General features: G+C 45.0%; 16 protein-coding genes, 2 long non-coding RNA genes and 2 pseudogenes across 59 annotated transcripts; 9 read left to right on the top strand and 11 right to left on the bottom strand.

Moving 5' to 3' along the window:
- Window positions 1–22,366: 22,366 nt before the first annotated feature.
- On the bottom strand, window positions 22,367–22,984 carry LOC109440000 (small ribosomal subunit protein eS8; annotated as a pseudogene).
- Window positions 22,985–68,337: 45,353 nt separating this feature from the next.
- Window positions 68,338–303,173, bottom strand: LOC109437220 (uncharacterized). 11 transcript variants are annotated; one of them, XR_012497362.1, is made up of 6 exons: window positions 303,002–303,173; window positions 286,508–286,548; window positions 285,809–285,884; window positions 183,759–183,853; window positions 138,007–138,125; window positions 68,338–71,825 (listed from the first exon to the last, which is right to left on the bottom strand). It is a non-coding gene; the product is annotated as an uncharacterized LOC109437220 (long non-coding RNA). The 11 variants fall into 11 exon arrangements; XR_012497359.1 differs by having other exon boundaries at window positions 138,007–138,211; XR_012497363.1 differs by lacking the exon at window positions 68,338–71,825 and adding an exon at window positions 101,299–102,318.
- THY1 (Thy-1 cell surface antigen) lies at window positions 254,652–259,933 on the top strand. Its single transcript, XM_019716308.2, has 4 exons — window positions 254,652–254,892; window positions 256,972–257,032; window positions 257,523–257,858; window positions 258,414–259,933. Exons 2-4 carry the CDS (start codon window positions 256,996–256,998, stop codon window positions 258,524–258,526), a joined length of 486 nt encoding a protein of 161 aa, XP_019571867.1. The 5' UTR covers window positions 254,652–254,892; window positions 256,972–256,995; the 3' UTR covers window positions 258,527–259,933.
- USP2 (ubiquitin specific peptidase 2) lies at window positions 285,725–312,239 on the top strand. 6 transcript variants are annotated; one of them, XM_019716303.2, is made up of 14 exons: window positions 285,725–285,863; window positions 293,865–294,673; window positions 294,912–295,097; window positions 307,025–307,075; window positions 307,892–308,015; window positions 308,224–308,335; window positions 308,445–308,555; window positions 308,738–308,802; window positions 309,017–309,120; window positions 309,203–309,283; window positions 309,409–309,487; window positions 309,765–309,872; window positions 310,042–310,162; window positions 310,448–312,239. In XM_019716303.2, the coding sequence occupies exons 2-14, from the start codon at window positions 293,906–293,908 to the stop codon at window positions 310,533–310,535; spliced, it is 1,998 nt and encodes a 665-aa protein (XP_019571862.2). In that variant the 5' UTR covers window positions 285,725–285,863; window positions 293,865–293,905; the 3' UTR covers window positions 310,536–312,239. The 6 variants fall into 6 exon arrangements, with proteins under 6 accessions (XP_019571862.2, XP_019571864.1, XP_019571866.1 ...); XM_019716302.2 differs by lacking the exon at window positions 285,725–285,863 and adding an exon at window positions 287,892–288,024; XM_019716305.2 differs by lacking the exon at window positions 294,912–295,097.
- A 12,576-nt stretch (window positions 312,240–324,815) lies between these two features.
- MFRP (membrane frizzled-related protein) lies at window positions 324,816–329,867 on the top strand. The gene is given in 13 exon segments (XM_019716223.2): window positions 324,816–325,079; window positions 325,205–325,304; window positions 325,417–325,530; window positions 325,664–325,822; window positions 325,940–326,153; window positions 326,549–326,679; window positions 326,835–326,960; window positions 327,189–327,265; window positions 327,648–327,796; window positions 328,493–328,629; window positions 328,775–328,906; window positions 329,430–329,557; window positions 329,643–329,867. Coding segments are annotated over 13 exon segments (1,746 nt in total). The 5' UTR covers window positions 324,816–325,025.
- Window positions 329,868–330,597: 730 nt separating this feature from the next.
- On the top strand, window positions 330,598–332,563 carry C1QTNF5 (C1q and TNF related 5). Its single transcript, XM_019716218.2, has 3 exons — window positions 330,598–330,758; window positions 331,038–331,294; window positions 331,683–332,563. The coding sequence occupies exons 2-3, from the start codon at window positions 331,081–331,083 to the stop codon at window positions 332,198–332,200; spliced, it is 732 nt and encodes a 243-aa protein (XP_019571777.1). The 5' UTR covers window positions 330,598–330,758; window positions 331,038–331,080; the 3' UTR covers window positions 332,201–332,563.
- Window positions 332,564–334,234: 1,671 nt separating this feature from the next.
- On the bottom strand, window positions 334,235–337,015 carry RNF26 (ring finger protein 26). Its single transcript, XM_019716348.2, has one exon. It carries the CDS (start codon window positions 336,451–336,453, stop codon window positions 335,149–335,151), a length of 1,305 nt encoding a protein of 434 aa, XP_019571907.2. The 5' UTR covers window positions 336,454–337,015; the 3' UTR covers window positions 334,235–335,148.
- Window positions 337,016–363,236: 26,221 nt separating this feature from the next.
- On the top strand, window positions 363,237–370,981 carry MCAM (melanoma cell adhesion molecule). Of its 2 annotated transcripts, XM_019716341.2 has the most exons (16): window positions 363,237–363,392; window positions 365,187–365,311; window positions 365,404–365,611; window positions 365,697–365,767; window positions 365,863–365,950; window positions 366,870–367,049; window positions 367,157–367,278; window positions 367,352–367,514; window positions 367,614–367,732; window positions 367,803–367,944; window positions 368,116–368,237; window positions 368,347–368,488; window positions 368,594–368,662; window positions 368,843–368,990; window positions 369,313–369,430; window positions 369,911–370,981. In XM_019716341.2, the coding sequence occupies exons 1-16, from the start codon at window positions 363,326–363,328 to the stop codon at window positions 369,938–369,940; spliced, it is 1,914 nt and encodes a 637-aa protein (XP_019571900.2). In that variant the 5' UTR covers window positions 363,237–363,325; the 3' UTR covers window positions 369,941–370,981. The 2 variants fall into 2 exon arrangements, with proteins under 2 accessions (XP_019571900.2, XP_019571901.2); XM_019716342.2 differs by lacking the exon at window positions 369,313–369,430.
- A 332-nt stretch (window positions 370,982–371,313) lies between these two features.
- CBL (Cbl proto-oncogene) lies at window positions 371,314–458,631 on the bottom strand. Of its 2 annotated transcripts, XM_019716331.2 has the most exons (16): window positions 458,091–458,631; window positions 438,809–439,056; window positions 408,850–408,996; window positions 406,996–407,152; window positions 405,138–405,259; window positions 404,667–404,804; window positions 403,331–403,418; window positions 402,641–402,772; window positions 402,214–402,417; window positions 391,886–392,011; window positions 391,420–391,797; window positions 390,648–390,739; window positions 382,100–382,240; window positions 381,621–381,721; window positions 380,748–380,936; window positions 371,314–379,738 (listed from the first exon to the last, which is right to left on the bottom strand). In XM_019716331.2, the coding sequence occupies exons 1-16, from the start codon at window positions 458,280–458,282 to the stop codon at window positions 379,410–379,412; spliced, it is 2,784 nt and encodes a 927-aa protein (XP_019571890.2). In that variant the 5' UTR covers window positions 458,283–458,631; the 3' UTR covers window positions 371,314–379,409. The 2 variants fall into 2 exon arrangements, with proteins under 2 accessions (XP_019571890.2, XP_074191434.1); XM_074335333.1 differs by lacking the exon at window positions 438,809–439,056 and having other exon boundaries at window positions 458,091–458,230.
- A 4,272-nt stretch (window positions 458,632–462,903) lies between these two features.
- Window positions 462,904–467,068, top strand: DRC12 (dynein regulatory complex subunit 12 homolog). 2 transcript variants are annotated; one of them, XM_019716252.2, is made up of 7 exons: window positions 462,904–463,029; window positions 463,345–463,420; window positions 463,867–463,932; window positions 464,322–464,441; window positions 464,967–465,059; window positions 466,457–466,587; window positions 466,875–467,068. In XM_019716252.2, exons 1-7 carry the CDS (start codon window positions 462,976–462,978, stop codon window positions 467,001–467,003), a joined length of 669 nt encoding a protein of 222 aa, XP_019571811.2. In that variant the 5' UTR covers window positions 462,904–462,975; the 3' UTR covers window positions 467,004–467,068. The 2 variants fall into 2 exon arrangements, with proteins under 2 accessions (XP_019571811.2, XP_074193217.1); XM_074337116.1 differs by lacking the exon at window positions 464,967–465,059.
- A 750-nt stretch (window positions 467,069–467,818) lies between these two features.
- On the bottom strand, window positions 467,819–471,171 carry LOC109437203 (elongation factor 1-alpha 1; annotated as a pseudogene).
- NHERF4 (NHERF family PDZ scaffold protein 4) lies at window positions 470,580–475,888 on the bottom strand. 2 transcript variants are annotated; one of them, XM_074335340.1, is made up of 11 exons: window positions 475,532–475,888; window positions 475,111–475,138; window positions 474,928–475,001; window positions 474,394–474,602; window positions 473,935–474,121; window positions 473,701–473,837; window positions 473,253–473,457; window positions 472,830–473,026; window positions 472,505–472,732; window positions 472,157–472,357; window positions 470,580–471,911 (listed from the first exon to the last, which is right to left on the bottom strand). In XM_074335340.1, the coding sequence occupies exons 1-11, from the start codon at window positions 475,545–475,547 to the stop codon at window positions 471,882–471,884; spliced, it is 1,512 nt and encodes a 503-aa protein (XP_074191441.1). In that variant the 5' UTR covers window positions 475,548–475,888; the 3' UTR covers window positions 470,580–471,881. The 2 variants fall into 2 exon arrangements, with proteins under 2 accessions (XP_074191441.1, XP_019571810.2); XM_019716251.2 differs by having other exon boundaries at window positions 474,391–474,602; window positions 475,532–475,886.
- A 144-nt stretch (window positions 475,889–476,032) lies between these two features.
- Window positions 476,033–492,215, bottom strand: NLRX1 (NLR family member X1). 6 transcript variants are annotated; one of them, XM_019716238.2, is made up of 10 exons: window positions 491,717–491,950; window positions 489,865–489,992; window positions 489,237–489,306; window positions 488,677–488,765; window positions 487,500–488,119; window positions 486,277–487,098; window positions 478,901–479,496; window positions 478,543–478,629; window positions 477,338–477,589; window positions 476,033–476,877 (listed from the first exon to the last, which is right to left on the bottom strand). In XM_019716238.2, the coding sequence occupies exons 2-10, from the start codon at window positions 489,932–489,934 to the stop codon at window positions 476,556–476,558; spliced, it is 2,928 nt and encodes a 975-aa protein (XP_019571797.2). In that variant the 5' UTR covers window positions 489,935–489,992; window positions 491,717–491,950; the 3' UTR covers window positions 476,033–476,555. The 6 variants fall into 6 exon arrangements, with proteins under 6 accessions (XP_019571797.2, XP_019571798.2, XP_019571794.2 ...); XM_019716239.2 differs by having other exon boundaries at window positions 491,799–491,937; XM_019716235.2 differs by lacking the exon at window positions 489,237–489,306 and having other exon boundaries at window positions 491,717–492,205.
- Window positions 492,162–495,053, top strand: LOC141572167 (uncharacterized). Its single transcript, XR_012497371.1, has 2 exons — window positions 492,162–492,236; window positions 493,278–495,053. It is a non-coding gene; the product is annotated as an uncharacterized LOC141572167 (long non-coding RNA).
- Window positions 492,930–509,293, bottom strand: ABCG4 (ATP binding cassette subfamily G member 4). Of its 10 annotated transcripts, none has more exons than XM_019716246.2 (17): window positions 508,806–509,292; window positions 507,929–508,184; window positions 503,507–503,624; window positions 503,259–503,391; window positions 503,076–503,126; window positions 502,734–502,879; window positions 501,475–501,598; window positions 501,246–501,360; window positions 500,909–501,051; window positions 499,956–500,054; window positions 499,552–499,720; window positions 499,355–499,455; window positions 498,065–498,223; window positions 497,791–497,909; window positions 497,439–497,639; window positions 497,186–497,277; window positions 492,930–493,356 (listed from the first exon to the last, which is right to left on the bottom strand). In XM_019716246.2, the coding sequence occupies exons 2-16, from the start codon at window positions 508,170–508,172 to the stop codon at window positions 497,190–497,192; spliced, it is 2,010 nt and encodes a 669-aa protein (XP_019571805.2). In that variant the 5' UTR covers window positions 508,173–508,184; window positions 508,806–509,292; the 3' UTR covers window positions 492,930–493,356; window positions 497,186–497,189. The 10 variants fall into 10 exon arrangements, 9 of the variants coding, with proteins under 9 accessions (XP_019571805.2, XP_019571804.2, XP_074191438.1 ...); XM_019716245.2 differs by having other exon boundaries at window positions 492,930–493,373; XM_074335337.1 differs by lacking the exon at window positions 492,930–493,356 and adding an exon at window positions 508,491–508,587 and having other exon boundaries at window positions 495,859–497,277; window positions 508,806–509,293.
- Window positions 509,294–534,470: 25,177 nt separating this feature from the next.
- HINFP (histone H4 transcription factor) lies at window positions 534,471–543,925 on the bottom strand. Of its 5 annotated transcripts, none has more exons than XM_019716340.2 (10): window positions 543,788–543,925; window positions 539,535–539,719; window positions 537,925–538,154; window positions 537,553–537,664; window positions 537,231–537,383; window positions 536,622–536,699; window positions 536,414–536,534; window positions 536,189–536,327; window positions 535,972–536,096; window positions 534,471–535,424 (listed from the first exon to the last, which is right to left on the bottom strand). In XM_019716340.2, the coding sequence occupies exons 2-10, from the start codon at window positions 539,707–539,709 to the stop codon at window positions 535,001–535,003; spliced, it is 1,557 nt and encodes a 518-aa protein (XP_019571899.1). In that variant the 5' UTR covers window positions 539,710–539,719; window positions 543,788–543,925; the 3' UTR covers window positions 534,471–535,000. The 5 variants fall into 5 exon arrangements, with proteins under 5 accessions (XP_019571899.1, XP_074191442.1, XP_019571897.1 ...); XM_074335341.1 differs by having other exon boundaries at window positions 543,351–543,800; XM_019716338.2 differs by having other exon boundaries at window positions 534,850–535,424; window positions 536,622–536,729.
- A 3,297-nt stretch (window positions 543,926–547,222) lies between these two features.
- C2CD2L (C2CD2 like) lies at window positions 547,223–556,706 on the bottom strand. 2 transcript variants are annotated; one of them, XM_019716333.2, is made up of 15 exons: window positions 556,516–556,706; window positions 555,538–556,266; window positions 553,420–553,515; window positions 552,927–553,046; window positions 552,649–552,759; window positions 552,431–552,547; window positions 552,230–552,341; window positions 551,980–552,088; window positions 551,246–551,310; window positions 551,029–551,156; window positions 550,764–550,938; window positions 549,943–550,044; window positions 549,668–549,804; window positions 549,295–549,580; window positions 547,223–548,304 (listed from the first exon to the last, which is right to left on the bottom strand). In XM_019716333.2, exons 2-15 carry the CDS (start codon window positions 555,889–555,891, stop codon window positions 548,093–548,095), a joined length of 2,124 nt encoding a protein of 707 aa, XP_019571892.1. In that variant the 5' UTR covers window positions 555,892–556,266; window positions 556,516–556,706; the 3' UTR covers window positions 547,223–548,092. The 2 variants fall into 2 exon arrangements, with proteins under 2 accessions (XP_019571892.1, XP_019571893.1); XM_019716334.2 differs by lacking the exon at window positions 556,516–556,706 and having other exon boundaries at window positions 549,668–549,801; window positions 555,538–556,037.
- Window positions 556,707–560,410: 3,704 nt separating this feature from the next.
- DPAGT1 (dolichyl-phosphate N-acetylglucosaminephosphotransferase 1) lies at window positions 560,411–565,520 on the top strand. The gene is made up of 10 exons (XM_019716317.2): window positions 560,411–560,691; window positions 560,849–561,054; window positions 561,354–561,474; window positions 561,650–561,863; window positions 562,112–562,258; window positions 563,546–563,630; window positions 563,995–564,183; window positions 564,512–564,599; window positions 564,764–564,919; window positions 564,998–565,520. Exons 1-10 carry the CDS (start codon window positions 560,629–560,631, stop codon window positions 565,061–565,063), a joined length of 1,335 nt encoding a protein of 444 aa, XP_019571876.1. The 5' UTR covers window positions 560,411–560,628; the 3' UTR covers window positions 565,064–565,520.
- Window positions 565,521–566,225: 705 nt separating this feature from the next.
- H2AX (H2A.X variant histone) lies at window positions 566,226–567,631 on the top strand. The gene has a single exon (XM_019716324.2). The coding sequence runs from the start codon at window positions 566,320–566,322 to the stop codon at window positions 566,749–566,751; it is 432 nt and encodes a 143-aa protein (XP_019571883.1). The 5' UTR covers window positions 566,226–566,319; the 3' UTR covers window positions 566,752–567,631.
- Window positions 567,632–567,944: 313 nt separating this feature from the next.
- Window positions 567,945–574,916, bottom strand: HMBS (hydroxymethylbilane synthase). Of its 4 annotated transcripts, none has more exons than XM_019716323.2 (14): window positions 574,690–574,916; window positions 572,464–572,517; window positions 572,038–572,110; window positions 571,629–571,678; window positions 571,489–571,544; window positions 570,988–571,065; window positions 570,681–570,758; window positions 570,484–570,559; window positions 569,603–569,716; window positions 569,318–569,356; window positions 569,032–569,082; window positions 568,669–568,722; window positions 568,441–568,527; window positions 567,945–568,346 (listed from the first exon to the last, which is right to left on the bottom strand). In XM_019716323.2, the coding sequence occupies exons 1-14, from the start codon at window positions 574,720–574,722 to the stop codon at window positions 568,173–568,175; spliced, it is 1,017 nt and encodes a 338-aa protein (XP_019571882.1). In that variant the 5' UTR covers window positions 574,723–574,916; the 3' UTR covers window positions 567,945–568,172. The 4 variants fall into 4 exon arrangements, with proteins under 4 accessions (XP_019571882.1, XP_019571879.1, XP_019571881.1 ...); XM_019716320.2 differs by having other exon boundaries at window positions 568,963–569,082; XM_019716322.2 differs by having other exon boundaries at window positions 568,963–569,082; window positions 574,622–574,869.
- Window positions 574,917–576,716: the final 1,800 nt, after the last annotated feature.

Raw genomic sequence — 576,716 nt, forward strand, 5'->3', positions numbered from 1 at the left:
AGAGCATATAATCCTAAAATTTATATGGGACCATAAAAGACCCTGGATAGCCTCAGCAATCTTGAGAAATAAGAACAAAGTAGGAGGTATAACAATACCTGACATCAAATTATACTACAAGTCTACAGTAATCAAAATAGCATGGTACTTGGGGCCGGCCCGGTGGCTCAGGCGGTTAGAGCTCCGTGCTCCTAACTCGAAGGCTGCCGGTTCGATTCCCACATGGGCCAGTGGGCTCTCAACCACAAGGTTGCCAGTTCAATTCCTCGAGTCCCGCAAGGGATGGTGGGCTCTGCCCCCTGCAACTAAGATTGAATACAGCACCTTGAGATAAGCTGCCTCCCGGATGGCTCAGTTGTTGGTTGGAGCGCAGGCTCTCAACCACAAGGTTGCCAGTTCAATTCCTCGACTCCCGCAAGGGATGGTGGGCTGCGCCCCCTGCAACTAGCAACAGCAACTGGACCTGGAGCTGAGCTGTGCCCTCCATAACTAAGACTGAAAGGACAACAACTTGAAGCTGAACAGCACCCTCCACAACTAAGATTGAAAGAACAACTTGACTTGGGAAAAAACAAAAACAAAACAAAAAACAGCATTGTACTGGCATAAAAACAGACACAGAGATCAATGGAACAGAATAGAGTCCAGAAATAAATCCATGCCTACATGGTCATTTAACCTATGACAATGGAAGCAAGAACTTATGGTGGGGTAAAGACAGTCTATTCAATAAATGGTGCTGGGAAACCTGGACAGACACATATAAAAGAATGAAGCTGGATCACCTCCTTACACCATATACAAAAATAAATTCAAAATGGCTTAAAGACTTAAATGTAAGATCTGAAACCATAAAATTCCTAGAAGAAAATACAGGAAGAAACTTCACAGACATTACCCGGCGTAAGATTTTTACTGAGATTTTACTCGCGCGAGGGAAGTAAGAGAAAAAATAAACATGTGGGATTACATCACACTAAAAAGTTTTTTCACAGCAAAGGAAACCATCAATAAAACAAAAATGGATCCTACTGAATGGGAAAGATATTTGCCAATGATATATCTGATAAGGGGTTAATATCACAAATATATAAAAAACTCACTTAACCCAACTCCAAAAAAACAAACAACACAATTAAAAAATGGGCAGAGGACATGAAGAGACATTTTTCTAAAAAGGACATACAGATGGCAAACAGACATATGAAGAAATGTTCAACCTCACTAACCATCAGAGAAATGCAAATAAAAACCACAATGAGATACCACCTCACCCAGTCAAAATGGCTATCATCAATAAATCAACAAACAACAAGTGCTGGCGTGGATGTGGAGAAAATGGAACGCTTGTGCACTGTTGGTGGGAATGCAGATTGGTGTAGCCACTATGGAAAACAATATGGAGGTATCTCAAAACTCTGAAAATGGAACTACTTTATGATCCAGCAATCCCACTCCTAGGTATCTATCCGGAGAAATCCAAAACTCCAATTCAAAAATCTTCATGCACTCCTATGTTTATTGCAGCACTATACACAATAGCCAAGACCTGGAAACAACCGAAATGCCCATCAGTAGATGACTGGATTAAGAAACCGTGGTACATTTATACAATGGAGTATTACGCAGCCATAAAGAAGAAAGAAATCTTACCATTTGCAATAGCATGGATGGACCTAGAGAACATTATGTTAAGTGAAATAAGTCAGACAGAGAAAGACAAATACCATATGATCTCACTTATATGCGGAATTTAAAGAAAAGACTAAGGGAATGAACTAATCAGAAACAGTCTCAGAGACAGAGAGGAAAAACTGAGGGTTGCTAGAGGGGTGAGCTGGTGGGAATAAGGGGGAAGGTGAGGGGTTTAGCAAATAGTTGGTAACCACAAGATGGCCACGGGGTTTTGAAAATTAATTTGGGGAACATAATAATGTAAAGATTTTGTAGGGTATCCGATGGACATGTTTCCCATTAGGGAGACCACTTCAGGGATGATGTAGATGCCTGATCTCTGCACTGTACACCTGAAGCTGAACAACAATGAATGCCAACTGTAATTTTATATATATATATATATATATATATATATATATATACTACACACACACACACACACACACATATATATGTATATATATGTATGTATGTGGTTACAGGAAGCAGAGTACAGCATTAGGAATAGAGACAGTGGAAATGCAATGGCTCTGTGCGATGTCAGAGGGATAGTGGATGGGGGGAGAGGGTTCACACAGTGTGAGGGATATAAATGATAAACATCTAAGTAGTGCTTTGTCTTGTGCACCTGAAACTAATAAAATTAAAAAAAAAAGAAAGCTCTTTTGCCAAAAAAAAAAAGCTGATGTATTCTGTGAGGGGGAGAATATAAAATAGCTTTGAAAGACCAAAAAAAAAGAGGATAGTTTATTGAAAGCAAAGAGTCAGAGCTCCCTAGCAGGAAGGGGTCACGAGTAGGGGTGCCCCTTGACTGAGGCAAAAGCTTTTACTTTTATACCTTTCCTTGCCTACTTGGGGGAAGGGGAGCTGTTTGAAGAAGGGAACTGGCGCCTTCTAATGAGATTCGTCTACCAGGTTTGTTCTGCTTGCCCATCCTGAAGGAATTAGCAAAGTAACCCACTCTTATCTATCAGATCTGCTCCATTTGTCAGGCCAAAATGAATTTTATGATTAACCTCAAGGCCTTGTTACATTGTGTCTTGGAGCGAAGGAGTGATTTCAAAACCTGGAGTTTTAGGATATGGCTATCTTTGTTTATTCCACCAGGGACCTTCCTGTCTATCTAAGGACATGTTAATTAACCTGTCTCACAGCCTTCCCTCCATATCCCAGCCTTGGTTAGTTCCAGCAGCAATCCCATTTCCATACCACAAGTACAATAGTGGCCATTCATTTAATGAATTCTTATGGAGCACCCACATGTGCCGGCACTTGACTGATGCTAGAGATAATGGTGGTGAACAAGCCAGGTCTGCCCCTGCCCTCATGCAGCTTGCAGACTTTTACTCTAGTACTGTGCTGAACACTTAGCTTATTTTATCTTATTTATTCTTACAGCAACTCTATGAGATAGGTATTACTATCTCTATAAAAGAAGAAACTGGGGCCTAACACCGTTAAACATCACACAACTCATAGACCGTGTTATCATGCTTAAGGTATCATGCTCGCTGCACGAAAGCCAAAACTTGACTGTCAAGGATGGTGGAAAGAAAAGCAGGTTTTATTCAAAAATGCCAGTATTAAGGGAAGACAGTGGACTCCCTGTCACAAAGACTGCCTTCCTTCTCTTAATACTGCCAAAAGCTTTTATAGCACACAAGGAGGGGCAGAACAAAGGAAGAAGTTGGCCAGGCAATTTCAGGAAAAGGCGCTTCCTAGAGGCTGGTCTGCCTCTGGGTCAGGAGTGAATCCCTATAGATGCAAAAAAAAACCCTCCCAAGTTAGCTGGCCAGGCGTGCACACTGGTCTGAAGTAAACAGAACTATTGAAACAGGTATGCACAGTAAATGTACAGTATACAGTCGTCAAGGTTTGGTGGGAGGAGAGGAAAGCAAAGAAAGGAAAAAAAAAAATTTCAAAGAGTCCCAAGCCAAACCACTGTCAAATCGAATTACATCAGAGGTTTAAATTTCAAAAATAGAAGTATAGGGTCACCGTTCAATCCCAGAACCTTGATCTGCCACCCTCAGAGGCTCTCCTCCTCCGTGCAGAGCTGATCCTGAGCCTCTCTGAGTTTGGGGTCTCCAAGTTCCCTTCTCTAGAGCGACTGCTTCTCCTCCCTCCACTTCCTCCCTGTTTCCTTCTCTCCCTTCTCTCACCCTGTGGAGGACAGTTTGAGTCCAGAGACCCAGGTCTGAGGCCTGGCTCCCTGCTCACTAGCTGAGTCACCTCGAGCAGGCTGTGTATGTCACTACTCAGAGCCCAGGTCCCCTCCTCTGTGAAATGAGGATGCTCACCTGGGCCCTGCCCTCTCCAGAAGGTACTGACAGGATTAAATGAGGTTGGAGATGTGAAAGTCCTTTTGAAGACACTCACAAGCAAGGGGTTGTTATTATCAAAACCTTCTCTGAGCGGAAGCCCTGGCATCAGCATATTACACATTAATGTGTGTTGCAATCAGTGTTTCCTGTCCCAGCCTGTTTACATGACAGCCCTTCTCTGGCTGTGTCATAAAAGCGGTTTTCCTCTTGCAAAGGAATTTCAGGGGTCATCTAGCAGAGAGAAAAAGGAACTGGGGCCACACTTCTGAAATCACAGCAGAGAAGGGATAAGAACACTACGATTTACTGAGCATTTATTACATGCCAAGCACTAAGCTAAGCACTTCTACACAGCGCCTCATTTATTGCTCACAAAACCTTAAGACTAAAATACTATTTTTTACTTTCCAGATAAGAAAATTAATTTATCTGAAATTATACAACATTGAAGTGGTAGATTTAGGACGTGGACCTACGCCTGTCTAATTCCAAAACTCATGCATTTCCCCACTAAGAAATACCCAGTTCTGCCTGAAATCCCTGCAGAAAGCCACCTCCCCCAAGTGCAGCCTCAGCAGTGTGTCTGTAATAATCACTGATTTCCCTCCCTGCCTGCCTTGGCAGTGGACAACCGGATCTTTGAAGACACAGACTGTATTAAATTTCTCTTTGTATTCCCAACTACCAGTACAGTGCCTGGGCCACAGGGGTGATCAACAAACATTAGCCAAGTGATTGAATGGTCAAAGAATAATTTTTGTCTTATGGATAAAATCATGACTCTCATATATAAATATAAAATCACCTGTTTCAAAAATCTTATTTAACTCGTTATTACTGGGGAACAAAGAAGATGCTGCAACTGGGTCAAGCGTAACTCAAAGAACCTCAGATACAGCTGTCTTAGTCAGCTCAGGCTGCCATAACAAACTACCACAGACTGGGGGACTTACACAACAGAAATTTATTTCTTACAGTTTTGGAGGCTAAAGTCTAAAATTATGGTTGGTTTCTGCTGAGAGCTTTCTTTCTGGCTTGTAGATGACTACTGTCTCACTATGATCTCCCGTGGCCTTTCCTTGGTGTGAGTGTGGGTGAGGGAAGCCCTCCTCTGTCTCTTATAACAACACTAATCCTCCTATCAGGTCAGAGCCCCCCCCACGACCTTGTTTAACCTTAATTACTGCCTTAGAGTCCCCATGTCTTTCTTTCTTTCTTTCTTTCATTTTTATTGGGGAATATTAAGGAACAGGACCCATTATCTCCATGTCAAGTCATTTTCAATCTAGTTGTGGAGGGTGCAACTCGCTGGCCCGTGTGGGAATTGAACCGGCAGCCTTGGTGTTATGAGCACTGGGCTCCAACCACAGAGCCAACCGGACGCCCAGAGTCCCCATTTCTTAATACAGACACACTGAGGGTTAGGGCTTCAACACATGAATTTGGAGGGAGTGGGACACAAACATTTAATCCAAAATAACAGGCAAATAAGGAATTCTGAAATGAATTTACAAATAGATGTAAAATGGGTATGATACGGGAGAACGCCCGTTGAAGAAATTTTAAGTTTCCTTTTCCCTAGTTTCTTAGCTCCCTGGTCCCTGATCTTAATCACTTTATAAATCAGTTTCTTAATCTTAAACGAAAGACTGCTCCTAGCTTGAATCACAGAATGTCTCTCACTCCCACTCCAAATAACTTCCTAGCAGCCTGTGACTTAAGCTTGTTGACAGTAATCATTATGGCCCAGCATTCTCTCCAGACCTAACTCCTGGGTAAACAATACCACCTGAAATAAAACAGTTACCAGAGAGTGGGGCCTTTCTCAGCATGAAGTCCAGGCTTGGCTCTCACACTGGAGGTCGAACCCAGTCTGGGCAGAGTGTGGGCTAGCTTCCCACAACTGGAATTAAACCCCAGCCCTCCTGGGTGAGAGGCGGGAATCCCAGCCACTACGTTACTGGAGGTTGGGCCCTTCCTGATGCGGTGTCCAGGCTCTTGGCATCTCGAGCAAAGAACTGAACAAGATACACTGGTAAAGTGGTAAGAGACAAGTTAATTAGAAAAGATGGTACACTCCAAAGAATTAGGAGCAGGCCAAACACAGAGAAGAGTGGCTCAAGGCTCAGGGCCCAAGGCGGCATTATTAGGAGAAAAAGTACATTCCAAAGGGTTTGGCAGGCACCAAGCAAAAGCAAGGCTCAAAAGGGCTCAAAGTTCATTATTAGAAGGGAAAGTACACGCCAAAGGGTTTGGAGCGAGCCCCGAGGAAAGGCAAGGCTCACGAGGCTCAAAGGGCTCAATGCTCAAGAGGCAGTGGCCCGCAGGAGCCTGGGGTTTTCTCTTTTTTCTCTGGGATGGGCTGTTCCTCTTCAGGCCTGGGACCACTTGATTGACACCTGCGATTGATGTGGGGCTCTTACCTCACCCTTGTATAGACTGCACATGTCCCTTCCCAGAGTTCAGTCTGTTATAATGATATTAATGAACTTCTGGACATATGTATGACATTACAATGATGGTATAATGAGGCTAGGGTGAGATGGGGGTAGTTGTAGCCCTTTACTGTGTAGGACCAGTCTAATGTATTGTCTGTTAGTCTCCTCACAGTGGCTAACGGTTAGGGCAGATAAGGGAAGAATTTGGGAGGTCTCTAGGTGGTGCTCCCCATAGATTGTGTTGGACATACAGGAATGCAGAAACCCAATTACTTGTTTCTAACTGCCTGCCTTGTTTTCCCAAAGAGATGTGATCCCCATAAATCTCTGTGGGGAGTTGAGGGATAGGAGGTCTCTTCTTCTGTATCTGCTTAAGCTGAGAAGGGGGGTAGAGCTGTCCCCACCTAATGGGGATTCACAAAACTCTCACCCTACCTGATCTTAAATAAAAAGAGGGGTCTCATATCTGCCTTGGTCGGGGTGCATTAGAAGCCTTGCTGGGGCATAACTCATATCCTGACAGCCCCTAGATGAGGAGAGACAGATAGGTGTTAGTTAATAAATTAAAGCGCTGGCTCCAAAAATAGGACTTGAAACCCAATTATCTTGATTTCACCCAGGGGTTAGGTATGGACTGGCCTGGAAGAGTGTTAAAACCTACTTGGTCTCTGGGATGACGTTTATTTATCCAAGAGTTAGGTCTGGAATGGCTTGGGGGAATGGTGGGCTACAATGATTATAGCTCACAGGCTTTTAAGTAGTTACCCTGTTTCCCCGAAAATAAGACCGGGTCTTATATTAATTTTTGCTCCAAAGGACGCATTAGGGCTTATGTTCAGGGATGACATCCTGAAAAATCATGCTAGGGCTTATTTTCCGGTTAGGTCTTATTTTCGGGGAAACATGGTATTAGGCAGTGGTGAGAGACATTCTGTGACTTAGGCTAAGAGCAATCTTTAGTTTAGGATTTAGAAACTGATTAGAAGAGTGATTTAAAACCAGAGGCTAAGGAGCTAAGAAACTAGGGAAATGGAGACTTAAAATTTCTATAGTGAGGGAGGCTTGAAACTTTTATAGTGAGGGAGCTCTCCCGTATGGAAACTAAATGGACTTTAACATCCTCTCCAGGACATCCCAGACCTAACTCCTGGGTAAACAAAGCCACAACAATGCCACCCACAATTAAGCTAAATGGACTTTGAGTCCTGCTCCTGGGGCCAGCGCTTTTAATTTATTAACTAGAAACTGTCTCTCCTCATCTAGGGACCATCGGGATACGAATAATGTCCCAGCAAGGCTTCCAGTGCACCTCAACCAAGACAGATCTGGGGATCACTTCCCCTCATTTAAAATCAAATAAGGCGAGAGTCCCGTGGATCCCCAGTAGGCAGGGACAACAGCCACATTCGGCTGGAAACAGATACAGAACAAGAGACCCCCCTGTCACGCAGGGACTCAGCTCTCGCTCCCTGCACAAGAACGCAGGATATGGTGAGTCCAAAATGGAACACCCACGACCATATAGTGGTATGATAGAGGAGTCATACCACTATATTCTCCATGGCGGCTGGTCGAGACACAAAAAGCAAACATCTGCCAGTACCCCAACGAGGGTTCTTCCTGCACCCCTGTCTCATTGGCGGCGGGCGAGACACAGGAAGTAGGATCCACATGATCCGCAATCCACAATCCGCATGCTAACCGCATTGCTAGCGGCAATCTGCACTTGCTAACCGCATTGCTAGCGGCAATCTGCACTTGCTAACCGCATTGCTAGCGGCAATCTGCACTTGCTAACCGCATTGCTAGCGGCAATCTGCACTTGCTAACCGCATTGCTAGCCGCAATCTGCACTTGCTAACCGCATTGCTAGCCGCAATCTGCACTTGCTAACCGCACTTGCTAATCGTGTCATGCTAATCGCGTCATCCGCAATCCGCAGTCCCCTTCTCTGCCAACCAACCAACCCCCTAGCATAGCCACGGCAGTTATATCAGTGGCTAATGGCTAACCAGTAACAGCTGATGGCCACCCAGGCACAGCAGATGGCCATCTAATAACAGAGCCAGCACCTTTCTAAGTGAGGCCAAGAGCCTGGAAACTGCTCTCCTGGTTCTGTCCCCACACCCCATGCCCTTCAACTCCCCACAGAGATTTATGGGGACCATACTTCTCAGGGGAAATGAGGCAGGCCATTAGAGATAGGAATGGGGTCCCCAAACATTCCTGCACCTTAGACATGGCCTACGGGGAGCACCGCCCAGAGACCTCCCCATATGACCAAATTCTTCCCTTACCTAACAATTAGACCTGTCCCTCACACCTGCGCAGTAGAAGTCACAACCTCATTATAATATCATACATATGCCCAGAAGTTCATTAATATCATTATAACAGACTGAATTCTGGGAAGGAACATGTGCAGTTGAGGTAATAGCCCCCTTGTCAATCACAGGTGTCAATCAAGTGATTGGAGAAGAAGAGCCCATTCTAGAGAAAAGAAAACTGTCACGCTACCACTAGCCGGGGGCTCTTGAGCCATCCTTTGTGCTAGGGCCCCGCTCCTACCTCTTTGGGGTATACTTTCGCTTCTAATAAACTGCTCTTTCAGCACTGTATTTCTGTGTCTCATTCAATTCTTTGCTTGAGACGCCAAGAACCTAGACTCCGAACCAGAAAAGGCCTGTTCTCCGGTAGCATAACAGTTAGGATTCGGAGCGCTCACCACTGCGGCCTGGGGTTCGACTCCCAGGGTGGGAACCAAACCCAAGTACCCCTTAGAGAAGGGCCTGCTCTCCTGTAACAGGTCTGTCCACAGGTCAATAATCAATTGCATTCTACTGAACACGAGTAAGTTACATTTTTAAAGACAACAAACACTGGCATTAGTACCAGTTTTCTACAACTTCCAGAGCTGTAAAATAGGCAATAAAGACAATAAAGATTGAAAAAGAAACAAGACTATGCTAGTCAGGATACTGATCATCTTTTTGGCCCATTTCAGTCTTTTACAATATTTCCTTATAGAATAAAGCAGTGAATCAATGAAAGCAGTTGTCTGGGCTACCACAGGAGGGTCTACTCCTCCAACCATCTCCTAATTCCATCCTTCTTGGATTGTACTTTTGCATACTTCTTTCATCACTCGACCTCCGCCAGACAGGGGTGGCTCCACAGCCTGGCTCCTAAGCCTTTCTACCCTACCCCCAGTGATACTAACACCCCAGACTCACATTTATAGCTGCCTTTGTCTATTCCAGAAAAGAAGTTTGCATTACAATGTCCTCAAAGGAGGGGGGCCGCTCATGCTGAAGAGCCAACAGCAAGTGTACAAGTGGGGTGGGGAAAGGGGCGCTGCATGCTTGAACCCGCTAGCCACTCACATTGGCATTGGCCCGTGGAAGATCTCCTTAGCCCAGAAAAGAGGGTGCGTTATACAGTCCTACAGGAAAGGGGCATCTTCAGGCTGCTGAGGACCCAAGGGCTCCTTTACCAACTGGGCACTGTTGAAAGTTTCAGGTGTTGATAGAAACTGCACCTGACAGGGGAGCGAGAGTGCAAGAGGAAGCAGGCATGTGGAAGAAGTTCCCACAGGAAAATCAATAGAAAGCAACCCTGGGATGTCTAAATGCCAAGTGGAGCTAGCTCTTTGGGAAATTCAGCCTTGACTTCAGATCTGGAAATCCAAACTTTGCTCTTGAAAAACCATTTCTGATGTATTTCTCTGCCTTGCTTTTATGAAGGTCAAGTTCTACCTGCAAAACGGAGTTTGCGGTGCAGGTCTATGGTGGTTATCGCTAGAAGAACAGTCCATGCAAACTGGCCAAGATTCATATCCACTGTTGACAGCCTCACATCTCTAGCCTGGACTACAGCCTACAGTCAGTTTGCCAGTGTCTCAGTCTCTTTGGGCGGCTATAACAGAATACCATACGCTAGGTGACTTAGAAGCAACAGAAATTTATTTCTCACAGTTCTGGAGGCTGGAAGTCTGAGGTCAGGGTGCCATCATGGTCAGATTCCAGTGAGACCCGCTTCCAGGTTGCAGACTTCTTGCTGTATCCTCACAAGGTGGGAAGGACAGTGAGAGAGCTCTCTGGGGTCCTTTTACGCCCATTCAGGAGGGCTCCATGCTCATGACCTAATGATCTCCCCAAAGTGATTCTAATACCATTACATTGCATGTTAGGATTTCAACATATGAATTTTAATTTAAGAGGTCAAACTTTCAGTCCCTTGCAGTTGGCCTCCAGTCTCACCCCTCCACCCATCCCATACAGATGCTGAAGTCATATTTCTAGACATATTTGACCATATCATTTTCCTGCCTAAAACTTTTTGATGGTTTCCAATAACCTATAGGCTAAGTTCCATGATATACAAGGTGCTCCATAACCAGCCCTGTTCATCTGTCCAGCTTTGTCTCTTATCACACCTGCCCTACTACCACCACTTGATGTTCCAGCATCCCAACTCTTAGTAGTTCTCTGCACACACAGGCTGTTTCTCCATGCCTTTACTCATGCTATTTCTCCTACCAGGAATCCTCGTCTCATGCATTCCCTTACCAACTCTTATCCCCCTGGGAGGCTTGGTTCAGATGTCCTCCTGCCTTCTTCTCCTCCCCTCCCTCCCCTAGCATGAGCTCTCTGCTCCAACATGCCCTTTTCTCTACCTGTTAGTATGTCTGCTCCCCTTCCACCATGGGCTCCTTGAGAACAGGTATTGTTTCTTGTACTGGGGTGAATAGTGTCCCCAAAAAATTCAGGCCTACCCAGAACCTGTGAATGTGACCTTATTTGGAAACATGGTTTTTGCAGATGTAATTAGTTAAGATGAGGTCATATTGGAGTAGGAAGGGCTCTAACCCAATATAACTGGTGTCCTTTTGAGAAAAGGAAAATTTGGAAACAAAGACATTCAAAAGAGAATACATGTGAAGACAGAGACAGATTGGAGTTATGACTCTACAAACCAAGGAACACCCAGGATTGCCAGACACCACCAGAAGCTAGAAAGAACATGCTCTGGCCAAAGGGTAGAAAACAGACTAGAAACAGAGATATCCAGACAAGAGCCTTGGTGAGAGATAATGGTGACTCGTACAAAGTAAGTGGCCATGGAGATGGAGAGAAAAGGTCAGATCCAAGAAGTATTTAGGATGGATGGAGCAGGTTGAAACATATATCATCATAACTGAAAGGGGCAGAAACATGACTTTCTTTATCTCTCTATAATTGAACTTAACTTCATTCTTGTAGTGGTTTTAAAAAATGTCCTCAGAATGTGACTGAAATTATACTACTTAACCTCTAAGGCTAGATTATAAAAGGACCTCTCTGTCTCTCTCTGCCCCTCCAACCTAGCCATCCCCACCCCCCATTTTTTTCTCCCTCTCAATTGCTTGCTCTGAGCAAAGCCCACTGCCATGCCATGAGGACAGTCTGGCATCCCTGTGAAGAGCCCCACATGGAAAGGAATGAGCCGTCCCAACAGCAGCTACCAACTTGCCAGCCATCTGACTGCACCACCCTGGCAGCCGACCCCGTGAAGTCCTCAGAGAACTCCAGCCCTGAGCCTTGGGGTTTTCCATCTGTGGCTGCAGTCATTACAGAGCACAGACAAGTTGTCTCTGCTGTGCCTTCGCTGAATTCCTGACCCACGGAAACTGTGAGAGATCATAAAAGTTACTGCTGTTCTAAACCATTAACTTTTGAGGCAATTTGTTATGCAGTGATAACTAATACAGTTCTGAAGCCCTATTTTTTTATACAAATTTTTATTGGGGAATATTGGGGAACAGTGTGTTTCTCCAGGGCCCATCAGCTCCAAGTCGTTGTCCTTCTATCTAGTTGTGGAGGGCGCAGCTCAGCTCCAAGTCCAGTTGCTGTTTTCGATCTCAGTTGCAGGGGGTGCAGCCCACCATCCCATGGTGGAATTGAACCGGCAACCTTGTTGTTGAGAGCTCACGCTCTAACCAACTGAGCCATCCAGCTGCCCCTCCAGAAGCTCAGCGGCAGCTCGTTGTCTTCAATCTAGTTGTGCAGGGCCCAGCTCACTGGCCCATGTGGGAATTGAACTGTCAACCCTGTCGTTCAGAGCTCACACTCTAACCAACTGAGCTATCAGGCTGCCCCTGAAGCCCTATTTCTATTGATAGCAGAGAATATGTAATCTTGCCACGTAAAAGTAAGTGAATTGGGGGACAGAGAAAAGGCCCAACTGCTCCTTCTAAACTCTGGCTCTATGCCTCTTTGTGTTTCCCAACTGCCCAGGAAGGAATGCCTCCCTGTGTTATAGGGCAACCACCCTCGGATCCTTTAACCAGCCCTGTGGTTAACTTTTTTTCACTTCCATATTCATTTAGTCATTTATTTCACAGTCAACCCTTGATTTCTAATATGTGCCAAGCATTTGCTAGATTCTAGAGATACACAGAAAAACCGCACTACTTGTGGAGTGAACAATAAGGATCAACATACACAAATAATTAAAGTCTTGTATACTGTGTTTCCCCGAAAATAAGACCTAGTCAGGCAATCAGCTCTAACGCATCTTTTGGAGCAAAAATTAATATAAGACCCAGTCTTATTTTACTATAATATAAAACCAGGTCTTAATACAATATAATATATAATATGGGATGATATGATATGATATATGATGTGGTATAATACCCGGTCTTATATTAATTTTTGCTCCAAAAGATGCATTAGAGCTGATTGTCTAGCTAGATCTTATTTTTGGGAAAACGGTATGAAGTGCAAAAATCAGAGTGCAAACAGATTTAGTAGTGTAGAAGAGAGAGTGATTACCTCTCCCTGAAAGCCTTAGAACAGAGAAGGTTGGATCTCTCCAGGCCAATAAAGTGCCAATAGATATTCCCCAAGAGAAGAACACACACAAGAACCTGGACTGAAGTAGCAGAAGTACAAATAGAAGTAACAGGATTTATTCAAAGAGAGGGAGTCATTGTTACAAGGTTTAGTAGTAGGCAATTTACATGAGCTCATCTGTAACCTGGGGACAACTATGATACCCCTTTTTGAGGTTGTTGAGTGTATTAAATGAAATATATCAGAGAGTATCTAGCGCATAGTAAGCTACTGTGTAAACACAATGTTAACTACTATTACTCATTAAGTCTTCAGACTAATATTAGAAGGATTACATGAGAGTAACAGCTTAGGCATATAGATAGTGTTTTGCACGTGGAGACAGGTCAATTCAACCAACACTTCAGCATCTACTGCATCCCTAGGCACTTTATGATTATCTTTTTAAATTTAGTTTTTCAACTACAGTTGACATACAATATCATATTAGTTTCAGATATAGAACATAGTGATTAATTAAACATTTATATATCTTACAAGAGATTATCCTGATAAGTCTAGTACCCATCTGACCTTTGGTTAACTTTGAAAAATTCAACGATCAGCCCAGTCTTTAAACTAAGCCTTTTTGGAATTTAAAGCTAAACTATTTCTCTCTTAAGCTCTAGATCTTGCCAATTAAAATCGTTTTGCTCATAGACTATTGTTTCTGCGGCTGCCTTGAGTTAAAAAAATCCATTCAGCAACTCAACTGATTTCTTTGTTCTAGGCTGTAGCCACTCTCCCCAGAAGCATCGATGCCACTGACTCAGTGGGTGCAGCTATCCCACAATAGAACACATTGGTTTAATATTTCCAAAGCATTATTCAGCCTCTTAGGAAACTGGCAGGATTTAGGAATGAGGCTTGGGGGATGAGGGATGAGAGAAGGCTTAGCCCAAGGGCCTTGATTTATACAAAGGTTTTATTACTGAAACCGAGCACGGGTATGCCCTCCCTACTTGCCACAAAGCCAAACACTGAATATAGAGGTTTGCAATGGAAAAATTAAAGCTGTTTTATTTGCTGGGCACCAAGCAAGGAAAATAGGACGCTATTGTTTAAACCTAAACTTCCTGACTGCTTTTTTTCTTAATTTATTGGGGTGACAATTGTTAGTGAAATTACATAGATTTCAGGTGTACAATTCTGTATTACATCATCTATAAATCCCATTGTGTGTTCACCACCCAGAGTCAGTTCCCTTTCCATCACCATATATTTGATCCCCCTTACCCTCATCTCCTACCCCCCTCCCCCCTTACCCTCTGGCAACCACTAAACTATTGTCTGTGTCTATGAGTTTCTGTTTCTCATTTGTTTGTCTTGTTCTTTTGTTGTTTTTGGTTTATATACCACATATCAGTGAAATCATATGGTTCTCTGCTTTTTCTGTCTGACTTATTTCGCTTAGCATTATACTCTCAAGATCCATCCATGTTGTCACAAATGTTCCTATATCATCTTTTCTTACCGCCGAATAGTATTCCATTGTGTATATATACCACAACTTCTTTATCCATTCATCTATCGAAGGACATGTTGGTTGTTTCCATGTCTTGGCCACCGTAAACAAAGCTGCAATGAACATTGGAGCACACGTGTCTTTATGTATAAATGTTTTCAGGTTTTTTGGGTAGATACCCAGGAGAGGGATTGCTGGGTCATATGATAATTCTATTTGTAATTTTTTGAGGAACCTCCACGCTGCCTTCCATAGCGGCCGCACCAGTCTGCATTCCCACCAACAGTGTATGAGGGTTCCTTTTTCTCCACAGCCTCTCCAACACTTGTTACTACTTGTCTTGTTGATGATCGCCATAGTGATGTTGACCTGATGGCTTTTAATCAAGAGTTTTTAAAGGCAAAGATTGAGGATTAGGAGTTAGGGGGAACAGGCTGGGTTGCAGCCATTTATGGTAAAATATGGTAAGGGGCTTCAGCACCAAATCCTCCTGCACAATGGACCCTTCACTTCTGAAAGTGTTCACTTCTGAACTTGTTCCAGTGTTCAAGTTTTGGTTATGTCTTGGTCTTTTGGTTCCTTAGGGGTGGGGGCAGCATTGGGATGGGAAGACTTGGTTCTGGGTGCAGCTGGAAATGAAAGTTCTCTCTTCTGCGCATGCTTCGGCTACATGATTTACTGGCTTGGGTCTGTTGTCCCAGAAAGATAACTCAGTATCTTGTTAGAAACAGGATAGGACCATTTTTAGTTGGTTCTGCCGTTATAGTTTGCCTTTTAGGGCACTTTTTTGTTCCTCCTAGGAAAAACTAAGACATCCTGCTAAACTATTCCACTTGGTGGGAAATAGGATGGTATATACGAGTATTTACTGAGTACCAACTCTACTCCAGGCTCTGTTCCAAGGGGTTCTCACAATGACTGGGGCCGTTTTGCTTCTGTGACGTTCACCTGATGCCACTCGGGGAGACCTCACCTGGGGGTCTCTGCTCTGGGGGTCTAAGCTCTCCAGAGGTTAGAATGAGGTTATTGTGTGATTTGGAATTTAGAAAAGTGTGACTATACTTCTACCAGGATTTCTAGCTTTCGAAACGTGCCCTTTGGACAACTGATTCTATTACTATATTCTGTCTTTTTAAAAATACAGTTAAATTTGAAAACACCAGCCTGTGGCTGTGTTCAGAAAAGAAAGGATTTCATTTCAGCCTAAGCTGAAGTTAAAAGAGAAAAGCTGTCCCCGCCCCCCGGGGGGGCTGGTCCCCAAGGGGATAGGAGACTGCAGGGAGGAGTCTTGGCTACAGGGCAGGCCCTGAGATTGAGAGAGGATGGGTTCCTGATTCCCCAGGTTTGCTGAGGGGTTCAGTTGTTATTTCCTTCCTGCCCTACGGGATCCAGATAACCCCCTCTTTGGCCCTTCAATATCTCCCCTGTCACTTGAGCAAATCTGAGAGGCTTTTTTTCTGTTACTTGCAAGTCACCATCCTTGACTGGAAGAACTTCTTAGCCCAAAGGCATGATTCTAAGAGTGAGAAATCTTCTGGGCAAAGAGGGGAAAAAAAACAAACGAAAAAAGCTCATGACCCTTCCAGTCTTCCTCACAGCAAGCCACTTACCCCATGTTCATTCCGCAAATATCTATTAAGTACTTAACTCTGTGCCAGGCACTAGGGATGAAAATAAATACATCAAGACAAAGCTCCCGCCCTGAGGAGCTCCTTTCTGATGCTGAGACAGATAGGTGAGTGGGCTGGGCGAGCCTCACAGAGGACACCAGCAGGAGCCCCGTTCTGGAATTCCCCCTTCCAAGGCACCAGCTAGGCCAGTGAAAATTAACCCCACCAATTAAAAGCATCTTCGCAGACAATGCTGCATGTCATCCTCTTTATTTTTAATTGTAGGGCCTGGCCTAAAGTTGTCAAACCATTTATAATTAGAGCAGAACCCTGAGCAAGAGACCTGGAGAGAGGAAGAAAAGAAGCTGTGGGGAAGATGGGGGCTCCCTGCCCAGCCCCTCCCCAGTGCTCTGGGCCTGGCCCCAGGCTCATCTGCCCCCTCCCCTGCTGCTGTGACAGGCTGCTGCCTCAATAATGGGCTGGGTGGCTAGGGAAGCACTCTCCACTGGCTGTCCCCCCTCATCTCTCAGTGCAAACCCTAATTATAGTCATTAGAAAATCACCCTGAGTGATGGGAAGACAGGCGGGTGGTGCATCAGTAGCCTGGAAGGTGGAGGTGGTTATAGGGTGAGGCAGGACACCTCAGGCTGAAGAGCAGAGCCTGGAGAAAATGCAGGGGGTCAGGCTTCTCCCTTCCCTCTCCCGGCAGGGAGGTGTCCATCTCACCCATAAAACAGCCCACAGTTGGCACAGCAAGAACTGGGTGAGTTCCGCAGTGACAGGCAGCTGCTGGCCGCAGTGCATGGGGCTCTAGACTAAAGAGGATGCCTTTTTTTTTTTTTTTTTTTTTGGGGGGGGGGTTGTGGTAAAAGGGTAAACTTTATTCAGATGAACAGTTTGCAAACCTGGAAATCATAGCCTCTAGTGGAAACTGAGGGTACACTCCACAGTGACAAAGGGGAGGCCGCTTTTTATGGAGAAAGTCTCCCCACCTTGGACTCTGATTGGTCTATTTTTATGTAAATGAGGAATCCAAATTAGCACAACTGATTGGTCAAGATGGCATTGTCCTGATTGGTTGCCTTCATGTGTTCTGATTGGTTGTTATGGAGCCACTTTAATTCGTCAGTATAGATATAATGAGGATATAGCTGCACAGTTTTGATTGGTTGGGGTAGGTCTTAGCCCATTGGTTGAAAGATGATTCCAGAAACTCTTATAAAGGTCAGCTCAATTGGCGAGAACACAGTGCAGGAGGCTTGGAATCTCAGTCTTCAGCTTTTCTCTGAAATGCAGTATGGGTGAGAGACCTCTATAGACAATGGCTGCTAGAGGCTAGTCATGAATTTGTGCCCAGTTAATCACAAAGAGTCCCTCTTGGCCGATACAGTCTCTCTTAAGGTCCACAACTCCTACTAGGGCATTCTACTGCCTGAGCTTTTCTCTCCTTGGGTTTCAGAGGTCCAAGGCTTCTATTTATTCAGTCATCAAACAGGCATGGGGTCAGGTGAAGTAGTATTTTTTTTTCTTTTTTTTTTAAATTAATTGGGGTGACAATTGTTAGTAAAATTACATAGATTTCAGGTGTACAATTCTGTATTACATCATCTAAAACTCCCATTGTGTGTTCACCACCCAGAGTCAGTCTCCTTCCATCATCATATATTTGATCCCCTTTACCCTCATCTCCCACCCCCCATCCCCCTTACCCTCTGATAACAACTAAACTATTGTCTGTGTCTATGAGTTTTTGTTTCTCATTTGTTTGTCTTGTTCTTTTGTTGTTTTTGGTTTATATACTACACATCAGTGAAATCATATGGTTCTCTGCTTTTTCTGTCTGACTTATTTCGCTTAGCATTATACTCTCAAGATCCATCCATGTTGTCACAAATGTTCCTATATCCTCTTTTCTTACCGCCAAATAGTATTCCATTGTGTATATATACCAAAACTTCTTTATCCATTCATCTATCGAAGGACATTTTGGTTGTTTCCATGTCTTGGCCACTGTAAACAAAGCTGCAGTGAACATTGGATCACACGTGTCTTTATGATTTTTTGGGTAGATACCCAGGAGAGGGATTGCTGGGTCATATGGCAATTCTATTTGTAATTTTTTGAGGAACCTCCACACTTGCTTCCATAACGGCTACACCAGTCTGCATTCCCACCAACAGTGTATGAGGGTTCCTTTTTCTCCACAGCCTCTCCAACACTTGTTACTATTTGTCTTGTTGATGATAGCCATTCTGACTGGGGTGAGGTGATATCTCATTGTAGTTTTGATTTGCATTTCCCTGATGATTAGTGATGTTGAGCATTTTTTCATATGTCTATTTGCCATTTGTATGTCCTCTTTGGAGAAAGGTCTTTTCAGGTCGTCGGCCCATTTTTCAATTGGGTTTTTCTGTTGTTGTTGTTGAGTTTCATGACTTCCTTGTATATTTTGGATATCAGCCCCTTATCAGAGGCACTGTTCGCAAAAATCTCCAATTCAATTGGTTTCCTCTTTATTTTGTCCATGGTTTCTTTTGCTGTGCAGAAGCTTTTAAGTTTCATATAGTCCAATTTGTTTATTTTAGCTTTTACTTCCATTGCCTTTGGAGTCAAATTCATAAAATGCTCTTTGAACCCAAGTCCATAAGTTTAGTACCTATGTTTTCTTCTATGCAGTTTATTGTGTCAGGTCTTATGCTTTAGTCTTTGATCCATTTTGAATTAATTTTGGTACATGGTGACAGATAGCAGTCCAGTTTCATTCTTTTGCACGTGGCTATCCAATTCTCCCAGCACCATTTATTGAAGAGGCTGTCTTTCCTCCATTGTATGTTTTTAGCTTCTTTGCCAAAAATTATCTGTCCATATTTATGTGGTTTTGTTTCTGGGTTCTCAATTCTATTCCATTGGTCAATGTGTCCCCCAGTATAATTGTGTTTTGGTCAATTTCTCCCTTTAGTTCTGTTAGTAGTTGCTTGGTATATTTCGGTGCTCCCTGATTGGGGCATAAATATTAATGACTGTTATGTCTTCTTGTTGTATATTCCCCTTTACCATTATGAAATGTCCATCTTTGTCTCTTGTTATCCTTTTCACCTTGAACTCTGTTTCATCTGATATCATTATAGCTACACCTGATTTTCTCTGGGTACCATTTGCTTGGAGTGTCAATTTCCACCCTTTCACTTTGAGTCTATGCTTGTCCTTGTAGCTGAGATGTGTCTCTTGGAGACAGCATATGGTTGGGTTTAGTTTTTTGATCCAATCTGCTACTCTGTGCCTTTTTATTGGTGAGTTCAGTCCATTTACATTTAGGGTGATTATTGATATGTGAGGATTTCCTGTCATTCTATCTTTTGTTTTCTGGTAAGGCTGTGTCTCCATTGTTTCTTTGCCTTTTTGTTGTTGTCTATTATTTCTGTGTGGTGGTATTCTATGATGTTTCCCTCTGTTTCTTCTTTTATTTCAGTATATATTTCAGTTCTGGATTTTTTTTGAGTGGTTACCATTAAGTTTGTGTAAAGAAAGTTTGATATTTCGAGTATTCCGTTTTCTTCAGCACACTTACTTTCTCCATTCCCATATTCCGTTTCAGGCCTTTACTCTCCCACTTTTTATGTTTTGGTTGCCACTAATTGTCCTTGTTGATGGTGTTCGAATAGCCTCCTTTAGTATTTCTTGTAGTGCATGTCGTGTATTAGAAAATTCCCTCAGCTTCTGTATGTCTGGGAAGGTCTTTATTCCTCCTTTATAGCTAAAGGATATCTTGTTGGATATATTATTCATGGCTCATGATTTCTCTCTTTCAATTGTTTGAATATTTGGTTCCACTCCCACGTGGCTTAATGTTTCTGCTGAAAAATCTGATGATAATCTAATGGGCTTTCCTTTGTAGGTTACCGTCTTCTTTTTCCTGGCACCTTGTGGATTCTTTCTTTGTCGTTGATTTTAGACAGCTTCAATACAATGTGCCTTGGAGAAGGCCTGTTGGGATTGAGGTAACTAGGTGTTCTATTTGCTTCTTGGATTTGAGGATCCAGTTCTGTCCACAAGTTTGGCAAATTCTTATTGACATTTTGTTTGAATATATTCTCTGTTCCCTTCTCTCTTTCTTTTCCTTCTGGTATGACCATTATTCTTATATTGTTCTTTCTGATAGAGTCAGAAAGTTCTTGTAGAGTTCTTTCATTTCTTTTAAGTCTCAAGTCTCTTTCTTCTTCCATCTGTGTAATTTCCAGGTTTCTATCTTCGATGTCACTGAATCTTTCCCCCATCTGGTCAACTCTACTACCTAAGCTGGCTATTTCATTCTTAATTTCTTCTATTGAGTTCTTAATCTCCAGAAATTCTATTTGGTTCATTTTTAAAATTTCAATCTCTTTCGTAAAATGCTCATGTTGTTCTTTGATTGTGTTTCTGAGTTCATTAAACTGCCTTTCTGTGTTTTCTTGCATCTCGTTGAGTTTTTCAGAACTGTAATCTTTAATTCTCTGTCATGTAAGTCACATATTTCCTCTCTTTAAGTTCCTTTTCTGGAGACTTTTCACTTTCTTTCTGAGCTGTCTTATTGCCTTGGTTATTAATGGCAATTACTGATGCATTATTTCTCTTCCTAGACATCTACAGGAGTGACTTCTGCAGCAGGTTGATAGGAAGAGGTCTTTCTTGTGTTTTCCAGTACTTGTTTGGTAGAATGTTTTTTTTTCTCTCCGACTGCAGCCTTTTTTTTCTCTCTCACACGGTAGTGCTATGTTTTCTCTGCACTGTTTCATCTTCTCACACAATGGGCGAATTCCCTGGGAGAAGGGCTTTTCCTCTGTTAGTAGTTCACATGGGTCACTGGGCGCAGTGTCCGTATGGGTATGCAGAGAGCTTTTGAAGTTCCAGAGCGCTTCCTGCACCAGATTCAGAGCCAGTATGTTTCAGCAGTTCTGTTTACTCCTGCAGGGATCTGCCCAGACAGGTGGGGCCAGGGGTGGGGTGAGTTGTGAGTGGTGGCCCAGACCAATGGCAGCGACCACCACCACAGCCGGTCCTGCTTCCACAGCTCCCTCCCCTTTGCCAGAACTAGTTGGTCTGCGAATCTGTGCCTGCGGTCCACAGTTCTCAGAACAGCAAATATTCTGTTCTTTTGATCTGCCACTGCTACTGTTCTGCTTCTAGCACCAGGCACGTGGGGGCGGGGCGAGCTCTGGGAGGGTAGGGAGGGGGCAGCTAGTCTCAGTGCCTAAGGCTTCTGTTCTCTGTGGCCGTGATGGCTTAAACCACCGTTTTCAGTCTTCTTCCCTCAGTCTTTTCTCCGAGGTCTCTGCCGTGAGCGTTGGGTTCAGCCGTGGTATATGCTGTCTCCTCAGCCCTGTGGGGCATAAGCGGAGCCCTAACAGTCCGAGTTCTTCCCTCTCCCGCAGCTGTGGTAGTTTTGGAAAGCAGCGAGCTCAGAGCACTGAGCTAGGTCTGCGTCCTGCGCTCGCGCGGCTCGGTCTCCGCACTTCTCCCTTCCCTCCTCCCCCGCTCGCGTGATTTGCCCACCTGTAGGTGACTTCGGTTGTGGGCCTCTTCGTCTTGCCTGTCTGCTGTGCAGGGAGTCCTTTGTGGAGTTTTTGTTGTTCGATTAGTTGTAAATTCTAGGGGAGCTTTACAGAGGCTCACCTCACACTGCCTTTTTAATGACGTCCCAGTTGCTTTATTTTTATTTTTATTGGGGAACAGTTTGTTTTTCCAGGGCCCATCAGCTCCAAGTCAAGTCATTGTCCTTCAATCTAGTTGTGGAGGGCGCAGCTCAGCTCCAAGTACAGTCGCTGTCATCAATCTTAGTTGCAGGGGGCGCAGCCCACCATCCTATGCGTGAATTGAGCCAGCAACCTGGTTAAGAACTCACTCTAAGCAACTGAGCCATCCAGCCGCCCTTTATTTTTATTTTTTTTTAACACTAAACACTTTTATTACATGAGCAAAGTAAAATAGGAGGGAGAAGGATCTATTTGCCTTTCTGGGCCCTGGTTTTCCTCAGATAGAACTCCAACTCTTTGCCCTCTGGCGCATAGTCATTGGCTCAGCCATGTTGGCTTGGTCTTGAACCAATGCACGCAAGAAGCCTGCCCCTCCAAAACTACTGCTCTAGAAGACTGCTGATTTTGGCATTCTTTTTCCTTTCATCATGCTTATTCTGCATTTTCTTTGAACGTTTTTTGTTTAAAATCATTTCCTCCTCAGGAGTCCATTTGGCCCCCTTCTTGCGGCCCAGGGGCAGTGGGACTCAGACCACTGTCAGCAGGATGTGCTATGAATGAGCACGATGAAGTCCTTTACTAGAGCCTCAGTGTGCCCAGTTCATTGTTGGATCCACTGCAGGAAACAAATCCTTGCTTTGTGTGTACAACACTCAGAGACCCAGGAGAAGTTTTCCACGTCCTGTCTCAAGGCACGGTACTTCTTGTTATCTCCCTGCACGTGCTCGGAATGGGTGTATGAGGTGGAGGCCAGTCTTAGTGTTGGCAGCAGAGTGTCCCAGCTCATATTTTTACATCTTGTGCTACGGCTTTCTCTTTTCCCCGCTCTTGTGGTGCTTGTGCTAGATGTCCCAAGAGATGTCCATGGCTCGGTACCAACTGTAAAGAGCTGTTACCAGAGATGGGGGCCCTTCTTGGGGAAATGTCCCGGCTTGGCTCTCACACCAAGGGTCGAACCCAGCAGAATTTTGCTAGGTTCTCACAACCAGGGTTTGAACTGGGCCTTGGGGAGGCGAACTGGGAAACTTAGCCACTAAGTTACTGGAGGATGGGTCCTTCTGGCGTGGTGTCCAGGTTCTTGGCATCTCGAGCAAAGAATTGAATGAGATGCAGGTAAAGTGGTGAGAGAGAAGTTTATTAGAAGTGATAGCACACTCCAAAGAATTAGGAGTGGGCCAAGCACAAAGAAAAGTGGCTCAAGGCAGCATTATTAGGAGAAAAAGTACATTCCAAAGGGTTTGGAGCAGGCCCTGAGCAAAAGCAAGGCTCAAAAGGGCTCAAACTTCATTATTAGAAGGGAAAGTACATGCCAAAGGGTTTGGAGCAGGCCCTGTGGAAAGGCAAGTTTAAAGAGAGGGGCTCCTGGACTTCCGGAAAAATGGCGGCGTGAGGTGAGCCTCTGTAAAACTCCCCAGGAATTTACAACGAATCGAACAACAAAAACTCCACAAAGGACTCCCTGCACAGCAGACAGGCAAGACGAAGAGGCCCACTACCGACTGAAATCACCTACAGGTGGGAGATTCGCGCGAGTGGAGGGAGGAGGAAAGGGAGAAGTGTGTGGAGACGGAGCCGCGCAGGCGCAGGACGCAGACCTCATCAGTGCACCAAGCTCGCTGCTTCCCGAAACTACCGCAGCTGCGAGTGAGGGAAGAACTCGGACTGCTAGGGATCCGCTTGTGGCCCACAGGGCTGAGGGGACAGCATATACCATGGCTGAACCCAACGCTCACGGCAGAGACCTCAGAGAAAAGACTGAGGGAAAAAGGCTGAAAACAGTGGTTTAAGCCCGCACTGCCGAACAGATAATGGAGCCTTAGGCACTGAGTCTAGCCACCCCCTCCCACTCCTCCCAGAGCTCGCCCCGCCCACACCTGCCCAGTGCTAGAAGCGAAACAGTAGCAGTGTCAGATCAAAACAACAGAAAATCTGCTGTTTTGAGAACTGTGGGCCGCAGACACAAATTCACAGCCCAACTAGTTCCAGCAAAGGGGAGGGAGCCGTGGAAGCAGGACCGGCTGTGGTGGTGGTTGCTGCCATTGCTCTGGACCACCTCTCACAACTTACCCCACCCCTGACCCCACCTATCTGGGTGGATCCCTGCAGGAGTAAACAGAACTGCTGAAACATACGGGCTCTGAATCAGGAGCTGGAAGAGCTTTGGAACATCAAAAGCTCTCCGCATACCCACCGGGACACTGCGCCCTGTGACCTAGACGAACTATTAACAGAGGAGAAGCCCTTCTCCCAGGGAATCCCCCCATTGTGTGAGAAGCAGAAATAGTGCAGAGAACACAGCACTACCGTGTGGGAGAAGAAAAATAAATTGCAGTTGGAGAAATAATAAGACATTCTACCAACAAGTACTGGAAAACAAAAGAAAGACCTCTTCCTATCAACCTGTTGCAGAAGTCACTCCTGTAGATGTCTAGGAAGAGAAATAGTAAACCAGTAATCGCCATGAATAACCAAGGCAACAAGATAGCTCAGAAAGAAAGTGAAAAGTCTCCAGAGAAGGCACTTAAAGATACAGAAATATGTGACTTAAATGACAGAGAATTCAAGATTGCAGTTCTGAAAAAACTCAACGAGATACAAGAAAACACAGATAGGCAGTTAAATGAACTCAGAAACTCAATCAAAGAACAGCATGAGCATTTTATGAAAGAGATTGAAATTTTAGAAAAGAACCAAATAGAATTTCTGGAGATTAAGGACTCAATAGAAGAAATTAAGAATGAAATAGCCAGCTTAGGTAGTAGAGTTGACCAGATGGAGGAAAGAATCAGTGACATCGAAGATAGAAACCTGGAAATGACACAAATTGAAGAAGAAAGAGACTTGAGACTTAAAAGAAATGAAAGAACTCTACAAGAACTTTCTGACTCCATCAGAAAGAGCAATATAAGAATAATGGGCATACCAGAAGGAGAAGAAAGAGAGAAGGGAACAGAGAATATATTCAAACAAATCGTCGATGAGAACTTCCCAAATTTGTGGCCAGAACTGGACCCTCATCCAAAAGCAAATAGAACACCTAGTTACCTCAATCACAACAGGCCGTCTCCAAGGCACATTGTATTGAAGCTGTCTAAAATCAACGACAAAGAAAGAATCCTCAAGGCAGCCAGGGAAAAGAAGACGGTAACTTACAAAGGAAAGCCCATTAGATTATCATCAGATTTTTCAGCAGAAACTCTACAAGCCAGGAGGGAGTGGAACCAAATATTCAAACTATTGAAAGAGAGAAACCATGAGCCAAGAATAATATATCCAGCAAAGATATCCTTTAGATATGAAGGAGGAATAAAGACCTTTCCAGACATACAGAAGCTGAGGGAATTTTCTAATACACGACCTGCACTACAAGAAATACTAAAGGAGGCTATTCGACCACCATCAACAGGGACAATTTGTGGCAACCAAAACATAAAAAAAGGGAGAGTAAAGGCCTGAACCGGAATATGGGAATGGAGAAAGTAAGCGTGCTGAAGAAAATGGAATACTCTAAATATCAAACTTTCTTTTACATAAACTTAAGGGTAACCACTCAAAATAAATCCAGAATTGAAATATATACTGAAATAAAAGAAGAAACAGAGGGAAACATCATAGAATACCACCACACAGAAATAATAGACAACAACAAAAGGCAAAGAAACAATGGAGACACAGCCTTACCAGAAAACTAAAGATAGAATGACAGGAAATCCTCACATATCAATAATCACCCTAAATGTAAATGGACTGAACTCACCAATAAAAAGGCACAGAGTAGCAGATTGGATCAAAAACTAAACCCAACCATATGCTGTCTCCAAGAGACACATCTCAGCTACAAGGACAAGCATAGACTCAAAGTGAAAGGGTGGAAATTGACACTCCAAGCAAATGGTACCCAGAGAAAATCAGGTGTAGCCATAATGATATCAGATGAAACAGACTTCAAGGTGAAAAAGATAACAAGAGACAAAGATGGACATTTCATAATGGTGAAGGGACTGTACAACAAGAAGACATAACAGTCATCAATATTTATGCCCCCAATCAGGGAGCACCAAATACACCAAGCAACTACTAACAGAACTAAAGGGAGAAATTGACCAAAACACAATTATACTAGGGGACTTAAATACATCATTGACAGCTATGGATAGATCATCCAAACAGAAAATAAATAACGAAATAGTAGCCCTAAATGACACATTAGATGAAATGGACATAATTGACATTTATAGAGCACTTCATCCTAAAACATCAGACTATACATTCTTTTCTAGTGTACATGGAACATTCTCAAGGATAGACCATATATTGGGACATAAAATCAGTCTCAACAAATTTAAGAAGATTGAAATCATACCATGCATATTCTCTGATCACAAGGCTTTGAAATTGGATATCAACTGTAAAAAGAAAGCCGGGAAAAACACAAATACATGGAGATTAAACAACATACTTTTAAAGAAGGACTGGGTCAAAGAAGAAATTAGAGGAGAGATCAAAAGATACATAGAAACAAATGACAATGAAAATACATCCTACCAAAATTTTTGGGATGCAGCGAAAGCAGTTTTAAGAGGGAAATTTATCTCATTACAGGCCTATCTCAAGAAACAAGAAAACTCCCAAATAAATAACCTCATGTTACACCTTAAAGAACTAGAAAAAGAAGAACAAGTAAAACCCAAGGTCAGCAGAAGAAAGGAAATAATAAAAATTAGAGCAGAACTAAATGAAATAGAGAACAAAAAGACAATAGAAAAAATTAATGTGACAAAGAGCTGGTTCTTTGAAAAGATTAACAAAATTGACAAACCCTTGGCTAGACTTACTAAGATAAAAGAGAGAAGACACTGATTAACAAAATCAGAAACGTAAAAGGGGAAGTTATCACGGACACCACAGAAATACAAAGGATCATCCAAGAATACTATGAAGGACTATATGCCACCAAATTCAACAACCTAGAAGAAATGGACAAGTTCTTAGAAACATATAGCCTTCCAAGGCTGAACCATGAAGAACTGGAAAATCTAAACAGACCGATCACCAGTAACGAAATTGAATCAGTCATCCAAAACCTTCCCAAAAGCAAAAGTCCGGGACCAGATGGCTTCACTAGTGAATTCTACCAAACCTTCAAAGAGGATCTAATACCAATTCTGCACAAACTCTTCCAAAAAATTGAAGAAGAGACAGTACTCCCTAACTCATTTTATGAGGCCAACATTACCCTGATACCAAAACCTGGTAAGGACAGCACAAAAAAAGAAAACTACAGACCAATATCTCTAATGAATACCGATGCAAAAATCCTAAATAAAATTCTAGCAAATCAAATACAACAATGCATTAAAAAGATTATTCATCACGACCAAGTGGGGTTCATCCCTGTGGCACAAGGATGGTTCAACATACGGAAATCCATCAATGTGATACATCACATAAACAAAATAAAGGACAAAAATCATATGATTATATCAATTGATGCAGAAAAAGCATTTGACAAGATACAACATCCATTTATGATTAAAACACTTAATAAAATGGGTATAGAAGGAAAATACCTTAACATAATAAAGGCCATATATGACAAGCCCTCTGCTAATCTCATAATTAATGGAGAAAAACTGAAGCCCTTTGCTCTACGTTCAGGAACACGACAGGGATGTCCCCTATCACCTCTGCTTTTCAACATAGTGTTGGAAGTCCTTGCCAGAGCAATCAGGCAAGAGAAAGAAATAAAAGGCATCCAAATTGGGAATGAAGAAGTTAAATTATCACTCTTTGCAGATGACATGATGCTATATATAGAAAACCCTAAAGACTCCACCAAAAAGCTATTAGAAACAATCAACGAATACAGTAAAGTTGCGGCTACAAAATCAACGCACAAAAGTCCATTGCCTTCCTATATACTAACAATGAAATCTCAGAAACAGAAATACAAAAAACAATTCCTTTTGCAATTGCAGCAAAAAGAATAAAATACCTAGGAATAAACTTAACCAAGGATGTGAAAGACCTATATGCTGAAAACTACAAGACATTTTTGAAAGAAATTGAAGAAGACACAAAGAAATGGAAAGACATTCCGTGCTCATGGATTGGAAGAATCAACATAGTTAAAATGGCCATATTACCCAAAGCAATATACAGATTCAATGCAATCCCCATCAAAATCCCAATGGCATATTTTAAAGAAATAGAACAAAAAATCATCAGATTTGTTTGGAACCACAAAAGACCCCGAATAGCCAAAGCAATCTTAAGAAAAAAGAACAATAATGGAGGTATCTCACTTCCTGACTTTGGCTTGTACTACAGGGCTACAATAATCAAAACAGCATGGTATTGGCAGAAAAACAGACACATAGACCAATGGAATAGAATTGAGAACCCAGAAATAAAACCACATAAATATGGACAGATAATTTTTGACAAAGAAGCTAAAAACATACAATGGAGCAAAGACAGCCTCTTCAATAAATGGTGCTGGGAGAATTGGATAGCCACGTGCAAAAGAATGAAACTGGACTGCTATTTGTCACCATGTACCAAAGTTAATTCAAAATGGATCAAAGACTTAAGCATAAGACCTGACACAATAAACTGCATAGAAGAAAACATAGGTACTAAACTTATGGACCTTGGGTTCAAAGAGCATTTTATGAACTTGACTCCAAAGGCAATGGAAGTAAAAGCTAAAATAAACGAATGGGACTATATGAAACTTAAAAGCTTCTGCACAGCAAAAGAAACCATTGACAAAATAAAGAGGCCACCAACTGAATGGGAGAAGATTTTTGCAAACAGTGCCTCCGATAAGGGGCTAGTATCCAGAATATACAAGGAACTCATGCAACTCAACAACAAAAAAACAAACAACCCAATTGAAAAATGGGCAGAGGACTTGAAGAGATCTTTCTCCAAAGAGGACATACAAATGGCAAATAGACATATGAAAAAATGCTCAACATCACTAATCATCAGAGAAATGCAAGTCAAAACCACAATGAGATATCACCTCACCCCAGTCAGAATGGCTATCATCAACAAAATAAATAATAACAAATGTTGGAGAGGCTGTGGAGAAAAAGGAACCCTCATACACTGTTGGTGGGAATGCAGACTGGTGCAGCCGTTATGGAAGGCAGTGTGGAGGTTCCTCAAAGAATTACGAATAGAATTGCCATATGACCCAGCAATCCCTCTCCTGGGTATCTACCCAAAAAATCTGAAAACATTTAGAGATAAAGACACGTGTGCTCCAATGTTCATTGCAGCTTTGTTTACTTGGCCAAGACATGGAAACAACCAAAATGTCCTTCGATAGATGAATGGATAAAGAAGTTGTGGTATATATACACAATGGAATACTATTCGGCAGTAAGAAAAGATGATATAGGAACATTTGTGACAACATGGATGGATCTTGAGAGAGTAATGCTGAGCGAAACAAGTCAGACAGAAAAAGCAGAGAACCATGTGATTTCACTGATATGTGGTATATAAACCAAAAACAACAAAAGAACAAGACAAACAAATGAGAAACAGAAACTCATAGACACAGACAATAATTTAGTGGTTGCCATAGGGTAAGGGGGGCGGGGGGTGGGGGGTGGGAGATGAGAGTAAGGGGGATCGAATATATGGTGATGGAAGGAGAACTGACTCTGGATGATGAACACACAATGGGATTTATAGATGATGTAATACAGAATTGTACACCTGAAATCTATGTAATTTTACTCTTAATTGTCACCCCAATAAATTTAATAAAATAAAATAAAAAATAAAAAAAAAAGAGAGGGGCTCCAGGCTCAATGCTCAAGAGGCAGTGGCTAGCGGGAACCTGGGGGTTTTCTCTTTTTTTCTCTGCAATGGGCTGTTCCTCTTCCAGTGCAGGACCACTTGATTGACACCTGTGATTGATAATGGGCTATTACCTCATCCTCTCAGACTGTGCATGACCCTTCCCAGAGTTCAGTCTGTTATAATGATACTAATGAACTTCTGGGCATACGTATAATATTATAATGATGATATAATGAGGCTAGGGTGAGATGGAGGTCGTGGTGGCCTCTACCAGTGGTTAATGCTTAGGGCAAATAAGGGAAGAATTTGGGAGGTCTCCAGGCAGTGTTCCCCATAGATTGTGTTGGACATGCAGGAATGCAGAGACCCAATTACCTGTTTCTAACTGCCTGCCTTGTTTTCCCTGAGAGACGTGCCCCCCACAAATCTCTGTGGGGAGTTGAGGGACAGGAGGTCTCTTCTTCTGTATCTGCTTAAGCTGAGAAGGGGGGTAGAGCTGTCCCTACCTAATGGGGATTCACGAAACTCTCGCCCTATCTGTCCTTAAATAAAGAAGATGGGGTTTCTTCTTCCTTAGTCAGGGTGCACTGGAAGCTTTGCTGACAGCCCTAAATGGGGTAGACAGATGTTAGTTAATAAATTAAAAGTGCTGGCTCCAGGGATGGGACTCGAAGCCCAATTATCTTAACTTTACCCAGGGGTTAGGTATGCAATGGCCTGGAGTAGTGTTAAAACCCATTTGGTCTCTGGGATGGTGTTTATTTTATCCAAGAGTTAGGTCTGCAATGGTCTGGGGGAATGTTGGGCTACAATGACTATAGCCCACAGGCTTTTAAGTAGTTATTAAGCAGGGGTGAGAGACATTCTGTGATTTAGGCTAGGAGCAATCTTCAGTTTAGGATTTAGAAACTGATTAGAAGAGTGATAAGACCAGGGACTAAGGAGCTAAGAAATTAGGGAAAATGAGACTTAAAATTTCTATAGTGAGGGAGGCTTAAAATTTTTATAGTGAGGGAGCTCTCCCATAACAGAGCGATGGGTTTATGCTTTTTACTGTCATTTTCTTGAGGTTTGGGGAGAATGTAAACTAATATATGGTTTCAACTTGCCATCTTTAACTGAAACTAGTTTGTTCTTTATTGAACTTCTTTCTAGACATAAATGTCCATCTCCCTACTAACTGAGCTTCTTAAGAAATTCTTCGTTTTTCTTTTTCTTCCTTTCTTTTCCCTAAAAAAGAAGAAAAACAACAACAAAAACCAGCAAACAGCACAATGGTTAGACATGGTAGGAGCTTATAAAGATTTATGACTGGACCTGTGCCTTCATGCTATTTAATTTAACTTCTCTAGCCTTGACAAATGGGCAGTCAACAAATAAATATTTACCAAATATTTACTCTTTGCCAGATAATATGCAAGCCTCCCAGGCATACCACAGAGATCAAACTTGACTGAGTTAAAATATCTCCAGTGCTATGAGCTCACTACCTCCTAAAGCAGCCTATCTGTTGCCAAGGAGCTCCTGAAACCTGGTTACTTCCGCTCAGTGGTCCAAATTCCTCCTGGCAGAGCCTCCGTATTCTTAAGACAGACCTCCTGTTAAATAAAGATTACTTATGATCCTGTCTTCCTCATATTTTTTCTTCAGCCACCCACAGTCAGTTCTTTCAGCTGCTTCTCCTGTGATGCAGTCACCAACCCTTAGCACCCGCCTCAATTCTCTCCCCATCACAGCCTCTCTGTGAGTAGGAAGGTATATATATATATATATATATATATATATATATATATATATATATATATATATATATGGTCTTTGTGCCTATGTTCCTAGCACAGAGCTTCAAAAGCACTTGGCATTTTCTGAATAATAGGAGAATCTTTTGTTATTCATGACATGCCTCTTTCAACCACACCTGTGTTAATGCTAATGAGGTGACTCAAGGAAGATCCATGATTTCAGAATGAGGGCTGGGCTGGTCATCAGGAAAACCAACCAAGTTATTAGAGGATTGGAACTTTTAGCCCCCTAACCTTGACCTCCAAAGAGGAGAAAGGGGCTACGGGTTGAGTTCAACCAAGTGGCCAACAATTTAATCAGTCATACCTATAGTATGTAATGAAACCACTACAAAACCTCTAAACAATGAGGCTCAGAAAGCTTCCAGGTTGGGGAGCACATCAATGTACCGGTACTAAGAGGGAGGTACACTTTGACTCCATGGGACAGATGCTCTTGTGCTCAGGACTCTTCCAGACATTGCCCTAGATTCCTCTACATCTGGCTATTCATTTGTATCTTTTATAATAAAATGATAATCATAAGAATAGTGCTTTCAGTGAGTTCTGTGAGTCATTCTAGAAAATTGTTGAACCTGAAGATGGAGGGAGCTGTGGGGACTCCTGAATTTATAGCTGGCCAGGAAGAAGTGGGTGGCTTGGGGACACTCAGGACTTGCAGCTGACATCTGAAGTGGGGGGCAGTCTTACGGGACTGAGTCCCCTAACCTGTGGGGCTGTGCTAACTCCAGGTAGTTAGTGTCAGAATTGTAGGACACCTTGCTGGTGTCGGATAACCGGTGTTGGGAGGTAGAAGATGAGCCTGCCGTGATGCCCAGCACATTTTTGTCCCTCCCTCTCAGCCTCATGTGCTCCCTGACCAGGTGAAGAGGACTCCATCTCCCCAAGGAGGTCCATCGTTTGATGGGAGGGCATGGGGGGAGAGGGAGGTGAACAGCTTTCTTCCTTCTACACTTGTGGGTATGGAAGTCTATGGTACCTACTAGGTATTTCCCTGTTTGAAGAGCTATTTTATTATCTCAATTGGACTGTGAAACCCTTCAGAGTTCTCTGACATCCTATTAAATGTCCAACTCAGGATGAGCACCCAGGGGATTCTCAATAGTGTTGGGTGGCATGCGTTGGATTGGTCTGTATTAACTTGCCTTGGAGAAGAAGCTCTCCTGCTCCAGCTTTCCAGCTTCCCTCCTTCTGCAAGCTCCCGTGGAAGATTTCATGAGTGCTCAGAGGGCCTTCACCTGGCTGAAGCCCTATAGTTCCTGCCCCAAGTCTATGTCTCCTGGTGGTTGGGGAGGGACCCCTATGAATCAGCATCACACTCCCAGGTTTTGTTAGTGGTTGGTATTGTTGATTTGCCCTTTACCGTGAACAACGTACCTGTCTGGGTGGGTGGTGGCTTGATGAAGCATGTACGCTCTGAGGTACAGTGACATAGCCAGGCTCTCCCTTCCTGCTACACAGGAGTCGGAAGAGCAATAATAACTCACATCCACACATCACTCCACATACTACCAAGTACTCTTCCATACCAAAACTCACTTAACCCTCAAATGCAGTTTTTATCTCACCATCATGCCTATTTTGTAAATGGGGAAAAAAAATGAGGCTAAATGAAGTTAGGTGACGGTTACCCAATGAAAGGGACTCAGGTCTTCTGACTGCACATTTCTTGAGCTTTTGTCCCATCATGCTGTGATCCATCGGATGACAGAGGGGCTTGCAGTGGATGGGCAGAGCGAAGAGTGCAGCCTAATCTTCTTTTGTCCCTCAAGCTATAGTCCCTCCTTCACCCAATCCAACTCACAGGCCCTTTAATGTGCCTCTGTCAAGCACAGTTGTGGGGGCGAGGAAGGCAAGGGAGAGCCAGAAGCTAGAAAGCATGTGCACCCATTAACCAACAGCCCCCCTGGAGGGATGGCATTGGCGATTGGCAGGTGGATCTGCTGGCATTGGGTACAGCAACACCCTCTCTCCTTCCTCCAGCCCTTCCCTCAGCTCTGCCTCTGTAATTTGATCTCCCAAGTTGCCCCAACCAAGAGAGGCCACTTTTAGGCTGCTTCAAAAGAGGACCAAGAAGGGCCTTCCTCTGTTCCTTCTGGGCAAGGAGAGATGGAGTCAGCTGCATTGAGGAATCTCTGGGTTTAGCCCAAGCTTAGCCCTTGTGTGGAGCCCACCAACCTGGAGCAGGGGGAGAGAGAGGGAAAGGCCACTTGGGTTTCTTGCCCTACTTCCAGAGTCTCAATAGAGTTACCTCATCTGATGGCAGAGTAAGCGCTTCCTTACTGCTACTTTCAGGGTCCCTGAGACCAATGAACAAAGCTCAGAGTTAGACTTTAAAAGTCCTAGATTACTTATACATAAAACCTTCGGAAAATGTGACCCAGGAATTTACACATGACATCACAGTAACTTATTTTCTAATGCAAGTTTCAATGACTCCTAGAGATAATTTGCTGAAAACATAGTGAGGGAGCAGAGAACATGATGACATTAAGCCCTGTTAATGTAGGAAGGAGAGCCTACAAAGGAAGGAGAGCTAGAAATATTGAAGAAGATTCTCCTGACATATCTTGTTGAAGTTTGCCTCAGCATCCAGGTCCCAACCTCTTTCTTGTGATATGTCAGAATGAGCTGGTTTCCTTGGCCAAACCTCAGGGATTAAATGCCACCAGTTCCTCCTGAGGGACCTTCAAAACCACAGAATAACCAGGCTGGATAGAAAAGACCCCCAGCCCCTGTGTGCTGCAGTTGAATAGTCCAAGGCCAAGGGACTTGCCCAGGTCTCACAAATGATTAGCAGAAATGCCAATATCTGACCCTAGTCCCACCCCTCACTCCCTCTCCTAGAACTGCTACATCAGCAGTTGGCTTTCAGGCACTGTGCCCTGAAGTTGAGCCCTGGCTTGGCTCAGGCCCATGGACACCCCCACTATCTGTGTGTTGGGGGGCTGTCTGTGTGATCTTAGATGGGCATGGAACACTGCCGGAGCCCAGTCCCTCCACCCTCTTGGCTCCCGCTCCCAACCTGGGTCTGGCTCTGGCCCTTGCTGCACCCTGGCAGCTGTCTGCCCCTGCCAGAGAAGGTGATTGCCATGTTGCAGCTCCTTTCCTTGTTTGGAAAGATCTGGAGGCAGTTGAGGCTGGAGGGAAAGTGGGACTGACAGGTTGTGATCAGACTCTGCACTCTCAGGAAGACTGGCTGGCTGCTGGGAGCTGCGCTCAGCTTCTGTACCCCACGCCCTGCGCCTGCCCTCCAGGACTAGGGGCAGGTCTTCTCCTCCCAGCCCTGCAGACCCTCCACTGCTGCCAGGCCCCAGCACAGGTCATCTGGCCATTCCTCTGCCTCTCAAACAAGCCCACACCTCCAGCTACTGGCCCTCCCCCACAGGTAGCTCTTCTTGATGTCTAACTCAAATCTCTGGCTCGGGCACAATTCCTCATCTTTGTAGGAAGGAACGATGTGCAGTCTTACTTGTCCCTTTCTCCAAACTTGGGGGGGCCTTCTAAACATCAGTCACGTAGGTTTTTTCTCTGCACCAGACATGGCAATTTGTGTGGAGCACAGCTTGCTCTCCCACTGGAAGCTAAGTGGGAGCCTAGGAGAGTGGTGTGTGGTGTTCTAAAGAGACACCCAAATTAAACATCCAATCTGCCATGTCCTGTATCATTCAACATGATTCATCTTCTTTGGGCTCCCCACTGGGATGGCTCCCTGAAGCCTGAAGACGTAAAGACTTGGTCTTTAGTGGTGCTGTTTGTCAGCCTCCTCTGCCAAGGAGAACAAATGGAAGCCCTGTGGTCTTCCTGCCCTGCCCCCACCTCATACTATTGTCCTTCAAAGAGCCTGCTCCTGTGTTCCTTCTGGTACACAGCCCACACAACTGCCGCCCAGGCTCCCAGCTGGAGAGGAAAGAACGTTGGAGATTTGAGGAGGAGACATGGGCAGAAGGAAAGATTTGGGGGTTTTTAAAGACCCCTTCCATTGCAATGGGGCTCAGGAAGACACCAACCACCTCCCACTGTCTGTCTCAATGAAAGCAGAAGCTCACTGGAGAATGGCCCCACCAAACTAGGAAGAGGAACTTGGCCCAGATTTGGCGAGTTGAAGACATTTCCTAATGGAAAACCAAAGGTGACCACTGCAGATCAGAAGGAGAGGGGACACAAAAGGAGACCCCAGGAGTCCAGGCTTCCAGTTCCCAAGGACTATCCGGGATTGCTTGATGACTACTCCAGCCATAGTCACCCACAGCTCCCTTCCCAAGTTCTATCTTTCCCAAAGTCTAAGGATTAGCCGCTCAGGTTCTCTAGAGTTCATCCTGTCCATCCCCCCAGACCAACCCTCCCCAACAGGAGCCACAGAGAAGGGATGAGGAAGCGGGAGAGAAGAGGGAAGAAACATGGAGCAGGGGTTCCTCTGAGAGCCTGGTTTGTGCCACGGTAAAAGAAGGAGAAGATGCCGCATTGGATTCTGCGCTCCCTCACTGGGAATGGTAGCAAAATCTTCACATCTTTGGCTCTATAGGTTTTATCCTGCCTTCTAGTCTCACTCAGCTCTGACACTAATTTTCTCTGTGAATCTAGAGAGCTGCACGTCCTCTTTTCCTCAGTACCCTGTTTCTAAATGGGGAGGTTGGATATAGATGTCTGAGGGTCCTTACAGATTCCTTTCTCTCTGATCTCCCTCTGGGCCCTTGCTTCCCATCTGGTCCAGCACAGAACGTGGAGAAAAGGAGTCCTGGAAGTCAGTAAAATCTGGACAACCCCAGGTACAAATGCCCTGCCCCCTGTCCTTAGAAGTTCACTGATATTTCTAAGATTGAGAGACCTGACTTCTGCTAGGAAAACTGTACCTAGAAGTTCAGCACATTCACTATCAGCCTATCCTGAGTGGTAGGGCAAGGAGTTGGGGAGCATCTTGCCCCAGAGCACATTTTGATTCCAAGAGGGGTGGTGATTTGCCTAAGGCTGGAGGTGGTATAGCAGGCCCAGAGATGAGGCACCCTGTCTCCCAGGCTGGAGCTTTCCTCCAAGATGTTACAGAGCTCCCTGTAGGAATGAATGCCTCATACCCCAATCCTGAGCCTCTCCTGCTCCTTCAGCACTGCCAACAGGTCCTTCCAGTGGTAGCAGTTACCAGTCACTAGGCAGGCCCAGCTGAGTCAAAGTTTGCTAGCTGGTTGTGAGAGGAATGATAAACAGGTCTGCGTGGATGGAGAGGTCCAACACCAAGCTATGCTAATTCTTCATAAGCTCTGCCTGCCACCTTTTATATATCAACCTGAAATGTAATTATCTTTGTAGCTGGCAGAGTAAGTCATCAGTATGTGTCAAAGGGATTTGCTCCTGTGTTTTATTATGTAATATATTAGCTATACAATTTTAAGATCTCATTACTTGGATAATCACATGAAACATTTTCATGAGCAAACAGTGGAGCTGGTGGGAGCTGGGGCCAGAGACCTATGGCTAACTCCTTCTTGGAAATGCTGACAGAGGCTTCAAGAGGTCATTTTGTTCAACCCTCTGTCGCTAGGTTTAGAGAACTCTAGGCAGGCAGGGATTCTGCACAATCTGAGGTACTGTGAGAGGTAGGAGATGGGAAGCAGCCACGACTGGATGGGAGATCCCCAAATGAGCCAATGATTCTGATCCTATATATATGTGCAACAGAAATCAGGGCTTTGGGTTTATGTCCACTACAGGGCATGATAAGAATGTTCATAGTGGCTTTATTCCTAATAGTAGAAACAGAAAACTTAAATATTGTGGGAGGGGAAAAACTTTTCCTCCACCCTTTTATATTCTGTAACCAAGATCAGAGAATTAAACTAATCTAAGCCGATTAACAGAAGAAAAGGCATACAAATTTTATTGACGTTAGTATTTTTTTGGGGGGGAGGCGGAACAGGACTTTTTAATTAATTTATTTATTTTTATTGGGGAACAGGACTTTTCCAAGTCAAATTGTTGTCCTTTCAATCTTAGTTGTGGAGGGTGCTGTTCAGCTTCAAGTTGTTGCCCTTTCAGTCTTAGTTGTGGAGGGCGCAGCTCAGCTCCAGGTCCAGTTGCCGTTATTAGTTGCAGGGGGGCAGCCCACCATCCCTGTGGGAATTGAGGAGTCAAACTGGCAACCTTGTGTTTGAGAGCCCATGCTCCAACCAACTGAGCCATCTGGCCACCCGGGAGCTGAGCAGCAGCTCACTGACTTCATTCTAGTCGCAGAGGGCGCAGCTCGCTGGCCCATGTGGGAATCGAACCAGAAGCCCTGTTGCTCAGAGATCGCACTCTAACCAACTGAGCCACCCAACCGCCCCTGATGTTAGTATTTTTATGTGCATGGGCCTTCACAGAAAAGAAGTGAAAACCCAAAGAGATGGTTAAATAAGGGGCTTACATTCCATTTTAACACAGGGCAATAAATTTGGAGAAGTGACTAGACAAAGGAAATGGGGAGTTTGAGCTCCTAGGATAGTAAATTGTGGGAAGGTGACTAAGAAATGTATTTATTTTGTTGCTGCACCTAAAAGTGGTATGTGTTCAAACTGTTTCTTCTCTGGCTATGAGTTAGGTAGACAAAGGCAGTGTGGTGTACTAAAAATAGCACAGGCTCTCCAAAGAAACCCACTTGTTTTGAATCTTAGCTCTACCTCTTTTCATTCTGTCATCTTGGACAGGTCACTTAAACTCACTAAGCCTCAATTTTTACAACTGCAAAATGGAAATAATAATACCTTCTTTGCGGTTCTATTGTGAGAAGTAATGGAAAGTATGAGCAAGTTGGTGCCTAACATGTTCTTTCTTTCATCGTTCATGAGATCATTTCATAAGCATTTACTGAACTCCTGCATTATCGCAGCCATTGGGCTCGACGCTGACACACACACGTTGCCATGGTCTATAGTGGACTATCTGTGTTTTTGCCCGCTTGGCATCTGGTGGTCCAGCATCCTGAATTCCCTTTTGGGAACCGCCCCTCCCTCACTTGCAGATCAAATGGTTCAGCTATAACCGACCCTCCACCTCACCCGCCAGTTCACGATATTTCATCCCCCTAGCCAAAAAGATTGGTTCTGGGATGGGCTTGTGGTCCAGATTGGTTCCATAAGAGTCAGCTCTGGGATTTTTGCTGGAACTCTTGAGAAAGAGGTGTTTCTTTTCCACTGAGGATGATTACCTGATCAAATAGAGTGCTGGGCCTGCTGAGGGAGATCTTTGCCGCCTCACTGGGAGAGAGTGCCTAGAAATAATGACAACACAGACAGCTAAGAGATGAAAAGGAAAAAATTCCTAACAGCCTCATTTAAGCATCCGGATCCAGCCACATCAGGACTGAGTTGGGTTTCTGACACTTGCAAACAAAATAATCCTGATTAATATGCTGTTCTGAAAATGACTAACATTCAGTAGTTTTACTATGAACCAGGCATTGGACCGAATGAGTTACAAGCACCAACTTTTTTAATCCTCACAGTAATCTTATGAGGTAGGTGTAGTGGGTTGAATAAGTATCCCCAAAAAAACGTATGTCAACCTGGAACCTCACAATATGATTTTCTTTGGAAGTAGGGTTTTGCAGATGTCATTAGTTAAGATGAAGTCATACTGGATCAGGGCAAGCCCTAAATTCAGTTACTGATTTCTTTATAAGAAGAGGAGGTTAGGGGGTGGGGAGGTGCAGCGAGAAAAATGTCAGGTAAAGACAGAAGCAGAGATTAGAACAATGCAGCTACAAGCCAATAAACACGAAGAATTGCTGGGAGCCATCAGAATTAGGAAGAGGCAAGAGAGGAATTCTTCCCTAGAGCCTTCATAGAGAGTGTGGCCTTGCCGATACTTTGATTTTAGCCTTCTAGCATCCAGAGCTATGGGAGAAGAGGTATCTGTTGAATTCAGTCACCAGTTTGTGGTAATCCATTACAGCAACCCTAGGAAGCAAACACAGTAGATAATTATCATTATTATTGTTGAAAATGAGAAAACTCAGGCTAAAGAAGTTAAGTAACTTGCCTGAGATCTTGCAGCTAATTTAGCCAGAAGTAGTATTTAACCCCAAGCAGACTCCAGAGCTGTCTCTCCTAATCATTAGATGCCACATAGCAGGCACATAGAAATGCTTTCCTTGCAGAGTGTCTTTCCTTCCAGAATCATGTTTTATTGTTGTTTGCATCCTCTGTGCCTAGCTTGGTGTCCAGCACTTAATACGTGTTTAATAACCATTCGTAAGTTAAAATCATTGTGAGTCCTGCCGAGTAGGGCACTGACAGTGCGAAGAAGCAGAAGACATAGCCCTTGATTTCCAAGGGCTACAGTCTAGATGGGCCACAGGAGGAACACATACTCGAGGCTGAGTGACAGCTTAAAAATAAGCCCTGGAGGAGCTCTGAGAAGGGAGAGCCCTAAGGACTGAGCCAAAAGGAGGCTTCACAAAAGAGATTGACCTTGATTTGGGACCTAAAGAACTTAAGAAAGAAGTAGAAAAAGATTGACAAACAAGAACAATGGCATGAAGAAAGGCTTGGAGGAAAGATTTTGCATAATATATCTGGAGCAGAGTTCATCTAGGGAGACGTGGGTAATGAGCTGGGAAGTGTCAGGTGGGGCCAAATCATAGGAGCTTGTTGAGGGTCAGGCAGGAATTTGGGCAGGAACCGGTAACAGGTTCCTCTAGGCCAGGGGTGTCCAAACTGCGGCCCGCGGGCCAACTGCGGCCCATGATCCATTGTTAATTGGCCCACAGCAAATTCCAAAAATATATTTAGTTTACTTAAATAAACCAGGTGAGGCAATATGTACTTCACCTCGAGTGAGTGGCCCGGCTGTTTGTGTATTTTACCGCATATGGCCCTTGGTGAAAAACGTTGAAAAAAGTTTGGACACCCCTGCTAGGCTTTTGGCAGAGGCAGTAACATGCATCACTGCTAGAAACAGAGACCTGACTGCAGATACGTGCTCCCCACATTTCCCACTTCCTTGCAGTTACGCAGAGCCAGGCACCTGATTCTAGCCCCTGGGTTATAGGTTTAAGTGTCACTTGCAGCTGAAGTACAGAAGAGCAGGTGTGACTTTCCCCAGTCCATCTTTACTCTTTGTGGCAAATGTGACATGTGCCTCCACAACATCTAAGCTACTTGGGTCGCCGGAGACAGCTGTCTTAGAGAGCCATGCAGATTTTTGTGAACAAGAAACAAATGTGTATACAGGCATACCTCAGAGATATTGTGGGTTCTGTTCCAGGCCATTGCCATAAAGCAAATATTGAAACAAAGTGAGTCACAGGAATTTTTGCGTTTCCTAGTGCATGTAAAAGTTATGTTTAGAGTATACTGTAGTCTATTAAGTGTGCAATAGCATTATGTCTAAATAAAAAGTGTACATACCTTAATTTAAAAATACTTTATTGCTTAAAAATGATAACCACCCCCTGGGCCCTCAGTGAGTCATAATCTTTTTGCTGGTGGGGGGTCTTGTCTTGATGTTGATAAAAAACACCATATGTGAGAAGTATAATAAAGCAAAGTACAACAAAACAAAGTATGCCTGTATATTAAGCCATCAAGGTGAGGATCTTTTGTTACCAAGGCATAAATCCAGCCTTTCCTGACTAATACAAGGTACTGAGAGACTAATAACAGGAGGTTGAGGTTATTCGGGTCATGAAGAGGTGGGGGGAGAGAGAGATGTTTATATATATTAAAGGGGGGTGGGTAAGATGAAGTAAATGAAGGTATTAAAGGGGATAATGGATTTAGCAATGGGCCTGAGAAAGGCCAGATCAAGACTAGAGTTAGGGTGGGAATGTGAGGAAGTGCTGGATCTGATAGCAGGTAAGCAATTTCGGTTTTGTGGAGCTGGTGAAAAAAAAAAAAAATCCCGAAGGAATGTCAGGAAGCAGTGGGAAGTGTGGGAGCAAATGAGCAGGTAAGCAACACACCCTTCTCCTCCAGACCTTTCTCTGATGACACCCTGGTCTGTGGACCCACTCATGGCAGCAGGGACTGTTAGGCAGTCTTCTCCTCCTCTCCCAAGATCAACAGCTGCAACCCCAAAGCCCTTCTTAGATGTGGCTTCATTCCGTTACCAGAGCAGCCATGAGAAGTTATTCTTATTCCTGAAGTTTACAGACAGATCAATGGGCTCAGAGGACTTGAAGCCACAGCCTGTCAGCACCATCCAGGGCTGGATGGGCAGAAGACCACCAGGGTTCTGACGACCTCCCAGCAGGCCTCTTCCTCAAAGTGGTGCAGCCACATCAAGGAAGTCCCCAGAAGCTGGAGACAGCATGGGAAGGGCAGAGAATCAAGGATGGAATTGTGACAGGTGTGGTGCCTTCTGTTGGGATTTGCCACCACTCTTTTTTACAAGTTTCCAAAGCCCTGAGGCTGTTAGAAAACTTTTCTATCAAGTGGCAGCCTGCAAATAGTGCAGAGAAAACAGCACTACCGTGTGGGAGAAGAAAAATAAATTGCAGTTGGAGAAATAATAAGACATTCTACCAACAAGTACTGGAAAACAAAAGAAAGACCTCTTCCTATCAACCTGTTGCAGAAGTCACTCCTGTAGATGTCTAGGAAGAGAAATAGTAAACCAGTAATCGCCATGAATAACCAAGGCAACAAGATAGCTCAGAAAGAAAGTGAAAAGTCTCCAGAGAAGGCACTTAAAGATACAGAAATATGTGACTTAAGTGACAGAGAATTCAAGATTGCAGTTCTGAAAAAACTCAACGAGATACAAGAAAACACAGATAGGCAGTTAAATGAACTCAGAAACTCAATCAAAGAACAGCATGAGCATTTTACGAAAGAGATTGAAATTTTAAAAAAGAACCAAAGAGAATTTCTGGAGATTAAGAACTCAATAGAAGAAATTAAGAATGAAATAACCAGCTTAGGTAGTAGAGTTGACCAGATGGAGGAAAGAATCAGTGACATTGAAGATAGAAACCTGGAAATGACAAAGATGGAAGAAGAAAGAGACTTGAGACTTAAAAGAAATGAAAAAACTCTACAAGAACTTTCTGACTCCATCAGAAAGAGCAATATAAGAATAATGGGCATACCAGAAGGAGAAGAAAGAGAGAAGGGAACAGAGAATATATTCAAACAAATTGTCGATGAGAACTTCCCAAATTTGTGGACAGAACTGGACCCTCGAATCCAAGAAGCAAATAGAACACCTAATTACCTCAATCCCAACAGGCCTTCTCCAAGGCACATTGTATTGAAGCTGTCTAAAATCAACGACAAAGAAAGAATCCTCAAGGCAGCCAGGGAAAAGAAGACGGTAACTTACAAAGGAAAGCCCATTAGATTATCATCAGATTTTTCAGCAGAAACTCTACAAGCCAGGAGGGAGTGGAACCAAATATTCAAACTATTGAAAGAGAGAAACCATGAGCCAAGAATAATATATCCAGCAAAGATATCCTTTAAATATGAAGGAGGAATAAAGACCTTTCCAGACATACAGAAACAGGGAATTTTCTAGTACACGACCTGCACTACAAGAAATACTAAAGGAGGCTATTTGACCACCATAAACAGGGACAATTTGTGGAAACCAAAACATAAAAAGGGGGAGAGTAAAGGCCTGAACCGGAATATGGGAATGGAGAAAGTAAGCGTGCTGAAGAAAATGGAATACTCTAAACATCAAACTTTCTTTTACATAAACTTAAGAGTAACCACTCAAAATAAATCCAGAACTGAAATATATACTGAAATAAAAGAAGAAACAGAGGGAAACATCATAGAATACCACCACACAGAAATAATAGACAACAACAAAAAGGCAAAGAAACAATGGAGACACAGCCTTACCAGAAAACTAAAGATAGAATGACAGGAAATCCTCACATATCAATAATCACCTTAACGTAAATGGACTGAACTCACCAATAAAAAGGCACAGAGTAGCAGATTGGATCAAAAAACTAAACCCAACCATATGCTGTCTCCAAGAGACACATCTCAGCTACAAGGACAAGCATAGACTCAAAGTGAAAGGGTGGAAATTGACACTCCAAGCAAATGGTACCCAGAGAAAATCAGGTGTAGCCATAATGATATCAGATGAAACAGACTTCAAGGTGAAAAAGATAACAAGAGACAAAGATGGACATTTCATAATGGTGAAGGGGACTGTACAGCAAGAAGACATAACAGTCATCAATATTTATGCCCACAATCAGGGAGCACCGAAATACACCAAGCAGCTACTAACAGAACTAACAGGAGAAATTGACCAAAACACAATTATACTAGGGGACTTAAATACATCATTGACAGCTATGGATAGATCATCCAAACAGAAAATAAATAACGAAATAGTAGCCCTAAATGACACATTAGATGAAATGGACATAATTGACATTTATAGAGCACTTCATCCTAAAACATCAGACTATACATTCTTTTCTAGTGTACACGGAACATTCTCAAGGATAGACCATATATTGGGACATAAAATCAGTCTCAACAAATTTAAGAAGATTGAAATCATACCATGCATATTCTCTGATCACAAGGCTTTGAAATTGGATATCAACTGTAAAAAGAAAGCGGGGAAAAAACACAAATACATGGAGATTAAACAACATACTTTTAAAGAAGGATTGGGTCAAAGAAGAAATTAGAGGAGAGATCAAAAGATACATGGAAACAAATGACAATGTAAATACATCCTACCAAAATTTTTGGGATGCAGTTTTAAGAGGGAAATTTATCTCATTACAGGCGTATCTCAAGAAACAAGAAAACTCCCAAATAAATAACCTCATGTTACACCTTAAAGAACTAGAAAAAGAAGAACAAGTAAAACCCAAGGTCAGCAGAAGAAAGGAAATAACAAAAATTAGAGCAGAACTAAATGAAATAGAGAACAAAAAGACAATAGCAAAAATTAATGTGACAAAGAGCTGGTTCTTTGAAAAGATTAACAAAATTGACAAACCCTTGGCTAGACTCACTAAGATAAAAAGAGAGAAGACACTAATTAACAAAATCAGAAATGAAAAAGGGGAAGTTATCACGGACACCACAGAAATACAAAGGATCATCCAAGAATACTATGAAGGACTATATGCCACCAAATTCAACAACCTAGAAGAAATGGACAAGTTCTTAGAAACAAATAGCCTTCCTAGGCTGAACTATGAAGAACTGGAAAATCTAAACAGACCGATCACCAGTAACGAAATTGAATCAGTCATCCAAAACCTTCCCAAAAGCAAAAGTCTGGGACCAGATGGCTTCACTAGTGAATTCTACCAAACCTTCAAAGAGGATCTAATACCAATCCAGCTCAAACTCTTCCAAAAAATTGAAGAAGGGACAGTACGCCCTAACTCATTTTATGAGGTCAACATTACCCTGATACCAAAACCTGGTAAGGACAGCACAAAAAAGGAAAACTACAGACCAATATCTCTGATGAATACCGATACAAAAATCCTAAATAAAATTCTAGCAAATCGAATACAACAATGCATTAAAAAGATTATTCATCACGACCAAGTGGGGTTCATCCCCGGGGCACAAGGATAGTTCTACATCTGCAAATCCATCAAGGTGATACATCACATAAACAAAATAAAGGCCAAAAATCATATGATTATATCAATTGATGCAGAAAAAGCTTTAGACAAGATACAACATCCATTTATGATTAAAACACTTAATAAAATGGGTATAGAAGGAAAATACCTTAACATAATAAAGGCCATATATGACAAGCCCTCTGCTAATCTCATAATTAATGGTGAAAAACTGAAGCCCTTTGCTCTATGTTCAGGAACACGACAGGGCTGTCCCCTATCACCTCTGCTTTTCAACATAGTGTTGGAAGTCCTTGCCAGAGCAATCAGGCAAGAGAAAGAAATAAAAGGCATCCAAATTGGGAATGAAGAAGTTAAATTATCACTCTTTGCAGATGACATGATGCTATATATAGAAAACCCTAAAGACTCCACCAAAAAGCTATTAGAAACAATCAACGAATACAGTAAAGTCGCTGGCTACAAAATCAACGTACAAAAGTCCATTGCTTTCCTATACACTAACAATGAAATCTCTGAAAAGAAATACAAAAAACAATTCCTTTTGCAATTGCAGCAAAAAGAATAAAACACCTAGGAATAAACTTAACCAAAGATGTGAAAGACCTATATGCTGAAAACTAGAAGACATTTTTGAAAGAATTGAAGAAGACACAAAGAAATGGAAAGACATTCCGTGCTCATGGATTGGAAGAATCAACATAGTTAAAATGGCCATAGTACCCAAAGCAATATACAGATTCAATGCAATTCCCATCAAAATCCCAATGGCATTTTTTAAAGAAATAGAACAAAAAATCATCAGATTTGTTTGGAACCACAAAAGACCCCGAATAGCCAAAGCAATCTTAAGAAAAAAGAACAATAATGGAGGTATCACACTTCCTGACTTTGGCTTGTACTACAGGGCTACAATAATCAAAACAGCATGGTATTGGCAGAAAAACAGACACATAGACCAATGGAATAGAATTGAGAACCCAGAAATAAAACCACATAAATATGGACAGATAATTTTTGACAAAGAAGCTAAAAACATACAATGGAGCAAAGACAGCCTCTTCAATAAACGGTGCTGGGAGAATTGGATAGCCACGTGCAAAAGAATGAAACTGGACTGCTATTTGTCACCATGTACCAAAGTTAATTCAAAATGGATCAAAGACTTAAGCATAAAACCTGACACAGAGGAACTTCCGGAAAAATGGCGGAGTGAGGTGATCCTCTGTAAAGCTCCCCTGGAATTTACAACAAATCGAACAACAAAAACTCCACAAAGGACTCCCTGCACAGCAGACAGGCAACATGAAGAGGCTCACTACTGACTGAAATCACCTACAGGTGGGAGATTCGCGCGAGTGGAGGGAGGAGGAAAGGGAGAAGCGCGCGGAGACGGAGCCGCGCGGGCGCAGGACGCAGACCTAGCTCAGTGCGCCGAGCTCGCTGCCTCCCGGAACTACCGCAGCTGCGGGAGATCGGACTGCTAGGGCTCCGCCAGGGCTCCACAGGGCTGAGGGGACAGCATATAACACGGCTGAACCCAACGTTCACGGCAGAGACCTCGGAGAAAAGACTGAGGGAAAAAGGCTGAAAACGGTGGTTTAAGCCCGCACTGCCGAGCAGAGAACGGAGCCTTAGGCACTGAGACTAGCCGCCCCCTCCCTCCCCTCCCAGAGCTCACCCCGCCCCCACCTGCCCGGTGCTAGGAGCGAAACAGTAGCAGTGTCAGAACAAAACAACAGAAAATTTGCTGTTTTGAGAACTGTGGGCCGCAAACACAAATTCACAGCCCAACTAGTTCCAGCAAAGGGGAGAGAGCTGTGGAAGCAGGACCGGCTGTGGTGGTGGTCGCCGCCATTGCTCTGGGCCACCTCTCACAACTCACCCCGCTCCTGACCCCACCTATCTGGGCGGATCCCTGCAGGAGTAAACAGAACTGCTGAAACATACGGGCTCTGAATCAGGAGCTGGAAGAGCTTTGGAACATCAAAAGCTCTCCGCATACCCACCGGGACACTGCGCCCTGTGACCTAGACGAACTATTAACAGAGGAGAAGCCCGTCTCCCAGGGAAGCCCCCATTGTGTGAGAAGTTGGAATAGTGCAGAGAAAACATAGCACTACTGTGTGGGAGAAGAAAAATAAGTTGCAGTTGGAGAAACAATAAAACATTCTACCAACAATTACTGGCAAACAAAAGAAAGACCGCTTTCTATCAACCTGTTGCAGAAGTCACTCCTGTAGATGTCTAGGAAGAGAAATAGTAAACCAGTAATCGCCATGAATAACCAAGGCAACAAGATAGCTCAGAAAGAAAGTGAAAAATCTCCAGAGATGGCACTTAAAGATACAGAAATATGTGACTTAAATGACAGAGAATTCAAGATTGCAGTTCTGAAAAAACTCAACGAGATACAAGAAAACACAGATAGGCAGTTAAAGGAACTCAGAAACTCAATCAAAGAACAGCATGAGCATTTTACGAAAGAGATTGAAATCTTAAAAAAGAACCAAATAGAATTTCTGGAGATTAAGAACTCAATAGAAGAAATTAAGAATGAAATAACCAGCTTAGGTAGTAGAGTTGACCAGATGGAGGAAAGAATCAGTGACATCGAAGATAGAAACCTGGAAATGACACAGAGAGAAGAAGAAAGAGACTTGAGACTTAAAAGAAATGAAAAAACTCTACAAGAACTTTCTGACTCCATCAGAAAGAGCAATATAAGAATAATGGGCATACCAGAAGGAGAAGAAAGAGAGAAGGGAACAGAGAATATATTCAAACAAATTGTCGATGAGAACTTCCCAAATTTGTGGACAGAACTGGACCCTCGAATCCAAGAAGCAAATAGAACACCTAGTTACCTCAATCCCAACAGGCCTTCTCCAAGGCACATTGTATTGAAGCTGTCTAAAATCAACGACAAAGAAAGAATCCTCAAGGCAGCCAGGGAAAAGAAGACGGTAACTTACAAAGGAAAGCCCATTAGATTATCATCAGATTTTTCAGCAGAAACTCTACAAGCCAGGAGGGAGTGGAACCAAATATTCAAACTATTGAAAGAGAGAAACCATGAGCCAAGAATAATATATCCAGCAAAGATATCCTTTAGATATGAAGGAGGAATAAAGACCTTTCCAGACATACAGAAGCTGAGGGAATTTTCTAATACACGACCTGCACTACAAGAAATACTAAAGGAGGCTATTCGACCACCATCAACAGGGACAGTTTGTGGCAACCACAACTCAAAAAGGGGGAGAGTAAAGGCCTGAACCGGAATCTGGGAATGGAGAAAGTAAGCGTGCTGAAGAAAATGGAATACTCTAAATATCAAACTTTCTTTTACATAAACTTAAGGGTAACCACTCAAAATAAATCCAGAATTGAAATATATACTGAAATAAAAGAAGAAACAGAGGGAAACATCATAGAATACCACCACACAGAAATAATAGACAACAACAAAAAGGCAAAGAAACAATGGAGACACATTACCAGAAAACTAAGGATAGAATGACAGGAAATCCTCACATATCAATAATCACCCTAAATGTAAATGGACTGAACTCACCAATAAAAAGGCACAGAGTAGCAGATTGGATCAAAAAACTAAACCCAACCATATGCTGTCTCCAAGAGACACATCTCAGCTACAAGGACAAGCATAGACTCAAAGTGAAAGGGTGGAAATTGACACTCCAAGCAAATGGTGCCCAGAGAAAATCAGGTGTAGCCATAATGATATCAGATGAAACAGACTTCAAGGTGAAAAAGATAACAAGAGACAAAGATGGACATTTCATAATGGTGAAGGGGACTGGACAACAAGAAGACATAACAGTCATCAATATTTATGCCCCCAATCAGGGAGCACCGAAATACACCAAGCAACTACTAACAGAACTAAAGGGAGAAATTGACCAAAACACAATTATACTAGGGGACTTAAATACATCATTGACAGCTATGGATAGATCATCCAAACAGAAAATAAATAACGAAATAGTAGCCCTAAATGACACATTAGATGAAATGGACATAATTGACATTTATAGAGCACTTCATCCTAAAACATCAGACTATACATTCTTTTCTAGTGTACATGGAACATTCTCAAGGATAGACCATATATTGGGACATAAAATCAGTCTCAACAAATTTAAGAAGATTGAAATCATACCATGCATATTCTCTGATCACAAGGCTTTGAAATTGGATATCAACTGTAAAAAGAAAGCGGGAAAAGACACAAATACATGGAGATTAAACAACATACTTTTAAAGAAGGACTGGGTCAAAGAAGAAATTAGAGAAGAGACCAAAAGATACATAGAAACAAATGACAATGAAAATACATCCTACCAAAATTTTTGGGATGCAGCGAAAGCAGTTTTAAGAGGGAAATTTATCTCATTACAGGCCTATCTCAAGAAACAAGAAAACTCCCAAATAAATAACCTCATGTTACACCTTAAAGAACTAGAAAAAGAAGAACAAGTAAAACCCAAGGTCAGCAGAAGAAAGGAAATAACAAAAATTAGAGCAGAACTAAATGAAATAGAGAACAAAAAGACAATAGAAAAAATTAATATGACAAAGAGCTGGTTCTTTGAAAAGATTAACAAAATTGACAAACCCTTGGCTAGACTTACTAAGATAAAAAGAGAGAAGACACTGATTAACAAAATCAGAAACGTAAAAGGGGAAGTTATCACGGACACCACAGAAATACAAAGGATCATCCAAGAATACTATGAAGGACTATATGCCACCAAATTCAACAACCTAGAAGAAATGGACAAGTTCTTAGAAACATATAGCCTTCCAAGGCTGAACCATGAAGAACTGGAAAATCTAAACAGACCGATCACCAGTAATGAAATTGAATCAGTCATCCAAAACCTTCCCAAAAGCAAAAGTCCGGGACCAGATGGCTTCACTAGTGAATTCTACCAAACCTTCAAAGAGGATCTAATACCAATTCTGCACAAACTCTTCCAAAAAATTGAAGAAGAGACAGTACTCCCTAACTCATTTTATGAGGCCAACATTACCCTGATACCAAAACCTGGTAAGGACAGCACAAAAAAAGAAAACTACAGACCAATATCTCTAATGAATACCGATGCAAAAATCCTAAATAAAATTCTAGCAAATCGAATACAACAATGCATTAAAAGATTATTCATCACGACCAAGTGGGGTTCATCCCCGGGGCACAAGGATGGTTCAACATACGCAAATCCATCAATGTGATACATCACATAAACAAAATAAAGGACAAAAATCATATGATTATATCAATTGATGCAGAAAAAGCATTTGACAAGATACAACATCCATTTATGATTAAAACACTTAATAAAATGGGTATAGAAGGAAAATACCTTAACATAATAAAGGCCATATATGACAAGCCCTCTGCTAATCTCATAATTAATGGAGAAAAACTGAAGCCCTTTGCTCTACATTCAGGAACACGACAGGGATGTCCCCTATCACCTCTGCTTTTCAACATAGTGTTGGAAGTCCTTGCCAGAGCAATCAGGCAAGAGAAAGAAATAAAAGGCATCCAAATTGGGAATGAAGAAGTTAAATTATCACTCTTTGCAGATGACATGATGCTATATATAGAAAACCCTAAAGACTCCACCAAAAAGCTATTAGAAACAATCAACGAATACAGTCAAGTTGCTGGCTACAAAATCAACGCACAAAAGTCCATTGCCTTCCTATATACTAACCATGAAATCTCAGAAAAAGAAATACAAAAAACAATTCCTTTTGCAATTGCAGCAAAAAGAATAAAATACCTAGGAATAAACTTAACCAAGGATGTGAAAGACCTATATGCTGAAAACTATAAGACATTTTTGAAAGAAATTGAAGAAGACACAAAGAAATGGAAAGACATTCCGTGCTCATGGATTGGAAGAATCAACATAGTTAAAATGGCCATATTACCCAAAGCAATATACAGATTCAATGCAATCCCCATCAAAATCCCAATGGCATATTTTAAAGAAATAGAACAAAAATCATCAGATTTGTTTGGAACCACAAAAGACCCCGAATAGCCAAAGCAATCTTAAGAAAAAGAACTATAATGGAGGTATCACACTTCCTGACTTTGGCTTGTACTACAGGGCTACAATAATCAAAACAGCATGGTATTGGCAGAAAAACAGACACATAGACCAATGGAATAGAATTGAGAACCCAGAAATAAAACCACATAAATATGGACAGATAATTTTTGACAAAGAAGCTAAAACATACAATGGAGCAAAGACAGCCTCTTCAATAAATGGTGCTGGGAGAATTGGATAGCCACGTGCAAAAGAATGAAACTGGACTGCTATTTGTCACCATGTACCAAAGTTAATTCAAAATGGATCAAAGACTTAAGCATAAGACCTGACACAATAAACTGCATAGAAGAAAACATAGGTACTAAACTTATGGACCTTGGGTTCAAAGAGCATTTTATGAACTTGACTCCAAAGGCAATGGAAGTAAAAGCTAAAATAAACGAATGGGACTATATGAAACTTAAAAGCTTCTGCACAGCAAAAGAAACCATTGACAAAATAAAGAGGCCACCAACTGAATGGGAGAAGATTTTTGCAAACAGTGCCTCCGATAAGGGGCTAGTATCCAGAATATACAAGGAACTCATGCAACTCAACAACAAAAAAAAACAAACAACCCAATTGAGAAATGGGCAGAGGACTTGAAGAGGCATTTCTCCAAAGAGGACATACAAATGGCAAATAGACATATGAAAAAATGCTCAACATCACTAATCATCAGAGAAATGCAAATAAAAACCACAATGAGATATCACCTTACCCCAGTCAGAATGGCTATCATCAACAAGACAAATAATAACAAATGTTGGATAGGCTGTGGAGAAAAAGGAACCCTCATACACTGTTGGTGGGAATGCAGACTGGTACAGCCGTTATGGAAGGCAGTGTAGAGGTTCCTCAAAGAATTACGAATAGAATTGCCATATGACCCAGCAATCCCTCTCCTGGGTATCTACCCAGAAAATCGGAAAACATTTAGAGATAAAGACACGTGTGCTCCAATGTTCATTGCAGCTTTGTTTACGGTGGCCAAGACATGGAAACAACCAAAATGTCCTTCGATAGATGAATGGATAAAGAAGTTGTGGTATATATACACAATGGAATACTATTCGGTAAGAAAAGATGATATAGGAACATTTGTGACAACATGGATGGATCTTGAGAGAGTAATGCTGAGCGAAACAAGTCAGACAGAAAAAGCAGAGAACCATGTGATTTCACTGATATGTGGTATATAAACCAAAAACAACAAAAGAACAAGACAAACAAATGAGAAACAGAAACTCATAGACACAGACAATAGTTTAGAGGTTGCCAGAGGGTAACGGGGGCGGGGGGTGGGGGGTGGGAGATGAGGGTAAGGGGGATCGAATATATGGTGATGGAAGGAGAACTGATTCTGGGTGATGAACACACAATGGGATTTATAGATGATGTAATACAGAATTGTACACCTGAAATCTATGTAATTTTACTAACAATTGTCACCCCAATAAATTTAATAAAATAAATTTAAAAAAAAAAAAAAGACCTGACACAATAAACTGCATAGAAGAAAACACAGGTACTAAACTTATGGACCTTGGGTTCAAAGAGCATTTTATGAATTTCACTCCAAAGGCAATGGAAGTAAAAGCTAAAATAAATGAATGGGACTATATGAAACTTAAAAGCTTCTGCACAGCAAAAGAAACCATTGACAAAATAAAGAGGCCACCAAATGAATGGGAGAAGATTTTTGCAAACAGTGCCTCCGATAAGGGGCTAATATCCAAAATATACAAGAAACTCATGCAACTCAACAACAAAAAACAAACAACCCAATTGAAAAATGGGCAGAGGACTTGAAGAGACATTTCTCCAAAGAGGACATACAAATGGCAAATAGACATATGAAAAAATGCTCAACATCACTAATCATCAGAGAAATGCAAATCAAAACCACAATGAGATATCACCTCACCCCAGTCAGAATGGCTATCATCAACAAGACAAATAGTAACAAATGTTGGAGAGGCTGTGGAGAAAAAGGAACCCTCATACACTGTTGGTGGGAATGCAGACTGGTGCAGCCGTTATTGAAGGCAGTGTGGAGGTTCCTCAAAAAATTACGAATAGAATTGCCATATGACCCAGCAATCCCTCTCCTGGGTATCTACCCAAAAAATCTGAAAACATTTAGAGATAAAGACACGTGTGCTCCAATGTTCATTGCAGCTTTGTTTACGGTGGCCAAGACATGGAAACAACCAACATGTCCTTCGATAGATGAATGGATAAAGAAGTTGTGGTGTATATACACAATGGAATACTATTCGGCGGTAAGAAAAGATGATATAGGAACATTTGTGACAACATGGATGGATCTTGAGAGTGTAATGCTGAGCGAAATAAGTCAGACAGAAAAAGTAGAGAAGCATATGATTTCACTGATATGTGGTATATAAACCAAAAACAACAAAAGGACAAGACAAACAAATGAGATAGAGAAACTCATAGACACAGACAATAGTTTAGTGGTTACCAGAGGGTAAGGGGGGTGGGGGGTGGGAGATGAGGGTAAGGGGGATCAAATATACGATGATGGAAGGAGAACTGACTCTGGGTGATGAACACACAATGGGATTTATAGATGATGTAATACAGAATTGTACACCTGAAATCTATGTAATTTTACTAACAATTGTCACCCTCATAAATTTAAAAAATAAAAAAAAAAATTTTTCTTTTTGGTGGAAATCACTTGTGTCTGTCAAGATAGGCTAGTTATGCTGCAGCAAGAAGAAAGTCAGTCTTAGTGTCATAAAGCAAGAAAGCATTATTTTTGCTCACACTACACGTTGTCTTGCAGATTGGCTAGGGCCTCTACTCCTATTTTGTCACTATTGTCACCTTCACTTTGGGTTTCCCATCTAAAGGCAGAGCCATTATCTGCTGATGCCAATTGCCATGGCAGAGGAAAATAAAATGTGCAAAGCACTAGCAATTCAAGCTTCAGCCCAGAAGTGACAAACATGCTTCTGCTTACATTTAGTTGGCCAAAGCAAGTCACACGGGTACCCCAATCAACAGGGTAAGGAATGTAATACCTTTTCGGTGAGAGAAACTTGATATTCAGGAACAGTAATACATAAAAACTGTAAGGGTGAAATTCAGTAAATCAACGCGGTTAGACTTAGCTAGTTTGCAGTGTGACTCACCACATAACTTGCTATCCAGCCACCTGTAATTAAACTTAGTTTGCAGTTTGATCCATCCTGATATTCAGCTGTTTTCTCTTTGTTTCTCCCTTCACTGATTAACTTAAGAATTCTGTTTTGTTCCCTTTCTCAAGGCTACCCATACCTCATTCATTAACAAAATCCTAATCTGAAAAGAGCAATTTCTTAATCCTCAGGCACCTGGACATCAGAATTCAATTTACAACTTCGTTTGCAGTTTTTACTGGTGACATATAAAATCCCAGCCCACAGTGGCCAATTCCGAGTCTGGAGTCAAGAGATAACATTATCTTAAGACAGACCAGACCCCAGGAAGCAGAGTCAGTCCTCAAGTCTGCCTGACAGACTCCCCCTTTCCTGTATTAGAGAAACCTAACCTAAAGATCAACGCAGTTGTCCACTCGAAGACTCTGCCCTGGCAAACTCCTTTCTGCCAGTATTTCTCTTACCCCTCTGTCTTAGCAGCTGTCCACTCTGAGATTCTACCTCAGCACCTTTCCACCCCACCACTGTTTCTCTCTTTACTACCTGGCTGCCAACTGGCTTCCTCACTTCAATAGAACTTTCTTGCTCTCCCACTTTGTAGAGTCTCATGAATGTGTTCACCTTCTGTGAATGACCAGAGGTTAATTCCATGCCAGAACAAAAACAACAGGCTTAACCCATTGGGAACAGCTTTAGGCACTCACAGACAAAGGGCTATTTTCTCTGATAAATAAAACACACCCACAAATCATCAAGACAATGACCACATCCAACAGAAAAACAGGCAAAAGATACGCACAGACATTTTACAGAAGAGGGAATTAAAGATGCTTTAATTTACTCATACAATAAGAAAATTGCAGATTAAAATTACGTGGAGATACTATCTTTCACCCATTAAATTGGTGAGGATCTGGGCAAACAAGCACACTCATTCATTGCTCACAGGTAGTGAATTGATATGACCTCTACCAAAGGCATTGTGTATTAAGGTTTAAAGTTCACAGAGCTTTTGATAAGGTTCTCCTACTTTTAGAAACGTATCCTGTGGATAAGCTTACACATGAGGAAAATGATATTTGTTCAAGGCCTTTCATTGCCTTATTGTTTGTAATAAACGATTGGGGGAAAATATAATGCCTTTTTTTTTTTAAGGGGAACAGGACTTTATTGGGGAAGAGTGTGTACTTCCAGGACTTTTCCAAGTCAAGTTGTTGTCCTTTCAATCTTAGTTGTGGAGGGTGCCGTTCAGCTTCAAGTTGTTGTCCTTTCAGTCTTAGTTGTGGAAGGCGCAGCTCAGCTCCAGGTCCATTTGCCGTTGTTAGTTGCAGGGGGCACAGCCCATCATCCCTTGAGGGAGTTGAACTGGCAACCTTGTGGTTGCGAGCCCGCTGGCCCATGTGGGAATCGAACTGGCAGCCTTCGGAGTTAGGAGCACGGAGCTCCAACTGCCTGAGCCATGGGGCCGGCCCCTCTAATGCCTTTTAATAGGGAACTGATTAAATTATTTCCCTCCATCCAAGGGAATATTAAAATGTATAAAAAGAATGAAAAGTTTTTTTTGTAATGATATGGAGCAATCTCTAAGATTTAATATTAAATGAATAAAGGAAGGTGCTGAACAATGTGTAATGTATATCACTATTTGTATAAAAAAAGAACACATATTCATAATTGTTTCTATATGCTAGAAACGACCTCCAAAATAAATTTAAAGTGGTAAATATTGGTTGCCTCTGAGGAGAGAATGTGAATTCTCTTTCTGTATCTTGTGAAACAGTATGAGAATGCATTATCTAATCTAAAATCTAATGACAAAATTAAAAATTAAAAGAAAACAGAGCTGACCTAGCAATTCCAGTCCTAGAAAATAACCAAAAGAAATAAAAGGATACATTCACGCAAAGACTTGGCACAAATATTCATAGAAGCATTATTCATAGCAGCCAGAAAGTGGAAACAACCCAAATGTCTGTCAACTGATGAAAGGATAAATAAACTGTGGTATATTCATACTCATATAGTGGATTATTATTTAGCCATGAAAAGAAATGAATTACTGACAGATGCTACAACATGGATGAAACTTGAAAAATATTATGTTAAATGAAAGAAGCCAGACACAAAAAGCCATATAGTATGTCATTCCATTTAAGTGAAATGTTTAAAATAAGCAAATCTATAGAGACAAAAAGTGATTAGTGATTGCCTGGAGGGGATAGGCAGGTTCGAGGTGGAAAGTGACTGCTAACAGATATCATGTTTTTTAGAGTGATGAAAATATTCTAAAATTGATTGTGGTGATGTTTGCATAACTCTGTGAAATACTAAAAATCATTGAATTGCATTTTAAATGGTGAATTGTATATTGTATGAGTTATATCTCAGTAAAGCTGTTTTTTTAAAAACAAGAAGGCAAAGCAAAAGAAATGGCCCATGAGACAACGCCTGAGGACACATCTCACTATTTCTGCCATGATTCACTTGTCAGGCTTTGTTGAAATAGTTCATTCATAAGCTTTACAAGAAATTCAGGGCAGCTGTCAGCCTGGGTTCCCCCAAATGCAGAGCGTTTCATGTTGGTAGTTTCTTTGGGAAAAAGATCTCTGAGAAAAGCAGTGGTGGGGAGGGGACTGGGAAGAGTGAAACAGGGAAGGAGTAAGGCCAATCCAAGACTTCTTAATTGAGCTAGTTACTGCTGAGGGAAACTGAGGCTCAGTCTTGCCGGGATCCCCTGTGAACCATGGAAAATGGACCAGGGAGCGGTGGGATGGCTCAAATGGCAAAGAAACCCTGAGCAGATAGCAAGTGAGTCTGTTTGCTTGTTGCGGAAAAGTGGCGAGGACCAAGAGACTCAAGCGGCCCACAGAGATCAGGGAGAACACAGCTTTATTACACCGGAGGGCTCCCCGGATTTGTTCCCAAAGACTGAGCACTTACTGGGGTCGGGAGCTTTGTTTTATATGTTTAGGCCTCCGGGTTGGGGAGGAAATCTGGCTGGGGTGCCAGGGAGGTCCGTCCCTAGCAGCTGTGATCACTCAACATTGTTTTGACGGGGAGGCCTCTAACTATGGTGCTCGCTGGAGACTGTTCCGATTAGTATCGGAGGAGGAGGGGGATGGAGCTCCTAGCCGTGCCTGCAGGAAAAAACGTCCCAACATATTCCCCCCTGTTGAGGATCAGAAGGGGAACCCTGAAGATCATCATCTAAACTGAGAGGGCGACAGCCCTACAGGGCAAGGACGCAGGCAGTTGTCAGACGGGAGACGGCACTTTCGAAGAAGTGGACAAGGGCATCAAAGATGCACGGGCTGATGATAGCAAGGAGAAAATGGAGAGCAAGGGACCTGCCAAAAGGAGGAGCCAGGAAGTCCAGGACTGAGAGCCAAACCCCCAGGAGGCAAGCTCCTCACGGTGGTTCTGTATGCGATCCCGGAGCTCACGGACCTTGGTGGTGACGATCCCAGACTGGTTTATGTAGTAGTAACGTTCTTCTTGGAGGAAGAGACAGGGCCCACCCTTTTCAGCCGTGAGCAGGTCTAGGGCTCACCGGTTCTGCAGGGTGACCACCGCCAGGCTGGAGAGTTGGGTCTGGAGTGACGTGAGTGAGTGTGCGACCCGCTCCATGTCATCATTGATTTCTTGAGAAAGTTTGTAGTAAAAGTCGATGGAAGCCCCAAGACTGGAGGCACCAGCGGCAACCCCTGTAAAGATGCCAGCACCTATGAGGAAAGGGATGACAGCCGCCCAACGGGCATGATGAGAAGGGGAAATCCGAGACTGGAACTGCAAGTCAGTGTACAGGGAGGCGGAGGGGATTATAAAGATGAGGATGCAGCCAGTGTCGGTGTCATTGGCGACTCAGCATCTGAAAAGTAAACCACCTTCGTAGGAGAGGAAAATGCCAGGAGGAGTGCAGAAGGGTAAAGGTGCAGAAAAGCTCTGGCAGCGGGGCTCAGGAGCCTGTGAGCGGCCTGGGAGCAGATAACAGGTTAAGTTCGAGGCAGGAGCCAAGGGACGCCGATCGGACTGGAGACAATGGAGGCCTTGAGCCGCTGGGCAGGGTCCTGGGTATCCGGGAGTGTGGCCCTGCGGAGGGAAGTCAGGCTGAGGCCACGGCAGCAGGGCTGGGGCGGAGCAGCCCGAGCCATCGCAGTAATCCGGGTTGCTGCAATGTCGTGGAGGGCAGTGTCCTGGACTCCACTGCCATCGGAGGACCTGGCTTGGGCTAAGTAGGTCCAGCAGACAGACCCTCGGGGGAAGAGATTGCAGGGGGTATGGGAGGTCTGAGGCTCTTGTTCTGGACCCCCGGAAGCAGGGACACTTCGAGGAGAGACCCAAGGGGGAAAGGCAAAGGAGACCTAAGAGCCAGAGGGCTGCAGGCATGTGAGCATGAGCAGAGGAGAAACCCATAGCAGAAATCCAAACAGGAGGAGACCCCTCTGGGTGGGGGTCCAATCAGGCGGGGTTGCAGAGATGAACAAAAGAGAGGCCAGAAGGGTCAGCAGTCAGAGAGCGACAACGGTTAAGGGGGTACAAATGAGAACTGTTATTCAGGCGGTCTTCTTAAATGTAATCTTCAATGGTTCATCAGGCACTGGATGAGAAGTCCAGACAGGCTGGTCCGACTCTGCTCGTTTGACTCAGGAGCAGTGAATCCACGGTGTGATTCCGGAGACCTTAAGAGCAGTGGGGGTGACAAGGATTACTGTGTGTGGGCCCATCCATATTGGGCGGAGGGGCTCACGCTTCCAATCTTTTACCCAGACCCTGTCACCTGGAAGGTGGGGATGGACAGGGGTTCCTAATGAGATAGGAATTCTTTCTAGTAGATGTGAGTGCAGGCTCATAAGGATCTTTCCTAGGGCAATAAGCTGACCTGGGAGTCACCTACTACTCTGAGGCTGCCTGGGATGGATGATAGCAATGGGGGAGGCCGGCCATAGAGAATTTCAAATGGGGAAAAACCATCCTTTCGAAGAGTACACCAGGAGCGGAGGACGGCTAAGGGGAGTAGATCCGTCCATCCCAGGGAGGTTTCTTGGCATAGCTTAGACAATGTTTCTTTGAGGGTACGGTTCATGCACTCTACTTTCCCTAAACTCTGAGGTTGGTAGGCCATGTGAAGCTCTCAGGAGACATTGAGGGCCGAGGCCAGAGTCCGTAGTACATCTGAGACAAGGCTGGTCCATTGTTGCTGTGGATGGTGAGGGGAAGCCCATACCATGGGATGACTTCATGGAGGAGAACTTTGGTGACTTCTCTGGCTTTTCAGTTCAGGTGGGAAAGGCTTTTACCCAGCCTAAGAAAGTACAGACTAAGACAAGAAGGTATTTTGTCCCTCGGTGAGGGGTCATTTCTGTGAAGTCTACCTCGATATCCTCAAAAGGGGCAGATCCCGTTCGTCGGACCCAAGGCGGTGGGGTTGGTCCGGTCTTGGGATTGTGCTCAGCACAGGTAGCACAGTGCTCCGTGATAGAGCAGCATGAGGCTGTGAGTCTGGCTGTATAGAAGTTTTGGCTAGCAGCTTTTCAAATCCAGTCTTCCCTAGGTGGGAAGTAGAGTGATGTTCTGAAATGATGCGGGGAGCGAGGGCGGCTGAGATAAACAAGCGGCCATCACGCAGTATCCACCAACCCTGAGGATGTCAGGTGGCTTCCTTATTCTGTGCCCAGCTGTCTTCTGCTGCAGTGTAGGTAGGGCTTGGCGAGCCTGGGGTGGTGGAAACATTGATGGCTGCGTCTGTGTCCTGGGCGGCTGCCTTCACGGCTTGATCGGCGAGGCGATTGCCAGCAGCCCGCTCATCATTCCCTTTCTGGTGCCCTCGGCAGTGGATGATAGCTAGGCGCTGGCGTGCCCAAACAGCTTCCAATAGCTGTAGGATTTCACCTTTGTTTTGATGGTCTTCCCTTCAGATGTGAGGCGGCCACGTTCTTTGTAGATGGCCCCATGTATGTGCACGGTGGCAAAAGTGTACTTGGAGTCTGTAAATATTGGCCTTTTTGTCACTTGAGAGCTGCAGTGCCTGTATGAGAGCCCAGAGTTTGGCCTGTTGGGCTGACTACACGGCAGGGAGTGCCTTTGCCTCCAGAACTTCCAAGGCTGTAGTCACAGCATAGCCAGCTCTACGCAGCCCACCCTGTAGGAAACTGCTGCCATCAGTATAGAGTGTAATCTCTGCGTCCTGCAGAGGGGAGTCCTGTAGGTCTGGCTGTGTGGCATGAACCTCAGTGATAAATTTTAGGCAGTCATGTTCTGGCTCGCCTTCGGCTGTGGGGAGGAAATTCGCTGGGTTTAAGGCTTGAACAGCTGGAGGCTCATGCGAAGGTTTTCCAGAAGGAGTCCCTGGTATTGGGTGACCCTGGCATTGGAGAGCCATCACGGACCCTGACAGTTTATGAGCATAATTACAGAATGGGGAACCATGACTGTGAGTTGTTGTCCGAGGGTGAGCTTCTCAGCTTCCCTGATGAGGAGTACTGTAGCGGATAAAGCCCGCAGGTATGGGGGCCATCCGGAAGTGACCGGGTCCAGTCTTTTGGATAGGTAAGTGATAGGTCTCCTCTAGGGCCCAACTGTTTGAGTTAGGAGCCCCAATGCAGTTTTGTCTTTTTATGGATAAACAAGCAGAAAGGTTTTTCCGTATCAGGTAAGCCTAAAGCCGGGGCTCTTCCATGCCAGTCTCTGAGTTTTATGAAGCCTTTTTCCCATGTCTCTCCCTATTTCCTTTTCTCTCTCGCATTACCGAAACAAAATTGGTTTCTCTGTAGTTTGGGGACTGGGCAAGGCCCAGGCTGCGCTCGCCAAGCACGGGGGAAGCTGGGGTGGCCGCTGGGGGTGCTCCCAGGTCCCCAAGCTGAGCTGGGCACGAGCCTGCCAATGGCAGCAGTCAGGCCATGGTTTTGCCTAGGTTCGCAGCAGGGAGCCCGCGGACTTTCTCCAAGGTGGCCGAGCAGGGAGCAGGGACCCCAGAGCGCCCAGGGAGCAGCGCCCCTATCACTGCTTTAAGGCTCTTGGGTTTCTCCCTCCACCCCAAGGCCCACTGAGCTTCCACCGCAGAAATGCTCTCGGTGTTGAAGAGGCAAAAGAAAGGGACAGTATTGCCCCAGACGCACTCCCTGGGAGCCTTGTGCTCCCAGCTTGCGCCACCCATGCCTGCATCCCGGGGAGGGTGCCCCCGTTCTGTTCCCAAACACAGTGGATCGCGGCTCCCCAGAATGTTTTTCTGGCACTCAGACGTCTGTCCTCAAACATTCAGTGGAGTTTTCTTGTGTCCTCTTGGTGAATGGGCTTTGTGGGAGGGGAGTTAGAAGTTTCTTTCGGAGCCTGGGTTATGAGAATCCTGCACTGTCCCTTTTTACTAGAGTAGAACCGTACCCAAGGTGGAAGGGTCCTGGCAATTTCCAACCAGGAGTCAATGTATGGATACGAATCCGGGTGACCAGGATTGCCGGTCACCACAATATAAACGCATCGGACAACGGCCAGGTCAAGGGTTCCCTATGCTGTCAACTGACGTTAAAAGTGGGCCATTCTACTTCACAGAGGGTTCTTAATTTTCCTGGGGTCATACAGACTCCGTAATCTCTACCAAAACCCTTTCTAAAATTCTTTAACATGCAGTCTAGGACTTTGCTTCCCTCCCATAGTGTACGATGTCACAGACACAGGTGGGGAGGGGGATTTACTCAGGTGCTGCCCTGCTCGCGTCCCTCACGGGAACTTAGCAGCGTTTTTGGCTACAGTGTACAGAACAATTTATAGACCAGGCCACTCCGTGGAGTGAATCACCGTTATGCCAAATGACGCTCCGCGAGAATCAGGGTGAAGCTTACTCAGGTTTCCATAGCCAAGGCTACAAAAGCAAACATTCAGGCACACAGTCAGTCACTCACACACCGGGCTGACACCCTCCCATGGGCGTCCCTGACTGCGTAGGTTATAAGAACCTACCGGTAGGTGATCAGGCTCCCCTTCTGTCACATGGGACAGGACTGACTCAGACAATGGCCTTGAGGCTTACCTGGTCCAACGGGAAGATCCGGCTGGTTGTCCCCGGTCCCTCTCAGTGGGTCCAGCTGGGGAGGCGCGGGCCGCGGTCACCCGGGGAAGGCCTGGTTTGGGGTCTGCCAAAATCGGCGGGGTGCGCCTACACCCTTCTCGGGCCTCCCATCACTCCGCAGCCTGCCTCTTGCCCCACACCGGTGGCGCAAGGGGCCAGCGTGGTTGGGTTTCCCAGTCAGGGAACCAAATGTTACGGAAAAGCAGCGAGGACCAAGAGACTCAAGTGGCATGCAGAGATCAGGGAGAACACAGCTGTATTACGCCGGAGGGCTCAGCGGGATTGTTCCCAAAGACTGAGCACTTACTGGCGTCGGGTGCTTTGTTTTATAGGGTTAGGCCCCCAGGTTGCGGGGGAAATCTGGCCGGGGTGCCAGGGAGGTCCGTCGCTAGCAGCTGTGATCACTCAACATTGTTTTGACGGGGAGGCCTCTAACTATGGTGCCCGCTGGAGACTGCTCTGATTAGTATCGGAGGAGGAGGGGAATGAAGCTCCTAGTCGTGCCTACAGTAAAAAATGTCCCAACATGCTGTCTGGCCACATCTACTGTGACCACCAGGAGGTGCAATAGTAGCAGGACCATGGCCAGAGAGCTGAGGATGAATGGGCAGTCTGCAAGCCCCTCTGGAACCCCTTAGCTTTCCTTAGTTTTCACTTGAAAGAGCTCTTCCCACTACATGACTCTCTAGCCTCAGCATGAAGTACCTCAATGTCATTTCCAACAGCCAAACCTACCCTCAAGTAACAAATACCTCCACCTTTGTGGATTCTCAAAGGCTCTGAATGCACCAGATGTGATTTTGTGTGTGTTTTTTAATAGGAGGCATTCTAAGCTACATCTGGCACATGGAGAACCATCATGCTGTGGGTTGCTGCTTAGGCTGGCAATGAGGAGTGATTGTAAAGCAAGGTGTCTGGTTGATGTAAACTAACCCTAATGGCAGGGCCCAAAGGGCGTCTACAGGATACCCAGTCATGGTGGCACTGCAGTAAGTGGGCTGCCTCAAAAGTGGGGTTTTTTCACAGGACAAGAGTCATTTCAATATAGAGGATAATGCAGGCAGAGTGGCCCCTCCCGATGTAAGAGGAAAGTGCAGGGGTCTCTCCTCAGAGAGCGAATATTAGGACCCACTAAGCCTCTCCCCAGCCAGTACCTCCTCAGTGCATTCAGGGTTCCATGGTACTTTTCATTGTCTTAAAGGAAACCGGAGGCTGACTACATCCACCTCACTGGGATGACTGAAGAGTTGAGTTCTAGAGAATGGAGCTGATTTCCTTCTTCATGCAGCCACAGGTGCCAGTTGCATGTGCCCTGCAGCAGATGATAACCGGGATGGCTGCCCCACACCAATGCCACACTCATGGAAGGGAAGAGTGCCTTGTAAACCAAGGAACAAGTTCTTTATAAACCAAGCTGCCCCTGAAGCTCAGACCAAATTCCAAGACAGAAGGGCCCTGGCCTAGGCCCCAGACAATGTCACCACCCTGTGGGAAACCCATTAAGGAAATAGTAGCTCCTCAGAGTGTTCAGACCAGCAAAACCTGTGGACCCACTAGGCCTGAGCCCAAGGAACTGACACTGTCATCATCAGCTCACTCTCTTCACCTACCAGCCACCTCCTGAGTACAAGCGGGCCCCAGGAGTACTGGGTCCCCTTACCTCCAAAACCTAGAACCACCTTTTTCCCACCTATCTAATGTTCAACAACTCCAAGGGGTGGGGGCTGCTTTTCTCTAAAATCCTCAATAACAACCACTCTTCTGGACTAATGGAGGAGGTGTTGTAAAGACAGAGGTAGAGATTAGAGTGATGCTACCACAAGCCAAGGAGCACCTAGAGCCACCAAAAGCTGTAAGAAGCAAGGAAGCATCCTCCCCTAGAACCTCCAGATGTAGCACTGCCCTGTCAGCACTTTGATTTCAGACCTCTAGCTTCCATTTCTGTAAGAGAATTTGTTGCTGTTCTTTTAAGCCACCCAGTATGTTAGACAATCCCAGGAAACCATTACAGTTCCTTAATAAAGAACCCCTCCCCCCAAATAAAAAGTGCTGATACCTGTAAATATGGCAAGATGGTGAGACAGGCACTGAGACAATTCAAAGCCTTACTTCCCAAACTAGGGTTCACAAGTCCTTCAAAGTTCTAGTAAACAAATGCGGCCCAGCTTGCTGGAATGTGAATTGACTCAAAGATTCTGAGAAAGTAGTTTAACTGATAAGTAATTTAAAACAAAGGCATGTATTATGGAGCAAAATGCCAAAGGTGCCTGAATTTTTTTCAGATAAGAAAGGAGTTTCAAGGAAAAGCTGTGGTGTTTGGGAGATATGCCTTAGAATCCGTCACTCCTGCCTTGGGATGTCCACATTCACCCCTGTAGGAAGAGGGGTTCCCCAAAAGGAAAATCCAATGTGATGAGAGATAATCCCTCAGACATCTCACAAGGAGGCTCAAATGCTGGAACCTCAGCCCCAAAGGCTTTCAGGGTATGTCCTGAGGTGAGGTGGGATTGGCAGTGATCAGTCAGTTTAAGAGCTCATCTGCCTTCCCATTCTGATCTCCAGCTCCCAAGCAGACACCTTACCTCACTAGTGTCCAGTCACTTGGTCTGTGTCAAAGTGGCCTGAGTGAGTCCTGGTTTGCCAAAGGATGCCTGAGGCACTAGCAAGGACACTCCCTGAGACTTTACCAGGAGGACTCCTTTCCATGGTGGGATGGGGGTGGGAGACTGGCCAGAAGGAAATTGTTCTTTCCTAGGATAGGTAGAGGAAACAAGCTCCTCTGAATTAGGAGAAACAAGAGGAGGCCTCTCCCCAACACGGTGTCCTTGTGATGCAGGTGGTGTTGGGTCTGCGGCAGTTTCTGAGCGTGAGCTGGGATCGTGTCTCATGAGGCCGGAAGAATGGAAACATGGACCAGGGAGAGGTAAAAAGTTTTTAAAAGAGGATAGTTTATTAGAGGCAGGAGAAGAGCTTGCATGTCCCGAGGGGGTCCCAAATGGGGGGTGCCCCATCACTGAAGCAAAAGCTCTAGCTTTTCTACCTTCCCTTGCCTGCTTGGGGAAGGGGAGCTGTTTGAAGAAGGGAACTTGTTTGTAGAAGGGAACTGGCGCCTTCTAATGAAATTCGTCTACCAGGTTTGTTCTGCTTGCCCATCCTAAAGGAATTAGCAAAGTAACCCACTCTTATCTATGAGATCTGCTCCATTTGTCAGGCCAAAATGAATTTTATGATTAACCTCAAGGCCTTGTTACATTTTGTCCTGGAGCTTAAGGAGTGATTTCAAAACCTGGAGTTTTAGGATACGACTGTCTTTGTTTATTCCACCAGGGACCTCCCTGTCTACCTAGGGACACGTTAGCTAACCTGTCTCATTAACATTTGAAGAGTGAGAGCCACTGGGTGTTTTATTGATGTTAATGTGATACAGGATTAGTGACTCCCCAAATTTTTCTCTAAAAGAGAGCAAGTGAAGGCAGAATGGGTCTCCTCTTTCCCTCCTACCACTCAATTTAGGATTTGATTAAAAGTGTCTTCCCAGTGATGAAGGCAGAATTGAATTAGCAGCCTGTTGTTCTGTGCCTGCAGTGAGCAGAAGGGAACACAAAGGGAGGGGTCACTCATCCTCTCTTCCCTGCCTCCGGGGTGCCTTTCTTCTTGGAAGCTGGGAGTGCCCCAGCTCTCCAAACGTCTCTCAGTACACCTGCCCCTCCCCCCCAGACCTGAGCTCCAGAAGCCCTTCCTGCCCCCACCCTATCTCTTTCCCTCACTCCCTGTCTTACAGCATTGGCCCTCCATGCCTCCCTGTCTCTCTGGCATAGGATCTTTAGATTATTTTTGGTTGTGAGAACTGATACCTGGGTAGGTGGGGACTAACTCTCCCGCACACACTGTAGGGCCTGTCTTTCCTGATCCAAACATTCCCTCCTTTGGCTATCAGATCAGAAATGAGGACAGAGAGGAAGGATCTCGGAAGGCCTGGCAGCTTACATTTCTCCAGCCCCACCACAGAGGGAGAACAAGGTGCCACAGTGCCTTGTAGAGACAGGTGGGGGCATGGGAAGTCATCTAGCCCTTGGTGGCATGAGGTTAGTAGATCCAGGACTACAAACAGGCCCAGGAAAACAGCTGTTTTCATGCCTAGAAACCTGCAAGGCTTCCTTGTTGTTCTGCCTAGTATTTAAAGACTTCCTAGCTAGGCTCTTCCTTTCATCTCTCCTGCAGAATCCGCAGGCCCCATCCTGTTCTGTCTTCCTACTATTATGTCTCCTCAGCCCCTTATTTATCCCATGGTACTACCTTCATTTCCAGTGTGTCCTGCCACTTGGGCCACCGGTGCTCAGCTTCTCCATGGGCTGCACAGGCCAGTCTCCTCTGAGCACCAACTCCCCTCACCTCTTTTCTGGATCCCTTGGGAAGGACCATTCCAAACCTTTCCTAGAGGTCATACTCCAAGCCTGCTCAGGCTTTGCCATGATGAGCCCCCCTGGAGAGGTGTCTATGTGTGCAGGTGGGTGAATGAAAGCCAGAGGTGTGTGTTCATGTGTGATGACTCATGTACTTCAACACATGTATTTGGCCTCGGCTTTCTAGATACTGGACACTAATCCCCAAAAGAAGGTTCCAGAATCCAGTCATGCTGTGCCGCAGCCCATTCTTTGCCATGTCAACAACACCACGAGGAATTGAGTAGTAACCATTACCTGGCTGTGGGGACAGAGTCCCAGAGAGCAGTTTCCAGGCTCTCAGCCTTGAGTGGGGAGGTCCTAGTTCGGGTGGTGAATGACCATCGACTGTGATTTGTTGGCCATCAGCTGTAACTGGTTAGCCAATTGGCTACTGATGTGACTGCCAGACTGCATTGATTGGTTGGTTGGTTGGCAGGCAGAGGAAGTGAATGGCGGACTGCGGATCGTGTGGATACTACTGCGTGTGTCTCGCCCAGCCGCCAGCGAGAATATAGTGGTATGAGTCCCCTATCTATGGCTCCGTCGGTGTTCCCTTTTGGCCTCACCATAGCCTGCGTTCTTATGTGGGGAGCGGGACCAGAGACCCCACATGACACCCTGCATGACACTGGCACTGAGCTTGGGGCTTTATAGCTTCTATTTAATACTATAACAACCAATGGGAAATGTACTATAATGATTCTCGTTTTTCAGATAAGAACTGAGCAGCTCTACCCAAGGTAACAGAAAGCAACTAGCCAACTTGGGAATTGCCCCAGGTCTGTCTGAGTCTACAGCTCATGGTCAAACCCTTCTGCTGTGGACAGGCTGGGCCCATGACTGGGGCAGTGAGCAGAGTGTCCACAGATTGTTCCCTACTAGTTCCTCCCCATCACCCCACAAAGTGTTCCCAGACTTGCACCTTATAGGCCCCTGCTCCTCGGCCCTCAGAGAGAGTTTCACCCACGGGGACTAGTTCCCAGGCACTGCACACTGTGGGCACCACAAACTGTGACACCACAGCAAGCCAGGGAACTTAAAAAAAAAAATTACTTTTTGTTATGGAAAATTTCAGAAGCTGATATAATGAACCCAATGTATCATCACCCAGCTTTAAAACACATCAACATTTTGCTAATTTCATTTAATCTATTCTCCCCGACACAAATTTCTTTTTTTTTCTTTTTTTATTTTTTTTATTATCAATTTTTTTCCCCAATTACATTTGACATTCAATATTATTTTATATTAGTTTCAGGTTTACAACAAATTTCTTTTTCTGAAGTGTTTAAAAGCAAATATCACACATTATTCATTTCACCTGTAAATTTTTCAATATGTATCTCTAATAGATAAGGACTTCTTTACCTTTAACCTAATAACAATGCCATAAACACACATCACAAAATTAACAAGCTTCTCAATATTATCTAATACTCAGTTTATGTTCAAATTTCCCCCGTTGCCTCACAAACAACTTTTTATAGTTGGTTTATTCAAATCAGGATGCAAACAAGGCCTATCCACTGCATGTGGCTGATGACTCACTACCTTCTTCAGTAAGGTCATCTGTAGTATAGGATGTCCCACATTCTGGATGACTGATTTCATTCTCATTGTGTGTTTAACATCCTCTTCAATTCCTGAGAGAGCGTCGCAAAAGTATAAAATAGATCACATAGCTCTCCTGCTTAAAACCCTTCTGTAACTTCCTGTGGCCCTGAAAACAAAATCCATAGCCCCTTCTTGGCCCATAAGGATCCACCATGCAATCTGGCTCCTGATTTCCTGATTCCTCTCAGACGTCACCTCCTTCCTTTTCACCCCCTCCTGCTTCAATGTTTACTCCAGTCATAGGGGCTACCTTTCCTAACTGTGAAACTTGGGGGGGGGAGGGCAGGTGACATTGCAGACCTGGTTCCTTCTCCCTGGAGCACTCCCACTCAGCTCCACTGCTGGGCCGCTAGCCAGATCTTTCTCATCTTTCCACCTGCCTTTATGTCCCCTGCCCAGGGAGAGACCTGCTGTGTCCACGCTACCTAAAGTAGATCCCCATCTCAGTGGCTCCCTGTCTCAGTCTCTTTTTTGTGTTCATTGCACTTCTCAGATTCTGTAGTTACTTTTGCTATGTTTGTTTCCTTGATTTTTAACTGTCTCCTCCCTCCTCTACCACCCAGAATGCAAGTTTCTGAGGGTAGGACTGATTCTGGTGTTTCTGAGGCCTAGAACTGGGCTTGGAACATAGATGTTTGATAGGATAAATGGAAGGGAGCGAGGAGAAAGAAAAGGTTTATTTTTCCAAAAGTTCACAGTCTGGTTGGAGAGGCAGGGTAATAATGAGAATGCAAGATCTTTTAATCAGTTAATCAATTAACACTTTTCGAGGCACGGAGGAGATATCTTCGGTGTTAACAGTGCTCAGTTAAAAGATAACGGGGTGCATTCTCTAAGGATGGAAGCACTCATGCAGGGCTTCTTGGGGAGGGAGTCCTGAGCTCAGCTTCCATCAGTAAAACTCTCTTAGCTTTTCTTGGTGCCCTAGGGTTCCAAAGGAAGCCTGGGAGGCAGGCAGAGCCAATGTTATGATTCTCCCCTTTTGAGAGATAAGGAAGTTGAGACTCAGCTATTTGCCCAGGTCCCAGGGCTAGTAGGAGACAGAACTGGGACTGGAGCCCATACGTTATGACTCCTCTCTTGCCTGCTGGGCAGGCAGGCACTGCGTGAGGGGGAAGTCAGAAGGAAGGGAGGGGGCAAGGACGACCTGGGCAAAGGCCAGAGAAGGGGCCTCTGGAGGCCAGAACTGTAGACCGTCGGTGGGAGAGACTGTCAGTCAGCTCTGTCCCAGCAGGTGGGGCATCTCAGGCCTGGACCCCTGTGCCTGGCGCTATGCTGCAGCCTCTGGAAGCTTCACACCCCAAACCTCAGGCTCCCTGATTTATGGCTTAGTTATTTTTAATTTAGACAAAAGATCTTATTTGGCCCTTTACGGTCCCATTCAGTAGAGATTTTTGTCTTTTTGCTAAAGCTATCTGTTTTTGCTGTTTTATTCTTTAGCTTTTTTTTTCTTTCTGGTCTTATTTATTACTTTTTTCTTTTTGTATCTAAATGAAAACAGAGAGGCAACAGTGTCACTAAGGTGAGGCCGAGGGGGAGGCTAATGAAACCTGGGACCCCAGAGCATGAGCCTTGGCCCCCACTGTGGTCCCCCGGAAAGACCAATGTTCCTGTTTTAAGGAGCACAGGGATTCAGGAGCACAGGGATTCACAGGGCAAATAAACTTCACAGAAGGTAATATTAGCCCCTACACAGACCAGAGGACTTACTGGAACAGGGCCTTTTAACAGGGCCTATTTCTGGGAGGATAAGTGACATCTTGATTAATCCATTTTGACATGAAGAAACTTGATGTGGCCTCTAAACCAGCTATTAAACTTTTAGCTTGCTCTCATTGCCAAGTTATGAGCAAAGCGGTCTGTTCACCCCATCCACAAACCCCACCCTAGTACCAAGTAAGAGTAAAGAGTCTCTACAGCACACATTTCAGGGTAATAAGTAAGCAGCATTCTGGTGTAGCTGCATTAAAATGTCTGTCAAACCTGAGGCATTAAAATGTCCTTCCATTCTAATGTTTGGAGTTTTGTTTATTTAGATATATGGGCACCCTTTGAAAACATAGTGTAGTATATATCTTGAAATATGAAGACATGGTTTCACGCTATCAATTCCATTCTGTCTCTTACATTCCTCCCCTCTGGATTGCTTGTGAGACCTTCCCAAATTGCGGAACATAGACACAGTTCATTACTTCTGATGGCTGCATGGGGTTTCATCAGATGCACACGCCACATTTTGTTTACCCATCCCCCAGTGAAGGACACCAGACCGGCTCAGATCCTGACCATCATGACTTGCACATGTCTCTTGTGGGCCTACAAGAGACTCTCTGAAATCATACACCCAACAATGAGTGCCAGTGACCAGGTGAAGGTGCAGACCCTCAGTACAAGATTGGCCAGACTTCTCTGCGTCATGGCTACACTTCCCACCAACAGGGACTGAGGTGTTTCTCTTTCCCACCTCCTCACTAGTAATTGATATGATCCCAATATTCTAATTTTTGACAGTCTGAGGAGGTACCTTCTTATTTTAATTTGTGTTAAAGCAACTGTTCATATAGTTATTACCGTACTTTGCCATATATAATGCGTTCTCAAGTATAATGCACACCTACGTTTTTGGACCAAACTTTCAGGGAAAAAGTCTTTCTTTTTAATTTTTTAATTCAAATTTTTATTTGTTTACATTTAGGTATTTGTTTTTGTATTATAAAGGAATTTTAGCATTTATTTTTTAACATTATGGTACAATAAATTTTATGTAACAAATAATTACAAAACACAAGAACAGATACAAGGTACAAGAAATTTTATGTACCGGTAACAAATTTATGATACTTACGCATTATAGAAGGCCAAGAACTCTTCATCACTGAAAGTTCATCATAAGGGTCGGCCCAGTGGCTCAGGCTGTTGGAGCTACGTGCTCCTAACTCCGAAGGCTGCCAGTTCGATTTCCAGATGGGCCAGTGAGCTCTCAACCACAAGGTTGCCGGTTCAACTCCTCGAGTCCCCAAATGGATGGTGGGCTGCGCCCCCTGCAACCAGCAATGGCAACTGGACCTGGAGCTGAGCTGCGCCTTCCACAACTAAGACTGAAAGGACAACAACTTGACTTGGAAAAAAGTCCTGGAAGTGCACACTGTTCCCCAATAAAGTCCTGTTCCCCTTCCCCAATAAAATCTTTTTTTTAAAAAAAAGGTGGCAATTCAAAAAAAAAAAGGAAGTTCATCATAAGTTCAACAAAAGTGATTATCATATTACAGGCTATTATTTTGCGTACAGATATCATTATTGATTTCTAGAGTTACATTTTTAACTCATAAGTATAAATAAAAGAATTAAAAATATGTATACTTGTACAGATACGGAATTAGTACTACCCATGTATAGTGCGCATTCTTATTTTTTCCTCAAAAATGGGGGCAAAATAGTGTGCATTATACACAGCAAAATATGGTGGTTCTTCAAATAGCCACTTTTGTGAATGGCCTATTTATAGCCTATTCCCTTTTATCTATTAGATCCTTGTGTTTTTTGTATGGATTTGCAGTTTTTTGTACATGCTGGATATTAAACCTTTGTCAGCTTTAGACATCTAAAAATATCGACTCCCAGTCTGGTACCTCTGTTAATTTTGTTTCGACTGCTTTTTTTGTGTGTGTTTTTTTTAATCAGAAATCTCTAATGCCGATGTATTCAAATCCATTTATTTTGTGCCTTATGATTTGTATAGGGTTTTTCAAAAACATTTTCAAAGAAATGCTCACTTTGAAGTCCTTAGTTTTTGTTTGTTTGTTTGGTTGTTTGTTCGTTTGTTTTTTATTCCTAGGTATTTTATTCTTTTTGCTGCAATTGAAAAAAGGAATTGTTTTCTTGTATTTCTTTTTCTGAGATTTCATTGTTAGTATATAGGAATGCAATAGACTTTTGTATGTTGATTTTGTAGCCAGCAATTTTACTGTATTTGCTGATTATTTCTAATAGCTTTTTGGTGGAGTCTTTAGGGTTCTCTATTTATAGCATCATGTCATCTGCAAAGAGTAATAATTTAACTTCTTCATTCCCAATTTGGATGCCTTTTTTTTCTTTCTCTTGCCTGATTGCTCTGGCAAGGACTTCCAACACTATGTTGAAAAGCAGAGGTGATAGGGGACAGCCCTGTCGTGTTCCTGAATGTAGAGCAAAGGGCTTCAGTTTTTCACCATTAATTATGAGATTAGCTGAGGGCTTGTCATATATGACCTTTATTATGTTAAGGTATTTTCCTTCTATACCTATTTTATTAAGTGTTTTAATCATAAATGGATGTTGTATCTTGTCAAATGCTTTTTCTGCATCAATTGATATAATCATATGATTTTTGTCATTTATTTTGTTTATGTGATGTATCACATTGATGGATTTGCAGATGTTGAACCATCCTTGTACTCCGGGGAATAACCCCACTTGGTCGTGATGATGAATAATCTTTTTAATGCATTGTTGTATTCGATTTGCTAGAATTTTATTTAGGATTTTTGCATCGGTATTCATCAGAGATATTGGTCTGTAGTTTTCCTTTTGTGTGTTGTCCTTACCAGGTTTTGGTATCAGGGTAATGTTGGCCTCATAAAATGAGTTAGGGGTACTGTCCCTTCTTCAATTTTTTGGAAGAGTTTGAGCAGGATTGGTATTAGATCCTCTTTGAAGGTTTGGTAGAATTCACTAGTGAAACCATCTGGTCCTGGACTTTTGCCTTTGGGAAGGTTTTGGATGACTGATTCAATTTCGTTACTGGTGATCGGTCTGTTTAGATTTTCCAGTTCTTCATGGTTCAGCATTGAAGGCTATATGTTTCTAAGACTTGTCCATTTCTTCTAGGTTATTGAATTTGGTGGCATATAGTCCTTCATAGTATTCTTGGATGATCCTTTGTATTTCTGTGGTGTCCGTGATAACTTCCACTTTTTCATTTCTGATTTTGTTAATTAGTGCCTTCTCTCTTTTTATCTTAGTGAGTCTTAGTGAGTCTAGCCATTTTGTTAATCTTTTCAAAGAACCAGCTCTTTGTCACATTAATTTTTTCTATTGTCTTTTTGTTCTCTATTTCATTGAGTTCTGCTCTGATTTTTATTATTTCCTTTCTTCTGCTGACCTTGGGTTTTACTTGTTCTTCTTTTTCTAGTTCTTTAAGGTGTAACATGAGGTTATTTATTGGGGATTTTTCTTGTTTCTTGAGATTGGCCTGTAATGATATAAATTTCCGTCTTAAAACTGCTTTCGCTGCATCCCAAAAATTTTGGTAGGATGTATTTTCATTGTCATTTGTTTCTATGTATCTTTTGATCTCTCCTCTAATTTCTTCTTTGACCCAGTCATTCTTTAAAAGTATGTTGTTTAATCTCCATGTATTTGTGTTTTTTCCTGCTTTCTTTTTGCAGTTGATATCCAATTTCAAAGCCTTGTGATCAGAGAATATGCATGGTATGATTTCAATCTTCTTAAATTTGCTGAGGCTGATTTTATGTCCCAATATATGGTCTATCCTTGAGAATGTTCCATGTACACTAGAAAAGAATGTATAGTCTGATGTTTTAGGATGAAGTGCTCTATAAATGTCAATTATGTCCATTTCATCTAATGTGTCATTTAGGGCTACTATTTCGTTATTTATTTTCTGTTTGGATGATCTATCCATAGCAGTCAATGATGTATTTAGGTCTCCTCCTATAATTGTGTTTTGGTCAATTTCTCCCTTTAGTTCTGTTAGAAGTTGCTTGGTATATTTCGGTGCTCCCTGATTGGGGGCATAAATAATGATGACTGTTACGTCTTCTTGTTGTATCGTCCCCTTAACATTATGAAATGTCCATCTTTGTTTCTTGTTATCCTTTTCACCCTGAAGTCTGCTTCATCTGATATCAGTATGGCTACACCTGATTTTCTCTGGATACCATTTGCTGGAGTGTCAATTTCCACCCTTTCACTTTGAGTCTGTGCTTGTCCTTGTAGCTGAGATGCGTCTCTTGGAGACAGCATATGGTTGGGTATAGTTTTGGATCCAATCTGCTACTCTGTGCCTTTTTATTGGTGAGTTCAGTCCATTTACATTTAGGGTGATTATTGATATGTGAGGATTTCCTGTCATTCTTTCTTTAGTTTTCTGGTAAGGCTGTGTCTCCATTGTTTCTTTGCCTTTTTGTTGTTGTCTATTATTTCTGTGTGGTGGTATTCTATGATGTTTCCCTCTGTTTCTTCTTTTATTACAGTATATATTTCTGTTCTGGATTGTTTTGGGGTGGTTACCCTTAAGTATATGTAAAAGAAAGTTTGATATTTAGAGTATTCCATTTTCTTCAGCACGCTTACTTTCTCCATTCCCATATTCTGGTTCAGGCCTTTACTCTCCCCCTTTTTATGTTTTGGTTGCCACAAATTGTCCCTGTTGAAGGTGTTCGAGTAGTTTCCTTTAGTATTTCTTCTAGTGCAGGTCGTATGTTAGAAATTCCCTCAGCTTCTGTATGTCTGGAAAGGTCTTTATTCCTCCTTCATATCTAAAGGATATCTTTGCTGGATATATTATTCTTGGCTCATAGTTTCTCTCTTTCAATAGTTTGAATATTTGGTTCCACTCCCTCCTGGCTTGTAGTGTTTCTGCTGCAAATCTGATGATAATCTAATGGGCTTACCGTAGGTTACCGTCTTCTTTCCCTGGCTGCCTTGAGGATTCTGTCTTTGTCGTTGATTTTAGACAGCTTCAATACAATGTGCCTTGGAGAAGGCCTGTTGGGATTGAAGTAATTAGGTGTTCTATTTGCTTCTTGGATTCGATGATCCAGTTCTTTCCACAAGTTTGGGAAGTTCTCGTCAACAATTTGTTTGAATACATTCTCTGTTTCCTTCTCTCTTTCTTCTCCTTCTGATATGCCCATTATTCTTATATTGCTCTTTCTGATGGAGTCAGAAAGTTCTTGTAGAGTTCTTTCATTTCTTTTAAGTCTCAAGTCTCTTTCTTCTTCCATCTGTGTCATTTCCAGGTTTCTATCTTCAATGTCACTGATTCTTTCCTCCATCTTGTCAACTCTACTACCTAAGCTGGTTATTTCATTCTTAATTTCTTCTATTGAGTTCTTAATCTCCAGAAATTCTATTTGGTTCCTTTCTAAAATTTCAGTCTCTTTCGTAAAATGCTCATGTTGTTCTTTGATTGTGTTTCGGAGTTCATTGAACTGCCTGTCTGTGTTTTCTTGCATCTCGTTGAGTTTTTCAGAACTGCCATCTTCAATTCTCTGTCATTTAAGTCACATATTTCCATATCTTTAAGTTCCTTTTCTGGAGACTTTTCACTTTCTTTCTGATCTGTCTTGTTGCCTTGGTTATTCATGGCAATTAATGATTTATTATTTCTCTTCCCAGACATCTACAGGAGGGGCTTCTGCAACAGGTTGATAAGAAGAGGTCTTTCTTTTGTTTTCCAGTACTTGTTGGTAGAATGTTTTATTTTCTCTCCAACTGCAGCCTTTTTTTTCTCTCTCACACGGTAGTGCTATGTTTTCTCTGCACTATTCCTGCTTCTCACACAATGGGGGGATTCCCTGGGAGATGGGCTTCTCCTCTGTTAATAGTTCACCTGGGTCACAGGGCGCAGTGTCCCGGTGGGTATGCGGAGAGCTTTTGATGTTCCAAAGCTCTTCCTGCACCAGATTCAGAGCCCGTGTGTTTCAGCAGTTCTGTTTACTCCTGCAGGGATCTGCCCAGATAGGTGGGGTCAGGGGCAGGGTGAGTTGTGAGAGGTGGCCCAGAGCAATGGCAGCGACCACCACCACAGCCGGTCCTGTTTCCACAGCTCCCTCCCCTTTGCCAGAACTAGTTGGGCTGCAAATCTGTGTCTGCAGACCACAGTTCTCAGAACTGCAGATTTTCTGTTGTTTTGATCTGACACTGCTACTGTTCTGCTTCTAGCACTGGACAGGTGGAGTCGGGATGAGCTCTGGGAGGGCAGGGAGTGGGTGGCTAGTCTCAGTGCCTAAGGCTTCTGTTCTCTGCTCGGCAGTGAGGGGTTAAACCACCGTTTTCAGCCTTCTTCCCTCAGTCTTTGCTCCGAGGTCTCTGCTGTGAGCGTTAGGTTCAGCCGTGTTATATGCTGTCCCCTCAGCCCTGTGGGCCATAAACAGAGCCCTAGGAAATCCGAGTTCTTCCCTCTCATGGGACTGTGTTAGTTCTGGGATGCAGTGAGCTTGAAGCACTGAGCTAGGTCTGCGTCCTTTGCCTGCGTGGCTCCGTCTCCGCACTTCTTTTTTCCCTCCTCCCCTGCTCGTGCAATTTTCCCACCTTTAGGTGAGTTCAGTAGTGAGCTTCTTTGTCTTGCCTGTCTGCTGTGCAGGGGGTCCTTTGTGGAGTTATAGCTGTTCAATTTGCTATAAATTCCAGTGGATATTTCCAAAGGCTCACCTCACGCCACTATTTTGATGACCCATTGGGTTGTTTGTTTTTATGTTGTTGAGTTGAATGAGGTTTTTATTAATTTTGGGTATTAACCCCTTATCAGATGTGTCATTCACAAATATCGTCTTCCATTCAGTAAGATGTCTTTTTGTTTTATTGATGATTTCCTTTGCTGTGAAACAACTTTTTTGTTTGATGTAATCTCATATGTGTATTTTTTCTTTTTCTTCTCTTTCCTGAGGGGATATATCAGTAAAAATATTACTAAGGGTAATGTCTGCAAACTTATCTCCTATGTTTTCTTCAAGGAGTTTTATGGTTTCAGATCTTACATTTAAATCTTCAATCCATTTTGAATTTATTCTCGTTTATGGCATAAGGAGGTGATCCAGCTTCAAGTTTTTGCATGTGTCTGTCCAGTTTTCCCAGCACCATTTATTGAATAGACTGTCTTTTCTCTAACGTAAACTCTTGCTTCCATTGTCATATATTAAATGACTATATAGGTATGGATTTATTTCTGGGTTGTCTATTGTGTTCCATTGATCTATGTATCTGTTTTTATGCCAGTACCATGCTGTTTTGAGTACTGTAGACTTGTGGTATGATTTGATGTCAGGTAGCATGATGCCTCCCTCTTTGTACTTATTTCTCAAGTTTGCTGTAGCTATTTGGGGTCTTTTATGGTTCCATACAAATTTTAGGATATATGTTCTATTTCTGTGAAAAATGTCATTGGTAATTTGATTGGAATTGTATTGAATCTATATATTTCCTTAGGTAATATGGACATTTTAACTATATTAATTCTTCCTATACATGAACATGGTATGTGTTTCCATCTATTTGTATCTTCTTTCATTTCTGTCCTCAGTTTCTTACAATTTTGTTTGTACAGGTCTTTACTTCTTTGGTTAAATTTATTCCTAATTATTTTATAGTTTTTGAAGCAATTGTAAGTAGAAATGTTTTCTTAATTTCTCCTTCTGATAGTTCCTTGTTGTTGAATACAAGTGCAACTTATTCTGAATATTAATTTTGTATCTTGCTACTTTACTACATTCATTTATCAGTTCTAATTGTATTTTGGTGGAGTCTTTAGGTTTCTTTATATATAGTATCAGGTCATCTGCATATAATGACACTTTTACTTCCTCTTTTCGGATTTGGATGCATTTTATTTCTTTTTCTTGTCTGATTGCTGTGGCTAGAACTTCCAGAACTATGTTGAATAAAAGTGGTGAAAGTGGGCAAACTTGTCTCGTTTCTGATCTTAAGGGAAATGGTTTTAGCTTTTCCCCATTGAGTATGATGTTTGCTGTGGGTTTATCATATATGGCCTTTACTATGTTGAGATATGATCCCTCTATTCCCACTTTGCTAAAAGTTTTTATCGTAAATGGCTGCTGGATTTTGTCAAATGCTTTTTCTGCATCTATTGATATGACCATGTGATTTTTATCTTTCATTTTGTTAATGTGGTGTATCAATTGATTTGTGGATATTGAACCAATCTTGCATACCAGGAAAGAATCCCACTTGATCATAGTGTATGATCTTTTTAATGTATTCCTGAATTCTGTTTGCTAATATTTTGTTGAGGATTTTTGCATTTATGTTCATTAGGGATATCAGCCTGTAGTTTCCCTTTTTTGTAATATCTTTGCCTGTTTTGGGGATCAGGGTGATAGTGGCCTTGTGAAAAGAGTTTGGGAGACTTCCCTCGGTCTGGATTTTTTGGAATAGTTAGAGGAGAATTCTTTTTTGAATGTTTGGTAAAATTCACCTGTAAAGCCCTCTGGCCCAGGGCTCTTACTTATTGGGAGCTCGTTGATTACTGATTCAATTTCACTGGTAGTAATCGTCTATTCAGATTTTCCGTTTCTTCTTGATTCAGCCTTGGAAGGTTGTATGCTTCTAGAAAATGATCCATTTCTTGCAGATTGTCTAATTTTTTGGCATATAGTCGCTCATAGTATTTTTTAAATTTTTTGTATTTCTGTGGTGTCTGTTGTCACTTCTCCTCTTTCATTTCTGATTTTATTAATTTGGATTCTCTCTCGTTTTCTTGATGAGTCTGGCTAAAGGTTTGTTGATTTTGTTTATCTTTTAAAAAAAAAACCTTCTCTTGATTTCATTGATTGTCTGTATTTTTTTTTTTTGGGGGGGGGAGTCTCTATTTCATTCATTTCCACTCTGATCTTTATTATTTTCTTCCTTGCACTCCCTTTGGGCTTATTTTGCTGTTCTTTTGCCAGTTCCCTTAGGTGTAAGGATAGACGGTTGATTTGAGATTTTTCTTGTTTCTTTAGGGAGGCCTGCATTGCTATGAATTTCCCTCTTGGGACTGCTTTCACTGTATTCCATAGGTTTAGGGTCATTTTGTTTTCATTTTTGTTTGTCTTGAGGTATCGTTTTATTTCTTCCTTGATCTCATTGTTGACCCACTCTCTATTTAGTAACATGTTATTCAGCCTCCATGTATTAGAAAAGTCGCTGATAGTCTTATGGTAGATCCCTTGTAAGTAAGTACAGTGGTACCTCGGTTTTCGAACATAATCCATTCTGGAAGACCATTCGAGTTCTGAAACATTCAAAAACCGAGGCACAGTTTCCCCATAGAAAGTAATGCAAAAGGGATTAATTTGTTTGAGACCTTTAAATCAACACCTAAAACTGCAAATTTAGCATGAATTTTACTATCTAATGATTCCATAGGTCCATAATATTTACAGCATTCGTAAACCAAAATGTTCGTCAATGGTGACATTCGAAAACCAACGTAGCACTGTAGCTATCTCTTGCTGCATTCTCTCTTTGTCTTTAACCTTTGCCATTTTAACTATAATGTATCTTGGTATGGACCTGTTTGGGTTCATCGTATTTGGAACTCTCTGTGCTTCCTGGGCTTGTATGTCAATTTCCTTCACCAAGTTAGGGAAGTTTTCTGTCATTATTTCCTCAAATATGTTCTCGATCCCTTGCTCCCACTCTTCTCTTTCTGGTATTTCTATGATGCACATGTTGTTGTTCTTGATGTTATCCCACAGGTCACTTAAACTATTTTCATTGTTTTATTATTTTTTCTTTTTGTTGTTCCGATATGCTATCTTGTGTTCTAAATTGCTGATTCAATACTCTGCTTCATCTAAACTGCTGGTAATTCCTTTGAGTATGTTCTTCATTTCAGTTATTGTATTCTTTAATTCTGACTCGTTATTTTTTACAATATCTGTATCCTTCTTTATGTTTGCCATCTCTTAGTTGAGATTCTCACTAAGTTATTTAAACATTCTTATAATCAGTGTTCTAAACTCTGTCCCTGATAGCTTGGTTGCCTCTGTCATTTAGTTCTTTTCTTCTGATCTGTGATTTGGGACATGTTTCTTTGTTTCCTCATTCTGGCTGTCACTCTGTGTTTGCGTCAATGTATTAGGTAGATTCTCTATGTCTCTCAGTCTTTCCTGGGTGGTCTTATGTAGTATCTGTCCTTTATATTGGAATTGCACAGTCTCCCTCTTCTCCTGTGTCTGTGTTCCAGAGGTGTCCCTTTGTCCTATTGAAGTTGAACTTTAATTGCTTTTGGCTTGTCAATGGGTGAGATTGACCCCCAGGCTGACTAGCTATGAAAATTGGCTATGCCCACAATGTATGAGCAGTTGTGTGAGGGCTTGGCCTTTGTGGGCTCTTGTGCCTGTAGAGAATTCCCTTTGGGTGTGTCACTTGTAGGTCAAACCCGGTAATTCTCTGGTTTGGTCTGGAGTTGGTCTCTGGGTATGTTGATTCTTGTGCCTCTTAGGCTGTGCTCTCATGCAGCGCATTTTCAGAACAAAACAAACCAACAAGTACAACAACAAAAAAAAACAAACACACTCACGTGTAAAAATAACCAACACTCAACACAAACAAACATATCAAAAATACGAAAAACAGGCAATGGAAGTAAAAGCTAAAATAAACGAATGGGACTATATCAAACTTAAAAGCTTCTGCACAGCATAAGAACCCATCGACAAAATAAAGAGGCAACCAATTGAATGGGAGAAGATTTTTGCAAATAGTGCCTCTGATAAGGGGCTAATATCCAAAATATACAAGGAACTCATGCAACTCAACAATGAAAAAACAAACAACCCAATTGAAAAAATGGGCAGAAGACCTGAAGAGACATTTCTCCAAAGAGGATATACAAATGGCAAATAGACATATGAAAAAATGCTCAACATCACTAATCATCAGAGAAATGCAAATCAAAACCACAATGAGATATCACCTCACCCCAGTCAGAATGGCTATCATCAACAAGACAAATAGTAACAAATGTTGGAGGGGCTGTGGAGAAAAAGGAACCCTCATACACTGTTGGTGGGAATGCAGACTGGTGTAGCCGTTATGGAAGGCAGTGTGGAGGTTCCTCAAAAAAATACGAATAGAATTACCATATGACCCAGCAATCCCTCTCCTGGGTATCTACCCAAAAAATCTGAAAACATTTATACCTAAAGATACGTGTGCTCCAATGTTCATTGCAGCTTTGTTTGCAGTGGCCAAGACATGGAAACCACCAAAATGTCCTTTGATAGATGAATGGGTAAAGAAGTTGTGGTATATATACACAATGGAATACTATTCGGTGGTAAGAAAAGATGATATAGGAACATTTGTGACAACATGGATGGATCTTGAGAGTGTAATGCTGAGCGAAATAAGTCAGACAGAAAAAGCAGAGAACCATATGATTTCACTGATATGTGGTATATAAACCAAAAACAACAAAAGAACAAGACAAACAAATGAGAAACAGAAACTCATAGACACAGACAATAGTTTAGTGGTTACCAGAGGATAAGGGGGGTGGGGGGTGGGAGATGAGGGTAAGGGGGATCAAATATATGGTGATGGAAGGAGAACTGACTCTGGGTGGTGAACACACAAGGGATTTATAGATGCTGTAATACAGAATTGTACACCTGAAAACTATGTAATTTTACTAACTTTGTCACCCTAATAAATTTTTTTAAAAATTTAAAAAAAAAGAAAGCGAAGGGTTGGAGTAAGATATTTCATGCAAATGGAAATGAGAAAAAAGCTGGAGTTGCAATACTTATATCTGACAACATAGACTTTAAAATGAAGAATATATTAAAAGACAAAGAAGGACACTATGTAATAATAAAGGGATTGATCTGACAAGAGGACATAACCCTAGTAAACAACTATGCACCCAACATAGGAGCACCTAAATATATAAAACAGATATTGGCTGACATAAAGACAGATCAACAGTAACACTATCATAGTAGGGGATTTCAACACACCTCTGACAACAAGGGACAGGTCTTCCAGACAGAAAATCAGTATGCAAACAACAGCCTTAAGTGACACATTAGACCAGTTGGATTTAATCAATATTTTCAGAGAATTTCACCCCAAAGCTGCAGAATACACGTTCTTCTCAAGGGCACATGGAACATTTTCCAAGATAGACCATATGTTAGGCCACAAAACAAGTCTTGATAAATTTAAGAAAATTGAAACCATATCAATTGTCTTCTCTGACCACAGTGCTATGAAATTAGACATCAACTACAGGAAAAAAACCGGAAGACACACAAATTCATGGAGGCGGAATAAATGTTACTAAATAATAAATGGGTCAACCATGAGATCAAGGAAGAAATCAAAAGATATCTCGAGACAAACAAAAATAAAAACATGACGACCCAAAATCTATGGGATGCAGCGAAAGCAGTCCTAAGAGGGAAATTCATAGCATTGCAAGCTTACCTAAAAAACAAGAAAAATCACTAGTCAACAGTTCATCTTCACACTTAAGGGATCTGGAAAACGAACAGTGAAATAAGCCCAAAGAAATTACAAGGAAGTAGATAATAAAGATGAGAGCGGAAATAAATGAAAGAGAAACCAGAAAAACATTGCAAAAGGTCAATGAATCCAAGAGTTGGTTTTTATAGAAGATAAACAAAATCGACAAACCTTTAGCCAGACTCATCAAAAAAAAAGAGTCGACCAAAATTAATAAAATCAGACATGAAAGAAGAAAAGTGATAACAGACACCACAGAAATACAAAAAATTTTGAGAAATTACTATGAGCAACTATATGCCTACATATTAGACAATCTGGAAGAAATGGATAATTTTCTAGAAGCATACAACCTTCCAAGGCTAACTCAAGAAGAAACAGAAAACATGAATAGACTGATTACCACCAGGGAAATTGAATCAGTAATCAACAAGCTCCCAAAAAACAAAACCCCTGGACCAGATGGCTTTACAGGTGAATTTTAGAAAACATTCAAAAAAGAATTATCCCCTATTCTCCTCAAGCTATTCTAAAAAATCCAGAAGGAGGGAAGGCTCCCAAACACTTTTTATGAGGCCACTATCACCCTGATCCCAAAATCAGACAAAGACACTACAGAAAAAGAAAACTACAGGCCAATATCTCTAATGAACATAGATGCAAAAATCCTCAACTAGATATTAGCAAACAGAATTCAGCAATACATTAAAAAGATCATACACCATGATCATGTGGGATTCATTCCTGGTATGCAAGGGTGGTTCAACATCCACAAATCAATTAATGTGATACACCACATTAACAAAATGAAAAATAAAAATCACATGATCACATCAATAGACACAGAAAAAGCATCTGATAAAATCCAGCAGCCATTTATGATAAAAACCCTTAAGAAAGTGGGAATACAGGGGTCATATCTCAACATAATAAAGGCCATATATGATAAACCCACAGCTAACATCATACTCAGTGGGGAAAAGCTAAAACCATTCCCCTTAAGATCAGGAACAAGGCAAGTTTGCTCACTTTCTCCACTTCTATTCAACATAGTGATGGAAGTTCTAGCCACAGCAATCAGACAAGAAAAAGAAATAAAAGGCATCCAAATCGGTAAGGAGGAAGTAAAATTGACATTATATGCAGATGACCTGATACTATATATAGAGAACCCTAAAGACTCCATCAAAAAACTATTAGAACTGATAGATGAATTTAGTAAAGTAGCAGGATACAAAATTAATATTCAGAATTCAGTTGCATAAAATATCAGAAGGAGAAATTAAGAAAACAATCCCATTTACAATTGCTTCAAAGACTATAAAATACCTGGGAATAAATTTAACCAAAGAAGTAAAATATCTGTACTCAGAAAATTATAAGACACTGAAGAAAGAAATGAAAGAAGATACAAATAGATGGAAACACATACCATGTTCATGGATAGGAAGAATTAATATAGTTAAAATGTCCATACTGCCTAAGGCAATATACAGACTCACGCAATTCCTATCAAACTACCAAGGACATTTTTCACAGAAATAGAACATATAATCCTAAAATTTATATGGAACCATAAAAACCCCAGATAGCCTCAGCAATCTTGAGAAATAAGAAAGAAATAACAAAGTGGGAGGTATAATGATACCTGACATCAAATTATACTACAAGTCTACAGTAATCCAAACAGCATGGTACTGGCATAAAAACAGACACATTGATCAATGGAATAGAATAGAGAGCCCAGAAATAAATCAATGCCTATATTGTCATTTAATCTATGACAATGGAAGCTAGAACATACGGTGGGGTAAAGACAGTCTATTCAATAAATGATGTTGGGAAATCTGGACAGACACATGCAAAAAAATGAAGCTGGACCACCTCCTTACACCATATACAAGAATAAATTCAAAATGGATTAAAGATTTAAATGTAAAATCTGAAGTCATAAAATTCTTAAAAGAAAATATAGGAAGAAAGTTTACAGACATTACCCGGCGTAAGATATTTACTGATTTTTATCTCCTCAGGCACTGGAAGTAAGAGAAAAAATAAACATGTGGGATTACATTAAATTAAAAAGTTTTTCACAGCAAAGGAAACCATCAATAAAACAAAAAGGGATCCTACTGAATTGGAGAAGATATTTGCCAATGATATATCCAATAAGGGGTTAATACCCCAAATTTATAAATAAAAAAAAACTCACTCAACTCCAAAAAAAGAAACAACCCAATTAAAAAATGGGCAGAGGACATGAAGAGACGTTTTTCTAAAAAGGACATACAAATGGCAAAGAGACGTGAAAAAATGCTCAACCTCACTAATCATTAGAGAAACGCAAATAAAAACCACAACCCCAGTCAGAATGGCTATCATCAATAAATCAACAAACAACAAGTGCTGGCGAGGATGTGGAGAAAAGGGAACCCTCATGCACTGTTGGTGGGATTGCAGATTGCTGCAGCCACTATGGAAAACAGTATGGTGGTTCCTCAAAAATCTGAAAATAGAGTTTTGGATTTCTCCAGATAGATATCTCGGAGTGGAATAGCTAGATCGTAAGAAATCCAAAACTCTAATTGAAAAAAATTTATGCACCCCTATGTTTATTGCAGCACTATACACAATAGCCAAGATGTGGAAACAACTGAAATGTCCATCGGTAGACGACTGGATTAAGAAACTGTGGTACATTTATATAATGGAGTATTACTCGGCCATAATGAAGAATGAAATCTTACCATTTGCAATGATATGGATAAACCTAGAGACTGTTATGCTAAGTGAATTGAGATGGAGAAAGACAAATACCATATGATCTCACTTATTTGTGGAATCTAAAGAAAAGAAGAAATGAATGAACTGATTAGAAACAGTCTCAGAGACATAGAGGAAAAACTGAGGGTTGCTAGATGGGAGGGTGGTGGGGATAAGGGGGAAGGTGAGGGGATTAGAAAGCACAGTGGGTAACCACAAGATTGCTGCGGGGATACGAAAGTCAATTTGGGGAATGGAATGAATAATGTTGTAAAGATTTTGTAGGTTATCCAATGGACACTTGTCTCATTAGGGAGACCACCTCAGGGATGATGTAGATGCCTGATCACTGCACTGTACACCTGAAACTGAAGCTGAACAACTACAACTATATATATATATATATATGAAGCAGAGCACAGCATTAGGAATAGAGACAGTGGAAATGTAATGGCTGTGTGTGACATCAGAGGGGTAGTGAATGGGGGAGGGGGGTTGTCACTGTGTGAGGGATATAAATGATAAATGTCTAACTATTACTTTGTTTTGTGCACCTGAAATTAATAATTAAAAAAGTTAAAAAAAAAAGAAAGAAAAGGGAATAAAAAGAAATATATATATATAAAATATTAAAATAAAAAAAAGACATTTCCAGTCTTGTCTTAAGTCCACCAAGGTATCTCCAGGATGTCCTCTGCTGTAGAAACTCTCCTCTACAACTTGTGGAGGCAGAGCCAGCCACCTGGCGCCCAAAGTGACCCTGGCAATGCAGTTCTAGGTTGGGGGGGAGGTGCTATGGGGTGTGGTTGGTAGTTTTTACAAAGTCAGTGCAGTTTCTGCTCTTGCTTGTGTGAACACACTCTGAGAACACCGCAGCGAGCTGGGAGATGGGCTTCTTCTCTGTGGACAGGTTGCATGGGTCTTAGGGCACTTCTGTCGGAGGTTGTGGAGGGATTTTTGCATCTATGTTCAATATCCACAAATCAAATAACGTGATACCCCACATAAACAAAGTAAAAAATAAAAATCTTATGATTGTATAAATAGATGCATAAAAAGCATTTGACAAAATCCAGCATCCATCTATGACAAAAACTCTCAAAAAGGTGGGCATAAAGGGAACATACCTCAGCATAATAAAGGCATATACGACAAAACCACAGCTAATACCATACTCTACAGGAAAAAGCTAAAAGTGTTCTCCTTAACAGGTACACACAAGGATGCCAAGTGTTTTTCAACATAGTCCTAGCCACAGCAATCAAACAAGAAAAAGAAATAAAAGGCATCCAAATGAAGAAATAAAACTATCATTATTTGCAGGTGACATGATACTATATAGAGAGAACCCTCCAAATTCCACCAAAAACTATTAGAACTCATAAATGAATGTATTAAAGTAGCAGGATACAAAATGGATATTCAGAAATCCATTGCATTTTTATACACCAATAATGAACAGTCAGAAGGAGAAATTAAGAAAACAATGCCATTTACAATTGAATCAAAAAATAAATAAAATACCCAGGAATAAATTTAACTAAGGAAGTAAAAGACCTATACTTGCAAAACAATAAGACACTAGGGGGGAAATTGAAGAACCTAAAAATAAGTGAGAGCATATACCATGCTCATGAATAGGAAGAATTGACATCATTAAAATGTTCACCTTACCCAAAGCAGTGTAGAGAGTCAGTACAATCCCTGTCAAAATACCAATGGCAGGGAACTGACTCTGGTTGGTGAACACACACTGTGATATAAATGGATGATGTATTACAGAATTGTACACTTGAAACCTATGTAATATTACTAACCAATGTCACCCCAGTAAATTTTAATAAAATGAAATTTTTTTTAAAGTTCAATTTCCAGGAAAAGAAAATACCAATTGCATTTTTCACAGTCCTAGAACAACTAATTCTAAAATTTATATGGAACCATGAAAGACCCTGAATAGTCACAGTACTCTCAAGAAAGAACAAAATTGGAGGTATCATGCTACCTGATATCAGACTATACTACAGAGCTATAGAAATCAAAATAGCACGGTACTGGCATAAAAACTGACACATAGATCAATGGAACAGAATAGACGGCCCAGAAATAAACGCACGCCTATACAGTCAATTAATATTTGACAAAGGAGACAAAGTAGGGTAAAGGTAGTCTAGTCAATAAATGGTGTTGGGGGCGCTGTCCTGATGGCTCAGGTGGTTGGAGTGCCGTGCTCCTAACACCCGAGGTCGCAGATTCAATTCCCACATGGGCCAGTGAGCTGCGCCCTCTACATCTAAGATTGGGAACAACAGCTCTCCCTGGAGCCGGACTACGGTGAGCAGCCGGAGGTCACGTGAGCTGCCGGGGGCTGCCGTGCGCTGCCAGGAGTGGCCGGTGGCCAGCGTGAGTGGCCGGTGGCCAGCGTGAGTGGCCAGCGTGAGTGAGCAGCCGACCAACTGACGACCGGCGACCAACTGCCTCAGCTGGGTGGAGGCAAGGCTCATAATACCAACACGGGCCAGGGAGCTGTGTCCTACACAACTAGACTGAGAAACAACGGCTTGAACCGGAGTGGGGAGTTGGGGGTAGGAGGAAGAGGGGGGAAATAAATAAATAAATAAATAAATAAATAAATAAATAAATAGTGTTGGGAAGACAGAACAGATACATGCAAAACTATGAAAGCGGATCATCTTCTTATGTCATACACAAGAATTAACTCAAAATGGATTAAAGGCTTAATGTAAGACCTGAAACCATAAAACTCCTAGGAGAAAACATAGACAGTAAACTTTCTGACATTGCTCTTAGTAATATTTTTTCTGAGCTATCTCCTTGGGCAAGGAAAACAAAAAAATAAACAAGTGGGACTACATCAAACTAAAAAGATTTTGCACAGCAAAGGAAACCACCAACAAAATGAAAACATAACCTACTGAATAGTTTAAGATACTCATCAATGATATATCTGATAAGGGATTAGTATCCAAAATTTACAAAGTATTCATACAACTCAACACCCAAAAAACAATCCAATTTAAAAATGGGCAAAGCACTGTTGGTGGGAATGCAGACTGGTGCAGCCGTTATGGAATGCAGTGTGGCGGTTCCTCAAAAAATTACTAATACAATTGCCATATGACCCAGCAATCCCTCTCCTGGGTATCTATCCAAAAAATCTGAAAACATTTATCCATAAAGACACATGTGCTCCAATGTTCATTGCAGCTTTGTTTACGGTGGCCAAGACATGGAAACAACCAACATGTCCTTCGATAGATGAATGGATAAAGAAGTTGTGGTATATATACACAATGGAATACTATTCGGCGGTAAGAAAAGATGAAATAGGACCATTTGTGACAACATGGATGAATCTTGAGAGTATGATGCTAAGCAAAATAAGTCAGATAGAAAAAGCTGAGAACCATATGATTTCACTGATATGTGGTATATAAACCAAAAACAACAAAAGAACAAGACAAACAAATGAGAAAAAAACCTCATAGACACAGACAATAGTTTAGTGGTTACCAGAGGGTAAGGGGGTGAGGGGTGGGAGATGAGGGTAAGGGGGATCAAATATATGGTGATGGAAGGAGAACTGACGCTGGGTGCTGAACACACAATGTGATTTATAGGTGATGTAATACAGAATTGTACACCTGAAATCTATGTAATTTCACTAACAATTATCACCCCAATAAATTTTTTTTTAAAATAATAATAAAAAAATTTTTTTTAATGGGCAGAGGACCTGAACACGCATTTCTCCAAAGAGGACATACAAATGGCCAATAGACATATGAAAAGATGATCAACATCACTAATCATCAGAGAAATGCAAATTAAAACCACGATGAAATATCACCTCACACCTGTCAGAAAGGCTATCATCAATTTATCATCAAACAAGTACTGGCGAGAATGTGGAGAAAAGGGAATGCTCATGCACTGTTGGTGGGGTTGCAAACTGGTGCAGCCACTATGGAAAACAGTATGGAGGTTCCTCAAAAAATTAAAAATAGAACTGAAATATGACCTAAGTGCCTAAGTATGTGTTTTTCCTTCTCTGTGTTGTTCAGTACTCTCTTAATCCTTTCTGTTTGAAGGCTTATATGTCCCATTAATTCTGGAGAAAGTTGTCACTGTTTCTTCCAAGATTTTCTCCTTTCTATTTACTCTTTTACCTTCTTCAGAGACTCATGATAGACACCAATTTGTGCTTGTTTTCCTATTCTTTGTGTCTTTTAATTTTCTCATCATCTTTCTTCCTATCTGAATTGGAGAAACTCAGTTTTCCCTCCAGTGTTTCTTCTTTATGTCACACATCTACCTCATTGACAACACTTTTGACACCAGATATATGGATTTTCCCCCCACCAAGCACTTCTCTGTGACACCACCTGAGTGTCACAATATAATTCAATTCTGACACTACCTGGAGACGGTGTCAGATCCTACAGGTTAAGGGCTCAGTCCCATGAAACTGCCTCCACTTCAAATGCTGATCACAAGTAACAGGTCCCCAGGTTGCTCCCAACTTCTGTCCTATTTGGCTACAAACTGAGGTTCCCTCGCCTGCCTCCCCAGTTTCAATTAACTTGCTAGAGTGGCTCACGGAATTCAGGGAAACACATACTTACATTTACCAGTTTATAAAGAATATGATAAAGGACACAGATGAACAGTCAGATGAAGAGATACACAAGGTGAGGTCTGGGAGGGTCCCGAGCACAGGAGCTTCCGTCCCCCTGGATTTGGGGGTGCATCACCCTTCCAGTACATGGATGTGTCACCAACCTGGAAGCTCTCTGAACCCCATACTATTGGGCTTTTTATGGAAACTTACTCATGTAGACATAATTGGTAAACTTCATTTCTAGCCCCTCTCCCCTCTCTAGAAAATGGGGGTTGGAGCTGAAAGTTCCAAGATTCTCATCATGGCTTGGTCTTTCTGGTGACCAGCCCCCATTCAGGAGCCAACCAAAAGCCAACTCAGAGTTGCTTCATTAGGACAAAGAACGTGACTATCACCTAGGAAATTACAAGGGATCTAGTACCTTAGTGTCAGGAACCGGGTAAAAGACCAAATGTTGAAAAAAAAAAAATGCTCCTGATGTATGTTTCTCACACTATCCCTGGAAGAGACCCTAAACACTTTTTTTTTTTTATCCTCTTATGCTCCACAGCGTTGGATTTAGTTGAAACGAATGTTCCTCGGAGCCAAGTCTCCCTTCCAGCTGGTCCCTCTGCTACTGCAGGTGAGGAAGTCAGGAAGGTGGGGAAAGTCCATTTCCAGGACCCCAGTTCCCAGGACCATTCAGTCATTCACTCATTCAAAACATGTATTCCTTTTCTACTCTGTGCCCAGCTCTGTCCTGGGTCCTGGAGGCACTGGGTCCTCCAATGCACTCATCACTCTCCTCCTCGCTCATTATGCTTCAGTCACTCAGGACTTCTCCTAGCACCGTGAAGACGCCAAATGTGCCCCCCTTGCAAGGCTTTTCTGCTTGCTGGTCTCTGAACCTGAAATGCCCTTCTCTTCTACCTTCCCTGTCCCTGCCGACGTTTGCCTTGTTGACTTTTTCTCATCATTCAAGTCTCGGTTCAAATGTTACCTCCTCAAAGAGACCATTCCTGACCACTCTATCTAAAGTCAGCCCTCTGGTCACTCTATTTTATGCTGTTTAATTTCTTCATATGTAGCATTTACCACTACTGGAAATTAGTCAGGATAGACCAGGCTAAGCTGCAGTAGCAAACAGGAGAGAACTACTAATACTAGGAGAGTCACAGTTAATGATTACTCAGGGTTTATCACGTGCCAGGTATTTTGCTTAGCATTTTATATGTATTATCTTATTTAATTTACACAACAACCATATAATGTAGGTATTATTTTTATCCTTATTTACAGGTAAGAAACTAAAGGAGCTTAAGTGGCATAGCTGGAATGTGGTGGAATCAGGATTTGAATCTAAGTCTTTGTGAGTCCAGAGTCCCCATGTTCTCAAAAAGTATGAAACCCTTTTCTCACCCTTCTCTCTGCCTCTCTCCTTCTTGATAAAGCTCAGCTTTCACAGACTGCGTCTGGGCATTGGCCCAGAAGGATGAGGGATCTGGAGCTTGGAGGCATGCCAGGTGCCCCTCAGGACGCCAGTGAACAGCATGCCCCCTGAAAGGGAAGACAGGCTGGGGCTTTTCTCTCTGCCCTTCCCCATTTCCCTCCCTCCTACAACACGGGGTAGGGACAGGGACTCCATTGGGAACCTAGGGAGAAATTTCAAGCCCATCACTATCTACGGCTCCTTCCGTCTACAATCTTGTACAGGATTAATTTGATCCTCTCCCCAATTCTGCAAACCAATACACACGAGGCAAATCACCCCCCGAACCTGAGTCCACTGGTCCCTCTAGTGCTACATCTACAAGGGGACCTGGTTCCTGGGTACTGCCAGCTGAGAGGTGATGACCAGAGCTTATCCCAACTCTCCTAGTTTGTTTCTACCCACTTTCTCTGGGCTGGGAGCTTCTGGGTTTTCAGAGCTTTTCCTGCTCTTGTCCCCCATTCCCCTTCAGACAGAGAAGGCCAGCACCCTATCCCTGAGTTAGAGTGTGGGTTAGGGAGTGCTGGGCTGGAGGGAATCAGAGGAGCACGATCTTGTACAGGATTAATTTGATCCTCTCCCCACTTCTGCAAACTCAATACACACGAGGCAAATCACCCCACCCCACCCCAGCCCAGAGAAAGCAGGTAGAAACAAACTAGGAGAGTTGGGATAAGCTCTGGTCATCACCTCTCATCTGGCAGTGCCCAGGAACCAGGTCCCCTTGTAGATGTAGCACTACAGAGGAGCACTGAGCTCCTTCCCCACCACAGTTGGCTCTGAAAAGAGGAAGAGAGGAGAGAGGAGAGAAGTAGTGCCCACTCATCTCCCTCCCCACAGCGCTAGAGCTTCCTGGTCAGGAGAAGCTTGGGTAGGACAACACAACAATAACCCTCAATGGGCCTCACCACTGGAGCAGAGTTTATAGTCTGCACAGGGCTTCCCCATCTTTTCTCCTGTCTCATTACCATGACAGCTCTTTGAAGTAAGCAGGGAAGGGACTGTTAATTCCCATTGTGTCGATGAGGAAACTGAGGCTCAGCAAGATAAAGTTATATAGCAAAAGCTACACTGCAATCTTAAATTGGTGGTCTAGCCAGAACTATCCTCTACTACCTCACATTAATGTATGTGTGTTTGCATGCATGCACAGATGTGCATTCACATGTGGGCATGCATTCAGTGTTTAAATATCCATTGTGCAAGCCTTCCTGACAAGAAGTCAGTGTGAGTGCCACCTGCCCAGGCAGCTGTCTCCTTAGGCTAGTCCCCCATGTCTCCAGACTCTGTTTCCTTGAAGTTCTGTCCTCCCCCATTATCTGCTGACCCCATCCTTATCCAGTAATCTCCCTACGCCCTGGCCAGCCACCTGCTCCAGCAGAGGTTCTCCTCCTCATCTGAGGCCCCCCCAACAGTTTTTGTTCATGCTGCCAGCAAAGCTGTGTGGCCACCCAGCTCCACAGAGCCCGGCCCACTCACGCTGCAATGCGCTGGGCCTCTGCATGCTGCTCCACCCTCTCTTCCTTCCCTCAACACAAATAGTAAGGAGTTCACCTTGGATCTGACCTGCATCTCTACTGAGGAAACCACTCTTTTCCATATAAGTGTAACTGGATGCCTCCCCTGAGCTCTCATCTTCCTGCTAGCCCAGGACAGGCTTTCCCTTGTCAGGGAGAACAAGGGTTCTCCCTGTTCTCCATTTTACCTGTAGGTCATGTTTTCAAGAAGCCTCCTTGAGTTCTTACCTCCCTGTTTTACCAGAACCATAATCCACAGGCCAGAGCAATAAGCAGTAGGCCAGGGCCTCCTTGCTCGCTGTCAATTTTCCATCTGGGCTTATCTGTGCCTTCTCTTGTCTGAGGAGCTGGGGGCTTTGTGTGTAACAACCAGGTTAAATTAACACTGCCTCCTTCCCATCTCCTCAGTTCCCTGTCTTCTTGCTGAGGACAGCTGAGTGTCTCCCAGCTTCCACAGAAGATGTTGGGGTATAGTCTGTCACCTGTCCTTATTTGACTTATGTCTTACTCAAAATGCCTGGGGCCATCTCTCCACAGAGAGAGTTAGAGAAAGAGGACAAGTCTCCCCATTTCCCCTTTGCTGCTTGAACAGCTCACTCTGGGAATGCCTGGGATGGGACAGGCAGGACCACAGAAAGCGATGTGGGGAGATGGTATAGTGTGAGGTCAGGGAGACAGAAAGAGAAGAACCAGAGAGGCCAGGCTTTCGAGAGTCCCAGAAGGTTTATTATAAACCTTTTCTGGGTATCTTGTTTCCGTTCTCCACTTGCCACCATGACCCATGGCGACCTCTTCAAGCTCCTATGGTAGGAGCTGATAGGATATTCCATATTTTCCCTCATACAGGAGAAATCGTGTATTTCCGAGGCCCCAGTGGTGAATATTTGGTGCTACTAGACATGTGCTCCTGGATCCTGGCCCCCCAGGGACCTCTGCGGCCTCTGTGAACATGGATGGAACACACCAGACCCAAGAGCCATCAACTAGGTGCCTTTGTTCCGGGGACCCCTGGAAGTGAGTGTGGGGTCTATCCCATGTACCCTTCTCCATGGCTGGAAGAACAGCTCAGAACTTGCTACTTTCTCACATGGGTCATTAGTACCTTCCTATTGTCTTATTCAATTTTCTTAGCAATCCTAGGACAGTCCAAGGACAGTTGGTATAGTTTTCATTCTCCAGATAATAATGCTGAGGGTCAGGAGGCCAGCTCTGTCAGCAAATGATAGAGCCAAGATTCAAAAATGGATCTTCTGACGACAGTTTCAGTGACTCAAGCTAGTCCTGACAATAGCCAAAAGGGTGACTACCATTGATGTGTGAGCAGCTTCACTTGCAAGGTACATCAAGAATGAAACACGGAGGACTGAGAAGGTATATCCACCCAGTCAAACAGGTGTTTTTCTGGTGCATTTGCTTTCTTTCACAGGTAACCAGGAACTGAGCTGTCTAATGTCAGACATAGGTCCCTATTGAACAACAGCTATACTACACATGTTCTCACACACACTCACAACTGACCGACACATGCACCCACAGGCATTACCTGTCTCACCTGTATCCCCTGGGAATCTATGCAAATCCACTCAACAGAGCAGGGAGGAGAAGAGGATAAACCTATATCAACACTGTACTTCTTTTCTGCTCTCTCCTTGTGAAAACAAAAGGGGAACAGTGCAAAACCTCATCCAATATTCACTGGGAATCATTCTGACATGACTCCAAGAAAATAAATCCTTTTCAAACCCACAGATCCAGGGCATTCTCTCCAGGGACTGAGAGTGGGCAGAGCAGGCCACACACTGTCCCTGTGGCTGGCAGAGGCACTTACCACAGAGGTGGTGAGGCTTAATTATGATTCATGGAGCTGCATTGTGAAGATGGTTTAAAGCCACTTAATTAATGCAGGAATATACTGCCATAATTTTCTTGAAACATGACCTAATTAACCTATGAAAAAGACAGGCCCATTGCTCAGGAATGCTAGAGACAATAATAGTCTATCAATATACCCGGTCTGCTCTCTGCAACAGTTTTGGGGGTACACAGGGATGGAAGGGGCTAACAGAAGAGAATAAGGTTTGCCCTAGAGGGTGATGATGTTTAAAATGTGTGAAGTGGCAAGGAAATGAGAAGGAGAATTATATTTACTGAGCATCTATTATGAACAAAGCATTGTTTTAGTCCCCATCTTATTTAATTCTCAAAATAATCCTTTAAGATAAATATTAAAGTTCAGAGAGGTTCACTAACTAACTTGAGGTCACACAGCCAGGAAATAGCTGAACTGGAATTCATTCTCTAGTCAAGCTGCTCCAAAGACCATGCTCTTCTTGTTATTCCTCATTGCCTTTGTCAGGCACAAAGGACTCAGAGAAATGAAAGAAAGAAATAGTTCCTTTCAACTCTAAGACGGTGCCTCTTTCTTTGACATTTTAGAAATTGGAGTCATTCAAGCTTCCTAGAGGCAAGTTCAAGCTCCCAAGTGTGTTGTGCAGGTTGTACTCTGCACAACCCTAAGAGGTCCCGTTCACATAAGGTACAGTGGGAATGATGTCCCCTAGACAGAACAGTGTACTGACTGCACAACCATTCACAGCAATCCTAGGAGACTGCCCTATGTGACTTCCCACCCAAGTCACCAGACCCAACCCTGGCTTTGAGCCTAGATATTGGCCCAAAGCCAGAGAAGCCATGTCCAACATAGCACTTAGCGAAGCGGATTTGAACCCACTCCTTATTTGGGAAGACCCCGGTGCCCAGGGACACTCAGATGCCAAGGCAAAGTCCAGTGCCCTACAGGGGGGAGCGGCCAAGAGCCAGACTTCCACCCCCAGAGCCTGTCTTGCCAGCAGGTTGCAGAATATTTCAACAACATCCTCATTCTTCCCCGATCAAAGGAGCTGGAATTGAACCTGCTGTAATCATTTGCCTGGGAGTTTGCTTAAAATTCCCCTCATTACAGGAGAGCAGAAAATTGCTACATCTCTGACTGAATAGAGAAATCAAAGGCACCCTGCTCCCAGCTGCTTGGGGGAGACAAGTCAGAATGGGAACAGAAAGGCTGGGAGAGGCTGGGTTTATGTGTGTGTGTGGGGGGGGGGGGCTATGGAGGGCAGTGATAGGAGGGAAAGCAATGCTCAGGTGTGTGGGAGGGAGTGGGAGAGGAAGGGAAGGAGCCAGCTGCACGGCTCATGGTGGCTGGCTCTGGTGGGGCGTACTGACTCCCCTACAGAGAGAAGGGTGAAGGGGTGAGGAAGGAGGGCATGTGGAAAAGAAATAGCCAGAAATGCACTTTCCCATAGCAAAAGCTGGCTTTTTAGAGAGGTGGGGGAACCCCTATCTCTGACTTAGTTAAGAAAATAGGCTCTGGACTGGCTCCTGTCAAGAGAGTGGAAGGGAAAAGGCAGATGGATAAGTCAAGGAGCTAGCTGGCAGGGCAGGCTGCCTCCAGGCACCCTCTCTGGGCTCTGCCCTGTTGCATGCAGGTTCAGGGGTCTGGAGGGAGAAGGCGAGACAGGATCCCTGCCCTTGTTGAGTCGCAGTCTGATGGGGGAGACTGATTTAGCATCCCAACCACAAATAGGATCAAAGAAACCATACCTGCCAGTGCCCAACACAACAGGGCCCTGAACTATAGGAAGAGCACTAAAATGTGCTGAACTGGGTGGAGTCAGAAGGAGAAGGCTTGCTGGGGTGGCAAGAGCTAAGCAGGAAAAGATGGGTGGAGGGAGAGAGATGGAAGAAGGGAGGGGAAAATTCAAAGGAACCCCGCAAAGTACAAAGGGCTTACGGTTATCATTTCTTGGTGGGTGGAAACAAAGTCCAGGAAGGTGGAGTCACTCATCTCAGGTCATACATCTCATGGCTGAGCTGGAGCTCCAGTTCAGGTTTCAGACCCACCTGTGCATTACACCCCCATGGAGTAGGAGGGTGGGGCTGGCGCTGGCCAAAAGATGGAATGCTAGAAAGAAAATGGAACTCACTGACCCATCAATGTTGACTCTAAGGGGCAAGGAATATTCTAAAGTGCTCCTTCCCTATTCATGAGTTCCCCAGGCTCTTCACCCCCAAAGCTTGGGAAAAGTAGGTGCTTCTTGACGCTCTCACCCTTTCCGAAGGGGTTCTCAGTTCCTCACACTGGTCCCTGCATGGGCGCAGTTTTGGCCCTCTGTGGCCCAGCTACTGCGACTATTGTGCTTGTAACAGTTAAAGTGTGGTAGCATCAGCTGAGACTCAGAGGTTACAAGTTACAGAAAACTCACTCAAACTAGCATTTAAGTAAAAGGGGAAGTTTACTTCCTGCCTGCCTGCCATTTCACCCTTCACTTCTCCTTGCACAACAGAGTAGACCTCAGAACTCAAGATGGCCACCAATGGTTCCCAAACCTACATGGAGTAAACCAAGAACATCCCTAATTCCAACACCCAAAGATAGAGTTCTGATTAATCCAGCTTGACTCAGGTGTCTGTTCTAGTACAATCACCTCGGTCCAGGGGGTTGGGTCACACTGAACAAATGGCTGCCATGTGCCCACTACTGTGTGTGAGCAGGAAGTTTCTGGGGTCATGGTGAGTCGGACAGTCACTCCACAAGTGTCCATCACAGCAGTGAAAATATGCTGGGGTGGAGGGTATGCAGTGGATGGGCCTGGAGGTAGAGATAGGGACTTACCTGTCTCAGCAAATGTTCTCAAGGTACTCAAAGCTGAGTGGGGAGTCATTTAGTGTGTTAGATACTGCAGCTCAGATGGCCAGTTGTGGCCAAGGCAAATCTTCAAGTGGGAAACGAGAACTGAGTGCAGAGGGACTCAGCCTGGCCCCGAACAGCAGGAGTTCTGCTGCGCAGCAGCAGGCCAGTCTTTGAGGGTTGGAGCCTGGCCTGGGGTCTGCTGAGAAGGCAGGCCAGCTTCTTGGCCTCCAGGGTGGTCATCTGAGGCTGGAAAACGTGTTCTTTCGAAACGTGACTATTTTCCTGCTGTATTTTCTGTACTGACTTCCCTTTGTTCTCCCTCAGTGTTTATGGACATCTTCTGTGAAAATGCCCACAGATGCCAGTGGTGCTGAGAGGAACCAGCAAAGGGCTGGGACACATGCTCTGGGGCCTAGGGTTGGTGGTGGCAGGAACCTGGCCAGGAGGACGGGCGGAGGGAGACAAGGATTACAGCTGGGAGGCCCGTCCTCCCCTGGCCTCTCTCTGAGCTCGTTCTCAAGGGCAGGGGTGCCTGTTTGAACAAAATCTATTGTTCTGAACTCGACTGGGCAAGCCAGCGGAGCTGCCCATTTACTGTCTGCCCCGTGCTCGGGTTGCCAAAGCTGTCCACAGGCCAGTCATGGAAGGAAGTCCTGAGGAAGCTGCCCCTTGGTCCCCTGGATGCTGAGGCAGGGCAGAGGATCCCCACAGGTGCTGGCTCAAAAGAGGGTGCCCTGCCTTGGAACCCAGGGCATGGGAACTCGGGCACCTGAGATAAGTTCTCCCTTGGTCCAGGTCTTCACTGGGTTGCAAGTCTTCCTCCAAGATTACCCTCCCCAGCCTTGACATTTGCTGGGCCCTACTTTAAAAATTCCACACAGTCATCGGAGCCAAGTCAGGAGGAGGCAGGGGAAACCTCGGTTTCTCCCTGGCTTCAGGGGCCTGTTCTGCTCTAAGGAGATGGGTGTTAGAGATCAGAGATACCTCTGTGGTTTCCAGGGGGACATAGAAAGGTAGAAAGGACCAGCAATAGAGTCACGGAGGATTTCACCCTTTGATATTAAATTATTTGTAAGCAAACTGTAACTATTGCATCACTGGAAAGTCATAGCTCTGCCCCGCCCCCTGCCCCTCCCCCGCCCCTTCATTGGCCATTCCTGACCAGATGGAGTTGCCCTGGGTGGCGGAGCAGCCCCCAGGAGCAATATGTCCTAGGCAGAGAACCAGCAATGATATGGGACATTAGGTGTTAATGGCTTTACCAAGCAAAAGAATTGTAATTAAGGATGCATGGGTCCCTCTGGGGGCTGTCAGACCAGGATCCAGAACAAAGGTCAGGACTTTGGGACTTAATACAAGCAGCTGGAGGGAAGCAGGAAGCGTGAGGCAGAGGGGAGTCAGGACAGGGCTGTGGGAGTGCAGCCTCCATGCTCTCAGCAAGTCTATCATCATCAACTACAACTACATGATAACAATAACACCTGCTACGTACTCAGTGCTCCACATGCCCCTGCTGGAAGGTGGGGGTGCAATTATCTCCATTTTACAGATAAGATAAAGAAACTGAGGATTGGAGGTCAAGTAACTTGTCTGGAGCACGCAGAGATCAAATTCAGGCCCAGCTTCATCCAGCACCAAAGTCAGGACTCACAGCCACCCCTCTACAGTGCCCTCTTCTGACAACTCCCCGACTGGGCTCACCTGACATCCAGGGCCACAGGCAGTGCTGCCCTAGCTTAGGCCTTGAGGTTACAAGTGGTGGGAGTCCTGGAGCACTGAGAGGTCATCCAGACTCCCTGGAAACCACACTGCAGACACAACCTCTCCGCTCTGGTGTGGAGGAGGAACATCTGGCCTTGGTGACATGTGGAAGCCATTTCAGGGGAGGTGGTAGACCAGAAAGTAGGAGGCAGGAGGGACACACACGTCACCTCGTAGCCCATGTGTGCACTCCCGTGCACCTCACTCAAACCTCCCACCTTGTGGAAACCCCACTCCTGATCTTCCAGCCTTGGCTTTGTGCAGTGACATCATTGTCACTAATAAGCTCTTCCTTATCTATACCAAACATGCCTGAAGGAGGGGGCACCTGCACCACTCTCCCAGCCCTGTCAATTTGCACACACCCACCATGTCCCAGAGTGATCCTGAAGGTCAGGTGATATGTAGGAAGCAGCCCATGAAAAACTGTGTCCTTTTTAGGAGCTGATCATATTGCACCCAAAACAGAGGAAGGGGAGAGGGGATAAGATGAGATGACAAATGAGATGCTCAGATGCCCCAAACCAAGCAGAGTTCCTCATGGTAGCAATCAATACTAATTTGGAGATCTGGGAGCAGCTGAAAGAGGGCTGAGGGCCTGAGAGATTGAGTCATCCAGTCTTGGTTCAAACCTGCTCCCCTGAACCGGGCTTTGAATCTGTCCTGGAAACAATCTTAGCACAAACTGCCCATTTGGGGTTCTGTTCCATCTGGTTGGAGCCCAAGGAAATGAAGGGTAATTGAGTTGTGAGGCTGCCCGCACTGCTGTCGCTGGTTTGCTGGAAAGAACCTGGGTGCCTGGAGCCTGCAGGACTCACTCCTGACAGCAGAGCCCTGTCCAAGAGTTGACTAGAATCCTGAGAGAAGGGGAGAACTTGTGGATTCAGAAAGAGAAAACAAGAAGTGAGGGAATTCATGATGACACCCAGCTTTGCCTAGAATGCCTGTCCCTTTATTCCCACCAGCCCAAACCTTATCCATCCTTCAAACCCCAGCAGAAATATCACCTCTTTTGCGAAGCCTATACTGACCTCCAAATGAAGTTTTCTCTCTCTCATAGTTTATCCACCCTGATCTCATGAACCTTATCACTTTCCTCCTTGCACTGGGCCAACATGCTTAGAGCCAGGTCTTGCTCATTGTCCCATGGCAAGAGCTCCATAACTCCTTTTGGATAAATGGAGACTGATGGAGAGGAGGGTTCACTATGGAGCTGGACAGGATCACAGGACACAAGAGGGGTTCAGGAATCACCAATTGAAATGAGACTCAGAAAATCTGTTGCTTGCTATCTGAAATCCAGATCACATTTGGGGAACAAATAGAAAGGAGGCCTGGTTCTCTAGAGTCCTTGGGAACTCAGAATGTAATGCTTTCACAGGAGGGGGAAGTGCTGGCTGGCTACTGGGAGAATAAGCTTTAAGGGCAAAAAAAAAGTCCCCCACCTTCCATGTGGTTTTGGTAGCAGCAGCAGCAGAAATAAAATCGTTTATTTGTTTCACAATATTTTTAACTTCAGATATTCTATTTTCATCTTTGTACATGTAGTTGTTACAATTTTATTGACCATATTCCTTACCCTATACCCCACATCCCCATGACTACTTCATAACAACCAATTTGTACTTCTTAATCGCTTCCCCTTTTCACCTACCCTTAATCCCCCTTCCATCTGGAACCATAAGAATGTTCTTTGTATCTATGAATTTATTTCTGTTTCTTTCTTTTTTTTTTTTTTGCTCTTTAGAGTCCACTTATAAGTGAAATCATATGACATTTGTCTTTCTCTGACTTACTACATTCAGCACAATACCCTCTGGGTCCATCCATGTTGTTGCAGATGGCAAGACTTCATTCTTTTTTACAGCTGAGTAATATTCCATTGTATGTATGCACCACCTCTTCTTTATCCATCCATCCCTTCAGGGACACCCAGGCTGCCTTGGTTTAGGTAAACAACGCTGCAATGAACATATGGATGCACGTGTCCACTCAAAACAACATTTTTTGAGTTTCTTTGGATAAATACCCAGAAGTGGGGTTACTAGGTCCTTCTTTGTTTCTTGTTATAGTCTTTGTTTTAAAGTCTATTTTGTCTGGCACAAGTAGTGCTACCCCAGCTTTTTGTTTGTATGTTTCCATTTTCATGAAATATCTTTTTTCATCCCTTTACTTTCAATCTGTGTGTGTCTTTGAATCTGAAGTGAGTCTCTTGTAGGCAGCATAGGTAAGGGTCTTGTTTTCTTATCCATTCATCTTCCTTATCTTTTGACTGGAGCATTTAATCCATTTACATTGAAAGTAATTGTTGATAGGTACGTAGTTTTTGCCATTTTATTATTCATATATATATTTTTTTCGTCTTCAAGAAGTCCCTCTAAGATTCCTTATAATACTGGTTTGGTGGTGATGAACTCCTGCAGCTTTTCTTGCCTGGGAAGCTCTTTATCTGTCCTCTGGTTTTAAATGATGTAGCTTTGCTGGGTAGGCTAATCTTGGTTGTACAAGGCGTGATAAAAAAAAATACAGTGAATGTTTAAATTTTTAAAAAAATATATTACAGTAAAAGACACATTGCCATTAACCCCCCTTAAAATACTCCCCCTCTCTTCGAACACACTTATCCCATCATTCTTGCTACTTTCTTAATGAGTTCTGGAAGTCCTCTTTCATGAGTGTCTTTAGTAGCACTGCCGTGGCTGCCTTGATGTCCTGAATCAATTCAAAACATTTACCTTTCATGGTCATTTTGACTTTGGGGAAGAGCCAGAAGTCGCACAGAGCCAGATCGGTGAATAAGGTGGATGAGGACACACCGTAATATTTTTATTTGACAGAAATTGCCGTACCAGAAGTGATGTGTGACATGTATGTATGTATGTATGTATGTATGTATGTATGTATGATGCCAGGTGGGTACTAGACTAGTCAGGGGGATTACTTCTTGAATTATACAAATGTCTAACCACTATGCTGTACACCTGAAATTAACACAAAATAATATTGAATGTTAGCTGTAATTGAAAAAATTAAAAGGTGGGGGGGAAGGTGAAGGGGAATAAGAGGTCCAAATTTCCAGGAATAAAACAAATAAGTCATGGGGATATAATGTACAGCATAGGGAATATAGTTAATAATATTGTGATAGTGTGGTACGGTGTCAGAGGGTTGCTGGACTTATGGTGATCACTTCTTTAGGTATATAAATGTTGAACAGCTATGGTGTACACCTAAAACTGATAAAATGTTGTATGTTAGCGATATTTTTTAATAAAAAAATCTTAAATAAATAAATAAATAGTGCTGGCCTTTGTTCTGGCTCTCAGTTACTATCACCTTTATCCTTTTAAGGCTTGCTTTGAAGCTCTATTAGAATGGGTCCAAGGCAGCCTTTGGTCTTAGAGTATAGTAACATCTTTCTGAGGACTCTATCCAGTGCACCGTGTACTACAAGCTCTCCCTACTCTTGCTGGTGGGAATCTGAACTATTCCTAGCCCTGTAGGAGCTCCAGGAATTGTTCAGTCTTCTGCTTTCTGGCAGTTCTTTCCATAACCTTTTGGTGTTTCACCACAGTTATGCCTAGATCAGTGTTCAGCCAGTTTCAAGGACCCTTCTACAGAGTTCCAGAACTCTTTATGTGCAGCTTCCTCTTCTCCAGTATTCTTCCTCTCAAATTCTAGTCTCCTCAGCCTCAATATGTGTCTTCTCAACCCATTTCCCAGGCTCTGTTTGGCCTGGAAACTTTCTCCAGGCAGTAAACTGATGCAACAGTGGGGTTGTTTCCATTACTGCAGGGACCGCCATCCTGTGCTACCTGCTATCCACTGGCTGAAAGTACTTGTTTCATATATGCGTATGTTGTCCAGTTTTCAGTTGTTTTCAGCAGGTGGGCAATTACTATAGCAGCTCATCTTTCATGGACAGAAGGGGAAGCTTCCTGTTTGATAACTATTTATGGGGGAGATCTATGGGATTTCCAGGTGTGCCAGTCCCTGCTCTAGGTGCTGGGGATAAAGCACTGAACTAAACGGACAAAATCTCTGCTCTGATGGAGCTAATATTCCAGTGTGTGGAGGGTATACAATAAATAATATAACAAACATAAATAATTATGTGTTACGTGAGAAATTGAACATGCTATGGGAAAAATAGAGCCGGGAGATAGAGAAGATGGGGGAAGAATGAGAGCTGGGAAATGAGCAGTATTTTAAATAGGGTACTCAGGGAATGCCTCACTGAGAAGGTAAACTGAGCAAAGTCCTGGAGGAAGTGAAGGATGGAGCAGCAGATGCAAGGCCCTGAGGTAGGAGCAGGCCTGACTTGCTCAGGAAACAGCAATGCGACGAGTGTGGCTAGGAGCTGCATGTTAGAGAGAGAGAGGGGCAGGGAGATAAAGGGGCAGGGGCCAGGCTGTGAAGAACCTTGTAGGCCACAGGATAGCAGTTACTGTGATCATTGAGATAAGAGAAGATAAGGGTTTGCACCTGGGTGGTGGCCACAGAGGTAGTGAGAAGCGAATTCAGAAGATTCTGGCTGTTTCATTGAAGGACTAAGAAACAGAGGATTAAGGGTGACTCCTATGGTTTTTGTCCCCAGCAGCTGATGGATGGGATTGTCCTTCATCGCTAGAGGGAAGGTGGCAAGCAAGCCAACAGATCTGTGGACTGGGGGGGGGGGGGGGGGATCAGTTTGATTGTGAGCATGTTAGTTTGGAGATGTCTACTAGATGTCCAAATGGAAATACCTAGTAGGCAGTTGGACACGAGTTAGGAATTCAGTGGAGAGATCCAAGACAGTATGAAAGGAATGAAACTGGGGAAGGGACTCACTGATAAGGTCTTGCCTAGTGATGCCCAAAGGTCACCAGAGGGCACCTTGATGACACTACTCTACAGAATCCCCTCTGCCTCCACAGAAGGGGACAGGAGCTAGCAAACCAGGAAGGGCCCTTCAGAGGCCAGCTGGTCCCTTCTCTTATTCCAAGAATCAGATTGGATCATTGCACTGTAAGACCTCCAAGAAAAAGCTGCCACAGTAACCTGCCCACCAGGGCCTATCATCTGTTACTTCACAGGCTCTTTGGTTCTCATTCATGACTCTGGACAATGATATTTGCTCCCCTGGCTCTGGGATGACCCACCTCTGTACCCCGCAGTTGACACTGAGTCTCCCCTAACATTGCCTTGCCCCTCTGACCAGGACATTTGTTGACTATGCTTCCCCAACAGTCCCTGGTGCAGCTTTGTTTTCTGATGCCCCTCACACTGCCTCACAGTGGTGTATGACTCAGGGGGATATTTCTCCCGTTCCCTATAAAGATAAAGTCCAATAGCCCTAGAATCTGAAAGTCCTTCCAGATATCTAGCTTCCATCTTCACTGCTTTTATCTTATGTCCTGTTTTCTAATGCTCTCCACCTGGAACAGATGGGGTCTCTGATCACCCTTTCATTTCTTCCTCTCTACCCTGTTTCTGCCCCTTATCAGTGCTCTCCTCTTCTTTGCCCTTCTGTTTCTCCCATACTTTCTTCACTCCCTCCCCGAGTGCCCTCTCCCCTGCTCTCCCCTCATCCAATCATTCGCCTCACAGTTAGTTTAGGGGAGTGTGCGTGAAACTCTTGCTGACTCTGGTGAAGTTCCTTTTCTGTCTTCAACCTGGGGAGGCCAGAAATTAACTCGATGTCCCCAGAATCTCCTACGTGCTCCCCTCTCAGACACCTCTAGGCCCTCCCTACATTGTCATGCTGCTGCACCCTGCTATCCTCATGCCATCCTGACCTCACCAAGGAGACCAGTCCCTCAGGAGACAAGCACCTTCTCCTCCACAATGACTGCCCTCCTGTTCCCTCGCCTCACACATTTCATACATGCACACGCACAGACACAGGCGCACACATGCACACACGTGCACGCTGCTCCTTAAGTGATGGTGAGGGCAGTCGCCAAGCGATCCATAGTTGCCTTTTCTTCAGCTGCTACGGTAAAATATGGACAGCAGGAACCACAGGAGAAATGAGGCATGAAAATTAATCTGCTTTACAGTCTTCATGAATATTTAAAAGCTGATGAATATGTAACTACATTTCTTTTCTCCTCCATTAGTGTCTGCTTTTGAGTTACTCTACAGCTCTCTTTGGTTCCTTTGGGGGCTGGTTGGCTAGACTGATTTTTAAATTGGTTTTACAGGTGCCTATAGCTCTTGGGTTCCCTCCACCTCCAATCCTGAGAATAGGACTTGTCCATTTAAAATTCCCCAGGAAGGCCTGGCAAAGAGAGAAGCAAATAGAAGAAACCGCCTTCTACCCTCACACTTCAGGAGCCCGGAGAGAAGAGCTGAGAGAAGACACATCGCAATGGGACTCACAGAGTAGATAGACCTTTTTAAGGATAAACCACCTCCTTCTGTGAGCCTCACTTTCTCCTTAAAGACAATAGCAAGCCCTCACTCCCCAGTCATTATGGGTCTTTCAGGTCCTAGTCCAGGGTGGCCTTGAGAAACCAAGAAATTAGGCAGAAAAATGTTACTTTCTTCCTACTGAGAAGAATCCAGTATTGAGCTAACTGTATGGTCCTTTACAGCCATCTCTTGGCCCCTTGAACCAATCACTCCATCTAGAGCCACCCTCTGGATCATTTGGGTCACTTCCCTACCACTCCTACCACCCCCTCTTCCCTACCACTCCTACCACCCCCCCTTTGGCTACTCTGGGAACCTGTTTCCCAACCTCTCCAACCATCTGAACTGGGCTAGGGGAGGGAAGGCTGCTCCCCCACCTACCCGCAGCCATCAATCACCCCAGAGCAGAGCAGAAGGAGCCGCAGGGCATCATGCCTGAGCAGCAACATTTTTCCTGGAGCCTAGGCAGTATTCAGCACTGAACTGGCATCCTATAGCGGGAAGGCTGGGTCCTGGTTGGGCAGAAAGGCACCATGGGCTGGGCCAATGAGCTGTGGAGTCATCCATGCTGCCAAGTTCCAGAACGCAGCCCAACCTGGCCTCAGGGCTGGCGTCAGAATGTGTGGAAGGTCCTAAAGCCCCACAGCCATCCAGAGAATTCCGGGTTCCACAGCCAGCACCTGGAATTCCAAGTCAGAACAGGATAGTGCTAAATCCCAAGGTGTTCACCCCCATGCCTGTTGTCAGTCTCTCCAACTAGTCCTCATTCTACACAAAACCTTGCAAAGCATTTCACACTCTGTTTGGATTTTATTTCTTCCCTTCTAATGATCCTCAGGGGCTCCTTAATTTCTAGCTTATAAAATTCACATCTGACCTACTACCTTAACCATCAGCTATACCAGCCCCTTCTCACCCTAAGTCCCCCACCCCTAGGCCCATCCAAGCTAATATGCTCACCACCCAATCCTTTTACCCCTTTGCCTCAGGCCCTCCATTTTGCCTCTGGTGTCACCTGTCCTTTTGTTCCCTCAAGATTCTGCTTAGAACTGTCTCCTTTGGGAAGCCTTCCCTGGTTTACCCCATCTCTACTAAATGATTCTGTCGTCATTTCTGGGCTCTCATTTTTTCAGTGCATAATCTGCCAGGTGTTCATTAGCATTACCTTCATGTGTGTGATGCATGGAAAGGGCTGCTTTTCATGCAGCGTCTTTTAAACCAGATAAGTGCACACAGATGGGAATGAGTGTCACAGCCTCCTAGACCGCAGCAGCACCATGTCTGTGTGGAAACACTCAGATGCTCAGCTCACTTGCCTTCAGATCAGCCTCACTCCATCTCTGGTGAATGACCTGTCCTGCTGCAGGAGCGTCGGGGACCAGGGACTCTATCCCCTTTCAGCCCCTCCTTTCATCTCCCATGCTGGGACCACACACAGGGTCTCTGGAGTGCCACAGGGCTAAGGACTTGGCTGTAACAGAGGGGTTGCCCAACTGGGAGACAGAGAAGTCCTAAGCAGCCTGTCAGGAAACCAGTCTCTGGTCCTGGCTCTGCCATCTTGACCGAGCTGCTTATGCATCCCAGGTTCTTCAACATCCAAATGGGGATAAAGATCTGTCTCTACATCAAAAGATCATGGTGAAAAGGCCCTGAAAACTATTAGGTATCTCTGCTGCTACAATAATTAACAGTAAATTTTTATAATAATTATTGCCATAAGTGTGTGACAATCTCCCAGTTCCCTCCATTTTGAGGGGTCCTCTAGCCGAGCCCCTTCTTGCTGTTGTTCCCCTGGCCAAGGGGGGGCACAGGGATGCCCAGCTGGATGACTGCCCCTTGGGATCAGCAGCTCATTATCCATGCTGGGTTTGCCAAGCAGCAGCATCACCTTAAGCTCCCTGGCGTCTCTGTTTGGCTCCCCAGCTATCTCAGCAGCAGGAACAAGAGTGTGCCTTGTCAGACATGCCCTGCATCTCCATAAAACAAGCTCTAAGCATAATTACCCACTGGAGAAGTGTGTAGGCCCCACGCTTATCATAGAGCTGCTGTCCCCTCTGGATTGTCACTGCTACACCGCAGAAGGCTGAGCTGCCCTAGACCAAAGAAACAGAAGCAATTCTCTAGCTAAGCAGGGTTGGGGAGAGCCAGGTCTTAGAGGGGAGCCCCCAGGCCCTGGCCGTGAGTAGGTGAGAGGCCTCCAGAGGAAGCCTGGAGGGAAGGAATTCCACAGGCTCAAGCAAATGCTGAATCTGGCTTCTTTCCTCCCTTTCATCACCCTACAAGTTAGCCCCCAACTGCCCATCTTCAGGCTCCCTGAGATGTACCCACACTAGGATCCCCAACCCCTGCCTGTGGCTTCTCTGCCCAGGCCTGGGTGGCCCCTAGTTGGCCTTGTCCTACTCCACTGCCACACTGCCCCCAGGGGTTGAGGTGTCATCTATGACTCAGGTGTGCTACCAGCAGCAACCCAGGCACGTGGCAATACATGGAGGGGCAGACAGCCTGTTAGGTGGGACCCACTCCCCAGAACCAGGTGCAGGGCAGAGCGAGAGAGTTGCCGCTTCCTACCTCCTTCCCTTTCCAACCACATGCCTTCCCCAGGGAAACTACTCCCAAATAACCCTTTGGGAAAATGTGTTCCTGTCCCCCTCACCCCCTACACACACACATAAACACACATCTCCCCAGACTGTCCCGTAATTGACTTTACACCACGAACATCATTTCGCCTATCTTCTGGGGACTCTATCCACAAGGAAAATGACCCAATCTTCTGGGTCCAGCAGAAGATTACATGCCTTCTTCATGTACCTGTCTCTAGACAGTGTCTATTTCTAGAAAGAGGTGGGGAAACTGAGCCCTGGGCTGGGCACTGTACTCCCCCAACTCAGGGGGAGGAGGGCATAGGTCAGAGGGTGAGAGAGAAGTAGAGGACGTTTGGGGTCCTTGGGCTGCAGTCCCTCCCGCTGAGCTGTCAGAGGCAGCAGGGGCACCTGGGATGATCACTGTTTGTCCTAGGAGTTTCACTCTGCGGGAGCAGAGGCTCTGAAGAAGGCTGATTCTGCTTTTCCTCTTGCTGTGTAGAATAACCTTCATGGGAGAACCAAGTCAACCCCCATTGTCCTGCCCCATGCACCTCCTCAATTCCTACTTTCTGCCAGGCTGAGCCCAGGGCAGAGCCTGCAGGGTCATGTTGTCCTCTGTTGATCCCAGTGTGGGTTCTTCCAAGCAGTCCAAGCCTGTGCTGGAACTCCAGTTCCCTGCCCCCAGGGATACCCTGCCTGGTGCCATGTCAGGGCTTCTAGGGAATTATGCTCCAAACCTAACCCCAGACTGACACTCAAGCCAGATCCTTCTATCCAGGATTCTAGGACATCCACACCAAGAGCTGTGTCCCTCCCTTTGAATCCTGACTCCTGACTCTTATTCCAGCCCCTTCCCCACTACAGTTCAGCTCCTACAGGAGTGACAGCTCCATGGGTAGGATGCATTGAGACAAAGGGGACTGTGATTAGCCAGCTGTCAATATCTCTTAAAGGCCTATTTTCTCAAAAGCTGGCAGGTCCCTCCAGTTCCCCTGTCCTCCCTGAGCCAAGCAGAGATCCCCAGGGCAGCTCTAGCCTCCCTCTTTCTCTCTCCTACCCTCTCTGCTCCAGCTATATCAGCCAGATGGATTATGTCTTATTTCTCTTGGATTTGGCTGCAGGCACCAAACAGCATTTAAGGCCATTGATTGTTCAAAAGGCCAAGTGTATAATGTACCAGAAAATTAGTTTGGCGTGCCCAGCAGGAGAGCAGCTCAGCTCTGGCCTCAGATTTACTCTGCTGTGGAGGGCTTGGGGCAGGGGGTAGGGATGAGGGCCAGTGTCCCTTTCAGTGTTGCCAGGAAGTTCTGGGAGGCCATCCTCTCCTCATAGCCACGCTGGGGCCTTCTTACCAGCTAGTTTACCCAGGTAAGCTGCATCACAGCAGTACCCTTTCTTCATTTCAGCCCTTCCCACTCATTTTCCCCAACACACACACACAGTACACTCACATTGCACACAGTATTTCTTTTAAATGCCTGCATATATGCATGCAGATGAGACTGCCCCATACTCACTGACAGGGGCATGTCACACCCACTCACCTATGTACATGTGAGACTGTCGGGGAGTCTAGATAAAAGGTTTTTCCTTTGCCCGAACAATCTGGTGCTGAGAAGAGTGTCTGACACAAAATTGGTGACATTTATTGGATCAGTCAAAATTGCTTTGGCTAAATGGTCGCAGAACCATGGACAGCTCCTGTCCCTCTGTTCTCTCTCTGCAATCAGTGAATTCACCTGACGAAAAACAGCTCCAGCTCACAGCCAAACAGAGTCACTAATAAGTTGGTAATCATAATAATGGCTTTCATTTTTGAGCACCTATTCTGCACCAGTCATAAGCCACTTATTTTTATGAATTATCTCTTTTGTCCTCACAACCTCTCAAGATGCAGTATAGTTATTATTATTCCCAATCTACAGATGACAAAACTGGAGCTCATGAAGCTCCAAGTTTTCACTGAGCTTGTCTAAAATAACAGGGGCAAGGGCACCTAACCCCAGGGGCTCCTATTGAATTGTACATACTTCATATGACAATAACTTCACCAGATGGGTTCTCCCTGAAAGCAGAGAAGAAAAGATTGACATGTACCAACCCACAGCAGCAATTCCTCAGTGGCAGCCCACCACACGTTTCCCATCTCTACTGCAACCATCCCCAGCTGAACTGATGGAGACAGGAATGTGTTCTGATTGGTTCATCAAAAAGTGAGTGAGTATTCCTGAAACCTGAAAATCAAGGTCTAACAGAGCCAAAGCCATGGAAATCTTGCAAAGGGGACACTAGAGAGGCTCAAAGGAGTGTGTGGAATTGAGATAATGTCAACAGAGAATGGGACGTTACACAGACTCACCAGGTTTAAAGGAAGGACTATAATCGGAACATTGCCAGGAGCAACTGTCCTGCTCCTGCCTCTTCCCGCCCTGGGGCCAGTGAAAATATCGAAAAAAGTAAAAGATTCAGTTGTTGAAAGAAATGATTAACTGTGAGAATGATGGCTGAAAAGTTCAGCTAAGGCAAAGAAACAGAGTCCTGTAAGAAAACAGGAAATTGTTTTGTAAAAGGTTGAGACACTCTTTTGTCTTCCAGATAAAGTCAGAATAGGCAACACCTTCGGCAGGAATGTGTTAATTGATAAACCATTGATGACCCAGCTGACAGCAGATTAGAGAGCCAACATACCTTCCAGGGGAACTACAACTCCCCAGACTTAAAAAGTGGCTCAAAATCATGAGGAAAGATCAAGAGCTCACCTGGTTTTGAGCATCAGTGCTCACCTGCCCCATTCCTTCTCCCCCATCAAATAACACACCAAACCTCATTTCATATGTCAAGATTCTGAAACATTTGAGCTATCTTCTGTACAGCACAGCAGGTGGGGCCTGTGGAATAATGAGTGACATTTCACTGAGAAATGTAGTAAAAGATTTTTGACCCAAAGCAGAATCGCCTATTTTATTTTTTATTTTATTTTTTTTAATTAAAGTTTATTGGGGTGACAATTGTTAGTAAAATTACATAGATTTCAGGTGTACAATTCTGTATCACATCATCTATAAATCCCATTGTGTGTTCACCACCCAGAGTCAGTTCTCCTTCCATCACCATATATTTGATCCCCTTTACCCTCATCTACCACCCCCCACCCCCCACCCCCCTTACCCTCTGATAACCACTAAACTATTGTCTGTGTCAGAATCGCCTATTTTAGTGCCTCACCTTATTCTCCAGACTTGAATCCAAATGACTTTGGGCTATTTCTAAAGATACAGTTCACCCTAAAAAGATACATGTTCACCATACGCCTTAGACTTCTAAAGGAAAGTTCCAAAGGTGCTTTGAAAATGTGACATGATTGGACTACCTATCAGCCTTTCCTAGTGGACTGCATTGAAGGGAACAACCTGCACTTGTATATAAAAGACTTGATGTGTGAGGAAAAAAACTTGGTCTAGTTTTTCCCTTGTCATATCAGCAGGTAGCTACTCGCAGTGAATTGGAGTCCTTTCTTATGTTAATTGATCGTTACCGTTAGCCCTAAATGGGTGAGAAGACAAGGATGGTTTGGCGAAGTGGGTGTTGACTTCTACTTGGAGTCAGGAGACCTAGGTTGATTCTGGCTCTTCCTTTGACTACCTGTGTGACCAAGGACCTGAACCACTTTGAGCCTCAGTTGTTTTCATTTACAAAACTGTACCAGTAAGTCCCACTTCTTGGGATTGTGACACTGGCTAAATGAGAGTGCAATTAATACATGATAGTGTGCAATTAATACACGTTAGTTTAATACATATGAGTTAATTCTTTTGTGGGAAGGGATGAGGCAACCACAGGTCCTGGACAAAGGCCTGGGAGTTGTCCCGAGGCCTAGAGAGAACAAGGGTGAAGATGGACATTGAGGAGATAAAGAAAAAAGGCACAAATGTAGGGTGGGGTGTGGGGGCAGATGGGCATGAACCTAAGAGACAAACTAACGCTCCATAAATACTTTGTCTGGGGTTGGGTCTTACCACAGGGATCAGGAAGGTGGAAAGGTTTCACCACCTGTCAAAATTAATCTGGGACCTGAACTCAGCTGGAAAAAGAAAGCAAAGTGTTCGCAGAAAGAAAGATATTCTTCATTATCCTAGTAAAGAGTTCGAATTGGCTTACGTTACAGCAAACAGAGGCAGTTAGATAAGAGGAAGAACTTTCAGATGCATTAAATCCTTAAACAGACTGCTGAAAGAGGCGCTAGAAGTCTGACAGCAATTATCCAGAGACAGGGGACTGAATGAGATGACGAGTGACGTACCAGTTCTTCCATCTCTGAAACTCAATAAATCTAGGTCTCTCTTAAGAGCAATTCTCCAGCGTTGGGAGGGACCTCTGCAAAGTCCCAGGAAAACCAGTATGGAAATTTAGTGGTGAGCAGCTATGCTAATTAGTGTGAAGAATAACAGTGGCTTCTTAATGGAGCCCTTAATGAAGACTCATTTCGGGTTTTATTAACGTAGAGGAAAAGCAAACACTCTCTCCCCAGCGTTCAGAGAACAGACAGAATAAAGAACAGCCCCAAACATGATTCTGACCCTATCTCCTGGATCCTGTTTGGGATTCCATCATAGGTTCTGGAAAGTGGGGTAGGAAAGGCAGGCTCGGAGCCCTGAAATCTTTCTTTATGCTTTGGACAATCTATTTGGACATCTAGATCCCACATTCTTGGCAGAGATTTCCAGCTGGGATCAGCCCTGCAATTTATGAACAAGCTGCAAATAAGAACACAAAGGAGGCCCATACCCAATGCGGTGGTGGTGGTTTTAACAAGCAGACACATTCCATTAAATACTTAATTAGAATACAATCCCACCAAAGCTCTCCCACCATAAGAGACTACAACACACAGCTCTCTAGGATTTATCCAATGTTGTTCACTTATTACCACATATATGTGTATAGTCATTGTTGGCTTTAAATGCAGCAAAAGGGATTCAGGTTAGACCTAGAAATTCAAAACTTTAAAACTTACAGAAGGCCTTGGAGATCATCTAATCAAAGCCCCCGTTTTACGAGGAAACTGAGGCCCAAACAAATTAGAAACTTATTTAAAAATCAAATGGCCAGTTGTGGCTGAGCCAAAATCCAGGACCTCCATGTCACCGGCCTTTGCCCTGGGGCCGTCCTTGCTCAGGGCTGAGTAACCTGGCTGACTGGCCATCCTTGGGCCTGGGCTGGCAGGAGCAAGATGGTATCTGGGGGCTGGGGGCTGGGGCATGTCTGGGCTGGGATCTTGAGTTGTCTCTAAAGCCCAAATACTAGCCTAGGATGCAGCTCATTTAGATGTTCAAAAGCTCTTTGTTGATGAAATAGGAGATCCCTACTTTGTAGGTCATTGACACCCTAAACTCAAATGGGAAACCTCAACAGAGGGATAAAAATCATCCCCAAATAGCTCCACTGTTATGCCAGCCCTACCTGCAACCCCTTTGCCAATAGCTAATACACAACTACTGAATTCATAAGATGAATGGCCTGAGAGTCTACGAAGTAAGGGGAGGGAGTACTTTTTTCCCATTAGCCTGAACTCTCCAGGATGGGGACTGTCTCTGCTGAGTGCTCCTAGAGACCAAGACAGAGAGGAGGCAGTCCCTGCCTGGAAGGACCCAGCCTGATGGGGAACAGCCCACCACAGCCCATCACATGCACGCAAGGATAACAGTGCAGTTGCTGAGTGCTGTGTGCCCCACATCATACGAGGTGCTTAACCCAAGTTACTTCTCATTTAATTCTCAGAACATCACTATAGAGTAGGTATTATTTTGTCTATTTTGCCAGAAGAGAAGAATGAGACACAAATGGAATAAGACACAAATGGCTTAAGTCAATTAATTGCCCAAGGTCACACAACAAGAAATTGGTGGAGCCAGGAGATGAAACCCAGCACTACTTCCAGTCACACACAGCACCACTAGCAAACTGAACACCTCACTGCCTGACGGACAAGAGGACACTGAGCATTTTGACATTCATTGCAGGGAGAAAATTGTGGAAGGTCTCCCAGACAACGTTCCCTGGGACTTTTGCGAAAAGTGAGGGGTCGCTGGGAGAACCTCATTAATAGGTGGCAGACCTATCAGAAAAGAAGCTGACATTTACTGAGCAACTGCTATGTGTGTTGGGCTCTATGCCATGTGCCTCACTATACAATCTCATCAAATTCTCACAACAATTTTCTGAGATCAGCATTTGGAGCCTAAATAGATTCAGGTTCAGAGAGGACAAGTGACTTTCCCAGGGTCACACAGCTAGCAAATGATAGATTTGGGATCTGAGCCTAGACCTGTATGGTTCCAGTAGGAGAGGACAAAACCAATGACTTGACCAGAGGGCACAATAGGTGCTGGGGAGTAGCTACAAAACAGAGGCTATCTATGAGGACATCTTTCCTAGATAAGAGAAGCTTATTTTAAGCATCTTGGTTCTGAAAAGCCTGGAGAAGGGGTCAGGTATGCCTTGACCCATAGACATTTTTCTGTGCTGGATCCGTCCCTCCTCCCCCAGGAGGATCCATGAAGACGGCAAAGGAACACATTGATAAGATGCCATTAATATGCAAGGGGATAAGGGGGATCAAATATATGGTGATGGAAGGAGAACTGACTCTGGGTGGTGAACACACAATGGCATTTATAGATGATGTAATACAGAATTGTACACCCGAAATCTATGTAATTTTACTAGCAATGGTCACCTCAATAAATTAAAAAAATAAATAAATAAATATGCAAGGGGACTGCACAGCTTTTAAGCACCACCATGGCCACTTTAATCTGTTTTTCCAGAGAGGTTTACGCCCCATTGCTCACACCGACCCCAGCACAGCACTGCTTGCCAGAGACTACTATCAGCTGCTCGTGAGCCTCACAGGTCAGCTGCAGTCAACAACAGGGGCTTTCAAGGCAGACAGAACAAAGTTCAAACCTGGTTTTCCCAGCTTGAAATCTGTTTCCTCATCTCTTAAGCAGAATTACCCATGTTTGCTGCCTAATGTTGTCATAGCATTAAACAGCTTGTCACCAGCCTGTCACCAAGGCCACCCTTCATTGTTCCCTTCTCCACACCGAATCACCCCTTCTCCACACCAGCTATTTCACCTTCAACTGGGGAAGAGTTTGTATCACCTGGGGCTCTACTCTGTGTCCAGATCAACCACTCCTTGGCTGAGAGGAGAGAAGCTGGAGAGAGTTTCATCTCTGGGAGGGGCCAGCGGAAGGTGATCTGGGAAGAGTGGTAAGCACGGAGGCAGCCCAACAGCTCCTGGAGGCAGAGGGACCTCAGGGCCTCTGAGACTAAGTAGGTCAACACCAGGAATTGGATCCCCTCTGCATCAGGGGAAACTGGGAAGAGCCTCCAGCTTCACTGGACCTTTGGTGGGGAAACTGAGGCACGTGGGTAAATAGGAAGGCTTCCCTTCTTCAGCGGTCTAAAAGGAATCAGTGACCAAGGATTAAAATCCCATGCTCCATCCACACATGCAAGTTCTCAGTGTGCTTTGAAGGAAAACGATGCCATGGCGATGCCAGCAAGCCAGGCAGCAGCTCTGCCTCCTGAGCCCAGCACTTCGCAAAAGATAAAGCCTATCCTCCTCCTCTGAAGTCACTCTGGCCTCTGCAGGCCCCAGACCCTGAGCTTTCTCACCTCTGAGTTTTTTTTCACAGTGGTCCCTTCTCAGTGACACCTTCTCTCTTCCTCAGCACCTACCTACATCTCCCCAGCTTTTGAGGGTCGTCTCAAGAGCCACCTCCTCTGTGAACCTAGGTACTCTAGTAGGACAGTTCTCACTCCTCCCACTTCCTATGGATCTTTGTGTCTCCCCCATTTCTTCTCTGAGCACACAAAGCCTGTGTGAAAGGAGTTTTTCTCCCCCATTCCCCAGAGCCTTGAACGGCAGGGCTGGGACTAGTTCTCCCTGTGTCCTCAGCACTCAGCCCAGAGCCTGGGCAATCACAGGTGCCTGGGCTGAAGAAGCCCTGTTCTTTCTTTTTTCTCGCCTTCTTCCTGGGTGTTAGAGATTGGGTCTGCAGAAGCTGTAAAGATGGCATAGCTGCCCCAGGTCAAACTTGAGTGATGCCCTTGGCTGGGAAGTGAGAGATTGGCCCAAAGACTGTGTTCCTGTGATAAGAGGAAGATTTCTTTGCCCTCTACCTCTCAATTGTAATGCTCTTAAAGGGACATCGCCTTCTTATTAGCTCCCTCCTTCTTCCTGCCAGTTTTCAGACAACATCTACCTCCTCTGGAGCTCCCTCTCTGGGCAAGCCCACCTGTCCCGACTCCCCTCCCACTCCCACTCCAGCCCTGCAGCAAGGATTATAATTAGGCCTTTCCTCAGGATGACTCCCAGTCCATGCAGTTGGACTGCCCATCCAACAGGGGATAATTTATGGAAATGGGTAAAGGTGTTTTAAATTATTCAATTTAAATGTAAATAGGGGAGATGGTGTCTCTGAATAAACTGTCTTATTTATGTTCATCCATCTCCCCTCCCAGGGAGATATGGAACAGTTTGGAACTGTCTGGAGCACAGAACCCTCCACTTCTCTTTAAGGAACGTGGGACCTGCCCATGCCCTTGGGGGTGGTGACTTGGAGACAAACACCCCTCACAGCTGCTGTCCTCGCTGGAGTTAAGGACATGCCAAGTGCTCAGGAGGTAATGTTTCACCCCACCCCACTCTGGGAGAGCTGTGGCCAGGCCTGGGCATGCATGTAGGCAGAAAGCAACTCCTCCATCTCTGTTGGGAAGTGACAATGGGGCAGGGGGTCTGCCCTTCTCCCCTTCTACCCAAGGAAGGTCTCTTTCTAACTGAGTCCCCAGCAGTGGGGAGCTTTGCCCTGATAAAGTCCTTCAGGCTGTGAGATACTGACTGTGGGCCATCTATTCTAAAAGCATTGCTATCCTAAACAGTGTTCCCTAGACACAGGACTGCTTTGAAAGGAAAGCCCTTCCTTGATACACCTCAGGCACTGTCATATGCACCAATAGATAAGGAAAGAGGTTATTCTTTAGCCCCCTCAGTACCACACAGATGCCAGCACAGCCATCTCTTGGGATTGGGCCACCATTACACATGAGCAACTAGTGATCGATATATCTATTAGGGGGTTCTCAGGGGCAAAGAACAGAACATTCAACAGCTAAAGTGGCTCAGATCATACAGAATTGACTAGCACTGGAAACCTGGAGGTAGGATAGAATTCAGGTATAGATCTGGTGTTATCTGGAAGTCCTGTTTCCTGGTGATTCTTGTTTGTATATTGCCACACTCAGACTAGAGACCGAGATGGCTGGCGCAGTTAAGATCCTTAGATCCATTCATAATAACATGCAGAGAAAACCAGAAGATAGCAACTCTCAGAGACTCTTGTAGAAGTATAAAGAAAGCTTCCCCCACCCTCAGAAAAACTCTCCTTACATCCCATTGGCCCCATCTTGACCAATTACTGGCAAGGGATACCCTCAAACCAATCAGGTCGTCCATGAGCTGGGGGTGGGCCAGCTTCTCCCTTAGGCACACACTAACACAGGGTCCTGTAAGGGAGGAGCAAGTGTGTGGGGGGGGTGCTGGGTAGACAGTATCCACTGGAGTAACAGTTGAGTAAATGTGTAGCGATTGTTGAAATCAATACATGTTTTAATCCTTAACCCTGTTTATTTCAGCCATCCCTGTTTGAACTGGGTCAATTCCTTTCTGCCTGATTCTAAGAACCAGACAATTGCCCATCCCTGAAAGAGTAGAGAATCAGACCAATGCCCCAGATCAAAGATTAGTTGGCAAGATGATCCAACAAAAATCGCTGTCCAGATGGCTTAACTCTTTCCTAGGATATCCATAAGTGAAAGGACAGCTTGTCCAAACCCCAAGATCAGCTTCACCCCCTTGCTGTCATTTTATTTTCTCATTTTTTTAAAGTTTATTGGGGTGACAATTGCTAGTAAAATTACGTAGATTTCAGGTGTACAATTCTGTATCACATCATCTATAAATCCCATTGTGTGTTCACCACCCAGAGTCAGTTCTCCTTCCATCACCATATATTTGATCTCCTTTACCCTCATCTCCCACCCCCCACCCCCCTTACCCTCTGGTAACCACTAAACTATTGTCTGTGTCTATGAGTTTCTGTTTCTCATTTGTTTGTCTTGCTCTTTTGTTGTTTTTGGTTTATATACCACATATCAGTGAAATTATATGGTTCTCTGCTTTTTCTGTCTGACTTATTTCGCTTAGCATTATACTCTCAAGATCTATCCATGCTGTTACAAATGGTCCTATTTCATTTTTTCTGACCGCCAAATAGTATTCCATTGTGTATATATACCACAACTTCTTTATCCATTCATCTATCGAAGGACATGTTGGTTGTTTCCATGTCTTGGCCACTGTAAATAAAGCTGCAATGAACTTTGGAGCAGACGTGTCTTTATGTATAAATATTTTCAGATATTTGGGTAGATGCCCAGGAGATGGATTGCTGGGTCATATGGTAATTCTAGTCGTAATTTTTTGAGAACCTCCACACTGCCTTCCATAACGGCTGCACCAGTGTATGAGGGTTCCTTTTTCTCCACAGCCTCTCCAACACTTGTTACTATTTGTCTTGTTGAGGATAGCCATTCTGACTGGGGTGAGGTGATATCTCATTGTGGTTTTTATTTGCATTTCTCTGATGATTAGTGATGTTGAGCATTTTTTCATATGTCTAATTGCCATTTGTATGTCCTCTTTGGAGAAATGTCTCTTCAGGTCGTCTGCCCATTTTTCAATTGGGTTGTTTGTTTTTTTGTTGTTGAGTTGGATGAGTTCCTTATATACTTTGGATATTAGCCCTTTATCAGAGGCACTGCTTGCAAAAATCTTCTCCCATTCAGTTGGTTCCCTCTTTATTTTGTCGATAGTTTCTTTTGCTGTGCAAGAGCTTTAAAGTTTCATATAGTCCCATTCATTTATTTTAGCTTTTACTTCCCTTGCCTTTGGAGTCAAATTCATAAAATGCTCTTTGAACCCAGGGTCCATAAGTTTAGTACCTATGTTTTCTTCTAGGTAGTTTATTGTTTCAGGTCTTATGCTTAAGTTTTTGATCCATTTTGAATTAATTTTGGTACATGGTGACAGATAGCAGTCCAGTTTCATTCTTTTGCACGTGGCTATCAAATTCTCAAAGCACCATTTATTGAAGAGGCTGACTTTTCTACATTGTATGTTTTTTGTTTCTTTGTAAAAAATTGTCTCTCCATGTTTATGTGGTTTTATTTCTGGGTTCTCAATTCTATTCCATTGGTCTATGTGTCTGTTTTTCTGCCAATACCATGCTGTTTTGATTATTGTAGCCCTGTAGTACAAGCTAAAGTCAGGGAGTGTGATACCTCCAATGTTGTTCTTTTTTCTTAAGATTGTTTTGGCTATTCGGGATCTTTTGTGGTTCCAAACAAATCTGATGATTTTTTGTTCTACTTCTTTAAAAAATGCCATTGGAATTTTGATGGGGATTACATTGAATCTGTATATTGCTTTGGGTAATATGGCCATTTTAACTATGTTGATTCTTCCAATCCATGAGCACGCAATGTCTTTCCATTTCTTTGTGTCTTCTTCAATTTCTTTCAAAATGTCTTATAGTTTTCAGCATATAGGTCTTTCACATCCTTGGTTAAGTTTATTCCTAGGTATTTTATTCTTTTTGCTGCAATTGCAAAAGGAATTGTTTTTTGTATTTCTTTTTCTAAGATTTCATTGTTAGTATATAGGAATGCAATGGACTTTTGTACGTTGATTTTGTAGCCGGCAACTTTATTGTATTTGTTGATTGTTTCTAATAGCTTTTGGGTGGAGTCTTTAGGGTTTTCTATATATAGCATCATGTCATCTGCAAAGAGTGACAATTTAACTTCTTCATTCCCAATTTGGATGCCTTTTATTTCTTTCTCTTGCCTGATTGCTCTGGCAAGGAATTCCAACACTATATTGAAAAGCAGAGGTGATAGGGGACAGCCCTGTCGTGTTCCTGAATGTAGAGTAAAGGGCTTCACTTTTTCACCGTTAATTATGAGATTAGCTGAGGGTTTGTCAGCTACTTATGTGAAGGTATTTTCCTTCTATACCTATTTTATTAAGTGTTTTATTCATAAATGGATGGTGTATCTTGTCAAATGCTTTTTCTGCATCAATTGATATAATCATGATTTTTGTCCTTTATTTTGTTCATGTGATGTATCACATTGATGGATTTGTGGATGTTGAACCATCCTTGTGCCCCGAGGATGAACCCCACTTGGTCGTGATGAATTATATTTTTAATGCATTGTTGCATTCGATTTGCTAGCATTTTGTTTAGGATTTTTTCATCTGTATTCATCAGAGATATTGGTCTGTAGTTTTCTTTTCCTGTGTTGTCCTTAACAGGTTTTGTTATCAGGGTAATGTTGACCTCATAAAATGAGTTAGGGAGTACTGTCCCTTCTTCAATTTTTTGGAAGAGTTTGAGCAGGATTGGTATTAGATCCTCTTTGAAGGTTTGGTAGAATTCACTAGTAAAGCCATCTGGTCCCAGACTTTTGCTTTTGGGAAGGTTTTGGATGACTGATTCAATTTCGTTACTGGTGATCGGTCTGTTTAGATTTTCCAGTTCGTCGTGGTTCAGACTAGGAAGGCTATATGTTTCTAAGAACTTGTCCATTTCTTCTAGGTTATTGAATTTGGTGGCATATAGTCCTTCATAGTATTCTTGGATGATCCTTTGTATTTCTGTGGTGTCCGTGATAACTTCCCCTTTTTCATTTCTGATTTTGTTAATTAGTGTCTTCTCTCTTTTTATCTTAGTGAGTCTAGCCAAGGGTTTGTCAATTTTGTTAATCTTTTCAAAGAACCAGCTCTTTGTCACATTAATTTTTTCTATTGTCTTTTTGTTCTCTATTTCATTTAGTTCTGCTCTGATTTTTGTTATTTCCTTTCTTCTGCTGACCTTGGGTTTCATTTGTTCTTCTTTTCTAGTTCTTTAAGGTGTAACATGAGGTTATTTATTTGGGATTTTTCTTGTTTCTTGAGATAGGCCTGTAATGATATAAATTTACCTCCTAAAACTGCTTTCGCTGCATCCCAAAAATTTTGGTAGGATGTATTTTCATTGTCATTTGTTTCTATGTATCTTTTGATCTCTCCTCTAATTTCTTCTTTGACCCGGTCGTTCTTTAAAAGTATGTAGTTTATTCTCCATGTATTTATGTTTTTTCCTGCTTTCTTTTGCAGTGGATATCCAATTTCAAAGCCTTGTGATCAGAGAATGTGCTTGGTATGATTTCAATCTTCCTAAATTTGTTGAGGCTGATTTTATGTCCCAATATATGGTCTATCCTTGAGAATGTTCCATGTACACTAGAGAAAAATGCATAGTCTGATGTTTTAGGATTAAGTGCTCTGTAAATGTCAATCATGTCCATTTCATCTAATGTGTCATTTAGGGCTACTATTTCGTTATTTATTTTCTGTTTGGATGATCTATCCATAGCTGTCAATGATGTATTTAAGTCCCCTAGTATAATTGTGTTTTGGTCAATTTCTCCCTTTAGTTCTGTTAGTAGTTGCTTGGTGTATTTCGGTGCTCCCTGATTGGGGCATAAATATTGATGACTGTTATGTCTTCTTGATGTATAGTCCCCTTTACCATTATGAAATGTCTATCTTTGTCTCTTGTTACCTTTTTCACCCTGAAGTCTGTTTCATCTGATATCATTATGGCTACACCTGATTTTCTCTGGGTACCATTTGCTTGGAGTGTCAATTTCCACCCTTTCACTTTCAGTCTGTGCGTGTCCTTGTAGCTGAGATGTGTCTCTTGGAGACAGCATATGGTTGGGTTTAGTTTTTTGATCCAATCTGCTACTCTGTGCCTTTTTATTGGTGAGTTCAGTCCATTTACATTTAGGGTGATTATTGATATGTGAGGATTTCCTGTCATTCTATCTTTAGTTTTCTGGTAAGGCTGTGTCTCCATTGTTTCTTTGCCTTTTTGTTGTTGTCTATTATTTCTGTGTGGTGGTATTCTATGATGTTTCCCTCTGTTTCTTCTTTTATTACAGTATATATTTCAGTTCTGGATTTTTTTTGAGTGGTTACCCTTAAGTTTATGTAAAAGAAAGTTTGATATTTAGAGTATTCCATTTTCTTCAGCAGGCTTACTTTCTCTATTCCCATATTCCGGTTCAGGCCTTTACTCTCCCACTTTTTATGTTTTGGTTTCCACAAATTGTCCCTGTTGATGGTGGTAGAATAGCCTCTTTTAGTATTTCTTGTAGTGCAGGTCATGTATTAGAAAATTCCCTCAGCTTCTGTATGTCTGGAAAGGTCTTTATTTCTCCTTCATATCTAAAGGATATCTTTGCTGGGCATATTATTCTTGGCTCATAATTTCTCTCTTTCAATAGTTTGAATATTTGGTTCCACTCCCTCCTGGCTTGTAGAGTTTCTGCTGAGAAATCTGATGATAATCTAATGGGCTTTCCTTTGTAGGTTACCGTCTTCTTTTCCCTGGCTGCCTTGAGGATTCTTTCTTTGTCGTTGATTTTAGACAGCTTCAATACAATGTGCCTTGGAGAAGGCCTGTTGGGATTGAGGTAATTAGGTGTTCTATTTGCTTATTGGATTTGAGGATCCAGTTCTGTACACAAGTTTGGGAAGTTCTCATCGACAATTTGTTTGAATATATTCTCTGTTCCCTTCTCTCTTTCTTCTCCTTCTGGTATGCCCATTTTTCTTATATTGTCTTTCTGATGGAGTCAGAAAGTTGTTGTAGAGTTCTTTCATTCTTTTAAGTCTCAAGTCTCTGTCTTCTTCCATCCATGTCATTTCCAGGTTTCTATATTCAATGTCACTGATTCTTTCCTCCATCTGGTCAACTCTACTATCTAAGCTGGCTATTTCATTCTTCATTTCTTTTATTGAGTTCTTAATCTCCAGAAATTCTACTTGGTTCTTTTTAAAATTTCAATCTCTTTGGTAAAATGCTCATGTTGTTCTTTGATTGTGTTTCTGAGTTTATTAAACTGCCTGTCTGTGTTTTTTTGCATCTCGTTGAGTTTTTTCAGAACTGCAATCTTGAATTCTCTGTCATGTAAGTCACATATTTCCATATCTTTAAGTTCCTTTTTTGGAGATTTTCACTTTCTTTTTGAGCTGTCTTGTTGCCTTGGTTATTCATGGCAATTAATGATTTATTATTTCTCTTCCTAGACATCTACAGGAGTGGGTACTGCAACAGGTTGATAGGAAGAGGTCTTTCTTTTGTTTTCCAGTACTTGTTGGTAGAATGTTTTATTTTCTCTCCAACTGCAGCCTTTTTGTCTCTCTCACACGGTAGTGCTATGTTTTCTCTGCACTATTCCAGCTTGTCACACAATGGGGGGATTCTGTGGGAGACGGGCTGTTAATAGTTCGCCTGGGTCACAGGGAGCAGTGTCCGTGTGGGTATGGAGAGAGCTTTTTGAAGTTCCAAAGCTCTTTCTGCACCAGATTCAGAGCCCGTATGTTTCAGCAGTTCTGTTTACTCCTGCAGGGATCCACCCAGATAGGTGGGGCCAGGAGCAGGGTGAGTTGTGACAGGTGGCCCAGAGCAATGGCAGCGACCACCACCACAGCCGGTCCTGCTTCCACAGCTCCCTCCCCTTTGCTGAAATTAGTTAGGCTGCCAATCTGTGTCTGCGGTCCACAGTTCTCAGAACAGCAAATATTCTGTTCTTTTGATCTGACACTGCTACTGTTCCACTTCTAGCACTGGGCAGGTGGTGACGGGGCGAGCTCTGGGAGGGTAGGGAGGGGGCGGCTAGTCTCAGTGCCTAAGGCTTCTGTTCTCTGCTCGGCAGTGAAGGCTTAAACCACCGTTTTCAGCCTTCTTCCCTCAGTCTTTTCTCCGCGGTCTCTGCCATGAGCATTGTTTTCAGCCATGTTGTATGCTGTCCCCTCAGCCCTGTGAGATATAAATGGATCATTAGCAGTCTGAGTTCTTCCCTCTCCCGCAGCTGCATAGTTCCCGGATGCAGTGAGCTCGGAGCACTGAGCTAGGTCTGCATCCTGCACCCACTCAGCTCTCTCTCTGCACTTCTCCCTTCCCTGCTCCCCTGCTCACGCAATTCACCCACCTTTAGGTGAATTTGGTACTTGGCCTCTTTGTCTTGCCTCTCTGCTGTGCAGGGAATCCTTTGTGGAGTTATAGTTGTTCCATTTGTTGTAAATTCCAGGGGATATTTACAGAGGCTCACCTCATACCGCCATTTTGATCCCTTGCTGTCATTTGTTCATTCATCCTACAAGTACATCAGGACTGTCTACCATGTTCCAGGCACAAGTTCAAGCTAGAGATTCACTGGCATGAAAACATAAAAAGGGCACATTTCCTGTTCTTGTGGACTTACTGTCATTGCAATGAATTTTATCATGTTTGTTTCAATTGGTTTTGCTGCCCACAGACATCTTTGTCAAGTTTGAGTGTTTCCAGCCTCATGAGTCACTTCCCAAAGTAGAAACCAGAAACTTAGTTACCCAGCCTCCTTTGCAACTACAGCACAGACATGGGACTCAGACATCACCAATCAAATTCACTCATCAGAGACTTTGCTCTTGAAGGGAGAAACTTGAGTAAGGGGGCAATGCCCAGAATCCATGGTGCTTACAAGGGTGGAAATGGAGGTGTCCAGCTTTGGGGTAGAAGTGAAAGCAGGATTAAGTTGTTCAAAAAGTGCAATCAATGGGGAGAGGCAGCAGCAGTAGCTGGTCTGGTGGGACAACAGCAGTGGCTACAGTGTCCCCATCAGTCTAGGTCTGTGGTGCAGTAGGGCATTGTGCCTCGAAGCTTAGCGCTGAGTCTGGTTTTCTAGAACAAACATAGGTTTAGATGAGACACCCAGTATTCTTTTATAGATTCCTTTTCTGCTTAATCAGTCACTTTTATTGAGTATGGCCACGAACCCCAACTGATGCAGAAGCATTCCCCATCCCTGGTGAGTTACTCATTATGAAGACCCAGTCCAGGTGTCCCCTTCTCTGCATTTCTCCAAACACTTTGCTCATCCTCTTACAGTAGTCTTTTTTATTATTATTATTAAATTTATTGGGGTGACAATTGTTAGTAAAATTACATAGATTTCATCAACAAGACAAATAGTAACAAGTGTTGGAGAGGCTGTGGAGAAAAAGGAACCCTCATACACTGTTGGTGGGAATGCAGACTGGTGCAGCCGTTATGGAAGGCAGTGTGGCGGTTCCTCAAAAAATTACGAATAGAATTGCCATATGACCCAGCAATCCATCTCCTGGGTATCTACCCAAAAAATCTGAAAACATTTAGAGATAAAGACACGTGTGCTCCAATGTTCATTGCAGCTTTGTTTACAGTGGCCAAGACATGGAAACAACCAAAATGTCCTTCGATAGATGAATGGATAAAGAAGTTGTGGTCTATATACACAATGGAATACTATTCGGCGGTAAGAAAAGATGATATAGGAACATTTGTGACAACATGGATGGATCTTGAGAGTGTAATGCTGAGCGAAACAAGTCAGACAGAAAAAGCAGAGAACCATGTGATTTCACTGATATGTGGTATATAAACCAAAAACAGTAGTCTTAATAGAGGCATGAGCCCCTGTGTGAGTCTCCACTACCCCCCAATCCACATATACAAGCACACACACACACCTACACACACATCTGAGCTCCTTAGGATCTGGGACCACCCCTTTTTCACCATTATGTCCTCAAGTCTAGCTTAGAAACTGGATCAGATTAGGTCTCACTAAGCCTTTGATATTGTGTAATCATTGCCACTGACTTCATTATTGACCTCCAAAAGCCCACAAGTGTCCAACTCTGGACTGAGTAGCATACATAGACAATGGCCCATATCTTGTCCTTAGCTTCTCCAGAATCAGCAACCAGGTTCACATCCATAGGCTCCAGGCACTGTCTTCCCCACCAGAATGTCCCCTAAAATACGACAGGACTACACTCTGACCCCTGCCCAATTCCCTAATCACCCTTTACAGCTTTGAATTTTCTCCTTTCATCCAGCTGGTTCCTCTCAGTCTTGGCCCCAACCCCTACACTCACACCCCTGCATCCCTGGGAAGATGTCCATTCTTGGACATAGAGATGAAATCTCAAAGATCCCCTAGAGAGATATGCTCATATGAGTTATGTTGCCCACCCAAGGGTGTCTTCATCCTGGCCAGCCCTGCACACATACACCTACTCTATCCCCTCTGCAGGAAGAGAGGGAGGAAATGGACAAGCTTTCTGAAATCAGTTTCACGGCCTTGGGCACGATAAACAACCAAGCACAGAACTGCACCCATGGAGGGAGCTAATGGCCTTGGATATCTGAGCAATGCATTACTCCCTGAAAAGTAATGCCTGGCTTAAGATGCTGTCTCCACACCTACCTTTTCTCCATATACTGCTCCACTTGGAGCAGATTCACAGAAGCTCCCACTGCACCTTCCTGGGCATGGACAAGACCTGCACTTTCCCCTTCCCCCGGCAGCATATAGCCTCTCATCAGCTAAGGGCCTGTGGAGACCCAAGGCAGAAAGCACTTGGCCCATTACCTCAGCCAGGAGTGCAGGAGTGCTACACCTCAGATGCAGCCAGGTCACTAGATGCAAACCCCAGCCCACTTCTCACTATCTGTGTGACCTTGAACAAGTGACCTAAATAGTACAAACCTCACAAGTTTCTCCCAAGGATTAAATGACATACTGTTAGCAAAGGTCTTAGCAAGGTGCCTGACACATAGTAAGTCCTCAATAATTTTAGATATTTTTATTATTATGGACTGCCTGTAGCCAGGAAGTTCTTGGTTTCTCTAACGTGAATCCTACCCAGTGCCTTTTAAGGCCATTCCAGCTTCTCCTATTCCTAGTGGGCATGGAACTCAGCAATCCTCACTGTAGGGAAAGTAATGATGCTGGAAGCCAAAGAGCTAAGTTCAAACCCATCTCAAGTCTGCTAGCCATGATTCTCTTTATATGCAATCAGTAGAAGACAGATTCTAAATACATGATTACTGGCTGTGTGGACAGTGAGGGACATCATGCTGCTTATCTGCCACAGGACACAGCACCCTTGTTTGTACAGTAAGAAAAGTACTGCCCCAAAAGTCATTGTGAGGATGAAATTAAATGCAGTAACATCTAAGACAGTGCCTGGGAAGGCAGGTGATCAGGGATGATAGTTGAATCTGGATCTGCTCAAATGTGCAGAGTGTTCCCTGAATCTCCTCCACCTGAAAACAAATAATAGCCCCATTTCTACAATCTTCCCCACTTCATGTCTAACTCAGCAAATTCTGCCATGTTTCTTCAGCCCAAGGAGCACTCATTCAATGGTGAGAAACCAATATCAGATTTTACCAGAAGTGAGTAAAATCCTTGCAGTTCTCCACAGTAAAGCTGATGTTCAGGAGAGGACTAGGGACTCTAGCAGCTGACATTTGACATGTGCAGTACACTTTGCAGTTAACAAATGCATTCTCATTTAGTGCTTTACTAAATATGTTCACAGTCCAGTTTTTGCCAAAAGGAAAACTAGCTCAGAATGGGGAACACAAAGTGGTAGAGAAGGATGTGGTAGAGACTGATCACTTTGTAACCAGTCTCTTTCTAGTGCATCGGGCACTCTGCCCCCTGCCAACACATCCTCCCGCATCAGCTTAGCAGGTCCTTATAGATCTTCTAGCTCAATATCTGGCATCGTGCCTGGAACAGAGTAGGTTCCCAATAATTAATCATCTATTCTAATAATCAAATTTAATCCATCTACTTCATTTCACTATTGGGGGGAACTGAGGCATAAAGAGAAGTAGTGAGTAGCCTGAGGTCACACAGCTGGAAGGTGTTGCAATCAACCCATGTCAGAACTATTAATAAAAAAATCCACATGAACATATGGTCAAGGGCCTGCCTAGTCCTTCCCTGGTAATTAAAGCCAAGTTCTCCCACTCAGACCTTGGAAGAGGGGAGACAAGAGGCTTCAAAAGATATAATAGATTGATTGCAAAATGCCCCAAAATCCTCCCTTACTTACATCCATACCCTTTGCAATGTCACTTTGTAGCTTATCCCAACAAGAAGTAAAGCCTGCGAGTATTTCCCCTGAAGTTGAATCTGGGCTGCCTTGTGACTTCCCTTGACCAGTAGAATTCAATGGGAGTGACAGTGTTCCAAGGCTAGGCCTCAAGAAACCTAGTGGCATTCCGTGCTCTCTTAGAAACCTACTAGCACCATGTAAGCAAGCTTGGGCTAGCCTGCAGAAGGATGGGAGACATGTCGAGAAGAGCCCAGTTGTCCCAACTAAGACCTCCCTAAACCTGCCTATGGGCAGCTACCCCCAAAAAATGAGAACTCATCCTACATCAACAGAGGTGCCTCCTCAACCTATAGCCAACCACAAGTACATAAGTGATCCCAGCCAAGACCAAAAGAACCACCCAGACAACCCATCGACTCACAAGAAATCATAAATCTAATTAAGTCACTGAGTTTTGGGGTGGTTTGTTACAAAGCACTAACTGACAGATACTTTGGGCCTTCACAAAAGACTCCAAGTCATAGCCATGGAGAAGCTGAGGCTTGTGCTCCTGCAGGCCCTTGAAAGAGCAGGACCCTTTTCTGCAAAGAGCCTGACTGAGCTTCCACCTGCTCTGTCCAGCAACTAGGCTGTGGCCCAGCCCAGGACCAGTGAGGTCAGTTCTAGCTTCAACCCTACCCTTTCCACCCTCCTTGGAACCTGTAATACCCACCCCATGGCAGTATCCAGGAGGGGTAAAGGCCACAGTGCTCTGTACAGGGAGGGCTGCAATTAGAGTTGAGGACAGCCCAGGAAGAGCTCAGCTTGGAGACAAATCCTCAGGGTGAGACCTCCATGGTGGAGAAGCATCCAGGGCCAGACTTTCCCCCACCCACCCACCCAGGGAGAGCAATCAGCCCTGGAGTAGGCCAGGTCGCTTGACATTTCAAGGGAGTCATTATGAGACACTTAATTCCTAATCATGGCTCAAGTGTCTCTGAGGGCCCCTCAGCTGCCTTTCCATTCTAGGGAGCATTAATGGGAGGAGAGGAGGCACCAAACCCACCCAGGTCTGAGCAAAGGCCCTCATGAACCACCCCTGTGACTCCAGCACCCTCCTTTCTTCCTGAGGCCCCCAGGGGCAAGCTACCACAAGCTCCTTGGTCCTCAGAAAGGCCGGAGCACAGGGAGGCTCAAAGTGATGCGTACAGGACTGCTGGGTCAGAACTCTGATTTCTGCTGAGCCCAAGAAGGGCTTTGTCTCCAAGTCTCATGGCTCTGAGGGTGCTGAGGCCCTGCCCGGGGCAGCTACCTCCTCCCTCAGACAGTCTGTCAGGACCAAGGCCAGGCTTCTTCCCTGGCATACCAGAACTCCCTCTCTGCAGCTAGACAGCCCCACGGCTGTCTTGGGAAGAGCTATGGCTCAAGAGTGTGAAGGCCTGAACTCTCCCCACTCTACAGAGGGATATTGGGCAAGCCACCTAACCTTTTCTGCTCTGGAAAGAGGGCAGTGATCCCTGCCCTGTGTCTTTCTTTAGGAAGCTACTGCGAGAATCTTGTTCTTTAATATATGGGAAAGCACTAGATAAACTGTAAAATAAGGGCTGAGTACAACTGGATCACAATATAGGCAAGCTCAGATAAACCAGTTGCAGGTGTGATGGTAGGGGTGTGTGTGTGTGTGTGTGTGTGTGTGTGTGTGTGTGTGTGTGTGTGTTTCTCATTGCATGCTTCAACACTCCAATACTAATATTTCATTGTTTGGGATTATCTGTGGGCTTTCACCATCTATGTCTCTATTTAGGTACTGAATCAACTGTATTGATGTTTTACAGCCTGAATGCAGAGGAAGAGTTCTGAGGTAACAAAAGAAAGGGAGTAAAAAGCCTTGAAGTGAGGTTTGACAGTCTAGAGAGAGCATGTGCATGGGTGTGTACACACACACACACACACACACACACACACACACCTGTGTTCTCTAGAAACCTAAGGACACAAATAACTGAATGCAAAAAATAGAGAAAGAGGCAGGTGGAGAGTCATAGAAAATGGGCCCTGAGAGTAATCAGTCCAGAAGGGTTCCTGGAGAAGGAGGTACATTCTGAGCTAGATTTTGATAGAAAGGTTGGGCAGGCAGGCAACAGAAAAAAATGGCTTTGGGAGGAGGACAGGAATGGAATTTTAACAGAATACAATTTTAAGTATTTTGTTATCAAATAATGATAATTATACTTTACCCTTGTAGAAGTATTAAGGATTTACAAAGCTTTTCCACATGTATTTTCTCATTTGAGTCTCATTACAGTTCCTTGAACTAGACAAGTCAATTTTTATTATCCCCATTTCATAGATGAGGCTCAGAGAAGAGAAGAGGTTTTCTCAGTGTCTCCAAGCTCATAGGCAGTGAAGCTGGTAGAAGCACCCAGGGCTCCTGACTCCTACCTAGCCAATGCTCTTTCCACCGGTCTCTCTATAATCCCACCCCACTTCTATGTCTGGTTAAGTCTGTAAGCTTCTTGGGGGCAGGTACCTTGTCTGGGTAATAGACTCTGGGCAGTCCTTGGAAAATTAGTCAGTGCCGGGGAGTGGTGGCTTGGGAGTCAGACAGAATTGAGGTCAAATCCAAGTTCTGCCATTTACCTTGACGTTGGCTTGTTAGTTCCTCTGTGAGTCTCAGTTTATGTAGAATAAATTATTATGAGGGTTAGAAGAGAGAATGTCTTTGAAGCACTTAGGACCATGCCTGACACGTACCGTGTTTCCCCGAAAATAAGACCTGATCCAATCAGCTCTAATCTGTCTTTTGGAACAAAACTTAATATAAGACTGGGTCTTATTTTACTATAATATATGACTAGGTCTTTATAATATAATATAATTAATATAATATAATATAATACTGGGTCTTATATTAATTTTTGCTCCAGAAGACGCATTAGAGCTGATTGTCCAGCTAGGTCTTATATACAGTAGTATTTGCTCAATTCATGGTACCTACTGTCATTAATCTTTTGGTAATTGTTCATTGTTCTATAATTCTATATTTGTTCTATAGTTCATTGTTCTGTAGTTCATTGAACTATAATCAATCTTATAGTTCACTGTTGGTAATCAAGAAGACTTTTCTGGCCACGTTGTTTACTTTTTTAAATATCCTGCTTCATATCTGTTTTTTATTGAGGTAACATTGGTTTATAACATTATATAAGTTTCAGGTGTGCAACATCATAAATTGACATTTATATGTGCTAAATCACGCTCACCAGCAAAAACCTAGTTTCCATCCGTCATTATATAATTGACTCCCTTTACCCATTTCACTCTCCCTCCACCCCTTCCCCGGCCACGTAACAATCAATCTGTTGTCTGTATCTGAGTTTGTTTTTTATTTCTTTTTATAGTCCACACATGAGTGAAATCATACAGCATTTGTTTTTTCCATCTGACTTATTTAACTAAGCATAATACCCTTGAGGCCCATCCATGTTGTCACAGATGGTGGGATTTCACCTTCCGCTGGCTGAGTAGTGTTCTATTACATATCTATACCACATCTTGTTAATCCTTTCATCCATTGACGGACACTTAGGTTCTTCCCATAACATGGCTGTTATAAATAATGCTGCAATGAACACAGGGGTGCATATGTCTTTTTGAATTGGTATTTCCGTATTCTTCGGATAAATACCCAGAAGTGGAATATGGCAGTTCTATTCCTAATTTGTTGAGGAATCTCCATACTGATTTCCATAGTGGCTGCACTAATTTACAATCCTACTGTGCATGATGGTTCCCTTTTCTCCACATCCTCACCAGCACTTGTTATTTCTTGTCTTATTGATAATAGCCATTCTAATAGGTGCGAGGTGATATCTCATTGTGGTTTTGATTGGCATTTCTCTGCTGATTAGTGATGTTGAATACCTTTTCATGTACCTGTTGGCCATCTGTATGTAAGAAGACTTTCTTGGCCATTTTTCACCAGTTTCTCCCTTCTAGGATAAATGGGTCATTCAAACCCACACCATTCATTACTGTTCAAACAGACCATTCATTACTGTCAGGAGAGATGGTCCCCAGTGAGCACAAGCAAAATACAGTTCTTCCTCCATCCACCTGGGCCCATAAGTCCAGTCCACGTCCCACACCCTGGAGGTGCCCTAGGAATGCTCTTGCACCAATCGGTATCAGGCCTGACCCCACAGCCATCTGCTGAAACCCACTTCAGTCGCCAGAGTGCTCATTCCTATTATAACTGCATTTGCCAAGAAAGCAGAAAGGTAATTATGAATCCTAGTCTTAAATCACTCTGAAGCTGAATTATTAAAAGGAAGAATTAAAAATAATAAGGCTTTTTCATTACACTTCATAACAGGGAAATTAAAGGTGTAAGAATGTATTTTTCCCCTCAAATTTAAGTGTTCATTTTGGAGATTATATGGGGAGTTGAAATGATTCTGTGCATGCCTATGGAAGGGGGAGAAAGAAAGCCTTGTAACATTCAAAAGGAGATAGAGAGAAGAAGGGAGTTAACATAAAGAAGTACAACTGAGTACAATTTTTTCTGCACAATTACATAATTGAGTGATACAGCAGAAAGAGATTAGGCTGCTGCTAATTTCAGATACTGGGTGGTGAAATATCCAGGGGTCTCACCAGCTGTAGGGTCAAAAAAACATGCTGGGATACGGTCTCCAAGTGCTGTGAAGCAGGGACTGTTTCAGCACCAAGCTCCCTGCACCCTCTTTTCTCCCGGGGAGACAGGATGAGGGATCTGGTTCATTTCACAGAGCAGAAAATCCAAGGTACCAAGAGGGGTAACAGCTGCAGCCTGGGACTTGGGACCAAAATGAGAGGGACACAGAGAGGAACTTCCCAGGTAGTTGTCAGATGTGGAAGAGAAAAAGGTGGGGTGACCTTCCCTCCCTCAGCATTCCTGCTCATTCGAACCCCCACACCCCCAAGGCTGAGTGTGAGAAACAGAAGTGTCTAGAGTTAGAAGAGAGACAGGAGGATTCGGGAAGTCCTTGGTTCTAAGAGCCAAATCTCAGGGAGCCCCTGATGGATGGGACCAAGGAGCCTCTGCCTTTTCCAGTCCCAGCCAGTCAGGGGAGGCAGACCGTCAGGTGAGAAACAGGTGTGAACTTCTCCTCTCCTGGGGAGGGGGGGTGAGAGGAGAGCAGACCTGGAGGGGAAGCATCCGGGGAGGCTTCCAGAAGGAAGGGAGCAGGGGAGAGAGGCTAGAGTTTGTGGGCAGACAGAGAGGCAGCAGAGCAAGGAGTACTCAGTTCTTCCAGCTCTGGTTCTGCACAGCTGGAGACCACTGCTCCTTCTACCTGCCTGGGGCAGTGCGAGGACAGAACAAGAATCAGAACGGCATCAACACATGAGCATCATTGGCAGCAGCTGGGTAGTCCCAAATCAGACTCAAGGGAGGGTGTTGAGAGCAGGCCAGTCCCATCCAGATGTGTTCCAACAGCTGGCCTGTTGTCTCTGTGAGGACGCCAAGCTGAAACACCTCTGTCCTGTGTCCCTTCCACCCACACAGATGACGCTGCACCAGGCAGAGGGTGGGGCTCCCCTGTTGGAGTCGGGTCCTAGAGCCATTCAGCTGCCCGCCCCCCTCCCCCAAGTGGTAATGAATTGCAGGGAACTGCCACTGAGAGGTGTCAGAACAATTTCTATTAAACATAATTTCCTAATGTAAAGGTTACAAGGGAGCCCAGTGGAGCTACTCAGGATTGAATGCTTATTCCAACTGGCTCTGAGGAAGGCAGCTCATGGCCTGGTCCTTGGTTCCACGTGGCTGGAGGGCAGGGCCCTGGGACTGAGTAAAGTCCTAAGCAGCTTTCAAGGCATCTCTCTCAAGGTCGTGCATGTGCCCACTATTGAGAGTTCACAGGGTGCCGGGCATTGTGCTACGTGTTTTCTATGTATCACATCCTTACAACATCCCTGCAAAATTGAAATTATGTCCCCATTCAGGACGAGCAAATTGAGACTCTGAAAGGTCCTGTGACTTGACCAAGGTCACATCTTCAGATATTAGGAAGCAAAGGCAGGATTCAAACCCAGGTCTCTCTGATTGTACTGCCATCATCCCTTCCCCCCTCCCAGGGCCCTGTCCTACCCCACTGCTACAACTTCATTTGGAAGGACAAACAGAGCCCTAGAAATGGGGATGAGCGGGAGTGGGCCCACAGTGCAGCAGAGTCAGCTCAGCTCCAGGAGTCCATCTCCCACCCAGTGCCTGACTGATGATTTGGATAATTGTAAGTAAGGAAACCATGGATTCCAAGTAGTTCTGTGTCTCCTCAGAGGCTGGTGTGGTGCCCGGCTGAGCCAGAGGGGTATGTTTGTCCATGCAGCCAACTCAGGGTTACTGAGAGCTCTTGGATTCTGTGTCTTGGACTCAGAGAACAGTTGGCACAGACCCCATGCAGACCCCCACCCCGTGGTTCCAGAAATTGTCCCCAAGCCAATCTTGTCTCTGAGCAGGGACCCTGCCCCCTTTCGTCTCCCATCACCATAGATCTCAGATTATGGGGCCTGTGGAGCCAAAACTAAGAATAAGGAGAAGCCTTGTTAGAAGGTTCAGAGATTCCTCCCAATCCCCTCAATTATAAGCTCGGTAGAAATGGCCTTGGTCCTGATGGTGGGAGTTTGGGGATGGGGATGGAGCAAGAAGTAAATAAACAGGGTATGGATCTGAGACCAAATAGTAATGAGCCCTATTTTCCTGCAACTCAGAGGCTCCTGACACCACCAGAGCCCAAGTAGGGGCAGTTTCAGGAACAGTGGGGCTTTGTTCTTCCAGAAGCTTCTGCAGGTGAGGGGTAAGAATGTTCCAGAGGTGCATTTGGGGACAGAGGCAGGCCCTTAGAGGCTGCAGCTGAAAATTCTCCAGGAATCACACCACCACTCCCACATCCTGAGGGAGAAGGGAGTTGAGCTAAAGGAGGGGCCCAGATCACAGATTCCCCTCCTCCCCTCCCTACCCACCCTTCAGCTCCCCTGCTCCTCCCTTCTCTGTCCTTCCACCACAGCAATGAGCCCTAGGCTCTGCACCCCTCCACTAGCGGGGTGCGTCTCCGCATTCCTCATTAGTGTAGATGAAGCTGTCACAGACTGCCATGGACCTGCCTTCCCAGGACCTTCAAAGCAGGAGAACAGCATGAAATATGCAGCTGCCTTCCACTGGCTCCCACCCTTCCTTGGTTCCCTCCCTCTAATTGCTCAGGAACACATTAAACTTTGATGTGGACGCTCTGGCTGAAGACATCCAACACTTAGGTTCTCCAAAAACAGTGGAGGCTGCTTCTGCCTCTAGGCAAGAAAAGCTCACTTCCTGGGTGTCTAAAGTGCCACCCCTCCAAACTACACACACACACACACACACACACACACACACACACACACACACAGACACCTTTTGCTGAAAACATCAGTGATTCTCAGAGTGTGGCCCCTGCACCAGCAGCATCAGCATCACCTGAAAACTTGTTAAAAAGGCGCAATTTCAGGCGCCACCCTAGATTTACTGAATCAGAAACTAGGGGGTGGAGTCCAGCAATTTAGGGGTTAGCAAGCCCACCACCAAATTCTGACTCATGATCAAGTTTGAGAACTAAAGACCCCAGTCAACCTGATAGAGCCCCACTGGACACCCAGGGCTGTGCTAAGGCTGGCAGAGAAGAAAGAGACCTCCTGCCCTGCATGGGTTGGCAGTCTGTGACTGACCTGAGGGGAGATAATCAAGCACCAGCTGCAAGACCAGCCTGAGAATCCTGGGACGTGCAGAGGGGAGCGCTGGATGCTGCAAGGAATGGATGCTCCTTGGAGGAGAGGAATTAAACTAAATTGGGGTCAAAAAAACTAAATTGGGGCCAAATGCAAATCAAATCCACAGTGAGATATCACCTCACACCCTTTAGGATGGCTACTATTAAGAAAAAGTAAATAACAAGTGTTGGGAAGGATGTGGAAAAATTGGAACGCTTGTGCAGCGTTGGTAAGAATGTGAAGTGATGCAGTCACTATAGAAAATGGTCTCTCTAAAAATTAAAAATAGAATCATCATAGGACCCAGCAATTCCACTTCTGGGTATATATCCAAAAGAATTGAAAGCAAGGTCTTCAGGCGATATTTGCACACCACGTTCATAGCAGTACTATTCATAATAGCCAAGAAGTGGAAGCATCCCAAGTGTCCATTGACAGATAAATGGATAAACAAAATGTGGTCTATATTCATATAATGGAATATTATTCAGCCTTACAAAGGAAGAAAATTCTGACATATGCTAAAACATAGATGAACCTTAAGGACATTATGCTAAGTGAAATAAGTCAGTTACGAAAAGATAAATACTATATGATTCCATTTATATGAGGTTCCTAGAGTACTGAAATTCACAAACAGAAAGTAGAAGGGTGGTTGCCATTCCACTCCTCTGGGGGGAGTGGAAAATGGGGAGTTGTTGTTTACTGGGGGCAAAGTTTCAGATTTGCAAGATGAAAAGCTCTGGAGATTTGTTGCACAACAATATGATTATAATTAATACTACAAAACCATACACTTAAAGATGGTTAAGTTGACAATTTTATGTTATATGCATTTTACCATAAACAAATTTTTTTTTAAATAATCAGGGCCAAAATTTGGGCAGGAAAGAGGACAATGATTCCAGCAAGTCTCATGTGTGCAGTGCATCAGTTTGCCAAGTGCTGTCACATACCACATCTGGCTGGAAGAGGAAAAGAGTAGGAGTAATATCCCATTTTAAAGGGAGACGAGCCAGAGAGGTCTCCTCAGCCAAGTCTCAAAACTATAAGTGGAGAGCTGAGTCTGGGACTCAGCTCCTGACTCCCATTTCAGGCCCTTTCTTCTCATAGTGAAGAGCCCCCCAGGCCCAGAAGCTACAGGAGGGCCAGATCTCAAGGAGCTGAGGCTGATGTTGGAGAGCCCAGGGATGGGGCTGGAGAGGAGGGGTGAGGCCAGAGTGTATGCCCCCGTGTCACAGCCGCTGCGCTGCACAACCATTAACAGCACTCACTTTAGTTTCAGGAGTACCCCAGTTTGGAAGAGACATTTTAAACTCACCTCAACTGTTGTGCCCAGAAGGTCAAGGAGCAGAGTTGGGTGAAATCTGGCAAGAAAGAGGAGGCAGCCAGCTTCTTAGGGAGGTGGGTCCTCACAGGGATCTCAGAAGGTTCCTCTGGCTGTAAGCAGAAGACCCAAAGGATAGAGGAGGGAGGTGATAAAGGCTGTGACCTGGGGCCAGGTGTGGCCTGGACCAGGGCAGTTGCTGGAGAGAGAGAAGAGGGCATGGGAAGAGTGAAGAGTCAGCAGATTAAGACACATGGCCTTATGATGGACCCCCAGGAATGTCATGTGCCTTCTCCTGGCCGCCATTCTCCATCATCGCCCTTCTCCAACTCACCCCTGCATTCTCCATGTAGAATACATGAGCAGACCCCTCAGGAGAAATCAGCCAAGGGGTTCTCTTCTCCCTCTGAGCTTTCCCCAGACCCCGGCCTAGGGCCAAGGCAAAACCCAGACCAGCCTACAGAAGCCATCCCATCCAATCCACCCCATCTCAGCCTTGGCCAACCTCTTTTCTTCAGCTCCGGCCTCAATCCCCAACTCACCCCTCCCAACCCTGAGCACTTGCAGCTAGAAACCCCCCATGCCCTCAACTCTTCAGTCCTCCCCAAACCCTCTCCTTTCTAACCCTCCCCAGCTTTGAGGACGTGTAGCCAGCAGACCTGTACTTGACTCCCAGCTTCTCCACCTAGTATCTTTGCAATCAGGCAAGTCATTTCACCTCTCTGAACCTCAGCATTGTTGGCTTCAAAACGGGATTCCACCCCCTATTCAGAGATGCTGTGGGGCTTCAACGGGTTGAGCACATGGGAGGCACTCTCAATGGTAGTATCTATTTTGTCTGGTACTTCCTGTGCTGCTCAATGCTCCTCAGCATTTATGTACAAACTAGTCATTTGATTCACCTCTATGGAAGTTTCCTCCATGGAGAATAACACTCTCCCCCCACCCCACCCACACCGGTGTGCACCATGGACCCAAGGATCAGAGAAACATGAGTCAGAGACCATGGCAGATGGAAAACAATGGGTGGAATCCAATCTACTCCCTGACCCCTCATCCTTTGCCTTCAGAAAATGAAAATGGTGTCTTCTCTAAAGATGCTCCTCCTGGGGGAATGTTATCAATGCTGATATTGACATGAGCTTGTCAATCCCTGGGGTCCTCCATCTGACAGTGAGGGTGATGGGGGTACATGGCCAAGTTCCTTGAGAGCAGGGGAAGTAAGATACACCTCCCTAAGCCCAGTACCAGACACAAATGCATGACCATGTTTATAAAGAAAGAGAAAAACAAGGGAGAGAGGAGCCAGTCTTTACCCAACCCCAAGTCTTTAGGGCTCAGGTTCAATATGAGATTAGTGTGAGAGATGAAGTGCCGACTAATACCAGGATTGAGGTTAGAAATGAGGATGGTGTTTAAGATCCATATTAAGGGGAGGATGAGGGTTAGGACTGGACTTCAGGTTTTTACTGGGTTCAAGTGAGGGTTCTGGTTAGAGTTCTGATTAAAGTGATCTCTAGGATATAGGCTACACTAAGGACTAGTTTATTGTTAGCACGAAGTCTTAAGCTAAAATCCCTCTTAGGTTTGTTTGGTATGTTGAAAGTTAGGTATGCTGAAAGTTCTGGGACTTGAAGCAGGCATTAGTGCTGTGGGCTTGGGCAGTGGCTCTGCAGGTGACAGGCCTGGCAGACAACTGCCTGGAGGGGAGCAGGTGAGGCCAGCCAGGCAGTGCTAGACAAGCACCATGGACGGCTCCAAGGAAAGTGCATTGGTAAGCAAAGCAGGCTCTGTTCCTAGCTAGGTGCTTTCCTCCACCACCCTCTTCCATGACATTACAGCCCTGAGTTGTTCACCAAAGACTGATCTCTGAGAAGATCAAGATAGCACCATAACCTCCCGGGAGTTTGAGTCTCTCATCTTAGGGTCTTTGCCTTTCCTTCAGAATCATTCTCATCTTGGACTCTACATGCCCTGGGCCTAGAATCAAGATTCTAATTGAGAAATCTCCGGTTTGGGGCCTTTATAAGATGATCATTTTCCTAAATAAAGTTTTTTCAAATTCCACTCTTGACTGCCGGATTCACTCTACTTTGTATGACACAACTCTTATTCCTCTGATCCCTCTTCCCCATGGGGAAATCAGGAAGATCCCCAAGCCTGTTCCTCTCATCCCCCTACTTTCATCTTCCCCTCACCTCCTGAGCCCTGAGGGGGAGGATGGGACACAGGGGAGGGTCTCAGATTGGTACACAGGTGAGAGTACACAGTGGAAAGTCACACAGAAGCAAGCAATGCATGAGGGTCCGGATTTCTACACATCTCTGGCCAGAGTGAGAGTTCTTCTTCCCCTCTATATCACTAGATACCTCCACCACAAGAAGAGTAGATACAGAGCAGGTACCTGCTGAAGGACGCCAGATGCTGCATACTCAGCCCCAGGCTCTGGGAGGTCAGAGAGAAGACTTTTGCAGTTTTCATCTCAGATTGGCAATCCAGCCCCACAGAGTGGGGTAGAATGTCACCAACATGCATTAAGCACCTACTATATGCCAGACTTTGCCTACATTATCTCACTGCATCATCAAACCAACCCAATGTGGGTTAGTAGGTGTGAGCATCCCATTTCTCCAGATGAAGAGACTGAGGCTCACTAGCCAATAGCAAACCTGGGATTTCAACCTAGGTCTGCCTGCCCCTAAGTCCGTTAGCCCAAAGCCCATACTTCTTCCACCACAACATGCACTCTGGTTGTTAAAAGAGGCCTTAAAATCAGCTTGGTAGGACCGCTTTGCCTTTGTATCAGATGACACTATCAGGTCACTCAGTCTGGCCTCGATTGCCACAGGCGTATCCTGTGGTGGTACTGCCTGTGCTGGTCCCCTTCCAGGGCCCAGAAGCTCCTGTAAGCTGCTTCCTAGTGGGCAGTGGCTTCATGTGATGGCCAAGCAGTTCAGCATGTGGCTTCTTCTGATCCTTTCTCGCCACCACTTCCAGAGCATCTCCAGGGGACAGACGTTCATGTGTTACAGGGACAGCCTGAAATTACCCCTTAAAAGAGGAGGTGGGAACCTCCTGAGCCCCTAAATGTAACCCCGGGGATCTATCCAACCCGCCCCTTGGAGATCACTGGGACAGGGGGGCAAAGGAGAGTCTGGAGAATAGGAAGGTACCGATCTGGGAGCAGTGAGCAGAGCCTGGCATCCCTCCTGTCCCTCTGTAGTAATTAACAGGCTTTTGTTCCTATCCCTGATCTCATCTGGCAGAGCCTTAATCTTCCTCTTCCCTGTAAATGAGCAGCCTTCTCATTAGGGCCTTAAGAACCCCTATTATAAACATGTAAATGGAACTCAATGAGGAGAGAAATATTTGACTGCACCAATTTCCTTTGTCCCGCTGCCAGCTTTGGGCTGTACACGCCTGTGGTTTCACTGCTCAACAGCCCTGCTCCATCGTGCTGCCCCCACCACCCTGTCATACCTCTCCATCTTCTCTTATTGGAATTTAATTACCTTCTCTGGCGAATGTTGCGAGAACCTCTCTCCATCAATTGACTCTGAAGTCAGATTTTTATTTCAAGATAGTTAATGGCACTTGGAGCAGGTGGACCTGGAGCACAGGGAAACCTTTAACAATGGGGTTAGGAAGGGTCATCAAGGTTATTCCCCTGCCTCTGAGCAGGTCAATATTTCAGCCAGCCCAGACGGATGGAAGTCTCTCTTTCAAGTCTATAGAGAGGCTGATTCCTGAGACTCCTGCTGGTCTAAACTAGAAGTTCCTCCCGATGTCTGCCTAAAGTTGGTGAGCCTTTAACTTTTTTCCTTTCAGTTTAGTTTTTGATAAAAAAGGAAGAGCCCCATTACATAGAAAGCCTATCCACTGCCAGAGAAAAAATCTGATGATATGATCAGCATCTCTCAGGGCCATGGTGGCTCTTCTTGTCACAGGCAAGATGGAGGCTCGCTCCCTATGGGCCCAATGCAACTGCACGTGAAGGCTTCCCCAAGCATGCTGAGTCCTTCAGACAGAAGTCTTCATGTGCCTGAGTCCTCCTGAGATGTTTGTCCCTACCTGCCTTCCTTCTGAAGCCATTTCCAAATCTTAATCTCCATTCTTTTCATTCTTCAGAACCCAGATCACATCCCCTCCTCCACAAAGCTGTCCTAGACCATTAGGCCACAGCAATCTCTCCCACCACTAACCAGAACACCATGTGCTTGTCCATTTAAAGGTGTTACTGGTGTGACAGGTCCATATTGACCCTTAGCTGGTCATATGCATAAGTTGCATATGTCTCCCCAGTCTGGGTAAATTACTCCAAAGTGTCTCTCCTTCAGGGTGGAGACTGTGTCCTCACAGCACCTGGAATCGGGTAACACCAAGAAAACTAGGTTGCCGGGTTGGCTGGTAGGTGCATGTATGGGTCCATATATTGGTTACTTGGTGGGGTGTTGGGGTGGGTAGGTGGAAAGTACGCTTGTTAGTTGATTGGTTGACTGGTGGATGGGCTGATATATCCATTAGGGAGTTTTTGGGTTGGTGGGGTGGTGAGAGAATGGGTGTGCCAGTTATGATTTTACTGCCTTCAGCTTCACATCTGCTCTTCATTGCCTGGCCTTTGACCATGGCTGGACCCTATAAACGTTTCTCCTTTACCAGCTGGCTCTCTGTTAAGCTTTAGTAGGATGGGCTGAAATACTGTAGGAGGAAAGGGCTTCCCTTCCAGGCCCCTGCACTGAGGCTCCCACAGCATATAGCTTCCTCCAGCTCCCCAGAAGGCGGCTCCCCAGGAAGTTCAACCAGCATGACACCTCAGCAGATTCTTCTGCCGTCCACTGGCCTCACTATACCTGCTCTTAACAAGGTCATGATATCAGCCCTGGTGTGTGTGCCAGAGGCTCTTACAGATTTGTTCCTTCCTTCGATGCTTTGCCTCAGCCTCACAAGTAGTGGCCACTCCCCATATCTGCTCGTCCTGTGTTTCTTTAGAGTGTTTCTTTAGGCAACATAGTTAGGAGGTAATCCTTAGTAAGTCATCACCTGTTTTGTTAACATCTTTATAATTAACCTTTCCTGTTAATATGTGTAGTTTATATCCCCTGATTGGACAGTGGGGAAATGGGTGGATTGGTGAGTTGGTTGATGGGCTACTTAGTGGAGTGGCAGGATGGTAGAAGAATAGGTTGTGGACTGGTTGGTTGGCAGACTGGCTGGTTGGTAGTTACTTGGAAGGTTGGTGGTTTTGTAGTGTGGCACGGTATAAAGTAATATGTTGGTTGGTGGTTGGTGGACTGTTTAATGGGGTGATGGCTTGATTGGTAGGTTGGTGGACTTAGTGATTTATGAGTTAGTTGGAGGGTTGGTTGATAGGTTGGTGCTTGAGGACATGGGGTTAGCATCATATCAGAGGGAAGAACAAGCCCCAAGGAGGCCCCTGTAGTGATACTCAGTTTCCATTTCTGCTCTACCCAAAGGTGCCCAGGCTGTCCCCCACCAAGCTGGGATCCTCACAGACATGCCATGGCTGCTGGAATACTTCTCAAAACAGAAGTAGCAGGTTGAGGAGGAGGCTTCTGGGGAATGTGGTGAAAGGCCCTAGAGGACAAAAAGCACAGGAACCCTGAGGCATTAAGGCGGACCTAGGTTTCTTAACCCCCCCACCCACCCCCGCCAGGCGCCAGTTGCTCCTGCAGGCTCTGGCCAAGTCTCCAAGGTACCACCTGATTACTCAGCACTCAGACGGCCTTCCAGAAAAGAGATCAGAATTCATTGTCCTTCAGGATAGATTTGGTGCCTCTGCCCCATGAAATATCCTGAGATGCTGAACCCACCGCAGGGACCTCCTTTAGTTGCTGGGCCACCCTCTTAACCCAGCCAGGTTTGGAATTCTCCCCCAGCACATTCTCCCACCCCTCTGCCCCTCAGAATTCCCAGCCTCTTCCACCGTCTGGTCAGTCCCCGCCATCCTCACTCCTCAGTGCTCCCTCTGCCACACCAATCCCCTCACTGCTCCTCCTCTGGCCTGTCCTTGAGGCTGGGCTGAAACACAGCAAGACCTTGGTCCCCACCCCCACTGCTCCCACTGTCCCCCAAGTACCCCCAGGTTTCCACCCTAAAGCCTTTTAGGTGGTCTGGCCCACACCACAGCCAGAGCCACCAAGACAGTTCCAAATTGCATCTTTTAAGAATCAGAAAAAGAGATTTCAGAAGGAAATTGCTTTTCCCCTCCTCAGTCCAGGTGGGCTATTTTTACTTGTCTTTTCCCCTTCACAAACTCAGTAAAAAATTAGATTACATCTAAGGTTTTCCCTGGGTTGGGCCCAGTCTCTATCCCTCCTAAGGCCTGGTGAGAGGCAGGCACCGGCTTTAATCCTGCAGACAGCTTTATTCCAGGGCTCCTCAAGCCCAGAGGCCGGGCACTGGAGGCTGCAAGGGGCAATGGGGGGCTCATAGCTTCAGAGAGCAGGGCTGGGTTAAGCCAAAGCTGTGAAGTGGGAGGTTCACTTGTCTCCTGATGCCCCCACCCCCGCCCCACATGCAGGAACTCACAATCACTCACACACTACCACCATCTCTGCCAGTCCCTTCCCAGGCCTTCCCCTTTCTCTGCCCTGTGGGCCCACCCACTCCTTCCAGGCCTCACATCAGGGACAAATCACCTAAGTACCCTCATCATGCCATGAGCAATAGCCACCTGTGCCAGGCCTCTGAGTGCCACTCCATGGAGAGAGTACTGGCCTGAGCCAGGAGGCCCAAGTCCCCCAGGAAGTCCTGCTCAGAAAGTCACTTCCCCTCTCTGAGCCTCAGTCTCCTCACGTGGAAGGGGTGTGATAAGGCCTGCACTGCCAGCTCAGAGGCGAGGCCAGCATCCAATGAGAGGATGCATGGCAAGCACCTGGTAAAGCGACAGCCTCATATTTCTTGACCACTCATGCCATTCCAAATACCATGCTGAGTATCTTGAATACCTGGTTTCATTTTATCTTCACAAGAGCCCTACAGTTGGGTCTGTTGTTATCTCAATGAAAGGGAAGCAATCAAGGCCCAGAGGGGGCTATAGAACTGTCCAAGTTCACATAGCAGACAAGGTGTGGAGCCCGGCCTCATGTCCGTGTTCTTAACCCTCACACTGTGTTGTCAGGTACTATGCTATTTCTTAAGCAGAGCCTTTGGAAGAACTTTCATCCAAAGAAATAAGTAATTCTAAATAAAAACCTCTTTTAAAAATACAAAGAAATAAGTCAAGGAGGGCTTTCAGACTATGGAGGAGATATAGGAACGGGACGAACCTTCTAGAACTCCTCAAATGATAATAAAAGTGGCTAACACTTACTGAGTACTGACTATATGCAGGCATTCTGCTGAATTCTTTATTGTATAACTCATTTAATTTCATGACAACGCTATGAGATAGGTACTGTTATCTCCAACGTGCAGATGGAAAAACTGAGGCACAGAAAAGTTACTTAACTTGTTCAAAGGCACATAATCAGTTAGCTGTTACACATTCCAGCCCCAGCAATGGACCCAGAAAGTTGCTTCCCCTACTGCAGGCTCCTCTTTTTAAACCAGGTGGGATGTAGGGGTGAAGCACATGGAATACAGGGGAGCTAAAGGACAGAGTGAAACCCCAGACCCAGGGCACACAGGGAGGACAGGGTACTTCTGCCACTGGCTTTCAGGCCAAAGTCCCCTTCTGTCTTGGCCATAACCCTCCCTCGACAGTCTGGTTAGTGGCCCAAGGATGCAGTGCTGAGGGGGAGGATGTAGTTCAAGGTAGAGAGACGTGGGCATACCTGTGACACATGACTGTTGGCCAGCACCTGTACCTGGTTCCTTCCACTCCACCCCCACCCCGAGCCTCTCAGACTCCTCCTTGAGTGTTCCCTGATGCTGGCCCTCTGTGACAATTGCCCCGGCCTCCCCTACTCCCATCTATCCCTTTTCCTGGCACTGAACTTCAGATTCAGTGGTCACCCCAGCCACTGTGACAGTAACAGGGGCCAAGGGCAAAAGGGTCCGTGAGTTCACCTGGGAATGAGGCTGTGAAGTCCAAGGCTGGCTAGGTGGGACTGAGAAAGGGGGAACTTATCAGGAGATGGCAGGCTGGTGACAAAAGTATATCTGGGCCAAATAATTGCTAGGCTGTGGCTGAGCAAATCACATTGACTCTTAAAGAGGAGCCTGTCAGGGTGAATGGGAGCAAGAGACCATCCCCCCAAGCAAGAGGTCTGTCACCTTCAGCTTCCTCTTTCTGAGGAATCCTCCATCTCTGCTTGGCCCCCTCGCTCCAGCCCCCCACCCACTCTTGTATGCAGTAATCTATGCACATCATGCTGCCAAAAGATTGTGAAATAGTGTAAGAGTGCATATAATACTTTAAGATTAAACATGTAACTGAATTATTGCATCAAAGCAAGAGTGGTAGGGCCTCATCTTCAGTCATGTGAGTGGGAAAGCAGGTCCACAAGCAACAGAAGGAAGCAGGTGGCAGAGACACAGAAAGAGATGAGGCGCCAGAGATAGTGACCAAGAGAGATTCCGGAGAGAGACCAAGAGAAAGCCTGGGTCCTCAGCATTTCCAAGAGCCCTGGGCCAGTCTACCAAATACTCCACATTCTTCTCATGAACTTCGCTTTTCTGTTAAAAACAATCAAGACACAGGGAGAAGAAAAGGAAAATTTTGAGATTAGAGAGGCAGTTTTAGTACTCAGAAAAATTGACAAAATTAGCTCTGGGCATGGGGAGAGCTAAAGCTGAAAGGAAAACAGTGACAAGACCCTCAGGACCCATGAGATAAACACTCAGCACTGGAGAGCAAGCAGTGTTTGTCTGTTTTGTTTAAGACAGTCTCCACAGCACCTGAGATGGTGCCTGGCACACAGCAGGTGCTCAGTAAGCATATGGAATAAATGAATGTTTCAACATCAGTTTCTCAACACAGGCTAAGGTTTTTCTGGCACTTAGGCTTGAGAAAAAATATATCTTCCATGGGCTGTCCTAAATGGGCCATGGAGTAATGTGGTGGGGAATTCATTTACTCATTCACCCCACAATATTATTGAGCCCCTCCTAGTAAGCATTGCTCTAGGATGAATCAATGAACAACATATAAAAATTCCTGCCCTCAGGGAGGTTTCATTGTGTGGGCAGGAGATAAAGGGTATACAGTAAACATGGACAACCGAGTGACTGATGGACGCATGCCAAGGAGGACAATTAAAAGTACAGGGCTGAGGGATGGGATCAGGTCACATTTTAGCAGAGACTTGAAAGACGTGAAAGAGAGAGTCAGGGGGACACTGGGGGGGAAAAAGGCACAGAGACCCTTGGTGGAGCCTGCTGGGGTGGCTGGCACATGTGAGCCCACAGAGCAGCTGCAGCCAGGTGGGGCTCTTGGCCAGAGGGGTCATGGCTGCTATCCTGAGCACAGACTGCAGGGGACACGGGAGCGAGCAAGAGACCAGGCAGAAGCCATGGAAGGAGCATAGATAGGGAGGCAGTGGAAGTGGTCAGATTCAGGTGTCTTTAGGTGTTTAGCATGCAGGAGGTCCTGACGGATCAGGTATGGAGTATGAGGAAGGGAGGGGAGTGGGACACCTCACAGGCTCTCATGGAACGCCCACACCACACACAAGGGGAAGTTCGGTTTGCTGCCTCTCAGCTGGTCCCTCAGCACCAGACAGAGACAGAGCAATTCCCCTAGACTGGAGTTCAGCTCAGCAGGCATCCTCGACCACAGGCCCACAGAGATAAAGGGCAGCCACCAAGCTGGGCAAAGACGCACAGCCAGTCCAAAGGCCATCTGAATGTTACTGCTTCCATCCCAGCTACACACTCTACCAACCAGACTGTGAGTTCCTCCAGAGAAGGACTGCAACGTATTCCTGTGTGACCCAGCACCCACCCAGTGCTCCCCCCACCCCCCCCACACACACACAATCATATCACCCTTGATTTTGTGTTTCAGGGTTCATGCCCCCTCCAGGAGGCCTCCACAAACCCAGGCTGAGAGCCCTGCACTGGCCCCTGGTTAGGGCTCCTCCAGATCCAAAGTTCAGCTCCCAAGGCTCTGAGCACCCACATGGAAGCCTGGCGATGCTGGAAGCTAAGGGGAGAAGGAGGACTAGGGGCAGGGCGGGACGTGGCACCTGTGCTCCTGAATGCTGGGATCACTTCATTCCTTCAACGAGTCATTCATTCAACTGCTGAGGTACAGGAAATGGAAAGAAATGAATAAGTTACCCTGGTCTAGAAGGGGATGAAAAATGAGCGCTTACTATGACCGAATCCATGCCAGGCACTGCACAATCTTCATTTCTCATCCAGACAACAACCCAGCAAATACAGTGACAAGACGGGCTGTTCCAGCTACAGAATCGCCCCACCCCAGGGCATATCTCCCTTATCCCTCAGAATTCTGATCGCATACCCTCCCTGCAGTCTTGGCCCTCTGCTTCCTCTGCCTTTCCAGCTTACTTACTCAGAAAGGCTTCTGGTTCGGCCCCGGCTCTGCCAAAAATAACACAGGCGGACGAGCCACAGGTGAAGAAACTGAAGAAGGCAGCACGAATATCTGTGATGACGCCCTGGGCTAGGTCAGCATGCCCAGCATTCTAGGTCCTAGAGCGGGTGGGAAGCAGGAAGGAGGGAGCAGGGAGCTGGCAGGTGAAGTAAGGATGAAATATTGATGCTTGTGTCCTGGTAAAGTGGAGAACGCCATTTGTCCATGAATAAAAGATGGGTCGGAAGAGCACGCTGGGCAGCAGATTAATTAATCTAAGTGAGTGTTCTGCCTTATGCCATAAAGGAGGGGCAGTGGAGTAAATAGACTCACCTCCGAACTGCTGCCCCAGCTTGCAAACCCAGAGGGGCCAGTACAGTCCTCTATGCCAGGCAGGCAGCTGGGCAAAGCAAGGATGCAGGCAGAACAGCAGCTCCAAGCTGAGACTGGCAGGGAGAAGGCAGAGACCATCCTGGGCCTCTGTGTCCCATGCCTGCAGGACCCACATGAGATGGCAGCTTCCCTGGCAGATGGTATTGCAGAGACCAGACACTCAGAGAATGAGCTTTGCTAGGTACAGTGTCTCTAAAGTTGGTGGGGGGGAGGGGTATATCGGGGCTCCTGGGTTCTTTCCTGCTGCCTCAATTTCTTCCTCAGGGAAACTGCAAGAACCTGGATAAGGGAGAGGAAAGGTGGGAAGGTCAGGGGCATCCGATCTAAGATTGGGCATAGAAAGTTGGGCACAGGCTGACATAGCTCTGAGGCATGTTGGCAGGGATGGAGGACCACAAGTTCTGAGACACAGGGAAGGGTTGGATGGTGCTATAGCTATTGCTGCCCTCAGAAATGTTAGCCCCAGGATCCTGATGGCTTCTTGCTGGGTTTAACATGGAAAATGTGCTGGGGGAGGGGAGAGGCCCATAGTTTTCTTGGACATGGTGGCGGAGGTCTCACCAAGAGACGGCGCTCACGACCTCTACTTTTATTTATCATTCACTATCTATAGCATTTTCACAGGCTCTTGATAGTTTTATGTTTCTTGAAGTCACATTAGGACTTTGAGGGAAGAACTGCAATGCCCCTCATTGTGCTCACACAGCCAGGGTACTGCAGGGTGGCGTCAGCTCCAACATCTGAAGTGTCCTAATGAGCGCCTCCCCAGGAAGGAGCTCCCCATCCTGATGGTGGCTCCTTCCCCTCACCTCCAAATAGCTTTTGCAGTGTACCCTTTGCACAGGACACCCCCTGCTCTGTTCCGTGTTTGCAGACAGCAGTACCATCCTTGGAACATTCCCTGGGCAAGTGCCAGGTCCAACTTCAGGTGGCCTCAGCTGATGCTTGCCGTAGCCCCAGGTGAGCAGCAGGACTCCTCCAGCCTGTTCCTCTTTTCCAGCCTGATCCAGTCAGGAGCAGCTTCTGGACACTGATCCCAGACCCAGACTTGGCCTCCAGCTGCTCCTTCCCCGAGCTCACCATGGCCTCCCCAGACCACACAGCTCACTGCACCTCTGCACCAGACTCACAGCATTTCCCTTCTGGCCCATTCGCAGGGCAATGCATGATGAGCAGCCTGCTGACATCTCTTGTACTCTGTCTCATATTTGTTATTTAACTTTTTTTCATGTAGGTTTAGGTTCCTGTCTCTTTCATTAATTCTTAGCTCCTTGAATGCCAGAGCAGAGCCTTTTTTGTCCCTACAGTGCCCTAAAGCCCTACACAGCCCTGGGCACATGGAAGGTACATTGCATAGGTGTTAGAACAAGGGGATGGACAATGAATGGCCCAGCGAGCAGCCGTCTCTCCTGGTCTGATCTCGGTGCCCAGCCAGTCCTCACACCACCTGTCTTCAAGATGGGAACTAGCACTTACTCCAATCAAGAACCAGACAGCTGTTTTATAAGCACATAACCTTCCCCACAATGAGGTGGACATGTCTCTCCCACTGGACAGATGACAAAACTGAGGTTCGGAACTTGGCCAAGGTCACCCAGCTGGCAAGTGGCAGAGCCAGGATTGGGCCTGTTCTGAGCCCAGGGTCCCTGTTCATGTCTCCGCATGCTGGTAGTGAGAAGCAACAAGAACGCAGAGCTGAGGGGCCTTCACTTTCCTCACCTCCTGAGGAGGGAAAGACAGGCTCTCCTGGCTGCTGAGAACAGTCAGAGATGGACACAGGCCCAGGGCTTGACGCTGCCCCAGGACTGCAGAATCGGTCCTATGGCTGACAGCAGAGAGGAGGTGAGCGAGGAAGTCCCACCGCTCTCCCAGGGCTCCCTGTGAGTCCCCAAATCCATTCACCTGCCAAAGGCTGGCTGCCTAACTCCAGACACCTCATCACCTGGGCCTGGATCTGGGGTGGCAGGCAGGGTTGGTGACCCTCATCAACCCAGAAATAATCACAGATTCTCTGGAATCCTTCAAGAAGATGAGAAACGGGCACAAGACTGACCTTGGAGGCACATACATTGTCAAACCCACATTTCAGCATTTTACCTCTGAAACAGGGACATCTATGGGAGTAGATTTCTGAGAAAAGTGGCTGAGAAGCCAGAAGTCTGCCATTTCTGTGGTCACAGCGTCCCCTGTTGGCTACACGTGGCATAGCAAGCAGGGGCTGTTGGGCCTCGGAAAGGACTTCCAGAACACTGGCATCAGCAAATATTTACTCAGCTCCGACTGTGTGACAGGCGTTATGTTAACAGTAGTGAACAAAACAGACTAAAATCCATGCCCTTATGGGCTTACGTTCTAGTGGGGAAAACAAAAACAAACCAGTCAAAGATAAAACAGACAGTACGTTAAAGGGGGAAGCCCTAGGAAAACAAGTCAGAAAGCTGCAATTTCAGATAGAGTGGTCCGGTATGATCTCACAGAGGGGTGGCATTTGAGTCAAGTCTGGCAAGAAATGAGGAAGAGAGCCTGCAGATTTCTGGGCAGGAACATTCCAGAGGGAACAGCAAGTGCACAGGCCAAGCCGTGCCTGCTGTGTCTGAGGAACCAAAAAGGGCCAGTGAGATTAAGTGGAGGGATGCAAGAGTGGTAGGAGCTCGGAGACCATTGCAAGGGCTTTGACTCTGAGAAATGGGGCTTCATTTCAGGGTGTTGAGCAGAGGAATGGCATAACCCAGCTTGCGTTTTGTTTATTTGTTTGTTTGTTTGTTTGTTTTAATGACAGTTCCATCAACACTTCCATTTATTTATTTATTTATTTATTTATTTATTTATTTATTTTTAAAGATTTTATTGGGGAAGGGGAACAGGACTTTATTGGGGAACAGTGTGCACTTCCAGGACTTTTCTCCAAGTCAAGTCGTTGTCCTTTCAATCTTAGTTGTGGAGGGTGCCGTTCAGCTTCAAGTTGTTGTCCTTTCAGTCTTAGTTGTGGAGGGCACAGCTCAGCTCCAGGTCCAGTTGCCATTGCTAGTTGCAGGGGGCACAGCCCACCATCCCTTGTGGGAGTCGAACCGGCAACCTTGTGGTTGAGAGGACACGCTCCAACCAACTGAGCCATCCGGGAGCTCAGCGGCAGCTCAGCTCAAGGTGCCATGCTCACTCTTAGTTGTAGGGGGCAGAGCCCACCATCCCTTGCGGGAGTCGAGGAATTGAACCGGCAACCCTGTGGTTGAGAGCCCACTGGCCCATGTGGAAATCGAACCGGTAGCCTTCAGAGTTAGGAGCACGGAGCTCCAACCACCTGAGCCACCGGGCCGGCTCCCAGCTTGCGTTTTGAAAGGATCTCGCTGGGGTCGACTGGATGGCTCAGTTGGTTGGGGCGCGAGCTCTGAGTGATGGAGTTGCTGGTTCGATTCCCACATGGGCCAGTGAGCTGCGCCCTCCACAATTAGATTGAAGACAACAAGCTGCTGCTGAGCTTCCAGAGGGGTGGCTGGATGGCTCAGTTGGTTAGAGTGCAAGCTTTCAATGACAGGGTTGCCAGTTCAATTCCCACATGGGATGGTGGGCTGTGCCCCCTGCAACTGAGATCGAAAACAGCAACTGGACTTGGAACTGAGCTGTACCCTCCACAACTAGATTGAACGATAACTACTTGGAGCTGATGGGCCCTGGAGAAACACACTGTCCCCCAATATTCCCCAATAAAATTTATTTAAAAATAAAATAAAAGGATCTCTCCGGGCACTGTGTTGAAAATAGACAGTGAGGGTCAATAGAAATACGGACACAGGTTAGGAAGCCACTGCAACCTCCAAGCAAAAGATGGTGGTTGCTTGGCCCAGGGGTAGCTGAGGTGGTGGGTGGGGAAATGTGGCAGGATTTGCTGGAGTACGACGGGAAGAGAAGAGTTAAGACTGAACCCAAGGTTTTGGTCTAAACTACAGAAAGAAGGATGGCGCCCTTACTGAGATGTGGGATTGGCAGGCTTGATGGGAGGAACTGGATGCTTCATTTGGGACTTGTCAGGTCAGAGTTGACTATTAGATGTCCAGGGGAAAGTTGGGTAAATGAGTCTGAAGCTCAGGGCAGAAGTCCTGCCTGAAGCTGCTGGAATCTGGGTGTTGTCAGCACTTGGGTGACATTTAAAGTCCTGGGACTGCATGAGATCCAAAAGGGTAGAAAGAAAAGTGAAGGGACCAAGGACTGAACCCCAAAGCCCTCGACTTATCAAGGTCAGGAAGATGCTATGGAAAAGCACAGGAGAATGTGGAGGAGGAGGCAGGAAAGGACAGGGAATCAGGAGGCTGGTGTCCTGGAGCCCAAGTCACAAAAAAGGAGGGAGTGAGCAACCAGGTCAAAAGCTGCTGATGCTCAAGTCGGGGCTGAGAAAGGGCCACTGGATACAGCAACGCAGAAGCTGCCGGCAACTTTTAGAAGAACAGTTTTGGTGACAAGGTAGTGACAAAAGCCTGATAGAAATAGGAGCAAGCAAGAATGAAAGGAGAGGGGCCGGCCCGGTGGCTCAGGCGGTTAGAGCTCCGTGCTCCTAACTCCGAAGGCTGCCGGTTCGATTCCCACATGGGCCAGTGGGCTCTCAACCACAAGGTTGCCGGTTCAATTCCTCGAGTCCCACAAGGGATGGTGGGCTCTGCCCCCTGCAACTAAGGTTGAACACAGCACCTTGAGCTGAGCTGCTCCCGGATGGCTCAGTTGGTTGGAGCGTGTCCTCTCAACCACAAGGTTGCCGGTTCGACTCCCACAAGGGATGGTGGGCTGTGCCCCCTGCAACTAGCAATGGCAACTGGACCTGGAGCTGAGCTGTGCCCCCCACAACTAAGATTGAAAGGACAACAACTTGACTTGGAAAAAAAGTCCTAGTACACACTGTTCCCCCAATAAAGTCCTGTTTAAAAAAAAAAAAAGAATGAAAGGAGACGTATTAGAGACAAGTTGAGACAATGTTTTTGTGGACTTTTATTGTAAAAGGAAGGAGAGAGATGGGATGGTAGCGGGAGGGGAAGTGGGGTTAAAAGAGGTTTGGGGTTTTTTAAGGTGGGAAAAAATAAGAATCTGCTTGTATGCTGATGGGGGTGATTGGGTAGAAAGAGAAAAACTTGTTGAAGGAGAGGTAGGGGAGAATCAGGAAAGCACTTGTCCCTGAGCAGGGGAGAACAATGAGATAGCACTTCACACCCACTAGTGTGGCTAGCATCAAAAAGATAGTTACAAGTGTTGGGGGCGATGTGGAGAAATCAGAACCCTCATATACTGCTGGTGGGAATGAAAAATGGTGCACCCACTTTGGAAAACAGTTTGGCAATTCCTCAAGAAGTTCAACATGGAGTTACCATATGCCCAGCAATTCCACTCCTAGGTATACCCAAGAGAAATAAAGACATATGGCCACAAAAAGGAGTACACAAATGTTCATGGCAACATTGTTCATAATAGCCAAAAGACTGAACCCAAATGCCCATCAGCTAATAAGTGGGTAATCAAAATGCAGTCTCTCCACACTGCAGAATATTATTCAGTCATAAAAAGGAGTGAAGTCCTGGTACACACTACAACACGATGAATCCCGACACTACGCTCAGTGAAAGGAGCCAGACACTAAAGGCCACATACTGTGTGATTCCATTTACATGAAATGTCCAGAACAGACTAGATTTTTCCATACAGAACATAGATTAGTGGTTGGCAGAGTCTGGGGGAAGGAAGAATGGGGAGTGACTGCACAGGGTTTCATTTGGGGTGATGGAATCAGGTAATGGTGATGGTTGTACTACTCTACGGCTATGTTAAAAACTGTTGAATTGTACACTTTAAAATGGTGAATTTTATGCTTTGTGAATTATATCCTAATGGTAATTTTTTTTAAAGATCTGGTTGTGTAAAATAAGGGGCTGCTTTGGCCCCAGGAAAGAGGAAGAAGACAGGCAATGATGCAGGTGGGCAGTTGGGTGTGGTGGTTGGTGATTGTGGACATTCTCTCCTGGTGGCTTCTGTGTTCTCAGTGAGACAGGAAGTGAGGTCATCAGCTGAGAGGGAGGCTCCAGGAAGAGTGAAGGTACAAAATGGAAGAGAAAGAGGAAATGAATGAACTAGGGACATTTAGTAGGATTGTGCAGGGGAGCTGAGGCCCATGTGAGGAAAGCAGAAGAGCAGTAAGAGTGCTAAGGAGTCCCACACCATGTGGCCCCAACAGTCTTGAGAGTGTGGGGACTTGGGTCATGGGAACTGTGCTCCCCACACAACAGGGGCTCTCCTGGTCCCTGAACATGCAGGTACACACATGGCGGTTTGCGTGAGCAAACCCTAAAGATGCCCATAGGCTAGCCTTCACAGTCGTAAATGCATATTTGCTTTCACTCTGTGGTTCATCTTGGCAAATTTAGCCTCAGAAACACTGCATGTGGACACAAGATGTATGTATGAACCAGGAGGTTTGCAGCAGCATTGTTAGTAATAGAAAAGATTGGCAGCCACCAAATGTCCATTGCTGGGGAGAAGGTGAGCTCTCCCCATGCTATGGAAGGCGGGAAAGACAGTGAGGAACCCACGTGTGACATGAAAGGGTTTCTGAGACACGCCGTTACGTAGAAAAAGTCAGGTAGCAGAACAATGAGCATAATGTAATGTAATTTTCTTTGTTTTTTAAAAAACAAAAATAGTATTTATGTGTGCATATTTAGGTTATTAAAATATATGAAAGGTCTAGAAAGAATGCAATTTAGATTGTTAATGGTGTTTTATCTTAAGGAGTAGATTAATTAAGATTTGCAAAAGGGGTTGAGGGGGTTAAAAGGATCTAATGAGTTTCAGAGGGGGACTTTCATTGTTTATTTGATGTTTCTATGTTTTTTGAACTTGTAACTGAGCAGGCCGGGTCCTGGTTGGCTTTTTCTTGGCCTAGCCCTCCCCACCTCTGGCCAGGGGAGAGCAGGGACACCTCCAGCCTCCAGCCTCTCCTGCTCCTCCTCTTACACAGCTGTTCCTGCCCCCACATTTCCCGGAGGAAGGTATCTAATCAATACACTAAAATCAAAGATACCAAAGGCGGGGAGGCAGCTGCCATAATGATAATAGCGAGCACTAGTATAGCACCTACTGTGTACCAGGCACTATTCTAGACACTTCATATATGCACTTGAAACAACCTTATGGGTTCCATATTATTACTATTTTTACTTCATAGCAGATTTTAAAAACATAAGCAAACAAGAAGGAGGCACAAAAGACTAAGTGCCTTGCCCAGCTGACCTGAAAAAGCTGCCACCACAGCCAGGCTGGCCTCACCCGCTTCATTCTCCCCACAGTTCGGGGTCCTGTGATGGGGTCACATGCCCTCCAGGCCAAGACTATGGCTTCCTCAACCCAGAACCCCAGCACCTGTACACACTTGTCACACACTTGGTGCACAGGGAGTGTTCTACATGCATTTGTTGAATTAATTGCTCTGTCCTCCCACTTCCCCACACATGGTGCTTTCTTCTCTGGGCCTTGGATTCCTCTTCCATAAAACGCAGGGCGCACTAGATGCCTTCTGACAGCCACTTCAGGACCAGCACTGAGGTATGGTAAGAAGCCAATGCTTATCCCACTGGGGCGACTCTCAAAGAGTGAGACATTGGGCCAGGGCAGGAAGGTGGGACAACTCACCTGACGTCTTTCCTCCAGGGCATTCAGACCAGCTGGAAATTCAAGTTTCACCCACCCACAGGCATAGACTGGTTCTTCAGCTGACATTCCAATGGACAAGGCTCAAAGCTCCTCTGGGGAACAATTTTCCACACACTGGTCCCTGGGCTCCCCAAGGGACACCCCTTCACAGCTGGATGTCAGGGGGAACCAAGGAAGCTGTTCTTGTCCCCCAAATCGAAAGACTTGTCACCCAGACAACTGCCACAGGTGGAGAAGAGGGCACAGCCATGTAGGTGGCCCGTGGTAGCACCATGTGGCATGGCTGACCAGGTGAGCCTGTCAGTGATTCACAGACACAGGGGAGGTTAGGGGGAGGCCTTGAGCAGTGTCTCCCCATCTCCATGTGCTGCCCCAGCCAGAGGGAGCCCTTCTACAGTCTTTGTTACCCAGCCTAGAACATGCCAGGGCAGCCTGCGGGACAAAGATCAAGTGGGAAGAGGAGGGGAGAGGTAAGGCAGGCACTTTTACACATGGATTCACATGGCCTCACAAGGTAATAGCATCCCTATTCTTCACAGATGAGGAAACTAAGGCCAAGAGAGGCCAGTGACAGGGCCTAGGTTGCCAGTTGGGACCAGGTCCCAAACCCAGGCCTCTCTACCATGTTCCCTCACCTCTGGGTGACATGAGGATCCTGAGCTAGAACTCAAATGGACCCCCACCCCATCCAACCCACCCCTGGGCTTCCAGCCTCAGCTTCAGAGCCAACTCTGTGATTCAAGGGGCTCTGGGTTAGACTCCACCAGCGGGGTTCACAGTCAGCTCCTGAGCTTTCCACCTTGCATGGCACCTCCACCCCCTGCACAGTCCCTCATCACTTATAACTCTTCCATTCACTTCTTAACAGAGCCTCGCAGCGAGGTGAGAGTCTAGTCCCATCACTCAGGGTCACACAGCCAGACAAGGGCAGGCCTCAGCCTTCAAAAGAACGTCCACGTGACCCACCAAAACAAAAAGGGCCTGGGCCACTTGTCCTCTCATGTACCCAAGGTCACCCCCTGAGTACTTCCCCTTCCCTTCCCTGGGATGTATTTAGGAGCTCTCTGTGTGAGTGCCAGGGCCCTGATCTCTAGCAGAATGCTGGGGAGCTCCACGGTCCCTGGGAGAACTCCAGCTGCCAGCAGACCCGTGACCAACATGAGAACCTCAGGAAGGTTATCCCTCCTGCCACCCCATACCACACAGCCATGCTGAGACATAGCGACTCCCCCACAGAGGGTTTGGGCAAAAAGTACCCCCGGCCTCCCTCTACCCTGCCCCTCTTCCTCCCTGTTCTGGGCTGCCCATAGGTATCGCCATCCCTTGGGCTGCCAACTCAGAGAACCCCACAGACAGCTGGCAAGCAGGCAGCCCTTCTCCCACCACCTCTTCCAGACCTGACAGAGAGTTTCTAGGAACTTCTGGGGCCTCTGGCACAAAGATGCTGAGAAACCAGGGGGAATGAAAAGCAGGTCAGGAATAAACAGAACAAATGGGGAAGAGGAGAGGGTGTTACCTGACCCATGTGGGCCACCTATGTCTTCTCCACCTCCCACTGTCCCTGACACATTGCTGCTCCCCATCTATGCACATGAAAGTCCCCACCCACCCCACCCATCCCTAAACCCAAATTCCAAGGCCAGGTTCAGGTCTGCCTCCTCGGAGCGCTGCTCCCTCTGCAGGTCGGCAAGGCCTCCTCTAACTCCCTCAGCATCCCTGCGGCCATTAACTGGCGCTTCACTCTGGGTGTGGGTCAGATGTGGGTGCAAATCCCCACCCGTCCTGTCTCCTGGAGGCCAGTTCCAAGCTTGTCAGACAAAATCACAGATTATCCTGGTAGCACTGGGAGTAATTAAAGGGATTGGTGTGTGTGTGTGTGTGTGTTTCTGTATATGTGAGTATGTCTGTGAATGTACAAATGAATGTGTGTTTGTGAGAATGAGAGTGTGTGTATATTTGTGTAAATGTGAGCGTGTGCATACACATGTATGTTGGGGGGCCCTGACCACCTGACTGTCTTCCCTCTTGCCTAGGGGTGGGCAAGTCCCTTTCCCCTCAGAGCAGCCCGAGCAAGGCAGGACTGTTGCCTGGAGCCTTCTGAGGTACTAAGTGGAGCAGAGCTCACAGGGACAGAACAGAGGCCATCACTGAGCTCCTGTTCCTGCATGGACAGATCCCTGCTCTGACCCCGACCTCCATGACTGTCCAAGCCCAGCTGCTGAGGTGAGAGATTGGGGTGGGGAGGGGGTCTTCCTAGGCCTGTCCCGACTCCCTTCTGTCCTGAGCTGGGCTAGATTCCAGCCTTGAAGCTGCCCCACCCCTCTCCCGGGCCCTCACTCCTGTCTCAGGGCTCAGGTCTGCAGAGGGGCCCAGCAGCTATCCCCAAGGCCTGGACCCGGCCACCCCTTCCAACATTTGTCTGCAGCCACCTTGGCTGCTTCCACCCTACGGCACAGCCCAGTGCCCTCCCCAAAACATGAGGCTCTAAGTCTGCCCTTCAGTCCATCACATTACCTGCCAGAACCCCAACTCTTGCATCCCCAAATCCCCGATGGCCACCAATAAGGTCAAGTTTTCTACCTCAGGACCAAAGTCCCTCTGTTCACTTGCAGACCCTGAAGCAGAACAACATCTCCACAGACCAATGACACAGCTCCCCTGGCCAGCCCAGAAGCCCCCACGAGGCAAGCCACCACCATCCGTCCCTCCATCCACCCATCCAACAAACATATATCACCCAACAGGGGCCCATCATGGCTCCAGTCGCCTTTTGAGAAGGGGAAATAATCTGAGGAAAAGAATGGTTTCCAAAGATCGTTCTACGACAGCGCTGACCAACACATCTTTCTGTCATGATGCTAATGTTCTACATCTGCTCTCCAGTACTGTCAGCCGCCACTAGCCATACATGGACACTGAGCATTTTTGAAATGTGGCTAGTGTGACGGAGGAAGTGAATTTAGTTTAATTTTACTTTAAATGTAACTGGTCACATGTGACTAATGGCTTCTATATTGGACAGCACAGCCCTAAAAGCTATGGAAGCGGAGAGGGAAAGGGAAGCATTGAGGAGGAGGCAACATTTGGTGGGGCCAGGTGGGACTCCACAATTTTCTCTTTACAAGTATTAACTGAGACCAGAAAGGGCCAGACACTGGTGATACAGCAATAGACACACAAGCGGAGGGTGTGAAACCCGGGAATGCTAACGAAGCAGAAGCTGCTGCTGTGGCACAGAAGGGGTGGGAGGTCCCGTCTCACACAGTGTATACCAGGGGACACTACTAGCAAGTGGTTTCTGAGGTGAGGCCGCAGGAGGAAGACGATTCCAAGAAGGAGAAACAGTTTGTGCAAAGGCTCTGAGGCAACAGAAAGCCTGGTGAAAACTGCGGAGAGTAGGAAAGCCCTGCACACAGGCAGCAGCCCAAACAGCCTTACAGCACAGCTCCGTGCTGGTGGCCACCAGGCGCTCAGTCTTCTTCCTAAACATTCACTGGAATGTGCCCAGCCCCAGCCAGTCCCATGAACATGTTTTGGAAAATCTTTTGTCACAGTCCTCAGCCCACCTGAGGCCCTCTGACCTCCTGCATCCTCTGAGGTCACTGCTGGATGGGGCCTGAGCCCTCATCCCTCCAGAAGTTCCTGCCTCATCATGGAAAAAGATGAAAAGCCCAGTCTTTCCCAAGAATCAGTCCAATCAGTCCAATGTTGGGGGAGGGTAGCCATGACTCCAGTTCCAGGACACAGGGACAATGGAGGGGGACAGGCAATGAGTCAGGGACAGAAAAAGATGCAGAAACAGAGACTCAGGCAGAGAGTGAGGTTGAGACTGACGGCAAGAGAGACAGGAGATGCTGATCACAGCTACAAGCCGGCAGGACAGATGTACACGGGGCAGCAGCAGCCAACATATGCCACACGCAGCTGGGACAGACTGCCACGCTGCCACAGACAGCCAAGGACTAGAAAGTCTTTCGGCTAATGAGAGGCAGCCTACGGGACCTCACCAGAGGTGGGGTGCCCAAGCACAGCTGTAAGAACTGGGGAACATCTACGGACTGCATTTGCAGAGCAGGTCACGAGGGGGCGGTGTTGTTCTAGGCACTCCATCCCTGCCCCTAAAGGTCAGGAGTCCAGCTTCCCAAAGATGATCAAAGTTAGACGCCATCCATTCATCAGAGGCGGCAGACATGCCCCAGCCTCACTGAAAGGTGTAAAACACTTGGATGTAGGGACCCAGAGCATCCACACCCTAACCTGGAGACTTCACCCTTCGTTCATCATCCCAGCAGCTCCTCAAACCTACCCTTCCTTTCACATCCTCCCTCCCCAACACCTGCCTAGGAAGCCCAGAGCACTAAATGGTGGGGTCTGGGAATGGTTGCCAATTTTCTTCTCTTTCCAATAAATGGCATGAGCATATGCTAGGTCTGAGAACTGCCCTCAGCTCCTGCCAGAAGGCCTGGTCACCTCCTTTACATCTTACCTTGTGGGCTCTTGGATTCAAAGCCTCCTTCACAGAGGTTATGGCTTAGCAGAAGCCTGCAGGGTTGAAAACACAAATGCAACCTTGGGCTGCATTCACAGAACGTAATATCTGGTTAGGAAAGCAGTCAGCAGCAATAAAATCTAAGTCTCTGATAACATCTTCTGAAGGGCTGTTCATAAACCAACATGACCCAGGAGGAAGGCCACTGTGGAAACATGTAATACATACAAGATTCATCGATGAATACCAATACTGTGTCAAACACTTTATATACTTCATGTTACCTAATCCTTACAGCAGCTCATGTTGTTATACCCACTTTACAGATGAGAAAACTCAGAGACGCTCCTCCTCTAATGACGCTCCTGTTAAGTGTGGGTATTTCTCAGAGCTCCATTTTGGGCCTCTTCTCTTCTTCCTTTATACATGCTTCCTGAGTGGCCACATCCACTCCCAGACCTAGCCTTTATTCTAGTCAAATTAAGTCTTACGCCTAGATCTTTCTCCTGGGTACTAGATCAGTTTATCTACCTGCCTTCTCCTGATCTTCCCTTGGATATCTTCAGGCACCTAACGTCCTACATGCCCAATGCTGACTCCTGAGCTCCATAAGGGAGTGAGCACTGCACACAGCCAGCACACCTTAGCCAGCCTCAACCATCCTCAACCCAGTTCACCTCCAGTCAAATCTGCCCCCACTCTCGAGTCCAAGCACTGCTCATCAGCATGTCCCTCATTCCCTGGGCAATGTCCCGGTCATCCATCACCTTCACCCTTGTCACAAACTCCAAGCTGTGCCTCTCGCTTCCTCTGTGTCTACCCAGTAAGCCCCATACTGGAGTGCTCACTGACCAACTCCTAGCCACAGTGGTGGATGGCAGACAGGGTGGCAGAAGTGTTCCAGGCAAGGGGATGAATTCAGGGACTGCATGAAGCCAGAAGGCTGGGTGCAGAGCACCCAGGGAAGGGAGGGCCCTGGATGTCATATAGGGGTTTGCTTTTTTTTCCCTGACAGCAATGGGAAGCCATCCATAGTTTTTTAGCAGGAGAGGTGTGATCAGGTAAATAGATTTGGGGAAGTCAGGGTGGGATAGAGCAGTGCCAAAGAAGAGAGCATCTGCTATGGGAGCTCCAGGGAAGGGTGTCTAGGTGAGAAGTGAGGGGGTGTGGACAGGAGGGGACAGCAGGGAGAAGAGGGGTGGCTGGATCTGTGAGACCCTGAGAAGGAAGAAAGGATAGGGCTTGGTCATAGATAGAATGTGGAGAGAGAAAAAGAGGAGGTACCAGGGGTGATTCCTCGGTGCATGGTTACTGAGATGAGGGAAGGCTAGCAGAGAAACAGGTTGGGGAAGAAAATCAGGAATTGGGATTTGGGCACACTGAGTATTAGATCCCTGTGAAATATCTCAGGGGAACTGTCAGACAGACAGGTGGCTTCATGGGCTATCTGGAATGCTCAAGTCTTGACTGGCTCACACTTGACTGGAGTCCTGGGAACAGAAGACAGTGCTGGGTAGTATGTGGGCAGGGCTCCAGGCTGGACCTAAGTCTGGAGGAACCACAGAGTTCATGGCTCAGCAGACATGACCAGACTGACATAGGAGACTAAGAAGTAGCCCAGCGAGGAATGTGTCCTGCATGCTGAGGAAAGAGGATGTTTCAAGAGGAAGGAAATAGTAGGTTATTACCAAACTGCTAAGAGTTGTAGAAAGGACTACAGAGGATATATTTGGTCTGGTGACATGGAGGCCATGGGTCATCTTGGCAAGACTGGTTTTGTAGACTTGTGAAAGAATGGCACAGGTCAGAGTGGCTCTCAAGGTACAGAGAAGAAGAAATGGAGGCAGTCAATACAGACCACATTTTCAAGAAGCTTGTCTGTGAAGTGGAAGAAGGCAGAGAGAAGATTCAAAAAATATTTTTAAGATGGAGGAAGTCTGTAGATGTTTACATACTTTTGGGAAGAAGCCAGGAGAAGGGGACAAAATGAAGATAACAGGCAAGAAAAGTGGCCGTCAATAATTCAAGCGGAAGGTGGAGCCGAGGTGGGCAGAGGGGTCTCTCGGGGGGGGGGGGGGTAGGTACAAGGTAAGAGGGCTCCATATGGAAACTTCCAGTAGGTGGTGGCCCCACTGAGCTGAACTCAGTTGGTGAGGGGGAAGAGTTGGAGGTTTGAAAAAGTCACCATAGCGACACACAGCAGGCCTTGTACGCAGGTTTTGCCCACCCAGGTGACAGCCATGATGTGATGCTGAATAAGAATGAGCCCACTACCCAAAGGCACAATTTCCTCCAGCAGCTTACAGGGCCCAGTGCAGGACAGAGGGCAGCTGGGTCTGCAGGGCTGCCTACCCCTGCCCCATGTGGGGGAATTCTCCTACTGGTTCTGTTTAGTCTACCTTCCTCGGAGGTGAGGGATCAAAAGACAAAGTTTGTTCTCTTGCAACCAGCCCCACATGGGGCATCCAAGTCCCCTGTCTCACTGGCCAGTACGAAGTATCCAGAGGAGGAGTTAAGGCCCTTGGGGGAGCAGTCCATGCTGGAGCACTGCTGAGTACTGCTGAGTACCCCTCACCTTTAGAGTCTTCCCTGCTCCTGCTCCTCCTGCTCCCCGCTCCTGTCTGTGGTCCTGTTCAGAGTCCATGTCCCTTGATCTCTGGGAAGTGGAAAACAGCCCTGAGAGTGAGGAGGGTAGGGATTTGGGAGCACAAGTGGGAAAGAGGGAGGGAAATGCACATATTGACAACAGCACGCACAGAGAGCAACCACACTGGTTGTTGGAGAAGATTCTGCCCAAGGCCTCCTAGGGCAGGGGTTTGGCTCAGCAGGAGCAAGTGACAAGGTCAGCAAGAGAATGATAGAAATGATGCCGTCTAAGCAGACCAGAATGGAGAATGAACACAGGAGAGCACTGACGAGAAAACAGAAGTCCCAATGACATTTTTAAAAACTTTTGTCACGGAAGTAGTTGAATGTGCAAGTGACTGGACAATCACGTACATTGTAGTACAGAAAGGGAGGGAAAGGGAAGGAGGGCAGGGCTGGTTGAGCCTGGGTCAGGAATGGAGGCCATTCCCACTGGAGATCCTGGATACTCTCGATTAGGGTTTCCAGGCTGGAATTCCCACCCGTTCTCAGGATTTTTTTTCGCTTTCCAGTTCCCGAATCCTGAGATATAAACTGTTTTCTGTTCTCCACGATGAATCGTTTCCACAAAGTGACGGCCGATACTACCAACCACCTGGGTTCAAGGAGCCGATTTTCTCGATTTCTCGACCAACTTTTCTCGGGATTCAGGAATGGAATGGAAAAGTGGGAGGGGGGAAGGGGGCAATCCCGAGAATGGGTGGGAATTCCCACCCGGAAACCCTAGCAATAAGTAGGAAAAATATCTAAGAGCTAAGCTGTGAGTAGTATGTTTATTTCCCATTATGGGTATTACTGGGTTCAAGGAGTCGATTTTCCTGATATCCTGGACAACTTTTCTTGGGATTCAGAAATAGGAAAGCGAAAAAAATTCCTGAGACCGGGTGGGAAATCCTGCCTGGAAACCCTACTCTCTATTTCCCCAGGCAGCTGACAGAAGTAGAAGAGAAAGGGAGCAGCAGGAGCAAGGCAAAGCAGGCTGATGAAAGGGGCCCAGGAGACAGTGGCCCCTGTAGTTCAGGGTCTAGAAGCCTGAGTTAGGAAATAGGGCCGGATGGACTGTGAGCTGGGAGCAGTCTATTCTGGGCCCAGCTGTGGGCACAGGAGAGAGGCTGAGACTGGTCTGGAGTTTTTCCAGATGGGGCTGGGTCTCCTGACCCAGCAGGTATCAGAGTCAAGAGGGAGAGGGGAGAGCGGGAGTTCTGGACTTCACATGAGGCAACCGTGCAGGTGGGCCCTGGGGGTGAGGGCCTCCAGGACACTCCACATCGAATCCCGTGGGTGTGGTGTGTACATTTTCTTCAGGAAATGCTTTCCCAAGCAATTGAAAGGCATGAATGGTCTCAAAAAGGTTAGGAGCTGCTGGCTGAATATTTAGACACCATGTTGAAGGGCAGCACCCTAGGGCTTACGGGAAGGGTGTGGGCTCACTTTCCTGGAACATCTCCCAAGGCACGAGGGAAAGTGCAGCCAAGAAGGGGTGAAGCAAAGTTTCCCAGCTCAGTCCCTCTTCCTCGTCACAAAGCACCTCCCCTTAAAGTTCCCCAGTCCAGAAATATTTGTGAGCCCTACTATGTGCCTGATACCAGGCTGGGTGCTAGGAATATACAGGTGAGTCAGAATAGCCCTTTTCCTTGAGTTGCTTATTGTCCTACAGGGTAAGTATTTCCATCTTCTGACCTGGCACCAAGCAGGTAAGGCACAGGGTAGGTGCTCTGGGCCTTTGCATATGCTGTTCCCTCTCTCCTGGAGCACCAGTCTCTTCTTCACACCCATCCTCATAAAATCCCTTCCACACAGTGCCTTCTTACCTCCCCTCCTCCAGGAGTAACAGAAGTTTGTATGTCACTCCATCTGGGAAGACTTCCTTGAACACCCAAGGTTATGAGCAGCACCATACCCACCTCCCCACCACACAGCTCAAGTTCTGAAGGTGTGGTGCCATCAGTGGTTCAAGGTATGGCCTCCAGGGTCAGAGTCCAAAGATGGCCTTCAAATCCTGGTCCCTTCACTGACTAGCTGAGGGATCCTGAATAACTTAATTGACTTCTCTAAGTCTCAGTTTTCCTATCTACAAATGGGAGGAGGGGGGTTGTTTTTGTTTTTGTTTTGTTTTTCATTTTTTTCCAGCTTTATTGAGATATAGTTGGCATACAACATTGTGTAAGTTTAAGGTATTGACTTGATACATTTATGTATTACAAAATAATTACCACCATAGCATTAGCTAACACACTTCTTTCCTGTTACATAATTACCATTTCTTTTTCGTGGTGAAAACATTTAAGATTGACTCTCTTAGCAACATTCAAGTATGTAATATAGTATTATTAACCATAATCACCTGTACATTGGCTCCTCAAAACTTGTTAATTTTTATTACTGAGATATAATTGACATAAAACATTATATTAGTTTTAGGTGTATAACATAACGATTCGATATTTGTATTTATTGTGAAATATTCACCGCAATAAGTCTAGTTAACATGCATCACCACACATAGTTCCCAATTTTTTATTATTGTGATGAGAACTTTTAAGATCTACTCTCTTAGCAACTTTCAAATAAACAATACATTATTGTTAACTATAGTCACCATGCTGTACATTATATCCCCAGGAAAATGGACGTTTTAATTGTACCTACTTCATAAGATTATTTTGAAAATCAAATAAGAGATTCCACATAGGGACTTCCGGAAAAATGGCGGAGTGAGGTGAGCCTCTGTAAAGCTCCCCTGGAATTTACAAAGAATCGAACAACAAAAACTCCACAAAGGACTCCCTGCACAGCAGACAAGCAACACGAAGAGGCCCACTACTGACTAAAATCACCTACAGGTGGGAGATTCGCGCGAGTGGAGGGAGGAGGAAAGGGAGAAGTGCGCGGAGACGGAACCGCGCGGGCGCAGGACGCAGACCTCGCTCAGTGCGCCGAGCTCGCTGCTTCCCGGAGCTACCGCAGCTGCGGGAGATCGGACTGCTAGGGCTCCGCCAGGGCTCCACAGGGCTGAGGGGACAGCATATAACACGGCTGAACCCAACGCTCACGGCAGAGACCTCGGAGAAAAGACTGAGGGAAAAAGGCTGAAAACGGTGGTTTAAGCCCGCACTGCCGAGCAGAGAACGGAGCCTTAGGCACTGAGACTAGCTGCCCCCTCCCTCCCAGAGCTCACCGCCCCCACCTGCCCGGTGCTAGAAGCGAAACAGTAGCAGTGTCAGATCAAAACAACAGAAAATTTGCTGTTTTGAGATCTGTGGACCGCAAACACAAATTCACAGCCCAACTAGTTCCAGCAAAGGGGAGAGAGCTGTGGAAGCAGGACCGGCTGTGGTGGTGGTCGCCGCCATTGCTCTGGGCCACCTCTCACAACTCACCCCGCCCTGACCCCACCTATCTGGGCGGATCCCTGCAGGAGTAAACAGAACTGCTGAAATATACGGGCTCTGAATCAGCAGCTGGAAGAGCTTTCGAACATCAAAAGCTCTCCGCATACCCACCGGGACACTGCGCCCTGTGACCTAGACGAACTATTAACAGAGGAGAAGCCCGTCTCCCAGGAATCCCCATTGTGTGAGAAGTTGGAATAGTGCAGAGAAAACATAGCACTACTGTGTGGGAGAAGAAAAATAAGTTGCAGTTGGAGAAATAATAAAACATTCTACCAACAAGTACTGGCAAACAAAAGAAAGACCGCTTTCTATCAACCTGTTGCAGAAGTCACTCCTGTAGATGTCTAGAAAGAGAAATAGTAAACCAGTAATCGCCATGAATAACCAAGGCAACAAGATAGCTCAGAAAGAAAGTGAAAAATCTCCAGAGAAGGCACTTAAAGATACAGAAATATGTGACTTAAATGACAGAGAATTCAAGATTGCAGTTCTGAAAACAGTCAACGAGATACAAGAAAACACAGATAGGCAGTTAAAGGAACTCAGAAACTCAATCAAAGAACAGCATGAGCATTTTACGAAAGAGATTGAAATCTTAAAAAGAACCAAATAGAATTTCTGGAGATTAAGAACTCAATAGAAGAAATTAAGAATGAAATAACCAGCTTAGGTAGTAGAGTTGACCAGATGGAGCAAAGAATCAGTGACATCGAAGATAGAAACCTGGAAATGACACAAATTGAAGAAGAAAGAGACTTGAGACTTAAAAGAAATGAAAGAACTCTACAAGAACTTTCTGACTCCATCAGAAAGAGCAATATAAGAATAATGGGCATACCAGAAGGAGAAGAAAGAGAGAAGGGAACAGAGAATATATTCAAACAAATTGTCGATGAGAACTTCCCAAATTTGTGGACAGAACTGGACCCTCGAATCCAAGAAGCAAATAGAACACCTAGTTACCTCAATCCCAACAGACCTTCTCCAAGGCACATTGTATTGAAGCTGTCTAAAATCAACAACAAAGAAAGAATCCTCAAGGCAGCCAGGGAAAAGAAGACGGTAATTTACAAAGGAAAGCCCATTAGATTATCATCAGATTTTTAAGCAGAAACTCTACAAGCCAGGAAACAGTGGAATCAAATATTCAAACTATTGAAAGAGAGAAACCATGAGCCAAGAATAATATATCCAGCAAAGATATCCTTTAGATATGAAGGAGGAATAAAGACCTTTCCAGACATACAGAAGCTGAGGGAATTTTCTAATACACGACCTGCACTACAAGAAATACTAAAGGAGGCTATTCGACCACCATCAACAGGGACAATTTGTGGCAACCAAAACTCAAAAAGGGGAGAGTAAAGGCCTGAACCGAATATGGGAATGGAGAAAGTAAGCGTGCTGAAGAAAATGGAATACTCTAAATATCAAACTTTCTTTTACATAAACTTAAGGGTAACCACTCAAAATAAATCCAGAATTGAAATATATACTGAAATAAACAGAGGGAAACATCATAGAATACCACCACACAGAAATAATAGACAACAACAAAAGGCAAAGAAACAATGGAGACACAACCTTACCAGAAAACTAAGGATAGAATGACAGGAAATCCTCACATATCAATAATCACCCTAAATGTAAATGGACTGAACTCACCAATAAAAAGGCACAGAGTAGCAGATTGGATCAAAAAACTAAACCCAACCATATGCTGTCTCCAAGAGACACATCTCAGCTACAAGGACAAGCATAGACTCAAAGTGAAAGGGTGGAAATTGACACTCCAAGCAAATGGTACCCAGAGAAAATCAGGTGTAGCCATAATGATATCAGATGAAACAGACTTCAAGGTGAAAAAGATAACAAGAGACAAAGATGGACATTTCATAATGGTGAAGGGACTGTACAACAAGAAGACATAACAGTCATCAATATTTATGCCCCCAATCAGGGAGCACCAAATACACCAAGCAACTACTAACAGAACTAAAGGGAGAAATTGACCAAAACACAATTATACTAGGGGACTTAAATACATCATTGACAGCTATGGATAGATCATCCAAACAGAAAATAAATAACGAAATAGTAGCCCTAAATGACACATTAGATGAAATGGACATAATTGACATTTATAGAGCACTTCATCCTAAAACATCAGACTATACATTCTTTTCTAGTGTACATGGAACATTCTCAAGGATAGACCATATATTGGGACATAAAATCAGTCTCAACAAATTTAAGAAGATTGAAATCATACCATGCATATTCTCTGATCACAAGGCTTTGAAATTGGATATCAACTGTAAAAAGAAAGCGGAAAAACACAAATACATGGAGATTAAACAACATACTTTTAAAGAAGGACTGGGTCAAAGAAGAAATTAGAGGAGAGATCAAAAGATACATAGAAACAAATGACAATGAAAATACATCCTACCAAAATTTTTGGGATGCAGCGAAAGCAGTTTTAAGAGGGAAATTTATCTCATTACAGGCCTATCTCAAGAAACAAGAAAACTCCCAAATAAATAACCTCATGTTACACCTTAAAGAACTAGAAAAAGAAGAACAAGTAAAACCCAAGGTCAGCAGAAGAAAGGAAATAACAAAAATTAGAGCAGAACTAAATGAAATAGAGAACAAAAAGACAATAGAAAAAATTAATGTGACAAAGAGCTGGTTCTTTGAAAAGATTAACAAAATTGACAAACCCTTGGCTAGACTTACTAAGATTAAAAGAGAGAAGACACTGATTAACAAAATCAGAAACGTAAAAGGGGAAGTTATCACGGACACCACAGAAATACAAAGGATCATCCAAGAATACTATGAAGGACTATATGCCACCAAATTCAACAACCTAGAAGAAATGGACAAGTTCTTAGAAACATATAGCCTTCCAAGGCTGAACCATGAAGAACTGGAAAATCTAAACAGACCGATCACCAGTAACGAAATTGAATCAGTCATCCAAAACCTTCCCAAAAGCAAAAGTCCGGGACCAGATGGCTTCACTAGTGAATTCTACCAAACCTTCAAAGAGGATCTAATACCAATTCTGCACAAACTCTTCCAAAAAATTGAAGAAGAGACAGTACTCCCTAACTCATTTTATGAGGCCAACATTACCCTGATACCAAAACCTGGTAAGGTCAGCACAAAAAAAGAAAACTACAGACCAATATCTCTAATGAATACCGATGCAAAAATCCTAAATAAAATTCTAGCAAATCGAATACAACAATGCATTAAAAAGATTATTCATCACGACCAAGTGGGGTTCATCTCCGGGGCACAAGGATGGTTCAACATACAAATCCATCAATGTGATACATCACATAAACAAAATAAAGGACAAAAATCATATGATTATATCAATTGATGCAGAAAAAGCATTTGACAAGATACAACATCCATTTATGATTAAAACACTTAATAAAATGGGTATAGAAGGAAAATACCTTAACATAATAAAGGCCATATATGACAAGCCCTCTGCTAATCTCATAATTAATGGAGAAAACTGAAGCCCTTTGCTCTACGTTCAGGAACACGACAGGGATGTCCCCTATCACCTCTGCTTTTCAACATAGTGTTGGAAGTCCTTGCCAGAGCAATCAGGCAAGAGAAAGAAATAAAAGGCATCCAAATTGGGAATGAAGAAGTTAAATTATCACTCTTTGCAGATGACATGATGCTATATATAGAAAACCCTAAAGACTCCACCAAAAAGCTATTAGAAACAATCAACGAATACAGTAAAGTTGCGGCTACAAAATCAACGCACAAAAGTCCATTGCCTTCCTATATACTAACAATGAAATCTCAGAAAAGAAATACAAAAAACAATTCCTTTTGCAATTGCAGCAAAAGAATAAAATACCTAGGAATAAACTTAACCAAGGATGTGAAAGACCTATATGCTGAAAACTATAAGACATTTTTGAAAGAAATTGAAGAAGACACAAAGAAATGGAAAGACATTCCGTGCTCATGGATTGGAAGAATCAACATAGTTAAAATGGCCATATTACCCAAAGCAATATACAGATTCAATGCAATCCCCATCTAAATCCCAATGGCATATTTTAAAGAAATAGAACAAAAAATCATCAGATTTGTTTGGAACCACAAAAGACCCCGAATAGCCAAAGCAATCTTAAGGAAAAAGAACAATAATGGAGGTATCACACTTCCTGACTTTGGCTTGTACTACAGGGCTACAATAATCAAAACAGCATGGTATTGGCAGAAAAACAGACACATAGACCATTGGAATAGAATTGAGAACCCAGAAATAAAGCCACATAAATATGGACAGATAATTTTTGACAAAGAAGCTAAAACCATACAATGGAGCAAAGACAGCCTCTTCAATAAATGGTGCTGGGAGAATTGGATAGCCACGTGCAAAAGAATGAAACTGGACTGCTATTTGTCACCATGTACCAAAGTTAATTCAAAATGGATCAAAGACTTAAGCATAAGACCTGACACAATAAACTGCATAGAAGAAAACATAGGTACTAAACTTATGGACCTTGGGTTCAAAGAGCATTTTATGAACTTGACTCCAAAGGCAATGGAAGTAAAAGCTAAAATAAACGAATGGGACTATATGAAACTTAAAAGCTTCTGCACAGCAAAAGAAACCATTGACAAAATAAAGAGGCCACCAACTGAATGGGAGAAGATTTTTGCAAACAGTGCCTCCGATAAGGGGCTACTATCCAGAATATACAAGGAACTCATGCAACTCAACTACAAAAAAACAAACAACCCAATTGAAAAATGGGCAGAGGACTTGAAGAGACATTTCTCCAAAGAGGACATACAAATGGCAAATAGACATATGAAAAAATGCTCAACATCACTAATCATCAGAGAAATGCAAATCAAAACCACAATGAGATATCACCTCACCCCAGTCAGAATGGCTATCATCAACAAGACAAACAATAACAAATGTTGGAGAGGCTGTGGAGAAAAGGAACCCTCATACACTGTTGGTGGGAATGCAGACTGGTGCAGCCGTTATGGAAGGCAGTGTGGAGGTTCCTCAAAGAATTACGAATAGAATTGCCATATGACCCAGCAATCCCTCTTCTGGGTATCTACCCAAAAAATCTGAAAACATTTAGAGATAAAGACACGTGTGCTCCAATGTTCATTGCAGCATTTTTACAGTGGCCAAGACATGGAAACAACCAAAATGTCCTTCGATAGATGAATGGATAAAGAAGTTGTGGTATATATACACAATGGAATACTATTCGGCAGTAAGAAATGATGATATAGGAACATTTGTGACAACATGGATGGATCTTGAGAGAGTAATGCTGAGCGAAACAAGTCAGACAGAAAAAGCAGAGAACCATGTGATTTCACTGATATGTGGTATATAAACCAAAAACAACAAAAGAACAAGACAAACAAATGAGAAACAGAAACTCATAGACACAGACAATAGTTTAGTGGTTGCCAGAGGGTGGCGGGGGTGGGGGGGGGAGAGGAGGGTAAGGGGGATCGAATATATGGTGATGGAAGGAGAACTGACTCTGGGTGGTGAACACACAATGGGATTTATAGATGATGTAATACAGAATTGTACACCTGAAATCTATGTAATTTTACTAACAATTGTCACCCCAATAAATTTAATTTAAAAAAAAAAAAAAAGAATAAAATAAGTGAACAATTTAGAAAAAAAAAAAAAAAGAGATTCCACATAGAGCAACATAGCACAGTGCCTGGCAGAGAGTTCAAATAAGCACTTAGCAGCTATTCTGACACTTTCCTACAGAACGGATTACATTAAGCAGCAGTGTTTGAGGGCTGGCCCCGTCTATCTGGTTACCAATACAAATCTTAGCAAAGACCCAGCCACATAGTCAGTGCTCAATACCAAGCTGTTGAATGAATGAGTACATTAACCCCTTAACTGAAACCACATAAAGCCATCTACATCTTCACTATTTCTGGCCCAGACTCCTGGGCTACAAACTGAGGGGCCACATGGTAGCAGAGGGTCGTGAGGGGAACAGTGAGAAGGAGGCCTGGCTGGAAGTTGCAGAGAACCACCCAAAGTGCCACCCAAGGGGCAGCCTGTCAACAACCAGCATTGTCCTGTCAGGAACTCAGGCCTGAGGTAGGGCACCTGCCCAGCCAGAGGAAGAATGTCACTTCAAGGAAGCACATTCTCCCCTCTAACACCACAACCCTCCCCATTCTGGGTGTACCTGGGTGCTTGCCATGCCTGAGGGAGAGCTCTGGGTCTTCCTCCTCACCTAGCTTGTTGGGAGGCAGGGTGTCCAGAAGTTTCCCTTCCAAGAACAAGAGAAGGAACAGGATGTGGAGAGGCCTGGAGGAACTGAACATACAGGTGGCAGAAATGAGAGGTGGTTTCTCAAGTTAGAATTTAGGCCCTGGGGACTCCCAGCGTCTAGTGGAAGAGGCTGTGGAGTCCGGTGGCTCTGAGTTCTAATTGCAGGTCTTTCCCCAAATTTCTGTGTGACCTTAGGCAAGTTACTTACCTTCTCTCAATCCTAGCTTCTACTTCTGTAAAACGGAAACAGTGATATTGCACTAGTGATGGCTATCATTGCTTGTCCTGTTCACTGACCCTCGCCAAGTTAAAGGGCAGTCCCACGTTTGCTCCAAGTGACTACATGCCCTGGGTGGGGTCTCCCTTTTTCCCGGAACTCTGAACTAACAGGTACAGCAGGAAATGGCAGTTGCTCAGGGGTTAAGAGTGAAAGGTCACATGATGTTAGGGCTGAGGCTGCCACTATGAGCTTCACTCCGTTAGGACTTACAGGAAAGCAGAAATCTAAGTGGGCCAAGCAGTCTGGCTGGCAGAGAGGGGAATAAATGGCAGAGAGAAGCAGAGACAGCAGAAAGACGGTTGCTACAGCTGCCTTGATGCCTCTGGGTACCCCAGTACCCCAATCATTGGGTATCCAAGCAACAAACACCCTTCACCCTGAGGTCAGAAAAGCCATAACTGGAACCTGTTTCCAGCTCACAAGGTTGTCTTGAAATGAAAGCTTTAGCCCCAGCACAAGTGCAAGAAACCTCAGGAAGGCCCCTCCATGGTTCACCACAGCACTCAAGCTTATTAGGCCCCCGGGCGCCCACGTGGTACAGGGCACAGGAGGGTGGACAGCTGCAGTTGCTGAGCAGCTCCTCCTGCTTCCCTCAGCACCACCCAGCCAGTCCTGCACACCTGCAGATGCCCCAGGAGTGGCCAATTAAGGTCAGCTCAATGGAGACTTACCCAGAAGGCTCGCACAGTCAGGGCTGGGTGGGGGCAGGAGCCACAGAGGAGCCCCAGTGAGGTGCAGTTTAGGCTCAGTCTGGTTAAGAACGTAGCTCTGGAGCCAGAATGTCTAGGTGTGACTCTGAAAGTGACCTGGGGATAACACTAGAATCTACTTCCTAGGGTTGAGGGAAAGGTAGAAACAGGTCATGATGGGCCAAAGTCAGGAGAACACGCAAGCCATGGAGCAGACAGCCTATGAACATCACAGTTGGTACCTGGAAGAGAAGCAGCCAGATGCAGACCCTGGGTTTCACTAGAGGGGAAGAAATTGAGGCAGGCCTGGTGCTGAGACCAGGGTCCCTCCAGTCACTCTCTTCCTGTCTCAGCCTTAGGTCTGGGATTCCCACGAGCATCGTCTTCCTAACTCTGCCCACAGCCTCACAGCCCGCCCACCCTCACCCCTCATTTTGTCCTGAAGCTCCTGCTCATCATCCATACTTCAAGCTCTTGCTCAAATGTCAGCTCCCCTAGTCGTCCTCTTCAACTAGGCCCCTCTGTTATTCTCTGTCTCAGACTCTAATAACATTCATCATAAACTGAATTCCAGGAAAACCGTGCAACAACATTCATTCAGACGTCACACATCTGGGGGCTTTCTCCTGTCCCCCAGCAACCCTGCCAATGTTCTTGTACAAGAAGCACTCAAACTCATGTCTTTAGGGGCAGGGATGGGATGTCCAGTAAGTGACAACCTTGTGACCACTTGAGACTTTCTCATTTCAGTGTAAGCCCAGTTATGCATAATGTAAATTGCACTACATTTACTTTTTATGACAGAAAAATAATTCATTTTTTAATTCAATGTTTTCCTTATTTCAACTTGTAAAATCCACCCCCCTTCTTCCGCCTCCTCCCTCCCCCCGCCCCACTCCTGTTCAAGCCGTTGTTTCTCAGTCTAGCTGTGTAGGACACAGTCTCCAGGCACATGCTGGTGGTATTATGAGTCTTGCGCTCCCACCGGCTGAGGCAGTTGGTCGCCAGTCATTGGTTGGCCGCTCACAGCAGCTCACGGCAGCTCTTGCCGGCTGTCAGCCGCTCACAATGGCGGCCGGCCACTCATGGTGGCACACGGTAGTACACGGCAGCACACAGCAGCTGGCAGCAGGCAAAATTTTTAATAAATGAAGTCTGCTAACTAAAAATGTATTAATTTCACTATATAGGTGTATGACCTTTTACTTTTAAAATCATTTAACATGACTTGAAATTACTTTATAAAGTTCTGGATTGGGTTGCCTAGCTGAGAGCAGTGCCACAGCTCAGAATTTTTATAGGCATAACAAAGGTACTTACTACATTTTCAAAATTATTTTATACAGAACTTCTTTTAGGAGAGTGAACCTGAATATCTTGTTCCTCTTTTTCCTGTTTCTTAAACCGTGTTCCCAGACCCGATTTTTTTTAACAGGATTTTTTCAGAGCAGCTTTAGGTTCATAGCGACACTGAGCAGCAGGTGCAGTTTCCCACACACCCCTCGCCCCGAATGTGCAGGGCCTCCCCCATTATCAACACCCCCCACCAGGTATTCACTTGTCATTAACCTCACAGGAACATCATCTCTCATTTTATAATTGGATTATTTGGAACTCACTTAGCACAACATGGTGGGGATTGAATGTTAACGTACTTAACTTGATACTCGGCTTTATCTGCCTCACCCAGTGGGATGTAAGTTTCGTGAGGGAGAAGGCCAGTCTGGGCTGCCCAGTGCTGAATCCTCAGTCACCTGCACAATGCTTCCCGAGAGTGGGAGCTTAACTTGAGGAATAAGACCCTCACAAACAAGGTCAGTAAGCCTAACCAGGTGGCCAGCTACTACTACCAGATCACTTATCCTCAGTGGAAGAGGAGACCTGGAGGACAGACAACAACCACCAACAACCGGATCTCGGCAGTCCCCACCAGCCTTCTCCTGTGATCACAGGCTCCCAAGAAGCCTAAAGGGGAAGATCACCCCTTGTTCTAGAACAGGCATCTCTCAGTCCCCCCTCAGCCCCTGAGGGAGCTGGCTCCACAGCTCAGCTTCAGGGAGGGCTGGGAGATGGGCCAGACTGCCTCTGCCCTGCCTCCTCACCATGATTGATGGAGAGGGCAACCCCAGGAAGGAAGCCTCAACCAAGGACCAGCTAAGAAACTTTTTTTAAAAATTTGTTATTGTAAAGCATAATAAATTAATGAGTTAAGTTCCATTCAGATGGTTTGGGTTTTTTTCTCCGTCACATTTGTATCTTAATTTCAGAGGTGTGTCTCCGGTGGGATCCCAAATAAATAGATGTTTGGTGGGGCCTCCATTAAATACATTGTCTGGTTTCTGAACAACTTGAGACATAAGTAACCAGAGTAAACAAGAAGATGAAGGTGTAACAATGGGGACCTTGTCCTTATGGAGGGAGAACACCCAATGTCCAGGAAAACAGCTGAAGGAGGGTCACACAACCAGTTTCCTGCTACTATGGGTGTTTCTCTCTTATACGGGTTTATCTGATGTTGTCTGAGGAAGTTGTCCTTTGAAGGCTCCAATGTAAAGCTATGTCCCAGGACAGGAGAAGTGGAGAAAGGTGACCCCTGTCCCAAGGGTCACACAGAGTCTTCTTCCATTCCATGCTCCTAGAGTGGAGGCAGGTGTATTGTCCCCTCCAAGCCCTCCACTGTTGGGCAGATCGTCCCGTCTTTCCTGCCTGCCCAACTCCACGCTGCTTAAAGAACAAGTCTGCAGTCATCCAAACATGGTCGTAAATTCATCTGTTCTACTTCTGGCAGCTCTCTCACTGTGGAATGAGTATGTGCCAACAAGGTTACATATGGAATGGAAATTGGATTTTCCACTTCCACTAGGCAAGCAGAGGTGTGTTTCACTCCAAGAAAGGAGGGCAGAGGAGCAGGGTCTGGGAATGGGAAAAGAAGGAAATGAGACTACGTGAAGATCTCATTACCCTGGGATGTGGTTTTAATTCCATCTTTCCCCCAGTTTAAGAGCTCCAAATTAAATATACATGATGCAATTACAACATGGAGACCCTGGGTCAGTCTCCAGAGACTGTCACAGGGAAAAAGCAACAACAAAATCAAGGAAAGGAAGAGCAGACTCTCAATGCCAATTTGAACAAAGTGGCAACCACCTCCAGTCTGCACCGCAGGGGCTCTGGCCAGCTGCTGACCAGCTCCCATGGCAGCCACAGCCTTGAGTGCTCTGGGAGGGATCTCCAGCCCACAGACACATCGCAAACCCTCCTGGGCTGAGGAGCCTCAGAAGTGACCAGATCTGACCATCCACATGCCTTACACCATTGTTCAAATGCAAGGGTTTCCTGTGCTGTCACCTCCACACCTTCGTTCCTGATTTCCTTCCTCAACCTAATCCATAATGCCCTTTATCCCACGCTTGATTCTTTCCCCTCCTCCAAGGTTCAGCTGAAGTCCCCCTCCTTCAGAGACAATCAGGTCTCTCAGGGTGGCCACCACCAACTCCTTGCCAACCCCACACACGCAGTCCTCTGCATCCTTCCCTCCTCCCCTTCTCCCCTTCCCCACAGCTAAGGCTTCTCAGATCAGCGGCTCCTTCTCAGCACAGAGCCTGACGTCACTCCATCCAAGAAAAGAGCACCCTCTCCCAAGACCCTGAATCTTCTCAACATGCTACCCAGATGCATTTCTCCTCGTGCTGGACGGGCGCTTTGTGTGGACCCCTCAGCTGACCCCGGTCTGTTATTCCACCTGCTGTGAGGAAGAGCACCATGACCTTCTGGTCCCTAATCCAGGGACCCTGCAGTCTCCTGCCCCCTGCTGTCTGCAGTATGCAATGCTAGTAATTGCCATACCACCCTTGACTTTCATGATGGGCTTCTCCTGGTTTTCCTCCTGCATCTCTCAACATTCCTTTTCTGACCTCTTTTCAGACTCTTGTCCTCAGCCAGGACCTCAAATATGTTCTTCTCCAGAATTATGGAGAACTCTTTCTCTTCTCATGCCACCCCTCTCCCAGGTGCACCTTGAATCTACACCCTACTCCCACCATCCCTCCCTGTTGAGCATGCCCGTGACCTGTATCCATTGTTTGATGTCCATTAATGCCTGATGCACTAGTTCTCCTCCCACAATAGCCCCCATCCTTTATCCACTCCCCCACCCCAATAGCTTTTTTCAGACATATTAAGACAGTCTCCCACCAGCTTGTGTCCAGAGATCCTCCCTCATCCACCCTCCACCTGTTGCCACAGTCACATAGCTAAGGAATGCAAGGGACATTATTTTACTGACAGTTTAGGTGCCAGGCACTACGCCAAGAGGTTTCTCATATGCCGGCCCATTTAATCTTCTAATGACTCTGTATGTTAGACACTGTGTGGGGACAGAGCCCCAGAGAGCAGTTTCCAGGCTCTCGGCCTCACATAGAAAGGTGCTGGCTCAGGTAGCAAATGGCCATCAACTGTGATTAGATGGCCATCAGCTGTGGCTAGTTGGCCATCAGCTGTAACCAGTGAGCCATTGGCCACTAATATAACTGCTGTGGCTACGCTAGAGAGAGAGGAGAGAAAGAATGGGGCTAGCAAGAAGATGGCGGCTGGGCTGGCAAGAGCGGATGGCGGTTTGCGGACAGTGTGGATCCAGCCTCCAGTGAGAGTATAGAGCCGCCAGAGAGAATATAGTGGTATGACTCCCCTACCTATGGCTCCGTGGGTGTTCCTTTTTGGCCTCACCATATCCTGCGTTCTTATGTGGGGAGCGGGAGCTGAGACCCCGCAGGCCACCCCGCACGACACCTGTGTTCTTGTGCAGGGAGCAGGAGCAGAGACCCCGCATGACACCCTGCACGACACATTGTTACACTCATTTTCACTTATGAGAAACCTGAGGCTCAGAGAGGGTGAGCAACCTGCCCAAGTCTTAATGCCACTAGGGACAGAGTCGCGTTTGGAGTCTGGTCGGCCTCACTCCAGTTCCTCAGCCCCATTCATTTCCTACCTGATTCCCCAAATGCACATCTGATCACAATAGTCCATTACCTTTTCATTGTGCTCCAGGAAAAATCCAAACTCCTTAGCATAGCATCCATAGTCCTCCCCAAGCGCCTCAGCCCACCTATTTCAGCCACATGGGATGGTCCAGCTTGCCTCCATAAGCTGAGATGGTTCTTGCCCCATGTTTCTGCACATTCAGCCTCCTCTTCCTGGAATATCCTTCTCACCTCTCTATCCAGTGAACACTTCATTTCTTAAGACCAGCTGAAAATTGCCTTCCTTGGGAGGTCCCCCATCTTCCCAGGTCGGGGGGGCTATCTCTTTGGAGCTCCCAGGACACCCTGTGCATGCTGGGTGCTGGCATTCACCGCATTGCCTTGGAATCACTTGTTTAATCTTTCAAATGTCACTTTTAGCTTTGTAACCTGAGGGCCCAACACAGGTCCTGTGTACAGCAGGAAGGGCCTAGGAAAAACAGAAAGATCGAAGGAGCACCTAAGCCAGATCTGCTTAATGTGCGGTCTCCAGACCAGCAGTGGCAGAAGACAGCTCCACTCCACTCAGACTCAGAGTCAGACTCTCTGGGAGTGGGGACTGGGACTTGGTACATTAAAGACGCTCCCCAAGAGAGTCTCACACACAGTGAAACTTGAGAATCTCTGATCTAGACCAGCACTTGGCCCTGATCCTCACCAGCCCAGCCTCACAAAATCAGATACTGGGCTACTATCTCCTTATACGCAACCAGGACAGTATTTCCCAAACTTTTTCCTATCAGGACACACATATAAAATAATATTTTAGGGTGCTCTGGAGTAAACAGACAAAGCTGCTCAGAGCTGGAGTTGAGAGGCAGTCCTGAGCTACCCTGGGCCCCACCCAGCCGAGATGAGCAACATTTCTGCATACCTGGAGCCCACTCCTGACACCCTGCTGAGGAAGCTAAGAGCAGCAGGCACAAGCAGCCAGGCACAGTTGCCCAGCCTTCACAGGGATGCTGGTGCTGACAAGCTTTGATGAAGCCCCAGTGAGCGATGATGGCCTTGTGGTCAGCCACGGCTGAAACAGCAGTGTGGACCTCCACAGCTTAGGACCATTCCCACCACAAGAAACTAACTTAGGGTCTCCTGGCCTTGGGAACTGCACATGGAGGAAAGAAAAGGTGAGAGCTCTGAGTATCCCCTGCTGGGCTCTAGACTGTACTATCCAAAGAAACCCCTGGGGTTCCTCCCTCCAGCCCCGCCATGCACTGCCCTTCCAGGAGGGACGATAGGCAGCCAGAGATGGTCTGTCAGCAGGGATGCTGAGCTTTCCCCTGCCAGAGACAGGCTGCTACAGTGACCTGATGTACTTCCAAAACCTCCTTATTCACTTAATCACTTAATAGAATAAATGGAGGAAGGGGCTGGCAAATCAACTACGTACTTGCATCTGCTGTGAACCCTAAAAATCACCCTTCAAAGCACCCTATTTGCCAGGTAGAACATATTCTCCATATTCTCTATGGACCCCAAACCCATCTGCTGACCTTTCTGGAGGGCCTAAGAAGTGTAGAAAACTTGCCTTTACAATATATTAAAGAGGAACTGCAAGCTGGAAGACTCCTTAAATCATTGAGTCTTTTTTTTTATTATTAAATTTATTGTGGTGACAATGGCCAACAAAACTACATAGGTTTCAAGTGTATGATTCTATAATACTTCATCTCTATATCACATTGTGTGTTCACCACCCAAAGTCAGTTCTCTTTACATCACTATATACCTATTTGACCCCCTTAACCCTCTTTTACCACCCCCTTCCGCCTTACCCTCTGGTAACTACTAAACTGCTGTCTGTGTCTATGAGTTTTTGTTTCTTTATTTGTTTTTCTTGTTCCTTTGTTGCTTTCAGTTTTACATCCCATATATCTGTGAAGTTATATGGTTCTCAACTTTCTCTGTCTGACTTATTTCACTTAGCATTATAACCTCAAGATCCATCCATGTTGTCGCAAATGGCAGTATTTCATCTTTTCTTATGGCAGAGTAGTATTCCATTGTGTATATATACCACATCTTCTTTATCCATTCATCTATGGAAGGACACTTTGGTTGTTTCCATGGCTTGGCCACTGAGCACATGTATCTTTATGACTAAATGTTTTCAGAATTTTTAAGATACTCAGCAGAGGGATTGCTGGCTCATACAGTAATTCTATTCCTAATTCTTTGAGGAACCTCCACACTGCCTTCCATAACGGCTGCACCAGTCTGCATTCCCACCAACAGTGTATGAGGCTTCCTTTTTCTCCACAGCCTCTCCAACACTTGTTACTATTTGTCTTGTTGATGATAGCCATTCTGACTGGGGTGAGGTGATATTTCATCGTGGTTTTATTTGCGTTTCTCTGATGATTGAGTCTTTAGATAAGGAGCTGATGCCTTTCATGTTCCTATGAATGCTTAACTCCTGATTGAGAGATGCTTCCGGGCAGTAACAAAAAAAGCTCTGATGATGTACCATAGAAAAAAATCAGTTTTCCCCCTGGGGTTTAACTAGTTAGATGGAGAATTTGTATTCTATGAAGCAGCTTGGGAACACTGAGTAAAGGGGCCATTAACTGAATAAAGGGCCTACCACCGCGTGACACATAAATTGACATTCAACAATTTGTATACAAATGGTTACAGGGATGGATGGATGGATGGATGGATGGATGGATGGATGGATGGATGGGAAGTAGCTTCCCTTTTTGAGAGTTCTTTCCTTTAGCACTATCCCTAGATGTGTCAAATCACTGTGTATACCTTTCTGGATACCCCTCCCCATCATTTTAACATAGACACAGATTGGTTCAGCTAAATGGAGACCAGGCAGCATGTTAAGGGACATGAAAGGAAGAAAGAGCACAGAGAGGGCCTCCAAAGGATATGAAAAGTAGGAGAGCCTGTTGCCAGCTTATCCCAGTGCTGCATGTATCTATTAATCTAACGTTTCGTTTCGTTTCGTTTCGTTTTGTTCTGTTTTGTTTTGTTTTTCAGCCTCAGCTAGAAGTGCTACCACCTTTCCCCCTTTACTAGGGGACGCCAGAGACTAACTAAGCCAGAAGGACCTGACCTAATCAGAGGAAGCAAACTGGCCCTCAGACATATTTTGTTTGGCCTCTATAGCCACTTAAAATTTTGGATTGGATATTAACATGTAAAAATCATATTTTGTAGAAACATATAGATTTTTTGTTTTCCTTGGGGAAAAAAAAGAAAACAGAAGATCTGGCAATATTGTCCTGACACCTTCTCCTAGTGACAATTGACTGGCATTGGGAATAGGCTGCCTGTATCAGGCAGGAGTACATTCTCCAGTTTGTCACAGTTCCCTCTTCCCACCTTGCCCTACTATATACTCTGCCCATTCCACTCATTTAACAGTTTGTATTTCACTCACTTAACAGTTTGTTACCCAAAGTGTGTGAGCTCTGCACAAATCCAATACCCTCACTCTATAGATGAGGAAACTAAAGCCTACAGGGGAAATGATTTGATTAAGTTCACACAACAAGCTGTTGGCAGAGCCAGGACAGGAACTCTAGTAAATTACTGGTTTGTTTGTCAGTGTTTAGCATAAGGCGGGTCTTTTCAATACTATTGAATAAATGAATGTGTGAATTAATCGTCCATTTTTTTCTAACTAAGTTTGAAGGTTGCCCTATCTGTGCTATTCCAGCTCTACCTTTCATGTCGCCTCAAAGCACCTCCCCAGGAGCTAGCCTGGGCTTCATCTTCCTGGACCAGAACTTTCTGCCAATCTCTATGCAGTTGATGGCCATTCCCTGCTCCCAGAGGTAAGGAGTGAGAGGAGAGGCTGAGTGGCTTAAGCCAATCTGTGGACCACAGGAAATCCCTTCCCCTTGGCCAGTGATGGGCATTAGCCCATTCAAAGGCAGTGAGTCAGGAGCAAGTAGTCACTTGGTCCTCTAGGAAAGAGACTCCCTGGAAGTTGCTGACCACCATTTGGTTTGGGGACCAATTAAGTAGAGCTCTGGGTAGAGCCTCACTTGAAGTTGACATAATCCCTGGATCGTTCAGTTAGGGAGGCCAACCTACATTCTCTTTCTTGCTGAAGCCAAGTGGGACAGGTTTTCTGTCATTTGCAACATAAAGAGAGCTCCTGGGGACTGGGGCACTTCTGCAAAACAGTCTTTTCTAAGGAATGGAGGGTGTATGAATCTGAACTCTCTGGGTTGTCAGTGATGTATCCAACCGCCATCCTACCGAGCATCCGCTCAGCAAACATGCATGGGTCTCCTGCTCTGCGCTCGGTGCTGAGGTTGCAAACAAAACTAAGACGTACAGCACTTACCACCCAGTGAATAACAGAAGCAGATTTCCTTCTGGAAAGATGGGTAAGATTCAGCAGGAGAGGATGTCTTCGTAAGCCAGTTAAAGGAGCTTAGCCTAGTCAAAAGGGTAACATTTTGTGCGGGAATTAAAACAAACAAACAAATTATTTTCCAATATAAAAATAACACATTTGTTTAAAATAAGAAAACACTAAAAAATATAAATGTTTTAAATCACCCATAGGCCTGCAAATCAGAGTAATCATTTTAGCATTTTTGTTTGTTTCCTTCCGGTCTTTTTTCCTTTGCATAATTTTTTTACAATTTTATTTCAGTGTGGCAAGAACACTTCACATGAGATCTATCTTCTTAACAAATTTTTAAGTGTACAAGCATAAAATGGGACTGTCCCAGGAAAATTGGGATATATAGTTCCCTATTTCTAATCCCTAATATAAAATTATCTGATAAAAGCTACACTTGAAGATTTAGCTTAGGTTTGAAGTTAAGATGTGTCCCCTGCCCTCTACCCCAAATCTAATACAGTATTGTTGACTACCAGCAAGTTTTTGTGCAGATCTGTAGAACTTATTCATCTTGGATAAGTGAAACTTTATGCCCATTAATTAGTAACTCCCCATTTCCCCCTACCCCCAGCTCGGGAAACCACCATTCTCCTCTCTGTTTCTATGAGTTTGACTATTTTATATACCTCATATAAGTGGAATCTTACAGTACTTGTCCTTCTGTGACTAGCTTATTTCATTTAGTACAATGTCCTCAAGGTTCACCCATGTTGTCTCATATTGCAGAATTTCTTCTTTTTATAGCTGAACAGTATTCCATTATTTATATATATATATATATATATATATATATATATATAATATATATGTATTATATATATATAATTATATATAATCTTATATTCATATATATTATATATAATCTTGTATTCATATATATTATATATAATCTATATTATATATATATAATTACATTTTCTTTATTCATTCATGTCAGTGGACATTTAGGTTGTTTCCACATCTTGGCTATTGTGAATAATGCTGCAATGAACATGTGAGCGCTAATATCTCTTCAAGATCCTGATTTCAATTCTTTTGGATAAATACTCAGAAGTGGAATGGCTGAATCATAAGGTAGCTCTATTTTTAATTTTGGGGGGAACCATATATTGTTTTCCATAGCAGCTGCACTATTCTGCATCCCCACTAATAGTGCACAAGGGTTCCAATTTCTCTATACCCTTGCATAGTTTTTATTTTGGGGATTGTTCAAAAATTGTGATCCTCTTCCTCTCAACCTGTGGTGCCTGAGGTGGAGGCCTGTTTTCTTCTGACAACAGCTTTTGCAAGGTGCTGGGAGAACAGGCTTAAACAGTGGCACACACATGCAGCAGGTGGAAGGGAGAACAGGCCACACACTGGGTGGTGTTGAAGAAAGAACTTCACAGGTTTCCGTCATTTCCCATGGAAATCAGGCTCTGGCTCTCTTTCTCGAAGTGGGCCTATGAAAGATAAAACCCTGCCCTCTTGCTCCTCTGTAGCAAGCATGACTCCTGAAATTTGATGATGTTGTCCACGTTTTATTAGAGACTGGACCACTGAAGCAGGTGCAGCATGCCCCTGACTACTCCCTATGTCCTCTCTCACTTTCTGAGCTCTGACAGGAAGACGATCTATGGAGACAGCGCCACTCCCTGCGCTTCATGCATACACGTGAGGCAGCCTGCAGGTTTCGTCCACACGGCGACTCATGGAGACACACTCTGAGTCTGAGCTTGTGACCTATCAGCGCTCCACGGCATACAGCTCCCAAAGGTTTAGATTTGGGGTAGAGGGCAGGGGACACATCTTAACTTCAGACCTAAGTTAAATCTTCAAATTAGGTTTTATCAGAGAATTGGATATTGGAGATTAGAAATAGAGAACTATACATCCCAATTGTCCTGGGACAGTCCCAGTTTACGCTTGTTCTTCTGGCATAGTTATTAATAGTGTCCCCTTTCATTCTCAAATGTTTCCCAATTTGGACAGTAAGTTATACGGTGCTTGTGCAGATTAAGAAAATATGCACATATCTCAGTGGCTGGTGTAAAAATTGTTTTCTTTTTTGTTTGTTTGTTTGTTTGTTTTTAATCAAAGTTTATTGGGGTGACAATTGTTAGTAAAGTTACATAGATTTCAGGTGTACAATTCTGTATTACATCATCTATAAATCCCATTGTGTGTTCACCAACCAGAGTCAGTTCTCCTTCCATCACCATATATTTGATCCCCTTTACCCTCTTCTACCACACCCCTCCCCCCTTACCCTAAGGTAACCACTAAACTATTGCCTGTGTCTATGAGTTTTTGTTTCTCATTTGTTTGTCTTGTTCTTTTGTTGTTTTTGGTTTATATACCACATGTCAGTGAAATCATATGGCTCTCTGCTTTTTCTCTCTGACTTATTTCACTTAGCATTATAATATCAAGATCCATCCATGTTGTCACAAATGTTCCTATATCATCTTTTCTTACCGCCGAATAGTATTCCATTGTGGATATATACCACAACTTCTTTATCCATTCATCTATCGAAGGACATTTTGGTTGTTTCCATATCTTGGCCACCGTAAATAAAGCTGCAATGAACATTGGAGCACATGTGTCTTTATTGATAAATGTTTTCAGATTTTTTGGGTAGATACCCAGGAGAGGGATTGCTGGCTCATACAGTAATTCTATTCCTAATTTTTTGAGGAACCTCCACACTGCCTTCCACAGCGGCTGCACCAGTCTGCATTCCCACCAACAGTGTATGAGGGTTCCTTTTTCTCCACAGCCTCTCCAACACTTGTTACTATTTGTCTTGTTGATGATAGCCATTCTAACAGGGGTGAGGTGATATCTCATTGTGGTTTTTATTTGCGTTTCTCTGATGATTAGTGATGTTGAGCATTTTTTTCATATGTCTATTGGCTATTTCTATGTCCTCTTTGGAGAAATGTCTCTTCAAGTCCTCTGCCCAATTTTCAATTGGTTTGTTTGTTTTTTTGTTGTTGAGTTGCATAGGTTCCTTGCATATTTTCGATATTAGCCCCTTATCGGAGGCACTGTTGGCAAAAATCTTCTCCCATTCAGTTGGTTTTCTCTTTATTTTGTCGATGGTTTCTTTTGCTGTGCAGAAGATTTTAAGTTTGATATAGTCCCATTCATTTATTTTAGCTTTTACTTCCCTCGCCTTTGGAGTCAAATTCATAAAATGCTCTTTGAACCCAAGGTCCATAAGTTTAGTACCTATGTTTTCTTCTATGCAGTTTATTGTTTCAGGTCTTATGCTTAAGTCTTTGATCCATTTTGAATTAATTTTGGTACATGGTGACAGATAGCAGTCCAGTTTCATTCTTTTGCACGTGGCTTTCCAATTCTCCCAGCACCATTTATTGAAGAGGCTGTCTTTTCTCCATTGTATGTTTTTTGCTTCTTTGTCAAAAATTATCTGTCCATATTTATGTGGTTTTATTTCTGGGTTCTCAATTCTATTCCATTGGTCTATGTGTCTGTTTTTCTGCCAATACCATGCTGTTTTGATTATTGTAGCCCTGTAGTACAAGCTAAAGTCAGGGAGTGTGATACCTCCAGCATTGTTCTTTTTTCTTAAGATTGCTTTGGCTATTCGGGGTCTTTTGTGGTTCCAAACAAATCTGATGATTTTTTGTTCTATTTCTTTAAAAAATGCCATTGGGATTTTGATGGGGATTGCATTAAATCTGTATATTGCTTTGGGTAACATGGCCATTTTAACTATGTTGATTCTTCCAATCCATGAGCACGGAATGTCTCTCCATTTCTTCGTGTCTTCTTCAATTTCTTTTAAAAATGTCTTATAGTTTTCAGCATATAGGTCTTTCACATCCTTGGTCCAGTTTATCCTAGGTATTTTATTCTTTTTGCTGCAATTGCAAAACAAATTCTTGTTTTTATTTCTTTTTCTGAGATTTCATTGTTAGTATATAGGAATGCAATGGACTTTTGTACATTGACTTTGTAGACTGCAACATTACTGTATTCGTTGATTGTTTCTAATAGCTTTTTGGTGGACTCTTTAGGGTTTTCTATATATAGAATCATGTCATCTGCAAAGAGTGATAATTTAACTTCTTCATTCCCAATTTGGATGCCTTTTATTTCTTTCTCTTGCCTGATTGCTCTGGCGAGGACTTCCAACACTATGTTGAAAAGCAGAGGTGATAGAGGACAGCCCTGTCGTGTTCCTGAACGTAGAGCCAAGGGCTTCACTTTTTCACCGTTAATTATGAGATTAGCTGAGGGTTTGTCATATATGGCCTTTGTTATGTGAAGGTATTTTCCTTCAATACCTATTTTATTAAGTGTTTTATTCATAAATGGATGGTGTATCTTGTCAAATGCTTTTTCTGCATCAATTGATATAATCATATGATTTTTGTCCTTTATTTTGTCTACGTGATGGATTTACGTATGTTGAACCATCCTTGTGCCCCGGGGATGAACCACACTTGGTCGTGATGAATAATCTTTTTAATGCATTGTTGTATTCGATTTGCTAGAATTTTATTTAGGATTTTTGTATCGGTATTCATCAGAGATATTGGTCTGTAGATTTCTTTTTTTGTGCTGTCCTTACCAGGTTTTGGTATAGGGTAATGTTGGCCTCATAAAATGAGTTAGGGAGTACTGTCTCTTCTTCAATTTTTTGGAAGAATTTGAGCAGGATTGGTATTAGATCCTCTTTGAAGGTTTGGTAGAATTCACTATTGAAGCCATCTGGTCCCGGACTTTTGCTTTTGGGAAGTTTTGGATGACTGATTCAATTTCGTTACTGGTGAGCTGTCTGTTTAGATTTTCCAATTCTTCGTGGTTCAGCCTAGTAAGGCTTTATGTTTCTAAGAACTTGTCCATTTCTTCTAGGTTATTGAATCTGGTGGCATATAGTCCTTCATAGTATTCTTGAATGATCCTTTGTATTTCTGTTGCATCTGTGATAACTTCCCCTTTTTCATTTCTGATTTTGTTTATTAATGTCTTTACTCTTTTTATCTTAGTGAGCCTAGCCAAGGGTTTGTCAATTTTGTTAATTTTTTCAAAGAACCAGCTCTTTGTCACATGAATTGTTTCTATTGTCTCTTTGTTCTCTATTTCATTTAGTTCTGCTCTGATTTTTATTATTTCCTTTCTTCTGCTGACATTTGGTTTCATTTGTTCTTCTTTTTCTAGTTCTTTAAGGTGTAATGTGAGGTTATTTATTGGGAATTTTTCTTGTTTCTTGAGTTAGGCCTGTAAAGATATAAATTTGCCTCTTAAAACTGCGTTCGCTGCATCCCAAAAATTTTGGTAGGATGTATTTTCATTGTCATTTGTTTCTATGTATCTTTTGATCTCTCCTCTAATTTCTTCTTTGACCCAGTCCTTCTTTAAAAGTATGTTGTTTAATCTCCATGAATTTGTGGATTTCCCTGCTTTCTTTTTGCAGTTGATATCCAATTTCAAAGCCTTGTGATCAGAGAACATGCTTGGTCTGATTTCAATCTTCTTAAATTTGCTGAGGTTAGTTTTATATCCCAATATATGGTCTATCCTTGAGAATGTTCCATGTACATTAGAAAAAAATGCATAGTCTGAAGTTTTAGGATGAAGTGCTCTATATATGTCAATTATGTCCATTTCATCTAATGTGTCATTTAGGGCTGCTATTTCGTTATTTATTTTCTGTTTGGATGATCTATCCATAGCAGTCAATGATGTATTTAGGTCCCCTAGTATAATTGTGTTTTGGTCAATTTCTCCCTTTAGTTCTGTTAGTAGTTGCTTGGTATATTTCGGTGCTCCCTGGTTGAGGGTATAAATAGTGACGACTGTTATGTCTTCTTGTTGTATAGTCCCCTTTACCATTATGAAATGTCCATCTTTGTCTTGTTACCTTTTTCACCCTGAAGTCTGTTTCATCTGATATCATTTTGGCTACACCTGATTTTCTCTGGATACCATTTGCTTGGAGTGTCAATTTCCACCCTTTCACTTTGAGTCTATGCTTGTCCTTGTAGCTGAGATGCATCTCTTGGAGACAGCATATGGTTGGGTTTAGTTTTTCGATCCAATCTGCTACTCTGTGCCTTTTGATTGGTGAGTTCAGTCCATTTACATTTAGGGTGATTATTGATATGTGAGGAATTCCTGTCATTCTATCTTTAGTTTTCTGGTAAGGCTGCGTCTCCATTGTTTCTTTGCCTTTTATTGTTGTCTATTATTTCTGTGTGGTGGTATTCTATGATGTTTCCATCTATTTCTTCTTTTATTACAGTATATATTTCAGTTTTGGGTTTTTGTTTTTGAGTGGTTACCCTTAAGTTTATGGAAAAAAATGTTTGATATTTAGAGTATTCCATTTTCTTCAGCATGCTTACTTTCTCCATTCCCATATTCCAGTTCAGGCCTTTACTCTCCCCCATTTTATGTTTTGGTTGCCACAAATTGTCCCTGTTGATGGTGGTCGAATAGCCTCCTTTAGTATTTCTTGTAGTGCAGGTCGTGTGTTAGAAAATTCCCTCAGCTTCTGTATGTCTGGAAAGGTCTTTATTCCTCCTTCACAGCTAAAGGATATCTTTGCTGGGTATATTATTCTTGGCTCATAATTTCTCTCTTTCAATAGCTTGAATATTTGGTTCCACTCCCTCCTGGCTTGTAGAGTTTCTGCTGAGAAATCTGATGATAATCTAATGGGCTTTCCATTGTTGATTACCGTCTTCTTTTCCCTGGCTGTCTTGAGGATTCTTTCTTTGTCATTCACTTTTGACAGCTTCAATACAATGTGCCTTGGAGGCCTGTTGGGGTTGAGGTAATTAGGTGTTCTATTTGATTCTTGGATTCAGGGATCCAGTTCTTTCCACAAGTTTGGGAAGTTCTCATCGACTGTTTGAGTAAACTCTCTGTTCCCTTCTCTCTTTCTTGTCTTTCTGGTATGCCCATTATTCTTATATTGCTCTTTCTGATGGAGTCAGAAAGTTCTTGTAGAGTTTTTCATTTTTTAAGTCTCAAGTCTCTTTCTTCCTCCATCCATGTCATTTCCAGGTTTCTATCTTTGATGTCCTCCATCTGGTCAACTCTACTACCTAAGCTGGCTATTTCATTCTTAATTCCTTTTATTGAGTTCTTAATCTCCAGAAATTCTATTTGGTTCTTTTTTAAAATTTCAATCTCTTTGGTAAAACGTTCATGTTGTTCTTTGATTGTGTTTCTGAGTTCATTGAACTTCCTGTCTGTGTTTTCTTGCATCTCGTTGAGTTTTTTCAGAACTGCCATCTTCAATTCTCTGTCATTTAAGTCACATGTTTCCATATCTTTAAGGTCATTTTCTGGAGGCTTTCACTTTCTTTCTGAGCTGTCTTGTTGCCTTGGTTATTCGTGGCAATTAGTGATTTATTATTTCTCTTCCTAGACATCTACAGGAGTGGGTTCTGCAACAGGTTGATAGGAAGAGGTCTTTCTTTTGTTTTCCAGTACTTGTTGGTAGAATGTTTTATTTTCTCTCCTACTGCAGCATTTTTTTCTCTCTCATGCTGTAGTGGTATGTTTTCTCTGCACTATTCCAGCTTCTCACACAATGGGGGGGATTCCCTGGAAGGCGGGCTTCTCCTCTGTTAACAGTTTGCCTGGGTCATAGGGCAGTGCGTCGCTGTGGAGATGTGGAGAGCTTTTGAAGTTCCAAAGCTCTTCCTGCACCAGATTCAGAGCCCATGAGTCAGCAGTTCTGTTTACTCCTGCAGGGATCCTCCCAGATAGGTGGGGTTAGGGGCGGGGTGAGTTGTGAGAATTGGCCCAGAGCAATGGCTGCGACCACCACCACAGCCCGTCCTGCTTCCACAGCTCCGACCCCTTTGCCGGAATTAGTTGGGCTGTGAATCTGTGTCTGCGGACCACAGTTCTCAGAACTGCAAATATTCTGTTCTTTTGATCTGACACTGCTACTGTTCTGCATCTAGCACTGGGCAGGTGGGGGCAGAGTGAGCTCTTGGAGGGTAGGGAGGTGGCGGCTTATCTCAGTGCCTAAAGCTTCTGTTCTCTGGGGCAGTGAGGGCTTAAACCACCATTTTCAGCCTTCTTCCCTCAGTCTTTGCTCTGAGGTCTCTGCCGTGAGCGATGGGTCAGCTTTGTTATATGCTGTCCCCTCAGCTATGTGGGCCATAAACAGGCCTAGCAGTCCAAGTTCTTCCCTCTACCACAGCTAAAGTAGTTCCAGGATGCAGCAAACTCGGAGCACTGAGCTAGGTCTGTGTCCTGCACCCGCCCAGCTCCATCTCCGCACTTCTCTCTTCCCTCCTCCCCTGCCTGCGCAATTTTCCCACCTTTAGGTTAACTCAGTAGTGAGACTCTTCGTCTTGCCTGTCTGCTGTGTAGGGAGTCCTTTGTGGAGTTATAGTTTTTCAATTTGTTGTAAATTCCATGGGAGATTCCAGAGGCTCACCTCACACCGCCATTTTGATGATGTCTCTCAAAAAATTTTTTCTTCACTAACGGGACTCTGCTCATCATGCAGAACAACTAAGAGACTCGTGGAAGGATTACTTGAAGTTGGGGAAATTGGGCGAGCAGGAGAAAAGGGAAGGGAGCGGAGTGGAGACATAGCCCGCATCAGAGGCTGTGGAGACGTGGCCCGCGAAACGCAGCTGACATCCACAGCTGCAGAGATGCAGAGGATCCCAGGACGGAACAGAGAACACAAAAGCCAGGAGGTGGGCTCTTTCCCTGCGTCCCACAGCTGATCTCTCCCGCACACGGAGCAGCATATCCCGCATTTGAGGCAATAACCTCAGCTGAGACCTCCAGCTGGGCCCTAGGTTAGACAAAGGACACAAACTCCATACCTGGGCCCCTCCCCCGCTCTTCCAATCCTACCCCCACCCTTCCAGAGACTTAAACTGGCCCCTGAACTTAAGAGTAGTGTCAGATTACAGAGGAGCCTTAGTGCTCAGGCTCTGGGAAGACCAGCATGCAGCTCTGACCCAGGGAAGAGGCTGGGAACAAGTGTGATTTTTGCTGGACTAAGAGAGAAGAGACTCCTCCACCCCCAGCCACCACTTTTTCTGGCCTGCGGGAAGAGTGTGGCACAGGTGGTCTAGGAGAAAGAAGACCCCTCCATCCTCAGCCCCCGCCCTTTCTGGCCTGCCTAGGGCAGGGCAGTTACAACTGCAGAGGCACTCCCAGGGATCAGCAGTAGGCGGCAGACGCAGCTCCCAGCTTTCAGCAGCTCAGAAATCTCCCGCCCACCACACACACACACACGGAAGAAGTACTCTAAGACTCAGGAGAACTGGGCACAGGGCTGCTGGTGCTACTCTCAGTGTGCATATGTGCAGGCAAGGGCAGAAACTGCACTGACTTTGTAGAAACTACAATCCAGACCCCTCAGCCACACTCATCTAAATCTGCAATCCCAACGTCACTCTGGGTACCAGGTGACCGGCTCTGCCTGCACAATACACAGAGGACTCTTTGGTACAGCAGAGGACAACCTGGAGATTACTTGGTGGGCTTAAGCCAAGACTGGTGCTGCTTTTTTTGTTTTGTTTTGTTTTGTTTTGTTTTGTCTTTATATCTTTGATATCTTTGCCTGTGTTCGAAGGCTAACTCAAGAAGAAACAGAAAACCTGAACAGACTGATTACCACCAGGGAAATTGAATCAGTAATCAACAAACTCCCAACAAACAAAACCCCTGGACCAGATGGCTTTACAGGTGAATTTTACAAAACGTTCAAAAAAGAATTATCACCTATTCTCCTCAAGCTCTTCCAAAAAATCCAGAAGGAGGGAAAGCTCCCAAACACTTTTTACAAAGCCACTATCACCCTGATCCCAAAATCAGACAAAGACACCACAAAAAAAGAAAACTACAAGCCGATATCTCTAATGAACATAGATGCAAAAATCCTCAACGAAATATTAGCAAACAGAATTCAGCAATACATTAAAAAGATCATACACCATGATCAAGTGGGATTCATCCCTGGTATGCAAGGGTGGTTCAACATCCGCAAATCAATTAATGTGATACACCACATTAACAAAATGAAAAATAAAAATCACATGATCATATCAATAGACGCAGAAAAAGCATTTGATAAAATCCAGCAGCCATTTATGATAAAAACCCTTAAGAAAGTGGGAATAGAGGGATCATATCTCAACATAATAAAAGCCATATATGATAAACCCACAGCTAACATCATACTCAATAGGGAAAAGCTAAAACCATTCCCCTTAAGATCAGGAACAAGGCAAGGTTGTCCACTTTCTCCACTTCTATTCAACGTAGTGCTGGAAGTTCTAGCCACAGCAATCAGACAAGAAAAAGAAATAAAAGGCATCCAAATCAGTAAGGAGGAAGTAAAACTGTCATTATATGCGGATGACATGATACATAGAAATGACATGATATATAGAGAACCCTAAAGACCCACCAAGAAACTATTAGAGCTGATAGATGAATTTAGTAAAGTAGCAGGATACAAAATTAATATTCAGAAATCAGTTGCATTTGTATATACCAATAATAAAACATCAGAAGGAGAAATTCAAAAAACAATCCCATTTACAATTGCTCCAAAGACTATAAAATATCTGGGAATAAATTTAACCAAAGAAGTAAAAGATCTATACTCAGAAAATTATGAGATACTGAAGAAAGAAATGACAGAAGGCACAAATAGATGGAAACACATACCATGTTCATGGATAGGAAGAATTAATATAGTTAAAATGTCCATACTGCCTAAGGCAATATACATATTCAATGCAATTCCTATCGAACTACCAACGACGTTTTTCACAGAAATAGAATATATATGATGTAATACAGAATTGTACACCTGAAATCTATGTAATTTTACTAACAATTGTCACCCCAATAAATTTAATAAAATAAAATTAAAAAAAAAAAAAAAGAAATAGAATATATAATCCTAAAATTTACATGGGACCATAAAAGACCCCGGATAGCCTCAGCAATCTTGAGAAATAAGAACAAAGTGGGAAGTATAATGCTACCTGACATCAAACTATACTACAAAGCTACAGTAATCAAAACAGCATGGTACTGGCATAAAAACAGCCACATAGATCAATGGAACAGAATAGAGAGTCCAGAAATAAATCCATGCTATATGGCCATTTAATCTATGACAATTGAAGCAAAAATGTATGGTTGGGTAAAGACAGTCTATTCAATAAATGGTGCTGGGAAACCTGGACAGACACATGCAAAAAAAATGAAGCTGGACCACCTCCTTACACCATATACAAAACTAATTCAAAATGGCTTAAAGACTTAAATCTAAGAGCTGAAACCATAAAATTCCTAGAAAAAAATATAGGAAGAAACTTCACAGACATTACCCAGAGTAAGATTTTTACTGATATATCCCCCCTGCACAAGGGAAGTAAGAGAAAAAATAAACATGTGGGATTACATCAAACTAAAAAGCTTTTTCACAGCAAAGGAAACCATCAATAAAACAAAAAGGGATCCTACTGAATGGGAAAAGATATTTGACAATGATATATCTGATAAGAGGTTAATATCACAAATTTATAGAAAACTCACTCAACTCAACTCCAAAAAAATAACCCAATTAAAAAATGTGCAGAGGACATGAAGAGACATTTTTCTAAAAAGGACATACAGATGGCAAACAGACATATGAAAAAATGCTCAACCTCACTAACCATTAGAGAAATGCAAATAAAAACCACAGTGAAATACCACCTCACCCCAGTCAAAATACCTATCATCAATAAATCAACAAACAACAAGTGCTGGCACGGATGTGGAGAAAAGGGAACCCTTGTGCACTGTTGGTGGGATTGCAGATTGGTGCAGCCACTATGGAAAACAGTTTGGAGGTATCTCAAAAACCTGAAAATGGAACTACCTTATGATCCAGCAATCCCACTCCTAGGTATCTATCCGGAGAAATCCAAAACTCCAATTCAAAAATCTTTATGCACTCCTATGTTTATTGCAGCACTATACACAATAGCCAAGACCTGGAAACGACCGAAATGCCCATCGGTAGATGACTGGATTAAGAAACTGTGGTACATTTATACAATGGAGTACTACGCAGCCATAAAGAAGGAAGACATCTTACCATTTACAACAACATAGATGGACCTGGAGAACATTATGTTAAGTGAAATAAGTCAAAAAGAGAAAGACAAATACCATATGATCTCACTTACATGTGGAATCTAAAGAAAAGAATAAGTGAATGAACTAATCAGAAACGGTTTTGGAGACAGAGGAAAAACTGAGGGTTGCTAGATGGGAGGGGGGTGGGGATAAAAGGGAAGGTGAGGGGATTAGAAAACAGTCAGTAACCACAAGATGGCCATGAGGTTTTGAAAATTAATTTGGGAAATGAAATCAATAATGTTGTAAAGATTTTGTAGGTTATCTGATGGACACTTGTCTCATTAGGGAGACCACCTCAGGGATGATGTAGATGCCTGATCACTGCACTGTACACCTGAAGCTGAAGCTGAACAATAATAAATGTCAACTACAAGTTTATATATATATAGAATATATTATATACCTACAAGAAGCGGAGTACAGCATTAGGAATAGAGACAGTGGAAATGTAATGGCTGTGTGCGATATCAGAGGGATAGTGGATGGGGGGAGGGGGGTTCACACAGTGTGAGGGATATAAATGATAAATGTCTAAATATTACTTTGTCTTGTGCACCTGAAAGTAATAAAAAATATTTAAAAATTTTAAAGAAGCATGTGAGGACACTAAAATAAACTGTTATCCACTACTGCCTTTTCCTCAATTTATCTTGTACCCATGTCTCTTAGGACAGAGGGGGGAAATGGTATATGACTGACTAGACACATTAATGTGAGTCAAAAGGCTATCAAGTGAGGTTTCAGATTTTTAACTCTTTGCAAAACATCAATTAATACACACTGAACTCACCAAAGACTCTAAATTTTTATAAATTAAGAATGTCATTTGATTAAATGGACTAAAAAATCTTTCAAAAAAAATTTTTTTTCTCATAATGAGACTATACTGAAAACAGAAAACTGGGTAAACCAAAGATAACAAAAAGACTCATAGAAAAAAAAAAAGAATGAAAATGGCAGGAGGAGGAGTGTTGTCAGAAGAATGGAAGAGGATGCTCAAGAGCATGTAATGGTGGAGGGGGAGGGGGAGTGATATGACTTGGATTACCAAACCCCTTCCAGAAGGCACAAGTGTCATGGCTTATCAATCCCTGGTTTTAGCGGAAGTCACTGTAACCACAGGGAGTTCCAAGCAAAGAAGCAGAAGGTGAGTCCTACAGGGAGGTACCTCAGGGAACATGCTGCTCAATTAAGCCATCACCCAGCTCCCAGATGGCACCCAAACAGTCTTGGGCCCTCTCTAACTTCAACTTCTAAGTCTGAACCTCTCACCTTGACTTGAACCTCCAGATTTGCTCCAAAGGCCCCCAACTTCTGACCTCAGCCCTCAGCCCCTTGTTCAGCCACATTGCATCCTTCACACCTGCCTCTCAGCTCCAGCTGGCAGGACTCTCCATAGGCATCTTCCCAATGACAGATGAGTCTCCCACTTTGCTATCCAGCTCTACCTAGGACCTCCCAGCTTTAGGCTCCCATAGTAATGATGTCACTGTGCCTCCCAGCTTCTTGATCAAGAGCTGCACGCTGGACAAAACTGTAACCTCCATGGTTTTCCTTCTGGAATCCCATCTTTTGCCCACCATAAACTCCTGTCCCATCTTTAATATTTTCCACTGGATCCTTCCCTTCACTACCAGAACTTTGCATGTTTTTTCATTTACTCATTCATTCATTGATTCATTCATTTAGTGTTAATTAGGGGCCTGTCAGGGTGCCAGGCAGAGGATGTGGGTCTTCCTTTCCTTTGCATGTCAATGCTATCTCCTGCCACTCTGCTCTCCTTCCTAATCTTACCTCTCCAGGAAATGACCTGTTTTCAGCTCCCATTTACTTGCTCCCACTCTGCAGTCTTCTGCCCCCACTAATAGACTAAAACTGCCCCTGCTGTGTTCACCAGTGACCTCCTGGTTGCCAGACCCTGGTACTATCCCAGCCTCTTGACCTCAGCATCATTGGCCACTGCCAACCATCTCTTTTCAACTCTTGGTGACCTGGGCACTGCCTCACCTGGCTCTTCCCTTCCCTCTCTGACTTCTTCCTGCATCTCACCTCCACCTACCCAGGATCTCCCATGTGTCTTGAGAGTACACTGACCTATCCCTAGCGTTGACTTTGTTGTCTGGCCCAGCATCTGGCCTGTCCTTGAGGAGAATGATAGGCTTACCTATGACTCTGGTGGCTTGTGCACAAAGCTCCTCAGGGATATTCTTGTCATGTTCCTTTAGAATTTTTATAAGACTCAGTGAGGAGTTTGGTGTGTTGTTAGAGCCAGAAACTCCAAAGGTAAATAAATAGAGTCTATCACATAAGCACTTAACTTACATGAATTCAAATGTTTGAACTCCACAAGAGGGAGAAATGCCAAAATTTACCTATGTTGGTCCTTTGGCAATTATGCTCGCCTTCCCACCCAAGGAGTATTTGCCCCACAATGAGTCTGTGAGGCTAGACACTTGAATCTGCTCTCTCTGTGTCTTTCTCAGTGTGGGGATCTTGCTGAGCTAAGTATTATTGTGGTGCTTAAAAGTAAACATTTTTCAAACATGCCACATAATGTTACCTTGTGTGGTGCGTACCTGAAGAATAAGCTATGTCATCCATGCTGAGGGAAACTGTCAATGTTGGACCATTCACAGGGATGGTCTGTTATTGTTCTATCATAACTTTCTATGAGTTTTTCACCCTTTCTGTTAACTTCAGACCTAACTGTGGCCACGCAGCAGCCTAACCGTTTGTTTCCTTGTACTTGCCCCCAAAGAAAGGAGTCTGTGAGATGGATCCTTTCAGGGACTTGGCTAAATCTTTGTGATTGCACGGCATGTCTGCCTGTTTGGCCCCAAAAAGATGGCTGGTCAGCCAATGACAAGTAAGATTCTCCATGGTGGGGGACAACTCAAGCCAGGCGCAGTCGAGTGGTGACCAACAGGGGAACCCACAGGGTTTATAGAGGTGGGCACAGCCCCCCACCTTCCCCAGGCTAAGAAAAGCCTCAGCCTCTGTGGCTGCATTCCTTCATAAAACCTGCAAGGGAAGAGATTCAATGATGTGCTCTCCATCTATTCATATGTATATAGGTTTTGTCCCTTGGGGAAGTACAAACATCCTGAGACTTACGGTCCAGCTGCCTGCAGGCAAGGGTGATTGGCTTGAATCAGTTTTCTATTATAGTGTATGGAATTCACAGATCTTGAGATTGACAAGCTTTATCTCCTTCACTTCTCCAACTAACTAATAAAAGCTGATAATTCCACAAAGGAAAACTATAACTCCACAAAGGACTCCCTGCACAGCAGACAGGCAAGATGAAGAGTCTCACTACTGAATTCACCTAAACGTGGAAAAATTGCACAATCAGGGGAAGAGGGAAGGGAGAAGTGCAGAGACAGAGAAGCGCAGACACAGGACGCAGGCCTAGCACAGTGCTCCGAGCTCGCTGCTTCCGGGACCTATCCCAGCTGCGGGAGAGGGAAGAACTCGGACTGCTAGGGCTCCACTTATGGCCCACAGGGCTGAGGGGGCAGCATATAACACGGCTGAACCCAACGCTCACGGCAGAGACCTCGGAGAAAAGACTGAGGGAAGAAGGCTGAAAACAGTGGTTTAAGCCTTCACTGCCACAGAGAGCGGAAACCTTAGGCACTGAGACTAGCCGCCCCCTCCCTACCCTCCCAAAGCTCGCCACCCCACCCAGCCCAGTGCTAGAAGCGGAACAGTACCAGTGTCAGATCAAGAGAACAGAATATTTGCAGTTCCGAGAACTGGTCCGCAGACACACATTCGCAGCCCAACTAGTTCCGGCAAAGGGGACGGAGCTGAAGAAGTAGGGCCGGCTGTGGTGGTGGTCGCAGCCATTGCTCACTGGGCCACCTCTCACAACCCACCCCATCCCTGTCCCCACCTATCTGGGCAGATCCCTGCAGGAGTAAACAGAACTGCTGAAACATATGGGCTCTGAATCTGGTACAGGAAGAGCTTTGGAACTTCAAAAAGCTCTCCGCATACCCACCGGGACACTGCGCCCTGTAACCTAGACAAACTATTAACAGAGGAGAAGCCTGTCTCCCAGGGAATCCCCCCATTGTGTGAGAAGCTGGAATAGTGCAGAGAAAACATACCACTACAGCGTGAGAGAGAAAAAAATGCTGCAGTAGGAGAGAAAATAAAACATTTTACCAACACATACTGGAAAACAAAAGAAAGACTTCTTCCTATCAACCGGTTGCAGAACCGACTCCTGTAATTGTGTAGGAAGAGAAATAATAAATCATTAATTGCCACGAATAACCAAGGCAACAACAGCTCAGAAAGAAAGTGAAAAGCCTCCAGAAAATGACCTTAAAGATATGGAAATATGTGACTTAAATGACAGAGTATTGAAGATGGCAGTTCTGAAAAAACTCAACGAGATGCAAGAAAACACAGAAAGGCAGTTTAATGAACTCAGAAACACAATCAAAGAACAGCATGAGCATTTAACGAAAGAGATTGAAATTTTAAAACAGAACCAAATAGAATTTCTGGAGATTAAAAACTCAATAAAAGAAATTAAGAATGAAATAACCAGCTTAGGTAGTAGAGTTGAACAGATGGAGGAGAGAACCAGTGACATCAAAGATAGAAACCTGGAAATGACACGATGGAAGAAGAAAGACGTGAGACTTAAAAGAAACGAAAGAATTCCACAAGAACTTTCTGACTCCATCAGAAAGAGCAATATAAGAATAATGGGCATACCAGAAAGACAAGAAAGAGAGAAGGGAACACAGAGTATACTCAAACAAAGAGTCGATGAGAACTTCCCAAACTTGTGGAAAGAACTGGATCCCTGAATCCAAGAATCAAATAGAACACCTAATTACCTCAACCCCAACAGGCCTCCAAGGCACATTGTATTGACGCTGTCTAAAATGAACGACAAAGAAAGAATCCTCAAGGCAGCCAGGGAAAAGAAGATGGTAACTTACAACGGAAAGCTCATTAGATTATCATCAGATTTCTCAGCAGAAACTCTACAAGCCAAGAGGGAGTGGAACCAAATATTCAAGCTATTGAAAGAGAGAAATTATGAGCCAAGAATAATATACCCAGCAAAGATATCCTTTAGCTGTAAAGGGGGAATAAAGTCCTTTCCAGACATACAGAAGCTGAGGGAATTTTCTAATACACGACAGGCACTACAAGAAATACTAAAGGAGGCTATTTGACCACCATCAACAGGGACAATTTGTGGCAACCAAAACATAAAAAGGGGGAGAGTAAAGGCCTGAGCCGGAATATGGGAATGGAGAAAGTAAGCATGCTGAAGAAAATGGAATACTCTAAATATCAAACTTTCTTTTACATAAACTTAAGGGTAACCACTAAAAAAGAAAATCCAGAACTGAAATATATACTGTAATAAAAGAAGAAACAGAGGGAAACATCATAGACTTCCAACACACAGAAATAACAGACAACAACAAAAAGGCAAAGAAACAATGTAGACACAGTCTTACCAGAAAATTAAAGATCGAATGATAGGAAATCCTCACATATCAATAATCACCCTAAATGTAAATGGACTGAACTCACCAGTCAAAAGGCACAGAGTAGCAGATTGGATCAAAAAACTAAACCCAACCATATGCTGTCTCCAAGAGATGCATCTCAGCTACAAGGACAAGCTTAGACTCAAAGTGGAAGCGTGGATATTGACACTCCAAGCAAATGGTACCCAGAGAAAATCAGGTGTAGCCATAATGATATCAGATGAAACAGACTTCAGGGTGAAAAAGGTAACAAGAGACAAAGATGGACATTTCATAACAGTAAAGGGGACTATACAACAAGAAGACATAACAGTCATCAATATTTATGTCCCCAATCAGGGTGCACCGAAATATACCAAGCAACTACTAACACAACTAAAGGGAAATTGACCAAAACACAATTATACTAGGCGACTTAAATACATCATTGACAGCTATGCATAGATCATCCAAACAGAAAATAAATAACGAAATAGCAGCCCTAAATGACACATTAGATGAAATGGACATAATTGACATTTACAGAGCACTTCATCCTAAAACATCAGCCTATGCATTTTTCTCTAGTGTACATGGAACATTCTCAAGGATAGACCATATATTGGGACAAAAAACTAACCTCAGCAAATTTATGCCACCAAATTCAATAACCTAGAAGAAATGGACAAGTTCTTAGAAACATATAGCCTTCCTAGGTTGAACCGTGAAGAATTGGAAAATCTAAACAGACTGCTCACCAGTAACGAAATTGAATCAGTCATCCAAAACTTCCCAAAAGCAAAAGTATGGGACCAGATGGCTTCACTAGTGAATTCTACCAAACCTTCAAAGAGGATCTAATATCAATCCTGCTCAAACTCTTCCAAAAAATTGAAGAAGAGACAGTACTCCCTCATTTTATGAGTCCAACATTACTGATACCAAAAGCTGGTGAGGACAACACAAAAAAGGAGAACTACAGACCAATATCTCTGACGAATACAGGTGCAAAAATCCTAAACAAAATTCTAGCAAATCGAAAACAACAATACATCAAAAAGATTATTCATCACGACCAAGTGGGGTACATCCCAGGGCACAAGGATGGTTCAACGTACGCAAATCCATCGATGTGATACATCACATAAACAAAATAAAGGACAAAAATCATATGATTATATCAATTGATGCAGAAAAAGCATTTGACAAGATACAACATCCATTTATGATTAAAACACTTAATAAAATAGGTATACAAGGAAAGTAGCTTCACATAATAAAGGCCATATATGACAAGCCCTCTGCTAATCTCATAATTAATGGAGAAAAACTGAAGCCCTTTGCTCTACGTTCAGGAACACGACAGGGATGTCCCCTATCACCTCTGCTTTTCAACATCGTGTTGGAAGTCCTTGCCAGAGCAATCAGGCAAGAGAAAGAAATAAAAGGCATCCAAATTGGGAATGAAGAAGTTAAATTATCACTCTTTGCAGATGACATGATGCTATATATAGAAAACCCTAAAGACTCCACCTAAAAGCTATTAGAAACAATCAACGAATACAGCAAAGTTGCTGGCTACAAAATCAACGCACAAAAGTCCATTGCCTTCCTATATACTAACAATGAAATCTCAGAAAAAGAAATACAAAAAACAATTCCTTTTGCAATTGCAACAAAAAGAATAAAATACCTAGGAATAAACTTGACCAAGGATGTGAAAGACCTATATGCTGAAAACTATAAGACATTTTTAAAAGAAATTGAAAAAGACACAAAGAAATGGAAAGACATTCTGTGCTCATGGATTGGAAGAATCAACATAGTTAAAATGGCCATATTACCCAAAGCAATATACAGATTTAATGCGATCCCCATCAAAATCCCAATGGCATTTTTTTAAAAGATTTTATTGGGGAAGGGGAACAGGACTTTATTGGGGAACAGTGCGTACTTCCAGGACTTTTTTCCAACTCAAGTTGTTGTCCTTTCAATCTTAGTTGTGGAGGTTCTGTTCAGCTTCAAGTTGTTTTCCTTTCAGTCTTAGTTGTGGGGGGCACAGCTCAGCTCCAGGTTCAGTTGCCGTTGCTAGTTGCAGGGGGCACAGCCCACCATCCATTGCAGGAGTCGAACCAGCAACCTTCTGGTTGAGAGGACGCACTCCAACCAACTGAGCCATCTGGGAGGCAGCTCAGCTCGAGGTGCCGTGTTCAATCTTAGTTGCAGGGGGCAGAGCCCACCATCCCTTGCGGGACTCGAGGAATTGAACTGGCAACCTTGTGGTTGAGAGCCCACTGGCCTATGTGGGAATCGAACCGGCAGCATTCGGAGTTACGAGCATGGAGCTCTAACCACCGGAGCCACCAGACCGGCCCCCCAATGGCATTTTTTAAAGAAACAGAACAAAAAAATCATCAGATTTGTTTGGAAGCACAAAAGACTTTGAATAGCTAAAAAAAATCTTAAGAAAAAAGAACAATATTCTAGGTATCACACTCCCTGACTTTAGCTTGTATTACTGGGATACAATAATCAAAACAGCATGGTATTGACAGAAAAACAGACACATTGACCAATGGAATAGAATTGGAGCCCAGAAATAAAACCACATAAATATGGACAGATAATTTTTGACAAAGAAGCAAAAAACATACAATGGAGGAAAGACAGCCTCTTCAATAAATGGAGCTGGCAGAATTGGAAACGCACATGCCAAAGAATGAAACTGGACTGCTAGCTGTCACCATGTACCAAAATTAATTCAAAATGGATCAAAGACTCAAGCATAAGACCTGAAACAATAAACTGCATAGAAGAAAACATAGGTACTAAACTTATCAACCTTTTGAACCCAAGTTCAAAGAGCGTTTTATGAATTTGACACCAAAGGCAAGGGAAGTCAAAGCTAAAATAAATGAATGGGACTGTATCAAACTTAAAAGCTTTTGCACAACAAAAGAAACCATCGACAAAATAAAGAGGCAACCAACTGAATGGGAGAAGACTTTTACAAACATTACCTCCGATAAGGGGCTAATATCCAAAATATACAAGGAACTCATACAACTCAACAACAAAAAAACAAACAACCCAACTGAAAAACAGGCAGAGGACCTGAAGAGACATATCTCCAAAGAGGACACACAAATGGTAAATAGACATATGAAAAATGCTCAACATCACTAATCATCAGAGAAATGCAAATAAAAACCACAATGAGATATCACCTCACCCCAGTCAGAATGGCGATCATCAACAAGACAAATAGTAACAAGTGTTGGATAGGCTGTGGAGAAAAAGGAACCCTCATACACTGTTGGTGGGAATGCAGACTGGTGCAGCCGCTATGGAAGGCAGTGTGGAGTTTCCTCAAAAAATTAGGAATAGAATTGCCATATGACCCAGCAATCCCTCTCCTGGGTATCTACCCAAAAAATCTGAAAACATTTATACATAAAGACAAGTGTGCCCCAATGTTCATTGCAGCTTTATTTATGGTGACCAAGACATGGAAACAATCAAAATGTCCTTCAATAGATGAATGGATAAAGAAGTTGTGGTATATATATACAATGGAATACTATTCGGCGGTAAGAAAAGATGAAATAGGACCATTTGTGACAACATGGATGGGTCTTGAGAGTATAATGTTAAGCAAAATAAGTCAGACAGAAAAAGCAGAGAACCATATTATTTCACAGTTATGTGGTATATAAACCAAAAACAACAAAAGAACAAGACAAACAAATGAGAAACAAAAACTCATAGACACAGACAATAGATTAGTGGTTACCAGAGGGTAAGGGGGGTGGGGGGTGGGGGGTGGGAGATGAGGGTAAGGGGGATCAAATATATGGTGATGGAAGGAGAACTGACTCTGGTTGGTGAACACACAATGGGATTTATAGATGATGTAATACAGAATTGACACCTGAAATCTATGTAACTTTACTAACAATTTTCACCACAATAAATTTAATTTAAAATATATATATATATATTAGAATTTGCTAGTTAAAAAAAAAGAAAAAGCAACTTTAAGCTTTGTGGAGTCTATTATGTCAATGTTTTCTATTTCACTATTTCTATTTCTGATCATATTGTTACTATGTCCTTCCTTATACTTTCTTTGGGCCCATTTTGTTGTACTTTTCCTAACCACTCACTTTGGGTATTTAACATGTTAATGTTCATCAGCTTTTTTTCTTTGCTAATACAAAAATGTAAGATTATAAATTTCCCTTGAAACATTTTTTGCTACATTTTACAAGTTTTTGTATGTAATATTTCCATTATCATTCAGTTTTAAGTACTTTTAAAATTATGCCCTAGTTTTTTGTTTGTTTGTTTTAAAAAGTTTTATTTATTTAAGTGTGTTTTTCCAAGACCCATCAGCACCAAGTCAAGTAGTTGTTTCAATCTAGTTGTTGAGGACGCAGCTCACAGTGGCCCATGTGGGGATCGAACCGGCAGCCTTGTTGTTAAGAACACCGCGCTCTCACCAACTGAGCTAACTGGCTGCCCCTATGCCCTAGTTTTTCCTTGATTCATGAGACACTTAGAAATTTTTTCAAATATATAGAAAGTGTTCTAAATTGTCCTGTTTTAATAATGTTCTAATTGAATTGTTTTGTGAACAGAGACTCTGTCTATTATAATGCTTATACTTTGAAATATAGAGAGAAATTTTATGATTAATTTTTATGAATGTTCCATGTATGCTTGGGAAAGAAAACAACATGTGTTTTCAAAATTGTTGAATGCCAGATTTTATATAGGTCCATTAGAACAAACTTGTTCATGTGTATTTCAATTCATTATATCATTGCTGATATATTTTTGTCTACTTGACTTATTAATAATCAAGACAGATGTATCGAAATCTTCTACTATAACAGATGATTTGTTCATTTTTTCTTATTTTATTATTAATAATGGATGTAACTTGAATATCTCTTTGAATATAGCCTGTCATTCATTCTTTCTCTTCTGTCCTTTGGACTTTAATTAGACATATATTAGGCCATCTCATTCTATCATCTCTGTCTCTTCATTTCTCATATTTTCCATCTTCTTTTCTCTCTTTGCTGCATTCTGGGTAATTTCTTTAAGTATATCTTTCTGTTCACTACTTCTCTCTTCAACTGTGTTAGAACTGTGCTTTTTCAAACTATTCATTGTTTTCATTTCAACAATTACATTTTTCATTTCAAGGTGATCCATCTTTTTTGAGGTGACATTCACATAACATAAAATTAATAATTTTAAAGTGAATAATTCAGCGGCATTTAGTACATTCACAATGTTGTACAATCATCCCATTTGGTTTTGTGCGTTTTTTTACAAATCTGTTTGTTCCTGATAGCTTCTTATTGTATGCTTCTCTTTGTAATTGCATCTCTTTAAGCATTGCATTTTTATACATTTAAGTTCTTTAAACATTTCCTATGTCATGATTCTGTATTTAATATCTGACATGCCATCACCTGCAGTTTCTAGAATCTGCTTTTCACTGTTGTCCATTATTTCTGCTGTCCCAAGCACAGTGACTTGCCTTCTCATGGGTTTGGACATCTTTATGCAGGAGCTAATTGTTTGACCTTAATCTGTGAGGGTCCTTTGTTTGAGTTTAATTTGAGAAAGCTTTCTTCCAGAGAGGTTTTGCCTCTAGTACTCTGCTTACCACAAGGCACCTCCAATCAAGACCACCTCAGCCCCAGTTGAGAGTTTGGCTCAGAAAAGAAATCCAGGCTCTGCATCTCTATCTCACTTTTCCAAGTGGCAGTAAACATGTGACAGTGTTGTTATGTAATCGGACCTCAGGGCTCGTCATCCATCCCTGCCTGCTGATACAGGCTAGCTCCCACCACCCTGACTCCCCTTTACCCTATCCCAGCTCCCCGCTCCTGGGCACCTCACCCACCCTTTGGAGAGTAGGGAGCTCCTTCTCCAACTCTAAGCCATCAAGCTCAGTTGCCAGCTACCACAGGTGGGCCCCCAGATACTCTAGGACCAGATCATGATTGTTTGGTTGGTTGGTTAGTTGGTGTTGGTGGTGGATCCGTGAAGACTTCCCCTTTTGTGAGAATGGTGAAGGCTCAATGATTATGTCTGATCTGGGGTTAAGTTATGGTGCAGCAGGAGGGTCTCTCAGAGCCCCCTGGTAGTCACAATCCTGGCCCACTCCAGCATTTACCCATAACTAAGCAGATATTTTTATCTCCACCCTGTGTTTCTCTCTCTCAATTGGTTGTGAATTCAGGCCTGAAAGTGGGTTTTATTTATTGGGCCCCACTAAATGCCAAAAGGACACAGCAGGGATAAACTAGAAAACACAGCAGGATATTGTATGGACATGGACTGCCTTCTCCAAGCTCATATTCTCTAAAGTAAAACTGGTAAATCCTACCTGGGCTGTATACTTCCAGGATTGTTGTAGAATTACATGAGGACAGATGGGAAAGACCTTTGAAAGCTGAAAAGAACTCAACAAATTTACAGGATTGTTAGTGTTGCTAGTATCATTGTTACTACTAAAATTAACAGGGTTTCAGGAACCAGCTCCAAGCACAGAAAAGATGGAAGATCAAAGTCTTCACAATGCTTTTGGGTTTCCTGCTTTGACAATAGTGTGGAGATAGAAAGACAGCCAGTTGCTCAAGTGCAACTATTTATTTTATTTCACACATGTTACAGCAACAATCACACATAAATAAAGCTCTTGAGCTATAATCCCCAAGGAATTTTGAGTCCAAAGTGCCCTCTTCTTTCCTCATGCCTTGATTAGATATACCCCACTGTTTGAGTTCACGCCCTTACAGGAAAAAAGGTAGAATTTGCAATTTAGTTCTACTAAATGGGGGAAAGTCAATATTTTTGTTTATTAGTTTCAGGTGCACAAAACAATGTAATAGTTAGACATTTATCATTTATATCCCTCACACAGTGACAACCCCCCTACCCCATCTACTACCCCTCTGACGTCGCACACAGCCATTACATTTCCACTGTCTCTATTGCTAATGCTGTACTCCACTTCTTGTAACTGTATGTATATATAAAATTGTAGTTGACATTTATTATTGTTCAGCTTCAGCTGCAGGTGTACAGTGCAGTGATCAGGCATCTACATCATCCCTGAGGTGGTCTCCCTAATGAGACAAGTGACCATCGGATACACTACAAAAAATGTATGCACCCCTATGTTTATTGCAGCACTATACGCAATAGCCAAGACATGGAAACAATCGAAATGCCCATCGGTAGACGACTGGATTAAGAAACTGTGGTACATTTATACAATGGAGTATTACGCAGCCATAAAGAAAAAAGAAACCTTACCATTTGCCAACAACATGGATAGACCTAGAGAACATTACGTTAAGTGAAATAAGTCAGACAGAGAAAGACAAATACCATATGATCTCACTTACATGTGGAATCTAAAGAAAAGAATAAATGAATGAACTAATCAGAAACCGTCTCAGAGACATTGAGGAAACACTGAGGGTTGCTAGATGGGGGGGTGGGGGTAAGGGGGAAGGTGAGGGGGTTAGAAAGCACAGTCAGTAACCACAAGAAAGCCAATATTTTTTGACAGTTTTTACTGCAACTTATAGTAAAATACACAATTTATACAGCAATTCAGTACAAATAGTCATACACACACACACACCAATTTTAACAAAGCAACCACTACCTTACTACATATAAGCTGCTTTCATATTTTCAGTTCTATTCTATCCTGTACTATTATAGTCTATTTTATTTTTTAAATTATGTCACAACCTACTAGATTGATTTGCAGCTTGAAAAAACATGGGGAAGTAACAAACGAGGTATGTGTGCCTGCCTCCCTCAAGATTCTGAAGAGGTGGGCATCTCTCTATATTGGTCAAATAAAGTACAGTTTAACCTAGAGGCAAGGGATACGCAGGATGAGGTTTCCTGACGCCTCTTCTCTGAGGCAATGCCTGCCTGTCTTACTCTCATTCTTCCTTCAAAAAAATGTGTATTGAACATCTACTATTTGCCAGGCACAGTGCTAGATGCTGGGAATACAAAGATAAGTGAGACTGCAGAACAATTCCTCAGAAGGAACAGACACCCCTTTGGCTGATCAAAGGCTTAATGATTAAGCCCAATGGGTTAATAAAAGAAACCCAGGAAATGGGAGGGGTCAGGCCTCTTCCCCATGCTGATGCTTCTTCCATGTGAAAGGTACCACAACAGTACCCTCCTGTCCCTATCACACACTCCACCCCAACAGAGAGGGGAAAATGTGTCTGACTGGTGATTTTGGAAGGAAACTTGGCATGTGTGACCCTGACATTTCCTCTTCTCTTTCTCTTCAAATCAAACTGCCTTTGCAATGTGCATCTCTCACTCTGTCCTCCATGCTCAAAGTTTTACAAAGGATCTGCCCCAACACTGCCTGGGACTAGTTGGGTAAATTATCTTATTCTGGAGTTTACTGTTATGAAACCCTGCATAAGAAGTTGCACTCTCTTGGGGGGTGAGGGGATAAATTGATGTTATTTAAGGATACAAATTGGCAAAGAATAGTAAATAAGCCATAGAGCTCTAATGCACAGTATAGTTAATATAGACAACAATATTGTACTATAATTATGTAATGTGATAAATATCACTACAATAGCAATCATATTACAATATATAAATGTATCAAAGTAACACACTGCACACCTTAAATTTATGTTATATGTCAAATTTATTCAATTTTTTAAAAAGTCATTATTTTCAACAACAGCTCTTTCATATCACGATAGTTCACCTCCATCTGCCTGACACTCTGTCTTCATTTTCATTGTTCCAGGATTTGGACAAGGAAGGGGGTACCATTTAGAGCGCCTCCTTACATACCCCAACATCTCCCATGAGTGAATCCCAGCCCTTGCCAATGTATTTCCCTATCCTGGGCTCTCTCTGTCTTTACCCTCTCCCAGTATTTTGTTTCATGAAACCCAAGAACCAAATTTGCAGACACTACCACTATAGAGAGCAGATAGGGGAGAAGATCTTTTGCAAAAGACACTTGTGTCTTCAGTGAACAGAGGAGAAAGAGGCTATGACACATTCTAAGAGAAAATCCAGTCCTCATCACATCCGTAAAGCCTAGATCCAATCACATTGCCCTTGCTTAAAACCTTCCAATGTCTCACAACAAAACTTCTTCCCTCCACTAAGACAGCTAGTCCTCTCTTCTCCTCCTTTAAGGTAATCCTAAATGTCCCCTTCTCTGTAATCATTTCGTTTACTGTCCTGGGCTGGGGAAAATAGGCTCTGGAAGCATATTTAACTGGTTTCTGTCACAATGCTTGTAATCCAGGTATTGGCTGAAATGCTTCAATCTTTGAGAGTCAATGAAAAATTTTTTAAAATTTTATTGGGGGAGGGGAACAGGACTTTATTGGGGAACAGTGTGTACTTTCGGGACTTTTCCAAGTCAAGTTGTTGTCCTTTCAATCTTAGTTGTGGATAGTGCAGCTCAGCTCCAGGTCCAGTTGCGGTTGTTAGTTGCAAGAGGCGCAGACCACCATCCCTGTGGGAGTCGAGGAGTTGATCCAGCAACCTGGAGGTTGAGAGCCCGTGCTCCAACCAACTGAGCCATCTGGCCACCCGGGAGCTGAGCAGCAGCTCATTGACTTCATTCTAGTTGCAGAGGGCGCAGCTCACTGGCCCATGTGGGAATCGAACCGGCAGCCCCGTTGCCCAGAGCTCGCAGTCTAACCAACGGAGCCACCCATCCACCCCAAGATCAATGAAATTGGCTAAAACCCCATTCCCACTTCCATGCAGTCTCTGGGATTCTAAAGGGACTATGCAACTAATGGTTTCTCTAGTCACCTCTGCTTCAGTCCTACTTTGCTTAATTTGCTCAATAAACAAATGCATCGTCTTCTCATAATGCTGCCCCGTTCTGCACTAAAATGACCCAGATGTGGAATACACACACACGTATACACACACACACACACACACACACACACACGGAGAGAGAGAGGCCTTTATATATTTAGTAGATTTGCCTAAAGGTTTGTAGAAGAGAGTTACATTATAGACCTAAATGATTTGAAATTAAATATTAGGCATCCTATTCTAAGAATTCTATCAATTCATTTTCCACCGATTACTTGGCCCTCTTTTTTACCCTCCGTGGTGTCCAATTCCTACACATTTCTTAGAGATTCATTTAGATATCACTCTCCATTCTCAGAATCCTCCCAGGTCCTTACCTTCCACCCCACATGGCTCACCAAGAAACTTTTCTAAATAGACATAGTTTCTTCCAAAGAGCAATTTCAGTGTAGATTGTAATAATTTTCACTTCATTGTATATTGTCATGTTGTATTATAACTGCTTAATTTTTTAGTATTGTTCTCTAGAAATGTTAAGCATCTGAGAGCAACTTGAGGGCAAGACCTGCACAGATCTTACTGTTCTTCATAGTAAGAATATATTCTTCTTAATACTCTTCATGGCAAATAATTTTTGATGATATTAATTTATGATATCCTCCTTGCCATTTCTCCTTTTCCCTTTCTTCCATTCAACTAGATCAATAATTCCTGTTCTTCTCTGCTTCTGGGAGGGCAGAGACTGTTGGTTGTCCCCCAAAGGTCATTAACTTCTTATTCTTATAGTATCTGAACCCCCAAATCCTAGCTGGGCACATAGACTACATTTACCAGCTTATTTTGTGATTAGATGTGGCCATGTGACCAAATTCAGTCCATTAATGTATGAGCAGAAGTGATGTCCACACCTTCCAGTTCTTGCCTTTTAAAGGAAGGGGACATTCCGTTCTTTCTCCTTATTCTCATTCCTACTGGCCAGATGTGGACACAGGGACATGATGGGAAGCTCTCTGGGATCAGAAAGGTAAAAACAACATCCCAGGGATAACTGAGCACAAAGTCAGAAATGTGACCCCCGAGCCCCATGTCAGCCCTAATGCCCACATTCAGACTGGTTCATGAGACAAAAATTAACTTCCAACTTGTTTAAGCCACTGTATTTTGGGTTCCTTTGTTATAGCAGCCGAACACTAACCTTAACTGTATTCCTTTGCTCGGGCTGCCATAATGTAATTCTACAGGCTAAGTGGCTTAAGCAACAGACATTTTTTTCTCACAGTACTAGAGGCTGGAAGTCTAAGATCAAGGTGTCAGTGGTTTCTTCTAAAGACTTCCTCTTTGACAGGTAGATGGTTGTCTTCTTCTGGTATTTTCACATGGGTTTTTTTGTGTGTGTATGTCTATGTCCAAATCTCTTCTTATGAGGACACCAGTCATATTGCACTAGGGCCCATCCTGAAGACTTCATTTTCACTTAATTACCTCTTTAAGGCCCTTATCTCCAAACACTGTTACATTCTGAGACACTAAGGGTTAGGACTTCAACACAAGAATTTTGTTTGAAGTGTCACAATTCAGCCCATATCACTAACTAATACACTTTTCCCCTGGCTTCTGTTTTCCTCTGAGTGAATATGCTAGGTATCCTTGAGGGAGAGGAGAAATGCTCGGAAGCATGGAAAAAGAAAGTATTTGGACTAAAAAGAGATTTCTCTGAGCCAGAAAGACAAAGGGAAGGTATTGCCAGCAGTGGAGACCATGTCCTGCTCCCTGGTAGCTCCTCAGTAGATGACCAGGAACAGGATTCCTGTACACTGAGCCCCAAAGAGCCAGGCAGAGAAGGCCCGAGGGAGCCTCAGTAGCACAGAGGGCAAACAAATGGCTGCCAATGGGCATAATCTCCCTGGTGCCTCAGTTCCATGAGTGACCTGGAACCCTTGCACTACACTGGGTCAGGAGGCTCCAAGATGACGAAGATGCATTTTTCCCACCAACCCAGCAGAAATAGGGCTTGGAGTCTAAATTAACTTATCTTAGAGAAAATGAAGACATACATTATTTTTGTATATCTGAGTTAATTAAAATCAGTGCATTTGTATCCACTGGTGCCTAACAGAGAATCCAATGGAGAATAGCATGTTTGAGAGATCAATGGAGAAAAGTGAAATGGGAACAAGTGAAGAAAAGCCTGTGCCACCACCGCCTCCGTTTTTAGCTTTGCTCAATCTTCCCAACTAAATGTACTGTGTCCTTCTTCTCAGCTTCATCTGGCATTTATCTTATGCACACATCGCTTTTCCTGGGCATGGTTGTGCTCTTGCCTTAAAATCCCCAAGGGGGATGAGCAACTCAAGGTTAAGAACCACGAGGTTAAGAACCACAGCTACTCACCCTCTATCCTGCACCCCATGGCACCACAGGCAGGAACTCAATTCATTCCTTTTTAATGGAGTGAAATGGACACTGGGTCAAGACACAAAAACAAGAACATAATCTTTCAGGATGGAGGCAGGTGAAGTCACTTGCAGAAAGATTCCTGAAAAAGGACAGCTGGGCTGGCTCCAGGAAGAGGAGAAAGGCGTGGTCTGGAGCAATGTAGGCAGGAGGGATGGGGCAGGCACAAGAGCCAGGCAGTGCCCCCAGCCCTCTCAGGAGCTGGCTCCAGGCCTTCAGAGGAGCCCGTCACAGTGCTGTCTTCTTCCTGATCATGATTTATTCAACTGCAGCTATGTCTGAAAATATCCTAGGCAGCTGATTTTTTTTCTCTGAGGACCCAGCGTGTGGGAGGACCTGAAGTGCAGCCTCCAGATATAGGCTGGAGCTACACTGGATGCTCCTACTGAAGTAGGCAGATCAGATACTAGCCCATTTCACAGAGGACGACACTGAGATAACAGACCTTGCCCAGGGTCACACAGGGCCAAGAGAAAAGAGGGAAATAGGACCTCCCTAGAGGAAAGAAAGCATGTGTCCTCTGGTCTGAGGGGGACATATGGGTTTCAGTGACATAACCCCCACCCTCCCAGCCTCTACCCCCTGACCCAGTTTCCTGAGGACATGCAAAGTGCTGGATAAGGAAATCTGACCCAGCTGGAAGGAAGCAGCTGGATGAACAGGAAAGTCATGCAGGAGCCAAACCTCCAGGGTTCTCACCCCTCCTCTGGCATGCTCCAGAGCCAGGAAGCAAGCCTAGACCATCTGTGCCTCCATGCTCTCATCTCTTAAAGCAGGGCAATATCTCAGCTGTGTTTCTGTTTCTCATTGTATCTTCATATGGCAGAGAGAACAGAGAGGACACAAGCTCTCGTTGTCTCTTCTTACAAGAACACACCAAGAAGAGAGCTCCATGCTCATGACCTAATTACCACCAAAAGGCCCCACTTCCTAATACCATAACATTGGGGATAGATTTCAACTTATGAATGGGGGGAGCATAAATATTCAAACCATAGCATTCCACCACTGGCCCTCCAGAATTCATGTCCTTCTCCAATGCAAAATACATTCATTTCATCCCAATAAACCCAAAAGTCATCCCAGCATCAACTCTAAAGTCTCAAGTCTCATCTAAATATCATCTAAATCAGGTATGGGTGAGACTGAGGCAAAGGTTGAATCATCCTGAGGCAAATTCTTTCTAGCTCTGAACCTGTGAACCCAAGCAAGTTATGTGTTTCCAAAATACAACGATGGGACAGGCACAGGACAGAATTCCCACTCCAAAAGGGAAACCTAGGAAAGAAGGAAGAGGTGACAGATCTCAAGCAAGTCCACATCCCAACAGGGCAAACTCCATAAGATCCTAAAACTCAAGCGCAATCCTCTATGGCTGGATTCTCTGCCTTCCAAACCCACTGGGTGGCAAGGTCACCCCCATGGCTTGGTGGAGTGCCACCTCTGCCAAGTGGGGGTCATACCCTCAATGCTCCAGTGTGCTGATGTCTGCCCTATTGCAATGTAGGCAGTGGCCCTGATGATCTCTAAATCACCTCCAGAATCCTTCTTTCCATTTCCTGAAGGATAGCACACAGTCCCGGTCGATAGTGCTTCTGCTGGTGTGATTCCATGTCTATTCCCGGCTTCTGTTGATATGGTGGATTAAATCCATGGTTCAAACATTTGCACTAATCTCCTTATCAAACAATCCATCCACCACACCACAGTGTTCTCTGTCAAACATACTTTCTCTTGTTTTGTAATATGGGCAGGCTGAGACTTTTCTAAACCTTCAAGTTTTGGTTCCTTTTTGTTTAACAATCCCAGACTCATCTTCAATTCATTTTTCTCTTCTTGCATTTTAGTATAAGCAGTCAGAAAGAACCAAGCCACCCCTTAACACTTTGCTTAGAAATGTCCTCAATTAAATATCCAGTTTCATTGCTTATAAGTTCTACCTTCCACAAAACAGTAGCATGCAAACACAATTCAACCAAGTTCAGTTATAACAAGGATCCCTTTTCTCCATAGTCCAATAACATGTTCCTCATTTCCATCAGAGATCTCATCAAATGGTCTTTACCATCCAGATTTCTACCAACATTCTGTCCATGCTTATACATGGTATTCTCTACGTAGATGGAAGCTTTCTCTGCAGCTCTCTTTTCTGTCTGAGCCCTCATCCAAATCACCTTTTTTTTTTTAAAGCAAACTTTTTTTTGGGGGGAAGGGGAACAGGACTTTATTGGGAACAGTGTGTACTTCCAGGACTTTTTCCAAGTCAAGTTGTTGTCCTTTCAATCTTTCAATCTCTGTTGTCCTTTCAATCTCTGTTGTCCTTTCAAACTGCCCGCCAGTTGTGGAGGGCGCAGCTCAGCTCCAGGTCCAGATGCCGTTGTTAGTTGCAGGGGGTACAGCCCACCATCCCTACCGGAGTCAAACCGGCAACCCTGTGGTTGAGAGCCTGCGCTGCGCTCCACCCAACTGAGCCATCTGGCACCGACCCATGTGGGAATTGAACCGGCAGCCTTTGGCGTTAGAAGCACGGAGCTCGAACCGCCTGAGCCACCAGGTCGGCCCCAAATCACCTTTTAAAGTCTCTTCACAGTAATATCAGCATTTTCTAGCATGCACTTCAAAACCCTTCCAGCCTCTACCCCATTATCCACTTCCAAAGTCAATTCCACATTTTTAGTTATTTGTTATAATAGCACCAACTTCTGGGGAGAGCCATCTGCTTTACACAGTCCACCAATTCAAATGCCAATGTCTTTTGGAAACAACCTCACAGACATACCCAGAAGTAATGTTTAACCAGCTATCTGAGCATTCCAGTGGCCCAATCAAACTGACACATAAAATTAACTATCACACACCCCATTCCAGGCCTTCACCCTTTAAATAAAAGAGCAATATAGCTGGGTAGAAAGAAGTATAAATCAGAAATAACTGACTAAAATATACTCCTGAGAACAGTTGTATCTGCCTTTATGTTTTTATAACACTGCTCTAAAAACACAGTGATAAAAGTTGTTTTGGGGTGAGAGTCCTGCCCAGAACAGGATGCACCAAGGAAGGCTTTGCTGTGAACAAGACATTTGACCTGAACCTAACGATCTGTAGGATTTCACCAGTCAGAAAAGGAGGAGAAAGACAAGCCCTTTGGAAAGAGAGTGATAAAGGCATAATGCAAGGAAGAACATGGATGGCAAGAGGACAGTGTGGCTGGAACACAGCATGTCCTGCCGGGAGGAAGGAGCAGGGTGGGAGATGAGGCCAGAAAGGTGCATTAAGCCTAATTGTGGAGGGCCCAGCCCATAAAGGAGTTGGGATTTTTATTCAAAAGACTAGGGGGTCTCAGCATTTTTTAAGAATCCTCTTTATTTCATTTTAATAGATTTTATTTTTTAGAGCAGTTTTATGTTCACAGCAAAATTGAGCAGATGGAACAGAGATTTCCCATATACTCCCAGCCCACAAACACACACACAAAACAGCCTCCCCCATTATCAACATCCAGCACCAGAGTGGTACATTTATTACAACTGTGAAAGGATTTCAATCTAAAATAGAACCAGGGGATATGAAAAGGAGCATCTCATGCATGCTCCCTCAGAAAAATGGAACTTAAGAACTGAGAGACTGATTTCCCATAAATGCCTAATTTATACAAGATCAAGAATGATCTCCTGACCAATGAACATCCACCAAAAATCCCTTCCCATCCTCAAGCCAATGAACTTACTGCTTGGACTCTGGCTGGACTTCTCCCTCTTTGTGCTCTTTGCCCATGAATACAGACCGCCCCAAACCTCAAAAGACTCGCCTCGTAGCTTGCTACAGTGTACATTTCCCAAACTGCAATTCGTCTTCTATTCCTCAATAAACTTAAATTTCTGATAATTTGAGCTTACCTCAGTTACCTCCTTATATAGTCTGACACAATATATGAACCTACACTGACACATCATTATCACCCAAAGTCCACAGTTTACATCAGGGTTCACTCTTGATGGTGTCCATTCTATGGGTTTGGACAAATGTCTGATGACATACACCCACCACTGTAGTGTCATACAGAACAGTCTCACTGCCCTAAAAATCCTCTGTGCTCTGCCTATCCATCCTTCCCTCCCTTCAACCCCTGGAAGCCTCTAATATTTTTAATGTCTCCATAGTTTTATCTTTTTCAGAATGTCTTATAGTTGAAATCATACAGTATGTAGCCTTTGCAGATTGGCTTCTTTCACTTAGTAATATGCATTTGTTTCCTCCATGTCTTTCCATGGCTTGATACTCAGCCCTTTTTATTACTGAATAATATTCTATAGTCCTTTTTTAATGTCAAAATAGTCTATTTCCCTGACATAACAATCACATTTTTAGAATCCACAGATTGAAATGTGTAATGACAAAACTCATAATGAATGCAGCAATGCTTTGTGTGCATTATCAGCTATAATTACCTTGACATAAATTATTCACATCCCATATTTTTCATGCTAAATAAAGGTCAAAATGGCAGTGCTTGATGCATGCATGAATTCGCAGGTCCTAGGGTCTGGTAAGATAAAGTTGGAGTTGTTTTCGGTATTGGACAGCTTTCTAAGGATTATTAGTATTGCACAGAACTAGAGAGATTTGCATTTGAAAAAAATCACTGTAGGGGCGGCCGGTTAGCTCAGTTGGTTAGAGCACGGTGCTCTTCACAACAAGGTTGCCAGTTCAATCCCCGCATGGGCCACTGTGAGCTGCGCCCTCCACAACTACATTGAAACAACTACTACTTGAACTCGAAGCTGATGGGTCCTGGAAAAAAACACTTAAAAAAAAAATCACTCTAGCTAGTTGCATCCTAGGATAGATGTCAGGATTATCTTCCAACATGCCCTACGACACCTTTCCAAACAAGACTGTAGCTACACATGGTAGGTGCTATTGCACCAAACTCACAGAGAATCCATTAAAAATTCTCATCCACACATTCAACCAAAAACCTTAAGTGATATAATCCTAAAATTTATATGGGATAACAAAAGACCCCGGATATCCTCAACAATCTTGAGAAATAAGAACAAAGTGGGAGGTATAACAATACCTGACTTCAAATTATACTACAAGGCTACAGTAATCAAAACAGCATGGTACTGGCATAAAAACAGACCCATAGATCAATGGAACAGAATAAAGTCCAGAAATAAATCCATGCCTATATGGCCATTTAATCTATGACAATGGAAGCAAGAATGTACGGTGGCGTAAAGACAGTCTATTCAATAAATGGTTCTGGGAAACTTGGACAGACACATGCAAAAAAATGAAGCAGGACCACCTCCTTACACCATATACAAAAATAAATTCAAAATGGCTTAAAGATTTAAATGTAAGATCTGAAACCATAAAATTCCTAGAAGAAAATATAGGAAGAAACTTCACAGACATTACCCGGAGTAAGATTTTTACTGATATATCCCCTCGCACGAGGGAAGTAAGAGAAAAAATAAACATGTGGGATTGCATCAAACTAAAAAGCTTTTTCACAGCAAAGGAAACCATCAATAAAACAAAAAGGGATCCTACTGATTGGGAAAAGATATTTGCCAATGATATATCTGATAAGGGGTTAATATCACAAATTTATAAAAAACTCACTCAACTCAACTCCAAAAAAACAAACAACCCAATTAAAAAATGGGCATAGGACATGAAGAGACATTTTTCTAAAAAGGACATACAGATGGCAAACAGACATATGAAGAAATGTTCAACCTCACTAACCATTAGAGAAATGCAAATAAAAACCACAATGAGATACCACCTCACCCCAGTCAGGATGGCTATCATCAATAAATCAACAAACAACAAGTGCTGGCGTGGATGCGGAGAAAAGGGAACGCTGGTGCACTGTTGGTGGGAATGCAGATTGGTGCAGCCACTATGGAAAACAGTTTGGAGATATCTCAAAAATCTGAAAATGGAACTACCTTATGATCCAGCAATCCCACTCCTAGGTATCTATCCGGAGAAATCCAAAACTCCAATTCAAAAATCTTTATGCACTCCTATGTTTATTGCAGCACTATACACAATAGCCAAGACCTGGAAACAACCGAAATGCCCATCAGTAGATGACTGGATTAAGAAACTGTGGTACATTTATACAATGGAGTATTACGCAGCCATAAAGAAGAAAGAAATCTTACCATTTGCAACAACATGGATGGACCTAGAGAACATTATTTTAAGTGAAATAAGTCAGAAAGAGAAAGACAAATACCATATGATCTCACTTATATGCGGAATCTAAAGAAAAGAATAAGTGAATGAACTAATCAGAGACAGTTTTGGAAACATGGAGGAAAAACAGAAGGTTGCTGGAGGGGGGGGGGGGGTGGGGATATGGGGAAGGTGAGCGGTTTTGGGAACGTACGGGGGGATGGTGGATGGGGGGAGGGGGGTTCACACAGTGTGAGGGATGTAAATGATAAACGTCTAAGTTTTGCTCTGTCTTGTGCACCTGAAACTAATTAAAAAAAAAAAAAAAAAAAAAAAAAAGGAGGCCAGGCATGGATGAGACTCAGAGCCTTGTGAAGGCAGCGGAGTTTAGCTACAATTAATATTAGCTTTTGCCATTTGATTTAATTTCAGTTACCTTCTATGCATAAGACTGCTTTTTTATTTACGCTGTTGACATAAAGTTTTGTTTTAAAATAAATTTAAATTTTAAAAAAAAACCTTATGTGAGGGGCCGGCCCGGTGGCTTAGGCAGTTAGAGCTCCATGCTCCTAACACCAAAGGCTGCTGTTTCGATTCCCACATGGGCCAGTGGGCTCTCAACCACAAGGCTGCCGGTTCAACTCCTCGAGTCCCGCAAGGGATGGTGGGCTCCGCCCCCTGCAACTAAGATTGAACACAGCACCTTAAGCTGAGCTGCCGCTGAGCTCCTGGATGGCTCAGTTGGTTGGAGCACATCCTCTCAACCACAAGGTTGCCAGTTCGATTCCTCGACTCCCGCAAGGGATGGTGGGCAGCGCCTCTGCAACTAAAAATTGAACACGGCACCTTGAGCTGAGTTGCCGCTGAGCTCCCAGATGGCTCAGTTGGTTGGAGCGCGTCCTCTCAGGCACAAAGGTTGCCGGTTGGACTCCCACAAGGGATGGTGGGCTGTGCTCCCTGCAACTAGAAAATGGCAACTGGACCTGGAACTGAGCTGTGCCCTCCACAACTAAGACTGAAAGGACAACAACTTGCTGAACGGCACCTTCCACAACTAAGATTGAGGACAACAACTTGACTTGGAAAAAAGTCCTGGAAGTACACACTGTTCCCCAATAAAGTCCTGTTCCCCTTCCCCAATAAAATCTTTTTTTAAAAAAATCCTTATGTGAGTTATGCTTCCAATTAAAAACTTGTTATAGAAAGCAACAGTAAACAATTGTCACCCCAATAATCTTAATTTTAAAAAAGAAAGAAAGAAAGAAAGCAACAATAAGGAGTCTAAAATCCAAATTTGGTTTCAGATACAGAGCTAGACACACACTCCAGAGAAGACCTCAGAATCTGCAGAGGCCTCAGAATCAAACAAAGACCACAGACAAGATCACCCTGAAGAGACAATTCAAGGTGGAAAAGCAAGCTGATATTACACCAGCTATACCTTCTCCCAATTACATACCCTCATCAAGGTATTTAAGAATAAGAATAACCCTTAACTCTGGGATTCATTTTGGAGGATGACTTGCTCAAAAAATTGGGGTTCTAGAGCAAAGAGTCCAGATTTGTCTTCAAAATTGAAGATCTAGACTCCCTGTCCAGATAAAAAGAAAACCTTAGCACAAAGATAGGACCAGGGACATGATCTTTGAAATGAGAAGTTTCAAGGTACAGAAACTACACAAAATGTCACCAACCTTACTAATGGCCATCTGATTTCTCTGGAGCAAGGAGTAGGGCATAAAAGCAAGTTTGGTGTATCTAACATTGTCAGTCTGGGCCCTAAATGTCTTTCTACCTTCCAGGGTGTTCACCTTCCCCCTGAGATTACAAGCTGGGCCTTCCGGAGATGGCAGGGGTACTTCAGGAGTCAGACAAGCAGAAGTACTGCAAGAGGTAACTCATGGCACTATTGACCTAGCCTGACTCCATAGAGTTCAGCAGAACTCAAGGACAGTGCCAACATAATTCATAAACACCATTTTGCAATCGTCACAATAATCACTGATTCACACAAAATTGTTCGGTGGACGTTAAAACTTTTAGGGGAATGTTTGATGAGTAACAAGATATATATTGCCTCAAAGAATCTCCCCAAAGATGACTTATTAATTACAAAAGAAAAAATGATAATTTTGCAGTAGAGAAACCTGGCAGACTCCACCTTAACCAAGTGATCAAAATTCACTTCACTAGTAAAGGCACAAACTAACATGAGTTGCCTCCTGATATGATGGATGCAGAGGAACACAACATGACTTCCTAAAGTGCATACACTAGATCTAATTATGAAGAAACCCCAGACAAACCCAAACTGAGTGACAGTTTACAAAGTCATAGCCCTGTACTCTTAAAAAATGGACTGAATAATGGCAATAGGGATAGAGGGAAAGTAAGCTAATTCAGGAAATAATTAGAAAGTAAATTTAATGAAGTGGTCTCTTCTGTATGTAACATGTGCTACCATCTCTGTTGACTGGAAAGGTACACAATCAGAGACTTGTGTATGTCTAAAACTTCTCTCCTCAAATGCTCAGTAAACTGGTAACATTGGTTAGCTCTGGGGAAGGGAGTGGAGTATTGGATTGGGACAGCAATGCTTTTCACCTTAATCTTTTCATCTTATTTGAATTTTTTAAATCATTTAAATGTGCTGTTTATTTAGAGTTTTTTTAATTAATTAATTAATTTATTTATTTATTTTTAATTAGTTTCAGGTGCACAAGACAAAGCAAAACTTAGACGTTTATCATTTATATCCCTCACACTGTGTGAGCCCCCCTCCCCCCATCCACTATCCCTCTGTACGTTCCCCAAATCAATTTTCAAACCCCCATGACCATCTTGTGGTTACCGACTATTTTTCAAAACCTCTCACCTTCCCCTTATCCCCACCCCCCCCGCCCCTCTAGCAACCCTCTGTTTTTCCTCCATGTTTCCAAAACTGTCTCTGATTAGTTCATTCACTTATTCTTTTCTTTAGATTCCGCATATAAGTGAGATCATATGGTATTTGTCTTTCTCTTTCTGACTTATTTCACTTAAAATAATGTTCTCTAGGTCCATCCATGTTGTTGCAAGTGGTAAGATTTCTTTCTTTTTATGGCTGCGTAATACTCCATTGTATAAATGTACCACAGTTTCTTAATCCAGTCATCTACTGATGGGTATTTCGGTTGTTTCCAGGTCTTGGCTATTGTGTATAGTGCTGCAATAAACATAGGAGTGCATAAAGATTTTTGAATTGGAGTTTTGGATTTCTCCGGATAGATACCTAGGAGTGGGATTGCTGGATCATAAGGTAGTTCCATTTTCAGATTTTTGAGATACCTCCAAACTGTTTTCCATAGTGGCTGCACCAATCTGCATTCCCACCAACAGTGCACCAGCGTTCCCTTTTCTCCACATCCACGCCAGCACTTGTTGTTTGTTGATTTATTGATGATAGCCATCCTGACTGGGGTGAGGTGGTATCTCATTGTGGTTTTTATTTGCATTTCTCTGATGGTTAGTGAGGTTGAACATTTCTTCATATGTCTGTTTGCCATCTGTGTGTCCTTTTTAGAAAAATGTCTCTTCATGTCCTCTGCCCATTTTTTAATTGGGTTGTTTGTTTTTTTGGAGTTGAGTTGAGTTTTTTATAAATTTGTGATATTAACCCCTTATCAGATATATCGTTGGCAAATATCTTTTCCCAATCAGTAGGATCCCTTTTTGTTTTATTGATGGTTTCCTTTGCTGTGAAAAAGCTTTTTAGTTTGATGTAATCCCACATGTTTATTTTTTCTCTTACTTCCTCGTATGAGGGATATATCAGTAAAAATCTTACTCGGTAATGTCTGTGAAGTTTCTTCCTATATTTTCTTCTAGGAATTTTATGGTTTCAGATCTTACATTTAAATCTTTAAGCCATTTTGAATTTATTTTTGTATGTGGTGTAAGGAGGTGATCCAGCTTCATCTTTTTGCATGTGTCTGTCCAAGTTTCCCAGCACCATTTATTGAATAGACTGTCTTTACCCACCGTACATTCTTGCTTCCATTGTCATAGATTAAATGGCCATATAGGCATGGATTTATTTCTGGACTCTCTATTCTGTTCCATTGATCTATGGGTCTGTTTTTATGCCAGTACCATGCTGTTTTGATTACTGTAGCCTTGTAGTATAATTTGAAGTCAGGTATTGTTATACCTCCCACTTTGTTCTTATTTCTCAAGATTGTTGAGGATATCCGGGGTCTTTTGTTATCCCATATAAATTTTAGGATTATATGTTCTATTTCTGTGAAAATGTCATTGGTAGTTTGATAGGAATTGCGTTGAATATGTATATTGCCTTAGGCAGTATGGACATTTTAACTATATTAATTCTTCCTATCCATGAACATGGTATGTGTTTCCATCTATTTGTATCTTCTTTCATTTCTTTCTTCAGTGTCTTATAATTTTCTGAGTACAGATCTTTTACTTCTTTGGTTAAATTTATTCCCAGGTATTTTATAGTCTTTGGAGCAATTGTAAATGGAATTGCGTTTTTAATTTCTCCTTCTGATGTTTTATTATTGGTATATACAAATGCAACTGATTTCTGAATATTAATTTTGTATCCTGCTACTTTACTAAATTCATCTATCAGCTCTAATAGTTTCTTGGTGGAGTCTTTAGGGTTCTCTAAATATAGTATCATATCATCTGCATATAATGACAGTTTTACTTCCTCCTTACCGATTTGGATGCCTTTTATTTCTTTTTCTTGTCTGATTGCTGTGGCTAGAACTTCCAGCACTATGTTGAATAGAAGTGGAGAAAGTGGGCAACCTTGCCTTGTTCCTGATTTTAAGGGAATGGTTTTAGCTTTTCCCCATTGAGTATGATGTTAGCTGTGGGTCTATCATATATGGCCTTTATTATGTTGAGATATGATCCTCTATTCCCACTTTCTTAAGGGTTTTTATCATGAATGGCTGCTGAATTTTATCAAATGCTTTTTCTGCCAATTGATATGATCATATGATTTTTATTTTTCATTTTGTTAATGTGGTGTATCACATTAATTGATTTGGATGTTGAACCACCCTTGCATACCAGGGATGAATCCCACTTGATCATGGTGTATGATCTTTTTAATGTATTGCTGAATTCTGTTCGCTAGTATTTTGTTGAGGATTTTTGCATCTATGTTCATTAGCGATATCGGCCTGTAGTTTTCTTTTTTGTGGTGTCTTTGTCTGATTTTGGGATCAGGGTGATAGTGGCTTCGTAAAAGTGTTTGGGAGTCTTCCTCCTCTGGATTTTTGGAAGAGTTTGAGGAGAATAGGTGACAATTCTTTTTTGAACGTTCAGTAAAATTCACCTGTAAAGCCATCTGGTCCAGGGCTTTTGTTTGTTGGGAGATTGTTGATTACTGATTCAATTTCCTTGGTGATAATCAGTCTATTCAGGTTTTCTGTCTCCTCTTGAGTTAGCCTTGGAAGGTTGTATGCATCTAGGAAATTGTCCATTTCTTCCAGGTTGTCAAATTTGTTGGCATACAGTTGCTCATAGTAATTTCTTAAGATTTTTTGTATCTCTGTGGTGTCTGTTGTCACTTCTCCTCTTTCATTACTGATTTTATTAATTTGGGTCCTCTCTTTTTTTTAATGAGTCTGGCTAAAGGTTTGTCAATTTTGTTTATCTTCTCTAAGAACCAACTCTTGGATTCATTGATCTTTTGTATTGTTTTTCTGGTTTCTATTTCATTTATTTCCGCTCTGATCTTTATTATCTCCTTCCTTGTACTCCCTTTGGGCTTATTTTGTTGTTCTTTTTCCAGATCCCTTAAGTGTGAAGATAAACTGTTGATTAGTGATGTTTCTTGTTTCTTTAGGTAGGCCTGCAGTGCTATGAACTTCCCTCTTAGGACTGCTTTCACGGCATCCCATAGATTTTGGGTCATTGTATTTTCATTTTCGTTTGTCTCGAGATATCTTTTGATTTCTTCCTTGATCTCCTGCTTGACCCATTCATTATTTAGTAACATATTATTCAGCCTCCATGAATTTGTGTGTCTTCCAGTCTTTTTCCTGTAGTTCATTTCTAATTTCATAGCACTGTGGTCAGAGAAGACAATTGGTATGATTTCAATTTTCTTAAATTTATCCAGACTTGCTTTGTGGCCTAACATATGGTCTATCTTGGAGAATGTTCCATGTGCGCTTGAGAAGAACGTGTATTCTGCAGCATTGGGGTGGAATGCTCTGAAAATATCGGTTAAATCCAAGTGGTCCAATGTGTCATTTAAGGCTGTTGTTTCCGTATTGATTTTCTGTCTGGAAGACCTGTCCCTTGTTGTCAGAGGTGTGTTGAAGTCCCCTACTATGATAGTGTTACTGTTGATCTCTGTCTTTATGTCAGTCAATATCTGTTTTATATATTTAGGTGCTCCTATGTTGGGTGCATAGATGTTTACTAGGGTTATGTCCTCTTGTCGAATTGATCCCTTTATTATTATATAGTGCCCATCTTTGTCTTTTAATATTTTCTTCATTTTAAAGTCTATTTTGTCAGAGATAAGTATTGCAACTCCAGCTTTTTTCTCATTTCCATTTGCATGGAATATCTTACTCCAACCCTTCACTTTCAGCCTGTGTGTGTCTTTTGATCTGAGGTGAGTCTCTTGTATACAGCATATACAAGGGTCTTGCTTTCTTATCCACTCAGCCACCCTATGTCTCTTGATTGGAGCATTTAAACCATTTACATTTAAAGTGATTATTGATAAGTACATAGTTATTGCCATTTTTAAATTTGTGGTTAGATTGTTTTCATCTTTCTTCTATTTACAGAAGTCCTTTTAGTATTTCTTGCAATGCTGGCCTGGTGGTAATGAATTCCTTTAGCTTATTCTTTTCTGGGAAGCTCTTTATCTCCCTGTCAATTTTAAATGATAGCCTTGCTGGATAAAGCAACCTAGGTTGTAGGCCTTTGTTTTCCATCACTTTGAGTATCTCCTGCCACTCCCTCCTGGCCTTCAATGTTTCTGCAGAAAAGTCATTTGATAGTCTTATGGGAGTTCCCTTGTATGTAACCCTCTGTCTTTCTCTTGCTGCTTTTAGGATTCTCTCTTTGTCTTTAATCTTTGCCATTTTAACTATAATGTGTCTTGGAGTGGACCTGTTTGGGTTTATCCTGGTTGGAACTCTCTGCACTTCCTGGGCTTGTATGTTGGTTTCCTTCATCAGGTTAGGGAAATTTTCAGACATTATTACTTCAAATATGTTCTCAATCCCTTGTTTCTTCTCTTCACCTTCTGGTATTCCTATGATGCGCATGTTGTTGCGCTTGATGTTATCCCATAGGTCTCTTAAACCATCTTCATTGTTTTTTATTCTTTTTTCTTTCTGTTGTTCTGTTTGGGTGATCTCTGCTAACTTGTCTTCTAAGTCGCTGATTCGATCCTCTGCTTCATCTAACCTGCTGTTAATTCCTTCAAGTGAGTTCTTTATTTCGGTAACTGTGTTCTTTAGTTCTAACTGGTTGTTCGTTATGATTTCTACATCCTTCTTGATGTCCTCTCTAAGTTCCTTAAACATTCTTATCATCAGTATTCTGAACTCTGTCTCTGATAGTTTGGTTACCTCTGCTTCATTTAGTTCCATTTCTGGAGGTTTCTTCTGTTCTTTTATTTGGGATATGTTTCTTTGTTTCCTCATTCTGGCTGACTCTCTGTGTTTGCTTCGATGTATTAGGTAGATGCCCTGGAGTTCTTAGTTCTTGCTGGATTAGTATATAATAAATGTCCTTTATATTTGACTTGCACTACTTCGTTCTTCTCCCCTGCGTGTGCTCTAAAAGTGACTCTTGTGTTGTGTATATTGTCCTGTTAAAGAAGATCCTTAATTGCTTTTCGCTTGTGAGTAGGTGGGGTTAACTCCCAGGCTGACTAGTTGTGAGACTTGGCTCTGCCCACGCAGGGTATTCTGCTCCGTGAGGGTTGACCGATTAGATGTGGTTTGCCCTTTGGCCTCTATGTGCCTGTAAAGAATCCCCTCTGGGTGTGTCACTTGTAGGTCAAACCCGGTAGTACTCTGGCTTGGTCTGGAGTTGGCCGCTGGGTATGTTGAATCTTGTGCCTCTTAAGCTGGGCCCTGGTAGGGCAATTACAGAACAAAGCAAATCACCAAGCACAACAACAACAACAAGGAAAAAGTCAAATACATTCACATATAAAAAAACAATCAACAACCCCCACTCGACACAGGCAAAGATGTCAAAAATATTAAGACAAATCAAAACAGAACAAAAAAAACAGCGCCAGTTGTGGCTTAAGCCCACCAAGTAATCTCCAGGTTGTTCTCTGCTGTAGCACAGAGTCCCCTGCGTATTGTGCAGGTAGAGCCGGTCACCTGGTGCCCAGAGTGACGCTGGGGCTGCAGCTTTAGATGCGTGGGGCTGAGGGGTCTGGACAGTAGGTTTTACAAAGCCAGTGCAGTTTCTGCCCTTGCCTGCACATATGCACACTGAGAGTAGCACCACCAGCCCTGTGTCCAGATCTGCTGAATCTTAGGGCACCTCTTCCCTGTGTGTGTGTGTGGCAGGCGGGGGATTCCTCAGCTTCTGAAAGCTGAGAGATGCATCCGCCACTTACTGCTGATCCCTGGGAGTGCCTCCGCCGATGTAATTGCCCCGCCCTAGGCAGGCCAGAAACGGTGGTGGCTGGGGATGGATGAGTCTCCTGTCTCCTAGGCCAGGGAAAACCACACTCTTCTCAGCCTCTTCCCTGGGCCAGAGCCGCCGGCCAGCCTTCCCATAGCCCAAACCCCAAGGCTCCTCTGTAATCTGACACTGCTCTTCAGATCAGGAGCCAGTTCAAGTCTCTGGAAGGGTGGGGGTAGGATTGGAAGAGCGGGGGGAGGGGCCCAGGTATGGAGTTTGTGTCCTTTGTCCAGCTGAGGTTAATTGCCTCAAATGCTAGATATCCTGCCTCCGCGGTGGGGAGAGGTCTGCTGCGGGACGCAGAGTAGAGTCCACCACCTGGCTTTTGTGTTCTCTCTTTTGTCCTGGGAACCCCTACGTCTCTGCAGCTGGGGGTGTGGTTGCCCCGCCCTAGGCTGGCCAGAAAGGGTAGGGGCTGGGGATGGAAGGAGGGGTCTTCTCTTTCCCAGCCCCGCTGTCTTACACTCTTCCCGCAGGCCAGAAAAGGTGGTGGCTGGGGAGGGAAGATTCCCCCCTCTCCCAGCCCAACTCCTAGCCTCCTCCCTGGGCCAGAGCCGCCCGCCTGTCTTCCCGGAGCCCGGGCTCCAAGGCTCCTCTGTAATCTGCCGCTGCTCCTTAGTGCAGGGGCTAGATCAAGTCTCTAGAAAGGCGGGGGTAGGGTCGGAAGAGCGGGGGGGAGGGGCCCAGGTATGGAGTTTGTGTCCTTCGTCCGGCCTAAGACTTAATTGGAGGTAGCTGGAGTTATTGCCTCAAATGCTGGATATGCTGCCCCTGCGGCGGGAGAGGTCCGCTGTGGGACGCAGGGCAAAACGCCCACCTCCTGGCTTCCGCGCTCTCCTCCATCCTGGGATATCCTGCGTATCTGTAGCCGTGGGTGTGGGCTGGATTTTCACAGGCACAGGTGCGGAGCAGATTTCCACAACCCAAGGGTGGGGGCCGAATTTCTACAGCCACAGGTGTGGACCGCGATTCCAACCCGCGTCCCCACCGCCGCCACAGGTGCGGCGTGTCTCTGCTCCGCTCCCTTCCTTCTTCCCCTGCTCGCCCAAATTTTTCCCACCTGCAAGAAATCCCTGCGCGAGTCTCTTCGCTGTTCTGCGTGATGAGCAGAGAGTCCTTTGATGGGTTATAAGCTTCCTGTTTCTGATAAGATCGGACGGAGAACTCAAAAGGTGCGCCCCGCTGCCGCCATTCCTATGACATCACCCGCCATTCTAAAGATTTTTTTAACTTAACCTAAAAATATGGCTGTCACACATAATGTTAAAAAGAAAAAATATAAGACAAAAAGTGCATATTATTTATTTATATTTACATAAATTATAAAATGGCAAAATTAATCCATGTCATAAAGGAGCTTAAGAGACTTACATGTCCTGCTTTCTATCTTATACAAAGCTGCAGTAATCACAACAGCGTGGTACTGGCGTAAGGACAGCCGTACAGAGCAATAAAATAGAATTGAGAGCCCAGAAATAAATTGGTACATCTATGGCCAATTGATTTTCAACAAGGGTGCCAAGACTATTCAATGGGGAAAAATATTTTCTTCACCACACGGTGCTGGGACAGCTGGACATCCATCAAGAAGCAAAAGAATGAAGTTAGACCCCTATGTCACACCATATTCAATAATTAACTCAAAATGTATCAACAACGTAAATGTAAGGGCTAAAACTATAAAATTTTTTAAAAAATACATTAGAGTAAATCTTCATGAATCTTTGTTTGGCAATGGATTCTTAGATGATATCAAAAGCACATGCAACTAAAGAAAAATTAGGTAAACTGGAATTTATCAGAATTAAAAACATCTGTACATCATGAAGAAAGTGAAAAGACAACATATAGAATGGGAGACTATTTTGCAAGTCCTATATCTTTAAAATGTCTAGTATCCAAAATATATAAAGAACTCTTACAACCCAAAAACAAAAAGACAAACAACTCAATTTAAAAATGAGCAAAAGACCTGAATAGACAGATCTCCAAATGAGATTTACAAATATTCCATAAGTACATGAAAAGATGCTCAACATCATTAGTCTTTAGTGAAATGCAAATTAAAACCACAACAATATACCACATCATACCCACCAGGATGGCTCTAATTAAAAAACAGAAAATAAAGGTTAGCAAGGACATGAAGAAACTGGAATCCTTGTACATTGTGGGTAGGAATGTAAAAAGGTGCAGCCTCTGTGGAAAACAGTTTGGCATTCCTCAAAAAGTTAAATATAAAATTATCATATAACCCAGCAATTCTACTCCTAGGTATATACCCAAAAGATCTGAAAAACAAGTACTCAAACAAATACTTATACTTAGATGTTCATAATAGCACTATTCACAATAGCCAAAAAGTAGAAACAACTCAAATATCTATCAATGGATGAATGGATACGATGGAATATTATGCACCCATAAAAAGGAATAAAGTGCTGATACATGCTACAACATGGATAAACATTGAAAACATGCTATGTGAAAGAAGCCAGAAACAAAAGGTCACATATTGTATTATTCCATTTATATGAAATATCCAGAATAGGTAAATCCCTAGAGATAGAAAGCAAATTGGTGGTTGCCAGGTAAGGGGGAACAGGAAGTGGCTGCTTAATGGGTACAAAATTTCCCTTTGGAGAGATGAAAATGTTTTGGAATTGATAGAGGTGGTGGTTGTACAGCATTGTAAGTGTAAAAACACCACTGACTTATGCACTTTAAATGGTTAATGTTATGTTGTATGAATTTTTTAAAAAAAGAGAAAAAAATGAGTGGGAAAAAAGGTCAGGCTAGGGATGAGTCTCACCTTGAGGTGGGAGTAGTGCCTGAAAGTGGCACAAGGTAGCTTCTGGGAGGCGGTCAATTTGGTTTCTTGGGCTAGGTTCTGGATGCACTGGTGTGTGATTTTGTAAAGATTCAACAAGCTATGTACAGTAAATCCTCATTTAACGTCTTTGATAGATTCTTGGGTACTGTGACTTTAAGTGAAACAATGTAAAACAATTTTACCATAGGCTAATTGATATAAACAAGAGTTAAGTTCCTAAGGCATATTTCTGGTCACAAAAACATCACCAAACTTCTAAACAAAGAGCCAAAACACTTCTAATATTAAACATTGAAATAAATGCGAGCTCTACATACATTAAGAAAGATGAATAAAAACAAGTAAGATAATGGTTTTCCAACCCACTGTTACGTTCAGGATCCCAGGGGACAGGAGCCTGTCCCAGCAGCTCAGGGGGCAAGGCGGAAACCTACCCTGCACAGGATGCCCTTCCATCACAGGGAAACTCATACCCATACCCCCATACTTACTTAGGCTGGGACAATTTAGTCACTCCAGTTCACCTAACAAGCACATCTTTGGGATGTTGGAGGAAACCAGAGTCCCCAGAGAAAGCTCATTGAGACATGGGAAGAATGTGCAAATTCCACACAGACAGTGTCCCGAGCTGGGAATCAATTTTTTTTTCTCATCATTTTAACAAAATGATGTTGATTTAAGGGACATTATTTGAGGATCTGCTAAACTGGTGATGTGTGCTATGTCCTCTATGTATTTTATACTCCAATAAAAAGTTTTGTTCTGTACTTTTAAAAAAGGAGTATCTTTTTTGCAGCATTTAAGATGGTGACACCAGCTTTTATCTGGTGATAAGGCCAGGATGAGTGTGATATAAGAAGTGAGGTGGAGCATGCAAGAGCAAGACAAATCCTGTCTTTGTTTCAAAGATTTATATTTTGTTCATCATGGCTTTTCTGCATTAATTTTGTTTTGAAATATTGCCATTCAAGTATTATTTATCTTAGTTACTGAGTTTTTTGGCATCCTTTCAAATGTTGCACCCCTGATGAGTGTCTCACTCACCCTCATCCTGGCCCTAAATTTCAACACAGCACCATTGGGCAACCCAAGAAAATGCAGTCTGAATAGCAAGGGAGAGCCTGCCCTCATCTTCTTCTCACTGGTTCCAACCTCAGAGCACTCAGAAACACAGATACGTGGGGCACTTTCTGTGAGAGTAAGAGGCTTCCTGAAGTGCCTACCTTAGCTTCAACTAGCACAAACAAGATCCCTGCCCTTCTCCCTGCCTCCTGTCCCCTATAGCATCCCAGCCCCTGAGTGAGGCTGAATTGCTCAGTAGACGAGGACCCATGGTCCCAAGTGAACCAATAAGGAGCTGGATAAAAGGTGGAAGCCAGAGTTTGTAATGCTGAAATCGCAGGAGGACCCTTATAAATGGGTAATCCTTAGCAACATTCATTTCAGGAAGGGTTGTTTTCTCTTTTGTTTTCTGAGTGGGCAAAGGTAAGTGCAGGCATGTTGAGTGTGCATTTAAGGAGTTACAATGGAGGGTGCAGCATTATTTCTACAGTACTCATTCTCTTTTGTACTCCTGGGAGATTAGTTTATAAAATCAGATCCTTCCATAATGAAAGAAATATTAATAGTATGTCACTTTCCCTTGATGAAATATGAACTTCTTAAATAAATAGATTTTTATGAAGCAGTATATATTTTTAAATGTATCAAAGTAGAGATTTCTCTAAAGAATGTGGTAATTTTTAATATTTAATAATTCAGTACATCCTATCTAGTTAATAAAGGTACATTCTATAAAAAGAAAAATTTTTATCCACAATATTATAACGGACATAAAACCTATAAAATTTATATATGTACATCTGTATGAACATATAGTGATACATATATACATACTTTATTTTAAAATGAGGCAGATTTCCAGTCAAGATGGCAGAGCACGTACTCACTGTGCTTGACTCCTCTCATAACCACATCAAAATTACAACTAAATTACAGAACAACCATCATTGAGAACCACCTGAAAACTAGCTGAACAGAATTCCTATAACTAAGGATATAAAGAAGAAGCCACATTGAGACTAGTAGCAGGGATGTATGTAGATGCAGAGCAGGCTGGGCCCAAACCCATGGTGTGGCAGTTAAGAATTGGGAGAAATATCTTGGCTGTGGAGGTCTCCTGAGGAACAAAGGATCCCAGCCCCACACCAGACTCATCAGCCTAGGCAAAGGTGTCAGGAAGTCCCCATAACATCTAGCTGTGGAAATCAGTGAGGCTTGTGTCTGAGAAAGACAATGGATTGCTAGAGATGTAGGTGCTGCAGGTCTTAAAGGGGACATGCACAGACATAGTCGCTCACAAATTCACCCCCTCAGAGATCAGTGGGGGGTAGTAGCTCAAAAAGTGCCAGGGACATATGGAGAGGAACTAAACTGACTAGCTTCAGAGCTAGAACTGAAGGGATAGGGCTCAGGAAAGCTCTCTCCAGAACAGAGATGCTGGCAGGTGTTCTTTTGTGGTGCCCTTCCCCCACCCAGCTTTCAGATGAAGGCAGGAGCCAAATTTGAATGCTCCATTACTCTGACTAACACCATTAATCCCCACTATGGTAATTCATGCAACCCTGCCACACCCAAATCACAAGCTTAGCCTGAACCTCTTCCAGCAGCTTTTGCCCACAAACGCCCTGCCTTAGCTCATGCAGTGGACCTTGCTAAAAATCCCCTGGAGGGCAGTTTGAAAGGACAACAGAGATTGAAAGATTGAAAGGACAACAACTTGACTTGGAAAAAGTCCTGGAAGTACACACTGTTCCCAATAAAGTCCTGTTCCCCTTCCCCCCCCCAAAAAAAAGTTTGCTTTAAAAAAAAAAAGGTGATTTGGATGAGGGCTCAGACAGAAAAGAGAGCTGCAGAGAAAGCTTCCATCTGCGTAGAGAATACCATGTATAACCATGGACAGAATGTTGGTAGAAATCTAGATGGTAAAGACCATTTGATGAGATCTCTGATGGAAATGAGGAACATGTTATTGGACTATGGAGAAAAGGGATCCTTGTTATAAAAGTCCACAAACCCCAAACAAGCAGCAGCTGGCCTCAGCATGCCCTGCACCTCTTGCTAAGTAGCCCAAAGTGAGACACTATTAGCAGCCATCCCCAGTTTGCAGCCTAACCTCTCCCAGGTGCCTCCAAGCCCAGCACAGGCAGCTAGCAACCACAGATCACTTTGTAACTACTATCAGGTGGCCCCAGGATGGGCATAGGCAGCAGTTGACCTGAATTTGCACCAGAGCCTCTCCCAAGAGGCCCCAGAACCAACACACCTGGTGGCCAGCTTCAGACCACACCAGAGCAACACCCAAGCACCCACGACAAATGACAAACACAAAGGGTAGACTTGGCAGGCACCAGGGACATGCTAAAGCAAATCCTCTTCCATGGAGTCAGCCCCACACACACAACAATTCCTTCACTTAGTCATGGCCAGTACTCACAGCCAGTAAGACTGGAGGTCAATCCCAACCACTAACATGCCAACAGCAATCAAGGCTTACACACAACTACACAAGGGACACCTCTGGAGCACCCAGCTCAGATGACCAAGGAGACTGTGCCACTGGGCCCCATAGGACACCTACTACATAAGCCCACTCTATCAAGACTGGGACATGTAGCAGATCTACCTAATACATAGAAAGAAAGAAAAAAACACAGAGAGGCAGCCAAAATGAGGAGATAAAGAAACATGTCTCAAATAACAGGACAAAACTCCAAAAGAAGAACTAAACAAAATGGAAGCAAGCAATCTATCAGATACAGAGTTCAAAACACTGCTTATAAGGATGCTCAATGAACTTAGGAGAAAAATAGATGAACTTATTGAGAATTTACACAAAGAGATAGAAACCACAAAAAAAGAACCAGCCAGGAATGAAGAATACAGTAACTAAAATGAATAGATTACATGGAATCAGTAACAGATTATGTAAAGCAGAGGATCAAATCAGCAATCTGGAAGATAAGGTAGAGGAAAACACCCAATTGGAACAGGAAAAAATAACTTTTTAACTTTTTTTTTTTTTTAAAAGATTTTATTGGGGAAGGGGAACAGGACTTTATTGGGGAACAGTGTGTACTTCCGGGACTTTTCCAAGTCAAGCTGTTGTCCTTTCAATCTTAGTTGTGGAGGGCGCAGCTCAGCTCCAGGTCCAGTTGCTGTTGTTAGTTGCAGGGGGCGTAGCCAGCCATCCCTTGCAGGGGTAGGGCAGTCCAACCAGCAACCTTGTGGTTGAGAGCCCGTGCTCCAACCAACTGAGCCATCTGGGCACCCGAGAGCTGAGCAGCAGCTCATTGACTTCATTCTAGTTGTGAAGGACGCAGTTCGCTGGCCCATGTGGGAATCGAACCGGCAACCCCATTGCCCAGAGCTCATGCTCTAACCAACTGAGCCACTGGTCCGCCCCCCCAAAAAAAATATTTTTTTAATGAGGATAGTTTAAGGGACCTCTGGGACAATATCAAGCATAGCAACATTCGCATCAGGGGGTACCAAAAGGAGAAAAGAGACAGCAAGGGATTGAAAAACAATTTGAAGAAAAAATAACTGAAAACTTCCCTAACCTGGTGAAGGAAATAGACATACAAGCCCAGGGAGTACAGTGAGTCCCAAACAAGATGAACCCAAAGAGGCCCACACCAAGACACCTTATAATTAAAATGCCAAAGCTTAAAAACAAAGAGAGAATCTTAAAAGCAGCAAGAAAAGGCCCTTCGTTACCTACAAGAAAGCTCCCATTAGACTGTCAGCTGATTTCTCAACAGAAACTTTGCAGGACAGAAGAATTGTCATGAAATATTCAAAGTGATGAAAAAAAAAGACCTACAACCAAGATTACTCTACCCAGCAAGACTATCATTTAGAGAGATAAAGAGTTTTCCAAGCAACATAAAGCTAAAGGAGTTCATCATCACTAAATCAGTATTTTTGGAAATGGTAAAGGGACTTAAGAAGAAAAAAAATAAAAAATATGAATAAGAAAATATAACAAAGAAAAAATTCTCACTGACAAAGACAAATACATAATAAAAGCAGTGGATCAACCAACTATAAAGCCAGTACAAAGGTTAAAAGGCAAAAGTAGAAAGATGTGGAATTACAATAATAAATTAAGGGATACACACAAATGCACACACACAGAAGTAAAAAATAATGATGAAAACATAAACATGGAGAAGGTGAGTGAAAATGGTAGTAATTTTAGAATGTGTTCCAACTTAAGTTCAATCAACTTAAAACAGGCTGCTATACATATAGTTTGGTGTTTTGAAGCACATGGTAACCACAAACCAAAATCTACAAGAAATACACAAAAAATAAAGAGAAAGAAATCCAAACACAACACTACAGTAAGTCACCAACATACAAGAGACAATAGCAAAATTATAAGAAAGGAGCAAAGAAGAACTACAAAAACAATAAAATGGCAATAACTACATACCTATTGATAACTATATAAATGATCTAAACGCTCCAATCAAAAGACACAGGGTGGCTGAATGCAGAAGAAAACAAGACCCATACATATGCTGCCTACAAGACGCCACTTCAGATCAAAAGGCACATGCAGACTAAAGTAAAGGATGGAAAAAGATATTTAATTGTAAATGGAAATAAAGAAAAAGCTAGGGCAGCAATATTTATATGAGACAAAATAGACTTTATTATAGACTTTATTTTAAAAAAACATTTTCTCCCTTTCTTCCGCCTTCCCCCCACACACACACACACACACTCCGGTTCAAGCCGTTGTTTCTCAGTCTAGTTGTGTAGGACACAGCTCCCTGGCCCATGCTGGTATTATGAGCCTTGCACTCCCCCCGGCTGAGGCAGTTGGTGGCCAGTTGATGGTTGGTCGCTCACAGCAGCTCACGGCAGCTCTCGCAGGCTGACAGCTGCTCACAAAGGCTGCTGGCCACTCATGCTGGCCACTGGCCACTCATGGCAGCACACAGAAGCCCAGGGCAGCTCACGCTGGCTGCCGGCCACTCTCACTGGCTGTTGGCCACTTACGCTGGCCACCGGCTGCTCACAGCGGCACTCAGCAGCCCACGGCAGCTCACGACAACTCATGCCAACCTCCAGCTACTCACAGCAGCCCAGCTCCAGGGAGAGCTGTTGTTCACAATCTTAGCTGTAGAGGGCGCAGCTCACTGGCCCATGTGGGAATCAAATCGGTAACCTCGGTTAGGAGCTTGGCACTCCAACCACCTGAGCCACTGGGCCAGCCCCTAACAATATTTTTATTTTTCTATTACAATCGACATATATTATATTAGTTTCAAGTATACAATATAGTGATTAGACATTTATATAACTTATGAAATGATCATCTCAATAAATCTAATACCGATCAGACACCACAAAAACATAGTTATAACAATATTATGACTATATTCCTTATGCTCTACTTAACATTCCCATGACTATTTTGTAACTACCAATTTGTACTTCTTAATCCCTTCACTTTTTCCACCCATCCCCGCAAGCTCCCTCCCATCTGGCAACCATCAAAATGTTCTCTGTATGAGTCTGTTTCTGTTTTGTTTGTAGATTTGTTTGTTTTTATGTTAGTTTCCACATGTAAATAAACTATATAGCATTTGCCTTTCTCTATGTGACTTACTCCACTAAGCACAATACCCTCTAGGTCCATCCATGTTCTTGCAGATGGCAAGATTTCATTCTTTTTTACAGCTGAGTAATACTCCCATATATATTAGGTTGGTGCACAAGTAATTGCGGTTTAAAAGGTTAAAAATAATTGCAAAAAACCACAGTTACTTTTGCACCAACCTAATATATATATATATATATATATATATATATATATATATATATATAACCTTTTCTTTATCCATTCATCCTGTCTGTGATGGACAAACAGGTTCCCTCTACGTCTTAGCTATTGTGAATAATGCTTCAATAAACATATGGAAGCACATGTCCCTTCAAAGTAGTGTTTTGGATTTCTTCAGATAAATACCCAGAAGTGGGATTACTGGGTCATTCTTTGTCTCTTGTTATAGCCTTTGTTTTAAAGTCTAATATGTCTGGTATAAGTATTGCTGCTTCAGCTTTTTTGTTTTGTTTTGTTTCCATTTTTATGAAATATCTTTTCCCATCCCTTTACTTTCAATAAGTATGTCTTTCAAACTAAAGTGGGACTCTTGTAGGAAGCATATGTAAGGGTTTGTTCTCTTATCCATTCAGCCACCTTATCTTTTGACTGGGTAACATTTACATTTAAAGTAATTGTTATTACATAAAGTAATTGAGTTACATTTACATTTAAAGTAATTGTTAATAGATATTAGTTATTGGTATTTTATTATTTATATTTTTTATCTTTTTTTTTTCTATCTTAAAGAAGTCCCTCTAACCTTCCTTGTAATATTGGTTTGGTGGTGGTGAATTCCTTTAGTTTTTTATTGTCTGAGAAGCTCTTTATTTGTCCTTCGATTCTAAATGATAGCTTTGCTAGGTAGTGTCACCTTGGTTGTAGGTCTTTGATTTTTATCACTTTGAATATTTCCTGCCAATCCCTCTGGACTGTAAAGTTTCTGTTGAGAAATCAGCTGGCAGTCTCATGGGAGCTCCCTTGTAGGTAACTAACTTCCTTTCTCTTATTGCTTTCAAGGTTCTCTCTTCAGACAAAATAGACTTTAAAACAAAGGCTATAACAAGAAACAAAGGACAATTCATAATGATAAAAGGATCAATCTAACAACAGGATATAACTCATGTAAACATTTACTCACCCAATGTAGGAGCAACTAAATATATAAAGCAAATGTTGATGGACATAAAGGGAGAAATTGACAGTAGTACAGTAAGTGTAGGGGACTTTAACACCTCATTGATATCAATGAATAGATGATCCAGACAGAAAATCAATACGGAAATAATCTAAATGATACATTAAACCAGATGGATTGAATTGATATTTTTAGAGCATTTCACTCAAAAGCAGCAGAATATACATTCTTTTCAAATGCACTTGAAATATTTTCCAGGATACACTACATGCTAGGCCACAAAATAAGTCTAAATAAATTTAAGAAGATTGAAATCATATCACGCATCTTCTCCAATCCCAATGATATGAAACTAGATATCAATCACAAGAAGAAATTGAACACACAAACACCTGGAGACTAAATAACATGCTACTAAACAATGGATGGATTAACAACAAGATCAAGCAAAAATCAGAGGATACCTTGAAACAAATGACAATGAAAACACAATGACCCAATCTAGGGGTTACAGCCAAAGCAGTTATAAGAGGGAATTCATAGCAATATAGACCTACCTCAAAAAAAAAATCTGAAATAAACAATCTAACCTTACACTTAAAAGAACTAGAAAAAGAACAGTAAACAAAGCCCAAACTGAGTAGAAGAGAGGAAATAATAAAGATCAGAGTAGACATAAACAAAATAGGGTTAAAAAAAAATACAAAAGATCAATGAAACCAAGACCTGGTTGTTTGAAAAGATAAACAAAATTAATAAATCTTTCACCAGACACATGAAGAAAATAAGAGACAGGGCTCAAATAAATAAAATCAGAAATGAAAGTGTAGAAGTGACAACTGACACAACAGAAATATAAAAGATTATAAGGAAATTCTACAAACAATTATATGCCAACAAATTGAGCACTCTGGAAGAAATGGATAAATTCCTAGAAACATACAATCTTCCAAGATTGAATTAAGAAGAAACAGAACATATGAACAGACCAATAACTACTAACAAAATCAAAACAGTAATCAAAAAACTCCCAACAAACAAAAGTCCTGGACCAGATGGCTTCACAGGTGAATTTTTTCCAAATATTCAAAAAAGAATTAATACCTAGCCTTCTCAAATTATTCCAAAAAAAGTCAAGAGGATAAAAGCCTCCCAAGCTCATTTTATGAAGCCAGCATTTCCCGGATTCCAAAACCAAACAGAAATATAAAATTTTAAAAAATAAAATTATAGGCCAATATCCCTGATGAACACAGATGCAAAAATCCTTGATGAATTCAGATGCAAACTGAATTTAGCAATACATTAAAAAGTTCATACACCACGATCAAGTTGGTTTACTCCTGGTATGCAAGGTTGGTTTGATATCCACATATCAAATAACATGATACACCACAAACAAAATGAAGCACAGAAACCATATGATCATATCAATAGATGCAGAAAAAGCATATGACAAAATCCAGGATACATTTATGATTAAAAAAAAAACTCTCAGCAAAATGGGAATAGAGGGAACATACATCAATATAATAAAGGCCATATATGACAAAACCACAGCTAACAATACTCAACAGTGAAAAGCTAAAAGCATTTTCTTTAAGATCAGGACCAAGACAAGGATGTCCAGTTTTACCACTTTTATTCAACATAGTATTGGAAGTCCCAGCCACAGCAATCAGACAAGAAAAAGAAATAAAAGGCATCCAAATTGGAAAGGAAAACTGTCATTATTTGCAGGTGACATGATACTATATAGACAGAACCCTAAAGAGTACACCAAAAAACTATTAGAACTAATAATAAATTCAGAAAAGTGGCAGGATACAAAATTAATAGTAAGATGTTGGTTGCATTTTTATACACCAATAACAAATTATCAGAAAGAGAAATAAGAAAACAATTGCAATTACAATTTCATCAAAAAATAAAATACCTAGGAATAAATTTAACTCAGGAGTTAAAAGACCTGTACTCAGAAAATTGTAACACATTGAAGAAAGAAACTGAAGAAGATACAAATAAATGGAAGCATATAACACAATCATGGATAGGAAGAATTAACATCACTAAACATCAATATGAAGAAAGAAAGAAAGAAAGGCAGGCAGGGAGGGAGGGAGGGAAGGGAAGGGAAGGGAAGGGAAGGGAAGGGAGGGGAGGGGAGGAAGGAAGGAGAGAGAGAGAGAGAGAGAGGAAGGAAGGAAGGAAGGAAGGAAGGAAGGAAGGAAGGAAGGAAAGAAAATTATGGAGATAACTTGGATAGGGCTTGGGGCTAGCTCTCCTTTAAGTAGGAGAGTCAGGGAGACATTTCTGGGGAGGCCTTATTTTCAGCCAACATCTACAGGGTCCATATTACCCTAAGCCATCTGTAGATTTAATGCAATCCCTACCAAATACCAATGGCATTTTTCACAGAACTAGAACAAATAATCCTAAAATTTATATGAAGCCACAGAAGACCCCAAACAGCCAAAGCAATATTGGGAACAAAGAAGAAAGTTGGAAGTATCATGCTACCTGATGCAAACTGTACTACAAGGCTATAGTACTCAAAACAGCATGGTACTGGCATAAAAAAACAGACACAGATTAATGGAACAAAACAGAGAGCCCAGAAATAAATCCATGCCTATATGCTCAATTAATCTAATACAAAGGAGGCAAGAATATACAATAGAGTAAAGACAGTCTCTTCAATAAATGATTGGATAAAGAAAGTGTGGTGCAGATATACAGTGGAATATTACTCCGCCGTAAAAAAAGAATGAAATCTTACCATATGCAACAACATGAATGGACCTGGAAGGTATTATGCTAAGTGAAATAAGTCAACCAGAGAAAGACAAATACCATATAATTTTACTTATATGTGGAATCTAAAGAACAAAATAAATGAACAAACAAAACAGAAAGAAACTCATAGATACAGAGAACATTTTGATGGTAACCTGATAGGAGGAGGGTTGGGGGCCTGGGTGAGAAAGGAGAAAGGTTTAAGATGTACAAATTGCCAGTTATGAAAACAGTCATGGGAATGTAAAATACAGCATAAGAATTACAGTCAATCATATTGTAATAACTATGTAGGGTGTCAAATGGGTGCTAGACTTACTGGAGTAATCACTTTGTAAGTTATATAAATGTGTAATCACTCTGTTGTACACCTGAAACTAATATAATATTATACATCATGTAATTGAACTTTTTTAATTATATAAAAAAATTAAATAATAATATGATGGGACCAAGTTCTAGAATAATGCAGTGCAATAGAAATTTCTGCAATGATGGAAATGTTTTATATCTTCACTGTCCAACATGGTAGCCATTAGCCACAATTGACTATTGAGCACTTAAAATGTAGCTAATGTGACTGACGAACTCTATTTCTAATTTTATTTTTTTTAATTAGTTTAAATTTAAATGCACTTCGGAAAAAAGAACACCCATCAACACTGTCCACCTTTCTTTCCTGCCAGCAATCAGCAGAAATGCCTCTACCATAAAGAAAATGTTTCAGATTTTTTTTCCCTTTTCTCCATCTGAGTGAATTTCCCCTCATTTTGGAGTAGCCTGACCCAGAGCAACTGCAAGATGCTTCATTTGCATGCTGCAATTCTATTGGCTGAAGCCAGCTGGCAAGGGATATTGGATAATTGTCAGCCTCTTCAGAAAGCATTGGGAATATTATGAGCTTGTAAATCAGGAGGCAGCAGCTTGCTTACAAAGCAGTTTTACCCAAGATGGACTCTGACTCTGGAAAGTTGAAGGGGAGATGGTCTCAGCAACTGTGAGATTTCTCCCTCAAATTTTTTCCGTAAAAGCCAATAATAAAAAAAAAAAATGCTAACTCTGCTCACATTCCACAGGGATGAGTCTTGTTTATCCCTAGGCACAGCTATACGTGCCAAAAATTTGCTGATTCATTTTCCCTTTACTGGAGGACTCAGGGGGCTGTTTAGTCAGGACTCAGGGGGCTGTTCTCTCCTCTTAGACAGCTTGTGCTGGCCCTCCCCTGACTTTGTACGGACTGGGAAGAGCTGAGCTCAGCCAAGCCAAAACCTTCAGTTTGAGGCTAGAAGCCAAAGCAGCCCCATAGCCCATGCCATCGAGCATCTTTGCCTGGCATGGCTTCCCAGCAGACAGGCAGGAGCAAAATCTTACCAGAAGTCAGGTCCTAGCATTAATGAAAGGCACTAGCCCGCTCTCAGCTACCCTGAGAGAAGCTAGCAACCTACATCCCCACCTCCAGCCATACTTAAGAGGGAGCCCATCTTATAAGCAGCCCCTTACTTAGCGCTCACATCCTCAGCCTCCTCTCCTTACTCACTCTCCAACCCATATCTATATGAATGAGCTCTTTTGTTTTCTGTATTCTGATGCCTGGATATCTGGGGTGATAACGTGCCCAGGGCTAGCCAATTCCTAGAGTAAAACACTCACCCACAAGTGCACCTTTCAAATGCAAACCAATCAATCTAACTTAACCAATCTAAGTAACCAATCTGATTTGAGGGAGCCCACACCTTCAACCATCTTCTTCCTCAGGCGGTAACAGTCCAGGCCATTCGCCACCTGTCCTTATCATCCCAGGGCCAGATCCTGCCAACTGGAGACAATCCCTGTGCTCCAGAGCCCACTGAAATTATTCAAAGTAGCCACTCCGAAATCTGTTTATCTTGCCTCATCCATTTCTTCCCACAGAAACTAGAAAAAGGCTCTTGCCCACAATTTGCCCCTCTCCCTCTGCCTCCTGAGCGACCCTCGTGCTTCCCAGCGTGCACCGCCCCCACAGGTGGTGTGACCCTCCTCTTGGGATCTGAGACTGTAACAAACTGTCTTTTCAATGGCAGTCACCTTCTGACCTGTCGGCCTGGCCGTCTCTAAATAATAGAACCTGTATTTTAAACAGTGACGTCAGGCTTCAGCTCTCACTCGCTTGTCAAACTGTCCTCACCAGGGGACCTCCTTGTTGCTAAAGCTGATGAATACATTTCAGCCTTTGCTTGACACCACTGGCCACTCCGTCACAGAAACTTGCCTGTTTCCGTGGTGTGGCTCTCTCCTGGTTCGACTATCCCTCTGGTACTTCTCACATTCCGCTGCTGCCGCCGCCACCGCCGCCGCCGCCGCCGCTCCACTAAATAGCAGTGCTCCTTCAGGTCCTGTTCTGGGTTCTGTTTTCTTCTAGGTCTGCAATGCTCCCTGTGTGCTCATTACGACCTATTTGCCAACACCTACCAGATATCTACCCTCCGTTCAGACCTTGCTCCTCAGCCCCAAGCTGGACCTCTCCATGTGCATGTCCCACAGGTACCTCAAGCTCAACATGGCCAACAATGAGCTCCTGATCTTTTGCCCCAAAGCCACCTCATCTCTTCTCATCCTTCAGAGCAGATCAGAAACCTAGGAGTTCTAGTGATATCTCACCAATACATCCAGGAAGTGCCTATATACTATGAATTATCTGACACGGGTCTCCCTCATCCATCCCAGCTCCTCCAGCTCCATTGCTCCTGCCCCATTTCAGGCCCTCATCCCCCTCAACTGAACTGCCTGGGCTCCCAGTTGTTCTACATCCACCCCTATGCATCCTTCCAATCCCACACCGTTGCCTCAGTTCCCACTCATCTCTCCAAAATGCAAGTCTCATCACACTTCTCCCTGCTGTAGCGCCTTCCATGGCTCCCCACTGCTTACTGGATAAAGTCTAAACTCTTTAGCTTTATAAATCCGGTCTCTTGTGATCTGGCTCCTTCTCTCTCTATAGCCACGTCTCAGGCACCATCCCTCCTTCCACTCCGTGTTCAAACCATGGAACTTCAGAATGTGCAGTTTCCCAGACACACTTCACGCCTCCACACCTTTGCTTCTGAGACTGCCTTTGTTGGAAATGCCTTTCTTCTTCTTTCCAGAAAAATAACGACTGCTTTCTTTCAAACCCTCCTTGGACTGCCCTCTTTTTTTGCTTCATGGGCAGCACCTACAGTAGTTGATTGCTTTTAATTCTTACGTTCATTCAAAACTATTTATTGAGAATCTACTTTGTGCCAGGACCAGGAGGCCCCAGAGATACAACAGTAAGCAAGACAAACACAGACCCTGACTTCAAGGAAGTGTCCATCGTACCACCTGCTCCTCCATTGTACCGCCTTCTACCTCCTCAGCTCTGCTCTGAATATTACAAGAGTAAAGAACCAGCTGGGCAGGAGAGGGTCCATGTGGCCCTCTGTTCATCCCCCATGCTGCCTCCAGAGTTATCTTTCTGAAGACTACATCTATCTGACCATTTCAGTGTGAAACTTTGCTGACTCCCCATTACCCAGTCCAAACAGACAAGGGCTTCCTCCACTGGCTCTTCCCCATTTATCCAGTGTCCCCTCTTAATACTCACTGCCTCGAGCAACCCCAAACCACCTATATTTTCCCACAGCCACTTTGCTTTGCTCTTTCTCTATGTCTTTGTCCATGCCGTCTCCTCTACCTTAAATGCCCTTCTTTCTCTTCACCTGGTTTATTATCTATTGTGTAACAAACCACTCAGACTATTAACTGAAGGCAACAGCAATTCTGTGAGTCAGCAGCTTGGTCACTGATGAGCTGGGGAGGCTCACCTGTGCTCCAAAGGAAGTTGGCTCATCCATGCGCTTGTGGTGAGCTGACAGGGGACTAGGGACTGGATGATCCTAAAGGGGTACTCAGCGTCTGGCAATTGGGTGGGCTGTCAGCTACAGCACTTCAATTCAGGTGTCTGCAGGTGGCTAGCTTGGGTTTCCTCACATGACAGCTAAGTTCTACGAAGCAAGCCCTAATGGGCAAGCACTTATGAAGTCTCTGCCTGCATCACATTTGCTGAAGTCCCACTGGTGAAAGCACGTCATATAGCTGAGCCCAGAACCAATGTGGGAGAAGTTTGACTCACTGGAGGGCCATTAACAAAGCAATCAACCACAGTCTGTCCCTTACCCTTGATGCACAGCATTCCCACATGCAAAATATACCCACCCTTCCCAAACACCCAAAGCAGTATCTAATCATGACACCATGCTCAAAATCCATGCTCTCATAGTGTGCAGCAGGTGCGGCTGTGGCTGCATCTCCTGGGGTACAACCCTCAGGTGTTGCTCTTCTTCATCCAGAGACCTGTGAACTAACAAGACTAGATATCTGCCCCCCATGTTCCCAGCATACATGGTGAAACAGGCACAGAAAAAACTCAATAGATGCTCCCATTAAAGGGGGGGGGGCAATAGGAGGCACATTGCAATCACTGATGCAAAGCAATTCTGAAATCTGACTAGAGGTTCTCAGGACCTCTACTCTGGAGGCAGGGAGTGTTGCTTGAATAGAGGCCAGTTCTCCTTGGCTTCTAGTTATCCCCTCTGGGCTCTTAGTTCTGCCCTCTGAGAGGATTTTCTTTTCTGTAAGAACAGGCCTGTGTGAATATTAGCCAGCTTTCTGCCCATAGAATGTTGGGCTGACCCCTCCCTCTCCACCCCCACCCCAGGCCTCTTTTCATTTTTAACTGTTTTAGTCCATTTTAGCCGAAACTGAGAGTCTTTGCCAATACAATACTCTTTAAAACTTTTTGGGTTTTCTGTATTTATTGGGTTTGCTTCATGCACCAAAAGCCACACAAATAATTAATTTCAAGAAAATGCTACTTGGGCTATGACACAACATCCTTAATATTCTTAGAAACCTAGGCACCATCTTAAATCTCCCTGGGGTCTTAACAAAGATTCTACAATCATACCCTTGACTTAATCTTTACCTTTAGACCAGTTCTTACTTTGAGAATCTGTTGCCTGCTGGAGAGATGGGAAATGAGAACGAGTTTTTTCTTCCAGTCCAGCAAACTGGACAGATCCTTATTTAGCTCATCCCTCTCTGAAAATACCTATGCCAGCTAGAAGCACCCAAATGGCATTTCCAACATTCCATCTCTAGATTTCTTCAGCAAAATCCACAAATTCATTAGACACGTTTTCTATCTCCTAAGTTACCACAGCAACATTTTCACCAATGTTTCACCACTGTGTAACGGAATCACCCGTGATGCAGCTTCCAAGCGTTTCCTTACTACTTTTCCATCCTTTCCTAACAGTTCATTCACTGTTCCTCCAGCCTGTACAACAGTCTCCTCGCTGCTTTTTATTCAAGCCTTCACCCACCACCCAGTTTCAAGGCCAATGCCACATGTTTAGGCTTTTAAGACAGCACCACACATGTATCAGGTATCTACTGTTACATAACAAATCACCTAAAACAACAGCTTAAAACAACCACTGTTTTATTAAATTCATGGCTTCTATGGGTCAGGAATTAAGACTTGTCTCTGTCCCATAATATCTGGGGCCAGCATGAAAACTGAAACAGCCAGAAGAGACAACTCAAAGAGCTTGGGACTAGGATGATCTGGAAGCTTCTTTATTTACATGTCTGAAGCCTGGGTTGAAATGACTATGAAGGCTAATTTCATAGGTACACAATGCCTCTCCATGTGAGTAGGGCTTCCTTACAGCATGGCAGTCTCAGGGTAGTCAGGCATCTTACAGGATGGCTCTAAGAGTGAGTGTTCCAGCAAACAAAGTAAAAGCTATATGGCCTTTTAAGACTTAAATGCAAGTCTTCTATCATCACTTCTGCCATACTCTATTGGCTAAAGTATTGAGATTTAAGAAGACATAGACTTCATTTCTTGATGGAGGAATATCAAAAAATTTTATACAGGTTTTAGGACCACCATAGTAAGCTATCTGGGGCAGTTCATGTCTGTTCTATGTGGCATCAGTTATGATTTTTTTTTTTTTTGGATGCCTTTTATTTCTTTCTCTTGCCTGATTGCTCTGGCAAGGACTTCCAACACTATGTTGAAAAGCAGAGGTGATAGGGGACATCCCTGTCGTGTTCCTGAACGCAGAGCAAAGGGCTTCAGCTTTTCTCCATTAATTATGAGATTAGCAGAGGGCTTGTCATATATGGCCTTTATTATGTTAAGGTATTTTCCTTCTATACCCATTTTATTAAGAGTTTTAATCATAAATGGATGTTGTATCTTGTCAAATGCTTTTTCTGCATCAATTGATATAATCATATGATTTTTGTCCTTTATTTTGTTTATGTGATGTATCACATTGATGGATTTGCGGATGTTGAACCATCCTTGTGCCCCGGGGATGAGCCCCACTTGGTCGTGATGAATAATCTTTTTAATGCATTGTTGTATTCGATTTGCTAGAATTTTATTTAGGATTTTTGCATCGGTATTCATTAGAGATATTGGTCTGTAGTTTTCTTTTTTTGTGCTGTCCTTACCAGGTTTTGGTATCAGGGTAATGTTGGCCTCATAAAATGAGTTAGAGAGTACTGTCTCTTCTTCAATTTTTTGGAAGAGTTTGTGCAGAATTGGTATTAGATCCTCTTTGAAGGTTTGGTAGAATTCACTAGTGAAGCCATCTGGTCCCGGACTTTTGCTTTTGGGAAGGTTTTGGATGACTGATTCAATTTCGTTACTGGTGATCGGTCTGTTTAGATTTTCCAGTTCTTCATGGTTCAGCCTTGGAAGGCTATATGTTTCTAAGAACTTGTCCATTTCTTCTAGGTTGTTGAATTTGGTGGCATATAGTCCTTCATAGTATTCTTGGATGATCCTTTGTATTTCTGTGGTGTCCGTGATAACTTCCCCTTTTACGTTTCTGATTTTGTTAATCAGTGTCTTCTCTCTTTTGATCTTAGTAAGTCTAGCCAAGGGTTTGTCAATTTTGTTAATCTTTTCAAAGAACCAGCTCTTTGTCACATTAATTTTTTCTATTGTCTTTTTGTTCTCTATTTCATTTAGTTCTGCTCTAATTTTTATTATTTCCTTTCTTCTGCTGACCTTGGGTTTTACTTGTTCTTCTTTTTCTAGTTCTTTAAGGTGTAACATGAGGTTATTTATTTGGGAGTTTTCTTGTTTCTTGAGATAGGCCTGTAATGAGATAAATTTCCCTCTTAAAACTGCTTTCGCTGCATCCCAAAAATTTTGGTAGGATGTATTTTCATTGTCATTTGTTTCTATGTATCTTTTGATCTCTCCTCTAATTTCTTCTTTGACCCAGTCCTTCTTTAAAAGTATGTTGTTTAATCTCCATGTATTTGTGTTTTTCCGCTTTCTTTTTACAGTTGATATCCAATTTCAAAGCCTTGTGATCAGAGAATATGCATGGTATGATTTCAATCTTCTTAAATTTGTTGAGACTGATTTTATGTCCCAATATATGGTCTATCCTTGAGAATGTTCCATGTACACTAGAAAAGAATGTATAGTCTGATGTTTTAGGATGAAGTGCTCTATAAATGTCAATTATGTCCATTTCATCTAATGTGTCATTTAGGGCTACTATTTCGTTATTTATTTTCTGTTTGGATGATCTATCCATAGCTGTCAATGATGTATTTAAGTCCCCTAGTATAATTGTGTTTTGGTCAATTTCTCCCTTTAGTTCTGTTAGTAGTTGCTTGGTGTATTTCGGTGCTCCCTGATTGGGGGCATAAATATTGATGACTGTTATGTCTTCTTGTTGTACAGTCCCTTCACCATTATGAAATGTCCATCTTTGTCTCTTGTTATCTTTTTCACCTTGAAGTCTGTTTCATCTGATATCATTATGGCTACACCTGATTTTCTCTGGGTACCATTTGCTTGGAGTGTCAATTTCCACCCTTTCACTTTGAGTCTATGCTTGTCCTTGTAGCTGAGATGTGTCTCTTGGAGACAGCATATGGTTGGGTTTAGTTTTTGATCCAATCTGCTACTCTGTGCCTTTTTATTGGTGAGTTCAGTCCATTTACATTTAGGGTGATTATTGATATGTGAGGATTTCCTGTCATTCTATCTTTAGTTTTCTGGTAAGGCTGTGTCTCCATTGTTTCTTTGCCTTTTGTTGTTGTCTATTATTTCTGTGTGGTGGTATTCTATGATGTTTCCCTCTGTTTCTTCTTTTATTTCAGTATATATTTCAATTCTGGATTTATTTTGAGTGGTTACCCTTAAGTTTATGTAAAAGAAAGTTTGATATTTAGAGTATTCCATTTTCTTCAGCACGCTTACTTTCTCCATTCCCATATTCGGTTCAGGCCTTTACTCTCCCCTTTTTGAGTTTTGGTTGCCACAAATTGTCCCTGTTGATGGTGGTCGAATAGCCTCCTTTAGTATTTCTTGTAGTGCAGGTCGTGTATTAGCAAATTCCCTCAGCTTCTGTATGTCTGGAAAGGTCTTTATTCCTCCTTCATATCTAAAGGATATCTTTGCTGGATATATTATTCTTGGCTCATGATTTCTCTCTTTCAATAGTTTGAATATTTGGTTCCACTCCCTCCTGGCTTGTAGAGTTTCTGCTGAAAAATCTGATGATAATCTAATGGGCTTTCCTTTGTAAGTTACCGTCTTCTTTTCCCTGGCTGCCTTGAGGATTCTTTCTTTGTCGTTGATTTTAGACAGCTTCAATACAATGTGCCTTGGAGAAGGCCTGTTGGGATTGAGGTAACTAGGTGTTCTATTTGCTTCTTGGATTCGAGGGTCCAGTTCTGTCCACAAATTTGGGAAGTTCTCATCGACAATTTGTTTGAATATATTCTCTGTTCCCTTCTCTCTTTCTTCTCCTTCTGGTATGCCCATTATTCTTATATTGCTCTTTCTGATGGTGTCAGAAAGTTCTTGTAGAGTTCTTTCATTTCTTTTAAGTCTCAAGTCTCTTTCTTCTTCAATCTGTGTCATTTCCAGGTTTCTATCTTCGATGTCACTGATTCTTTTCTCCATCTGGTCAACTCTACTAGCTAAGCTGGTTATTTCATTCTTAATTTCTTCTATTGAGTTCTTAATCTCCAGAAATTCTATTTGGTTCTTTTTTAAGATTTCAATCTCTTTCATAAAATGCTCATGCTGTTCTTTGATTGAGTTTCTGAGTTCCTTTAACTGCCTATCTGTGTTTTCTTGTATCTCGTTGATTTTTTCAGAACTGCAATCTTGAATTCTCTGTCATTTAAGTCACATATTTCTGTATCTTTAAGTGCCTTCTCTGGAGATTTTTCACTTTCTTTCTGAGCTATCTTGTTGCCTTGGTTATTCATGGCGATTACTGGTTTACTATTTCTCTTCCTAGACATCTACAGGAGTGACTTCTGCAATAGGTTGATAGAAAGCGGTCTTTCTTTTGTTTGCCAGTACTTGTTGGTAGAATGTTTTATTATTTCTCCAACTGCAACTTATTTTTCTTCTCCCACACGGTAGTGCTATGTTTTCTCTGCACTATTCCAACTTCTCACACAATGGGGGGATTCCCTGGGAGACGGGCTTCTCCTCTATTAATAGTTCGTCTAGGTCACAGGGCGCAGTGTCCCGGTGGGTATGCGGAGAGCTTTTGATGTTCGAAAGCCATCAGTTATGATTACACATGCTTTTGTGACCATGTGGCAGGTGAAATGAAGACTAGCTGATCTCAGATGGTAGCTTATATAAATTCAGGCTCCTCAGTTCATGTGGCTCGCTCAAACTTCCTCACACGGCAACTGAATTCCAAAAAGGCAAGTCCCAATGTACAAACACTTATCAAGCTATGTCACTAATAAACTGCTATTAATTTCATCTGTCCAGCGTCGGATGTCATGTGTTTAGCCATCTCTAAAACCCTAGAATGGGAATCCCCCCTCATCAACAAAGTGAAGAGGAGGCAATCGGAACAAAGTGGCAACCTGACAGCTATGTTCAGAGTATCCCACATTGTCCTTATTTTTCTTATTTCACCATGGACCAGTGAAATTAGTCTAGCAGGAGTCTGAAGACCCACCCTGGGAGCAATGGGGAGCGTGGTAACTCGGGTCAAGAAATCTGCAATCTAGTTAGTGCTGGCTGTGCTCCAAAGTATTTGTCTGGCCTTTGACAAATCATTAGCCATCTTGGGCCTCTGTTTCCAGCTCTAAAATGATGGGATGGCTTATGCCACCTCTGTGATTCTATAAAGACAATCTGATGAAATCCATGAATAAAAAGAGTGAATAGGTAGTATTCCCTTAGTCATCCTACAGGACTGTGCATTTTTAGAGGAGTTTTTATCTCATGTGTCTCAATTAGAGATGGTGGAAGAAGAAAGATCTAAGGGACCAAAAGGGTAGCCTGTCAGGAAATCTTGCCTTCGGTAGATACCTCTAAATTCTTCTTGTTTTCAGCATTTTGATTCTGTCCCACTAGTAAACGGGAATTTTTAAATCTCCTCCCCTTCACCACCCTGTGTTCCTGGATCATCTCATTTGAGCTATTAACTCCATCCAGCCAGCGACCTTGCTTTAGCAGATACACAATTGCCTCTGGAGTCCATATTCCCCTCCCTTCTTGAAGTAAAGTGCTTGGGGACCCAGAAAGTAGGCCAGGTCCTCATAACCTTATCAAAATAGCACAGCTAGGCCTTCCACCCAGCAACACTCAGAGACTGGGCTGTGGAGTGGAAACCGAGCATACCAGCCAGAGGCCGGATATCTTCTGTAATTAGGGGGCCTCTCGATATCCACCCCCTCCAAAAAAAAAAAAAAAAAGGAACTGTCTCCAGTGCATGAGAGAGAGAGAGAAAGAGAGAGAGAGAGAGGAAGGTTAGGCCCTAAGCTAAAGCAACTGTGTTCTGATAGGAAAGATCCCTGGACTTAGAATCAGAAAGTTGTTAAGAAGGAAAAAAACATACTACATGGAAAAACAGGGAGGAGCCCAGAGTGTCTGGAATGCAGCAGGAAGATGAATGGGAAATATGAGGCAGTGGTAGAAGTCAGCAGCCACAGGCCAGGACATTCAAGGCCTTAAAAATTACCCCACAGACAATGAGAAGCCCAGTTACCTGATCTGTGAAGATGATGGTCTTACCAGACCAGTGTGCTCAGTCCCCAGACTCTGGGGAGCTATAAAAAGTGCACATTCAGACAGCTCTACTGCTATACTAGGGAGAGATCCCAGGTGGGCAGGGGCAGCTGCGTTTTCTTCAAGTGCCCCCAAAGCTCCTGTTGTTTATCAGAGTGAATGACCCCTGGACTTGACCACACATGAGACTCATTCCAGCTAGAAAGTTCCATCACTCTAAGTGCTGGGAGACCATCTAACCTCCAAGGGTGGGAGAGAGAAGTGAATCTCCCACTTGTTAGCCCAGGGATGGCTTCCAACAGTGCCATTACACTAATGGAAACTGAAGCAAAGGTGCCAGGGCTGACTTCTATGAAGAAATAGGAGAATGGGCAGGCAGACTGCAGAGAGGCGGGGCCAGCCCACAGGATGTCCTGACCAGAATTCACAAAGCAGCCATGAGAATACACATCAATCAAATAATCCATTGTTCAAAAAAGTTCACCTCACCTGTGGAAGGAAGAGACAAGTCATCAGCACTGGCTGTAAAAAGAAAAAGACCCAAGAGCTTCTGCTGACATCAAATTGATGGGGCTACGATAGGTGCCACAAGGGCGTAAACGTTTGGTCTCCTTTCTAGTAGGTCCCATGTCTCCTGTCCCACAGTTTCACAATTTCCCCTCCCACTAGGCTGGGACGCAGCTGTGGAGCGGCTCAGCACTGAGGACTTGGAGTTCTACAGCCCAGGTGGCCAGCTCTCCCACTTACTACCCATGAACCCGGCAGACTGTTTGGGGGAGGGGGCCAACGTGGGCATGGATGCAGTATGCCCCGCACAGTGTTACAGTGGATGGTTGATAGCAGCACTCCTTTTCTTGTCTGAAGACCAAGCAGATACAATACTCAGAGACTTGGGCAGGTGGGGCGGGGGGAAGTTCTACAAATTGAGAAGAACCTTCTAGCTGTTTGCTCCAGGAGGTGCCGGCCCAGGAACTAAGAGAGGCTGAGTGCCCCAAAGCAGAAAGCCCCTAAAGGGCTGGGTGTTCTAGGATGGAGAAGGGGGTGGGGCAGGGCTGGGGACAGGGAAAAAAACGGGCGCAGTGCCTGCCTTGCTTTTCTGAAGGGCTGCTCCAATGTGGAAAAGCACCCCACCATCTTCCTTTGGAGAAAGCCCGGAAAATACCAATTCCAAAACCTGTCACCGGAGCCTACAGAGGTGAGCTCCAGCTGAAAAGGAAACGAGGAGGGGAGCATACTGTCTGAGGAAACCGGTTACTGGCCTCCATCCTCCACTCCTCATCCCTTGGTTTTCCCACAGGCTTCGGAACCCTAGGCCAGAAGAAAGGGTTAAAGCCTTAAAAGGGAAGCAGTCATTGAGGGACTCCGGGAGGCGGCCCCTGTGCTGCCCCACCCAAATCCCCGGTGTCCCTGGCCAGGGCTGTCAGCCACAGTGTGAGGTCCCCCTTCTGCGGCATACTGCCACTCTCCCACACCAATACCCGGCCGCCGCCTCCTCCTTCTGCCACCCTTTCTCGCTCCCCCTCAGCCTCTGATTGGTCGAGCCCCCTGCTCCTCCTCTCCCACCCCTAGTGAAAACTGCGGGCGCCCGGCAAGTTGCAGCAACTGGAGGCGGCGGTGTGTTTCGAGGAGGCTGCAGCAGCGGAGGACCGGAGCCCAGGTTGGAGCCGGAGTCAGGGCGGGATCGGGGCGCAGGGATAGGCTTCAGGTGCCCTTGCAAGCCCTCCTTATCCGAGGCTTCGAAAAACGGTCCGAGGACGCCCTGGGAAGGAATCGCGCAGTGCTTGGTTGGGGTGGGGTCTGGAGCCGGCAGGGTCGGGAGCCAGACGCAACCGCTGTGGGCCAGCGGCTGCATCGCACCCTGCCTTTCAGCGGGGGATTTCGCCCGCTGCGGGGGAGGATGATTGCCTGGAGCTGGGGCGCTAGAAGAGAACCGGGAGGAAGGGCGCCAAGGCTTCCACTCTCCACCCAGAAGTCCCCAAACCCAGCTGGCAAAAGGCAGAGGACGGGAGCGTTGGAATTGGGGGTAGAGAACAGAGGATGGCAAGCTGGAGGGAATCTCTGCCGTGTGACCGATCTCGCGGCGGGCTGGGTGCGGGGTATCCGAGGAACGGGAAACCGCAGTGCCGCGGGCGGGGACTAGGAGGAAGGCCGCAGGTAGGGAGGGGAGAACTGGAAAATGAGAGAGGGGGAAGGGGTGCCTCAATTGGGAAAGGAGAAGATTGGAATACGGAAAAGGAGCAAGGGTGGGGCTAGTCGAACTGGCGTTGTAGAGGGAGGGAGCGCAGAGCTTCTCTGGGTTCTGGCTTGAGAAGATCCTAAGGCAAAGGAAATGAAAACAGGCTGTACCTCCCCCACCGCTGTCTAACCTTCGCTTTGGCTCCACATCCCCCTCCAGCCCCAGCCCCATTTCCCTTTCTCGTTTTAGCCGCGGTTTCCCCTCCTAGATCCAAGCTCGCACCCCTCCTCGGTAACTCAGTGTCCGACAATCAAAACCAGAGGCCGACCCCCTTTCTTTTCCGACAACTCCTCCGAGTCCCTCTAGGCAGGGGTCGCAGGGGGTATTAATGGTAGCCGCAGACGCCGCGGGACCCCAGCCTCGCCCCGCCACAGGACAGAGCTCCGGGAACCCTGGACACCGCGAGCGGCGTGCTCTGCGCACCCGGGCTCACGCACCAGGGCAGGGCCTGGCGTACACGCGCCCGCGCGCGCCACTCCTGTGGCCTCTCCCTGGCGAGCACCGCGGCAGACAGGCGAAGATACCTGCTCCGAGCCACCTCGCCAGGATGTTGGTCCAGACTCGCCTGCAAAATAAAGACAGGGCAGAGAGCCTAGGCAGTGAGGCTGCTGAAGCCAGACTGGAAAACGGCAGGATCAAGAATCCTGCCCAGAGAGCTGGGCATTCGGAAACCTCTTGGTTTCTATGCAATGCGACAACATATGCAATAGGAGAGCACTGTTACTTTCCCTCACACACATCTGGGAACATCCATTGCACGTGCCAAGTACAGTCCAATCTTGGAGTACCTTAGCCACACACACCCGACACCATCCCTAAACACAGTCACTAAGAGAAGGGAAATTAATGTGTGGACCAATTACTAGGGAGCATAGTGCCAGATGTTTGTCATTTTTTTCTTAATGACATCACAACCCCTGTGGGTATCTAAAGCTCAGATTCATTCATTCATTCAATATCTTTGGAGCATCTGTTATGTGCCAGGAACTGTTTGGACACTGGGGATTTTCTTCTGAACAAGAAATAGAAGTCCCTGGATGGGCAGTTTTTGTTTAATGAGTAGAGAGTTTTAGTATCACAAGATAATACTAGAGATTGGTTGCACAACAATGTAGATGAACTTAACACTACTGAACCGTACACTTAAAAATGGTTAAGATGGCAAATTTTGTGTTACATGTATTCTACAACAATTACAAAATAGGAAGCTCCTGCGTTCCTGAAAAGGAAATGGTAAAGTCAGTCAAAGTGATCCAGCTAGTGTTCACTACAGACACACACCATCATAGGGTGTGTTCTCCCTCCCCCTCTTGCTTTCCCTGAGGGGAAAAGAACATGTGGCAATGTCCCACTCACTGAGAAGCAGGGAGGGGAGAGGGTTACAGAGAAGGGCTGGGATGCCCGCTGCAGCCATTATAGCATGTCTCCCAGGGGCCCCCAGCCCTCGGCAGGAAGTGTGCCTCCTCTTGTGGCTGATTCCTGTCCTGTTCTCACCCCCAGGTCCAGAACTGAGCTTTCAGCACCATGAACCCCGCCATCGGCATCACTCTCCTGCTAACAGGTACTGGGCAGGGGTAGGATTGGGATCCAAACACCGTGGCTTCCTTCCCTTCAAAGAAGGCAGCTTCGTCCTCATGTCCTCAGAGGTAGAGGCGACTAAGGGAGAGGGGGCTGTTTTTCATCACTAAGTCAGCGGAGCAACCTAGTTGATCTTCTGACTGTCTGAGGTGGTTTTGGAAACACATTTCACTAAGCCTACCCCGTACTGAGTTGGAATCTCTGAATGGGAACAGGAACCTGCATCAAGTCCCCAAGGTCTCCTGCCCTGGGACACAGTGGTGGGACCCAGGACTAGAGGAGCTGAGGGAAGGAGGCTGGAGTCTGCAGCAGGGAAATTGGAGTGGCCCTCAGGGACTTCTGCGGTGGGGAAAGGTGCTCAGAGAGCAGATCCTTGTGCCTTCCCTAGCCAGGCCCTTCCCCACTATTAATGTGGGTGGGAGGCCCCTGCTCTACAATTCCTCCCAACTCAGAGGGGTTACTGCTGTTGCCAGTCTTGCAGGTGGCCAGTGGGCAGAAGGTGACCAGCCTGACAGCCTGCCTGGTGGACCAGAGTCTTCGTCTGGACTGCCGCCATGAGAATACCACCGCCAGCTTGTCCATCCAATACGAGTTCAGCCTGACCCGTGATTCAAAAAAGCACGTGCTCGTTAGCACTGTGGGGGTGCCTGAGCACACATACCGCTCCCGAACCAACTTCACCAACAAATACAACATGAAGGTCCTCTACTTATCTGGCTTCACCACCAAGGACGAAGGGTTGTACACATGTGAACTCCGCCTCTCTAGCCAGCAACCCAGCTTCAGCAAGAATGTCACTGTGCTCAGAGGTGAGGCAAACCCCCAGCAGGGCAGTGAGCTGAGAGAGGCAGGCTGGGGAGGAACGGGCTGCCTAAGACAGCAGGCATTCCCCTTGGTTAGGCCAGAGAGGAGAAGGGCCCCATAACCTCTTTCCCCTTCCCCGAACTGCTGTCTGTGCACTGAGGAATAACTGCCTTCAGTGTGAACGGGGGAAGGGCTAAGGGGACAGCCAGGCAGAATGGTGTAGCAGAGGCTTCCACCATGATTGCAGGCAAATCACTTGGCATCCCCAGTCCTCCTTCTCCCCACCTGGAAAACAGGGTTTTCACCAGCTACCTCACCCACAGTTTTCTTATGAGGATGCTTAGTAAAGATTTGATATGTTTGTTCAAGGGCTCAGGAACGAGCAAATGGGAAAGATGGTTGGTTGGTTCTCTTAGACCAGATTGGCTCTGGTTCCAGCTAAGACATCATGGCTCCTGCCTCCCCCAAGGAAATGCGCCCTTGTTCTGGGCCTGTGGCTGCCTGAGTCCTGGTCCCTCTTCATTCCCGCCCTACCCCTCTACCCCATTCTCTCTCCACAGACAAGCTGGTCAAGTGTGGGGGCATAAGCCTGCTGGCCCAGAACACTTCGTGGCTGCTGCTGCCCCTGCTCTCCCTGCCCCTTCTGCAGGGCATGGACTTCATCTCCCTGTAACTGGTTGGGCCCACGGAGGACACAGGAAGCCACAAGGCCCAGTCCAGAGATCCTACTTCTGAGCTGCCTCACCCTCACCCCCCTCCCTCACACACCTAGAGGAGGGGGGACATGGGGAACACACCCCTCATAAGGAACCCCAGTGCTGCATGCCATTATATTCCCACTCCCCCACTGCCACCTCACATCCTCTCCGCACGCCACTGGCTTTTTGTCCTCTTTGTTCCAGGGCTGCTTCTGTCTAGTTTATTTAGGGCATATCCTTCCTTTTCTTTGGAGATTTGTGAAAAGGGAAGCCAGGGTTGGGGGCGTGATGAAGAGTGAGGGCATGGGAGGGGTTGTAGGATGGAGGAGTACCAGTCACTGGGGGGGGTCATCCTTACCCACCAGAACCAGAGGCCTGGGAGAGACCTCGATGAGGAGGGGATGCAGTGTATTTGGGCCTAGCATATCCCTCAGCAGGCAGGGAGGCACCTGAAGACCCTGGATGTGAGGGCACTGCCAAGCATTTGGGGTCCATCACGTGAAAAGAGAACGAAGCATCTCCAGGAGCACTCTGCCATAGCCAAGAAGCTGTCTTCTTACCACTGCAGAAGTCCCCTAGGGGCCTTGGCCCTTGGTCATGGTCCAGAGGAAATGCAGATTCTGCCTGGGGAGCAGTGCTAATGGAGGGTTGGAGAGGGGTTAGAAGGGATGGTCCATCATCCTTCCCCACCTGAGGAGGCTAAAAATGGGAGCCTACTGTCACTGCCTGAACCAGCAGTTGAGACGTTGGCAGAGGAGGAAAAGCCCCCTCCCAAGCTGTCCCAAGCTCCTAAGATCTTCTGGAACTCTGACCTGGAGGCAGTAAGGCAGGCCAGGGGGAGCCCCAGAGCTATGCAGTCTGGCCCAAGTTTCTCCAGGAGGCTCTCCCTTCCCTCTCCAGTCAGTGTCAGCCCCAGCCGAGCCTCAGGCAAGCCCCGCACCACAGGCCTGCCTTCTCAGGGACCTCTGGGGGGCCTGAGGTGGGCCATGGAGTGAGACCTATGAGTGGAACACACCTTGAGAGATGGCTTTTCCCAATACCCAGCTCTCCATTCGGCAGCTCTGCTCTGTCCTATGACCATGCATAGTGCCACCACAGCTAATGGCATCTCATTGAGGAAAAAAACCTGGACAATAAAACCAAGCCTCTGGAATCTGTCCTGGCTCTGCTTTGCTCCTCTGCCTATCCGCAGGCCTGCCCCCCTCCCTTAGCCATGCATCCAGGAGGTCCAGCCTGCCACCTCTTCTCTCCTTCTTTGCTGCTTTCATCAGCCTTTCCTCTCCCCCCAGCCCCCAGGGGTGGACCACTGCATGCTGGGTTTCTCAGAACGACTCCAACAGTAACAGATTTGCCCAAATAAATGAATGTTCCATCTCTGTTGACTCACCTGGTAGAAATGACAGACTCACCTGCCAATGTGTGGACTGAGCCACATACCCCTGGCTCCAGAATATGCTAACAAGTACTAAGGTGTGGAGTCCGCTTTTACTTAGATCTGGTTGTTCTCGGAAATGCCCCCTCAAGTTATGCCTGCTATAGAGAAGAGCAAGTGTTGGTGCAGGGAGGGGTCACAGTGGAAGCAACCCACATCATCAAGGTGTAAGGACAGCATCTCTTCCAAAATCCATCATAGCCAAATAAAGGACTGGGGGTGGGGAGAGAGCACTGAGGCCCATCCCTGTCTCCCTCCCATAAAAGGCATTGAGACTGAACAGCATCAGGGCTTATCCCGGCAATGGCGGCTGGACCAGGATTACAGGGTGGTTCTGGGTTCCAGTTGCTGGCAGAGCAAGGCAGCCCCCAGACAGCCTTCCCTGCATTTCCAGGAAATTTGGGGGGGGAGAGGGGGGAGGAGGCTGACTCATTTGATATTTAGTGCTGGGTAAGATGATTCTGAGCATTTGCTTAAAGGCCCAGTATCTAACTTCATGTCACCAGTTTCCACTCCTCCTGAAAGCTCCTAGCAATGCCTGTGCCATGCCAGTGGCCCCTGTATTGACCATGCCCAAAGACGGCAAGGGAGGCCCACAGGAGCGGAGGGAGCTGCCAGTGTCACCCACCATGACGCCCACCTATCCCTCTGTGGGCTGACAGTCCCTCAGCATCGTGCAGCCAACATAGGGTCTCCAGAAGTAGAGACGCCCATGGACACAGGCCCTCTTGTTCTGCCCAGCTTTGGGCCTCAAGTACCATGCAAAGAAAATGAAAAGAGCCTTTTTGGGGGCAGGGAGTTCAAATGCTACCCTCAAGGTGGTAAGAGGTAAAGCTGGAAGGTCTTTCTGGAAGGAACTGGGAGGTCAAGTGTGAAGCCTCAACTGTGAGAATACTGTGAGACCCTGGCACCTATGCCATGCCTCATATGTGGTCTTTGTCACACCCTGCCACCATTTCCCTGAAGAGTTGAGTGGCCACACTCTATAAGGGTCTTGAGGAGACAGTACTGCCCTCTGCAGCCATGCTTAGGGGAGGCAAACCTGAGGTCAGCAGTGGGTTAGCTTTAGAAGCCACAGAAGCCATCAGAGGACCAGGGACTATAGGAATGCAGGAAAGGAGAAAGGAACAGGCCTGGGCCTGAGAAGAAGCCCTACAACTTAAAGTCAGACCCATCAAGCCTCAGAACATAAGCCAACCCAAAAAGACTGTTGTGGGCAAGGGATGCTGTGGCTTTCAGAGTCAGGCACAACAGCCACCAGTTCCTCTTTGATCAAGGAGGGAGGTCTTGTGGAGGCTGTGGGACTTCTGCAGTGACTAGGCTAATTATAAAAAGGGTTGGGACCAGCCCTGGTTCCTGCGCACATGCCCCAGACCTCTAACCCATCAATCTACTCCCCACTCCTCCATCCCTCTCCCATGTCCCCTCAGCCATCTCGGTCCCCACCTTAGGGCCGGTAATTCTTGCTCAATAGCAAAAGAAGCTCTTCTCTCTCCGCACCATCTCTGATCAGATTGTCCCCACATGCAGAGGGCACAGTGGGAGGGGCTCACCAACATCGAGGGACTCCCTCGGGAAGGGAAAGGGGATCCCTGTGAGGAGACCCTGGGACTTTCACCAACCAACCAGTAAATCTACCTGTGACATGCATCCTCCAGCCTCTTCAACATGACGACCTGTGTTTACACTTTTCATGTTGTGAAGGGCATGTCTGTCTTTACATGTGAAAGAAGCAAATCCCAGATTAAGAATAAATCATTTCCTCATTGACCATTGAGGAAATGTTGGAGATAGAGTCCTTCAGAGTCCTGGCAAAACATGAGGCTCATCAGCTCTCTTCTGCTCACATCAGGAGGGCTTTGTACAAAGGTGGGACTGCCTTCCTGCCCAGGGCTCTCAGTCATTGAATGTCTACCCCTCAGGGAGGATCATGCCTGTGAAGACTACCTGACAAAGGGAAGACCTGGCAGCAAGTGGTAGTATGGAAGTGGACACATGATGTAGAGGGCAGCATAGGATCAATGGGAGAGTTCCTTGGAGGCCAAATTTGGCTCTCCCCTGGGAAGGAGCCTTTGACTGCTGGAGCTGCCCAGCAGCAGAGGCAGGGTGTGCCTGGCACTGGGCATGGTCAGTGGAGGCCAGTTGCCCAGTCTGCAGGAAAAGTTTCCTGAATTCAGTGACCCGACTCACTTTACCCTTCAGTGCCTTGGTTCTCTAATTTTAAAATAAGACGGTTGCTCTGGAATCATTTATTTCTACAACAAACATTAAGCACCTGGCTGTGCTGAGAAGTAAAAGATGCAGCCCCTGGCTGAAGGAATCTACAGTCTAGTAAGACGTGAGGAATTGATTTCAGTATAGTAACCACTGCTATGAGGCAGGGAAGATGTCACAGACACTGAAGAAGGTTCCGCAACATTTATTCTCCTCTTTCTCAGCAACAGACCCACAAATTAGAATGTGTGGTCCAGAACAAAGACAATACTTCCCAGCTCCCTTGCAGCAAGATGAGCATATGAGATGAGACAATTAAGTTCGTAAACTCATCCTAAAAAAAAGTGCTACATACCTCATTGCTGAATATCACTATGGTCACCTTCAAAATACTCCCCTTGGGAAGCTATGCACCGACACCAGCACTTGGTCCACCCTTTAAAGTAATTTTGGAACTCTTTCTGGAATGGCCTTCAGGGCTGTCATCAAATTACCCTTGATGTCCTGAATGTCATCAAAATGTCTTCCTTTCAATATTTCCTTTATCTTCAGGTAAAGAAAGAAGTCATTGGAGGCCAGATCAGGTGAGTAGGGAGGGTGTTCCAATACAGTTATTTGTTTACTGGCTAAAAACTCCCTCACAGACAGTGCTGTGAGCCGGTGCATTGTCATGATGCAAGAGCCATGAATTGCTGGTGAAAAGTTCAGGTCATCTAACTTTTTCACGCAGTCTTTTCAGCGCTTCCAAATAGTAAACTTGGTTAACTGTTTGTCCAGGTTGTACAGATTCATAATGAATAATCCCTCTGATAGCAAAATAGGTTAGCAATAGCATTGCAACAAGTTCGCGAACTTAATTGTCACAAATCATATGCAGCTAAGTTCTGTCCAATGGGACATATGCACAAAATAATGTGTGTAATTTCTACAAAGTGCTCTTAAAGGTAAAATGCATGCCTTTCTCCCCCTTTCACTTTCTTACTGGCTGGAATGTGGAGTTGATACCTGGAAATGATGCACCATTTTGGACGATGAGATAGAATCTATGTGTTACAAATGACAAAGCACAAGATAGCAGCCTGGATTCCTAGTGATAGTAGAGCTATCAGAGCAGCCATGGAATACCACGTTTGAGGTACTGTTATTCGGAGTTTTCTGCACTCACAGCTAAACCTAAATATACCTTTAAAAGAAGCTATTATGAGTGATGTCATAAAAATGGCAGCGTGAGGTGAGCCTCTAGAAATCTCCCCTGGAATTTACAACAAATTGATCAACTATAACTCCACAAAGGACTCCCTTCACAGCAGACAGGCAAGACGAAGAGGCCCACTACCGACTGAAATCACCTACAGGTGGGAGATTCGTGCGAGTGGAGGGAGGAGGGAAGGGAGAAGTGCGCGGAGACGGAGCCGCGTGGGCGCAGGACACAGACCTAGCTCAGTGCGCCGAGCTCGCTGCTTCCCGGAGCTACCGCAGCTGCGGGAGAGGGAAGAACTCGGACTGCTAGGGCTCCGCCAGGGCTCCACAGGGCTGAGGGGACAGCATATAACACGGCTGAACCCAACGCTCACGGCAGAGACCTCGGAGAAAAGACTGAGGGAAAAAGGCTGAAAACGGTGGTTTAAGCCCGCACTGCCGAGCAGAGACCGGAGCCTTAGGCACTGAGACTAGCCGCCCCCTCCCTCCCCTCCCAGAGCTCGCCCCGCCCCCACCTGCCCGGTGCTAGAAGCGGAAGAGTAGCAGTGTCAGATCAAAAGAACAGAAAATTTGCTGTTTTGAAAACTGTGGGCCGCAAACACAAATTCACAGCCCAACTAGTTCCAGCAAAGGGGAGAGAGCTGTGGAAGCAGGACCAGCTGTGGTGGTGGTCGCCGCCATTGCTCTGAGCCATTGTTGTGCGGGAGACCCTGCTCGCTGCGCCATTTGTCGTGCGCGGAGGCCTTCTCGCCGCGCCATCTTTCAGGCGGGGCGGCCTGCAGGGTCTCTGCTCCCACTCCCCACACAAGAACGCAGGATATGGTGAGGCCGAAAAGGAACACCCACGGAGCCATAGGTAGGGGAGCCATACCACCACGGTCTCACTGGAGGCTGGGCCCACCGGACGCCGACCTGCCGTCCACAATCAACCGACCGATGACTCTTCTCCACTCTCTCCTCTGTTCCTCTCTCTCGGCTCTCCTCTTCCGCTCTCCTCGGCCCTGCTCGGCTCTGCTTGGCTCTGCTTGGCTCCTCGGCAATCTTCGTAGCCGCAGCAGTTATACCAACGGCCAATTGGCTAACCGGCCACAGCCGACGGCCAATCAGCCACAGCCAACGGCCATTCACCATCCGAGCCAGTACCCCTTCACGTGAGGCCGAGAGCCTGTAAACTACTCTATGGGGCTCTGTCCCCACAGCCATCTCTCACAACTCACCCAGCCCAGTCCCCACCTATCTGGGCAGACCCCTGCAGGAGTAAACAGAGTTGCTGAAACACACGGACTCTGAATCTGGTGCAGGCAGAGCTTTGGAACTTCAAAAGCTCTCCGCATCCCCACACGGACGCGGAGCCCAATGACCCAGGCGAACTGCTAACAGAGGAGAAGCCTGCCTTCCAGGGAATCCCCCCATTGTGTGAGAAGCTGGAATAGTGCAGAGAAAACATAGCACTACACTGTGAGAGAGAAAAACAGGCTGCAGTCGGACAGAAAATAAAACATTTTACCAATACATAATGGAAAACAAAAGAAAGACCTCTTCCTATCAACCTGTTGCAGAATCCACTCCTATAGATAGACCTCTAGGAAGAGAAATTATAAATGCATAATTGCCATGAATAACCAAGGCAACGAGACAGCTCAGAAAGAAAGTGAAAAAGTCTCCAAAAAATGAACTTAAAGATATGGAAATATGTGACTTAATGACAGAGAATTCAAGATTGCAGTTCTGAAAAAACTCAACGAGATGGAAGAATACACAGACAGGCAGTTTAATGAACTCAGAAATGCAATCAAAGAACAACATGAACATTTTACCAAAGAGATTGAAATTTTAAAAAATAACCAAATAGAATTTCTGGAGATTAAGAACTCATTACAAGAAATGAAGAATGAAATAACCAGCTTAGGTAGTAGAGTTGACCAGATGGAGGAAAGAATCAGTGACATCAAAGATAGAAACCTGGAAATGACACGGATGGAAGAAGAAAGAGACTTGAAACGTAAAAGAAATGAAAGAACTCTGCAAGAACTTTCTGACTGCATCAGAAGGACCAATATACGAATAATGAGAATACCAGAAGGGGAAGAAAGGGAGAAGGGAACAGAGAGTATATTCAAACAAATAGTCAATGAGAACTTCCCAAACTTGTGGAAAGAACTGGATCCTCGAATCCAAGAAGCAAATAGAACACCCAATTACCTTAACCCCAACGGGCCTTCTCCAAGGCACATTGTATTTCAGCTGTGAAAAATCAAAGAAAAAGAAAGAATCTTCAAGGCAGCCAGGGAAAAGAAGACGGTAACCTACAAAGGAAAGCCCATTAGATTATCATCAGATTTTTCAGCAAAAACTCTACAAGGCAGGAGGGAGTGGAACCAAATATTCAAACTATTGAAAGAGAGAATTATGAGCCAAGAATAATATATCCAGCAAAGATATCCTTTAGCTATGAAGGAGGAATAAAGACCTTTGCAGACATACAGAAGCTGAGGGAATTTTCTAATACATGAGCTGCACTACAAGAAATACTAAAGGAGGCTATTCGACCACCATCAACAGGGATAATCTGTGGCAACCAAAACATAAAAAGGGGGAGAGTAAAGGCCTGAACAAGAACATGACAATGGAGAAAGTAAGCATGCTGAAGGAAATGGAATACTCTAAATATCAAATTTTCTTTTACATAAACTTAAGGGTAACCACTCAAAAAAAAAATTCAAACTGAAATATAAACTGTAATAAAAGAAGAAACAGTGGGAAAAATCATAGAATACCACCACACAGAAATAATAGACAACAACAAAAAGGCAAAGAAACAATGGAGACACAGCCTTACCAGAAAACTAAAGATAGAATGACAGGAAAGCCTCACATATCAATAATCACCCTAAATGTAAATGGACTTAACTCACCAGTAAAAAGGCACAGAGTAGCAGACTGGATCAAAAAACTAAACCCAACCATATGCTGTCTCCAAGAGACACATCTCAGCTACAAGGACAAGCATAGATTCAAAGTGAAAGGGTAGAAATTGACACTCCAAGCAAATGGTACCCAAAGAAAATCAGGTGTAACCATAATGATATCAGATGAAACAGACTTCAGGGTGAAAAAGGTAACAAGCGAAAAAGATGGACATTTCATAATGGTAAAGGGGACTACACAAGAAGAAGATATAACAGCCATCAATATTTATACCCCCAATCAGAGAGCACCAAAATATACCAAGCAACTACTAACAGAATTAAAGGGAGAAATTGACCAAATCACAATTATATTAGGGGACATAAATATATCATTGACAGTTATAGATAGATCATCCAAACAGAAAATAAATAATGAAATAGCAGCCCTAAATGACACATTAGATGAAATGGATATAATTGACATTTATAGAGCACTTCATCCTAAAACATCAGACTACGCATTTTTTTTCTAGTGTACGTGGAACATTCTCAAGGATACACCATATATTGGGACATAATACTAGCCTCAGCAAATTTAAGAAGATTGAAATCATACCAAGCATATTCTCTGATCACAAGGCTTTTAAATTGGATATCAACTGCAAAAAGAAAGCAGGAAAAAAACACAAATACATGGAGATTAAACAACATACTTTTAAAGAACAACTGGGTCAAAGAAGAAATTAGAGGAGAGATCAAAAGATACATAGAAACAAATGACAATGAAAATACATCCTACCAAAATTTTTGGGATGCAGCGAAAGCAGTTTTAAGAGGGAAATTTATCTCATTACAGGCCTATCTCAAGAAACAAGGAAAATCCCAAATAAATAACCTCATGTTACACCTTAAAGAACTAGAAAAAGAAGAACAAATGAAACCCAAGGTCAGCAGAAGAAAGGAAATAACAAAAATCAGAGCAGAACTAAATGAAATAGAGAACAAAAAGACAATAGAAAGAATTAATGTGACAAAAAGCTGGTTCTTTGAAAAGATTAACAAAATTGACAAACCCTTGGCTAGACTCACTAAGATAAAAAGAGAGAAGACACTAATTAACACAATCAGAAATGAAAAAGGGGAAGTTATCACGGACACCACAGAAATACAAAGGATCATCCAAGAATACTATGAAGGACTATATGCCACCAAATTCAACAACCTAGAAGAAATGGACAAGTGCTTAGAAACATATAGCCTTCCTAGGCTGAACCATGAAGAACCGGAAAATCTAAACAAACCAATCACCAGTAACAAAATTGAATCAGTCATCCAAAACCTTCCCAAAAGCAAAAGTCCGGGACCAGATGGCTTTAATAGTGAATTCTACCAAACCTTCAAAGAGGATCTAATACCAATCCTGCTCAAACTCTTCCAAAATATTGAAGAAGAGACAGTACTCCCTAACTCATTTTATGAGCCCAACATTACCCTGATACCGAAACCTGGTAAGGACAACACAAAAAAAGAAAACTAAAGACCAATATCTCTGATGAATACAGATGCAGAAATCCTACACAAAATTCTAGCAAATCGAATACAACAATGCATTAAAAAGATCATTCATCACAACCAAGTGGGGTTCATCCCCAGGGCACAAGGATGATTCAACATCTGCAAATCCATCAATGTGATACATCGCATAAACAAAATAAAGGACAAAAATCATATGATTATATCAATTGATGCAGAAAAAGCATTTGACAAGATACAACATCCATTTATGATTAAAACACTTAATAAAATAGGTATAGAAGGAAAATACCTTCACATAATAAAGGCCATATATGACAAACACTCAGCTAATCTCATAATTAATGGTGAAAAACTGAAGCCCTTTGCTGTACATTCAGGAACATGACAGGGTTGTCCCCTATCACCTCTGCTTTTCCACATAGTGTTGGAAGTCCTTGCCAGAGCAATCAGGCAAGAGAAAGAAATAAAAGGCATCCAAATTGGAAATGAAGAAGTTAAATTGTCACTCTTTGCAGATGACATCATGCTATATATAGAAAACCCTAAAGAGTCCACCAAAAAGCGATTAGAAACTATCAACAAATACAGTAAAGTTGCTGGCTACAAAATCAACGCACAAAAGTCCATTGCATTCCTATATACTAACAATGAAATCTCAGAAGAAGAAATACAAAAAAACAATTCCTTTTGCAATTGCAGCAAAAAGAATAAAATACCTAGGAATAAACTTGACCAAGGATGTGAAAGACCTATATGCTGAAAACTATGAGACATTTTTAAAAGAAATTGAAGAAGACACAAAGAGATGGAGAGACATTCCGTGCTCATGGATTGGAAGAATCAACATAGTTGAAATGGCCATATTACCCAAAGCAATATACAGATTTAATGCGATCCCCATCAAAATCTCAATGGCATTTTTTAAAGAAATAGAACAAAAAATCATCAGATTTGTTTGGAGCCACAAAAGACCCCAAATAGCCAAAGGAATCTTAAGTTAAAAGAACGATGCTGGATGTAGCACACTCCCTGACTTTAGCTTGTACTACAGGGCTACAATAATCAAAACAGCATGGTATTGGCAGAAAAACAGACACATAGACCAATGGAATAGAATTGAGAACCCAGAAATAAAACCACATAAATATGGACAGATAATTGTTGACAAAGAAGCAAAAAAACATACAATGGAGAAAAGACAGCCTCTTCAATAAAATGTGCTGGCAGAATTGGAAAGCCACGTGCCAAAGAATGAAACTGGACTGCTATCTGTCACCATTTACCATAATTAATTCAAAATGGATCAAAGACTTAAGCATAAGACCTGAAACAATAAATTGCATAGAAGAAAACACAGGTACTAAACTTATGAACCTGGGTTCAAAGAGCATTTCATGAATTTAACTCCAAAGGCAAGGGAAGTAAAAGCTAAAATAAATGAATGGGACTGTACCAAACTTAAAAGCTTCTGCATAGCAAAAGAAACCATCGACACAATAAAGAGGCAACCAACTGAATGGGAGAAGATTTTTGCAAACAGTGCCTCCGATAAGGGCCTAATATCCAAAATATACAAGGAACTCATGCAACTCAACAACAAAAAAACAAACAACCCAATTGAAAAATGGGCAGAGGACCTGAAGAGACATTTCTCCAAAGAGGACATAAAAATGGCAAATAGACATATGAAAAAATGCTCAACATCACTAATCATCAGAGAAATGCAAATAAAAATCACAATGAGATATCACCTCACCCCCGTTAGAATGGCTATAATCAATAAGACAAATAGTAACAAGTGTTGGAGAGGCTGTGGAGAAAAAGGAACCCTCATACACTGTTGGTGGGAATGCAGACTGGTGCAGCCGCTGTGGAAGGCAGTGTGGAGGTTCCTCAAAAAATTATGAATAGAATTACCATATGACCCAGCAATCCCTCTCCTGGGTATCTACCCAAAAAGTCTGAAAACATTTATACTTAAAGACAAGTGTGCTCCAATGTTCATTGCAGCTTTATTTACGGTGGCCAAGACAGGGAAACAACCAAAATGTCCTTCGATAGATGAATGGATAAAGAAGTTGTGGTATATACACACCATGGAATACTATTCGGTGGTAAGAAAAGATGAAATAGGACCATTTGTGACAACATGGATGGATCTTGAGATTATAATACTAAGCGAAATAAGTCAGACAGAAAAAGCAGAGAACCATATGATTTCACTGATATGTGGTATATAAACCCAAAACAACAAAAGAACAAGACAAACAAATGAGAAACAAAGCTCATAGACACAGACAATAGTTTAGTGGTTACAAGAGGGTAAGGGGGGTGGGGGGTGGGAGATGAGGGTAAGGGGGATCAAATATATGGTGATGGAAGGAGAACTGACTCTGGGTGGTGAACACACAATGGGATTTATAGATGATGTAATACAGAATTGTACACGTGAAATCTATGTAACTTTACTAACAATCGTCACCCCAATAAACTTTAATTTTAAAAAAAAGAAGCTATTATTTAACACTATTGAATTGAACACTTAGAAATGGTTAAGATGGTAAATTTTATGTGTTTTTTACCACAACAATGAAAAAAAGAAGCCAAAAATCAAATTCATAGAAACAGAAAGTAGAATGGTGGTTGCCAGGGGGTAAGGGAATGGGGAGTTATTATTAAATGGGGACAGAGTTTCAGTTTTGCAAGATGAAAAGAATTCTGGAGATTGACGGTGGTGATGGTTACACACAATGTGAGTGTACTTTAATGCCACTGAACCGTACACTTAGAGATGGTAAGTTTTCTGTTATGTGTATTTTACCACAGTTTTTCTGTTTGTTTGTTTTTGTTTTTAAGGGGAAGCAGTCAACGCACAAGGGAACTTTTTGGAGTGCTTACATGAGTGCCTATATTGGTCAAAACTTATCAACTGTACACCTTAAATGGGTGAATTTCATCAAATGTAAATTTTATTTCAAGTGCTACGGAAATATATATGTAGGGCCCCTTGCTACGCTTAAGGGCTTTCCAGAGGAGAATTATGAGTAGGAGATAGCACAAAACATAGGCTCTACTACTTTGTAAGCTGATATATTACTACTGCAATGCCCATTAGACAGCCAAATGGAAGTATCAAGAAGACAGCTGGGGGGCAGCCAGTTAGCTCAATTGGTTAGAGCACAGTGCTCATAACACCAAGGTTGCCAGTTTGATTCCCACATGAGCCAGTGACTGCACCCTCCACAAATAGATTGAAAACTGCAACTTGACTTGGAGCTGATGGGTCCTGGAAAAACACACTGTTCCCCAATATTTGCCAATAGAAATATATTTTAAAAAATAAAAGAAACTTGGGGGCCGGTCCGGTGGCTCAGGCGGTTAGAGCTCCATGCTCCTAACACCAAAGGCTGCCGGTTCGATTCCCACATGGGCCAGTGGGCTCTCAACCACAAGGTTGCCGGTTCAACTCCTTGCTTCCCACAAGGGACAGTGGGCTCCGCCCCCTGCAACTAAGGTTGAACACGGCACCTTGAGCTGAGCTGCCTCCTGGATGGCTCAGTTGGTTGGAGCGTGGGCTCTCAACCACAAGGTTGCCAGTTCAATTCCTCGAGTCCCACAAGGGATGGTGGGCAGCGCCCCCTGCAACTAAAATTGAACATGGCACCTTGAGCTGAGCTGCCGCTGAGCTCCCGGATGGCTCAGTTGGTTGGAGCACATCCTCTCAACCACAAGGTTGCCGGTTCAACTCCCGCAAGGGATGGTGGGCTGTGCCCCCTGCAACTAGCAACGGCAACTGGACCTGGAGCTGAGCTGCGCCCTCCACAACTAAGACTGAAAGGACAACAACTTGAAGCTGAACAGCACCCTCCACAACTGAGATTGAAAGGACAACAACTTGACTTGGAAAAGTCCTGGAAGTACACACTCTTCCCCAATAAAGTCCTGTTCCCCTTCCCCAATAAAATTAAAAAATAAAAAAAAAAGAAAGAAAGGCTTTGTATGGAATATTTTAAAAAATAAAATAAAATACAATAAAAATAAAAGAAACTTAAAAAAAAGAACAACAACAACATAGCTGGATATCGAGTCCTGAGCACAGGTGAGGGGTCAGGGTTAGAGATAAAATTTGGTAGACATCAGTATTTGGGTGGTAGACATTGGCCATGGGAGTGACAAGATCATATAGGGAGACATTACAGAGAATTAATTGAGCCCAGGCCTCGAATCTGAGGTGGTCCAATATTCAGAGTTTTGGGGAAGCAAAGGAGATTAAAAAGCAGCCAGCAAGGAAAGAGGAAAGCCAGGGGTCTATGGAGCCAGAGGAAGGAAAGTTTTGAAAAGAGTGATCAACTAGGTCAACTGCTATTAAAATGTCTAGTAAGATAAGGACCAAATTGTTGTGACTATGGTAGCTAGTCTCTAAAGATGGCCCCTAAATAAACTATGCCTCTTTGTGATCCTACCCCTTTGAATCTGGCATGGCTGTCTGTCTAGCTTATGACCAATAACAAATGGTAGAAGTCATGCTGCATGACTTTCAAGGCCAGGTCATAAGAAGCCTTGTAGCTTCCCCCTTGTTCTTCAGGAATGCTCACTCCTGGGACACACCCTCTTAGAATGGCAGCTCTGAGCTGCCATTCTGGGAGCCCAAGTCACACTGTGACCATGTGTAGGCACTCCAGTCATCAGTCCCAGCTAAGCTCTCAGCCAACAGTCACTATCAGTAACTGCCAGCTGTATCAGTGCACCATCGTGGAAGTCCAACTCAGTTGAGCCCTCAGATGACTCCAAGCCCAGCTGCTGCTGACTGCAACCTCATGAGAAAGAAACCCCAGCTGAACCCATCAACCATAGGAGCATAAGATACATATTAATAAGTTGTTTAAAGCCACTACATTTTGGAGTAGTCTGTGATGCAGCAATAGAATAGTAACTTTAATAAAGAGCCATTTGATGGAGTAGCTGTAGCAGAAGCCAGATTGGAACGGGTGAGTGAGAGTGAATGGGAGAGTACATACTTCTTTTTCAGGAAGTTTAGCAGTGACTAGCGTGGGAGGTGGGTTTAAGGAGTGTGTGCTTATTTTTCAGATGGGAGATACCAGAACATGGTTGTATGCTGGTGGTGATTATTCCTGGAGTCAGGGAAAGATTGATGAAGAAGAGGGAGAAAAACATGAAGAAGCTAAGTCTTTGGGGAGTCAAAAAGGGAGGGATCTAGAGATAAGAATAAAGTCAAAGAAGATAAGTATGGGAGTGGGGAGGTTTCTGAACCTGAAGATGGGAATTTCAGGTGTTTCTACACAAGTAGCAAAGTCATCAGCTGAATGAGAGGGTGAGGAGATGGAGGGAAGATAGGAGAGGTTTGAAAAAAGTAGATAATCTAAAATAGTCATATCAAAAAGTGGGAGTGGTTGGGCCGGCCCGATGGCTCAGGCGGTTAGAGCTCCACGCTCCTAACTCGGAAGGCTGCCGGTTCGATTCCCACATGGGCCAGTGGGCTCTCAACCAGAAGGTTGCCGGTTCAACTCCTCGAGTCCTGCAAGGGATGGTGGGCTCCGCCCCCTGAAACTAAGATTGAACACAGCAAGTTGAGCTGAGCTGCCTCCCGGATGGCTCAGTTGGTTGGAGTGCGTCCTCTCAACCACAAGGTTGCCAGTTCGACTCCCACACGGGATGGTGGGCTACGCCCCCTGCAACTAGCAACAGCAACTGGACGTGGAGCTGAGCTGCGCCCTCCACAACTAAGACTGAAAGGACAATAACTTGAAGCTGAACGGCACCCTCCACAACTAAGATCGAAAGGACAACAACTTGACTTGGAAAAAGGCCTGGAAGTACACACTGTTCCCCAGTAAAGTCCTGTTCCCCTTCCCCAATAAAATCTTTAAAAAAAAAAAAAAAAAAAGTGGGAGTGGTAGCCAAATTCTAAAAATAGCCTCCCAAACAGCCCCTAATCCCTGGAATCTGAGAATGACATGAGATGTCACCCCCAGGATTGGGTTATGTTATCTGGCACAGTTGATCTTAAAAGAGGGAGATTATTCAGGCAGGCCTAATCTAATCACATGAACCCTTACAAGCAGAGAACTTTCTCCAGCTAGCAGCAGAAGAGGAAGACAGAGTGGAAGACAGAAAGCTTGAAAGCACAAGGGTGATTCCACATGCCACTGCTGTCCACATGACAAGAAATGTGGGCAGCCACTAGGAGCAGAGAGCAGACCCCAGCTGAAAGCCAGCAAAAAAGCAGGGACCTCATACCTACAGCCATAAGGAACTGGATTCTGCCAATAACCTAAATAAACTTGGAAGTGGACTCTTGCCCTGAGCCTCCAGACAAGAGCCAGCCTGGACAGCATCTTGATTTTCGGCCTTGTGAGACCCTGACTGGAGAACAGCTGATCCCAACAGGACTTCTAACCTGTGGACTGTGAGATAATAAAATAGGTGTTGTTTTGAGCCACTAAGTTTCTGGGCATGTGTTATAAAGTAACAGAAAACTAATATGGTGGGAAAATAAGCGTACCAGGGAAACAGCAGAAATGCAGGGCTGTGTTGAGTGTGTCCCATCGGAGGTCTGTGGCCATGAACATAAACGACCAAATTGGGTGAGCTTCTCCAGTGTTCTTCACCTGCATGGGTACAGGCATAGGGAAGTAGAGAAGATGGCCTCAGTGAAGGTCCAGGTTTTTCTAGGCAAGAGCAGCAGAGGGAATCAGGGGCAAAGGAATTGAGGAAGTTAGAAAAGGGGTAATTAAAATGGTACATTTTAGAGTCTAAACTGGTAAAAGAGGTGAAGATGTCAGTGGTGGACAGATTACACCTAGTGAGAAAGTGGAGGTAAAGAGGTTCAAAAGGTGACATGCCAGAGGGTTGGAAGGATTGTCCTGGCTATTGAAATCATCAAGAATGATAATGGGTGGAAAGGAAGACACTGAGCCAGGAGTCGGGGTGAGACAAAGTGACTTGGAGCCAGCAGACAACAGCAACAAGGAAGGGGGTGGGGGGAATATAACCAGATGCTAGGAGATTCAGCAGGGGTGCTTGAAGGATGGAGGAAGAAAGCAAGGACACTTACACCATCTGTTATGGGTTGAATTGAAGCACCCCAAAGAGATACATTCAAGTCCTATGTCCTGCTACCTATGTATGAATATAAACTTAGTTGGAAATAGGGTCTTTGCAGATGAATCAAGTTAAGACGAAGTCATCCTACATTAAGGTAGTCCTTAATCCAAAAACTGAGACAAGGGAAATTTGGACACAGAGAAACAGGAGACACTGAGGGAAGATGGCCACGTGAAGGAGACAGAGATTGGAGTGATGTTTGCACAAGCCAAGGAACACCTGGGGCTACCAGAAGCTGGAAGAGGCCAGGAAGGGTCCTCCCCTCCCCCTAGGGCCTTCAAAGGGAGTATGGCTCTGCTGACACCTTCATTTGGAACTTCTGGCCTCCAGGGCTGTAAGAAAAGAAATTCTGTTGTTTTAAGCCAACCAAGTTGTGGAAATTTGTTCCAGCAGCCCTAGGAAACCAAAACCCCACCTCCTGTTCCTGTGGTGTGTAAAAGTAAGAATAAAAGCAGACTCTGCTTAAAGGGGCTTCAGGGGAAACGGTTTCCTCAGAGGACAGTGAGTTTGAGTTTCATTTGAGGCAGGAGCTCAAGAGAACCTTAGCAGGAGAGGCTGAGGACAAAGCAGAGCTTGCCCATTCCAGAGCAGTGTTGGGACACAAGAGAACCAGTTTGGGGCAGGGAGGAGAGTTGGCTCAGGCAAAGAGACATGGTGATCATGGATTAGCTAGACTCTCTAGACTTCTGGGGACTGAGATGGACAGGGAGGACCAGAATGACATACTCACTGATGGGACAGTGGATAATCAGTTTACACTATAGCCCTGAGGCTCGATCCACTCACCTGGGCTCCTGGTGTGGTCAGCTGTGGAGGGGCCCGCTCTTGGGCAGCCTAAACCTTGGCACAGTCAGGACACTGTCCCTCCTGCTGCATCTTGCTGTAAGGCCTTCTGGGCATCTCCACCCCTCACAGAGGGTGACAGACTCCTGGAGCCTATGTCTCTGATGACAATAGCCATCATCATAGCTCTGGGCTCAGGCTTCAGGGTTTTACAGCTTTACAGTTTCCTGCCATCTAGACCTGAGCTGTTCAATATGGTAGCCACTAGCCACATGTGGCTATTTTGATTTAAACTTAAATAAATTTCCTTTAAATAAATTAAAATTTCAGGGCCGGCCTGGTGGCTCAGGCGGTTAGAGCTCCGTGCTCCTAACTCCGAAGGCTGCCGGTTCGATTCCCACATGGGCCAGTGGGCTCTCAACCACAAGGTTGCCAGTTCAATTCCCCAAGTCCCGCAAGGGATGGTGGGCTCTGCCCCCTGCAACTAAGATTGAACACGGCACCTTGAGCTGAGCTGCCGCTGAGCTCCCGGATGGCTCAGTTGGTTGGAGCGCGTCCTCTCAACCACAAGGTTGCCGGTTCGACTCCCGCAAGGGATGGTGGGCTGTGCCCCCTGCAACTAGCAACGGCAACTGGACCTGGAGCTGAGCTGCGCCCTCCACAACTAAGACTGAAAGGACAACAACTTGAAGCTGAACAGAACCTCCACAACTAAGATTGAAAGGACAACAACTTGACTTGGAGAAAAGTCCTGAAAGTGCACACTGTTCCCCAATAAAGTCCTGTTCCCCTTCCCCAATAAAATCTTTAAAAAAAAAAAAAAAAAAAAAATTTCAGTTCCTCAGTCATACCAGTCACATTTCAAGGGCTCACATGACTAGTGTTTGACAAACTGGACAGAGCAGAAATCATTTCCATTCTCTCAAAACCTCCTATTAGGCAGAGCTGGGTTAGACCATGAACAAGAACCATGGTTGTTTGAACCACTGTCCTTATAAAGCAGAGCTGCTGAACAGCAGCAGCTAAACTTAAGGAGAGGCACAAGAGGGCCCTATAGGTGCTCCTCTCAGCCCTGCTCACTGAGGCCAGGTAAGCTCTCCTGCAGCTTCAGCAATGCTCTGAGGTTACCAATACCTCAGAGCCCAGAATACAGTGTCATGAGGCCGAGAGAGGGGCAAGTCTCCTTACCAGTAGCCTAAGGCGCACCACCCTTATTCTTTATTTCCTGCCTCAGCGCATCTGACAGTGAAAATCCACTTCCTGCAGAAGAACACAGACACATCCCCATCCACCAGGTTATCATGTGCCTCTAACCAACAAACCACTCATATACTCATGACACATGCCAACGGAGCACATTCAAAAATGTCCATCTTAGCCAGCTATGTGAGACATAAATAAGCCTGCAGGACGTCTACAGCCCACCCAGTTCCCCCTTACCTTCTGTCACCTCCTGTCCTTGTGAGTCCCCTTTGTCTTGAGCTTCAGCTCCTATAAAGCTTGAGTGCTCTGCATAGAGCGCTCAAAACTCAGGGCAAAGAAATGCCTTTCTCCCCATTGCCTTCTAAAAAGCAAGAAGGTGAGAAAATAATTCCCATTCCACCAGATTTAACATTCCTCTCAGCTCATTGGTGAATACTTGCTTTACATTTAGGAAACTACAAGCCCTTTTTAGTGATTACCCCCCCAAAAAAAGAATCTATCAGCCCCAAGGAGAACAGAACTCTCTACCTCTCTAGCAACTGAAAACTGCTTGCAACTTCTAAATGACAGTTTTTCCTGCTTTTCTTTACCAAGGTGTCAAAAATCATAGGATCCAATCTCAGACTCCCCAAAACTGGCTTGGAAACTATGACGCGACCAGTGGGGACCACAGCAGCTGGAAGTCCTAAAGCCATGAAGGCTTTGGGTGTTTGGAGAAAGAACTTAGCATGAGGAGAAGCCCTACCTATTTATCATCTGCACCAAAACAAATTAGATTTACCACTCTCTTGTTGAAAATCCTAAAAAAAGGTGAAATCATCCAACAGTAATAAGTGGAAATTATAATATACACATTATTGCTAACTTAAGATCTGAGTAAATTGTGTCAACTCTAATTGAAAAATTAAAAAGGGGGTGGGAAGGGTGAAGGGGAGTAAGAGGTTCAAATTTCCAGATATAAAACAAATAAGTCAGGGGGATGTAATATACAGTATAGGGAATATAGTCAATAATATTGTGATAGCGTGGTACAGTGACAGATGGTTGCTGACTTTTCATGGTGATCTCTTCCTTAGCTATATAAATATTGAACAACCACGGTGTATACCTAAAACTAATATAATATTGTATGTTAGCAATATTTTAATAAAAATAAGTAAAAAAGATCTGTAAATTGCTATTGATATTTCCTTTATTGTGCTAAATTTTAGTGTTTGATGTTGGTGAAGATAAAAAATTTATCAGGCATTTCAAAGGTCACTCCGTCTTCCTAATCTTATGTTTCATCAAGAGTCTTCCTACTGCAAAACTTCCTACTGTTTCAGCAACTTGAGTCTCAGGGTTGGGAAGAGAATATTGCCAAACAAGGAGAAATATAAAAGACTAGAACTCAAAAAAAGACAGAAGCAATGGAGATGGAGAGAAAGGGAACTCAGAGAAACAAAAGAGACAGAATCGGGGCGGCTGGATGGCTCAGTTGATTAGAGCGCGAGCTCTGAACAACAGGGTTGCCGGTTCGATTTCCACATGGGCCAGTGAGCTGCGCCCTCCACAACTAGACTGAAGACAACGAGCTGCTGCTGAGCTGTCAGTGCGGCCGCTGGATGGCTCAGTTGGTTAGAGCACAAGCTCTCAACAACAAGGTTGCCGGTTCAACAAGGTTGCTAAGATTGAAAACGGTGACTGGACTTGGAGCTGAGCTGTGGTCTCCACAACTAGATTGAAGGACAACAACTTGGAGCTGATGGGCCCTGGAGAAACACATTGTTCCCCAATATTCTCCAATAAAATTTATTTTTAAAAAGAGAGAGAGACAGAATCAATAAGATACAGTACCTCCTAGATATACAGAATATGGTGAGATTAGATTTTTAAATATGATTTTGGTTTGCTTCCCTTTCTCCCCCTAGACCCGCTTTAAGCAACCAGGCTTTTGTGCTTATGCCACACAGAGAGTATAAGACAGCGAACACCAGGGGGAAAAATGGGAAACCACATCTAGTGTTTGATTTTCAATTGCCTAGGCCCTTAATAAAACAGAAAAGATTTGCAGCTTGGACAAAAGATGTGGGGAAAATATCTTGGGTAAAGCGAAGCCTGCCATTGGCATTACCAATAGCACCACCAGCACACAAGAGCCAGAGGGAAAACAATAAGAGCATAGAGGTTGGTAGGTTCTGTCTTCAGGGAACTGAGTATAGAGAGACAGTAAAACCCCAAATAGGTTTTCACTATCTGATAGCTGTGGGGCCCTGCTCCTCCATCCTAAATAGAGCCTCAGGAAGGAGACAAGGCCCCAGAAGGAGAAAATGACTGCACAGTGTAGCCTATTTTGGAGGCAGCTAGAACTTTGGGCAGCATCACACTTTCTCATGCTACTACTAGGGCAAAACAGCAGAATGAGTGCATGTTTCCAAGAGTGGCCTAGAGGTAGCAGAAAGACACCAGACCTAAAGAGACTGTGCAAGAAGGAATCAGGCAGCAGACATCTCCGCGGACACTTGGGTGGTCATTTAATAGCAAAGGCCGCTTCCTCCAGTGCTTTGGCAAATATACAGAGGGTGCCAAAAAAATGTATACACATTTTAAGAAAGGAAAAAACTGTATTAAAATTGTAATATTCAATATATACCGAGAACCAAAGATGAATACAAGTTGTGTGTATACGTTTTTTGGCACCCCTGGTATATAAGATAATCCCTAAGGAGGAGTGATCTCATCAACTGACTGAAGCTAAGTGTCCAGACTCTAGAAGAATAGGGGCTGGCAGCAAACAGAAATAGAAGTATATTACAGAAAAACAAGGTTATGTTTCTTGCATATCTGAGTTTGTAGACTAAGATAATACCTCCATTCCCAGACAAGCAAAAGCTAAAATTTATCACCACCAAACCAGTATTACAAGAAATGTTAAAGGGACTCCTTTAAGAATGAGGGAAAAAAGATCATAAATATAAATAATAAAATGGAAACAACTACATACCTATCAGTAATCACTTTAAATATAAATAAGCACTTAGCTGATGGATGAGTAGTGGATCAGAGTTATGTATGCAGCATATGCCAGGCATTGCTGTAAGTTTCTCATGCATATTATTAACTCATTTAATCCTCAAATCAACTCTACCACGTAGATACTACTATTAACCCCATTTTTTTAACATACGAAGAAACACATATAAATGTTCCAGGCCTCACAGCTAGGAACCAGAGGAATCAGATAATATCTTAGGAAATCTACAGTCTGCACATACAGTCGTCCCCCCTTATCTACCGGGGATACATTCCAAAAATGGATGCCTGAACCCACGGATAGTACTGAGCCCTATATACGAGGTCTGACAATTAGATTCGCGAACTTGCCACTGTGTGCTTACATTGGCAGCACTGTACAAACAGCTGTGTAAGGTATATCAGTGTCTTACAGGTGTGTTCGTATCAATGTGTGGTGGAGTCTTGCTGAGTGGCGTTCGTTATTGTTGTTGCGTGTTTTCGTGTGCCATCGCGAGAATATCTGAGCTTGAATTAGAGGAACGAACAAACATTAAATTTCTTGTTAAACTTGGCAAGAGTGGAAGTAAAATCAGGTACATGTTAGTCCAAGTTTATGGAGATAATGCCATGAAGAAAACGGCAGTGTACAAATAAACTAAACGTTTGTCTGAGGGGCAAGAATGCATCACTGATGAAGAGAGGTCAGGGCGGCCAGTAATAAGCATGACTGATGAAAACATTACAAAAGTTCGTCAAATTGTGCGTCAAAATCGTCAGCTGACTGTGAGAAGCACAGCAGACCAAGTAAACATCGATAGAGAAAAGTAGGAAAACCTTAACTGAAAATCTTGGCATGAGAAAGGTATGTGCAAAAATGGTCCCGAAGGAGCTCACTGATGAACAAAAGCAAAGGAGAGTCGAAGTTAACCAAGACCTTTCGGAGAGGCAAGACAATGTTTTGGACCATGTTATCACTGGTGATGAAACATGGGTGTACCAACACGACCCTGAAACAAAGCATCAAAGTGCACAATGTAAGTCAGCCAATTCCCCACGACCAAAAAAGTTCCGTCAGTCCAAATCAAGAGTCAAAACGATGTTGCTAACGCTTTTTTGATATCAGAGGGATTATTCATTATGAATTTGTGCCAACTGGAAAAACAGTTAACCAAGTTTACTATTTGGAAATGCTGAAAAGGCTGCATGAAAAAGTTAGACGAAAACGACCTGAACTTTTCGCCAACAATTCATGGCTCTTGCATCACGACAATGCACCAGCTCACACGGCACTGTCTGTTAGGGAGTTTTTAGCCAGTAAATAAATAACTGTATTGGAACATCCTCCCTGCTCACCTGATCTGGCCCCCAATGACTTCTTTCTTTACCCGAAGATAAAGGAAATATTGAAAGGAAGACATTTTGATGACATTCAGGACATCAAGGGTAATACGACAACAGCTTTTATGGCCTTTCCAGAAAAAGAGTTCCAAAATTGCTTTGAAGGGTGGACTAGGTGCTGGCATTGGTGCATAACTTCCCAAGGGGAGTACTTCGAAGGTGACTGTAGTGATATTCAACAAAGAGGTATGTAGCACTTTTTAGGATGAGTTCACAAACCTAATTGTCAGACCTCGTACACTATGTTTTTTCCCTATACCTACCTATGATAAAGTTTAATTTCTAAATTAGGCACAGTAAGAGATTAACAAGTAATAATTATAACAATAGACTCTAATAAAAGTTATGTGAATGGCCATAGGGCCATTATTAAGTAAAATAAAGGTTACTTGAATACAAGCTCCGTGGTACTGCGACAGTTGATCTGATAACTGAGATGGCTACTAAGTGACTAACAAGCATGCAGCGTATACAACGGGGATACATCGGACAAAGAAACAATTCACATTCGGGGCCGGATGGAGTGGGATGGCACGAGATTTCATCATACCACTCAGAACAGCGGGCAATTTAATACTTATGAATTATTTATTTTTGGAATCTTCCATTTAATATTTTCGGACCACGGTTAACCATGGGTAACTGAAACCACAGGAAGTGAAACTGCAGATAAAGCGGACTACTGTGTAACAATCATCGTGCTATAAGCTACACTAGAAATAAAGAGGCTAAAGGAACACTAGAGGAAAAGGAGAATGAGAAGGAGCTGTCAAGAAGCATACCAGAAAAGCATTGTGTTATAAAACCTAAAGGAGGAAAGAACTTTAAAGAGGAAATAGTTGGAGGAGGGCAATTAACTGATTATAACTAAAAAGGCCTACTGGAGTTAGCAAGTAGGAGATCACAATGACGGGTAAGAAAAGTTTCCTGATGTCTGAGAGGTGGAAGGCGTGAGGATGATGCATAGACAGGGAGGTGTGGAAATACCGCATGCACAACTCTTACAAGAGAACTGTGAAGAGGAAAGAGCAAGAACCGAAGCTAAAGATTTTCATTTTGCAAAGAGGAAGAATTTGGAGACTATTATATGTCAAAGGGAATGTCAGTAGAAAATGAAAGTTTTAAAGCTACAAGACTGAACCTGTGATAGACAGTGACTGTGAACATGAGAACAAATGCTAAACAGACAACAGTTCAATACATGATTTCTAATGGCCCTTGAGGCTGCCTGACAACCCTACTATATTTCCACAATCCATTCTCTCTCCCATTCACCAGCGCAGTGGTTCTCAAAGGGCTGTTCCCAGGCCAGCTATTACACCATCACTTGGAAACTTGTTAGAAATGCAAGTTCTCAGGCCTACTCCAGATCTCCAGAATCTGAAAATCTGGGTGGGGCCTTAACAGACTCTGTAGGTAATTCTGATACCCAATCAAGTTTGAGAACCACTACCCTAGGTGGCTGGTTTATAACTCCTCTCTCTCTAAATTTCCAACACTTCCTCCTTTATCCTTGATTCACTCTCAGCTAACCTTGCTTCCTAACTCACTGAGAGAAAAGAGACCACCAGGAGAGAATCTCCACTAGCTTCTACCACATCCATTCACCTCCCTGCAAATATTTTGCCTTCTCTCTTCTTCCTTTGGATGAACTCTTTGTGCCCCTAACCAAGCCAGGCCCTCACTCTGTACTAGATCCCATCCCCTCCTACCTCATCAAGGACATTGCTCTCCTCTCTCTCCAGCATTATCAAATCTCACTCTCTATTGGCTCCTTCTCATCAGCTATACAAACATATAGTTATTTCTGCCATTTAAGAAATTTTTTTGACCTCACTTCTTTTAGCTCCCACCCAATCTGTACTTCCTTTACCACAAAACTCTAAAATTCTCTACACAGTACTATATCAATCCTTCTCCTCCCATTCTATCTTGAACCCACCAACAATCAAGATTTCACTCCCACACTGCACCAAAACTATTCTTGTCAAAGTCACCAACAACCTTCTAAATCAATTCTCAGACTCTTCTTATTTTACCTATATGCAGCATTTGACAAAATTGATATTTCTTTCTTCCTTGGTAAGTTTCCTTTTCTTGGTTTCCAGCATACCACTATCTCCTAGATTTGTTTTTTGTTTCCCTACTTCACTGGCCATTCCTAAGTTTCTTTGCTGGTTCCTACTTATTTCTAAAGTCATTTAATGTTGAGGAGCTCCAGGATTCAGTCCTTGCACATCTTTTCTATTTATACTTGCTCCCTTGGTGATCTCTTCTAATCTCATGGCTTTAAATAACACCCATATGCTGATGACTCTCAATTTTATAACTCTGACCCAGACTTAGCCAAACGTGTACATCCAACCGCTTTCTTGACATCTTGACGTGCCTGACAGACATCTCAAACTTAATATGTATTAAACCAAGCTCGTGACCTCCCACCACCCCAAAACCTGCTCCTTCCACAGCCTACACCTTCTCAACGTTTAGGCGAAAAATCCCTCCCTTCCTCTCACAGTAGACCTTGTTGGCTGGATATTCGAAATACATTCAGAATCCAACCACTTCTCACCACCTCTCACTACACTAACCCAAGCCATCATCAGCTCTCACAGATGATTGCAGTAACCTCCTAAATGGTCTGCTTCTTCTCTGCCTCTCTTCAGATCTGTTCTCCATTCAGCAACTAAAAGGATTCTGTTTTAAAAAAAAAGTCAGATCCATGTCCCTCCTCTGCTCAAAATCAATCCCATCTGAGTAAAAGCCAAACTCGTCAAATTGGCCTTAGAGCCAATTTGAAGTCCCTCCCTTTTCTCTTTGACCTCATCTCCACTCTCTGGCTCTCTCTTTAATCCAACAACACTGACCTGGTTCTTCCACAAAAGTGGCAAATATGCTCCCACCTCAGGACCTTTGCATTTACTGCTCCCTCTGCCTAGAGCATCATCCCCCAAGATATCAAGATGAGTCATTCCTTCACCTCCTTCAGGTCATTGAAATGTCACTTTCTCACTGAGGCCATCTCTGACCATACTTTACACACTCCATATCCCCCTTCCTGATTTATTTGCCTCCATAGCTATTACTGTTATCTAACATACTATATATCCTACTTATTTGATTACTGTATTTCTGCCTCTACTAGAATGTGAGCTACTTGAAGGCAAGGATTTTGCCTGTTTTGTTCAATGTTGTATCCCCAAAACCTAGAAGAGCACCTGGCTCGTTCAATAGCCATATGTGGAATGTGACTGGATAAGGGTCCTAAGGAAACAAAGGGTTGAGATCCAGAAGGGATTTGTCTTGAACAAGAAGAGACATACCACTTCTTACCTTAAGTAGAGGTAAGAATGGATTCATATATGTTTGTAGGCAGAAATTTAAGTATTTGTCTCCTGATTGCCTATAATTTCTCTGCGAAATAGAAAACACGGAAGGACTTAAGGAGAACAGTAGTGGACAGAAATAATAGCAGTGGAGAATGGGAGAAGGAGCGAACGATTCCTCAGCACTCCTACAGATAGAGTAGAACCACTCTTAAGCAGCTGGACTTTCTCCGGGGAGTCGGGGTGGGGTGCGTTGTACTGGCTTTATTTTTCTAGGGTTGATGATCCAGATGAAATTGAAAACCTGGATTTGCCTTGACACCAAGCTACCTGGCTGTGTGTTTTTATTCACCTTCATGGGTAGAGGAGGGAAAGTTTACAAATAAAGAATGGGAATGCCAAAACTTCAAGTTCTGTCTCAGCTTTTTCTTAAAAGACCAAAGAGAATCCCTTCCACTGACTCAGTGCCTCCGTTTGTTTACCCACTGAGGAAGTCATCCCAATCAATGGTCTCCTGTTAGTAAAATGAGGAGTGTCTTTAAGAGTAGAGAAAAATAATTGTACACCTGAAATCTACGTAATTTTACTAACAATTGTCACCCCAATAAATTTAATAAAATAAAATTTAAAAAAAAAAAAAAAAGAGTAGAGAAAAAGAAGAGGCTAAAGAGTAGGCCTTCTCCCAGCCCCTCCCTAAAAACTGAAAATTGATATATATGCCACGTGGCTCAAATTCTGGGCCTTTTCCCACACCTTTCCCAGTACCTTCCAGCTGCCCCCTGGTGTCACATTCCATTCCACTTCTTTTTGTGCTCAGCCCCCTCCAAACTCGCAAGCTTTCCCTCCACGTGGTTCTCCATTTATCTTGCCAGGGAGACCCCTATGAGGGCGGGGCTCTAATGACGCCACAATGGGAACAAGCCAATAGCCGTGACGCTTCTCAGTGACGCAAATGTGGGGTGCGGTTTTGCCTGCCCGGGCGCAATGAGGCGGCTGCCCGCTGGGTGGCACCGATTTCCCGGGGAGGTCCTTTCTGGGCCCCCGGCGGAGGTGGAGGAGAGGCCGTCAGGAGCCAAGGCCAGGGAGCCCTCAGCGTCAGCTGCTCATTGCGCCGCGCCAGTACCAGCCGGGACTCACCCGCAGCTCCATGCTTGTGCCCGGCTCCACTCGTCCATCGTCTGAGAAGAAGCAGGTACATGCCACTTGTCGGAGGCTGGGGAGGAAAGATGCAGAGGTCAGTGCCGTTTGAGACTCAGAAAGTGAGGTGTCAACGACAGCCTAGGCAGAATGGCTACTAGAAATGTAGGGCGAGTGCCAGCTACTGGGAGGAGCTCCAGCTGCGGGTGCCAGTTGTGGGGCGTGGGGGGGGTGCTGCCAACTGACGGCCCAGGGTGCCAGGAAGAGCCATCTGTGTGCTGATCAGTGTGTTCTAAGGAAATGCTGCTTTGGCAGGTCCAGATCTCTGCCCTGTGTGGTATGTGGCCTGAGAGTGCCTCCTGGACAAGGACAATGCCTTCCTCAGGTGTGCATGCAGTTCACATACTCCCTGGTGGGGAGGGCTACCGAGGGTCAGTTTGCCAAAGGGGGTTGGAGAGGGAAAGGGCAACAGTGAAGTAGAAAGGGAAGATTTTCCACCAATCCCAAACCAGAAAGAGGCATCTTTGAAAATCTCAACAATCCCAAACCAGATGCAGGTGCTGTGCTCCAAAGCAAATAACTTTGGCCAAGCCAAGTCGTGGCCGTCCCATTGTTGCTGTTCTCTGAGGAGAGGACATCTACTTCCCGATCTGGCTGCTTCTAGAATGGGACTAAGTTGGAGATTGTAGTGATGCTCACCTCCCCAGGCAAGGGTATGAGAAGGTTCCCCAAGTTGGACCCTATAAAGTGGAGCAAAGGACAGCTGGTTAGGCTGGGGTTTGGGGCATCCCCTACTCCTTTGATGCTGTAGATGCATGCCAAACTGGAATCATCATGAGGACTGGAATGAGGGCCGGGGACAAGGGCATCCTCTGAAGTGCATCATCAGGACCCAAGCTGAGTCAGTAGTCTCTGCTGAAACAGGGTGGAGGCACCGCCTGGGGACTCCCAGTCCGCAGAGAGCGCCATCGAGAAACAGACTGGGAGCCAACAAGAGCACCAAAGCCCAAGAAGTTAAGAATCCAGCTCCTTCCTCCTATGACCCTGACCAGCCCAGTTCTGTGGCCTTGGAATCCTGAGCACTCCTACAGGTAGAGTGGAGCCACCCCAGAGCAGCTGGGCTTTCTCCTGGTAGCCTGGGAGAAGCCGCACTTGCTATATTTTTCCAGGCAAAGGGGAAAGGAGCCCAAATGGGCTTGGCCCTTCTTGGCTGAGTGGGCTGGACAGCTGGGAATATAGCAAACCTCATTTGCCCTTGCCAATTATGGGACATGGACCAGCTCAGAAAAGCCTGGGGCTGTTCTCTGGCATTGGAACAGGGCACTCTGAGGGGTAATGCCCCACATCTCTGAACCAGAGGTTTTTTCCCCTGGTTTACTTGGGAAATGCTACTACAAATACTACCACTAACTATAATAAGTGGAAGTATTCAGTATAATTATCATTTATTGTACTCCTAGTATATGCGAGGAAATTTACAAATATTATTTTATCTAATACTCACAACTGAGGTATAGCATTATTATTGACTATTACTCTAGTTTTAAAGATTATATAACTAAGGTTCAGACAGCTTAAGTGATTTGCCCACTGTTTCAGAGTCAATAAAAGAGAAAGAACTGGAATACAAGCCCAGGCCTAGAAGTCCATTATAAAAGAGTTTGGACTGAAAACCTGAGAGCTTGTCCCTCCTGCCTCTCACTGTCTGTGCGCCCTTGAGCAAGCTGCTGTCCATCTCAAGGTCTTCTGCATCTCAAAACTTAAGGAATTGGATTAGCTCTGTGGCGTCTTCCTCTTCTCTAATTCTGTGACTGACACCTCCTTCTCCAGATTTTTGCCTCAATTCCAGCCCCGTCCCTCTGCCCTCTTTCCAGTTGTTTCCCCTTGAATCCCCCTTTTGTTCCATGTCAAAATGACCCCCTTCAAAGAAAGAGTCCTCTTGGATTTCCTTGCCTGGCATGCTGGCCCAGCAGGGCAGACCCTCGAGAGAGGGCCTGTCACTGCCCCTTTAATTCTCCCCGGGTTTGGAATGCAAGTGAGTTGAGCTAGCCATCCCTCTGAGGTCAGATAAGATACTATATATATCAGAGTCAGTAACCTGAGCTCCAGATTACCCAGCCCAGAGTCAGACTCCAGTCTCCCAGCTCTCTACTGCGCTCCTGGCCCTGCTGGGGAAGGAGAAGCCCCCAGATCCTGTCCATTGCCCCCGGACACAGGTCAGTAGCTGCCCCTTCAGTATCTGAGCTGAACAGAGGACCCTGGATTTTCTATTGGGGGAACATTTGAGAGGTCGCCCCACTGGGCCTGGTGGGCAAGACCAAAGGCTCAAGGCTAAGGACAAAGTAAAGATGAAGTCCTGGAGGAGGATAAAGCCACTCTCCCCTGGGGAGGGGACACCAGGAGAGTGCCTGGACAGAGGTGGCTAGAAAAGGGTATTTAAGGATTCCAGTACTGCCTAGGGATGGGGGGAGGGGCATTTCATTGCCTTTTCTTGGAAGTTTAGGAGGCCTACCCCCTCTCAACCCCAAATCAGGAAGTGCCCAATAGGGACAGTACCCTTGGCCCACCCACTTCTTTTCCACCAATCAGAATTCTTGTTCTAATCTTTAATCTCTTTATTTTATCTCTTCTCCTGCCCGTCTCCCAGCCCTTGGGCAACTAGTGGGAGTCAAAGAGACAGAAATGGACCCAAATTTCCTTGGATGACCCCCTGCCAAAGCATGCAAGACAGGCTGGAGGGGAGGGGACAGGTTGAGGCTCCTGGGGGCCTGAGAGAATTAGACAGATCTCCTGGATTATGTGAGCACAAATATCCCCATTCCCCTTCTCCACTCTACCTGCATCCTCCACACCTGCTAGAATATCCCTTGACCCAGGAGTTGACGCATGTGCCCAGACAGTGGGCAACTAAGGGCAACTAAGAGTGAAGGTTGAAGAGTGTAGATGAAGGGAGACAGGGCCCCTCTCTCAGCCCACTCTGTCCTTCAGGTCAGCACATGAGCAGTGCCTTATTCCTTCATTGTTAGCAAGTAGCTGTGGGAAACTCTGACATCACCACTGTGAAGGTTCCCAAGCACCTGGCAGAACTGGCTGGTTCTCCCCACTCACCTGTCCTGGACACCTGGGCAGGAGGGAAGAGATTGAACCCTGTTGAGGTTCAGAGGTTCATGCCTCTGAAACCCACCTAGGGGCTTTCTATTCTATCTAGGCAATGACAAAGCCACAGAAGTTGGCATGCCTTTACCCCAGATAACAGAGCAGATCTGGGCAGAGAGGAGCCAGGAAGGCTGCTGGGATGTGGGGCATTACCCATCCCCTACCCTGAAGGCCAGGAGTGCCTGAGATTCCTAGGGAGCGAGTTCCTGCCCTGGTTGGGCAGGTTAGGGAGCCTTTCACATGAGCAATAGGAAATGACAGTGGCTGATTGCAAGGGGGATGGCTGCCCCAGGGGGATAAGGTTCATTTTAACCCCTGACTCACCTAGCCTGGGTACCTTGCTAGGTACCCAGGCTAGGTGAGTCAGGGGTTAAAATGGTAAGCAAAGCTGCAGCAAGGGTAGGAGGCTGGGGGCCTTGTCCATAACCAGGCCTTGAGCCAAGGGCCCTGGCTGGGGCTAGACACTAGTGCCAGGGGACACGTAAGAGCTTGGCACCACAGGTGAAATGGAGGCCTCCTGGACCATCTCTAGGCCGATCAGTATTGTTCTGGGGCTCAAGTTGCACCTGGCTTCACTTTCATTCCCCTGCAGTGGAAAGGCAGAAGGGCTGCTTGGGCGGGAGTCTACCTGCCATGCTGTTACCTAGACAGTGATGCCTAGATGCCCCCACCCTACACCACATGTCCCCCACTCTGTGCCAGCTCAGGGAGAGGTCAGGGTAGTGTAAAGTAGGGGGCTTGGCTTCAGGGTGGCTGTTAGAGGACAGAACACAGCTCTGTCACTCTTCTCAGGGTGACCTTGAGAAATCCACATCACTTCCACAAATCCTAGTTTTCTTATCTGCAAATGAACATAATAATAGCACCGACTGCTTAGAGCAATTGCGAGGATTAAATGAGTTAATCACAGTGTCTCAGAAGTCTTAGTGCAATTTAAAGCTTTAATAACTTCAGAAACATCATGCTAAATGTTTCATTTGAATATTTCCTTATTTAAATTCTTGTCTAATTTTTATATTGTGAATAAAAAATATTTTTAATTTCAATTAATGTAAAAAAATTAAACCTTCAAATGATGTTTATAAGTTTGAGGCATTTATTCTTCCAAAAGAATTAAAGCTTAAAACTGCACTAAGACTTTGGAGATACTCTGTATGAAGTGCACTTAGAACACCAGATATCTGGTCCAGAGTGTTCAATACCTGCCGGCCAGGGTGATGGCGCTTCGTTCACATGTCCTACCAGGAAGCTGACTGTTCTGTGCAGAGGAATGCTGCTGCCCCTCCCAAGAAGAGGTAACTGAGCAAAGTAAGGGAGAACTCTGGCAGAGCAGGGAAGAGTGGAGGCACCTCTGTGAAGATGGTGCCGAGGAGGGCCTTGGCAAGTGGACGGCAGCCTGTGTTGTCCACGGTGGCGGGCACCTGGGAACTTGCCTCCTAAAGCCACATGCCTGTACTTGCCCATTCTGGGTAAAGAGTGAAAGGAGCCAGGCAGCAGGGGCCCCACACTGAGCAGGGAAGGGGAGGGGAAAGAGGGATCCCAGCCAATCGGCTTGCCTCCCACAGCCCCATAAAAGGGCCATTCAGTTCAGACTGTTCCTATGGCAACCAGGAGACTCGCGGCCATGTGAGAGACTGTCCTGTCCTTGTGTTGTGCAGCAAGGCTAAGGCCAGGGCCCTGGCCCGCTCTCCCACGCAAGGTGCATTCTGCAGCCTCCAGGGTCAGCCCTGCCAGGTAATGCTAAGGAGTGCCAACCCAAACTGTCTGCTCACCTGGAAGGTACTGGCACTTTTCTCAAGAGTGAAACTGGAGGGTTGGGGGAGGTGATAAGCATGCTCAAGGCCTCAGCCCCAATGGGGATCCTCTCCTCAGACAGGGAACTGTAAGCCAGAAGTCAGTGCTGAGAGGCAGCTACCAAGGGGCTGTTAGTGGTAGCATGACACCCCCTGCCCAGGGCTGCTTCAGGGAGGGAGAGGTCTGTCAGTTAGTTGCCTGCCAGATTGGAACAGTCAGGAAAGCAGGGATTTAGGAGCCCTACTGTGATTCTGTGGACTAAAAGGTGGCTCTACCTCCAGCCCTCCACCTTTCCCAGTGCTACCTTGTTTCCCTGAAATAAGACCCAGCCGGACAATCAGCTCTAAAGCATCTTTTGGAACAAAAATTAATATAAGACCCGGTCTTATATAAGTAAATTATATTATAGTAAATTATTTTATAGTAAAATAAGACCGGGTCTTATATTAATTTTTGCTCCAAAAGACGCTTTAGAGCTGATTGTCCGGCTAGGTCTTATTTCAGGGAAACACAGTACATCGCAGCTGTCCCACGGTTGCCTGTCCCTGTCCAGGCCATACCTTGTATGGCCCCAGCACTTCTGCATCATCAGTGGTGCCAGAAAAGGTCATGAGCTTGCGGCACTGCCTGCAGAGTACCAATTCCCTGGGAGCCTTAGTGTAGGGGAAGGATGAGAGAGCCTGGGGAAGAGTCATGAGCTCATGCCCTGGGGGGAGGGGATCATATCTGATTGGCTGCCCAGTGTCCCAGAGCCCAGCTCCTGAGACCCGGAGTCTCTTTGAGTTTGAATTATTAATGGAATTCTCATCAATAGTGAAACAGAGCAGGACTAGTACCATCCCCAGCCCCCTGTGCCTCTGTCTCTTCCCCTGGCCTCCCTTAGCCTTCACGCTCTTCCATCTCTGCACCCCAGAAAGTTAAGAAAATGGGAGGAAAGCTTGTGGTTTCTCCCAATTTTGAATGACGTCCTCCTACAGTTCCTTTTCCTAGAAAGAGGTGAAAGTTGTACTGGAGGTGGGAACACAGTGAGCAAGGGAGTGTACAAGAAAGTAGGGGGTCCCCGGGCCAGGTAGGAAAAAAGTAGACAATCAATGTGGATGAGGTTTTTCTGATGCCAGACTGGACTAAGAACTGCTGGAGGTCACTGGCAGGTCTCAGCAGTTCTGTCCTGGGGCCTGCATGAGAGCTGCCACCAGCTGATCATCTACCTGGCACCCATCCTGAGCCTTGCATGCACTGAGTTTCTAGAGCTCTCTGCCAAGCCCTCATTCTCTGGGGCTTGGCACCAGCTCCTCTCTTCCCTAAGAGGCTGGTCTCCCAGCACGGGGTAAATTATGGGCTGCCCAAGCCACTGACTGCTAAACAGCTAGATTGTGGCCACTGCCTGCTCACCAGTCCATCTCACTAAGGGGCTGTGGAGGGAGCCTTGGTGCTCAGGGCTGAGGTCAGAGGCTTCCAAGGCCAGGAGATGGCCAGCCCTGACATTATTATAGGCCTACAAGGGAGGAGCCAGGCAGGCTGCCTGGCAGGGGCTGGGGGAAGAGATAATAACTACTGTTATTGTTGAGGGCTTTCACATGTTATCTTGTTATCTCATTTATGCCTCACAACAACCCTGTGCTAAGGATTATACTCACTGTATAGGTGAGGAAATTGGGGCTCAAAGTGGTTAAATGACTAGGGCAAAATCAACCAGCTAGTCAGTCACAGAGAGAGTGTCAGAAACAGCCCCTGCACAGACCACCCTGAGAGTCACGGGTGGCTTTGCTTCCCACCACCACCACCCCAACCTCCCAAGGGCCCCCGATAGCCTTCAGGAAGGAGTTCTGATCCTACCTGCTACTCTCCCCAAAGCACCTTTGCCATCCCGCTCCCTTGTAGATAAAAAAAGCTTGCATGTTTAGGGTGATGCAGGGGCTCTGGGGGTCCCCAAGTAAGCCTAAATTTGATGGGCAGGGATGAATCAAGGTAAAATGGAAAGAGTGCTGGGCTGGAAATCTGAAAGACCTGAATTCCAACCCCGGCTCCGCTAGTGTGTAACCTTGGGAAAATCAGCATCGTTTTTCCCACCTGTACAATGGGGAAGTTAAAATGGATGACCCTTTAGGGCCTCAAAACTCCTTAGTTCAGAGATTCTGTGTTCTGTCACCAGACCCACCCCAGCTGTAAGGACTGGGGGTGAATACAGGGAGTGCTGCCTGCAGTGCAGAATTTTAGCCTCTAGGGGGCCCCCTTTGCACAAGTTACTATCATCATGGACAACTAGGGATGGAGGTTGGTAGGGGAACTACTGGAAGGCCACAGCACCCTAACTCCACTTGAAGACTTAACTCAATGACGAGGGTGGGTTCTACCACATGAGAATTCCCTCACCACAGCAGTGACCATGTCCATGGAAGAACTCTGGGATGGAGTCTAGAGATCAAGGTCAAGCCCCCCTCTCTGCCACATGCTCACTCACCACTGCCTCTCCCTAGGCCCTATTATTTCCGCTCAATATCCTCCTTTTCCTCACCAGGAATCTGACCAAATGATCCTCAGGTCATTCCAGCTCAGACAGTTTATGATTCCAAAAAGACTTCTGCTCGTCCCATAAGTCAAAAGGCAGGGAAATGGTTTTAACTCTTGAACTATCTAGTGTTCTCAGTCCAGAGGGTGAGGGCTTTGGTACCCCTTCAACTTGGGAGTTTCTGCAGAAGCTGAGGATAAGAAGCTGATGGGATCTGGATTGGGATACTATGTGTTCCAAGCTTGGAAGGCTGCAAGGGGAGGGCAGCCCCTGCTTACATGGCTGGGTCATTGAGGAAAGCACTCTGAGGCCAGGGGGTGCTGAGACTGGTTGCCCTGCGTGGTTTATAAAAGCCAGTAACCTCTGTGCTTTCACTGCAATGTGAATGCATGCATGTGTGAGTGCAGACCTGTGTGCGTGTGTGTGTATGCACATGCATAAGCCTGTTTCTCAGTGGCAGGCCAGCCTCTTGTGGAAATGGACTGTGTGGTCCCTAGTTGAGATCTAAGGTTCTGGCCAACTGGGGATGGACAGCAGGTCCAGTGGGAGCCTGACACCTGGCAGGGCCCTCTGACAACTGCTTTCCTTGTCTTTCAGCCCATGAGGCTCCCAGTCCCCAGTGAGTGCAGCCCTGAAGGATGTCCCAGCTCTCCTCCACTCTGAAGCGCTACACAGAATCGGCCCGCTACACAGATGCCCCTTATGCCAAATCAGGCTATGGCACCTACACTCCCTCGTCCTATGGGGCCAACCTGGCTGCCTCCTTCCTGGAGAAAGAGAAACTTGGTTTCAAGCCAGGCCCCCCAACCAGCTTCCTCACCCGTCCCCGTACTTATGGCCCCTCCTCCATCCTGGACTATGACAGAGGCCGCCCCCTGCTGAGACCAGACATCATCGGGGGTGGTAAGCGGGCAGAGAGCCAGACTCGGGGCACTGAGCGGCCTTCAGGGAGTGGACTCAGCGGGGGCAGTGGATTCCCTTATGGAGTAACCAACAACTCCCTCAACTACCTGCCCATGAATGCCCGCGACCAGGGGGTAACCCTAACCCAGAAGAAGTCGAACAGTCAATTAGACCTGGCCAGGGATTTCTCCAGCCTGCGGACCTCAGATAGCTACCGGATAGACCCTGGGAACCTGGGCCGTAGCCCCATGCTCGCCCGCACGCGCAAGGAGCTGTGTGCCCTGCAGGGGCTCTATCAGGCAGCCAGCCGCTCCGAGTACCTGGCCGACTACCTGGAGAACTATGGTCGCAAGGGCAGTGCACCTCAGGTGCCCATCCAGGCCCCTTCCTCACGAGTCCCTGAAGTCCTCAGCCCCACCTACCGACCCAGTGGCCGTTACACTCTGTGGGAAAAGGGTAAAGGCCAGGCCCCTGGGCCCAGCTCCCCAGGGCGAGACACCATGGTGAGTTTGCCCCTTGGGGACCCTGTGATGGGCTGGGGAGGCAGCCACTGATGTAGAAGAGCCAGGTTGATGGAAGGACTCCCAACTCGACTGATGATCAAAAGCAGAGGTTTTCCTCCCAAGCCCTACGGTGGCTGCTCCTGCAGCCCTAGTCGGGACAAGACAGGGAAGTCACCTAGGCACGTCTGGTGCCCTCGTGGCTCACTGCCCTGCTCAGAGACTTTCCCACTCTCCCCAGGAAACCCACTTCAGGACCTGTGTACTCAACGATGATCCAGCAGTCCTCCCGGAAATACTCAGCTACCCCCATATACACTGCGATTCTTACCCGCTACTTTTTCATCCAACATACAAGGGTCCCATGCAGGCACTACCCCATCCTGGACTGGATGCTGAGGCCCCTAGACCTCCAGTGTCCCCTGTGGTAAGAGAGGCCTCTGTGCTCTGGTAGCATCTCTCCTCCAGGCTTTCACTTTCCAGCCTGGAGACCCAGCTTAACATTTGGACCCAGTCATTCGGGAAGAGGTACTCCCCTCTGATTGACACTGGCTGGCTCAGGACCAGGGTGCCTGGACAGCAGTCCTTACCATGTGTCTTTGGAGAAAGAAAGTGGTGGAGAATTTTTGTCCAGGGCTTTAGACAATCCAATACCTCTATATTCCAGTCCTGCCTGGGCTAGAATGAAGAGGCTCCACTGGAGACAGCAAAAGCTGGCATGGTCTCATTCATACCTAATCCATGAACACACCTTTTTGGGGGCATAGACTACATTCTGCCTTTGCTGTAGTTGTTAGTGACCCATGAGGTGGCGAGCACTCAGAGGATGAGAAAGAAATCATATCTCTAGCTCCCTGACCATGTGCCTAGGGCAGCACAGAACTCCGCTGACCCAATGATTGCATGTATGGATAATGAGTGTGTGGATGTGTGGATGGATGGATGGATGGATGGATGGATGGATGGATGGATGGATGGTGGGTGAATGGATGGACAGATGGATAGGCAAGCAGATGGGCAGGAGAGTTAAGTGTTCTATCTTCATAACCTTATGGACCCTTCCCCTACTCCTAGGGCATGTGCCTTTTTGAAACAATAACTGCATCACAGCAAGAAATGCTGCTAAGGGGGGCTTGTCCAGATAAATGGAGCAGGGTTGCAGGATGGGTGGGGCTTTGGGTCATAGACCTTGAAGCTTGGCATAACTAAAGGTCTTGAGAGAACAACTTTGATAACATTACCTAGAGAGTGAGTCTTGGCCTTGGTGGGCCATCTGTGAAGTGCCATGGGAGATACAAAAGTTGGTGTCTTCCAGGACGTTCAGACCCTGACAAAGCAGGGTTGGCTACATTGGAGGGCTAGTGTAGAAGAGTGGGAAACAACAGAGCTGGCCTGGAAATAGATATGTGCTCTCAGAGGAATATGTGCTTAGGTTGGAGCATGAATTCACTTGGGCATGTTCGGTGTTGCTCATCTCGAGGGCAGTTAGAAAGCGGCTCTCAGTGGAGGGGCTGAGGTCCTAGAGGTTTCTGAGGGGCTCCCCCACTTTGCTCAGGAGAGAAGGGCTCTTAATGGTATGCAGTGTTCTTCAAAGTGGGATTGGCAGACTTCATGTTTCAGAATCACCTGCAGGGCTTAACAATTCAGGAACCTGTGCCCCACCCAGATCCCCTAAATCAAACTCTCTAGGGATAGCCTGAAAATCTGCCGTTTTCACAGGCTTTTCAGGGAATCTTTAAGCATGCTGAGGCTTGGAAACCTCCTCTCCACAGATAAAATGCAGATCCACCCACAGTCCCAGTCATGAGATAGCAGGGTCTCCTGCTTTCCTGGAGTTCATACTCCATTGGGATTCTGCCTCCTCTCCACAGGCATGCCTCCCTGGAATCTGCTGCCCTCCACCTAATCTAAAGTGGACACATGGGCCCCAAGCCTACCCCCAGGGGCAGGGTGAGGGGAATTTTGAGAGACAACCTCAGGGGAATGGCAGATTACCCTAGGGCACTTTGCCATCCTAACATCCCTCCTTCCCTTCCAGAAACAATTCACAACACACTTAAGTAATGCTAATAATACCAATAACGCCCTACAATTGAGTTAGTGTTCCACTCTGAGCTCACGCTCAAAAAGATACTGCCAACAGGGAAAGGCCCCTAATGGGTCAATGGTGTAAGACAAGACCTTGATTTAACCTCGCCCCCTCTCATCCTCCCTTCCTGGAGCTGACTGCCTCTCGCTGAGGTGAGAACAACCCTGCTCATGGAGCCTGGACCACTTCTTTTCTAAAACCGGGTCCAGCTTCTCTTCACATCTGCATTTGGGGATCTTACCTTCTCATTTATTCACTTATGGTGCTCAGTTACTACCATGTTCCCCCAAAAATAAGACCCAGCGGGACAATCAGCTCTACTGCATCTTTTGGAACAAAAATTAATATAAGACCCGGTTTTATTTTACTATAAGACCGGGTATAATATAATATAATATAATATAATATAATATAATATAATATAAAATACCGGGTATAATATAATACCAGGTCTTATATTAATTTTTGCTCCAAAAGACGCATTAGAGCTGATTGTCCAGCTAGGTCTTATTTTCGGGGAAACACGGTAGCGGTGTAACCTCAGAGAAGTTCCTTAATTTCTGAACCTGTTTCGTCTGTAAAACAAGAGGGATCAGAGTTCCCATTTCATAGATTATCGTAAGAAATTAAAAGTTGCATGTGAAAGGGCCTGGTATGTAGTAGGTGCTCAATGAATGTTCATCCTCCTTGCACCTTTCCAGGTGCTTTGGGAGGCAATAGATGTATGAGCCTGGTTCCTGCCCTTGGTGCATTCACAATTCATTTGGGGAAATAAGGTCTTAAAATAGTTGCCATAGGAGAGAGCCCTCAGTGTTTTGAAATGTCATACGTGGTGGGAAACGGGGAGGTCTTCTGCAGCTGGGATGGCTGCTGTGACCACTGGAAGGAACAGTTTGTCTCTTTAACCTTGAACAACTCTCATCTGAGCTGTTTCCTCATCCATAAAAGGGAATGGTCATGCCTGCCCTGCCCACCTCACAGGGATGTCATAAGGCTCAAAGCAAATAATGGATGTGAAAGAATTTGAAGCCAGGACAATGCTATGGAAAAGTTTGTGTAAACTTAAGGGGGAAAAGATGATATTAGATTGGTACAAAAGTAATTGCGGTTTAAAAGCTTAAAAATAATTGCAAAAACTGCAATTACTTTTGCACCAACCTAATAGAAAAGGGTCATTTAGCAGTTGTCTAGAGTGGGGAGGGGAGCAGCCTTGGGAGGAACAAAGGCGAATGTGCATCCTGTGGCAGGATCCAGCCTGATCTGACTCCTCTGGGGCCCCTGGGGCAGCTGACTTGAACTACAGTTGGCATTCGTAAAGGGAGGTCAAAAACAGGCCCCAATGAAGGCATAGAACAGTTCTAACCAGACTCATTCCCCTCATTAACAATAACAGCCAACATGAACTTAGAATATCACAGGCTCAGCTGAGCACAATAAAGAACTAGTGAAGCAGGGGACATGAATTCTGAACAACCCCCCATGCTTGCATAAGCACCAACAAAATGCTAGTCCACGGGAGGGTACAGCTCAGCCTAGGATACAGATGGCTGTCCCAGGCTCTACCTTCTGTTTAAAAGGCAGGCTGAGTAGAGAAGAAGGATGTGATGGTTCACAACTGGTATTTTTTTTTAAAACTTTCACTACCTCCAGTGGGGACTCCAAGCCAGGTGGGTTGGCCTGCAGAGAACCAAAAGCCCAAGCACTCAAGCTGGTCATGTCCCCCCTCCACCCCACCTCTCCTGTTCCCTGGGCCTATGGAAGGACAAGCTGTTCCCACTGAGCCCTGCCAGGGCTGTGCTTTAACCCCTACAATCCATCCTAATCCTCCTCCACTCCACCCCTTCCCGCTGTTCCCTCCCCAGCCCTGGCATTCTGCCTGCCAGCCTCAGCCCTGCCTTCTCCTTGCCCTGCCCAGGCCACCCTCTCCTCTCCCCAAGCAGAGCTGGGGTTTGGCCCGAGCCCTCCAGAGTACAGTCACCAGGCCAGGCACCTGCTACTCAGATGCAGAGCCAGGGACTGAAGCTCAGAGCCTGGTCCAGCCTATTCTCCCCATGGAGTCTCTTCCACACCCTTGCCCTCTGCTCTGGGACCTGTTGCTAGGAGCAAAAGGTCTGGGAACCTAAAGTACCTGGATCCATTTGCCCCTGGGGTGGCTGCTGACTCATCTCTTAAAGCCTTGGTTTCCAGCTGTTCAGTGACAGGGAGATTATATAAGCTGAAGTCATGTGATTTTTCTCTTGGGTGGGACTTTGGACTTGACTGCTGCTATGCAGCGGCGAGGTGTGTGTGTATGTGTCAGGGGGGGAGGGGCGGGGGGGGGGCGGTGCTCCAAAGGGAACAAGCTAAGGATGGCCGGGCTGCCCGAGAGCTTCTGGGTGAGAAATGCGCCCTTCTTCTTTCGTCCCTTGCCTTTTCACTGTTTTCTCAGCCACACTGAACAGCATCCCTGCTGTCTTGTTTGTCCAGCTTGGCTGCCTAGGACCCTGGGGCCTGTCCTCACCCAGTCAGCCACGCTGAGAAGGCTGAACTTCCTGAGGACTTGAATTTGTGTTGACAGCATGGGAAGGTCACTCAGAGGAGACCTTAAGTCCCAGAGGGGTCCCATAGCCAGGATCAGTACCAGCTGCTGAGAAAGAAAGGGCAGTCAGTTTGTGGTTTGTGGTTAGAGTCAGCAAGACACCGATGTCTCTGTCCCTTAAAGACGGGCTGTGGGCTGTGACCTGGCTGGTGGCCTTGGTGCTACCTTACCCAGGCTCAGTTTCTCAATCAGTGCCCAGTACCATCCTCCCTGCCTCCTCCTCCACACCCACTCCAGGATGTCTTCATGAGTTAACGTGGTGCTAGGGTGAGGCTCAGCAATGCATAAATTAATCCAAGCCTGGCAAAATATTTCCTGCCCCTGGGAGAGCAGCTCCACTGACCATTGGCTGTAGAAATGAACATCATGTTCAGGGTCCAAAGCTGCACACGTGGCCCCTTGTACCCTCTCATGTAAAACTGGCACCCTGCACAGAGGTGTAAGCAAGAGAAGGAAGTGTGTGGGCCTCTGGAATCCAGCTGGTTCAGGCCAGATTGCCCTGAGGCTCAAAGGAGTGCAGAGCTTATGGCCTCCTGGGGTAAGAGTGATGCAGGGAAGCAGAGCTTCCTACTGGCCCTCCCTCCCAGGGCCCTTGTGGGCTGAAAGCCCAGCCACCAACAAGGACTCTGAACCCCTACCAGTTCAACCAGTCAATCAGGCCACCAGTCTGTCCATTTGCAGTGGTAATAGCAGCTGCCTGCTGGAGCAGGGCCACTGGCTTGAGACATTTGCCTGGGTCTGAGCAGTGTTTCCAAGCCCTGGACCAAGTTGCTCACTAAGATCTGAGAAAGCAGGACATTCTCAGTCCTGGCCTCACAGAGTTAACTCCACCCATGCCAGGAAGGATTTGAGGTGGAGAAAATTACTTATCCTACAAGGGAGGCAGACGAAGCACGGGCTCTGAGAAATGGCAGTCTCAGGCTACGAAAATGAACCCTGCTCAGATTAGGTCAGTGTATTTGAGTCAGAAAGTCACAAAACCAAAGCCAGATTCAGATCCCAGGAGACTATACTCCTCCCTCAATATCCGCTGGGGTTTGGTTTTAAGACACTTCGGATACCAAAATCCACGATGCTCAATTCCCTTATATAAAATGGTGTAGGATTTGCACTTAACCTATATTTATATATATAGGGTGTGCCTACACATCGGGGGATGCCTACATTGCACTTCATTCATGTGGATTCAGCAGAGTGCTTGGCATGTGGCAAATTCAAGTTTTGCTTTTTGGAACTTTGTAGGATTTTTTTTTTTTTTTCGAATATTTTCAATTTGAGGTTGGTCAAATCGGTAGATGTGAAACCCACAGATATGGGAGGCCAACTGTATATCCTTTACCCATCCCCCTTCATGAAATAGCACTGAGGAGAAAGGGTATCATGGGGGCTTGGCTAATTGAGAAATCAGCCACAAGCTTTTGCTGGTTGTGTCCTGCAGCTGTCAGACCTGCCTGACAAGATGACCCTGTGTGAATTCTTTCTCCCCCCCCCCCCTTCTCAAAGAGCTCCCATGCAGGAGCTTTCCCCATCTGGGCCTCCCAGCTCCCAGCAGTGCCACTAATGTTCTGCATCCCAGGAAAGCGGGAGAGAGCATGCTGGCAGAATGCCATGATGTCCTGGGGTGGGAGTACTCATATCGCTGGCCTAAGTCATAGGGAGATAGACCAAATGTTCCAGTGGGTGAGCGCCTGTCAGACAGCGAGTCCTGCAGCACCCTAATTCAACATGCAAACCCAGACTCATCCCACTTTCTGAGGCTCAGTGGTACTTCCAGGGTGCCCAGCAGAGCCTGGCCTGGCCCCCTTTAGAGATGAAATCAACACCATTTATTAAGAACCCACAAAGAGAATCCACAACCCTGCCTTTGAGGAGGTTTCAGTGTGATGGCACAATTAACACACGATCTAAAACCATTTACAGAAGCACTAGAGACACTTATGAAACAAAGATAACTATGTTAAGTTAAATTAATACAGTATAAATAGAATGCTAGCAGACTGAGGGTATGCAGTAATGGGGTGTTTAAAGCTGGGTGGCCTTCATTAGAAAAAGCTTTGTGGAAAACAGGAGCTTTGAGCAGAATGTATAAGGAGGTAATTGGCAGAGTAGGAAGGGCATTCTAAAACCTCCTAGTAGTTGTTAAAAGCATGGGTTTTGCTGTAGGATAGATCTGGGTTCAAAGCCCCACAAGTGTCATTTATTAGCTTTGCAGTCCTGGCAAGTCATTTGAACTCTTGAGACTTAAGGTTCTTCATCTATAAAACAGAGGTAATAGTTACTACGTCATTGTGTTATTATGGAAGTTAACTGGGATAATACGCATATATCTAAAGCACGTAGCCAGTGCCTGGCATTTAGTAAGTACTTAATCAGTGGCAGTTTTGTTTTTTAAGTGAGAGAAGGCAAGTGCTGAAGCTGAGAAATAAGAGCAGGTTGGTTGGCAGCAGGGATCAGAAAAAAGAGAGGGTGGTGGCAATGGAAGGAGCCTGTGGACAGACAGCCTCATAGACAGGGCTACCTGAGGCTTCTGGACTGGATGCAAGACAGGTGCCCTAGGTGTTTCAGTGCAGAAGAGTGACGTGATCAAATGCAAGCATTGCTGCAGACAGTGCAGGACTGTGGTTAGGAAGGGTATGTGCAGAAAAAGGCTGTTGGTTCTCTCCAGGGGCCCGGTTTGATCACTGCTAATGGATAGTGACTGTGAAGGTCACCCCTCCTAACATCAGCACCCTTTTTTGTCACCAAGTAGAAGGTCCTGCAGCTCCTGCCTCCTGCCTCTTGCCCAAGCCTCCCACCACTGCTGGAACACCTGGGGGCAACCCTCTATACTCCCCTCTGATTAGCGTAAAATTTGTGGGTGGCCTAGGGTACAGCCATACATATGTGCTGGACACATGCCCCGTGTGGCTGTGGTCATGGGCGCAGTGCGGTGCACATGTGGGGATGAGCATGCCAAGAGGAACAGAAGGAGGCCACCGATGAGTAACAGCACACACTGCTACCTCTCAGAGTATTTTTAAATGTTAAAAATACTGGCTAAAAATAGCAAGCTCCAAACAAGATACTTTCTCTAGGCAGATTCTGTGTGGGTCCCTGATAGGTGAGGCAGGTGGGACACCAAATAAACTACAAAGACCTCTGATCTTCAAGCACTGCTCCCTGTAGGATCAGAGTGTACCCTCACCCTCACACCAACTGAGCACCATTTCCCCACCATTGTATCACTTTATCCCCACCTCCCAAAAACAAATCAAAATTTGAGATTCTGTGAGGGATGGAGTTGGGTAATTGGGTAGGAGGCCAGAAAAAGTTCTTCCTTGGGGCCAAAAGGGGCAGTGACCTATTGGACCTTATAAAATATGAGCATTGCCTCTCTTAATAATGGGCCACACTAGGGCTGAAGGGAAAAGGGGCGCTCAGTCCGGAAGCCTTGGAAATCTATCTCCTTAACCTGGGCTCATCCACCCTCACGGACTGTGGATGCTGGGCTCCAAGAGGACCTGAGATCCGGCCCCCAGCCCCGACCCCACCCCAATGCTGTACAAAAGTTTATGTGTAAGTGCATTTTTCCCCGGAGAGACTACAGAGCTTTCATCGGGTTCTCAAAAAGATCTGCAACCTCACCAAAGTTAAGGAATTGAATATTGCCTTAGGGGAAGCTCACCCGGCTGACATTTTGTCTTGGGGACTTGTCCTCTGCGGGCCTCAAAGACAGTTTCTCCTGAGTCCCACCCCGAGACCGATCCGGGGCTGCGCGCTCCCGTCCCGCCCTCCCCCGAGTTGCGGGCCTCTGCGCCGGGCGTGCCCGGCCGGGCCGATGGGCTGGGGGCTGCCCCAGCGGGCCCGCCGGACCCCGGGAGGCGCGTGGGCCGGCGGCGCTGCGGCCTCGCTGGCGCCTGGGGGTGGGGTGGAGAAAGGGGCGGGGCTGGCTCCGCCCAGGCTCTGACGTCGCGGGGCCCGAGGCGCCCGCTGGGCCGTCAGTCGGTCCGGGCACCAGAGACGGGTGCAGGGGCTGTTGGCGGAGCGCGCCGAGGGGGTTGAGGCGGAGGAGCGCGCGGTTGGCCCGCCGCAGCGGTTACCGCCGGGCGCGGTGGACAGTGTCCTGTGGCGACCTCGCTGGCCTTGGCGTCCCGGCTGTGGGGCCGCGCGGCACACCCCCGCGCCCCTTTTGCCAACGTTAGGCTTGGGGCCGAGCCAGCCGCCCACCCCTCAGCATGCGCACCTCATACACCGTGACCCTGCCTGAGGAGCCTCCCACCTCCCCCTTTCCCGCCCTCGCCAAGGAGCTCCGGCCGCGCTCTCCTCTCTCCCCTTCCTTGCTGCTCTCCACCTTCGTGGGGCTCCTGCTCAACAAAGCCAAGGTATGCGGGGCCCTTTTCTGGGACCCCCACGCAGAGGGCCTGGGGTTCCGCCGACTCCCCGGACGCTCCCCTCCCCCTAGGCCGCCGCGCGCCCTTAGCCGGGGACGGATTCTTCCCCGCCCCCACCCCTTCTAGCCCAGGGTCTCCCGGCAGGGAGTGCCCCACCCCAGGTGAGCTCACGCTTACTCGCAGCCCCCTCTCCTTGTTGAGGTCCTGGCCCCTGAGTCCTCATCGCCTTCCCGGTAACCCCTACACCAGGTGGCTTTTAGCTCTTAATTCCTGGGTCCTATCAGGACAGGTGCAGAACAGCGTAACCTTGACTAGTTCTCGTCGTGTTAGGCAACCGGCAGCACGATGGACTCTGAGGATGCGAGTCCTCTAAGGCCGAAGCCCAGCAAGAAAGGGTGATCAGAAAGGGGCAGCCATCCCCACCCCCAACTGACCCCAAAGGGAGTTCTCCAAAAGCGTTGGTAATAGGGGTCCTTTGACCCTGTGAAGGGCAGAGGAGTTGCAGACAGGTGAAAAAGAAGGGCAACTTCCCTTTCCCTACCAGCCCTCCCCAGTTCTGCTAAATGGGCACTGGATGCCCCAAATGAAGTAGCCACCCCAGAGTAATGCTGGAGCTAAAGGCTGGGCACTGCCCACTTGGGGGAGAAGGGGCCAGAGCTTGACAGGTCTTATGTAACAGTCACCAGCTCCCATGTTGGCAGTGCATGCAACTGCCCGGTGCCAGGGCCACACCAGGCTCTTTGGCTGCAGCCAGGACTCATGGCTGATCCTCATGGCACAGGTGAAGTAAACAGGAAAGCCGTTTACTGGGGTCTTGAGTGTGAAGACACGAACATCAGTCAGCCTTTTTTATATGGCCCACCTCCCAAGATGTTTCCTCTGCATTAACCCAGAGTGGGCTCTTCCTGAGCCCTCTGCTCTCCTTCACTGGAAGGTGAATGCTGTCTGTTTACTGTGAAGGTGGCATCTACTTTCTGTAACTACTGTTACAACTAAGTCAAAATTAGGTTTGCTGATGGCTAATTTTAAGGCAGTTCCTGATCCAAAGTTTCTCAATTCTTTGCACATGAGTTCTAGCATACCAGCTGGACTCATTTCCTTCTCTACTGGTGAGGGACTGGCTGTGCAGGGTCTCTCCCAACTTCTCCAGTTCTAGCCTCTGCCTGTCAACCCTGAGGTAGGATTGTGTTCTCCTTAAGAAAGGTCATTCCTGGGACATTTTGTTCCTTTCTGGAATGGAAAGTGCTGACTTTCCCTGGAGCTCCTGATTTCCTATTCATGGCAGAAGAATATCTGGCTAGGCATAGAACAGCGCTGCTCTCCTCTTGGCTCCCATCCCCTGACTCCTGTTATCCCAACCACCTTCTACATGAGTGCTTAGAAATTGGCATGTGGTTCCGAGCGCAGGCAATTTTAAACAAAGGCAGACACCCCACACACGTCTTAGCAGTGCCTCAAAGCAGTTTCCCCCATCTCCCCGCCCACCAGACCGTTAGTAGTGTTAGATCCTCAAGAATAGTAACTTTGGATGATGACAGGTTCTTCCTGACCCTCACTCTGCTGGGTCAGAATTAAAGTGTCAACACCACAGAATGCCTCAGTAGAAAGACACCTCCAGTTTCCCATTTCCCCACCCTCACTGGTGCTGAGTGACTACTTTCTCAGCTGAGGGCCCACTGTAGTGGACACTGACATGGTCACAAGTGGTAGAATGCTTGGCTTGTACAGCCTGGTTAGACAGATGTTGTTTGAGGCACAGAGGGTAAGAACTAATGAAGTGTTGCCAAATATAGATGTAAGAGCGGGTATTCTGTTGTGGGTAGGTAGGCTTTAACATTTAGCTCTGAATGTGCAACACAGAGACTTCTGCAATGCTTTTGTTGGGCTCCAGAGGAATCCTTCTCCAGGTCTACCTGAAAATGCCGATAAGGTCTTTGTCCAGGAAATGCTCTCTGTTGTGGCCCTCTTACTGCAACATCAGGGTTTAGACTGTCAGAAAGGTAAGATTCAAATTTTGTGTTTGGGGCCATATACTGCTAGCCCTGGCAGAATTCTTCAAGGATGCTTACCACTTGCTGCCAACAGGAGTTTCTCTCTAGCTGCAGGTGGAAACCAGGTCTCTCTTCTGCGTATATTTCCTTCCCTACCTGTAAGTGTTAGACTTGATAGCTGGCAAGGAGGGATCTGCTTACTTGTGCGATTGGCAAGACAATTCCTGAAAAAAGCCCTCCTTCAGCCTGCCTCTCCTCTCCCCACTACCTTGATCTGACAACCTCATGGGCTTGGGCTTGGAGCTGCTGACAGCCTCTGAGGCTGTCAGCACACAGCATAAGTAATTTTAGCTGAGTTATTTCAGGCTCTTGTTCTGATCAGGGTTGAGCTGGCCCCACGCATGCCCCAACCAGGGTTGCTCTAGAGTTGCCTGCTCCCAGGCCCCCTCCCTGAGAGAGAGGGTGGCAGGCTCATCTGTAGAAGGCTTCTTTAACCCTTTGAGCCTGAAGGTTTTCTGACTCCTTGGAGGTAGGGCCAGGATTAGCCATTGACCTGGACAAACCATGCTCAGAGTCCTCGACCTAGTATCAGTTCTCGCTCCAACCCCCTCACCAGCCTCCACAGTAGGGAGAAGAGCAAGAGTGACACCTTCAACCAGGTGCTTACCTCTGCCGGCCACAGTCTGCCATCACAAGGATTCCAAGCCAATGGCCAGGCAGAATGTTGAAACCTGAGCCAGGAAGGGAGGATTCTCCCAGGCTTCAATCAGCCCTCAGGAGCTGAGCTCAGCTGGAAAGAATTCCACCTGTCTCTGGCAAGTCATAATGGCAGGCTGACTTGAGTTTTTCCCAGCTAAAGATCTAAACTCAGCTAAGATGTTTTGTCATTGAACTTTTCAATGATCTCTGAAGTGCCTATTGTGACAGCTGCTTTACATATTGGACATCGAGGGGTACAAATATAGGTCATTGAGATAGTGCCTGGATTTGGGACCTGAAATTGCTTGTAGCCAGGGAACAAATGTGTTCCCAAATATATGAATTCCTAGCCTCCAGTATGGCAGAGAATAAAGAGTAACGTAAAGATGGGGGGAAATACATAGTCCATAAAAGAAAGTAAAGTCCTGTTTTAATTATTGTGTGTTGAAAATAACAAACATAGCTCAATCCTCTTTCCTACAAAGTATGTAGACTAAAGGTTAAGAGAGCACAGTATGTGTGGCCTGATGCTTATGGCTTCAATGGGCAGAGAATTGCATGAGAGAGCTTAGCACAGGCCAGCCTGTTTGCCTTCAGCCTCATATGCCCTATGTTCTTTGCTTGCAGAATTCTAAGAGCGCCCAGGGTCTGGCTGGTCTTAGAAACCTTGGGAATACGGTGAGTTCTTCCCAGACTACTTCTTTCCTGGGGCCACCCCCTACTGTGCCGACTGGGACAATCTAACCAGTGTCCCCTCCTGGTTCCAGCTGATTCTGGGCCATTTGGCATCTGTCTGCCCTTCCTGGCTGGTATTTTACAGAATTGCTGGGCTCTGCCTCATCCCTGTCCCCAGCAGGAAGCACTACTAGAGGGGAGTTTCCCTTTTAACTGTCAGCCTAGCTACTTTCCTGGATCTTTCTCCTTAAGGACATCTGTCACTTCCCACCCACTTCTGTCCAGCTCACTCACACCCTTTTATACACCTCTGTAGTAAATAACCAATTACGTCACCTGTGCCAGCAATAGGAATTTGCCTCACTGACAAGGAGAGGAACTTGAGGCTGTGGGAGGATTCATTTCTGGGGTAGACAAACCTGAGGGACTTTGGCACTATTGTGTTTCCTCGAAAATAAGACCTAGCTGGACAATCAGCTCTAATGTGCCTTTTGGAGCAAAAAGTAATATAAGACCCAGTCTTATTTTACTATTACTTATATTATATAATGTAATGTAATATAATATAATATATAATATAACATAATATGATATACTACAACATAATATAATATGATATAACATAATATAATATAATATAATATAATTAATATAATATAATATAATAATATAATATAATACTGGATCTTACATTTTTGCTCCAAAAGACACATTAGAGCTGATTGTCCGGCTAGGTCTTATTTTCGGGGAAACAGGGTAAGTAGAGATGCCAGACATTGTCTTCCCATACATACTGATTGTCTGGATCATCCTTCGCAGTGCTTCATGAACTCCATTCTGCAGTGCCTGAGCAACACCCGGGAGCTGAGAGATTATTGCCTGCAAAGGCTCTATATGAGGGACCTCAGCCACAGTAGCAGTGCACACACAGCCCTCATGGAAGGTGAGGAACCCATCCGTGGACACAGTTCTGCTTCCCCCGTGGACACTTTTTCCACTCTACTGTTGCTGTTCTAGTAGTTGTGTTTTATATGTATCTCTCCTGTTTTTCTTTCTTTGGCTACTTGTTTTGGGATTCTAGTTTCAGAATTACTTACAGAAAATGTCTCACCGATTCTCCACACCCCCTCTCTACCCTCTCCTTTTAATAGAGTTTGCAAAACTAATCCAGACCATATGGACTTCATCTCCCAATGATGTGGTGAGCCCATCTGAATTCAAGACCCAGATCCAGAGATATGCACCGCGCTTCGTCGGCTATAAGTAAGGCCCTTTGCAGACATGTCCTCCCCGGGGTGGGTGGGGGGAGGTGGCAGCAACAGCAGTGTCTTGGGACTAGAGGGATTGCTCTCTGTCTTTTCTTTGGGTTTAGTCAGCAGGATGCTCAAGAGTTTCTTCGCTTTCTTCTGGATGGGCTCCACAACGAGGTGAACCGAGTAACAGTGAGGCCCAAGTCCACCCCTGAGAACCTTGATCATCTTCCGTAAGTGAGAGGAGAAAGTTCTGGGAAGCAAAACTTTACGAATTTGAGTTTTTTACCTACTTCTTCAGGGGTAATGATTTGAGGAGAATTTTATTTAAAATTAAGAATTTAGACTGATAGACCCTTAAACTTAAACATGGTTTGCGCTCTGACCTAATTGTCTTCCTCTCTCTGGTTCCTAGTGATGATGAGAAAGGGCGACAGATGTGGAGGAAATACCTGGAACAGGAAGACAGTCGGATTGGGGGTAAGTGCATGAATGGGAAAGAATGCCTGCTTTTTCTGTCAAGTGCTTTTGCCAGAGCAGAGCATGAAAAGCCCTAAGAATCTTTCTCCCAGGCAACCCTCTTTTCCGCCCAGTATCCAACAAACTGAGGCAGGAGCGATGAGAAAGGAGACGTGTAGAAGAGCATGTGCTCACTTCCTTGTGTTTAAGCATTGTATGTCCATCTCTTCCCCAGATCTCTTTGTGGGGCAGCTAAAGAGCTCTCTGACGTGTACTGATTGTGGTTACTGTTCTACAGTCTTTGATCCCTTCTGGGACCTCTCGCTGCCCATTGCTAAGGTATACACCCCTGTTGCCCCACTTTTGAAACTCCCACTCTTATCCTTTCTGTTGTTGACCTCTGACCTTTTTTCTCTCCCAGCGAGGTTATCCTGAGGTGACTTTGATGGACTGCATGAGGCTCTTCACCAAAGAGGATGTGCTTGATGGCGATGAAAAGCCTGTAAGTCACCCTTCTGTAATAATTTCCAAGAGACCTCTCTGGGAAGACGCTGTCACCAGCAAATCCAGCCCAGGAGTTACTGGGTTCACACAGTCCTCTCCAGTTCTGTTTGTCATGTCTTTCAGACATGCTGTCGCTGCCGAGCCAGGAAACGGTGTATAAAGAAGTTCTCCATCCAGAGGTTCCCAAAGATCTTGGTGCTTCGTATCCTTGGTGCTTCATATACAGGTTTACAACCTGTATGCTGTGTCCAATCACTCTGGAAAACTCCATCAAGGCAGGGACTTGACTTTAGAGAGAGACTGATGACAAGGGGCTGAGGTAAATGCTAACAGAGTAGGAAACAAGTAGACTTGATAGCCTTTCTTTTCTTGTTTGCTCTTCTGCTGCCTGAGGGGTACCCTCCCTCTTAGGAGGCAGTCTCCTCTACTTTGACTCTGTTCTTGCCAGCCTGTCTGTCCTTGACACACATGAACACCAGATCTGAAGCGGTTCTCAGAATCTAGGATACGAACCAGCAAGCTCACAACATTTGTGAATTTCCCTCTAAGAGACCTGGACTTGAGAGAATTTGCCTCAGAAAGCACCAGTGAGTATTTTTCAGCAGTTAGGGAAGAAACATGGCACAAGTATCTAAGATACAGATGGGAGACTGAGAGGTGGATGGAAGCTGCTAACCAGTGAATTTTGAAAACGGAATAGAGGCAGGAGGGGGAGGGAATGCCTTGGGGGCTTGAAACCTTGTGTTTCCTCCTCAGACCATGCTGTTTACAACCTGTATGCTGTGTCCAATCACTCCGGAACCACTATGGGCGGCCATTATACAGCCTACTGCCGGAGTCCAGTGACAGGCGAATGGCACACTTTCAATGACTCCAGGTGAGACAAAGGTCTCAGACAGGCCTCCTGGCTGTCAGACATGTGTACCTCACCCATCTATATGGCTTCTACCTTGACTGGATAGGATACGTCAGAGCCAAAAAGCCATGTAACATGTATGTTTCTGCTGCCCATTTGAAGAATCTCTAGAAGACAACAAAAGAGCTTGGCCTTGAGTATATACAAGAGACATTAGGGACAGGCCCTCACATTCCCTCAGTCACTCAGCTCTGTCCCGAAGTTCCCCCTCACCAGGGCTCTGACCTTTCCCTGCTCTCTCCACAGCGTCACACCCATGTCCTCCAGCCAAGTGCGCACCAGCGACGCCTATTTGCTCTTCTACGAATTGGCCAGTCCACCCTCCCGTATGTAGCCACCAGGAGCTACATCACTTTCTTCCTTGCCCGTGGTGGCCCCACAACCTGTTTTTTTTTTGTTTGTTTGTTTTGTTTGTTTTTTTTTAAGACAAAAAAAAAAAAAAAAAACAGAAACAAAAACTGACAAATGAGAGAAAAATAAACTAAAGCTGCCGAGCAGGAGTTGCTGCAGCCTGCCTGGTCAGGGTCTGAAGCAGGAAGCCAGGTGCTCCTGAGCTACACCTGGCAGGGAAGATCAACAAGACATGGAGACTGGAGCCAGCACAGTGACCCCTCGGCTTCTATTGTTTGCATTTTTAAGCTTGTGGTTTTTTCCTGAGTGTAATAAACAACAGCAGCCTTTGGGAGAAGATCTTTGTCCACTTGCTGTGGGCTGCAGCCCAGCACCCGGCTCCTCCGGAGAAGACAGCGCCCTCTGGAGCCCGATGAGAGGATCTCTGCCTGGAAGCTCCTGCGCCAGAGCCGGGTGCCCGGTCTTCACCTGGACCGTTTACTGGTCCAGAAGCAAGAAAAACACCCATGAGCCAAGAGCCATCTTAACGCTGCTAACTCCAGGGGGACAGACCAGGGGACACCTTTGAAAGAAAAGGTGTTTTTGGTTTTTAAAAGCCCACCTTTTTTTTTTTATTGTCATAACTAAAGTTTTCAGACTGGAGATGCTCTCCTTCACACCTCTTCACAGCTGAGATGTGTGCTGGTCATTTTTTTTTAATTCTTCAAATACAACTTTTCTAATGCTAGCCCCCAGTGGTGCTAGGTAGGTGTTGTCCAGGCCCCAAGCACAGCCACCTGGGATCTAACAAGTTTTTTGGTTTTTAGGGGTTTTTCAATGTTTTGGATGGAATCTAGCTGCCTCTAAGAATTGTGCCTTATAGTATTTGGGGACCAGGGGGTAACTGCCCCTCCCTGAAATATCCCTCAGCTTCTTCCCTTTTCCCCAGTGCCATGTTCAAACTGGCTGGGAGAGATGGGGGTTATGCCCTTAGCCCCTGGCCTGTTTGCATTGTAGTGAGATGAAAAGGGGAGTAGGTAAAAGGAGATTTCTTATGATAGTGTATCAAGTTCTTCTGCCCACTTCCTCTAACCCACCCCTGGTCTACTCCCCGGCTGTTTAAAGGCTAGCAAAAGCCCCTTATCCCTAAAGCTTCTCTCACCTTTAATTTATCCCTCGTAATGTACTTTCTCTCCCTGACCTTCCTTCCCCATCTCAGAGCCTCCTAGACATAGGCCCTTTGGACCGCGTTTCTCAGGGATGCCCACGCTGCCCTCCAGCTCCCCTTAGCATCCGTCTCAGTCCTACCCTGGGAGCTGGAACCTGGGTATTTTGAGACATCTTGCCTCAGCCCTGTGATTCTTTCCCATGGGCATGATTTTGCCCTAAGTAGTTGGGCAAAATTCTGTGCTGTCCCAGACAGTAAAGCTGTTCAGCACTGAGGCAAGGAGCTCGACGCATGGAGCTCTTTGCACCAGCACAGCTGGCCTGGCTTGTACCTCAGAGCCTGGAGCTTTCTAGTGCTCCCAGGAGGAGGCATCAGAGAAAGACACCCCGAGTTTAACTGGCCTGACACCCTTCTCCAGGGAAGACCTATGAACCTGAGCCAAAGGGCTGGTGTACACTTGTTTACTGTGTAAGCAAGAGTAGAAGAACGTCTAATGTACATTGGAACCTTGTACAGAATAAATAATAGCTTTGAGAAATACATTGGTAAGTGATGGAATCTTGATTTGGGAGGGTTTGAACCCAGGAAGAACTAGCATGTTAATGGCTGAATGTTTTACTGCTTCAACCAGATTGTAAATTTCAAGTTCTGGGGGGGAAATTACCCACACTTTATACTTTTCTGTAGAAAAGCTGAAGTAGTACATATTTTGAACACCATTCATCTGGATTCACCGATAAACACTTATCAATATTTTAAGTGCCACATTTGTTTATATACTTTATTCTTTTGAGCAAAACACTCAGGGGTAAGGTGTCATATCACCATTTCTAAATATTTCAGTGTCATGCGGGGTCTCAGCTCCCGCTCCCCACATAAGAACGCAGGCTATGGTGAGGCCAAAAAGAAACACACGCAGAGCCATAAATAGGGGAGTCATACCACTATATTCTTGCCGGCAGCTGGGTTGGAGACACGGAGCAAACATCCACCAGTACCCCAACAAGGGGTCTTCCTGCACCCCCGTCTCACTGGCAGCCGGGTGAGACACAAACAGGAAGTAGGATCCACACGATCCGCAATCCGCCTTCCGCTTTTCTGCCTGCCAACCAACCAACCAACGTAGCCACTGCAGTTATATCAGTGGCTAATTGGCTAACTAGTTACAGCTGATAGCCATCTACTACCTGAGCCAGCACCTTTCCTCGTGAGGCGAGAGCCTGGAAACTGCTCTCTGGGACTCTGTCCCCACACTCGGCATGCATCTCAGGATTATAAGGGCACTCTCCAAAATATATAAACTATCTTCACCTAAGAAATTTAGCATATCTAGTAGACATTTCTTGAAATGGACTGTGCTTTTTAACTGATGGTATGAGCACTCTGGTGATTCTCTGTTGACACTCACGGGTTCCTGTACAGACCTATGACGAACTAAAACAGGCCTCCAGCAGAGGCTGAATACAGCAAATTTTGCTCTTAGAGCAGAGTGGTTATAGTACTGTGGAATGATCAAAGCTTGCTTCTTGATAAATTGAGCAAAAAGATCTCAACTTACCCCACTAACACCTAGAAACAGCTTTCTTTACGTTAAAGGTTTTGTTCTCTAAAGTGTTTTGTTTTGTTTTTAATACCTCGACAAATTTAACCTCTGAAAAAGATTCTCTTTGGGACACTTGGGGAGTTGTCTCCTTTGGTTTTATCCTAATTCTTAGTATTGTTCAGATTTTCCGTTTCTGCCACTGACCTTAGAAGGTGGGAAGCTGAAGTCTCTACGAGCTGAGCCTACAGTATTTTGTCAGCACTTTTCCAAATTGCCATCCCTGCTCAACACTGAAAACTCAACGCCTCTATTCCATCCTTGCTGAGACAGCAGCACCTGCAGTTAGTTAGACTCACCTAATGGGGTGAGACAGTAGTGGGGCATTTTTTCTGGGCATTTTCCAAGAGTGGAAAAGAGGGATTGAAAACAGTGACTCGACTTCCAGAAAAATGGCGGCGTGAGGTGAGCCTCTGTAAAGCTCCCCTGGAATTTACAACTAATCAAACAACAAAAACTCCACAAAGGACTCCCTGCACAGCAGACAGGCAAGACGAAGAGGCCCACTACCGACTGAAATCACCTACAGGTGGGAGGTTCGCGCGAGTGGAGGGAGGAGGAAAGGGAGAAGCGCGCGGAGACGGAGCCGCGCGGGCGCAGGACGCAGACCTCGCTCAGTGCGCCGAGCTCGCTGCTTCCCGGAACCACCGCAGCTGCGGGAGAGGGAAGAACTCGGACTGCTAGGGCTCCGCCAGGGCTCCACAGGGCTGAGGGGACAGCATATAACACGGCTGAACCCAACGCTCACGGCAGAGACCTCGGAGAAAAGACTGAGGGAAAAAGGCTGAAAACGGTGGTTTGGGCCCTCACTGCCGAGCAGAGAACGGAGCCTTAGGCACTGAGACTAGCCGCCCCCTCCCTCCCCTCCCAGAGCTCGCCCCGCCCCCACCTGCCCGGTGCTAGAAGCGAAACAGTAGCAGTGTCAGATCAAAACAACAGAAAATTTGCTGTTCTGAGAACTGTGGACCGCAGACACAAATTCGCAGCCCAACTGGTTCCGGCAAAGGGGAGGGAGCCGTGGAAGCAGGACCGGCTGTGGTGGTGGTTGCCGCCATAGCTCTGGGCCACCTCTCACAACTCACCCCGCCCCTGACCCCACCTATCTGGGCGGATCCCTGCAGGAGTAAACAGAGCTGCTGAAACATACGGGCTCTGAATCAGGAGCTGGAAGAGCTTTGGAATATCTAAAGCTCTCCGCATACCCACCGGGGCACTGCGCCCTGTGACCTAGATGAACTATTAACAGAGGAGAAGCCCGTCTCCCAGGGAATCCCCCCATTGTGTGAGAAGCAGGAATAGTGAAGAAAACATAGCACTACCATGTGGGAGAAGAAAAATAAGTTGCAGTTGGAGAAATAATAAAACATTCTACCAACAAGTACTGGAAAACAAAAGAAAGACCGCTTCCTATCAACCTGTTGCAGAAGTCACTCCTGTAGATGTCTAGGAAGAGAAATATTAAACCAGTAATCGCCATGAATAACCAAGGCAACAAGATAGCTCAGAAAGAAAGTGAAAAATCTCCAGAGAAGGCACTTAAAGATACAGAAATATGTGACTTAAATGACAGAGAATTCAAGATTGCAGTTCTGAAAAACTCAACGAGATACAAGAAAACACAGATAGGCAGTTAAATGAACTCAGAAACTCAATCAAAGAACAGCATGAGCATTTTACGAAAGAGATTGAAATCTTAAAAAGAACCAAATAGAATTTCTGGAGATTAAGAACTCAATAGAAGAAATTAAGAATGAAATAACCAGCTTAGGTAGTAGAGTTGACCAGATGGAGGAAAGAATCAGTGACATCGAAGATAGAAACCTGGAAATGACACAGATAGAAGAAGAAAGAGACTTGAGACTTAAAAGAAATGAAAGAACTCTACAAGAACTTTCTGACTCCATCAGAAAGAGCAATATAAGAATAATGGGCATACCAGAAGGAGAAGAAAGAGAGAAGGAACAGAGAATATATTCAAACAAATTGTCGATGAGAACTTCCCAAATTTGTGGACAGAACTGGACCCTCGAATCCAAGAAGCAAATAGAACACCTAGTTACCTCAATCCCAACAGGCCTTCTCCAAGGCACATTGTATTGAAGCTGTCTAAAATCAACGACAAAGAAAGAATCCTCAAGGCAGCCAGGGAAAAGAAGACGGTAACTTACAAAGAAAAGCCCATTAGATTATCATCAGATTTTTCAGCAGAAACTCTACAAGCCAGGAGGGAGTGGAACCAAATATTCAAACTATTGAAAGAGAGAAATCATGAGCCAAGAATAATATATCCAGCAAAGATATCCTTTAGATATGAAGGAGGAATAAAGACCTTTCCAGACATACAGAAGCTGAAGGAATTTTCTAATACACGACCTGCACTACAAGAAATACTAAAGGAGGCTATTCTACCACCATCAACAGGGACAATTTGTGGCAACCAAAACTCAAAAACGGGGAGAGTAAAGGCCTGAACCGGAATATGGGAATGGAGAAAGTAAGCATGCTGAAGAAAATGGAATACTCTAAATATCAAACTTTCTTTTACATAAACTTAAGGGTAACCACTCAAAAAAAAATCCAGAATTGAAATATATACTGAAATAAAAGAAGAAACAGAGGGAAACATCATAGAATACCACCACACAGAAATAATAGACAACAACAAAAAGGCAAAGAAACAATGGAGACACAGCCTTACCAGAAAACTAAAGCTAGAATGACAGGAAATCCTCACATATCAATAATCACCCTAAATGTAAATGGACTGAACTCACCAATAAAAAGGCACAGAGCAGCAGATTGGATCAAAAACTAAACCCAACCATATGCTGTCTCCAAGAGACACATCTCAGCTACAAGGACAAGCATAGACTCAAAGTGAAAGGGTGGAAATTGACATTCCAAGCAAATGGTACCCAGAGAAAATCAGGTGTAGCCATAATGATATCAGATGAAACAGACTTCAAGGTGAAAAAGATAACAAGAGACAAAGATGGACATTTCATAATGGTGAAGGGGACTGTACAACAAGAAGACATAACAGTCATCAATATTTATGCCCCCAATCAGGGAGCACCAAATACACCAAGCAACTACTAACAGAACTAAAGGGAGAAATTGACCAAAACACAATTATACTAGGGGACTTAAATACATCATTGACAGCTATGGATAGATCATCCAAACAGAAAATAAATAACGAAATAGTAGCCCTAAATGACACATTAGATGAAATGGACATAATTGACATTTATAGAGCACTTCATCCTAAAACATCAGACTATACATTCTTTTCTAGTGTACATGGAACATTCTCAAGGATAGACCATATATTGGGACATAAAATCAGTCTCAACAAATTTAAGAAGATTGAAATCATACCATGCATATTCTCTGATCACAAGGCTTTGAAATTGGATATCAACTGTAAAAAGAAAGCGGAAAAACACAAATACATGGAGATTAAACAACATACTTTTAAAGAAGGACTGGGTCAAAGAAGAAATTAGAGGAGAGATCAAAAGATACATAGAAACAAATGACAATGAAAATACATCCTACCAAAATTTTTGGGATGCAGCGAAAGCAGTTTTAAGAGGAAATTTATCTCATTACAGGCCTATCTCAAGAAACAAGAAAACTCCCAAATAAATAACCTCATGTTACACCTTAAAGAACTAGAAAAAGAAGAACAAGTAAAACCCAAGGTCAGCAGAAGAAAGGAAATAACAAAAATTAGAGCAGAACTAAATGAAATAGAGAACAAAAAGACAATAGAAAAAATTAATGTGACAAAGAGCTGGTTCTTTGAAAAGATTAACAAAATTGACAAACCCTTGGCTAGACTTACTAAGATAAAAGAGAGAAGACACTGATTAACAAAATCAGAAACGTAAAAGGGGAAGTTATCACGGACACCACAGAAATACAAAGGATCATCCAAGAATACTATGAAGGACTATATGCCACCAAATTCAACAACCTAGAAGAAATGGACAAGTTCTTAGAAACATATAGCCTTCCAAGGCTGAACCATGAAGAACTGGAAAATCTAAACAGACCGATCACCAGTAACGAAATTGAATCAGTCATCCAAAACCTTCCCAAAAGCAAAAGTCCGGGACCAGATGGCTTCACTAGTGAATTCTACCAAACCTTCAAAGAGGATCTAATACCAATTCTGCACAAACTCTTCCAAAAAATTGAAGAAGAGACAGTACTCCCTAACTCATTTTATGAGGCCAACATTACCCTGATACCAAAACCTGGTAAGGACAGCACAAAAAAAGAAAACTACAGACCAATATCTCTAATGAATACCGATGCAAAAATCCTGAATAAAATTCTAGCAAATCGAATACAACAATGCATTAAAAAGATTATTCATCACGACCAAGTGGGGTTCATCCCGGGGCACAAGGATGGTTCAACATCTGCAAATCCATCAATGTGATACATCACATAAACAAAATAAAGGACAAAAATCATATGATTATATCAATTGATGCAGAAAAAGCATTTGACAAGATACAACATCCATTTATGATTAAAACACTTAATAAAATGGGTATAGAAGGAAAATACCTTAACATAATAAAGGCCATATATGACAAGCCCTCTGCTAATCTCATAATTAATGGAGAAAAACTGAAGCCCTTTGCTCTACGTTCAGGAACACGACAGGGATGTCCCCTATCACCTCTGCTTTTCAACATAGTGTTGGAAGTCCTTGCCAGAGCAATCAGGCAAGAGAAAGAAATAAAAGGCATCAAATTGGGAATGAAGAAGTTAAATTATCACTCTTTGCAGATGACATGATGCTATATATAGAAAACCCTAAAGACTCCACCAAAAAGCTATTAGAAACAATCAACGAATACAGTAAAGTTGCTGGCTACAAAATCAACGTACCAAAGTCCATTGCCTTCCTATATACTAACAATGAAATCTCAGAAAAAGAAATACAAAAAACAATTCCTTTTGCAATTGCAGCAAAAAGAATAAAATACCTAGGAATAAACTTAACCAAGAATGTGAAAGACCTATATGCTGGAAACTATAAGACATTTTTGAAAGAAATTGAAGAAGACACAAAGAAATAGAAAGACATTCCGTGCTCATGGATTGGAAGAATCAACATAGTTAAAATGGCCATATTACCCAAAGCAATACACAGATTCAATGCAATCCCCGTCAAATCCAAATGGCATATTTTAAAGAAATAGAACAAAAAACCATCAGATTTGTTTGGAACCACAAAAGACCCCGAATAGCCAAAGCAATCTTAAGAAAAAGAACAATAATGGAGGTATCACACTTCCTGACTTTGGCTTGTACTACAGGGCTACAATAATCAAAACAGCATGGTATTGGCAGAAAAACAGACACATAGACCAATGGAATAGAATTGAGAACCCAGAAATAAAACCACATAAATATGGACAGATAATTTTTGACAAAGAAGCTAAAACATACAATGGAGCAAAGACAGCCTCTTCAATAAATGGTGCTGGGAGAATTGGATAGCCACGTGCAAAAGAATGAAACTGGACTGCTATTTGTCACCATGTACCAAAGTTAATTCAAAATGGATCAAAGACTTAAGCATAAGACCTGACACAATAAACTGCATAGAAGAAAACATAGGTACTAAACTTATGGACATTGGGTTCAAAGAGCATTTTATGAACTTGACTCCAAAGGCAATGGAAGTAAAAGCTAAAATAAACGAATGGGACTATATGAAACTTAAAAGCTTCTGCACAGCGAAAGAAACCATCGACAAAATAAAGAGGCCACCAACTGAATGGGAGAAGATTTTTGCAAACAGTACCTCCGATAAGGGGTTAGTATCCAGAATATACAAGGAACTCATGCAACTCAACAACAAAAAAACAAACAACCCAATTGAAAAATGGGCAGAGGACTTGAAGAGACATTTCTCCAAAGAGGACATACAAATGGCAAATAGACATATGAAAAAATGCTCAACATCACTAATCATCAGAGAAATGCAAATCAAAACCACAATGAGATATCACCTCACCCCAGTCAGAATGGCTATCATCAACAAGACAAATAGTAACAAATGTTGGAGAGGCTGTGGAGAAAAAGGAACCCTCATACACTGTTGGTGGGAATGCAGACTGGTGCAGCCGTTATGGAAGGCAGTGTGGAGGTTCCTCAAAAATTACGAATAGAATTGCCATATGACCCAGCAATCCCTCTCCTGGGTATCTACCCAAAAATCTGAAAACATTTAGAGATAAAGACACGTGTGCTCCAATGTTCATTGCAGCTTTGTTTACGGTGGCCAAGACATGGAAACAACCAAAATGTCCTTCGATAGATGAATGGATAAAGAAGTTGTGGTATATATACACAATGGAATACTATTCGGCGGTAAGAAAAGATGATATAGGAACATTTGTGACAACGTGGATGGATCTTGAGAGAGTAATGCTGAGCGAAATAAGTCAGACAGAAAAAGCAGAGAACCATGTGATTTCACTGATATGTGGTATATAAACCAAAAACAACAAAAGAACAAGACAAACAAATGAGAAACAGAAACTCATAGACACAGATAATAGTTTAGTGGTTGCCAGAGGGTAAGGGGGGTGGGGTTGGGGGGTGGGAGATGAGGGTAAGGGAGATCGAATATATGGTGATGGAAGGAGAACTGACTCTGGGTGATGAACACACAATGGGATTTACAGATGATATAATACAGAATTGTACACCTGAAATCTATGTAATTTTACTAGCAATTGTCAACCCAATAAATTTAATAAAATAAAATTTAAAAAAAAAAGAAAAGAAAAGAAAACTGACTCAAACTCGGGCATTTCTTCCTGGCCTGCCCTGGAAGTGACTCAGCACAGGATAAGATTTTAAATGCTGATGATCACCCCTAAACCACAGGTGAATAGGATCACCTATAAAATGGAAGTATTAGGCTTAGAGCAAAGTGGACAGGTGAGCCCCAAATCAGTGTAAGTTGCTATACCTCTCCTTTGACTAGTTTTTCACTGGAGGTATGTCATGCAGGGTGTCACGCGGGGTCTCAGCTCCAGCTCCCTACATAAGAACACAGGATATAGTGAGGCCAAAAAGGAACACCCACGGAGCCATAGATAGGGGAGTTAGACGACTATATACTCGCTGGTGGCCGGGCGAGAGACACACGAAGTAGGATCCACACGATCCGCAATCCGCCGGCCACTTTTCCGCCTGCCAACCAGCCAACCAACCAACGCAGTCACGGCAGTTACATCAGCAGCCAATTGGCCAACCAGCTATAGCCAAAGGCCAACCACCACCCGTGCCAGCAAACCCGGCCCCCGCCCCCTCGTGAGGCCAAGAGCCTGGAAACTGCTCTCTGGGACTCTGACCCCACAAGGTAGAAGCCACCTGTGCATTTTTGCTGTCTTCCACTGGAGAAAAGACGGACTGTATGTAACATCGAGGTCAGGGCTCCGCCCACTCCACCCTTGCACCTGGCTCTCCCTTCTGTACTTAAACCTGTGATGCTTTCTCATCCCCATGTCAACAGGTCCTAGTGCTACACAGATCACAAACAATCTCTCCTCATATCTCTTGGTATTCATCAGCTTTACCTCCTAGCAACTGGGATTTCTTCCCTCATTCTCTGCTTGCATTTCAGCAGTGCTCTCCCTGGAGGAGCTGCTCCCCTGCAACTGCTCTTCTGTGACCTTACACAAGAGGTTCTCTGGGCCTTAGTACCTCATCTGTGAATTAAGGAGATTGTACTACTGGGAACTGAGCTGAACAGCAATGTAACAAAGGAACTCCCTGACCCTATACATCCACACCCACCCAACAGCAAATTCAGCATGATCTGTCACACACCTGGGCCCTAGCAAGTCTGAGCTAAGCCCCTTTAAGGGTCCCTGTCCTTCATCACTTTGGGCAGAAAAAAGGCAGGAAGCACCAGAAAGAGACTGGTATTTATAGTCCATGCAAATTACATATCTCTCTGAGCCTCAGTTTCCTCTTCTGTAATCCAAGCATAACAGTACCTACTCTGAGTTGTGTCTGCACATAGGAGGTACTCAAAAGTCCATTTCCCCCACCTCAGTCCCATTTCCAGGTCTGCACCATCAATACTTCATTAAGATTCTCTTAGTGGGTAATCCTTAGCAAATGCCTGCTTCCCCTAGTCTCGCAGGATGCTCCTGCCCTCCTTTTCCCAAATAACATACTTGGCATGCTTAGGAATGCAATGTAGTATAGCATTGCCCAAACCTAGCAGAATTAGTGAGGTAGAGCCCCTGAAGGGGTGAGCTTTTCCAATTTCCTGATGTTTGGCGTGACCTGCCTCTTAGAGACAGTGGTGCATTGGCTGGGATTGAGCTTCTGTTTTCCAGGCTCTTAGAGACTAGCAAAGATCCAGGAACCAGGGGAGTCAGGGGCAAGGCTGGGGTGGCAGTGAACAAGGACAGGAAGGAAGAGTACTTTTGTAGATTTGGAAGGAAAAAGTCAAATCCTTATGCACACCTGTAATGCCAGCCCTGGGAGCAAGGAAAAGAAAGCATTCTAGCTCATAGAACAAGCCTGGACAAGGACGGGGAGGGTGGGCACAGCAGGTTCCAGGAACAAAGAAGAGGCTGGTCTCGCTGCAGTAGAAAGTCTGAACTAGAGAACTAGCAGGAGGAAAAGGTAGAAAGCTGGAATCCTAGGATGTTATAGCTAACTTCAAGCAGGCTTTGCCCTTCCTGGTGGCAGAAGGGCCACAGAGTGCAGGAAAGAGAACTGTGCATAGGGTCAGCATGGGGGAACTACAGGGATCTATACTTACAACAATCAAAGCAAAAGCCCAGTGGAGCTTCCAGGGGGCTAGAGATCACTTGAGCAAGAACAGAGGTAACACTGTAAATTCCCTTTGCTTCTCAGTTTTATCCATAGTAATCGACAGGAAAGTCAATGAAAATCCTGTGGAGCAGTGAGAAAAGGGAGGGTTGGAGAGATAGTGTCTACTACAGGCATCTGGGAAGGGGGAGACCCCCATGAGAAAGAAGAGATAAGAAGGCCAAGGCTCAGGGGCTTGTGGGGAGGAAGAAAAGGAAGCCCAAGAGGCAGCCAAGACAAAAGCAAGGAACCTAGGGCTGGTTGGCCCTAGCCCTAGAAACTCCTCCTCACACCTGGGCTCCAGCAAACTCCTACTGGTGTCCTTGCCCACAGGCCTCTGGCCCTGTGGGGACAGAGTCCCAGAGAACAGTTTCCAGGCTCTCAGCCTCACGTGGAAAGGTGCTGGCTCGGGTAGTAGATGGCCATCAGCTGTGGCTAGTTGACCATCAGCTGTAACCAGTTAGCCAATTAGCCACTGATATAACTGCCGCGGCTGCGTTGGTTGGTCATTTGGTTGGTTGGCAGGCAGAGAAGCGGACAGCAGGTTGCAGGTTGTGTGGATCCAGCCTCCAGTGAGACTATAGTGGTATGAGTCCCCTATCTATGGCTCCGTGGGTGTTCCCTTTTAGCCTAGCCATATTCTGCAGTCTTATGTGGGGAGCAGGACTAGAGGCCCTGCAGGCCGCCATGCATGACAAATGGCGCAGCGAGCAGGGTCTCCTGCATGACAAATGGCACAGTGAGCAGGGTATGGCGCTGGCCAAAGCTCTCTGAGTGACGGTAGAGCAGTTTGTGTGTGTGAAAACTCAGTCTCGGGAAGCCCATGAGGAGCAGCGTCAGAGATGGGGAGCGCAGTCTGCCTGGGAGAGATGTGACCCCCGGTGAATTTGTGGTCCTCTCGAGCCTCCGGATGGCATGCCGCCCTGTTGGCCATAGCAGGCATCACCGGCTTTTTGGTGGGCTGCTGCTGTAGGCTCCGAGGGTTGCGGACATCTTACACCGAGACCTCCACCCAATTGGACGCCTGGCACGGCGAGCAAGATTCCGGCCAGGTAGCAATGGCATCTGACTCTGGACAGGAGGACAGGTGGCTCCCACACATCTGTGGGAGACTGAATAATAGCCTTCCAAAAGATAGTCATGTGAACCTGTGAATGTTAAAACGAGTGGAGACAATGTAGCTCCCAACCCCCAAGCCCGGCCATTCTTGAAGCAAAGGGTAAAACGTGAGCAACCTTTGGGCCCTGGGGATGTTGCTGCCGGCAACCCAGCTGTGACTGAGTTCACAACCTACACCCCTTATACTCCCACTGAGTTGCAGGAGCTGGGGAGGTGGTACAGACAGCGCCCTCGAGAGCCAGTCTCATCTTGGCTATTACGTTTATGGGATGAGAGGGCAGACAGCATTCTCTGCTCCCCAGGTGAGATGGAAAAGCTAGCCTTCGTGACAGTGCATCCGTCCCTGTGATAAAGGTTACAGAACTGCCATAGGTTGGCCCAAGACCAGGGCAACCATTCTCTAATAGAGTGGCTCACTGCTGCGGTACGCACAGTATGGGGACAGGCAGGCGAGCTGCCAGACACTGTGAGTTAATGGCAGTCATATACAGAACTTACTCAAATCATCCGTGAAATGGGTATGAGACATGCTATGTTCAACCATAATATGCGGGGGCTGGATAATGAACTTTCTACAGCCAGCATGAGAGATCTGTTATTGGATACTGCACCTGCGAGTGCTTTTGGATCCTTGGTTGCCATTCTTACGCCCTATGTGGGGCAGCAGATCCATGAAGTTACAATTACCAGGGCCTGACACATAACATTCTACAAATAGCAGCTAGAAATATTGCACTGCTCCCCACCTCCTGCCCTACCCAACTCTCAACCTGAGCATGGCTAACACAAAACAGATTAACCATCCCTTTCCTATCTCCCCAAGGACAGCTGGGCCAGGCTGGGAATTTCCAAGAGAACTTCACTGATGGAGAAAGAGACATGAAGCGATCTTGCTTGCAGTAGCCTTCCTATCCTGCAATAGCAGATGGCACCAACTGCCAGACTCCACAGCCCATCGGAGGGCCCCACCCTGGCCAACCCTATCCAAGGCCTTGGGCACATTCTCATTCTCCTCTGTCCTTTCTTCTGCAGGCTGAGGGGCCCCAGGAAGAGACAGCCAACCCCTCAAGCTCCCCCTCTCACGTAGCACAGATATAAGCACCCATACACACCATGTTCCTGCTATCATAGCTTATCTCCTTGTCCTCGTCACACAGGTGCTTTACAGGGGCCTTCCACAGACCCAGGCTTGGGTAATACCCCAGTCACCCTGATGAGAAGGAGTGGTGGGCAGCTGGTTTTGTACAGGGCCCTTTGGACTCATAGGCCTTGAAGCTGCCAAACCCATATACTCCTCATGCCTGCGAAGCAGCCCCATTGTCCTTCTTCCCTCCTAGCACCCCTCAGATGCTCACTCAATGCTCCCTTGGTCACACACACCCCCACACACAGCACTTAGTTTCCTCTGCGAGGTGTTCTCAGCCACTGCCTGTGCCTTTAAGAACTGCTGTCCTGTGCCAGGGTGTTGACCTCAGCATCCTCAGCTGAGTTGGATTAAGGGACCATTTCATGCCTTTGCAAATTTCTTCTGGCTGCTGTCCCTCCCCTACACAGAGACAGAGTAGCCAGTAGCCCAAACCAGTCTACTAAGGATAGCCTGAGAGTAGGTCCAGCCCGTTACCTCAGGAAGCAGAGGCTGCCCTTTTGATAGGGGTTTTGGGGTCAGAGAGTGGGCCCTTGGCGGTCTTGGGCTGTCACAAGGACTTACTCCAGAAAGCCACACAGAGCCTTGAACCATGAAGGATTGCTCAGATATCATCCTGTGTGTGGAGGAGACAGAGCTGAGCAAGGTAAGGCTCACACAGAACCACTCTCCCAAAACCTAGCTGCCTTCCTAGGGCTGGCAGCGCCCAGTGTGCACGCCTGCCAGGCAGTGCTGCCACTTGCGCTCAGCCCTCAAGTCTCTCCCTTTCAGACTTTCTGCAATCCTGCTTTCCAGCCTGAATCGGGGTCACCTTGCCCTCCACCAGCCTTCTGGGAGGATGCCAGCTGCAGCATCCGAGCCCCCTGGCATGGTAACCATCTTAGGGGGTAATCTGGGGGTAGGACTGAGAGGCCCAGGAGCTAAGGACACTGAGGGATGCCTTAGGGAAGTTGGCTTTCAAAATCCCACCCACCTGTCCTCAGGTCAGCGTCCCCGAGTGCTGCAGCCAGACTGCCATTTCTCCTGGTTATGTGTCCTCCTGCTGGCCAGCCTGCTGGTCCTACTGCTGGGGCTGCTGGTGGCCATCATCCTGACCCGTAAGTAGCCAGGCCCTGCTTGGGAGAAGGGCTTTAAAATGAGACTCCATGAGCTATGCTACCTGTTCTCCCTCCCCGCCCCCCCCTTCCGCCCCCGCAAGCATCCAGCTCCTCTGAATCTTTCTGCCTCCAGAGCTGCAGGCTGCACCCCCTTCTGGGGCCTCCTATCATCCACTGTCTGCCTGAGACCTCACCACCACTAGCACCACCTTTACCACCACCAACACCTCTCAGGCAACTGGGACCCCTAAAGGGCAGCAGGAGGCAGGCATGAGCCCCACACTCCAGTCCAGTGAGTATTAAGGGCAGACCTTCCCGAAGAAGGGCCCAAGATGGCAAGGGGGGGTGGGGCCAGGAAAAAAAAAACTCTCTCCTTTTGTCCTCTGAACTCTAACCTCCATCTCTGAAGCCTGTGGGGGCATCCTTCCTGGACCAAGGGGCTTCTTCAGCAGCCCCACCTACCCAGACCCTTACCCACCCAATGTTCACTGCATGTGGCACATCCAAGTAGCCAAAGACCACACAATACAGCTCAAGGTTGAAATTCTCAGCATGGAGAGTGTGGCCTCCTGTCTTTTCGATTGCTTGGAAATCTCCCCTGAGCCTGAAGGCCCCCTCCTCAGGTGGGTCCCTCTCCCTCCCTGTCCTGAACCACTGTCCAGAGGGCAGAGCCAGGGAGCTGCGGTGTAAAGGCTTGACTGCGAGGAAATTGAGATACTTGCCCAGCTCTGGGCCCAGCTCTGCCACCACTTTGCTGTATGACCTTGGGAAGATCACGCCCCCTCTCTAACTATGGTTTCCAAATCTGTAAAATGGAGCCCCTACCTCCTTTCCCATAACTAATTGCTGCAAGTGGATGTGCAAGTGCTAGTAAGCTCAGAACTCCCTGGGAAATGAAAGGAGCCTTTTTGACAACATTGTCACAAGTTCAGGGCTGGAGGAAAGAGGACAGTAGGGCCCAGGCAGGGGCAGGCCCCGTGTTCTGAGCCTCCACCACCCCTAACCTGGCTTCTTGCAGAGTATGTGGGAGGGTGCCTCCCCCCACACTCAATACCAATGCCAGCCACCTCCAGGTGGCCTTCGTTTCTGACAGCAGTGTGGAAGGATTTGGTTTCCATGCCTGGTACCAGGCTGTGGCTCCTGGGAATGGTGAGTGCTTCTCCCTACCCCCTCACCCCCACCCCCAGTCCCCAGTTACTTGTCAGTGGTCTACTTCCCTCCCCTCCAGACACTCCCAGCACTGTCAAATGGGGTGGAGACTCTGGCACTTCTGAATCCAACCTCATCCTCTCCCCACCCCCCAGGGAGCTGTGCCCATGATGAATTCCACTGTGACCAGCTCATCTGCCTGCTACCTGACTCAGTGTGTGATTGTTTTACCAACTGTGCTGACAGCAGTGACGAGACCAACTGCAGTGCCCAGTTCTCAAGTATGGGCCCCACCAGCCTCTGGGCTGGTGCTGTCTTCAGACATTTAATCCAGGTTCAGGCTGGGCTCCCCAGCTCTGGCCCAGCCCCAAACCTGGCTGGTCATTCTTCTGGCCCAGAACTTGTTTCCCCATGGACGTGGCCAAAACTCTACTCTGCACTCACTGCTCGCCCTGTTGGGCAAAGGCACAGTCCCTGGCCAACTGATGAGCCCCACCTCCTCTCTACAGGATGTGGGGGAAATCTGACTGGGCTCCAGGGCACTTTCTCTGCTCCGAGCTACCCACAGGAGTATCCTCACCAACAAGTAAGCCAGCACTCCTTGGGGAAGTGTAGTGTAGCACTCATGGGCATACCTGAGCACCTGGTTAGTGTGACTGGGAGCAGCATGGTAGAGACTGCCTTGTACTTGGGAATGTCAGAGATCAAGCAGACAGGAAGGGAACATTATTAAGGGCCTACTACATACTCAGATGGTCCCGTGCTCGGTAAACTTATCTGAGACCAGACAAATTAAAAGACCCTCCATTTCTGAAAAAGCACCTATGACGAGAGCTAGGTGAGCTAGCAGTGCCCACCCACTCCCTGCCTAACCTGCAGCAGGGAGGAAGCCCTTCTGGTGCTCAGCCTGGATGCCCAAATTGGGACAGAAGGAACCTGTGAATTACGCCATCTGTGCCCTCCCCCAGCTTTGCACCTGGCACATCTCAGTGCCTGCTGGACATGGCATAGAACTACAGTTCCACAGCTTCAGCCTGGAAGCTCCGGATGAGTGCAAGTTTGACTACGTGGAGGTGTATGAGACCAGCAATTCCGGAGCCCTCGAACTCCTGGGCAGGTATTGGCAGGCCCAGGGGAGTAGCTAAGGATCACCTCCAGCCTCCACAGTCTTACAGTAACAGCTTCCTACAAATTAGCCCAACTTATTCCCTCGCTTCATTTTGTTTGGCTACTCCAAGTCAAAGGGCTCTTCACTGTCACTCTAAAAAAGGCTTGTCCTGGGGTGGCCAGTTAGCTCAGTTGGTTAGAGCGCGGTGCTCTTAACAGCAAGGTTGCTGGTTCCATCGCCGCATGGGCCACTGTGAGCTGCGCCCTCCACAACTAGATTGAAACAGCTACTTGACTTGGAGCTGATGGGTCCTGGAAAAATACACTTAAATAAATAAGTTTAAAAAAAAAAAAAAAATCTTGTCCTTTCTCACCTCAAAGCCGTTGCTCCTTATGTGGCCCTTTCCTAGTCCCCTCCCTCTTCCAGTTCTCCCACCTGCAGATCCGTTTCCACTCCCCTCAGAAACACTCACTGATTTTTCCCATCTCTAAGTGGCTCCAGTTCAAGCAGTTTGTTTACCACTTTGTCTACTGAATATGTGTGTCTTCCTTACCAGCACCTAATTTTCATGACTCAGCACCTATGCCTCCCATCCCCTCTGGCAACGCCCAGAGCACCCAGCTCCGAGTGAGGCCTGTGTGCGAACTCAGTGCACCAGGCCAGCAAAGGAGCCCTGTGCCCAGGACTGCTCTCTGCTTTGGGCAGGTTCTGCAGAGCAGAGCTTCCCCCTCGCCTCATCTCCTTACACCGCCGTCTGGCTGTGCTCTTTAGGACAAGGACAGATCACAGTATCAGCAGCAGGGGCTTCTCAGCCACCTACCAGGCACTCAACGCCACAGAGAGTAGGTGCCCTTGGGCAAGTGGGTGTGTGCAGTAGAGGCATCTCCAGGAGAACGGGAAAGGGCTCTGGACCCTGGTCCGGGCACTGGGAAGGCAGTGGGGAGACACGCATATTCCTGGGCACTGCCATTCCCCCCGTGTCTACAGACCCCTGTGGGCCCAGAGAGTCCTCCTGCAAGAATGGAGGGTGTCAGAGTCTGCAGTGGATGTGTGACACACGGAGAGACTGCACAGAGAGAAGTGACAACAAGTGCAGCAGCCCCTTGTTTCCACTTCCAGGTGAGAAGCCTGTCCCAGGGCCTAGCAGACCTGACCTTCATAACCCTGAGGAAGGGGGTTCACTACCTTGACTCTTTACAGAGTCCTGATGGTGGCAATGGTACTTAGTGTCACCCCCAAGGTAAATGGGAATCTGGGAATCCAAAGTTGAGCTTTCAACTCCAGCCATGCCACAAAGAGTGTGGGAGGGAGGGAGAGAGAGAACTCCTCTCCACAGCCTACTTCAAAGATGAATGTAAGAGCAGGGGAGTTCCTTCTAGATGCTGAGTGGTCTCTGCCAATGCTGATGCCCCTTCTTCCTGAGATCAAAGAGGTGCCTGAATGATGCCCAGGGCTGGCCGATGATGCTTAGAGCAGACTCTTGAGGATAAAGAATCCTTGATATGTATAAAGCATCTCTCTATTTTATCTCCTTTGATTCTCACAACCCCCTTCTGATCCACATAGCGTGAATAGGTGACTTGCCTCTGTTACATAGCCAGTGAGTAGGCTCCATAGTGACCCTCCTCTCCCATCCCTGCAGAGCTGGCCTATGAGCCTGTCCAAGTGGAGAAGTGCATCGGGGTGAGCTACAACTCCACCGCCTTCCCTAACATCTGGGTGGGCATGGCCACCCAGGAGGAAGTGGTGGAGGTCCTCAGAGGTTACAAGGTGGTCTGAACAGGGATAAGGAGGGATCCCCAGGAAAGGGAGGGAGCCTGGGAGTGGGTGCCTGAGGGATGATTTCCTTCTACAGAGCCTGACAAGTCTGCCCTGCTATCAGAATTTCCGGAGGCTCCTCTGCAGGCTGCTGGTGCCCCACTGCACCCCACTAGGCAGTGTCCTTCCTCCTTGCCGCTCTGTCTGCCAGGACGCAGAGCGCCAGTGCCAGTCTGGCTTGGCACTACTGGGTACTGCTTGGCCCTTCAATTGCAACAGGCTGCCTGAGGCAGCTGGTCTGGAGGCTTGTGCCCAGCCCTGATCCTGAAGTGGACACCTGCCCTCTGCCTGCCCATCCTCCTTTGTCTATCAGGGCAGGCAGGCAGGTAGACAAAGGAAGGGGGACCAGCATGGGATTCTGCCCATCCTCTCCGAGGCCTCCCAGGAGGGGAGGAGAAGTCCTCAACTGGGACAACGAGATCCTCCCACTCTTCCAGCTCCTTCCATGTCCCTTTACTAGCACCAGCTGCCACAAGCAGCAGGCCTGACTCCACACAGTGCCGTTAGCAGTCTAAACTACTTCCCACCCAAGCCTCTGACCCCTGTTTCCTATCTTCTGCCTTCCCACTCTCCATCTGCTTTTCCAGGTTCTCTATTACCCGCCTTCTGACTTTTTCATTTATTCAAGAAAACGTATTGAGTACCTGGTAATGGGGCAGGCCCTGTTCTAAGTCCTGGGAATTCAGTTGTCTATGGGCCTCTGAGAACTCTCCATCCTCAGTTCTCAGCTTTTATTCCCTTGACTGGAGTCTTGTCCTTGGTCTCTTTGTCACTGCACTCTCTCTCCTTCCAACTCCTTTGAGGAGTAGGTGCCCTGAGTGGCTGTCTCACGGTTCTGCCTCTATGTCCAGCTCAAGTCTCTCTACCCCTCCTTTCTCCCACCAAAGTTTGGCCGGCTGCCGGGCGACACCACGAGTTACTTCCCGGCCCAGAGCTCTTGGCCCCTGAACAACTGGTTTCCTCTTGGAGTCTGGGAGGAGCTGAGCAGAGCCGGCAGAGAGTGAACCAGGACCGGGGAATGGCGAGGGCAGGGGGCGCCTAGCTGGAGAGAAGCGCAGGGGCAGGAGCAGGGGTCAACTGGAGGGTCCGCAGTAGCAAGAGCCCAGAAGGAGGCCATATAGAGCGAGCCAGCCTCCTCGGGAGCCGGGAGGGGGTGAGTCTGGTTGGGGGGAATGAGAATGGGGGAGGGGACTGTGGGAAAGACTGGGCTCGGGCCGGGATGGTGGGGGAGGGAAGGGGTTGGCCTCTCCCTTCTCCCTCAGCTGTGCTCTCAGGATTCTCGGCTCTAGGGGCGCCCCTTCTAAGTCCCCTCGCGGCCGCTCAGCTCCCGGGGTATGGCAGTGGGATGGGGACCGGCTCGGCCGCGCTGGGGTAGTAAGCGGGGCAGGTCCCAGGATTCTGGGACCCGACTCCTGTCCTGCCTGGCCCACAGACTACGAGAGGACCCCGGTATTCGGGCTCCCCGTGCCAGCGCCATGAGGCCTCTCCTCGCCCTGCTGCTCCTGGGCCTGGCCGTCGGCTCACCTCCACTGGACGACAACAAGATCCCCAGCCTGTGCCCGGGGCACCCCGGCCTTCCAGGCACGCCGGGCCACCACGGCAGCCAGGGCTTGCCAGGTCGTGACGGCCGTGACGGCCGAGACGGCGCGCCCGGGGCTCCCGGAGAGAAGGGCGAGGGCGGGAAGCCCGGTAAGAAGGCCACAAGGAGGTCGGAGCTGGCGCGGTCCCTGCTCCAGCTCTGTGGGGCCCGAGAGCCCAGGGCTCGAAATCCCACCAGGGGGCGCCGCTCCGTACCGCCCATTCCCACTCAGCCCTGGGAGGGGACAGGAGAGAGTGACTCAGCCCGCGGGGTCAGAACTCCTGGGACCCTTTTTGACCAGCCTATCAGATATGCCCCAACCCTGCAGGACGCGGGAAAGGGGTGAGAGGCCCCGCTGCTCAGGGCGGCACCAGCCGGGGAGGTGGCGACTGGGGAGTTGAGAGGATGGGGAGGCTGCTTAGAGTCGCCCTCTGAGCACCCCACTGCGGGCGAACAGGGCGCTACACTCACCCAAACCATTCTCCTTACCCCCCGCAGGACTACCAGGGCCCCGTGGGGAGCCCGGGCCTCGAGGAGAGGCGGGCCCAGTGGGGGCGACCGGGCCTGCGGGAGAGTGCTCTGTGCCTCCGCGCTCCGCCTTCAGTGCCAAGCGCTCGGAGAGTAGGGTGCCTCCGCCGTCGGACGCGCCCCTACCCTTCGACCGGGTGCTGGTGAACGAACAGGGTCATTACGACGCCGCCACCGGCAAGTTCACCTGCCAGGTGCCAGGGGTCTACTACTTCGCGGTCCACGCCACTGTCTACCGTGCTAGCCTGCAGTTTGATCTGGTCAAGAACGGCGAGTCCATCGCCTCTTTCTTCCAGTTTTTTGGGGGGTGGCCCAAGCCAGCATCGCTCTCTGGAGGCACCATGGTGAGGCTGGAGCCCGAGGACCAGGTGTGGGTGCAGGTGGGCGTAGGTGATTACATCGGCATCTATGCCAGCATCAAGACGGACAGCACCTTCTCTGGATTTCTGGTATATTCTGACTGGCACAGCTCCCCTGTCTTCGCTTGATGCCCACTGGAAAGTGAGCTCATGCTCTCTCACTCCTAGGACAGGAGGGTGTGACACTGATAGCCACATCATCCAGGAAGGCTGGCCCCCTGGAATGCTGTGAATGACTATGGAGGGAGGGTGGGGGCCTGTCTGTCCTGCTGCTGGCAGGGAATGGGGATAGAGGTTGTCTGAGATAAGGGCACTGGTTGGATTTATCCCCAAGACCAAAGGAGTGTGTTGTGCGGCCAGGTGTAGGCCCTCTGACCCAGGACATCAAGGTGGGGTGCCCTCTTTCTGGTCCTGTTTCTCTGAGTCTTTCCTTTTCCCTCCTGCTCCTTGGCCCTTTTCTTAGAAATCATTCAGTAAATCTAAAAAACCCTCCTCCTGGCTCAGCCTTTCTTCTTGAGTGGTGGGGATGCCCTGATTCTGAAGATGGGGGTGAGGGGAAAGAGAGGAGATGGAAGGAAGAGAAAGGAGGGCTCTTGGGGTGGATGAGCTAAGGAGCAAGAGATACAGGAAGCAGCCCCAGATGAATGAGAGGCTGCTCCACGGAGCTGTCCCTCAGTTGGGTAGGTTGTTAACCAGACTGCCCGATCGAGGAGGGTGCTCTCCTGGTTTGGGGCTCTGGCCACCTTTATCTAACTCAAAGATAACATATGAACTGGGTAGGGACTACCTTTACCACACATACCCCTGCCCTGATCAACCCAGGGTTTTTTCCTTCATGACTCCCCTGGCTGCTTGCTTGGTTCCTAGATGACTAGAAAGCTGTTTTTCTATCCCCAAGCCAGAGGAGTGGAGAGTCCCTGGGTGTTTAGAGATAAGTCGTTTCTGAGATGACCACAAGAGGGTGCCCCAGCTCCAGAATGTAGCAATGACCCTGAATAGCCAGGGTAGTCAATGCGCTCTTGACTACTAAGGGTGGTTAGAGGGAGGAAGGTTTGCCAATGAAATTCCAGATGGGGGTGGAGGAAAAAGGGATCCTCTGCTCCCAGCTCAGGAAGTTTATCTTCTCTCATAAAATGTTTATTCTCACATTAAACAGAGACTGTTAGGAGCCAAGGCTCCCCTTGCTCAGCTTCCTCTCCAGGATTGGGGGAAGGAAAGAAAAAGCCCTCCCTCAGGCCTCCCAACTCCAAGGTGGATGTGGGTAACTCTCCCCTACTGTGCTGCGCCACCAAGTCTGAGGTTAGCCTCAAAGCCCCTGCAAGACTCCCCTTCTCTGACCTTCAAAAGGAGATTCAGGCCAGGCCCAGAGATCAAGTGTTAATGTTGTCTCCATCCCGCAACCCAATAACAAACAAAGCAGGGCTTTCCAGGTCCACCTTAGCTCAGCCTCTCAACACAAAAGAAAATGGAGGGGTCTCTGAGAGTTTCTTCCTGGCCTCCCTTTTTCCTCTTCCCCTCCCTGCACCTTTCCAGAAGGCTGTCCCTGGCATTATAATCCTGGATTTAACATACAATTATGGGGGAGTGTTGCCCCTCTCCTGCTGGTCCTATGAGGATAGGTATGACCAATGGGGACTGGGCTGGATAAGTGAGCTAGAGACAGGCCTCAGAAGTACTTCAGCTCCCAGCTCTCCTCCACTAGGTTCCACAGCCATACTCTGGCCCATCACAGCACCACTCTATGCCAAGAGACACAAAGACAAGCACCAGCTCCTCCAGGGATCAGAGAGTAGACGGGACTGCAGGCAGTAGGAACCCAAGTTCCCTACTGAGAAGAGTGGCACCAGAAGGAAAGCTGGGAAGTCCAACTCAAGGGATGAGAAAGTTCACACTCCTCTCTACCAGGGCTTGATTCTGGCAAAAACAGAAGACAGGGAGGGCTTTCCAAACCCCATGCAAGGACACAAATTGGAGGGGATGAAAGCTAATCCACCCACACCTGGCATGGGCTCTCCCCCAAGGCACAGTACTCCCACCCCATCTTCAACCTTCCCCCACCAGGTTCCCCACAGATCACACTTGTGACTCCAGCAGGACTGGATCCTGCCGTAATGTCAGTTACCCTGACCAACTGCTCACCCTTGCAAAGATGCACACAGGCTGTCAGAACTATCAACAGAACTTTATTCACTGGAAACTGGGCCAGAGAGACCCCTCAGGGAACTGCATGCCCCTAGGCCCTGGCCCCTCCTTTGTTTGGACCCTAGTGATGTGCACAGTCTACCCTCACCAACGCCAGGGAGAGGCAAATAGAAGGGGAATGCCATTTTGATATGGTGAAAGGGATATGAGTAGAAATCTGGTAATCTCTCCTGAGGCTCCTAGTGGAACTGGGGTGCCAGAGGGTACATGGTCCCAGAACCGGGTGCAGACACCCCACCCCTCCACCCCCCAGGGGTAAACTCTTGATCCCAGCTGTTGGATCAGGTTTGGAAGGAGCCTTGTAAGATTATGACAGGGAGAAGTGGTAGCTCTGAAGGCACCTGAGATACGACCCCCAAAACCTACCAAGCAGTAGTTGTGACTGAAAGTAAAGGTTCAAGATCATTCCAAGGCCCTTGAGTTGCCAAAACACTCAAATGACACTGATGTGTTGTGGCTGCACAAGCTGGGGAAACAAGGCGGAGGGGGCAGGGAGAGGAGAGGACCTGCAAATCCCCAACAGAAAAACCAGAAGCAGAGACAGGGAACCAGAGGCTGGCATCTGGGTGGGCCCTGGCAAGCTGGAGGGGAGTCCACAGCAAACAGTCTCAGGGTCTTGCATAGTGACACTCACCACCCTCAGAATCGCAGGGACCCACGGAGTAAAGAGAAGCTGTTACCCTGTCCCCACCCAGGTCATGGTCTTCCAGAGTATCCCATTGCAATGTCCTGGGTGTATGGCTTGGAGGCTTGGTATGACAGCCATGGGGGCAGGAGGAGATTCAGGCCAGGCCTGGATATCAAATGTTAATGTTGTCCTAGTACAGGTGGCTGCGTGGAGCATGGAGCTGGAGAGGTGGGCAGGCAGGGAGTTTTCAGAGGTAGACATTGAGGGTCTGAAGAATGCCCCTGCGGCAGAGTGGACAGTTGCGGTGGTAGATGGGATGGCGCATCAGGATTTCAGTGCAGGCCTGGCACAGGCACAGGTGCCGACAAGGGAGAAGCAGCACCGTCTTGCTCTGGTCCTGGCAGATGACACACTTCTTCCGCTCCTCTTGCTCCTTCAGCAACTTCCATGGGTCTTGCCCAGCTATAGACTCCTCATTAAGCCTCTCCCGGCCCCAGGCAGCAGTCACTCTGGCCATCCTGACTTCCTCCTCTTCTGCCTCTGATCTGGGCCCTGCTTCAGGATCCTGTCGCCAGGTCCTGGCTGAGGGCACCCTTCTAGGGCCACCCCGAGGGGCCCCAGGTGCCCCTCCCCTGTTTGGCCAACTCACCAGCTGGAGGCTGCGGCTCCAGACTCGGCCCCAGACTTGGCGCCAGGCCTCCAAGCCCAGTGCTAGGCGGGACAGTCGCACAACGTCCTCTCGGAGCTGGTGGTAGGATGGCCGGGCATGGAGCTGACTGAGTACCCGTGTGGCCAGACTCATGGTAAGGTCTGGGTGCAACACAGTCACCGTCACTGCCAGCACACAAGCCAGTAGCACCAAGCCGGTGAGACTGACAAGCACAAAGCTGGCCAGAAGGCGGGCAGCTGAGGCCAGGAGCTCCAGTGCTAGTTGGCAAGGAGTCCAGAGGAGGATGGCCATGGCCACAGCGCTGCTGGAAATGTGAGCTAGGAAAGCAGCCATAACATCTGTCATCCTCCACAGCGGCCCCATCACTGTATCCCATAGGGCCAGCACCAGGGAGAAGAGGTTCTGAGTGCCAATGAGGCACATGTTGACCAGGCTGTTGATTACATAGGCCACCAGGCTCATAGCGATGGTACAGATGTCACAGGCCTGGCGCAGCAAAGCATGGCCATTGGAGACCACATTGAGGACGCCCCGGTGTAGTATATCCCGGCTCCTTAGTGCCCCATGAGAGGCTAGGTGTCCCAGGAGCTTTAAACTCTCCAGGCCAGAGCAACAGCTGTACAGCAGGGTACACAAGGCCTGCAAGCTCCCACAGGTGAAACGGACCAAGGCTTCGATCAAGGCCAGCAGTGAAAGCAGGACCCCGCGACCCAAGTGCAGAAGACTAGTCAGTACCGTGTGTGGCAGGTTGTAGATGAAGGCCAGGAGCCAGGCCAGGGAAGCCAGGAGGGAGGACACCAGCAGGAAGTTGAGGTCCAACACCAAGGTCAGCACGTCCAGCACTAGGCCCACACCATTCACCACCAGGTACACAGCCTCCATTATAGGGCTAAGGAGGTTAGTCCAAAGGAAGTCTGGCTCCTGGTTAAAGGAGGTATCCAAGTTGCCAATACTTTGGGGGTCGGGGATTAATTTGGAAGGAAAGTGAGTAGTTTCAGAGTCAGACAGAAGTGGGTTAGAGGGAAGTGGCGTCTCAATGGAGGGAACGGGGCCCAGGTGCTGGTCCAGCAGTCTTGGTTTTGAAGGCGGGCTGTTTGGGAGGGAAGAGGCCAAACATCTCTAAAGTGGAAGTGAGCCCGGGCTGGAGGACAGGCCTCAGCTTTGCAAGCCTGGTGGTGGCGTACCACGGCCAAGCAATAAGTCAGACCGAGAGGAGACCCGGAACGGCTAGGATCGGGCCGGGCCGGGGCCGGGTGGGGGCGGCGCAGGCTGGGCGCAGGCTCGCGGTCCAGCTACGCACGTGCCCCTGTCCCCGCCCGGCCCCCGTCCTCTGGACTCGCAGCGCTTTGCGCCCAAAGGGGGAGTGGGAAAGGGAATCAACCTCAGCAAACCCCACGGACGGCCTCCTCTACGCTGGGCGTCGCCATCTTGTGTGCGAAGGGATGGGGCCAGAGGCGTGCTAAGGGGGAGGGACGACGAACTCCGGCCAATCGGCGAGAGTCAACCTCAGGGAACATCGAGCACTCATTGGTCCATTTGAACGGCGCCCAAACTTATTTACTTTCCAAAGAAAGGGGCAGAGACAGATTGAAATCTCTGCCCTTTTGAGGCGGTGATTGGTCAGTTGACAGGCAGGGGCGAAATATGCCGCCCCCGACACGAGCAGGGTTTTGCTTGGGACTAAATATGGGAGCTGTTCTGTCTCTTGATCTGTGGGAGTGATCTAGTTAGGTGCGGGTTGGCGGTCCCTGTCCAGGGCTGGGCTCTGGAATTGCACCTCCTCCGCCTCCTCCTCAGGGTTTCTTCTCATCCTCCTCTATTCATTCACCTACTTATTGAGCTCCTACAAATGTACCGGGGATACAAAAAGTGTTTAAGACGGGGCTGCTATCAAGCAGTTCACAAGGGGAAACGTTGTTATAGGAGATTCCCAAGATGCTATTCCAAACTGTTTTCTCAAGCCCCATCAGGTATTCTCAGGATCCTCAGATGTCCTTGAGAACAGGCGGCCACAGACCAGAAATAGCTCACCCTCCTACCCCAGTCCATATTACTTTGTTTGCTTGAACACTCTAATTAGACATCTGTGGCCTGGGAGGCTCCAGGTTCCTCAAGAAATTATCCTTTTCTTTAATATTCAAATAATATTCACAATATATTTGAGACCCCACCCCAAATATATTGTGAAGCCTGGTGGTATTCTCTACTAAAGCGAAGGATACTTGGGGGCTTATCCTTCCCCTGGTCACCATTGCTTTAATTTCTTACTTGTAGTGAACTATTCATCTCCACTGTGGCCTGGACTCCTGAAAGTGTCTGTCTCCCTTCACCCCTCCCTGAACACTGCCTGAATCCTTCATTCCCTAATGCGCCACTTATACAAAGCTGAGGTATTGACAAGAGATGCTCTAAATTAAATTACAGCTGTGGGAAAGTGAAAGAGACAGGAATAATTAATGGCAGGCCAATTAAAGGATCATATTTCTGAATACATATGTTGGTGCTTTGAATCAACCTCCAGGTGTTTATTAGTAACCACTACCACCACTGCACATGCATATGCATGAACTTTCAGGACTGTTACCTGTAACCAATCAAAAGTAGGAACTATTTCTTCCTTACAGATGGTGCTCCTATCGTAGAACTTCCCCTCTTCACCTTATCCCACCCCCCTTATCTGTAGTTAATGTAAATTCTTTCAAAACAACTTACATCTTTTTTCCCCAAAACATAATGTATAAAAGCACTCATCAGCTCCAGGACTGTGGACATGCTTATCTTTTCCACTTAACCCTGCTGCTGGTGGTTTAGACTTCATGCCCCAACACCCAAGACCTGGTCCTTTCTGGCTAATAATATGGCCCACAAACTCTTTCTGTTAAAAAGGTTTCCAGCCATGGAAGTTGTTTGTTTGTTTAACAGTATGAAGCAAATCTTTACTGAGATAAGGGGTTCCCAATAGGGTTTACACTATATTGCAGAGCAAGGACTGCAGTTTCTGAAACCCCATTGGTTTTTCCCCTGGCCTCTCCCTCGACTCCAACTTCCCATTTTGTTACAGTATTTTATTTTACACAGCAGTCTATCTCTACTGCCAACCCAATCTAAACTCTAACCACAAAATGCTAAGCTCTCTAAACAAAGGAAAATAATATAAAGATTCGTTTTAGCCTCCTGCCCAGATCCTGGTCTGTTATGGTTATTCCTGTTGCTATTGCTTCTATTGTCCCACTGTGCATTTTTTCCCAATTTCAAATCTTGGAGAATATGCCCATTTCCCCTTCAAGATACTTGATCCCACCACCCCTAACATCTCCTCTTCAAAAATCTTACTTGTCCAGTGACTGCTGTTGTGAGAGATGCTATCTGGGAATAGAAGGTGTGGGAGCTTGAAGGTTAAGAGATAGAATAAAACCATGAAGGAATGTCTAACACAGGAGTTTTGCTTTGTAATATTGTATGTACCATAATTCTCCTCTTCATCTCCCTATCAAGCATCTTCCTGCAACACTTGACACCAGTGACGACTTCCTCCATCCTTGGTCCCTGGACATTACCCTCTCCTGTATTCTTTCCGTTTCAGCCTTTTCCTCTCTACATGATGATTTTTAAATCTGTGTCTTCAGTCTGAATCTCTCTCAAAGTTCAGGTTTTGGCTGCTTCCTGAACACAGACAGCTCCCAGACATCTCACTGGTGCTTCAAACTCAATGTGTCCAAAATCAAACTCAGTAAACTTGCTGTGCCTGCACTGTGTGCAATTAACCAGCCAGCTTTGCACACCAAGAAAGGCTTTTTTGGAGTCGGCAGGATCCTCTAATACAGTATTTCCATTATTTTGGTACCAAGGCCTCCCCTTTGAGTGCTCTGAGATATTACTCAGCCAAAGCCACCTTGAGTGAGCCACAACCTTTGACTCAATTGGCAACCCATCTATGGGCAGGCAGAGGTTACCTGTGGCCAAAATTCTTGTGACAAATGAATTACTACAAAATATTCTTAAGCTAGAAACATAATGGCTGAGAGTACCATGTGACCACAATGCAAAACAAGTGTTGGCATGCCCCTCCCTTGGAAAAACCAGAGTGCTTCCCAGTGCCTAGAAGTTGTAAACAACTGCTCCTTGAGGTGATCATGAAAACAATGGTTCGATTTTGATTCAAGAAGTATCTCTACTAACTAGATAATATTTATTTCTCCTCCAAGACTGGGTTTCAGATAAAGCTGGTTCAAACCCCCAGTTGCCAAAGCAGGGAGTCATCATCTATTTGCAGTCTGGAGAAGGAAGACTGGAGAGAGTTGATAGAAAGAACTCACACCAACTGACTTTAGGAGGAAGTTCAAATTGTTTAGTAGTGTGAGTCCCAGGGACTGTAAAGAAAATAAACCAGATTATGAAGAAAACTGAATGCCTGGCCATACTATCCTTGCAGAATTCTATAATGTAAGATGTAGTGGGGTGAACTGAAGCCCTCAGGCCTTTATCCCTATTATGCTGGAGCATCAGTTGGTTTCTGCTGTTGTGAGAGATGCTTTTTTGTTCTGCCAGGTGAGAGATGCTAGCTGGGAATAGAAGGGGTTTTTAGAGGTATGGGAGCTTGAAGATTAAGAGATAGAATAAAACCATGAAGGAATATTTAATTCAGGAGTTTTGTTTTGTAATATTGTGTGTACTATAATTCTCCTCTTCATCTCCCCATCAAGCATTCAGTAAAATCTACGTTACCACCATGGTTTTAGAGTTGGATTTTTGCCTTTTTTATTTAATTTTGCTTTTTTTAAATATAAATTTTATTGGGGGACAGTGTGTTTCTCCAGGGTCCATCAGCTCCAAGTAGTTGTCCTTCAATCTAGTTGTGGAGGGCGCAGCTCAGTTCCAAGTCCAGTCACCATTTTCAATCTTTAGTTGCAGGGGCCGCAGCCCACCATCCCATGCGGGAATTGAACTGACAACCATTATTGAGAGCTCACCCTCTAACCAACTGAGCCATCCGGCCACCCCTCTGGAAGCTCAGCAGCAGCTCATTGTCTTCAATCTAGTTGTGGAGGGCGCAGCTCACTGGCCCATGTGGGAATCGAACTGGCAACCCTGTTGTTCAGAGTTCGTGCTCTAACCAACTGAGCCATCTGGCCAACCCTAATTTTGCTTTTTAATTTTACAAATCATTTGTAGGGTCCCAAAGTCAGAACTATATAAAAAGGTACATTCGTAGAAGGTTTGCTTTTATCCTGCCCCCTCCACTCTGTCCCCTCCCAGTACCACAAATCACAAACACACCAAAAAATATTTTCCTCAGTTAATCAGGACACAGGTCTTAACTGGTACAGCAGAACCCATAACCCTAAACATCAGTCTGGCAATAACTGTTTAGGCCCAGAGAGGCACTTCACCACATCTCACAACCTATATCCTGAAAACATGTGGTAATTATCCAAACACCATGAATATCTGTGCTTTATGCAGTGTGGATTTGAGCAGTTGAAGCACTTAGGTTAAAAAAGGAATACATTAATTAACTAGTCAAATCCTCTTGCTTTTCTTCCTGTTCCAATTTGTGCTTCCAAAGTACTCATAAATTAATGCAACATTTGCAATGGTAGCTGAGGAACATCTGCAATATGAGATGTGACAATTAAGTTTGCAAACATCCTAGAAAAAGTGCTACATACCTCACTGCTGAATATCACTATGGTCACCTTTGAAGCACTCCCCTTGGGAAGCTATGCACCAATGCCATCGCCTAGTCCACCCTTCAAAGCAATTTTGGAACTCTTTTTCTGGAATGGCCATCAGAGCTGTCATTGTATTACCCTTGATGTCCTGAATGTCATCAAAATGTCTTCCTTTCAATATTTCCTTTATCTTCAGGTAAAGAAAGAAGTCATTGGGGGCCAGATCAGGTGAGTAGGGAAGGTGTTCCAATACAGTTATTTGTTTACTGGCTAAAAACTCCCTCACAGACAGTGCTGTGTGAGCTGGTGCACTGTCATTATGCAAGAGCCATGAATTGTTGGTGAAAAGTTCAGGTCGTCTAACTTTTTCATGTAGCCTTTTCAGCACTTCCAAATAGTAAACTTGGTTCACTGTTTGTCCAGTTGGTACAAATTCATAATGAGTAATCTCTCTGATATCAAAAAATGTTAGCAGCATCATTTGACTCTTGATTTGGACTCATGGAACTTTTTGGATCATGGAGAATTGTCTGACTTCCATTGTGCACTTTGATGTTTTGTTTCAGGGTCGTGTTGGTACACCCATGTTTCATCACCAGTGATAACATAGCCCGAACGATTGTCTTGCCTCTCCGAAAGGTCTTGGCAAACTTCGACTCTCCTTTGCTTTTGTTCATCACTGAGCTCCTTCGGGACCATTTTTGCACATACCTTTCTCATGCCAAGATTTTGAGTTAAGATTTTCCTAACTGTTTCTCTATTGATGTTTACTGGGTCTGCTATGCTTCTCACAGTTAGCCAACGATTTTGACGCACAATTCGACAAATTTTTGCAATGCTTTCGTCAGTTCTGCTCGTTATTGGTCACCCTGACCTCTGTTCATCAGTGACGCATTCTCTTCCCTCAGAAAAAGTTTAATCCATTTGTACACTGCCATTTTCTTCATGGCATTATCCCCATAAACTCAGACTAACATGTCCTTGATTTCACTTCCATTCTTGCCAAGTTTAACAAGAAATTTAATGTTTGTTCATTGCTCTAATTCAAGCTCAGACATTCTCACGGTAGCACCCAAAAACACACAACAACAATAATGAATGCCACTCAGCAAGACACCACCACACATCGACACGAACACAGCTGTGGGACACTATATACCAAGGTTATGAAAGCTTACCGAGCTGTTTGTACAGTGCTGCCAATGTAAGCGCACGGTGGCAAGTTCACAGACTTAATGGTCATACCTCGAATTAATTCATATTTAAAATTTTGTATATATATAAGTTTAGATGAAACATGCTTGTATGTTTCATTGATTTTAGCTCCTTTTTGACTTAAGGAAAGGACCCGGGGAAAAAGCAACTTGGACTTTTAGGCATTGACTTACAAGATAGTTGAGTGCAAGTCCATGGTAACAGGACTGACGTGGTTAGTAAAAATAAAGGTGAACAAGCCAGAATTTTAGCCAAAAACCCAGAAGCCATTTTTGTGCCATGTGCCCTGTATGAGCACATAGTTGAATTGAATTTGTTACTAGACCTGATCTTGATTGTGCTGATTGTGATGCCATTCTTGAAATTTTCTGGATCTGCCCAAAGACGAAACCTCTTGAAAAAACACATTTGACCTTACAACCACTCTTGGCCACATGATGAAAATACTGGCTAAATGCTGTTAAAACAAATAGATTTAATTTAGAAAAGATACTAAAAGATGTTGAAGAGTTAAGCAAAACAATGGAAGATTCTCAAAGAGCAAATCACAGTCTCAAGAAGAAAATGAAATTACCCTTGAATATGTACTACCCAGAGATATTTAAGATGGACTGTTGCTTATTATTAAGAATATCAACGAGAGTTTAACCAAAAAAAAATCTAAATTTGACTATTTGTTTTACAAAGGAGTCAATATTGATACATTATTATTATTAACTGAAGTCCATAGTTTACATTAGGGTTCACTCTTTGTGTTGTATATCCTATGGGGTTTGACAATTGTATAATGCCATACATCTACCATTACCATGTCATACAGAATATTTTCATTGTCCTAAAAATCCCCTGTGCTCCACATATTTATCACTTCCCTCCTTGCCCACCCTCCGCCCTAACCCCCAGGTCCTGGACATCACTGATCTTTTCACTATCCTCATAGTTTTGCCTTTTCCATAATGTCATATCATTGGAACCATACATAGCCTTTTCAAATTAGTTTCTTTGACTTAGCAATACTCATTTAGGGTACTCCATGTCTTTTTGTGACTTGATAGCTCACTTCTTTTTATCCCTGAATAATATTCCATTATACAGATGTACCTACCAGTTTGTTTTTCCATTAACTTATTGAAGGACGTCTTGGTTGCTTCCAAGTTTTGGCAATTATGAATAAAGCTGCTATAAACATCCATGTGCAGGTTTTTGTGTGGACATAAGTTTTCAGCTCATTTGGGTAAATAGTGAGGAGAATGACTGCTTGATCATATGGTAAGGTTATGTTTAGTTTTGTAAGAAACTGCCAAACTATCTTCCAAGGTGGCTGTACCATTTTGCAGTGAATAAGAGTTCCTGGTGCTCCACATCCTCTCCAGCATTTAGTATTGTCAGGGTTTTGAATTTTAGACATTCTAATAGGTATATGGTAACATCTCATTGTTCTTTTGATTTGCAATTCCCCAATAACAAATAATGCTGACATCTTTTCATTGGATATTTATTTGCCATCTATATATCTTCTTTGATGTGGTGTCTGTTGAGGTCTTTGGCCCATTTTTTTAACTAGGTTGTTTATTTTGGTATTGTTGGGTTTTAAGTGTTCTTTGTAAACTATATTTTGGATACCCGTTCTTTATCACATATGTGTTGTGCAATATTTTCTTCCAGCCTATGGCTTATCTTTTCAGTCTTTTAACAGTATCTTTCACAGGACAGAAGTTTAAAATTTTGATGAAGTCCAATTTATCAATTTTTTCTTTGATGAATCATGCCAAAAAGTCATTGCCAAACCCAAGATCACTTAGATTTTCTCCTATGTTGTCTAAAAGTTTTATAGTTTTGCATTTTACATTAAGTCTATGAGATTAAGTTAATTTTTGTGAATCATGTAATGTCCTTGTCTAGATTAATTCTTTTGCATGTGACTGGCTAGTAGTTGTTTTACTTTCAAAAGGATTAAATAATATTTAAAATTTTGAAATATTTTCTAACTCTAAAGAAGCTGCATTCTAATAAACTACAAGGAAATCAAGCTTGACAGTATATTCTGTTGGCAAAGCTCTGAGGAAACAGGCGTTCTCATACATTCGTTAGTAGGAAAGAAAAATGTTACCACCCCGATGGAGAGGAGTTTCACAATATCTATGATATCTACATATGCATTATTATAAAGCTACAGTAGTTGAGACAGTGTGGTACTGGCATAAAAACAGACATTCATACAGACCAGTGAATAGAATAGAGAGCCCAGAAATAAACTCTTGCATATACGAGTATGTTCAAATGATCTTCAACAAGGGTGTCAGGACCACTCAATGGGAAGAGATAGTCTCTTCAACAAACAGTGTTGGGAAAACTGGATCTCCATAGGCAAAAGCATGAATTTAACCCTTATCTTATACCATATACAAAATTAACTAAAATGGAATAAAGATCTAAACAAAGACCCAAAACTATAAGATTCCTAAAAGAAAACAGGAAAAACTTTATGACATTGGATTTGGCAATGATTTCTTGGATATGACACCAAAAGTACAAGCAAGAAAATGAAAAATAGACCAGTGGGACTACATCAAACTTGGAGGCTTTTCTGCATCAAGCAACACAACCTACAGAGTAGTGGGGACAACCTACAGAGTAAGGGAAAGTATTTGCTGGTGGTGTATGTAATAAGGGTTGGTGTCTGAAATGTGTGGAGAGCTCCTACAAATCAACAACAGGAAATCAAATAGTATGATTGAGTGTGGGGGACTTGAATGGGCATATCTCCAAGGATGATGTGTATTTGGCCAGTGGGCATACGGGGGGATGCTCGGCATCATTAGTCATCAGAGAGGTACTGGTAAGGCCAAGGTGGGATCTCACCTTGTGCCCAATGGGATGGCTACTATCAAGGAAATAGGAACTAGCAGGTGTTGGCAAGAAGTGGAGCGGTTAGAGCTATTGTGCACTGTTGTTGGGATTGTGGAATGGTGCAGCTGCTATAGAAAACAGTATGAAGTTTCCTCAAAAAATTAAAAATAGAACTACCATATGATTCAGCAATTCTACTTCTGGGTATATATCCAACAGAATTGAAAGCAGGGTATCAAAGAGATATTTGCACACCCATGGTCATAGCAATACTATTCCCAACAGCCAAGAAATAGAAGCATACATAGATAAATGAATAAACAAAATGTGGTATATCCATACAATGGAATATTATTCAGCCATAAAAACAAATGAAATTCTGATACATGCTACAACATGGAAGAAAGTTGAAAACACCATGCTAAGTGAAAGAAATCAGTCATAATAAGATTAATACTGTATGAGTCCATTTACATGCAGTATCTAAAGTAATCAAATTCATACAAGCAGAAAGTAGAATAGTGCTTACTGCAGGCCAGGGGGAGAGGGAAAGGAGGAGTTTTGCTTAATACATACAGAGCTTCAGTTTTGCAACAACATGAATATACTTAACACTACTGAACTTAACCACTTAAAAATGGTTAAGAAGACAAATTTTATGTTATGTGTTATTTATCACAATTTTAAAAACACAACACAACAAAACAACCTACATATGCTTTTACCCTTTGACCCAGCAATTCACTTCTAGAAATTTACTGTTAAGACACTTTCAACAAAATGAAAATTTATTACAACACTATTTGTAATTGCAAAACTTTGGAAACTTATCTAAAAGCCCAAACAGGAGATTGGTTGACAAAACTATGGTAGGTAAATCCAATGGAGTACAATATAGCTGTTAAAAAAGGGAATAAGGAAGATCTCAATAGTATAGAGTGATTTCCAGTTTACATTGTTAAGTGAAAAAATGCAAAGTGCAAAATATTAAATATAGTATGGTAATTTTTGTGTAAGAGAGAAGTGAAATAATAAAACACATGTATGTCTTTATTTTTGAAAAAAATTAAAACATAAGAACGTTAAACCAGAAAAATAATAAAATGAATTATCTACAAAGGGTAGGGGTGGAGAAAATGGGTGGAAGGGAGAGAGGAGGGAGTGCCACTTCCCTGAGTATACTATTTTGTGTAGGTTTGGCTTTGGAAGCATGCTAATGCTCTACACATTTAAAAAAATAAATTAAATCAACATAAATGAAAAAAATATAAAACTGAATGCAAACAGAAACAAACGAACACATCTGTATTTCATATGAATATAAGCACACAGAAAGGAGGGAATTAAGAGCTAACTCAGCCTGGGGGAAGAAAAGTTTTCTTGAATTACTTCTGTTAGCTTTTTTTTCATAGTAGTATGGGTATAGCAATACTGAAATATTTTTGGGAGCCAGAGTTTTTTCTTTGGAAGGAAGACAGAAATGGGGAATGCAGGAAGGTACGACAGAACTCCATGGAGTTGGATTGGAATTGGAAGTTACCAGTATGAATTCATGCATATATATATATATATATATATATATATATATATATATATTCATGCAGATATAGCTATCTAACATATCTAATATATATATATATATATATATGTATATATATACACATACATATATATGTATATATACCATATCTAATATATATATTAGATATGTTAGATAGCTATATCTGATATATTATATTAGACGTATGTTATGTATATGATATATACATTTTTCCCTGGCTTTATCCACTGAAAGGGACTAGAAGCAATGATACCTCAGTAGCAATGAGCATAATTAGTGCCCAGATCTTGGTTTCTAACTACCATTCCCTACGAAAAGGAACCAGGGTGCCTTGGGAAAATGGTTGGTTACAGAGCTGGGGCAGAGAAGCTAAAAGGTGAGCGTGGAACATCTTGTTATACCACAAAGAAAGTAGTGCCAAAAATGATGGAGGTGGGCGTTGCCAAAGGACACAGGAGCCAGCTCAAAGGTGGCCAAATCTGGGTCAGAATCAAAATAAACAAGAACAGTGATGGAATAAAACCCATTGAATAAAATAGGACTCCATGAGTCCAAACTAATAATAAAAAGATATAGATAAACAAATAAATGAGAAGGGAGGGCTCTTCCTTACAGTGGAACACTGAATGATACACACAGAGGGAGTCTGGATATAGAAAAATCACCATTTTAAAACCATCATAAAATTGGTTCAGGCTAGAACCATCAAGGGATGCTAGGGTATGTATTCCTTAAGTAGTATTCTAGCCTAGGGTGCATAATCATAATTTTAGCACAAGGATACAGCAGACAAATCCAAACTGAAAAACAAGAAAGACAAAGTCTGAAGAATTGTTGCCCATTAAAGGAGAGCAATGAGACCTGAAGACTAAATGCAATAGAGAATTCTGGACTGCATCCTGTATTAAAGGGAAAACAAATGCTGCAATGGATATTAGTGGGACTTCTATCAAACTGGAATACAGGTTATAGATTAGAAATATTTTGTATCAATTTAAATCTTTTTTTTTAATTTTATTAAATTTATTGGGGTGACGATTGTTAGTAAAATTACATAGATTTCAGGTGTACAATTCTGTATTACATCATCTATAAATCCCATTGTGTGTTCACCACCCAGAGTCAGTTCTCCTTCCATCACCATATATTCGATCCCACTTACCCTCATCTCACACACCCCACTCCCCACCCCCGTACCTTCTGGCAACCACTAAACTATTATCTGTGTCTATGAGTTTCTGTTTCTCATTTGTTTGTCTTGTTCTTTTGTTGTTTTGGTTTATATACCACATATCAGTGAAATCACATGGTTCTCTGCTTTTTCTGTCTGACCTATTTCGCTCAGCATTACTCTCTCAAGATCCATCCATGTTGTCACAAATGATCCTATATCATCTTTTCTTACCGCCGAATAGTATTCCGTTGTGTATATATACCACAACTTCTTTATCCCTTCATCTATCGAAGGACACTTTGGTTGTTTCCATGTCTTGGCCACTGTAAACAAAGCTGCAATGAACATTGGAGCACACGTGTCTTTATCTCTAAATGTTTTCAGATTTTTGGGTAGATACCCAGGAGAGGGATTGCTGGGTCATATGGCAATTCTATTCGTAATACTTTGAGGAACCTCCACACTGCCTTCCATAAGGGCTGCACCAGTCTGCATTCCCACCAACAGTGTATGAGGGTTCCTTTTTCTCCACAGCCTCTCCAACATTTGTTACTATTTGTCTTGTTGATGATAGCCATTCTGACTGGGGTGAGGTGATATCTCATTGTGGTTTCGATTTGCATTTCTCTGATGATTAGTGATGTTGAGCATTTTTTCATATGTCTATTTGCCATTTGTATGTCCTCTTTGGAGAAATGTCTCTTCAAGTCCTATGCCCATTTTTCAATTGGGTTGTTTATATTTTTGTTGTTGAGTTGCATGAATTCCTTGTATATTTTGGATACTAGCCCCTTATCGGAGGCACTGTTTGCAAAAATCTTCTCCCATTCAGTTGGTGGCCTCTTTATTTTGTCAATGGTTTCTTTTGCTGTGCAGAAGCTTTTAAGTTTCATATAGTCCCATTCGTTTATTTTAGCTTTTACTTCCATTGCCTTTGGAGTCAAGTTCATAAAATGCTCTTTGAATCCAAGGTCCATAAGTTTAGTACCTATGTTTTCTTCTATGCAGTTTATTGTGTCAGGTCTTATGCTTAAGTCTTTGATCCATTTTGAATTAACTTTGGTACATGGTGACAAATAGCAGTCCAGTTTCATTCTTTTGCACGTGGCTATCCAATTCTCCCAGCAGCATTTATTGAAGAGGCTGTCTTTGCTCCATTGTATGTTTTAGCTTCTTTGTCAAAAATTATCTGTCCATATTTATGTGGTTTTATTTCTGGGTTCTCAATTCTATTCCATTGGTCTATGTGTCTGTTTTTCTGCCAATACCATGCTGTTTTGATTATTGTAGCCCTGTAGTACAAGCCAAAGTCAGGAAGTGTGATACCTCCATTATTGTTCTTTTTCTTAAGATTGCTTTGGCTATTCAGGGTCTTTTGTGGTTCCAAACAAATCTGATGATTTTTTGTTCTATTTCTTTAAAATATGCCATTGGGATTTTGATGGGGATTGCATTGAATCTGTATATTGCTTTGGGTAATATGGCCATTTTAACTATGTTGAGTCTTCCAATCCATGAGCACGGAATGTCTTTCCATTTCTTTGTGTCTTCTTCAATTTCTTTCAAAAATGTCTTATAGTTTTCAGCATATAGGTCTTTCACATCCTGGGTTAAGTTTATTCCTAGGTATTTTATTCTTTTTGCTGCAATTGCAAAAGGAATTGTTTTTTGTATTTCTTTTTCTGAGATTTCATTGTTAATATATAGGAAGGCAATGGACTTTTGTGCGTTGATTTTGTAGCCGGCAACTTTACTGTATTCGTTGATTGTTTCTAATAGCTTTTTGGTGGAGTCTTTAGGGTTTTCTATATATAGCATCATGTCATCTGCAAAGAGTGATAATTTAACTTCTTCATTCCCAATTTGGATGCCTTTTATTTCTTTCTCTTGCCTGATTGCTCTGGCAAGGACTTCCAACACTATGTTGAAAAGCAGAGGTGATAGGGGACATCCCTGTCGTGTTCCTGAACGTAGAGCAAAGGGCTTCAGTTTTCTCCATTAATTATGAGATTAGCAGAGGGCTTGTCATATATGGCCTTTATTATGTTAAGGTATTTTCCTTCTATACCCATTTTATTAAGTGTTTTAATCATAAATGGATGTTGTATCTTGTCAAATGCTTTTTCTGCATCAATTGATATAATCATATGATTTTTGTCCTTTATTTTGTTTATGTGATGTATCACATTGATGGATTTGATGTTGAACCATCCTTGTGCCCCGGGATGAACCCCACTTGGTCGTGATGAATAATCTTTTTAATGCATTGTTGTATTCGATTTGCTAGAATTTTATTTAGGATTTTTGCATCGGTATTCATCAGAGATATTGGTCTGTAGTTTTCTTTTTTGTGCTGTCCTTACCAGGTTTTGGTATCAGGGTAATGTTGGCCTCATAAAATGAGTTAGGGAGTACTGTCTCTTCTTCAATTTTTGGAAGAGTTTGTGCAGAATTGGTATTAGATCCTCTTTGAAGGTTTGGTAGAATTCACTAGTGAAGCCATCTGGTCCCGGACTTTTGCTTTTGGGAAGGTTTTGGATGACTGATTCAATTTAGTTACTGGTGATCGGTCTGTTTAGATTTTCCAGTTCTTCATGGTTCAGCCTTGGAAGGCTATATGTTTCTAAGAACTTGTCCATTTCTTCTAGGTTGTTGAATTTGGTGGCATATAGTCCTTCATAGTATTCTTGGATGATCCTTTGTATTTCTGTGGTGTCCGTGATAACTTCCCTTTTACGTTTCTGATTTTGTTAATCAGTGTCTTCTCTCTTTTATCTTAGTAAGTCTAGCCAAGGGTTTGTCAATTTTGTTAATCTTTTCAAAGAACCAGCTCTTTGTCACATTAATTTTTCTATTGTCTTTTTGTTCTCTATTTCATTTAGTTCTGCTCTAATTTTTGTTATTTCCTTTCTTCTGCTGACCTTGGGTTTTACTTGTTCTTCTTTTTCTAGTTCTTTAAGGTGTAACATGAGGTTATTTATTTGGGAGTTTTCTTGTTTCTTGAGATAGGCCTGTAATGAGATAAATTTCCCTCTTAAAACTGCTTTCGCTGCATCCCAAAAATTTTGGTAGGATGTATTTTCATTGTCATTTGTTTCTATGTATCTTTTGATCTCTCCTCTAATTTCTTCTTTGACCCAGTCCTTCTTTAAATGTATGTTGTTTAGTCTCCATGTATTTGTGTTTTTTTCTGCTTTCTTTTTACTGTTGATATTCAATTTCAAAGCCTTGTGATCAGAGAATTTGCATGGTATGATTTCAATTTTCTTAAATTTGTTGAGGCTGATTTTATGTCCCAATATATGGTCTATCCTTGAGAATGTTCCATGTACACTAGAAAAGAATGTATAGTCTGATGTTTTAGGATGAAGTGCTCTATAAATGTCAATTATGTCCATTTCATCTAATGTGTCATTTAGGGCTACTATTTCGTTATTTATTTTCTGTTTGGATGATCTATCCATAGCTGTCAATGATGTATTTAAGTCCCCTAGTATAATTGTGTTTTGGTCAATTTCTCCCTTTAGTTCTGTTAGTAGTTGCTTGGTGTATTTCGGTGCTCCCTGATTGGGGGCATAAATATTGATGACTGTTATGTCTTCTTGTTGTACAGTCCCCTTCACCATTATGAAATGTCCATCTTTGTCTCTTGTTTTCTTTTTAACCTTGAAGTCTGTTTCATCTGATATCATTATGGCTACACCTGATTTTCTCTGGGTACCATTTGCTTGGAGTGTCAATTTCCACCCTTTCACTTTGAGTCTATGCTTGTCCTTGTAGCTGAGATGTGTCTCTTGGAGACAGGATATGGTTGGGTTTAGTGTTTTGATCCAATCTGCTACTCTGTGCCTTTTTATTGGTGAGTTCAGTCCATTTACATTTAGGGTGATTATTGATATGTGAGGATTTCCTGTCATTCTATCTTTAGTTTTCTGGTAAGGCTGTGTCTCCATTGTTTCTTTGCCTTTTTGTTGTTGTCTATTATTTCTGTGTGGTGGTATTCTATGATGTTTCCCTCTGTTTCTTCTTTTATTTCAGTATATATTTCAATTCTGGATTTTTTTGAGTGGTTACCCTTAAGTTTATGTAAAAGAAAGTTTGATATTTAGAGTATTCCATTTTCTTCAGCACGCTTACTTTCTCCATTCCCATATTCGGTTCAGGCCTTTACTCTCCCCTTTTTGAGTTTTGGTTGCCACAAATTGTCCCTGTTGATGGTGGTCGAATAGCCTCCTTTAGTATTTCTTGTAGTGCAGGTCGTGTATTAGAAAATTCCCTCAGCTTCTGTATGTCTGGAAAGGTCTTTATTCCTCCTTCATATCTAAAGGATATCTTTGCTGGATATATTATTCTTGGCTCATGATTTCTCTCTTTCAATAGTTTGAATATTTGGTTCCACTCCCTCCTGGCTTGTAGAGTTTCTGCTGAAAAATCTGATGATAATCTAATGGGCTTTCCTTTGTAAGTTACCGTCTTCTTTTCCCTGGCTGCCTTGAGGATTCTTTCTTTGTCGTTGATTTTAGAGAGCTTCAATACAATGTGCCTTGGAGAAGGCCTGTTGGGATTGAGGTAACTAGGTGTTCTATTTGCTTCTTGGATTCGAGGGTCCAGTTCTGTCCACAAATTTGGGAAGTTCTCATCGACAATTTGTTTGAATATATTCTCTGTTCCCTTCTCTCTTTCTTCTCCTTCTGGTATGCCCATTATTCTTATATTGCTCTTTCTGATGGAGTCAGAAAGTTCTTGTAGAGTTCTTTCATTTCTTTTAAGTCTCAAGTCTCTTTCTTCTTCTATCTGTGTCATTTCCAGGTTTCTATCTTCGATGTCACTGATTCTTTCCTCCATCTGGTCAACTCTACTACCTAAGCTGGTTATTTCATTCTTAATTTCTTCTATTGAGTGCTTAATCTCCAGAAATTCTATTTGGTTCTTTTTAAGATTTCAATCTCTTTCGTAAAATGCTCATGCTGTTCTTTGATTGAGTTTCTGAGTTCATTTAACTGCCTATCTGTGTTTTCTTGTATCTCGTTGAGTTTTTTCAGAACTGCAATTTTGAATTCTCTGTCACTTAAGTCACATATTTCTGTGTCTTTAAGTGCCTTCTCTGGAGATTTTTCACTTTCTTTCTGAGCTATCTTGTTGCCTTGGTTATTCATGGCGATTACTGGTTTACTATTTCTCTTCCTAGACATCTACAGGAGTGACTTCTGCAACAGGTTGATAGGAAGAGGTCTTTCTTTTGTTTTCCAGTACTTGTTGGTAGAATGTCTTATTATGTTTCCAACTGCAATTTATTTTTCTTCTCCCACACGGTAGTGCTGTTTTCTCTGCACTCTTCCTGCTTCTCACACAATGGGGGGATTCCCTGGGAGACGGGCTTCTCCTCTGTTAATAGTTCGTCTAGGTCACAGGGCACAGTGTCCCGGTAGGTATGCGGGGAGCTTTTGATATTCCAAAGCTCTTCCAGCTCCTGATTCAGAGCCCGTATGTTTCAGCAGTTCTGTTTACTCCTGCAGGGATCCGCTCAGATAGGTGGGGTCAGGGGCAGGGTGAGTTGTGAGAGGTGGCCCATAGCAATGGCGGCGACCACCACCACAGCCGGTCCTGCTTCCACAGCTCCCTCCCCTTTGTCGGAACTAGTTGGGCTGTGAATTTGTGTCTGTGGTCCACAGTTCTCAGAACAGCAAATTTTCTGTTCTTTTGATCTGACACTGCTACTGTTTCGCTTCTAGCACGGGGCAGGTGGGGGCGGGGCGAGCTCTGGGAGGGGAGGGAGGGGGCGGCTAGTCTCAGTGCCTAAAGCTCCGTTCTCTGCTCAGCAGTGAGGGTTTAAACCACCGTTTTCAGCCTTTTTCCCTCAGTCTTTTCTCCGAGGTCTCTGCCGTGAGCGTTGGGTTCAGCCGTGTTATATGCTGTCCCCTCAGCCCTGTGGAGCCCTGGCGGAGCCCTAGCAGTCCGATCTCCCGCAGCTGCAGTAGCTCCGGGAAGCAGCGAGCTCGGCACACTGAGCGAGGTCTGCGTCCTGCGCCCGCGCGGCTCCGTCTCCGCGCACTTCTCCCTTCCATCCTCCCTCCACTGGCGCGAATCTCCAACCTGTAGGTGAGTTCAGTCGGTAGTGGGCCTCTTCGTCTTGCCTGTCTGCTGTGCAGGGAGTCCTTTGTGGAGTTTTTGTTGTTTGATTCTTTGTAAATTCCAAGGGGGCTTTACAGAGGCTCACCTCACACCGCCATTTTTCCGGGGGGAAAAAAATTTCAATTTAAATCTTTTAAATTTCATAACTGTACTGTGGTTATTTATATAGGAGAATATCCTTCTTAGGAAATTCGGAAGTATTAAAGGGCCTAGGGACATGAGGTATGCAATCTACTCTCACAATTCATAAAAAAATAATTATACATATGTACATACACATCAAATAAAATGTTCAGAAAAGTTTTAATGTATCTTTTTAGAGAATGAGAATAAAAAAGCAAAAATTGTGGCAAAATGTTAGTAATCCATGGCTCTAGGTAAAGGGTAGACAAGGACTCTATATTAATCCTTGCACCTTTTCCAAATTTTTGAAACTATTTCAAAATAGAGTTAAATATATATGTATGGAGACTAAAATAAGGAAATAAAAATATTTGCATGACCATAAAAGAAAAGGTTCATGTGCAAATAATCCCCAAACTAATTTCTATAGAGACTATCTTCTGGCTGAGACTAAGTTACACTCTGAATTGAAGAGAGATTTGAAGAAATGGAACAACATCCTGCTCTTTGGGATTTTCTTTATATCTCAGCATTAAAGAATTTGAAAAAAGTAAAACTGAAGGAACACCGAATGGATCTAGATATTGCTTTAAGAGATGGTGAAAATTGCAGTATAAATGACAAAGATTTATATCATGAAAAAATATCTTCTGGGATAAAATATTTATTATACGTAACTCTTACGATCTTTGAACATGACATATAAAATTTCTGATTCAATTCTGAATCTAAGTATTGCTTTACAAATATTAGTAATAATTTCAGTGTGGAATAAAAATATTAGTAATAATTCCAATTAGTAATGATTAAATTTTCTACAATTTGAAAGTAATTTTTTAAATATCTAAGAAAAATAATAACTCAAGAAAAGTCAATTAATTTAGCGTTACTGAAAATGGAACACATATTATGAGAAAATTTTTATAATAATAATATAATTAGGGACTTGCTAAAATTAAGGTAAGAAAAATTAATTTAATGAAATACAATATAATAATTTATGAATTGTGTATGACTTCAGCATCTACTTAAACATTTGCTGGCCCATCATGAGAACATTCAGGCATCTGCAATAATAATAAGTTAATTTATCTTGGCTATTTTGTTGACTTTAAGTCATACAAAAACCATAGCTTTACATATTTTAAAAATTTTGTCATTAGACAGTATATTGGTCAAGGTAAGATGATAGAAAGTATTTAACAGTTAGTTAGCTTCCAAATAATTCAAGTATTTTAACATATGATAGGGGAGCCTTCATTTGTTCTCTGACCTGGCCACACAAATATTAAGAGTGACCTGTTTCTTCCATCCCTCTTTAGGTAAGTATTTTTATTTGGTTTGGGTCCTTTCATTGCTTCGATTTTAAAGTATAAACAGAGGTATATAATATATACAATGTTCATTTTTATACAAAAGGTAGCACTCTAGACATAGTGCTCTATACCCAACTTTTTAATTTAAAATTACTGTGTATTCTAGCGATCCCGCCATATCAGTATACAGAGATCATCCTTATTCCTTTAATAGCTGTATAATACTCCACAGTGTAGAGTTTATTCAAAGATAGTTTTCAAGGGGACTCAGTAAAGTGTTGTGTCACATCTCAAGTTGGATATGGGAAGGAGCAGAGCCTGCCAAGAGGATCTCAGTCACATGTGGGTGACATAAGGGAAGAGGTCCCCTTCACGCTTATCTCTCATTCTAGTATGGGGCTCTTAGGAAATAATTGGCTTGCTGAAAGTTAAAAAATAAGGCCACACCCTGTGTGTAGAGGCAGCCTCCCCAGATGGACTAGATGTTTCGAACCTCAGTCACCCAAGAAAGAAGACAGACCTGAGGAGGAAAATGGGAGCTTGGAAAGTGGGTCCTTTGGTTCTGTCCCTCTGGGACCTAAACTATGGATCTAAACTGGTTTGTGGATGTTCCCCTGTTTAAAACCATTCATGTACACTCTGTTGCTCTAGATAATTTACTATGGTTTACAAATTCTCTGTAATCTGGCCTCACCTCTCACTAAACTCATTCCTCCCTTCTAAGATACTAACAAACTGCTAATAGTCTCTTGCACATAACATGCTATGTCACACTTTAAACAGCACACAATACATCCCATTTACCCGGTTACCTACCATCATCTCTTAAAATGAAGCTTGGTGTCAACTCTTCCAAGAAGCCTTCTTTGACCACCTTAGGCTGGGTTTTATGTGCATATTTGCACCCTAGTACTTGGCACATTGTATTATAATTGTTTACTTGTCTGTCCCTCTCACTTAGAGTACAAGTTTCTCAAGCACGCGGACCTTCTCTTAGTTATCGTCCTACCTCCATCCTGCAATATCCTAGTTCAGAATAATGGGATAGAGAAGGGAACCACCACAATACTCTTTTCCTTAACCTCAAACCTTCTCTCTGTCATTTCTGAACTGAAATGGGGCCCAAGGGTTTGGCTTCTCCAACTCATCAATCCTGCTTTTCAGTTCCCCGGTCCTCCTGCCTACTCCGTAAGATGAGGGAACAATTCAAACTAGAAGCACCAGGGGGCGCTCTCAGGCAAAGAAGAAATAGAGAAATGACGGGAAACCTAAATTCCAATTTCATCACATCATTTGGCCGTTGCTCAAGAACTTGCAATGGCTCCCCATTGCCTACTCTTTCTAAAGATCCAAGTTCCTTCCCCATTACGTAACTCCACCTCATCTGCCCAAACTCCCACCTTCTACCTCGTTGAATTTCTAGCTAGCCATGTAACACTATTGAATACCAGCATGAGGGTGGTGCCAACAGCTGGTGGTAGTGGCTACAGTTCTCCTCAAGGCACTCCAAATAAACATATAATGATAATGAAAGCAGTGGGCTTTCTCTGCAAATATAATTTCAAACCATGTCACCCAGCCTCCCATTCAGTCCCACCTTCTGGCCAGATGGCTGCTTTGAAACTCCTCTTGTACAGAAATTCTGTACTTGTTGTTTCTTCAGCCTTATCCCTTTCTTTTTGCTTGTGCCATGGCCCTGCCTGGAATGATCTTTCCTCACTCCTCCCCTATCTAAACGTGACTTCTCATTGAAGCCTCCACACTTCCAGCAAGTGTGGCTAGTCCTGGCTAGTGCAGGCAGAGGGCCACGTGATGCTCTCTTTTCTGAATCCCTATTGCACTTCTGTTTATACCATATCATTCAGTGGTATTTAATCACAACTTTCATTTCCATTATATGTTTACTTAATTCAGCAGTAGATTATTACAGGCATAGTGCACAGGTTTTGGAGTTAGATGAATCTTCGTTCAAATTTTAATTCCTTGGGATGATGAAACAGTTCTGGAACTAGACAGTGGTGATGGTTGCACGACACTGTGAATATACTTCATGCCACTGAATTGTGTACTTAAAATGGTTAAGAGGGTAAATTTCATGTTATGTGTATATGATCACAATTAAACAATGTAGTTCCATCACTCACAGGCTGTGTGACTTTAGGTCATCTCATTCTTTGTGTTTCGGTTTCCTCATTTTTTGTTATTGTTGCAAAGATCAAAATAAATATCAGTGATAAAAATGACCCATGAAGGAGAACTGACTCTGGGTGATGAACACACAATGGGATTTATAGATGATGTAATACAGAATTGTACACCTGAAATCTATGTAATTTTACTAACAATTGTCACCCCAATAAATTTAATTAAAAAAAAAAAAAATGACCCATGAGGTGATGGAAGGAGAACTGACTCTGAGTGGTGAACACAAAATGTGATTTATAGATGATGTCATACAGAATTGTACACCTGAAATCGATGTAACTTTACTAACAATTGTCACCCCAATAAACTTTAATTTAAAAAAAAAGAAATGACCCATCAGTGAATCTAAGTTGTAAAGTACTGTACAAATGTTAGACATGAGTAGCTTCTTCCCTTATTCTGAGCCCTGCCATGTCCCCTCTGAACAGTCACTGTTCAGTCACTTGCTCAAGGGTTGCCTCAAAGCCACCAATTCCTTCATGGAGACTAAAACTGAATAAGCACTTTCCCATGTGACAGGCATGTTGAAGGGAGGGTGCCACAGGAGAGCATAGCCCGAGCTGACCTAGTTGGGACTTTTCTCTGACTCCAAATCCTGTGTTCTCTCTACTGTAAGTGTTCAAGTTCACTTAAAGCCCCAACCAGTGGGGTGTGGGTCAGGGAGGCAGGGAACAGGCTCCTGGCTTGCCTCCCCTCTTCTCTTTCTTCCCACCTCTCTCCCCTCCTCTAAGATCAGCTGTGGCAACTATAGTGGGGGTCACAGGCCCCACCAAAGGTGGAGCAGAACAAGGCTCCCTCCTCCAGGGCTCCTCCTGGGTTGCTCCAAGCTCAGTGTGGAAGAGAAAACAAATGCAGAAGTGGCCTTCAGGGAGCAAAGGGGCCAGGAGATCCAGAGCGGGCATCCCTATATTTCCCATTCCTCTTCTGTAGACTAGCTGGCCTTTCCTCAGGGATAACAAAGTCAAATTTAAACAGCGCTCTGGGGACATTCCTTCCGGTGGATGGTGGTATTTTGGGAAGCAGATGTGAACTTCCCTGAGGGGGAGAAGTGTAAACTCCTAGGACCCTGCTCTCAACCCTCTCCCCTGGCTCCCAACATGCTACATTCTCCAAATTTAGGATGGCTGAAGCAGGTGGGAAAGGGTTTAGGCCCTCTGAGGCCAGAGAACTAAGACCCAGACTTAGCGGCAGGAGGCCACACTGTTACAGATGACAGGAGTGAGTCCCCTTTCCCAATGCTGCACTCCTGCTTGGAGGGTCCTGTTCTTTCTTTGACCAGAGGTCACTGTGCACCCAGGAGGCAGCCCTCAGGGACTCCGCAAGCAGCGTAGGCTCTGCCCAACCCCACATCCCAACTCTGCCTCCCCCTCTCACTTTTCAGAAGGGGGGAGAGATCAGACTGAATCACGTTGCTGGCCCGCGCGCTGGGAAAGTCCTGAAGACCGGATTCGGGGCTTCCGGAGAGCCCCCAGAATCCCCCGCATGAGCCCCTCCCAGCTCAGCCCGCGGGCGCCGCCTGAGCATTTTTGGTAATGTTTGGGTTGGTGCAAGCGGCAGCGGATGCCCCTCCTCCCCGCAGCATCCACTGGGCAAGACCTGGAGAGCAGGGGCTCCTGGGACGCCAAGGGATCCCCTGGACTGGGACTCTGGGTGCTGGAGGGCTGTCCACGTGGAGAGGCCCCTAGGGGCGGAGGGGAGAAGAGCGACAGTCTCCAGTCTGAGGGCTCAGATGGGTGAAGCCTAGGATGGGAGAGCTGTGACCCTCTTCAACATAACCCACCCACCCACTGTAGCCCCCTCCTTGAGACTTAAGGGTCGGGCCCTACTCCCCAGGAAGAGTCCCTATACATCCACAACCTCTTTCTCTGCCCCCACTCCCTGGCAGGTCCGGGGCTGAGAGAAGAGGCCAGCAGCTCCCAGGGGAGTCACTGGAATGCTCAGAGCCTGGGAACAGACCCTGTAGTCCCTGGGAAAGCCAGACTGTGGGAATCCCACCCTCAGCCCCCTCCCCAGGATGGGCCAGCAATGCCAGAGACCCCAGCTCCCCAGCAGGGGGCTTTGCGTGAGTGGAAAAACCCCTTGTCCAAGCCCCAGCTTGTCTCGACCCCAGAGTTCAGTAGGCCAGCTGTGACCACGACCCCCTCCCCTCCCTTCTCTGCTTCAACATAATTCTAGCCATTGTGCCCTTCACCCTTCCCCTCCCCTTCTCTGGACCCCTGTACAATGGGGCCTTTGCCGCCTCCAGCACTCAGGGTGGAGATGAACTCACTCACTCATGGTTTTTCCAAGTTTAAAAATAACCCCTCCCATCCCCCCAATCACCCTTCTCTTCCACGGTGCTTTTGGGGTCCAGGCTGCACCTCCTTCCTCCTGTTCTTGGTCAGGTGTGAAGTGAAGGACATGGGTGAGACTGTGTCCGGCCAGGATAGGGGCTGCTTCCCCCCATTCAATCTCTTCCCCACATCTTCCACCCAGCCCCCCAGTATCCTGTTTCCTGCCCTGATGACGTCCTCAGCAACAGCTGCCCCCCACCCTCCTCCCACCCTGTTTTTCACTCCCTCAGCACAATCTCCTCCCAACTCAGACCCCCATTTTGGAAAAATTTTTCCTACCTCCCCTTTAACCCAGACTGGACCTTATTTTCTGGCCAATCCAGGGGTTCCCCAACTTCCATAATTGCCAAGATCCCCGGGCCACCCTCCTCCACCTCCAGCTCCTTCTCACTGCAACTGCAAACTTGTCTTTGTCAGCTTCCTTCCTCCACTCAGCCCACCCTTCTCACATCCTCCTGGTAAAGGCCCCTGTACCAGAGGGGTGGGTGGAAGGCCACTGTGCCCACTCTGCTAGAACTGAGGGAGGGCTCCTGGGTTGAAATCTCACCCCAGTGAGTCCCTGGGGGCAGACCCGTCCTTGTCTTTTTACCTCCAACTCCACTGGAGCTGGGGCCCCACTCTTCTCCACTTCTCCTTCCAATAAAATGTAAGCTCCACCCACTCTGGAGACTTTAGCTGAGGGACCCAGAACAAGGCCACCACCCCACCTAGCCTTAGTTTCTCTGCCCATGGTCAGACCTGTGGCAGAGACACAACAGAGGGCGTTCCACACAGCGCGTCCTCTCATGTCTGAGTAGCCCGTCTACCAGGGGGGTGCAGGAAAGCAGCATTCCTACCCCTTCCTTCTGCAGAGAAATCAGGGGCAAAGAATTAGGACTCTGGCCTAGGGCCTCTTCTTCTGATCTTGGCCTACATCTGAGCAAGGCTGCTTCGAACCCAGTCCAGGGGCAAGAGTCTCTGCTGGTAGAAGGCCTGTAGTTTCCTCCTTGGTCTCCCTTTCTGCTGGATCTCAATCCTCTTGCTGGAAGTTCTTCCTCCACTGCCTTCTTTCTTTCCTGCAACTGCTGAAGCTCTCTCTATCTCCTGGTGTCTTAAAGGAGTAGGAAGGCTGATATCATCTACCTTCTGCTGCTTCTGCCCTGTTCTGCCTTCACTCCCCTTTCTTCCTGTTTCCAATCCTCTCTGAATCTCCTCCAAAGTCTTGACAACTCTCTTTGGTTTGGAATCCCAAAGTGCCCCCCTCATTAAGCCATCCCCAAACTGTCTGCCCCCTGGCTGCTCAGACTGCCTCAAGCTACTGGCTTCCTTAAAGGACAATCTGTGCTTGTTTGGTGGAGCCATGCAGGTAAGGGATGTCACCCTGAACTCTAATCTCATTTCCCTTTCACTGTAGAGGCAGCTCCTCTACCCCCACCTGGCTTCACTCTCCTCAGGGCAGAAGAATTCTGAACTGACTGTCCTTGGTGGTTAGCTGGCATTGTTTTCAAGCCAGGAGAGAGAATAATTAGTTAATGGTGTTAAGTGAAGGGAAGGGGGTGGGGGCAAGGAAGCGGCAGAGCTTGGCGCTCCATGCCCAGCTCTGGCCTTGCCAGGGCAAACAGCATCCTTCAGCCATTCACACTCCTCCTGCCCCTGCAGAAAAACAAGCTCATCCATTCCACATGCACCCTGAGAGGTTGAAAGCCATGGTGTTCCTCTTCCTCTCTTCTCCTCAGGCTCCAGGCCCCTAGCCTGGCAGGCCGGGCACAGCCCCTGGCTGGAGACTAATGGAGGGGGAAGGGGGGGTTAGCAAGGTTCTGAAAGACAGGCTGATGTGGTTTGCGAGTCATCTCTGTGTCATCAGAAGGCCATCCCAGAGCATTCTTTCAAGTCATCTGCCTGTCTCTGGCGTTTGCTGCCTCACCCTGCTCTTCCCCCAACCAGTAGAAAGTCAGCCAGGCCAGGTGACAGACCTCCAACCCCAAATCCAGGCCCCTTATTTGGCCCTCCTTGCTGAAGGAGTTCCAGGGGTCAGTGCGCTGGGTCTCTCTGAGGCAAGAGCCCATCCCACTCCCCAGAGGCTTAGTTTAAGAGGCCAGAAAACCCAGGGTTTGGGAATAAGGGGAGTTACAGACCCCACTTAGGCCAGGCTGCCTGAAACCAGATCTGATCCTCCTCCATACCCCCTCCACCCCCCCAGCTGCTGAGCCACAATCTTGTTGAGGGAGCCTGGGGGTAGGTGGATGGGGAGGGTGGAACCCTGCTGCAGGGGATCCTTTTAGCTGTCAGGAACAGCAATAGGTTTTCAGGGGTCAAGTTGGGAGTCCCTCCACCCATTAACTCTTTCTTCCCCTCTTTCTTCATTCAGGTGAGGGGAAACTAAGTCCCGGTCTAGGCTCAATGAGTGAAGAGGGCAGAAACAGAATTCTCAAGGCCTGGGCTTGAGAAACCTTGGGCCTGTGAATTCAGCTCCCTCCTTCCTTCTTCTAGTCAAGGACCGTCTTTCAGGAGCTTGGGTTTGAAGGAACAGCCCATGAGGCACGATCTCCACTCCCCAATACAGGTACCTCTGGGTCTGTAGGATCTGGCCCAGAGTTCTTCCCTCAAAGCTGCCAGAACTGCGAGGCATGGGGGCAGTGCCAGGTCGGCGGCAGCCACTATGGTGCGATCCTTCTGGAAAGCGACCGTGGCAGGAGTCCGGCCGGGTGGAGGAGGAGGCGGAGGGGAGCCTGAATGGGAGGCCCACTGGGGACACCGAGGCCCTTACCATCTGTTCCTCAGCCAGGAGGTCCCCCAGGGCTGCACTGGCTGGTAGGGGTTGAGCAGGGGTGAGCGCTGTTGGTTCTGACCAGAGTGACTCTGGGCATCCGGGCCAGCTTCTCCTCGCTGCCGCCTCAGCTAGGCAGTCTGGCCTGAGACACCTGTCCCTGCCCCTTCACCCTACCCAAGCCGGGAGCTGGGAGGCCGGCTCTGGCCTACGTCGGCTCCCAGCCGCTCAGAGTGGCGCCGGGCATAGCGGCGCCCGGCCCGCCCCCCCAGGGCTGCTGCGCGCCGGGCGGGAGCGGGGCGAGGAGGTGGGGTGCGGGGCGGGGCGGGGCCGCCCAGGCGTTTGGGCCCCTTCCCCCGCCCCCCTGACGTAAGCCCCGGGCGGCCGCGAGCTTGCTCACTTGGCGCTCGCCCTCGGTCCGGGAAGCATGGTACTGTCCAGGCTCATCTGCGCCTTCTTGCTCGCTGCCTGCTGCTGCTGTCGCCGAGCCGCGGGTGAGTGAGGTCGTTGGGGGGAACGCACTCCGAACAGCCCGGGCCGCGGGTCTTCAGTCGAGCGTGCCCGGGAGCGGAGCTGGCTTCGCGGTGGGGGCCGGAGCCTTGCGCTCCAGCGAGCACCCCACCTTCCCGGGTCCCTGACAGCCAGCGCCTTGCGCGCGCGGCACTCTTCTTTGCAGCCAGTTTGCAGCCTCATTTCGACTATCCCGGGAACAAGATGGGGAGGCGGTAGGAGGCTGCGGCCGGGTGCGGGAAAGGGTGGAGCCGTGCCTCTTGCGGCACAGGGGAGAGCTTTTCCTCAGGTGCCTACTCTGGGGGCCCGCAGTTGGAGCGGCGGCGGGAGGCGCAGCCTAGAGGGCATCACCCCAAATCGTGTATTCCGCGCCCGCCTGTTGCTGGAAAAGGCAGCTTTCTTAGTTGGAGGGGGTGCACCGACTCCTCCCTCCCCAGCCTGGGCTTTGAGCCAGGCTGCAGGTGAGCGCGGGGAGGGGGAGGGCAGCGGCTCCCGCCCGAGTTGGGCGTTGGCGGGGTCTGGGGGGCGGTGTGGGTCGCCTCACGTGTACCCGGGTGACGATATCACAGGTGGCAGAGACGAGGGACTGAGGGTTCCCAGAGTGGAAGCGCCCCAGATTTGTTACCTCAGGGAATGGGACCACATTCAGATGGGAAGAGCGCCCCTACACGAACTGCCTAGGAGCCGGGCGCTCCCGGGTCCACGCTGCCCTTGTATGGCCGCGGTGTCGCGTGTTTCTCTTCGCTCCTTCTCCCAGATCGCAGCCGCTGTCTCGCTGAGAAAGAGGAAGGCTAGGCAGTACCCAGCTCGCTGGCCTTATGCCCAGTGCCGACAGCGTCCCTGGGGTACTCCCCTTTCCGTTCCCCCCCCCCCCCAGCTGCTGCCTCCCAAGCTGACTATATTTCAGGGGAAAGGGCTAAATCAGGCTCCTCAGCTGCAGGAGGTCCAGCCCCACCCTACCCCGCTCTTCTAGCTCTGGGGAAAGGGAATCAGGGATCTGAGGCTTCTGCAGAGAGCTGAAGACCACTCCATCTGTCCTCACTGTCTGGGAGCCAGCCCTGGCAGGGCAAGGACCCAGTCATCCCGGAGTCCAGCAGGATGGGATTGAGTGACATCACCTCCTCACAGGGCACGCAGCACGCTGGCACCACTGACGTCACTCCTGCCCACTGCCTGGCCTTTGCCTTGACCTCTGGGGAAGACTCTCACCCCTCCATACTCACCAGACTCCCAGGATGGGGTCCCAGGAGTGTGTGGGATATTCATGAAGGTGCTGCTTAGGGAGTATGAGAGGGGAGCTTCTGGCCAGGATTGGCCCAGTGGGTCTTGTGGGGGATTTGGTGAGGGGCTGTTTTGGAGGGCACACGGTAGAGCAGTGATGTCTTCCTCTTGGTGTGGGGACACAAAGGGGCCTGTGTGCCCCAGCCTAGCACATGCCTTGCATTCCCACACTCAAGCTCACTCGGAGAGGAGGGGCCTTCCTCTTGGCCCAGAGCCTGGGTTGCCCCTCTCTGTCAGCCTCAATCTGGGAGGTGCCTGGCGCTCAGGGACTCTGCTCCAAGGACCAGAGATGACCATCCCCAAGTCCCTTGAATTGGGAGAGGGCTGGCCCCGGGTGGAGAGTAGAGAGTGGTTGAGGGTTAGGAGAGGACAGGGCCCTCTTCAGACCCTGGAAGTAGCAGGAAGAACAGCTGCAGTAAGCAGGTGTGAGAGGAGGGGATGGAGAGCAACTGGAGCTGACACAACTGCTGGGCTGTGCCCCCTCCCTCACCTCCTAGGTGTGCCTGGAGAGGTGGAGCAGCCTGAGCCTGAGCTGGTGGAGGTGGAAGTGGGCAGCACAGCCCTTCTCAAGTGTGGCGCCTCCCATTCCCCGGGTAACTTCAGCCATATCGACTGGTTTTCTGTGAGTGCTGGGGCTCCAGAGAGGGCAGCAGGAGGAGGCTCTGCCCTTCATGTAGGCCCAGGACCTCCACCTCTTCTACCACCTCCCCTTAGGTCCACAAGGAGAAGCCGACACTCATCTTCCGTGTGCGTCAGGGCCAGGGTCAGAGTGAACCTGGGGAGTACCAGCACCGGCTCAGCCTCGAGGATAAAGGGACTACTCTGGCCCTGACACATGTCACCCCCCATGATGAACGCATTTTCCTGTGCCAGGGCAAGCACCCTCGGTCACAGGAGCGCCGCATCCAGCTCCGTGTCTACAGTGAGTGCCCCATCTGTGCCTTGTGGGCAGCGTGGGTCATATGAAGTGCTGGTCCCATGCCCCTCCTCATTTCTCTTCCTTGTAGAAGCTCCAGAGGAGCCAAGCATCCAGGTCAACGCCTTGGGCATTTCTGTGAACAGTAGGGAGCCTGAGGAGGTGAGCTACACCAGGGTGGCCTGGTGGTAAGCAGGAGCTAAGGTGGGGCTTGGTGAGGTCTCAGAGGGCAGGAAGACTCACCCTGTCCCTCTTAGGTTGCCACCTGTGTGGGAAGGAATGGGTACCCCATTCCTCAAGTCATCTGGTATAAGAATGGCCAGCCCCTGAAGGAGGAGAAGAACCGTGAGTAGCCCTCTCGGCCCTTAAAAGCCATGCTTATGGCACCACACAGGGACCACTTTACATTTTATTTTACTTTTTTTTTTAAATACACAAGTAACGCTTGAAAATATTTTCATAAGAATTTAAGCTGAACAGCAAAGCTAGAAGGAAGATTTCCTTCCTGCCCCAGACCCTCTCCCAGAAGTACGCACTGCTGTCAGTGTGTGTTCTTTTGAGCATATTTTTGTTTACTTACATGTTAAATAAATCTAGGAATATATAGGCGTTTGTTTTTTATTACCTAAACCAGTGGTTCTCAACCAGGGATAATTTTGCTCCCCTCCAGGACATTTGGCAATGTCTGGAGATATATTTGGTTGTCACAAATAGAGGGGTGCTACTGGCATCTGGTGGGTAGAGGCCAGGGAGGCTGCTAAACATCCTACAAGCACAGGACAGCCCTACAGCAAAGAATTATGTGGCCCCAAATACCAGTAGTGCTGAGGCTGAGAAACCTTGACCTAAATGGCATTGTATGGTGTACACTGTTATACAGTTTTGTTTTCCTTTTGATAATGAGTCTTAGAAATCTTTCCAGATCAGTCTATTTAGATCTACTTTATTGTTTAGCCTGCGGCCCAAGATTCCATACGATGTGTATAATGTAGTGTAGTTAACCATTCATTCCTGGTAGTGGATGACTAGAATGTTTCCTCATTTCTTTTTTCATCACTGCAACGTTACTTGTACACATCCTTGTAGGTATGCCCACGTGTCAGGGTTTGTAGATAATGAGCAATGCAAGTGTTGGGTTGAAGGGTCTCAGCTTGCCATTTGTACCTGGCCCCCTTTAGGTTTCCCCTGCCAATCGCTGAAGAGACCATGGGTGGGTTGGAGGTGGGGCTGAGGCCAAGCCCTTATCCCCTTCCTCCCTGTCCAGGGGTCCACATTCAGTCGTCCCAGATCGTAGAGTCAAGTGGTCTGTACACCTTGCGGAGTGTTCTGAAAGCACAGCTGCTTAAGGAGGACAAAGATGCCGAGTTTTATTGCGAGCTCAACTACCGGCTGCCCAGTGGGAACCACATGAAGGAATCGAGAGAGGTCACTGTCCCTGTTTTCTGTGAGTACTGACCGCTGCATCAGGGCTGGGCCTGGGGGAGACTCCTGCTAGCTTCTCCCTGCCCAGCATGGGTAGTGTGCGCTGAGAGCAATCTCCTTGGTATGCAGACCCAGCAGAGAAAGTGTGGTTGGAAGTGGAGCCTGTGGGAATGCTGAAGGAAGGGGACCGTGTGGAAATCAGATGTTTAGCTGATGGCAACCCCCCACCCCACTTCAGCATCAGCAAGCAGGTAAGGAGGGCTTCGTGGGGATGTACGAGGGGCTGGAGGTACACTCCGCTCATCCCTTCATCCTCTCCCTTAGAACCTCAGCACCAGGGAGATGGAGGAGGAGGCAACCAATGACAATGGGATCCTGGTCTTGGAGCCCGCCCAGAAGGAGCACAGTGGGCTTTATGAATGTCAGGGCCTGGACTTGGAAACCACGGCATCACTGCAAAGCGACCAACAGGAGCTGCTGGTGAACTGTGAGGACTGGGGGCCCAGGACAGAGGGGCCAGGCTGGGGTAAGAGGGAATCAGCGCCACCTTGCCCCGAGCAGGCTGACACTATTGCTGTGTTCCCAGATGTATCTGATGTCTCGGTGAGCCCCGCAGCCCCTGAGAGCCAGGAGGGCAGCAGCCTCACCCTGACCTGTGAGGCAGAGAGTAACCAGGCTCTTGAATTCCAGTGGCTGAGAGAAAAGGTACCCAGGTGGCCCTGGGGCTGTGGGTGGATGGGGTTGGGAGTGACCTCTGACATGTCTCTCACACCAGACAGGCAAGGTGCTGGAAAAGGGGCCTGTGCTCCAATTACACAACCTGAAACGGGAGGCAGGGGGAGGCTACCGCTGCGTGGCATCTGTGCCCAGTGTACCTGGCCTGAACCGCACACAGCTGGTCAACGTGGCTATTTTTGGTGAGGCCCTCTGGGCAGCGATTGGGTGGCTCCTTGAAGCCACCCCAAGTAGGGTGCTTTAAAGCTCTTTGCGGGTAAAAAACTACCCACCCGCTGCCCTGGGGTGCTCTGTGGGGTGGAGGAGGTGAGCTAGTGGAGTTTGCTGCCTCACCTTGCCCCCTGCCTCCCCAGGGCCCCCGTGGATGGCACTAAAGCAGAGGAAGATGTGGGTGCAGAAGAACACAGTGCTGAACCTGTCTTGTGAAGCATCAGGACACCCTCGGCCCACCATCTCCTGGAATGTTAAGGGCATGGTGAGCAGGCACATCGCATCTTCCCATGCTTTCATTAATCCCTGCCCAGGCTTTGCTGCCAGAACCGGACATTCTCCCCACCCCCTGAACTCTGCCTCTTTCCTTGTAGGCAAGTGAACAAGACCAAGATCCGCAGAGTGTCCTGAGCTTCCTGAATGTCCTTGTGACTCCACAGCTGTTGGAGACAGGTGCTGAATGTGTGGCCTCCAACTCCCTAGGCAAAAACACTACCATCATTTTCCTGGAGCTGGGTAAGGGCCTCGTCCTGCAGAGTATGGCAGGGACACGTCCAGGCATGGCCATCAACTTGTGCTTTTCCTAACCCGTCCCAATCCTTTTAACTACTCTCCCAACAGACTCCAGTAGAACTGGCCTCAACATGTCCACTGTCAGCCCTCATACCAAAGCCAACAGCACCTCCACAGGTAAGCTGGACCTGGCCCTAGAACAGGGCATCCTCATTTTGCCCTGACTTTCCCTGGGAAACCCTGCCAAGAAAGGTGAGCGTGGCCCATCTTCTATCAGCCGTGGGTGGGGGCTGGGGGCAGTGATGGAAATGTGGCAGCCTGGGGCAGGGAGTGACTAGGAGTGTCTTTGTGGGACAGAGAAAAAACTTCCAGAGCCGGAAAGCAAGGGTGTGGTCATCGTGGCTGTGACCGTGTGTGTCCTGGTCCTGGCTGTGCTGGGTGCTCTCCTCTATTTCTTCTACAAGAAGGGCAAGCTGCCATGTGGCCGGTCAGGCAAACAAGAAATGTAAGCACAGTTCCTAGCCCCCTGCCCCTGTCTCCTGCTACCCAACTTGCTGCCTCCTTGGGACGTTCCCCTGCTTGCCCTAGTGCCCACTCACCCCTTAGGAGCAGGAGTGGGACACTGGATCGGAGTGCTCCCTACCTTACTGCCCACTACCCAGCTTCCATCAACCACACTTTCTCCCTCTCATTCATTACCTGTTTCCCTTCCCTGAACTGGCCCTAGAATTCCAAAGAGCCTAATACCCAGTCCAACACCCTTCCCAATAGCCTGTCCTTCCCTTACCCCTTAGTTGCCAACCTCTTGCCTCCCTCCCTCCTCCCAGCACGCTGCCCCCGTCTCGTAAGAGCGAATTTGTAGTTGAAGTTAAGTCAGATAAGCTCCCAGAAGAGACGGGCCTCCTACAGGGCAGCAACGGTGACAAGAGGGCTCCAGGAGACCAGGTAGGAGGCAGTTCTTATGTCCAGTGCCTGACACAGTATCAGGGATTGGGAGTAACAGGGTCTGTTGGTTCTTGTTCACCAGAACGCTAACCCTTTCTATCCTTCATTATTTTCTGTTGGAGGTTGGGAACCAATCCCAACTTGCCCTTATAACACTACTGTCAAACGGTAGGGCCAGGCTGAAGAACCCTGGAGAGGGTAACTCCCAGAACTGAGAGCAAAGACCCTGTCCCATCACCATCACCGTTTTCTGAACAGCTCGTGGCTCAGGTCACGAAGTGTGAAATGTGGCCCAATCTGATCCGGGGGCCTAGATTCTCCTTCCCTGCCCTGCCATACCCATCCTTGCTTCTTCGTTCAGGCTGCTGCACCTAGTTCATCAGCTTTTGCTACAGTCCCTGCGCCCCTCTAGTACTCACACCGTGAACTGTGGTCACTATCTCCATGTTCCCCTTACATCTCCTCTTCTCCCATTTTTAGGGAGAGAAATACATCGATCTGAGACACTAGCTGCTGAATTACACTGACCTCCCCTCCCTGCCTGGACATGTCTTGTTCCCTGCTCACCCTCATCCCCCTCATTCAGGATGGTCGCTAAAGTCTCTACAGCGGATGACAGAGAAGACCCTGCTCTAGCTCACCTGCAGACCCAATTTTGGAGGGCTGGTGGGCTAGGACCAGAGCCATCCTGAGAAGGACCTCATGTGGCCCTGGAGGCACCCTCTTCAGGGACCAATCCACTGTCGCAATTTGTTGTCGGGGCCTCAATATTCCAGGAGTAGGTAGGAGGGTTTCTTGCAGACTGTGTATCTCTTTACACCGTATGGATGTAAATACCCATCTTCAACCAGCAGTCAGTGAATTAGGTAGCCTATTTATCTTGAGCTGATTTCCTGCCCCGAAGGCTGGCTTCATAATTCAGTTGTATCACTGAAGTGAGGACACACTGAGCCCAGGCCCCTCTCCACTGGTGAAGTATGTTGTTCACATCGGCTCTGGAGAGTACCCCAGCAATATCTAGAAGCAATTGCCTGCCTGCCTTGAGTCCCTTTTGTGACATTCTTTTCTCTGGGCAGAAGCCAGGAACTGGTATCCTTCCTTAAAAGGTTTGCTGGATATGTCTCCGTGTCCCTGCATTGTGGAAGCTGTGCACTGTTTTTCCAGAGTTAACTCCATTGAGCTCGAGCCCCTATATTCATTTGGCTCCCACTGCCCTCTCAAGGGATGATGGAAGACTGATAGGTGAGGGTAGGGGACAGAGATGAGGTCCAGACGATCCTTTATGGGGATTAATGTTATACTAGCACCAAACTTCTACAAACTAAGCTAATGGGCCTAGACCTCAAAAGGAGTGCCCTAATGGGAGGATGGTACTTTAGGATGAAAAACAGGCCTGGCTAGAGCTTGGGGTGTGTATGTGTACCTGGTGTGTGTGTCCACGCGTGTGCGTGCGTGCGTGCGTATGTGTATGGTTTTGTTAGGTTGTGTGTAAATTGGCAAATTGTTTCTTTTATATATGTATAAAAAAATAAAGCTTAATTGTCCCAAAAATCTTACACTGCCTTTTATTCATCATGGGAACTACAGCAGCCTGAGGCCTCTGGAATTGGAACTATACCAAAAGGAACATAAAATCCTTGGCAGTTGGCAGCAGAGACCAGGGGTTACTCTGTTTCTGAGCAATGGCTCAAGCTCTACCATAGAGGACACCCCCCTTTGCTCAGCAGCAATCCCCTCCTCTAGGCAGCCTGTAGGGCCTCGCAGGTTCTTAGCAAGCAGCTTTTTCCCTTTTTCTATGCTTTCCTGTCACTTCGATTTGCCCTTGAGATAGCACCCAATATATCACTCACTCTTCCACCCCCACAAATGAGCAAGAACTCAAGTCTGCTACAACAAAAGAAACTTTATTTTAAAATATTTTTTTTACACACATGGGTGCCTTAAAAAGCTCTTTAGTTAACTGTGTATGGAAATGAAAAAAATTAATAAATAACATTAGTATAACAGATCTCTAAACATTAATACATTGGCAAAACAATGGACTTAACATGAAAATGAATCTTAAAGCTCTGCTATTCTCTGTAAGAATATTTACCTTCTGTTTTTCTTATTCTTTACATGTGAGAATGATTAAATACTAATATAAAATTTTTTATATTAATGACACATTTTTAAAATAGTCCACAAAAATCTCAAAGTTTTTATGTTGTTTTATTTTTAACACTGATATACAAATTAGGACTCTTCATTCTGGAGAAAGCATCAAGTTCTCTCCAGACCCACCCAGACCAAGAATGTCAAAATCCCGAATAAGGAGGACTTTAAAAAGAATTGTTTCTATCTCCAAACTCTTCATTAGTTAAAGGCAGGGAAGAACTGAGAAAAGGGAAAGAGATAAGTAAAATTCATTATATAGAAAATATTTGTGTGTTTTTTCCCCGAAACCTAATGGCCACAGTACTGAGGACAGGCTTCCAGTACACGGTCCTTGCTGCCTTTCCGAGGGGAAAAGCAGGTCCTAAAGAGGGCACAGCTGCTTCATGCTTTCAATCTGAGGTCTTCAAATGAAAGGGAGAGAGGCAGGAGGTCTAGGCCAGTTCGGGATCCAGCAAAAAGAAAAGACAAAAACAAATGACCTCCCCTTCTCAGGAGAGTCCATCCTACACTTTTCCATGCAGCTGGGTCATTAACAGGATCAAGAGGAGGCTGGGACACTTGAAATGGTCCAGAGTATATTCTTGGAAATCATCGAACAGTCTATTTTTTCTCGCTGGAGACAGCATGCAACCTGATAACTAAGATTCTGATTGGAACCAATCAAATGATCCCAGGGTACAATGCTTATTTCTTCCAACTAAGCATGATGGCAGAAGGGACCACTGACACGCTACACTTGTGTGTCATCTCTCCAGCCACACAGAACACTTCTTCCTCTCCCCTACACCGTAGAGACTAGTGACACTCAAGGTAGGAGAGCTAAGACTCTGGTGTTTCCATATTAAGTCCTAAAATGCAGCCTGGGATACAGTGCTGCCTTAGAAAGGCACAAAATGTTTGGCTTTTTTTTTTTTCAGTGTGCTAAAAATTGTTTTGTTTTGAATAGAGGAAAAAGATATATAAGGTTAAAAATCCCAAATCACCACAGCCAGAAAGTGGATGTAGGAGGTACTTCATAGCTGCCATGCCCCAATCTCATGTTTCAGCAGGAGGTCAAGGCCAAGACACTAAAACAATGCTGAGAAGGGTAAGTCAGGGGACATGTATTTCAAGGGCACTGTGCCTGCAGGCTTACTCACCCAGATAGCAAAAGGAAGAAGGCAAGGAAGAGAAAATGCATGATCTACAGACTCATAAGCAGCTCCCTGCCTCTTCAGTTTCCACACAGCCATCATAACAGGGTCAGAGGTGGGGAGGGAGGAGGGAATTGACACACAGGGTGTATTAACACACACTTAAGAGTGCCGGGCTCGGGCACAGTGTACACCCCACCGCAGGGCCTGAGCATGGAGGCGGTGCAAGGCCTGAGGAGTTGCACATAGCATATATTGAGCAATCCTCCTCTGGCCTCCCAGTCTGGTTCAGGGGTAGGAGAACTTGTGAGAGGCAATGTGGAGGGCACCTCTCACATTCATTTTTGGGACTGAATCAAGGATATGGGGCCAGGCAATCAGAACTCTGCTGATGTGTTCGGCTGCCCAATCAGTAGATCTGAGGTTGGCTTTCAGCCTTTGCTCTGTACAAACAGAGGGAGTGGTAAGCCACATTTTTCTTAAGCACTATACAAGGAAGGGGGCAGAGAGATCTCCAAACAGATGTTAGTCTGTTGGTCAACAGCTGGCCCTTTTGGGGCAGTGCTTTCCATGTGACAATAAATGAGCCTCCACGCAGCACTTGCTCACCCCTACTTCCCCACCTCTTACTCCTGTGCTACTTTCCAGAACCAAGAAACATGGTACTCCCCTTTCGAACCAACCCTGATTTCCTAGACACCGTGGAAGCACATGGCACTGCTATCCCTCTGCTCCTTCATTCTGGAGCCTAGACTTGAATATCAAATGCAAAGTCTGATGACTCACCCTTTATCATGTACCTCAATGTATATCTTTGGATTACTAGGTTACTTCTGCGTGAATCAACTCCAGTAGTTAAAAAAGTTGTAAGTACTTATGAAATGCCTTAAAAATACAGGACAGGTTCTAAGATAGGTAAGATGAAAAAATTCAGGCAAGCAAAAGCACAGTTTTTTAAAATAAAAAAAGGCTTTAATACAGGACTACAAAGAAAGCAACTGGACAAGGAAGACAAAGATATCCTGTCTAAAGAGCTCTCAGTAAAAACTCCATTCTAAACCGGAACTTATTACCTAGTTTATATCATGGCAACTCTACCAACTATTACATATTCTTACTGGCTATAGCAAAGTAGTTTCTGAGGTACCTAGGAAGGCCTGCCTAAGACTATTACTGCAGAGCTCCCCTCATATAGAAAAGACCAAATGAAAAGGTGAGGGAGAGCATACGGACGGACACAGGCCATGGGCACACAGTATGAATATATTTTTAGTACTGAAACCTGAATAGCCCAGAGGTCCATGGTGGCTACAGTGGGATTTGTGATCTGCTCTCTAAATAATATGAAAGAAGGCTAAAAAACCTGAGATTGAATAAGGGCTAAGAAATGTCACCTAAGAACAGACGAGCTCCAAAACAGAAGAAACTGGTCCTAAAGAGGGAGATAAGAAATCTTGGACACCAAGACACACAAAGGGAAGAAAAACAGGAAATAAAGAAACAAAGCCAGCAACCGAAATTAATTTAAACCTAGGAATTTCCTCAATGTCCCACAGTCCCACAGCTGCCTTTTCACTCTCAAAAAAGCAGTATGATAGCAGTTTACTACTAGAGTATTTTTAGGGTATCTATCCCATCTATATACCCTCTTCTCTGATAATCGCCCTCCACCTCCCCTCTGAAGGAGTATGCTGCTATTGCCTGTGACGAGGCTGACTGATTGTGGGTAGATGAGTCATGTGCTGGGGTAATCATATTCTTTCCTGAAAATACAAACCAAGAGGCCCTGGGAATCTGTTAATGGTGACCCCTATAGTTGGAAGGTCACATTGACTTGAGGATTGGGGTATCTATTTTGAGACCATGCATGCCAATAAACAGACTCACAAGCAGGAGAAAAGACTAGGTGCAAAGTTTTATAGTTCCAGCTCCATGCAAGAATCAACTGCATTTCTTATCCTGGGTTCTGTGAAATCTACATCCTCATGATCCCTTCCTTTCAAGCACAGGATGCTTGAATACCTGTGTTTCTTGCATCCAAAGGATTCCCAAACAGGACAAAGATACAACCTTGACCTTCTACTGTGTACCCACTTCTATGCAGTGATAGTAATGCTTTGCACCGAGTTAGAATACCTTAGATTGAATTTCTAAAGCCTGAAAGTCTAGGAGAATGATGATGTGTTGATTTTGATACTAACTTCTAGGTTCTCTAAGCTCTCTACCTCAAGAGATAACTGAGTTCAGTTGATTTTACTGCCTGACTCTAAGGTGACCAGACAACTGGTTGAAGATCAGGACCCAGAGACAAGTGTCCATAAGCTCTCCCACATCTTCAGCCATTCTAAGACACAGGATTAGAATGGTTGTTGAAGGACTGGAAAACAAGTTCCAAACAGAATGGAAGATGGTGACAGGTCCCAGAAGGGTGATAAGGAAACTTCCCAATGAGGGGGATTAGGGATGCAAGCAGCTCAGTAAAAAAGATCAAGGAAGGCACAGGTTAGAAAGGGGACTACGGGCAATGCTTTGCTTAAACATTTAGCTGCCCTACTGTGTAACACTGAGCCAACATACCCCTCAACCCACCAAACAGACTGCACTGAAATACATTAAAATGATGGGTATCCATGAGATTTACACTGAGGAACGTCCCAAACATTATTAAAGTTATAGGAAAACAATAGGGGGCAATGGGAGAGTTGTGAACTGATTTTAACCGAGACAGCTCTATAAGGAAAGACATGTTTACATAAAAGAGCTGTGAATAAAAACTACACAATCTTACTGGGAAGGGTTATTTTAGGGCCAAATGCAAGTACTAGGCAGTTCAAGTACAATCTCCCAACATCAGTAAATCACCACGTGCTGGCAGGGAAGAACACAGAGCTGACACTTCTGGCACATGGTAACTACTCATAAACATTTGCTGAACGAACAAACGAACTGGAAAACACCCAGGTGAGTGGTCAGAATACTGTTACTTTATGGGCAGTGGTCACTGCAGAATCAGAAAGGCCAACGGTAAAAAGGGGAATTTACAAACAGTTTGGGAAAACTGTCTATCACCCTCTGACTTTCATGATGTGAGGTAGAAGATTCTGTATTAACCTCATTGCGGATCACCCACAAAAAGGTCTAGATCCTTAGTACATATCTGAAAGTTGCCAAGAGAGTAAATCTTAAAAAGTTCTCATCACAAGGAAAAAATAATTTTTGTAACTATGTATGGTGATGGATGCTTACTAGACTTATCATGGTGATCATTCTGCAGTGTATACAAATATTGAATCATTACATTGTGTACCTGAAACTAATGTTATATGTCAATTATACCTCAATTAAAAAGAAAAAAATAAGGTCTAGATCTGTTAATAGTGCCTTAAAGGGAACATATAGCTGGGTCCCTACTGTGTAAGCAAATTTACAAAAATTCATTTGTAAGTTTGCCATTTGGGACCATAAAATATATTTTCTCTTTTTGTAGAAGAAATAAATATTTCAAGTATGAAGAATAACGACCCCTTTCAAAATATGTTTCTTTAATCCACAAAACAGCCAAATGATATCAATAGTACTATCCCACATCCTGAGCCCTGGTGTTGAGAGTCTGTATAAGAAGAGAGAGAACAGAATAGCAGAACAGCCAGCGTGTGGCTTGCGGGGAGAAAGGGCCAATGGAAGAGAATGACCATCCCCAGGTATAGATGACTATTTACGCAAAATAGTAACAGATAAATGCTGAGATGATAAATTGCCCAATCTATTATTTACATAAAAAGGGAGGTATATCATAGAGCCCACAGGTTTTTTTCCACTTGGGGAACCCTTTGGTGGAAGATGTACAGCAGGAGCAAATGATTTTACGTATTGCCAGGCAAGGCAACCATCCAGTAATGTGGCAGGATATGTAAAGCAACCCAGGAAGACACAGGGAAAACAGGAGATTGGGTTGAACAGAACAGTCTAGTGTATTTACAAAAAAGTAAAACATCAAAGTGGTTTCTACCTTATTTACCTGATCCTTAACAGAGGAGGGACCATTTGTAATTGGGGGTGGAGGGGGTAAAGAATGGGTTTGCCCAAAAGTCAAAATAAAGCCTGTTTGTGAAAGGACAATTTTAAACTCAGAACAGAGCCAAATAATTAAAAATTGCCATACAAACAGAGGATGAAGAATGAGTTATTAATGCCTTAATCCAAGGAAAATTTAAGAAATTAAAGTTTTAGGAATATCCTCAAAACAAGAGCCATGTGAAAAATTTCCTGAGGCGCTCGCCTGGCAATCTCAGGTGACCCAGGTGTACCCTCAGAGTACCCAGTCAAAGAGAAAGAAAAGCCCTCACAGAATGGTCTAAAACTCTGAATGCCTACAGACACATAGCTGACAAGGTAATAACCAGGCCAATCAAAGCTGCACATGTTCTAGTACCCCAGTTCAGGAAGGACCCAACAAGTCACACAAGTACTCCATTAGGAAAAGAAAGAAGGAACTTGCCCGTAGCCTATATAAGTAAGGACATTCTCCAAAGATTTTGCGTGTACCTTGAAAAGGCAAAAAATATGCAGAACCAGTGCTTTGTCCTCCTGATAGATTTTCAGACTCTGGGCGATATTTACAGAGAAGGAAAAATTCCAGTGTGGATAGGCATGGAACCTGCTGCCATTTTTTTCTAGTTCATAATCTATGCTTTCAGTATCTAAATAAAATGCAAAACTGGATGTTACCACAAACGAAACACTATACTGGTTTTTAGAAGGAGATACTAAGTTACTGTTTCCTACTCACTGCAATTGCCCTTTGTCCATCTCCACTCGAGTTCAGGACCTCCTGCACCTGGTGGCGAGCTGTGCTGTTTTCCGCCATGTAAAGGAGACACTGGGTAACCATGGCAAATCAACAAGCAGTCCTGTACTGTCCACTATGAGAATGTAAATGGCTCTGAGACAAAAGAGGATAAAATCAAAAGATCTATGAGTTAGAAAAAGTTTTAGTTACGAAGAGGACAAGGTGGGAAAGAAAACAGATCTAATGAGAGTCATTTCTGTCTGGATCTAAAGACAAAAGCAAGACTTAGATTTTGAGACGGGTAGATTAATCAACAGAGCAGCCTTGCTTCTGATAAGGAAGAAGGTTACACTGTGCTAGGGAAGTCAGCAGACGCTGGGCAGATAATGGCCTAAACTCGAGGGATCATTCGGCAACATCTACAGGAACAATGGCGCTCCACACCAGACTCTGAATCTGCTTTCAGAGCCTGCAATTACGCAGACTGCCTGGCTGTTCATATACTGTCTCTGAGTATAGTAAAGTCATTTCTTACATTAAATGATGTCTAATTACTGTGGGGAACACAGTCATTAAAGAGTATATAGAACTACAGTGAAGAGGAAAGGAGAAGGAAATGTCACATTCCCAAAGCCACAGGCACAAGAGAAAACTAATGGAGTGGTATCCCCATTCCTTAAAGGGGAAAAAAAAATCATTTTTGAAAATATAACCTGGCTTATGATCAAAAGGAGACACCCATATAAGCTGGAATTAATTCACTGGGAAGAAAAACTGAACAGACAAATCCTTATGGTCTATTTTGTGCATTTTATGGATAATAGGGTAAAGAACGTGTGAATGAAGTTTCCTAAAAGCTTCATGGTGTTCGGGCCAGAAAGCCACGCTGGAAACAAAGATTCTTCCCTTCCCATTAAGTATAAAATCTCATGACCTACATTAGACACACATATACCTGGCACCAAGGCAACTAACTCCCACAGGCTATTCTCTGGGGAGAGCATGGAATGTATTTGAAAGCCTTTATCTCAAATCAATCACTGTGTAATTATAATTAAAACATCTTATTTTAACAGATTCAATGTTCCTATTGAAAACAGTGCTTCGGAGTGACCAGTGTTAGCTGCTAGTATCAGACATGACTATAATGATGCCGCAGCAGTACTTTTTGTTCCAACCTATCTACCAAACAAACCAATACCATCACACATAATAACATTCTACAAGCTGCTTGGCTTCAGTAAGCCTGGTCATAGCATGCCAACTGCCAATGACAGACAAGGGGAAAGAGGAGAGAGGAAAGGACAGAGGGAGGGTGTTCTAAAAATATAAGACTTTAGCTATGCATATAATAATCCAAGCCACAGGGAAGTGTTGAAGTTGTAATACACACTGGGGTTGGGTATAATACCACAGTAGATGAATGTTTTTAAAAGATTCCTTCCTAAACCTTTTGTGCTAATTCCCTGCCTGGAATTAACACAGACAGCAGGGTAATCTTGTAATCACAGGACACACACAGATACACAACCACAGTCTTAACCCTGGAAAGTCTTAAGTCCTCAATTAGGATTTACAGCGTAACACTTCTACTGCTTTCTGGGCTGTTCCCCAAGCAGACTACTGTTAAAAAAAAAAAAAAAAAATCCACTCTCTCTCTAAGTGGGGACTGAAGGACACCTTCAAATGCACTCTCAAAACAAATAAAGTAATAAAACACACTAGCTGCTCCATTTTCATCCCACTGCTTTGAAATCTTAGAACCACAAATATGCTAGCCCACAGACAGGGCCAGACTTCGTGTGACATCTCCAAAGGAACCTCTCTGCTCTTTAGATGCTACTCGAGTAAGAGCTCCCAGCTCACTGGTCCTCCAAAGTTGCAGCAGGGAGATGATGTGCTAGGTGGCTACATGGGCAGGAGAAGAAATAGAAACAAATTCCCGGAGAATATTTTTGGCCATTTCAATGTTGTTGTGGGCAATGACCAAAGCTTTCTGAATGTCCTGGTAAGAATATCCCTGACTCATGAGGTTCTCAATTTCACTGGAGAGCTGCGGAGAGGCAGCGGCAGCGGCGGCGGCGGCGGCGGCAGCGGCGGCGGCAGCGGCGGCGGCAGCGGCAGCAGTCGCACCACCTTGCTGACCGCTGCCCGCTTTTCGTTCAGAGTTGATTCTCCGAGGGAACGGCTTGGGCGGCCTCTCAGGAACTTGGGAACCTTCAGTGAAGGCTACAAGAAATAGGAAAGAAAACATTTGCAAATCCTTATTTCATGGCAGTAATAACAAGAATGTGCTAATATAAAATATTACTGACTTACTGTCAATTGAGTCCATGCGCTCTTCAGTCAAAAGGCTGGGTTTTACAGGTTCAAGCATTTTAGTATACAGACCTCTCCTTTTCACAGCAGGAGCAACCTTCTAATTATACCACCTGTCCTACTAACACTAACCACTGCTGTCACAAGTACAGAACATCTGTATGTGCATCATGCTTTTCACTTAGTAACCAGTTTTCATATATATCATTGCCTGGATTCTTTTTCAAAAATTTCTGAGGGGGCCAGAGAAGACACTAAACTTCTCCTTTCACAAATTATGAAAACAGAAATCAGCCTAATTTGCAGTGAAGAAGCATTAAACAAGGCTGGGTGGGTGGGGATCACTGCCTGTTTCAGCAACTGGATGCTGTAATATCTTTTTCACCAGCTGTCCTGAAGGCTGTCTTCAATTTCCAAAGTGACAGCAATTCTGGCTGCCGCTCCCTCAGGAAACCACAGGTGGCCACAAGTGCAAGAAAAGCAGCCCTTATTGTCCAGGCCCAAATGTGGGCTGGCTTCAGGCCCATTCAGTGTGCTTCCCAGAGCCAACAAACCTCCTTTCCAATAGGACGGGGCCCAGAGGTCAGGAATGTGTGGTCTGAACCATCAAGTTTAATAACCACTGTCATAATGCACACTGAAGAAGAGCCAGAAATCCTACTCACCCCCAGCACAGGAGGAACCGTGGTTTAAGAAACAACCTCATTTCTAAGTCTGGCAAAATCCTAAAGAGTCTAACTATAGTTGAACTTCCTAATTTGGGACCCAGGACCAGCTTTCTTCCCATTAGGAATACATTTTAGTCTACTACTTCCAACTACTGATTTATTGTCTCCAGGAAGTCAGTCATCTCTAGTTCAGTATAAATATAGGAGCCATACAGCAATCCGGTACAAACCAAGGTTGCCTGGATACTCACTTGTTGTGGGATCACCTTCCAGAGACAACCAGCCGAAGGAGGAGCTGGCATTAGAGATATCTGACAGAGTTCGGCGGGCCAGCACTGCTGGCACAGGTGGCTTAGGAACATCATACCCATCATCTTCATTTTCTGATTCCTCAGGAACACTACTAGCATGGGCATGGGATGCAGCCAAATTCCCTTCACCTAGAGAAAAGTTTGTCCAGTTATCTTCTTCTAACATACTTCATCTAACACATTTCAATACAGGGGCATCCATTCATTCAAGCCTGCCTGTACAGAGTCAAACAGTTATCAAATGTCTGCTATGGGCCAAACACTATGAGGCTTTGTGGGTGGAAATAAAGGAAATAGAGAAAATAAAATTTACACCAATCCTGCAGCTCTACCTTTCTAAGAACATGTCAAAAGCTACCCTTTCCAATGTTAACAGCCACTGATGCCGAAGATTCAGTCACTCAACATTTCTATCTGCATTTCACCGTGGAAGATCAGCCAAAGGGCCTGTGTGTGCTGCCTCCTTGAACTTTCAACTTGGTAGGCTAGTTAATATGGGAACTGAGTATTTACCACCCATACACAAAAGAATTTCATCAATGCAAAAAGCAATGGGAATAAAAGGGAGCTGCCAACACTGCAGGTCCAGGTCACAAATGTCTCCAGGCTCTGGAAGGATGAAAAAGCACAAAAGGAACTAGCTGTGTGAGTAAGAAATAAAAGAGAGGAGGCAGTTTTACTGCCCATTGATCAAAGATATTTTGCAAATAAAATTATTTAAAAGAATTTTCTGCTTAGATCAAGCAATCTCATATTACAGGCTCATTCCTACAGCACATTAATGATTTTTAAAGTAGCAAAATAGCTACTCACCAGAGGTGCTGCTCTCTGTGACAGATGGCGCTGACTGGGACTGAATATTATACATTGCTTCATATGTACAGCTATCAATCTGCTGGTCACAATCACATGCTCTGAACCGAAAGGAAAGTGGCACAATTACTTTCAGAAACAGAACTGTTATCTGCAAACTTACTGATTACGATTCCTCTATTCACAACTATTCCAGACCCTGATTCTATCAAGATAAAATCCCCCCTTTGCCAGTCACTCAGAAATGTTGCAAGACTGATTCTTATGATGACTACTAGAGGTGTGTGTTTTTGACATTACTGTGATGTTGAGGAAACATTAAGCAGAATTGTTCACAGCTCTAAGAGGCTTAAACATTAGGAGCTACATACATGTTTCTGCTTTAATTATGGCTGGATAACGCTTTGTGAATGAAGGTAGCAAGCCAAGCAGGTGAGTAGTGTCAACTGAATTCCAAAATTGGATTGTTGTGAACCTACCGTGAACTCTGTGTTGTCTCCAAAGGCCATTTCACCTCTGGCTTTTGAAGCCCTAGAGGCCTAGAGGAGGGAGTCATATACTCTGTGTCCTCCTCATTTTCACACTGCTCCCCAGGTGGCAGCTTTGGCACAGGAAGAGGTCTAGAAGATGAAGAATAAAAAACAGAAAAAGAAAACAAAAAGAATTAACAAGCTGGAAAACCTTCAAGTATGAAATAAATGGCTTCAAAACAGACCATAATTTGGCATAATAGATGCCACCTAGGGATGCATTAGCTTGGTGCAAAAGTAACTGTGGTTTAAAAGGTTAAAAATAACTGCAAAAAAAGCAGTTACTTTTGCGCCAACCTAATATTATTTCTCCTGGCTAAGATGGGAAATTATTAAAAACACACTAACTTACATTTTCTCTTTTAGCTAACCAAAGATGCAGTTATTATGTTTGAGGTGTGTTACATTGGGATAGTACTTCATATCAGTTAGATTCTCTCCCTAAATAAGTTAAGAGTCCCTGTCTGAGAACTAGTATGCCAGTTTTTTACTAGCCATGAAACAAGAAACAGCAGGTGGTTTTCTGACAATATGCTAGGAATGTATACAAATCCTAATTCTAAAATCTTTATATGGTTTCAAAGAATATACAGCTTGTTAAGAGCTTTCTCATATATCTCATAGTATAAACACGTTTTCTCCTTATTTAAACAAGAAAAATATGAAATAAAAGAGAGAAAATGCCTTGGTAGTTAGCATCAATTCTGGGACTAGATTCCTGATCTTGCGACTCTGGCTTCAGGGATCTTGCCATTATACTCATACATAACTCTTACCAAGAAGCTTTTGAAACAAAACGTCTCGTGCCAGCCCACCCTCTGAAACTAGACAAAGACAAAACAAAACAAACTAAAAAACTCCACACAATTATATAAGAAACATACATGTGTACAAAACTGATTCTGGAAATATGAGTTAATGAGTGTTTCTCCTCCCTTCCTCTTTATACTTTTTTTGCACGTTCTAAGCTGTAAGAAACACCTATTGGATTTGCCTGTCTGTGTTTACTTGATGGTTATTTTTCCTAATTATAAAAGCAATAGCTGGAGTGGCCGGTTTGCTCAGTTTGTTAGAGCACGGTGCTCTTAACAAGGTTGCCGGTTTGATCCCCACCTGGGCCACTGTGAGCTGTGCCCTCCACAACTAGACTGAAACAACTACTTGACTTGGAGCTGATGGGTCTGGGAAAAATTTAAATAAATAAAAGTTAAAAGAAAATAAAAGAAGAAAAGCAATAGCTGCTTATTACAAAACAGAAACTTAACAGATGACAGTCCCCTATAATCTCACTTGAGATTTTTTTCTTGTCTACATATTATTGTCTTGTCTACTTTTATTATTTGTGCACTGCATGCTGAAGTTTTGAGGTAGCAGTGTACTGGTATCTACAATGTGCCTTGAAATGTGTCAATAAAAGAAAGATTGATGGATGGGTAGAGGTATAGATAAATGTATGATAAAACAAGCACAGTAAAACAGTAATAGCAGAATCCAGGTGGTGAGTATATGGATGTTTACTGTAAAAAAATCTTTCACCTTTATGCTTTTAACTTTTCATAATAAAATGGTGGGGGGGAAACAACTTATAAAGATTAACAACAACAAAAAATACCAAGTATTGGTGAAAATGTAGGAAAATAAGTGCTTTCTTATATATAGTTTTAGAAATGAGAAATTGGTATCACTTTTCTGGAGTGTAATTCAGCAAAACTATTTAACCAAACATGCAAACCTTTGTATTCAGAAATTCCATTTCTAGGAATTTTCCCTAAGGAAATAATCAAGAATATTCACCATAGCATTATTTATAATACTAAAAAAAAAAAAAAAAAAAAATTTACTGTCAAATAATGCCATATTGAATAAATAAATTTTGAACTACACATACAGCAATATATCTGAAGTTAACTGTGTCCCTCAGTGCCTTAGAGGTTCCCAAGAGGAGCCTTCTACCACAGCAGGTCTAATCTACTTTACATATTGAGGTTATACTTAAGTCAGTTCCACAGCTTTGCAACCAATTGAAATAATTTGAAAATCATTGTAGTACAAGAATATGTAATGATATCAAGATATTCCTAATGAAAAACACACACACAGGAATAGTAATGAACATATATCAAAGCTCACTGACTCTAGGTAATAAGGTTATGGATAACTTTTATTTCTTCAGCGTCACTTATCCATATTTCTAAATATTCTTTAATTAACACATTACTTTCATAAAAAGAAAAAAGTCACTAAAAGGGCCATCAAAAATTTTAATTATGGGCCGGCCTAGTGGCTCAGGTGGTTGGAGTGCCATGCTCCTAATGCCAAGGTCGCTGGTTCGATTCCCACATGGGCCAGTGAGCTGCACCCTCTACAGCTAAGATTATGAACAACAGCTCTCCCTGGAGCTGGGCTGCCAGGAGCAGCCAGAGACAGGCGTAGGAAGCTGTGGGCTGCCACAGGCTGCTGTGTGCCGCCATGAGCGGCAGTCGGCCAGTATGAGTGGCCAGCAGCCGGCGAGAGCTGCTGAGAGCTGCTGTGAGTGGCTGACCCACGACCGCGACTGACTGCCTCAGCCAGGGGAGTGCAAGGCTCATAATACCAGCATGGGCCAGAGAGCTGTGTCCTACACAACTACACTGAGAGCCAATGGCTTGAACCACAGTGGGGGGGGGAGGTGGAAGAAGAGGGGGGGATTTTTAAATTATAATTCTTTTTGTTGATGTTAATAAAAATGCAAAATCGCACCTCCTTCTGATTAAGCATTTTGGCAATACATATTTTAAAAAATTCACATTCTTTCATCATAGTAATTCTACTTTGGCTGAATCTCTGGTTATGTATAAAGATGTTCACAGAAGCAAAAAAATTTATTACAGTAAGCGCTTTTAAACAAAATAAATATCCAACAACAGGAGAATGATTATAAATACGTGATGTTATAGTCACATTATATAATAATATGTAATCATTAAAAGTAAGGATTTTGACCCTCTCTTTCTCTCCCCTTCCCGACCTTGTTGTCCATCCCAGGGGGGGAAGAAAGGATTCTGAATAACTTTTTAAATGATAGGGAGAAATGTCCAAAATATATAATGCTAAGTTTAAAAAAGGAGAAAATATAAAACTCTATCTAGATCTAAAACATATATACAATTTACATGTCTACAGTCATGGCCAAGTAGCAAGTATCATCTAACCATCTGTCTAGAACAGCTAGCTGTAAAAGCAGGATAAAATACAAAAGAAAGAAGGCACTGGAGAATACACCAAGGTGAGCAGTGAAAATATCTTTTTTTAAAAACTGAAACTAAAATAAAAGATATTTTCTGTCAAACAGAAGACACTTTCCATTAAACAAAATCTGGAATCCACTGACACACACACCAACCCACTCCCACACACTCTGTCTCTGTCTCTCTTAAGTTCTTGGACAGAAGGAAAAAGATTCCAGATGGAAGTACAGCAAAGCAGTAAGAAATGAGGAGTACTATAGGATAAATATGTGGGAAATTTAAATGTCCAGGAAGTGTAAAAAGGCACTGATTCAAGGTAGATTCTAATGAGTCAAGGATGCACAACGGAATCCCCAGGATAACTATTAAAAGAATAACAGAAGGGGCGAAATGGTATAATAAATATACTTTAAGAAAAGTGGGCGGAAAGAGTAGGAACAAACATTTTAATTACTGTAAAACAAAGAATGGTACACTGGATTTAAGGGGGAATAGTATATAATGCTTACGAGAAACATATCTTAAATATAAGAACACAGAAAAATTGAAAGTAAAAAAATGATAAAAGATTATGCAAACACTAACTGAAAGAGTGCTGATGTAGCCATTTTAATATAAGACAATCAGACTTAAGGGAGGCAAAAAGTAGAACTAGAGAGTAAACTAGATAATAAAAATCATTATTATTTAGTATTAATAATTCTAAATTTCTATGTACCCTAATTACATAGGCTAAATACATATACAATACAAATGGACAGACTAAAATGAAAGAAGAGAGACCCAGTTATAGAGGAAGAATTTAACACACTCCTCTTAGTACATGATAGGTTAAAAATATCAGGAGGGATAGAACATTTAAACACCATTAACAAACTTGATCTCATTGACATACATAAAACGCTATGCCCAACAACCACAGCATACACATTCTTATGAAAGTTGTAGATATTACTGGAAGTTACTATAAACTAGTCAATCAAGAAGGTCTCAACAAATGTCATAAGTTAAAATAACAGAGTATGGTTTCTGACCACACTAGAATGCAGCTAGAAAGCAGTACTAAAAGGATAACTAGAAAATCTTCCAATGTTTAAAAATCAGGCAATATGTAAATAACTGATCAATCAAAGAAGAAATCACAAATAGCAAAGGCATGCATTTTGCAGTGAACAATAATGAAACTATGACATATCAAAATGTGTGGAATGCAGCTAAAGCATCTGTTATGGACCAAATGTTTGTGTCCTCCCAAAATTCATATGCTAAAGCCCTAATCCCCAGTGTGAACTGTATTTGGAGATAGGGCCTCTGAGGAAGTAATTAAGATTGGATGAGGTCATGAGGGTGGGACACTGATTCAACAGGATTGGTGTTCTGATAAGAAGAGATCCCAGAGAGCTTGCTATTGCTCTCTATACCTCTCCACTACACGTGTGTGTATCAAGGAAAGGCCATAACAAGAAGGCTATGCAAGCCTGCAAGCCAGTAAGATTCCTCACCAGAAACTGACTGTGCTAACACACTGATCTTAGATCATTCTTCTCAAGTGTACATGGGACATTTTCCAGATGGACAATATGTTAGCCCACAATTTAAGTCTCAATAGATTTTAAAAGACAGATATCATACAACGTATCTTCTCTGACCACAGCGGGATGAAATTAGAAATCAGTAACAAAAATAAAACTGGAAACTCACAAAATTGTGGAAATTAAACAATACACTTTTAAACAAGCAATTGATCAAGAAGACATTACAAGGGAAATCAGAAAATACTTAGAAGACAAATGAAAACAAAAACACAACATACCAAAACTTATGAGATGCAGCAAAAGTAGTGCTAAGGAGGAAATTTATAGCTATAAATGCTTATATTAAAAAACAGGAAAGATCTCAATTTAACAACCTAACTACAACTTAAGGCACTAGAAGAAAAACCAAAGCTAGCAGAAGGAAGGAAATAATAAAGATTAGAGTAGAGATACAAGAAATAGAATAAAAAACAACAGAGAAAAAAAAAAAATCAATGAAACCAAAAGTTGGTTCTTCAAAAAGTTCAACAAAACTTACAAACTTTCTCTAAATGGACTAAGAAAAAAGAAGGTTCAAATTACTAAAATCAGAAAGTGGGGACATTACTACCAATTATACAGAAACAAAAAGAATTATAAAAGAGTACTATGTCAGCCATAAAAAATAATGAAATCTTCCATTTGCGACATGAATCGACCTAGAGGGTATTACGCTAAGTGAAATGAGTCAGCCTAAGAAAGACAAATACCACATGATCTCACTTATATGTGGAATATAAAGAAGAAAATAAATGAACAAACAAAATAGAAACAGACTCATAGATATAGAGAACAAATTGACAGTTGCCAGAGGGAAGAGGGGTTGGGGAGCTGGGTGGAAAAGGTGAGGGGATTAAGAAATACAAATTGGTATCGCTTCTCAGCCTTTTGGCTAAGATCAAGTGAAGAAATACAAATTGGTAGTTAAGAAATAGTCACAAGAGTATAGCACAGAGAATATAGTCAATAATGTTGCAACAACTATATATAGTGCCGGGGGTTACTAATTATAGGGGGAGACCACTGCATCAATTATATAAATGTCTAACCAGTATGCTATACACCTGAAACTAATGTAGAACACTGAAGTCAACTGCAACTGAAAAAAAGAAATAATTTAGGGGGGAAAAAAAGAGTACTGTGAACAATTATAAGCCAAAAAATTAGATAACCTTGATGAAGTGGACAAATTCCTACAAACACAAAACTTACCAAGAGACTACCTCACAAAGAAATAGAAAATCTGAATAGACCTATAACTAGTAAGAAGATTGAATCAAGCTTCTGCACAGCAAAAGAAACCATCGACAAAATAAAGAGGCCACCAACTGAATGGGAGAAGATTTTTGCAAACAGTGTCTCCGCTAAGGGGCTAATATCCAAAATATACAAGGAACTCATGAAACTCAACAACAAAAAAACAAACAACCCAATTGAAAAATGGGCAGAGGACCTGAAGAGACATTTCTCCAAAGAGGACACACAAATGGCAAATAGACATATGAAAAAATGCTCAACATCACTAATCATCAGAGAAACGCAAATAAAAACCACAATGAGATATCACCTCACCCCAGTCAGAATGGCCATCATCAACAAGAGAAATAATAACAAATGTTGGAGAGGCTGTGGAGAAAAAGGAACCCTCATACACTGTTGGTGGGAATGCAGATTGGTGCAGCCGTTATGGAAGGCAGTGTGGAGGTTCCTCAAAAAATTACGAATAGAATTACCATATGACCCAACAATCCCTCTCCTGGGTATCTACCCCAAAAATCTGAAAACATTTATACATAAAGACACGTGTGCTCCAATGTTCATTGCAGCTTTGTTTATGGTGGCCAAGACATGGAAACAACCAAAATGTCCTTCGATAGATGAATGGATGAAGAAGTTGTGGTATATATACACAATGGAATACTATTCAGCAGTAAGAAAAGATGATATAGGAACATTTTTAACAACATGGCTGGATCTTGAGAATATGATGCTAAGCGAAATAAGTCAGACAGAAAAAGTAGAGAACCATATGATTTCACTGATATGTGGTATATAAACCAAAAACAACAAAAGAACAAGACAAACAAATGAGAAACAGAAACTCATAGACACAGACAATAGTTTAGTGGTTACCAGAGGGTAAGGGGGGTGGGGGGTGGGAGATGAGGGTAAGGGGGATCAAATATATGGTGATGGAAGGAGAACTGACTCTGGGTGGTGAACACACAATGGGATTTATAGATGATGTAATACAGAATTGTACACCTGAAATCTATGTAATTTTACTAACAATTGTCACCCCAATAAATTTGGGAAAAAAAAAAAAAAAAGATTGAATCAGTAATCAAAAATCTCCCAGCAGAAGCAGCTGGTTGCCTCAGTGGTTAGAGCGCAGCGCTCATAACACCAACGACGGTTCGATTCCCACATGGACCAGTGAGCTGCACCCTCCACAACTGGATTGAAGGACAACGACTTGGAGCTGATGGGCCCTGGAGAAACACACTGTTGCCCAATAATACAAGAGAAAAAAAAAATTTAAAAAAAAGGGCAAAGGCTTTAAATAGACATTTCTCCAAAGATATATAATTGACCAATGAGCATGAAAAGATGCTCAACATCACTAATCATCAGGGGAAAGCAACCAGAAATTACAATCAGATACTATCTCACACTCATTAGGATGGCTACTATCAAAAAAGGAAACCAGAAAATAACAAGTTGGTGAATAATCTAAAGAAACTGGAACCCTTGTGTACTATTGGTGGGGATGTAAAATGGTGCAGCTGCTGTGAGTACAGTATGGTGGTGCCTCAAAAAAATTAAAAATAAAATTACCGTAATACCCAGCAATTCAACTTCTGAGTATATGCCCAAAATAACTGAAAGTCGGGTCTCAAAGAGATATTGTTCACCCATGTTCATAGCAGCAGCATTTACAATAGCTAAAATATGGAAGCAACCTAAGTGTCCATCAACTGATGAATGGATAAGCAAAATGTGGAATGCACATACAATGAAATATTATTTGGCTTTTAAAGGGAACGAGGTTCTGCAGTATACTACATGACGAATCGTGAGGACAATATGCTAAGTGAAATAAGCCAGTCACAAAAAGACAAATACTATATGATCCTACTTACATGAGGTATTTAGAGTAGTCAAAAATCACAAAGACAGGAAGAATAATGGTGGTTGGCAGGGGGAGGCGAAAATAGGGAGTTGTTGTTTAACAGGCATAGAGTTTTACAAAATGAAGAGTTAAGGAGATGGATGGTGGTAAAGGTTGCACAATGTGAATGTATTTAATAAACTGTACACTTATAAATGGGTACGATGATAAATTTTGTCATATATTTTACCACAAAAAAAGCAGGTACCTAAGAATTAAGAATTAAAATTTAAAATTGTAAGAATTAAGAAAAGAATTCTCTTAAAAAAACCAACAAAACCAAAATTGCTTCTTTGAAAAGATCGATAAAAATGATGAGCCCCAGCAAGACTGATCCATGTACATAGAGAAAGGAATGGCAAGAAATAGTCAAAAACATAAAATAGGTTACTTTTTACATGGTGCAAATACAGATCAATTTTTATTTTCTTCTTTATATTCCTCTGGGTTTTCTCAATTTTCTGTAAGTAAGCTGTTTAAAAGTACCAACTCCACTGTATGAAATACAGCTTTAGTAAACTTACCTGGCAGCCAGAGAATAAATGGCATTGGCAGATGCAGAAGGTTTGATTTTGGGGTGCTCACACTCTGGACCTACTGGGCTGCTATTCATATTCTGGAAAGAAAAGTGTTGAAAAAGGACCTTCTTAACACAGTTACATATCTCTTTAAAGATTCATCTCTTTAAATCATCGTTTTGGTCATGTCTGTCACTCTACTAATTTAAAACCATCAAATGCTCGTTTCCTACCAAAAAAATTCAAATTCTTTTGGGAAGGGGTAGTCAAGGCCCTCTAATCTAGTACTAATGCACTTTCTAGCCCCTTTTCCTACTTTGATACACAAAATTTCTGCTTCACTCAAATTAAACTACTTTCCATTCCACAGTACAGCTCAAGTATTTCTGTCATTGTAGCACTGATTGATCTTAATAATTATATCCACTTTGGAAAGAATACTTCAAATTCAGATGCCACTCTTTCCATAAAGCCCTCATGTTTGCTCTATCTGGAAATAATCTCTTTCTCTAAAACTTAAGTGTTTTTTATTTATAGTACCCATGGTGCGTGTGTACACATAGTATTTACAAACATGACTTACCTGCTGTTAAAATATATACTTCTTAAAAAAACAAATACACACACACATACACACACACACACACACACACACACTTCTTGAGTTCAAACACACACATACACACACACACACTTCTCTTGAGGGTAGAAATGACCTATTAAATGCTACCCACAAATATCTGTTAACAGGCCATATAATTTCAAAATCAGGACTCACCATGGAGGTATCCAGACTGAATGTGCTTCCGAGCCTAGGCACATCTGTTCTGGGTTCCATTTGTGAGGGTAATGAAAATGGAAGTGAGTGCCGGTTGGTTAATTCTCTCCCTGTCCAGGGGTCACTATGGTTTGGGGCAACTACTGGTACTTTGGGGATTGACCGAGGCAGCCATGATTCCCCAAGGCGGCTAGAGGGGACAGGGGGCAGTTTGTCTCTGGATGGGCAGTCGCCTGGTGTACAAGGCAAGGGGCGTCTCTGAGGCCGGGTTTCCACTCCAACAGAATAAGGCCGGTCTGGAGGGGGTGGCGGCGGAAGATCTCGAAGTGTGGGAGGTATTGGTAACGGTTTGTCCTTATGAAGGGAGCCAGAAGCGGCCTGCGGGTGTGTGATGGAAGCAAATCAATCAGAAACTACTAATCCACAACAAAGAATCAGAAAACTGTAGAAATGGATAATGCTTTACCTTTGAAGCAGTTCCAAGACCAGAAGCACTTGAAGGAATAGATACTCGTTGAAGGTCAAGTCGTGGTGGCACTGGGGGAAGGGAAGCTTGTGGGGCCATAGAGAATGGAGAAGGAGGCCGTTCCACCTAACACAAAGAAAATTTCCTAATAGGTTATTCTTGTTTGGGGGGGGTGGCATCTTTCGACTCCTAAATTTGTAGATAGCGAGTACTAGATGAACACTGACTATGTAACTATCAGTGGGTCAGAGTTTGGCCTGGGGTATTACTTCCTGAATTATTTTCATGTCACCATAAGAGGGCAGTCTCAATCACAGAAATACCAAGCAGATGCAAGCTACAGGCAATTTTATCTAGAAATGGCTGTGCTACAAAAAGCTTCCTAGCTTATGATTTTTTTCAAAAATTACAATTTTCTACCTCCTCATCTTCAAAGAAAGAAAAAAATCTTTTCAATATTAAGAACAGAAACCCATATAAAAGAAAGGGGCAGACATTAACCTTTCAACAAAGCACCTGGGAAAATAATGTTTAAGGGGCAGAAGAATGAAAAGATCAAAGATAACAAATTCTCTGTGTGTTATGATAAAAAGAAAGAAAAGAGATTTCTAAGAGGAAAACGATCAACAACATCACTAAAAAACACACTGAGTCCTGCTGAAGAAATGTTATTTTAATTCAGTTATTAAAAGGGATTAATATTTTTGGTCAACTTATGTTCTAAAAAATGAGGTACCAAAAAGAAAAAACAATACATGTATATAACCTTTTCCATTTCCCTGCCTATAGCGGGTGATGAATAGTTGATAAGCTTGTACAAGGAGCTGTCAAGAGATATACAGTAATTCATACAAAATGATACTTCGTATTTTACTATAAGACTGGGTATAATACCAGGTATAACATAATACCAGGTATAATATAATATCATACCGGGTCTTATATTAATTTTTGCTCCAAAAGACACATTAGAGCTGATTGTCTGGCTAGGTCTTATTTTCGGGGAAACATGGTACTTGCTTTTATTCATGCAAGAAAATGGGCTCTATGTCAATGGAACATGACCAACACCATATAAGCAGCTAAACACCTCAAGGGTTAAGGAAGTGAAAAGTTATTAATCAAGCTAATTCTCACTTCATCATCAATTTCTAGTCAGTCACTGTATCCTGTTAATTTTTCCATAAAAGAATCTCATATCTGTAACTTTCTTTTCATTCGACTTACCAACCTTGTACCTGATTTATTAAAACCACCTTCAGGTGTCTCCCAATTTCTAGTTTATATCTCACCAAATCCTTTTGCTCACCATTACCAGCTAAGCCATCCTTAAATACTCACTAGCTCAAAACCCATCCATCAGTAACTCTCACCTTCCCACAACTCTCTACTCTGCAATTCCCGACTCTCTGCCTTTGTTCAAGTTGTTTCCCAATTGAAAGGCCCTATCTGCCTAGTTTGATCCTTCCCAGCATCCATCTTTTTCATTCCTAAAGTGCAGAAGATTAAGCTAATCATATTCCTTAATTCATGCCACCATATCACAACCAATCCCTGCAATGTTCTTTTACCTTAACATATAATAAAGTTCCAGAAAAGGAAGAAAAGACAAATGGAGAAAAAATTATGTAAGACATTTCCAAGACTTAAGGAATATAAATATCCACATATAAGGGGTTCACTGCATAGCTAGCCCAATGAAGGAAAAGAAACCCATAACAAATAAACAAACAAAACACATCCTTGGGGGTGGCCGGTTAGTTCAGTTGGTTAGAGCATGGTGCTGACAACACCAAGGTTGCAGGTTTGATCTCCACATAGGCCACTGTGAGCTGCGCCCTCCTTAAAAATAAATAAAGTTTAAAAAAAAACCCACATCCTTAAATTTTCAGGGAATCAAGGATAAGGAAAATATCCTATAAGTTTCTGGGGACGGAAGGAAAGAGGGCACCAAAGAGCAAAATTACACCAGAAAGTAGAAGTCAAGTGAATTGAAGCCATAACAATTTTGAGTTGAATTATTTTCAACCTAGAATTCTATAACTAGCCAGATTTTGAGGGTTGATTTAAAGGCATGTTAAGGTATCAAACATCTCAAAAAATTATACCTCTCACCTTTTCACAGAAAGCTATTCTGAGGACATATTCCACCAAATAAGGAAGTCAAGTGAAAGAAGGAAAACATGAGAGCCAAGAAATAGGCACTCCAACACACAGGGGAGGTAATGAAGTCCCGTGATGATGGCAAGGGGAGACTTCAGGGTGATGGGGAATGCAGCACCCCATAATAATGTTTATTATTCTGTATTAATAGAATTTACTTCATAAATAATTACATTGAGAGGATGTTTGACAATATGGTAGGACTTGGTAGTGACAGGTACAAACTGAAAACTAAGGAAATAAAAATAAAGTGATTATCCCAGGAAAAGCAAAAGTAATTATATTATAGTTATTATATTACTTGGCACACTAGGGAGCAAAATCATTTAAACACTGAATATATGTTTGGATTTAGCCAAAAAATGTTCAGATAAATATAGTGGGAAGATATGGAGTAGGAAGGAGGGAGATAATAAGACACCTAAATCTTTTCCTACAATACCTGAAGTGAACAGATAGCTAATATTAAAGAATCAAGGGGTGGCCAGATGACTCAGTTGGTTAGAGCGCGAGCTCTTAACAACAGGGTTGCTGGTTCAATTCCCACATGGGCCAGTGAGCTGCGCCCTCTACAGCTAAGATTGTGAACAACAGCTCTCCCTGGAGCAGGCTGCTGTGAGCAGCTAGAGGTCGGTGTGAGCTGCTGTGAGCTGCCACAGGCTGCTGTCTGCTGCCGTGGGCTACCATGTGCTGCCAGTGACCAACATGAGTGGCCGGTGTCTAGCGTGAGTAGCTGGCAGCCATTGTGAGCAGCCAGCAGCCATTGTGAGCAGCCAGCAGGCGAGAGCTGCCATGAGCAGCCAACCGACGACTGGCGACAGGTCGACCAACTGCCTCAGCCAGGGGGAGCACAAGGCCCATAATACCAGCATGAGCCAGGGAGAGTTGTGTCCTACACAACTAGATTGAGAAACAATGGCTTGAACTGGAGTGGGGGTGGGGGGTGGGAGAAGGGGGGAAAAAAAAAGAAAATAAGACTCTCACATATGCTGCGTATAAGAGATTCACTTCAGATCAAAAGACACACACAGACCAAAAGTAAAGGGATTAAAAAGGATACTTCATAAAAATGGAAACAAATAAACAAAAATCTGGCGTAGCAATACTTATATCAGACAAATCAGACTTTAAAACAAAGGCAAAGAAGACACAAAGAAGAACCCAGTAATCCCTCTTCTGGGTATTTATCCAAAGAAACCCAAAACACTACTTCAAAGGCATATATGCATCCATATGTTCATTGCAGCATTATTTACAATAGCCAAGATATGGAGGCAATGTAAGTGTCCATCAACAGATGAATGGATAAAGAAGTGGTACATATATACAACGGAGCATTACTCAGCCATAAAAAAGAATGAAATCTTGCCATCTGCAATAACATGGATGGACCTAGAAGGTATTACGGTGAGTAAAATAAGTCAGAGAAAGACAAATTCCATATTATTTCACTTATATGTAGAATCTAAAAAACAAAATAAACAAAACAGAAACAAACTCATAGATACAGAGAATATTTTGATGGTTGCCCGTTGTAAATGGAGGAAGGGATTAAGAGGTACAAATTGGTAGTTACAAAATAGTAATGGGGATGTAAAGTACAGCATAGGGAATACAGTCAATAATACTGTAATAACTGTATGGTGTCAGATGGGTACTAGATTTATCAGGGTGATTATTTTATAAGTTATATACAGGTGCGATCAAAAAATATTTGTTTAGGGGCCGGCCCGGTGGCTCAGGTGGTTAGAACTCCATGCCCCTAACTCCAAAGGCTGCCGGTTCGATTCCCACATGGGCCAGTGGGCTCTCAACCACAAGGTTGCCAGTTCAACGCCTCGAGTCCCGCAAGGGATGGTGGGATCCGCCCCTTGAAACTAAGATTGAACACGGCATCTTGAGCTGAGCTGCCTCCCAGATGGCTCAGTTGGTTGGAGCAAGGGCTCTCAACCACAAGGTTGCCAGTTCAATTCCTCGACTCCCGCAAGGGATGGTGGGCAGCGCCCCCTGCAACTAAGATTGAACATGGCACCTTGAGCTGAGCTGCCGCTGAGCTCCCGGATGGCTCAGTTGGTTGGAGCGCATCCTCTCAACCACAAAATTGCCGGTTCGACTCCCGCAAGGGATGGTGGACTGTGCCCCCTGCAACTAGAAAACGGCAACTGGACCTGGAGCTGAGCTGCGCCCTCCACAACTAAGACTGAAAGGACAACAACTTGACTTGGAAAAAAGGCCTGGAAGTACACACTGTTCCCCAATAAAGTCCTGTTCCCCTTCCCCAATAAAATCTTTTTTTTTTAAATTGTTTAAATTTTAAAAATGTATTACAGTAACAGACACGTTGCCCTTTAAAATACTCCCCCTCACTTCAAACACACTTATCCCATCATTCTTGCCACTTTCTGAAGCAGTTCTGGAAGTCTTCTTTCATGAGTGTCTTCGTTTCATCCTCCATCATGACAACGCTCCATGTCACACATTGCTTCTGGTACGGCAATTTCTATCAAATCAAAACATTAAGGTGTGTCCTCATCCATTTTATTCACTGGATCTGGCACCGTGTGACTTCTGGCTCTTCCCCAAAGTCAAATGACCATGAAAAATAAACATTTTAAATTGATTCAGGACATCGAGGCAGCCACAACAGCACAACTAAAGACACTTAAGAGGACTTCCAGAACTGCTTCAGAAAGTGGCAAGAACGATGGGATAAGAGTACTTGAAGCGAAAGGGAGTATTTTGAAGGGGATAAATAGCAATGTGTCTTTTATTGTAATACATTTTTAAATTTAAATATTCCCATATTTTTATCACACTTTGTAAATGTCTAATCACTACAGTGTACACCTGAAACTACTATAATATTTTTATGTCAAGTGTAATTGAAAAATAAAACATTTTTTTAAAATCTATCAAAAATTAAATATTTGAACTCAAATATTTTATTCATACCTTATACATACTATAAGATATACAGAATAAAACAAAACAGCCACCAAGTACCTACCATTCAGCTAAGAAGTGAAATACCACTGTCACTGTAAAATGTCCATGTGCCCCTGCCCTAATTATATCCTTGTGCGCTATCAGAGTTTAAATTTTTCCATAAAAGAATCTTTTATCTGGAAATTACACTGCTAGAAATTTACCCTACAGTTAGACATACAAAATAATACCAATATGTATAAGCATAGAAACAATATGAATGTCCATTAAGGGACTAAATTCCCAAATAGCAAAGTGACAATACAATACATGAAGATATTTTTTCTCTACTTGAATTTTTACAGTGTATATTTATCACTTTAATTTAAGTGAGTAAATTTAATATCATTCACATTTATCAGCTTTGGAAAAAAGTGTTTATTTCCTTCTTTCCTCTAAAGTCCTATAGGACTTAAGAGTGTGTACCGAACAACTGAGAACAATATATACTGTCTGCCTTGTGTTAGTGTTTCACCTGCATACATATTCTCTTCCCAAATAAAACTACTAGCTTCTTGTGGGCCTTTGTCTTAGGTTTCTTATTCCATATAGCATTCAACACAGAGCTACTTACATAGCACAATAAAAGCTTTGTAAAAGTAACATGTGCAAAATACAATTCAAATATTCTATAAAATTAAAGCCCTCTGAACTTGTATCATCAGAAATAATAGTAATTTGCTGTGGAGTCTTCCAATTTTTTCCCCTATGCATGTTAAAAAAGTTTTTTTACAACCAAAATTTTTTTACAGAAATAAGGTTATACTATACATAGTATACAGTTGTTTCTTAAACTTGATATACATTAGATAGCTTTCTACTTATGTATATGTAAACTGAACTCATTCTGCAGAGCATTCCATTATATGGACTGTAATAAGAATAATCATTCCCTGCCCCCCCAGAATCTGTGAATGTATTGCCCTATCTAGCAAAAGGAATTTTGCTAATGTGATTAAGGATGTGTATGATCTTGAGATAGGGGAATTATCCTGGATTATCGGGGGTGGGCCCAATCTAATCACATGAGTCCTGAAAACCAGAGAACCTCCGAGAGGTCAAATTAAAGGAGTCCTGGAGCCAAAGAATGAGGTTGGCCCCTTGAAGCTGGGAATACTGTCAGCTGAGAATCAGCAAGGAAACAAGGATCTTAATCCTGGCAAGGAACGAAATTCTGCCAAACCCAAATGAGCAAGGAAATAGATCCTCCTCTAGGGCCTCCAGAAAGGAATACCAGCCTAATGATACCCTGATTTTAGCCTGATGGGACATGTGTTGGAATACTGACCTACAGAATTATAGGAGAATATGAGGTTTGACCATTAAGTTCGTGAATTTGCCACCGTACTCTTACATTGGCAGCACTGTACAAACAGCTCGGTAAGCTTTCATAACCTTGGTATATAAGTGTCTCACAGCTGTGATCGTGTCGACGTGTGGTGGAGTCTTGCTGAGTGGCGTTCATTATTGTGTGTTTTTTGTGTGTCGTCATGAGAATGTCTGAGCTTGAATTAGAGCAACGAAAAACATTAAATTTCTTGTTAAACTTGGCAAGAGTGGCAGTGATATCAGTCACATGTCAGTCCAAGTTTATGGGGATAATGCCATGAAGAAAACAGCACTATATGAATGGATTAAATGCTTTTCTGAAGGGAGAGAACATGTCACGGATGAAGAGAGGTCAAGGCGGCCAGTAAAGAGCAGAACTGATGAAAACATTGCAAAAATTCATCGAATTGTGCGACAAAATCGTCGGCTAACTGTGAGAAGCATAGCAGACCAAGTAAACATCGATAGACAGGAAAATCTTAACTGAAAATCTTGGCATGAGAAAGGTGTGTGCAAAAATGGTCCCGAAGGAGCTCACTGATAAACAAAAGCAAAGGAGAGTCGAAGTTTGCCAAGACCTTTCGGAGAGGCAAGACAATGTTTTGGACCATGTTATCACTGGTGATGAAACATGGGTGTACCTCTACAACCCTGAAACAAAGCGTCAAAGTGCACAATGGAAGTCAGACAATTCTCCACGACCAAAAAAGTTCCGTGAGCCCAAATCAAGAGTCAAATGATGCTGCTAACCTTTTTTGATATCAGAGGGATTATTCATTATGAATTTGTACCAACTGGACAAACAGTTAACCAAGTTTACTATTTGGAAGTGCTGAAAAGGCTGCATGAAAAAGTTATATGAAATCTGAACTTTTTGCCAACAGTTCATGGCTCTTGCATCACGACAATGCACCAGCTCACACGGCACTGTCTGTGAGGGAGTTTTTAGCCAGTAAACAAACAACTCTATTAGAACACCCTTCTTACTTACCCGATCTGGCCCCCAATGACTTCTTTCATTACCTGATGATAAAGGAAAAATTGAAAGGAAGACATTTTGATGACATTCAGGATGACAGCTCTGATGGCCATTCCAGAAAAAGTTCCAAAATTGCTTTGAAGGATGGACTAGGCACTGGCGTTGGCGCACAGCTTCCCAAGGGGAGTACTTCGAAGGTGACCATAATGATATTTAGCAATGAGGCATGTAGCACTTTTCCTACGATGAGTTCGTGAACTTAATTGTCAGACCTCATATGTTGTTTTAAGCTGCTAAATTTGTAGTAATTTTTTGTGGCAGCAACCAAATATTAACACATGTGGACATGTAGGTTGTTTCTAATTTCTTATTATTACAAATAATGCAGTAAGAATAAGTACATCTATAGCTTTATGCACTTGTCTGAGTATTTCTTTACAATAAATTCCTAGAAATGGTACTGCTAATAATTCAAACTGTGAATGTTATATATTTTGATAGATTTCAAATTGTCCTCCAAAAAGGTTGAACTAATTTGTACCCACTGAATGTAAGTGCCTGTTTCCCCACAATGAGTATTATTACTAACTATAAAAATTCATGAAGAAAAAGGGGTATTTAAATTTCAAATAAATACATATATGAAGCATCACTCTTTATCTTATTATTCAGCTTCCTTAATATTCCAGGAGTTACCAGTAAGTTTTCACGAGTAAACAGAGAGCAATCTATACAAAAACATAAAACTGCTATAGAGATCAAACAAATCTCTTAAAAAGGAACCAAAGAACCTATTTAAAAAGCCCAAGACTACTGTCAACTTCAAAAAACAAAAATGTACCAAATGGTTCAGGTTTCTTCAACTATCCATTACTGATATAGCATAGATAAATTGATCAATTCCTGCTTTGAAGTGTTTTCAGTTCCCAGCCAAACATTCAAAGTAATTGTTATATGCTCAATTTTGAGTAGCCGATTACAAATGAAACATGGGTCTTTCCTTCTACCGTGTTTCCCCAAAAATACGACCTAGTTGGACAATCAGCTTTAATGAGTCTTTTGGAGTAAAAATTAATAAAAAACCTGGTCTTACAGTAAAATAAGACCCAGTGTTATATATATTATATATTATATAATGATATTTATAATATTTATATTATATTACCCGGTCTTTATTATAGTAAAATAAGACCAGGTCTTATATTAATTTTTGCTCTAAAAGACACATTAGAGCTGACTGTCCGGCTAGGTCTTATTTTCAGGGGAACACGGTAGAACTTAAAATATAATAGGAAATACATTTAATAAATTATTACAAAGAGATAAATTCTACAGCAGACATATTCACAGCATCTCAGAAACACCTGGCCAAACCTAGATTATATGTGTGTAAATACATACGAGTTGGGGGTGGGGAAAGCAGGGTGCAGTCTAGAAAGGTTTCCTAGGAAATGAAAACAGCTAAATTACATAGAAACTACCAAGACAAAAGCATAGAAAAGCTTTTAGTGGTTCAGCCTTGCTTGACCACAAATGATAAAGCAGAAAGGATTATCAGTGCAAAGTGCCTGGAAAGGAGAGTGGATTTAACCTCTTAAGTAAAGAGAGTCATCAAAGAGTGTGAGGCAAAGGAATGAGGTGGTCAGGTTTGTTTTGTAGATCAGTGACTCTGGTAGCAGAGAGAACAGATGATGATGCGAGCCTGAAATAAGGCAGTGACATTGAGGACACAAAGGAGGAGATACACTGGATATAATCATTTAAGAGATAAAATTCATTCTTTCAATGTTTATTGAGCACCTACTACCGTGTTTTCCTGAAAATAAGACCTAACCAGAAACCAGACCATCAGCTCTAATGTATCTTTTGGAGCAAAAATTAATATAAGACCCAGTATTATATTATATTATGTTATGTTATACCCAGTCTTATATTTAAATAAGACCGGGTCTTATATTAATTTTTGCTCCAAAAGACGCATTAGAACTGACGGCCTGACTAGGTCTTATTTTCGGGGAAACACGGTATGTGCCAGGCAGGTGCTGATATAAAAGAAAGCTTCATTTATACCAAGGAAAGGTACCCCATGAATTTATAAGATTCTAAACTAGAGAATCTGCAGCAAATTAGAACCTTTTGCTTGTCCTATATTTACTAAAATCTTCATGGACTGCCTTACTTTTAAGATTTAGAGAATAAATCCCTATTTTACCCTATATGATGTAGCAGAATTTGATCACATCCTTTCTTAGCCTTTATCTCTCTTATTTTTACTAGGGCCTTTCTAGTTTGTTTAGTTTCTACACGGTACTTCCTATGACCCTCCAATCACTTTTGTTGTCATTTATTTGATTATTAAGAGTGTCTCCTTTCTCCCCACCAAACCTAACTTTCTAATGCCCAGACTCCATTAGAAAAAACATAAGAACAACATATTCTAGTCTCAGTAGCAAAACAGGGTCCAATTCTTTTATTCCCTTTCATTTTTTCCAAGCTATAAGAGTAAAGCCCAGTTTTAGGATATAGACAGTAAGAGCATGGGCCTTGAAGGTGGAATGCCTGGCCACAGATTCTGATTGGTTCAACTTACTAGCTGTGTGATCTTCAGCAAATTCCTTAACCTCTCTGTGTCTCAGTTTCTTCATCTGTTAAATGAGAGTAATAATAGAACCTATTCATAGGGTTATATGGGTTAAAATAAGAAAAGAGCTTAGTATGGTATCTCTCATATAGTAAATGCTCAATAAATATTAGCTATTATTTATACTAATAGCTAATTACTCCTTGTAGTTTGGACGTCATTAAGAGCTCTATAGCTCTAGAACACAACTCATAATGGACTTTGCCAAAATCTCTTAAATTACAGTCTTACCTTGGCACCAGCTAATTCCTTCATCATGAAGAGAGAATCATCAGCTCGTTCATCGTCATCATCATCATAATTTGGGGAAGGAGATCCCTCTGCTCCTTGCCTCAATAGACTGCCACTTCCTCTCGGATCAAATGGATCTACCACAATGGGCTCAGTACCTTTAATTTCACATCGGCAGAAAGGACAACCCTGGCCTTCTGATTCCTGCAGAGGAAACCGAAGATGGTAACAGACACACCTGAAAGTACTTAAAATATTCATCCATCAGAAAATACATTTCCTCAAGATGGAAAAAAAAAATCAAAAATTTAAAACATACCCCGCAAACTAGGCCATTCTTTTTATCTGTAAAGGACATGTATAATCCCCAGTTCTTCAGAGTGATTAGTATTACACAGCTGAGAAAATGCATGATTAGCATCCATACCTGCCAGGATGTAAGACACGATGTGCACATGAGGTGTCCACAGGGCTCAATCTTTACATCCTTATCATTTTCAGCACATATTTTACACAGTTGGAATGTGGAGCCCATCTCACAGTATAACTCATATTGTTCCTTTGATTTAAAAAAAAATTAAGAGGTTACTCAGCCTATTTCAGATATTTGTTGAACGAATGAATGACGACAACCATAAATGCTAAAAACCGAAAAATTAAAGACTGGTACTTTCTATATAAATTTTGCTTATATAAAAGTTTCACAACAGGGACAGCCAGTTAGCTCAATTGGTTATAGCGCGGTGCTCTTAACAACAAGATTGCCGGTTCGATCCCCACAGGGGCCACTGTGAGCTGCGTCCTCCACAACTAGATTGAAACAATTACTTAACTTGGAACTGATGGGTCCTGGAAAAACACACTTAAAATAAATAAAAGTTAAAAAAATAAAAGTTTCACAATAGTGGTCAATGTTCTCCCATAAAACAGAAATCACCAAATCTTAGTCCTATGTTAAACTACGTGGTTTAAAGAGAAACCACACACACATAAATTCACTAATCTAGTCAATGATTTAACGTTTAAGTGTTCCAATTACTTCATACAATTCTACTGTCAGTTCTATTAAGTATGTACAAAAGCTTGTGATATGGTTATGGTATAAAACAAAACTCACCTGGGTCACTTTGATGTGGTCTTGAGGAGTTGGCTCACATAAGCCTGTCAGGTCAGGATTCTGATTCCGTCCATCAGGAAACAAATAGCTGTAAAAAGAGTAACCAACCTTGGGATTTTATAGAAGCCAATTTATTACTGTTTGCTAACATAGACAAATAATATCTGGGCATTCCCTCATCGTAAAAGGGCAAATCTGCAAAAGGGCAAAGATAAATCTTACCAATAAATAATCTTTAAAAAATAAGTAACACAGAACAGTTCCAAGAAGATATTCTCCAAACACTGATATTCTTTTTTCCAGGGCACCATGCCACAGATTCTATCTTTTAATCAAGGGGTTGACAAACTTTTCCTGTAAAGGGTCTAAGAGTGAATATTTCAGGTTTTGTAAGCTACATAAGTCTGTGTCACATATTCTTCTTTGGTTGTTTTGTTTTGTTTTTGTAACAAAAAGGAAGAACTATCTCAGACACAGGCTGTATCAAAACAACTAGCCTATGGGCCAGTTTGCCAACCCTTATTTTAACCTATGGAGGGCCACAAAGCATAAATTCTTAAACTGCATTTGCTTTTGACCAAAGACCTGAAATACCCCAGTTTATAGATTTAATACTGAAAGACACCAATTTAAAAGAAACGTAGCAAGAAGCAAATTAAGCCACTGAGATCACCAGGAAGCTCCAGCATCAAACTGCTCTGATATTTCAGCAAGCACCCTTTCAGCTCCAGGGCTACCGTAGAAAATGATACGTAATGGAAAAGGATTTTCATAATCACCTTAAAACACAAGTCGTTTTCTGATACCTAGTCAACTGTTAGTACTTTTAATGCTTACCAAATGATAATCAATTTGAATTCCCAAAGGAATAGTAATTCTGGAATAAATAAGAACCTAGTCATAAACATTAGCATAGATTACAAAAGTCCAAAGCCTGAAGAAATGCTATTGAACCAAATTGAAGTTAGGATGAAGGACATCATAAGGAGCAAACATCTAAACACTAATGTTGGCCAGTTAAATAACCGGCAACATTTTCTAATTGGTATAATTTTAAATCTAATATAGACTTGAAAATAAGTTAACAGTTGGAAAAGGAGAAAGATAATGATTACCCATGGTAATAACTGAAGCACTAGAAAAAAGTAACTTCAACCACAGAATCCCTTTTAAATAAACACAGATGTCCTACAGAACTTGAAGATCAAAACAATATAACCTGTTAATATGTTTCCTGACTCATACTCTGTAGAAGAACCCTGAAATAAAGTCATAAATGAAGTTTTATAGCCCCTAAGTTCTTGGACTCAAGCAGATGGTAACAGTAGGTACTCACAAGCCTTCCCTGAAGCCATCAATCAGTGCTTGGAAGAGAGGTTTATTGTGAGGGATTGTCTGGAGAATGTTCCCATCAGCCGTGACATACCCAATAGCCCACTGACCCAGACGCGTACAGCTCAGCCGGAAAATATAACTGAGAACAGAGATAAACAAAATTTTTAATACATATATTCATATTAGCGTAGAATGCAAGACAGACAAAAATCAGAAGGACCATCAATAATAAATTCTTCAATGACTCCACACCAAAAAGCAAGACACATAAGCCCAATTCTTAAGGGACTTGAAAGCATTTATCAAATCATAGGATCTGAATGAGTCAATTCCTCTGATAAACAGGCATCAATCCTACTGCAGAAACATGGCCACTGGGGAACTAATAAAAGATCACATTTCCTCTATTCTAACAAAGGTCACAAAAGAATAAAATTCAGGAGAACAAATCTCTTTGATTCATGGCACTGACCTGCCAGGTTTGTGAATGAATTTCTGGAGCCGAGCTTTTACTTCATCATACGTCAGGAAAGCCATGTAACCAGGATGAGTTACAGCAAGACTATTCCAGTTCCTGAGCAAAGAGGACCAGGGCTAAGGAAACAAGAGATCAGTCAAACCATTTGGCTCAAGATATAAAACCAGCCTCAGAGCAATGAAGAACAAAAGGAAAAACAACCTCAATTCTTAATTATAAGTTCTCCATTTATTGTCACAAATTTTCAATTATATGGTCACTTTGAGGGAAGACATACATGTTTGGGAGATAAGAACTTTGAAAAGCTAAGAAGAAATGAATGTATCCTTATAGGGAAAAATTAACAAAATTAAATTCAAGAAATTTTAAAGCAGTTCCAACTAACAATAGTGAGGTTAAACAACAACAAACAAACAAAAACAGAAATAGGGCAGGAATTACATGTGCAACTACAAAGTTCCAAATAAAAGTTTGTGCAAGTTGGAATATACACACATTATATTTTTTTCTTTTCCTTAGAAAAAGAAAAAAAATGAGTTCTTTTTGAAGCATCAATAAATATATCTCAATATTACAGTCAAGAATTTCAATACAATAGAAGAAAAGCTGGAAACATACACAACTCAATAACAGAGAACTGATTAAATATATCATATTACAGTCACACACTGTATAATGATGTTTCGGTCAATGACATATACCACGGTGGTCCCATATTATTACAATGGAACTAAAAAAAGTCCTATCACCTAGTGATATTACAGCCATCATGTCAAAACATTACTCATGCAATGTTGGTGTAAACAAACTTATTGTGCTGTAAGTCATATAAAAGTATATATAACACATACAACTATGTACAGTACGTTATACTTTATAATGATAATGAGTAACTACGTTACGGGTATATGTATTTACCATACTATACTTTTTATCATTGTTGTAGAGTGTACTCTTTTTACTTAGGAAAGAAAAGTTTGCTGTAAAACTATGCTGTGTTATGCCGGAAGCAGACTCATACATCTCCTATTTACTGTGTCTCTTGAATGCATCATTTTTTCTTGTGCTTGATTTAGTCTCATGTTGTTTTATAAATTTAGTGTAGCCTAAGTGTACAGTGCCTATATAAAGTTTACAGCAGTGCGCAGTAATGTCCTAGGTCTTCACATTCACTCACCACTCACTCACTGACTCACCCAGAGCAACTTCCTGTACTGCAAGCTCCATTCATGGTAAGTGTCCCATATAGGCATACCATTTTTCATTCTTTTATACCATATTTTTCCTGTACTTTTCCTTTGTTTAGATACACAAATACTTACCACTGTATCACAACTGCCTACAGTATTCAGTGTAGTAACGTGCTATACAGGCTTGTAGCCTAGAAGCAACAGGCTATACCACGTAGCAGGTTATGTCATCTAGGTATATGCAAGTGCATGCTACAATGTTCACAGAAGGACGAAATTGCCTAACGACACATTTCTCAGAATGAATCCCCACCGTTAAGTGGTGCATGATTGTAGGTCATTTTCTGGACATTCTACAACCATTAAAATGATGCAAAAGAAGAATATTTAATAACAAAAAAAGATTATAAATGTGAGGGGAATAAAGCAGATTGCAAATTATTATTTCTACCAAAAAATACTATATATGTGTGTATATCTATCTCTGTATCTATATCTATATATAGATATGAAATACGGAGTAGTTTTATTTTTTTCCTTATAGTTTCTAGAATTAATAAAAATACTTTTATAATAGGCAAGATCCCAAATGTTATCTTTTTAAAAGCTTCCTCTTCAGAAAAGCAGCAATAACTATTTTAACCAACTTTTTAGTATCCTACCTGAAAGAGTCGAGTAAAGATGTCAAATTCAAAAACTGAAATATAATCATTGCAGGTCAGATCAATAGTGGATTTCAGAGCCATGGCTTCCAGCCCAGAACTGATGGGATGTACTTCATGAAGGGCCTGTCGGAAGCTCTTCCAAGGGACTATTGTCCTGTAGGGGGGAAGAGGGGGGCAGAGATAGGAAGCGGGGTTGAATAAGCACAGAGTGAGGTAACAGATAATTCTGGGTGTTGTTATAATCAAGGAAAAGAGAGCCACAGTAAGCTCTCAATATCAATTTCAATTCTCTTAAAGAAACTGAGCTGTATTTTGAATTGGAGAAAGGGAGTAAACGATATATTTCTTAACTTTCTAATGAGTAAATTAATAATAGAGAAGTCTTTTTCCAATATTCTTTGGCAGAATGTCACAACTTAATTTCCCATCTTATCTTTCTTCAGGCATTTGTTCTATTAGAAGCATACAAAGAGAGATGAGATTATTCTTTTTATATAATAAATGTAATCTGTGGCCAGACCTTCACTAATTCAACACTTGGGTTTCAACTAACATTTTAAAACTATGTAAAACATTCTGAGTTCTTTGAGGAACCCACAATACCAAGCAAGGACTAGACAGAAGGAAATAGGTTTAAGGTACAGAAAGAACAGAGTTCTGACAGAGATGAAAAAGATATTATTTAACATAAGAGTGACTAAACCCCAGATAAGGCTAACAAGAGATTTCTCTTTTGTAAATCTTTAAAACAAATTAAACCTTTGAAAAGCTAATGTATTCATCTGCTTGAAAATAAGAGATGAAGTGGTATTTTGAACTCTTTACTAATGTAGTTATTAAATTAAAGGTACAAAGTTAAACTTATTCCCATCCTCTTCAACTAGGTTTTAAAAATATGCTAATTATTCTGTATTTTATATGTAAACTTTTTTTTAAATAAAGAAGGCATTTAAAGAGACAGATTAGAATCTGTATATTTCACTGAAAAATTTTATTGCTTTTTACCTTTTCAGTCCTTTGATCCAAAATTTCAGATATATAAGAACATTTAAATTAATACTTAAAAACATAAGCTTGACTCATAAATCTGTCTAAATAATTTAAAACTTCTGTATTTCGGAACACAATACAATAAAGTGGAAAGACAAACTAGGAGAAGATATTTGTAATGTAACAAAGAATCATTATCTTACTACAGGAAAAAGACAAACAACTTAATAAAAAAATGGAGAAGACAGGAAGAGGAACAGGCAAGTCAGAATAAGAATCCTGACTAGTCATAAATGTGAAAAAATGCTCAATCTCCCTTATCATCAGGAACATAAAGCAAAATACCATACCAATTCATATTACCAGTGCCAGCCAAATTGTGGAACTTGTGGAATTTGTGTACACGACTTATAGGAATATAAACTGGTACAACCACTTTGGAAAACAACTAGGCAGTATTTGGCAAAGCAGAAAATGTGAAACCCTCTGACTCAACAATTCCATTCCTAGGTATGTAACTCTGGAGAAACTCTTGTATATGAGCACAAATACAATTTTGTTCCCAACAGCACTGTTTACAGTAGCAAATAATTTCAAATGCGAATGTCAACTAACGTAATGCACAGAGAGAGGAAGAGAAGAGTATTCAAAGAGCATGGGTTTCAACTGAATCTGCAAAGGTTTATTTCTTAAAAAAAAAAAAAGGAGCGGGGAAGGGTCAAAAATGTTAATATTTACCAAAGCTGGGAAGTAAGTACATACGTAATCATTATTTTTCTGTTTTCTCACATTTTAAATATTTCATTAATTAAAAACCACAATATAAGCTTCATTGTTCAGATTCATTATTTTGAGACTTACTTTTCCCCAAAAGCTTTCCTCCAAAATTCTGCAGCATCTGCTTTAGTAATCCGAAATGTGTCTCCTTGAAAGAGTCCATTTGGGAAGATTCCTTTTAGTTCTGCCAGCATGTGACTGAAGATCAGGGACAGTTTGGTTAGGTTTCGCCTACAAATAATCAGAAGTACAATAATTAAATAAAGATATAAAATCATTATTATCTTAAATGCACTGAATTCACCAAGTGTGTTAATATATGAACATTAAAATACATTTATAAAAACCCTCTTCAAGTATGTTTTCTGGCCAATATCATTCTAAGATATACAAAACTAAGAAGAAAGAACATGCTGTTGACAATATTAAATACAGCTGAAACCTTAACAAGTGCTTGAACTGTATGGGTCCACTTATACACAGATTTTTTTTTTCAATAAATATGTACAGTATGGTAAACGTACTTTCTTCCCTGTGATTTTATTAACATTTTTTCCTCTAGCTTACTTTATTGTAAGAATACAGAATATAATACACATAACACACAAAATATGTGCTAATCAATTGTTTATGTTATCAATAAGGCTTCTGGTCAACAGCAGGCTACTAGCAGTTCAGTTTTTAGGGAGTCAAAGTCACACATGGATGTTCGATTGCATGGGTGGGGGACAGGCATCCCTAACCCTGTGCTGTTCAAGGGTCGACTGTACTCTATGATATTGTTATCTTTGTTCAAAGAAAGGCTTCAGAAGCTGTTTTTGCCCTAACATCATAGAGAAGATGCAAATAAAAGGGCAGAAAGACTGTTGCATCCACTAGGTCCACTCCTATTCCCTCCATTCAAATACAAGTTGTATGGTAAATAAGAAAAAATAATTTACAATAATATATCTTGAGGCTTTGAATCTTAAATTCATCAGGCCTACTAACTCTGAGCATAAACTAACATGAAAAATTTACTATTTTATGATGAGAGGTAAGAGAATCCAACAAATAAGTGTAAGAACTTGTGCACTGCTATAACCACTCAACTCGTAAGAGAAAGGAAATGTTGGAAAAGCAACATATGTTATTTCCTGCTTTGCATAAACTACTCGGGATCTTTTTTTAAAAAAACTTTTATTGGGGAACATTGGGGACAGTGTGTTTCTCCACAGCCCATCAGCTCCAACTAGCTGTCCCTTAATCTAGCTATGAGGGCGCAGGTCAGCTCCAAGTCTAGTAGCCATTTTCAACCTTCAGTTGCAGGGGGCCCAGCCCACCATCCCATGCAGGAATTGAACTAGCAACCTTGTTGTTAGAACTCGTGCCCCAACCAATTGAGCCATCTGGCCGCACCTCCGGAAGCTCAGTGGCAGCCCACTGTCTTCAATCTAGTTGTGGAGGGCACAGCTCACTGGCTCATGTGGGAATCAAACTGGCATCCCTTTTGTTCAGAGCTCACACTCCAACCAACTGAGCCATCCGGCCACCCCACTATTCTGGGTTTTAAAACTCATCATATAGGGCCGGCCCAGTGGCTCAGGCGGTTAGAGCTCCATGCTCCTAACTCCGAAGGCTGCCGGTTCTATTCCCACATGGGCCAGTGGGCTCTCAACCACAAGGTTGCCAGTTCAATTCCTCGTGGGATGGTGGGCTCCGCCCCTGCAACTAAGATTGAACACAGCACCTTGAGCTCAGCTGCCTCCCAAATGGCTGTTGGTTGGAGCGCATCCTCTCAACAACAAGGTTGCCAGTTCGATTCTTCGACTCCTGCAAGGGATGGTGGGCTGCACCCCCTGCAACTAGTAACAGCAACTGGACCTGGAGCTAAGCTGCGCCCTCCACAACTAAGACTGGAAGGACAACAACTTGACTTGGAAAAAAAAAGTCCTGGAAGTACACACTGTTCCCCAATAAAGTCCTGTTCTCCTTCCCCAATAAAATCTTTTTTTAAAAAAATCATCATATATCTCATCCAAATAAAAAATAAATTAAAATTCTCAATAAGGTGACGTCATAGAAATGGCGGGTGAGGTGATCTTGAAATCTCCCCTGGAATTAACAACAAATTGAACAGCTGTAATTCCACAAAGGACTCCCTGTGCAGCAGACAGGCAAGCTCAAAAGACACGCAACTGAAATAATCTGAAGGTGGGCAAACTGGGGGTGTGGGGGAAGTGCGGAGATGTGGGCCATGTGCAGGCCAGGCCACAAGCTGTGGGCTTGCTGGATTTCGAAGCTATCATAATCATGGGAGAGAGAAGAACTCGGACTGCTAGGGCTCCTCTTATGGCCCACAGTCCCGCCTTGAGGGATCAGCATATGACACGGCTAAACCCAACGTTCATGGAAGAGACCTCGGAGCAAAGACTGAGGAAGAAGGGTGAGAACGGAGATTTAAGCCCTCACTGCCGAGCAGAAGATGGAAGCCTTAGGCATGGAGCTTACCCGCCTCCTCCCCACCCTCCCAGAGCTCGCCCCATTCCTATCCCCCCAGTGCTAGAAGCAGAACGGTAGCAGTGTCTCACCAAAAGAACAGAATATTTACAGCTCTGAGGGCTGCAACCATGCAGCCCCAAACTTGCAGCGCAGATAGTTTGGCTAAGAGGAAGGAACACTGGGTGCAAGACGGCTGTGCTGGTGGTCGCCGCCATTGCTCTGGGCCACCTCTCACAACCCACCCTGTCCCTGCCCCCACTTATCTTGGCAGATCCTGGTAGGGGTAAACAGAGCCACTGAAACATACAGGCTCTGAATCTGGTGCTGGAAGAGCTTGAGACTCAGAAGCTCTCCACATCCCCCCATGGTGGCAGTGCCAAGACCCAGGCAACCTGCTAACAGAGGAGAAGCCCACCTTCTAGGGAACCCCACATCGTATGAGAAGCTGGAATAGTGCAAGACAAAATATAACACTACAGCATGAGAGAATAAAAGGCTGCAGTGGGAGAGAAAATAAAATACTCCACCAACACCTACTGGAAAGCAAACTAAATACTTCTTCCTATCAACATGTTGCAGAATCCACTCCTGTAGATGTCTAGGAAGAAAAATAATAATTCATTAATTACCATGAATAACCAAGGTAACAAGGCAGCTCTGAAAGAAAATGAGAAGTCTCCGGAAAATGAACATGGAAATATGTGACTTAAATGACAGAGAATTCAAGATTGCAGTTCTGAAAAGACTCAACGAGATGCAAGAAAACACAGACAGGGAGTTTAATGAATTCAGAAACATAATCAAAGAACAAAATGAACATTTTACCAAAGAGATTGAAATTTTTAAAAAGAACCAAATAGAATTTCTAGAGCTTAAGAACTCAACAAAAGGAATGAAGAATGAAATAGCCAGCTTAGGTAGTAGGGTTGACCAGATGGAGGAAAGAATCAGTGCCATCGAAGATAGAAACCTGGAAATGACACAGATGGAAGAAGAAAGAGACTTGAGACTTAAAAGAAATGAAAGAACTCTACAAGAACTTTCTGACTCCATCAGAAAGAGCAATATAAGAATAATGGGCATACCAGAAGGAGAAGAGAGGGAGAAGGGAACAGAGAGTATATTCAAACAAATAGTCGATGATAACTCCCCACACTTGTGGAAAGAACGGGATCCTCGAATCCAAGAAGCACACAGAACACCTAATTACCTCAATCCCAACAGGTCTTCTCCAGGACACATTGTATTGAAGCTGTCAAAAATTAATGACAAAGAAAGAATCCTCAAGGCAGCCAGGGAAAAGAAGACGGTAACCTACAAAGGAAAGCCCATTAGATTATCATCAGATTTTTCAGCAGAAACTCTACAAGCCAGGAGGGAGTGGATTCAAATATTCAAACAATTGAAAGAGAGAAATTATGAGCCACGAATGATATATCCAGCAAAGTTACCCTTTAGATATAAAGGAGGAATAAAGACCTTTACAAACATACAGAAGCTGAGGGAATTTTCTTCCCCCCACCTCCACTTTCAGCCGCCTTCCCCCAAACCCCCCCTCAACACATACACATGGCTGCTGTCCACTCATGCTGGCCACTGGCCACTCATGGTGGTACACGGTAGCCTATGGCAGCACACGCCAACCTCCAGCTGCTCACGGCAGCCCAGCTCCAGGGAGAGCCATTGTTCACAATCTTAGCTGTAGAGGGCGCAGCCCACTGGCCCATGTGGGAATCAAACTGGCAGCCTTCGGCGTTAGAAGCAGGGCACTCCAACTGCCTGAGCCACCAGACCGGCCCGGGAATTTTATAATACATGAACTGCACTACAAGAAATACTACTGAAGGAGGCTATTCGACCTGGAACAAAAAAGCAAAAGAATACAAAATTGTGAGTAGGATTCCGAAAAGACAGACAGCAGCAGGAAATGGCAACCCCAAATAGGACACTATACACTTACACATAACATACAGGGTAGGGGCGGACAGGTGGCTCAATTGGTTAGAGCGCGAGCTCTGGGCAATGGGGCTGCCGGTTGGATTCCCACATGGGCCAGCGAGCTGCGCCCTCCCCAACTAGAATGAAGTCAATGAGCTGCCCATGAGCTCCCGGGTGGCCAGATGGCTCAGTTGGTTAGAGCGCGGGCTCTCAACCACAAGGTTGCCGGTTCGACTCCCACAAGGGATGGTGGGCTGCATCCCCTACAACTAACAACGGGCAACTTGACCTGGAGCTGAACTGCGCCCTCCACAACTAAGACTGAAAGGACAAACAACTTGACTTGGAAAAGTCCTAGAACTATACACACTGTTCCCCAATAAAAGTCCTGTTCCCCTCCCGCCCGTCCCCCCCCCCAAAAAAAAAACAGAGGACCTGAAGAGACATTTCTCCAAAGAGGACATATAAATGGCCAATAGACATATGAAAAAATGCTCCACATCACTGATCATCAGAGAAATGCAAATAAAAACCACAATGAGATATCACCTCACCCCAGTCAGAATGGCTATCATCAACAAGACAAATAGTAACAAGTGTTGGTGGGAATGCAGACTGGTGCAACCGCTATGGAAGGCAGTGTGGAGGTTCCTCAAAAAACTAAGAATAGAATTACCATATGACCTAGTAATCCTTCTCCTGGGTATCTACCCAAAAAATCTGAAAACATTAATCCGTAAAGATATATGTGCTCTGGTGTTCATTGCAGCTTTATTTACAGTGGCCAAGACATGGAAACAACCAAAGCGTCCTTCAACAGATGATTGGATAAAGAAGATGCGGTATATATATACAATGGAATACTATTCTGCCATAAGAAAAAACGAAATAGTGCCATCTGTGACAAAACGGATGGATCTCGAGATTATTATGCTAAGTGAAATAAGTCAGACAGAAAAAGTCGAGAACCGTATCATTTCACTGAAATCTGAGATACAAAACTGAAAGCAACAAAGGAACAAGACAAACAAATAAAACAAAAGCTCATAGATACAGACAACAGTTCAGTGGTTACCAGAGGGTAAGGGGGGTGGGGGGTGGGAGATGAGGGTAAAGGGGATCAAATATATGGTGATGGAAGGAGAACTGACTCTGGGTGGTGAACACACAATGTGATGTACAGATGATGTAATACAGAATTGTACCCCTGAAACCTATGTAACTTTACTAACATTGTCACCCCAATAAACTTTAATTTAAAAAACAAAATTCTCAATAAAAAGGACTATTTAAACATCCAGACCTAACAAATATTTTCAGTAAATCAAACCTTAAAGAAGTATGGTTTACAAAAACTCCTCTTCCTTTACCAAAAATGAAATGTTAACATCCAAATTATGTAAAAATATCTACATAAGTGCATATGCCACTATAAAATGTTTTAACAATTAGTTAACTTTATTCTTTTTTTTTTAGTTAACTTTATTCTAATAATTTCTGTTTAATGGATGTGATTATAAAGATGCCACATAGTACCAAGGCAACACACCAGATAATATTTCCACTTTTGGGTATGTACTTTAGTCAGATTCTTTCTCTTTAATGGTATTATCATACAGGACAAGATATAGATGCTTTAGACATTGTTATACACCCAAACAGCTACTGATTACACTTGCTTATTTTCCCCTGCCTCAATAATCAGTATTTATGTATTCAAAAGTCTATTCTTGTTATACTTGTTATACTTGTTATACTATTCTTGGACTAAAAAATTTCAAGTCAATTCATGATCAAATTTCATTGCCTAAGAATTCTGTTTAATAGGGATAATTTTTTTTCCCCTTTTTTATGCTACACTAGAGAGTCACCATCAGTCTCATCTTTGTCTTTCCTGGATAAAATGCTGCACCAAAGTAACCAAGTCTCTCTAGCCCTGACTTTTCTGCAAAATGCTGCTGAAATCTTTCCAATCAGCCGACCAACAAATCAGCTTCGGTTTTTTGATATTTGTCTTCTTGCACTTGCAGCAAGTTATTCTGTTTCTAATTTTCCATTTGTTTTCTGAAAGCAGCTACAAAAGTGGTAAAACTTTGAAGATAATCAAAAATTCATATGCTAAATAGCTCAAAGACAAAAATACAAGCACATATCCAATGCCTAAACGCTGTCACTGTTTTCCTCCCTGCAGTGTGAGATCCTTCACTTACTGCTGGTTAGGACTTTTACTATTTAAAAAATAAAAATTGAAAAGATCAAGAATACGTGTATCACAGAGAGATTCTGAGTCAGCACAAATTATTCCCAATGACTTTACTTGCAAGTCTCAAGGAGGACACTAGACTACACAGTGCACTGAGCTGCAACATTTTTATGTAACATTCTACCAAATGTTAATTCTTAAAGATTGGCAGGTGAGAGTCCATGATTCCCTCACCATATGCTAAATGGTCAGAACCTACAATGCGTAAAGAACTATGCTAAACAGTATAGCAGAATATGACGGAAAATATATATTCACACTCCCTAGGTTACAATAGAGCTTTTCCTAGAAGAAATAGGTTTGAAGCTGACTTCTTCCCGAAAATATCTGTCCTTGGTTTCTCCAATGTTGTTCTCTTGGTTCTCCTACTTGCTTTTGTTCTTTCTTTGCCTTTTCTTCCTATTCTCTTAATAGAGCTATTTCACAAGAATTTGTTCTCTATTTTCCTTTTAATCTCAAGGCTTCAAAAACTATTTTGCAAATTATTCCCAAACCCTAGACCTTGGTAGCTTTCCATCTGCCTACATTTCTCCATTCAAATGCTAACTACTTCAAAGCACCATGTTCAAAATTGAACTAATCCTCCTCTCAAATCTGTTCTTTTATCATGTTCTCTATTTCTGTATTTAATGACACCACCATCTTACTTTCCACCAGTTCAAAACCTTGGGCTCAACTTGACTTCTTCCATTTTCCTTATTCTCCATATCTGACTTATTTGTCAATTTGCTGACCATTTGTTGTCAATCCTACCATTGAATTACATTATTATTCTAATATGCACTCCTTGCTACCCTTCATCTACCTACTCCATAATTCACACTTCAGTCCCTTCCTATGCACATCCAATCCATACCACATATAACTGTCTTCTTTTTTAAAAAATAATATTTATCCTTTAAAGTTATTCTTAAGTTTATTTTTTATTATTATTTTTTTTTAATTGGGGAAAATTGGGGAACAGTGTGTTTCTCCAGGGCCCATCAGCTCCAACTGCTTGTCCTTCACTCTGGTTGTGGAGCGCAGCTCAGCTCCAAGTCCAGTTGCTGTTTTCAATCTTTAGTTGCAAGGGGCGCAGCCCACCATCCCATGCGGGAATTGAACCAGCAGCCTTGTTGTTGAGAGCTCACGCTCTAACCAACTGAGCCACCCGGCTGCCTTACTGGAAGCTCAGCGGCAGCTCATTGTCTTCAATCTAGTTGTGGAGGGTGCAGCTCACTGGCCCATGTGGGAATCGAACCAGCAACCCTGTTGTTCAGAGCTCGCGCTCTAACCAAAGGAGCCATCCAGCCGCCCCCTCACCATCTTTTAAGGAAGGGAAAAAAAATTTTCCATAGTGTCAATGGGACAAAACCCAAATTCAGCTTTCATTTTAAGACTTTCCACTGATCTGGACTTAACCTACCTTTCTAACTAATTTCTTAGTTCTTCACTAGTATATTCTAGCCAAATTGAATACTTCATCGTTTCTTGTATGTACTACTATATGTACTTTCCTACCTCTGAGCTTCTGCTTATCTGTTTCCCTGGTCTGAAGTAAGACCCAACTTAAATGTCATTTTTCAAGAAGCCAAGCTAGAAGTAATAAATCTCTAAAATACCCCCAGCATTTTCACTGCAGTTCTTAGTCATCTGAACCCATCTTGTACTAAAGTTATGTGTATACTTGAGAGCTGAATCCATTTCTGATGTGTATTTATATCCCCTTGGGCATCTGGCACAATTTCTAACCTTCATTATACCCTCAGAAAACATCTGATTGCCTACTACCGTGTTTCTCAGAAAATAAGACCTAGCCGGACAATCAGCTCTAATGCGTCTTTTGGAGCAAAGATTAATATATTAATATATTATTATAGCAACAATATAATTAACATATAGTATTAATATAATAATTATATTATTATACTAATATAATATAATATAATATAATATAATATAATATAATATAAATATCGGGTCTTATATTGATTTTTGCCCCGAAAGATGCATTAGAGCTGACGGTCCGGCTAGGTCTTAGTTTTGGGGGAACACGGTATTTGCTAGGTACTCGGGATGGACACAACAATGGACAAAATTCTTGGATTTATGGCATTTAAATTCCCTTGGGAGTATCAGATGGTGGGATAAAAGTACTTTGAAGAAAAACAAGACAGGGTATGAGAGAGTCATGTAGGGTTGCCATTTTAGAGAGGGTGGTCTTAGGAACCTCTCTGAGTGTTGATTTTTAAGCCAAGTCTGAAGTAAAAACAGGAAATGAGTCTAGGGATGTCCGGGCCTTGTCAGCATCTTTAACTCCAAATAATTTTCCACTGAGAATCTACCAGGTATCTAGCACTATGCTGGACCAGAGATAAAATACACAAACCAAAATAATGGACAGAAAGCTTTCTTAATTTGTAAAGTAAGCCACACAAAAAGGGCAAGTTATTGACCACAGGATATAATGGCACCAGGTACCAAAGAGCAGTTCAAAGTGCTGACTAAAATAGCTACTGAAAATCAATTTAAGACTCTTTCCTACTCAAGGATGCATCCCCCAAAAAGCCAGCTTACATTTCTTAAAACCAACAGAGATGCGCACCGCAAGCATCACCCTTCTTAAAAGGAAATCAAGAATCTATAAAAGCCCACGGGGTTACAGCATTTTGTAACTGATGTGAGTTGAAATTCTGTTCAATAACATGTTTAAGGCCTTAGGCTTATGGTTCAGTGTCTAGAATATATAGGGCTGAATTTAATCAGGAGAATCTGTCTAAACATGTGAACTCAGATTAAGGCATGATGGCTATTTGGGTTTACTACAAGGCAATCAATACTTTTCAAAGTTCTCTCAGGAGTTACTTCAACTCATACAATATGTTCTCACAATTCTCTCAAGATCCACAAAGGAGCACAACTGTTCAATTTTTTGTAAATGCCCTGAGAAGAAAACGTTCCTTTCTTAATTTCCAGTAGTAGGAAGTAGTACAGGTTTTTCTTTAACTCAGTATTTGAAGAAGGTTATTTTTACTACCTTTAAATCTAACCATCTACATACATCCAAGCAACTGCAAATTCTACTCTATAGCTTCCATCTTCCTCTTCTCCTCTCACAACTTCCCCATAATCAAATGCTAATTCTAGATGTAGTGTCAATTTTTTAAGTTCAACAGGGGTGTCAGTCCTTTTCCAACTCAGATCCTACTCTAAAAGTCAATGGACCTTACACCTAAAGTAAGGGTATACATTTTTCTGTGTATAATTTCAGCTAATAAGGGACTAAGATTTATTAGGTTGGTGTAGAAGTAACTGAGGTTTTTGCAATTTTTAACCTTTTAAACCGCCATTACTTTTGCACCAACTTAATATATGTCACCAATAGTTAGGTATATTAAAAATTAAAGAAGGGGCGGCCACGTGGCTCAGTTGGTTAGAGCACGGGCTCTCAACAACAAGGTTGCCGGTTCAATTTCCGCATGGGATGGTGGGCTGTGCCCTCTGCAACTAAAGACTGAAAACGGCAACTGGACTTGGAGCTGAGCTGCGCCCTCCACAACTAGATTGAAGGACAACTACTTGGAGCTGATGGGCCCTAGAGAATACTGCTCCCCAATATTCCCCAATAAAATTAAAAAAAAAAATTTTAATTAAAGGAGCAATTATAGCTCCTGTTTTAGCTTCAAAGTAGAAAAAAAATACAGTGTACAACTTGATAGGAATCACAATCAACATCTCTACAGATCAAGCAAGAGAGTGTTGAAAAGTAGCCTTTATATGAATATGAGATAAAAAGAAAATTCCTCAAATGATGCCGATCAGTACACTTACTACTACACGAAATAGTGGGGGGGGGAGGGAACGGCTATCTTATTACTCTTGGCCGAGAAGTATTATGCAGAGAAACAGGAAATGGAAAAAAGAACAGTATGGGAAGATAAATTAACCCTTAATATTAAAATGCATTTATTAATGTTTAAGAGAAGTACTGAGAGTATTACCACCCTTTTTTGTTTTAATGAAAATCCCTTAGAAGTACAATAACAGTTTCAAGACAAAAAAAATTACTGCAAAATGAACATTAAAAAATTGAGGTCTTCTAGAAAAAAATAATGACCTACAAAACAATTAGTCCAATGTATTCATCAAGATATTCTCACTTAGGGTTACATTTTTTTTGAAACTCCACTTTGATAATCAGAGATAAATTCTGTAATTGACAAGCATACTTTCTTTATTCCTTCTACAAAGGAATACCTGAAAATATATATGATGATAGCCAAGAGTACTACAGATCTAAAATATATTTCCTGATCTCCCATTAACTTATTGTGTCCTCTCTTGGCCTGTATTGCCTCAGATGTAATAAAAGCTAGAACCAATTATTCTGAAAAATCTCCCTATCTATAAAAATGTATCAATTTATGCTATACCACTGATTTGAAATTGGAAAAGAAACCTTAACTTCAGCAGTTTAATTTCATAAGAGGGTCAAAGAAGAAAGACAGAGATAGAAAACTAGTGTTTTTCCCTATATGACTAAGGACTAGAAATTATACCAAGAAATAATAATTTTTAAATGTATATTTTATCCCTGCCTGCAAGATTTTAAATGAATTTATGTCTTATGGAATTTAAATAAACAGTTAATTGTGTAAACTGTATATGGGGCCTGAAATTAATCTAATCTGATAAATTAAAATACTATTATCTACTCTGACACTACGGATTAGCTAAATCCCAGAATTTTAATTATTTTACTCAAAGAATTTTATAATTTCTGAAGAAATAACACAGAAACATCGAAAATCATCTCAGCCATTTCAAAACTGTCTAATGTGAAAATGGTTCAAAGACTCAGAAAGAAGTTTCTTTGATTTTTTAAAAAGAAAGCAGAACTTTCCTTTTAAAAATAATTCAGTTAATTGTAGAATCTACATGGTAAGTATATGATTATTTTAAAATTCTTTCAACTTTTCTGTATGACTAAAAAATTCCATAATAAAACACTGGGGAGAAGAAACCCCAACAATCTAGGCTGAATTCCATTTTAAAAATATTTGTAGACCTAATGATCCTGTACTTCCCAGTGGAAAAATGATTAACATTAACCTTTTTAATACAATGATTAACAAACCAGCTGCACAACAATATATACCATTTTGGAGTTGCAAACATTCCCAAAATGAGGTCACTATATAACCCATTCTTTGCCATTCAGCCACGGTATGGGCTGAAGAACGCACACAGTGAGAAACTAATTATACTGCTCAATGGTGAAGTTATCGGTGCTTGTAAGTATTTCATTTACTGATAGCATTTCAGTGAAAACTATGCTGTTTTTCCTATTAATTAAACTCCAAAAACCTTAGTGTCATCTGAAGAATGCTGAGTGAGAATATACTGAGATGACATTTATAACTCAATAGCAGCATCCTCTGTTCACAGTAATCAGCTTTAAAAATAGATACAACGGAACTTCTTTCAACAAAGCTTCACAGGAAGTCAATGCAGTACTGTTTAACTCTTATCTTCTTAAGCTGCTTTTAAAAAATGGCAAAATGAAAACCATCACTTACAAAAGGAATTATCTAAGCCAATATAGCTAAAAATACCAATGACATTTTTTACTAAACACATATTAAGTATAATGGATACTACACTCGTGGTCCTGCTTTTGAGAACCCTAAATTATACGTGGTTAATATCACACAACATTAATAATCTAGAACATCCCGCGCTGTTTCATAGAATTATAAAGCTACAGGGATGCTAACCTAATTCACTAAGTATATGGAAAGGCAGCAGCCCACATGATAATCTCCAACACTCCCGTTATACTTCTATCAAATTAATTTTAAAAGAGACCCAATCTCCTTATTCCCCCTACACAAAAATCTTCAATGACTTCCCAATAACCACTAAAAAATTCAAATTGCTCAGTTTGTAAGTCAAAGCACTCACAATATGGTCCTGATTCACCTTTCTAAATATATATTGCTCAATATTTCCCAAAACATTCTATCCTTTCCCATTATATCCTTTCCAGGCGGGCCCGGTGATGGTGTTATAAAAATATATGCCTCTCTCCATCTCTAATAGTTAACATTAAGGGCATAATATGTATGTATCAGATACTTTGCTAAACTACATGTATACTTCAATTAACTCTCTTAATAATGCTGTGAAGTAAGAATTACTAATCCTGTTCTACAAATGAGAAACAAAAACTTAGTGACATTAAATAAACTTGCCCAAGGTCATAAGAGCTAGTATGGCAGAGCAGGTTTGTCTAATTCAAGAGCCCAGGCTCATTGGTATGACACACAGTATTTCCTTTCCAATGACTATGGTTACTGAAATCCTGCCCATTCAAAGTTCATTTCAAATGCTGTCTCCTTGGTGTGTGTTGGGGGGAGGCGGACAGGTTTGCCAGTCTTCATTTAATGTCTCCTCTCCAACTTTAGACAACACCCCACCCCACCCCGCCAATAGTATCTTGTTCATACTTTGCACAGGCTCCATCGTGTTCCCCTTTTTATCAGATGTCTTATTCCCCAGTGGGATAACAACTCCTTAAGGACAGGGGCAGGGAAGGTGCCTCACATACTTTATCCCGTGCAGTCGTGAACACACTGCCTTGCAGTTTACAGTCATTCAATAAAATATGCAGAATTGAATTGGAAAATACAACTTCTGCTTTAAGTAAACTTTTTATTTTGGGATTTTAGGTTTACAGAAAAGTTACAAAAATAGAGCATTCCCATATACTCCTCACTCAATTTCAGTTTCCCTTAATATACTACTGTGGTACACCTGTCAAAACTAAGATACCAACATCACTACAGTCCTATTAACTAAACCCAGCCTTTATTCAGGTTTCCCAGTTTTTTTTCCATTAATGTCCTTATCTGTTCCAGGATCCAACCCAGGAATACCACATTACATTTATTTGTCATATCTCCTTAGTCTCCTCTGGTCTGTGATAGTTTCTTAGCCTTTCCTTGTTTTCCATGACCTTAATTGTTTTGAAGAGTACTGGTCAGGTATTTTGTAGAACAACCCTCAATTTGTGTTTAGCTAATGTTTTTCTTGTATTTTGACTGGGTTTAGTTATGAATTTATTTAAAAAATACCACAAAAGTGAAGTGCCCTTCTCATCACATCGTATCAGGGGGTACATAAAGTCCATATGACATAACTGGTGATGTTAACCTTGACCACTCACTTAATGCAGTGAGTGTTTGCCATGCTTCTCCACTGTATAGTTACTACTGGAAAATATTTACTTTTTCACAGGTATATTCCTTCTTTCCTAACTCATTTAAAACAGATCACTTATACTAGAGTCAACATTTTTAAATGATTAATGTGATACATTCTCATTAAAGCACAAACTACCGAGGCACAACATTTGTAAGTTAATATCTTTGGTTTTTAGTGTGGTTGATAAAAACAAAACTAGTTTTAAAAATCCTTGTGAACTAAGCTACATTAACTTATGGTACTGTCATTATTTCTTAAAGAATTCAAGAATATAATCAGACTTCTCTATAAAACAACCCAAGTTCTGAAAGACAACTATGTAAGTTACATACACACTAGAGCACTTGTCCACAGCTAAAAACATATTAACTCTGAGAACTGAGAACTACTTCTCTATACCAGTTCCTTAAGGAACATACAAACATATCAGTAACATAATGCAGAAATCTCCAAAACTTCTCATACCCTTTCCCACAACAAATAACAAAAACCACCAAACCACCTTTCAGAAGGCTTATCCCATGAACTTAAAAAATAAATTTAAAAATATACAGATAAATAGACAGACAAAACAAAGTATACTGAGCAGAAAACAGCTCTAACAAAATCTAATTAAATATGTAAAAAGTCTATCTAGTTATCATTATTTAACTCCTGAGTATGACACCTCAGAGGTCCATTTCCACTTAAACATATAGTTTCTCTGAACAAATATAGAGTAGCTACTAAATGTTGCTACTCTCAAAACTTTGAAAAGAACACAGAATTTTCTATATCTATCTGAATCTAAGACTGGAGGGATTAAAACCAGGGAAATCTTCATCACTGCCATTTCTTCAATGTATTTTCCATTAAAAATAATTCCCCTCAAGTTCAAGATTCTGTGTCTTTATACAACTCTGATATTAGTATTTCACTTATCTACTTAGTAGTACTTAGTATTTAGTTAGTAGTATTTTATCAAATTTAACATACTTTTATTAAGAAACTATAAACAAAGATAATGTCAGATAACATAGGAAAGAAAGTCTCCAGGGACCTGACTATCCCGTTATCAAAGCAGACTCACACACTTAGGCAGACTTCGGGAGACTAAAGTAAAAAACCAGGTGTCACAGGAGCATGAGTAGGAGAACCACTAATTAAAACTAGTATACTTTAGGAGGCGTCTTGGACTTTAAGGAAAAAGGAATTTCCAGATAATATGGGAGCGAAAAGGATTCTAGGCCAAAGGAATGACCAAAGCAAAGGCTCAGTAAAAGAGTTCAGGGACTATCAAGGAGGCGGGTGTGGCTAAAGGCTAAAATGTAGAATCATAGTAGCATATGACAAAACTAAAAACACTGGCAGGACTCAAAATGTAGAAGATAATCTTCAATATGAGAGATATTACAAATGCAGCAGGAAGTCATTAAGGATTTAGAACTGGGAGTGACATCCAATCTTCCAATATGTTTTAAGGCCACAAATAATGATAGCAGTATGCTATCATTACAAATACTGATAGCAGTATTAGAGGGGACAACGACAAAAGCAGTGAGATTAATTAGGATAATACTGCAGTAGAAAGGTAACGGGAGCTTGAATGAACATGCGCAGTAAAATAAGACAGATTTGCGAGCTACCGCAGAAGTAAAATCAAGAAAATAAGATGACTGAGCGGGAGACAGAAGATGATGAACCTGAAACTCTGAGCCCAAGCAACTGGGAGTAGAATCTTAAAATAATATATTAATAAAAACTAATAGTTTTAAAGGACTTACTATGTGTCAGGCACTTTGCCTATTTTATTATTTAATTCTCATTCACAATTCTGTAAGATAGATTCCACCAATAACCCCATTTTATAGATGAAAAACCGAGGCTGAAAGAAGTTAAGCCAAGAATTCCAGTAGTCCATGCTTGTCACCACTATATAACACAACTCAGGGAACACAGAAGAGGAAGTTGGTTTGCTGATGAAGAGGATATATTCTGTGTTCAGACATGTTGAGTGTGAGATTCCCAAAAGGTATTAATAGGGCAATGTCTAGCAGGAAACTTGGGAAAGAGGCAGCAAGTAGGGAAACAGATCTGTAAATAATCTGTATAAGACTGTTGACACTGTGGGGAATAGAATTGTCTGCTAATGCCCTCACACAGGGCAATCAAAATGATATGGAGGTTTTATCAAATCAACGTGTTGTCTATCTTAAATTTACACAATGTTATATGTCAAGTATATCTCCATAAAAATTGAACAAATTTAAAAAAACTGAAACGGAGTTTTGAAAAGACTTAGAGTTTCCCCCTTTGGGAGGAGTGTGGGAGTAGGTAGGATGGAGTCAGAACGGAAAAGAACAGCAGAGGCAGGCTTCTCTTATAAAAAGCAGTACAAATCCATGCAAAAGATACATGGAAATACTGGGCAGTCAATGTCCCAAATGAGCTATATTTATCTATTTATATTTTTAACTTTTTATATTTTTATAGTTGTTCTCACATAAGGCAGAAATTAATGCCATCTCTGAGACACAATCTTTGTTTCTTAACACAGACTTGATGAAAATGCATTTAGTGTCTTAGTACTTCCTCACAGATTTCAAATTTTAGGAATTCTAACACCCATTCAGTAGTATCTATTATACCTCTCAACAGGAAAACGTATATGGAATTTATACATTAGAGCCACTATACAAAAATAAACAGTATAGGGGCAGCCGGATGGCTCAGTTGGTTAGAACGCGAGCTCTCAACAAGATTGCTGGTTCAATTCCCACCTGGGATGGTGGGCTGCACCCCCTGCAACTAAGACTGAAAACAGCAACTGGACTTGAAACTGAGCTGTACCCTCCAAAACTAGAATGAAGGACAATGACTTGGAGCTGATGGGCCCTGGAGAAACACACTGTTCCCAAATATTCCCCAATAAAAAATAAAAAAAATAAAAAAAAAAAAAATGAACAGTATTTATTGAGTTCACTAAATTCAGTAAAACGTGATAAAATGGCAATACTGGGGAGGTGGGGGGGGGAAGTGGGGGGGAGGTGAAGGGAGGTGAAGGGAGGTGGGGAGGAGGTGGGCGGGAAGGTGGGGGGAATTTAGAAGCTACTTCAGAGTGCCAACTTAAATCTATCATGACAAATCAGTAATAAATCCGTAAAAATCTTCAGAATGCACAAACAGAACTGGAGATACAACTAAAAAATACAAAAGGTAAATTAGTAACAGAATACAATGAACTCTATTCTGGTATTTTTTACTAATTTAATCATTCCATAAATACTGAGTGCCTACTATGTGGCAAGCGCTGTTCTTCAACTTACAAATGTAGGGAAAATGGACTATTCCAAACCCTAAGTAAACCAAAAACCATTAAACCATCAAAATCCACTCCTCACCCTTACACAGACCGGCATACATTTACGAGTATGTGTGCACACGCATGCCCATCACACCGCGGTGGTCCTACAGGAGAATTTTTGCTATACATTCCCTGTAAAAGCTAATTTTTATTTCTACAAACTTCACACATACAGAAAGACTCATTTTGATTACTTCCATAATCAACGACCACAAGAATTATAGGTTAATTTCACTTAACAATATAGATTAAAAAATCCTAAATGATTATTAAATAGAATCTAGTGAATATATATATATACACATATATACATATACTTATACATACCTACATATATACATATATACATACATAGGGTGTCAAAAAAATGTATACAAATTTTAAGAAAGGAAAAAAACTGTATTAAAATCGTAATAATACATACCCGTAACAAAAGATGAATACAAGTCAAGTTTGACTTCTGGAGAATTAGCCCTAGATTAAAAGCTCTTCTGGTCTGGACTAACAAAGTTTAAAAGGATCAAATTATTCCAAGTAACTCACCTGCGTCCCAAACAAAGCTCAAGAATATTTATAATACGAAAGTATCTAAGCACCTAACAAGGTAAAATTAACACTGTCTGGCATCCAAGCAAAAATTACCAAGTATGCAATGAAGCAAGAAAATACAACTCTTAGTGAAGATAAAAATAAATTAACATAATTAAACCCATGAGCAACACAAATAACAGAATTAACAGACAAGGATATCAAAACACTTATTATATTTATATGTACAAAAAGGTAAAGAAACACTTGCACGTGTTAAGTACACGGGAGACATTACAAAGATCCAAAGCCAACTTCTAGAGATAAAAACTAAAACGGAAGGGATGTGCAGCAGATTAAATAAACACTGCAGAAGAAAAGATTAATTAACTTGAAAACAGAGTAACAGAAACTACCCAAAATAAAACACTGGGAAAAATGAACATCAGTGGCCTGTGAAATATCAACTGGCCAAATATACATACAGATGGACTCCCCGAAGGAGAGCAGAAAAATGGGGCAAAAAATTTTTTTAAGAAATACGACTAAAAATTTTCAAATGTTATGAGAACTATAAATTTTAGACTGAAAAAGTACAGAGAACAAATTAGGATCCTCTCATACCTCTTTCCCAAGCCCAAGGAAGACATTTCTATGCCACCCTGCACCCTTTTCAAACTGAACCCCTCAACACAGCAATCTAAGCAGCTACAACCTATCCATAGGACACTTATTAAAAGCTATTTACCAACCTTGATATTCTGTTCCTTTGAAATGTATAATAGTTCAACTACAAACAAGTCAGATTAGTTTGCCTTGCTCCAGAACTACAAAGCAGTATGCCATCATGAAAAGCTTACTCTTTAAGAGATTAGAAGGAACTGCACCAAAATGACAGCAGGGTCAATCACTTTCTTTTTCCTTTCACTACTGTCTCAATTTCTTATCATATGGCTATGCCATTTTTCAAATGTATATATTAATACAGCTACAAAGTGTGTTATACAATCCTTGCAGGACCTTGAGACCCTTTCAGGGGGTCTGCAATGGTAAAATTATTTCCAGAGTAATACTAAGAGACCACATGATTTGTCTTTTCCACTGTGTTGATATTTACATTGATTACATAAAGCAATGGTGGGTGAGATTGCTAGTGCCCCAACATGAATCAAGGCAGTAGCACTATCCTGTACATGTAGTCACTGTATTCTTCACCACAACTTGCAGTAAAAGCAAAATGCTAGTTGCACTTAAGAATGTCCTTGATGGGGGTCGGCCGGTTAGCTCAGTTGGTTGGAGCAAGATTCCCGTAACACCACGGTGGCCGGTTCGATCCCCACATGAGCCAGTGTGAACTGCGCCCTCCACAACTAGATTGAAACAACTTCTTGCTGGGAGCTGATGGGTCCTGGAAAAACACACTTAAAATAAATAAAAGTTAAAAGAAAAAAGGAATGTCCTTGATGGAGAAGGAAAGATCACTAATTTTATTAAATCTCAACTGTTCCAGACTTTTTAAATATTCTGTTGACAAAATGAAAAGTACACAAAAAGCACTTCTGTTGTAATAATGATGGTTGTCCTCAGAAAGAGCACTGTGCAGTGTTTACATTCTTATTTGAAGTAGTCTCTTTTTTTCATAGCACATCTTTTTTGAAAACCATTTTAACCATTTTTAAGTGTACAATTCTGTAGCATTAAGTACATTCACAATGTTATGTAACTATCACCACTATACATTTCCAGAACTTTCCATCATTACAAACAGAATTAGCAGTAACTACCTATTCTCCCTCTGCCCGGCATCTGGTAGGAAACCTCTATTGTACTTTCTGTATCTCTGAATTTGCCTATTCTAGATACCTCATTAGTGGAATCATACAATTTGTCTTTTTGTATCTGGCTTATTTAACTTAGCATAATGTTTTTAAGATTCATCCACGTGGTAGCATGTATCAGGATTCCTTTCCTTTTTACAGCTGGATAATATTCTATTGTATGTATAGACCACATTTTGTTTACACATTCATCAGTTGAGGAACACTTGGGTTGTTTCTACATTTTGGCTATTGTGAATAATGCTGCAATGAACATGTGTGTACAAATAAATATCTGTTCAAGTCTCTGCTTTCAGTTCTTCTGGGTAAATACCTAGAATTGTTGGATCACGTGGCAATTCTATTTTCAACTTTTTGAGGAACCGCCAAACTGTTTTACACAGTGACTGCACCATTTTACATCACCACCAGCAATGCACATGGGTTCCACTGTCTCCACATCTTTGTCAACACTTATTAGTTTCCCTTTTTAGGTAATAGCCATCCTAATGGGTGTGAAGTGGTATCTCGTGGTTTTTATTTGCATTTCCCTAATAACTAATGATATTGAGCATCTTTCATGTGCTTATCGGTCAACTGAGTATCTTCTTTGGAGACATGTCTATTTATATTTTTTGCTCATTTTTTCATTAGGTTGCTTTTTATTGTTGAGTTGTAGCACTTCTTTTGTCTATTCTGGATTTTAATCCCTTATCAAATATGCAATTTGCAAATATTTTCTCCCAATTTGTGGGTTGTTTTCACTCATTTGTTAGTGTTCTTTGACGCATAAAGTTTTAAATTTTGATGAAGTCCAATGATCTATTTTTTCTTTTATTATCTATGCTTTGGTGTCATACTCAAGAAATTACTGCCCAACCCAAGGTCATGAAGATTTTTACCTGTTTTCTTTTAGGACTTTTCTATTTTTCGCTCTTAAGTCTTTGATCATTTTGAGTTAATTTTTATATATGCCATATGGGAAGGGTCCAACCTCATTCTTTTGCATGTGGATATCCACTTTTCCCAGCACCATTTGTTGAAAGGGCTGTCCTTTCCCCTTTGAATGGACTTGGCATCCTTGTCAAAAATTCACTGACCATATGTGTGAGGGTTTATTTCTGGGCTCTATTCTATTCCATTGGTCTGTATGCCTTTCCTTATGCCAGTACCACACCATCTTGATTCCTGTGGTTTTGTAGTAAAGCTCTGAAATCAAGAAGTGAATCTTCCAACTTTGTTCTTCATTTTCAAGACTGTTTTGGCTATTTGAGGTTCCTTGAGATTGTTTATGAATTTTAGGACCAGCTTGTCAATGTCTGCAAAAAGCTCAGCTGGAATTTTGATAGGAATTGTGCTGGACCTGTGGATCAATTTGGGGAGTATTGCCATCCTAACAATACATACTAAGTCTTTCAATCTATGAACATGGGATGTCTCTCCATTTATTTAGGTCTTCTTTAACTGCTTTCAGCAACATTTCATAGTTTTCAGTGTATGAGTCTTTTGCCTCCTTGGTTAAATTTGTTCCTAACTATTTTATTCTTGCTGATGCCATTATAAATGGAATTTTCTTTTTTCTTTCTTTTTTTTTTTTTTTTTAGATTTAATTGGGGAAGGGGAACAGGACTTTATTGGGGAACAGTGTGTACTTCCAGGACTTTTTCCCAAGTCAAGTTGTTGTCCTTTCAATCTTAGTTGTGGAGGGCGCAGCTCAGCTCCAGGTCCAGCTGCTGTTGCTAGTTGCAGGGGGCGCAGCCCACCATCCCTTGCGGGAGTCAAGGAATCAAACTGGCAACCTTGTGGTTGAGAGGACGCGCTCCAACCAACTGAGCCATCCAGGAAGCAGCTCAGCTCGAGGTGCCATGTTCAATCTTAGTTGCAGGGGGCGGAGCCCACCATCCCTTGTGGGACTCGAGGAATTGAACTGGCAACGTTGTGGTTGAGAGCCTACTGGCCCATGTGGGAATCGAACCGGCAGCCTTCGGAGTTAGGAGCATGGAGCTCTAACTGCCTGAGCCACCGGGCCGGCCCCGGAATTGTTTTCTTAATTTCATTTTTTGATACTTTGTTGCTGGTATATAGGATACAATTGACTTTTGTATATTGATCTTGTATCCTGCAACTGCAGAACTCATTTATTGGTTCTAGTAGTTTTATAGTGGATTCCTCAGGGGTTTCTACAAACAAGATTATGTTATGTGCAAATAGAGATAGTTTTATGTCTTCCTTTCCTTTGTGGATGCCTTTTATTTCTTTTTCCTGACTAACTGCTCCGACTAGAACTTCATATGTTGAATACAAATGGTGAGAACAGGTATCCTTGTCTTGTTCCTGATATTAAGAGGAAAGCTTTCAGTCTTTCACCACTAAGTATAACGTTAGCTGTGGGATTTTCATATATGGCATGGAACACCATTTTTACTTAAAAGAATGACTGATAGACAAAGTATGTTTACTCAGACATGGGTATTTGGAAGATGGTTTCTCCAAAACAAATTTAGTGACCTGTCACTTCAAGGAAAACAACTGATGGTTTTTGTTGCCAGTGATAAGACTCAAGTTTTTAAGCAAAAATTGGTATTTTGCAAAACTTAAATCCACCACCATGAGCTTAACAGCTTCCCACTAAAACTTTTCTGAGCTTTAATAAATGAATGTGATTGTATAATGAGGTGTTAACAGTTGGAAAATCTACATAATCTAGTGAATCAATATTTTCCAAGGGACCAATGCCTGATGTTACAAGATCACGCATGGGTAAAAGATGAATTCCAAGTGCAAGACAGACAATGGATTTTAATGCAACAAAGTACAAAGTGTTCATTGAGGTGATTTAAAAGATTTGCAGAATTAGAAAACTCCTTTAAAAATAATTTCCATAAAAATGTTTTCATGTTGACATGTAGTAGTTTTACTATTGTTTTTACATGATGTCTAAATGGTTTTTCTTTCCCCCTTTCTTCCACCTCACCCCCCCACTCCGGTTCAAGCCGTTGTTTCTCAGTCTAGTTGTGTAGGACACAGCTCCCTGGCCCATGCTGGTATTATGAGCCTTGCGCTCCCACCGGCTGAGACAGTTGGTCGCCGGTCGTCGGTTGGCCGCTCACAGCAGCTCATGGCAGCTCTCGCCAGCTGCTGGCCGCTCACGATGGCTGCCGGCCACTCACGCTGGTCACCGGCCACTCATGGCACCACATGGTAGCCCACGGCAGCCCACGGCAGCTGACCCCAACCTCTGGCTGCTCATGGCAGTCCAGCTCCAGGGAGAGCCGTTGTTCACAATCTTAGCTGTAGAGGGCGCAGCTAACTGGCCCATGTGGGAATCAAACCAGTGTAGGAGCACGGTGCTCCAACCGCCTGAGCCACCCAGCCGTCCCATTAAATGTTATTTTAACTACTTAAGTATTTTTAAATTTCTTGGTTTTAATATTGAATATGGTAAATATTGGTATATAACCCTAACACACAAAAGCTCTCTGATGTCCTCAGTGATTTTTAGTACATAAATAAAAGGGTCTTGAAACCAAAAAGTATGACAAAAAATTACATTAATAAACATAAGTTCTAGACATTCGAGTAGATATATGGTTTTAAGAAACAAACAATACTTTAGGTACTAATACATAGCCTACCCCTACATTAGATTTTCTAAGAAAATAGAAGATTTTACTATCACATATTAACAAACCATAGTAACTTATAATTGACTAGTCTACAAGGACTGTCATCTTACAGTTGTCATACAGTTACAGGATGGTGTTGAGAACTAAATGTGACTGCTCACCTACATTAAACTTCACCTTGTCCATTTCTACTAAGTTTTCTAGCCTCTCAAGATGGGGACTTAGCACTGTGTCTAAACAGGTTCACTGAGCTCAACTGAATCAACCAATCTACAAATTTTTCTCTCCCAAAAAGTAAAAACAGAAACAAAGCATAAAAATCCTGTAACACCCTCTTCATGATTTAAAAAAACTGAACAAACAAGAAACAAAAGGTAATGTTCTCAACCAGGTGAAGGGAATCTATGAAGATTTCACATCATACTCAATGGTGAAAGACTGAAAGCTTTCCTCTAAACATCAGGAATAAGACAAGGATGCCTGCTTTCACCACTTCTATTCAATGTCGGTTCTATTCAACATATGAGGTTCTAGCCAGAGCAATTAGTCAGGAAAAAGAAATAAAAGGCATCCACAAAGGAAAGGAAGACATAAAACTATCTCTATTTGCACATAACATAATCTTATTTGTAGAAACCCCTGAGGAATCCACTATAAAACTACTAGAACCAATTAATGAGTTCTGCAGTTGCAGGATACAAGGCCAATATACAAAAGTCAATTGTATTCTATATACCAGCAACAAAGTATCCAAAAATGAAATTAAGAAAACAATTCCATTTATAATGGCATCAGCAAGAATAAAATAGTTAGGAACAAATTTAACCAAGGAGGCAAAAGACTCATACACTGAAAACTATGAAATGTTGCTGAAAGCAGTTAAAGAAGACCTAAATAAATGGAGAGACATCCCATGTTCATAGATTGAAAGACTTAGTATGTATTGTTAGGATGGCAATACTCCCCAAATTGATCCACAGGTCCAGCACAATTCCTATCAAAATTCCAGCTGAGCTTTTTGCAGACATTGACAAGCTGGTCCTAAAATTCATAAACAATCTCAAGGAACCTCAAATAGCCAAAACAGTCTTGAAAATGAAGAACAAAGTTGGAAGATTCACTTCTTGATTTCAGAGCTTTACTACAAAACCACAGGAATCAAGATGGTGTGGTACTGGCATAAGGAAAGGCATACAGACCAATGGAATAGAATAGAGCCCAGAAATAAACCCTCACACATATGGTCAGTGAATTTTTGACAAGGATGCCAAGTCCATTCAAAGGGGAAAGGACAGCCCTTTCAACAAATGGTGCTGGGAAAAGTGGATTCCACACGCAGAAGAATGAAGTTGGACCCTCAGTATACACCATATATTGTATAAAAAGTTAATTCAAAATGATCGTAGGCATAATCTTGACCTTGGATTAGGCAATGGTTTCTTAGCCATGACATCAAAAGCATAAGTAGCCAAAGAAAAAATACTGGACCTCGTCAACATTAAAAACTTTTGTGCTTCAAATGATACTACCAAGAAAGTGAAAAGAAGACCCACAGAATGGGAGTAAAGTTTCTTAAATCATGTATTGCGTAAGAGTCTAGTATCCAGAATATGTAAAAAACACTTACAGCTCAACAATAAAAAGACAACCCAATTCAAAAACGGGCAAAGGTTTGAACAGATATTTCTCCAAAGAAGATACATAAATGGCCAATAAACACACTGGAAGATGCTCACATTATTACTAATTAGAGAAATTAAAATCAAAACCACAATGAGATTCCCACTTCATACCTACCGTATTTCCCCGAAAATAAGGCCAGGTCTTATATTAATTTTTGCTCCAAAAGACACATTAGGGCTTATTTTCAGGGGATGTCTTATGTTTTCATGTACAACAATCTACATTTATTCCTGTACAAAAATCTACATTTATTCAAATACAGTCATGTCATCTTCTTCTGGAACATCTTCATAACTCTCCAACCCCCGAATTCCAGCTTGAATTTCTTGCGACTCCATTTCCTGTAGAACCATTGGCCCCAATCTCTCATGTCGAGCAGTAGAGTTCTCCTTAAATGAGCACTTCTTGTCCGTGTAGCCTGCTCGTAGTGCACTGGCAACACAGCTGTCAGTGATTTTATCCCATGAATTCTTCACCCAAGTCACGACCTCTTGCAGGGTAGGCTTCACAAAGTTTCCATGCTGATTTCTCTCCATTCTATTTTCAATGTAGTCATTGATTTCCATGTGCAAATGGTCCTTGAATGGCTTGTTTATTGCAATATCAAGAGTCTGGAGATAGGCAGTCATTCCTGTGGGAATCATTATTTGATCTATTCTTCTCTCTGCAAGGAAGTTCTTTGTGTCTTTAGCACGGTGAGTACTGGCTGAATCCCAGACTAGCAGACCTCTTTGGCCACCTTGCAAAACAAGTGGCAGCATTAAATCGACCCACTTCCTTATAACTGCTTGTGTGCACCAGGCTTTTTCGGTTTCAAGAACATAAATGCCTGAAACACATTCAACCTTATCTTTCTTGCCCTTAGTGATGATCAGAGGTGAGGGTTTCTTTCCATCCAGACAAATTGCCAAAATACAGGTAACACGTGCACTTTCGTAACCAGTGGAGGGAATGTGGATTGACGAGGCACCCCTCTGATCAACTGTCGTTTGAGATCCTTGGCCCACAAACACTGCAGTTTCATCCATAGCAATCATGTTGGAGAGCTGGTATTTAGAAAAGTTCATGCCATCAACAAAGGACTTGAACGCAAGTGCACGTTTAATAACTTCAGTATCTTCCAGCTTGAACAGTGTTGTCAATCTTAGAGACAGTTCATATCGCTGAAGGAAGCCATCCAGCCAGTGTCGTGATGCTTTGAATTCTTCTGGGGATATTTCTAACTGTGGTACCATTGTGAGGGCAAATGCTTGAATATCAGCCCTGCGCACAACCAAAGCCTTTGCTCTCCTGTCAGCAATCCATTCACAGATGTCTTCCAGCTCAGGAAATATAGTTGCTGATCTGATCCACACTTGCGCTTCTTAGCATTTCCCTCGTCTACCTGTTGGCTGACGTTACCGTAGGCTGCTCGCCATTTTCGGACCATTCGGAGATCCAACTTCTTCTCTTTGCAGAAAGTGGTAAAATTCTTGCCCCGGGGGTCCTCCACGGTTCCTTTCTTGTACTCGATGGAATAGCTCTTTCGTTTTGCACTCATCTTGTCTGGGAGTCAAAATATTATTCCCTTTAAATCTACCATTAAATCAAGTGTTAACTGAAAACTTACGATACAGGAATGGCACAAAAATGATCACAGTTAAGAATGATGGTCCACACAAAAGCGACGAAAAATTGCAGGCCACCAAAATTCAGAAAACATTTATTTCACACGAGTGCATTAAGTACGTCCGTTACAACACATGACGTACTGAATTATGAAGATTCATATTAGACACAACTAGGTCCGTTCCTTATCAAGTGCACACGTTATCTGTGCGTTGTGTCTGTACTCCGATTGGTCATTCGGCAGTAAGTCTCGAGTTCATCTGTTTACATAGGTGTTTACCTGTCGTCCAAAGGCATCCGCTTGGGTATTTACAAATACTTAAATGTAATTTATATTATCATTTAAGTATTAATGTCAGTAATATTATTTATATTTAATTATCATTTTATAATTCAACACATTCATCGTGTGTTGCAACGGATGTACTAAATGCATCCGTCTGGCTGACAATCTTAACTGGGGCTTATTTTGAGGGTAGAACTTATATTATGAGCATCCTGAAAAACCATGCTAGGGCTTATTTAGATCTTATTTTCGGGGAAATACGGTAGTAGGGTGGTTATAATAAAGAAAAAAATACGATAACAAGTGTTGGTAAGAAATTGGAACCCTCATACTTGCTGGGGGAATGTAAACTGGTACAGCTGCTGTGGAAAACAGTTTGGTGGTTCCTCAAAAAGTTAAAACATAAAATTACCATGACTCAGCAATTCCACTCCTAGGTATACACCCAAGAGAACTAAAAACATATAGTCAAAATGTTCATAACAGATTATTCATAATAGTCAAAAGTAGAAACAACCCAAATGTCTATAATCAAAATGTGGTATATATCCATACAACGAAAATTTATTTAACCATAAAAAGGAATGAAGTACTAAACATGGATGAATTGTGAAAACATGCTGAGTGAAAGAAGCCAGACAAAAAAGGCTACTGTTATATTATTCTACTTATATGAAACTTTGAGAACAGGGAAATCCACAGAAACAGAAAGTATGTTTCAGTGATGGCCAAGGGCTGGGGTAGGGAGAGCAGGAGTGGGGGATGGGGAGGACTGCTAATGCGTACGGGGTTTCTTTTTGGGGTGATGGAAATGTTCTGGAATTCGTGCTGATGGTTGCACAACTTTGTGACCACACTAAAAACCAGTGAATTATATACTTTAAAGGGGTGAATTTTATGGTATGTGAACTGTACCTCAATTTTAAAAAACTGAGTAAGAAAAAAAGCCTCTAAGCAATCAAAATACAGATCACAAAGATCATATAGTAAAGCCATATATTTTTCTTTGTTAAAAAAATCTGATTCTCACCTGAAATTTATTTATTCTCACTTTACATGTAACTTGTACAAACCTGGTTATATGAACTCAAAGCCCATAGTGGATTAAAAGCTTATTAGGGGGAGTAAAATTGATACAGACAGATATACTGACAGTAAGGTTTTTAGACAGGCAAAAGAACTTGCAAGCATAGTATGAAGACATTTAGGAAGGGCAAAACTGGTGTATGTACTTCATTAGTTCCTGGCAGTATCACTGGTACTCAGCTTGATACAATCATCTACGTTTCCAGTCACGAAAACAATGATGATGACGAAGATAATAAGAGCTAACCCACTTGTCACTCTCAATGTGCTAATCACTGTTCTAAGCACCAAACATTTAGTTACTCATTTAATAACTCCCAAAAATCCTACAAGTACTATTATTATTTCATTTTCCATATGAGGAAACTGAGGGATCGATCACATAGCTAACTAAATGGAAAAGTTAAGATTCAAAGTCAGGCAGTAGTAGTCCATCCTCTTAACCAGTATACTATACTGCCTCTAAGCGATGCACTATGAATCTTGGAAAAAAGTGTTAAACAATGTTCAGTATGCTCTAAGACTACATCTGCAATTTTTATTTCACTGTAAAAATGCTCTTTTAGAAAAAAATTGTTCTACAGCAGCAGATTATCTATAGGAGAAAGTCTAGAGGTCAAAGAACAGCTCTTTATAATCTAAGTCCAACCTGTATTTCCAGCTTATGTACCTCACCCAATTCTAGCAAACCAGACTGCTCATGTACCTTAAACACGCAGAGCCTACGTTTTAATGCCACTGTTAAAGGCCTTTTCTTCACTCCTTGCCTAGAAATTCCTACTTATCCTTCAAAATCTAGCTCAAATAACACTTCCTCTGTGCCACCCTCTCTGATGTCACTAGGCAAACTGTTCACACAGTATTTTGTACATTTCTCTATTAAAGCATTTATCACATTACATCATAACTGAATGCTGAAGAATCCTTTTCACCTCCTAAAATTAGACAGAACCTAGTTCATTGTAGATGGCAAATAAATTTTTAAAGTTCTGGTTTTTAAAAAATTGTTTTTTTAAAACTCAGCAATACAAAATGACAAGTTAGCTAAGGTCCATATAGTCAAAGTTTTAACAAAAGTCATGAAATTGAAATAATTAAAAGGAATAAAGTTCATTTTCGAATAAACTAGAAGTTACAAAGGTTCCTACACATTGAATTCAGTCACCAGAAATCTTTTTAAGAAGAAAAACTGATACCCTGGACCAAACTAGAGTAATCTGTGGTAGTAATGATAATCTGAATAATGATGTGGGCAAAATTTTAAGTGAGACGAGGGTTCCCAGAATCTAAACCAACAGAGACAAATGTAGGCTACAAAGATAGCATTTAGTAAGTTGCTGCTTGAGTAATGCATGCCAACTTAATGCTCTCAAAAATTACTATCCTCTCTAATTCAAGTCACTCCTTGAGAGTAATTTATTCCCTAATGTTCTAGTGGAATTTCCATTTTTTACTTGTTAATGAGTTAATATTTATTTCTAATTGAACAAAACCAAACACAATTATACCATATATACAATCAACCTATTTCTCTCAGTAATTTCCAACAACCAAGCTAGTAACATATAGAATAGCCAATATACTCATAATTTTTCGTATTTAATAAGTATAAAATAGTCCCTCAAATATTTATTGAATTAACTGAATTTGCCAATATCTTTTACCTATAAAGTAAATGTCATTTCACTTTGCTTTATTGAAAAAAAAAAGTTATCTAAACTATTGGCTTAATTTTTCCCCCTATTATCCCATACTGATAACTTACCTAATATGCTACAGCTCTGGCAAAACCTGATCTCTTAGTATTTACTCCTAACCTCAGCTTAACCCCAACCTCTTTCTTTCAAACTCTCACCTATCCACAAATTTTCATGATCTTCAGGGTTTCTAAAGGACTTACTGCCTCCATTTCATCTTCATGACTGTTAAGTCACTAATTTTTCAGAGGTAACCAAATCTATCAAAGCTAGGAATGGTTCAATATCCTCCAAGGCAACCTTTTATACAAAGCACATGTTTAAACCAAATGTCAACTGCATTCTTGTTGACATAAAATTAAAACCAAGTCAACTACTTCAATGTGTTACCATTTGGGCAGTCCCAACCTTGAATATGTGTTTGTGTAGTATTCTCCATTACCTAGGCTGAGAATTTTCCTCATACATTCTTTCTTTCCCCTCCTTGAAGAGGCTTATGGTCTGCTTAGTTTTCTTCATCAAATTCTCCATGAACACCCTAAAATACTCATTTTCTCCAAGTGTCTCCATCTTCCCCTCATATCTTGACAAGATAGTGCGGAGATGCTGGTAGGTATCTGGCAGCAGGTCTAAGATATAAGGTGGGCTATTCTTTAGCGCCAGCTTTGGGTTCTGACACAACCGCACCACCTGCAACAAATGGAAAAGAAGGGCTATTACTTGGAGGATCTTAAGGATAATTTCCTTTTTTAAAATATATAATATGTTATAAAATATGTGTTCTTGCGGAACTATGAAAAATGGATAAGAATATAAGAAATGATCCATAACCCCTCTGCCCACAGGCAATCATTTTATATTTTTAGCTGTCCCCCTAGAAGGGTAGGTTCTTCAAACCATATGGGAGACTAATGATTCAGACAACAAGAAAGACTAAATAACTGGGGAGTGGGGGAACATCCACAAAAATGCTTAAAAATTGCTAGATGAAATATGGCAAATTCCTTTCAAATGCGTGGCTTACCCCACAATAGAATAAAGAAAATTCCTAAGGGCAGAAATAAAGAACATGGCTGTCGTAGGAGGTAAATTGTGGTGATGTAGGGACCTAGAGTTTTAACAACCACTAGGGGACAGGAACAAAAGCTTGGACCCAGCAAAGCATGGAGTTAACTGAGATACCTTTCCTACTCATATAAATGCAAGACTCTCAGAATTTGCCTGGTAATTCTTTTTACCACCTTTTACTTTCAACTTTTCTGAGTTCTTATGTTTTAAGTGGATCTCTTTTAAAGAACATATAACTAGGTTTTTTTGTTTTGTTTTGTTTTTTTACTTTATATTGGGGAACTATGCTTTTCCAGGACCCATCAGCTCCATGACAAGTCGTCGTTCTTCAATCTAGCTGTGGAGGGCACAGCTCACTGGCCCATGTGGGAATCAAACGGGACCTTGGTGTTATGAGCGCTGCGCTCTAACCACTGAGCCAACTGGCTGCCGCAACTAGATTTTTTTAAATCCAATACAACAATCTGTTTTTCAACTGATGAGTTTAGTCCATGTTGTATTTGTTATAATGAATGATACTTTGTATTTATTCCTACCATTTTACTTTGTACCTTCCATTTACATAGATTTTTCTGTGTCTGGAAAAGAAAACTTAGTAGAATGAAGAGTCCAAAAACAGACCTATACGTATATACTAAACTCTTAACTCATCACAAAAGTGGTCTTTTCCAAAAATAGTAGTGCAATAATTGGGGATACATGTAGGGAAAAAAGAAAATCAAACTAAACCCTCACCTTACACTATACCACACACACACACACAAAACAAACAAACAAACAAAAAACCCACCCTCAATGGGTTATAGACCTAAATGTGAAAGGCAAATCCATAAAGCTTTAGGAAATAATATAAGAAAAATTATCTTTCATGATTTCATAATAGAGAAAAAGTTATCTTAAACAGGACCATAAAAAAGCATTAACCATAAAGGAAATATTAAGTTCTACTATTTTAAAAGTAAGAACCTCTAAGACACCACAAAAAGAATAAAAACACATGTACAGAATCAGAGAAGATATCCACAATACATATATATCAGACATATATATCCAGAATATATAAAGAACATCTACAAATTAATAAGATTAAGACAATCAAATATACAAAAATGGACAAAAGACTTGAACAGGAACACCACAAAAGAAGATATCCAAATAACCAATAAACATATGAAACAGTGCTAAACCTCATTAATGATTCAGGAAAATGAAAATTATAAAATCACGATTAGGTACTATTACTACACATAACAAAATGGCAATGCCAACCACTGGCAAGGAGCAAGAACCCTCAAATACTGCTGGTGGGAATCTAAACTGCTAAAACCAACTTGGAAAACAGTTCAGCTCTATACTGTCAGGTTCAAGATTAATATGCTCCATGAACCTGCAGATCCATGCTTGGAAAGGTATACTAGGGTACACTTACAAAAATGCTTAATAACTAAAAACTTCAAACAACCTATTATGTCCATTGGATATATGTACAGTGGATAAACTGTGGCATAATTATCAGCAACAGCAATACACTACACTTACTACCATGTGGATGCTCCTCTTAAACAAAGCTGATCTGAAGAAACCAGAAACAAAATACAACATGAATACATGTATATGACTACATTACTTTGATATCCATTTAAACTATATTATTTAGGTATGCATACAAAGTGGTAAAAGTATAAGTAATGGAAAGAAAAAAATAAATTTTATTTGCAGATGATGTAACTGTCCATAAAGAAAACCTAAGAGAACTGATACAGCACTAGAAACAATAAAACAGTCTAGTAGGTTGCTGGATTCAAGACAGATATACCAAAACAGCATTCATAGATATTTTATAAATAATTTAAAAACGCAATTTTAATTGTTGCCATTTAAGAGGCATAAAAATTTAAGGTTCCTAGGAATACATCTAACAAAAGATGTTCAAGACTTTTATGAAGAAAATTATAAAACTTTATTGAACATAAAATATAGAAATTGCTGGAGCACTCTATCATGTTTAAGGATAGAAAGACTCAATGTAAAAATGTCAGTTCTCCCGTACTACAGGGCAACCATAATCAAAACAGCATGGTATTGGCAGAAAAACAGACACACGGAACAATGGAATAGAACTGAAAACCCAGAAATAAACCCACATAAATATGGACAGATAATTTTTGACAAAGAAGCCAGAAACATACAATGGAGAAAAGACAGCCTCTTCAATAAACGGTGCTGGGAGAATTGGATAGCCACGTGCAAAAGAATGAAACTGGATTGCTATCTGTCACCATGTACCAAAATTAATTCAAAATGGATCAAAGACCTAAGCATAAGACCTGACACAATAACCTGCATAGAAGAAAACATAGGTACTAAACTTATGGACCTTGGGTTCAAAGAGCATTTTATGAATTTGACTCCAAAGGCAAGGGAAGTAAAAGCTAAAATAAATCAATGGGACTATATCAAACTTAAAAGCTTCTGCACAGCAAAAGAAACCATCGACAAAATAAAGAGGCCACCAACTGAATGGGAAAAGATTTTTGCAAACAGCGCCTCCGATAAGGGCTAATATCCAAAATATACAAGGAACTCATACAACTCAACAACAAAAAAACAAACAACCCAACTGAAAAACGGGCAGAGGACCTGAAGAGACATTTCTCCAAAGAGGACACACAAATGGTAAATAGACATATGAAAAATGCTCAACATCACTAATCATCAGAGAAATGCAAATAAAACCCACAATGAGATATCACCTCACCCCAGTCAGAATGGCTATCATCAACAAGACAAATAGTAACAAGTGTTGGAGAGGCTGTGGAGAAAAAGGAACCCTCATACACTGTTGGTGGGAATGCAGACTGGTACAGCCGCTATGGAAGGCAGTGTGGAGGTTCCTCAAAAAATTAAGAATAGAATTGCCATATGACCCAGCAATCCCTCTCCTAGGTATCTACCAAAAAAATCTGAAAACATTTATCCATAAAGACATGTGTGCTCCAATGTTCACTGCAGCTTTATTTACAGTGGCCAAGACATGGAAACAACCAAAATGTCCTTCGACAGATGAATGGATAAAGAAGTTGTGGTATATACACACCATGGAATACTATTGGGCGGTAAGAAAAGATGAAATCGTACCATTTGTGACAACATGGATGGATCTTGAGATTTAATGCTAAGCAAAATAAGTTAGAAAAAGTAAAGAACCATATGATTTCACTGATATATAGTATATAAAACTGAAAACAAAAGAACAAGACAAACAAATGAAGGAACAAAAACTCATCATAGACAATAGTATCGGGTGTTAGCAGAGGGTAAGGGGGGAGGGGGGCTCTAGAAGAGGGTAAAGGAAATCAAATATATGGTGATGGAAGGAGAACTGACTCTGGGTGGTGAACACACAATGGGATTTATAGATGATGTAATACAGAATTGTACACCTGAAATCTATGCCACTTTACCAACAATTGTCACCCCAATAAACTTTAAATTAAAAAAATGTGTGTGTGTGTGTGTGTGTGTGTATATATATATATATCAGTTCTATCCCCAATTAGTGTATAAATTCAGCACAATTCCTATCAAAATTCCAACAAGCTTTTTCATGGAACTTAACAAGCTGATCTGAAAACCCACATGGAAGAAAAAAGGATCAAAATCAGCCAAGCGTATTTTGAAAAACCACAAGGTAGATGGTATTTACTCAATGTGTTATCAACTCTTAGTATATCTTATAATTCAAAATATGATGTTGACTAAAGATAGCAAATGGCCAAATGGAACAGAAGAGAACCCAAACACAGACTCACACATTTACAGAAATTTAGTATCAGAAGTGGCATAATAAATCAGAGTTCAAGAGAAAAACTGCCAGGTGGCTCAGGTGGTTGGAACACTGTGCTCCTAAACCCGAGGTCGCCGGGTTCAATTCCCACATGGGCCAGTGAGCTGCGCCCTCTACAGCTAAGATTGTGAACAACAGCTCTCCCTGGAGCTGGGCTGCCCTGAGCAGCCAGAAGTCGGCCAGAGCTGCCGTGGCCTGCTGAGTGCCACCACAGCGGCTACCAACAGCCTCAGCCTGGAGGGAGCACAAGGCCCATAATACCAGCATGGGTCAGGGAGCTGTGTCCTACACAACTAGACTGAGAAAGAAACAATGGCTTGAACCAGAGTGGGGGAGGGGAGGCAAAAGAAAAGGGGGGATAAATAAATAAATAAATGAAAGTTTAAAAAATATATATACATCAATGCAATTATAATACGGTATATTTCTGAACATCCTTTTTATTTTCTGCTGGGTTAACTGAACTTTTCATTAATGAAATATCCCTCTTTATATTTCTAGTAACACAACATGCTACTTGCCTTAAAGTTCACTTTATCTCACTCACATAGCTAAACCAGATTTCTTAGGTCGGTGTTTGCATAGTATATGTTTTTTATATTCTTCTACTTTCAAACTTTCTGTGTTCTTACACTTAATGTGTGACTCTACGTATGCAGAATATAGTTGGTTTCCTTTTAATCCATTCTGACAATCTTTGGTTTTAACAAATTTGATCTGTTTACATTTAAATTATGAAATTACTATTACTATAGGTCAAATGTGGGCAATTTCATAGTTCACCTAATAAGTACCGATTCTATAATAAATAATAAAATAATTTACTATTTGTTTTCTTTGTGTCTCTCCTGTCCCACATTCCTTTATTTCCCCTTTCTTGCCCTCTTTTGGATTAAGTATGTTTTATTTTCCCAATTGGCTTGTCAAATATAGTCTTTTACTACTCTGTTACTGATTACCTTAGTGATTATAACATGCATGCACTCTAACTCATGAAATCTTAATTTTCATTAGTACTTTCAGCACTTTCCAGACAATCCAAACAACTTGGAACACTAACTCCATTTACTATGTGCTATTACTATCATACACTTTAATTCCATATAGCTTACAAAGTCCACAAGTCATTATTACTATTACTATTACTTTATATAAACAATATCCATTCATATTTACCCACATAACTGCCCTTTCCAACACTGTTCATCCTATTCAGAAATCATTTTCCTTCAGCCTAAAGAATATCCTTTAGTATTTCCTTTAGGGTAGGTCTGCCTGACTACAAATCCTCTCAGTTTTTGTTTGTCCTGAAAGCATCTTTATTTTGTATCCACTTTAAAAGGCTGTTTTCACTGGAAAAAGATTGACAGTTATTTTCCGTCATTTTATGTCTGGGTGCCACTGTTAGTGTTGAAGGCAGGCTGTTGTGTCAGTTTCATTGCTCCTTTGAAGGTAAAATTTCTTTTATTCTCTAGTTGCTTTTCAGATTTTCTTGGCTCAGGTTTGCAATAGCTTTACTGTGATGTATCTAGATGTATTTTATTTGTATTTCTCCTGGTGTTTATGCAGCTTTAATTTACGACTTGATGATTTTCATCAGTTTGGGGAAAGTATCAGTCAATTTCTCATCAAATATTCCTTCTATCCCATTCTTTCTCCTATCCTTCTGGAACTTCAGTTACTTATATATAAGACCTTTTCACCATCTTCCAAATGTCACTTACCCTCTTTTCTAAGTATTCTCCATCCTTTTGTCTCTCAATGCTTCAGTCTGGATTTTTTTCCCTGATTTATCTTGCACTTTACTAATTCTCTCCTTCAGCTGTATCTATGCTGTTAAACCTTCCACTGTGTTCTTAATCAGTTCTTACGTTTTTTTCAGTTCTAGAATTTCTATTTCGTTATCATTTCAAGTTTCTGTCAAAATTATCAATTTTGTCTTTGATCCTTCTAACACATTTATCATAAATATACCTTAAGTCCACGACTGATAACTCAAATATCTGTACCTTCATGGGTATGTTCCTATTGTCAGTTTTCCCTCTTGGCTTTCAGTTGCATTTTTTCTTTTCATATGCCTAGTTATTTTTTTATTGAATGCTGTACATAAAAATGACATAGACAAGCTTAAGCCATGGATGATGATTCAGAAAGAACTTACTTTTGCTTCTGGCAGGCAGCTAGGCTAGGGACAGTAGGAATCCCCGATCATCTTACTCTAACCCAAAATTGAGAAGATTAAAAATCTGGGCTTCAGTCCTTATAAAGACTGGTCTACTTCTGTTTCACCCTTACTCCTACCACTTAAGACCACAGGGACCCAACCCAAAAACCTGGAGTGTTTCCTAGGGCCCTCCACCTTGGCAGACCCTAATTCTAATTTTTGTCCTCCTTGACATAAGTATTTTGAAAACTATTCAGCCTCTCAGCTGTCACTTCCCGAATCAGGAATGACCTAATAATAGACAAGGCAACCTCAAACATCAGGCTCACATTTCAGAGCTTTCCTTATCTTCCAGAACGTGGTCTCATAATCAGTCACTGCTCTTCAACATCTTGCAGTTTTTCTAGTTAGCAGTGTATTTTGAAACAACCTAGTCCAACATCGGTAGAAGCATAAGTCTGACATCTTACTCATTATTTCACATTTTAAAATACCTGTATTTTTGTGTCACCCAAAGCTCATTATAAACTTTTTGAAGATGTCTAAATGATTGTATTCTATGAATATACCATAACATATCTTAACCATCAAACCCCACTTTCACATTTATGTTGTTTTCAAGACTTTAGCACTGCAAGTATCACTGTGATGAATATCTTTGGGCATATTTTTCTTCTATATATCAGATTATTTCCTTAGGGATAGATCCCCCAGAAGTGGAATCGTCAGGTCCATCTAGAACAACTGCAAATTTCCAATTTAATGATTATTCATCAGTGACTCTTCAAATGAGTGAGACAATATGAAATTTTCTAAAGCTCGATGTTTTAATCTTTGTATAGCATTTCCTGAACTTTTGAAAAACAGCCCTATATAGAAGTCTAGCAAATAAAGACAAGCTAAATCAACAAAAGAATTTGATGTATGAATATTTTTAATAGTGTTTTAGGAATTGTTCATCCTAGCAAGTTTTAAGCCAAAAGGGAATGACAGAACCAAGAAAAAAAGACTCCACCTCAGAAGACAACTATATTCTAAGTGCAATAGTCAAGAACTCATATTAACAAAACAAATGCAAACAGTCTCCAACGTGTAAGAGTTATATTCCAAAACCTCTTTTGTAAGTCAGTTGTTTATAATTCAGACTATATTTTTACAAAATACGAGTATATATATATATATATATATATATAAAGAATACTAAAATGACAGATTCCTCGGTTAGTCCATGGAAGGCAGTAGGGGAGACTGACATTGAAACTAAGAGATCAACATCTAGCAAAGACTACCAGAGGTATCTGATTGAAGGTTTTTATTTTCAGAAAAAAATTGAACATGATTCATATAGAGAAAGAACCAGGAGAGCAAAAGAGATAAATGCAAAGCTGAGGTTTCTACCAAAACATGGGAAATAAGATCTACAACACAGCTAGGAACACTAAACATCATTAAAAGAAGGGACACCTCCTTCCTCTAAAACAGGAAGAAAGGGAGTGAGGGCAGGTTCAGACAGAGATAAATTCAGAGATAAGGAGGCAGTAAATTAAAGTTATACCTGATGGTTTTAATTTGTCTCCATATAATCATTCAACAAATATATGTCAGGCACTGGGATACAGAAGTGAAAAGACAACAAACATCCCTGAATCTGTATCAAGCAATAAACAATAATTTTAAAAAAAAAAAAAAAAGGTCAACAGGAAAAATATCAGGTTCTATGCAGAGACTTGAAATAGAGTAATATAATAAGAAAATGCTGGATGACTATGTTAGAACAGTGAATAGGGAAAGCTTTCTGAGGTGAATTTAGGTTAAGAGTTGAAATTACAGGAAGGAGTCAGCCATGAAGACTCATCAGAAGAGTAGCCCAAAAAGAGGGAACTAATCCGACAGCCCTAAAGTAGAAACAGGTTTGGATCTGTTTGAGGAACAGAAAGGTCAGTGAGACTGAAATGCAGAGAGAAAGGTGGAGAGGGTGATTGAGACAGAGATGTACAGTAGACAGGGAATTAACAAGGAGACATTATGATGAAGCCTAAAATATAAGCTTTTAAGTTTTAAATTAAAATTTAAAAGGCTCAGTGTTTTAATATCTTGGTAAGATTGTATCAAACAACCATATTTAAATGTCCAGTTTCAGTCATTTACCTTCAGTAAATTTCTTAACCTCTAAGCCTCAGTTCCTTTATCTGTAAAAAGAGATAATACCTACCTCATAATAAAAAGTTTATGAAAGGATGAACAGTTTCCAATAAAGTAGGCATTTTGTAAGTGTTAGTTCCCCTCCCATTTTCATATTACTTGACGAGATTTGTATGTAGGCAGGAATTATCTACTGAAAACAGAATGGTAGACCTCACATCATCCTTTGATGACTACCAGAAACTGATACCATTATTCCTACCATCCTGGCCCTTGCCATAGCTACCTTCCCCATTCTACATGGTCTCTGACTAATTGGCAGCCATGGAATGAGAAAAAGCAGCAGGCCCCTCAAGAATAGGGTGACCCACAATCTACGAAAGCTACAGTATCCATCCCTTCAAAGGTCCTAACGAAGCAGAGATCCCAATTTAAAGGCAAATGTATTAACACCACGGAATTGACGTTAAAATGCAGTATTTGCCTAATTCCTCTGGGAAAAAAGATAAACTTCCTTTCAATAACAAAAACTAAAATTAAAATTGCTCTGATCTTACATACATTGCCCAACCTATAATATGCGATCAATAAATGTTAATGACAATGAACTGAAAAAATATATCACCCCTCATAACACATCAGATTTACACTACCACAACAAGTTAAAAAATGTCTCCAAGGGGCAGCCGGATGGCTCAGGTGGTTAGAGCACGAGCTGTCAACAACAGGGATGCCAGTTCAATTCCCACATGGGATGGTGGGCTGCGCCCCCTGCAACTAAAGATTGAGAATGGCGACCGGACTTGGAGCTGAGCTGTGCCCTCCACAACTAGATGGAAGGACGACTTGGAGCTGATGGGCCCTGGAGAAACACACTGTCCCCCCATATTCCCCAATAAAATTTATTTTTTAAAAAAAGTCTCCAAAACCCTTGATTAATTCGTATTTTCTAACTAGTACCACGTACCTTCCAGGAATATTATCTATCTACCTTTAGAATGTAACCTTGTAAAAGATCATTTGTAGATTAAATGTCTGCTCTTCTCAAGATCTTTTTGAGATGAATCATCACATGACCAGGGAAATCAGCACTCCACTAACAACTCTGAATCTTCAATACTAATATAGACCATAAAGAAAATAAATAGGTAAACCTACTCTTTTGATAGTAAAGTCTTCTGGAAAGAAAAAAAAATGCCCTATTTATAACCTCTAGGGGGAAAGTTCCAAAAAGCTTCCATGAATAATTCAAGTCAACCTCCCCCTATTAGTGAATTTTAAATTGGCAGTTATATAGTTAACTAAAGCACAAATAAAGACTCTGAGCTTTAAAAAACTCACCAAATGGTTTCTGAAAGATAAAATATTTTCCTGCTTAGTCTGCCTCCATTTAGCCAACCTTATTTTGCTTTTCAAGTCTTGCAATAGCAAAACTGGCTGCCTTTTGGTTACTTCTGCTGTACATTTACAGCATCACTCAGAACAATGTCAAAAGGAAAAACGTGCATATCTCTGGCAAACCAACAGTATCTTTTCACAGCTGCCATAGTGTACTCCATCCATAATAGCTTTCTCACTAGCCTAGCTCCTCTCTTTGCTTCTGCCAAGGCTCAGTGGTCAATAGAAAAAAATTTTGAAAGTGCTATAATCACAATAAAGAGGAATAAAATTATGCTTGGAAATTGCTAAATTTTTAAAAAGAGAAAAGAAGCTACAGAGAACTTTTTCATGTGTTAAAAACACGATTAAAATAAGCACTATACCTCAAAAATGAGTATTCGGTATGTTGAGTTATGCATAAAATATGTAAAATTTGATTACAGTTTTCAAAGAATCAATATTGTTCAAGAGAACAGGAGACACAACAGAAAGGACACAAGAATAGGAGTCTGAAGCCCTGGGTTCTACTTCGATGAATGACATCAATTGGCTACATGACCTTAGGCAAGTTATTCATCTCTCTGGGTGTCAATTTCTGCCTCTACAAATGAAAGATCAATTAATTTCTCAAGTCTCTTAAGACTTTAATTTCCCAAAGTCTCCTTTAGAGACTCATCAACTCAGAAACTTGAAGAGGTTTATCCGTTTTACAAGTATAAATATACAGTGAAGCTTTCGTGTGTTTTTTTATTGGAGAATATTGGGGAACAGTGTGTTCTCCAGGGCCCATCAGCTCCAAGTTGTTGTCCTTCATTCTAGTTGTGGAGGGTGCAGCTCACTGGCCCATGTGGGAATCAAACCGGCAACCCTGTTGTTCAGGGCTCACGCTCTAACCAACTGAGCCATCTGGCCACTCACAGTGAAGCTTTTGAATGAAACCAACTCATGACTGTTTTTCAAAGAGAAATCAGAAAGCTATACTTTTTTTACAGCAACATACCATCACTAGATAATGGCCCCAAGAAAAAAGCCTTTTACTTCTAATTACATACTATTCTCCATTATTGATTTATCAAAACTCCATTCAGGGACTTGAATAGTAATTACTACCTAACACTTCTCAAATACCACCCCACACTGTTTATTAAAGATACTATGCCACATATAACTAATTATCAATCTCATTACTTTCCTTTATCACATTAATTGGAGAAAAAATACAGCTAATACAGTGTATAGAATTAAATAACCGACATGTGCTGCCATCTTAACCATGCAGTTTATATATATGGATTCTATTTTTAAAAGGACAAAATAATTCTCTGCCCAGACATATCAGTGAAGTTTCAAACCAAACACTTATCATGAACTAGAGATGAAATGATTTTAGCATCACTTTTGGATGTCTGACCCTAACTGAGACACAACTGTAGATTAGGATATGGCAGATGAGCCTGCTCAGTCTAAAGTCCCTCCCGATTCCCAATCCCCTTTCTTTTCTCCTCAGGGATTAAGTAATAGTTTGCCTAATGATTCCCACAGAGCTATCCCAGAGCCCTCTGTATACCTTCAGTTATATCACCAGATTCTAAGCATGAGTGAGCTGGGTCTTTAAGTGCCCAGCACCTGGTATATATTTTGTGTTCAATAAAACTGTGAGTGTGGCAGCTGGTTAGCTCAGTTGGTTAGAGCGCAGTGGAACGCGGTGCTCTTTACAAGGTTGCCGATTTGATCCCCACATGGGCCACTGTGAGTTGCGCCCTCCACGACTATATTGAAACAGCTACTTGACTTGGAGTTGATGGGTCCTGGAAAAACATACTTAAAATAAAAGTTTTTAAAAAATAAATAAATAAAAGTGTGAGTGTGGGAAGGTGCCAACATAATTTTCACCTAAGGTAACTAGGAATCAGTTACCATATTTAAAATCAACAAGCTAGACAAGGGTTGTGAGTGGAAGCAGATTTTTTGGAGGGCCATGTGCCAATACATATTTCTTAAAACTTTAATGAATGATTCCTTTGACTCTGCACATTTCATTTCTAGGAGTTTATTCTAAAAACAAAACATGTAGAAACTGCATAATGGATAGTCACTGAAGCATAGTTTCTAATAGTAAAATTAAAAAGTAACCTAGAAGATTATCGATATGAATATATTAAGTGTATATATACATATATCCATATTATAAAATCTTATACAGTCCTTAAAAAAAAATTCAGGAAGACCTATAAGTGGTATTAACATGAAAAAATCTCTAATGTAGCAAACTTTTAAAAAGAAAAAATTCTAGAACCAATTTTATTTTTAAAATCTCACTTTTGATTAACAATTTTTCTTATTTTATAAGTATGTATTACTTTTAAAAAGTAAAAATAACTGAAATCTTAAACAGAAATAGGATACTTTATTGCCATTACTTAAAACAAAACAAAAAATCCAAAAAAAAAAACCCTGTCAAGCTTCTCTAAAGTAAAAGCAGCTGCCATGTGGAGCCTTGCTATGTCAAGTGTGATCCCCGGGCAACTGCACTGACTTCACCTGGGAGCTGGTCAGGAATGCAGAATCTCAGATTCCACCCCAGATCTACTCAGACTGTACATTTTAAATCCCTGATGATCTGAATTCATGTTGAAGTCTGATAAGCACTGGTTTATAAGAAATCACTTTAACAAAGTTTGAATACCAGTTCAAGAGCCACATAAGAAAAGAAAGTATTAGCTGGGTGACTTAGACATATTATTTAATCTCTCTGAATCTCAGTTTCATTCTCATAAGACACATTATTTGAGATTTTTGATGTATCAGCAGATGTGAAATTGTAAACTGCTCTACAATACTGTAAGAAATGAGTAGAACTTAGTTATCAGTCTTAGTAAATGCTAAAAAGTCAACAACTTAACCAAGTCAATAAATCTTTCAAGGGCAATGCTGTCCATCCAACCTTCTCAGAGCCACTTAGGGAAAAGGACAGGACTGGAGGGATGGACCCCAAACTGTAGACAGTAGTTACCGCTGAAGAGGGTAACCATTTTGGGGTATGAGAGTAAAAGCAGACTTTTACATTTTGTTCTATTTATTTTATGATTCATATATATATATATATATATATATATATATATATATATATATATATGTATATATATATATATATATATATATATATATTTTTTTTTTTTTTTTTTTTTTTTTTAAACAAAGAGTGCTACACTAATGTCCTGCTATTCAAAGTGAGTCTAAGAAAGAAGGCAGGATTTAGGATCTCATGCCACTCACTGAAGTACCAGTGAGTTGGCCTAATTTTAAGACTTCTCCATAGCTGATCCCAGAGCCAGAGGGAAGGGAACAGTCAGTGGTGGTTATAAGAAGGTGCCCAAGCAGCAGTCTACTAAGCAAGACTCACCATCCATCCCAAAAGCTGCCGAGAGAAGACCCAGAGTCACTCTGATTTCTTCTGAGGAAACGATGGGAGCTTCCATGGCAGAAGCACTGCATCTCCCCAGGGCTTGGATCCCCAGAGGGTGTGCACCACCAATGCCATCATAAGCACCCCTTTCCCCTCCTCTTTTTGGAAGCTGTTGCAGGAAAGAACATTGTGGGGACAGAGCTGAGCTGGCTTCCAGTGCTCCTGGTTGACTACTCCCACCTATTTCCTTCCAGCACAAAATGTGCTAATCATAAAAACATTTCACAATGACTTCCTTGTTACAATCCCCCTCTTCTAACAAACCTAATGTAGATCAGAACTAACCATTTCATTGGAAAATGTGGTTGAAGTTTAGGCTCAGTTTCCAAACTAATACTTAGTCCATTTTTTCTTTTAATGTTCTTGATTAGTCATTAGAGAAATAATTTTTTATTGTGTAAACATTATTGTATGTTTGACTATAATAGGAACTCTGCTGAAAGTGAAGAGTCAGGGGCTAATGTGTTCATGACTTATCAGGTTCATTACATGTATACTGCTGACTAACAACATACTAAAAACAGGTTTTGCTATATAGCAAAAGTCACCAAAAACTTCAACTAAAGTCACAAACTGAATATAGCAGATTATCTTCTTCCCTTGACCTAATGGTACTTTTATTCTATATACTTTCAAAATTTCTATTAACGTCAATTGAGTTCATGTTTCATAAGGAATTATGAAGAATTTTACATCCTTTGGGGGATTCTTAATAGGCATAAAAACAGCACTTCACATTTTACAATGACTATATATTATCTTTATAAACAAAAAGGGTAAAATTACTTTTAGTAAATGTTACTTCAATTAGGTACGAAAAATACAATAATAAAAAATAAAAAGATTCCCTACCCGATCCCCCTAATTAATTATATAGAAAATGAGAGAATATGTTTTGATCCCACTTCACTTTGGTAAATGTTTGCACTTTACTCAGCAAGTACTATTTATTAAGCACAGGAACTGAAATTAGACAAAGTCTTGGTCCTGAGGAGCTCTAGTGGGGGAAGAGAGAGACGAAATAAAAAACATAAATGTGGGCCAGCCCAGTGGCTCAGGCAGTTGGAGCTCCATGCTGCTAACGCCAAAGGCTGCCGGTTCGATTCCCACATGGGCCAGTGGGCTCTCAACCACAAGGTTGCCTGTTCAACTCCTCGAGTCCTGCAAGGGTTGGTGGGCTGCACCCGCTGCAACTAGCAACAGCAACTGGACCTGGAGCTGAGCTGCGCCCTCCACAACTAAGACTGAAAGGACAACTTGAAGCTGAACAGTACCCTCCACAACTAAGATTGAAAGGACAACAACTTGACTTGGAAAAAACACCTGGAAGTACACACTATTCCCCAATAAAAGTCCTGTTCCCCTTCCCCAATAAAATCTTAAAAAAATAAAGTATAAGTTTCCACCATTTATTAAAATATATATATATACATATATATATATATCTCTGATAGCATATATATATATATATATATATATATATATATATATAAATGCTATCAGATAACGAATTAAGTGTAATGGGAAAATAATGTGTACAAGCCTCTATGATCATCATGCAAAATAACCAGTATACGTAATTTGAAAAGACACAAACCCTTAACTTAAAAGTAGATAACAGATATTTCACTAAATGGTACTAGTTAAACACTATCTTAATATCATTCATTCTACCTTGCTTGAGTGTGTGAATGGCAGGTGTGTATGTGGGTATGTGTGTAATGCTGTTGTATACCTACATAGGTCACTTTCTGAATAAATGACTTTTGTTACTGAGACTTTGTTGCATATATCTGAGCAGGTACTGTATGGAGAAAACAACTAAACCTTCGGAGTCAGGTAATCCTGGATTCCAAGTCAGTCTCCGCTATTAACTAAATTACATAAACTCTCTGAGCCTACCTTCTTCTATAAAACAAGGATGATACCACCTAAGGGCTACTGAAAGAAGTCAGTCAATTTAATGTAATTAATATTGATTCCCACCCCATACTTTTCCTTTCAGTAATTCCTTTGGGGCACACAAAGCAATTTAACAAGTATGTACAAAGCACTTAGTATTGTGTAAGACCTCAAGACCGAACACTGCAGGAGATAAACTGATTATAGTTGCTGTCCTCATGGAGTTTACAATCTTGAGAGGTTAAGATAAACAGAAGAAATATGTACACAATGTTTCAACTTAAGAGGCCCCTTATCACTTTGTACATACTTACATAGTCAGTTATCACTATTATGTAATCTCCAGCAGTATAAGAATTTACACCTGGTACTATGCTTGGGATTTAGTGAGTGTGCAAACATAGGAAGAAAGGTAAGAAGAAAGTAATCCAGTGAAATATACTGATTCATAAATTCTATTAAGTGCATCTTACGCTAAAATGTAGGAAGTTAACTCAAGGTGCCTTTGGGCGGGAATGGGGCAGATAGTGTAAAAAGGAGGTAAGTGGCAAAAGGAAGAAGGATCATCTTCTGAAAACAGTTTTTTGAACTCATGCTTTAAGGGGAAGCATTTTCCAATAAATTATATCCCATTAAAAAAACCAACACCTTAATGTTTTAATGATGCAAGCTAATTTAAAATAAAAACATAGTATAGACCTAAAACACTGCCAGCATGATGCTATACTTCAGAAATGAGAAAACTACTGCCTGCAGTTGTTTTTTTTTGTACACCTGCAAGCTAAGAATGGTTTTTACATTTTTAATGTGCTGTAAAAACAACAAAGAATATAGCACTGAGTACGTGGCCAGCAAAGTCTAAAATACTTACTATCTGTTCCTTGGCAAAAGTTTTCCACCTCCATCTCTACTTCATAATGGAATTTTGAGTCTCTCATTAAACTAAATACCTTAATTCTTGTAAATTTACATTTACATTAATTTATATGATTTCTCTCTCCGCCTCCTGCCCAGTTGTCTCTTAACTTACTAGTCACTATCTTCATATACATTTACACAAATTTTAATTACAATATACTGGGATATTTAAAAAAAGAAACTAGGGGCTGAGCACGTCTTAATAACAAGTGTTCTAACACAAGCATTTTTCCAATGAGTTTAAATTCCACAACAGATTAGTAAATTGAGCCTATGAATGGATTAGTAAATTAGGCCTATGTTGACCAGAATCCATGACTCATACCAACTTCTCCATCTGCATACATTCAATATTGCAGGATCAGTCAATAAACTGATTAATAACAGACTGGAATAATATTCATCTAGCTTCAATACCAAGTATAAAACAGGTATGAAATGGTGACTTAGAGCTAAGTTCAATAAATGTGTGAAAACATTTGTGGATTTAACGGTAAGTTCTTCACCACTTATACCACATGAAGTCAAGTAGGGTTAGTGACACATTTAAGACTTTCAACAATAAAAACAGTGAAAAAAGAGAACATCTATGCTTAAAACATCAAGAGTAAGAGACTATGTCTGTGCAATGTAACAACACTACGGAAGTAATGTTTATTCAGAAAATCTGGAAAGCAGTAGTAATGAACCTATCAGACTCATACAACAGAAAGAAGAACTAAGTTTTCATTTCAGCCCAACTAGTAATATGTGACATGGAGCATAGAGAGTATTAAAAATTATCTTCCAAGACAAGCAACAAAGAAAAAAATCCCTCTCCCCATACGAGAATAGAAAAGTTAGCCTACTTTCCTTGAAACTAGCTAGCAACATCTCAAAAGCATTTTCATTCAAAACTGAATCCTCTTTATTCTTCCCAAATAATTAAACATTCTGCAGAAGAAATAAAAATTCAACACACATACTTTAAAGACATGAAGGAGTAAGATTCAGGGAGGGATCTGAATTGGACTACCTAACAGAGGCTCCAAAGTTTGACATAAAGTTTATTATTTTTAAGGAGAAGTCTCTAATCAATACAATTTTAATAAACTGCATAAGCATGTTTTATATGAGAAACTAACTAGAAATGCAAATTTGTTTTCTATTCCAGGAGAACCTTCTTGTCCTAACTGTAAATCCCTAAATTGCAAACCCACAAACTTCAGATTTTGAACACATTCGATTTTTTAAAAAAGATGTCAAAGCATTTAAAGTTCCCTTTACAAGTCTAACTTTCTGTAATAGTTTTATTACAATTTCTAATAATGAAATGACAACACCAATATAATCAACATACAAATACTTGCATCATTAATTACAATACCAATAATTTCACATGAGAAAAGCCAGCTCTGAAAAAAGTGGCTCTGAAACCACTGGTATGCACTACAGAAGTGTTAACTCACACGCAGGACTTATGAAGCATTTATATAGTACCTTGATTATTTGCCAAGTGCTTCATAATCATTTTCATTAGCAGTTGCTAATCCAAAACAATCCATGAAGAACTTGACAGAACAGGAAGCTTGGACCAGAGAGTATCCCCAAAAACCAATTTTACTCTGGAGGCAATAACACCATTCTCTTACAATATGCCAAATACTTCCTAATCACTTTTCATCCGCAGTATGAATTTTCCAAGAATAAGTTATTAATTAATAAGGTGAAAAATATCAAGGAAATACTGTTTTGAATCTCTGGAACAAATTGTTAGACTCCTTAAACACTTTTAAGTACTTGCAACTAACTACTTATTTCATGATATAGACACAACTACCTACAAAGAAGTAAAATTCATCCAAGTGCCAAACTTAAAGTGGCTAAATATACAGGCGTTATTTTTCACACTTGCTTAAAAAAAAATTTTTTTTTTTAAAGTAATCAAAGAAGCTAGATCTCATCCAAGCTTAAAGTCAGATCCTGTAATAAGGAGGCAGGTCTGCTACAAAAAGTAGAACCCAGCTAAAAGCAGTGTGTTACTCTAAGGAGGAAGTTCTGGAAGAAGTAAGAATCTGCTGCTTAGCATGCTCAGTCAATACATCTTTCCGAAGATAATGGTTCTAACCAGAACTTGTGGTTTAATCAGTGCATATCTGAGCACCAGCAATGGATCACATCCAATGTTTTGGAGGATATAAACTTGGGCTAGTGCTACGTAGATGTGAAGCAAAGCTTCCTTGATCCATTTAAACATCCCTATTTCTTTTATCTTGGTGTTACGTTAATGAGAAAAAAACTGAACGATCACCCAGAGCACAGTTTGCCTGCGGAGTGGTCCTGACCCCGGGCCTTTCTATCAGAACCCCAAAACGTGATTCAGTTCACTAGTCAGAGCTCGGCTCCTCAAACAGCTAACAGCCCTAGCCGGTAAATCAAACACTCTTCCTCATCCCCTGCCTCCTATCTCCTGGGGCCAATTCCGTGACCCACATCCCTATGCCCTGCACAGAGCCCCAAACTCCGCAAACCCCTTCAAACTTCCGCCCGGGTGACTTCCCAGTTAACCTTCACCCCAGCCCCCACCCCATCTTTGTCTCGCTACCCTAAACGCACCACCTCAATGTTCCCCCACTCCCAACCGCCGCAGCCCTTCCCCCACCGCCGATTCCCATCTTCCCGGTGTCTTCCCCACCCCCACAGCCCCCACCCCTCAGCCCCGTCACCCCAGCTCCTCTCCTCCCCAACCTCGCATGACACGTCCCCTCCCCCAGCTTCCTCTGTCCCTTCCTTCCCCTCCCTCGGCCCCTCCGCCCACGCCCACCCCTGCTCCCGCGGATCCTTCGCAGGCCTTTCACCTTGTCCATGAGCTTCCAGCACTTCTCCACCATCTTCTTGTCCACGGTCCCCGGCGGGTGGGGGCTGAGGTGGTGGTGGTGGTGGTGCGGCTGGAAGGCGTCCTTCATGAGCCCGATCAGGCCGCCCGAGCCCGAGCCCCCGGAGCCACCGCCGCCCCCGGCGCCAGAGCTCTTTTTCACATTGCCGGCCATGGCCCGGTGGAGCGTTGGGGGTCCAGCCGCGTCCGCCCGCTCCGCTCCGCTGCAAGCGAGGTGAAGGAGGGGCCTCACCCAGCCACCGCCACCGCCGCCGGCTGTCGGGGCGGAGGGAGGGGCGGCCGCCAGGAGGGGAGTGGGCGGTGCCGGGAGCGCGGATCCGCGCGGGCGCGCCCCTTCTGAGAATAAGAGCCGGATGACAGGAGGAGCGCACCAACCTTGGGAAAGCGGGCTGCCTAGTCCCCACCGGGTAGCGACCCCTCCTGTGCTACTCCCACCAAAGCTACAATCTCCCGGAGAGCCGCGGCCAAGTTTCCGCGCCGCTTTCCCCCGCCCCTACCTTCGTGGGCGGGCCGGGGCGGGGCCGGGCGGAACCTTCGCGCCTGCGCCCTCTGCTGGAGAAACGGGGCGATGAAGGGGCGGATCTAACGTGGAGTCTGCGCACAAGGCAGAAGCCGAGCCCTCCATGTTTCTTGTGGGCTTTAGGTTGGCCCTCGAGTGGGTCGTTGGATTATTTAATACAGGTAGCTATAAAAAGAATCTTAACATCAAGTCTTTTCCTTACTCCTGACAAAGGAGGAAATTGAGCTTAAAGTTATTTTCTTCCTCACATTGTGGGAGTAAAAGGGAAGTTATTTCCCTACCACCTGGTGTTTTAAACTCCCCATTAAGTCTGGACCAAGGACAGGAATGTGAATGCGCAGGTTGTTCAAACCTGATGAGACCCCAGAAAGGATTGAGACACTCGGGGTGTGAGCTCTTCTTCCAGGCCCTTTGACCTTTGAAAACAAAACACTTCCCCCTTTTTAGGCTTCAGAACACTAGTTCCTTTTCTGGGAATTGAATATGTACTTAAGATTCTCCTGGGGGCAGATGGGTGGCTCAGTTGGTTAGAGTGTGAGCTCTGGGGAATAGGGCTGCCGGTTTGATTCCCACGTGGGCCAGCGAGCTGTGCCCTCTGTAGCTAGAATGAAGACAAGGCGTAGGGGCGGCTGGATGGCTCAGTTGGGTGGAGTGTGTGCTCTCGTGCTCTCGGCAAGTTGGACTCCCGCAAGGGATGGTGGGCTGCACCCCCTGCAACTAAGATTGAACAACGGCAACTGGACTTGGAGTGGAGATGCGCCCTCCACAACTAAGATTGAAAGGACAACTTGACTTGGAAAAAGTCCTGGAAGTACACAGTGTTCCCCGATAAAGTCCTGTTCCCCTTCCCCAATAAAATATTTTTTTTTAAATTTTAAAAGATTCTCCTGCTCAGTGCATTGCACCGCAGGCCAGGCACCACCCGCATCAGACCCTGACCACAGAAACAGCTGTGAGCCCTGGCCAGAGGAGTACTCCATTGCTCACACGGAGCTGAATGCAGTTCCCAGTCGCTTCCACTTCTCTAATCGAAGAGTTCCGTTGGAAGAACTTTGAAAAAAGGAACTTCCCTCTGAAAGGAGGAAGTGCCCTGCCCTACTTTGCTAATTCTGAGCCTCAGCTTTGGGAGCCTGCAGGCCCTGGTGTGTCAATAAACACCCAGTAGGACCTTCGATCCCCCCACAAAGCCCTTGACTGATTAGGGAATTAAGCTTATCAAGTAATCCTGTAAAAATATGTGTGAACTCAAGGGCCCTTCAGCCAGACATCCTGGTTTTGCAATTCAGTGGCCTTTACGATTGATTATGGAGTAAATATTATCATTTCCTATCAGTAGAATTTCCTTTGATCAGTTCCTACCTAGAGTTATGACACTCTCCCAGGGGAAAATATAGGCAAAGCTCTTAGATAATGGTCAAAACTTAACATCCCTAGTGCCACTGCCCTAGTTTCAGGCCCTCCTTTTCTCTCCCCTGGTCTATTGAAACCTTTTCCTCACTGGTTGTCCTGCTGTCTCCACTCTATCCTGGCACCAGACTAGTCAGCATCACAACAAAAACTTTAAATACTCCCCATTCCTCCTGAATGAAGTCAAGAATCATGATCTAATTCCAAACTACCTTGCAGTTTTATACTATTCCAATACATAAATCCTATGCTGGGTGTCTCACCAAGTCACAAAATACCACAATTCTTTTTTTCATAACTATTACTCAGAGCATTTTCTGTGTCCTAAAGTGTGCTACTAAAATCCAATCCACTCTTCAAAACTCAACCCAAATATTATCCTCCTCACCAGACACTCCAGCTAGAAATAATCCTTCCCTCCTCTAAATTTCAATAACCATTTATTTTTCACACCTACCACACATTAATTTACGCTACAGTGTCTTATCAACTTCTGTCTTCCACAGTACCTAGTAGCACCGTATAGGTACACAAAGGTATTTCTTCCCCTCATAATCAAATCCTAGACTTAATCGAGTATAGGTAAGAAATTAACCCTTGGAACTGAGCTTGTCTAGATCATCTACACATCTTTGGCATGGCTTAAGGCTTCCAATTTGTATTATCTTCAGTATAGTCTGTGTAGAGTGGAATTGTATAATTTGCACTTTGTTTCTGCTGCAGTAAGCCATATTCCTTTTAATATACAATGACCTATCTCTCACATCTGAATAAAGCGTAGAGAGTGATCCTTCTCTTCTCTCTCTCTTCAAAATTCACAGATGTGAGCCTATTCAAAGGAAGACAGAGTTCTGCTGAAATGATCTTTCCTATTTTCACCTCTAACCTGAGTTGATTAAAAAAAAAGAAGGAAAGATTGACCTTTTCTCACAATTTTTACTTGGCTTGTTTTTAAAAATGTACTAGAGATAGGATTGGATTGTTGATCACAATGTCATTCTCATTCCTGAGTTATTCTAGAGCTAACTCAGTTTGTATCACATCATGTGACATGTGGCACTTTTCTTATTCTCTTTCACCTTCACCCCAAACCACATCCTCATTCTGCACCTGAAAGTCAGTTGACTGCACATATTTGAAAAGTATATGCTCTTCTGAGGCATGACATGTTGTTTGTATTCTGTAACCTGTGTCCTCAATATGTCATTCCGTGCATCAGCATAACAGAGATACTAATCATTTCATGGCAAACATCCCCAAACAGACTTCTAGCTGAGGAGAAGAACTAGGACAGGAACCTCTACTGCATTCCTAAGCAGGGAGAGGAGGCTTTGGGGGAAGAATAAACAAAAAACATACTTCAGGATTGGAAGAAAAGTATTCTCCGTGTTTGGAAAATGTGATGGTTATCTCAGGTACAGGAACTGTAAGCACCTCGAAGGACCAGCCTGGTTCTTCTCTTCAATCTGTAAAATGTCCAAAGGATCAAAGAAATATCCTGCAGGTGACAAGTCAACATAAACCAGCCTCTTTTTTAATCTGCCTTATCTCCAAAGGAAGGATTTTTTTATTCCCAGGTCTCATAGCTATTTCTTCAGATCTGCTGTGACAACAGGCAATTGACCAAAAATGTTGAGGGGGACAGAAATAGAGAGAAATAGCTAAAGAAAGAGTCTGCAATTCCCTTAGTCCAAAAGGGGCAGAGTCCCAAAGTTTCTGCTGTTTTCATTCTAGCGAGTAAGGTGCCCAGAGATTCAGGTGGCAGACAGATGGCAAGGCTCCCCATAGCACAGGGTTGGAGGGATGGTGGGGGCTGCCCAACAAGGACAAGTCATCCATCACACTCCCTTCCCCAAAATTTGTTTTTCCAATCACCCATGACTCCAGCAAGATGCTAGGAAGTATCTCCAAGAGGGAGGCACTTCCAACCTTGCCTCATAAATAACGTAAATAGAAAAAATTTAAGAGTCCAGAGGTCAAGCAAGTCCACTAGAGGGAGCCCCAACCAACTCAATACTGCCCAGAGCAAAAGGAGTTTCTCAGCACCTGCCTTAAAAATCAACCACATAAGGGAATAGGGGAAAGAGAGGCAACAAATTAAATCACCATGAGAGAAAATAGCCCTGTAAATACCCAATTAAAACCCAGGCCTTTCAGGATTTACAAAATCAAAAATTTAAAGACAAGGAAACTGAGGCTGAGCAAAGTGAAGTGGTTTGCCCAAGTTTACATAACCAGAGTGGGGACTAGAACTCACAGCTCTTGTCTCCAGTGCCCTTACCTTCTACTTTTGCATCCCTCTAAGTTAGTACCCTAGAGTCCATGGGTCTACCTCTCCTCTGTGTCTCATTTCTCTGAAGTGGGAAACTCTCAACTACATTTTCCAGCATTTCTTTCCCTCACTACCCATAGAATGCCTTCCTGAAGAGGATCTTCAGTTTTAAGCCTAATAGTGTCATTTTGCTCATGAGATCTAGGGATGTAAATTGCCCCCAAATGGCTACAGTCAGTTCTATTTTTCTGTATCAACACAACAGCATTGTTTCAAATGTGTAAATCTGGCATGTGTAAATATGTCATTTGTAAATCTCCAAATTGCAGGCAGTGCTACATGGAAGTGATTGGAAGTGAACCATAGCTAATGGGCTCCAAAGCTCTTTCTCCTCAAACTACACTTGGATTTTGGGATAAGGAAATAATTGGGACCTTGGTATTTTAAGCTTTATATTTAGCCCATTCCACCTTCCTATGAACTCCGTGTTTCCCAGTTGCCTGGACAACATGCAGTCTCTGGAAACCCAACTTTCCAGTTCTCAGTCCTGCCCCCAAAGGAAATTTGCCACCCCGGATTGGCTCCCAGAATCCAATCTCCTCCTCAGGCTCCTAGCTGGTTGGGCCTTTTCTCTGCCCCTCCCCATGAATGGGTCACTCCACAGGGAGACAGACACAACAGAGGCAAGAGGGAGTCCTACAGGTAGGAAGAGTCAGGGTAAGGATGATGGGAAGAGGGAAGCGACAAGATACTGAGATTTTTTTTCTCCAAAAGAGAATTGAGAGAAGTGATTTCTGCACATAGAGATTCATTGATAGGCAGAAACAGCTCCATCCTCTCTACTGACCCCAGCCTTGCCTAAGGTTCCAAGGAGACCAAGAATGGAAGCTTCTGGAAAGTATAAGAGACAGACTTAGAGACTAGAATTCTAACTCTCCTGGGATTCCTGGTTCAGTCTAGAGATCAGGAAAGCCTCCCCATGTCCAGACCTAAACACAAGTCCCCTCTCTCCCCCAGGACCGCAAGGAGATGCCACCTAAGACCAAAGAAAAAAGGATGAAAGCTGAGGCACAGAAGAAGAAAAGGAATGCAGGTACTGGAGAGTCAGCGTGGGTGGAGGTGGGTATCCCCTGTTTCTCCATGCTCTGGCTCAGAGACCAAACAGAGGTGCTCGAGAGAATTCAGCCCTCTGCATGACACAATGGAGCTTTCTTGACCCTCTCCCTTCATCTCCTCGAAACCAGGTTTCATGGAGCTGGGAAAGTGAAAAGTGAGAAAATTGGCACCCACACCTCCCTTGAACCCCTTTTGGCTCCATGCCTTCCTTATATGTTCATTACACATATTTTGAGTACCTACTATATGTTGGATAGTGAGGACACAGTGGTGAACTCAGTAGACTCTGCCATAGAGATCTCTCAGTTAGTGGTCCTCACATCTCCTGCAGGAAGAAAGTCTGGAGTGTGGGATGAGAATGGGAGGGGAGTAAGGAAGGCTGAGACCATGATAAGCTGAGGCTCTGCCAACTTGCCAGGGCAGATGTGGAGACTGAATCCATGCACAGGCTGACACTGTTGGAAATGGAGTTGCTCCGAGACCACTTGGGTAAGAAAGATGGAAGCTCTGGGGGCAATAGAGGTGGGCCAATCAGTCATTTCTGTATCTTTGGGGGCTTGGAGGGTTGGAGCTATGGTGAGGGGCTGAGCTGATCTCTAACCATCTCCTAGTAGAAAAAGATTGTCATGAGTTGAGATTGTTAGGAAGGTGTGAGCAGTGAGAGCTGATGAGCCAGAATATAGAGGAAGTTTTGGCTTCTTCATAACGAAGAGCCCATGGGATTCTGGGGCCGGGGGGAGAGGTTACCCAGAATGAGAATGAGAGGCTGGAAGCCTGCCACCAGGTTTTCAGAGGTGGGCAGAGTCTATCAAGCTCATGGGGACTTATTTACTGGGCTCCCCAGTGAGCCCTGAGAGCTGCTCTGGTACTATTCACAGCTCTGTGGAAGGGTGAGGCCCGCCGAGCCAAGGCTTCTGAAGACCAGCTGAAGCTGAGGTTGCAAGGGCTGGAGGCTGAACTGGAGGGGACTCGAAGTGAAGGGAAGGCCATATATGCAGGTGTGTGGTCCGTCAAGTAAGTAGGCAGAAGACAGGGGCCTGGAAGAGGATACCAAGGGGCCAGAGGATGCAAGGAAAGAAATCAGGGAGGACTTCCATCTGCCATGCCTAGTCTCAGCCTTCCCAGCACAGCACAAATCAGGCAGGAACCTGAAAGAAGGAAAGGGAGGCTTCTAGGATTCCAGGCAGGGACCTCCCAGGACGCCTGATGCCATGTTGTTGATGCTTTGTGGGTTACAAAATGCAGCCATGGCCTTGATCTCATTCATCCCACAGGAGTGAATAGGGAGAAGGGCTACAATCCCCATCCTGAGCTGGTATGAGGGAAGGGGGTCTGGTTTCCTAGCTCTTCCCCAGGTTTTCAGGGTCTCCCAGCTTCTCAGAATCACCACAAGAATCAAGAAGGCCTTTGTCCTTCTGTCCCACTTCTGGACCAAGCAGAGCCCTACACACCCCCAACTTCCCTTCTTTTTTCTGCCACTCCATCCCCACGTGGGTCCCTGGCCACCCACGGCCCCACCACAGAGATGAGTCGTCAGTGCCAGGCCCTGCAAGAGGAGATGGAGACCCGCAGCAGGCAGCTGGAGCAAGAAATGAGGGGCCTTCAGGAGCAGCTAGGTAGGCTCCCCACCCTCTGAGGCCTTTCTCTCTGAGGATCACTGAGGAGGTCCCGCCTGAAGGGGTGAACTGAAGATGGGCCTTCTCTAGAAGACTGCAATCTAGGCTCTATATCACTTTCTCCACTGACTATCCCACCACTGAGGATTGAAACAGAGGGGTCAGAATGGCAAAAATATTAAGTTATCTTAAGATTGAAAAAAGGTCTTAAGTAAAGAAGTCTCTCACCCATTTCCCCTTCTCAATAGTCTCTCCAAATCCAGTTCTTCCTCCCCACCACTGCCATGTCTCTCATAGGCAAAACATATTCCCTTTTAGTTTAACTAATTTTTACAACCAAACTAAGAGAAAATGTTTGACTTCCTTCCTTCCATATCTTCAAAGCCTTGGGCATAATAGACCCTAAATAACTATTTGTTAAATAAGTGAATAAACCTTCCAAATAAACAAATATATATATGTGTGTGTGTGTGTGTGTGTGTGTGTGTGTGTGTGTGTGTGTGTGTATGTATATGTATACATATACATATATATATATGTCAGGAAGTTTTCGCTTTTTTCATTCTTGGTTACAGGATAGAACTGAAATATTTTAGCAGGGCAATTGGGTGGCTCAGTTGGTTAGAGCGCGAGCTCTGAACAACGGGGTTGCCGGTTCAATTCCCACACGGGCCAGCGAGCTGCACCCTCCGTAACTAGAATGAAGACAAGGAGCTACAGATGAGCTGAGCTGAGCTCCCGGTTCAACTCCTGCAAGGGATGGTGGGCGCTGCAGCTGAGCTCCCAGGTGGCCAGATGGCTGTTGGTTGGAGGAAAAACACACTATTCCCCAATAAAGTCCTGGGGGGGAAAAAAAGATATTTTAGCACAGCACACAAGATTTCTTTCACAATATTGGCTTCAAAGTTTTCTTATCCTAAAATAGCTTTAGTTTAGCTACAGATATCTAAGAGTTGCTTATCCGCCATGCATACACTGAGTTCATTTCCTAATGTTTGCATTATCTCAAATTTAAATGAAAGCAATGCTTATTGAGCACCTCCTATATACTTGGTGCTTTCCCATACATTATCACATATAACTCTTACAACAAGCCTATGAAGTAGTGACATTCTCTCTTTAAAGATGAAGAGCATGAGGCTCAGAGAAAGACATGCCCAACGTTACAGAGGTAGTAAGTGACAACAAGATTTGGGACCCATATGTCTTGTCCCAAGCCCACTACTCTCTACTTAATGGCACTTGAACTCATTATAGGAACTACGGGAACGTTGATGACTCTGGAGAGTCTGGAATGATTCCACTCAAGTTCCACTTCTTGGGTACCTTTGGAGATTCTGTTCAAGGGTAGAGTGTCACGATTCTGTCCTCTTTCATCCTTCTGCTCCACCTCCCAGAGACATGCCAGAGGAAGGCTGAGGTTGCACAGAGAGAGGCCGAGCAGGCCCTCAGAGAGTGGGACCGGACTCTGGCTCAGCTTCGGACCCAGGTGGCAGACATGGAGGCCAAGTATGAGGAAATCTTACATGTAAGCACCACCCTCTGAAGCCAAGCCATCCCAGTACCCAGCACTCCCTCGTCACCACCCAAACCCCAGCTAGTGTGACAATGACAGATGGGGGTGGGGATAGGGGAAGTGTCTCCACAGAGAACTCTGCTCTATTTTGAGGGAAGACAGCCAGGGGATGAAACCATGTCAACCCACTAATAATACGAACTTTAAGGAAACACTGGCAAGGAAAGCTGACAGACCAACCTGGGGCACCCCTCACCTTGCCCTCTTCCTTCCTGGGGCCTAAAGCTTGGTGTCTGTAGGGGAGCCTGGACTGCCTCTTGGCTAAGCTGAGAGCCATCCAGCCTCAGTGGAAGGTGGCTGTGCTGAGACTCCTCACCAGGCACAAGGAGCAGCTCCGCCAGTTTGGACTCAACCCCCTGGATCTTTGAGGCTGTAAGCATATAGTCTCTGGGGCTCTCTGAGGCCCCAGCAATAAAACTGTCTTGATGTAGAAGTCAACAGAACTGGGGGTTGTGGCTTTTTGGCAAAGATGAGTGTCTCTCGTGGGAACATCTCGGTTCTGGGCTGACCCACTATCCTGAAGACTAAATGATGGGAGAGAAATTTGACCAGGGCTCAACCCTTTTCCTAGAGAAACTGGGTCCCACCCCTTGAGTCTGGGGCCCTTTTGGTCCCTTCAAACTGCCGCCTCCCACCCCCAACCATACAAACACAAGCAGCCAGATTTGTAGGGAAAGGCCACTTCTATAATAGATGAACAGTGATGACGCCCCAGCCTCCATGATCCTAAGGTGTCCAGAGGGAAGGTGTAACTGGTCTCCAAACTCTTGCAATACATTCCAGAGTCCTGGAGTCATACCTAGGGCAAGTTCCAGATGGCTTCAATCCTAGCCGCCCCTATAGCCCACCTGAAAAGGGAAAATTCTAGTTCCCTACTCTACTACAGCAGTCTCACTCTACTACTTTACTTCTGATCACCAAATGTGTAGGGGTTTTCCCCACACCAAGCAATTCTCCAACTCTTCTGTGGACACCAGCTCGGTGACCTATAATTTAACTCAATTCTGACACTATCTACCTGGAGATCCCACAGATTATAAGGACTCAGCCCCAGAAGATGCCAATCTCAAGCCAAGGTTGTCACCTGTGCTTCTGACCCACTGGCTATAAATCAGAGAATCCCACAACCTCCTACTGGGGTTCTATCATTTGCTAGAGCATCTCATAGAACTCAGAGAAACAGTTTACTTCCTCAATTACCGGTTTATTATAAAAAATACAACTCAGGAACAGCCAGATGGAAGAGATGCAGAGGGCAGGGTTTGGGTATGGAAGCTCATTCACACATTCAGTAACTGAACTGGGAAGTTCTCCGAACCTAGTCCTTTGGGGTTTTGTTTTTGTTTGTTTGTTTTTTCAGTATTACTTAAGCCTCATTTATTTTAGGTTCTTTGATAAATACCTCAGTATTTTTTTGTAAATGTGAGAATTCACATTCTAGTAACTGGAAAACTAAAATTTGACATACCAACAAATTTACTCAATATTGATGTAACTATACAAAATTTTATATGGAACATGTGGGCTTTATTACAGAATTTGGCCTTTGTAAACTAGGTTATACATCAACAAAGTTACTCTTTGTCCTAACCTGTTAACTGTTGCACCAACAGACCCCCTTCCATAGCTTTTTATCATGTAAACAGATGATTCCTCCCCTTAAGACAAGGTGAAAAAACCCAAAGTTCCCACCCAGAACATGTTAACTCCAAATGATCAAATTCTAGTTTCAGCAGATGTAACACCAGAAATAGGTTACGGGCAACTCTAAGTCTTACCTAAGTAGTACTATGGGAAGTTCCAGTGACCAAAAGAACACACAGGTTTCTCATTAAACTTTGTTTTAATGGGTCTCAAAGTTCTGTGACAGATTTTTGGTCAAGTTGTTTCCATTAAAAAGTACTGATTTTAAAAACTAATAATTTTAAAACTGCCACACACAAAAAACAAATGGTCCACAAAACATTCTCCTTTCCTTCTGACGGTTTTATGATGCATTGTAATCATTAACCAGTCTTGTACTATTACACTTAAATGGCCAATTGAGACAAACAGTTCTGAGACCGTTCTCCCACCACTGATTAAGACCGGGCTGGCAGGTATTGGGGATAATATTCATTTAGCCTTCTGAGCTTTCTGGGCAGACTTGGTGACCTTGCCAGCTCCAGCTGCCTTCTTGTCCACTGCTTTGATGACACCCACAGTAACTGCCTGTCTCTTGTAATGAACAGCAAAACGGCCAAGAGGAGAGTAGTCAGTGAAGCTCTCAACACACACGGGCTTGCGAGGAACTGTGTCAATGATGGCAGCATCACCAGATTTCAAAAACTTGGGGCCATCTTCTAGCTTTTTCCCTGAAGGACGATCAATCTTCTCCTTTAGCTCAGCAAATTTGCAAGCAATGTGAGCTGTGTGACAACCAAGCACAGGTGCATATCCAACATTGATTTGGCCTGGATGGTTCAGGATACTCACCTGAGCTGTGAAGCCAGTTGCTTTCATTGGTAGGTCATTTTTGCTGTCACCAGCCACACATTGCCACGATGAACATCTTTGACAAACACATTCTTTTTTTTTTTTTTTTTAAGATTTTTTTTATTGGGGAAGGGGAACAGGACTTTATTGGGGAACAGTGTGTATGTACTTCCAGGACTTTTCCCAACTCAAGTTGTGGTCCTTTCAATCTTAGTTGTGGAGGGCTGTCATGCGGGAGATCCTGTTCGTGACGCCATTTGTCATGCAGGGCGGCCTGTGGGGTCTCTGCTCCCGCTCCCCATACAAGAACGCAGGATATGGTGAGGCCAAAAAGGAACACCCACGGAGCCATAGGTAGGGGAGTCATACCACTATATTCTCTCTGGCAGCACTATACTCTCACTGGAGGCTGGATCCACACTGTCCGCAAACCGCCATCCACACTTGCCAGCCTAGCCGCCATCTTCTTGCTAGCCCCCATTCTTTCTCTCTTCTCCTCTCTCCCTCCTAGCACAGCCACAGCAGTTATATTGTGGCCAATGGCTCACTGGTTACAGCTGACGGCCAACTAGCCACAGCTGATGGCCATGCAATCACAGTTGGCCATTTACTACCTGAGCCAGCACCTGTCCACGTGAGGCCGAGAGCCTGGAAACTACTCTCTGGGGCTCCGCCCCCACAAGGGCACAGCTCAGCTCCAGGTCCGGTTGCTGTTGTTAGTTGCAGGGGGCGCAACCCACCATCCCTTGCGGGAGTCGAACCTGCAACCTTGTGGTTGAGAGGACGCGCTCCAACCAACTGAGCCATCCGGGAGCTCAGCCGCAGCTCAGCTCAAGGTACCGTGTTCAATCTTAGTTGCAGGGGGCGCTGCCTGCCATCCCTTGCAGGATTCAAGGAATCAAACTGGCAAACTTGTGGTTGAGAGCCTGCGCTCCAGCCAACTGAGCCATCGGAAGGCAGCTCAGCTCAAGGTGCCATGTTCAATCTTAGTTGCAGGGGGAGGAGCCCACCATCCCTTGCGGGACTCGAGGAGTTGAACTGGCAACCTTGTGGTTGAGAGCCCACTGGCCCATCGAACCGGCAGCCTTTGCAGTTAGGAGCATGGAGCTCCAACTGCCTGAGCCACCAGGCCGGCCATGACAGACACATTCTTGACATTGAAGCCCACATTGTCCCCAGGAAGAGCTTCACTCAAAGCTTCATGGTGCATTTCAACAGACTTTACTTCAGTTGTAACATTGACTGGAGCAAAGGTGACCACCATGTCAGGTCTGACAACACCAGTCTCACAGCCCACAGGGACAGTACCAATACCACTAACTGTAGACATCCCAGAGGGGCAGACGTCAAGGCTTGTCAGTTGGACGAGCTGGTGGCAGAATGCATCCAGAGCTTCAAGCAGTGTGGTCCCACTGGCACTGCCATCTTTATGGGTGACTTCCCACCCCTTGAACCAAGGCATGTTAGCACTTGTCTGCAGCATGTTGTCACCATTCCAACCAGAAATTGGCACAAATGCAACTGTGTCAGGATTGTAGCCAATATTCTTAATGTAGGTGCTGACTTCCTTAATGATTTCCTCATATATCTTCTAGCTGTAAGGCGGCTCAGTGGAATCCATTTTGTTAACACCCACAATTAGTTGTTTCACACCCAGTGTGTAAGCTGGAAGGGCATGCTCACGGGTCTGCCCATTCTTGGAGAGACCTGCTTCAAATTCACCAACACCAGCAGCAACAATCAGGATAGCACAGTAATGTTTTTGATAAAGTCTCTGTGTCCTGGGGAATCAGTGATGGTCACATAATACTTGCTGGTCTCGGATTGCCACAGGGAGATATCAATGGTGATCCCACGCTCATGTTCAACTTTCAGTTTATCCAAGACCCAGGCAGACTTGAAGGAGCCCTTTGCCATCTCAGCAGCCTCCTTCTCAAATTTTTCGATGGTTCTTTAGTCGATCCCACCACGTTTGTAGATCAGATGACCAGTAGTGGTCGACTCGCCAGAGTCTCTGTGTCCAACGACAACGACGTTGATGGGTGTCTTTTCCTTTCCCATTTTGGGTTAGACTCAGCGGTGGTTTTCACTACACCTGTGTTCCGGCGGCAAACTCATTGCAAAAAAGTCTTTGGGGTTTTTATGGAGGCTTCATTACATAAGCACAATTGGTTGGTGATTAATTCAACCTCCAGCTCCTCTCGCCACCCAGGAGGACAGGGGTGGGGTAGGGGTGGAGGTAAGGCTGTAAGTTCCAACCCTCTGATCACATGGTTGGATCCCCTGGCAATCAGCCCAGAATCGTTAGGTGTTTCCAAAAGTCACTCTGAAAGTCATTAACAAAATTAGGTATGGTTGAGAGGAGCTTTTTACGAATAACAAAAGACCCCTTTATTGCTCTTATTACTTAGGAAATTCCAAGGGTTTTAGGAGCTCTGTGCCAGAAGGCGAAACATATATTTATTATAAATCACAAAATCACACCACTCATCTCAGACAGAACTTCATCGCTGGGGCACAGCTCCCAAAGCTCCCAGGAGGCATCTTCTGGAGTCAGAGGAGGGGCTTCCTAGTAGGTCCACATGAGGCCTCTGACCACACCCTCTTCTATGAGGAAGGTCCATGGGAAAGAAGGAAGACCCTGGGCAGATTGTCCAGAGTCCTAGAGGACCAATTTCTGGCTTAAAGAGAGCAGCTCAGTTCCTACCACCTCAGGCTGGAGAGTGAAAACAGGAAAGCCAATGGGTACGTCGGTGCAAAGGAGGGGAGTGCTACAGCAGATCTGAGGCTAGAGCATAGTCCTAAGCAGAGAGAGAGGGAGAAGGTCATTCAAGGACCAGAAGAGTTCCTTTTCCCTGCCCCCACCTAAACTGGAATACCCCGGAGTGGGACTTGTTCCATGGGTCCTTCTGTCCCCACCTACCATGACCTAAAGTCCCAATCTGAGTGAGTGCCCCACCCTGCAGCCCTCCTGCTTTGTCCAGCTCTCTGGTTCCCCTCTGTCCTCCTCTGGCTGCTCATAGTCCTTCCGTCTCTTCTTCCTCACCTTTCCAGATCCTGGGGGAATCCAGGCTTCCAAGCCCTGCGGAGACCTAGTTGCCAGCTTCAGGCACAGGGGGGGCTCAGCCTCAGCCAGCTGCTTAAGCCTTTCCAGGTCAGTCTCTCCACCCACAGGATACCCATTCACCTCCAGAATCACGTCTCCCCTTTGAAGCCCTGCCTGGGCAGCCGAGCCTCCTCGGGTCACCTGGTATTGTGGGGGACAGGGGTAGACACAGAACACAGAACACCATGGGAAAGTTTGCTGGCGCTCTAAGGCTCTGGGAGGTAAGCATAGGAAGGCTCATCAGGAGGCCAATGTTGATAGGATCCACGGCCTAGCGGCATCAGTCACCTGGGAGATGAAGAGACAAGGCCCACTGGCCACACAGCTGAGTCGGAAACCATAGCCACCGCCCGGCCCAGGGTACAGGAAGCACTGGCGGGAGCCAACTGGGACAGGAGGCATGGCTGTGTCTTCAACTGGTGGGTTCTTGATCTCAACCAGAGAGGCTGAGCAGGTGTCCTGAGGAGAGCCATGAACCTCTGTGCTCTCCAGGAAGAGGAGTGGGGACAAGCGGACCTGGAAGGAGGCAGAGAGAACAAACCTGTTGCTTCTCCCTCTACCTGAGCCGTGCTCCATTCCTGCCCCACCCTAGCCCCTTCCCCTTAGCTCGCACCATGTTGAAGAAGCGGTCAGCCTCAGGGTCGACGACAGTGAGGGAGACACAGGAGCCCTGTGCCCGGATCCTGGAAACTATCTCCTCATGGCTCAGCCCCTCCACACTGTCCCCAGCCACAGCCAGCAGCCGGTCCCCGGCCTGCATCCCAGCCCTTTCAGCTGGCAGTCCTGGGTCCACTTCCCACAGGAACTGCCCTGGGACACAGATATCCTCAATGTACCTCCCCTGCTTACCCCCAGTGCCAGCCCAGGCCATCATGTGCTCACTGGAGGACTGAGCAGGGGCTACAGCGAAGGAGGAGGCCCAGGGCTGGGGCTCAGACAGGGACACTGTTTATGAGCACTGAGCAGTGTACATATAATACTTGTGTGCCCACCCCAAGGTCCACCTTCCCTACCCACCCCCAGGGCTCCCACTCACCGAGGCGACCGTCAAGGCCCTTCTCCTCCCGGAGCACGAACCCGAAGCCATCGGGCCCTTTCTCTAGGTGCAGACAGCGGGGCTTGGTGGGCAGTGCCCAGCCCTCTGCTAGGGGTGCAGCCAGAGGCATTCCCAGCTGGCGACACTTTTCCTCCACCTCTGGGCCTGCCACCAGCAGGGTTACCTGCTCTCCACTCTGCCAAAGCTGTGGGGACCCAGCAGGGCCTCAGCATCAGCTACCTGAGTAGGGAGGGTAGAGGCAGGCATCTCCTCACAGCCCCTCTTCCCAGGCCCAAGAATGAGGCACTAAGGGTAGGAGAGAAAAGGGCCTAGCATAAACTGTAACGGGAAGGATGGTGAGGGAGATACCAGATCAGGGGATTGGGTGCCTGGCAGGGGCCCCAGGCCCAGAAGCTTTGAGGATGGATGGGGAATCAGGCAGCCATACCTTCCTGCTGAGTTGATTATGAGTGAACTTCTCCACACTGACACCATTCACTTCTAACAGTCGGGCCCCAGGGGGCACCCCTGCCCGCTCAGCTGCTCCTCCAGTACTCAGCACCAACCAGAAAGAACCACGATGTTCTGAAAGCCAAAACAAAAAGCAAGCAGTAGTCTGCTGGCTCCCTGGAGAGGGGCTGAGATCCCTCTCCTGACCTCCCTCCTGAGCCTCTAGGCTTACCATGGGTGACAGTAAATCCAAAGCCACCCTCATCTTTCACTATGTGGCACAGCCGGGGCCGGACCTCCGGGCCCAGAATAGGACAGAGGGCATCATTCCCCTGCAGAGCTCGGGCCACATCAAGCACACGCTGTGCCCAAACTGTCAGCAACACCCGAGGACCACTGGCTTGGATGCGGCGTATCACCTAAATCGAGGGCACATCTGGTGAGGTTGGAGCGGGCTCCTCTTGCCAACTCCCTGTCCCTGGAACCGATATTTTTCACCATGGGAACCAGCTGTCTGGATACCTCCAGCCAATTATTTCGACCTGGGCACCTCTAAATGCTGGGAGGTGAGACAGGTTGAAGCTTGGGTCCTGCCACCATATACCCAGGGAAGTGACCCTGGCTTCTCTCTCCCCGCAATGGTATGGAACATTTTTCTGTACCATGGGGAGTCCCAGCCCAACCTCACCACCTCCGAGTCTTCATGTTCCACGACATGGTTGTTCACACCCAGGATCCGATCTCCTTCCCGAAGACCCTGGCGCTGGGCAGAGGTGCCTGGCTCCACCCTGCACACCACATGCCTTGCCCGACCCAGCTCCTGCTGCAGGTGGAAGCCAAAACTCCTGCCCTCCTCTTTGCTCAGCAGACAGAAGCGAGGCCGCTCCAGGCTCCTGAGATCTGGAGGGGGAGGCGGGCAGCAGGAAAGGGGAAGGAGGAGGGATGTGGCCCACGTACAAGTCACCTTGTGCCTGGCAGAACCTGCCCCCTTGATAGGGCACCGGGCGCACTTCTACACAGGTAGGGTGTGGGCAGTAGGACCAAACACGGTGGGCAGAATGGACGGGACAGAAGGTAACACCCATCCCCCCCCTTGTCCCTGTAGTTACTGCCAACTAACGCTGTTATCAGAGGGAGATAGTGGTTACCAAGGAGATGGGAGGTTGTGTGGAGCCCTGGTGTCTCTGGGGAAGGGGAATGGTTACCCAGGGGGTAGGAGGGTTACCAGAGGGGTCATGGTCTTCGGCCAGGGACAGGACAGGATTATCAATTCCCAGCTTCGGGTTAAACTCAAACTTCCTGCAAGGAGGTCCCAGACTCTACTTGAGGTGCTAATGGCAGCTGAAGAGCTTCCCCACCTTAGATTCCCTCCTCCCCTTGCTCCAACCTCTCACAGAATACCACTTACAGAGTTAATGAGGCTGTGTCCTGAAGATCTGCTGGGCAAAGAAGGGGTGAGGGGAAGAGAGGGGCATTCTCACACACACACCCCAACCCTTCTTTCATGGTCATTAATTGAAAGGACTTAGGGGAACCTCCAAATGGAGTACTTGCCCCCTCCGTTCTGCTCCAAACGGGTGTTGCCTTCCCCTCCCTTCCCCTCCCTCCCCCCCCCACCCAAGGCCATGGCACAGACATCTGAGCATATCAATATAAGGTGTGGACCAGGAAGACTGACATATCCACTCACCTCTCCTCTCCTAACTTCTAGTCTATTTGCCTCAGGGCTCCCAGCCCTAACATTAAGTGTGTAGTCCTAAAACCTCAGACTCCCAATCTGCCCTGACTGCCCTAAAGTCCCTTCTGGGGGATTTCTCCCAGCCTCCTACCTGCAGCTGACTCCATAGTTGGATCAACGACTCAGTGCTCAGGGAAGGGACAAGGTCCATCGAAAGCAGCTGACCCTCCCACTTATCCCTCCATGTCCCGCCTCCTTGAAGACACTGCCTTGGAACCAGTGGGGTAATGGTTAACGGAGGACAGTCTTATCCCTGGGGCAGTTGCATGTTGCTTTCCCCATTTGTGGGCCCCAACTTCTCCAGAGACTCTGCAGTTGTCCCAGCTCCCCCTAAGTACAGAGAAAGAAGATTGCTGGTCACTAATCACAAGCCTGGGGTAAGTATTATGAAAGGGGTGACAGGAGTCCTATGGCCCAGTATGGCCTACCCGTACTCCAATATCTTCTTCATGGGTCCCCCCAGCCCTAACTGTCTCAGAACCTAGTACCCAAGAACCACTTGTAACAAAAAGTGGTCAGTAGTTTAACCAGAATAACCAAGAACAGTGCCCTTTCTTGAAAGCACCAGGCAAGGAAAAGGCTACACACTAGGTAGAAGACATAGTTTTTTAATAGCAGCACGTCAGCACACATGTCCCTAGGGGCTACTGAGCACAGGTACCACTGTGGTAAGGGAGCATGAGGCTGAGGAGAAAGCACCAATCAGAGAGGAAAGTGGGGGTGGGCATTCTCAGTGTCCACAGAAAGCAAAAAGGCAGGAGGTGGAAGCCCTCCAGCGACACCCCTGGCAAGGCGACTAAGAAGTGCACCCTCTGGTGGCACCAAGGCTCCGTGAGAGGAGAGGCAAGGTTGGCGGTGGTGCTACAGGGCAAGTTGGCCACCAAAATGCCACATTCTCCAGTCCTTCTAGACCAAGGGAGAGGAGACATGTTCCATGACCTGGAAAATTCCAGACTTGAAAGTACTGATTGAATATGTTCCAGGAGAGCCACTGGCTCTGCTGTGCCCATTCCTTTGCCTCCATCTCTGAAGGGACTTTTCTAGTAGTGCAAGCCAGGAGGCCACAGAGGGGTTTGGGGCCAGGGGTCACACAGCTAGGTGCCTGCTCCACTGTCTCAGCTTCCAGGGCCTCCCAGCTGTTGCAGGAGGGCCCTGACCTCGCCCTCCACACGAAGCAGCTGGGCCTTGCGCCAGGGATTAAGGGTGGCTCCTCGGTTATCTTCCAGGTCCTGCAGCAGTAGCTCAAGGTGGCGCTGCACCCGGCCCCGATCCCAGCTGTTGAGGTTCCGCTGGACTTCACTGAGGATCACCGACCAGTACTCGGACACTGCTGTCCCTTCTGTCAGTGACACCACAACCCGGGCACCGCCTTCAGCAGTGCCCCCCAGGTCCCGCAGGATCTGGCGGCCCTCTGAGCTCAGCTCATTGAAGTAGAGGCTAGCAGAAGAGAGAAGAGTAGATGTCATTCAGCAAGACTCTGATAAGGACAGTCAGAGGGTGGTGGGGGGACAGAGACTGAGGGGGGTGTCTCACAACTCAGCTCCTGGCTACAGAATGTAATGTGGTGTGTCTGCAATATGCCAGAAATGGAGGGTGGTGGCCAAGGGGAGGCAGAGATGACATTAGAATATAGTGGGACCAAAGACAGTAGGAATGGGGCCACCAAGACCATTGGAGAAATGGTGGTAGGGAATAGGGCAGGGTAAAGCCCAATCACAGAGGGGTGAGCTGGCTCAGAAGCAGGTTGACAAGCATCAGTCAGAAGCCAGGAAGAGCGGACAGGTCCAGGCCCACTCCCTAGGGTAGGAAAAGCACAGTGGAAAGAGGAAAGCAAGACTGAGTCTGGGGAACAAGAATGTCAGGCTGGGGTGGGACAATTACCAGGGACAAAACTCACTGCAACAGCTCCAGGGAAGGGTGCTTCCAGGCAGCTTTGGCCAGGGCCAGGGCCGCTGTGTCACCAGCGCCATTGTAGGCTACGTTCAGCTCCTGTAGCTGTTGGTTACGGTCCAGCTGGGCAGCCAGCAGCTCCAGGCCCTCGTCCCCAAGGCCCGTGTGTAGCAGGGACAGGTGTGTCAGTGAGGTGTTTCCTGCTAGCCCCTCCACCAGCAGGGCCACACCTGTCGCCGTCAGCGGGTTGTTGGATAGCCTATGGCCACAAGCACCCCAAGGTTATACGGGCCCATGGCAGACAGCCTGTGTTTGGACCCAAAGGGTACAGACCCTGGGGCAGAGAGCAGCCTGGACACACAGAAATGAAGGCCCAGGAGAAGAGGATGGACAAACAGCAGGTGTAGTAGGGGCGCTGCAGGGGAGCCAGAGCAGGGTGAAAGCTGGCTTCTCCTCTCTTCTCCCTCCTTCCATTCTCCTTTGCTGACTCCCTCCTCTCTTTCCTCTTCATTGTTACCATTTCCCTTCTTCCTCCTTGTCTCGCCTCCTCCCCAGATCCCCAGACCCATCCTTTTTTTATTTTAAACTTCTATTTATTTAAGTGTTTTTCCAGGGCCCATCAGCTCTAACTCAAGTAGCTGTTTCAATCTGGTTGTGGAGGGCGCAGCTCACAGTGGCCCATGTGGGGATCAAACCGGCAACCTTGTTGTTAAGAGCACCGTGCTCTTACCAACTGAGCTAACCGGCCGCCCCTGCCCCATCCTTCTTGACCTCCCGTTCTCTCTCCTGATTCACATCCTTATTCCAATCTGAAATTGGGAGCCCAGGAGTCTGGGTTGCTAGTAAATCAGTCAACATTTTGGTAGCATCTGTTGAGTGACCAGAATTATGGTCATCCTTATGAGGCACAGGGAAAATCTTGGGAGCAGATCTGTGGCACTGTTTCCAGGCAACTGGCCTAGGTATTATTCCACTCTCTCTTCTCCCCCAGGCTGATTTTGGCCACACAAGAGGCTTTCTTAGCACCTACTGTTGGTGGCATGTCCCCCATGCTGTGCTGCTTGTATTGGACATGGGGGGCAGGATGGGGCCAGACTCCCACCCTCTTTACTACACCATAGGTGGGCCTGTGCCAGGCATGCTGAGTCAAGCAGCACAGCCTTGAGCTTAGCCAGAGCACCCCCCCCACCAGCCGCCTCCCAGGACACTCACCGCAGGGTAGTAATTTGGCACTGGTCATGCAGCAACAGGTCTCGGAGGTCCCTGCAGGCCTCAGGGCCCAGACTGTTGAGTTGCAAGCTGGAGCAGAAAGTGGCCAGAGAGGAGGTAAGAAACCAAGAAAGGAATTTAGCATAGAGCCTGCCCACCCACTGGGTCCCTTTCTGACCATCCTGCCTCTTGTAGTTCACACCTGCCCTCCCTTTTGTTGCTCTTGTCACCTCTACCCACGTCAGACTTCTTCATCCCCCACCCTTGGTTCTTTCTCAGTACCTCTGGTTTCTCTAGCACCTTCTTCTCCCCTTTCCCTCCAACCCTCTCCTTTCTTCATGCCTGTGCATGAGGTCCTCACCCCAGTTTCCGGGCACGCAGGAAGACAGGCATGAGTGTGCGCATCCCAGCAGGGTCCAACTGGCAGGAGGCCAAGTTCACCTCTTCCAAGGCATGCTTTCCAGTGCCCAGTACAGCTGCTACCACTGTGCACTTGAGGGGTGTCATGCGCACGCCTGCCAGATTGAGCTGACGCAGGGAGCTGAGCACCTCAGCGGAGAAGCGCTGATTCTGGAACTCGTAGTGGAAGAAGAGGTGGTCAAGGAGCTCCGAGGGGGGTAGCACCCGCCGGCCCAGCTTGCCCAGCTTCTTCTTAATGGCCTGGGCATTCTCCAGGGCATCCAGGTTCTTGATGGGGCAGCCAAGCTGTGCCAACATGGCCCGGTTGTGAGCAGAGAGAAGCCCTCCCATGAACATGGGGAACAGCTCAAAGACCTCGTCCTCAGGGGGCTCCTCTGGGTGGCAGCGGGGTCCCTCCCTGCCCAGGATACTGGCGCCCATCTGGTCCAGGACGTCGTCATTGTAGTAGTCCTCCTCGCGGAACATCTCCAGCACCATGGCCTGGGCCACTGCCTCGCGGCTCTTCCCTACCACGCGCCCAAACACACGTGGAACCACCTAGGAAAGGAAGCAGGGGCAGGGTGCTGCAGCCTCCTGCCTGCTCCAGCCTCCCGTCTGCTCTTGACCTCACAGCATGATTTGTCTGATCACACTAATTCCCAGCTGCAACACCTTCCATGGCACCCGCTGCCCATGCAGAATACAAAACTTTTCATAATTTGGCCCCAATTTGATTTTTCCAGTCATCCCTTACCACTTGTCTCTTGCACTCCACGCATAAATTATTTGTTTTTCCCAAACACCCCATACATTTTCAAGCCCAGGGAGTGGTGGGAAGAAATTAGCATATATGATGCAGTTAGTTTGGAACTAGGTTGGGTGTTATAAACACATCACAATCTTCAAAAATCATCATCAGAACAATGATGACTTAAGTTGTTCCTACTCCTACAATGCGCTGCATCATTTGGTCCCTACAAACCACAGGGAGGCCTTCATCACAGGCCTCTCACCCTCACTCTGCTTCCATCCTTTCCGCTCTTTTTTTTTTGACAGTGCTAAGGTTTCTCCTCCTTCAAAGCTGTACGAGGCAGGACAATTAAGTTTGCAAACTCATCCTAGAAAAAGTGCTACACACCACACTGCCGAATATCACTATGATCACCATCGAAGTACTCCCCTTGGGAAGCTATGCACCAACACCAGCACCTAGTCCACCCTTCAAAGCAATTTTGGAACTCTTTTTCTGGAAAGGCCATCAGAGGTGTTGTCGTATTACCCTTGATGTCCTGAATGGCATCAAAATGTCTTCCTTTCAGTATTTCCTTTATCTTCGGGTAAAGAAAGTGATTAGAGGGAATATAATCAACAATGTTGTAAAGATCATGTAAGGGGCTGGACTTATCAGGGGGATCACTTCTTAGACTGTGGCCAATGCACTATACACCTGAAATTGAAGTACAATAATAATGAATGTCAACTATAACTAAATATATATGTATGTATAGTCACAGGATGTGGAGTACAACATAGGAAATAGTCAATGGTACTGTAACAGCTATATAAGATGTCAGAAGGCTAGTAGCTTGGGGCGATGGGTTATCACTTTATGAGGGCTTTAAATGTCTAACTATTACATTGCTTTGTACACCTGAAACTAACTAATAAAAAAAATGTTAAGGTAGGTTTAGATGTAACTTAACTCTGAAGAGCAAAGGCCTTAAAATATTCTGGCTTGAAATTCAAAGTTCAGTTATTGAATTAAAAATAGGGAGTTGCCAAATGTACCAAATACATAAATATTATTGGTATATTTTTTGTGTTAACTTCCAAAAAGCAGTGATATATAGAAAACAAAAGGGTTAGCCTATCTATCATAAGTATAGAATTTTCACATTTACTTCACCATTCAGTGAGCAAAAACTTACTTACCACCTACTATTTACTAACACTTGATTAAGTGCTTGCTGGGCTTACAATGGTTTAAAGGAAACAGACTTTGTCCCTCGCTTCATGGAGCTTACAGGCTAGTGCCTAGTATGTGCCAGGCTTGATACTTCACACCAATCATTTTCTAAAACTATCTGACCTATATTATCATTTGATGATGTATTCAATGAATAAATGAGTGACTGCTTTTATTCTCTTGATAAGCAAATAAATGATCATATGCTAGGAAAAATAAAGTCATTGGGGGCCAGATCAGGTGAATAGAGAGGGTGTTACAATACAGTTATTTGTTTACTAGCTAAAAACTCCCTCACAGACAGTGCCCTGTGAGCTGGTGCATTGTCGTGATGCAAGAGCCATGAATTGGCGAAAAGTTCAGGTCGTTTTCATCTAACTTTTTCATGCAGCCTTTTCAGCACTTCCAAATAGTAAACTTGGTTAACTGTTTGTCCAGCTGGTGCAAATTCATAACGAATAGTCCCTCTGATATCAAAAAAGGTTAGCAACATGGTTGTAATAAGTTCATTAGCAACATGGTTGTAATAAGTTCACGATCTTAATTGTCAGACTTCATATACTCTTCCTGGGGTGTTTGCCCCCCACAATTCTCCTGCTGGATAATCCTCCAGGGATCAGACTAAATGTCCTTCCTGCAGAGAGGCTTTCCTTCTTGTTCTAAACCAGGTCCCCAACTGTACACTTTTAACATCAGGAACTTTGCTTTCCAGGAACTTACCATACTTTTTAATTACATGGTTATCCTGACATGTTAGTGTTCAGACTGTATGATCAGAAAAGGCAGAAACCTGGGGTTTTGTTACTTGGTTTTCCTCAGAATCTAACACATTGCCTGGCACACAGCAGTCACTCAAGTATTTATTGAACAAATGAATGTTTGGGGGGTTTGCAATTTCCATCGTCGCAATGCTTCTAAAAGGAAAGGAGGGATGACTTCCTCTGGCAGTGAGCCACGAGGTTGTTCTGTGGCACCTGCTCTAATGTCCGGTTTTGTTTCTTCCACTTTTTACAGATGAGGTTCCTGCCATGGGAGTTACAATGCCCATCCCTCAACACTAATCTGGTGATGGAATGAGAAAATGTCACCCCAGGAAGCTGCATCAGCCGGATCATGAAGAAGCAGAGGGAGCCAGTCCTCCACTGGGCAACCCTCCCTTCCAGAGGGGCTGCAGTACTAACAATGCTGGTGCACTCTCAATGAACAGAGGGGCTTTCTGAATCCCATAGGCAACCACAGCCTTTCCCTGCAATCCGGATAAGGCAAACACATCCTTAAAGAGGTGGGGCAGCCTCAGCAATGGCCATTACCTCCGTCGGAGGCGATGGTGTGAGATGCCCTAAGCCCGTTTTTATGTTTAACAGTTAAATAGCACTTATTATGTGCCAGGATTACATTTAATCCCTCTATTAGGCCAATGATATAGATTGTATTATTATCCCCATTTATGAGATATGGACTCTGAGGCACAGAGAGGTTAAGCAACTTGTCCAAGGTCACACAGCTAGTAAGTAGCAGAGCCTGGATTTGAACCCTGGAAGCTACATCACTGAATCCCTGTTTTTTTTTGGTTTGTTTGTTTTGTTTTATTAGTTTCAGGTGTTCAAAGCAATGTACTAGTTAGACATTTAAACCCCTCATAAAGTGATAACCCACCCCCCAAGCTACTACCCCTCTGACATCTTATACAGCTGTTATAATACCATTGACTATCTTTCCTATGTTGCACTCCACATCCCGTGACTATATATACCTATATATTTAGTCATAGTTGACATTCAATATTATTCTACTTCAGATTTAGGTGTATAGCGCATTGGTCAGGCATCTACACAGTCTATGACGTGATCCCCCTGATAAGTCCAGTGCCCATGTGGCACCTGACATGATCTTTACAACATTGTTGATTCTATTCCCCATACTGTGTTAACTACCAATTTGCATTTCTTAATGCCTTCACCTTTTTCACCCTGTCCCCACTCCCATCTATCACCCTGATCGATCTAGTACCTATGTGGCACCATACCTAGTTATTACAATATTATTGACTATATTCCTTATGCTATACCCTACATCCCCATGACTACTGTGTTAACAACCAGTCTGTCTTCTTAATCCCTCCCCTTTCACCCCTCCTTTACCCCCTCCCATCTTAAAGAAGTCCCTCTAAGAGCCCTTGTATTACTGGTTTGGTGGTGATGAACTCCTTCAGCTTTTTCTTGTCTGGGAAGCTCCTTATCTGTCCTTCAATTCTACATGACAGCCTTGCTGGGTAGAACAATCTTGGTTGTATGTCGTTGCTTTTCATCACTTGGAATATTTCCTGCCACGCCCTTCTTGCCTGCAACGTTTCTGTTGAGAAATCAGCTGACAGTTTCATGGGTGCTTCCTTGTAGGCAACTAACTGCTTTTCTCTTGCTGCTTTTAAAATTTTCTCCTTGTATTTAACCTTTGGCATTTTAATTATGATGTGTCTTGGTGTTGGCCTCCTTGGGTTTATCTTGTTGGGGACTCTCTGTGCTATCTGGGCTTGTATGTCTATTTCCTTCACCAGGTTAGGGAAGATTTCTGTCATTATTTCTTCAAGTAGGTTTTCAATTCCTTGCTCTCTCTCTTCTTCTGGTACCACTATGATGCGAATGTTGGTACACTTGATATTGTCCCAGAGGCCCCTTAAACTCTCCTCAATTTTTTTGATTTTTTTCTTTTTGTTGTTCTGGTTGGGTGTTTTCTGCTACCTTATCTTCTACCATCGCTGGTTGGATCCTCTGCTTCATCTAATCTGTTGATTCCTTGTAATTTATTCTTCATTTCCGTTATTGTATCCTTTATTTCTGACTGGTTCTGTTTTATGGTTTTCATCTCTCTGTTGAAGTTCTCCCTGAGGTCACTGAGCACTGTTATAACCAGTACTTGGAACTCTGCGTTTGATAGATTGTTTATCTCCATTTAGTTCTTTTTCTGGAGCTTTGTTCTGTTCTTTTACTTGGGACGTTTCTTTGTCTCCCCATTTTGGCTGCCTCCCTGTTTCTTTCTATGTATTAGGTAGGACTGCTACGTTTTCTGGTCTTAGCAGAGTGGCCTTATGTAGTAGGTGTGCTGTGGGGCTCAGTGGCACAGTCTTACTGGTCACCTGAGCCACGTGCTCCAGGTGTGTCCCTTGTGTGTCCCTCCTCTTGTAGTTGAGCCTTGGTTTATAACTGCACATCAGTGTGAGGGACTGACCGTTGGGCTCACCAGTTGTGAGGACTGGCCTTGACTACAGTGGAAGAGTTGCTGTGCAGGGGCTGATCCTACAGAGCAGGATCTGACTCAGCAGGACTCTGGTGTCTGCCCAGTCTGCCACTTGGGTGTATCATACTTGGGGGCGGCTGGGTGATGCTCCAGCTCGGTTTGAAGCTGGCCAATGGGGGCGCCAGCCCCAGGCCCACCTTGGAGGGGACCCACTGTAGGTCTACTTCAGCCACAGCCTGTACCCCACCCAGGGCCACCTAGCAGGAGCCAGAAAGAAATTCCACAGAGGTCTGCAACCGTGCTGTGCTTGGAAGAGCCTTGAGAGGCCAAGCCACAAACCAAGGCCAGCTACCGCTAGTGCTGGCTTAGGGCTGCTCAGCCAAAGGTACAGGACACACTCAAGCCAGATTCTGCTTTTCTGGGCTCCATGAAACTTTGAGAAACCCTAGGAAAGTCTGCAGCTTGAGCCGAAGCAGGCAGTCTGCACGAGAAAGCCACTGAAAGCAGCCTGGGTGTGCCCAAAAGTTGGGCGGGGCCAGGTTTCAAATCCCCTTGGCAGGGCATGAATGGTGGAGACTCAAAAATGGCGGCCGCCTGTGTTGGCATGCTGGGAAGAGGGAGGGCTCAACAATGAAACAACGGCCTCCACCAGTTCCTCCGTTCAGGAGAAAGCCACCTCTCCAGCCCCCATCCCAAACCAGACAATTCAATTCCCCACCATCTGTCCCTGCTGCCTTTCCAGCTGATGCCGAAGTGCTGGCGCTCAGAGCATGATTCCGTTGGTGGGTAGGTCTGTGCCCGGTCCCTTTAAGAGGAGCGCCTGTGAGTGCAGCTGCACTCAGGCTCCCTCAGTCACAATGTCCACTGGTTTTTACAACCAAAATTTATGGGGACTTCTCTCCCCAGCACTAGAACCCTGGGCTGGGATCTCTCGCTCCTCTAGGGGGTGAGGGTGGGACCCCTACAGCTGAAATAGCCCTCCCGATCTTTAAAGGTCCCACGTGAGTGTGGGGCCAGTCCGTTCTGCGTCTCTGACCCTCCTACTAGTCTGGAGGTGGCTTCTGCAAGTCCTTACTTGAAAGGCTTCAGTTCAGCTTGATTTTAGGTGATTCTCAATAATGGTTGTTTTGTAGATTAGCTATAATTTTGATGTGGTTGTGAGAGAAGGTAAACACAGTGTTTACCTACTGTGCCATCTTGGTCGTCTCCCCTGAATCCCTGTTCTTAACCCTTATGCTTTGCTGCCTATAAAAAGGAAAACTTGTTGAAATTTTATCAGCACTGACCAGGGCTCTGCCTTCTCGAGACCAGTTATAAAACACTCCTAGAGAGGACAAGGATTACTTAGCAAGTCACCATAACTTAACAGAAATATCCACAAAGTAGCAGTAAACCAGGATTCAGCATCATGAAACCTGGGCTCAGATCCCAGCTAGTCTATGTACTATCTAAGTAACCTTAGAAAAGTTCCTTAGCCTCTGTGAGCCTCACCTCCCTCATCTATAAGAGGGATCGTTACAGTATTTCATTTACGAGGCATCAAGCAGACGTCCGCAGAGAGCGGAGCCTTCTTCCCCCCAAAACACAGCACATCCGGCCTGCTCACAGCACAGTTCTCAAGCCTGTAATTTGGTTTCTGGAGTGGACCTGCACCCTGGACAGACTGTCCTAAGCCAATTACCAATGCATTTATCCTCTTGGTATAAATGAATAAAATGGCATCTGCTTTATAAACCTGTCTCTCATGATTTAGTTAAGATGAGTCATCACTCCCGGAGTCTAATCACCTCTGGGGGAACAGATACAATTGAGAGTCAGGACCTGCAAAGCAGAAGACAGATCCTGCACTATAGTGACTCCTGCCTCTTTACAACAAACTAGGAGGAGAGATGCAAAAGGAAATCATCTCAGAGTTGTAGGATTATTATTAAAGTCCCTGCACCCTCAAATTCCCCTCCCAGCCTCCAAGCCTTCCCCAGCCTTATGGCTTCTCTCTCCCCCTTCCTTATGCCCCAATCCTATTAAAAGCCAAACTGTCCAAATCTGAAACCAGAGCCAAGAAGACGAAGTAGCAGTTCCTACTGGGAGAGGAGCAAGGGGAGTAGGGAGCTGACAGCCTAGGGTCCTCGGGCTGTTACCTTAAGCAAGTTGAAGAGAAGAGGCAGAGCCCGCAGGGGCAGCAGCTTGGCTACGATGCCCAAGACCAGGCTGACGTCCTCCCCAACACGGCCCACGAGCTCAGCCACTTCCTTGCCCACCTGCTGCAGAGTTGTCTTACGCAAACCTAGAACAATGTAGAGGGCAGCAAGGTATTCCTGCATGGCAGGCACAGTAAACACGAAGGTGCCCAGGTGCCCTGGCTCCACACATGGGGCCAGAAAAAATCTCAGGGCATCCCGGCGGAAGACATGCAACAACTGAAACTCCTCTTCTGTCCTGATGCCAGCTTCCAGGCAGCCATGGACATCCTCTTCAGAGAAGTAAGTCTTGCGTGAAGACACCCCCTCATAGGCCAACTTGCCCATGGTTCGGGCTGCATAGGCCATCAGGGACAACTTAGAGGGGGCAGTGCTGTCCAGCATCTCCCCATTGAAGTTTAGACGCAGGAAGCTGGTGTAGATGCTTGTGAGGGTCTGTCCGACTGGCGTGGGGGCATGCAGGAAGTGCAAGGTGGCACAGACAAGCCAGCAATAGGAGGGCAGGAAGCAGGCAGCAGCGATCTGGTGGTGCCCTTCCAGGTTCCTAGAGAGCATCTCTACCAGGTTGTCACGCTGAGCTGGCGTGGGGGAGACACCCACACCCCCAGCACTGTGCCCACAGTCTGGCTGGTTGAGGCGGAGCTGGAAATAGAGCTTCTGCAGGTTGGTATCAGAGAAGCCACAGATCTCGCCATAGCGGCCCACATATTTGCTGGGGATGCGGCCAATGGCAGAGGGACGGGTGGTCACCAGAATGCTGGCCTGGGAAGAGCATGGTTGAGGGTTAAGAAAGACAATGATATCCTGATTGCCTTACTCCCCACGGAACACCTGAAGATTGAGTGTCCAAGGGTGAAGGTGACAATAAACCACAGTAATTACAACTAACAATTACTGAGCGCCTACTATGAGCCAAGGCAATGTGCCAAGCATTTTATATGCAGTTATCTCACTTGATCAGCACAGTTCAAGGATAGAAGGAAACAGAAGCTTGGGGAAGTTAGTGACTTGCTCAAAGACACACATCTGGAAGTGGAGGGGCCAGAGTTTGAACTAGCCCAGGGCCTATATTCCTACCCAATAAACATGCGCACTCAGGACACAAAAATCCCTAGATGGCAAATCAGGGCAGAGGTGGCACAGTGGGGCAGGGGGCTACCTACCTCAGGCAGCATGTATTTGCGCAGCAGATTGACTATGATGGCAGCCGGTGCCTCTGGCTTCTCAGGATCACTGCAAAGCCCTGTGCCTGCCAGCCGGAAGTCAAGGTTGAGATGCTCTAAGCCATGGAGCACAAAGAGTAGGCGAGACCCAGTGGTGGCCATCAAGGGCAGAATCTCCTTCAGGGGTGTGTAGCGCTGGGCCACAAGGTGGCACAAGCTGGCAGGGGTAGGGCCCAGGGATGACAGGTCCTCACAGGAAAAGGGGATGAGCAGCTCAAAGGCTGGCAGCCGCCCATAACACCAGTCCAAGACCATCTTGCGCACCAATGTGCTCTTGCCTGTGCCCACTGTCCCATACAGAACCACTGTCTGCACCCGGTGCCCACAGGCATCTGGGTCAAAGAGTTGAGACAGGGCGAGTGTGGGGAGCCTGGCCAGGGGCAGCTGATGCTCCAGAGCCAGCTCTGAAGGTGGGCGAAGCAGCTCATCGGGGGTGCTCTCGCGAATCACAGGATCCACATGGATGGTGTCTAGTGCAAAGGTCGGGCCAAATTGGCGCTCTTCCCTGGGTAGCCGGCTGAACCACTCAGCCAGGTTCCGGCGGTGCCGCTGGATGGCTTCTGGATGGAAAGGCAAAGGGAATGGGCCAGGGAAAGGGGCCAGGAGATATAGGAGCTTAGAGCCAGTCAGGGTGGTAGTAGGGTCAGGCTGCAGAGTTAACACAGCACCAGAAGATGCTGGGGCCCAGAATGGTGCTGGGCACACAAGTCTCCCTCAGAAAATACAATGTCCAGAAAGTTTGGAACACCTGTGGCAGAAAGTGGGGAGCCACAGGATGAGTGATGCTGAACCTGGGCTGACTAGTTTCACAGATGTATCTGTGTGCAATCTTCACCTGACTTCTAGACCCAGTTTGTTGAAAGTAGGGATGGGACATCCCTCACAGAGCTTTGTACATAGTAAGTGTTCACTGCATGAGTGTTGCAGGAAGGGATACATGGACAGATGGATGATGGGGAAAGGGAGGGTGGGCCCACTAATAGATGATGGCAGTGGGTCCTCTGTGCCTCCTTCTTCCTGCCCGCTTCTCCCTCCAGGCCCCTCTCCCCACCCCACCCCTCACTGGGATCCCAGCCAGCCTCTCTTCTCAGACTGACTGAGGAACCAATCTCTTTACCAGCTGCAGAGGTGCTCCGGAATAACTGCTCATGCCTCCCTGATGGGGGACCACTGCCCACTGAGCTTCCATGGTGTCGCATAAGGACCCTGGGAGCAAGGAGAAGAGATGAGCTGGGGCTTGGCTCCTGGGCTCAGCCTCTGCACAGGCTCAGAGTCCAGGCCTGTCTGGATTGATGGACTTCTGGCTTCCTGAGATCCAGGCCCAACCCTGGACACCCAAGTCAAGACTGTCTGTCTCTCACACTCCTCCCAGGGTCCCAGGGACCGAGGTCTCCCCTCTAGCCCGCCAGTCCCCCACCAATGCCTGTCTGGAACTCAGGCTGGTCACTGCCAGACTCCACCCACTTTCCATAGATCCTCCCACTGGCTAACCACTGTGACTTGTACTGTAGATGATGTAAGCCAACTTCCTCTTAAGCCTGGTAGCTGACTCTATACCCTCCCCACCTCTAGAAGACCAACCTCTCCCCAGGAGATCAAGCTCTCTCCAAGTCCTGACTCTTCCCAGGCTATTCTGCTATGCCCAGATGGGTCTAAGGTATGACACCAAAGCCTCACCTATGGGGACCAAAGGTACAATCCCCTTTAAGGGCCCAAATCCAGTGGATCAGGAAGGGGATATGTTCATCTACAGAGAAAGGAGAGGAAGAAATAGCATCTAGATCCCAACCAGATTTCCCCACCAATACATAGACCCCATGTCTACATCAAATTCCCCATTATTTGCTCTTATGGCATCATGTATCACCCCTTTGTGGCAGTTATTATGCAATTTTATATTTTATTGTGTGATTATCTGATTAACATTCATTTCCATTCCTCCCCATCATGCGAGCAGGATCACATCTGTTTTTGTTCACAGTTATATACTTACAACTTAGCACAGGTCTAGCACATAGCAGGCACTCAAAAAATATTTGTTGAATGCAAAATGAAATCAGACAAGTATTCCTGGAATTACGTAGCTACAGGGACTCTCAAGAGATCATCTAGTCTGACTCCCTTATTTTGAGATGGGAAAAAGGAAGCTCAGGGAGCTGAGGTAACCTGCCCAAGGCCAACAAGTAGTGAATCACAGAGCTGAGACTAGCATACCTGGTATCTGGATCCCTGCCCTGTTGGAGGCACCTCTGGGCTCTACAGAGGAAGGGAGAGGGAGAAACAGAAACCCCTGCTTCCTGCTTACCTGCTGGCTGGCGTGCTCTTCCCAGACCAGGGCCCCATAAGGTCCTGGGCAAAAGGTGGCTCCACCTCATGGTGAGAGAGAAGGTCAGACCCCAGCAGACTTAGAGCACTACCACCTATCCTATTCCCCTGCAAGAAAATTGGTGTGAATGGACCACACCCTCCCACCTTCCCACCCTCACCTCCTGGGGCAGGCCAAGGAAGGGTCTTTCTCCTCAGGAGAGCATCAGACTTTCCTTAAATGTCAACAGTGCCAAAGCCCTGGCCTGGCCTTCAGATCTCCTCCTTCTCCCATATCCCCCGTCTGAGTGATCCCATTTTACCTCCTACCACCTATTGCCTCTCCCTTGAGGCTTTAAGAAGGGCTTTCTCCTGAGTCCCAGCCTAGTGAACTGCTTTATTTAAGTGTCCTCTTTTTTTTTTTTTTTTTTTTGCTTGGCTGCCAGCAAATTCAGATGAGTCCTATGTTCATTTTCAGTGGCTTTTCTGAGCCAACATTTTCCAGTAACAATTCTCCACTCCCTTCTGCATGTTTTCCCCTAGCTGTCAGTTCCTTTTTGCTGAGTTTTAAGTTTTGATACTTTGATCTTCTGCCTGAGGCATAAACAACACGTGAATGAATGTCCTACTGGACATCTCCGTGTGAACATCCTGCCCGTGCTCCAAGCTTCACACGTGCAAACCTGAACTCACCCTGACCTTCCCCTTTGAGCTACTTCACTGCAAATCTTCCAAATCATGTTTAGAAATCTGACCTCTGTCTTCAATTCTTCCTCCCTCCTTCACAGTTGAAACAGGCTTACTGATTCCTCCTCCCAGTGCTTTGCCTGCCTGTTCCTACTGCATCATCCCTTCTGTCCCTGTGCTAACTCAGACCCTCTGCAGACTTCCAGAGACCCCCTTCTCCTTACTGGCCTCTGTCTTCGGTCTCATCTCATTCCAATCCTTCATCCCAGCCACCATTCACCTCCCTAAAATCCTAGGTTACATGTAGTAGAGTCCAAACACTTGGCCAACACAAGCTGTTATTTCTGAGTTTGTCCTGACCCACATCTCATTCGCCAGATTCACTGAATTCTTGCTTGTGCTTTCCTAACTTTGTTCATATGCTTTCTTCAGATTGGAATGACCATTCTCCCGTCAGAATCCTACCCAATCTTTTAAGACATGCTCAAAGGCCCTCTCTCCTGGGAAGTCTTTCCTGATCCCTCTGAACTCCCTTAAATGGAGGCTGCTGCTATTTGGCACATAGTCTCTAGAAATTTGGGTCCTTAGGGGCCGGGCACACATAGGGAGAACTGGCTGCGCTTGGCCCATCTGCCAGTAGGGCTAACCAGTGGATGGGGCCATCTGGGACTCAGAGCAGGAGTCCCAGGGACTGGAGAAGGATTAAAGAGAGGGCCCTGGAAAGCTGAGAAAGGTTGGGGAAATTCGCTCAGTGCGATGAAGTCAGATCCAGAGCCACTGGCTCAAGATGAGACCCTCGGAGGGGTGGAGTGGTGGTGAAGACAATTCTCACCCCAGGTCTCCAGGGCAGTGAGAAAAGGAGACAGAGCAGGAAAAGCACAGGGGCTGTGCTCCCACTTGTCCAGCGCTCCTCCCCCCAAACTGCGTCCCAAACAGCTCTCCTAGCTCCACTGTGCTTCAGACCCTGAGGGGCGAGCCTGCCAGATAGACCACCAACTCCGGACCAGCGGCGCCCTACTCGTCCCAGGCCGCGAACTCCCAGCAGCACTTGCGCAGCACCCCCACCCCCACCCCCCACCATCCTCCCTGCCCCCTCTCCACTCTGCCAGGCCCGGCGCAGCAGCCCTGCGGGGGACAAGGGGAGACGCAGCTGGCTAGGCCTTTACCCGCGGCTGCCCAAGCCCTGGAGTCCGTCGCCCGCCGGCGTCTCCCGCTTGTTCCCAGAGGCCCCGGCGCGGCGCTTCTTGCCTGGCTGCCCTCGCATCCGACCCCTGCAGCAGGCACCGGGAAGGACGAGCCCAGGCGCTCGGGGTCCTCGGAGAAAGGGAACAGCAACAGGGGCCGGGGGCCGGGCAGAGCAGGATTGGGGTGGGGACTTCTTCCCCATCCGCTCCTGCATTGCTCCCGCCCACCGTGCGTACAGCCTTCAGTCGGCCGGGCCCCGCCTCTAAGACTGCCCTCTGCAGGTTATCAAACGCCAGTACCGTTCCAGTTACCTCACTGACCACCTCCCAGACGGGGCTTGTCGTTATGCCCATTTTACAGATGGAGGAACTGCAGCTTGGAAAGGTGAAATGACTCTCGCAGGTTGATGCAGTGAGGAAGCGGAAGTACCAGAACAGGAATCCTGGGCCTGGGTCTTCCTACCTCACCCTGGGCCCCCTTGAGGCACCCACCGTCCCTAAGGTATTCTCTCTGCTCGCTTCTTCAACTCCTCAGCCTACCTCATGACAGAGATCTGAGTCAAGGCCTTCTTGGGTCTTTCCTTCTGCACCTGGCTCTCTCCATACCCCAGACCTCTGTGTACTGCTTCTGGTCACTTTGGCCACGGAAAGAGGAAGAATGGGGGCTGAGAAACAGCTCCCACCCCAACCTGCTCTTCTTGTCTGACACCCAATTATGGCCTAGCCCTGGGGCTTCCTGGTCCTCAAAGCTCCCACCCACATCCCTCTGCTTCCATGCAGGGCACACCCACAGCCAGGGCACGCCCCTACATGCAAACAGAGGTGTGCAGTGTGCACTGACTGAGCAGAGGTGTGCAGTAGGGAATGCAGAGTTCCTCGGGGCAGCGCTGGGAAGAGGACTGTGATCTCTACCCTCCATCCAGACTGAAGACAGTATTGATATTTCACTAATACATTTGTTCATTCACTGATCACATGGTATTGGGTAGTATCGACCAAACCGAACAAGGCATTCAGGGACCTGACTATAGCAGCTCCCCTCCAGGGGGCCCAAATGATGGTACTTCAGAGGCAGACAGAAGGCTTAGGAAAGCCTGGGGGAGGAAGTTACTAACTGCCTCTGGCAGAGGAGGTGACATTTGAACTGGGTTTTAAGAAATAAGTCAGGGAAGAGAAAGGCATTCCAGGCAGCAGAGAAAATGGCAAATTTGCATTTTAAGAGACATTCTGAAAAGGCAGTAGAAAGGGATGGGAGGAGAAAAATAGAGCAACCCTATGAATGTGGTCTCAGGGGTGACATTTTAGGCTTGGGGTGACTCCTATAGCTTCACCCCACTTACCTAGTCATGCAAGGCAGACAGGCCCCAGCTGCGGTTACCGGACACAGCTCAGAGCAAGCTGTTCCCCTCTCCCACCCACCCCCAACCCCAGCAGGTATGATAGTCATGTAAGCTTTATTAATAACATATAATTTGACTAGCCTCTTGCAGACTGAAGTACTGTGAGTCATGCTGTGGACATGTGCTCTGTCGTTTGTCCTCAGGATCAGGTGCCAGGTGCTGTAGAGTCATCGCATGGAGAACAGTCTTGGTCACTCTGCCCTCCAACACCTTGCACAGGCCCTGATACAGAGATGGTTCTGTTGGAAAAGATGATCTGCGTCCAGGAAGGTCAGCACTCAGGCCAAGCAGGCCCATTTCAAAACCTGCTTGGATGGGCGGGGGGATTTATACCCCACTCTGCAGGTTGCTGGGACTGGTGGGAGCAATCACAGGTGCTTCACAGTGTCAAAAGCACCATATCTTGAGAGCTTGCTCAAGTCACTTATCCAAGCTTTGGTTTCCTTCTCCGTAAAAGGAAGAAATGATAATACTCATCCTGCAGCCTCATGGGGTTGCTATAAGAATCAAAAGAGCTCTCTTCGAAAATGTGTGAGCCACTCTACAAATGTTCTCTGTGCCTGAATGGCCCTTGCTAGTTCCAGATTGGATGATCATCTCCTTAGCTCCCAAGGGAACTTACAAATATGTGAATTTATAAATTTTTAGTCTTTCAGGATAGTGTTGGCATTTTAAAAGGGAAAGAGTAAAGATGAAGAATCTTAAGAAAGACCATCTAATGGTGGGATTTTGTGCCACCATTAGGAGCCACATACTGGTATCCCTGCAGGCAGAAGGTGGCACCCAGAATGCCCCCTAAAACTAGCTAGAATTCCAGGAGCTGGACTTCTTTCTACTTCTCACTCCTATTCCCCAAACACCATTAGAAACAAAGTTAGTCCATCTCCAGACAAGCACCCGATCAGTCATAGATTGGACCCTAATCTAGTCCAGGGCACTTAGCTCTGCATGTGGCACAAGTGGAGTGTTCCAGGCAGCTGGCAAGGTTGATGCCAGTCCCTTCCTTCAGTCCCCAAGTTTCAGGTCAGAAGGGAAAAGGGTGAGACAGTGTGCTGCTTCTTGCATCATCCTGCCACCAGCCCTCAAGGACTTCTGGATAATTGCCTACTCTAAACTTTAGGCCACCAGACCCATCTGTAGTCCTGGTGGCCAATGGCTGGGCCCTGGTAGGAAAGAAGAGAGGAAGAAAAGGGGAAAGCTAGGGTGAGCTAAGGAGGCCCCTGCCACTCTCATCCTAGGACTTAGGTTGCAGGGTTTTTCCTAGTTCTTATTGCCCTTCATGACTAACCCCACACCCTACACCCCTGCCCCATAGGCACAACCTGTCGCCATGCAGCAGCCTAACCGTTTGTTTCCTTGAACTTGCCCACAAAGAAAGGAGAGTCTGTGAGACGGATCCTTTCAGGGACTTTGCTAAACCTTTGTGTTTGCACCTCATGTCTCCGTTTGGTGCCCAAAAGATGGCTGGTCAGCCTATGACGAGTAAGATTCCCCATGGTGGGGGACAACTCAAGCCAGGCACAGTTGAGTGGGGACCAACAGGAGAACCCACAGGTTCATAGAGGTGGGCACAGCCCCCCACCTTCCCCAGGCTAAGGAGAGCCTCTGCCTCTGTGGCTGCATTCCTTCCCAAAACCTGCAGGGGAAGAGATTCAATGATGTGCTCTCCATCTATTCATATGCATATAGTTTTGTCCCCTGGGGAAGTTGAGACTTAAGGTTCAGCTGCCTGCAGGCAAGGGTGATTGGCTTGAATCAGTTTCCTATTGTGGTGTATGGAATTCAGAGATCTTGAGATTGATAAGCTTTATCTCCTTAACTTCCCCACCTAACTAATAAAAGCTAATGCGTTGGCCCGATGGGCACCACAGCCCAGACGGTGAGGCTGCCAGTCCCTTGGCCTCCGCACTTAAACTCTATCCATGGCTACTGTCTTTTCTTAACCCTGCACTGCCCTCCTCGCTCCCCACAACCCTCGTTGTGCTGGACACGACACAACCAGGGCTTAATGAATTCTGAGGAGAAAGTCATGTAACACTCAGGGAAGAACACACCCATGAACAGACACAGGGCACACACACACACACACACACACACCACACACACACACACACAGCTTGCAGATCCACCGGGAACGGGGTCAGTGGCTGATGTCAAGAATGAAGAGTGTGCGGCGGCCGGTTAGCTCAGTTGGTAAGAGCGCGATGCTCTTAACAACAAGGTTGCCAGTTTGATCCCCACATGGGCCACTGTGAGCTGCGCCCTCCACAACTAGATAGAAACAACTACTTGACTTGGAGCTGATGGTTCCTGGAAAAACACACTTAAAATAAATAAAAGTTTTAAAAAAACGAATGAAGAGTCTGGAGGTAGACTTCTGCCTCCAGACTCTTCAGCTTGGTTTCACCTCCATTAGCTAAGGATGCTTGGACAAGTGACTCAACCCAAGTCTCAGTTCTCTCATCTGCAAAATGGGTTGTCATGAGGGATAATGCAGGGATGGCATGGCACTCCCCTTAGTTAATAAACATGAAGCATTTATAAGATGTAAAGCATGATAGATAATTGCATAAGATACACACGCACTAGCTTGACATATTCGTAGGACTTACCCTCCCCTGCCACAGGCTCCCTAAAGCTCACAGACTTCTTGCCAAGTGCATTGAAGAGCCCCTCACAGCCCATGGGACCAGGTGCCAGACCCACATACATTTACACACTGTATACTGTATAAATATAGGTTTTATTAATAATGAGTGAAATCCCACAAATACAACTGGCATTCTGTGTGATGGGAAGAGTCTGTGTCAGGAAGAGGGAAGGTATAGAGGTATGTGCCCAGGAATAAGGTGGAAAAGAGCCCTGGGGGAAGGAGAAATCAGAAGTTGAATGAAGTGTACCCACCAGGAAAGCCATACATGCCCCAGATGTGTCTGTCACCATGGTGCCCAGGGCATGCTGCCCAGGGCGTGCCCAGGGGCCATCTTGGCTGATGGGAAGGGGATAGAGAGACATGGGCAGGAGTTTAAATGAGTAGCAAGTGGCTGAGGAAGGGGTGGAGGAGTGAGAATGCCAGCTTAACACACAAAAGAAGGGCCATGGGGTGGCAGTGGCCAAGGCCAAGTTATGCCCATGCTTGTGCTTGTCTTAGGTCCTGAACTCCAGGGAGCTAGTACCCTGTGCCACCCCTGGTTTGGGAGAGAGGAAAAACTGGGGTGTAGACACCTGCAGATCTGGAAGATGCCCTGGGCAGTACCAGCCTCATCCCTACAGTCAAAGCGGGGGCCCCCAGGAGGAGGTTAGCACTGCCCCCCCCCCCACAGCACCCACCACCACCACCATCACGCTTCCTCTGAGCTGCAGGGGACAGTGAGAGTGTGTAGGGCTGAGATTGCCTGTTCTCATGTATGTGCCTGTAATCCTAGAGAGGGGAGGGAGCACTGCAGGACCGGGCTACGCGGCAGGAGCAGCGAGAACGGAGGCTTGGTTCTTCTCTCTCTCACTCACCCCCAAGAATAAAGTGCATTCTCTAATTCCAGTGGCAGGTGGGAAAGAAACACCGACATTATTGCAGAGGTGCCAGCAGGTCCTACCCCCACCAAAGGTGATGGGGAGGGAGAGGGGGCATCCCACAGCCCCAGGCCTTTCCAATCCCCAGGATTGGAAAGGATGACCCAGACAGAAAACCCAGCTTCTGTCCCAGCACATTGGCCAAATCAGACAGGGTGTGGGGGTGGGAAGAAAGTGAGGACGAGGGAGAGACTTCCAGAGTCCTCCCCTACTCCATTGCAATGTCCAAATGGGACTTTCAGGGGACCCCACCAGGGCCCGGCCCTGAAACCCCAACCTTGTAATAGCCCAATTTACAAACACTTGTGTTGTGGGAACTCCCAGAGGGGGTCACTTTGGTCAGTTGTAAGTGGGGGCCTGGAGAGCCTGGGGCTCCTAGGCAGATAACGGAGGAGGTTGGCAGAGGGCAGGAAGGAGGGTGGTAACCTCCTAGTGGTCTTTGCATGCAGATGTTAGAGAGAGAAGGGAGAAAGCTACAAACCACATCAACTTGGGAAGACTCCTGGGCACAGCACGGAGGGCTGGCGCCCCCACTCCCAGGGCCACGGCCGGGAGCGCAGTCTGACAGTCAGCCTGTGAAGGAGCCAAGAGAGGGGAGGGCGGCTGTACCAGCAACCAGTGCCCACGTCGACAAGGTTAAAACAGTCCCAAAGGGCTGGGGCTGGGAGCTTCCTGCTGTGGGGGCTGGGGCACAGGCCAGGGCGAAGCTCTATCTCTCTGATTTGACCCGGTACCGGAGCACAAGGTATGCCAACAGCCGCAGGGCCAGGAAGAAGACGCCCAAGACTAAGAAGTCCATGTAGAGCTTGGCACCCTCCACGTCCAGCGCTCGGAGGACACTGTCTGGCTCCCGGAAAGGGCAGCGCTCCTCCGAGCAGGTCAGTTGTCCTCTCTCCATGCCGTAGATGGTTAGAATCACACCCTCAAAGCCATACCTAGGCAAGCAGGAGCATCAGAACAGGATACAGAGCAGAGGGTCACTGCTCCCTGGGTAAACTGTTAGAACTCAGATGCAACTCTCTCATCCCTGGGGCATGGCCTGCTGCAGGGAGGAGAGGGGCAGATGGTCAGGGAAGCTGCACTGACCTGACGTAGGAGAGGTAGGAGCTCCATTGCAGGTAAGTGGGGATGGTCTTGAAGCTGACAAAGAAACCGGAGAACAAGAGGACAGGGATGGCGGTAACTGGGCCCACAAATGTGGCCACCTGGAGGGGAAGGGAAGGGGTCCGGGCCATCACAGAGGTGACCAGGACAGACTCAGGACTGGGGCAGCCCCAGGGTTTCCCACAGCTCTCTTCCACTCCTCATGTCAGCCCTGCTTCCTCCCCTCTCAGAGGTCCCCACCTGCCAGCCTTCCCACCTGTAGGGAGTTGGAGGCAGCTCCAATCAGTAGCCCCAAAGACTGGGCCACCAAGGCAGTGGCAGTGGCCAGGGCTGAGAAGAGCAGGAAGCGGCTGGTCTCAGCTGGCTGGCCTGTCATCCAGTACACGATGCTGCAGTACACGACTGGACACAGCACCTGGGGAGTGTCACAGGGCTGGGCAGCGGGCTACGAGCCAGGGGCATAACAACAAAGACCCCCACTGTATCTGGACAGGGGCCTCTAGAATAGCTATTCCTAGAGCGCCTGTGCCTAGTCCTGCCTCCACATTCTTGTTCATGCTGTCCTCCACCCCAGGTTCACATGTCCCCTTCCTCCCCGGCCATATGAGCCTCATTCATCTTCCAGCCTCACCTCTCCAGTAGGCCCTCTCTGACCACTACAAGCATGGTGAATTCTCCATCCTCTGAGCTCCTAAAGCCCTTCCCATATGGACCAGCTTATTCCTTGTATTGTTAATTAATTAACTCTATATATGAGTTTTGTCCCCCTGGGAGCTATCAGCTCCTGGAGGGCAGGGACCAAGCCCACTATATTGGGCGTGCAGGTTGTTCCCTGCACAAGGGTACCCAGGCCAGCGGCAGCCAGAGGCTGAGATCCAGCTGTGCTCTCCTCACTAAGTCACGTACCCTGGCACAGTGCAACATCCACCCTGAGGAAGGAGCACCTTTTACTAATTTGCACAAGGGGCCCTAGTGCTTGGAACAGGGTGGTAGTGGCAATAAGAACAACCCAAAACAGCTAACATTTATTGGGCAATTTAGTATGTGTCAAGCACCATTCTAAGTACTTTAAATGTATTAACTCATTTAGTTCTCACAAACATTCCCAAGGTAGATACTATCGTTGTTCCATTTTATAGATGAGGACACTGAAGCAAAGAGACATTAGGTGACTTGCCCAACATCTTGCAGCTAACAAGTAAGTAGCACTAAGATTCCAGAGCCTACGCTATTCTCTACTGCTTCAAATAAGATTTACAGAGTCATTTGTAGGGTTATTATTTTCATCATTTTCTCTTTGTCCAATCTGTTGTTCCCACTACAACATAAGTTTCATAAGGTCAAGACTATATCTGTTTTGTTCACTGCTGTGTACCTAGTGCTTGGTACATAGCCTGGTGCATGGTAGGTACTCACCACCTATTTGCTAGGTGAGTAGAAAGAAAGGAAAGAATGACTGGTGACAAGGCTGAGGGAGGCAAGCAAGAAAGGATGGAAGGAGCAAGACAGGAGGGAGGCAGTAGGCAGGTGTGAGGAAGAGGCTTACCTGAAAGGGCACATCGGCCATGGTCTTGGCCAGGTAATACGCTTTGAGGCTGTACCAGTAGTTGAGATGCTCCCTCATGAAGACAGCCATCTCTAAAGGGACTGAGGACACAGGCAAATTAGGCATACCTGGCTGACACCCTGGCTCCTACCCCGTGCCCCAGCATCCCGGTCCCTGCCCGGGGAAGCTCAGCTCACAGGTGAGCACAGTTGGCATAAGGGCAGCGAACATGAGGAACAGCATGGAGAAGAAGAGGCAGCCGGTGTTGTTGAAGACCTTGCTGGCATCGTCGCCGATGTGCAGGTAGAGGAGACCAATGAGCACACCAATCACCACGTGGGACACAAATCGCAGGTGGGTTAGGACCTGTGTGATGAGGTCATCACGCAGAGAGGGGACCGGTCACAGAAAAGGGATAGACAGACACACTGGGGCAGGGACCTGGAGCTGCCCTCACAGGCACATAGACCCATAGGTGCCCTGGGAGGGAGGGTGGGGGATTCGTGGGGGAGGGACCCCATCCCCGTTCCTATTGCTGAGATTCTATGCCTCAAAAGGCCAGGTCTATGCCAGCTCTCTCTTCCCCAACTTGATGCCTCACCGTGTCCCTGAGGATGGACAAGAAGGTCCTTTTGAAGAGGATGCAGAACTGTGTGAGGGTACTGGTGGCAAAGGTGTGGCTTTCAATGGGATCCACTTCCTGGGGAGAGGAAATTGGATCAGGTGAGCCTGCCTACAGACCTACCCACTGCGCACCCATCCCAGTGAATGGGAAAATCCCTGAGCCCTTCCCCAGGGCTGGGGTCCTCCAGGTCTACTGAAGGAGAAGTCTCCACCATTGAGTTGTGCACCTGGAAGCTGGCCTTAAGGGCATGAATCAGAGCGAGATTCAGAGAGACACATAATGAGGGGTTAAAACTTAGGAGAGAGGAGACAGAAAGGGAGTCAAGGATATCTATGCCGGCTACTAGTAGATAAGTCACTTCTCTTCTTCTCTTTAATCCATCAAAAAACATTTATCCTTTGTATAATACCTTTATGCCACCAGTTTCATAATAGTATTATTTAACAATGATAACAAAATAATGCTTCTGATTTTTAAGGGTTATAGTGTCTCATTTAAGGAAGAAAACTGGCACTGAACAAATGCCGGCTACAACAAGCTACAGTGCAAAGAGTTTTACCTGATGATCTTAGTCATCCCAATAACCCTGTGAGGTAAGCATCATCACCTCCAGGTTGGAGATGACAGTATGCTACACTGGCCATGTGCCAGAGACAGCGTCGGTCTTGCTTACCAGGTGGCACTGTGCTGGCACTGAGGACACACACTACAGATACTCAGTAAGAATTTGCAGAAGGAATAAATGAATGAGAAAGCAGAAGCTAAAAGAGGTTAAGTAAGGTGCCCAAAGTCACACATCTGTTAATAGTAGGTCTATCCCAAGTCCTAGATTGTGATGACTCTGGGGTATAGCCTCTTTGGCAGGGCCATTGTCATGGTCCCTTCTCCCCTCCCCCATTTTATACTCTGCCTTCTTTAGCCCTACTCACCGGAGGGCAAGGGGGGCAGGGGGCGGCAACCTCATTCTTCTCAGGGCTGCTCTTCTTCTCAACCATGGCACACAGCCCATTCTGCACAGCCCTGAACAGCATGGGGTTCAGGTCTCCATACTCGCCAGAGGCCACCTCAATGACTAGGGGATACAGAGGGGAGTGCTCAGCTAAGATCTATCCTTGATTCCCAAGGGCAAGCCATCCCACCTTGGTTGTGTGGGGAAAGCAGGTGACAGTGAGATCTCTTCCCCTAGGAGGCCTGAGTGCATGACCCAAGCCACCAGGTTTGACCTTGTCATCACATCCCAGCCCGTGCCAACAGGGTCTCACTCACTGAAGTCAGCCGGGTTGTGGTAGGTAGGGCAATGCAAGCCAAGCCCCTTCAGGTAGGGGATCAGGTTGGTGACCACGCCCTTGAAGATGCACTGACCCTGGCTCAGGATGTAGAGCTGAGTTGGAAAAAGAAGCACGAAGAAAAGAAGACCAGTGGGCCAGGCAGGCCCCACCAGCACCTCTGTTGACCCCCTTCCCTCTCCCCATCTTTGAGGACCAGAGACACTCACTTTGTCAAACATCTCAAAGAGCTTGGCACTGGGCTGGTGGATGGTGCAAATGATGGTACGGCCCCCCTGGGCCAGGGACTTCATGAGGGATACCACTTGAAAACAGGAGGCGCTGTCCAGACCACTGTCCAGAGAAAGGCCACCAGGGGGTGGGGTGAGGTGGGCAGAGCCAAGAGAAGGGAACATTTGGGAGATGGAGCTGGCAGGAAGGGGTCACACAGGCCACCCCTATATCCTGTACACACTGTATGATTCAGGCCTTTGGAGGTACCAAGAAGCCCACAACACTGTTCAGTTTAACAAGCATACAGTGAACACCTGTTGAATGCCAGGCACTGAGATTACAATGATGAATGAATAAGACATAGATTCTGGTCAAGAGAGAGCAGATCATTTGAGATAATGTGGAACTTGCTGTAGAAACATGGGGTGAGAGAGAAGGGGAGGATTCAGCTCTGCTGTACAAGAGTGTTGCAGGACAGTCAGAGAAGATTCCTGAGTGAGTCTGAAGAAGAAAGAGCTAAGCCAGGTGAATGTGGAAGGGCAGGCATGGTGCTGAAGGGCATTCCAGGCAGAAGACATAGCATGTGCAACGCTTAGAGGCACGAAACACATGGCTTGCCTAAGGGATTATAAGCAACTCAATGTTATTAGAGCATAAAATACAAGACAGCATGAAGTAAGATGTGAGGCCGGAGAAGTAGCTTCAGAGCAGGACCCTGTAAGTCCTCTGACTTTATTCTGAGGGCCAATGGGCATCATTGCATGTTTTTAAGCAGGGAGTGAGTATATTAGACTTGTCTTTTAGAAAGTTCACTCTGGCTGCAGCTGGGAGGAAAGATTTGCTAGGAGAGACTGGAGAGGAGGAAATAGGAGTCTATTGCAGACATGCAGATAAGAGTTGATGATGTCCTGAACTTAAGCACTGGCACTAGGGATGGGGTGAGGCGAATCTGAGAGATGGCAAAAGGACGTTGAATCAGCAGGACTTGGTGACTGATTGATTAGCTATCGGGGAGAGAAGAAGAGGAAGGAGGCATCAGTCAAAGAGCACATCAGGATTTCTGCCTGGGTGAAGGATGGGGCTGCTACAGAAACAGGACTGGTAGGGATGGAGAGGAGGAGTAAGCCCTTATCTTGGCCCCAGCAGGCTGCAAACACAGACTCTGGTCTCCAGTAGTGGAGCAGAGGCAGCTTCCAGCTCTGGCTCAGGGCTGAGGAGAGGGGACACTGTGGCGGGAGAGGAGGGGGAGAACTACCTGGTAGGCTCATCGAAGAACATGACAGGCGGGTTGTTGACCAGCTCCAGGGCGATGGCCAGTCGCTTCCTCTGCCCTCCCGAAAGCAGGGCTGTCCTCGTGTGGGAGCAGGACATCAGGCCCAGGGCCGTCAGGATCTCCGTCACCTGGCCCAGCCCAGCCCCCACCCCAGATCAGCTTCAGAGTCTGCTTCCCTGGGCACCACCCCAATTTAGATGAGCACCTCCCTTAAGCCCAGTGTTCCAGTGTTGGCCACCACTCTCCCACCCCCCAACTTGGGATCCCAGAACTCAGTAGCACCAAAAAGAATGGCTGTCCCATTCCCTCCCCTTCCTCACTCACCAGCTCCTTCTTCACCTCTTGCTTCTCACTCAGCTTCAGGTTAGCAGAGACCTGAGGCCAAAAGGATAGGTGAGTCAGATATGTGTGGGAGGGGGGCACTGACTCGACCCCTTAGCCAATGAGAAGGATGGAGACTGCAGAGAGAAGGGGCAACAGAGAAAGGGATGACAACCCAGCCCTCACCATCATGGCCTCCCACACTGTGAGGTGTGGCAGCAGCATGTCGTCCTGCATGATGTAACAGGACATCTTGCGGAAAGTCCGCAGTTCCCGAAGCCTCCCATTGACCAGAATCTGCCCCTTCATTCCAGATTCCCTGCAGAAATATCAGTTGGGGACGGGGGTCAAGGCTGCTTCAGAACACCTTCTGTTCTCCCCAAACGATCCTCTTCTTGGATCCTGATCCCATTCCATTCCAGCCTTGTTCTCACCTGTATCCTGCCAAGATGTTCATGAATGTGGACTTGCCAGCGCCTGAGGGGCCCATGATGCCAATCAGCTCCCGGCGGCAGAATTTACCTGATAGGCACTTGAGGAGGGTCTTATAACCTGCAGCAAGGGAGGAAGAAACTTTTGATAAGGGCTATAGTGAACAGACACATATCAAATTTTAGGAGCAGCCATGACTATCAATGAAATAGGCAGTCCCTACTCAGTGTGAATTGGTTAGGATGGAGGAGCAACCCTCAGAGCCCCAACAATAACCCACATCCTCTCATCCTGTCCTCCTAGAAATGACCACTACTAATGTCAAAGTACCAGAAGTGACAATAGTTTTCTGAAGGTCATGGGAAAACCCCTACATCTCGTAGATGGGCATGCAGGTGGGGTCAAGGTTATAAAAAACCCTGCTCCTCTTCTATAAACACAGCAGTTATTCTCTTACCTCCTCCAGGAAGACTTTCCCAGTGATCCAGCCTGAGCTGGCCACTGTCCTCTGTGTTCCCATAGCACTTCTCTTATGCCAGCATGTTTGTTACTTGCTGTACCTGTCTCTTCCCCCTCCCTTAGTCTCTCAGCCAGTGAGCTCCTTGGGGGCAGGATCTGTATCTTAGTCATCTTTGTAACCCCAGCACACTGTCTGGCATGCACTAGATGCTCAGCAAGTGTTTGTTCTATGAATATGTGTCCTCAGAGCTTTGGACTCATTCCGAAAAAGTCTTCTTTGTGCTCTCTCTGCCCACCAGTCTTGACTCTGCACCTCTAACATGGCCCAGGAAAATCTCGCCTCTCATTCCACCATTGGGAGGCAGCATTTGCACCTATTTGCAGTCAGGTGGATCTAGGTTCAACTTCTGGCTCCACACTTACCAGCTGTGTGACCTCAGGCAAGTGCTTAACCTCTCTGAGCTCCAGGTCCCTCATCTGTAAAATGAGGATGATAGTACCTATCTCATAGGGTTGTTATAAAGACTCAATGAGATAATATATGTAAAACATATGACACTACTTGGCACATAAAGTGCATTTTAAAAAGTGACATTTTATTTTTAATTCTATTTGACAAATGCTCATATGATATCTACTAAATTTCAAGCTCTGTACCAGACATGGGACAGAAAAAAAATGAGGAAGACACAGTTCCTACACTCAGGAAGGTCATAGTCTAGGTAAAAAAAGATGGAAAACATCAATGGATCTGACAAAAGATAAAATAAGAGTTATAACAAAAGCACAAATAATACGCAATGAGGATGCAAACAATGGAATTGATAAGGGTGGAGAGACGAGGAGGAAATCAGGAATGGCTTCATGGAAGAGGTGGCGTTTGTGCTAAGTCTTAGAGGATGAATAGCATTCCAAAATGGGAAGGGAAGGCAGAGGCTCTCCAGGCTTTGACAGGAAGAGCTCTACAATATAAGAGCATATATGTAGTACAATCCAGGGAGCAAAGGGCAGAGACAACATGGGTCACCTGGTGAGACAAGGGGGTGGAGAGGTAAGATGAAGCCAATGAGGCTGGTCGTGTGTCACATGCTTGCAGATTTGCCTCGGTGAGGCCGAAACACCAATCCCTTACCAGGTTCTTTTCTCACCCTCTCTGACCCCCACAGAACCCAGGTCCCTCTCCACTCTACCTCCTTAGCAGAGACAGTGAAGGGATGTGATCTTTCACCCTCCATCCACAGCATCCAGCTGTCCTTCTGGGGACCTCCTGTCAGAAGGGGGATCATTGCTGTCCACTGCCTGGGTGGTATTTTACAGTTTATAAAGCTCATTACCTCAGTTGCTGCAATAGCAACATGGATAAGGCAACTGGCGCCCACAGACATCCAGTGACTCACCCAAGGTCACACAACAAGTTCCTTACTTGGAGAGGGAAAGTCATGGGTTCCAATCCCCTGCCTCAGTCGTTATCATAAATCAGAAAGATGTGTGCTTGTGTACTTCAGCATGTGCCTTTCAGAGCCACTCACGGGAAGTGATTTCTTTCTCAGGGGAAGAAACTGGCAATGATAAACCTTCCCTTCACTTAATCACCGCCAAGCACTACATTGAATATTGACGCCTAATACACACATCATCTGACACTTGCCTTTCACAAAGCATTTTCACTGATAATGTCTCAGCTGAACTTTGAAGCAAGCCTGTGTAGTGGGTACTCTTACAGATGAGGAAAGTGAGGCCAAGAGAGCGTAAGCAGCTGCCCAAGGTCACACAGGTTGTAAGTGGCTAGGAGACCATGTCTTTGGATTACTGCTGTACCATAACTGCTCAGCATAGAAGGGGCATGCTAGGCCTTGGGGCAGGGGAGACAACAGAGTTCTAGTCCCCCCTCAGTCAGTAACTCTCTTTGCAATTTTAAGTCACTTCATCTTCCAGGACCTCCGTTTCCTTATCAAGAAAATAAAGATAGTAACATCTCCTACCAAGGATATAATAGGGTTATTGTGAATATTAAGTGAGATAATTAATAATTAATAGGAAAGTGTTTTGAAAAACAAGAAATATCATACATAATTAGGGGAGACTGGTGACAAATCCTTACCTGGAAAAGGCAGAAATCTCCCTCTCTCCATATCCCTTGCCCTTTTCCCGCTCTGCCTACCTGTAATTGCTTTTTTGCCCTACAGAGAGGAGAGAGGGATTCAAGTGAAAAAGGAAGTCAGAGAGAGGAGGATAGAGGGCAGAGAATGGAGCTGGTGAGGTCAAAAGGAGGGAATGACCAGGTCAAGGGTGCCAAGTTGGCCCATCTAACCATGTTTTGTTTTGTTTTGTTTTTTGTCTTAATTTTTCCTTAAAACTGTGAGAAAATAAGAGGACTAAGGAAATAACAGTTACCTTCTCATTTTGCCCAGAGCTGGTCTCAGCACTGAGAGAGGATGCTTAGGGATAGGGCACTGAGCAGGAAGCCCAGGTACCTGTTTCCATTGGCTCACGCCCTGTGACCTTTTGGTCACTCACTGGAGTGCAGGTGGGGAATGCAGAGACAGGGGAATGCTCAGCCCTGCTCTGAAGCACCCCAGATCTATTTCTTAAACCTCAGAAAACAATGTCCTAGCTCCACCCCTGACCCATCATGCCCAGGCTCTGGGGGGGGGGGGGGACAGCTTCTCTATTCCTAGCGCAAGCTGCCCAAGGCAGAAGACACAGGGGATGGTCAGGGTTCAAAGGAACTCAGAGCCCCAGACCTTACCCATGTATCCTGATGAGAGGAAAGAGGAAGAGATGGGTATGCTGTACCAGGGAAGCTAAGAAAGAGAAAAGAACTATGAACAAAAGAGGGGGCTATGTGGTAAATCTGACAAGCTCAGTGACCAAAAGTAACCTCACAGGTTGACCTGATCATAATTTCCTAACTGGCCTGGTCTTGATGGGTAGTCACACCCCAGGCCTATAACGGCTTTAGTAAAAGGTCAATCTTTGCCTTAAATGAGCCCTGTCCATTGTTCTTGTGCATCTAGATTAACACACCTTTGAAATGCTAGAGTAATCTTTTCCAGACCCCCCCAAAGGTTTAACCACCTTAGGAGCACATGCACCAAAAGTCCTCACTGTTATCTTGTTGCCATCTCTATTTACTATAAATGTTATATTCCAGAGATTTCCTGCTTTGCTTTCTTCCACCTCCCTAATCTACCACCAATTACATTCTCTTTTGATTCTAATTGTATAAAAAGAACTGCCAAACTGCCATTCTCCACCACATTTTCTCAATCTGTTGTGATCTTGTTTTGGGGAGTGTCCTCAGTTTGGCTCAAATAAATTCTAAAGAACTCATAAAAATTTTCTATAGGTTTGGATGTTCTTATGTTGACAGAACAATGACAGAGAGCTGTAAAACCAGGCTTCTGGTCCCAGAACTGCCACTTATTAGCTGTGTGACATGGATCGTTACTCAACTTCCGTGGGCCTCAGTTTCCTTATTAATAACATTGGTTGTCATCTACCCTGCCAAACCTTTACCCTCCCTGCTTCAGAGGACTTAGGCAAGAATGAAGTAAGATACAGGAATGAGAACATCTTTAAACATTAGCAGTGTTCCATAGGTACAAGGATATTGCTAAACACTGCCCCCACACTTTTTCATGCCAGCACTCAAAGGCAGGAATTCTACCTAAAAATGAAGAAGAAAAACTCCTCAAGGACCGGATGTCATAATGTAGATTTAGAAGACGAAAGCTTGAATAACCAATTGAACCTAGTGTCTCAAAGTTCTCACAGGTGTGGAGAGAATGCAGCCCGTCACTTCATCTGTGTGCACAGTGGGGGGCTGAGATTTTAGTGTTCCTACAGAGCCCACTGGAGCAGGACTTGCAGAGCAGGGGACACACAAGCCTCATGCTCCGGAAAAAGCAACTCACTGGGAGAGGGGGTGGCCACAGCTCCCCCCGCCCCAGGCTGCTCCCTACCGCGTTTGCGCCAGCAGGGCCCCTCCCGCACGGAATAGGAGAGCTCCACGAACTCAATGTCCACCGCTGAGCGCTTGGGTAGGTGGGAGAAGCGCTGGGCTTCCGTGATGTGGTTCTCCACCTTCTTCAGGTGCGTGGTCAGCACAGAGGGCTCCGCCGCGTCCTCCAGAGCCACGGCCACGGCCATGGCCACAGCCCCGGGTCCTAGTCCACAGCCCACGGTCTCCAGTGCCTTCTCCGCCATCACGCCGCTGGCCTGTAGAAAGAGGGCCTGCTCATTTCGGGACAGACCCCAAGCCCCGGCAAAAAAGCTCCCTTGTTTTCTAATACTACCCCTACCCCACTCCTCCCCCGCCCCATTCTCAGGGCAGGTAGGCTACTGGGAGCGTCCCACTTCCCACCTCCGGAGCATCTGCCCTCTCCCCGCCCCCTACACCCGGCTCAGCAACACTCAGTCCGGACCTCTAGGTCCCGGGCAGCCCCAGCCCCAGTCTGGCCCCAACCCGGCTCCTCGAAGCCCTCACCCGCTCCCTCCTCCCAGCGGCAGCTCTAATCTCCTTACCCCACAGGCCTGCAGCTCTCTGGGGGTGAGGGGGAGGTGAAGGAAGCGGGGGCCGGCGGAGGCTGACCGCTAGGAGGTCAGGGTAGCAGGATGAGCTCTGGGTGGACCAGGGGAAGGCGGAGGAAGAGGAGGCTCTGGCCCTCTCCCCATCCTTGGGTGCGATGCCCTGGAGGCTCCTGTCACCCGAGCCCCTGGGCCCGCGAGCCCCGGGCGCTCCCCAAAGACCCGCGCACCACCGGGATTCAAAACCCCCAGGGCAAACTAAGACCCTCGTGGCGGGCTTACGCCTCTCCCATCTCCTGCATGCCTAGTCACCTTGACGTGCCCCGGACTGATGCGGGGCCTAGATGCTTAACGCTGTCACGAGCTGGGGATGGAGACTCCGGGCCCTTCTTACTTGCCCCCAGCTGCCGCACCAGCGTCCCGGCTCGCGGTCCCGGCAACCCGAGGTGGGGCGGGGCCGGGGCGGAGCGGGAGGCAGCGGAGGACCCGAGCTTCAGGTCAGAGGAGAGATGGCAGGTGGGGAGGGGCGGTTGGGGCGCGCCCGGACTCGCCTGGGCTGCGCACACTGGGTCCCTGAGCCAGGTCCTCGGCGCCTTGTCCTCCTGAGCCAGCAGGGCGACTGCGCTCTCCCCCAAGCTACCGATCGCCCGTACCACTGTTCTTAAAGGGCCCGCGCCCTCCGGCAGCCCGCGGGGGACGAGGGTGGCGAAGAGGAGAGCCGCGGGTGCGATGCGGGGGCCCGAAAGGGCGCGGTTGTGGACCCAGGACTGGGAGTTGGCAGCGAAGGGCCGATTTGGAAGGCAGCCAGAGAAGGTGAGCTGAAGTCACTCAGTAGGGACAGGTCCCTGGATTACAAACTAGACAATGGTGGTGGCTGGGTGGGTGGGTGGGGATTAGGATGCAGATTCCATCGCTCTCAAAGGATTGTGAAGCTGTCTGCCAGTCTGCACCCGGCCTCCAATCAGTTTCCCTCAGGTCTGGCCCTTGAGCTCAGGCTTATCCCAGGGAATCCCCAAACTACATAAAATGGCTTTGAAAGCAAGAGTCTTGGACATCCTGCCCCTTCCCCCCCAAGGCCAAGGAAAGTTAAGAAGAGACAGAGGATGGCTGCTTTGAGAGAGCTTGCAGGCAGCTCCAAGGTTAAAATGGTACCCAGAGTTCAGCCTGCTCCAGCTGTAGAAATCTTTATTCTCCCAGGTAAACTCATGCCTTTAGGACAGGCACATGCCTGATGCTGGAGGCACATAGTTGCCAGGGCATGCACAGAGCTCACAGACACTGCCTGTGGCATCTTCTCATCACACATGCATTCTCTCCCTCACCCCGCAAGCCTTCAAATGTGGGTCCCCAGAGCACTCTTGGGGCTTTCCCCTGCTCTGCTAATTTCTCAGGCAATCCCTCTTGGCCCCTGTGTGCCCCAACCCCACTCTTCAAGGGTAAGTAGGTTAGTCAGCTGAGATATGTGACCTGAGCTTTTAAGTTCCACCTGTCACAAAGCAGAGACCGAGGGAAGGGAGGCTGCTGGTGCTGCCACCATTGAAGCTTCTCCTTACTGCAGCAGGTGAGAGGTTACTGGCAGTCAAACCTCTCCCACCCTGGAGACCGGCAATGCTTGCAGGACATCTCCAGGTTCCTCCCTATAATTGTGAGGTTTAGCTGGGTTTTGAAGCCAGCCCGCCCTACCTTCTCCCCACCTCATGTCCCACATCACCCCCATTCCCTTCTCCAGATGGACCCTTGATTCTCCAGGTTAACCTGTGTAGGGGTTCAGAATGAGTCACCCCAAGATGTGCCTGTGATATTGTTCTGAGTTAAAGGCAACCAAGATCCTGTGGGCTCAAGAGAACACCGCCGCCTCCCCCCCCCCAATTAACTATGTAGTGGCATCCCATAGTAAGAGATTGTCAGAGATAACCTTTTTTTACCTACTTATAGGGCAAGGCAAACTTGTAATTACTAAACATCTGCTCTTCTTATCATTCTGCAATGACCCTTTGAAGCTCCCAAGGCACCTTACCTCATCCCTAGTTCAGAATGACATATATACCATACTTTCCCTTTCTGTCTTTGAATCTCTCATGTATGTAGGATCTCTGACTCGCTCATGAATGAGGGGTTCCTATACATGTGTATGTAATTAACTGGTAATTTTCTCTTGCTAAACTGTCTCATGTCTATTTGATTATTAGACCAGCCAAACGAACCTTGAGAGAAAGTTTCTTCCTCCCCCACACCTCCATTACTCTACTATAGCTACCCCAACAGTTGCATTTATTGTGCAACTACTATGAACCAGGCATTATCTCATTTAATCCTCACAATATCCTTATGAGGCAGGTATTACAACCTCATTTAAAAATAAAGAAACTGACGCATAGGGAGATTAAGCAGTGTGCCAAAGGGGACACATCTAGTTGGTAGCGGAGCAGGGCTTGAACCCTAAAGTGCTTGCTTTTACCTATTCTTTTACAGGGCCTCTCAGAACCCTCTTCCCAAATTAACTATCTCCCTCCGTTTTCTAGACAGGCTCTTCATTCTCCCAGCATAACCTCTATATTTTAATGACACCCCCTTCCATTCCCTGACATGCAACTTTCCAATTCTCAGGAACATTTCCTCCCCTTTCTTAGGAACACACTGTTGTCCATTCCTCAGGACAGTCTTCCCCATCTTCAAAGGCCAACATTTCCCAGTCTTATATCAGATTTCCACACTGTGGGATTCACACCCCATGCCCCAGGACAGAGGTCCTCAGCATTGGAGGAGAGTTAGCTTCACATGGGGGTCTTTAAAAAAGATGTCTCTATAACACTCCAAACCAGTTGATTCTGATCTCTAAGATAGACCAAGGCATCAGTATTTTTAAAAGCTTCCCAGCTGATTCCCCTGGATAGGCAAAGTTGAGAGCCCCTACCCTAAATACCCTGGTTAGAACCCCTGCAATTATGGGGACAGAGTCCCAGAGAGCAGTTTCCAGGCTCTCGGCCTCACGTGGAAAGGTGCTGGCTCAGTTATTAGAGGGCCGTCAGCTGTAATCAGACAGCCATCCGCTGTGGCTGGGTGGCCATCAGCTGTTACCGGTTAGCCAGTAGCCATTAATATAACTGCCGTGGATACATTGGGGGAGGGGAGGTTGGTTGGCAGAGAAGCAGATGGTGGGTTGCGCATCGTGCGGCTCCTGCTCCCTATGTCTCCAAACCAGCCGCCAGCGAGAACATCGTGCTAGGAACCCCCTACCCATTGTTGTTCCTTTTTGGCCTCACCATATCCTGCGTTCTTGTGCGGGGAGCTGGACCAGAGTCCCTGCGTGACAGCCACGTACCCATTAAAGCCCTCTCTCTTCCCTGGAAGAGGCCTTTCCATTCTCTAAGACACCTTCTCCCCGTTTTCTGAACAGATCTTTTTCCATGTCCTGCAGTTAGAGTCAGAAGATTTATATTCTAACCTTGGCACTATCTCTTATTCTATACTCTTAAGCAAATCTTTCCACCTCTTTGAGCCTCATCTGTGTAATGGGGATAATTAAAAAGAAATCCTGTATATCTGCCTGCAAAGATTTTTATGAAGTTCAAGTACAAATATTTAGTAATAGATGATGGCTTTTTTTATTCTAAAGAATAGACAGATCATACATCCTTACTCTCCAGGTCAGACATGCTATGGTTCAGGGTTCTTTCTTTTCCCCCAGAAGAATCTCCCATTTCCTTGTCAAAGGAATGGAAACTATGTTTATTGAATGCCTACTAAATGCTAGGCATCCAACATAGAGATATGTGGGGACAGAGCCCTAGAAAGTAGTTTACAGGCTCTCGGCCTCACGTGGAGGAGTGCTGGCTCGGGTAGTAGATGGCCGTCAGCTGTGGCTGATTGGCCGTCAGCTGTAGCCAGTTAGCCAATTAGCCGCTAATATAACTGCCGCGGCTACGGAGGGAGAGAGGAGAGAGAAAGAATGGGGGCTAGCAAGAAGATGGCGGCTGGGCTGGCAAGCGTGGATGGCGGTTTGCGGACAGTGTGGATCCAGCCTCCAGTGAGAGTATAGTGCCGCCAGAGAGAATATAGTGGTATGACTCCCCTACCTATGGCTCCGTGGGTGTTCCTTTTTGGCCTCACCATAACCTGCATTCTTATGTGGGAAGTGGGAACTGAGATCCCGCATGACATACCTGTTGACTGAATGGTCTAACCAGTCCTCATGACTTTAGGAGATCAGTATTTTTTCCCCAGGTTTCAGATAAGGAAACTGAGGCTCAGAAATGTTAAGTACAAGTGTGAGGTCATACAACTATATGATGGATCCAGTGATCCAAAGCGAAGTCTCAGTGATTCTAAATCATGACTTTATCTCCTATGTCAAACTTCCTCCTTCCCTAATATTGTCACCGTCCCATTTTATAAAGCACATCTGTCGTGCGGGGAGTCCGGTGGGTCTCTGCTCCCGCTCCCCACAAGAGGACACGGTGAGGCCAAAAAGGAACACCCACGGAGCCATAGATAGGGGAGTGTCGTGCGGGGAGGCCTGCAGGGTCTCTGGTCCTGCTCCCCACATAACGCAGGATATGGTGAGGCCAAAAAGGAACACCCACGGAGCCATAGGTAGGGGAGTCATACCACTACGGTCTCACTGGAGGCTGGGTTCACTGGACGTGCGACCTGCTGTCCGTTTTGTCTGCAACCCACCGACGACTCTCTTTCACTCTCCTCCACTCTCCTCCGCTCTCCTCCGTAGCCGCAGCAGTTATATTAGCAGCTAATTGGCTCAATGGCTACAGCTGACGGCCAATCAGCCACAGCTGACGGCCATCTACTACCCGAGCCAGCACTCCTCCACGTGAGGCCGAGAGCCTGTAAACTACTTTCTGGGGCTCTGTCCCCACACTCCACCCCTACAGGTTCTCGCCTCACAATCTAGGTGACAAGCGTCTTCCGCGAGGGTCCCTGTGCCATATTAGCCTACTGACACCTACGGATGAAAAGAAACGGTAGTCTTAGGAACCAACAATGGCAAATCCCTTCCATCTGGGAGGATACATGCCAGCTTCTTGTCCTGGGAAAGGAGGGTTGCTGCCACTGGCACCTTTCCCGGTTTGTGGTACCAAACCTTTATGGCAGTGCTTGGGGTCCCTTGCATAGTTTCAACATGTAACAGAACAGGGGACCCCATAATAGGCCATAGTGAGAGCACATAGTTTCCTCAAAAATCATCCCGGTATCGGGACCTCTGTATACTACAGTCACTTGAGGTGGCCACTCAGCCACCACCCCTGGCGTCACTTGCAAATCATGAGTCAAACCGCCCCCATGGGGCTATCAGACCCAACCACCGACAGTGGGGCTTTTGACCTGCCAGGGCCAAGTCCATTGCTGCCGTTCCCCTGCTTTCAAGCATGTGGGTGCTGGCAGCAAAATGTTCCCATTTCTGCCGTAGCCTGGCTTTAACAGAGTCTCACTGGTGGTAACTTGTAATTGAATGGGAGCGGCCGTTCGATGTAGCAGAGCTTCTACTGGCGCGGGCCCTCCCTTCCGTGGTCTCTCATTCAGGACTCTCAGGACGTCCCATAGACGAGAGGCCCAGTCACGCATCGTGGGAGGGTGTTTTGACACCCGGAGACCTTGCTTCAAAAGACCATTATAACGTTCAATCATGCCAGCTGCTTGCGGATTGTACGGGGTGTGAAACAACCATTGCACGTCCATCCTGGCAGCCCAGCGCTGCACTTCTTGCCCCGTAAAATGGGTACCCCTGTCACTTTCAATGACTTGGGGGCGCCCATAGAGGGCGCACAGTCGTGTAAGGGCGACCACTGTATGCCGCTGATCCGCAGCTGGACAGGGCCAAGCAAACATCAACCCCGTAGCAGTGTCCACTGCTGTAAATGCATATATCGCATTGCGGGCCTTAGGCAGGGGTCCAATGTAATCCACTTGCCAGCGAGTGAGGGGCACCCTCCCTCGGGTAAACTGCTGTGTCTCCCAGGGGAGCCTCCGCCTTTGGGGACTGTCCTGAGCACAGACGGCACAGTCATAGCAGGCATCTGCTATCTCCTGCCATTTCAAAGGCAGGCCCCAGCGTCTGCTCACCTGTCACATGGTTCGGCTTCCAGCGTGCTGTAATTTCCTATGCAGCCAATGGGCCACATCAGTGGCAGGAGCCCGCTCTAACCATCGTACCCGTGCTAGGGCATCTGCTTCATCATTACCTGGGGACACTAAGGGGGAGTGACCTGTGACATGCATTAAGGTCACCTCCTTTTTCTGCCCTAGGTCCCAGAGGTCCTGCCACATGGCTTGACCCCACAGTGGACGGTGTCCCACCAACCAGTTTTGGTGTTTCCATGTAGGCAGCCACAGCGTTAGGCCCTGGAACACCACCCAGCTGTCAGTGCAAATAACTAGGGGCCCAGGCTCGTGGCTGATCACCATCCACACAGCCCGTAATTCAGCCCACTGGCTACTCTGGCCCATCCCAGTATCAAACCAAATGGTGTCTGTTTTGGGCTGCACATCAATAGCCATCCAAACAGCTGCAGCCCCTCGGCTAGAACCATCGGTAAACCAGGCATCCTCAGGTACTGGGGGCTGTCCTTCTTTGTAGGGCGAGGGCTCCAAGTCCTCCCCTCTAGGCAGAGCACTTGGCTCAGCCTGGGCTACAAGCTCCACAGGCCCCAGGACCTGTTGTAGCTCTGTGCTCAAAGGGCTTGAACTAAGGGTGCTACGTTGCTCCAAGTAGGCACCCCACTTGGCGAGGGTGGTGGTCTGTGCCACCCCCGTTTTGGGTCCCTGGGTCCATGTACGGACCCACCCCTGGACAGGATAGGTTGTTCGAACCAATACGCGTGCCGTTCCTGTGATGGCTTCTGTGGCCACTAGGGCTGCAAACACAGCAGCCAGCTGTTTCTCTATTAGAGAGTAGCGGACCTCCGCTCCTTTCCATAATTGGGACCAAAATCCCACTGGCAACCGGAGACGCTCCTGCCATTGCCAGAGGCCCCATCCATACCCCTCTTGGGTTACGTGAACATCAAGTTCAAATGGGCGGCCTGGGTCCACTACTTGCAGAGCCTGTGCCTGCTGCACTGCCCGTTTTGTGGCAACGAAGGTTTGCTCTATAGCCTCAGTCCAATCCCATGAGGCCCCCTTTTTTATCATATTGTACAAGGGACTTGCCATTTGTGCTAAATGGGGTACAAACGCCCGCCAATATCCTAGCAGACCCAAATACGTCTGCAGTTGGGAGACCTTGGTCGGCTGGGGAAAGGCTTGTATTTTGTCAATGATTGCCTCAGGTGTAACCTTTGTCTTACCCGACCACACAACACCCAAAAACTTGACGGATAAGCCAGGGCCTTGGACCTTTTCCTCATTCACTGCCCAGCCGCGTGACTTCAGGTGGCGGAGAAGAGAGGGAGCTGCTTGCTCTAAATCAGAAAGAGAATCTGAGGTTAACAGAATGTCATCAACATAATGAAACAAGGCCACAGAGGATGGGTGATCCCACTGTGCCAAATCCTGGGCCACAAGCCCGTGGCAGATAGTGGGGCTGTGCAAGTATCCTTGCGGAAGGACTTGAAAAGTCCACTGACGCCCATCCCACGTAAAAGCAAACTGCTCTTGACACTCGGGTGCAATGTCAATGGAGAAAAAAGCATTGGCCAAGTCCACTACATAGTGATACGTCCCTAGGCGGACAGTCAGACGATCCATTAAATCATGAATTGAAGGCACTGCAGCGTGCAAGGGTGGCGTCACCTCATTTAACTCCCTATAGTCCACAGTCATTCGCCAGGTCCCATCTGGCTTCTTGACAGGCCATACTGGGGAGTTAAACGGACTGTGCGTTGGCCTCACAATATGTGCCTTCTCCAATTCCAATATTGTACGACCAATCTCCTCCTGTCCTCCTGGCAGGCGATACTGTCACACTGTAACCACGCGCCAGGGCTGTGGCAACGCTTGAGGAGGGTGGTGAGCATGCCCGCGTGTCACCGCTTTCACCACCCGGATCCGGAGACGGAACTCTCCTACCGACATCTGTAAGCTGAGGCCATGTAGCACGTCCACCCCTAGAATATACTCCGGAACGGGGGAGACATAAACCTTGTAGGTACGAGGAGGGAGCCTTCCTATACCCAGTGGTAAGGAAACGGCTTTCACAGTCACAGTTTTTCCCCCGTAGCCATCAATGCAGACTGCTGGTCCGGGGAACAGTTCTGGGTTCCCATAAACGAGACTGCAGTCAGCACCAGTGTCAACTAGAGCCAAAACCCTCTGTACATTCGAAGGGGACCAATGTATGGACAGTTCCACGTGGGGCCTCCGGTCCCTGCTCGTCCCCTCTGACCGGGTACCTTGGCCCCACCCCTAATCAAGCTGCAAGGAGTCGGCCTCAAGCGGCTGCATGAAGTCCTGGAGGGACACGGGTCGCGCTTTGCCAGACTCCTCCTTTATGTTTCTCCGGAATTGTTGTTCCGGACGCAACTGTTTCCAAAGTTCAAGCAGGAGTGCGTTGGGTTGCTGGTCTATTTTCTTCCTATCGACCCCTGCTGCCACGAGATCATGCCACATCTGTGCGCGTGTTACTCTCTGAGGCCCGCGACCTCGCCCCTTTACCTTTGGTTTGGGCTTCCAGGTCTCAACTGTGCAGACCTCCTGTCTTAACTTCCTTCGCCTCCGGCTTTCAACATCCCCTAGGGTGGCCATGGCAGTTGTAACTTCATGGATCCGTCGCCCTACATACGGTGTAAGAATAGCAACCAAGGATCCAAAAGCACTCGCAGGTGCAGTGTCCAAAACCAGATCTCTCATGCTGGCAGTAAAAAGCTCGTCATCTGGGCCCTGCATGTTGAGGTTAAAAATAGCATGTCTCATACCCATTTCACGGATTATTTGCGTAAGTTCTGTATATGACTGCCATTGACTCACAGTGTCTGGCAGCTCGCCAGCCTGTTCCCATACGGTGCGTACCGCAGCCGTGAGCCACGCCATTAGAGAATGGTTGCCCTGGTTGTTGGCCAACCTATGGCAGTTTTGTAACCTTTGTCGCAGGGATGGATGCACTGTCACAAAGGCTAGCTTTTCCATCTCGCCTGGGGAGCAGAGAATGCTGTCTGCTCCCTCATCCCATAAACGTAATAGCCAAGCCGAGACTGGCTCTCCAGGGCTCTGTCTGTACCGCCTCCCCAGCTCCTGCAGCTCAGTGGGAGTGTATGGGGTGTAGGTAGTGAACTCAGTCACAGCTGGGTTGCCGGCAGCAACGCCCCCGGGGCCCAAAGGTTGCTCACGTTTTACCCTTTGCTTCAAGATTGGCCGGGCTTGGGGGTTGGGAGCTACATTGTCTCCACTTGCTTCCTCCGCCTCTGCCTCAGAGTCTCCACTGTGGGGCCCCTGTTCTAACAGGCGGACCCGGGCTTCCAGCGCTTCCAACCGGGACACCCGGTCAGGCACCCGGGCCACTTCATTAAGCACATTTTCCGTGTTGAGACTCAAGGCCTTGAGGAACATCCAGCCCACGCGGCTGGCTGTAGCCTTCTCCTCCTCTGGCAACTGCTCAGCCAGAGCCTGCAGGGCCCTCTCCACGCTGGCTGGAGAGCCGTCCATCTCCTCCCACCCCTCCTTGGGGGTCCAACCCTTGAGAACAGTGGCCACCGGACCCCACACACTGTGTGGGGGCCATACATCCTCCTGCCCAGAGTCAGACGCCATTCCTACCTGGTCGGAATCTTGCTCACCGTGCCAGGTGTCTGAGTGGGTGGAGGCCTCAATGTAAGATGTCCACAGCCCTCGGAGCCTACAGCAGCAGCCCACCAAAAAGCCGGTAATGCCTGCTATGGCCAACAGGGCGGCATGCCATCCGGAGGCTCGAGAGGACCACCAATTCACCGAGGGGTCACGTCTCTCCCAGGCAGACTGTGCTCCCCCTCTCTGGCGCGGCTCCTCATGGGCTTCCTGAGACTGCGTTTTCACACGCACAAACTGCTCTACCATCCCTCGGAGAGCCTTGGCCGGCACCATACCCTGCTCGCTGCGCCATTTGTCGTGCGGGGAGGCCTGCAGGGTCTCTGGTCCCGCTCCCCACATAACGCAGGATATGGTGAGGCCAAAAAGGAACACCCACGGGGCCATAGGTAGGGGAGTCATACCACTACGGTCTCACTGGAGGCTGGGTTCTTTGGACGTGCGACCTGCTGTCCGTTTTGTCTGCAACCCACCGACGACTCTCTTTCACTCTCCTCCACTCTCCTCCACTCTCCTCGGCTCTCCTTCGTAGCCGCAGCAGTTATATTAGCGGCTAATTGGCTCAATGGCTACAGCTGACGGCCAATCAGCCACAGCTGACGGCCATCTACTACCCGAGCCAGCACCCCTCCACGCGAGGCCGAGAGCCTGTAAACTACTTTCTGGGGCTCTGTCCCCACAGGGAGTCATACCACTATATTCTCGCTGGCGACTGGGTTGGAGAAGCAGGAAACAGGAGCCACACAATTGTCAACCCTCATTGCTCCGCTTGCAGGCTCAGCCACCATCCTCTTGCTAGCCCCCATTTTTTTGCTAGCGTAGCCACAGCAGTTATATTAGTGGCCAATGGCTCACTGGTTACAGCTGACGGCCAACTAGCCACAGCTGATGGCCATCCAATCACAGTTGATGGCCATTTACTACCTGAGCCAGCACCTTTCTATGTGAGGCCGAGAGCCTAGAAACTGCTTTCTGGGGCTCTGTCCCCACAACATCCATCTCCACTCCCCTGAACAGACCTGTTCTCATTCTAGGATAGAAAACCTTTACAACCTTCTAGAGATCTACTAGGACAGACCTTCTCCATTCTGAAAAATACTCCCCAACTCCCACCACATGTTCCCCAGGACGGACCCTTGATTCTTTAGAACACACACTTCTAACTCCTAGAAGAGACCTTGTAACTCAAGAGCAATGGTTCTTAACCTTTAAGACACATCAGAGTCAACTTAGGGCTTGTGAAAACAGATTGCTGGGCTCTGCTCCCAGAGTTTCTGATTCAATAAGTCTAGAGTGGAGCCAGAGACTTTGCATCTCTAATAAGCTCCCAGATGATACTGATGCTGCTAGTCTGAGGACCAGTTTGAAAACAATTGCTCAAGCGAGAGAAACTTTGTTCCTCAGTCAAACCTCATCATCCCCAGAACAAACCTATTTCCTACCACGGACTTTCCAGATGGAAATAGACCTCCTCCATTCCAAGACTGATCTCCTTTCTCCAGGATCCTCCCCAATTCCCACCCCGACCCTCACCTTCAACCACCAATAAGGAGCCTTGTGGGGGCAGAGCCCCAGAAAGTAGTTTCCAGGCTCTCGGCCTCACATAGACAGGTGCTGGCTCAGGTAGTAAATGGCCATCAACTGTGATTGGATGGCCATCAGCTGTGGCTAGTTGGCCGTCAGCTGTAACCAGTGAGCCATTGGCCACTAATATAACTGCTGTGGCTACGCTAGCAGAGAGAGAAGAGAGAAAGAATGGGGGCTAGCAAGAAGATGGCGGCTGGGCTGGCAAGTGTGGATGGCGGTTTGCGGACAGTGTGAATCCAGCCTCCAGTGAGACTGTAGTGGTATGACTCCCCTACCTATGGCTCCGTGGGTGTTCCTTTTTGGCCTCACCATATCCTGCGTTATGTGGGGAGCGGGAGCAGAGACCCCGCAGGCCGCCCCGCCTGAAAGATGGCGCGGCGAATAGGCCTCCGCGCACGACAAATGGCACAGCGAGCAGGGTCGCCCGCAGGAAAAGCCTCCCTCGACCCAGACAGGTAAGTGTTGACGATAATTAGCATAAGAAGAGCAAGACAGAAACAGAAAATTCCCATCTCAGCTTAGTGCCAGGAGCTAATCTAACAGACACAGGCTGCTCTAGGCAGGGATTTGTGGGAGAAGCAGTTGGTAAGGAGATTTATGAACCTATGGGGAAAGCAGGTGTGGGGACAGAGCCAGGAGTGCAGTTTCCAGGCTCTTGCCCTCACATGGAAAGGTGCTCACTCGAGTAGTAAATGGCCATCAACTGTGATTTGATGGCCATCAGCTGTGGCTAGTTGGCCGTCAGCTGTAACCAGTGAGCCATTGGCCACTAATATAACTGCCGTGGCTATGCTAGCAGATGATGGGGGCTAGCAAGAGGATGGTGGCTGAGCTAGCAAGTGCAGAGTATAGTGGTATGACTCCCCAATCTATGGCTACGGGGGTGTTCCTTTTTGGCCTCACCATATCCTATGTTCTTAAGTGGGGAGCAGGAGCTGAGACCCTGCATGATAGCAGGGTGACAGGGTCCTATGGGAGCTGAAAAGGAATTGGACTGGGGACTTTGGAACTGATCCAGTTCCGCTTCCACTACCGCAGGTCCCTCATCTGCCATGCCTCCCTTGCCGGCTGTGATAGTCTCTCATCTTTGGACAGAATGATTTTAGTGTATTTGTCAATGGAAGGACCCTCTGCTGGCCAGTTGAGGAAATGCAGCCCAGGACTGGAAAGGTAGGTAGATAAGGGAGCTTGGGGGAGCGGTCTTCCTCCAGAGGCAAGCAGTGAAATTGGGCATAGGCACCCGAGACGAGGCAGCGGAGGAGTACCCACTAATCAGAGTCCCTGCTGTTGCTTTTTTAAAAATAGCTTTAAAATTATAACATAACACATATAACAAAATCAAGCAAAATCAGCGTATTTTAAAAGTGTAATATTTATCTCTCCGTCTCTCTCCCACTATATAGTGTAATTTTCTTTTAATAAGAAGAAAATGAGGGGTTCTCCAAAGCTGCAGACTGCCAAAGTTCTTTGCCCAAGAGTTTCCCTTTTCATCTGAGAACCCACACACTTCCTTCCAGTCTCAGCTTGCTGCCTTCCTTGCCCTAGAACTTGAACTCCACCAACCCCCTTGTCTGTATCCTTTGCATGGAACCAACCAAGTGTCTGACCAGCTTTTTGGGGTGGCCAGTTCCCCTCCTCCTAATACAGGGCCCACTCCATTAAAGGGTGGGGCAGAAAGGCCTTTGCTGGTAGGTGTTCAAAATGCCTTATTTCCCTTGGTCTCTTCTACTCCAGTTAGTTACCTGTCTACTCAGCAGCCTGCTTCCCTGTGGACATACTCTAGACTCTGAATGTACCCTTTCCGACCACAACTTTCCCCTTTTGCCCTCCAATTTTCAGAAGCCTCACCGGAACTTTCAGTGCTTAGATTCTAACTACTACCTTCCAGTCTCCCAAAGCCTCCCTGTCCATCCTAGCTCTCATGATCCTTCTCCAGCTCTTTAGCCCTAAGCAGTCCATGTCCTGGTTGTCAGGCCATGGCTGTGGATCAACCCAGTGGACTGTCTTCTGCTTTCATTCCAGGGATGCTGGTATCTGCTACAAAAAATAGTGTCTCGTTGTGTTAAAAGTTCCACTGCTTGATTTTGATCTTCAAACACAGCTGGGTCATTAGATGACCTATCTCACTCCTATATCTATTAATGCCATTTTAAAAACTTGATAATTCTTGAGCTGGCCGGGTGGCTCAGGTGGTTGGAGCACCTTGCTCTTAATGCCAAGGTCACCGGTTCAATTCCCACATGGGCCAGTGAGCTGCACCCTCTACAGCTAAGATTGTGAACAATGGCTCTCCCTGGAGCTGGGCTGCCGCCGGCTGCTGAGTGCTCCGTGTACTGCCATGACCAGCTGGCAGCCATCGTGAGTGGCCAGCAGTGGGTGAGAGCTGCCATGAGCTGCCGACCAACAACTGGCAACCCACTGTCCCAGCCTGGAGGGAGCACAAGGCCCATAATACCAGCATGGACCAGGGAGCTGTGTCCTACACAACTAGACAGAAACAACGGCTTGAACCGGACTGGGGGGGGTGGGGGTAGGCAAAATAAAGAGGGGGGGAAACCTTGACAATTCTCATAAATTTCCTTAAACCAATAAATATGACCCCTTGGGGAGGGTAGGCAGAAGAAAGGGGGGGGAACCTTGACAATTTTCATAAATCTCCTTAATCCAATAAATATGACCCCTTAATAAACTTAATTCTTTTTTAATCAAGGAAATAGAGACCAACAGACATGAAATATTCCTCATGCCTCACACTTCCCCCATACCTCCTATAAACTAAATGTGCATCCACTCCCGTCATTCCTCCTTCCCTCTACTAAAAGTGGTGTCTCCATTCCTTTCCAAATTTATCTGCCTACTTGTCCTCCATATTTCTTACCCAGTCAAGAAACTCAAACTGTTTAGCGTGGTATGAGTTTTCACAGTCTCCCTCAACCTTCTCTGTCAGCCTCAACTTCCTCTGCTAATATACAAGAAATGGGTATGCTCCTCATTCCCAAAGTAACCATGGGATTCCAGATTTTGAGCAAAATCCATTCATTAATTTACCTTTCATTGAGTGTCTATATTCACTAGGTCATAATCTTACAGAAATGGTTTTATCCCCAATTCCCATTCTTCCTTTTTCTCCTTTCAGAGAATCATTTCTTTTATACCCACTCAGCAATTCCGTGCTCTTCTCTGAGCTTGTGGGCTTGCCCCAAGTCAGAGAAAAGAAGCATTAACTTCCACACGCCTCGGCCACCTGCATTCTCTCTACTCCCAATCCTTTAAGGAAGAGTAAGACAGGGTGTCTGCTTAATCTTTAGATACCATGATGTCTGACCTGACTCATGGCCTGACCTCTGATGAAACTCTAAGGCAGTCAAATTAGTATTGTTATCCTCCTCCTTCCAGGGGTCTGCGCCCCCCACTTCCCATATCCTTTCACAGGTCTCTGGCTGCTTAGACTCCTGGCCCAGTGCTATCTAACCCAAGCAAGGTGAGCCCAGGGTCCCTTCCCCTGGAGAACTGGAACCACATGGTAGCAGGCCAGAACCTCTGCTGTCCCCGTGGTGCAGATAGATTTGGTGTGAGCATCAAGACTGGTAGGAAAAGCCCTCTTCATAGGGCGCTGGCCTAATCCTGAAGGTACTGCTCAACCAAAGAGGGGATGGCACCAGTATGCGGGATTACTCACGGGCAGCCAAGCCAATGCTTGGAACACCAGCAAAACAAGGATACCAAACTTGAAAGACAAAAATTAAGACCAAAATTCAATATATGCATAGTTCTGAAAGTGTAATCACGTTGGACTCCCTTATTTTATGAGTTAATATTTTCATTTTGAATTATATATGGAGAATGGGGCACCACAATGTTTTTAAGCTTTAGAGCCTTTTAAGTCTTCATCTGGTCTTGCTTAGGAGGAAGGTCTCTAATGACTTGCCTTTGGGGTCTTTGGCCCTGTTCTATTCAACCTCTTAACCACCACTTGGAGACAGTTGTCAATCAAGTCGAACAAGACAAAATTTAATAGGGACAAATATGAGAACCTGCTGTTAGGTCGTGACAACTATATACATACAAAGTGGAGGAGCATGGATTGGGCAATAGCAAAACATGAAGACAGTGCTTCACAATAAATTGAGAATATGGAAGGGGCAGCCAGATGGTTCAGTTGGTTGGAGTGTAAGCTCTCAACAACAGGGATGCCGGTTCAATTCCCGCTTGGGATGGTGGGCTGCGCCCCCTGCAACTAAAGATTGAAAACGGCGACTGGACTTGGAGCTGAGCTGCACACTCCACAACTAGATTGAAGGATGACGATTTGGAGCTGATGGGCCCTGGAGAAACACACCGTTCCCCAATATTCCCCAATAAAAATGTATTTTTAAAAAAATACCCAAAAGAATATGGTGTAACCATCCAAAACCACAGGTCAATGTCGAGGTGGGGGGACCCAAATTACAAGACATGAGGAAGTATAGAACAAACTGAGGGTACTTAGCCGAAAGAAGCCTCAGTTGTCCTGGTGGGGGAAAAGGGACTACACTCATTTAGTGGAAGAACAAGGTATGGGAGGCAAATTTAGTACAGGATCCTAGAGCCTGGAAATGCAGTGGCTTTGCTTGTGGAAATTTTTAATTCTTGTGTTCTCTCTCTTCCACATTACCATTCCATGAAGGGGCTCTTGTAAAGTGGACAACTGTCTTGCAGGGTCTCTGGATCCACTCCCCGCACCAGAACGCAGGATATGGTGAGGCCAAAAAGAAACAACAGTGGAGCCATACATAGCGGAGTCAGACCACTATATTCTCGCTGGCGGCTGGGTTGGAGACACAGGAAGCAGGAGCCACACGATCCACAATCCACAGTCCGACTCTCTGCCAACCAACCCACACCCTTGCGTAGCCATGGCAGTTAAATTAGTGGCTAATAGCTAACTGGTTAAAGCTGATGGCTACCCAGCCACAGCGGATGGCCATCTGATTACAGCTGATGGCCATCTAATAACCGAGCCAGCACCTTTCCACTTGAGGCTGAGAACCTGGAAACTGCTCTCCTGGCTCTGGCCCCACACTCTACCCCTCAGGGTCTTTCTTGCCTCACAATCTATGAGACAAGTGTCTTCCGCTAGCCTACAGGCAACTACAGGCAGAAAGACTAGTCATACTACTATTTGCCATACAATGGCAAATCCCTTCCATCTGGGAGGATACATGCCAGCTTCTTGTCCTGGGAAAGGAGGGTCGCTGCCACTGGCACCTTTCCCGGTTTGTGGTACCAGACCTTTATGGCAGTGCTTGGGGTCCCTTGCGTAGTTTCAACATGTGGCAGAACAGGGGACACCATAACAGGCCATAGCAAAAGCACATAGGTTTCCCTTAAAATCATTCTGGCATCAGGACCTCCGTATACCACAGTCACTTGTGGTGGTCACTCGGCCACCACACCTGGCGTCACTTGCAAATCATGAGTCAAACTGGCCCCCCATGGGCTATCAGGCCTAACCACTGACAGTGGGGGCTTTTGACCTGCCAGGGCCAAGTCCATTGCTGCCCTTCCCTTGCTTTCAAGCATGTGGGTGCTGGCAGCAAAATGTTTCCATTTCTGCCAGAGCCTGGCTTTAACAGAGTCTCACTTGTAACTGAATGGGAGCGGCCATTTGATGTAGCAGAGCTTTTACTGGTGGGGGCCCTCCCTTCCGTGGTCTCTCATTCAGGATTCTCAAGATGTCCCACAGACACGAGGCGCACCGTGGGATGGTGTTTTGACACCTGGAGGCCTTGCTTCAAAAGGCCGTTATAGCGTTCAATCATGCCACCTGCTTGTGGATTGTATGGGGTATGAAACAACCATTGTATGTCCATCCTGGCAGCCCAGCACTGCACTTCTTGCCCCATAAAATGAGTACCCCTGTCACTTTCAATGACTTGGGGGCGCCCATAGAGGGCGCAAAGCCGCGTAAGGGCGACCACTGTATGCGGCTGATCCGCAGCTGGACAGGGCCAAGCAAACATCAACCCCGTAGCAGTGTCCACTGCTGCGAACACATACATCGCATTGCGGGCCTTAGGCAGAGGTCCAATGTAATCCTTGCCAGCGAGTGAGGGGCACCCTCCCTCGCGTAATCTGCTGTGTCTCCCAGGGGAGCCTCCGCCTTTGGGGGCTGTCCTGGGCACAGACAGCACAATCATAGCAGGCATCTGCTATCTCTTGCCATTTCAAAGGCAGACCCCAGCGTCTGCTCACCTGCCACATGGTTCGGCTTCCAGCGTGCTGCAATTTCCTATCCAGCCAATGGGCCACATCAGTGGCAGGAGCCCGTTCTAACCTTCGGACCCGTGCTAGGGCATCTGCTTCATCATTACCTGGGGACACTAAGGGGGAGTGACCTGTGACATGCATTAAGGTCACCTCCTTTTTCTGCCCTAGGTCCCAGAGGTCCTGCCACATGGCTTGACCCCACAGTGGATGGTGTCCTACCAACCAGTTTTGGTGTTTCCACGTAGGGAGCCACAACGTTAGGCCCCAGAACACCGCCCAGCTGTCAGTACAAATAACTAGGGGCCCAGGCTTGTGGCTGGTTATCATCCACACAGCCCGTAGCTCAGCCCACTGGCTACTCTGGCCCGTCCCAGTATCAAACCAAATGGTGTCTGTTTTGGGCTGCACATCAATAGCCGTCCAAACAGCTGCAGCCCCTCGGCTACAACCATCGGTAAACCAGGCATCCTCAGGTACTGGGGGCTGTCCTTCTTTGTAGGGCGAGGGCTCCAAGTCCTCCCCACTAGGCAGAGCGCTTGGCTCAGCCTGGGCTACCAGCTCCACAGGCCCCAGGACCTGTTGTAGCTCTGTGCTCAAAGGGCTTGAACTAAGGGTGCTACGTTGCTCCAAGTAGGCACCCCACTTGGCGAGGGTGGTGGTCTGTGCCACCCCCGTTTTGGGTCCCTGGGTCCATGTACGGACCCACCCCTGGATGGGATAGGTTGTTCGAACCAACACCGTGCTGTTCCTGTGATGGCTTCTGTGGCCACTAGGGCTGTGTACACAGCAGCCAGCTGTTTCTCTATTAGAGAGTAGCGGACCTCCGCTCCTTTCCACAATTGGGAACAAAATCCCACTGGCAACCGGAGACGCTCCTGCCATTGCCAGAGGCCCCATCCGTACCCCTCTTGGGTTACATGAACATTAAGTTCAAACGGGTGACCAGGGTCCACTACTTGCAGAGCCTGTGCCTGCTGCACTGCCCGTTTTGTGGCAACAAAGACTTGCTTTATAGCCTCTGTCCAATCCCATGAGGCCCCCTTTTTTATCATGTTATACAAGGGCGTTGCCATTTGTGCTAAATGGGGTACAATAACCCACCAATACCCCAGCAGACCCAAATATGTCTGCAGTTGGGAGACCTTGGTCGGCCAGGGAAAGGCTTGTATTTCGTCAATAATCGCCTCAGGTATGACCTTTGTCTTACCCGACCACACAACACCCAAAAACTTGACGGATAAGCCAGGGCCTTGGACCTTTTCCTCATTCACCACCCAGCCATGTGACTTCAGGTGGCAGAGAAGAGAGGGAGCTGCTTGCTCTAAATCTGAAAGAGAATCAGATGTTAGTAATATGTCATCAACATAATGAAACAAGGCCACAGAGGACGGACGATCCCACTGTGCCAAATCCTGGGCCACGAGCCCGTGGCAGATAGTGGGGCTGTGCAAGTATCCTTGCGGAAGGACTTGAAAAGTCCACTGCCGCCCGTCCCAAGTAAAAGCAAACTGCTCTTGACACTCGGGCCCAATGTCAATGGAGAAAAAAGCATTGGCCAAGTCCACTACGTAGTGATACGTCCCTAGGCGGACAGTCAGACGATCCATTAAATCATGAATTGTAGGCACTGCAGCGTGCAAGGGTGGCGTCACCTCATTTAACTCCCTATAGTCCACAGTCATTCACCAGGTCCCATCTGGCTTCTTGACAGGCCATACTGGGGAGTTAAACGGACTGTGCTTTGGCCTCGCAATATGCGCCTTCTCCAATTCCAACATTGTACGACCAATCTCCTCCTGTCCTCCTGGCAGGCAGTACTGTCGCACTGTAACCACGCGCCAGGGCTGTGGCAACACTTGAGGAGGGTGGTGAGCATGCCCGCGTGTCACTGCTTTCACCACCCGGATCCGGAGACGGAACTCTCCTACCGACGTCTGTAAGCTGAGGCCATGTAGCACGTCCACCCCTAGAATATACTCCGGAACGGGGGAGATATAAACCTTGTAGGTACGAGGGGGAAGCCTTCCTATACCTAGTGGTAAGGAAACGGCTTTCACTGTCACAGTCTTTCCCCCGTAGCCATCAATGCAGATTGCTGGTCCGGGGAACAGTTCTGGGTTCCCATAAACAAGACTACAGTCTGCGCCAGTGTCAACTAGGGCCCAAACCCTCTGCACGTTAGAAGGGGACCAATGTATGGACAGTTCCACGTGGGGCCTCCGGTCCCTGCTCGTCCTCTCTGACTGGGTACCTTGCCCACCCCGCCAATCAAGCTGAAAGGAGTGGGAGGAATAGGCCTCAAGCAGCTGCATGAAACCCGAAGGGACACGGGTCGCACTTTCCCAGACTTCTCCTTTAGGCTTCGCTGGAACTGCTGTCCCGGATGCAACTGTTTCCAAAGTTCCAACAACAGTGCATTGGGTTGTCAGTCTATTTTTTCCAGATCAACTCCTGCTGCCACGAGATCACGCGACATCTGCGTGCGTGTTACTCTCTGAGGCCCGCAACCTCACCCCCTTACTTTTGACTTGGGCTTCCATGTCTTAACTTCTCGGACCTCCTGTCTTAACTTCCCTTGCTTTCAACATCCCCTAGAGTGGCCATGGCAATGGTCACTTCATGGATCCGCCGCCCCACATAGGGCGTAAGAAGGCAACCAAGGATCCAAAAGCACTTGCAGGGGGAGTATCCAAAACCAGATCTCTCATGCTGGTTGTCATCTGGCCCCCACATATTAGGGTTGAACATAGCATGTCTCATACCCATTTCATGGATGATTTGAGTAAGTTCATTATACAATTGCCATTTACACTCAGTGTCTGGCAGCTCGCCAGCCTGTCCCCATACTGTGCGTACCGCAGCAGTGAGCCACTCCATTAGAGTGTGGTTGCCCTGGTCTTGGGCCAACCTATGGCAATTCTGTAACATTTGTCGCAGGGACGGATGCACCGTCATGGAGGCTAGCTTTTCCATTTCACCTGGGGAGCAGAGAATGCTGTCTGCCCCGTCATCCCATAAATGTAGTAGCCAAGCTGAGATTGGCTCTCCAGGGCGCTGATGGCAACTCAGTGGGAGTGTAAGGAGTGTAGGTTGTGAACTCAGTCACAGCTGGGTTACGGGCAGCAGCACCCCGGGGGCCCAAACGTTGCTCACGTTTTACCCTTTGCTTCAAGATTGGCCGGGCTTGGGGGTCGGGAGCTACATTGTCTACACTCGCTTCCTCCGTGTCTGCCTCAGTCTCCACTGTGGGGCTCATCCTCTAACAGGCGGACCTGAGCTTCCAGCGCCTCCCACTGGGACACCTGGTCCTGCACCTGGGCTACTTCATTAAGTGCGTCTTCTGTGTTACGACGCAAGGTGGTAAGGAACACCCAGCCCACACGGGGGGCTGTACCCTTTGCCTCCTCTGGCAACCGCTCAGCTAGAACTTGCAGGGCCCTCTCCACGCTGGTTGGAGAGCCATCCATGTCCTCACACCCCTCCTCGGGGGTCCAACTTCTGAGAACAGTGGCCACCGGACACCACACACCATGTGGGGGCCACACATCCCCCTGCCCAGAGTCAGACTCCATTCCTACCTGGTCGGAATCTTGCTCACCGTGCCAGGTGTCTGAGTGGTTGGAGGCCTCCTAGTAAGATGTCGGCAACCCTGGGAGCCTACGGCAGCAGTGGATCACCAAAAAACAGGTGACGCCTGCCATGGCCAACAGGGCGGCATGCCATCTGGAGGTTTGAGAGACCCACCAATTCACCGGGGGTTTCGTTTCTCCCAGGCAGATTGTTTCCTGCTCCCAGCGCCACTCCTCATGGGCTTCCCTTGACTGAGTTTTCATATGCACAAACTGTTCCATCCTTTGGAGGGTTTTGGCCGACACCATACCCTGCTTGCTGCGCCATATGTCATGCGGGGTTTCAGCTCCTGCTCTCCGCACCAGAACGCAGGATATGGTGAGGCCAAAAAGGAACACCCACGGAGCCATAAGTAGGGGAGTCATATCACTATATTCTCGCTGGTGGCATCCGCCTCTCTGCAATCCGTTCTTGTTAGCTCAGCCACCATCTTCTTGCTAGCCCCCCATTTGCTGCTAGCGTAGCCACAGCAGTTATATTAGTGGCCAATGGCTCACTGGTTACAGCTGACGGCCAACTAGCCACAGCTGATGGCCATCCAATCACAGTTGATGGCCATTTACTACCTGAGCCAGCACCTTTCTATGTGAGGCTGAGAGCCTAGAAACTACTTTCTGGGGCTCTGTCCCCACAGGAGTCGTACCATTACATTGTCGCTGGCGGCTGGGTTGGAGACACAGGAAGCAGGAGCCACATGATCTGCAGCCTGCCGTCTGCCTCTGCCAACCAACCCACCCCCTAGCGTAGCCACAGTAGTTATATTAGTGGCTAATGGCTAACTGATTACAGCTGATGGCCATCTAATAACCCAGCCAACACCTTTCCACATGAAGCCGAGCCTGGAAACTGCTCTCCTGGCTCTGTCCCCACATTGCTATAAAGCCCTTATTTCTTGCCTGCATTTCACCAGCAGCCATTTGCTTGCTGTCTCTCTCTTCTGATTTATATTCCCCATCATTACCAGAATCATGACTGTAAACCTTTACATGGTTACTTTGGGTGGTCCTGCCTTCCTTTCCATCTTGTCTTTCTCCACATCCTGCGCCCTCTGTACTACACCATAAAGTACCCCTTTAGGTTTACAAGCCTAGTTTCTTCCATCTGGAATAACTTGCCCACCTTTGTAAATGGTAACTCTAATCACTTCCTTGATGAAGCCTTTCCTGATCCCTTACCCAAGTAATACTCTCTACTCCTATTCTGAACCTTTTAAATGAACCCTGATAGGCTTCTATTTCTACCACTCCACTTATTTACCTTGCCTCTGTACTGCAAGTCTCTCCATGCCATGTCCTGGGTTTTATTATCTTTGTATCTTTAGCACCTGTAACAGTGCCTGGAGTATAGGAGGAACTTGGTAAATGGCTGACGGAATTAATAAATTTTCTTTCCTATTTCCTTCTGCAATAGGCAGTGTTTTTAGCCTTTTTAAAAAGGCCCAGAGGGGCGGCCGGATGGCTGTTGGTTAGAGCGCAAGCTCTGAACAAGGCTGTCCCTTTGATTCCCACATGGGCCCGTGAGCTGCGCCCTCCCCAACTAGATTGTGGGGGCAGAGCCCCAGAAAGTAGTTTCCAGGCTCTCGGCCTCACATAGACAGGTGCTGGCTCAGGTAGTAAATGGCCATCAACTGTGATTGGATGGCCATCAGCTGTGGCTAGTTGGCCGTCAGCTGTAACCAGTGAGCCATTGGCCACTAATATCACTGCTGTGGCTGTGCTAGGAGAGAAGGGAGAGGAGGAGAAAGAATGGGGGCTAGCAAGAAGATGGCGGCTGGGCTGGCAAGCGTGGATGGCAGTTTGCGGACAGTGGGGATCTAGCCTCCAGTGAGAGTATAGTGCCTCCAGTGAGAGTATAGTGCCGCCAGAGAGAATATAGTGGTATGATTCCCCTACCTATGTGTGGGGACAGAGCCCCAGAAAGTAGTTTACAGGCTCTCGGCCTCACGTGGAGGAGTGCTGGCTCGGGTAGTGATGGCCGTCAGCTGTGGCTGATTGGCCGTCAGCTGTAGCCAGCTAGCCAATTAGCCGCTAATATAACTGCTGCGGCTACGGAGGAGAGCGGAGGAGAGTGAAAGAGAGTCGTCGGTGGGCTGCAGACAAAAGGGACAGCAGGTCGCACGTCCAGTGAACCCAGCCTCCAGTGAGACCGTAGTGGTATGACTCCCCTACCTATGGCCCCGTGGGTGTTCCTTTTTGGCCTCACCATGTCCTGCGTTCTTGTATGGGGAGCGGGAGCAGAGACCCCGCAGGCCTCCCTGCATGCAAATGGCGCAGCGAGCAGGGTATGGTGCCGGCCAAAGCTCTCCAAAGGACGGTGGAGCAGTTTGTGCGTGTGAACACCCAGTCTGAGGAAGACCAGGAGGAGCAGCTGCCGGAGAGCTGGACCCCCGTGGAGGGGTGGGAGGACGTGGACGGTTCTCCCACCAGCACAGGAAAAGCCACGCAGCTGCTAGAGAGATGGAGCCCCGTGGAGAGGTGGAAATATGTGGACGGTTTCCCAACCAGCACAGGCCGGAGAAAGCGAAGGTCGTTGCAGCCCTGTGGGCCGGGAGGTTCCTGCTCAGGCAGCCCGGATGCAGGACTTGTAGTCCCAGGAGGTAACGCTTGCTGAGTCTTCCGTGGGAGATAAGGGTGAGGTCAAGGTCGTCCTTCACCCCAGGACAGCCCTGGAGAAATGACTATGTACTATGGGGAATTGCCTTCCATCCCTAATTTAATGGACCGCTTGACTGTTTGTTTGGGAACTGTTGTTAGTGGAACTGGGGGATATTTGCTTTTGTCTCTTGACTGGCCGCCATTGAGAATATGTAAGCACCTTGATTGTGAGTCGCTGTTGTTCCAGCAGGGTACCCTGAGAGGCACAGAGAGTGGCAGTGCCCTGAGAGCCCTGGCTGAGTCCAGGAAGTCTGGCTGAGCCCTGAAGATACCCTGGCTGTGCCCAGGAAGTCGGGCTGTTCCCAGAGATAGTGGCAGTGCCCTGAGAGCCCTGGCTGTGTCCAGGAAGTGTGGCTGTGCCCCCAGAGAGTGGCAGTGCCCTGAGAAATCCTAGCTGTGTCCGGGAAGACAGGTGGTACCCTAAGAAATCCAGGAAGTCTGGCCGTGCCCAGAAGCACTGGTGGTGCCCTGAGAAACCCTGGCTGTGTCTGGGAAGACAGGTGGTACCCTAAGAAGTCCAGGAAGTCTGGCCGTGCCCAGAAGTACTGGTGGTGCCCTGAGAAATCCTAGCTGTGCCCGGGGAAACTAGTGGTACCCTAAGAAGTCCAGGAAGTCTGGCCGTGCCCAGAAGTACTGGTGGTGCCCTGAGAAACCCTGGCTGTGCCCAGAGAGCCTGGCTGTGTCCAGGATATTGCATTCACCTTCAGGCTCCTCGCACAGGGCCCCTAGCGGAAGACGCTTGTCGCGTAGATTGTGAGGCGAGAGCCTGTAGGGGTGGAGTGTGGGGGCAGAGCCCCAGAATGTAGTTTCCAGGCTCTCGGCCTCACATAGACAGGTGCTGGCTCAGGTAGTAAATGGCCATCAACTGTGATTGCATGGCCATCAGCTGTGGCTAGTTGGCCGTCAGCTGTAACCAGTGAGCCATTGGCCACTAATACAACTGCTGTGGCTGTGCTAGGAGAGAAGGGAGGAGAGAGAAAAAAAATGGGGGCTAGCAAGAAGATGGCGGCTGGGCTGGCAAGCGTGGATGGCGGTTTGCGGACAGTGTGGATCCAGCCTCCAGTGAGAGTATAGTGCCGCCAGAGAGAATATAGTGGTTATGATTCCCCTACCTATGGCTCCGTGGGTGTTCCTTTTTGGCCTCACCGTGTCCTGCGTTCTTGTATGGGGAGCGGGAGCAGAGACCCCGCAGGCCTCCCTGCATGACACAGATTGAAGACAAAGAGTTGCCACTGAGCTTCCGGAGGGGCGTCCGGATGGCTCAGTTGGTTAGAGCGTGAGCTCTCAACAAGGTTGCTGGATCAATTTCCGCATGGGATGGTGGGCTGCGCCCCTTGCAACTAAAGATTGAAAACTGTGACTGGACTTGGAACTGAGCTGTGCCCTCCACAACTAGATTGAAGGACAACGACTTGACTTGGAGCTGATGGGCCCTGGAGAAACACACTACTCCCCCATATTCCCCAGTAAAATTTATTTTTAAAAATGGCCAAGAAATCCTTGTTGGGCAGCTTCCTGCCCATCCAAGACCCCCGAGAATATTTCCTTGACCTCGCCCGAGTAGCAGAGACCCTAAGAATGGACACAGGTTGCTGTGAAGTGGCTGGACAGACCTAAAGTAGTTCTTATTTTGGAGGGTTTCAACCTCTTTGAGAAAAAACAGACCCGTTCCTCAGGAAAATGCACTCACACAGTATTTTCTAACCTGGCTCCTGGATCCCCAGTACCTACCATTCCCTAGGGCCTCCAAAGCCACCTTCCACAGCCAGCTTCCTTCCTAATCTCATAGCCCCACAGGTAAAGAACCCCTATCCCAGAGGCACTGGGTTCTAATCAGGACTAGAGGGTGTGGGCATGGTCAGGTACTGGCTCTTCCTGGTTAGCCCCACTCATCCATTCTAGAGTGCTACTACTGCAAACTCATGACCTATGCTTGGGATCTCCAGGTAGATGGCAGATACTAAGAAGAAACGGAGAAGTTTGACCAAAGAGGGGGTGGGGTGGGGCAGAAGACAGTGATCCCCCCATCACTAAAAGGGGAACAAGCCTAATTACTCAGCTCCTCTTCTGGGCGGCTGTGTCTCATTCCCTAGTTAGCTGTCACCACACATAAGGAAAAAATGAGTTAACAGCTGAAGTGTTTCTTTTATTACCAAAAACAACTATTATATACACACTCAGTGCCTCCAACCTCGACCCCGAGGATAACATGAAATCCTTGGGTTGGAGGAGGAACCCTTAGAGGGAAATGGCTGCCTGGCTCACGCCTCAGCTGGTTATGATGAAAGGGCCCATGCAGGGACCAGTTATGTCATCCCCTGGCCTAAGAAACCCTAAAGATGGGAATGGATGCAAGTTGATTTAAGGATTTTAATGACTGTTCCAGCATGGCTAGGGGTTACGGTTAAGCCCGTCTGTAAGAACACACATAGCCAGGGGGTCCTCCTCAAAGAACCCAAACTCCTCAGGATTCTGACATAGTCTAACAAAGAAGGGAAGTCCTTAGAGTCTGCTGAATGACGCAAGCTGAATCCAGAGTGGACCACACTGCTCTGAGCACTATTCCTAAACGGCAAGGGCTGCCCACAGGGACACTGCCAGCAGCCTGGCTCAAACCCCAGGGCCTGGAGTAGGAATGGTGGTGTTCTGCAGCCTTCACACCATCTGGATTTCTGGCTCCTCAGCTATTCCCTGAAGCTTTTCCATGATGCTCTCTGAGGGAGACTCCGGAGCTGGGGGGTGCTCTCCCAGGGCTTCGGACAGCACATAGTAGACAATCTCTTGCTCGCCTTGGGCATTGGTCTGATTCACCACGTGGATGACAGGACTAGGGGTGTCCTGAGAGGCTGAGTGAGCTGTTCCCTCACCACCCCTGCCCTCCTCCTCCTCTTCGTCTTCTTCTTGAGGTCCTGGCTCCCCTGGCAGTGTTTCTAGAACGATGCCCTGCAGGCTGCTCTCATTCAGTGATGCTCCCAGGCCCGATCCTTCCTGTGGTTGACGCAGCAATTGCTGCGTCAGCTCCACACTCTCATAGCGAACCAGCTGCAGTCGCATGTATCCATCTTCATGCTCCTTGTACCTGGTGAAGTAGGGGCACAAAGGGCAGCAAACATGGGCAGGGGGCGAAAGCAGAGGGATGGAGTTTGGCCAGGTTAAGGGACAGATCTGAGGGGTGGAAGAAGCCTTGGGATTCTGAATGATAGGAGTTGAAGACAAAAAGGTCTTTATTGGAATATGTAGAAAAGGGAAGAATCATTACTGAAAATGGAAAATGTTATATAGAAGCCAGAGATGGGGGAGATGAGGGAGGGGAGATAAATTATTTGTGTTGGAGGGTAGGAGTGTCAAAGGATGTATGAGGTGGCCATGGGGCTATGGATCAGGACCCTTAGGCTCTAGTTCTACTTTTGACTGCAGAACTTTGGGCACCATTTATTGGGTTTGGCACTGTGCCTTGGAATCAAAACTCAGAAGAGTCATCTTTGCCTCACCACCATTGTCAGAGTTCCTTGAGCCTAATGGAGATGGTGGACATCAAAGCACTACCAAAGTCAAGGATTCTCATTTGTTGAAATGGTACGGGAAAAAAAATGCATGAATCCAGGGTGGAGGATTGAGAAACATACCGAAAACGGGGGTGCCCTGAGGGCCACTTGAACTGGTGCTTCTTGCGAAGGTGCACGGTGAGGTTGTTGCCCCTTGTGAAGCATTTGTCACACACGTGACATTTGTACCTTGGCTCTGAGTATCCCTGATGATGAGGGGAGGGAGAGTGAGGCCAGCTCTTCACCCTGGGTTCCCCCACACTTCTGCTAGCCCTCTCCCACCACCAGCCCCACTCACTTCATGTACTTTTCGGTAATGAGACTTGATAGAGCAGAGGGATCGGGCACTGAAGCTGCAGTTCTCAAAATCACACCTGTGCACTGGCTCCTTGCTATGGGTATCCAGGTGCTTCCGGAGGTCGATCAGATTCTTACAACTGCCAGGAGAAGTCAGGAGGGATTGGAGGGCATGGGGGACCCTGGAACATGAGTTCTCTGATTTCTGGCCCCTGGTTCCCCTTACCTGTAGTCACAACAGTCACATTTGAAGGGCCGGTCCTCGCTGTGGCGAAAGCGCATGTGGTTGCGGAGGGAGGATGGCAGTGGACAGGTCATGTCACACAGAGGGCACTTATAGTGATTCACTGAGGGGAGTAGAGAGGTGGCTGTGACTTGAGGACCAATGTATTTTAGAGGGTGGGCAGGGAGGTTGGGGGCAGTCAGCTACTCACCATGGTTACGCATGTGGTCTCGCAACAGCCGCTCAGTGGCAAATCTCTTGGAACAGTGGGAGCACTGGAAGCGTTGCTCTGGGGTGGGGCAGGCAGAAGAAAGGGTGGCTGTGGGGGATGTCGGCGAGGCACAGAGAGGACAATGAGTCCCGAAGAAGGGAACCATCCCCAGCAGAAGGGAACCACCCAAGGAGACAGGGGAGCTTAGGGAACTATGGATGGACACAGTATCATGGAAAGAGCATGGGACTTGGAATCAAAAACCTGGATTAGAATCCCAGCTTGACCACTTACTATCTGTGTGATCTCAGGTAAGTGATTTAACCTCTATGAGCCTCAGTTTCCTCATCTGCAAAAAGGGGGATAAGAAGCCTACCTCACGGGGCTGTTGTGAGGATTCTCTGAGATAACTGATAGGGAACACAGTAAGCCCTGAATAGCAATGTCTAATGAATCTGAGTCAGCAGAGACTGTGGCAGGTGACTGAGCCCTAAAGATAGATATAGTCAGTTGCAGATACCTTCAGTGGCCCCCTCTCCTGGGAATATGCCCCCAACTCCCACCACAACCAGGACAGCCTGCACCCACACCCCTTCTCTGATTGCTTACGATCCAATGAGGTCTGGCGACGGATGTGATCTAAGAACTTCGTATTGTTGGCAAACATGCCCCCGCAAGTGGGGCACGCCACCACTTTCTCCTGAGTATGGCTGCGGAGGTGCTCACGAAGCTTACAGTGGTCCTTAAAGGTGCAGGTACAGCCTAGGAAGGAAGGCCTGGTCAGGCTCCAGCCACAAACCCAGAGTAGGCTCTGGTACCCCCAAGTCTCTCCAGATAGCAGCCAACCTTGCCCTACAGGACTGGTCCCATCCCTAGTCCCTCAGCAACTCCAGAGTTTCTTTAGAGGCCAGAAGTTAAGAAGTGGCCCTACCTTTCCAGCCACACAGCACCATGTGGTTGTCCTTGCCGACTGCTTTGTATTCACAGCACAGGCTGTGCGCTTCCACATGCCGATAGAACCACTCGGGATTGTCGAAGGAGCTCTGTGCCAGGAGCAACTTGGGGTAAGGACTGAGGGTGGGTGGAGGAACGCTTACCCTTATGTGTCCAAAGGGGCCTTCTCAGCTCTCTCCCAAATTAACTTGGTGGGGACAGAAACGTTTGACCAAGGGAGCTACCCAGAAATGAAGGAGAGATACTAGCAGGAACCTCGGGAATCTAGGGCATCGCTGAAAGGGTCAAGGCATCTTGAATTAAGATCTGCAACTTCCTCCCACCCCTCCTACCAGCACTGCCTGCTGACCTCACAATGCTCCCACAGACACAGGAAGTGGTCAGGGGTGTCAGGGACGATGTTGCGGCTGTGGAAGTCCAGAAGGCAGGGGCTGAGGTCCGCCTGGCTTTGCAGGGCCTGCAGCCCCCACTGCTTCAGCTTGGTGTGGTAGCAGTGGAAGTAGACATGACGGATGAGATCAGCAGAATTGTCCAGAGAACAAAAGCCACACTCCTGCCACAAGCAGGAAAATTCTTCATCTGCAGAAAGGGGTTTAGAAAGAAGAGTCTGATACCTTCCAAAGCTCAGCTCTCCTTCCATCTGTGGCACTTAGCAGTAAGCGAGGAGGCTGGACTCTGACCAAATTACAAGTTCATTCAGCAAATATCAGTATTTAAATCACCACTAATTGTGCCAAGTGCTGGAGATATAACAATGAGTAAAAGAGTAAAAAGCCCTTATATAGCTTTTAGTCAGGAAGAAAAAACATCAATCAAATAATCACACGTATAAATATAAAACTGCAACCAGTCATAAGTACTACAAAGAGGGGGTGTGGTACTACAAACCAAACAAGAGCTAATATGAAGCAGAGCTATCTTGGAAGTGTCCCTGTGTTGAGATCTAAAGGGTATCTGTAAACTAGGTGAAGAAGTGTCATCTAGGCAGGGGTGGGTGTGTGCAAGGCCCACTGCCAGGATCTCAGGGATGGCAGGTGTGACTGCAATGCTGCTCCCTGAAGACGTTGCCTCGCAGCCTGGGACACCGCCCACTCCTTCCCCTCAGACCACAAGTCCTGCTTTCCACCACGTTTTGCTCAACATCTGTATTCTCCAGGAAAGTCTATCAACTATTCCAATCCACTTCCTATCTCTCTAAACACCGTATTTTCAATGCTTTTTAGGGGTTTACTTGTTTTGAAAAGCAGATACTTTAAAAAAGTAACAATCTCCTAATTTCTCTTTTGTATAAATATTACTTGACCTCTGAAACAATTATAGTTCATAGTCACCCGACTTCAAACAGAATTTGAGGTGGGGGAGAGCTGTCTCTGTACTTTACAGAACAGAGTTTTTCAAACTGTTGTGACCTATTACTGGGTAGTCAAGTCAATTTAGGAGATTGCACACCATATTTTTTATTTTAATGAAAGAGTAAGATAGAACACTTCAGAGAGCATTTAATAAAGGCAAATATTGTTTCAAGTATTTTTTAACTTTTGTGTACAAGGTTGTGATGTAAAATGTACTCCTAACTGGTGGTTTCAGTAAAAAAAAAAGAGGGAGAGAGAGAAACACCACCAGAGTGGGAAAAAAGCAGACTGCCAATAGCTTGTACAATATGATCCTTTTAAAAAAGATAAAATCAGTTACCTAATTTATACAGAGAGAAGTCAAAAAGAATGTTCACTAAAGTACTATCAGTAATTGCCTTTTGATGGGAGGATGGAAAATTCACTTTGAAAATCCTTGTTGAATGAGTTTTCTATAAGGAGTCTACAACGTTTTTTTTATAATCAAAAATAGCACAATTAGGAAAGTAAATCACCATACTCCCAGGCTGCCTTCTCCCTCTGCGGAAAAGACGTCAGATTTTCCACTTTCCCTTGAGCTTCTACTTCCTGTATCGGGCTCCCTTACCCAGTGGGTCCTCCTCTCCCTCCTCTTCCTCCACGGAGCCATGCAGGTATTTCTGCAGGTGCTGAGAAACATGCTCACAGAACTCCTCCATGGCCGAGCACACAAAGGAGCAGGACCCCCACTCACACTGTAGCCCTAGGTTCTCCTTCCGTGGAACCTTCCCAGGGGGCGGCATGGCCTTCACCCTACAGGGGGAGGAAAAAATCCACAGCTGCAAGGAGTTCGCTCAAATGCAGCTGGGGGTAAACAGCTGGGCAGGCAGCCTGCCTTAGAACCAGCAGGTGTTTTTCCAGTGACCCCTGAGGAAACCCTGTGCTTTTTCAGTAAGGATGAGTAGCATTTCCTCAAACCCCTGGAGGCTGTCTGATATTCTCGGGAAGGGACAACACAAACTAACATTATTGAGCACGTGCAAGGCACTGAGCTAAGAACTTGAAGACATTTTCTCATGAAGCTTCAGAGCAACCAGCCAAGAAGGAATTATTCCTATGGGAGGCAGAACAACGCTCAGGTTCAAAGAGACGGCTTTGGAGAAGGACCCAAGTTCAAATCCAGGCTCCTCGGTCCACCAAGCTATGTGACCTTAGCCAAGTAACTTAACCCTTCTACTCCTGAACATTGTCAGCTTCAAAATGGGGTAACAAAACCTTTTTTAATTTCACACGTACTATGTCAAACACCATACTAAGCACTTTATTTATATTACATCATTTAATTATCACTTAACCACCCTATGAGGTAAGCACTATTTTTAACTTTACAGATAAGGACCTGAGGCTCAGAGATGTTAACTGTTTTGTTCAAGGACACAGACTAGTGGTGTGGTAGGGTCAGGATGGGCAGACTCCAAAGTCTACATTCATACAGCCTGCAAATGAACCCAGAAGCTCCTTATTTATTACTGCATCATGTCTAACTGCCAGACTTTCAAGGTGCCATACAATCTTACCTTTGCCTAACCTATCCAGTGGTTTATTCCACCATGCCCCTAACACTCTATGAACTAAAATGTAGATTCAATTTGAACTTAAGAGGCTGTATCTGTCTAGCTGATACCGTACCTTGGGTGTATACAGTGTTAGGCATGCTTAGGCATGTCATATTTGTTGAAGAAAACTGAATAAAAAACTGAAGGTTCTCAACCTTTATAATGCATACAAACGCAGAGTTCTCCAGCTCCTCTCCTAGAGATCTGGATTCAGGAAGGCTGGAATTAAGCCTAGAAATCTGCCCTTTTAACTCAGCACCCCAGTTCTGATGCAGGTAGTTCTAGGAGCAAAGTTTGAGGAACAATAATAGTTTCCCTCATTAAAACAAAACACTGCAAGCAGAAGTTCTGGGGGGAGAGAGTTCTAGGAGGTCTTGACTCTGCCTCGAGTGTTATCTCAAGGATTCTCACTGCCCCCACCATGGTCAACCTTGGGAGTGGGGCATTGTTTCTTACGGCCTACCTGAGACAGATGGAATCTCTGAAAAAGGCTTCTAGTACATACTGAGAGGAAAAAATACATGAAAATCCTTCATTCCTACAAGTACAGGAATCTACTATACCTAACTACTCACCAAAGAAAACCCTTTCTAATCTATAGCCTTTGCTCCTCCACCAAGAAGAATCCAGTCACCTTTGATACTCTGGGGTGTACATGGGGTTGTGGGGCTGCTCGTAGACTACCAGTGAAGCCCTATGAGGGAGAAAATGTTAACTACTTTTATAATGTTGTGGTAAGAAAAGTAGGGAAAGCCTTCCTAAGTCAGACATAACAGCCCAAATCTTCTCTGACTCTCTACTACCTACAGGATCAAGTTCACATGCAAGGTTCTTCTCCAACTGGCCTCAACTTACTTCTCTAGGAGCTAGGTAAGGAAACTAACACGTATTGAAGGCCCACCAGATGTCAGCCCTGTAGTGAACCCTCTCCAAACTTTACCTCATTTGATGTAAGAGTGCCCTGATTCTAATCCAAAGATCATGCTCTTCCCCCACACCATGCTGCCAGAGAAGCCTCTTCTCCCGTCCCCTTACCCTCTTCCGTTCTGATTCAATCACCTTTGTCCCTAAACATACTACATTCACCTAAAACTCTACCTAAGCAACTTCTACTCACCCTTCAAGCCCAAATGTTGCCCCCTTGACAGGCCCTTTCCCAATTCATTCAGGTACATCCACCTACAATATTCCACTTCCTGTCCCCACAGTACTCTGTATACAACTTAATTACAGCACTTGTTACAATGGAATGGAAGGTCTGTCTCCCCTAGTCTAGGAGCTTCTCAGGGCAGAGACCATCACTTCTTCATTTCTCATTCCCAGCATCTGCAGAGCTTTGTACTCTCTGGACACTCAATAAATATCAGGATATGATTCCATTCCAGGAAGCCTTCCTAAACTATCCTGCCCCTCAGATTATTCTTGCCTCTTGGTTCTACAGCTGTCATAGCTGACACCAGAAAATCTCAACCCTATTTTTATGCTATCCATGGTCACTCATGGTTGCTTTATGTATTCTATTCTCATTTACCTAACTGGACAATATTAGCTACTTCTGAGCAGAAATCGTTTCCAACCCGTGTCCCTATACTGTGCCCAGCACAGTGCTGAACACAAATATTCTAAATACATAGCTGTTGTTAGACTGGTGCGTAAGGCCCAGGAAGCTGGCTATTCAGAATCCAGAATGACTTGAAGCTTAGCAAAGCTCCCCAAATCCTTCTTTCACTGTCCCCCAGCCTTCTTTACTTTCTCTCCCTGTGCCCTGCTTATTTTTACCCTGGGAAGCTGTAGGACTGAGTGACTAACTGATCACCACTCTTTCTGTAGGCAAGGAATGCAAATGAAGCAACTTGTGTACTGGAGAGGGCATTGGACCAGCTGTCAGATTTGGGTTCAAGTTTCTTGTCTCAACGATTTTGCTATGCCTAGAATAATATAACAACGATAATTGTCAAGCAGTGTTCTAAGCATCTTATTTGAATCAAAACTCACTAATACAAGAATCCTAATAAGGTAGGTGCTATTATTATCCCCCTTCACTGAGGAAATGGGCCCAGATAGGTTAAGTAATTTACCCAAAGCCACAAAGTTAGGAAGTGCTGGAAACAGAATTCAAAGCCAGGGAATTCAGCTCCATTTTCCTCCTACACCTGCCTGTCTTACCTCTCCTTGTCTGATTCCCTCCTCCCTGTAGACAACGTATCCGTATACAAAATACCCAAAACACGTTTTATTAAGCAGTTATTTTGTCAGTTTCCTCCAATAAGCTGTGAGCGCCTAGAAAGTCTGCTTTGTGCCCTGTTCAGTTCTAACTGCAGGGCCAGCACTTACCTACTAGGGGCTCTTTCAATGTTCAAGTAAATCTGTAACATTATTTTTGGACAAATCACTTAGCTTCTCTAAACTTGTTTCCTTAAGCGTAAAATGGAATACTAGTATCATAGCAACAGGTGATGGATACAACAGATCTGGTTAGAAAGCTCCAACGTTTACTAGCTGTGTGACCTTAAGCAAGTTACTTAAGCCCAGTTTCCCATGTAGCACAGGAATAATTATGCCTATCTCATTGAATTGATTTATGGACTAAACTAGGTAACAGATATTAAAACGCTTAGCATAACACACCGCTGGAACCCAACAAGTGTTAGCTATTCGTATTCTTGCCTGAGGGTGAGATGAGCTAAGCATTAATTCTACAAAAAGGTCAACAAAAGGACAACCCTAGGGATTCTTAACACTTCATCAGGAGTCATACAAGGCACTGAAGGAACCCTGCACGGCACTGAAGACAAGGAGGGGCCCAGGTCCTGAACCTAAGGACTCACAATTTGGCCGAAGAGATACGACTGACGTGTGAAGACAACGACCAAAACAAAGCGCCCGATGAGGGCTATCAGGTCAGAGAGAAATCCCAGTGGGCAGGCGAAGACGGAAAGGCTTGCCTGGCCCTAAGCGGTGGGGACCCCGCTCCTGGAAGGACGGGTAGAATTCGGAGAGGAGACCGTCCCGGCGGGTAAAACTTCTCCCTCGCAGCCCCTCACGCTTCCTGAAGTCCTTCTCCCTAAGACGTGGCGGTGACCGTGCCTCAGCCGCAGGGGATGAGAAAGCAAGGTTAGAGGCGAGGCTGCAGGCGCCAGGCTGACCAGCGTGGCCCAGCTGCAAGAGGAAGCCTCGCTGAGGCGACAAGGGAAGAGCGTGGCCTCGAAGCCTGCCCAGAGCGCAACTCCCGACCCATCCCCGCCACTCCAGGAGAACAGCTTACCGTCCCTCGGCTCCCGGGTCTCTTCAGCTCTCCTCCCACCTCAGGCCATTTCCGGGAGGGCGCTTGAGCGACAGCCAATTGCTGCTCTCAGATCCTCTAACAGCCAATAGCCACTGCGACTGATGGAACCGGTGCGCGTCAAAATACGGAAGGGGCGGGAGTAAGGGGCGGCGGGCTGCCGGGAAAGTAAGAGTGGCGGGCGCCGCGGGGATCCAAGAAAAGCGCTGGCAGGGATCCAAGGGCCGGAATTCCCCCAACTGCGCAGGCTCGGCGAACGAACCCCACTGCGCCTGCGCTGGGCTCGGGCTGGGCGCCGAGGGGGGTGTTCTTTTCTGGTTTGGTTCACTGCGTTAGCTGGCGCGTGGGCAGCGAGGTGTATCTCGGTCCTGCATACTTCTCCAGATGTGTCTTAAGTCCTTCTCGACCTTACTTCCTGATCTCCAGTCCCAAATTTGTTTCTCCACACCTAGCCGCCTTTTATCTCTCCTGCCTTGTGCTTGCCACTCCTCTTCCTGGAACAATCTTCTCCGTCACCCCATCCCACACCTACGTGACTGATTCCTACTCATTTTGCTGGCCTCAATGATGATGCTCCTTTTTGCAAAAAGTCATGCTTGACATCACTTTCCTGTATTTCCTCATTACAGCTCTATCACGTTGTATTGTATTTGCCTGTTTGTCTACATTCCGCAGTAGTCAGCTCAGTGAGGGAGGGCGGGGATTGTATGTATTCTTCACCTTTGTAACTCCATCACTTAGCCTAGTGGCTTAAACTCAGTAAGGGTTCAAGATATATTTGTTAAATAAAATCTGTACCTTAGTAAAGTTCATTGAGATTGACAGTTATTTTATTGTTACATTTTTCTAACAAAAAAAACCCTATATATAATTTATATAAGAAAACACATTAAATGTTTAATAAAAATAAAGTGAACTTAAAGACACCATTAAAATAGCAAAGTCATAGTAAAATCAATAATTTGGGGATGAAGTTTATTAACAACACTGAATTATAGCTTTGTCCTTGTTTTAAAATAAGGGTTTTAAAATATCCAATAGTAAAATTTATTAACTTTATTAATTATCATATAGTAATATTTCACGAACTGCCAATCTTAATTCAGATTTATACCACTAAAGATGGCTATTAGCTTTAATTTAGCAATTTCATGAAGTAAAAGTTCATTCACAGAGCTGTGTAGAGTCAAATAATTTTTACTGAGTAAAAATTTCAGAATGGTTCTGGGATCCACACATCTTTCCAAAATTTGAGGCAATGTCTTGTGTCTAGCACAGTTTTCTTCCATCTCAATCTGCTTCTCTTGAAAATATGCCACAGTTTGGCTGGATAACTTAGACACATCCTAAGATTTGTTCTTTAAAAGCTGCCACAAAACTTAAGGCATAATTCATACTCATCAAAAGCTGTGGATCTCAGGGTGGTCAGTTAGCTCAGTTGGTTAGAGCGCAGTGCTCTTAACAAGGTTGCCAGTTCGACCCACGCATGGGCCACTGTGAGCTGTGCCCTCCACAACTACTAGATTGAAACAACTACTTGACTTGGGTGCTGGGAAAACACACTTAAAATAAATTAAAAAGTTAAAAAAAAAACAACGGTGTGGATCTCTTCTGTAAGTGTAAAATGGATAAAGTTGATTAAATTCTGTATCTCTTTTGCATTTATTTTTAAAATCCCTATTTTTGAATCAGGCTTTTCTTCACTACAAAATATGTGGGTCCATTGAGTTCTGGTCCGCTCAGCACTGGAAGCTGAGCACAATTTCCAGTTACCATCCATTCAACCCACAGGTCCAGTGGGAATCTGAATACCTGCCTTCCCATCAACAAAAGTTTCTTGTGAAACTTGAAGTTTGGTGTTTGGCTGTCTTGTCATACTGGTAAACAAACTGCTCCTCTGTGAACTACTAAGATTTGCATTTCTTAGATCAGGGGAAATAGTGTGATAAATCTGAGTTTTCATGACACAGAGTTGAGCATATTATATACAAATTAACCAAATATGCATACTCTGCCACTCTTTCTAAATAGCCCATATTCTGTAACTAGTATGGACAGGATCATGGAGAATATTAACAATTCCATACTGCCTACCCAAAGACACATGCCCTGAACTCCCTGTGATACAGATAAGTCAGAATGGCAAGGCTGGGAGTGTCCTGAATGATTATCTAGGCCACCCCTCCTTTTAGAGACGAGGAAGTTGAGGTCCAGAAAGGAGACGTGGTCTCCTCAAGGTCACTTGGTGTGTTTGTGGCACACTCAGGTTCTCTGTCCCTGATCCAGTGTTCTGACATCCTGCAGCAGCTTACCTGGTTCAAGCCCTGTATAAGGTCCCAGAGAACAGGAACCAGGGACATAGTTTGCTAGCATACATAACTCCCTGAAAGTAGCCCACATTTAGGAATAAAAGACTTTTTATTATGAGGAAACCTTTGTAAGGCTTTCCCCTCCCAATCTGTCACTTCCAAGGCAACAGTTAACACATCTTCATCACTGACTATATGCCAGTAGAGTACTAAGCACTTTAATAATTTACTTCTCATCTACAACCAAATGATAGCTACTACTATCATAGTCCCCATTTTACAGATGAGAAAACTGAGGCACTCTGAGGTTACATAATTTTCCAAAGGACACACAGGTAATTAGTAGAGCTAATTAGTCAAATCCACGCAGTCTAGATCCAGAGTCCATGTTCTGGACTGTCATATCCTGGAAGGAGGAGCCTATTCAAGAAAGGGGAATGAAGGGTGGATGGGTGGTTCAGTTGGTTAGAGCACGAGCAATGGGGCTGTCAGTTCGATTCCAACATGGGCCAGCAAGCTGTGCCCTCCACAACTAGAAGGAAGTCAATGAGCTGCCATTCAGCTCCCAGGTGGCCACGTGGCTCAGTAGGTTGGAGCATGGGCTCTCAACCTCAAGGTTGTCGGTTCAACTCCTCAACTCCCTCAAGGGATGGTGGGCTGCGCCCCCTGCAACTAATAACAGCAACTAATAACGGCAACTAATAACGGCAACTGGACCTGGAGCTGAGCTGCGCCCTCCACAACTCAGATTGAAAGGACAACAACTTGACTTGGAAAAAGTCATGGAAGTACACACTGTTCCCCAATAAAGTCCCGTTCCCCTTGCCGTCCCCCCCCCCAAAAAAAAAAGGGGAATGAAGATGCCTGTACTAGCCAATTTACTTTTTTTTCTGATTGACTTTATTTGTCATAACTCACCCTTCAAAGACTTTTGTTCTCCCATCCTCTTTCGACATGTCCCTTCCTCCTTGCAGGAACTTCTTAGCAGACCCAGTATGTGTGTTGCCTATGCCACCTCACTATCTGGGCCCTGTGTCTGATTCTCCTACTCCATCAACACCACAGCCTCACTGCCCCTTTGCCTTTCAAAGGATAACCAGTTGTCCAGTTTATAAACTCCAATTTGACTTTAATAAATTAAATTCCAAGCCATCACACAGCAATGGACATCATCATCTCCCGACATACAGAGGTGCAGCCCTGCTCTTGCTCCATCGTCACACAATTTTTAAATAAAGCCATCTGTCCAGGAAGGCTTCCCACCAGGCTCCCGGATCCCTCCTTCCAACAGAGCCACTGCTCATGGAGAAGGCATCAAGTACAAAAAAGGTAATAAAGGGGAAGGAGGGATGAGGAGCAGAAGGGGAGGCAGGGAGGTGGGGAGTACCTGCCCCCCATCCCGGGCACCAGTCCAACTTTCTATGAGTTGCCAATGTCCTCAGAGGCAGACACTGGTGCTGGTCAGAGTGGGGACCTGTGGGAGGTATGGGAGCCCCATCCCAAAGGGAATTGCCTACCCTCCTGAGACAGAAAAGAAGGGTTACCTTGGAGAGATGGCCTCTATCATCTGTTCACTGAGGGTCCTGGACAACATATATAAATAGAAAAGAGAATAAATAAGGGAAGAAGGATCAGCTGAGGAGCTAAGCACCCTGGACTCCTCTGAGGGGCCAGTGTCAACAACAGGCAAATGGTTCTGAGGAATGGCCACACAGGCCAGGACAGAATCCTCCTCTTACTTCCAGCCATGCACTCCCTCTTCTATGTCCTCAGCAATGGGTGCTCACCTCTCACATGCTTCCCATTGCAAGCACTCTTCCAACTGGCCCCACAGCCCAGGGTAGACAGGGCTTCTTGGAACTCAGAGGGCTTCCCAGGCCCAGGCTGTTGGGAATCCAGGAAGGGGAATGGAATGGGATGTGGGGAATGGGCTAAGAGCACTCCTGCCCTCTCCTAGCTCAAGAGGTGAGAAGGGCCCTCAGAGCTGGGGGCTGGGGTTGCCATTGGCCTTGGGTTTGGATTTGAAGGAAAAGCGCTTAATAAGGCGGCGAGAAAAACTGCCAGCCTTCTTTCGGACACTAGGTGTGGCCATCGTGTTGGAGAGGTCATCGTGTGATTGGCTCAGACCAGCTTCCTTCTGTCGAGGTCTCCGGCGGAAGATGAGCTTAGTGCCACTGCGCAGGAAACTCACTGTGGGGAAAGAGAGGAGGCTGAGACAGAGAAAGGGGCACAATGGGGGTGAGGTGGGGAGCAGAGAAAAGACCAAGCATGGAGGGGCAGAAGATTCGGAACAGAACCAGGCCCTTGGCCTAGAAACCAGCCTTCCTTCGGAAAGAAAGCAGAGACAAAACATGCCCTTTATCCTTCTTGAGGAAAAAATGGTGGTGTTCATGGGATTCTGTGTGTATTCCTAAGTACTGGCCCTGAGGAGCAATGTCATGGGGCTGGCTACTATGTGAAGACAGACTGAAAACTGGGCCTATTTAAAGGCTGAGCAGAGGTGTTCCTAAAAGCCTATAAAATCATGAAGGAACCAAGTTGAGTTGACACTGACTTGTTGACCAAATTCCAGGATGTGAGCAGGAAGCGGTACATCTGCAAAACTTCAAAAAGGTAAATTCAGACCAACATAATGAGGAAGGTGCTTACACAGCAAGCTTTGGCCTTAGGAATCTCAATATCCCAAGACATGATGAAGGCTTAAATCATAGTCAAATACATTCAGTTGACAGACTTATTGTCAGAGGGATGAAGATGCTTTTGAGTAAGCCCTTCATCCTTAGAAGTTAAAAAAAAGCACCATAGCTATCCGCGGACTGTGTCACTGCAAGAGGGACACTCCTAGGGTTAGCCCAGGGTAGGATTTCTTATACTCATGACGGAGAGAGAACAGAATGAAAGGGAAGAAAGAAAGAAAAAAGAAGAACAAGGGAAGGAAGATGTACACTTAGGCCCAGGAAGAAAGAAAAAAGGTGGTAAGTGATGCCACAGGATCCAAAGTATCAAGTTCCGCCTCTCTGCTCCAGCTTGGCTGAAACAGGCTGGGAACTCTGGCGATCCCTTAGGAGAGGAAGGAGAAGGCAAATTGCCTCAAGGTTCCCATGTCCCTAAGGGTCCAGTAGGACAAAGGTCATGATACTGGGTATAAAAGAAGGGGGGAATCTGCCAATATCTCCCCACCTTTGTGATCCTTGAGGCTGCGGGTCTCTAGGGCACCAGTAGATCCTGTTTCCGACTCAACATCATCCACAGATGGCCTTTCAGAAATGTCTGAACGTGTTGTCTCATCTGCTTCCTGGACACTTGTGGGACTGGAAAGGGCCTCTAGGGGTCCTGGGGACATGGCTGGTGGGTCTGAGAGAGGCGAACAAGGACCTCCGCTGCTCCCTGCATCATCCTGCATTGAGGCTTCCAGAGATGCCGCATAGCCCAAGGACAGTGCCAACTCGTCCTGAGCAATGGGCACCTGGCAGGAGGGACAAGTTTTAATGGGCAGGAATGACCCATTAGGGCTTTCTTCTTATCCCAGGTCCTCTCCCCAGAGTCCTGTTACCTTGGAAACACCAGAGATGATAAGAGTGCTACGCTTGGTGGGTGTCTTCTTGGCTGCCCGCCCACTGGGCTCAGTCAGCTGGCGAATTGCTGTCTCTGCTACAGGGTCCAAGCCGTTGGAAAGGTGGCTGTCCCCTGCTGGGGGTACAAAGGGCGAACAACCTGACTCCTCCTCAGCTCCTCCTTGGACCTGAACTCCTGTGCCCCACCCAAAGTGGTTTTTGACTCTGGGGCCCGGTGACAACCAACATTCATACTTCCCAGTTCCCCACTCACGGCTGCTGCTGTGGGAGGTACTGCTGGGGCCATTGCTCTCACTCAGCACAGTTGTTGTCTTCTCGGTCACCTCCACCTTGGACGGGGAGCGGGAGGGGGACTCTGGTGGGTGGGGGAGGGTAAGTGAGCTGGGAGGTGCTTTAGAATGGCCCCCATACCCTATCTTTGTTGTGATACAGACTTTGGTAACTCAGAGGGCAGGGGTGACTAAGAGAGATTAATCACAGGGGTGATTACGAAGATGCCAGGGGGACAAAAAGAGACCACAGGAACCAACGGGATGTGGGAAAGTGCCATGGGGCCCTGAGGGTGTGGGGAGATGCCATGAAAATACTGAGAGGTACAGAGATGGCTCAGGGTCCACTGAGGGTAGGGAGAATTCCATGGGACCTCTAGAGATAGAAGAAATGTCATGGAGGGCCGCTGGGAGTGGGAGAAATACCATGGAGGCCACTTGGTGTATTGGAGGATCCCACAGGGTGCTGGAAGGTTGAGGGCAGAGGGAGGAACAATTAGGCAGTTGGGGCTGGGGAAAGGCAGGAGAAGAGACCTGTGAAAAGACAGAGGGAACTTGGGGAGGTGGAAGTGTAAGAGTCCCATGTGAGGGGTTGGTAGATCCAGGATTGAAGAGGAAGGGGAATAGTTCAGGAAATGGAGGGATGTAAGGGAAAGTCTGCGAGAGACAAATATAATTAGGAAGATGTGGCAGGAAACCAGGGTGAGCTGGAATTAGGGCTTTCCTTGCCCTTTCCCTGTCCTGCCATGGATCTGTAGTCCGGGGCCCCGGGCTAGAGCTGGGCTCTCAGGCTCCTCCTCTTTACCTAATTTGCCATCCACACGGGGCCGGGACTGGACAGTGGTAACCGTGGTGACAATGGTGCCATCAGGCATGATGGTCCGGTCTAGCTCAATCTTCTTGGTAGGTGTGATGCTGGGGCGTGGAGTGGAGAGAGTGGGAGTGCCCAGGTTCTGGGGGGAGCCCTCCTCATACTGAAGCTGTCGAGGGGTGAAAGAGCAAAGAGGCTGGGCCTCAAAGACTGCCCTCCCTTGTCTCCTCCCAACTTCCGCCAGGGGTCAGCTTCTCACCTCCACTGCCATGGTGGCTGCGGGTCCCAGAGCTTGCCCTGGTCCAGGGGTGAGTGGGCACACCTGTCTTCGGGACAGCGGTCTGGAAGGGGAGCCCACGGGCAGTGTGGCCTGGCCCAGGAGTTCAGCTGGGGAAAGGGTAGCATTGTGAGCCAGACCCATGACCAGGCTCTACTCAGCGCCCACCCAGAAATGCTCCTTTCTGTCCCATACTCACTGTCTCCATAGCCGCTGCTCCTCAGCACTTTGAGGGCCAGCTCCCGGCTCTGGGGGCCCAGATCCCTGTGGCCAAGGGGAGGAAGAGCAGGGAGTGGGAAGGTTAGCAAATGGAATCCACCCTTGAGCTGATCATAGGCCAGAGGCAGACAGAGATATACATAAACAACATGATACAAGTATTCCAATCAGATTAATTCCTGCCCTTCAAATACTTTCTCTTCCCAAGAGAAGAGGACACAGCTTGAGTGGAGACCATAGTTCTCAGCTGGGCATTCAAATCCTCCCTGGTTCTGCCCCACCCTGCCTTCCCACTCTCTTTCTCTGTCAAACCACCCTCTTTCCTTTGCTCAAGCTGTTCCCTCTGCCAAGAACACCTTACTCTCACTCTTTGTTAAAATCACATTCTTTAAGGTGTAGTTTAAATGTCACCTTCTCCATGAAGCCTACTCTGATCCTCATTCTCCTACAGGAATTAAGCTCCCCCACCTAAGCGCACCCATCTTCTTTATATACATCTGTCTCTGCCTCAAGCCTAATATCAGTTCAGGGGTGGGGTATGTATCTTGTTGATGTCTGTATCCCCAGGACCTAGGCTGGGGTCAGGCATACAATAGGGGCTCCCACCAAGGTTTACTGAAAACAGAGCTGGTTCATGCCAGGGCTATGCTGGATGGGGGTGATTCTCAGTCTGACCATGGGAGCAGGGGTGGCGGCAGGGGAGTCACTCCTTACAGTGCCAGATCCTCAGTCCACTCCACCTCAGGACCAGCCCTCGTGGGCTTGGTCCACTTCTGTTGCATGGGGTTGTCAAGTTCAACTACACAGCTAAGGTCCCCAGTGCCTGTGAGGAAACAGAAATTAGAGGATGTTCAGATACAGACGGGAAGCCACTGCGGAATAGAGAGGCCCTACCCTTGGCAGAGGGGCAGGGAGCACCTGCAGCCATAGCCCTGGCAGTCCCCCAGTCACTTCTAGCTCTCACCTTCCAGCTCAATTCCCAGGTGTGATGCCCGAAGCTGCCGTAGGAATAACCGGGTAGGTCTGGGGATAGCTGGCTGGGCCTGGGGCACCATAGGTGGCTTCTCACTGGGTACCTAAAAGCAGGAGGTAAAGAGTGACTACTCCGACAAAGTACCCTGGGGACAGTATACCTGTAAACTATTTATTTTGAGTGCCTCCTCACCAGGCCTTCAGGGGCAGAACAAGCCCTGAGGTTGATCATCATGGCCGGCTGGGTGCTGACTATGGTATCTCTGATCAGTTCCTCAACCGTGGAGAGCTCTACTTGCTCCTCACTTCTCTGCAGGGAGGAGAAGAGGAGAACAAAGAGGTGGGACCCCCAGCTCTGCCTTCCCCTCCCTGTTCTGCCTCTTTCCCCCAGCCCCAGCCCTGCTCCCATACCTCTCTGGCCTGCAGCTTCGGAAGCACTGTCAGGCTGAGATCTGGGCGATCACTGAAGGCCCAGGATACGAGCAGCCCCTCATCAGGGATTTCCTCCAGGTTGACTTCCAACTGGGGACAGGGATAAAGGGATTGGGTTGTCTTGCCCCACTCCTCTGGCTACTCCCACTCTCCAGGATCCTCCCTTCCCAAAACCATCCCAGAGAGGAACCAAACTGAAAAGGCTGAGGCAATTGAACCGCCCCCTGCCCAACTCCATTTCCCACACTCCCTTCTACCTGTGTCGGTGGCAGTGTCAGTGTGATGTGGTAGGTCTCCATGGAGACAGCAGCGGGGGACTGCTGGGTCACAGAAACTGGGAACATCACCTCCTCAGCAGAGAGCTGGCAATGCAGCACCTGAGACAGGCAAGGCATTGGAGACAAGGAGTGTCAGGCATGGAGGACGGGTGCTCAATCCTGCTTTGCCCGGCTCTGTAATGGGTCAGCAGACCCCTCCCCGCTTCAGTTTTCCTTGAGAGTTCACCTTTTTGGGGTCACAAGCCCATTAAAAGAATCAGATAAAAATCAAAGATTCCTCTCTCCAGGAAAATGCAGGTACGCATACTATTATTTTGCATGTAACTTTAGTGGGATTCTCATACCTCCTGAGGTCAATCCTTGAATCCCTAAGGCATTCATAGACTTCAGGTTAAGAACCCTTGGACTAAAAAGAACTTTTAAGATCATCCCCCTCAGACCCTAAAGAAGGCAGTGCCCGGCAGATCCTTACCATGGTGTGCTCTGATTGGTTTATGCAGGTCACATGACTAATGCTGGCTCTGAGTAGGCGTTGGGGCACCTCCTCAATGGCGATTTGGATGGAGCTCTAAGGGAGTAATGTGGACATAGGATCAGGCCTCTGGAGCTGTCCCCGCAGGGCTGGCCTGCTCAGTTGCTGGCTGGACCCTGGCACTGCTGAGGGCTCAAATGCAGGCTGGCTTCTGGCCCCTCCCCCGGTTCAGGGCTTTAGGACAGGAAGTGTTCTCCTTGAACCCCGCCTCTCAAGGGGCCTGCAACTGCTAGGGAGAACTGGCAAGCTAGACCATCTCAGAGACCAGATTACCTTGAGCTGAAAACCCTAGATTCCTCCTGCAATACCAGAAGCCTCCCTTTTCTCTCCCTGCCTTCATCTTCATCCCCACCCTACCCCCAAAGAGAGATGCACAGAAAAAGATAATAAAGGTGTTGGTTGCCACCTATATATAATAGCTGGGCAGAGAGAGACATGACTGAAATAAGGGTGAAAGCAGTACGGCCACTTATTCAAGACAAGTGCTGGAGAAACAAGGCTAAGCCGTCATCCTCCAGATAAATAGGATGCAGAGGTACAAGAATATGACTCGAGCCATATTCTTGGAAATGAAGACAGCTCAGCATGGCCTTGGGGAACTTTACCAGAGTGGAAAGAAAAGTAAACTTGAAGGGCTCAAGGTCCAGAGAGACCTGGCTAATTCCTCAAGGCAGACAGCAGGGTGGTATTAGGGAGCAGAAAGCTGCTTAGCTTAGGTCTTGAAAGAGCTTCCTAATTCTTCCACAGCAGTGGAAGCAACCTACTGCAGCACGATCCAGGAAACAAAATGAGATGAACTGAGGAAGGGGCACAGACTGAGCTGGCAGCCATTCCTTGGGTCTTGGGACGGGAGGAAACAAATCCACAGGGCTCATTTGCAGGGCAAACCAGGAGAAGCCAATTTCTCTGTTCCTGCAGTTGTCTTATTAGAAGGCCAGACACAGGAAGATGGGGAAATGGATGCTTGGAACCCTAATCTCCCCACCACCTGCAAGGGAGGCCAATGTCCAGCTGAGTCAGCTGCCCTAGGGAGTCACTCCTGACCCAGGGACATAGTACAGGGAGAGCTGGGTAGAGGGGTGAGTTCGAGGTGTAGACTGACAGATGCCATCTGGCTTTCTGTTGGGCACAGGAGACAGAGCAATTTCTTGTGTGGCCATTTCTGTTTCCGGACATGTGGGGAGCTAGTAAAGCTCTCACACAACTGATGGCTGGAAATGGAGAACCCTCTGAGCAAAGCCTAATGGATGTGAGGGCATGGAGAGATTACTGAGCCAGGATGGGAGGGGGTCCCATATGAAAGGAAGGCCTTTACCTCACACCCCACCTCTCAATCTTAAGACCGTGCTTCCTGCTCCACTTCCTGGGAGGCCAGATGCCCACCCGTGGTGCAATGGGAGGAAGTAGGCTGGGCTGGTTTGTGACTGACCCTTAAGGGACAGCTCCAGGCTCATCTACTGGGAAAGGCATGGATTGTCAATATGCTCTTCACCTGAACACCTTTCTCTGGACACATACACTGCAGATGAGCATAGAGAATGTGTTAGACTGTAGCAGGGAAATTACTGAGGGGTGAGGGTGGGACATAATTCATGCTCCTTGGGTATCTGCCTGATTACACCAGGGATTTTGGACAGGAAATGTTAACTAGGTGTGGTGGCAGGAGGACCAGGCAAATTCCTTCCACAGGGCACCTGTCTCCCTTCTCCGTTCCCCACACACACACACACACACCCCCCCAACACAGCCAGAACACAGGATAGGCGGAAGTGCCCTCAGGCCCAGGGATTAGCGTTGCTATGAGAACAGCAACTTGTGCTCGGGTTTGGAGCTAGAGAGTACTTTGACCACAAGAATAGCGAATTTGGGACACAGCTGGATTTCTACAACCTCCAGCCTCCCCTGCACCCTTTCCTCTGATCTGGGAAAAGAAGAGAAGCCATGGGATTCCCAGTTGATCCCAACCCCCATTCGGCCTTCCTTGTATGAACAGTTTTCCGCCCCCCCAAAGGAAAGGTTGGGTTGAAGGGACCACCTATGTGCTTCTGTCCAACTCACCCCGTCCCTGCAGGCCTGCTCGTTGAGCGCTCGGACCCAAGCCCGCTGCCAGTTCTCCCGAAAAGACTTGAAGGCAAAGAGTGACGCTAGGAGGCCCCGAATGCCTGGCTCCTCCGGGGCGGCGGCCCGAGTAGCCCGCAGCCGCAGCAGCGAGCGCCACACGCCCAGCTCCCGCAGGGAGCCCGCGGGCTCGGCAGCTAAGGCGGGTCTCGGAACCCGGGACCCGCGGGCCCGCACCAGCCACAAGCCCCGGGCATACTGCAGCAGCCAGCCGAACACCGTGAGCAGCGAGGCGGCGAAAAGGATCAGCAGGGCCGCCCAGCCCACGTCCCACTGCCCCCAGCCCAGATCCATGCTCCGCGCGGGCTCTGGTCCCAGTCCCACTCTCGGCTAGGGCTCAGCCGCTGCCCCGGGGGAGCATGGCCCGGTGGGCCGAGGGGCGGGGGAGGGCTCCCCCGGGGCTGGGCGCGCGGGTTTGGGGTCTTTCCGGGGCTGGTTGCTCGGGACTAGTGGGTTCCACAGATCGTAAGAGGCAGTCCTGGGGATCGCAACGCCGGGTGCCTCTCTCGGTGGTCCGCGTCGCTCCTGGGTTGGTCCCGCAGCCCCAACAGGTTAGCGGCCGGCCAGCGCCGGACTCCTCCCACCCACGGCGCGGGCCCCGCCGGACCCGGGCGGGGACTAGTCTGCAGAAACGCTGGGGCTCGCTGGCCGGCAACGGAGCTGGGAGGGCTGCGTGCGCAGAGCTGACACTGACAACACCGCCGGCGCCCCACCCCCACCCGCCCTTAAAGGAGCCAGACCCGCGCCGGGCGGGGTTTGGGGAGCCCCGCGCTCCAGCGCTGGAGGAACAAGGGAGGACTAGGCGGGAACCGAGGAGGTTTGAGGTTGAAAATAGGCGGGATCTTTGACCACCCAGCCCATCCTGGAATAGGGGTTACTCCCCCTTCCCGAGCTCACCGCCGGAGTAACTTCACTCACCTGAGATGCTGCCTCTGCTTTTCCCTATGCTCCTTAGATTTCTATAATTCGGACGCCTGTGAGGTTAAGAAGGAGGCGACCCCTGTGGACAGCATTGCCCCTTCTCCCAACACCCCTAGGCTCAACAGCTTCTTGGTTCTCATTTCCTGGTCGAAGTTAGACCCTCCTAGATATAAATGCCCGGCAGAGGTACAGCTGATACTGACCAGAGAGCAGAACCTGAACCTGATAGAGGTTGAGAACAAAACATGGAATATTAACCCCCTCTACGCCTCCCACCACCCTTCCCCTTGGAACTAGGACACCAGAACACCCTATTAGTCTCCTTGATGGTGTGGGTTTGTTCTGGAGACATTTCCCAAGCTTGGGACTGCTTCTGTTTTTAAAAATAATATATTGCCATAGTAACAGCTCCTGCTTATGTAGTCTGTGTAGAGGGAGTGGTAATGAGGAGGGAGATAGCAGTGCAGCACTGGACTACCAATAGATTCAGCCAGAGGACCCTGCCATCCAAGTATCTCTTGTAATATCCCAACAAGCACCCAAAAACTGATGCTATACCGTACACCTTTTCTTAAGTTTAAGAGAGTGGATTGCATCCCTATTGTCATTGCTTTCTGGAGGCAGGGGAAGGAAAATCCTACAAAAGGATTCAAAGGAATCTCCATTCCCCAAGAAGTTCTTCTTCTCCACATACATATGGCAAGGTCTTTGGCACACAGTGTCTTCCTTAGAAAGGTAAACAGGGAAGGTGTTAGATTTCTCTCTCCCAAATCCAGTAGGTAGTCTGAGGAATGAATACCCGGGAGTAAGCAATGCCCTTTAAAGTGTAGAGTTGCAGAGCTAGGCAGAACCTGGCAGATCAACTTCAAGGTGCCCAAGCCAGAGGAGGTGGTGGGTGGTGGGGAAGCGGGAGGCATCCCTGGATTTCACTGTAAGGAATGATGGCAGGAGGCAGGGGGGAGGGTAACCTTGCTGTGGCCTGGCCCATGCATCATCACTGGTCTCTAAAAACAATGGAAGACTTCTAGAGTGTACGTTTCTAATGTTGAGGGGGAGGAGACATGAAATGTAGGGAGGAGAGAACTAAGGGCCAGAACCTAGGGGCAGAAGGAAGCGGTCAGTAGGCAGAGCAAGCAGCTAGAGCTAGGGGAGCACATTCCACAGGAAGTTGTCCAGACGCAAAGTTTCACTGTGAAGACCTTCTCCCCCCAAGAACCGTTCTTCAGGAACCCTCCGACCTCCCAGGGGTCTCAGATCTCTGTGTTCTTAGATTTACTTCCTCAATTCCACAGAGCAGTTGGGCCTCTGCTGCCAGATACTGCTTCACAATTCTGTCTTCCATGAGTCTCCCTAGTTGGTCCTCCCACTCTTACTTGTTGCTTAGACCTGTAGTACTTATTTCATTCTGCCTTACAGTCTGGTTGGTTGTTTATATGTCTGCTTTTCCCATTCACCAGGAAACTGCTTAAGAGTGGGGACCATGTCTTACTCGTCCCTCTTTCCTCATATTCAAACAAGGTGTTCTAATATGCTGAAGTAGATTTCTTAAGGGCAACAACTGCATTTATATTACTTTGTGTCCCCACAATACTTAAGAGTTTCCCATTCACATAGCAGGTATTAGCAAATTCTTTGTAATTTTTAGAAGTCTAACAGAAAATATTCTAATATTCATGTAAACACTAAAAATTTCTATTTTGTTTCCAACTTTTGAAAACTCACTCATGTCTTCCCAGTAGAATGGGAGATCTGAGGCTTGCTTTCAGCTAACAGTTTTTGGTAAACTGATAGGGGAGAGACAAAGGGGAAAAGGAAAAAGAGTAACTCAGCTGCCTGGAAAGAGCCACAGATCTGGTCCTGCAAGTGCCATAGCCCCCAGATCATCCAAAGCTGTCTCGTGGACTTTTCAGGCGCTGTGAAACATTTTTTGGGACAGGCTTTGTCAGGCAATCAGATTTAATAGTAGATTGGCCTTGCTCACTGGGAGATACTCAGGGCTTCCTAATAAGAGGCTCGAGGCTTGTATCTCAGACATTGCTCAGCCCAAGAAACCAGCCAAAGCCACTGACAACTCACTTGATCTGTGAGTCCTAGAATGAGCTTCAGCTTTCAGGCGAATGCTTTGAACTTTTACCACAAAAGGCACAAAACTTCAAGTGTGGTCAAGTCATGTGTTTGTTTCTTTCTCCTGATTAGTCTGATAATCAACTGGGCGGTTACTATCTTGGGAACAAAAATATTCAGATTATATGACAAGTATCCAAGTAACTATGTTCTGATGGTAACATGTATATTGGATAATGAATCTCTAGTGTACTGTCTTTGAACAAGTCCCCCTACCCTCTTCTAGTAGAGGTTGCAGGGTAGAGATAATGATCTTTGGAAAAGAAAGAGACCAAGGTTCCCAATGTGAGGCTGGGAAGGAATATTTATTAGGATTGGCCTCCTACTAAAAAAGGAAATAGATACAAACTGTCTCTCAGACCTCCAAGGAGTCTCCGCCTGCTCCTGATCAACCAGATAACTGAATGCTGACTCCTCTGGGGCTCCCATAAGCTCCTCCTTTCCACCTGCTCCTGGCATCTCACTTTCCCTGTTTGGAAGGCCCTTTCCACACTTGTCACTTACTGAAATCTTTGGTGATGCTACTTTTCCTCAAGGTCCTATCACTTCCCTTGGTCACAATTAATTGCTCTCTCCATGTGCTTCTATTACCCTGTACCTCTTTCAGACCTAGACTCATTAAGTATGATGATACTTTGTATACAGATATCTGTGTATCCTTAGTCCCATGGGGACACCCTGTGGAACAAAAAACACTTGCCTCTAGGGAGTTTCCAGTCTAAGAGGGACAGATGCACACATGCGTGCACGCACACAGAAAAACAATACCAGTGGGATAAGTACTGAAAACTTGGTGGAATACTATCAAGTAAATTACTGGGATTACTTCTTAAAGTATATTTTATACATATATGGTTTTCCATTTTTAGAGTGGCCTTCAAGTAGAAGAGACATTTCACACCTGGTTTTGAGAGACAGGAGGGACCATCTTTGGCCTAAAAAGAGTCAATCTGACCCTCACTCCTACAGCAAGTCATATTCGAAAGAGTGGACCAAGTGCCAGGATAATTGAGTCCATCTTCAGAACTCCCTGGTGATTTCCTCTCTGAAGAATGGAAATCACTTACCATCTAAGAGCCTGTGGGTGAATTAAAGAGAATGAAGATTCTGGTGAACTGTTATTTGCAGCAAGGAAACAGGTGCCAAGTAAAAGGCACAGTAACCTGGAGGAAGAGACGGGATTGGGAGTTACTCAGTCTCCCAGGAGTCCACGTGTGGGTCTGGTTCTCCTGCTTCCTTAGCTTTTTCCAACGCCTCATCCTCGCATCCTCGGTTTGGGAGTCTGGCACAAAGCAGTGATCCGGGACCAAGGAAAGTCAAGTACCGGGTTAATTCCAAGACCTGAAGGCACTCCCAACCCCTTCATTAATGAGGTGCCCCGCGGGGTTGCCCGACAACTAACTGCTACTGCGAGGGCAGAAGGTAGGTGGAATGATTAAGGAAAAGAACCAGGATGAAGGACAAGAAAAACACGGAGTTGGAGAGGCTTTTTAAGTGTCTACGCTTTAGGATTTACATAATCTTCCAAATTGTGGCTGCGTTTCCGGGAACTGAGTTGTATTTACCTTGGCTTCCCATTACGTTGGGAACAGATTTTCTTTAGGGAGCGGGCGCTGTTCCACTTCCTCGTCCCTCACACCCTCCCCAACTTGCTTCCAGTGGCGGACTTCTCCGCTCTTGAGACTACCCACAGTAAACTCAGGGTACTGGCCCTTTAAACGTGACCGGCGGAGGCCGACGAAGCTAAAACTGACGTGGAAACGAGAGTAAGCGGCGTCAGACGCATGGTAGAAGGAGGCGTTCATCTTGGAACCGGGCAAGAAGTTTTTCTGCTTTGGGCTATATACATCTTGAATATGATGATAGGAAAGTATCCGCTTTTGTCTTTAATTGCTTTTCCTATGCCCTCGTGATGACTCAACTCTCGAATGAAAGATGTAGTTTAAGAAAAACACTTCTGTCCCCACGCTTTTGCCCATATTAAAAATGGCCGTCGCAGCTTTCCACAACGCTAGTTGCTCTGCGTACAAGATCCAGGCGGAGACGCGGGTAGGTAAATACAGTGGGGCGGAGCCGAGGTTTCTCTGTAGAGGCTTGGCCGGAGTCGGGAGGGCAGCTTTAGTCAGAGTTGTTGGGTTTTGCTCAGGCTGGTGTGTGGAGCGGCCACTCCTTACCGCGGCGGGCTCAGGGTTTCTGCCCTCCTTAGGCGTTAGCTGAGGAGGAGGCGGAGGGGGCCTCCTGGCCGGTCACCATGTGGGCCTTCCCGGAGTTCCCGATGCCGCTGCTGGTGAATTTGATCGGTTCGCTGCTGGGATTTGTGGCCACACTCATCCTCATCCCTGCATTCCGTGGCCACTTCATCGCCGCGCACCTCTGTGGTCAGGACCTCAACAAATCCGGCCGGCAGCAGATGTGAGCGGTGGCACACGGATCCCGGGCAGGGAACAAGGGCTGGGGCTAGGACTGGGGTGCTTGACTGCGCGCGGAGATGCAGCGCCAATCCAGCAGACACCCCCTTGGGAGGTGAAGAGCAGAACTGGTTAGCATTGGGGAAGGGGTGGGCGGGAGAGGGGGAACTCTCGGGTGTATCAGGGACTTCAGCAGTGGTGCCCTCCCCCCACCTAAGATTAGGTTACTATAATGCTTGCACTAGTGCGTGACCACGTCCCCTTTCCTCTTTCCCCTTCACCCCACTTGCTGCTGGGCCACAGCCCAGAGTCCCAGGGAGTTATCAGCGGTGCTGTTTTCCTAATCATCCTCTTCTGCTTCATCCCTTTCCCTTTCCTGAACTGCTTTGTGGAGGAGCAATGTAAAGCCTTCCCCCACCATGAGGTAAGTGGGTTACTGGGGGTGGTTGCCTATGTCTGGGGACTTGGGAGTTGCCTGAAAGAGAGGGTTATTTGGGTTTGGGGGAGGGGCTGAGGGAGGAATGAAAAGACAGAAATTCTTGAGAGGAATGGTGAAGTGGGCTTAGGCTTGAGCCATGACTTGCCCGAGCCTCCCCCAGTTTGTGGCCCTGATAGGTGCGCTCCTTGCCATCTGCTGCATGATTTTCCTGGGCTTCGCGGATGATGTACTGAATCTACGCTGGCGCCATAAACTGCTGCTGCCCACAGCTGCCTCACTACCACTCCTTATGGTCTATTTCACCAACTTCGGCAACACGACCATTGTGGTACCCAAGCCCTTCCGTCCGATTCTTGGCCTGCATTTGGATTTGGGTGAGTAGCCCTGCCACTACTGCCTCTATGTCCCCTACTTCAGGGTCCCAGTACACCTTGAGATATCCAGCAAAGCATCCTTCCTGGCGCTCTGTATTCTCTTCCATGTCCCCGTTTTGTCCCTGTGTCTTCTCAGATCTTTTCTGTTGGCCCTTCATCCTATCCTCTGTCCTCAGTACTTTTCTCAGAAGAATATCCTTAAATCCTCATTTGGCCTTACTTCTTTTCTTACTGTCTTCTCTCCTCAGGGATCCTGTACTATGTCTACATGGGGCTGCTGGCAGTGTTCTGTACCAATGCCATCAATATCCTAGCAGGAATTAATGGCCTAGAGGCTGGCCAGTCACTAGTCATTTCTGCTTCCATCATCATCTTCAACCTGGTAGAGCTGGAAGGTAGGTGGGATTGCAGGTAGGGAGAGAGAAGTCTGAGTGTTAAGGGAATTGCCTGATATCTGGCTTTGGGAAATTCAGAAAAAAAGCAATATGTTAATAACTATAGAAGATGAGTAAAGGTATTAACATTGCAAATAACAAGTAAGATTTATTAAATGTGAGAAAAACAGCAGCCCTGTCATTTATAGCTAGAGTGGCATTAATATGTAGGCCATGATCTTCTCCTATCAAACATAAACAATTTCACAGAACTTCCAACCTCTGTGACCACGATAGAGTAAGATGAAAACCAGAACTCTCCATAACTATGTCTGAGCATAAACAAAACCAAAAGAACACAGAGCACCCCACAAAAATGACCAAGATCCCCCTCTTCTGGCTAACATGAGTGATTGCTGCTTCCTTCTAACAACTCAGTTCTTCCAACTTAAATAAAAATTAAGATGCTTAATATAGAATTACTCCTGTTGACAGCATCCAGTCCAGGGCAAAAGTCTGCCTCCTTGTATCCTCCTCAGAATTACTTAAAACAAATCCTATAACAAGTCCTCGTAACACATGATTATGGGGCATCCCATGGTTCTACATGGTATGTGATTTCTAGTTTCCCTTGTTACAAATCAAACCCACCTTTGATTATAGGTGTGTTTCTAGTGGTTTTGGACATCAATAAGTGTTTATTAAAGTTAAGTGCTTTTTCACGGCGGCCGGTTGGCTCTGTTGGTTAAGAGCTCAGTGCTCTAATACCAGGGCTGCTGGTTTGATTCCCACATGGGCCAGAGAGCTGTGCCCTCCACAACTAAATTGAAAACAACAATTTGACTTGGAGCTGATGGGTCCTGGAAAAACACACTGTTCCCCAATATTCCCCAATTAAAAAAAAAAAGCTAAGCGCTTTTCAAACATCTCATTTAAACTTTGTAACAGTTCTGTGTAGCAGGTGTTATCAACTGTATTTTACAGAATTTTACAGATGAAACTGAAGCTTAGAGAAGTAATGTGTCTTGATCAAGGTCACACTGGCAGTAAAGCTCATATTCAAACTTAGGTCTGAACAGTCTAAACCAGTTTAAGACAATAACTAGTTTAGAAAGAGTTCATGAAAGAGGTAGAATGTTGAGAATTACCTGGGTGACATAAAAGGGGTTGTGAGTTCTTGAATATGACTTGGGAGAGGTGGACAATACAGATTGGGACATAACTTAGAGGCAGACAAAAATAGGATCAGGGTATACAGAGGAAGTGGCTATCAGTTTTTCCTTCTTTCTTTTTCCCCTGCTTCCAAAGGTGATTGTCGGGATGATCATGTCTTTTCCCTCTACTTCATGATACCCTTTTTTTTCACCACCTTGGGATTGCTCTACCATAACTGGTAAGTAGGCCTGTGGATAGGGGGACAACTATTTGAACATGTGGCAAGTATGGTCCTGATCATGACCCATCTCCTGATGGAGAGGCTAAACCTGTGCATACCCATGTTAAGTGTTTTCTGGGTCTTCAGTTGGTAGTATTCTTAAATTTCTGTCTACTCAGCAGTGGTTGATGACAAGTGCTGTGGTTCCCTAAGAATAATGAATTCAGGACCTTGGGTTCCAGAGAGTTGCTGGGAGAGCTGATTGGAGTCTCCTCTGAGCCAGAACTAGGATCAGGGCTAGCCGAGTGCCCAGGGTGTGTTATGTGAGAGAAAGATTTGGTAATGCCTCTTGCCACTGGCTCAGATCCTCTCTCCCACACAGGTACCCATCACGGGTGTTTGTGGGAGATACCTTCTGTTACTTTGCTGGCATGACCTTTGCCGTGGTGGGCATCTTGGGACACTTCAGCAAGACCATGCTACTCTTCTTCATGCCCCAGGTGTTCAACTTCCTCTACTCACTGCCTCAACTCCTGCATATCATCCCCTGCCCTCGCCACCGTGTGCCCAGGTAGCTGCTTTGGGGTTTGAAAGGGACATTATAGCTTTTTCACTTGAGATTCATAAAGCCAGCTTTATACATTTGCTGTGCAAAGGGAGGGCCCAAAAAAGGGCTGTTTCCTTGTGGTTAGCCCTTTATAAATTACAGAGCACATTCACTTACATAATCTCATTTAATGTTCACAGCAACTCTGATCATACAATAGTAAGCGGCAGAGCCAGAAATAGATCTCGAGTTGTTTGACTCCATATTTCATTCTTCTTCCTATTAAATAACCACACTGAAGAGAGTTCGTTAAGTAGTGGCCCAGTCACATAAAACACTCTTGCCCCTGCAGACTCAATACCAACACAGGCAAACTGGAGATGAGCTATTCCAAGTTCAAGACCAAGAGCCTCTCTTTCTTGGGCACCTTTATTCTAAAGGTAACGGGAACAAGGAGGTAAGGCTTTAGGCCACCATCCTAAATTCAGGGAATGGGGAACCTAGGCCTGCATCAGATCCAAGGGGAGTTTGGAAGCATTAAGCAGATCCCCATTCCTGAAGCATAGGTATTAGCTGAAGTACTTATCACTTCCGACCCTTCCAGGTAGCAGGAAGCCTCCAGCTAGTGACAGTGCGCCAGAGTGAGAATGAGGACGGTCCCTTCACCGAGTGTAACAACATGACCCTCATCAACTTGCTACTTAAGGTTTTTGGGCCCATGCACGAGAGAAACCTCACACTGCTCCTGCTGCTGCTACAGGTGCGATTTGGCATAGGGTGTACACCTCCTTGTCTCCTTTTCTCCATGGTTCTTACTCTAGTCCATTTTTCCTTGCAGATCCTGGGAAGTGCTGTCACATTCTCCATTCGGTACCAGCTTGTCCGACTCTTCTATGATGTCTGAGTCTCCAGATCATTGCCTTTTACTTCACAGTCTCCAGGGTTCCTGACTCAGGATGACCTCATTCTAGACCAAGACTGCCTCTTGGCTCGGGCCTCTCCCACCCTTCATTCTCCTTAGCATTTTGTTTCCCCCGTGATTATTGACAAATTGGGCCTTTCTTGCCCTCTAGTGACTATTGATTGGACTTTGCCAATGGTTTCTTCAACTTGCCACTCTCCCTATCCATCCAGTCTTTGTAGCCCCCTAAGGTGGGATGCTGCATTTGTTATGCAGTTTTCTACAACTCTGACTGTCAAGGACTGTGTTGGGCCTGGGGATAATATAACTTTGGCTGGTGATAGGGACACAGGCTCAAAGATGACATTTCACTATAAGTATTCTAATTAGTAAAAGCAGACAGGGTTGGGGGGCGCAGGTGCTCCCAGTGGTGACAATAAAGTGTTGTCTTTTTCTTGTTCCTGTAGGTGTTTCCTATATGGGCATTTTAGAGTACATTGGGAGGGTTGCTGGAGGCACCTCCTCCAAGAGGATGCCTGTCTCTCTGCCCCATCCTTTTTCTTTTAGTACACCAGGCCCCTTTTAGCAAGTGAGCAGAAAGAACTGCAACCAGACAGAACATATTGAATAAATATTGAAATCCTGATACTTCAAGTGGCATGGAGGGTCATAAGATTGGAATTACCTGTTCTCTGATAGGGGATTGAACTTTCAGGGGGTCTCATTTCTTCCCTTTTTCATTCTCCCTTGGCCAGAAAGGAGGAGGAAGTAGGGTGTGACCACACACGGAAAGGAAGATAGAGGTAGTTGTAGTGTTGATCCCTTTCCTTTAAAAATCCCAAGTCCCACACTATTTCCCAGAGGCGCTTCAGCTTGCTTTCTCCACCTACTGTCTTTTAAAGATTTGGTCGTCGGATGTAGGATTTAAATTTCGCGCGCTTCACATGGATTGGCTACATGAGGGAGTAGTTGGCTGGCTGAATGCCACCACTCCTCCTCGCCATTCCCCGGGCAAACGGTTTTCAAATTCGACCAATCGGCTGGCGCGCTCCTTCAGCCGAGGCGCGCCACCGAAGGGTTAACTGCAACCAACCAGAGGCTGCTTTAGAGGAAGAAGCCAATCAGGAGGGCGCGGAGGTGTGTCCTGGTGGCTTATAAGGGCGGTTTCCGGCGGTGCGCGGCAGCAGTTAGGCTGCAGTGGGTGGCTGTGTGTTAGTCTACGGAGCGCTCTTCCTCATCATTCCTCTACCTCCAGCGACATGTCGGGCCGCGGCAAGACCGGCGGCAAGGCCCGCGCCAAGGCCAAGTCGCGTTCGTCGCGCGCTGGCCTCCAGTTCCCCGTGGGCCGCGTACACCGGCTGCTGCGGAAGGGCCACTATGCTGAGCGAGTGGGAGCTGGCGCGCCGGTGTACTTGGCGGCTGTGCTCGAGTACCTCACCGCAGAGATCCTAGAGCTGGCGGGCAACGCGGCCCGCGACAACAAGAAGACGCGCATCATCCCCCGCCACCTGCAGCTGGCCATCCGCAACGATGAGGAACTCAACAAGCTGCTGGGTGGCGTGACGATTGCCCAGGGAGGCGTCCTGCCCAACATCCAGGCCGTGCTGCTGCCCAAGAAAACCAGCGCCTCCGTGGGGCCCAAGGCGCCAGCGGGAGGCAAAAAGGCCACTCAGGCCTCTCAGGAGTACTGAGGGGCGCCCGCGCCGTCGCCGGCCTCCCGGCCCTCCCTGTGCCACCACAAAGGCCCTTTTAAGGGCCACCACAACCCTCAAGGAAAGAGCTGAGCCTCGGCGGTCGGCTGCCGCTGGCTGCCCTCCACCCCGCGCGGGCTCGCAGTTGCCCGCTCGGGTTCTCTGGAGCGGCCGTTGAGCGACGGCTCGGCCCGGGGAGTGTCCGGCGCTGTGACTCAGCCACCCTGCCCTCGGAGTCGCTGACGGGCAGCGGTGAGGCCGCGGCACTTTCTGGGAGGCCGGGCCTACTCCTATGACGTAGGGCTGAGGTGAGCGGCCCGGAAGGTGAGTCGCCGGCGGAGCCTCTCAGCACCACCCGCTCGTCTGCTCCAGCTCGGGGCTTAGGCCGCCACCTCAGACATGGCTGTCGACTTGCAGGCTCTGGTCGGGGAAACATTGATCCTTAAATTCGTTAGGGCGCCCCCTTTGCTGCCAGATCCCGGGCTTTTGCAATCCGCTTCCTCCATCTTCTCTAGGCCTGTGCGTTGCGGCCGCGACAGACGTTGTAATGTGCACACTTGCCCCAGAGAAGAGCGCCTTGCGGGGAGAGGCTGGGGAAGGGCCAAGGCCTCCTGTGCTGGGGTTCCGAACGGGCTGTGTGGACTGCAGGGCTTGTGTGTAACCCAGACGCTGATGGGCAGCCGGGCCTCACTAATTCTCCGCTTTGCTCCATCCAGCCAGTCCAGCACCTAGATAGATAGCGCAATACAGTAACCCCTGTCTGGGCCGAAGGCTTCTGAACTGAACTGGAATTTAACCAACCCACCCAAGACTATTACCTTAGGTATTGCGGAGTTTTAAGATGGGCTAATTTTGTTTATTAAAGGATTGTTTTTAAAAAGTGAGTCACTTTCATTTTGCCCCAAAGTGTTGTAGGCCTGATGACTTTGTAGACTCTTTTGAGGGGGGTAGGGTTGGGAGTGTACTACCTGATAACAAGGCTCTGGTTAAACTGGAGAGATGCAAGCTATAGGGTCTTAAGATGGTTCACATTTGGTGTTCTCTGGAAGACCATTTATTCTTTTGAAGTGAGAACTATTGAGACAGAAAAAAGGAGTGTTCCAGAACTATGGACAGAGGTCCCAGCCTTGAAAATAAGGAGTAAAGTGTTGTTTGTCCTTATCTTTCCTGCAACCCCACCAAAAACAAAAAACCACCTTCAGAGCTGGTTTATTAATAGAGTTGGTTACATTCAAAGGCTTGGACTCTTTCTAAAGAGATGAAGCCCCTACCTAATGAGGCAAGGCAGTCCCTCCAAGTCTCTGACCCTGCAGTTCAATCCCCTGGGGTAATCATTCCCCAGTTAGTGAGAATGGGGCACTGAGGGCTGGGATGTAGGCACTGGACAGCAGTAACTCAGGCACCTGTGCCTCACAGACCAGTTAGTGGGCATCATTAAGCTGCCGGGCAACGTCCAGGATGTTCTTGGCTCCTTTGTTCAGCAACAAGTTGGCCAGGCTGATGCCCAGGTTCTCAGCAGCTAGCTGAGCTACTCGTGGAATGTTCTGGGCAGTGATGCCCACCAGCTGTGGATCATCTTCAGGGCCATCTTCATGCTGGGTGAGATAACATAAGATTTGGTGAGCACAAAAGGGGAGGTCTCAAGGCAGGCTTGTTTCTTAACCCTCCCTCGCTTTCCAGCCTTGGCACCTGGACAGGGACTCTGATGGTGGCCTGCATGGTCTCTTGCATACTATCTGAGCCATCCAGACTCCAGACTCCTCCAGTCAGGTACAGCTGGGAACGAAAACGGTTTGCCTTAGCATATTCTGAGGGAACTGCTTAGAAACCTGGGTTCTTGCTAGCAACTCAAGGATGCACAGGGAGAAATGCAACAGTCCTTTCTTCCCTGCCCTCCCACCCATATTCCCTGCTTACTTGCCCATCCTTCATAGCTGTATGCACTGCTACTGGCACACTGCAGCCTCCTTCCTGCAATGAGAAGTTCTCTCTGTGAGCTCCAAAGACCCTTAACACTACCCTGTGACCAGAGCCATCAGGGATCCATAGGCCTAAGAGGACATGACTGAAAAGGAGGCTAGGGATCCAGACTTGGGTCCTCTATACACAATATTCAAGAATGAATTGCCACTAATTTCAGAGCATGAATTTTAGAAATCTCCCCACTATTCCCAACTCCCCACCCCTCCACAGCTGAAATACAGGCCCTACCAGGTGCCTCAAGAAGGCCCGTTCAGCAATGCAGCAAAGCAGAGTCTCAGGATCATGCAACACACCCACCAGATCCAAGATGTCCTTGTCCTTGGCTCGGACTTCCACGCCCAGGGCCCCCTGGTGGAAAAACAGCCTAAGATATCAGGTCCAATCTTTCCCCAACCAATGGAGCTACAGATGGGAACCAGCCCAACTCCACCTGCTTCCCCAAGGCCTTTTGGTACAGTAGCCTCCCAAGACCTGCCCCTCCCTAGGAACGTTTATGCTAGGGAAGCAGATGCAGACTCAGTTGTGTGACCATCTTGGTTGAGAACAAAGGGATATATCAACACGGCTTCCTGGTCAAGCATACCTGACCCACAGCATACATGCATTCCTCAGGGTGCAGGATCTGTGGGGGCAGAATAGGCAGAAGGGTAGAGATGAGGGTACCTAAAAGAACAGCAGTGAGATGGGGCTTCCCTATCATATAGAAAGCCTGGATAGGCAAAAGATGGCCTCTGATCCCCAATCTTCCAGCCTTGGCCTCATTTCGATTGCAGTATTTTCCAAAGACTAGAGGCGGGCTGTTCAAGAAGAGCACATAGGCAGGAAGGGAATAAAGATTAACTGGGGAGGGAATAGGGGCAGCCCCTACCTGCCCCACCCGGTTCTGCCAGCCCATGCGCTGCAGGCCAGCTGCAGCCAAAATGATGGCGCTGAACTCCTGCAGCTCATCCAGCTTTTGAAGCCTTGTGTTGAGATTTCCTCGCTGTGAAAAGATGCTAAGGACCATGAGCATTGTTCCCTCTTCCTGAGACATTCTCTAAATGGTTAACTGCACATCTTTCAGTTCTCAGCTTAATGGTAACAGCATGCCACATACTAAAGTGTTTTACATATCAACTCATTTAATTTTCACAGAAACTCTGAGGTAGGTTTTATTATCTCCATTTTACAGATGAGGAAAATGATACACAGAGATTAAATAACTTGCCCAAGGTTACAAGATCTCTAATAAGCCTTCCTTGCCCCCCAAATCTGTGTTTAGATGTTCCAGTTAGAAGTTTCCAGAGAATTCCTTACTTTGCTCATTGGAGCACTTGGCACATACTATTTTAGTTTTACAAAACATACCACATATTCATTGTAAAAATCAAAACAATGTAGTAGAATATAAAATAAAAATGGAAGTACCCTCCATACTCCCCTCCACCTCCCTAGAATATCACTCTGTGTTATCAATGCCTGTTTGTCTGCCTCCCAAACCAAAATGTAAACTCTACATAAACAGGGGCAATGTTGATCTTGCTCACCACTATCCCCATTGCCAGGCACTTGCCTGGAGCTGAGAAAACATGAAAGGATTATGGCTGGATGAGTGGATGGATGGATGGATGGATGGACGGATGGATGAATGGGAGGACAGCCAGCCCACTGCCCTGTGGCTCACTTTCTCTGGAAGCCCCTTCCACTCTCAGGACTCCCAGGGCCCTCTGGACCTCATCTTCCTCCTGGGCTGCTCCTCTAAAAGGATACAATATTCTTGAACTCCAGATGTGGGAACTTTCTCTTTAGCTGGGCTGCTCTCCGCAGGGAGCTGGTTCCCACCACACTGCTCAGAGAGGATTTAAAATTAGATTTAACCCTAGGCAGGCACTGTTCCTTTCTTCCTCCTTCTAACCACCCATCGTCTGTGCACATTTCACCAAGATGCCTATCCAGACCCCACTCACCTCTTCTCTGGCAAGGTTTCTAGAGTCTTCCCAACAAATTTTGGGTGAAAGACAACAGCATCATAGGGGTTCTCTCGTCTGTGGGTGGAGGGGAGGTCAGAATGAGGGAGAGATCTCAGTTCAGGTCAGTTTCAGTCTCTGCTGATAGCTAACTAACTGACATTTTCTGAGTTTTTCTACCATGCTTGATACTCCTCAGGGAAGGGGAGGCAGCCCTAGAGGCAGAGGGTCAAGTCCCAAAGGGAAAAGCCAAGGTTAACATATTGCCTACCCACCCTACCCAGGCCCTTACTCGCAGGACACTTACTTGCAGATGGCTCCAATGGTGAAACCCGGAGGAAGCACAGTGGGCAGGTCCTTCAGGGAGTGAACAACCAGGTCCACTCTAGAGATGGGATAGGGCAAGGAGAAGGTGTCTGGGCAGCAGGCCCCCACATCTCCACCTACCCCTGCCTCTAGTTCAGTGGCAGAGCGTAGAGCAGTTTGGGAAGCAGGCCTCTCTGAGATCTCAGGACCCTGAGACTTTTATCCCCACATTCCTCCCCCCTCCCCCAGTCAATCTTGCACTCTAGGAAGCCAGATGGCTCAGAACCAGGACACTATCCTTTTCTGATGCCCGAAAAACCCCCATATGATTCCCCTCTCTAGCTTCTCCAAGGGTTTAAATTAAGCAGCCCAGCTGATATCCAGGTCTGATGCACACACTGGAGTCCTAGCAAGAGGCAGAGAGGGCCCACACTCTTGTCTTTTTTTTTTTTTCTGGTTGCTATTCCACCATCTTGGATGTTCTCTCATGTCTTTCACTTACTCATTCTTCTCCAGTGCATGTTCCAGCTCCTTGGTAAATAGGCTCTTCTCTCCAATCTGCCAGACAGGAGAGAGCCTCGGACTAAATCTCTTGGGGGAAGGAGAGAGGAGGGGGGCAAGGATTGGGGGTGGAAATGTTACCTTAGAGAGTGCAGTATCAAGAATCTTGTCCCCTGTGGTGGACATAGCAACTGTGGAGAGAATCAGGTGCTCACTGAAAAGTATTTATTGAGCCCCTACTGAACCCAGCATGGTACTAAGATTCAAGGTAAATGCAGAGGCAAATAAACCCCAGTCCCCACTCTCTGGGAATGTATGAGGCCAGACAGCCTCATAACAAGACCTAAAGAAGATGTTAAATGCCAGGCTAACCCAGGTAGTCAGAGCTGGAGGTGTTCAGAGGAAAGAGCCCTCCAAACTGGGGACAGCCATGAATTCTCGAAGGCAATGCGACCAGGTTTTGGCCCTGGGCCAAGGCAGAAACGCTCTGTTCTCCCCTTCAGAAGGTAAGAGCTTCCTGTTAGCTTCCATGCCTATCCAGAAAACTCACTGATTTCAAACTGCAGTCCTGGGTATAAGGATTTCAGAGTTGCCACCACACTGTCCGTCTGTATGCGAGCCAGCTGGGGGCAGAAAGATGGATTAGTCCTGTCCTTCCCTGGCCACTGCCCTGAGCTCAGACCACCATAGGGTCAGGGTGATCCTGAAAGAACTGGAATTCAGATAGGGGGTTGAATGCTCATCTAGGAAGGAGAGAAGCGTTTTGGCCTAGGAATCTTCTGTACCCCAACAACTTCCACAGCCCAAGGACTATCTCCACAGAATGCAATCTGCCATTATACATGAAATGTAACACCCAGCCACCACATTTCCTCCATCCCTGAGCTGCTGGGAACTAACCCTGACGACCCCCCAACTTGTAATACTATGAGCACAGAACTCTTCCAACAAACCTCCTTCCAGTACCTGCACTCACCTGACTCTTGCGGGTACCCACGCGAATCACTCTCATCTTTGGACTGTTTTCTTCCTGCAAAAAAAGTCCCCAGGTCACAGTCCCCTCTGTTCCTTGTGTTCTTCAACACCTTGTCCAAGAACCAGAATCACTGGCTTGGAAGAAAGGAACCTCAGCACCTGGCCTGGGGCCAGGTAAGCCTTAGAGGAGGAAAATATTCCAAGAATGGTCCCTTTACTTTCCTCAATTCCTTCTACCCTCTTCACAGATCCAGAGAAGAAGAGGGAAGCAATGGTAGGACCTGCTGTTGTTGCAATAACCAGGACAGTGAGTCCTGAAGCCCATCCTGGCCAAGGCAGTTGGGGGTGTTGCCCATAGCCAGGTGTGTAAAGAGATAAGGCCCATCAGCCGGGCCACAGAGAGGGTGGAGCCTGTAGCAGGCAGGGGCAAGACAGCTGGGGCCACACAGGGAACTTATGCTGAGTCACTGAGGACAAGTTCAGCATTCACAACAGAGCAGGCACTCAAGAAAGCTTCAATGCCACCCAGATGCCAAGAGCTACCCATCAGCTGCCACACTATGATCCCCTAATCTGGTTGGAATGATACATAAAGGACTGGGGTCACAGATTTTATGTCTAGTCCTGTCCAGCCTCTTGGCTGGGTGACCTTGAGCACATCATCCCTTCAGTACCTACTAGTTCCTCTAAAAAATTAAGAGGTTTGGACTCAAGTATCTTCTGCCTTTGTTGTTCTATAAGACTAAAAGGCTAAGCTGCCTAATGTCCATTCACTTAGAGTGCTGCCTCTGGTTTCATCAACAAGGAAATATTGGGACGTCGGAGACCAAGCCAAGAACTCAAAGCACTCTTCCTCCTGCCAGGGCACCTTGGACAAAGGTGTTCAGTGCCAAGCAGGTAGAACTGAGTTCTTTAGTCTGAGGTCCTATTTCTTTCTGGATCTCAACAGCAGCCACTGTAGATACCGTCAACTTTCCTTGTTGTGGGATCTTCATCCCATGGAGCTCTTTTGCAGGTAGGCATCTGAGGAAGAAGTGATAGCTGGTTGTTCTTTGACTCTAGTCTATTCTATTGCTATCACTTCTCTAATAAGTAAATCCTGGGGGACCCTGAGCAAATTAGGCTAGGCTTGGAATGCTAAACATGGCCACTAAAATTCTGGGCCACAGGGAACCCACAGAGTTATCTAAGGTCTCAAAAACTGCTAGATTCAAACAATCCCTTAATTTCATTGATTCTACACAGCATATTCGGTCAAATTGTTTCATTAAAAAATTACTTATTGAGCATTAATCTTCACAACCACCTATTAGGTAGACAGGGCAGGCATCTCTGGGACCACAGTCCCAGAAGCAAAGGCTGGCTCTGAGGGGTGAAGTGACTTGCCCAGGGTTACACAGCTAATAATGGGCTGAGAGCAGGAGCTAGAATCTGGATCTTCCTACTTCTAGTGCAGTGCTCAGGAATGTCTGCAATGGCAAAGAATACCTCATCTCACCAGCAGGCTGGATAGGGAGAGATAAGCAGCTGCCCTACCTCTTTATCTCAGGCTGGCAATGGCCTCCACAGGCCCTATAGTTTGCATCTGCACAAGCCCAGAAGTCGGGTTGGCGGGCTAGGAATAGGAAGACCTAAGGGCGCCCCTAGCCCCATCGTAGTAACCCAATAGTGTGTTTCAGCTGGGGACTTCAAGAGTAGGTTGGGGCTGGGTGACCACTAAAACGGAAAAAGGGGGAGGGAGCACTTCCAACATGGCTGTGTGCAGTTCAGAGACTTGGGGGTCTTCTCTCTGGATCCCAAGGCGGTCGAAACTCCCCCCCAGCCCCCGCCCCCGCCTCGTGTGAAAGGATCCTAGGGAAGAGCACCCAGTCTTGTTTATTCAACCTTCCCGGGTTGGGTCACTAGATCTAGAGCCGTGGATACCAGAATCCCATCCAATTTCCCGCAGGGATGGGGGCTCCGTTCAAGGCAATCTCTCCACTCTTAACCCCATCCCCACCGCTCATCGACTTCCCCCCTCCTTCCTAAGGGCAACTCAGCTACTGGCCCTTTAAAAAACATTCACACACACACACACACACACACACACACACAAGAAAAAAAAAGAGAGAGAAAGGAAGGAGAGTCGTTCCGACCAATAGACAACAGAGGGTGGCAACCTGGGGCCAATCGTTGCACTGCTAGTCCGGAAAACCGAAACAGCGAGGTTCCTTGGCTCAGGACTCACCACCGCTGAAGCCGCGTTGCTGTTACCAGACATGGCTGTGCTTGGAAGTAGCGGGGAGAGGCTGTCGCCGAGGCCCTAGGATCCGGGGGAGCCAGAAGCACCGATTGTCGGGTAGCGGGTCTACGCAGGGCCTGACCTCCAACAGTGGCCTCAGACTCGCGGCTCTAGGCCAGGCCCTATGTCACTTCCGGCGCCCGCCCTCAGAGGGAAGGTGTCTCCCTCTGGGCGGGAATTAGAACGATTGCCACCGAGACTAACCCTTGGGTTACCGCCCCTACTCCATAGGCTGACGCGGGACGGGGCGGGGGGCGGCGGTTGGGGGGCTGGGGTGGCGTGTCCTAGCCGCAGTCTTCCTGGTTTGAGACCCAGGCCTACCACCTACGCTATTCTGCTTTCACCCACATTTAGTTCTGAGCCAGTAATACTGATGGTCAGTGGCTAAAATATGCTCCCCAGATTAAACCACAAAGTAAACTGCACTCCCCTCCTACCGCCACCCAAAGGGATGGTCAGTTAAGCCAAAATTAGCCCCAAGAAGAAAAGGAGACCATATTAAACCTAAAATGCTGCATTGGAAGTAAAGGATCCTTGAGGGAATTACCATGCCCCCTAGGTTGGATTCAATATCTACCAATAAAAGAGTCATCCAGAATTCTATAGCTTTATCTCCTTACCTGTGGCACATTAGTGCAGTTTCTGTGGCACTTCCTTCACTCTGTTCAAATGCAGGTCTGCTACAACCTTGAAGTCCGAAACATTTCTACTTTTAAAATAAGGAAAACTGATTCAGAGATTAAAAGTCATGCCTAGAGACAAATAACTGAAGTGGGAGTGCCAAACACATGGAAAAAAGGGCTTGTTAGAAAAAGTGCTTTACCCGCTGACATTACTAATAACCATGTATCCATATTGAGCACCCATGCGCTAATCACTCTACAAAGAAATGGATACCCATTCTTTCCTTTGGCCTTCATAATGTCCATAAAAGAAAGGTATCATAATTCCTAATGTACAGATAAAGAAACAGGTTCAGAGGAGGTAAGAGTTGTTCTAAGTCAAACTAGGATTCCAACTAGGATACAAAGTTTGCACTTTTCTCAGTCTACCTAAACCGCAATGTCCAGCTTGCTTTCTTCAATTAACCCCATAGGAGCAATTTCTGACAGGCGATGTAACACAAATTACATGCAGACACCAGCAACATAAAACTTCAGCAGACAACTTGAAACAGGGAAAAATGTTTCAATATAGGCCCTTTTATCCCTTATATCTGGTACTGAATAGGGCAAGACACCAGCCTACCCATGATAAAGGCAGACTTAAGCCCAAGGCTCCCCACAAGAATCTGCCTCCTGCCTAAATACTCTGTCTAAATGACACCCATAGAGACCAGCGGTGGGGACAGAGCCAGGAGTGCAGTTTCCAGGCTCTCGGCCTCACGTGGAAATGTGCTCACTCGAGTAGTAAATGGCCATCAACTGTGATCGGATGGCCATCAGCTGTGGCTAGTTGGTCATCAGCTGTAACCAGTGAGCCATTGGCCACTAATATAACTGCCGTGGCTATGCTAGCAGATGATGGTGACTGACAAGTGCGGATTGCAGTTGGCACGGCGGATTGCAGTTAGCAAGTAAGGTTGGTTGGCAGAGAAGTGGATGGCAGGTTGTGGATCGTGTGGCTCCTGCTTCCTGTGTCTCCAACCCAGCTGCCAGCGAGAATATAGTGGTATGACTCCTATCTATGGCTCTGTGGGTGTTCCTTTTTGGCCTCACCATATCCTGCGTTCTTATGTGGGGAGCGGGAGCTGAGACCCCCGCATGACACCCTGCATGACAAATGGCGCAGTGAGCAGGGTTCGGTGCCAGCCAGAATCCCCAAAATGGTAATGGAGCAGTTTATACATATGAAAACTCAGTTTCAGGAAGCCCTTGAGGAGCGGGCGCTGGGAACAGGAGGTGCAATCTGCTTGGGAGAAATGTTACCCCTCGGTGAATTGGTGGGTCTCTCAGGCCTCCGGATGGCACATC

The sequence above is a fragment of the Rhinolophus sinicus genome, linkage group LG06, assembly GCF_036562045.2.
Source record: "Rhinolophus sinicus isolate RSC01 linkage group LG06, ASM3656204v1, whole genome shotgun sequence".
NCBI lineage: Eukaryota > Metazoa > Chordata > Mammalia > Chiroptera > Rhinolophidae > Rhinolophus > Rhinolophus sinicus.

Bases quoted from the DNA above. Each gene is read 5' to 3' on its own strand.
- DPAGT1 (XM_019716317.2), top strand. From the start codon at position 560,629: ATGGCCGTCGCAGCTTTCCACAACGCTAGTTGCTCTGCGTACAAGATC. The intron at 564,600-564,763 runs GTAACGGGAACA...CGACCCTTCCAG, and splicing joins TGGGCACCTTTATTCTAAAG to GTAGCAGGAAGCCTCCAGCT. The intron at 564,920-564,997 runs GTGCGATTTGGC...TTTTCCTTGCAG, and splicing joins TGCTCCTGCTGCTGCTACAG to ATCCTGGGAAGTGCTGTCAC.
- HINFP (XM_019716338.2), bottom strand. From the start codon at position 539,709: ATGCCGCCCCCTGGGAAGGTTCCACGGAAGGAGAACCTAGGGCTACAG. The intron at 538,155-539,534 runs GTAAGGGAGCCC...CCCTTTCTGCAG, and splicing joins GGGAGAGGAGGACCCACTGG to ATGAAGAATTTTCCTGCTTG. The intron at 536,535-536,621 runs GTGAGTAGCTGA...TACTCCCCTCAG, and splicing joins AGACCACATGCGTAACCATG to TGAATCACTATAAGTGCCCT.
- C1QTNF5 (XM_019716218.2), top strand. From the start codon at position 331,081: ATGAGGCCTCTCCTCGCCCTGCTGCTCCTGGGCCTGGCCGTCGGCTCA. The intron at 331,295-331,682 runs GTAAGAAGGCCA...TACCCCCCGCAG, and splicing joins GGGCGAGGGCGGGAAGCCCG to GACTACCAGGGCCCCGTGGG.
- CBL (XM_019716331.2), bottom strand. From the start codon at position 458,282: ATGGCCGGCAATGTGAAAAAGAGCTCTGGCGCCGGGGGCGGCGGTGGC. The intron at 405,260-406,995 runs GTAGGATACTAA...TTGTTTCCTTAG, and splicing joins TCTTTACTCGACTCTTTCAG to CCCTGGTCCTCTTTGCTCAG. The intron at 381,722-382,099 runs GTAGGTTCACAA...CTTTCGGTTCAG, and splicing joins GAGACAACACAGAGTTCACG to AGCATGTGATTGTGACCAGC.
- H2AX (XM_019716324.2), top strand. From the start codon at position 566,320: ATGTCGGGCCGCGGCAAGACCGGCGGCAAGGCCCGCGCCAAGGCCAAG.
- C2CD2L (XM_019716333.2), bottom strand. From the start codon at position 555,891: ATGGATCTGGGCTGGGGGCAGTGGGACGTGGGCTGGGCGGCCCTGCTG. The intron at 553,516-555,537 runs GTGAGTTGGACA...TTACTCCCTTAG, and splicing joins AGCAGGCCTGCAGGGACGGG to AGCTCCATCCAAATCGCCAT. The intron at 552,760-552,926 runs GTAGAAGGGAGT...CCCTGTCCCCAG, and splicing joins TGACACTGCCACCGACACAG to TTGGAAGTCAACCTGGAGGA.
- THY1 (XM_019716308.2), top strand. From the start codon at position 256,996: ATGAACCCCGCCATCGGCATCACTCTCCTGCTAACAG. The intron at 257,033-257,522 runs GTACTGGGCAGG...TGCTGTTGCCAG, and splicing joins CATCACTCTCCTGCTAACAG to TCTTGCAGGTGGCCAGTGGG. The intron at 257,859-258,413 runs GTGAGGCAAACC...CTCTCTCCACAG, and splicing joins GAATGTCACTGTGCTCAGAG to ACAAGCTGGTCAAGTGTGGG.
- ABCG4 (XM_019716246.2), bottom strand. From the start codon at position 508,172: ATGGCGGAGAAGGCACTGGAGACCGTGGGCTGTGGACTAGGACCCGGG. The intron at 503,392-503,506 runs GTGAGAACAAGG...ATATTTCTGCAG, and splicing joins AACATCTTGGCAGGATACAG to GGAATCTGGAATGAAGGGGC. The intron at 498,224-499,354 runs GTAAGCCTCTTC...GACACTCCCCAG, and splicing joins TGGCCGATGTGCCCTTTCAG to GTGCTGTGTCCAGTCGTGTA.
- NLRX1 (XM_019716235.2), bottom strand. From the start codon at position 492,088: ATGGGCATAACGACAAGCCCCGTCTGGGAGGTGGTCAGTGAGGTAACT. The intron at 488,766-489,864 runs GTAAGCAGGAAG...CCTTGCTCCCAG, and splicing joins AAGAGCACGCCAGCCAGCAG to GGTCCTTATGCGACACCATG. The intron at 478,630-478,900 runs GTGAGGACCTCA...TTTCTGCTCCAG, and splicing joins CTGCGTGCCCGGAAACTGGG to CTTGCAACTCAACAGTCTGG.
- HMBS (XM_019716320.2), bottom strand. From the start codon at position 574,722: ATGTCTGGTAACAGCAACGCGGCTTCAGCGGTG. The intron at 572,518-574,689 runs GTGAGTCCTGAG...CTTTTTTTGCAG, and splicing joins GCAACGCGGCTTCAGCGGTG to GAAGAAAACAGTCCAAAGAT. The intron at 571,545-571,628 runs GTAACATTTCCA...CCTGTCTGGCAG, and splicing joins TTGATACTGCACTCTCTAAG to ATTGGAGAGAAGAGCCTATT.
- RNF26 (XM_019716348.2), bottom strand. From the start codon at position 336,453: ATGGAGGCTGTGTACCTGGTGGTGAATGGTGTGGGCCTAGTGCTGGAC.
- NHERF4 (XM_019716251.2), bottom strand. The intron at 473,838-473,934 runs GTAAGCCTAGAG...TTTGGCTTTCAG, and splicing joins TGGATTTACTGTCACCCATG to AACATCGTGGTTCTTTCTGG. The intron at 471,912-472,156 runs GTGAGGAAGAAG...CTCTCTGCTTAG, and splicing joins TTCCCCCAGGATCTGGAAAG to GACTATGCTCTAGCCTCAGA.
- DRC12 (XM_019716252.2), top strand. From the start codon at position 462,976: ATGGGTCACTCCACAGGGAGACAGACACAACAGAGGCAAGAGGGAGTC. The intron at 463,933-464,321 runs GTAAGAAAGATG...TACTATTCACAG, and splicing joins GTTGCTCCGAGACCACTTGG to CTCTGTGGAAGGGTGAGGCC. The intron at 466,588-466,874 runs GTAAGCACCACC...TGGTGTCTGTAG, and splicing joins AGTATGAGGAAATCTTACAT to GGGAGCCTGGACTGCCTCTT.
- USP2 (XM_019716303.2), top strand. From the start codon at position 293,906: ATGTCCCAGCTCTCCTCCACTCTGAAGCGCTACACAGAATCGGCCCGC. The intron at 307,076-307,891 runs GTGAGTTCTTCC...CATCCTTCGCAG, and splicing joins TTAGAAACCTTGGGAATACG to TGCTTCATGAACTCCATTCT. The intron at 309,284-309,408 runs GTAAGTCACCCT...CATGTCTTTCAG, and splicing joins TTGATGGCGATGAAAAGCCT to ACATGCTGTCGCTGCCGAGC.
- MCAM (XM_019716341.2), top strand. From the start codon at position 363,326: ATGGTACTGTCCAGGCTCATCTGCGCCTTCTTGCTCGCTGCCTGCTGC. The intron at 365,612-365,696 runs GTGAGTGCCCCA...TCTTCCTTGTAG, and splicing joins CATCCAGCTCCGTGTCTACA to AAGCTCCAGAGGAGCCAAGC. The intron at 369,431-369,910 runs GTAGGAGGCAGT...TCCCATTTTTAG, and splicing joins AGAGGGCTCCAGGAGACCAG to GGAGAGAAATACATCGATCT.